At 43.5% G+C, this 463,710-nt stretch overlaps 4 protein-coding genes and 2 long non-coding RNA genes across 12 annotated transcripts; 4 read left to right on the top strand and 2 right to left on the bottom strand.

Annotated features, from left to right (window-relative positions):
* The first annotated feature begins 4,245 nt into the window (after positions 1-4,245).
* Positions 4,246-23,824, top strand: LOC109446806 (uncharacterized). Of its 2 annotated transcripts, none has more exons than XR_012491746.1 (5): positions 4,246-4,340; positions 20,511-20,672; positions 21,499-21,690; positions 21,939-22,072; positions 23,295-23,824. It is a non-coding gene; the product is annotated as an uncharacterized LOC109446806 (long non-coding RNA). The 2 variants fall into 2 exon arrangements; XR_002137273.2 differs by lacking the exon at positions 4,246-4,340 and adding an exon at positions 15,996-19,629.
* Positions 23,825-50,826: 27,002 nt separating this feature from the next.
* TENT5C (terminal nucleotidyltransferase 5C) lies at positions 50,827-70,303 on the top strand. Of its 2 annotated transcripts, XM_074318378.1 has the most exons (3): positions 50,844-50,945; positions 52,567-52,687; positions 64,687-66,686. In XM_074318378.1, the coding sequence occupies exon 3, from the start codon at positions 64,713-64,715 to the stop codon at positions 65,886-65,888; it is 1,176 nt and encodes a 391-aa protein (XP_074174479.1). In that variant the 5' UTR covers positions 50,844-50,945; positions 52,567-52,687; positions 64,687-64,712; the 3' UTR covers positions 65,889-66,686. The 2 variants fall into 2 exon arrangements, with proteins under 2 accessions (XP_019586161.1, XP_074174479.1); XM_019730602.2 differs by lacking the exon at positions 52,567-52,687 and having other exon boundaries at positions 50,827-50,945; positions 64,687-70,303.
* Positions 70,304-113,036: 42,733 nt separating this feature from the next.
* Positions 113,037-114,166, top strand: LOC141568520 (uncharacterized). Its single transcript, XR_012491675.1, has 2 exons — positions 113,037-113,564; positions 113,943-114,166. It is a non-coding gene; the product is annotated as an uncharacterized LOC141568520 (long non-coding RNA).
* Positions 114,167-189,634: 75,468 nt separating this feature from the next.
* On the bottom strand, positions 189,635-255,354 carry GDAP2 (ganglioside induced differentiation associated protein 2). Of its 5 annotated transcripts, XM_074318971.1 has the most exons (15): positions 255,159-255,315; positions 254,238-254,417; positions 249,265-249,507; positions 247,896-248,035; positions 243,919-244,072; positions 243,434-243,522; positions 239,053-239,129; positions 235,089-235,248; positions 232,947-233,103; positions 223,426-223,502; positions 222,601-222,677; positions 219,315-219,454; positions 217,486-217,540; positions 206,944-207,087; positions 189,635-199,319 (listed from the first exon to the last, which is right to left on the bottom strand). In XM_074318971.1, the coding sequence occupies exons 3-15, from the start codon at positions 249,438-249,440 to the stop codon at positions 199,272-199,274; spliced, it is 1,494 nt and encodes a 497-aa protein (XP_074175072.1). In that variant the 5' UTR covers positions 249,441-249,507; positions 254,238-254,417; positions 255,159-255,315; the 3' UTR covers positions 189,635-199,271. The 5 variants fall into 5 exon arrangements, with proteins under 5 accessions (XP_074175072.1, XP_019586158.2, XP_019586159.2 ...); XM_019730599.2 differs by lacking the exon at positions 254,238-254,417 and having other exon boundaries at positions 255,159-255,354; XM_019730600.2 differs by lacking the exons at positions 254,238-254,417; positions 255,159-255,315 and adding an exon at positions 254,639-255,099.
* A 13-nt stretch (positions 255,355-255,367) lies between these two features.
* WDR3 (WD repeat domain 3) lies at positions 255,368-284,055 on the top strand. Its single transcript, XM_019730598.2, has 27 exons — positions 255,368-255,496; positions 258,678-258,877; positions 259,818-260,027; positions 262,361-262,479; positions 264,192-264,270; positions 265,056-265,151; positions 266,080-266,193; positions 266,387-266,488; positions 266,935-267,032; positions 267,921-268,028; positions 268,578-268,808; positions 271,066-271,159; positions 273,069-273,170; positions 274,505-274,590; positions 274,755-274,890; positions 275,561-275,617; positions 276,684-276,784; positions 276,987-277,098; positions 277,220-277,354; positions 277,615-277,665; positions 278,216-278,281; positions 278,785-278,877; positions 279,363-279,410; positions 280,096-280,139; positions 281,780-281,908; positions 283,197-283,290; positions 283,577-284,055. Exons 2-27 carry the CDS (start codon positions 258,707-258,709, stop codon positions 283,730-283,732), a joined length of 2,832 nt encoding a protein of 943 aa, XP_019586157.2. The 5' UTR covers positions 255,368-255,496; positions 258,678-258,706; the 3' UTR covers positions 283,733-284,055.
* On the bottom strand, positions 278,644-438,464 carry SPAG17 (sperm associated antigen 17). The gene is made up of 50 exons (XM_074318633.1): positions 438,321-438,464; positions 416,409-416,549; positions 415,712-415,795; positions 389,350-389,481; positions 380,995-381,178; positions 379,456-379,650; positions 377,511-377,692; positions 373,496-373,657; positions 372,303-372,375; positions 371,981-372,093; positions 367,085-367,222; positions 366,884-366,997; positions 366,136-366,286; positions 364,426-364,653; positions 364,112-364,330; positions 357,809-357,870; positions 357,112-357,225; positions 351,776-351,930; positions 351,622-351,628; positions 351,447-351,552; positions 350,006-350,097; positions 344,267-344,509; positions 343,207-343,318; positions 340,926-341,084; positions 339,737-339,850; positions 337,134-337,309; positions 335,049-335,166; positions 332,180-332,358; positions 330,043-330,202; positions 321,153-321,370; positions 318,055-318,217; positions 316,495-316,643; positions 314,403-314,591; positions 312,554-312,699; positions 312,338-312,468; positions 310,435-310,562; positions 308,489-308,671; positions 307,391-307,504; positions 306,814-306,859; positions 304,763-304,859; positions 304,513-304,560; positions 301,821-301,920; positions 300,976-301,078; positions 298,867-298,998; positions 296,265-296,401; positions 294,278-294,462; positions 292,282-292,342; positions 289,502-289,646; positions 287,512-287,656; positions 278,644-278,827 (listed from the first exon to the last, which is right to left on the bottom strand). Exons 1-49 carry the CDS (start codon positions 438,405-438,407, stop codon positions 287,517-287,519), a joined length of 6,615 nt encoding a protein of 2,204 aa, XP_074174734.1. The 5' UTR covers positions 438,408-438,464; the 3' UTR covers positions 278,644-278,827; positions 287,512-287,516.
* Positions 438,465-463,710: the final 25,246 nt, after the last annotated feature.

The following is a 463,710-nucleotide window of genomic DNA, read 5'->3' on the forward strand; positions in this document are numbered from 1 at the left end:
GTCACTTTTGTCAAAGCAGACACAGCAAAAAATAGGCACTAAAAGTTATCTTTGGTAAGGATAGGAAAATGAATGTTTTACTATTTGCTGATTTAACTTTTTTTTAAATTAACAGCTTTATTGAGGTACGATTTACATAAAATAAAACTTTCCCATTGTAAGTGGGAATTTCAGTGAGCTTTAGTAAGTTTATGGAGTTGTACAGCCTTCCCATAATCCACAAAGGTCTTCATGTTCCCTTTCAGTCATTCTCCATTCTTGCCCAGCTGCAGGGCAACTACTAATCTGCTTTTGGTCTTTATAGATTTGCCTTTTCTGGACATTTCATAGAAATGGCATCATACGCTTGTGGTCTTTTGCATCTGGCTTCCGTAACCTAGCTCGATGTTTTCAAGCATTCTGTTGTAGCAAGTATTAAAAGTTCGATCGTTTTTACGGCTGAAAATATTTCATTGTACGTATATACCATGTTTTGTTTATCCATTCACCAATTGATAGATATTTGGATTGTTTCCACTTGGGAGCTATTGTGAATAAGCTGTTATAAACATTTGCATACAAGCCTTTGTGTGGACACCTGTTTTCATAGCTTTGGGGTATGCACGGTACTTAGGAGTGAGTTGCTGGGTGATATGGTCAAGTTATAATATGCATAACTTTTAAAGAAGTTACCATCTTGTCTTCCAAAGTGACTGTTTTTACATTCCCACCAGCAATGTACCAGGGTGAAAGTACCAGTTTTTTCAAATCCCCACCAACGCTTGTTGTCTGTCTTTTCTACAGCCATTCCAGTCTGTGTAAATTTATATCTCACTGTGCTTTTAATTTGTGTTTCCCTAATGACTAATGATGTTGAGCATCTGTGTGATTAGCCATGCACAAATCTTTGGTAAAATGTCTATTCAAATATTTTGCCCATTTGAAAAATTGGATTGTCTTACTGAGTTGGAAGACTTTTTTACATATTCTGTATTTATTTTCTCTAAGATTTTGATTTGTCTTTTCATTTTTTAATGGTGTACTTTGAAATGCAAAATATTTTCATTTTGATAATTTATCAAATTTTTTATGGATTGTCCTTTTGTACCTAAACCGAAGTCAAAAAAAAAAAAAAAAAAAAAGAAGACTTTTAGACCTATGTTTTCTTCTAAAAGTTTTATAGTTTTACCTCTCCCATTTAGGTCTGATCCATTTTGAGTTCATTTTTAATGTACAGTCAGGGTCTGAAGTCACTTCTACATGTGGGTCTCTACCCCAGTACTAATTATTGAAAAGCTTCTCCGTCTCCTGTTGATTTGGTTTGGCACCTTTGTGAAATATCAGTTGATGTTAGATGTAAGGTTTTATTTCTGGATTCTTAATTTCGTTCCATCCATCTGTGTCTTTCCTTATACCAATATCACACTGTGTTGATTACTGTAGCTTTAAAGCCGCGGTTCTCAACCAAGGGGTGATTTTGCCCTACCCCACCCAGGAGACACATAACGTCTGAGGACATTTTTGTTCAGGGGTGGGGGTACGGATGCTACTGGCATCTGGTGGGTGGAGGTCGGGGACAGACAGTTTTGACTGCTTTTTTTCCTGAAAACAGGTCACCTTGCATATCTTGTACTTTTTTTTTTAAATTATTGAAAACTGGACATTTTAGGCCATATATTATTGTGGCAACTCTAGATTCTGCTCTGATCTCCACCACCCAGGAAGGTGGTAGGTTGTTGTTGCTGCCATTTTTTTTTTTTTTTTTTTTTTGATTGTTTGGTGATTTCCTTGGACTAATTTTATGGAGATTGTCTTTCCCCTGCTATATGGCCACAGCTGTCTCCTTGCTCAGTTTTGTAGTTTTACAGTCTTATTTATATTTTTAAATCTGGCTTCCTAGGAGTCACTCCTGGGTCAGCATAGGTTAGGGGTCAGCCAGTGGTTTGTCAGAAGGTGTAGTCAGACTTTAGCCAGGAAGGGCCTCCCATTCTTGGCCAGTGGATCTGTGTGTAGGTTAGGGAACACGTGTAACACCCTCAGGGTCCTGGCAGGTTACAAGGCTTCTGTGGCTTTTCCTTTATCCCGGGCCCTCACATGTGTTTTCTGCCTGAATCCAGGACCTCACATTCAGCTCGGGCTCTCTCTGGTCTCCCCTTAATGTGCACTCTGCCTTGCTCTTGCATGCAGCCTTCCAAACCAGGGCTATGCAGCAAGGTTGTACCATGGGTGTCTTATTCCATGGATCGGTCTCCTTGTTCAATTTCTGGCCGTTCTGCCAATCTGTTGGTCTTCCAACTGGAATGGAATTGTCACACTGGCCGTAGTCACAGTTGCTATTCATCTGCCACTAAGATTTCTTCTGTTTCCAACCGCGCCTGGGGAATGGAGTTTTCTTATGCTTCACTCCAAACGAAGTCATCCCCGCCCAGCTTGTTCGGCCCTGGGAGAACTGCCGAGCTGATGGAACCGGAAAGGAACGGGACTAGCCATGGGCTGAAATGCCATAGACTCGCCCTTCTTACCCCAAGGGTCAATCATTTTTCTTCAATAACTGCGTCTTGATTTGTTGTATGCCTTTGCTCAATTTCTAGGATGTTTCTCCATTTTATTCCTTTTGGGGGAAAGGATTTTCTCCTTGTTCTGCCATTTGCCATTCCAGGAATAAATTATTGAGATATATATTAAATACCTCTGCAAATTTTAGTCTTCTTAAAGCTTTACTCTTTCCGCCTGAAATGTCTTTACTTCTCTCAAAATCCTACTCATCGTTTGTGTTCTCACGCAATGAAACTTAAAGAACCTTCCCTGAGTTCCCTAAGTTTGAGTGTTTTCTTCCACATGTGTACATCCATCACTCCTGTTCTCGGCTGTCTTACTATGTATCACATTTATTTGCGGACACGCCTTTAATGTCCTCTACTAGATTGTCAGCTGCTTAAAGAACATAGTATCCAAGTCACTTTTTAGTCTACTTAACAGCTTAAATAACAGTTGAATAAAAACCTAGTTCTTACCCCTCAACACGCTCCACCAGACCAGGCTGCCCCATTTAAGGGTGATTATAGTCCATTTCTCTTGATTCGGTATTTTCTATTAAAAAAAAAATAATCAAAGCCTTAGATACTACAAAAAGTCTAAACATTAAAAAAATGATATGGCACCATATCCTTTTTATGCAACTGTGGGAAACACACAGTGCACAGTCTGCCAGGAGGATCTAGTGGAAGGAACAGGGGTCTCTGATTCGTCCGGAGTCCCAAATTGCAGCCCAGTCACCTCCCCCTGACTGACTGAAAGGCGTCAGGCAAATTATTCAACTTCTCTGAACCTCCGTGTATTTTCTATAAAGACGAGGGACCTGGACTAGAAAATGTGAATGTGATTCATAAGATGATACATATGGTGGTCGTATTCCACACACATTTATTGAACTTTTCACCTACTGTTTCCAGAAGCTTCAAACATATAGAAACCAGAATAAGATGTCTACCCTCCTACAGGGAGCTGCCCGCTTAATATTGTGAGGAACGTTCTAATAGACGGATGCGCTCTATATTACAAGGGTGGAGGAGAAGTAGCATCTATTCGAGCTTAAGTCGGGGAGGGGAGAGGATAATCAAGAAAGAGTCTCCAGGTCACTGACAATTGAACTAACTACATTTTTAGAGAAAGTAGAGTTTGCCGGTAACGGGAAATGAGATGTTTGGTAAAGCTAAGATACCTGAAAGCAGCGGTCTGAGCTCCACAGCGCAGGTGGGCAGACTAGCCTGGAACTGAAGGGACATCCGTTTCCCTGAGACCCGTAAAACAAACCTCTCACGCGGTGCTTTTCAGGGCATGAGACGGCATCGCTCTTGGCCCAGGGGGACCCACCAAGGTGCCCAGGAGTGGCTCTCCCTTCTGAAAGTCGGGTGCCATTGTCCACCAATACCAAAAAGCCCATGAGATTCTGAACATGACTGTTATTTAGGAAGAGGTTATTTTCCCTGGAAATAGCTTTCAAAAATACTTATCAAAACTTTGGATGACTCACTACACATTAGCATGGGCGCAGTGTTTTGAAACAGTTCAGCAATAAGAAGCCAGAAATGTGTGCCACCAGAGGGCACTAATTCTCTCTCTCTCTCTCTCTCTCTCTCTCTCTCTCTCTCTCTCTCTCTCCTCTGTCTCTCTCTGTCTCTCTGTCTCTGTCTCTGTCTCTCTCTCTCTTGCTCTCTCGCTCTCTCTGTCTCTCCCTCTCTCTTTTTAATCTTCAGATGGTTGGAGCCTGGAAGGCTAGAGATGCAGGGAAGCCTCTTGCTTGGGCTGTCAGGACCCCGTGACTTTGGCTGGCACAGGGACACCACAGCGCTTCCGCTGAGGTAAGCCTGTGCCCAAGGACTGGCTGGAACCCACGGCTGGGACCTCAGCACACGGTGCTGCCACCAGGGGCTCGGGCCCCGTTCAAACCAAGTCAGTGATGAAATGTTTGCCAAACAGAAGACAAATATTGCCTTAAAAACACTTCCGTTTCCTTCCCACCATGACCTCTCTTCCTTTACAAAGACTTTGAACTAATAGGTAAAAGTTAGTACCAGACGAAAACTATCTTGTATCAGAAGACAGACTTAGAAAAGTGATCTTTTGGCCCCGGCAAATGATTTTAGCCCACATAGGACAATAGATGTGTTGTGGCATAATACATAAGGACACTTTGTAAATCCAGTTGTAATTGCTCACCGTTACACAACGCTGCCTGAGTCCTTTCGGAATTGTTTTTTCTTTACACATTTATTGAGCATGTTTGTGCTAAGACTTGTACAAGGCGCTGGAGATAACAGAACCACCTATGATATTTAACCTGGGGGTCTTCTGGGCTACAAGAGGATAGACTGGCAAACCAGAAATTGTGTTTTCTAGTAAACGTGTGTACTGAATGTGACAAGAGAGAAACTGCTGGTGGGGGAGAGTAAGGTCGGGGTGACAGCCACGTAATTACTGATTACGAGGCCTGACTATAAGTCTCCCGATTCTGTGAAGCAAGAAAGGTGAGTTTATCTGAGCAAGGCTGAGGTTTGCGGCCGGAACTGTCCTTTTTGGAGTAGACAGAGCTACTTGGTGGAAGCAGCTCTGTAGTCCAGAGGAATCCAAGCCATCCTAGTTGGAGCTCTCAGAGAGGAAGCATTTGAGTAACATTTGAGGAAGGAAAAGTTTGTTGGATGTGGTCAGAACCCAGTGGCAACAAACAAGGGAAAGATATTCTAGGAAAAGGAAATATATTTAAGATTTAGGGTGAAATTAGGAATTTGTTGCTGAGCATATTAATTTTGTAATTCCTATTAGACAGCTGAGTGGGCACGGAGCGTAACTAGTTGGCTGTGTGAACTTGAAGTTCGGGAGAGTCTGGGCTAGAGACAGACATTTGGATCAGCAGCAGCATCCAGCCATGTAGACTTTCTGGGATCACCTGGGGAGTTAGGTCACTTAGCAGAGAGAGAGGAAAGAAAGCATCCGAGGGCTGAGCCCTGAGGCAGGCCACGGTCTAGAGGTCTGTGGGACGAGAGGCCAGCGATGTGGGACGAGGACCCGAACCTGAGTGAAGAAAGTGGCTGAGCAAGGCCGCAGTGAGACACTGCCCCTGGCAGGTCAAGGAAAACGAGAACTGAGAGCTGACTGTCAGACGTGGCCGATCCCGGGGACCTTGACAAAAAGTGCTCTCTGTGGAACAGTGGGACAAAAGCCAGGGCAGAGTGGGTTCAAGAAGAAATGGGAAGGGAAGAGGTGGAGGCAGTGTCAACAGCTGTTTAAGGAGTTTTGCTGCAGTGAGGAGCATAAACATAAGAGACATGGAATCAAGAAAAGATTTTCTTGGGCAGCCAGTTGGCTCCGTGGTTAGAGCACAGCGCTCATAACACCAAGGTCGCCGGTTCGAGTCCCACATGGGCCAGTGAGCTGTGCCCTCCACAACTAGATTGAAAACAATGATTTGACTTGGAGCTGAGCTGCGCCACGCCCCCTCCCCCCCTCCCCCCCACACACAACTAGAATGAAAAACAACGACTTGACATCTGGAAAACCACACTATTTCCCAATATTCCCCAATTAGAAAAAAAAAAGATTTTCTTTTAGAGGGAGATACTGTGCCACGCTTATAGTCTGATGGGAATGGCCAGCCTAGAGGGAAAGTTTGATGATGTGGGAGAAAGGAGAGCTGCGGGAGTCGTGTCCCTACGTGGGTGTGGGGTCAGTGCACAGGGGAAGGCCCCTGCCTCTCGCGTGGAAAGTTTACTCTTTACAAGAGGGCAGGTGGGAAGCAGACATGGGAAGAGGTGAGGGTAAAAGAGTGTTGGGAGATGGAAGCCTGTGTGAGTTCTCTTTTGATGGCTTGTTTTTTCAGTGACATAAAAAGTGGGACTGTTAGTTAAGATGGGGAATGGGCAGGTGGCGTTGGGATTTAAGGAGAAAGGAGAAGATGGCAAAAAGGATAAGGAACAGTTTCATTGGAAAAGTTGGCGTGTGAAGGACTAGGGAGACATTTTATCATCTGTCAAACTAGACTAATAATGTCGCCTCCGGACTTTATCAGCTCTCACCCTGAGGATACCTTAAAAAGCCAAATGAGATCTTTAAAAGAGAAACCTTTTCTAAGGCACTTAAAAACGAAAAGCTACCGAGGGATTGATCGTCAGACCCAAACCTAGGAGGAGTGAACCCAGAGAAGTCAGCCCCACTTGCAAAGCTGCCTTTGGCCCGCAGGCATTTCATCCAAGGGAAGAAACACCTGGGATACCGAATTCCTCGCTGTGCCCAAGAGGGGCGCCAAACCAGTCAGCCACCTGAACGCCCGGTCTGTCAATGTCCATGCATTCATGGGACACTGCCGGGCGTGCTGTAGGCACCGTAGGGAGAGGACTCAGGCAGGACGTGTGCTTACAACAGGCAGGAGGAGGGGGTATCGTGCAGCAGGCATCATACGTGTGGGCCACTGTGTGAGAGCGTGTGGGAGGTGTTTCACTCTGTGACTATTGAGAGGGGTAGACGTGGTGTGCTTGATGACCTGGGCTGGCCCCCGCCTCTCCATGCTGGAGTCGACCCCCACTTGACTACCGCTGATGGAGGCCAGCGGGACCCCCTATACTCCTGCGCTTAACCAAAGGGCATTTTAAGCCAGAAAAGGGGAGGCCAGGGGTACCGCCACCCCCGCCCTGCACACAGTGCCCCAAGCAGCACTCACCTGCTCTTCCTAGTCCAGACCTGGTCCCTGAGGAGCAGCCCGACGTGCGTTGGACCCGTGTGTCAGTGGTCTTCAGTGCACAGAGCAGGAACCAGGGCTGGCTACTTAAGCCTAAGAGATGTTTGAGACAGACAGACAGACCGACGGACGGATGGGGGCCCAGACCGTCTGCAGAGAGCCAGAGGCACAGGCTTGGAGAATGAGTAGGACCCATAGGTTCAGGAAGCCAGGCCGCAGGAAGCCCAGGGCAGGGGCCACTGCTGGGCACAGCCTCCCCGGTGGGACCATCGCACACCTGTTCTGTGTGGCCCCTTGCTTTGCGGCCTCAGGCGAGGTTTGAAGTTTGGGGCGGAACAGTGAGGAGGGGTCCAGTTGCTCACTCTGGCTAGCAGAGAGAAGGAGCTTTCTGCTCACTGAGACTCACGTCGGAAGGGATTCCCTAAAACTTACAAGGCCATCCATGTGCTGGCAAGCAGCAGCCACCAGAAAGGCAGCTATTCCTACCAAGTCAAACACTTGGAGCTCAAATCCCAGGTCTGGCATGTATTCACTGTGTGACCACGAGCCACCAATCTAATATCTCCAAGCCTCAGTTTTCTCATCTGAAAGATGGGCTCATAATACCCCTGTGGGGGTGGCTGTGGGGGTTAAATAGCTTGCTCCACATGGCATCACAAAGCCCAACCAGCTGGGGCTCAGACCATCCTTGCTTTGTTAACAACTGTCCTGCTGGATGGGAGCCTGGGCTGGGGCTTTACTCACAGATGGGCTCTTGGCTGCAGCCTTGCTCAACACCTCCCTGTCTGCCGAGGTTGTCATGGGTGGAGGGCGGGGGCCATGCGTCCGTGGAGACCGTAAATCCTCTACAACGCAGGTTCTTGTCTGTCAGCTTAACAGCAGGGCTTTTGTATTCCAAACCCTTTTAAAATGCCGGGCACCGTGCTCATCCCATTACAAACACCAGCTCGTGGATTCCTCATCACAAAGCATGAGGCAGGCGCTGTGAGCACTCCCATTTTTCAGATGAGGAAGCTGAGCCTCGGAGAGGCCAGGGCGCTTCCCCACGGTCCTGTGAAAGGCGAGCGCACACGCTCCTGACCACTAGGCAGCACCGCCCCTGACAATGGCCGACAGCCCGCCTGTGGGCTGAGCCCCGAGCCCCGGCCCGGCTTACAGCATGAAGCCAGCCTTCCCTGAGAGGCCAGTGCCCACTGGAAAAGGGACAGGGATCAGAGCTGGGTGGGCCTCTTCTTCCACTTCCTGGTCCACGCGTGGTGTTGCCAAGGGTGGGTGAGTCGGGCCGGAGCTCTGAGTGGCCCACCGGGGTTGGCACCCAACCAGGACCTCAGAAGAACCACGAGCCACCTCCGTCGGGGGACCAGAGGAGACAGCCCTGGAGCGGGTGGCCCACGTGGCCCCGACGTTCCAGGATCTGTGCCTGCACGGTGTCTGGCAGGAGTCGTGACGTCCGGGTGCAGTCCTGAAACGCTCATGCGTAAGACGAGGACAGGAGATGCTGGAAGCCTCCCAGGCTTGTGGAGGACGTGCTCTTGAAAGGGCACCCGTGTAACCGTTGCGTGCAGTCCCCTCTGGGCATTCAGGGCCCGGCACTCTTCAGGCCAAGTACCAGGAACGGCAGCCCAGAGGGAAGCGGCTCGCACCTGGGTTGGGCAGAGATGGCATACTTCATTGTACCCCGTTGAGGAAATGTTTCCAAGAAACACAACAGGAAACATTCTGAGGATTGGGTGCTTTTCCACTTGGCAAACATCTGTGATTTATAGGGCACGCGGTCCTTCTCGCTTACTCTAATCCTTTCCTTCTTCCTCCACCCACATTCTCTGTCCGCCCGGCTCCGGCTGAGGGCCCAGGTCAACTACACACTGAGCTCACAAGACCTTTCCCCCTTGGAGGGGAGGACGGAGGATGGCGCCTGGACAGGGACAGCCCAGCTCCCCCCCATTGCCTGCGGCTTATGCTCAGGGGGCGGCAGAGTTTCTTGAAAAATAAGAGCAAAGAGTCAGAGTCCTCCGTGGTCTTTCCAGGAGCCAGTAGATGCCAGAAGAGACCTGGGTTGACATGGTTCCTGGTTTTGCAGCAAAATCAGGAGGGCAGAGGGTGCCTGGGGCAAAGCCACCCGCCACTGAATTCAGCTTCCTGGGTTTTCACCAGCTTAGGCCAACGAATCAACAGCCTCCTCTTAAAAGAAGCTAGAATTTTTTTTTTTTTTTAGATCTCTCTTGAAAGGGTCTTAGAGACTATCCTTGGAGACAATTTGCAAATTAAGAAGCAAAAAACAAAAACAAACGTTTTTTTTTAAAATTCATTTATGCAACATTTGTTTATTTACAAAGCACATTCTGTAAGCATTAGCGCTGAGTTACTGGAGGGTTAACAAAGATTAGTTATATTTAGTCCCTACCCTCAAGGACCTATCACTATATTTCACTTCTTCTTTGAATCAGGAAAGTCAGGAAAAGCCCTGGAAAGGGCTTTGACCTGCCTAGGTTTTTCTGTCACTACATTTCAAATCTGGTTTGCTTTGGCAGAAGTGACTCAGCTCACAATTAGGCTAAAGCCATTTTCAATTAGAGTGAATGTAGCCAGTGCGGGTTCAATTCAACTCAACAGACATTGAGCGGGCATCTGTTACAGGGCAGGTGCCCAGCTAGGCTCCAGGGCTGCAGAGGTGAAGACGATATAGTACTGTTCTCCAGAAGATCCCAGTCTAAACATATCCAAACTACAAGGTGGAGTGATAAATGCCGTCAAAAGGTATGACGTGCTGTGGGCAGAGAGTAACATCACATGGCTTCCTGAAGAAGGCGGCCGCAGAGAGTTAAAACAACCCCCGCAAGTCTGCACCCCCTTCGGTCTGTCCTGCCCCTCTTTTTGTTTTCCCAGCCCAGGTTACTTATTCATTCACTGAGGCATTCATTCAGACATTCACCAAATACTTATTGAGCTCCAGGATGTTCTAGCCATGAGGATACAGTGATGAGTAACACAGACAAAGCCCCAACAATTTGCATGCATTCCAGTAGGGAGGGGATGGGTAACAGACACCGACAGATGAACACATACGTATTTCATCATGTCAGTGATGTTGTAATTGGAAATAAAATAGGGGGCAGGGGACAAATAGTGCAGAGGGAGAAGACCTACGTGTGCCATTCCAAATATGGGGTTGGAGAAGGCTTCTCGGAGGTGGAAATGGAGCAAAGGCCTGAATGAAGTGGCAGAGTGAGCCTGGGAGTTCTGGGGGAAGAGTGTTCCAAGCAGAGGGAGTGATAAGTGCAAAGGCCCTGGGGTAGAAACATGTTGGATGGCCAGCTGGTAGGAGCGGCATGAATGGGCAGGTGAAGGGGAGAAAACTCAGATGGAGAAGCAAGCAGGGGCCCAGTCAGGGGGGACCAGCACAAGGCATCGGGTTGTGTTTTGTGGATGGTGGGAGGTTCCTGGAGCATTTGATGATCTGATAGGTGTTTTCAAGAGATGTTTGTTGCTGTGGGGTTGAGAACAAACTTGAAAAGTATAAGACGAGGAGAAGGACAACTTTTGAAATATTTTCAATCTGAGACACCAAAAAAAAAAATAGAATTGACCTTTCTGACGGAGGGGAATAGCAACAGGAGCCAGGCTGGAGGCAGGGGACTTACAGGGCGGAAATTTGGACACACATTTAAAACGCTCATTAGATACCTGAGTGGAGCTACTGAGCAGGCAATTGGGAGGCCTGGGTCTGGACTTCAGAGAGGCGTCAGCAATACCCACTGCCGTGCAGAAGGCAAATTAGATGAGGACTAACAGTTCCTTAGGATTTGGTATGCAGGAAATTGTTAGACGTTCCTTTGCCAGAGCAATCTCAGTGGAATGGTGAGGAGCAACGCTAGACTGTGGGTTGAGGACCATGAGTATCGATCACTCTTTCCAAAGAACCAACTTTTGTCTGTGTTCATTCCCTTTGTCTTTGTTTTCTAGTTCATAATTTTCACTCGTACCTTTATTATTTACTTTCTTCTACTATCTTTGGGCTTTCTGTTCTTTTTCTAAACTCTTCGGTCTTACCTAATTAATTCTAAGCTTTTCTTCTTTTCTGATGGAAGTGGTTAAGGATATAAAAGTTTTCAAACATCACCGATGCTGCATTCCACAAGTTTTGATATATGTGGCAATTTAGCTATCATTTAGATCTGAGTAATTGAAAAATTTCATTATGAATTGTTCTTTGACCCTGCCTCCGATCTTATCCCAAACAAGGATGCAATTATAAAGATAAGTTTACTGCAAAAAAACCAACAAAAATGACAAACAGATTTGAATAACAAACAAATTGAAATTATAGGAAAGAAAAACGTAACCACTGAAATGAAAATCACATTCAATGGATGAAACAGAAGATTAGACACATTGAAAGAGAATTTATTCAGAATGCAACAAAGAAATACAAGAACATGGAAAAAATGAAAGAGAAGTTAGACACAAAGAAAGAATAAGAAGGCCTCGTGTCTCATTGGAGTTTTGAAAAGAGACTAGAGAGAGAGAATGGAGAAGAGGTGATATTAAAAAGATTCCAGAAACGATGACAAACACAGATGAATACCCGCAGATCCAGGAAGTATAACACATCCTAAGCAGGATAATTAAAGACAAATCCAGGCCTAGACACGTTGTAGTGAAGTGGCAGAACATTCAAAGACAGAGAGAAGAGCTTGAAACCAGCCAGAAAGAAAAGACAGACAACTTAAAAAGCACAGTTAGAATGACAGCTGACTTCTCAAAATAGAAGCCAGAAGATGGACCATAAAGGGCTGAGCAAAAATAGCTGTCAATCTAGATTTCTGTACTCAGCAAAGAGTAAGGGCAAAATATTTACAGGAAACAATTTTGAGAACACTTACCACCAAGAAAACGATTCTAAAGAATAAACTTCAAGGAAGAGAATGATGCCAGCAGGATGTTATAATATGCCAGCAACAATGATAAACAAATAAATGCTAACTATATCAATACACACAAAAATGCCTTTTGCCGAGTTAAAAATTATTCTAAACAGCACTATCTGAGTTCAGGGCGGCAGAAATGGAGCTAAATTCCAAGAGAGGGCGGAAGATACAGTTCAGCTTTAAGACTTTAGGTGCAATATGTACAGTAAATTTTTGAAGGTAACCATGAAAAGAGTAAAAAAAAAAAAAAAGAAAAGAAAAAAACAGCATGCAAACATTTCAAACATGAAATGAGAGAGGGGAAAACATGAAATAAAGGAAATAACTGATCAGTTCTTTTTTTTTTTTTTTTTAAGACAAGAATGAGGAATAACAGACATTGCCAGGTTAAAATAAAACAGTGACATGCCATTTACACAAGGTGGGACTAAAGAATAAGGACATGCCAAAGTTAACTGCCACCCCTGCGGGGTTTAACTGATCAGAGTGTGACCGATCAGACTTGCGTTTTATAAAGGTGACACTGCCTTGAGCAGACTGTGGAGGGACAAGACAGGAGGCAGAAGGTATCATTACGAAGCTTCACCACAGTCCAGGGTAGAAACGATAAGGACCCGAGTTGTGATACGAGCAACAGGCAGGGTGGGCTGGGAATGAAAAAGACTTCTCGGTTATCCCAAGATAAAGCCAAACCTGGCCATGCTCTTAAAGTCAAAATGGCAGCCACAGGCCTCTGGTCTCAAACAGGGAAATGTAAGCACCTGTTCCAAAACCAGGTCTGAATTCTGGGCTGGACATCAAGGCCTAGCCGGAACTGGGAGAGGCTGACCTTCACGCACAAGTGCCATCGTCAGTGCTCTGGGCAGTCCGGGCCTTCTAATCCGGCCATTGAGGGAGGTGGTTGTCACATCATCACACTGAAAACCTATTTCTGGAATTGTCATTTGAAGCTCTGCTCCCTCAGAAACTAGAAAAACACTGTGGGGGAGAGAGAGAGAGAGAAACACACACACCCTATCTTCAAACTACCAACTCGGATGGTATTTGCCATAAAAATGTCTCCCACTTGACCAACGCTTGGCTGACGGCACATCCCTGCTCTCGCACGCTCTTCACACCTCACCCTAGAAGCAGATCCTATTGTTTTCTTAGGCTGGGCAGCTAGTCTTTCTCACATTTCCGTTTACAAATGAGGGGACAGCAACCCTGAAAGTGACGTGGCTTGCCCAAGATCGCTCAATGGTAAGTGGCAACGCTGAGAATGGAAACCGGGTTGTCTGGTGTGAGGCCAGTTTCTCTTTCCGCTGTCAGGTTCGAACTTGTTTTGATAATAAGAGGCAGGCAGTGGAAGAGAAACTGGCCAACTGCAGCCTCTGTTTCCACCCACCCCCACCCACTAGTCTTCCTTCTTCTTTATGGAAAGAGGTTTGTTTTTTTTCCAACAAATAAGGAAAATGTTGAGATAAATATAAAACCTCGCATTTAGATTTTAACAGTAGATTTCTCAAGCAACAGAAGGCAGTTCCTGAGAAAAAGACTAACACCCTAACAATAGTAGTTACTGAAAGAAAATAGAAGAGGATTTCCTCAAAGAAATAAAGAGAATTTCCCTAAACTAAATATCTACAGAGGGTGCCAAAAAAAGTATACACATTTTAAGAAAGGAAAAAACTGTATTAAAATTACACTGAGGGTAACCCCTTTGAGCGCCTCTTGTAATTGCAGAAGTCAAATGTGACTTGTATTCATCTTTTGTTGTCAGTATATATATTGAGTATTACGATTTTGATACAGTTTTTTCCATTCTTAAGATGTGCATACATTTTTGGGGCACCCTCTGTATATACATGAATTTAATCTGAATACCCATCACAGAAGGTCAAAATAGACTACATATCTGAAAACTGACATTTCTGAACACTGAACAAAAACTGACATTTCTGAACAACAACAGTCTGAAAAGCTTCTGAAGAGAGTCAGGGGTGCTAAAGATTATATAAAAAAGATCAGGAATCAGAAAGGACTGGGATTCCTCAATAATAACCCTGGAAACGAGAACATATGGACCGTTCAATATTCTATGGGAAAGATTTTTTTCCCAACAAATAAGGATTTTACATTTGTCCAAACTATCAAGCATGGGGCTAACCTAAGGCCATTTTCAGATGAACAAGGTCTTAAAAATTTACCACCTAATGAGAGATGCTGCAAAATGGCCCAGCTAATAATACCAGTATTTGGCTGAAGCCAAAAATCACCATCATCGAATGCACTTCCAAGACACATGAGTATAAATCATGTGTCTTTTTATTTTTAAAGCTTACTTGCGAATATATTTTTATTATTAAAAGTTTTAAAACGCTTACTTACGAATATATTTTTATTATTGGAAGTTTTAGAGGTCGATTGGTCAAGTTCAGCATTATAATGCAGGAACAGTCATTTGTCAGCACTTCACGTTGCTAGAGTCCTCCAATGGCCATTATATTTGTCATTCCAACACATGCTTACTTTCACTGAGGTGACATGTCTCCTTGGTGTTTTCAGTGTCTCCCTGCCAGCACAAGGTACCACTCACTGACGGTGCTGTTGACCCAAGTTATTCACCTTTTCTTTTCTCTACAGTAACCAAGGTAGTGCTCATTTCCTTGTCAACTCCTCCTTCGAGATTTGGTTGCTGACGAAGATGCTGCAGTTTGATTGAAGCTGTCCCACAAATTGAGCTTTTGTGCTGTTGGAATATTTTCATCAAGAAACTTCAGATTTTTGTTCTCACACAAATGTGTATTTCTTGAAACCTTGGATAAACAGGTGTGGAAAAAAGTACCAGAACTAGACTTCTGAGTAACAAAATCTGTTCCAAATTCCCATCTGTATCTAAGATGTGACAGCATACACACCAATTTCAGCATCTTCTCTAGAGAAAAATGAAAGGAGAATCTTTTTCACAGGCGTGATTTAAGGAAACGTTGCCTCTCAAGGTCCATCATTTCAGTTACTTCTACAGAAGATTCTACCAAGTGAATTAACTTTTCCATAATCAATCTGTGGGTGTTAGCAAATCCTACTAACACGGGGTTATTACCTGACACATATAATAGTAAGTCATTTTTTAAAAAAAATTCAAGTCGTCTTTTAAGATGTAAAGCCACCGTCCCATCTTGTTTGGCTGTCCCATGTAAGTAAGTGACAGAACGATTCCAAAGTTATGTAGTTTGTCTTTAGCTGAAGAAGAATGATGAAAATGGCCCACTATCTTTTCTGCTTCAGCTTGTAATTCTGTTCAGATATGCTGCTGTAATTACATTCTGAATGTACAACTTAAGGTGTATACATAATTTTTTGTTTCGGATTCCTAAATCATTATGATTTTTTCTATGGTTAACTACAAGATTAGCTTTTTTATTCTATGAATATGTCTTCTGTCAGTTTCATCATTCTTTGAGACTGTCTTCCCCAAATAGAACCACATAACTAAAATCCAAGAGGAAAAAACAACAACAATATAAACAATCTCATGGATGAGCCATGTATTGGAGTTATCAGACATGATTTTAAAAATCGTTGATGGGTATTTTTAAGAACAGAAGACAAGATGGAGATTTTCACCAGAGAATTGAAACCTGTAAAAAGAGTCAAATGGAAATTACAAGACTAAAAAAAACAAAATAACTGAAATTAAGTATTACATAGATGACTTTAACTGCAGATTATATATAGCAGAAGGGAGCATTCATGACTAAAAAGATATTGTTAATAGAAAGTACCCATACTGAAATGCAGAGAGAGAGAGAGAGAAAGATAGGAAATATTAGAGAAATCTATGAAACAGTAAAAAGGTCTAACATGAATGTAATTCGAAAAAAAAAAAGAATGGGACAGAAGCAATATTTTAAGAACTAGCCTGGTGAGAAGAAAATGTGTTTAGTTTACCTCATTTTTTCCTCAACAATTCTTTTTTATTATATCTTTATTATATCTAGATTGAAGATGATTTATGATGCAATGCGTTGTACATGGTTTTGGAGTTTTTTCCTTCTTATGAAATGTTGAGGGGACAACACATATCCTCACAAGCCATGACAAATTTTCTGGAAATACCTTTGGCCTAAATGGAATTAAATAACAAACAGCTAAGTGTAGCTCTTAAAGTTTATTTTGTTAGTTTTATGAATGCTAGGACATCAAACCATTCTATAATGATCCAAATTATGTTATCTAACCCCTATTATTCTTCTTGTGGTACTTAGCTTTTTATTAATACTTTTGGTTCAAAACATTCTTCATAAAATTATCTAACTAACCCACTCTATGTTACCCTTCACCTCAGCTGAGAATCTGTTTCCTATGTATTCAACTTTGCAAATGTTTCTCATAATTGTTTTTGTACATAAAATAACTAATTATAGTAGCATTTCACTTTTGCAGTATTAGACATACATTTTTAAAAAATTTATTGGGGTGACAATTGTTAGTAAAATTACATAGATTTCAGGTGTACAATTCTGTATTACATCATCTATAAATCCCATTGTGTGTTCACCACCCAGAGTCTGACATACATTTATGTTCACGTATTTATAGAATTAAACCATATGAAGTTCACAAGGGGATTCTCACTCCAAAATATAACTACAATGATGACTTGTATTTGAAGGTGAATATTGTAATATTAATGGTAATCTGAATGGCACGACATCCATGGTACTGACATTCTTGTAGTAATTGGATATGATATTGACTCTCAAGGTCACGTGATTATTGATTGTCACAAACTCATGGATGCCAGAAATTATGTTGAAGTACGCATTTGGCTTTTTTTTTTTTTTAACCTTCTTAAGGCTGAGGCTGAATACTGAGGCAAAAATTGACCTAGTATGCACCCTGTACCTACAACGCCCCACTTCTTTAGAGGGCTTCTCCCAAAATGAAGGTATAAACCAAGAAAGAAGAAAACGTGAGATTCAGGAAACAGGAGTTCCCACTAACAGAGGGAGGAAGAAAATCTCCAAACGATGCTAAAGGAAGATTTGGGGACAACAGTGAAAGCTAGCGACCCGTTCAGAGTGGGCCGGACGTAGAACTCCAGGCCACTGAAATTGACAGAATGCGTTTGAATGATCGTGGGGAGTTTTCGATGCATAGATGAGCGCTGAGGGTACGTTGGCGATAAGTGTGTAGAACCCTGCATCACACACAAACTCCACGAGCATCATCTGTCTGTTCTTGCAGCTGGGCCAACCGGCCAGTCGCCCAGAGTTTGTGTCCTCCCATCACTTCCAGGGTTGGATGCCACAGGGTGTGGGACCTGGTATCCCAAGTGGGCAGCCCATGAAGAGAATGGACAATGCAGTCTGGAGTGCAAGAGAATAAATTCACACGGCGTGTATCTATCAAATGAGAAACCAGAGACAAGGAGACGAGCAGGTAAACTCCCTTCCTTTCGTCTCTTCGTGGAGGACACTGGACCCAGTTCAAACTTGCAGCTCGTGTGGAGAACTTGCAGGGGTCGGTGAGCATACCTTCCAAGCAACCTGCCACGGCTCTGAATGGCTCTCTGCGTTGAAACATGATCGCCCTCTTGGGAAAGGGAAAAGGGAATGGAACACATTCTTCTTTTTCAAGTCTTCCGGAATTAATTGACTCTTCATTTACATTTATAACTTCAATGTTCAAAGATCCATTTAAAAATGTATTTCAAATGCTGGTTATGATAAAAGACGAGAATGCCGTTTTATCGTCATTTACTATATAGTCAAATTAGGGTAAGTGGGTGTTTACCTTTTAAAGAAACTTCCCTTTTCTGAAGTAAGTGCACCTTTTTCTATTCCCTCTAGCACACGAGGCTTTTGCCCAAAACTTCATGCAAACAGCAGTGGGTGAGAAGGTTTGTGGGGCCGTGTCCACCTGCCCTGAAGCTGATGAGCTGCAGGCTAGTTCTGTATGAGTCAGACCCAGTCTGTACCCCTCACTCCAAGGCCACCCTTGGCATCATACGCACAGCTTCCACCTGCTCCGGGGGTGGCTCTGCCCTGTAACCTGCAAACTGCTTGCCAGCTCTGACAGCCATGCCAAATCAGAAGCCAAGGCAGGGGACAGAGTACCTTGAAAGCAGTCTCTGCAGTCTCAGGAGCTTATGTGCCAGCAAAGAAGCCTCATGGATTCTCGGGATGGTGTTGTCCGGGCTGGTGCCCAGGGTGGTATTTCCAGACCCACGTGTCAGGGTAGGAGTTATGTTAGACCAGGAGGCACCAATGATGGAACGAGTGCTTGTGAGGCACCCACTGAGGGCCAGGTGCCCGGCTGGGCATTCTGTGAACACTAGCTCTGAACCCCACAACGACTCTGCAGGGTATGCCTTGTGCTGTCTTGGAGATGAGATCCTGACGTTCAGAGAGGTTAAGTAACTGGCCAAAAGGCACACAGCACTAAGTGGGGAGTCAAGGATCCCCCTACCTTCAGAGCCCCATGTTTCTCCACTCACACTCCACTGGCCCCCTACCAGAAGGGGGCCTAGGTGGCAGCTGCTGAGAGTTGAGAACCAGTGGTTGGTGCAGAGGTCCCCAAGGAAGAGTCCCAGAATCTGTTTGCTCTCAGATCACTGCCGTGAGACTTGGCTAGAGGGTAACTCGAGCCAACAGCAACACCGGGAAGACTTTCGCAAATGGCTTTCCTCATTGTCGTCATCTCCGTGGTCATTTCTGTCGTTCGGCTGCAGGATTTGACAACCGATTAAACCCTTATACATCCTTCCTGTTACATGAGCTTCACAACACCCTGGGAAGTAGGGGTTACGATTCTGCCTATTCCTCAGATGAACAAAATGAAACTCGGAGAAGCCCTTGCTTCCTAGTGAACTTTGTTTGGGCCACCCCGTTGCCAGGCCTGTCCCTCTGCGGGACTGGGCTGGGAGGGCATCTGGATTGTGAGGGGCCCTGCCAAATATCTGTGGGTGCGAGTCCTCGCCCAGGTGAGGGCGGAAGAAGCCAGGCTTGTGGATTACCACGCATCTGAATTCAGCCTCAGAACAGCAAATATTGATTCAAGAAGCTGCCCGAAGGAGCTGACATTTTTATAGTCAACAAATCAAACCAAGTCCCTGCCAGCTCCCATTAGTCAAAGGCCCTTTCTCTGTGCAGCTGTCAGGGCACATTTCTGTCACCTGTGCCTGGGAAGAGGCGGGAGAGCCGGTGGGAAATGTCCACAGGGGCCGGGCTGACGTCACTACTTCACCTTCAGAGAGAACACGGAGCCCCACCCTCAGCCCCCCCACCACTGCAGGGGTGCAACCTCAGGGAGCCAGCCAGCCAGCCTGACAGGTGTCAGAGGCCCTTGGGACAGAGCAGAACCTGGCACCGAACCCCAAAGACAACAGGCACACCACCACACAGCTTCCTCCTGTGGTGGCTTTGCTGCTGCTTAGCACAGCTCGGTGTTCCTTAGCCGTAGATGAGGAAGCTGCGGCCCAAAGAGAACAAATGGCTTTCCAAGGTAAACAGCAGGAGAACAGTGAGGCCTGCCCTGTCTTCTGCAGCAAGACAGAGGGGAGGGTCCCCTCTCCCTGAGCTGAACCCAGAGGCAGGCAGCAGCAGACAACTGTCCTGCCCTCTGGGCTCTGCCTACGCGACCTGAAGCCTGGCGTTCACACTCCTGCCTTCGTACTTTGCTCAAGCACGTCCCTCTGCCTGGAGTCCCCCCTTCCCAAACCCTTCTGGAACAGGACTCACCAGTCACAGCCTCGATCACCTGTTGCCACTTCTTCAGGAAATCTTCCGAACTCTCTCCCTATCCTCCCTGCACCTTGGAGCAGACAGAAATGACTGCTCCTCAGTGCTTCCAAAGCACAGGCTAGCTTTCTGTCTGGTGGCACTTAGGCTGTTTCCCTTGGGGGAGTGGGGATGGGTCATGCCTTGGTACTTGTCTCTCAGTCCTTCTAGGCCTTGGTACTTATCTCACAGTCCTTCCAGACCTTGGTACTTGTCTCAGTCCTTCCAGGCCTTGGTACTTGTCTTTCAGTCCGTCCAGACCTTGGTACTTGTCTCTCAATCCTTCCAGGCCTTGGTACTTGTCTCTCAGTCCTTCCAGGCCTTGGTACTTGTCTCTCAGTCCTTCTAGGCCTTGGTAGTTGTCTCTCAGTCCTTCCAGGTCTTGGTAGTTGTCTCTCAGTCCTTCCAGGTCTTGGTACTTGTATCACAGTCCTTCCAGGCCTTGGTACTTGTCTCAGTCCTTCCAAGCCTTGGTACTTGACTCAGTCCTTCCAGGCCTTGGTACTTGTCTCAGTCCTTCCAGGCCTTGGTACTTGTTTCTCAGTCTTTCCAGACCTTGGTAGTTGTCTCAGTCCTTCCAGGCCTTGGTACTTGTCTCCCTTCCAGACCAAGAGCCCCAGCAAGAGCAGGAGCTGTGCTTGATCCATTCCTGTGGCCCTAAAGAGCCTAGAAAAGTGCCTGGGGCTTGGCAGACTGTCAGTATCTGTGGAATTGAATTAGAACAACCCAAGTCCATCCAGCACTGACATCTGACATCTGTGGTTACAGGTGAGTTATTTATCCTGGCTGCATCTGGACCAGGGGAGGAAGCTGACGGAGGCCTGTGTTTTATCACGTGCCCTCAGCCTCCTCTCCATCCATCAACCCATCACCTGGGGGTTGAGTTTCTATTCTGGGTCAGGCTCTGGGTGGGAGCTGGGAAAGCAAAGGCAGGTGGCACGCAGCCCTGCATTCTGCCTGGAACCCACTAGGGTGCGTGGCCGGGGGACCAAGAGGCCCTTCCGCTCCCACGCTGGTCTGTGCGCATGTGCTAGGACTCAGGGGAGTGGACTGGCTCCAGGGAGAGCTGCACAGGCTAGGGCGGCCTAGGCATGAGGCAGGATTTGATTTCCGACCCCTTGCAGTGGGGTGGATACAGGGAACTAACTCAGGGCAGAAGTGGCACAGACCCTTCTGAGATGGCTACATAAGTGGAATATTTCCACCTACCTGAGCCCCTCAAGGATTCTCTTTTCTCCTGAGTGGGCAGTTCTGTGCCCCAAGGCCATCCAGGGACCAGTAGTGGGGCAGTTCTGCTACTCTCCACATGAGGCCTCCATATCTGGATGTAGCCAAGCAACAGCCCCATGTGTCACCAATTCTCAGATAGCAGGAAGGGGAGAGGTCTTTAGGAAGATGACCCAGGAGTGTTCTTGTTCACCTAAACTTTCTCACGTGGCTCCTCCACCACAAAGCCATCTGGGAAATGTAGTTTCTAGTGGGGCGGCCATGTGCCCAGCTTAGATTGTTCAAGTGAAAAAGGGAGCATGGATACCGTGGGGCAGTTAGTGGACACACTGTCCCACTCTCAGCAATGCCTGTTTCTCCTCCACAGGCCCATCCCCAAGCCGGCTGGATATGGAGCCTTTTTCTCCCCCTTCACCATCCACCTTCCAGCTCTGAACGACCTTGGGCGTCCTTTTCCTCATCTGTAAAGAAGGTTTTCAGGCCAGGGATCCCTGAGGTTCCTTCCAGCACTGACATTTGACGCCTGCGGTTATGGGCAAGTTATTTAACCTCTCCAAAGGTCAGTTTCCTCATCAAGAAAATAGAGATAAAAATAGTTCTTACTTCAGAGGGAGGTTGTGAAACCATCTAATGTTATGCCTGACATATAAGAAATAATCAATAAGGGTTGGTTATAATCAAAATAATCTGAGTTCCGTTTGTCCGTTCCTTAGAAAGAATCTGATGTACTTGCTCATATACTAAGGTCTAGTACAGGGTGAGTAAGTACTTGGCACAAGCCCTGGCAAAATCCTCCCTCTGTGACAGGTAACAGACATCACTAATCTATCAAGACTGTCTCCCATGAGCCAGGCTACGGCCTCACAGCCCTCAACACAGCCCCCACCAATCAATCCAAGGTGGCACCCATCCTCCAGGAAGCCGTCCTGCGTCAGCCCCAGGTGGGTTCCCAAATCAGCCTGCACATACCCCTATCATGGCTTTTGTTATTCCCTATCGTAATTTCCTTTTTACTCGTCAGTGCCCTCGCTGGCCTGAGTTCCACTGGGCAGGGACTGTGATTGGTCTCTCCAAGGTCTACCCCACTGCCCGGAACGCTGTGTGTACTCAGAAAATGAATTCTAGACCCTGTGGCTGGCAAGTGGGGGAGCAGTTTAGAGATGGGCGGTGGCTTATGGGCCTGCCTAACAGAAGACCATGTTCCCTGCCTCTGGAAGCTGCTGAAGGAGCTGTGGGGTGGGTCTTCCCCAGCCAGGTTTCCCCTGCAGGGCTGGCTGGGTACTTCTGGGTGAGCTGGGGCAACCAGCACGTGTGGGAACCGAACCAGGCCAGCAAACACGGAGGCCTCCGCGATTGCTCTGAGGGAGCTGCCCTCCCCAGAGCCTGTGGGTGTCGGCTGCCCCTCAGGCTCCAGGCTGCAGGGCAGCTTCCAACTTAGCAACTAATGGACCTGGCAGAGTCAGGTCCCCGCTTTCTACTCTGATCAGCATCACCTTGGCGACAATGGAGACTGGGGACTGGGGGCCCAGGGAAGCTGCCATCTGCTTGGTTAGCCCAGCGAGGTGCTCACTGCTGGGGCTCAGGCAGGCCGGGGGTAGGGACAGTGACCACAGTTGTCCTCAGGAGACCCCGTTCAGATGTGTGGAGCGCTCATAGACAAGGTACAGGAATGGCAGCTCGAGACCTGGATTTCCAGTGTCCTGGCTCAGGGCCACACAGTGTGATCTGATTTGGGGACGATAACGTGTGGTTACCAGATATGGTTACAGTGGGGAAGCAACGTATGATCTGAGGGAAGGCCAGCGTGTTCCACTTCTCTACACTCTGGCCCTCAAATGCCAAAGTAAGGACGAAACCAGAAAGGTCACCTTACTAAGAATACTTCTTAGCCACCCCGATCTATTATTGCAGCCATTCTATAGATAAGGAACCTGAGACTCAGAAAGGTTCCATGACTTCTAAGGGTCACGTAGCTTGGAGAACAGGCCGTGCCCCTCCTGGCAGAGGGCTTGTCTGTCCATCCTCCAGGCCCCTGCAGTGCGGGTTCCTTCCTCTAACCAACTGACACCATTGTCCTAATGCAGACACAGCTGTACTCACTGCGCAAGGGTCACTGCAGAGCGATGACTAAGAAGCATTACAACTTTCTGTCCCTGGTCTCAGGTGATTTAAGCAGCAGCCCTGAGCCAGGTGCTGGGGATGAAGATAGAAGCAAACCACGGACCCAGACGTCAGGACCTGGGAGCTGGAGGTGGACTGAAAACTACCAGGTGATGGCACCTCCGGAGTGTTCAGTGATGCGCTGGTGGCTGAATCTCTGCGACATTACATGGCAAAGCAAGGTGACCCAGCAGTTCCTCTCCGGGGTATGTGCCCACGAAAATTGAAAACCTATGTCTGCACAGAGCTCGTACACGAGTGTTCATGGTAGTATTGTACGTAATAGTCAAGAGGTGGGTACAACCCAAATGTCTGGGACTTATGAACAGATACACAAAATATCCACATGATGGAACGTTATTCAGTCACAGAAAGGCATGAAGTTCTGGTTCCTGTTTGACTTAGACCTTGAAAACATTATGCTAAATGGAAGAAGCTGGTCACAAAAGACCGCATGGTATAATTCCATTTATATGAATTGCCCAGATTAGACAAAACTAGAGAGATAGAAAGTAGATTAGTGGTTGCCTGGAACAGAGAGTTGAGGGGGGTAGAAATGGGGAGAGACTGCTGATGGGATCAGTGTTTCTAGGGTGATAAGAATATTCTAAAATTAAATTGTATTGTTGGTGGTACAACTCTGTGAATATACTAAAAACCACCGAACTGGAAAGTTTAACGGGGTGAATTTTATGGCACGTGAATTACATTTCATAAAGCTATTTTAAAAAATCAAAAGAAAAGGTTAGGACTTTGGAAAGGTTTCCCAACTTTGTCTTTGCCTAACCCCCCGGACCATGAGCAAGATTTTTTTTTTTTAATACCGTCAAGCCTCAGTTTCCTCATCTGAAAAACATGGCCCTTAGCACCAGGCTTTGTAGTGCCGTGGAAAAGACACTTCCACGTCTGCTCCGCACAGCCCTTCCAGGAAGAGGCTAGAGCAACAGAAATGAAATCTGAGGGCCTCAGGTTGACTTGCCTTGGTTCACAAAGCCTCTAAGTGTTGATTTCTGGATTTGAATCTGTTTCTGTCACGCTGGGCATGTCGACTCTCTACCCAGCTCGGGTCACTGGGTTGCTGAGAGGTTTGCAGCAATAACATGCATGAGTGTGCGCTGAGAACTGGGAGGTGCTCTGCAAACGTGAGGTGTCCTGCGAGCCTGTGACAATGGGAGAGGAGTTGTCTGGGGGAGTCACACCCACACCCGCTTCCCCTGAGGCTGGAACAGCATTTTTGTTTCAACCTGTGTCCCCTGATTAGCTACCTCAGTGCTCTGCCTTCGTGTTCCTTCTTGTTTAAAATGGAAGGCTAGCCCTTATCTCATGGGAGCTAATAATAACAGCTAAGTTATTGAATGCTAAGTAGGTGGCTGGCACTCCACTGGGCTCAGTGACTCATTTAAGGCTCATTTAAGGCTCACGGGATGCTATGAGTTGGGTGTGGTCACCCCCTTTCACAGAGGAGCAATGGAAGCACAACAGTCAGCTGTTTTATAGCCTGACTTTTTGTTCCTTTTAACTTGATGCCCATTGTTAAATGGTCTCTGTAATACTCTGTCATACTCTTTCCCTAGCAGTTGACCTGTGCGCCCGTTTTCCTTTAGAATACATACACCGCCATGATGGACCAACTTACACAGAGCATTGTGCCTGTTTTATGTCCCTGAGGTAGATTTCTGGAAGTGCCATTGCTAGGTGAGAGGGTAGTCACTCATTCACTGCTCTTCAGAAGTGTTGACAAGCAGCTTTCCAAAAAATAAAAGGGCTAAGACATCCACACCCCTTGGGCAGCGTTGGCGATGCCAGTGGAGGTGGATCAGTAACCAGTTTGGGCCTCCGTTGTTTCCCTCATCCATTTGGGGGACCCCCTGAAAACTGACCTTTCCCAACCCCACACTTGTTAAAACTTGTAAGTGGAAAGAGTCAATTCCATGGGTCTCTATTCTATGGGTGTATGGAAATCCCCAGAGAACCTTCCCACAGAACCCTAATGATCGAGGCAGACAATAAATCACGAGGGTTATTAGCCCTCTGACAGTCTCATATCAGAAACGCTGTGCCGAGAGCTCCGGTGTCATCTGCTGTGTGAACATGCCAGACCCAGTAAGAACTACAGGACTTTGAATCTGTCGTCATCAAGCCAGGCAACCATAATCTTTCCTAGCGTTTATAGAGTATGTACTCAGTAAATTATGTGTATTTATTCAATCCTGATGATAATCCTATGAGACAGACTTTCTTATGATGCCCATTGTAGCCGTGGGACGAGGAAGCGAAGGTACAGGAATGTTGAGTAACTGGTGAGGGTCACACGGGCGGTGAGCGGGAGGTGGATGAGGGGTTTGATTTGACGGCACTCAGTTGCCTCTACGGGTCACACCCTCACTGTTCCGCTAACAGTCTGGCCGGTGGGCGATGGGCGACAGGCCCTCTTGGCCAACCAGTCTTGAATTGGTAGGACGGGGCAGAGGCCCGAGGCCCCATCCCTGGGCTGGTTTCTAGTCAACGCTTGTGAGAAAAGCGCTCAACAGAAGACTCAGCGACACTTGAGGCAATCTACTGAGGTGCTGGTGTCCATCGGAGGAGTCACGGTAGAAAAAAAACAGATGAAAAGTGGTTTTTATTCACTTTCCTTCGAGTCCAGTGAAGGGTGACGTTTCCTTGTACCTCTTCCCTGAGCTACCGAGAGAGACCAGGACTAAGCATCGATGTGGCCCCCAAGTCCCCTGGGTCCCGCCCAGTGACACCATTCTGTTCTCCCTCCCCCGTCGGCAGGACTGTGAGGAGTGTGGTGTGTGTGTGCACACACGTGCCCACGTGTGTCAGTTGTGCTGACTCCCTGGGCTGCTGGTGCAGCCAGGACCAGCTCCGAGCCCTGGCCTGGCATGAGGAGGAGGCAGGGTGCTGGTCTGGCGTGGCGTCGGGCACAGCATGTGCTCAGAGAGCATGACGCAGACAAGGGCCCGGCAGGTGCATGAAGGCGTGAAGTGGTTGGATGGCTCAGGAAAGGTCTCAGTGCCATGTCCTCCCCGAGTCCCGCTAGACCGTTAGCCCTGTGAGAGTTGGGGCCCTGCTGCTTCGTCCACTGCTGTGTCCCTGGGGCCTACGCCGTGTGACGTGTGGTAGAGAGTTGACAGATGTTAGACGGAGGCAGGTGTGGTGAGATTGTCAAACATGAATGAGCAATGGATTCAGTTTAGGACGTTAGGAAAGGAGATTCCAGCCTGAGGAAGGAAAGTCCCATGTGGGAGAAAACAGCGGTGACAGGAAGTGAAGAGAGAGGCCGAGTGTGGGGTCCAGGGGTGACAAAGGGAAACCTAGATCAGCCTGCTGGGAGGATAGCGAGAGGACCGCTGGGCTGAAAGAAGCACGTGAGAGTGTGGGTTTGTGGTGAACGGAGAGGGCGGAGACCGGATGGGACCTGTGAAGAATGCCCTGTGGTGGGGTGCACCATAGCCCCCCGGAGGGCTTGTTGAAACACAGGCCGCAGGGTCCACCCCAGAGTTTCTGATTCAGTAGATTGGGGCTGGGGCCCCGAGACTGCATTTCTCACCAGTTCTTGGGTGATTCACACTTTGACACCCACTGTATTAGGCTCAGCTCTGCCAGGCATTTCCCCAATTCCACCCCAAATGGCACTGAGGCTTGGCACAGTTCAGACCTGCTGTCCCCAGCGTGGGGCTCTGGGGACGGTCATGGGGCTCAATACATGCTGTCACTGCGGTGGCTGCTTTCTGTCCCGGTTCAGCCCATTGCGCCCCTTCCTTCTGCCATTCCTCCTGAAACCATCTCTGCCCCTTCAGCGCTCTGCTCCGGACGGGTTCCCAGACCTGGACCAAGCTTCCCGAGTTCCTTGACCCAATGGAGAGAAAGAACCCGCTCGCTATTTTCTCCTGTCTTTACCTTTTGCTTCGGACACAGCTCTGTCACTGGTCAGGCCGTGCCTCCTTCCTGGGCCCCACCCACCCCGCTCACCCCAGGATCCTGTCCTGCCTCACAGGGCCCCCAGTCCCCCACAGCCCCCCCCCCAAACACACCCCCCTGGCTTTATCTTGATCTGCTGTGTTTGGCCAGGGCCCTTATCCGGAACTTTCTCTCAGCCCCACAGAGGGGGCGTAGGGAAGGGCGGAGGGCTCAGGAATGTGTTGATCCTGGTGGGAAATGCTTGCCTCCTGTGGATCCAGCTGCAAAGTACACATGAAGCAATTATTTACCAAAGGGAAAGGCAATAAAGGAGCTCAATAAATATTTGTTGAATAAGGGAACACAAAAGCTACTTTCTATGATGCACACTCAAAAAAAAAAAACACACGAAAAAAACCCCGCCCCTTTTGAGAATGCACTTTGACTCTGAGAACCCTGCTTGTGTGCCTGCAAAGCCCTTGAGCACTTGACCCAAAGTGGGAAATGGGAGCCCCTGGGTAGGGAATTTCTCTGGCGCAGTCACTTCCACTGAGTTCTCTGGCAGCTGGTGTCCCAGGCTAATAAGTGCGACACACCCACAAAGGGACTTGGGGAACACAGGCGTGAATAAGTATCAGCTGGTCCCTATGCTCTGGGGACGGCTCTGAGCCCCGTCTGGGGAGAGGCTTGTCTCAGGCCTCGAGGACCGGCCGGCAAGCCCATTGCCCCGGGACCTGTGTCTGTTGGGAACATAAGGGCAGGGGAAGTGGGGGCAGGAATGAAGGCGGTTTTCATTTTCTCACAGAGACCCTCCCAGCCCAGAGTGCCCACGTTTGTGCCCAGGAAAGAGAGGGTTTCCGTTCCTTCCAGGCTTCCAGCAGAAGGCCAGTGAGTCACCCCATCCTCTGGCTCCCAGAGGGATGCTGGGGTTTTGGGGTAACTGCTAAGGATCATGAATAGCCCGATGACCTGGGGTCATACACACCCACATGCACCCTCGGGTTGTACGGGTTGCGTGAGCGCCGCAGCACCCGGCCACCAGAAACAAAGTCCTCGTCGCCCCGCCTGGGGACTCAGAAGCTACAGGAAGATTCTGGTGGGAATATGGGCAAATGGGTGAGAGTTTGATAGGGCATCTCGGGGACAAGACAAGAAGAGCCCAGCCCCAAAGGCTGGACACTAGGGTACTAGGTGGGGGCAGTAGTGCCTGAGACTGAGCCTGGGGCCGTGGGTCAGAGAGCAGAGGACCCAGGTGAGGACAGGAAGTTGATGGCCGCAGCCTGTGAGTGGTCAGTTGTGCTAGAATCTGGGGGGCCAGGGCAGCAGGCCGTGCCCTGGGGAGAGGGTGGCCTCAGGCCTTGGGCACACTGCCCACTTCCTGGTGTTGCCCCTGGCAGGAGGGTCCCAACAGAATCAGGCCAGGGCTGGGGTGGCACAGGGCGAGGGGCCTAGCTCGAGAGGAAGCAACGTTGCAGGATGTCCTCCCGCCTGCGGCCCACGGGATGGGGTCGTGCCTGGCTCAGTTTCTCCCGAGGAACGTTCCTCCAGCTGCTCCTGGCCAGCAAGTGCCAAGCTCTCGGCTCTGGCCAGGCTCTGCTTTTTCATTCTTCATGCTGCTGGTGCTTCAGACCTCCACCTGCTGGGATGGCTTTCTCGGTGCAGGACCCCAGTGGGTGACCTTTGAAACCCTCTGGAAGCTTCCTTCTGACTCACCCTTCCTGAGGGCGAACACATCCCTGATATGTCCCTGAGGCGGTGTGATGTTTGAGACCTTGTCTGGATATTCGTGTTAGATGTCAAGCCCCATAGATTTGCTTTGCAAAAGGGGGGCATGAAGAATTAGTCAAAATATATTGTTGCTTTCAATTTCAGCAAATTTTAGCGGAACCTTCACTCAGTGACAAGCTCTGTGACAGGGCTGGGGATGTGGAGATGGATAAGACACTCCCTGCCCTGAGCAGAGCAAGGGAAGATGACATGGGAGCCAATAAGCCACAACATAGATACTGAGCTCCCTATGGGACACCACATGAGGGTGTGATTGGCTATGGCAGGGAGTGTTCAGGGAAAGCCTCCTGGAGGAGGGGACATTCAAGCTGGGTTTTGAAGGATAAATAGGAGTTCACTCCTGGTACATAATAGGAAAGGTTGACAGGCATTCCAGCAGAAGGAATTGCTTTTGCAGGGCCTGGCAGGACTGAAGGTGCATGGTGGGTACAGAGCTATGATCACTGACAAAGTCCTTGCTGGGTTGCTGGGGTGACCGAGAGTGACCCCCGGGAGCAAGACGTTTGTCTTAGAGAACAGTGTGAGCAATTCTTCACTGACTGCTTTGCAGCTTCACACTACGTCTAATGGGTGTTCCCTGGCAATATGCGTCATGCCATCCTTTCCCCATGACCTTCTGTTGTCTTTCCCTCTAACTGCCCCGCCTCTCTCCGAGTCTGCCCCTTCTGATAGTCTGGTACTGGGTGCAAGATGCACAGCCACACAGCGGGGGCTGGGGCTGCTCCAGCAGCTTATGGAGGGCACAGGGCAGGGACCCAGGAGGCAGTTGAGATCTGCCTGAGTTGCAGACCCCCAGCCATGAAGGTGGGCACAGAGAAGGAAGGACAATCTCCCCCATCTCCCACTCACTGATCACCAGGCGGGGCTCAGAGCAGGGCTCTACCTCAGAGGGCACTGGGGTCGTCAGCAGGGCAACGGGTCAGAACCAGGGCAGAGAAGATGGAAGGGGGGGGGAGTGGAAGGGGGGCAAAGGCATCAGTGAGGGACGCCCTGAGCACCAGCAGGGGGGCTCAGAGAGCCTCTAGGAGCCAGGTGCTGCCAGGTGGGGCTGAGGCTGTGCTGGAGCATCTCTCTGGGATGCACCTGGCTGAGACTTTGCAAAGGCGGGAGCTCATAGGTAGGAAGGAAACCCAGCTCCGTCACCTGGGAAAAGGGGTGTCTTACCCTTCTCATTGTTTTGTCCTCCAGAGAGTGATGAAGGCTTGGCAGGTGTGACTACGCCTCATGTTTCGCACTGATACCTAGTATTTATTTGGGGCTTTCCCTGTGCCGGCCACTGTGCTGTGTGCTCTGAAAACATTGCCTCATGTAGTCTCCATGCCCGTACGCGTGGGAGGTGCTGTTATCATCCCTACTTAGAGACGAGAAGCCACACACAGGGCAGTTACACAACGCGGCCAAGGCCGGGAAACTGCCCCTCGGAGCCGAGCCTCTGACCACAGCACAGCGGTGCCATGGCCCCAGAGCACGGAGCTGAGGACACTGAGTGCTGCTCCACCGTCTGCCTGCCTGCCGCTCTTTCCCTACTTTCATGGCAGCGTTTGCCGATGGGGAATGGGCTGAGTGCATCATTAGTCCTGGTGGGAGAAGAGGGCTGCTCTGAGCTAAGCCACCCTACCCCTCCCCGCCCCCCCGCTAAGCAGAGGCTGGGGCGTCTATAAATCCGGTTGAGAAGCCACCAGGAGCTGAGTCACAGAGATTTCCTTGGGATTAAGGATCCTCTGAGGCCCATGGTACCTGGTTGTGGTGGAGGCACTTGGCTCTTACAGCCAGTCATGAATCCCAGCGAAATACTTGGTATTTCCAGTCATTCTGGCTGGAATTAAACTTAAATCAAACCCAAAAAGTACAGCCAGAGAATGTGAGCAACTTGCCAAAGAAACCAGGCATCCCGCCTGCTCAGATGCTGGTCTCACTTCTCAGGAAATGTGGGCCATGCACGCCCTGTGCCCGGAAAGCAGGAGGGGAAGAGAACGGAGCGCCCACTGCGCTCCCAGGCCTCCTCCCCACCCTCGGCCCCACCTGTCTGGGCGTGGGCCTCGTAAACCTCCTCATGGACCAGCGAGGTAGCAGAGTGAGGCAGCCCTGGTGTCTAACCCGACTCTGCTGCTATAATAAGTCCCTTTGTCTGGGGCCACACGACGCTAGTTGGTGGCAGAGAAGCAGCTCCGCAGAACGGCTAGGACCACAGGCACTGGAGCCAGTGTGCTGGAGCCACTGTGTGACCTCTGGGCCTCAGTTTCCTCATTTAGAAAAATGGGATTATAGGTGCCTCACTGGGTGATTGCGAGTATTAAGTGGGTTAATAACACAGACAGATACAGCAGTGCCTGGTGTATCGTAAGCACAATGTGTTAGCTTAGGTGCCCAGCCCCACACAGGGCTGGGGCGGGGAGTTTCCTCACTTGTAAGATGGGGTTGGGGCGGGACTTGACCACAGAGGACCCTCTTCACGTCCTGTTCTCTGGCCATGAGCAAGGCCCTGCTCCCAAGGGCACTTGCCCACCAGGGGAGGAAGTGGCTCAACAGACAGCATGACGTGCTCCACAAGCCACACCCCAACCAGTGGCCGTGCATGCGTGGGGTGTGGATATGTGTGTGTGTGTTTATTTCTGTTTATGCGCGTGTGTATGTGCTTGTGGGTATATGTGTATATATATACAAAGGGAGCCAAACAAATGTATACATATTTTAAGAAAGGAAAAAACTGTATTAAAATTATAATACTCGATATATACTGATAAGAAAAGATAAATACAAGTCACATTTGACTTCTGCAGTGACAAGAGGTGCTCAAAGTGGTTCCCATCAGCGTCCAGACACTTCTGATGACGGCGAACACTGTTTGGGAGACTCCTGTGGCGGGCGTGTAACCTGCTCCAACACCACAGCAGACGCAGCAGGACTTGCTGTGTCAGGCCTCCCGGATCTTCCCTTGTGCACATCACACAGCACCATGCGTCTCCGACTTACCACGAATGTGTGCAGTTGTTAGGTGCGTTGGAGGTTCTGTGGCATATTCAGGCCTCCATTGTTGTGCTTCCACAATGTTCTTGAATTTCAGCTACCACTTCAAAATGGTCTTGTGCTCCTTGAATGACCACCGTGCTTCCTCCATTTTCTTTCACTGTCCTGCCTGCCACATGGTGACGCTGGCATTCATTTGATTAACACCGTCTTTTGAGTGACCGTCACACTACACTTTGCTACCGTAATTCAATTCAACTTCGAAAAGTAATACATAGATAACGTCACTTAAAATGTGTATACATTTTTTTGGCACCCCCGTTCACATGGGTATAGTCGGTGTGTATATATGTGTGTGCACGTGTGTGTGTATTTGTGCATATATGTGTCTGATGTCTGTGTATCTGTGTATAGGCATGTGTGTTTTGTGCATATGTGCATGTGTGTCTGTAGACATGTGGGAACGTATGTAGGCCAGGGCGTTTGTATATGTATATGAGGATATGTGTGTTTGGGTATGTAAGTGTGTATGTGTTTGTGCTGTGTGCATATGTATATATGTGGGCATCTATATAAAACTGTGTGCAGGTGTGCAGATGTGTGTACACGTGTGTATGCATGTCTGGGTGGAAAGTGCAGAAAGCCAGCCTGTTTGGTTCTTTGTTGAAGTGCAGACGGGGGTGTGCCCTGCCATCGCACACCTTGGCAGGAACGTGGTCTGAGTAACCCAAACCCCAGAAGGAGGGGTGCGAGGTGAGGTGCAAAGTGGGGGACAGGAACAAGAGGGTTTCAGCTGAAGAAGCCCAGCAGGAGCTCGGGCGGAGGAACTGAAGAACCAGAGCAGGGCCAGCTGTTCAGCGGTGGGCACGATGCTCCGAGCTCTTCTGTCACCAACAGGCGGGTAAAGTTCAGAGCAGCCCTCCTGTAGTCGTCAGTGGTCAAGCCAGGACTTGAGAGTAGCCACCCCCCAGGCCTGGGTTTCTGCACCAGCCCGGGCTGTCCCTGGGGGAAAGGCAGGCAGACTGGGGCAGGCCAGTCACCAGGCCCTCATGGCAGGTGCAGGAAGCTCATGGTGCAGGTAACAGGTGGTGTTGGGAGGGCACCCAGCTCCAGGGTGGGGAGTGGTCGGCGTCGCCACGTGCTTGGTGACAGTGCCCCAGGCCTGGTGTAAGGGAGGAATTGCTGAGGAGGAGAACGGAGCCCAGGGTCCCCAGAAAGCAGGGCAGGCCAGAGGGCTCCAGGAGGGCAGGAAGGTGGTCAGAAAAGGCCACCAGACTAGACCTCAGGGTGTTTATATTTCAGTTCTGTTTACAATGTGTATCTTCGGGCAAGTCAAATCCCCTTTCTGAGTCTCAGTTTGCACATCTGCCTAATGGGGCCACGACCCCACCCGGGCCTCATAGGAAGAAGCAGTGTAGCATTGGGGTTAAGAGTACAGCCTTTGGTGCCCCAAGAGTGAACCCCACTTCTGACCCTCAGTAGCTTTGTGCCTTTGGGTAAGTCACTTAACCTCTCAGCCTCAGTTTTCTTCTCCATAAAGTGGGGATAACAGTGGTCTGTACCTCACAGGGTCATTGTGAGTATTAACTCAAATAATGCCTGTAAAACACTTAGAACAACACCTGGCACAAAGAAAGGGACTCGTGAATATGAATTGCTGTTGAGATTGCTGTGATTGCATACGCCTGTCGGGAGAACAAAACGAGCCCGCACAGAGGAGACTGCTGAGCTGCAGAAAGTTCTGTTGGGAGCGAGGAGCTTGTGTTATAGTTTGCAGTTATTCATGCCCCCCGTCCTGGTGAGAGTAACACGTTCTCACCTTGTTGACTTTGGCCTTGACCATGTGACATGCACTGGCCTGTGGCATGTGACAACATGACGATGTTCTCCCGTGCTCAGCAGAGTTTAAAACGCACCAAGAGAGTTTCCCCCACTGTGTTTGCTTTTCCTTCTGTCCTAAGAATGAGTTGTCTTAGACGGGGCAGTGCCTACAGCCTGGGCCCTGGGGCTGAGAAGCTGTGGGGCAGGGACCACACGTGACAGCCACCCACGTGTGATGTGAGCAAGAAAGAAATGCTCGTCGTTGTAAAGCCACTGAGATTTGGGGGTGGTGGCCACAGGCAGACAGACACAGACACACGACATCAAGAAGAAGAAAGGTCTCCAAGTAGGTGTCCCACGACCAACTGGAGAGCACAGACACCAGGTCTTGGAAGCTGAAGTTAGGAGGTGATTGCAATGAACAAAAGCCGTGTGCACACACCCAGGTGAACCCCCAGAAAACCCTGAGCGCGGTGTGCCCTTGATTTCCTTAAGACGTTGTACTACTTAGCGGGTCCCCGGTGCTAGCTGGCTTCCCCACAGGGTCTCCTTGCCCTCACTGTACCCCAGGGGCTCCCCCCTTGCTCGTGGCTGTGATTCCTGGGTCGTCCTCACTGAGAAAGCCCAAGAAGCCCTTCGCGTTGGCGTCTGTGTTGTTTGCTCTCACTTGTGCCATCCTGTTGGGGACAAGAAGGAAGCATGAAGCCAACATCAGCCCCCACCAGGACCAAGGGAAACATTACCCGGCCTCCGGTTGGGATGTGTTTCCCTTCCCGTGGGTCTTCCTCCCAGAGCCAGGTCCCTCACTCAGGGAGCAAATGGTGTGTTGCCCCCACTCTATCCGGCCCAGAAGAGGTTTTGCTCAGAGGGGACCAAAGGGTGGGGGTGCTGAGGTCCCCGCTGTGGGCCTGCCCCCCGGCTCCAGCAGACCTCACAAGGGGGCACAGAGGGTCTGGCGGACCCTGCCATCTTGCCGTTTGGAAGAGGGGCCGCTCATAGATTCTGACCTCACTGGTCTGGGAAAGGTTTCCGTTTGGCGTGCAAATGGCGTGCAAGGAGGCAAAGCAAACATCTGGTCGCAGTTCCCTTGTTCCCTGCCAGCCACCCCACTTGGGGATTCCAGGCATTTGTTCCATCGTTTCTCCATTTCCTTTCCATACCATCCAGCTGAGCGTTGGCTGCTTCTAGCTTCCCTCCCATCCAGGGAGCCATTCCCAGCCTCTCTCGGCTTGTGTCTGCTCCTGGCCCTGACGGGAATTTTCCTGTGGCTTTCTGTGGTTCTCCAATCCTGCAATTTACCACCCAGTGCTTGCAGGCTCTCCGTGCGCTGAAGACTTTCCGAGCAAATCTTGATCCAGTGTGGTCGCTCGGTGTAGTCATCACAAAGGCCTTGGTGAAGCCGCCTCTGTGGCCCAGCAGCAGCCCAGCCCCCGCCCAGCTCATGGCTGCTCTGTCGCTGTGTTGGGTGCTTTCGGGGGCAAGGACCAGAGGCACGCGGGGCGTTCCTGGCAGGGTGCGAGGGGCAGGAACGAGGCCCAGGCTGCCTCAGCAGGACTCATGGAGAACGGCCTCTCGGGGGTCCCTCTGGGGCTGCGTCATCTCTCCCCTGCCTCTGGGTCTTCATCATCCGTGCAGCTCGGCTTCTCTCAGCCATTCCTCTGTGGCTGCTCACCCAGCCTTTCTCCATCTCTCCTTGACTTCTGCTTGATGTCTCATGCTTTGTGGCTTCTGCTTACTGCCATTCCTCGTGCGGGTCTTCTGTTAACTGGAGCCATCTCTCTGTGGCTGCTGTTGAAACTCCGAGAGGATGTGGTTGAGGCATTTCTGGCATCTAGTCCTGGCTGGACAGAGTTCTGGGCCCGGCCACCTCGCAGGACACACCAGAGGGTGTCCTCATGACCCGCACGTACAGGGCTCGCTTAGACTCGGGGACCGAGCCCGAGACCAACTGGTTATTTGTGGCCAGCTGCCTGGTCCCATGAGGCAAAGCATGGCAACCAGTGGCTAAGGAACTGCCGGCGGCTGCTCTGTTTGTGCGTGTGGGGGTGGGGGTGGGGGGCACCCGTGGACTCCCCAGCCGTCTAACAGCACCCCACTGTGTTGGCGAGAGAGCCCTTATCTGTCCCACTTAGGACTAGCCCACCTGCCTCCCTCTGCTGCTGGACACACGCCACGCCTCCAAGGGGGCAGCTGCTCACGTGCGCCCTGGTCACCCTGCCCAGTCCATCTGCCTCCTACTCGAGTGCCCACTCAGCCAGTCCGGATCCTCCTCAGAGTTTCCTTCCATTGCTCTTCCCTTCTGGGGGCCTCTGATTCCTGCTGTAAGGATTGCTGCTTCTCGCCGTTTGTCCTGCCCTCTTCCAGGTGTCATCACCACGCCGCCGCTCCCCAGGGGGCCTGACACTTGGCAAGGGCCACTGCGGGCTGTCAGTGTCCTCACGATGGCCCCCCCACCAGCCATCCTGCTTTCCTCCTGTGGCCCAACCTCTGTCGCACACGGAGGGACAAGACCGGACTGTCGTGTGGTGAGGGCCCCAGACAGGAACTCCGCCACGATTCAACACGCACAACAGTGTTTGTGAAACCAGATCATCTCAACTCCTCTGCTTAAAACCTTCTAGTGCTTTCCGTTTGTACAAGAGTCGCAGGGAGCCCTCTGTGTGGCCTGCCAGCCCCTGCATGACCCCGTCCCCGCCGACCTCTACATCCTTCTCTCAAGCTATGTTGCCCCGGCGCACCCCGGCTTTTCAGTTCCTCAGAGATCCCAAACTCTGTCTCTGAGGCTCATCCACAAGCTCCATCGGCCGGGGCTGGGCGGTTGGATCCCCACGCTGCCTGAGGTGGTGCTCGGCAGGTGTAGGTGTTCAGTAAATATTTTTGAGTGACAAGTGAGCGAGCTGTGTGTTGATGAGAATGGAGGGACACGGAGGGACAAGACCATCAGGAGGTGGGCACAGCCAGACCATGGGGGCAGTGGTGGGAGACAGACTGAGGGCGTTCCAGTCAGACGGGGAGGCCAAATGCCAGGCCCGAAGTTGGCCTGTCACCTGCAGCCAGGGCTGGGATGTCTTGCTGAGGAGGGAGCATGAATGACTGAGTAGGAGGCCTTGGGCAGCCGCCAGCGAGACAGACTAGAGCATGAGAAACCCGGAAGCCAGGACACAGTTTGGGAGCCTTTGGAAATACCCAAGGGCTGTCCGAGGAGTCGCACGGACTGGGCAGGCCTTGAGCATGGATGGGGGCCTGGTGGGGCCCGCAGGCCTTGCTCGTTGAGCGGAGATGGGGACTCGGGGTCTTGAGGTGTCTCTGTGGGTGCCACGCCCTGATTCCTAGGAGGGCAGAGGAATGGCGGAGGCTGGGCAGGGTCTGATTATCAGACCGAGAGCTCAGGGCAGTGGCCGTGTCCGTGCGGCACCGTGACAGTGTGGCTGGGCTTTGCCTCAAGTCCGACAGTCCTGGTTTGCTTCCCATCCCTGTCCCCTCCTCGCTGGCTGAACTTGGCTAATTCCTCACTCCCTCTGCAGCTCTGATTCCTTATCTGTCTCGTGGGGATAATCAGGTCCCATTGTGATGATTCCCCAAGATGACGCAGGCAGAGGGCACCACGCATGTTGTCAGTCCTGGGCTAAAGAGTAACAACTAGGTAAGTAATACTATCAACAAAATAATAATAATGTTAATCACAGAAACGGGACCAAGAAGGACACATGCTCGAAGATGTAGGCACAAGAGCTCAGTTGCAGAAGGGGGTTCCCAGGAGAGTAAGAGCCGGGCCTTGGGAACCCCCTGGCTTGTGTCCGGGCTCTCGGGAAGGCTGCTGAGCCCGTTGGTGGGGACTGAGGCACCTCTCCGGCCAGCGTGGCTAAAGGACTGGAATGGACAAGACTGCTGGTGGTGAACTTCACCCAGCGGTGAGCAACTGGGGGCCGAGGTGGCAGAGGTGGCAGAGGGCATTGCTGCCCATGTGCTGACTCAGTGTCTTCCTGCCCCTTGGTAACAACTTCTGGCAAAACGTGTGACGGAGCAGTGGCCGCCACGCCCACTGAGTGGCCTCAGCTTTGGCTGAACATTTTGGTAACCTGGTGCTTCCCGTCTGCAGACAGAGCATGGCCCAGACAGACGTCGTGACTGAAGTGGCCGTGTCTCTCCACAGGAGACGTTTTGGCCAGGCTGTCCTGTGAGAGGCACAGCTCGCACACCGCTGCAGAGTCTCTCTTCCCCACCCTGGTTTCTGGAACTCTGGCTCGCCTCGCAACGGGCACCAGATCACCCAGACGTTGCATTTGTATGACGCCAGTGCCTGGAGGACTCGGCAGCTCTGACTCAGAAGGAGCCGAGAGCAAGCCTGGGCCCCACTGCTGCTGAGCAGTGAGCTCTCGGGCGTTCATGAATGTCTCTGTGCTTCCTTTGCACCTCTCAAAACGCAGAGGTAAGGCTTGTTGAGTGCTGAGCTTGAAAGTTCTGTAAGTTCTAGCTAGTTATCAAAATTCACGAATGTATACATGGTCACATTTTATCCTCATGACGAAGCTGTGGCATGGGTGAGGCAGTTACTATCATCCGTATTTTATAGGGGAAACAGGTTTGCAGATACTGTCACTGGCTTAATGGCACATACGCCCAGGTCTTCCCACCTGGAAGCTGGTGCTCTGTTCCCTATGCTATGGGTTGCACAGAACCCCTCTGGCTGCTAAAGATTGTGATTTAGAAGGTGTGAGGTGGGTTCCAGGAATGATCTTTTTAACAGTTTCCTCAGATGGCAACTGAGCAGCGTTTATAAAGCTGAGACGAGGAGGGCAGAGGCCCTCCCTGCCTTCTGCCTGTGGCTCCAAGGTGAGCTGTGACACTCACGTCCCTTGGGAGATGAGACACAAACCCGGTTATTCGGCACAGAGTGGAAACTGGTCAAAGCAGAAGTCGGCTTCTCTCCAGAGCACAGCATGAAGCTCCAGGAAAAGAGGTGGGAAGGGAGTGTGCCCAGAGCTGCCCAGGAGGTGTCCGAAGGATGCCCCCAGCCCTCAAAAATTCCAGAAAGACATTGCCCTTCACGAATGGCCAGCTCTGGAGCTAGATGGCTTGGATTCGAATTCTTTCTCCCCGGCTTCATAGCCCTGTGGTGTGGACAAGTCATGGAGTCTCTCCTGCCTCCGTTTATCCACATGAACCCAGAGATCCTACCTCCAGGAAACAGCCCTTGGTACGTAGTGAGCATTTGACCACTATGAGCAACAATTATGACGGCCGCTGCCGTTGATTCCAGCGGCCTCTCCTCTTTGGCAGCCACTACTTCTCCACAGTCTTGGCCCGACCCAGCCAGGAAGAGACAGGCCCAGGGACGAGTGTGGACTTGAGGCGAACCCAACAGAAGAGTCAGATCGGCTTGACTCCAAAGCCCTGTAATCCCCCTCAGACTCTTTCCTTGACTCAGGGTGACCAGGGGCCCACAGAATGCTGGCCAGATGAAGGGACAAACCAGGCCGAGGTCCACCCTCTGGCTGACATTGCCAAGTACCGCCTTGGACATGACGGCCACTCAGAAGCTAGCCTTGCTCTCCTGGACACGCGTCGCAGGACACATGGCTGCTTGGCTGCCCCTCGGAGCTGGCCCCCTTACACAATGCCAGGGCAGTGGGGGCTCTGTCGACGAGGTGGCCAAAGGCATAGGCCGGGCCGCACAAGTGGGTGCCCGGAGGAACTGTCCTCCTCTCACTGTCCTGGCATCAGGGAGACTCCGCTAGTGTTCTCGGTGCTGGAAAGTCTGCCCTCATCTTGGGTTTTCTCCATTACCACCAAGGCTGCTCCGCTTGGACGACTGCCCTGGGGAATTTGTTCGGCAAAACAAATAGAAATGTATTTTGTATTGGGTCATTGGCAGCAAGGATGGGTCTAGCTGCCCTCCGGCCTGTAAACTAGAGCCAAGGCCAAGCGTGGTTCTACAGAAACACACCGGCTAATTCCCTCACCCAGACAGACAGACAGACTGTAGGCAAGGAGGTCATGGGACCGAGGACCGGACCCTCACCCTGTGGAGGGGCAGCCCACGGCTCAGAAGTGATTTGAAAAAGCAGAAGTCTAAGACGGAAGAGTCTGCACAGTTGTGACATCAGCACGAGACATCCTCCCTGCTGACGATGGGTATTCTGCTTGAGGGTCCTGGTGGGTGGAACGGGGCCTGTGGCGCACTGAAAGCTTCCCCGCAGAGGGCTTGTCCATTTGAAAGAGAAAGGAGGAAGTGTGTGTGTGCCCGGGTGGGGTGGGGGCGTGGTAGGCTCCACTTGTTTATCAATGAAGATTCTGAATGGAACAGCCTAAGCTGGCACTTCTTCAGGACGTAAGAATTCATGTTCATTTCTGCAAAAAGTGCTCCTTGGCGAGGACAGGTCTGCCAGGGGGGTTTCCATCAGACTCTGTCACCCACGCCCACCCTGCCCGAGCATGGAGAGCAGCGCCTCGTATCATTTATTCTTCCTAACGCCCCGATGAGGCTGATATTATTGTTCCCACTTCTCAGAAGAGAGGTTAAAGAGTTCTCCAAAGTCCACACAGCCAGCAAATGGCAGAGCCGGGCTATCATCCAGGCGTACCTGACACCACAACCTTCCCCTTAGACCCGGTTTCTTTAGGTGTAGTCCTTCCCATTCAGGTTAGAACCACCAGAGGTGCCTGTCAAAATCAAAGAGCCCTTGGGTCCCACCCCAGAGCTAGAGAATGGGAGCCCCTGGGGTTGGGATATGCATGGGAAGGTGCCTTTTAATAAGTCCCCCAGCTGGTTCCAATGGTGGTCTCAACGTTTGAAGAACAATGTCCTAAATAAAGGAACTGAATGCCCACCGATGAGAAGCCTTTTCTTGCCATGTCAGGACATGGAAGCGCTGCTTCCCGGGAGCTCAGCTGCTTCCAGTCTGAGAGACACATGTCTTCCCCAGGTGACTGACAGCAGGGCTGATCTGATCCTGCAGTGGACCCTCCCTGTCCTTACAGGGGCCTTTTCCCCAGTGGGGGTCTTCTGTGAGGATTCAGTACAAGACCCTGGCACGTGCAGCTAAGGTGGGTCATTCCACGATTGCTTTCACTTTCAGTTTTCCGTGCTATCCCAGCCCCCCACCTGCAAGAATGAGGGAGGGAGAGGTGTCACCTCACCCAGGTGGTTGTGAAGAAGGCAGCTCAGAAACAGGTTTCTAAACACTCGAGCAGGAAACCTGCTGCCCAGAAGCCAGGTCACAGCAGGCATTCCCCCACCTCTGCTGGAGCTCATTTGTACAGATTGGGCCAACGTGCTCACAAAACCTCTGGATAGTCTGCGAGTACCAGTCCTGGGATTATTTTCGGCTTCTTCATACAAAAACAAGCCCTTTGGGAGAAAGGCTGTGACAGCTCCTGTGCTCTAATAGCACAATTGTCCCTCTTGCTTTAGGGCTAGCACCAGCTCCCTGGGAAAGCATCTTTGGCCAGAACGAGACCGTGTGAAAGGAGGGCAGAAGTCTGGCCTCGGTACAACTGCGTCACACCGCCTGTCCCGCTGTGAAGCCGCAGGCTCTTGGTCCCCTTCTGCTGTCCCTTGAGCACCTGTACTCTGTAATCCCACCTCCGTGACCTCAGCTGAGTGCCTCTGGCCCAGGGAGGCCACCTAGAAGCCACCAGAGAAAAAGCACATGCCCACATAGTGTGGCTGGTGTCAACATCCCCCTCAGATTCTCTCTCTGGGAATTTGACTTTTAGATGGCAAAAGAACTGAAAATGTATGGTGGGAGGAGACTAGAAAAGAGTAGCCACGTCTCATGAATTATCCAAAATCATGAATGTGCTGAGAGGACAACAAGACAGAGCTGCCATGACCTCTTAGTCCCCAAACTCGGTCCCAGGCACTGTGAGGTCAGCTCTCTGTCCCGGGTCTCTGGGAGACTCCTGTCCAAAGACAGCACCTTCCAAAGAAGCCCCGTGAGAGAGGTTATTTTTGTTGTAACCTCAGGTGGGGCTCTTCCCAGCTCTGTTCCTCATGGCCGCAGTGGCTTTTGGCTCCAGAAAGAGGAAGGAAACAAATATTGGCCTGGCACCATGACGTGACGTGGGCACTTAACAACGTCACATGAGTCATCTTATGTAACCCTCACAGTCCCCCTGACAGACACGGAGGGTGATCCCTACTTACAGCTGAGCAACTGGAGGGTCCACGGAATGACACAGCACGTATCTGAGACCCATGGTCTGCACGGCCGGCCCTGTTCTGCATGTGCCGGGTATGTAGCAATCAGCATGGACCGGCCCTGTGTTTCTCTGTTACAATTTCTATACTAAAAACACAAAACACAAAGAAAACAAACGTTGATGGGCTCGCCGAGGGCCCTGGAGCCCACCTGACAGACAGTCCGGTGACATTTCCGAGGGCAAGGCAGCCTCACACAGTGTACGAGTGAGTTCTGGTCGGGGCCGCCTGCTCCTCAGCGAGAGAACATATGAGCACGAATGTCTCAGCTCCACTGTCCACCAAGAGCAGCACCTCTGGCTGGAAGGGACCCCGGAGTTCCTCTGGAGAGTCCCTTCTTTTGTCAGCAGATGAGGCGCCGTCCCACAAGGGAACGTCTCTTGGACTGTCTCTCGCTGACATTTTTGGACAACTTCCTTTTTGCCATATACACACATGGTACATGAATGAGCTCATTTAATCCTTGCAACATCCAGATGACAGAGGTTCTCTTATTATCACCATCGTATTATCTTGAGATAAAGAAGCTGAGGTCAGACAACTCTCCTAGAGGGACAGAACAGGCAGAGCTGGGACATGAGCCCAGCAAGACTGACCTGGGAGCCTGTCCTTCCAGCCACCACTCCTCACCTGGCCGCATCTGCCCGCTGCAGAGACCTGGAACTCGCGTCGGCGTAAATGGTCGTCATGGTGTGTGCGGGGGGCTGCCCTCCTCAGCCTCCGTTCTTCTTGTCACTTGAGGAACTGCGATTGCTGAGGCAAAAGTTTCTGATGCTTCATCACAGCACAATAATACACACGGAAGGAGAGTTTTCTTGGGAAAGAAAAACAAAACAAGGATAGAAAAATGCCTCTGTGTAAGGTGGAGCAGGGGACTTGGGACAACCAAGACGTCATTTGGAAGGCTGGCTGGAGTGAGGGCGTTGTACAATCAGGGTCATCCTTCAATTGTCAGATTTGACACTCTTCATTTGGTCAACATGACAATGTTTGAGTTGGAAAAAAAATGTTATTTAATTAGATCAGATGCTCTTGGTTGATACGTATCAGAACATACAGTGAGATTGGCTCAGACACGGGGAGTCATGGGGGGCAGAGGCAGGAGATCGGGGTACTGGGACAAACACTCGTGTCATGTGTTTCTCCTCTGGCTCCCTCCCTGCTGTTACCACATTGTTGTTCAACCAGAGGCCACAGCTCCTGTCTGGCAGTCCTTTCCAGGGGCAGCAAGTCTCCCCATGTCCTGGTCACGTCCTCTTTCTCATCCCTTCAGGCCAAGGTGGAAATGGCTCCCCACTTGTTGTCAGCCCCCCGGGGCTGCCCCATCTCTTACTAAGGTTTCCCTTGACCTTGCCCACGTCTAGGAAAATGGCCCCTTCCTCAGTAACCCTGCTTCCTCTGGGACCCTGACTGGAGCAGGAACAGAACGTGTGTGTGAGTGTGTACCTGCACACATACGCCAGTGTGAGAGGATAAACACCCAAGTATTAACAGGATGGCTGCGGTGCGATGAAGAATGATTTCCTTCTGCTTCTCTACGTTTTCTGATTTTTATGCAGTGCAACATGTATTATTTATGTTAAAAAATTGTGTCAGAAATGAAAGGCTCACAGACTCATGAAATCCAGGTGTTTCTGTGGAGGAAGGTGGGGCTTGGGGAGGCGAGCAGCCCTCAGATCCCAACCCTTCGGGAGTAGATCTGGGTCCTGAGGTACTTGGGTTGAAGGAAACTGTAGACACTGGCCATTACCCCCGGATCAGATGTCATGAGGATTAATGAGATAAACACGTCTGCAGCTTGGAGTTCTTAATGTGATTAAAAAGAAAAGAAGGGGCCTATTATCATTCCTTGGCTTTGGAAAGGCCCTTTAACCTTGGCTGCCCCGAGTCCTGCTGCCGTCCCGACCGTGCTGTGACCACGTCAGCTGCAGAGGAGAAGCAAGGGGGCGAGTCCATCATGGGACGGGAGGACGACTCAGCCTGGTGGTCCTCCAGCTTCACGTGCATAGAATCATCTGAGCATGTGCTCAATGCAGATCCCAGGGCATCGACCCCACACGGCCCAGGTGGGGCCCAGGAACCTGCCTTTAAAGAAGCTGGCCCTCTTTCACTCCCACATGCATACCCAGCATGAGGAGTGGAGGAGCCTCAGCCACTGAGTTTGGGGCGCAAGTCTCGCCTCCTTGGGACTCTCATCCCTAAGACTCAGTGAGCAGAGGAACGGAAAAGGGGGAGAGGGGAGAGCTGGTGGCTGAGAGGGGCCCCAGGGGGGCCCAAACCAACCTGGGCATCACCAGGAGGAAACCCACGGGAGAGACATCGAACCTGCCTGCACGATTAGTGCTCGGGAAACCACGGGGACCCGCTGGAGGCTTTGACTGATGCCGTGTTCTTTTCCATTTCTTCTCTGATTACATTGATCCTGTACTTTTGCTGATGTTGTGACAGTCTAATTATAGACTTCTCGCTGCTGAGCAAACAGTCGTCTTCTCTCGGTATATCCGCCAGTTACACAAGTGCCAGCTCTGGGACACTGTCATTATGTGCAGCCAACCCCATGATGTGCTGGGCAGCCACACACCCTTTACTTCATGTCACCGCTGGGGCCATAGGTGCTGGAGTAAGCCAGGCCATGTCCCTTGTTTTTAATATATATAAACAGATGGGGAAACAGAGGCACAGAGCAGTGGCTAATGGAACAGAGCTAGAAATGAAACCTGAGACTTGGGTTGGCGGGGAATGGTAACATTATACAAGAACTCTCTCTCTCTCTCTCTCTCTCTCTCTCTCTCTCTCTCTCTCTACTCTCTCCCTCCCTCCCTCTTCACTGAACATCCACTTAGTGTCTACTCTAAGAATTTTGAAGAGGAAAAATTTCACCTGGCCAGAAGCAGAGGGTATTGACAGCTGGATGGCTTCCCTCCTTGAAGCTTCTCAAGAGTCCAGTTCCTGGTCCTCCAAGTGGTAGGTCTCAGAATCTTGTCTGCATCTGTGACCCAGAGCTACATGGATGAAAGGATACTGATTCATTCAAGTGACACGTATAAGAGATGGATGTCAGGCTGGAAAGAAGAGGTACATCTTCTGGCCACCCAGCATCTGAACTAGCTTTGCTGTTTGGAGAATCCCCTACCTGACCAGGCACAGCCCACTTCCTGGAGTTAGAGCTGAAAATATCAGAAAATCTATTTCTGAACCTTCTCTGTAAACGTGGCTTGGGCACGCAATCTGAGCTCTGCCGATCAGATGCCCCCACCCAGATTTTGAATGAGAAGCTATGCTGATGGGAAGAAGCAGGGATATAAAGATTGATTTAGCAGTGGGTGGCAGCAAGGGTGGTGGTGCCAGTTACATCCAGTTTCCAGAGGCAGTGGAGGCAACAGGGTGACTTCATGGCCTTGTCCCTGGACCAGTTCTTCAGTACGATTTTTTAAAGCCTCATTCCTGGTAGCAGAGCCAAGTGGCCAAGTTCTCCAGCCATCCTGCTAATTCTGTGGGCTCCCCAATATCTTTGAAAGAAATTCTGTTTTGCTTAAGTCATTCAGAGTCATTTCTGATTACTTACAACTAAAAATCTGGACCACTATAAGGACTGGAAGACCAACATTTGAACATTGAGAAGCACACCTGGTGGGTGAGGTAGCCATCCTAGCAGGGGGGCGTCCGTGTCCTCTGGCAAGCTGTGTGGTAGTGGCGGCGTCCCTTCTCCGGCAGGCATGGACTCCCGTGATGAAAATTTCAGGCATAATGGCAGCTGGTGAGAGAGACATCCAAGGCCTAAACGTAAGGCAGGTCCAGAATGGATCCAGGGGTCAGACTTGAGATGAAATGATCCGTTAACAGTTTACACTTTCACGGAATCCCTTTTCCCTGAAGGGAGATTTGAAAACAATTATCCTCAGATAAGAAATCTGGGGCCCCAGAAGTGAAGGTCGTCACAGCCTGGTGTTGAGAACTCACCCTCCTCTGCTCTCATCCGACTTGCTTGGCAAGGTGTCCTGACAGTAAAATGAGAAAGGGCCCAAGGTTGGCAAAGAAAGGAATCTTGTGAATGGGGCCCAGTGTTGGCACATGCAATCACTCCCTCGTTTGGTCAGCACACACCTCCGTGAAGCAGCGAGCCTAACGTTCATTCCCATTTTGGGAGTAGGAGGCAGAGACTCAGAGAGGGGAAGCCATTTGACAGGGATCCAAGCCATCTGACTCAACCCTACCTCCTTGCTCCGGGCACTGTTAGGGTGGTGGGTATGAAGTGCATCTAGAGACGGTGTTCACAGGGATGAGTCAGCACCCTCGTCTTGGGCACCCATCCTCTTTTCTCTGACAGTGCCTCTATCACCCTCTCCCTCGTTCTGGGCCCCTGTCTTACTGCCTTCCTGCTGCCCTGGTCCTCCAGTGTCCCCACTGCTGTGCTATACCTGAGGCTGCTGCCATAGCTGTGCCCAAAGATGCAGCCTGCTCCCTCTGCCCTGCCCCCTCAGGTCTGACCAGTCAGTCCTCCTGTGCTTTGTTCCAGATAAAATTTACACCTTACCTAGTGCTTACTCCAAACCTAGTTCTCTTTCTGTTACACCCAAGAAAAATAGTGGCTTGAAGAAGCCTGAGAAGAGATGGGTTTACTGGCGGGAGTTCTAGGTGGCAGGGGGAAAGCCAGGTCACGCCTAGGCCCACACCAGAGTCTTGCCACAATGTAGACGGCGCAAATAGGTCCACAAGTGCTAGAGCGCTTCTTCATTTCTCAGTCTGGGTGCTCTTGGCAAAGTTCTGTTTAACTTTTTGAAAGTTCATTGAGCTGTGCTCGTGTGGTTCTGTGCACTTCTCTCTATGCCAACATAGAGCAATTAAAAAAAAACAAAAACCTTTGCTTAAAAATCATTTTAAGAAAGATAAGATATTAGAGCAGGGCATTCCAATAACGCTTATCAGGGTGATCCACCTTGAGATAAAGTAATACAAAAACTCCAGACTGAAGAAACTGATAAATGAAGATAACCGGGCACTACACAAAAGATTTTTTTCTTGCCTTCCAAAAAGGATTGATGATAGAATTTCTTTGCTCGCCTGGGTATTTAAAATAAGATTCTCTTGAGACATAAAACGTTTTCAGGGTCATGACCACAAGTGAGGCACACTTGCATTATTTCCTCCCTTTGCTTTATTTTTCTCCGCTCTCCTAGGTGCACACCAACAGCTCACTTAGAATGCAAAGGTCTTTAAACCATTTTGATTGGATGTGCTCCAGCAGAGGCCAGAATTTGGCAAGAAAGTGGCTCCGGTAATTTCGGAAGGACAGATTCACTCTGTGGGTCTAGATCCAGTGGGCAGTACCTGGCGACTTCCTGAGACGCCTTCCAGCTCCAAGGTGCCACAGTTTTATGAGGTAGAAAGAACACTGTGTTTAAAAAAACAAAACAAAATAAAACAAAAACAATGGAAGCAAAATGCTAGAAAAGTCAAGTCATGCTCCAGAAATAAAAAAAGGGGCCCAAGGAAAAATATATACACCTATATGAATAATGAATTTGTCTTCTGGGCTTTGGCTCTCCTCTCTTCTTTACCACAGAATTGCATCGTGGTCAGGAAGCTGGACAAAATTTTACCTGAGCAAAGGTAGAACCAAACCATGCTAGATCAAATTCTAGGTGAGAATTTCTGACCTATGTTCGACCCTGAGGCTCCCTGTGCTAAGGGTATCCATGAGATACTGAAAAAGTAGAAACGGCCCAAGGGCCAGTGTAATGTAATAATTTTGCATTAATTTGAATGTGATCACACGTCCTGGATTTTTAGGGACACTCTGGATTTTAAGCAACCGATCACTTTGTTTTCTTAACTGAATTTTTCAGTTCAACAAATATTCATTCATTCAGCAAAACTACTCACCAGTGGTGCCGAGCTAATTGGATAGCCAGATGGGAAAAATGAATTCTGACCCCAAACTGCACAAAAAATTAATTTGAGATGAATCACAGACCTCAGTGTAAAGGCTGAAACAATCAAGGTGCTAGAAGAAAACCAAGTAGATAACCTCTATGGCCTTGGGCTGGGCAAAGCTGTCTTAAACATAAAAATCACTAGTCATAGAAATAGGATTAATAAATTAGACTTTAAAATTAAGAACACCTGTTCCTCAAAAGATAACAACAGAAGAATGAAAAGAAAGCCACAGATTGGGAGAAGACATTTGTAATACTTATATTGGACAAAGGACTCACATCCAGAATATATAAAGAACTCTTATAGATCAGTAAGACAGACAACTGCCTACAAATGGGCAGAAGAGTTCAACAAACACTTCACTAAAAGGGTATCAAAATGGCCAATAAGCATATGAAAAGTTTCTCGACATTACTGATTATCAGAGAAATTTAAATCACAGTGAAATACACACACCCTTTTTTAGAGTAAAAAGATTGACAATATTAACACAGGCAAAAATGTGGGACAACCGGAAATCTCACACCACTGCTGGAATATAAACTGTCACACCACTTTGGAAAACTGTTTGGCAGTCTATTGAAAGCTTCAAGGATCCTGCAGTTCTAATCCTGAGTATAAACCCAACATACACGAATGCTTATGTCCACCAAAAGACACATACAAGAAGGGTGGTAGGCCAGAGGGACAAAGGTTCAGTTATGTGGGATGAGTAAGTTCTGGGCATCTAATGTACAGCCTGGTGATTATAATAACACTGTATTATATACTTAAGTGTTCTCACCCGCCCCCCCACACACACACAGTGTGTGAGGTGGTGGATAGATATGTTAATTAACTTATTTTGTGATTTTATATATATATATATATATATATATATATATATATATATGCAATATCATGTAGTACACATTAAGTATATACAATTTTATTTGTCAAGTATACATCAATAAAACTGGAAAAAAAGATTATTTGTAAGCAGTTTCATTCATGACAGGTAAAAATTTGATGCAACCCAAACATCCACCAGTAGAAAGAGTACATAAATTATTGAATATACAGAGGGTGCCAAGAAAACGTATACACATTTTAAGAAAGGACAAAACTGTTGTAATACTCAATATATACCGATAACAAAAGATGAATACAAGTCACGTTCGACTTCTGCAAGTAGAAGAGGTGCTCAAAGTGGTTACCATCAGCGTCCAGACACTTCTGATTATGGCCAACTACTGCTTGAGCAATACTGACCCAAAGTGTCCACTTGTATACATTTTTTTGGCACCCCCGGTATAATGAAATAATTCACAGCATTGGAAAAGAATGAACCATTGTTCTATGCAACAACATGGACGGATTTCATAGACATGCTATTGAGGGAAAGAAGCCAGACACAAAAGTGCACATACTATGTAATTCATCCATATCAAATTCAAACATTGGTACAACTAAGCTGTGGTGACAGAGGTCAGAATGGGGGTCACCCTTGTGGGACACTGAATGGGAAGGCGCACGAGGAAGCTGGAGACTATGACTCGATCTGGGAGGCAATTACATGGGTGTACACATATGCAGAAATTCATCCCGTATACATAAGATTTTGTGCACTTTACTGAATTTATACCTCAAAAACAAAAATTGAAAACAGTATATCCTGATTTCATGTCCCACAATAGAGTCACTGTGGCTTTTCCTACCAGCGCTCATACGGATCTCCTATCTCAATGTTCCAGGAGACCTCCCTCTCCCCAGGGAAGCATATATTTGAGAACTCTTTATATCCTGGCAGACACTGAAACCACACTTAGTTCAGGCAGGAATGGGAGGGGCGGGGTAGGGAAATACTGCACCTGGGAAACTTTTCCCCTACCATCCCATAGAGGAGCAGAAGTGTTCTTGATAAATAAGTTACTGTTTGATATAAATAGCATTTACCACGCACCTTTTATTAGGCACTAATAGCTTTCCATTTTCTTATTTAATACTTATATAACCCTATAAGGCTGTTCCATTTTTAGTCCCATCCCACAGGTGAGGAGATGGATATTTACGGAGGGTTGATTAAGTTACTTGCCCAAGGCCTTACAGATAGGGAGTGAATGCAGATCCCGGCCCAGGTTATCTGAATTTAGAACCTGGACTCTACACCACTTGGTATGGAGCGAATGGGTGGTGCCCAGGCCCCGCCTGAATGTTGCATAACACACACGCCTGAGCCCTGTGACTTTCCGAGCAGGGCTGAAGCTGTCGCCGCTGCCAGGCACGGCGATGGATTCCTCGAGGCCCTTAGTCCCACTAACTGCACACAGGTGGTTAACTCCCGGCCAGAGTCCCAACCGCATCGGCCCTTTGCCCCAATGACCTCCAGCCAATTTGCTTGGGGAATCAAGAAAGTTCCCCGGCTCAGAAGCCAGTTTTTTCCTATTTCAAAACACACACCGGAGGTTGGCGTGGGGGTTTCACTCTCCAGTCCTGGAGAGAACTAACCAGAAACTTCCCAGAGAAGCAGAAGAAACACAGGCCTACGGGGAAGCTGGACAGAGATGGGAACAGTTACGGGACGGGAACGGCAGAGAAGGGCGCGGGGCAAAGCATAAAGTAAGGGAGGCCCGCTAACTCCCAAGTTAAGGGGGTGCCGACCCACCCCCTCCCTATGGCGCCTGCGCGGTGCTACCTCCCTTGGCACCCCCGCCCCTTCCTGACGCCGGAGATTTACTCGTCTCTCGGCAACCATTCACCCGAGGAGCCAATCAGAGGGCACCTTTCGCCGGACCCTCGCCGTCAGCGCCCAGGCGGAGGGATCCCGTGGGCGCTGGCTCCTCCCCTCGCCTCCCTGCCCCGGGAGGCAGGCTCAGGGGGCGGGGGCCGGGGCGGGGGCGGCGGGTGGAGGCGTGTCTGCGGGTATAAGAGCGAAGGGGGCGGCGGCAGGCGGCTCACTCAGTGCCGCTGCCTGGGGGCTGCAGTGACCGCGCCGCTCCAGCTGGGGCTGCCCACGCCAAGGACCTGCCGCTGTCGCCTCCTTTTCCGCCACCCAGGTGAGTCCAGGGCCCCCTGTCGCACAGGTGCGAGGATTCGGCCGCCCCAGAGAACCACGTACCCTGCCCTCGGGGGTCTGTCCCAGGCGAGCTGAGCTCAGGTCCTAGCCGAGCCCGGTGGGGACGCGGGGGCGGGAGGGGAGGTGGGGACAGGTGCCGGGACCCGGTACTCCCTTCCCCTGAAGCTCCCGCGACGACAGCTCCCCCTCCACTCCCTGCCCCCGTGGGCCAGAAGGCGCTCCGAGAGGGAGCTGCAACTTTCCAGAGACTTCGGCCGGGGTTTGGCAAACTTCAGCGAGTTCCTGTTCCGCGCGTTCCCGGGGCGGCGGGGCGGCCGCAGAGTGCGTGATGGGGACATTGGGCTCCTGCCAGGTGTCCGCCGGCGCCCCGCTCCCCTCCCTTCCCTGCGGTGTCTCGGGCTCGCACCTGCGCTCCCACCCGCGCTCCCAGCCTGGCCCGCCCGCGAATTCGCTGCGGCGGTTTCGGGAGGCGCAGTTGCAGGGGCAGCGGTCAGGGGCTGGTATCAGGACGGGGAGGAGAGGGCGCTAGGGCCGGGGTTTCGAGGAGAGGGCAGAGATCCCTAACTTTCTTGGACTCGCCCCAGACTGGGGACACCGTGAGCAGCCAAGTGATCCCAGCGAGTGGCTTGTGCGCTGCGCTTCTCTCGGCAACTTCTCGGGAATACGGTGTCTGCGACCTGGTCCCTCCCCTTTGAGAAATGAAACTTGTTTACCGGGTAGACGCAAAGCCATGACAGTCAGTTGGCTCGGCTAGCGGTGCCGTGGGTGGCTCCGAGGCGCCGCGGCCCCGGGAGGTGTCGCAGCCCCGATCCCTAAGGTGGGACAAGAGTCGGAGGAGGGCGAAGAACCTGACGGGCACAAACTGACAGCCTGGACACCTAAACACAGAACGCCGGCGGGCGATAAAAAACAAAAAAACAAACAAAAAAACTGCGCTTCCTCCAAGTTAGCGGGGTTCTTTGGAAAAACGCCTGGCGACTTTTTCTGGAGAAGGAGAGTTGACCCATGCTGTTCACTAGAAGCGACTGTCCTGGCTGGACCCCGAGGGAGGGGTCAGCTGAGTCCCCTTCCCCTCTCCTGTGGGTCCAGAGCTCGGCTTTCTGCAAGGGCTGCCCAAATCCTTAAGTAGGGACCTGCTGCCTTTTTAACTTGTGGTTTTTTTTTTAATGGCATTGTCACTTACAAACCACTAACTGAGCGCTTAAAGTGCACCTACCCTGTGAGGGTTTATGAAGACTATGTAATCATTTGTATTGTGGCAGTTGGTATTCGGGATATTTGGTAGGTGGGTCAGGAACCTGAACCTCCCCAGGAAATGAAGTTAAGGCGATTAAATCCTCCTGAAGTAGACTCATGGCTTGGCCCAGCTGCCCTCCAAGACCGGAATGAGAGGGGCCATTGTTGGGTACACTAACCATTCAACGTGTGTGATTTGGCAAGGAAGCAAGGTGAGGGTGGGAGGAACCCTTTACCAAGAATTCTGCTGAGTCTTAAATCCCCAGAAGTACTATTGGCAGGGCCAGACCCGCACCTGAGACCCGGCCCGTGTCAAGGGGTTGGGGTGGGGTCTGGAGAATGCTGACTTTTCTCTTCGCTTTCAGGGAAGCAGTCTGAGCTGTTCCAGCAGGAATTCTGTCCTTTGCTGTTGTTTGTGAAGATGGAAAACTTAGTATCTTTGGAGTCAAGCTTTTACTTGAGATAACTGAAACTTTATGTCCTAAGGTATACTCGTATCTTTAGAATACGTTTATTCTCAATAAGGGGTTTTTAGAAAGAAAGTTGGGGTGTATGTTGTATAGAATTGGTTCAGGTAGCTGTGGGGAGAGTCCCAGAATATCCTTTTTGTCTGCCAGGTTTCTAAATCGTTACCCAAAACAGAGGTCCCTGATTTCATCAGGGACGTCAGTGTGTGTACAGAGAGCTAATACCCACACTTGATGTCGAGTTTTTTCCACAATACCGACCTTGTAGCCAGAGCTTAAGTTGGGGCAGCTCTGGAGGGACAGGTGGGGCCCTTGGCTTGTTTGTCAGCAACGTGAAAGTGATTTAGCTGAGCTCCTGAGGCCCCCCTACTTAGTTCCTCTGCCATCCTGTGAGTACAGAGGAGCAGCGCCCAATCCCATCCTGACTTGTAGCCGCTCTCGCCTCGCATCTCCTGAGAGTGCCCCTCTCAGCCTCCATCCCCAGTGTTCAAGGCTGGAGCAGATTGTGCTCCAGGGTACAGAGAGGTCCTCTTGCTTTTGAAAGTTCAGGGAACTGCCTGGCAATAAAGATAACTGAGCGGGGACTGTACTGCCCTTGTTCTCCTGGTGCCAGTAACCAGACACACTGGATACAAATTGAGAAAATGACCTTTGTGTAACTGCCCAAGTAAGTAGTACCTGGTTTTCATCTTTGATGTATTGTGTGCAAGGGGTCAGTTAAGAATGACAATCCAAAGCCTTGAGAGGAGGCGGTAAACCTTTCTTTGTGTTACTGAAAGAAGTTGGGGAAGCCAAGACTGGTTTTGTGAGTTAAACTTGGGTTGTCTTTGGGTTTCGTGGTCTCATACTGGACTGTATCTGTTGCTTTGTAGGGGTGTGTGTGAAGGACAGGTAGTGCAGAGTCTGAGGTGTTACTTGGAATAAAACATTACTCCTCTGGTTTGATAAGGTTCATTATTTTGTGTGTGCATAGTCACAGAGGTGAACAAGGCAATATAGAAAAGTGCGTTCTGCCAGCTTGGTGTTTTGCCTGGGGCATGTTAGATTGGCATAAGCTGTATTACGGGGGAGCAGGCACCTCTGTGTTTAAAGAGTGTTCAGGCCACTTGGGTACAGCACTGGTGTTGACCTCTTGAGATGCTTCCAGGACTTCTGGGCTCAGACTTTTTTATCCTTCCATGACTTGCACGATTTGGAAGCTTCTATTTGGAATTTAAATGGTGTAGAGGAAACATCTTTGTATAACCCAGCTGTGTAAGAAATAGCCTTAGGAGTTGTTTAAAATGAATAGATTTTGTACAGCCAGACCCCATAGCCTGTCCTAGCCTTGTTTGCAGAACTTCTTGGGACAACAGGAGAAAACTAATAAACAATGGCTGATGGTCAGCAACTCTCTGTGTAGGCTGTTTGCAGGGTGTTTTCAGTCTTGGAGCCTTTTGGGGTCTTGGTCACTAAACTGCCTAAAGTGTTTCTTAGGTAAGTGATGGAGCTGGTCAGTAGTTCAGTGCTTCCTAGGTGGCCTTGTGCTGAGGGGAAAAGGGGATGGTGTGTGCAAAGGCCAGTGGGCATGCTCTGGAGCTGGCTCAGCCTCTCACTGTCCTTCAGGCTCTCAGTTTTCTCTTGCCCGTCTTAGCCACCGGCATGTGAGCCCCAGGAAGGCAGGGATCTGTGCTCACTACGGAACCCCCAGCACCTAGAGCAGGGCCTGCCGCGCAGAAGGTGCTCCTGGTAACTGGATACCTGGTTGCTGGCATCTGCCTGCCATCCCTCTCAAAGAGGGGGGCTGCTTTAAATAGGTGTCTTCCTGGTGGGCCAGGGGGCTGGAGCCTTTTGGAGCAAAAGCTCCTAGCCTACAAGGCAGGGTGGCTTCTGGGCCTTTCTCTAAATGGGGGCCTCCGGGGTGTTTCTTTGGAGCTGAGGGCCAGTGGCCACTAATTGGCCAGCAGCTGAAACCCCTTAAGCTGTTGACCTGCTTCCTGCAAGTGCCTCCTGTGCTGCCCATCCCCCAACACCCGCCTGGCAGGGCTCGCTCAGCCTCTCTCTCACCACAGGCTCACAGCGGTGGCCAGTTCTGCTGATTCTCTGTCTTTTTAATTTTTTGTTTCCCATGCCATCACTGACCTGGTTAGGGCCCTACAGACAGCAACTCGATGAGAGCAGTAACCAGCTCCTGTCCCCGCCCCTGGCCAATCCTAGTCCTCAGTGCCTGGAACACCAGCTTCACAACTCAGGGGAACTGCCAACCCCCGAGAGGCTGAGAGGCTGAGCGTCTTAGCAGGACCTGTACCTTTCTGACCTTCTGTTTATTCTTGACGTCTTGTGGAGGAGTCTTCCCAACTGCCCTGCCGTGCCTCACAGAACACCTACTCAAATATTTGAACAAATTAATGCCATTCCTTCCGTACCATCCTTCAGTCCATTTTCGGTCCCTTCTCAGGGGCTTGTGATCGTACCCTGTCTGAGGACCCCCATATCCCGTACCCCGCCTCTACAGTACTTCTGTACAGTTCTGCCTTGTTTTCTAGGTTGTTGTTTCTTTTTCTTCAAATTTTGTCTTCAATTGGATGAGCACAGAAAGTCCCCTCCTGTCTCCATGTTAGCTCCCTATAAACACTTTTTGAGAAGAGAGTTTTCCACGGATCGTCCACTGTTCCACCTCATCATGTCGCCATGAGCTTCTCTGACTGTGCTTAGCCCTTAGGAAGATGGGAGAAGGGCAGCCCTGCACCTCCCCTGGCTGGCCACCCCTTACTCCCAAACACATCCTGTTTATTTGTCCCTGACCTGTGCTTACGATAGTGAAGCAGTGGGCATTAGGACCACGGTAGCCAGCCAACTCTGCGTGCTCTTGGCCAGTCCTGGCATTCCCGTAGAGTGGCTGTGAGGCAGCTGCACTGTGCAGGAAGGACCCTGGCGCAGCGGCAGAGCTGGGGTGGGTGCTAAGCCTCGGGTGGTGGGGCTGGGCAGCAGCTGTGCTGCTGTCTCGGGGCCCAGGCCCTTTCTCTCTACCTCTTCCCTGCTCCGAGGCTGCCTTGGCTGTCACGACACCTGGGTTCTGGCCCTAGAAGCACCTTTACCTCTTCAGGCGTCAGTTTCCTCATTGTCATAAGGACAGTAGCCCAGAACGCTCCAATGAAAACAGGAGAGTCACATTTAAGTTTCTTGTAGTCGCATTAAAACATGAACAGGTGAAAATAATTTTATTAATTTAACCCATCATAGTAAATATTTTAATTTGTAATCCATATAAAATTTTTTATTTTTCCTCGTACCAAGTCCTCTAAACCCAGCAGATATCTTGCATGCACAGAACATCTCGATTTGGACTTGCTGTATTTCTAGTGCTTACAGCCACGTGAGGCTTGGGGACGTGACAGGGCAGCGCGGGTCTGACCATCAATAAAAGTGTTTGACTCACACATTCGATTCTCCGTGTGTGGGAGGCAGGTGTTAACTGCACAAGTTATGGAAGAGGAGTGTCGGCTGGGGTATAAACTCTGCAGGGGCAGAGATCTTTGTCTCTTGCTTTCCGATGGCCCCTAAGCTCATAACAGCACTGGGTGCATAGTAGGCACTCAGATATTTGAAGGAGTGAAAGGAAATTCAGTCACCGTGGCCGACTTCCTGATAACCATTCACGCTGTGAGTCAGACCTGACCCTGGAACAACAGGACGTTTGATGTCTGATCCCTTGCATGTTTTTGTTTTGTTACAGTTTCGTAGAGAATCAGCATAAGGTGATAGAATTTCAAAAAATGGTAGATTAAATCTGGCAGATGACAAGGAGTCCAACCATTTTCAATAATTACAATGTATTGACAAGCAAAATATGAAAAGGCAAGAGGGAAATCACTTTGGAGTAAGATGTACCTGAGATGGCTAGTGACCGCACGTGGCGTGGTCCCTGCTGATTTCATGATAATCCTCTTAGTGAGCCACAGTCAGGGCTCGCATGGCACCACACGTGTGGGAACACCGCAGACCAGGTGGCTCGGCCACCTCAGGCGCACTGGGTGCAGACAGGTGCCATCCTATAGTTCTGCCCCTTCACTTGAATCCCACCCCTCCAGCCCGAGGGACCAGCCTGGTGGTGTTTCACTCAGGCTGCTGCCGTGCTCAGACCTGGAGGTCAGGTACCTGCTCCACAAATGTTAACTCCGCAGCGTCTGTGCAGAATGAAAGCCTGGATGGAACTGGCTGCGTACTTAGCGTCCTCACTGAAGTGGAGGCCAGGCTTAGACATGTGTGAGTGAGTGTGTGTGTGTGTGTGTGTGTGTGTGTGTGTGTCTCAAGGATGAGAAATGCTGCTTTGGAGCAGCTAAGAGTTGTTGTGCCTTTCCTGAGAAGGCCCAGGGATGCTTCCCGTGATGAGGCAGGACTTAGTAGACTGAGGCCCTCATCTGGACAGCACACAAGTGTGCAGAAGCTGTAAGCAGGAGAGTTCAGTGGTAAAGGAGCCTGTGGAAGCAACCCGTGGGAAAACCTGGAGGCCGTCAGCCCTTAAACCCTGTGGATGGTATGTAACCTTAGTCTTCCTTGCAGGAAGCGGTCTCCTCCTAGGACCCATGTTGTCTTTCCCAGTCCACTCAGTCTCTGAAATAGTAGGGCCGGCTCTGGAGGTCTCTTTGAATGAGTTCAGACTAGTAACATCTCTGATTTAGAAAGAGGCATTTGGTAGGAGGGAGTGGGGCACCCAGTACCAACGAGGATTATTTCCTGTTCAAGTTGTGTAGTTGGCACTTAACAATGCTGACCCCTTGGGGGGGTGGAATTAAGGCTCCTCTGCTTAACTTCCGTCTAAAGATGACTGTTTTGACCTTGTTAATATTGACATTTGCGATGGTTTCAGCATATTCCTGTCATGTAAGCACTTGAAAACTTTTGTGGTGTCCCTGTTATGCTGTGTGGGCCAGTGTTTTGATTCTGTGTCATGCTGTTGTGTAGCCCCAGTGTTATCTCTCCAGCCACACTTGCTGACGCCTCCTATTTTGAAAGACGGGATGAGCTTTCTGTTTGGAGTCTTCTTGGGGCGGGTGTCTGTGGACAGCCCACTCAGTGATAACCGTTCAGACCGTATGTTGACATCAGTGGGAAGGGAGAGCATGGGGGGGGGCCCTCAAACTCAAAATGCCTGGGGCAAATTGAGGCAGCACAGGTCCAGCTTTGGCCAGGGACCCCCCTCTTCCTTGAGAAGCATCCCAGGGGCTGTGGGAATCCAACCAAGTTTTTTGGCTCCGGTCAACATCCGTGTTAAATGGCTGAGAGGATGCTGATAAACCTGAGAAAAATAGATGGAGAGCCGAATGTGGTCAAGAGCGCAGAGTGAGAAAAGACCCTCTGCGGGGGCTTTGTTGTGTCACTGACTTAGAAATGTTTTCTCTGGGCACAGCTTTGTGGCATGCGACCGCTGTTTGTTTGAGTAGAGGTAGAATGTGTTTGTGGGTGTTTGCGTGGGGAACTGTAAATGTCACTTCTTGGGAAAAGGAAATACAGTACCTTACCTTGTCCTTTTAAAAAACGAGGCATTATTTTATCTGGTTCTATTGCTTTGGGCCGTCTACTAGTCTGAACTTTTATTCCATGTGTAATAAACACACGTGTGTGCCTCAGTTATCAGTGACTTTTTAATGTGTTTGGGGGCAGTGGAGAAGTCCCCAGAATGTCGCCGCTGCCCTCGTGGTGGGGCCTAGGCCCTGGTGAGGGGGCTGGCAGCCAGCAGACAAAAGGCTTCCTCAGGCTGCCCCTGGTCCTAGATAACTTCAAGCCATCACCCCTCTAGGAATTCAAGGAGTAAGGGAGGATTTCTCTTCAGAAGGCTAACTCCACCTTGACCTTGGTTTTCCTCCTTTCGGCCCACTTATCTGCTGCTGTGTATATCAAGCCCATGGTCATTTAAAGCGCCTGGCTCTTTTCTCAAGGACAAAGGCATGTCAAGGGTCAAACTGGATGCAGGTGGGAAAAGTGGCAGGTGTCTGGTCCCCGGGTTCCACATGCACGGATGGGTCTGTCTGTGCCGGGCTGTTTGTATTTCCAGTTCTATTCCGGCTCTCCTTCCTGCGCTAGCCCGCCGGGTCCTGGTCGCTTCTTGCAAATGTACCTACCTTCTCTCTACAGCTCCAGTTGGGTTACCAGTTTCCTGGACCTGATAAAGTGGCCCCCTTGTCTGCAGGACGTGTCCCGTTCTTTTGCTTTATCAATAGATGGACACTCCTGACCTTCCAGCCATCAGAGTGAACCCTAACAGTTGTTCCTTTATTCTCTGAACAGAACCGTGTGCCTTAGTTGCCCAGATAAAGATCAGCCCGTTCCTAAAATCTCCCTCTTGTGCCATTTGTTCCCCCTCTTAATGCTGGTCCAGCAAGCTGACTGTCCCAGCTCCTTTCACTCCTGGATTCTCTCTTCCTTCCGGATGGGATTTCTCTAAAATCGCCACAGCCTTGCAACCTCACCCTGCAACTTGGAGCTCCCTCAGGAGAGGACCCTAGGCCTTGTCTCCCAGCCATTGTTCCTTTAAAACAAACATTAGGAAAACTATTAGTGTTTTTCTACTTAATTGTCTTCAGTGCTGGTGGCTCTGCCAGGCAGCCTGCACCCCCCAAATCCGTGATAGTTTTGAAGGAGAGCATTTGTGTACTGACAGTTGTTAGATAGTTTAGTTCTACATGCTTCTTTCTGCCTTGCCTGCATCTCCTGCCTTCTGGCCTTTCCCCACTCGGGGAGCCTTAGCCCGTCTGGCCAACTTCTTTCCCTCCAGCTTATAAAAACCTTCACATCCCCCCCCTTTCCTTCCTCTTACTGCCATCCGCGTCCTACACCTGCCTGAGCAAGTACCTTGTCTTCAGCGCCCTCCCCGCTCCCCAACATCACACCTGCGCATCCACCTCCAGGAGCCTCTTACATCCCATTTCTGCCACTTCCCAGTGGTGCATCCCTGGAGGTCCTCTTGGTTCCCTGTTTTCTCATCTATAAAGGAGGTGTCACCATATCTCCCTGAGGAGGGTTGTTGGAAGAGTCAAATGGGTTTATCCAGAGGAAGCCCTTACAGCCCCCTGTCTCGCTGCCTATTCGGGATGTTGTCAGATGGGGTTTCGAGGCTCCTAGTAGGGTACTTGGCTAAACACCCCGTCACATTTGGTGTCCCCTGACCGTGGCTGTGGCCACACAAAGAGCCCCATCTCTCGGTACCTACCTGAGTGTCCGAAGAAGAAGAATTAACCCTGTGGGGAAAGGATGTGGGTAGGATTAGTATGTTTATGTGATGACACAGCTGGTATGCAGCCCCACTGAGAAATGGGACATCCCCGACGGTGACAATGGCCAGTGAATTGTCTTCTCTGGCCCCTCTTTGAGGGGCACCTCTAAGCCACCTTGGTGTCCTTGAAGGTGACCACTTACTGTCCTTTGCTCACCTGGAGTCCACACTACAGCAGGCAGTGGAGGATGATTGAAGCTTTGCTGGCACAGTGTGAATGGTGGGGGGCGGGGGCAGATAAGGTACCACAGGTACGTGGCTCCCAGAAGGTTGCTTTTTCCCTTTTTGGGTAGGACCAGTAGCATCCCTTATTTTAGAAAAGATCACTTTAGTAGCAGGGAGAACTGGTGGAAGTTGTCGCCAGTTCCAAGATTCAGAACACTGACTGCGGAGTTGAGGGACTGAGGTCAACTCACTTAATCTTGATCCTTCTTCCTTAATTTGTGAAAAGGGGACAGTTGTAGCCCCTTCAGAGTGCTTGTGAGAACGGAATGGGAATTGATGTGAGGTGGCTCATACGATACGCGCTTTCATTTGCTTTGACACACACATCGGCACCTTCATTTTTCAGGGGAAAAAAACGAAACAGGCCCAGTGTGTGGCTCTCATTCCCTCAACCACCTAAGGGAAGAGGTGGGAGAGGATTTTATGGGTTTCGCCATCCATTTTCACTTCTGCTTAAATTCTTCAGGCTTTTTTTAAAATTAAACTTTACTGGCGGCGACAATGGTTAGTAAAGTTACATAGGTTTCAAGGGTACAATTCTGTAATACATCATCTATATATCACATTGTGTGTTCACCACCCAGAGTCAGTTTAAGGCTTAGAGGAGAAGCTTCTAAGTGTTTTTAAGTTGGGCACATGGATATGGGGATTGTGGGGAAGGATAGGAAAGGAAATGAACGAATTACATAAGGTAGCCAACAAGTAGAAGGCTTCTAGGGGAAAGCTGTTAGAACACGACTCATAAAATTTTAACTCCTTTCAACTAACATATGTATAGGTTCTAACTTCCAAAGGGGATAAAATAAATTTGTCTTCTGTCTCCCAACCTAGATGTGATATCTGGTGTAGGTTGAACTACTGTGTATGTGCCCAGACGTGTTCATAATTGTCCAAGCATAGACTCATGCTTTTACACAGTTTTGCACTTGCTTTTCTGTTAATAAATGTTGGGCATCTCACGTTGGTACACATGGAGCTGCCACCATTCTTTTGGACAACTGCATTCATCTGTATGCTGCCATATACACGCATCGCGTCATTTATCCATCTCCTGATGACTACTTGTAGCTTTATAAATAATTCTCTGATACTTGCAAGTACACCCGTAGGATAAAATCCACAGTCGATGTCCTAGAAGTAAAAGTGCTATGTCCAACGGTACGTCCACTGAGAATTGAGAGTGCCACGTGGTTCTCCAGAGAGAACCCATGGGCAGTGTACCCCAGGTGACTGCTTGTGGAGCGTTCCCATCTGAGAGGTCAAAGAATAGCTGGAAGTTTTCATTTGCCCATCCCTTAAGGAAGGTTGACTGTGTTATGCAGCTGAACCACTGTTGCCATCCTCTGACCCTTCTTTTATTGGGTTCTAGTTTTCAGACCTGTGGGAGCTCATTGTTCATTATGACAGTGAGCACTTTGCCTCATATTACATATGTTTTCCTTTGTCTTCTCATTTCTTTATGTCGTTTTTTTTTACCATGTAGATATTTTAATTTTTATGAAGGCAAAAGTATCGATTTTTCAGTAACTTTTATGTTTTATGTGGTTTAGAAAGGACTGACTACCTTCTCTATGTAAGTGTACATAAATTCCATGTTTTTTACTAATACTCTTAGGGTTTCATCTTTTACACGTCAGTCTTTCAATCATCCATCTAGATCTTAGTTTGGCAGAAGACAAGGAGCCACTTTTAGTGATTCAGTTTTTAAAATCCAGATATCTCCATTTTTTCCCTTTACTATCATGAAACGTCTCCTTTAGTGTATACTTAATCCCCTTATGTATTAGATTTTATTCCTCGGTTTTAAAAATTCTGTTCCATCAATTTGTCTGCTTTTTGTGCCAATACGGCACTGCTTCAATTTAGTATGACTTCATACTATCTCTTACAGGGCTAATATACATCATTCCTAGTTTTCGTAAGTTTTCTGGCTATTTCTGCCCCTCCTCTGATGGGACCCTTACAAATTCTCAGTCTAAACCAGATTCTAACTTTGAATCTACTCCAAGTTCAGAGATTTAAAAATATAGGGAAATCCTCACGCCTGTGTACTTCCTCTCCGCCCTACCAGAGAAGCAGTGATAACTTTCATCTCGGATCCTCACTGCTCTAAGAACCACTGTTCTAAGGTGGGAATAATCCTGACTGAACGCTAGACCAGTTCTTTTTTAAATCAATTCCTTAAAAAGAAAGGAATGAGTCAAAAGTCATTCCTCCAGTTCTTCTCCTCTGCAACACTATTGAGGTTTTCCCTGGAGATTTTCTTAAAGTTAATTGTTCCTTGTAGTCCAAGTACAGATTGAATTGTCCCCCGCACCCCCCATTTGCTGTGACGTCTTCTGCCTGTATCAGAAACGTGAGCCTTGGAAGCTCAGTCACAAGGAATACACAGGGCAAAAGCAAGGTGTATTTTTATAGGTAGGTCAACATGCCTGACCCAAATCCATGTCTCCAAATCATAGTTTAACAGTGGCTCAAAAAAAAAAAAAAAACTACAGCCATACCTTTCTGTAATCCTTTGAATGTCCTTGTGTCGTGCCCTATATAATAGACACGAGTGTACTGTATTCTCACCATAAAAGGGGCCACAAAGAACCAAGTGTCCACAGAACGCAGTAAAAAGAAAGCTCGACGGTCCCCAATCTGACTCGAAGCCAAATACCAGCCACAATAAACACTAAGTATTTCATCACGAATTCTGCCTGGCGTCCTGAGTTCAGGAGTGCTTTGGTAGGATGAGCTAGGTAGCCTAGGGCTTTCTAACATTGTCCAAACAGGTTTGAAGGGAAGCTTTTATCTTCCCCCTGGCAACTATTTTTCTGTAGCAAGCAGATGAACGTTTATTCCTGGACTGGTCTTCCTGGAACCCAACCTTCCCATTGCCAGCCAAGCAGGTTCAGTTCTTTAATGAACCGACATGCTGGTAGGAGCCTGTGACTGGCTTGAGAGGGGCACGATGGTCAGACCTTGGCTGCATGCTGTCTCTGCCCCTCAATTCCCGCCGAGAGATCGTGTTGCCTTTCAGTCGGCTTGTGTCCCCTCTCCATAAGTGAAGTCTTTGTGCCTTTGTGCTCACCCCAATCAGAGGACACTGCTTCCTCCTACCTTCCTATTGCACTTTCTGTCTACTACACACTGCCTTGTATTGATGCGCTGTGTTCTCACCCACCTTCTTAATGGCTCCTGGAACTCACATCTCATTGCATCCAGTGGCGTCCTGACGCTGACAAGCAGAGCGCTATAGATAAGACAAGGGCCCAGCCTGACACCAAGGCAAGACTGAAAATCCAAGTTGGAACCCCAGGACACCATATGCTGGACGTGCATTCAAAAGCAGCCACTTCCAAACTGAAACCTCAGAAGTCATTGGGCTGTCATTTTGTGTGTCCAGCAAGTCAGAAAGGTGAAGGGGGTGAGGAGACTATTTCCTTGCAGTGAAGTCTGACGGCAGCACCTTGGACCTTTTGTTTCGGTCTTACCTCTAACTAGCTAATATTTGACCCCTGTGGATCCATAGACACCTTGACTCTCTAATGTATCACCATCTGCTTTTATATATTAGGATTTCCAGGAATGGCTTGCGTTTTGTTTTCTGAAAAGTATAGCTGGGTTGAAAATTACTTTGGTAACTTTGTGGCTCTAGCAGGTGAAGTACAAGAGGTGATGTTTTCCTCCTAGTTCTGCGTGCCAGCTTGCTTCTCCTTAGGTAGTATCAGGTACTATTTCAAAACACAGTTGAAAGGTCAAACATGCCTGCGGATGTTTCCCACATGCTGTGTGGGGCCCCGTTGCTGGGCAGGGCTGTTCCACTACATAGCTGACCTAACCCTTTGTGAGCCAGGAATTCGGTCGGTCCTTCAAACAGCTCCTTGGTCCTACCCCGCATACCAAGTGCTTGTTACAGGGTAGACTGCCCCGTGAAGGAAAAAGACATGGGGTTCTTGCTAACAGGACTTCAGGGTACTTGGTTCCAGCAGGACTGAACTGGGGTGGTTGTAGCCCAGAGTTGAGAATTCATCTATGCGTGGAGTGAGGGAAGTCTTTTCTTGTGGTTCCTGTGTTCTGTGTGTGGGTGTTGTGGCAAAGCTATCAACGGGTTGAAGGTGCAGTTAGGAAACCAACAGCAGGAGAGGGTCATTTCCATAGAAAACAAAGGAAATTAGCAAACCCTGTAGGCCCTCTACTGAGTAATGTTGTATTGAGTGTAATAAGTTTGCGTCCCTTCACACAAACGTGCACACTCCATCCCCCTGCCTCACGCAAACAAAACAAGTAGACAAACGCACATAAAACAAAGTCAGGAAGTTATCCAATTTTCAGTTGAGGGTGACTTTGTGTATTTTGTCCTTACTTCCTGCCGGCACTATTCTTGACGTATTTAACTCATTTAAGCCTCCCAGCAACACCCAGCAGTAGGTGCCATTTATGGCCGGTTTACAGGAAACTGTGCAGAGAAGAATCCGCCTCTTCTCTGAGTCCCTCAAGCTGCTTGGCCTTGTAAAGGTGAATCCTAACTCTGCTTCTTGCCCCCTCACTTTCAGTGTCCCTGGCAAGAACATCCGCCAAGATGGCAGAGGAGAGAAGCAGGACCGGGGACTGCACGTCCTTCAGCGTGCTCAACTGGGACCAGGTCAGCCGGCTGCATGATGTCCTGACCGACGTCGTCCCCATCCACGGGCGAGGCAACTTTCCAACCTTGGAGATAACCCTGAAGGACATCGTCCAGACCGTCCGCAGCCGGCTGGAGGAGGCCGGCATCAACGTGCAGGATGTCCGGCTGAACGGCTCTGCCGCCGGCCACGTCTTGGTCAAAGACAACGGCTTGGGTTGCAAAGACCTGGATCTGATCTTTCACGTGGCTCTTCCCACCGAGGTAGAATTTCAGCTGGTCCGAGATGTGGTTCTGTGCTCCCTCCTGAACTTCCTGCCGGAGGGGGTGAGCAAGCTGAAAATCAGCCCGGTGACTCTGAAGGAGGCCTACGTGCAGAAGCTGGTGAAGGTCTGCACGGACACTGACCGCTGGAGCCTGATCTCCCTCTCCAACAAGAACGGGAGGAACGTGGAGCTGAAGTTTGTCGACTCCATCCGGCGGCAGTTTGAGTTCAGCGTGGACTCTTTTCAGATCATCCTGGACTCGCTGCTCTTTTTCTATGACTGCTCCGGCAGCCCCATCTCCGAGCACCTCCACCCCACAGTGATCGGCGAGAGCGTGTACGGGGACTTCGAGGAAGCCTTCGACCACCTGCAGAACAGACTGATCGCCACCAAGAACCCCGAAGAGATTCGGGGCGGCGGGCTGCTCAAGTACAGCAACCTCCTCGTGCGGGACTTCAGGCCCGCGGACCAGGAAGAAATCAAAACTCTGGAGCGTTACATGTGCTCCAGGTTCTTCATCGACTTCCCGGACATCCTGGAACAGCAGAGGAAGTTGGAGACCTACCTTCAGAACCACTTTGCCGAGGAAGAGAGGAGCAAGTACGATTACCTCATGATCCTCCGCAGGGTGGTGAACGAGAGTACCGTGTGCCTGATGGGGCACGAGCGGAGGCAGACCCTGAACCTTATCTCCCTCCTGGCTCTGCGTGTGCTCGCAGAACAAAACATCATCCCCAGTGCCACCAACGTCACCTGTTACTACCAGCCAGCGCCGTACGTCAGTGACGGCAATTTCAACAACTACTACGTGGCCCAACCCCCCGTCACCTACAGCCAGCCGTATCCTACCTGGCTGCCCTGTAACTAACCTTGAGACCTGAGGGTTTCCTTCCACAGTGGGGACCCCACTAGGGCAAGGGCTCTCAGCTAGGGGAGCCTCCTTCTAGATGTAGGTGTTGTGTGGCTTTTAAAGGGGAACTCAGCTCTGATTCTGCTTTTTTGTTTCTTTGTGCACCCATTGGAATGGGTCTACAGTATATCATGAGCCAACCCTAAAGGGACCCATTAGTCCTGTGCCCCTTGGGAAAATGCTATAGGAAGTGTGACCTACCCACATCGTTCCAAGGTAGACACTAACATGTCATGTCCCAAACATCAGCCCAGGGGGCCTTGAGCTCTGTGCAGGAGTTGAGGTTAGGAAAGCGCTCAGGCAGCGCGTGTGGAGTGACGTGCTTTTCGTCTTCCCTTGAGCCTGGAGTCGGTGCTGTTGGCTCCCACTTGGGATTCTCCTTAGTTACGCAGAAGTTGTGCTGACAGTCTGTTTGCTCGCATCCATTTCAGTCAGGCAGAAAGTGGTCAACGTGAGGTTGCTCCTGCAACTTAGCTTTTGTTCAAGGGACGACATTGCTTATGTTTGTTTATTCCCTGTCAGCAGAGTTGAGGATTTCTTTCATCAGGAAACCAAAGCCAGTAGCTGGAGAATTGAGGTCTGGTCGCAAGTGGTTTATGGTGTAGATGCTGTGCCATCATGAGGAATTGTGTGAGCTATTGCTGAGAAAACATACACACACACACCAAAAAAAAAAAAAAAAAAAAAACAACGAAAAGAAAAAAACAAAAAAAACAGACCTTTTCTTGAAATGTAACTTGAAAAAAAATAATAAAATGTGGAATATAATGCTAAAATAGAACTGTGGTGGGGGTGGGGGTGGGGGTGATTGTAAATAGGAAACATGAATGTTCAATTTTTTTTTTTCTTTAAGGAATTCTTATCGAATGACACTTCTTTTTTTCCTCTTCAGCTCATCACTTTCATTTTGTTCTTCCTAAGACTAAGGATTGTGCTGAGTCTAGAGTCACGGCAGTGACTGACGTGTGAGGGTCTTCCCGTGTTTTAATTGGAAACCCATTTTGGTCCCATTCCAAGTACGGCAAGCTGTTTTCCTGGAGTACTTTGGCTGATTTTTTGTGTGTGTGTGTGTGGTTTTTTTTTCCCCCCAAAAGTAGCAATTTTCTCCTCCAGGTTTTTTATTTTTTATTTTTCTTGACAGCCAATGAATTCAGGAATTTCAGTAGAGCTGAGTGACCTGTGGAATGATCTGTGCTTAACATGGCTTTAGAATGGAACCTGCTGCCCCCGAGCTGTGTGTGAGGTAGAGGGTTAGCGTCCCTTCAGGCCTGTGTGTACATCAGTGGTGCTGAGGCCCCTTGGAGTGATGGATTCCAGTGTATTTAGGGAAGAAGTGAGTGAATGGAGAGGAATCTTCCTTATTCTGGTAGATTTGACCATACTTGTTTATATTCTGCACTTTAGAAGAAAAACAGTGTTAATCTCTAGTCTAAAGCAAGCTTAGTAAACAGGAGAGTCCTAGGCTGTCCCACTAGATTAAATAAGGGATTTTGTGTTTTGAAACTTTTTTGTGGGCTGTCTTAGAAAGCATCACTTTAGGGTGTCAAGGGCAGAGAAACTCTATATTGCCAGCCAGCTTGGTTTCTTAAGGGGGATTTAATCAAACCCAGGCTCCTGATTTTAAATTTCTCCTGTGGCCATAAACCCCCCAAGCCCTGAGTGATTGCTTTCTCCTTGCTTTAAGCAATGAAGGTGCCTTAATGCAGAAATGCTTCATAGAAAACGAGTGGTTTACCTTTTTCTAAAGATTGCATTTCAGGTTTTAGCTACAGTGTGATATCTTGGTCCTCTTCAGAACAGATGGGGCATGACTGACCCCCAAGGCTTAGCGCGTATCCAGGTTGTGCTGTCATAGGTAAATTGAAGCCACTTAGTGTAACTGGCTCCTGTTTCCCTGTGAGCCAGTGACATTTGATTTCATTGGCTTTTGAGTCAAAGCCAGTTCCACATGGGTGTGTGTCGGGGGCTGCTTCAGTGTTAATGGGGGGGCAAGGAAGAACCAAATCCCAACTTTAAAAATGATGTGGTCTTCCGCGACCTTAAAAGACTCCCGTGTGGTCCAATGGCAACATGTTTGCACAAAAGTGACAGATCTGTTGAACCAAAGCTTTGAAATGTGATGAAACTGCCAAGGAAAGCACTTGCTAACAGAAATCAAGTCAGCATTGCACCTACCAGAAAGCTTGGGGTTCAGGGTCATAAAGCTCCCAATGAAGATAGGATCAGGTCCGCATCAAGTAATTAAATTTCCAGTTTGACCTTGGAGTTCTTTCTGCTTATTTTTTTCCCCCTATCTGGTATTAGTTCTTTGAGGATGGAAGCACAGAAGTTGCTAGACATTTTCCCCCCCCCCCCCTATGGTTCTTTACGCCATTTGCATGGTGGCCCAGCTTGTTAGAATCCCTGCTCTCTGCCTGAAGTGCTCGCTCAGCCCGGCTATTTTTGAGTTGGAGAGTCGACGTGTGTTCTGGTACCACCAGGGTAAAAAGCTGCACTGAACCAAAGCTGCGCTTTTGAAACACCACCCTGGTCTAGTGGTGTCTCCACTTACTCCACAAACCTTTTGCCTGCCTCAGAATAGACCAGGTAACCTTGAATTTCAGGTGTCTGGAAATTCTAGCTGAAACTTGCCTTTCACGCTGCTCACACAAGCACCAGGCTCTCTGTGAACTTGCATTGAGTCCGGTGGTTCCTCTTTTCTGTGTGTTGAGTAACATGAAACTTGGCAGTGGCCAAGGGCACTGACGTTCAAGTGCAAGTTCTAATGTACATTTAAGCAGTCTCCTGTGCTCCAGGGTTCTGCACAGTTTTCTGATGCTTTCTGCAAGTATGCAGCTTGTTAGCCAAGCCTGCTTCTCAGAAGCAGGTTGAGCAGCAGGGAGATTAAAGCAAGTACCCTTTCCCCTTGTGTTGGCAGAAGGGTACACACTGCATTCCTGGCCCCGAGCTTCAGTCTCACCCTTAAATCTTACCTTGGCAGTAAAACGCTAATCCTCACTCAATAACTAAACTCTGTCTCCCTAACACCTTCAAATCAGGGTTTTCTGCTGACTGCATGTGCGTTGTGTGGCCCAGGATGAGTGGAGTAGGAGAGATGCTGGGTTCCTGATACATAGTAACAAATGTGGTTTGGCATTCAAGTTTTTCCCCCAGTTTGATTTTTCCCTGGGGATTTGAGTTAGTGAGCTCTGTGTATGAGCCTGTGGGGTTTTTTTTTTTCCTTTTTCCTTTTTGTTTTTTTTTTTTTTGTGATCATGCATTAATAAGCAAATTGCTAAAGCCCCAAATCTGCTTGTTCTTCAGCGTCTCTGCTAGGCTAGCCCGAACCCCTTACATTCATGGTAGGTGAGGATTTTAACTCGATGCTTTCTTAACTTTGCGAAAGCAACGTCCTAACTTTCAGAATACCTCCTTTCTAGTTAACTTCCTGGTGCCGGTGCCTTGTTTTAGGGTGCAGCTAGATTGTGAGCTCAAATGTCCCCTTCCAGACAATAAATGATAGTTATCCAGTTGTGAGAAGGGACCCTGATGCTCATCATGGCCATTATTACTTCTGGGGTGTCTGACTGGGGCTCCACACCAGGGAGAACCCTTTGAGAGAATTCTGTAATGTGAAAGCCCTTCCAATTGCCAAGGTTAAATTCGTATCCTTAATCTGGCAGAGACCAGAATGAATGTCCCAGCTGACTCTGGAACATACTCCAATTCAGCCCATTACATTCAGAGGACCAAGGGAGGTGAATGTGTGTGTGTGTGTGGGTGGGGGTTGGATGGGGAGGTGGGGGGTATATTTAAAAAGACCCGGCAAATTTTCAGGATTATTTTTGGAGACATCCAAGGTGAGGATCAGGAAAGAAAATGCTTTTTTTGTGAGTTCAGTTTTAAATCTTTAGCTATCACTTAAAAAAAAAGATAGGTTAAATGTCAACAAAAGAAAATGCTTGGAGTTTTGCCTGGGCTAGTGAGAGTTGGTGCAAATTGATGTGTGTGTTTGCATAGGAAGGTGAGAAGATGATCCACTAAAGAGGAAATCGTTAAATGTGTGTTTTTTTTTTAAATGGATTAAAAAATAGCGGCTTTAGGAAAATTAAGAGTTTTTATCCATTAATTTCCAAATGACAATGGGTAAAAAGTAAGATACTCATTAGACTAAATTGGAAGCTTTTTTGTTGCTCTAGATTTGCACAGCCTTTGAGATAGTAATTTATTAGTGGTGCCTAAATGTGTGACGTTTCTTCTTTGGTGTAATGGTCACTGACCTTCTTATGCGATGCAAGAGAAATCACTTGTCAATGCAGGATGTGTTAGAAGTTGATGAAATGAAGCTTTGAGTTTGAGAAATAAAGATATATTAAAAAAAAAAAAAAACAAAACCCAAAACCTTGTCAGTTACGCTCACTTTTTTTGTGTCTCCTCAGGGGTGAACTTATTTTAGGTTCCAGAAAATGTGTTGCGTGGTGGTGGGTGGTCATCAAAAGTAACCTTAGCTACTTCTGTGGGGGGAAAAATGTGTGGTTCCCCTGTGTGGTTACCTCGGGGGCCATAATTCCCTTAATATTTGGACTCTCCTCAGGTGCCCGACTAATTGAAACCGAGCTTTGTTATTGACCAAGCCTCTTGGCTCATGCCCACATTTATTAGGTGGTGTAGTCTTGAAATCAGCTCTCACTGGCACCTTGTTTGGTTCAGTGCTAAAAGCTAGGTTCACCTGAGCTTGGCCCCAAACCCATTTCAATAAGAGAACCAGAATAACTTTATACTACTAGCTACACTTCTCCCGTGGTTTCTTCACATTTTAAAAGAAGTCTAGACGTGCACAAGTGATATTTGTATGGTTGGTAGATGTTTGGAGGGATAAAGAGATACTGCAGACCTCGCATGGTGACCAACTCGCTTCTTGACTCCTCTGACCCACGTCACAGCCCCTCTGCACCCCCAGCCCTGCCCCTGCCCCGGCCTATCTTCTATGCTGAATTTCTTTAACTCCTATTGTATTTTCTGTAACCATCATCAAAAAACATACGTCTTTGTGTAACCATCCTGTACCCCTTGGTCATTAGCCTGCTTGTTGCTTCTCCTTAAACCTTTCCATCCGAGAATGAGCATTGGCTGGAGTCTAGTATCCGTGCGGTCCTTGTAGCGCATCTCTTGGGCGTGCCTTACTCGGTGAGCCTTCCTCCTCGGAAGCCAGCCCACACCGTCTGTGTGGGGTCTTCACTCCTCCATCCTGGCGCTCTGTGTCCAGCTCAGCGGCACCTTCAGCCTGACGATGGGCCACCTCCGCTCTAGTCACCTCGCCTTGGCTGGACTTGGGATCTAGAACTGCTCATGAGGTTGGAGTGACAGTCTCTTCCCTCCGTGCTCCTAAGACTTGGACTCGATCGGAGAGCAGTGTTCCAGTCTCGGTGTGTTTGCCTGGGAGCCGGCTCCAGGTTTTCTTCCTCCTCATTGGCTCTGTGTCCCTGGAGTGTTCCCGGACTCTGCCTTGTTGCTGTTGCCTTCAGCACTTCCCTGGGCTGTTTCATGAGTCTTATCACTTGCCTCCCCTCCATTTTCCTTGAATCATCCGAGGGCTCTTTCTAAAACAGATGTGCCTATGCCCTCCCATCCATTCAAACCTGCTGAAGACCCTACTGTGCAAGGGTGGGTGTCAAACTTAGAAAGGTGAGGGGTCCGTCCCAGCTGGCCCCAGTCGGCCTTCCATGCCCCTCACGTGTCTACAAAGCTGGCCTTCCAGTTCCAGAGCACACAGCTCTTTGTACGCGCCCCCACTCCGCTCTCCACCGTGCGGTGAGCCTCTCAAAACAGCTGAGACATCACATCGTCTCCGGCTTTCCAGCCAACCGTCCCTCTCTGCTATTTCTATTAGTGCATTACTGGGTTGTATCAGTGCTTCACCTGGATTGGGAACACCTGTATGTTCCATTTCCCCCTGCCTGCCTCCCACACAACTGGCTATAGATTTGCTGCTTTGAATGTTGAACTCAGTGTTTTTGTCCCTGGAGGACTTGGGCTTGGGCCACTCGCAGCTAGGAGGTTAAATCCTGGATATTAACCCGGATGTGTTGTAATGCATCATTCTCGTACTGAAACATTTCAGTGCAGGCATTGTCCAGACCAATATTTACCTGCAGATCAATGTGTGTGGGAAGTGGCAAAGCTCAGTTCCCCAGAATGGGGAGTCACGTCCTGGACACTAATGCGACTGACCATGAGCTCTTGACCCTCTGGACAAGGTCAGTCCTTAGGATTGCAGGCTTCACCCTCGGCTGTATCCGTCCTAACCTCCCACCCACCGCGTACCCCTGACAGACTTAACTCCTGGTGTTTCAGTGGAACGTCTCCCTCGTCACCTCCGAGGATTCCTTCCTCAGCATCTCGGAAGTATACTTTCGATTCGTGGCAGGTTGTTTTTCTCCTTCACAAGTAGTGACTTGGGTGGGACAGTGACATACTTGGTTATCCTTTGGGATTAATACCTCCAGGGAGATGTGCAGAGAATTGTGCACAGGGCTTGAGAGGCTTTACCAAACAACCTCTGGGATGAGCAAAGTCAGGGAGCGACAAGTCCCGGGTGGAGTGACAAGTCAGGGACATAGCAAGAAGCTGGATGGCACCATGCTGAGTACCTGGTCTACCTTCCACCTCTGCCCAAAAGCTGAGGGGGAACTGATGAGATCAGGTGACTCTCTACCCCAAATGACAGCAGCAGAGCTGGGTGCACAGGGCTGGCTCTTGCTTCCTGGCGCCACGCTTTCCCCTGTACCACAGGCCATGTGCTGTGCCTGGGGTAGGTGCTATGTAGAAGCAAAGAATTTGCTGGCCTGACAGGTGACCCTTCTGTCTCTTGGCCGCTGGACGGGTATCCCTCTCTTGAGCAGATTTCTGTGAGTGCTGGCAAAAGCTAGGGAACTTACCCGTATTGGGAGGCTCAGTTTCACACCTAGGGAGGTAATTCCTCACCTAGCTCACAGCAGCCTGGCCTACCTGTTCTGGCCAGGACTGCATTCCAGGTCTACCAACGCCAGGGCTTTTCATCAAATCAAATCACCATGCAGGCTGCCTTTGACTGTGGGAAGTGTCTTAAAAGTGGTCCCAGGGGAAGGCCTGAGAAGCAAGTCACCTTTTTTCAGATGCTCCCCTGGGAAGGAGGGGTATGAAGCTGCAATGTGTGTGTGGGTGGAGGTGGGGCGGAGCAGTAGGGGGCAGGCCACACAATGGTGACCTTTGCCAGACTCTCCTAAACAATTTTAATCCCTTCAATACCGGTAGTGTCTGAGCCTTTGTTCAAGGGATCTGTCGGAAGCTGAAGCCGCAAGAAAATGGAATGCCAGTGGCTCACATTTGACTAAGGCTTTAGGGTTTATCAAGTACACGTTACATGTATGTCGGCTTGTGGACCTCCGCAACCTGGAAGGTGGGTAGCAGTATTCCCACTCGACAGACAAGAGGCCAGAAGCTCCAAGCACTCCAGAGCTGCCCAAGGTCACATACCTGTGAGAGCACGTATGTGCCCACGACCTGAGTTCACGGCTGCGTTCTTCCCACTATTAGAACCCTGACGGCACTCTGTAACGTATACGTCCCTGTGCAGGTCTAATTGTCACGCCAGTTCGTTCCCTCTCAAGGGCCGAAGAGGTGTTGAGTTGCCTGGTAATGGATCTGCTTCCCCTTATACAGGAAAGAAATTCCTTGGACAGGCCAGCAGCCTTTTTCAGACAACCCTCCCTTTGTGATTCGGGTCTGGGCTGGGGCTGTGGGGGGCACCTCTGCAGGCTGGCTAACATGTTTGGGGGATATCACCGAGTGCCAAGGTCCCATGCTAAGCATTACCATTTAATCTCCCAACACCTCGGAGATAGGACGATGAAGTGTACAGAGGACACCCAGATGTCGCACAGCTGGCAGAGCCAGGACCGGGCTGTGGGGGGTTTTTCGCACTTCGGCCACATGTATTTTACAGGGTAGCATGTGGAAGAGGCACAGGAGAACAAATACCTGGCCTTTGAAGAGGAAAACGCGCATGCCTCCTGATGTATGGTTAGTAAATAGTAGTAAACAGAGGCGGAAGGGACTGATTCCGCTGATTAGTTAAAAACAAAAATGAAGCCGACGGACTAAGCTCACAGTGGGCGCCTCTCCTGGACTGAGGTTGGCATCCAATGTTAAATTAGAACTGGAATGGGAACAGCGTCCCTTTTATCCTGGAACAAGAAGTTACGTAACGGAGGGGTATGTACCTGCAAGCTGGAGAGACGGGAGAGGGAGTTAGGGGAGGTGGGAGGGGACAGTGCGGAAGGCAGGAGGCCAGCTCGTCCCCAGCTATGGAACCGTGAAACTGAGAAGGGAGGGGACACAAAACTAATAGCAAAACCCGAAGCGGTTCCTAGAGTCAAACACCTGTGGATTTTCATGTGCTAAGTATAGTTGAAGCTGGGTCATCTTATCCTTAAACAAACACTAGAGCTAAAAGGCTTTTTCGAAAAGGAATCTTTGCATTGGCTCATGGAAGCTGGAGGTTGGGAGGAGTGGCATTTGGGAAGCGAGGGATGCCTCCTGGCTCCTCTGCCCGCCCCCCTTGCTGTTTCAGGACCCCATGCAAAATGTCCCCTCTCTTAGGTCCACTTCATGGCCTCACGATCCCGGTGCCTTTGGTCCCATCCCCAAAGTGACGGATCAGTTTCCTTGGGTTTCACATGATCAGCATGAGATGGGAGGAGAGTTCCCCCCCCCCCCACGGCCCCCTTCCAGCCCTGGCAGCGGAGGCAGCCTTCCAGAGGCTTATTTTCCATCCCGCTTTAGATACTACTAAACGGAAAATGATTCTTTCTCTGCCTTTTGCATGTTGGCTGCTGCTGAATTGGGCACAGCCCCGATTTCAGAAAATGTCAGATCAGAGGCTTGATGCCACATAGTTCTGGGCTCCAGGGCCCTGTGGGTTATTTCTCCAGCCTCTTGCCTGAGCACCAGTATTGTACCCAGCAAGACTCAAGGGATTGGGGGTTGGGGAGGGAGGCACTGCAGAGGAACAGAGAGCCTGAGCCAGTGAGGAGAGCAGCTTTGGGGCGAGAGGTCTCAACGCAACAGGCCCCCCATTCCTGCGTGCCCCTAGCCCAGCGCCCCCCATCCCTGCATGCCCCTAGCCCAGTGCCCCCCATCCCTGCGTGCCCCTATCCCAGCGCCCCCATCCCTGTGTGCCCCTATTCCAGCGCCCCCCCATCCCTGCGTGCCCCTAGCCCAGCGCCCCCATCCCTGCATGCCCCTAGCCCAGCGCCCCCATCCCTGCGTGCCCCTAGCCCAGCGCCCCCCATCCCTGCGTGCCCCTAGCCCAGCGCCCCCCATCCCTGCGTGCCCCTAGCCCACCTAGCCTCATCACTTTGGGTTGCTGAGAATTCGAGAACGAGGTATTTGCAATAAAACCCCAAGCCCAGTGCCAGGTGCTTGTAGATGCCATCTGTTCCTTCACAGCCTCTGTCGTCCAGGAGTTTATAATCTGCTAGGGGCTCTACGAGAAACTAAGCGGTATTCAAAGCATCCAAATATGTGTGCCACAGATTCTTTGGCTCTATTGGACATCAGGAAGCAAATCATAACACTAGCTACAATGGATTGAAATCTGCACGGCCACTTAAGGGCGTCCCCTGTCCTATTGCTAATAGTCACGCCAGCTCTGCCAGGTAAGTGGTAGGAGTCTCTCATCCCATCCCGCCTCCCACTTCACAGATGGGGGACCAAGGCTCAGAGAGGTTACGCAACATGCCACAGCCCACACAGCCTGGGCTGAACGATTTCATACCTGGAGCCAAGATGGTGGGGACCATGCCCAGCAGCTGGGCTGGGAGCCTGGGGCGCTGGCCAGTGCTCTGTCCTGGCAGTCTGCCCCACTGCCCATTGCCCCATGGGTTGCAATATCATCATAATTCCCACTAACAACCAATTAGCCTCACTCTCGAGGTGTTGCCAACTCACACAGTTCCCCAGAACTTCAGACCTGTGCTGGGGGTAAACCGAGAATGAAAGAGACTGTTCTGGAGGACGACAGGGAACTCACTATACAATGAAAGCATTCTGTTCTTTCACTGAACAGCTAGCGTCCCCATCCCAGGAATCCGAACATACAGGCTGAAAAGGCCCAGAACCCTCCTGCCCCAGTATGGCAGGCCCTTTTGTAAACGTGTGACCCACCGGTTTTGCTGGCATGTGCACATTTCTAATCATGGTGATGATAAACAAAGAGAACTTTGCATGGAAGGGGCGGTTTTCTCTCCAAAGCTGCTGTTTCAGATGTCCCGGAGCCAGTCCCCCACGCTGGCCCCTCACCCGGGCCTGCTCCCCACTGCTCCCCATCACACCCCCCACCACCACCCACATCAAGCAGCCCCAGGGAAAAGGGGAAAAGGGGCTGGGAGGAGCTGGGCCTTTCCTTGCCTCACATTCCCAAGCACTATGGTATTCTCTGCCAGGCAAATGCCTCCCCCAGCCCAAGAGCTTCCAGGGCCTTCCAGCAGCGTCAGCAGCCAGGACCTGTGGGAAAAAGGCAGGTGGAAAGACACACACCACCAAGGGGGATCAGCGTGAGCAAGTCTCTGATGTAGCCGTCATAGAAACCAATTAGCTACATACCTTACTGGGGACCTTTTAAGGGATCTTCTGGCTCAAGGGTCAGCAATCTTTTTCTTAAAGGACCAAAGAGTCAATAACTTACGCTTTGCGGGCTATACAGTCTCTGTCACAGAATGTGACCCTGCTGTTCTCGTGAAAACCGCCACAGATAACACGTACGTAAATAGGCATGACTGTGGTTCCAATAAAACTCTATTTAGGGACACTGACCTGTTTGAATTTCGTGTCACCATGACTCTGACGCTGGGCCTGCAGTTTCTAGTCATGTGGACATCACTGCCCGCTGGCCCCAAGTGGTCCTCTTGGCCCGCCTTCCACCATACCTCTTGCCCAGCTGGAAAAACCCTTCCCCCCATCAGCATCACAATTGCTTCCATGTTCCCAGAAAGGGTGGAGGGAACAGAGAGCCCCCAAATCTTATACCTGCTCAGTTCTTCATAGAACCTCCAAATAGTACACCTCCTACGAGGCAGCTGCTTCTGCTCCTTACAACTCCTCGCAAAGAACTTGCGACACATTGCCTGGGACCTCCAAGCTGTACCCCTCAGCGCCGAGTCAAATGCATCCTTTCTGCCCACAACCTCCAGGGACCCAAAGCGCTCCACTAAGGCTCAAGCGAGCCTGTTGTTCTAGCATCCTGGGGGCTGACTCCCAGACTCCAGAGACCTTTACCACTTCTCTCAGGGGTCCTGGGGCTGTTTGAAAGTGCAGTCACTGTACCCCCAGGCTGGGTACATCCCGTGGGGTCTGTCCCACCTGCACAGTAAAACACTCCTCTGCCCAGTGTTTCTGCAGCAGGCGTGCAGGTTGTCAGAGGCTCAGAGAAACGTGGCCCGACATACCAAATGCGCAACGAGGATGGAGGTTCCAAGTGTGAAAACTGTGGGCGTTCTCCCTAATGAGTCTAGAAGCGGATAGGGAGGGTGCTATGGAAACCAGTGTGATTCTCCAGGCCGTTCAGGTGTTCAAGGGGCCAGGAGATGGAGAAGGCCATCATGAGAGAGGCTCAACCTTGTCAAAAATAAGTCAAGCAGGCTCAAGCCATGGAGAAAGAGACTTATATCTTCACTAAGAAGAACGTGGAGGCGGTTCTTCTGGGGCTGTCGGGAAGTGAGCCCACGTGCTGGGTTCCTTCTGAGCGTCGGTCTTTTCCATTCCAGAGGGAACAGGCAGTGAGGGTGAGCTGTGGGTGAGGGCTGAGGAGTCAGAGGGGCTTTGCAGTGCCATTTCCCAACCCTGTGGCCTCGGGTATGTGATTTAATCTCTCTGTTTCCTTGGCTATAAAAATAGGGATGCTTACCTGTTATGGTTAGTATAAGGATTAAAGGAGATAAAATTAGTAAAGACCTTAGTATTCATTAGATGGTTGATAAATGATAGCCTCTGTGTGTGTGTGGTGGAGGGGTGGGGGTGGACACGTGTGTGAGTTTGTGTGTGTGTGTGTGTGTGTGTGTGTGTGTGTTTAAACAGGGTGATTCTTCAGTAAAGTCGTGGTTTTCATTTGGGTCCCCAGATTGCCTGATAAAAACTGCCTGCAGTGCTAGTTAAACATTCAGGATCCCAGGGTTTCACCCCAAGATTCTGATTCACTAGGCCTTGGGGAGGGCCAGGGACCCATCCCCAGATTAATTCTCTCATGCCCTGGAGTTTGGACCCCACAGCCCTAAGGGTTAAGGAGGAGATGTCTCGTTGGAGCAGGGACAGTCACTGGGTCCTTACAAGCTAGAAAATGGGGGCCCAGTGTCAGAAGGTGACACCCAGGGGATGTGAAAATACTTGAAGATGAGATCACATGTCACAGTTTTCAGTAAGAAAAAAAGGCGAGCTGAAACATCAGACCAATAAGCTGGATGTCTACACTAAGATTTAGCTGCATTTTTAAAGGGTTGCCCACAGGGATTCAATAAGAGAAACCAATCTGCCTGTGGTTTTCTTAGGCCATTTGAGTAGAGTGTGGAAAGGCAGTTTTGCTTTTGTGGTTTTACTTGCCTATTGTTAAACCATTACATTTTTACTTCGGATTTTGAAAGAAGAAAGAAAAAACCATTGTTCCTAGGGAGGAGCTGTGTACTGAATGGTAATGAAATCAAGGGGATTTGTGGTTTGCAGAACAAAACTGGGTGGTGTTGAGAGAGTCTCACTTCCCATAATAAAGTCCCCGGTCTGAGGGTTTAACTCAGGAAGGAGAATCTTCCAGGCGGAAGAAAAGGTGACCCAGCAGCCCTTCCCATCCCTGTGGAGCCATCACTCTAGTGGCCCTGGTTCTCCACTGTCCCAGGGGACTGCTCCTCCTTGGAGGACGGCCCCTCCCCCAGGGGCACCCCCAAGCACCCTTGGTTCCCTGGATTCAGCTGAGATAAGCCGAATGCTTTAAAAAGACATTTTGCTGAATTGTAAAGGAGAACAAAAGGAACGTAAATATCGAAAGAACGAGAATTATAAACATAGAACAACGTAGTCTTGGCTCTGGGTTCTCCCCTAACTGACCGGGTGCTTCTGGCTGCGGCCTATGCCACCCCGGGCTAGACTGGAGCTCTGTGCTGCAGCTCCTAGGGCCTACTGCATCCCAGCCCCCACTAATGGGACTCAAGGATACTGTCAGCATCATGCCCTGGCCACCTCTTCGACCTCTTGAGCCTTCCTGGGTTCAGATCACAGCCTCTGGGGACAGATGCCCTACTGCTGTTTATCCAGGATCTCCCCTCTCAATTTTCACATCTGCCAGGAGAGTTCCCAGCACAGATCTCGCTGTTCAGGTGGGGCACACCTTGCTATTTTCCTATAGCCTGCTACCTGAGGCATTCACAGAGCTGGAACAGATCCCTCACGGTGGCAAAGGCATCGTGACCTTACAGCTTCCCTGTGGTCTGCAGTGCCCACCTCTGTTCTCGTCTGAAGCCCTGCTCCAGTCAAGTCCGCCTCTTCCCACAATCCTTCAGTAGCTCCTCGTTACCTGTAAACAAAGCTTTTGATCTCACCATCCACCTCAAATCACCTTCCCAGTCTATCTTCTATCCTCCAGTCCCACAGCCGCCACGAAAACTCCCACCATGGTGAGAAGAGAAGGTAGGATGGTGAAGCGCCCACTTTGTCTGGAAAACAGTCACCAGTTTCCCACGGGTCCCATCACGCATAGGTGACAGCTGGTGGGACACTGGCCTGGTGGCCAGGAGACCGGGTCCCGTTCTGGCGTGTGTGACTATATAGCTTCAGGCAAGGCCCTGGTCCTCGCCAGGTCTCAGTTTCCTCATCTGCAAACTGCAGACGTTGGACTAGCCCATCTGTATGGCTCTTAGCCCCCAGCTCCAAGCTGAGCCGAATGTCACGATGACCTTTGCAACTGAGAAAAGCTGTGAAGGACTTGGGTGCATAGGGGAGGCCTGACATGAGGTAGGACCTTGCTCAGGTTGGTATCAGTGTGTGCCTGGGGCCTTTCCCTGACCTCAGCCTTCTCGTGAGGGAGAAACGGGCCAACACATTGTGCTTCCCACCTGCCATGCACTGTGCCGGGTCCTGGAGAATCAAAGAGGAGCAGAAGCAGTCCTCGCCCCCGAGGGGCTCAAGGATGCCTGGGAAATGCTGTATAAAACACACAAGTGTCACGCTGTGGACGCAAACGGAAATGGAGGAGCCACTATTAGGGTCTCACCAGAAGGGCTGAGTAGGAAAAGCCCCCCACACAGGGGCCTTGGAGCCTTGCAGGAGTCAGTGTGGCCACTTGTGCCCTGGGTTGGGGGTGGGGAGGCCATGGGAAGCCATTGAAAGCTTCTGAGCAGGTGCATGATGACACCACCAGATTGGAGTTTGAGAAAGATCCCTGTGGTCACTGTGTGATGGTTGGGGCAGCAGACGTGAGACTAGAATCAAGGAGAGCCAAAGGGAGGCAGCAGCAGTGGCCCAGACAACACGTAGCGAGCGGTGTGGACCTGACCTTGAGCACAGAGCAGTTACAGAGCACTTTACAAAAGTGACCACCCTCCAGGAAGGTTTGATATTATCATCTGTTCTGGCATATTCTCACTTCTCCATCCTCCCCAGTTCAGCTCTCTTGTCTTCCTCACCGATCCCACCCCCACAGTCCTCTGCACCCTCTCGGCCCCACTTCAAGCTTAAGCAGCCTCACAGTGAAAGCCAAAGGAAGTGTCTAACTCCGAATTTCTCAAGGATGTGCTTTTGGGGTTATGGGGATGACATTTCACATCATCATTCATCCCGACTCCTCAAATCAAGGTCGACTAAGAGGAGAGAGTACCCCGCCCCCAGCCAACCTGCGCGCAGGTCTGAGATGGCTTTATTCTACCCTTATGTTTGGTTCAGTTTATCTCGGCATAAACTTCTAGACCGGAAGTCATCTTCCTTCAAAACACAGAGGCATTTTTCATTGTTCTTTGGTGTCTAGTGTCGCAGTTGAGATGTCTGATGCCCCACTAGCTCCTTTTCCTTTGTGTGTGATTTGTCCCCATTCCCTGCCCTTCCAGGGTCTTCTCTTTACTTCTGGGGTTCTGAAATTCCTTGACAAAGAGACTTGGGTCTGTGTGTGTGTGTGTGTGTGTGTGTGTGTACACATTTACATTTACTGTGCTAGCACCTGTGGATCATTTTAATCTGAAAGTTATGTCCTTGAGTTAGGGGAGATTTTCCCTTTATTGCTTGTTTAACAATGTTTTTCTTCTTTTCTCTTTCTGGAGTTTGATTATTCAGATACTGGACCTTCTGGGCTAATTCTCTAATGTTATTGTTTCTCTCAGATTTCCAACCAGCATCAATGGATTTCAAAATTTCTCTCTGTCTCTCTCTGCCTCCCCCTCTTTACACCCTCCTTCATCTCTATCTCTTTTTGTTTAATGTTCTGAGTATATCCTGAACATGCTCTCTACACTTTCCATTAAATGTTTATTTTCGTTATCAGTTTTTTAACTTTTAAAAATTCGTTTTCAAACACGCCTGTTCCTGGTTCACAGATGCAATCTTTTCTACCACTCTAAGAATATCATTTACAAGTTTAGCCAATATTTTCTCGTGTCCCTCGTAATCTCTTTTCTCCAGGTTCTTTTTCTCTGTTTATGTGTTTTATCCCATCTTTCATTTTAGAGGCTTTTTTTTTTTTTTCAGAAAGTTGTCCGCTCTTAGCTGTCCGCTCTTAGTTTGGAATGAGTCACTTAAATATTCATGAGATGCTCTAGTCCGTGCAGGAGGCTTACTTACAATCTTTCAGCCCCCTCTATAGAGTGTTTAGGCAGATACTCAGCTGTGCTTTGTTGGGAGAACCCTCCCCGCCACTGTGTGGATATCTGTAGGTATTTTCTCTTGGGCTGGTCAGTTTTCCCAAAAAGAATCTCCCAGCCATACCCATGTGTCTGGAGGTACAAGCCCGAATCACAGTAAGAGTGTGGATTTTCACTTAATCTCCACTTTCAGAATAGTGGCTTAACCATTCCCTTTGCTGATATTCCCTTCGCTGATATTCCAGAGCCTTTTCACTTCACCTTCCGCAGAGAGTAAACCTGCTATCTCCCACCAGGCCAGGCAGGAGCAGTTGCCAGACACGCAGGCGTGGGGAGGAGTTATGGTGTCTACCAGCTCTTTCTGAAGACTTTTTACAGATCTCTGGCTTTCTATCCACCCCGCATTCTGACTTTCAAAGACATCTGGTGCCTCCAATTCCTAAGCCTATCTGAGGCTCTGAGACACACTGACCTGCTTCTTGTTCATTTCTCTCCTTCCTCACTTGGATCTCAACTGTTCTCAAGCCTGCTAAGTCACTTTCTGCTCAGCTCACTGGGTCCTGGCTCCCAGAAGTGTGTGGCTCCCTCTCACCAGCTGTCACATCTTCCATTCTCATCGTCATTATGGATATGTTTACCTTTTTAAATTATTTTTCTGTCATTTTCATCGGGATTGAAGTGAAGACAGAGCGACACACCCTGTTTCGTCTGCCTTATTCAACTACCCCAGTGTTTGTTCTCTTTTGGTCGGGTCCCCCAAGATTCATTTTGAGGAGATTTAAATGATAAGAAAAGTTTTATTTCACCATGTAATTATCATTTTCAGTACTCTTTATCCTTAGTGCGGATCTAGACGTCTGTAGTTCCCTTACATGTATTGAAGGTTTCTTTTGACTTGAATCAATTCGGAATAAAAACAAAATCTTTATTCATGCCATGTTCAGAATGGGTAGAATCTACAGCAGGTTTTATCCCATCTTTCATTTTAGAGGCTTTTTTTGGGGGGCGGGGGGAAGAAACAAAATCTACTGAGCGCAGCTCTGCTGTCTGTGGTGGGTTGGGCTGTGCTGGAGCTACCAAGGACGCCCATGTCATCTGTCCACTGCCTCCACTTCACCAGAATGGGACCTGCAGCGAGGAAGCCTGTGAATCAGCAGTGGAGACTGATCCTGAGGTCACCCGAAGGCCAGAGGCCAGTTTCTACCTGGAAAGTAGAGCAAAGGGGTGGGGGTGAGGAACAATGCAATTAACAGACAAAAACATAATAAATATCTATCAATGGTGTTTTTCTGATTACAAAGCTTCACCTAACCATTTATCATTCACTCTCATTAAGACCCTGGAACGAGGGTATTGCTCATCAGGGAATCTATTTGGGCACTTCAAGAAAGACCAAGCCAACAGAATGACTCCCTGGGCCTTTATCTTTTGTTTCCAGGGGCCTGACAGTGCTGTACCCCTGGGTTATCCTGCAGCTCAGGCGCTGGGGGTCACGGGGCCAGCCTGTTTCTCACTCACCAGGTTAGCCCCTGAATGCCAGCACTCTGAAAATGTTACCTTCTTGATAGAATTCGTTCTAAAATTCTTCTCACACTTTCCTGCCTTCGGAAGAATAATCAAATGGCAATGCCAGTAATCATAACAACGCTGAATGAGTTTGGCAGAGTTTTAAGGGCTTCCCATGGATTAATTTAATCTTTACAACAGCCCAGTGAGGTACGTACCAGTATTGTCACCATTTCATAGATGAGGAAGCATACCCAGGGGGCATTACGTTTTTGTCCAAGGTATACAGGGCACTGAGAATTTTATCTGTTCTGGGTAACTCAGAAATATCACTAAGGTCATCAAATATTGGACTGTGGCCACGAATGTAGAAACACGTATGGGGGGGAGGGCTCCTCGAAGTTTGAAAAGTGACCTGGGGTCGCCCAAAGTTAGGTTCCTCGGGGGCTCATGGGAGACCCTGTGTTGCAGCATTTGCTGTGTGTTAATTCCATTGGAGCCTACGAAGAAACAAAACCACGGAGGTGCCCCTGAGAAAATGAAGGTCAAGGAGATTGATGAGGGCGGAACGGGGGGAAGCTAGAAACAGTGAGGTTGTGGGGGAGGCATGGTGGGGTGATAGAGGAAATGGAGGTGCACAGTGGTGGCCCCAAGGGGCTCACCCTGAGCATGAAGCTGTGTGATTGCTGGTGGTAATTGAGTGGGTTGGGTGGGGCCATTCCGAGCTGCGTTCACCTGTACTGACTGGGTACCAATCCTCTCCGTGTATTAGTTTCCTCATCACTAAAATGAGGAAAATACTTAAAATTCAGGTAGGGTTGACTTGGATTGATCCAGATGTGCACCTAAAGCCCTTAGCAGAATGTCTGGAATGCATAGTAACACCTCAGTCAATTGCCTTAGCTGTTTTTAGTAACAAAGTTCTGGAGTGAGGCTGAGAGGAACAGTTGCCTTTGGTTACCGAATACATACTGTCTATGACTTTGAACTTATTCTCGGAAACACCATGGGCAAGTTTCTCTGGAGGGAGGGTGTTCGCTGGGCTGGTGTGGTTGTCCAGCCAGCTTCCAACTCACATTCCCACGCTACTGGGCAGCGCTTCTGAGCACAGCCCCTTCCATTCTGGCGGCCTGGACCGAGTGCGGCTTGCTGACACTTGGCTCCGGGGCGTCATGTGACTGGTTCTCATGGTGCCCAGTTTGCTTTAGCAGGGACCAGGAAGCCTGCGACGGGAAGGATTCCTGTGTCAGCTGCTCTCCAAGCCAGCAGGTCAGACAGGAGGTCAGAGGTCCCGAGCGCTTAGAGGCCCCTATGCAGACACGTCTAGAACAGGGGCATCAGAGCTGGCAGCACACGGCTTAGCACCGTGGAATCCAGACCTTAGTGGCAGGGACGGGTCCCTGACTCCTTTTTCCTGTGGCCCAGCTGTGCACCCTGCCCAGTACAGGCTGGAAGACTGTCCCTTCTAGAAGCCACACCTCCCTGGGTGAGCCAGTATTGCCGGAATGTTTAATGTGCCCCAAGGAAGCAGACTTTTCCTCAACACAGAAGTGGGGGAGGGGGTCGTTGGACGGGGTGAGCTGGGGAGTCAGGGAGCAAAACTCAGGACCTCAGAGCCCAGGGTCCAGAGGGAGGCCTGAAGGAAGTTGTCTCACTGAACAGTCTGGAATACAGATTTTTTCTTTTTTTTTTTTTCTTTTAGTATGTCCAAATACTATGGCCAGTACTTAGTGTTGAGGAGAATTGATACCACAGGAATTTTCGACATTTTTCTTTTACATCAAAGCCATCCTTTACATGAATCTCTTGTGGGTGCCCGATATGTAAAGCAGCTAGCCGCCTGTGTGGGGCCTGGAGTCCTGCTCAGTTGTTTATCGTTCCCTCAGGAAGCCCTGGACCCCCAGGACCTCCACAGAACCCCAAGGACCACGCTTTGAAATCCCTATAAAATAAGAGAAAGTGAACTGAGGCAGCACCAGAAGGAGTGGAACCATGGCCTGCTGTGCCTTGTGGGCAGAAGTTTCCCCCAGCCTACAGCTTAAAGGTTCATTTCTCAGAAAAATTACATGCTCCAGCTATGGTTCCAACTGATTCTGGACCGGTGAATCCAAAGGTGGAGCTTTTGAAAGAGTCACTTTTGAATCAATGAGATGAGATTTATACTTCACTTTCCCTTTTTTGTATAAGTACCACTTCCCGGAGACGTCCCTCCAGAGCCCTATATTGCGTCGCTCTCTTTCCTCCCTAAGGGTGTGCTAGCCTGATTTTGTGACACTCCTTTTTTTTTTTCTTGTAGTGTTGTCTCCTGTGTATGTACCTCTGGGTGCTGTAGTTTAGTTTTGCCTGGTTTTGAACGTATTAGACTTGAATTCCTAATTTTATTCTTGCTTCTTTTAGTCAACTGGAAGTTTGTAAGACTCGGTTATGTTATTGAGTGGAAAGCAGTGGATTTTGAATGTGTCATTTTCACATCCTTGGGCAAGTCATTTCATTTGTTTGAGCTTCAGTTGGCTCATCAGAAACTGGTTCAGAAATGGTTCCAGGGCCTGCTCCAAATTCCTGTCTTATTGGAACAGAGATAAGATAACAAGATGCAAGAAAAGAGAAGTAAACAAGTTTCTGTGCGGGATAATGAACTACCTTTTCTTTTCTTTTCTTTTCTTTTCTTTTCTTTTCTTTTCTTCTCTTTCTCTCTTCCTTTCTCTCTTTCTTTTATTAAAGTTTATTGGGGTGACAATTGTTAGCAAACTTGTATAGGTTTCAGGTGTACAATTCTGTATTACATCGTCTATATATCACATTGTGTGCTCACCACCCAGAGTCAGTTCTCTTTCCATCACCATGTATTTGATCCTCTTTACCTTCATCTACCACCCTCCTCCCCCCTTACCCCCCGGTAACCACGAAACTATTGTCTGTGTCTTTGAGTGGATCTTGAGATTATAATGCCAAGCGAAATAAGTCAGACAGAAAAGGTAGGGAAACATATGATTTCACTGATATGTGGTATATAAAACTGAAAACAACAGAAGAGCAAGAAAAACAAATGAAGAAACAAAACTCATAGAACTTTATTTTCACTGAAGAGAGAAATAAACGTATCTTTGGGAACAAGGTGATTTCAAAAATAGGCTTTTTCCCCCCATAAAATTGGAAATTTGATAACGAAAATTGTAGAAGGTGATTTCAAAAATAGACTTTTCCATAAAATTGGAAATTTTATTTTTAAGATTCCAGAAGCGACTTTCTCACTTCAGGAAGTCAACAGGGCCCTTAGTGACAGCGCCTAAGTGGACAGCCCGATGACTAATTGACACCTCAGTCTTCCACCACATTCCTTTTTACTATTAAGGTGCCATATGAAAACATGAGAATTACATCGAGAAACCATAAACATCATTTATTGGCTCTCTACCCGTCGCTTGCATTTTGTAGAGCTGGAATTTTGCTGTGATGACCCCATTTTACCTACCATCTTCTGTCCACCCTTGCCTGAATGCTCCATCCTTTCCTGTTCGGCCAGCGATACCCCAACACCTATGGGGTATCATTATTCCCCCAGCCCCCATTTCCTTTTCCATGTGCATCAGTCGGCCATTCGCAAGAGCTTGTAGTCGTCAAGGACCTTTGTTGGATTTGGTGGGGAAGCTTTACGGATACATAGAATATCCAGACTGCTGCTAGATCCCTTCCTGAGGTCCAGCAGCCTTCTTGATGTCCCCACTGACCTCTCCCAGGGTCAACTCTCCGTCGCTGAGACCACATGTGATTTTGTCATGTATAGGTGGTAGGTAGTATCAGCCCCCAGCAGTTTCCGTGGGGTTGGGAGAATATTTCAGGTAGGAGGAGGTTGGAGCCATGGTGACTGGTTTCACCTGGGCTTATTTTTACTCAAGCCAACACCGTCATGATAAGTTAAAACTTTTTTCTAGAGTCACACTGTCCAATGGGCCTTTCTGCAGTGATGGGTGTGTTGTGTGTCAGCTCTGTGTGATACAGTGGCCATTTACCACTTGAACAACCACTCAGTACAGTAGCCACTTAGCTACTGTGATTAAGGAGCTGCATTTTAGTGTATTATAATTAATTTTGATTTAAATAGCCATGTGTGGCTAGTGGTTCTGTACTGGGTGATGCAATTCTAGAGCATGGCTTTCCTATATAATCTCTTCTGGGCACTGAACTTTCATGTCATTGGTGCAAAACAAAACAAATGACTCTCAGTCTCCACTGTCATTTGTCTCATCTCACTTCCTCAACTCCCACTTAACTTCTGCAGTCTGGCTTCTGCTCCGCCAATAAACAGAAATCGCAGAGATAAGCCACACAGTCTCTCAACATTGAGAACCACTGACATCTGACATTGGCTCTGTCTCTCTTCCCTGCGACCTTTAGCTTCATTCCTTCCTGCACTATGTCTCTACCGAGTGTCTACTCTATGCTAAGCTTTCTGGTGATAATGAGGAAAAGGACACTGCCCGGCTTCCCACCTCACATGTTGTAGCCTGTGGTGCTCATTTTATAAATCAGTGGCATTCCAACGAATTGGACCGCAAGCCAGAAACATGTTTTACCTGCAACCTGGTAAATACGTTTGTCGGTATACACGTATGTAGATATATTCACCACAAAAGTTTCAGGGAGAGAGCTTAACTGAAATTATGGGCACAGCACATCAGAGTTTTCGATATTCTTTTTGAATGCTGACATTAGTGATGTAAATGTGAGAAGACGTAAACCCTCAAGGAGCTCCAATTCCAATGAGAGAGAGAGAGAGAGAGAGAGAGAGAGAGAGAGAGAGAGAGAGAGAGAATAAGCAAACAGTTGTAATTCAATACAGTCAGGGCTGAAATGGACATTTATACAACTGCCTAAAATGCCCATGAGAAAGAGTGGGTCACTGGGCCTTGAGCACGACCAAAGGCGATGCAGAGGGAGAGGCGTTGCCATGGGTTTTGAAGACGAAGGAAACATTTGCCAGATAGAAAAGAGGGCTGTTGAAGCCCAGGAAGGAGCAGGTGTATGTTCGTTATCTATTGCTGCATAAGCCAGGACCCTAAGCTTAGCAGCTCAAAACAACCTGTTTTGTTGCCTCATCCTTTCTGTGGACCAGGAGTGCAGACGCCGTTTAACGGGATGGATGTGGCCCAAGTCTCTCCTGAGATTGTGATCAAGATGAGACCTGGGTCTGCCATCACCAGGAGGCGTATGTGAGGTTGGAGACTTGCCTCCGTACACTCACACCTGGCAGCAGGCAGAAGCCTTCGTTCCCGGATGGCTGTTGGCTGGAGGCCTCAGTTGCTCACCACATGGACCTCTCCGTCAGCTTCTCGAGTGTCTTCACCACATGTCACTTAGCTTTGCACAGACTGAGTGATGAGAGATAGAGAGGAACATGCAGCAAGCCACAGTGCATTTGAGGACCTAGTCTCTAAAGTCACAGGTTGTCATTTCTACGCTATTCTATCCGTTAGAAGGGAGTCCCAAATCCAGCCCAGACTCGAGGGAAGGGGACCCAGGCTCCACCTGAAGGGAGGAGTATTAAAGAATTGGTGGCCTGTCTGGACATTACAATGCACAAAGGCATAAGGTATGGGTGTTGCTGGTGTTGAGAGAAGAATGAGATGCCCATTGTGGGGGGAGTGGGTTAGTAACAGTGGGATAAGCAAGTGCATGGAGAAGATGCTGAACCTCCAGGCGGGGCACTCAGGGTAGGGATTCACACTCCAGGCTGCAGAGTTTGGGCTGTAGCCTGTCTCTCCCGAGCACACTCACCTTTGAAGGGCCCCAGGGCTGGGGGTGTCAGACTTCTGGGTGGGTATACGAGGTTCTTCTCTGGGATCCCAATGCCACAACTGGACATACTCATCCCAGGCAACCAGGTAGTGAGTGAGGGCACCACACAGGCTGGTTCTCAATGGATTTGGCCCCAGAGGAGGCCGTAAAGCCAGCAGTGCTGGGATGGGCAGGGCCTGCTTGTTGGGCAGCCAGCCAGCCGCGCCCAGCTACACCCTGTGGGGGTCGCACAGCCAGGGCTCTGGGGCTCCAACGGCCCCCACAAGAACTATCTTATTGCTGGAACGGAGTGCTGAGGCCCCTCCGCACACACACCCTTCTCATCAAGGGTTTTGATGAGCCTGGCGAAAACCTCAGCCCCCTCCCATTGTGTGTATAGCTTTATCAACTGCTATGTAAGCTATAAATGCACCTCTCCCCACACCCTACCTCTGCACCTCCCTGGCTCTCAGGTGAGAACTTTTGCTGCTTTGTTGTGGATCCTGCATCCAAAATTCTCTCCGTAGAGGTAAGGGATGGATGGGAAGAGAATACAGTTTCTCTGACTCCGGGTGTTCTAAATCCAGGGTGTCCTCTGGGTGCCCCCTCCCTTGAGTTGTAGACATTGCCGAAATAAGGGTGCTCTGAGCGCTGCCTTGCTGCCTGTGGCAAGTTCTGAGCGCTTCCTAAGATTCCCCCATTGTGGTCATCTCTGACTCCAAACTTGATTCCATTGAATGGGTTTGATTTACCAATGACTCCGCATCTCTGGGCTTTTCCTGTTCTATGCCCCACGGTCCCAGAGTCCAACTCCACCTTCTTACATAATTCCACACAACACCCTAAATCTTACAAGGCACAGTGTTACCTGTAGGCTTGATTCAAAATTCAAAGGAGAAGGGATTTATAGCACAGTAGACATCTGTCCAGACAATAGCCAGGACACCCAGTTAAATTTTAATTTCAGGTAAACAATCATTTTTTTTCATTGCATGTCTCAATTTTTTCCCCCCTAAATCTAGTGAGTCTTAACTGCAAGGCCAACAGCTTCCCTGGGGATTTCTCACAGACTGTGTCACCTCTGTGGTCCCCAGCTCCCTCCATCTTGCTTCGGCCACTGTTCCCCACCCTCACCCTTTGCTCGACTGCAGGTTAGCTTGCATTTTCAAAACCAGCCTGCTCTGAGCACAGCAAAAGGGCTTTTCATTTATGCAGATCTGCTCTCCTGTGAAGGTGCACCTCACCACTTACATAATTATCACCTGATAACACTCTTAATGTGGCCCACCGTGGTGAGAGCAAGGCCACGTCTTCTCCTCAGGATGGTTACAGAGCTCCCTTGCTGGCTGTGGTGTTCCTGGTGGAGGAGCAGTGCTGGGCGGAACTCTCCATTGTATCCCGATGACTTAATATTCCCTTGGTATAAAATGATAAGTAAGGTGAGATGTGGGGCACTGAGTGAAGGCAGCCACAGGGTACTGTAGGTGGTGCAGAGTGGAGGGGTGCATAGCGAGCCAGGAAATCCCACAGCAGCGGTTAATCTCAGAGGGTTTCCTGGAGGAGGTGTCATTTTAGCTAGTCCAGGATGGATAAAAGTGAGCTCACGGGTCAAGAAAAGGGGGCAGATATTCTAGGCAGAGAAAATATGGGTTCAGGGACTGATAGAAAAGGTGGTATGGGAGAAGATGTGGAGGAGACGGGCTGGTCCAGAGGGTTTGGTGCATATCTGCTTGGTGGACACCCCAACTTATAGCAGAAAGAGATCACCTCCATTTGTTCAAACCGAAAGAGACTGTAAATGTATTCATTTCCTGTTGCCCTGTGATAAATTAGCATAAACTTAGCACCTTAAAACAACACACATTGTTATCTCACAGTTTCTGAGGGTTAGGAATCAGAGCATATTTTGGTCAGGTTCTCTGCTTCAGGGTCTCTTACAAACAAGGCTGCAGTCAAGGGCTCAGCCAGGGCTGGGGTCTCAGCTGAGGCTCGACTGGGAAAGAATCCACTTTCAACCTCCTCTCTGTGGCTGCGGATAGAGTTCCCGGCAGGTTGTTGGACTGAGGGCCTCAGCAACTCACTGTTTGTTGGGTGGATGTCACCCTGCGTTCCTTGGATGTGGAGCCCTCCACAATCGTCACTTGTTCACGGAAGCCTGCAAGCCAAGAAGGCACTAGAAAGAGTCTTCTCGCAAAATCAAAATTCCAAGTTTATGTATAATCTAATCATGGAAACGACACCCCATCACCTTTGCAGTGTTCTGTTGGTGAGAAGCAAGTCATAGGTGGGGCCCACAGTCAGGAGGGAGGATTAAACAAGGGCATCGATACCGGGACGCAGGGCCATTGGGAAGCGTCTTAGATCGACCCACCACACTGAGCAACAGTAGGTGTGTGTATGTGTGGTGGGGGGATGATGGTTCCCTTTGCAGAGCGAGGTGCCTTCTCTCTGAGGTCAAAAACAGGGCCAGGGTGGGGGAGGGGTGTCGGTGGGGGAGGGGTGTAGGCGGCGTGAAAAACTTACATGACCCTCCAGGTGTGCAGCTATTTGCATCTCCACAGTCCAAGGTGCTAAGAAAAACTAGGTCTAGTCACTAGAAACTTTGTGGTCTGCAGGTGCAGCTTTCAAGAGAACTGGAAACTAGTGACGTGTGGCAATGGCACATGAGTTTTGTCACATACAAAACAGCTCCCCTGTCATCTCATTTAACCCTCACAACAAGCCGGTGGGGGAGGTACAGATGACAAAACTGAGACTTGGACTTGTAAAGTGACTTGTTCTAAGGCAGTTGTGGTTGACAGATACGGGGCTCAGAGGCCTCCCCAGTTTCTGATTCCAAAGCCACGCTCTCTTCACCACCCCTGCCAGCTCAGCCTCTTGCCTCTGATGCCAGAGGCTCCTGCCTCTGGAGGCTCCAATTTCAGGCCTCTGGTGCTCACCTCCCTCAAATGTGGCCTTCGGGAGCTCTGGCTGTGCCGAGAGCAGCTGTGGGAATCATGAGTTTTCTAGAATCTCAGGAAAGTGCATCTTTCGAGAATGTCTGACGAGGACAGCCCAGCTGCCCGCCCTGGTCCACTGCCCTTCTCAGAAGGAGCAGAGGTCTCCAGAGGAAAGCAAATGTGAGTCAGAAGACAGAGACAAACAAGTCACAGCTGCCTGGGCATCAAAATGATCCTGCGGTGACTAATTCTCAAAAACTGACACCCTGACATCTTTCTGAAATGTTAGTGACATCAGCCTAGAGACACACCTTCTCTCCCTCCCCTGCCCGCCCCACCCCACACACACACACACACACACTTGCCATGGGTTGTGGGACTGAAACGTGCAGGACTTTTACAATCTAAAGGACATTAGAGCTCATTCCTAAATGATCTTAGTGTCAAGAATCGCCTGAGGTACTTGTTTAAGTGACAGATTCCAACCTGGGCCCCATTCCAGGCCGCAGGGGCCAGACTCTCTAAGGGAAAGGCTAGGGAGGCCGGGTGTTTAATGAGGTTCCTGAGAGATTTGTATCCCCAGGACAGTCTAGAAACACTCACCTAGACCCACCCCTTCATTTTGTAAGCCAAGTTTCAGCAACCTAGAGAGACCCCTCGAGTTCTGCAGTGTCACACGGCAAGTTGTTGGCAGGGCAAGCATGGGAGTTCCCAGAGCCAGGAGGAAGGACGGAGGGAAATCAGTTACTGAGCTGCTGCCATGGGTTGGAGTCTGTGCTTGGGGTCTGCGCTTGACAATTTAGCAGCAACAGCAAAAAGAACCTCCTGGGTACCAGGTTTTAAGCTGGGTGCTTACCTGCTTATGTCACTTCTTCCTTATAGCACTGTCTTGCCGGGAACTGTTGTCCTTTTCTTGTAAGCGGTGAGGACAGGTTCACGGGGCTGAGCCCCAGTGTTAGTAAGAGGCAGCGTCAGGATTTGAATCTGGATCCGGGCGAGATCAGCCTGGCAACTCTGTACTGTGTTAGCCTGAGAGCCACTCTACCTGTCTTATTTCATCTCATCCTCACAAAAGCCTTACAATGGGGGCAGTTTCTCTTTTAAAGATGGAGCCGAAGCTCTGGGCGGTGAGGTCACTGACCTAAAATCACACAGTGGGAAACCATGACGGCAAGACCAGCCTAGGTCTGCCGCACACCAAAGCCCAGGCACCCCTCAGCCCACCTGAGGATTTCAGAGGCTCCTCCTGGGCTCAGACCAGCCCTCCGGCCTTTCCCCCCCACACTGCCTGGGCAGCACCTTCACCCCCTCCCAGAGGACTCTGTGTCACCAGCCCCTCTCCTCCACCTTGGTTTGTCCCTCCATCCTCTTCTGATCTTCGTGCTCTGAGGTTCTGAAGTGAGGCCTGCACCCTCTCTGTAATGGGCCGAGTAGTGAATATTTAAGGCTTTGCAAGCCAGACGCACACTGTTGCAGCCATTTAACTCTGCTGGTATAGTGTGCAAGCAGCGACAGACGATATGTGAATGACAGGGCATAAAACTGTATTTCATGGACTGTAGTTTGCCCATCCCTGTTCTAGAAAAATGCTGGGGCGACCTTGTTTGAGCAGATTTTCATTTGTGTGTGCTCTGTATGGGAGAGGGAATGTGTGTGCGTGGGAAGGCCTGTGTTTAAGAAGAGTCCCCATGTGTCTGGCCACTGAGAACATCATGCCTGAAAAGTACCTAGTCCTCAAGGACTGCTTGTTCATTCATTCATTCATTCATTCATTCATTCATTCATTCATTCATTCACTCACTCCCAGAATGCTTTGAATACCAACCGGTCCCTTGTAGTAAACACTGGGCTGAGCCCTGACAAGACAGGCAGACTAGTCCTTACCCTCACAGAACACACAGCTCAGTTGAGCCTGGGGCTTCCAGGGTATCAGCGATGGCTAGGGGTGTAAAGCTGGGGGCCAGGAACACTTCCCGGAAGAAGCAACTTTTAAGCTAAAACCAGAGAAATGGCTGGGAGTTATCCCAGTGATATCAAAGGCAAACAGGATGGAATCAACCCAGGGAACGAAACCTCAATTGACAGACTCTTACAGCCATTTGTAGAGAATATACGGACCGCTGAGCTGACCCTTTGGGGAATGGATGTGATTCTTTTAGGCGCAGGAAGGAATAGCTGGCTTTTCCACAGGCCGATGGACCTGGTTGCCCGTCCTGTTCCATGACCTAAATGGCCCAGTCTCCATATGGGGACGGTAACGGGTATTTGGGGTGAGTTGGTGAATGGACACAGATGCGGCCGAAATCATACAAAATTTCTGTGTTTCTTCAGCTTTACCCCTGACCTGAGTCTCTCCCATCATTCTAAAAAAATCCAGATCACAGACTCTGGTAGGTAGAATGCTATTTTTAAGGCAAAGGCTTAACACTTGTCCTTTGTAATATAACCTTTATTTACAATATAAACTGATTGACTGCCTTTTTTTGGAACAAAATTGAAAAAAATCTTTGCTAGTAATTCCTTGTTCCCTGGGCCCAAAAGACTCAATGTAGCTTTTTAAGGAAAACATAAGCCATGCCAACTATATGAGTAAATTACACTGATGGTTGGTTCAAACACTAATTTTATTTTTATTGTTTAATATGCTTCCTAGAAGTTGCGTAGTCTTAGGAGTATCTGTGCTGTTGATTTGGCTCTGAGCTCAGGAGCCGTTGGACCGCACTTACCATTTTATGTGGGGAGCCTCTTTCCCCAACAGGACGGTCACAGCAACAAAACAGGGGCTTATTGCCTGTGAGGGGATGATGACAGAAATAACAGAGTGTTTCGGGCAGTGGTGACAGCGCAGCATAAATTAACAGAATGCATGGCCTGCCTCCTTCTTGCAGCCCTCTGTGCTCGAGGCTCCTGCTGGCGATGCAGGATCCCCTAGTGGAAGGACACTCTCGGCAAGTGTCCCCAGGCTGCCCCTGAGCCCTGCCACATACACTCCAGGAATTGAAGAGACTGCTGAGGGTTTTTGTTCCCAGAACTGCCCGTCTCTGGGAAAGCTGAGCTTTACTAAGGAGAGGGATAGCTGAAAACGAGTCCCTGAGTGGCGTGGAGTTTCCCAAAAGTCTCATATCCTGCAGGCCACTGAAGGCCACTGAAACGAGGCCATTTCTGGAGTGAGGATGGAAGAGGGTGGGCAGCGAGGTGGGTGGGGGGCTACTGGTCTAAGTAGCCCCCCACTCAGGAAAAACGGAGGTACATGGCCTGCAGTCCAGAATGACAGGGACCTTGGGGAAGGGATTCAGTGAGGCAGGCAGGAAGGGGCCCCTCACCCCCAGGTGTTCGTTTCCCACCCACTGACCGGTTTCCAGAGTTCAGTTGCTCTGCGTACATGCCTTATTTATCAAACTTAGTGCAGATCCCGGGCCCGAACACACACCCACTATCAGGGTGCCCAGTAGGTTCATCCTGTTGCCAGTTCTGGTCCCAGGTAGTGGCTGCCTGGATGGTTTTGCTGAGACCGTCCTCAGGCCACCTTGGGTGCTGCAGGATAGACTGCCATTGATTATTGAGGACTGCCGTGGGTGTGCCGCTGCCTTACAATCTCTGCAACTCAGTTGTATTTCCCTGCTACCTGGACCAACACGTGCACTGTTGTGGGTCCCTAATAAATGTTTATGGAGTTACATTTCATCCCCCTAGAATGCCTCTCCTCTTGAGTGTCCAGTACATTCCACACTTCGCTTGATGGCTTGGCAGGTCAAAAGGGACTGTTGCCTTTTGCGTTATCCCAGGAAATCTTATGGTTGAGCAGAGCAGGAAACAGGGGCTAGAGATGCCTTTGTTCATTCGACAGCCATTTGTTGCGTTTCTACCATGGGCAGAGCAGTGAGCTGTGAGTGAAGGATGCTTGGCGTGTGCTAGAACTGAGAGCAGAACTAAGCCGCCTCTCTGCTGAGGTGGAGGGACACCAAAGTGTCTCCCTGCTTGAGGACTCAGGGAAGTCCTGCTACAGGTCACAAGCATGCTTCCCGGGTGACTGAGGGGTTGGATGAGGAAATCCTCAGCCACAGGCCTCGTTCAATCCTTGGCAGAAACCTTTACCCCAGGCTAGCCGTCCTGACAGGTGGGCCTTTTTCTCCCCATGGTACTTCCGGCCACTTGGCTCCCTCTGGAGATGCGGGCAGCTTCGATGGGCCAGTACGCTCTTCTCTCCAGGCCCGTATAGGCTGGTGGAGGGCTAAGCACTTTCTGAAAATAAGCTGGGTGCCCCCTGAATCCTGCTAAGTCGTAGCAGTTCCAGAAGGAGCAGATACAGAATGCAGAAGGTCCTCTGCCTTGAAATCTACCAGCTTGCCTGCCCTCCTCCCTGGCCCCCCGCAGCCAGCCCCACCCTAAACCCAATGGGCAGGACTGGTTTCCCTGGCCCCAACACATGCAATCCCCAGATAAGAATTTCCAGAGAACTTGACTGGCAAGAGTTTTGTTACTACTCATTTGGTGCTTGGTTCTTAAACTTAAACTTACCCTTGTGCTTGGTTCTTAAAACTCGAAATTTGCCACCGCATGTGCTTTTAAATGATTAAATAAATGTTTTGAAACCCCAGAGAAAGTTCATATTGCCAAGTCACTAGTTTGTAAAGTCTTGCGAAGACTATCTTGTAGATCAAAGGGGGAGCTTTTTTCGTTTTGTTTTTGGTGCTTTGAAAAGGGACATAAATCGCTCACCTGCTGAAACATGCCTACCTGACCTGTTGAAACACATACACACCTTGCGTGGGGAAGAGACCATCGTCACACAGGCTGATACACACGCCCGTACCTGAGTGACACACACTCACACACGTACACAAGCACACACACACACCCTCAACTTCTGTTTACTGAGTTAAATTTAATCCATCTAGAACATCCGGTCTTCTGCCTGATTGGTTTGTAAAGATTTGAATATCCCACAACACGTGGGTTAGAAATACACAAGTCATGGCTGCTACTTCTCATGAATGTATTTTTGTTTTCCTTGATGTGCTGCCATTATCCCAAGTATGCTTGGTTACAAATTCATGGCAACCTGAAAGCACCCTCCCCTACTCCCCAGATGTGTCCCCTCGTAGTGTTTCTGGAGGTAGTGTGACGTGGCAGATAGAGCGTGGCCTTTGAAGTCAAAGGGGTCTGAACTGGAGCTGCACGACCTTGGGCCAAGCCTTGATTTCTGGAGCCCGCAGATTAGCAGAAAGAGGATGTGAGGACGCCTGCTTCACAGGGCTGTGGTCAGAATTAAAGGAAATGACATACATAAAACCAATTCTACCCACCTGGCCCATGGCAGTGCTTAGTAAAGCTTAGCCTTTTTCTCTCTGTAACCAGTAGGAGAAATTCATCCACTGTAGAGTAGGGAGGTACCTTAGTGGTCATGGCCAACCCCAACCCAGATTACTCTGGTCCTCTTGGTACCCCACGCTGAGTGCCAACACCGCATCCCAGCCAGCAGCGGGTCCTCAGGGAAGGGTTGTGAGACCCAGTTGGATTGAAACCCCTGGTCGTGGGGCCCTCAAGACCCCAGGTTTGAGCAGCTAGGGAACTAGGGACTAGGGAGGAACTGACTTCTCCAGGAGGAAGCCCATTTCATTGTCAGACATGTCGAGTACTTGGGAAGTACTTCCTGAGAGGTTGGACAAGAGCCACCCAGGGATGGGTTGAGGTGGCGGTGGTGGCCGTCTTGGAGGGAAGGACCTGTGGAACTGCGGTCGGTGCCCTGCATTCGTTCCCAGGATCACATGGTCCGTCCACTACCATCCTCCCATTGCTGCTGCGTGCTGCCAACAGCCTCATTCGCAAGAGCACACTGAGGTGATGGCATGTATTTTCCTTTTCCTCTGGGTGATATTAAGTGGGCGCTACCATGAACCGAAGCCACCGTCCTAGCCGCGTCGTGCTGCTTCGGGACAAGAACTAAACAGATTCAAATGTGAATTTGAAGCACAGGCATTTCTAGAAATCTAGTCTCGGAAGCCTTCGATCTCAACCACGTAGGTGAGTGGGCATGAGGTGCCTGGTTGTGAGGCGACGGCTTCCTGGAAACCTCCTCGTTCTATGCGAGAGAAGAAATGACACTGGTGTCATCTTACGAAACTGTGTCTGGGGCTTCCCCTGGAAGAATGCACGCAATGAGTCACCTCGGAGACCTGTTTAAGCATAAGGCCATCATAGGGAGGCCACGTGATACAGGAAAGTTACAAGGCATGGGTTCTAATCCTGATTCAGTTTTGAAATGTCTCTGGGAACGTAGGAAATTTGCTTATCCTCTCTGAGTCTTAGTTCCTTCGTCTGTAATGAGCGGGGGCAGACAGAATGCTCTCTAAGATTTTTTCTCAGTTCTGACATTTTGTGATCTTAATGTAACCGCAAAACTCACAGATCGGCGGGACCTTAGTCTGTATCTTCGTCACCTTCCTATAAAGCCACTAGGAATCCTGCTAACAGGATTCACTGTCTCTTCCTAGGCCAATCCTTGGTCACTGGCCACCTCAGGGGTCCTTCTGAAATACACAACTGATATCTTTTCCGCCAATTTAAAAATTTCCACTGGGCACTGTTCACCACACTTCCTCTTGACTACAGATTGCATTTTTCTGTTTCTTCACCTGTCTAGTAATTTTCTACTGTGCACTAGATTTTGTGAATGATGCTTTGCAGGGAGCCTGGATTTTCTCGTCTTCCTTTAGAGGGTGGTGAGCTTTGTTTTCCAGACAAAGGGAGACAGCGGGAACTTTATTTGTGCTTGTGCTTGGCAGGCAGTAGGTCAGAAGTGCTGTAGCTTTTCCAGTTCTCTCTGAGTCTCGCCTCTTGTGCATTTTCTCTCTCCACCTGTCTCTCTGTGTCTCACAAATCCACTCAGTTTTTTCGTGGATCACTGAAGCAACAAAAATACTCAAGAGTTTACTCAATGCGTAATGATATTCCTGGTAGGAAAAAAAATCAAAACAACATTAAAAGTAACTGGCAAAAATCCTACATGGTAAAATGGTTTTATAAAACAAAAAATTACCAAAATAATAAGGTATCCTAGACCATGTAAGTTTATGTAAAATTTGACCCAGGAAAGTCAAAGCTGGTAGAAATAAAGACCTACACCTCCTAATGGCAAAGCTTTTATCAGTACAATTTGATGTGAACAAAATAAACAGATCAATGGGTGAAACCTTTGCTATATGCGAAAGAAAAAAAGGATAGATGGCGAAAAACAATTCCGGTAACATAAAAGTAAGGAAAAAAATAGGAAACGATTTAACTACATTGTATAGAAAAATTGATGAAGAAAATAAATTGGCTCAACAGAGTTCATACTGGAAAATAGTTTCTTTAAGAACAATGTATGAATGTTTATGTAATTCTCATTTTAAAATCTTTCTATTTACTACACCCTCAGGGTGACAACAAGGGGTGTGAAATGCCCTGTGCTCCACAGCGCTCTTCTGCTTCTCCAGGTCTTTGTCCAAGGTCATCCTTTATCTGGAAAATACTGTTCTGAGTTGACGGCCTGGCCACCCTCCCTTCACCCCTTGGCCCAGCCCCAGTGTCAGCTCCTGGGGGAGGCCCTCGCTGCAATCTGAGGTGCAGCTGGCTCTTCCTCTCTGCGTTCCCACCACTCTCCCTCCAGCCCTGTAGGTAGCTTTGCTGTGTGGGAGAAACACACACCTGCCTGGAGACCATGAGCTCTTCCTTGACGTGGTGAGTTCTGGATCCCCCATGCCCAGTGGCAATGCCTTACGTAAATGTGGCATAATAGCAAAACCAGGAAACAGACACTGGCACCACCCACAGATCTTACTCAGACTTGATCAGTTTTACGTGTCACAGTTATTTTGTTAACATAATTATAATGGGCTTGTATGTGTGGTCTACCTTTTATTTTTTTCAATTAACTTGATCTCTTGTGATTTTTAAAAATATTATCGTATAGTTTTCATAACCACTTTTTATCGTTACTGTGTAATTAACATCCACCCACCATGTGGAGCAGCTTGCCAGATTCTTCCTCGTCTTTTGAAATTTACCTTGCCTTCAGTTTCCCTGTTATGAACAATGCTATTCTGTCTTTTATGTTCTTTTTATAGTATGCACACACTTCTATATTTTATATTCTTTCTTTCTTAGGATAAAGTCCCTGAAGAATGGAGGGAGGGAGACACAGCGTGATAAATGCTTACAGGATTACGTGATGCTTTCTTTTTAAGACAGGAAAGATTTAAAACATATTTGGGGCTGGGGTCTGATTGAGCAGAGAAGGAGCAGTTGCAGCACAGGAAGGCGGGTCTGATGCCTGCACAGAGTACAGGGGAAGTTGAGGGTGTGGTAGGCGAGTTTCATCAGTGGACCCAATTCTTGAGCTCCCCCTGTATCAGAGCCTTTTCCGAGGAATGTTGGAGTTAGTCCTTAAAAGCCTTTCCCTAATCCATGTGGTATACTTTGTAGCTTGAGGCAGAAGTGACAGAGTATCACTTCTGAGCCCAGGCCTCAAGGGGCCTTGAGAATGTCACTGAGGTGTTCAGGTTGTTTGTTACCTAGCGCTTCTGTAACAGATGCTCACTCAGAGAGGCAGAGGGAAAGAAGGTTCAGGTAAGCCCAGGCATTCCAGCAAGAGCTGCCTGGGTTGGTGCTGTGCTCAGCAAAGACCATTTCTCTTTTGTGTCATATGCTGGGGAGTCAGAGGATGATGACATCGCAAACGAACCACTTGACTTTATTATATAAGGAACCTAACCCTTAAAGGATCCTGTCTCAGTTGTCAGGGCTGAGAAGTCATAAGGAAAGAGAAGTTTGACTTGTGATTGAGGAAGCAGAGGAGAAGCCATTCTGAAGACCAGGGTATGCAGGGCTGTGCTCTGCACATGGGAGCCTGGCCAGGGACAGTGTGAGACTCCTGTGAGTGCAGTGAAGCTTGTACATGAGGAAAGACCCTCTTCTCTTCTCTTCAACTCAAGGACATACCGGCAAGGTCAAGATGCAGGCTCATACCTTGGGTACCAAAAAGAGTTTCGGTGATAAGAAGGAGGGCAATTAGCACATAGAATTAGATACAGAATGTCCTCAGCATCAAAAAACCTGTCTGGGTGGGACAGGCACGAGTGGGTCTTCCTTGAGTCTGTATGAATCACAGTCTTGGGGCTGGAAGGATCTGAGGGCTCATGCAGACCCCCTTTTCATGTAACACATGAGAAAAAGGAGGCTCAGAGAGGTGAAGGGACAGGCCCAAGGTCACACAGCTCATGAACGGCCGCAGCTGAAAGGAAGACCCAGGGATTTTCACTTCTCTTCATTTGTTCTTCACCTTGCATTCCCATCAAACCCCAGGGGCAGAACGGATGGTTGTCACCATATTGGGCCAGAGGGAGGGGCTTTAACCCATGTCCAGAGCAAGGTCCCTCCTTTCAAAACAGTGCTGGTACCAGCAGCCTTCCCCGGTGCCATTAGAAGGCACGGCTGCCATGCCCCGGGCGGCCTCATCGGAATGCCTTGGTGTGTTCTGGTTGAGTGTCAGGTCTCCCTGACTAGAGAGCGTGCTCCTGGGACAGTCAGAGGCGGGTCACATCCTCGCCTGTGTCCTTCCTACGTCAAATCGTCCTGCGCCCCTGGTGAGGATTCTGAAGATGCTCTTCAGGTGGAATTACCTGCTGAAATCTCCTAACAGCAGTGGAGCACGGGATTTGGACACAGTTTTGGATCAGGACCAACTGGGTTCAGACTCCTAGAATGCCATCCGACATGCTGCGTTTCCATCAGTGACCAAGAGCTGAGTGAGCTGTGGGGTCCCATCAGGAGATGAAAACCATCGTCCCCAGACACATTGGCAGCAGGTCCCCTCACACATACTCCAGAGCACAGGCTCATCGCGTCCCAGTGCTGCAGTGTCTTTAACTAGCTGTGCAGCTTGGGTGGTTCCCTCCCCATCCTGGGCTTTGGTTTCCCCATCTGTGACGTAAGGGGACAGACTAGATGACTGGGGACTCCCCTCCCAGCTCAGTATAGACTCACAGCAGTGCAATCTCCACCCTGCCTCTGCGTCTGGTTCCTCTCCGGGTATTTTCTGTTTTCTTCTGGTCTGGACCCAGGGCTGGTTTGGCTCTGTTTGTTTCCCAGCCCTCTGTCTGCCTGGAGCACGCTGAGGCAGGGGTGCCCGGCTGCCTCTCAGGTCTGGCCCATGGTCTCCCAAGGGCCACGGCACAAGGGAGCAAAGGGAGCCTTTGTGTCAACGTTCTGGGCAGCTGCCAGGCAGAAGGGATGTGCAGGGGCTGGCCCTGCCCCAGGGTCACAGCGTCGTGACCTTCTCCTTCATAGCCATTCTCCTCCATCGTCCCTGGGAGGCAGGAGAAGGCCCCTGGTGCTGCTGCCACAGAGGCAGAGAGGAGATGGGACATAGAGAGAGGAAGAGTGGCTCTTTGCGAGCGAGGTATGGGGACCAGGGCTGGAAGCCCCGGGGTCAGAGAGAAGAGTGGGTGAGACAGTCAGCAGACTAAAGGGCGGTGATGCTTCACAAACTAATAATAAAAGTAGCGGCTTACCCATTACCAGCTGAGTGGTCTAATGGACTCATTATCTTTTAAGAAAATGAAAATATTAGTGCAGCCACGATGGAAAACAGTATGGAGTTTCCTCAAAAAATTAAAAATAGAACTAGCTTACGACCCAGCAATTTCATTCCTAGGTATCTATCCCAAAAAAATCCAAAACACAAATTTGAAAAGATATATGTACCCCTATGTTTATTGCAGCACTATTTACGATAGCCAAGATATGAAAACAACCAAAATGCCCTTCTATAGACGATTGGGTAAAGAAATTGTGGTACATTGATACAATGGAGTATTACTCTGCTGTGAAAAGAATGAAATCTTACCATTTGCAACAACAGGGATGGACTTAGAGGATATTATGCTAAGGGAAATAAGTCAGACTGAGAGAGACAAATACCGTATGATCTCGCTTATATATGGAATCTAAAGAACAGAATAAATGAACAAACAAATCGTAAAGACAAATCAGAGAACAAACTGATGGTTGCTAGATGGGAGGGGGGTTGGGAGGATGGATGAGAAAGGTGACGGGAGGGGAAAGCACAACTTGGTAGTTACAGTCACGGGGATGTGAAGTGCTGTGTGGGGAATATAGTTAAAAATGTTGTAAAACTGTGTATGGCGTCAGGTGAATGCTGGACTTGATGGGGGTTTCACTTCCTAGGTTATATAAATGCCTAACCACGGTGCTGTACACCTGAAACTAATATAAAATAGTATTGAATGTCAACTATAATTTAAAATACATATACATGGTCATGGGATGTGCAGTACAGCACAGGGAATGTAATCAGTGGTGTTGTAATAGCGACGTATGGTGTCAGATGGAGAGTAGACTCGTTGGGGTGATCACATTATGAGGGGTGTACATGTCTAATTATTATGTTGTTTTGTACACATGAAATTAATAGCAAAAACAAGAAAATGAAAATATTTTAAGATTTGCACCTTTGGTGGGGTGGGGATGAGGGAGAAGGGGAGGGGATTAGAAAGCACAGTTGGTGACCACAGCATTGCCACGGGGATACAAAAGTCAGTTTGGGGAATATAATCAATAATGTTGTAAAGATTTTGTAGGGGGTCAGATGGGCATTTGTCTTATTAGGGAGACCACCTCATGGATGGTGTAGATGCCTGACTGCTCTGTACACCTGAAGATGAAGATGAATAATAATGAATGTCAACTACAATTTTATATATATATATACACTTACAAGAAGCGGAGTACAGCATTAGGAATAGAGACAGTGGAAATGTAATGGCTCTGTGCGATGTCAGAGGGGTAGTAGATGGGGGGAGGGGGGTTGTCACTTTGTGAAGGGTATAAATGTCTAGTACATGGTTTTGTACACCTGAAACTAATAAAAAATAAATAAAAAGATTTTCACCTTTGGCCTTACACTGGTGTACGGCCGGTCGTTTCCATGTCTTTCATCCACAAAGAGCCACGGTATTTGGACCATCCAGGAATACACATCTGCCCAAGTCTGTGAGTTGTCAGTGTCATCCTGAGCACTGTGGGGTCCTTTCTTAGCCTCCCAGATGTCACACTTACTTTGCTTCTTTTTTTGCCTCCCAGAAATAAAATGCTCTCCCCTAAAACCAGAGCTCTGGGTCACATACAACAAGGCAGAGAAGCTTTTAAACTCTTTGCCTCTGAGAACACTCTTCAGGAATCTTTGTGAGCAGGTGAACACATGGGAATGGAACCCCGACTTTGCTATGTGAGTCTTGCCCAGTCATTTAGTCTCTCTGAGCTTCATGAGTTTCGACAGAGTGACAGCATGTCTCACAAAAGGACACCAAGATTTACAAAGCAGTTCATAAACAGTGACCTCTTTTATGAATGGAGGGTGCGTGTCAGGCTTCTCTGGGGTGTATGCACAAGACGTTGGGAATATTGGAAAGAGATTGGACTTCGGGGAGTGTGGACAAGGAGGGGCCACAGACTAAACCTGACAAACTCAGGGGAGGAGGCCAGCATCGCAGGCCATACAAACTGAGAGACCTAAGTTAACCACATAGGATGGTCTGAACATAAAAATTCCTAACTAGCGCAGGTCGTGGAGGGTAGTCACATCCTAGGCCTGTAGCTTCCTTGACAAAGGTCAATCATCACCTTAAGTGAGCCTGTCTGTTGACTTTTTGCATCTAAGGTAACATTCCCTTGGAATGTCGGAGCCCTCTCCTTTCTCTGCACCCTTCAGGGAACAACCCCAGGCACCAAAGTGGAGACCACAGAACCCCTCATTGTTATCTTGTTCCCAGCGTGCCATCTCTATGTGCTGTAAGTGTTAAATGCCCGGTACCCACCAACATAAAAGAACTGTGTGTCTCTCCATTTTACTTTTTATTCAATCCCAGAGATTTCCCCACTTTGCTTTCTCCCGCCTCCCTAATCTACCACCAGTGGATTTCATGTAACCCTCCTTACGGATGGATCCTCCTTTGATTCTAGTGTAGAAAATACGCTGCAAACCTGCCATTCTCCAGAGCATTTTCTCAATCCATTGAAATTTTCTTCCCAGCAATTGTCATCAGTTTGGTTCAAATAAACTCATTAAAATCCCCTACAGCTTTGGACGTTTCTTACATCAACAGGAGTTAGAAGATCCACTTTCAAACTCAACGTGCCTCTTATGAGGTGGGTGACCTGGAGCCACTTTCCAACAGCCCTGAGCCTGAGCAGCAAAACCAGGATGACAGCGGTGTCTGCCCCGCCCACCTCATCTCAGAGCTGTGAGCGAACCAGAGGAGCAGAAGCACGGTCTAACCACGAGGTCTGGGAGGAGAGACGCTGGTCACTGCCATGGCCATGGTTGGGTTTCCCCTTCAGCAGCTGCAGACCTCTGAGGCGACAGAAGTCTTATGGGCTTTGGGCCATCAGATCCCGCCAAGACAAGAAAAGGAAGCTGACAATTCCTCCCAGCTTTACCTCCCCCTGGGCTCTCTCCGCAGGCCCACGTGACCCTGGCTAGCTTCTTTCTCAAACGACCTTTTCAGAAGGGCCCACCCCGCTTCCTGCATCCACCACTCCACGTAGTCTGGGAAGAGCCCTCCTGCTTCACCTCTTCTAGGAAATGCTGGGCCTGTGGCTGGCACTGGTCCCCCCCACAGGGGCCCCTCTTTTCCACGCCACACAGCTCCTCTGGCCAGCTTCCCAGTTCCTTCAGGTTGGACGCCCTCTACCATGAGGGCTCAACTCAGTAGGAATGTAGAGGAAACAGCCCACTTACTGACTTGAATGGCAGGAGCCCCTTGGATGTCCCCTGGTGGGAAGACAAGCCCTGGCTGCCCTTTGAAGAGCCAGCTGAGTTGCTGAGGTGTGCTCTGTTCTGCCCCCAGGGCTGTCTGGCCCTTGAGGACTGATTCTGCCTGTTGGAAAATTGCCGACTCCCTCCAGGTGGCCAGCGAGGGTGTGGCAACTTCACAAATAAGGAAAACCAGGATAAGAGGCAATGTTTGCCCCTCTGAAACACGTTTGTGATAGTTTTCTGAGTATTCTGATTAGGCTGCTCCAAAACCATTGTTTCATCTACAATAGCTCTCCTCCATTTTTTTTCTCTCAAAGAAATCAAAGGCCACGAGGGCTCACCTTCCCTTTGAAGTATTATATCTGTTTGCTTATTTGATTCGAACAGGCTGAGAACCACAGGACTCTGTTTTTCATGTACAATTTTCCTCTTTCATTCCACAAATGTCTGTGGAATAAAAAGGGACACAATGGATATTGACTAAATAGAAAATACGTGTTCACATTGGAAAGAAAGCTACGTAAGCTGTGTCAGTTATCACTGACGACACACCAGCTGTCAACATAACCTGAGGTGCTAAACGCTGGATCAATACTGATTGTTTCTGGAAATTCCAACATCAGGTCTTCTAGGAAAATGGGGCTTTCCATGTGGTATACCGCTCTTAAAAATATTTAATCTATAAATAACTGAATAAACATAATTAATGATTTTCTTACACGTTTCAGAAATCATTTTTGGAGAAAATCCATTAACATTTCACATAATATCCCACAGAATACAGTTGAGAAAATCTGCCTGAAGAGTGCAAACAAAGACAGATTCTGTGGTTCCCAAGTACCAGGGCATAGATCCAGCCCAGTGCTGGTCAGCAGGATGAAGTTACGAATGTCCAGCCCTCAACAAGCTCCCAAGCTCTTGAAGACTTGAGTCCTGAGGTTCTAAACTCTGTTGACGATGTTCTCTTCCACGAATGGGCATGAAAAAGGCCAATAAGCAGTCAGTCCAATGAGCTCCCTACACCTAGTCTCTCTCCCTACTATTCAAAGGTACAACTCAAGTTTCTTTCATCATTTTTTCACCTGAAAGGGCATCAGAAGCCAAAGCCTTCCTGCAATCAGTCGAGTGTAGAGCTGGACCAGACCCATGAGGCCATCAGTCTATAGTGCATCCCAACACCATGGACAGCTGTTGACCCAACACTTTCGTGACAAGGAACTCCCTGTCTGGGGCAACAGCCTGTCTTATTTTCACATCACTCCAATAGTTGATCCTGGTGGTGGGACGAAATTGTCCTCCCTGGCGTTTTACCATTGGTTCCAGACCCTTCCTGGGAAGTCATGTAGCACCTCGCTTTTTTTCCACGTTAACTGCCTTTCAAATATATGAGAACAAGTCTCCAGGCAAAACCTTCCTCTGCCTTTAACTTTGGTAACAGTGGCTCTTAATAAGTTGGAGCCTTTGGGCCCCACTCCAGAATCCCAGGAAAACTGGATTATCCTCCCAGAAGAACGTGCACACACAAGGCTGCACACACAGCTCTCCGTTCTGATCCTGTTAGAGCCCAGGGACCCGAGGGAGGGCCTGGGCCCTGGAACTCAATGCCGGAGGTGGAAGGAAGCTTGCGGCCCACTCCCTATCCTGACCTCGTAGAGAAAGACTCTGAACCTCGAGATGCCGTTTGCACCTGTCGTGCTGGACCTACGCTTTTTTGCCAGGTGGCGGTGGCCTTATTCCCACCCTTGAGAAGAAGTCGGTTCTATTTCTAGCCCCAGGTCTGCCACATCTCTGGTCTGATGGATCTATGTACACTGGGCATGATGATGGGCAAGAATGGTCCAAGCAAACATGGGCCAGCTTGACCTCTTACCAATAAAGGCCTGCCATGGACCGGTGCTTCCTTGCCCCTGACCCTTACTAAGGGACTCACTGGAGAGTGAGCGATGGTGTATTCGGAGCAGGGCACTGGGGGCCAGCAACAGCCAAACCTGGGGCAGGTCTTTGTGACCCAGTGCCGTTTCCCAGTGAAACACCATCTCATGCCCCAGCAGCCCCTGACCCTCCAGCTTGGGGGAACAGCTAAGGGAGGTGGGGCGGTGCTGGATGACAGGGGCCTCACTGAGCAACCCAGACTTCAGAAGTAGAAGCCTACATGCCAAGGAAGCCGTGGCCCTAGAGAAGCAGCCAAACCCAGCCTGGGTGCCGTTCCTTCTGGCTCCAAGTCCAACACTCTTCCCCTGGCATCATTGACGTCCACTTCTCCCAAGGAGGACCCCTCCTTGCTCTTCACACCCCAGCCTTCCTTTTCCATATTCCCAACTCTAAGTGCTATGGATGCCTCACCCAGCTTTAAGTGTGGTGACGTTCCTGATGTACGTTACAAGAAAAAAAAAAAAAAAACGTTCACCGTCTACCCGTGTTGACTTAAGTGATTTTTTATAATGTTGCTTAAATATGTACACACATAAAAATAGGTACAAACTGCTAAATCATACAACCCTAAAACTAAAGCAAATGTAGAGATTAAATATCATCAAAGGAACACGACAAATAAAGTTCAAAGGGAATGGAGGAGGTGGTTTGGCTGACAGACGATTGCCTATCGTAAAGCGACAGCCATGGTTCAGGTTCTCCGGCACCTGGCTGGCCTTCGGCCGCACACCAGTCGCTCTACGGGAATAACTGCAAAACCTCGGTGTGCGATTATGGCCTGACCTTCACCGGCACCCTAGTTCCACGTCACATCTGCCTCTGTCCTTTACTCGTTTGTTTATTAATTAAATGTTAATTAAAGTGCTGCGACTTAGTGCCAAATGTCCCGGGCAGCCTTGAAGTGTGGTCCTCAGTTATAGGGTGTCACAGAGATTCAGACTATACTGTATCTTTATCATGGAAATAAACCCAACGAACGTAAAGATAACCCATACAAAGCTCGCCGATCCCCTGGAATTCGTCCATGGTGGTTGTTTGGTCCTAAGACTTTGAGGAAGGAAAAAAAATGCTCTTGGTGAGATGGCAGATGGGGGTTTTGCTCCACACTGCCCCCTTGTGGCGGTCTCCTGACCATGCCTATCTTCCCTAGCGTCCATCTTCCCAGCATGGTTCTGGAGAGGCGGGTCTCTGCCTCAGGACAAGGGGACAGACCACAGATAGCAGCAGTGGATGTCAGCTTGACAGTCTTGGGCATCAGGATAGGATTGGGGGCTGGGATGAACTAGGTTGCGATTAAGTCTGAGCTCTTTCCCTCACATGACCCTTCCTTCCCTGCTTCCCACAGCTACTCCTAAAGGTACCCTGGTTATTGCTGAAAAGTGACACAATGTCTAACCTTGAGGAAGAATCTCAGACCCGGCAAGGGGGATGTGGTACTTCCTGGAGTAGGTTATTGGGACAGAAAGGAAGGGACTCCTAAGGCAGAAACAGCTGGTGGTGTGAACTCTGCAGGGGGCGTGGACGGCCTCCTGGCTTCCTCTGGTCTCCTTCTGGGGCCCATCTACCTGCACCTCCCATCTCTCCGGGACACAAGAGAGGGGATACCTGTCTCAGGAGCAGGGTTGGACTGGAGGGCACCCGGAGAGCTCCGAACGCTCCAGCCCCGCCTCTGTCCACATTACAGCATTGGCGCAGGGTCTGGTCACCTCAGTAGCATTCCCAGAGGGCTTCAGGAGAGTTTTTAAACACCTGAAGGCTGGAAAAAAGTGGCCTACACCCCGAAGCACCAATATGGCGACTGCCGCATCACCCCCAGAAAGCAACTTCTCTTGTACGCTGCCTTGTACCCCGGCCCCTCTCAAGAGGTCAGAATCCTACCCATTTGTGCAGCCTCAGCTAAACCACCATTCAAACCCCAGCTCTCCCACTTACTAACTGAACCAAATTCCTTAACGCCTATGAGCCTCAGCTTTCTCACCTGTGCAATAGGAATGACAGTGCCTTTTGCTCAGACTTGTGGTGAGAATGCAATAGGGTAACGTCTTTAAGACGCACAGCCCAGGAACTGTGATTTAAGGCTCCTGTGCTTTCCACAGCCCCTGCTGGGGCAGGTTAAACTCTGACGATGAGTGGAATCCTTTTGAAACCCTCCTGGACATTCAGCGTTCAGAAGCTCCCACCCCAGGGCTCTCCAGTGCTAAGCAACACCCCTCCCCAACCCATGGCCACACTAGTGACCTCACCACCATGGTCACCATCCACTGGCTGTGCCATTGGAGTCACTGAACATGCTGTCACTCTTCCCCAGGCAAGGACAAGCCTGGGTTTGTATCGTGATTTCCATTTTTCTCCCTGAAGGACTTTCCCACGCCGCGAGCTGCCTACTTGGCCCCTCTTGGGTTATGTGCTGTGCTCCAGCCTGGAATTGTGGTGAAGCCAAAAGCTATTCTGAGATTTTCTTTAGACTCACAGCTATTTCCAGCTCCAGTTTAGACGTGGGGCAAGAACCCAGTACTCTCTGCCCATGTCTCAGCCACCACTTCCAAGACTGGTCCTCTGATGCTTCTGACACCCTCAGATCCAAAATAGCCCCCGCCCGGAGGTGGTGACTGAAATCATCCTGGATGGAGCAGGGTCATGCACGTGACACCCAGCCTGCAGCTGGGTGACCCCAGAGAGGGACCTGGAACGGTTAGGGCCTGGGGTTGAGGTAGCCAGGGTCACCTCCCTCCCACGGCACGAGCTGGCAGGCTTGCAGGGGCGAGGGGTGCCCTCTGTGGAGCAGCGCTTCTAGTCCTGGCCAAGTAAGGGAGGGGCTCGCGTCTGCCCACTGAGCTCTCAGTTTGGATACCTCCTTCTGGGCTGGCATTCATTCATCTATACCACAGGCATCACTGAGTGTCTACCGTATGCCAGGCACTGTCCTAGGCTCTGGGGTACAACTGTGGACAAAGCAGACACAAATCCCTGCTCTCGAGGAGCTTGCATTTATCATAATAACTCATCTGGATTGGCCTTTAGAGTTTGCAAAGCACTTGTCCATGCCTTTTCTGAAGAGCGAATCCTGTAGAATACTCTGTGCTAGCCCCACATGTGAACTTCTGTCTTTGCCTGTTCTCATTTAATCCCTGCAGCCGTCCCGTGAGTTAGACATGGCACCATTTTGCTGACAAGGAGGCAGAGACTCCAGAAGAGTCACTAGATTGTGTGAGGACCACACAGCCAGGAAGTGGCACAGCAGGAATCTGAACCCAGGTGTGTCTGACTTTAGGACCCAAACAAGATCTTAACCAGGAGGCACAGAGAATCTGGTGCCGGCCCCTTACAGATATAGAGGCTCAGTGAGACACAAAGAGAGCCAAGGACAAGTTCTTCTGCCCCATGGAATGACGTGACATCAAAGCGGGAGGGAACTTTGCATTTGCCCAATGCAGGGCTCCTTCCACCTCGGCCTGTGTGGATGGAGACGCGGACTCTGCTCAAAGGCCTTTGGGCTCTTGGGCACGTCCTGCACCGTGGGGTCTGAAGCAAGCTGGGGTGTCTTGGGATCTTAGCTGTATTCTGCCCAACTGCCAAAAGAAACTGACTACTTTGGGGATGTCGAGAAAAACACAGAGGACGGTGCCTCAGTGCCCTGGGAGATGCCAAGACAATACACATGGTTGTGGCTCTGTGGTATGGCTCTTCCTCTGTGAAGCTGCTACCGTCCCAGGAGACCAGGCTGTAACAAACAACAGCCTGCCTGTCATATGGGAGGCCCCTGAGATCAGTGCTTCAGGAGGGGTCCCACTGGGCCTCAGGAAGATGACAGCTCAGATGGCGCTCCCCGAACCTCTGTCAGCAGCGACCCTCTTCACAAAGAGCCAAGAGCCAAGCAAAACACCCCTGTGGGTTCAACACCGAGGTTTGCTTGGGTCATTTCTTTAAATCTCTATTCCTTCCTCACCTACCGTGTTTCCCCGAAAATAAGACCTAGCCAGACCTAGCTCTAATGCGTCTTTTAGGGCAAAAATTAATATGAGACCCAGTATTATATTATATTACATTATATTATACTATGTTATATTAAAGACCAGGTTTTATATTATAGTAAAACAAGACCAGGTCTTATATTAATTTTTGCTCCAAAAGACACTTTAGAGCTGATTGTCCAGCTAGGTCTTATTTTCAGTGAAGCATGGTAATAAAAGCCTATTTTTATCTACAATTCTAGATAGGTCAATCTTCATCTAACTGGTGGCCTGAGGGCCAAATAAGGCCCACAGACTCTTGTTTGATTCAGAACAGGATAAACAAAACGGAATGCTTTCAGGCAGGATAAGCATTTTCTAGTTGTCACAGTTCCCAGCCGCCCCTGTCAGGGACAGAGTGTGTGCGAAGCAGGGAATTGGTCGGGAGCGTGATACGAGACACACACGTGTGTGTCCGAGTCCTGGATCTACCCCTAACTGGCTGTGTAAATTAACCTCTCTGTGCTCCAGCATTTTCATCTGCAAAATGGGAACAATAATAACAACAGCAAGAACAGATGGTTCCTATCTGAGGTTTGCTGTGAGGATGGCATGAGTTAATATACCCACATGTTTAATACAGTGCATGCTGGCCTTGGGTATGCCGTGGATATTTATCGGGCACTTACTATGGGCCAGGCTGGGAATACATCAGGCTGGACACTTATTATGGACTGGGGATACATCAGGGAGCAAAACAGACTAATCTCTGCCTTATGACCCCTATCGTGCGGGGATGGGGGTACAGAAAATAAACAAAAAAGTAGGGTATACGTAATGACACATGCAACGGAAAAAGATAAAGCAGGGAAGGGGTGGGGAATGCTGGGGTGTGATTTGCAAAGGCCTGTGAGGGAGGCCTCATGAGAAGAGGACCTTTGGAAGACTTGAGGGAGACAAAGAGCAAGCCATGGAGCGCTCGGAGGGAAGAGTGTGCCAGCAGATGGAACAGCAAACGCGAAGGCTTGGAGGCAGCCCATCACGTTTGATGAAAAATGTCAGCTACTTTTAGTACTGCCTGCCTGGTCCTCAGAAACCCTTGAGTTTGTGACATTGCTATCAACTTTTGCTGATAGGGGCTGTAGAAACTGCAACTCTGGTCTTGATTGGGAAAAGGCACGGGGGGCTGAAGAGGGGAAGGGAGGAAATGAACCAAAGACAGGAAGAAGCTTTGCATTAGGGCCCCACGTTTCTCGCCGCGCTGATAATTCTGGGCCAACAGCTGGTAGCTTTAAAAGGAGTTTTGTTTCCAGCTCATTAGGAACAGTCCATTGGTTTAACTGCAAGGCTGGCTCCCCATCTGATGCCCATGTAAGCAGATTGCAAACGCTTTTTTTGCCAGAGTTGCTATTTTGGCAGGCAGCAATTTGTGGGCCCACCAGGAAACCAGGTTCCGTGTGAAAATAGAGCTTCCCCCTGGCCTCTTGTAGTCAGGAAGCAGCAGTAGCTGCCTTTCATTCCATGCTGCTCCTGGTGTAGAAAACAAGACCCCCAAATGGCGAGTGCTATGGGGTGGGGTGAGAAAAGGTACTGCCAGGGCTGTGTGCTATTTGCAGACCCAAGAGAAGTGGGAGGAATAACGTCCTGGTCGTGCTGTCGTGTAAAATGAGGCGAACCCTCCCTGCCTCCCGTAGTGACTGTTGGGATTACATGAGCGGTCCCTACATAAGAGTGACGGCACATCGAACATTATTGGTAAATCTCAATTCCCTTCCTCCTCCCCTGCGGACCCCAGAAGACAGATCCCTGCAGACTGATCTCCCTCCACTAGATCAGGATAAAAAGAGGGTTCTTCTCTGCGAAAGGTAAGCCCTGGAAGGGGGAGGGGATAGAGAGAAGAAATCCATCAGGGAGAAACACGGAGGGGAGGGGTCTGTGGAGTCCTCACACCGCCAGGGCCAGTCAGCTGAACCCCACACTAAGGATGCGAAGCAGAGCTGGGAGTTGCAGCTGCCACAGCTGTCCCCAGCCCATGCTCGTGGTTCTCCTGCCCACCACTGGTTAGCCCGCCTCTCCCTCCTCCTGAAGGTGAGCTCACAGTGAAACCACGTGGCAGTCTCGGAAGGTCAAGCACACACAGCTGCCAGGTGTGGAAATCACAAGTCACACAGCCTGCCAGGTGGGCTGGGCTGCAGGGCGGGCTGCTCATGTTTCTGACCTCTCAATTCTGCTCTTCCTTTCAGAAAAGAACCCAGTACATAGAAGGTTTCACACGTCCTGGGTGATTTTGATCGCAAATAGCAGAACCTGACCTCATTTAGCAAAAGGAGAAATTTGTTCCTCCCAGAATCCAATGATGCGTAGAACAGCCAAACTCAGGAGGGGCACGGATGCGGCCCCAACAGGAGACTCAGACGATGGATGTCTGACTATCATCATTTGCCTCTTCATGTCTGCCTGTCTCATTGCAGCTGCAGTCTGGCTTTCTGGAAACATCACCGGCAATGGCTTTCCCCCTGGGACAGCGTCTGACCTCGACTTTTTCAAATCCCAGTTAAAAGTTCCTGGGGAAGAAGTGCATTGGTTCAGGAGGAGTTAGGGCCCCGTCCCTGGGTCAGTTAACTGTGGCCAGTGGGGACAGGTCATGCAGGAATCGGGACCCTCTTGCCTTGTTAGCACAGCTGACAGCATGTTGGGGAGACATTTCTACGGATGTCCATGACTCATATCTCATGTGATGTCCTGGATACTTAGGTGCTAGTGGCCACCCTAGGAGCTGATGTCACTGTCACCTTTCCAGCAGGGTACATACGACCCACATGTGAGGGTCTTCCTCAGGGGGAAGGGAGGTGTGACGCTCTCCCAGGAGAGCAGCACGGTCCTCCTTGGGCACCACACGTCCACTTACTCCCGTGTTTCATCCTTCCCTGCTTGTCTACCCCTTCCCTGTGGTGAGAGGTGTCTCTGCAGGTTCTTCTTGCAGAGTGAGCAGGGGAGCAGACGGGGTGCTTATGTTTCAGACATTTTGGCTGGCAGTGCTTTTCCCATCCTTCCTTTCCTCGCTTACCTTTGGTCTTGCCTTGTGTAAAAACATTTCCCCCAGGTGTACACACCCATCCTGCCTCTGAGGGCGCAGGGGACGTTTATTGGAATGACCCTGGGGCCCCTCACGTGACCCAGCGAGGCTGTGGGAAGGGCAGAGGCAGGGCAGCTGGCGGGCTCCAGAGTGGTTCATGCACTTAGATTCTATGGCGCATCCAGAACCCGATTCAGCGTGGATGTCTCTGACCTCCATGGCCCTCAGGGCCACGGGTCACATTCCCAGGAGGACTGGTTGGTCCCAATGTGGATTAATGGATCCGTTTTGTGCCCTAAATCAACCAGCTAGGGACATACGGGGTGTAGGGACAGAGTCCCAGAGAGCAGTTTCCAGGCTCACGGCCTCAAGTGGAAAGGTGCTGGCTTGGCTATTAGATGGCCATAAGCTGTCACTAGTTGGCCATTAACCACTAATATAACTGCCGTGGCTAGGCTAGCAGGATGGTTGGCAGAGAAGTGGACGGGGGATTGCAGCTAGCAAGTGGGGTTAGCAAGCGTGGCTCGTGTAAATCCTACTTCCTGTATCTCGCCCGGCCGCCAGCGAGACTGCGGTGCAGGAAGACCCCTCGTTGGGGTACTGGCGGGTGTTTGCTTTTGTGTCTCGACCAGCCGCCATCGAGAAAATAGTGGTATAAACTCCCCTATCTATGGCTCCGTTGGTGTTCTTTTTTGGCCTCACCATATTCTGTGAGACCAGAGACCCTGCATTACACAGGGTATGTCGTACACCTGGAAGGGATCATTTTTTAACGTTCCCCCCAACAGTTATTTTCAGTAATAATCATGAAATAAAACTAAATAGTAATAAATAATAATAATAATAATAATAATGCCAGAAAAGAAGCACCGTGAGAAAAAATTTATTAAACTTTGTATATATAGTCATACCAATAAAATGTAAATTAAAAAGATAACAAATAAAATAACTTGTAGTATAATGAAAGAAAACAGTGATGAAATAATTTTATGACATTAATTATGTTTTTGGAAAAAAGGAAAATCCGCTTATAATTGCATATAAATCTTGATCTGTCACTGGTAATGAATAATGACATTTCAGTTTTTGTTTTCAAGCTGTGACTTTTGCAAACTTATAAATAATTTTATCAAAATTAATCTTTGCATATTCTTGTTCATTAGGCACTATAATATGTCCATCTGTCTTTTGCTCATAGTTGACTGAACAACACTTTTTCATTTTAATTAAAAGAATTGTTTTCATACAAAGTAACATATAAAGAAATAGGAAAAGTTTTAAACATAAGGATAAATTTAGTGGAGAGTCACAAAAATCCCATTTCACAGTAAATTCAAGGAATTGCAATACTGTTCACGTCTTCGTGTCTTAGGTATTAATTTTAGTAGCTTTCAAATTTGACATAGTTGAAAAATTTCTAGCAAAATAGGAAAGTTGTCAAACATCTCCATCATTTTAGTTAAATCTCCCAAAGTTTTTGTTTTACAGAAATCAGAGTTAGTGTTTGAATGATAGCAAACATTAACATTACTTGACTTCATTGCTTTATCTCAAGTGTTCAGTGCTTGCTGATAACGTCCAAGGCATTCAAACACTGCCCTTCTCATTTCTTCTGTAAGACCAGCATGTTGTGTCGTGGCTCCTGGCAGTCACAAAATGACAATTAAAATACTTCAAGGTCTCTTCATTTTTGTTACCCTGTGCCATTCGTTATCCCTTATTCTGAATCTACAGTTTAGATACAGGAGTTTGTAGCATTACAGGGGTTGGGCACATGAAGTGAGATGGAATGATTCCTAACTGTTAGGAATTTATGTGAAACAAACTGGTGTGGCTAAGTATGTATATTGGGGCGTGACTGTGTAACTGGGAGTTCTCCAAATGACATTCCGTGGAGAATGCAAGTTATAAAGTGCAAGCAATAAAAAAAAAAGTGCTAATTTGAAGCTCACACACACATTATTACAACACAACAGTAATGTAGCAATTGTTTAGCTCTTAGAGCAACAAAAGATTTTTTTCAGGATGGAGGACTTATCTCTGACATTATTGAGAATTGCCAGCACCTGGTGATAATAAAAAGCAGATTGACTTCTCGTTGGTTTTATTATGGCTTTTAAATTCTCTACAGACTTCCTTGTTGCCGGAACCCAGAACATATTTCTCCCCTTGCCCCCGTTGGCAAACCACTACATCCAGCTACTGTGCTGGTGGTGAATATTGGGGGTGTGTGGGAGGTTTACGTGATAGAGATAAAGACTTCGGGGGCCCCCTCCCCTGAGTTTTAGGGGCTGTAGTTAGGGAAGGAGGCACTGTTGTGACTCTGGCAGCTGCCCCATGTGGTGTCTATTACATTCTCCTTAGTTGCTTAGCGCGCATACACACACAAACACACAATATACTTCATCCCACAGGCCCAAGCTGCTCCTGCCCGACGTGCTCTGACATTCCCACATCGTACAACCACAAACGCAATGGGCTGTGATGCAAAGTTACTCCATCAGCTTCTGCAGCATCCAAGGCGATATCAGGCAGCCATGTTCTCTGAGCCTAGATAGCCAAGTGGTTCATTCCTTCTCTAATGATATTAAGATCCCATCTGATATTCACCAGACTATGGACTTCTTAGCAAATGAAGGCAGTAATAACACACCCTCTCCCCAAGGTCTAAGCGAACACAATGTCTCTCATCATAACAGTATTCCTTAGCCAGTCTCTGTGTCTAACTTCTTTCGTCTCGACATTAATTCTACATAACCCCCTCCAGACCACGCTGAGTTCAAATGCTTGCCATAAAGTGGGTGCCACGAGCAGTGGGATTTGAAGACTTAGGCTGGTCAGTTCCTCTGCTTCCTCCCGTATGTCACAATTTCCATTGCCAGGTTCTCCTTTTCCCTGATCATGTTGTATGAAAACTAATTGAGTTCATCCATGGTAGGGGCGGTCTAATTCAAAAGCCTGAAACGTCAGGGTCTGAACCTGGTTTTAGTGATTTTCGGCCAATAGCTAGTGGGATCCTCTTAAGACTTTGGCTCTGAATGTATGCCTATAGGGAAGGCCTCTGGGACTGTGTGCTGTTCTCTTACATTAGGCTATCCCAGTGCACTCAGAACATTGCTGTCAGAAAAAAACAAAACAAAACAAAAACCACCCACACAAAACTATAAGAGGAAATCACATTGTAGGCCAACACAGTCCAAATAGTCCTGTTGCTAACCCAGCTCTACGTTTCTCTGTCCCCAGACATTTTCCTTGAAACTCGCTCTTCTTAGAATAACACAGGCAGACTGAGAGTAGTTTATAGTCTGCCTGTTAATAAAGCCAGCCCATTCCCAAGAGGAAGCAAAAGGCTGAGGCTCTGGAGACAGTGTCTGGGCTCAAAGCTCACGTCACTACCTCCTAGCTGTGTTCTCTCGGTCCCTCAGTTGTCTGTCTGTAAATGGAGATAATAACAGGTCCTATCTTAGACGGTTATTAGGAATTAAAAGAGCGCCTGGCACATAATAAGTACTCAATAAATCTTAGTTCTCATTATTTTTATTGGGCACCTGATCATTGGGTATTCACGATGTGCTAGTCACTGTGTGTGTGCGTGTGTGTGTATAAACAAGGTGTTTATATAGACGCCCACACATTATGTAATATTTCTTTGTTCGTCAAGGTAGGTATACAGTCTGTTTTGTCTATGGCTGGTTCTTTGTATCTGGAACAATGCCTTGGCATCGTAGGCATTTCAAGACATTATTTGAGTAAATGAATGTTTAGGGAAATCCCTAAACATACACATATGTGCACCCCCCCACACACACACACATATGTATATGCACACACATGAAATTATACACAATCCAATTTCAGGAAACAGTTTAGTGTACAAATCCTGAGGTTTCAAGAGAAGAGGTTAGCACAGCAGCTTTGAAGGACTCAAAGAGAAGAGAAGGGAGTGGGAAGATGTCTGAGTGAAGAGATAATGCAGATGGAACAAGAGCAGAAGTCGCCAGGGATGCCCTGGGAAGCTGGACTGTCAGAGCCTTGGTGCTGATTGGCTGACCGAGGTCACATCCACCCCTGACTCCAGTTGGCCGGGAGAGGCTGCCCGGGGCTCTTACAGGGTCTCCTCCAGGGTGGATTTCCAGGTTTCCAGCACTTCCTCCGGACCATGTGTCTAGTGAAACAGTAGTTGCTTCCCTCTGGACAGCCCAAAGTTGCTTTTCTATTTAGGTCAGTTTGCTCAGTTTTCCAGAGCTCGGGGGATTGCTTTTGATGACAATTCCTGGACATGTTAAGTCCTGTGCTGAGTCACTGCTGAAGAACTTGCCTGCAAAGGAATCTGAGACTCCACTGATGGAGGCAGCAGGCTGCAACTTTATAGCTTTAGCAGCAGGCTCAAACTAATAGCGCTGAGTTTGAGGCTGCTGGGTGCTTAGCCTGGGGGAGGGAACCCCGGGTCTTCCTAACAGATGAGCCGCCCACTTGTGATCTGGTGCAGATCTTTCTCCAGGTGTTTTTCCTGAGAGTCACAGGCTGCCATCGTCTTCAGCTGGGGTGCTTGACAGTCCTGCTCAGCTTCCTCTGGAGTCCCAGGAAAGCAGACCCCCCACTCTGTTGCCTGTCTACTTCTCCATCCTGATCTCTCTGGATACAGTCTAAGCATGAGTGCTCAAATCAAAGAATGTGAGGGGCTGGTATGGATCACTTCTGTGCTATCTGCTCTCTAGAGAAACAGCAGGGATCCACATACTCATAAAATGTAGCTTAGCAATCACACACTAAGCCACAAAGCCTTAATAATGTTAGTCCTCCTCATTCAGGGTTTCTTGAGGCTTAGGGGTATTCAGCGTAATTCCATTAGTTTGGCAAATTGATGATGTGGATAGAAAGCTCTTTATCCACTTAAAGAGTAAAATATTTTAGCAGCAAGCTTTCATACAACAGCAATAAAGAAGCAAATTACAAATGGTTTTGCCGAGTTAGAAATGGTGGGCCTTCAAAATGAGCTTATTCATTTAAGCATTCAATCATCAAAACTATAGTGAGTGGAGTGGCCTGTTAGCTCAGTGGGTTAGAGCACGGTGCTCTTAACAACAAGGTTGCCGGTTCAATCCCCACTTAGGCCACTGTGAGCTGCGCCCTCCACAACTAGATTGAAACAACTACTTGACTTGGAGCTGATGGGTCCTGGAAAAATACACTTAAAATAAATAAAAGTTTTTAAAAAACAAAATATAGTGAGAGCTTGCTATGTGGAAGCCTGCTCGGCAAGTGGGAGATACTGAGACAAATTAAGAGGGAATGGATATTGACTTTGCTGAGCATAGTATTGGGTGCCTACACAACCTTTGCATTTTACCTGTGCAACAAATTTGTGAAGTAAATATGACAAAGACTGACACCTGTCCCCCTATATCCATTCTTAGCCACTTTCTCTTAGTAACAGAACAATCCCCTCCCAGAATTTTAGCAGTGTATGTGACTTCCCAGGTATTCCTGAGTAGGATGATGGAAAAATCTGATACTTGGTGATGGTCAACATTTCTAAGCTTCCCTTGCAGCTAGGTGTGGTCATGTGACTAAATTCTAGTCGGTGGGATTTGCATGAAAGTGATATGTGCAACTCTGAGGTGAAGCCCTTACTAAGGGAGCTATTTCCTCTCTCCTCTATCTTCTTGGGAACTGGAAAGAGATGTGGTTGTGGGGCTGGTGAGTAAGCTTTTGCTCATCTGGGTAATGTCAGAGCCATGAGGCAAAAAGAACCTGGGTCCCTCGCTGTCCTCAGAGAACTGTCTCCTACCTGTCTTCAATCTCCTGCCCACACATGGGTCATTACATGAAAGAACAATAAACTCCTATTTTATTTGAGTCTTTCTATTGGGGGGGGGTTGTCTCTAATTCACTATATTAGAACTGTAAAAACATAAGCTCAGTTTTTACAGTTCTAATATAGTGGATATGAAATCTATCCTAATGATGAAAAAATGAAGAACTTAAGGAAATTTCCTAAAATCACCAAGGTACTATATGCAGCCCCAGGTCTGATATGTTCTGCTACCATATGCCATCGTCCCTAAAATGAGCAGAGGGACTAAACTATGAAATCCCTGGGTTTCTCGAGGAAAGCAGTGGTACTGGAGAGATTTTAGTGGCTTGTCTCGCAAAAAGCTTAACAGAAAAGGGGAGCGTCTACCATTCACTGAATACCTGCTGTATGCCAGTTACCCTAACGGGCACCTCATCTATGGCAGTGCAGTGAAGATACAGATGTTGCTTTGCAAATATGCACAATCGAAGATGACCTATACTAACACGACAATAAGTTCCACACAAGAAAGAGCAAAATAGTGCTAAGTGAGTGCAGAGGAAGGAGAGTGTGTATCTGGCTGCATAGGATCAGGAACAACTCCAAGAAGGAGGTGGCACTGTGCGTGGGTCTGGCAGAGTCGCTAGGATTTGTGGGGCAGAGCATTGCAAGCAGAGAGAGAGCATCCTGAGAAAAAACCAAGAAACACCAGAAGGAGTCCCTCAGCGTGGTGGGAATGGAAGCTCCGTAAGGGGTGACAATGACATGTGGGCTGGACCAGATCAGGGAGGGCCTCAAAGGGCAGGACAGAGTTCAGACCTCATGCTTAGGGTCGAAGGACGCCTGTAGAGTTCTGAATAAGATGGTGGAAAAATCATCGGTTCAGAGTTGGTGGACATTTACTAAGCCAGTATGGGCCCCAGGTGCTGGGTGAAGACAAAGGTTTCTGTAATGTGGATGACATCATTGTGGAGGAGGACAGACAGGAAGCTGGGAGGCCAGCTAAGAGGCTAACTAGGGAAGCAGCAGCAGGAGAGAAGGGGCGGGACGGATGTCAGAGATGTGGTGAAGGCAGGACTGACAACTCTTGGCAGCCTCCTGGGAGTGGGAGGTCAGGGAGAGAGAGGAACCCAAGATAACTTGGAGGTTTGTTTTCGTCTAGAAGCCTGAAGGGAAGAAAATAAAGATAATTCTGACCAGCTTGTTTCTTAATTAACACAGTGAAGGAGACGTTCCACCATGTTCTCAAAAGATCTCCTTTTCCCGAGGGACTAGTTTACAGTTCGGTAAGAAAGAAAGGCACAGTCGTAGCACCTTTCGCGTCTCTGAAGATGAAAGTAATGGTGGAGAATTTGGATTAATGAGCCTCAAAGTCTACGCTTTTGAAGACGAGAATTCCTGCTTTGCCTGGCAGCTGTCATGGCTGAGAAGACCACGCACAATATAACCCAAACCCTGGTGGGACTCTGGTTGACCTTTTTTTTTAACTGCCAGAGAAGTTTTTAATCTAAACCGATCCAAAGTTTGAAAATACCGTGAGGAATCTTAGGAATTTCAGTAATCAGTGAACAGGCTATCTATATGTCCATATACAGGCTTCATAGCACACACTCAGAGAGCTTCACCACGTGAGAAATTACGAGAAGTTCATCATTCTCCTTCTGTCTGGCTTCCTCTTTCTTTGCCTTTCTCTCTCATACGTTCCATTGTCTTGTGGAACGGGACACTCACAGGTAGTTGGGAAGGGTTCAACTCTGACAGCAAAGCAAAATCAGAGTTAGAGGCAAATGTTTAACCCATCATGTTGAAACACGGGCTAGTGACTGAAGACTTTTAGGCTGAAAGAGCCAAATATTCTGCATTCCTGAAAAATCTAATCAGTTTCTCATTCTGGTGAATATTTTCACAGTGAACTTCGCCGCCACAAACCAAGTGGGTGTCCTTTTTTAACTGTTGATTTATCACGAAAAGATTTGAACTGGGACACCGAAAGAAAATAGTTTGCATCTTTGTATTTAAAAAAAATAAAATAAAAAAAAATCTGTCCATGGAAAAGGAGCCAGGGCCCAGCTTCCAAGCTTCCAATGTGGGGAATATTCTCTTGGAGGCGTCATAAAGCGAAGTCCACACACTTCATTTCCTGTTCTTTCACAGATTCTGTGGGGCCACCGTTATTCTGTTCTGCTTCAGGAAGCTCAGCGGTACCACCTCATCCTGTAAGGCAGCTTGTCTTCTTGCTAAGCCTTGTCAATCAAACGCAAGATCCTCCCCTCTCTCCCTGCCTCACAGTCCACTCTCCTGAAGCTTTGACCTGGTCAGATTAGCACCTGGCCCACTGCAGCACGTGCGTCCACTGAGCCTGCTCTGGTTGATTTGTGTCCCCTCTCATGCTTCCTCCACTGTCCTACGTCTTGACGCCTGCATCTGCGCTATGGTCAGACTGGAGCTGGGTCTCAGCTTTGCTTAGCGAGGGACCCACTGGAGCTGTCAGCTCTTCTATGGGTTAAGGTAGGGTGGGCACTGGGGCAGGAAGCAATGGGCTTCTTTTCCTTGGCCTCGTTATTCATCTAACAATCACTAGTTTACACCTTCTACTCTACCGCTTCTCCTTATTTAGAATTTAGAGTTCATGCAATAACTGTCTGCCTATGATTGACTCAGCCTAAGAGACCTGGAACCAAGAGCCAAGCCATTGCACATCGTTCCTTTTTCTGAAGCCCAACATGTATCTCCAGTGTGATAAGGAGCTTGTCCCTGGAATAATGCACGGTCCCCCGACCTGGCTTCTCTCCTTCCACTCAAGGCAGGCTGAGTGATCTGTTAACATGTAAATCAGGACAATGGAATGAAGGCGGTACAACGGAGCAAAGACAGTCTCTTCAACAAATGGCGCAGGAACAACTGGACACCCATAGACAAAACAAAGAAATAAACAAACACAGAGCCTATACCCTTCACAAAAATTAACTCAAAATGGATAATAGACCTAAATGTAAAATGCAAAACCATAAAACTCCCAGAAAATAACAGGAGAAAACCTAGATGACCTTGGGTATGGTGTTGCCTTTTTAGACAAAACACCAAGGCACAATCCATGAAGAAAATAATGGATAAGCTGGATTTGATTAAAATTTGAAACGTCTGCTCTACGAAAGACAATATTAAGAGAATTAGAAAACAAGCCACCCACGGGGAGAAAGTATTTGCAAAAGACACATCAGATAAGAGACTGTTATCCAAAATATACAAAGAACTCTTAAAATTCAACAATAAGAAAACAAACAACCTGATTTAAAGACCCAAATAGACATCTCACCAAAGAAGACACACAGATGGCAAGTGAGCCTATGAAAAGATGCTCAACGTCAGATCAGATGTCATCAGGGAAATGCCCAGTAAAACAAGGAGATGCCACTACACCCAATTAGCATGACCAAAACCCAACACTGACAACACCAAAGGCTGGGGCTGAATGGAGTTCCAGTTCCTTCAAGTTCTTGTGTTTGTCCAAGGATTATAAAGGCCCGAGAAGCCAAGTCGTGTTTCAGTTGTCTCAGCATACCTAGCCCCAAAGCAGAGTGGCTTGAAAATAGCCTGGCGCCATAAACGTTACTTTGTAACTAATTAATTAAGCCACTGGCCCATGTAACAGCTATTCCCCGAGGTCTTGCTGTGTGGCAGGCACAGTACTAGGCTATGAGGGTACAGCTGTGAGTAACACTTCTCCTCTGGGCCTCAGACTGTGCATCCAGCTCTCTTACTGGACCTCAAAGTCAACACGCTCAAATGTGAGCCCGTGAGCTTTGGCCAAGCCGTTCTTCCACCCATATCCTGAGTGGACAGCACCACTATTCAGAGAGGAGACTCAGAGCAGTGATTGGCAGCGCCTGGGCCAAACTGGCCAAGCCTCTTAGTTGAGTGCATTTCTCTACTCGCGGAGACTCGGTTTCCTTAGAGACTTGTCAGGACTGAATGAGCTAATGCATGTAGCATCTCGAGTCATGTGTGTTAGGTACTCAAGCCAGAAAACCAGGAGTCAGGTTTGATACCTCCTTCTCCTCAGGCCGACATCCCCATGTCCTGTTCCATTACTTCCTCAGTGGTTAAGGAATCCATTCAGTGCCCCCTTCTTGATCCCCAAAGTCCTGCTCCAAGCCACCATCATCTGTCACCTGGACCGCTACAATTATCCATATTTGGTCTTTCCAGGTCCACTCTTGCTTATAGTTCCACGCTATAGCTAAATCGATCTTTCCGAAACACTCATCTGATCATGTCAGCATGCCTACAAGACCTTCGTTTGCAGCTTCCACTCACACCACATACCCCTTTGCCAGGGACACCATTGACATATCATTCTTTGTTGTGGGGACTGTCCTGTGCGTTGTAGGACATGCAGCAGCATCTCTGACTCAATGCCAGTAGCAGCCCTCCCCTGGAGTTGTAACAACAACGACAAAATATTTCCAGACATGGCCAATGGTTCCCTCGGGGGCAAAATCACCCCCGTTGAGAACTTTTGCTGTAAAGTGCTGTCTTCCTCCCTGAAAGGAGGGAACAGGCTGCTCCTCCTGCCTACAGCGCTCTCTGGGTCTTGTCCCTGTTTCTAGTTAACCCCTTCATGACCTCAGAACCCCCCTTCCATCATCATTTCCTCAGGAGAAGCTTCTCTGACACCCCTGCCTCCCTGGTCCCCCTGTCACCAACTCTCGTAATATTGGGAATGATTCCTATGTGGTATTTATTACATGGTAGTCAAAGCAAACGGTCACTGGCATAATTGTAATTTTGCTTTTATTTGTATTTGATTAACATCCGTCTCACCCAACAGACCCCAGACTCCATGAGGACAGGGACTGGACTTGTTTTCATTGTCATTGTGTCCCCAGAGTATCCTGGATCTCCTAGCACCTGACACAGTAGGCAGTCCATCAATATTTATTGAATTAATACATGTATGAAGATACAGCCCCTGCCCTCATGAAGATATAGCTCCTTGCTTTCTAGGGAGGAGAATAGGCAATTAAGTAAGTACATTCAGGGGTGGCTGGTTAGCTCAGTTGGTTAGAGTGTAGCGCTCATAACACCCACGTCACCGGTTCGATTCCCACATGGGCCAGTGAGCTGCGCCCTCCACAGCTAAGATTGTGAACAACAACTTGACTTGGAGCTGAGTTGTGCCCCCCACAACTAGATTGAAAACAACGACTTGACTTGGAGCTGATGGGTCCTGGAAAAATACACTGTTCCCCAATATTCCCTAATAAAAATAAATAAATAAATAAAAAAGAAAGCAAATTCAACACAAAATTCTGTAATGAAGTCATTATACGTTGGCAGTACATAGAATGCCTAATACAGTCTTAGGGAGGCTGGGGCGCTCCTGGAGGAGGTGGTGTCCAGGATCCTTTCAGGGGACCTGAAGGGTATTTAAGAGTTAAGTGAACGAGCGATAGAAGAGGACACATGGGGAAAGTAGGGGCTCCAGTTAGAAGGAACAGCTTGGGCCAAGACTTAGAAAGGAGACTACATGGCCCTCCTACCTTCTCCCCAACTCCTGCTCGTCCCAGGCTAAGGCCTTGCTTAGGTGTCCCCCGTCAGAAGGACAGACCCCTGCTGGCTCATGAGCAGGGTGACCAGTTTGCCCAGGACTGTCTTGGTGTTAGTACTGAGAAATCCACATCCTGGGAAAGCCCTGGCTTCTGAACAAACTGGACAGACCGCTGATCACCCTGCTCAGCATTTGCGCATGGCCATCCAAGCTCCCTGGAAGGACCAATAGGACATCTGACCGCCTTGGAAAGATCCCTGCACTGGGGCCCAGACACCTGGGTTGGAGCCCTGGCTCTGTTCCTCACCAGCCTTGTAATTCCGAGGAAGTCTCACCTCCCTTTCTTTCTCGGGCCTCCTTGCTTCACACGCTGCTGCAAGGACCTAATGAGAGAATGTCTATAAAAACACTTCGTGAGCTTTGAAGTGTAAGGAATTTTTATTATCGTTCTTTCCTGGATCATGCAGGCCTGGAAGTGCTGGAAATCTCTGCAGGGCCTATCCAGGACTCAGGGTGTCTGCTCGGGTCACTGTACTGAGAGCTATCTGCTCCCAGGCGGCCGCAGCCAAAGACCTTGGATGGCCGCCGCCTGGACGCCTGGCACCCTCCTCTCCAGCTTGCACCTCCTTTACCTTTTGCTGGGAGAACAAACACATTTAGAATTGGGGGGAATGAAACCATGCTATAAAATGCTTGTCTGAGGGAGAAAAGCTTCCCATTTCTTTAGAGAGCACGCATGCCACAGAGCAGAGCTTCTCAACGTGCGCCTCCAAGGGAAACACGTGGGAGGCCTGGAAGCCAAAAGCCAAGCCCACAGGGCGGGGCCCTCCTCGTAAAAGCAGGAGGCTGCATCCTCTGCTCTAATCTCTTTCTGGAAGCCCTCCTTTTCTTTTGCAACTCAGCGCTGTTCACTCTGGTTTGCCTCCCCAGCCGGCAGGGTGTTTCACGTCCACATGACCCAAGCAGACATTGGGGGGTGACCCATGACAGCCTCTCAGACACGCAGGCTGTGAAATAAATCCTGAACAGGCCGGACACTTCTGTGGCTTCCGTGAGTGACGGATGTCACAGTAGCTCTAGGGCCTTGGGGTAGGGTTGCCAGAGAGATGGCCGGATGCCCAAACATTGCACGTGGCATACTTACACTGTACAGTATTGGTTGTTTCTCTGAAGTTCAAGTTTAACTGGGCAGACTGCATTTGTATTCGCTAAATCTGATAACCCCACACAGGGAGCCCATTTCTGAGTCCATTTTTGACTTCCTGAGAGGGACAGGCCACTACACTTAATTCCCTACTGAAATTTCTGGGTCCAATCTTTTGTCCTCGTCCCCTGATGCATAAGCCCAACAGATTCCCAGGTAATATCAGGGGGGCTCCCGAAGGAACTTGCTCCAAAACTCTGTCTTAGTTTTGGAGAGTAGAGTTCAGGTGGGATTTCAGCCTTCTCTTACTTCTTCAGGTAGGTGCCCCAGCACAACCTCACATTTAAAAAAAGAATGTTCTAGAACATTAGTGCTATTGCCCTATCATGACATTACTATATTAAAAGAATTCGAGAACACTTACTAAATACCAGGTGCTAATCTAAGCACTTTACATATTTGCTTGGGAACTTTTGATCCTTGCAGCAGCTCATTCAGAGGAGGAAACAGAACAACGTGCCAAGGTGACACAGAAATGGTGGAGTTGAGTTTGCTCTCTTAACCACCTGCTGTCCTGCTGGACATAGAAACATTCACAGTAGCCAAGCCGAACAAATGTGTCAGAGGAAGGCCAAAAATGAAAGACCTGTTTGAAAATTCAGCCAGGCAAGGAGAAAACAAGAGACAAAGTAAAGTAGCCACAAGTAAAATTGGTAACAAAAGGCTTGCCATGAAGTCCAATTTATCAGTGAGCTAATCATGCATAATCTGCTCTGAGCTTTTTTTTTTTTTTTTTTGGTAATCACCAGGAAGAAGGAAAGCACAATTGTTTATAAGATTCCCAGTGTCTAGAAGGTATAAAGTTCAAGTGCTGGGGTAGCAACACAACTATTTGCAAAAATAAGGTAAAGGGGAATCTCCAGTTGGTCCTTGAAGAGCCCCTTATTCAAAGTCTCACCACTGCTCAGCCCATATGGGAAGTTAAATCCCAACCATATGGCTCCAGAACCCACATTCTGGCCCTACAGTGCCTCTGGAATTGGACTGGCTACAATGAATAAATGCATCTTGAATGGGTGAGTGACTGGCCCATGGCATGAGAACAGCAGTTTAGGAATGCTTGGAACAATGGGAGTGCCACTTGATGTGTGGCAGCCATTCTCATGTAAGACTTGCTTATAAATTAAGTGTTCGTGCCTCAGGCAACTGCCTGGATTAATAATAACCTTAACACACTCCCAAACACCAAAGCAAACTACCTTCTAAATGCATTTACTCAGAAAAGCAGCACAAACGACTATTGTGTGTCTCCCTTTTCTTCTGTAGGACCTAAGAATTGGCTGGAACACACATGACATGAAGGGAATTTCACTCACAGGAGTTCCACAAAGACTCCATCATATTTATATTCTCTCTCTCTCTCTCTCTCTCTCTCCCCCTCCCCCCATCTCATCCTCCCCCACCCCACCCCGCCCAAGACTGAGATGAAGAGAAGGCTTGAAATCAGATATTGGGCTGCTTTTGTAGATGTAGAGAGGAAATATTATTATAAGTATAAAACTGCTTATAAAATTCTTACAGCAATTGTAAAAAAAAAAATAAAATTGGAAACATTAGCAGCTAAATCCCAGTTCTGCTTACACTTCATTAAATAAAACATCTTTCACACATGACAATCATTCAAAGAGCCTCCTTACTCAGCACAGTTGGGCAGAACCAATTCCATAGCAAGTGGGAAGGAAGCAAAGGGCCTCAAATCCATAGATGTCCCCAGAGCTCCATAATAAGGCTTATATTTTCGCCCAACGGTGCCTGAAATCTGGGTAGCACCTCTTAAACTGCATGCCTGAAACTCACACATACTGAGAATTGGCTAGAGTCAGGCACCATTTTTAGTTCTTTCCCACCCATCCCCACCTTTGGGGCCCCCGGCAACCCTGGGATTTAGCTTGGGCAGATACCATTTTTCTTGTTTTAGTTCAGAACACAGGCTTAGAGACATAAAGGAACTCGCCGGAGGTTATAAGTGAGAAGGGACCCTCTTAAGGATAGTCGGAAGTCCAGAATTCAAACCTGGGTCTTCCGCACTTTGCCCTCAGCTGTCTGACCTCTAACTTGCACTGAAGACATGGAGTCCTCACCCGCAGGAAGGTTGGAGAACTGTAAAGGCAAACGAATCCCAGCTCCACATCTTCCAGTAAACCTGTTTGCTCTGCTGGAGAGGAAAAGGAAAGGTAAGATTTGCAATCTGCTGTGTGAAGCACCATCACAGAACTCTCTTCTGAGGCTACCCAGGCCCTGTTTTCTGGTTCTTTCCTCCTGCTGCTGTTATGGCTGAGCTCCCTCCACTGTGTTGATGTATCAGGAGACCCCACCCTCATCTTGCAAATTTTAGAGAGTAAGAGGCTGAGGCACAGAGGCTTCTGCTCCAAGAGGCTTTGCCTCCTGTTCACTGTGTGTTGTGGACGTTTCTCTAACTCTCCTGGGGTTACTGTGACTGTTGAAAACGCGAAAAGGTACAGACAGTGCCTAGCAATATTTCTAGCGTGGTAAGTTTTATTGATCATTAACCTTCATTCATTCATTCATTTGGCAATTTTTGTTGAGCACCATCTATGGACCAAGCATTGTTCTCGGTACTGAGCGTGCAGCAATGGACAAAATAGATACAAACTAGTGCCCCTAAGGAGCTTATATTCTGGGCTAAAAATAGGCAATCCAAAATAAAACAGATAAAATAAATAATTCCAGTGTATAAACAATATAATGAAGAAAAATTAGATGATGTGATAGAGGATGTTTGACCCTGGAAGGTCAAAAGTAACAAAAAGATCTCATTTTTAAACACCTATATGTGTCTGAAACCAAATAGCATCAGTTGGTTAAAAACTATCTCCTAAGAGAAATAACAACATAATTGAACTGAATGATAATGAAAGCACTGTGGAAGGTAAAAATGTAGTTTAAGCCGCCAACTCAAAAAAATTAGAAAAGAAGCAGCAGAGGAAACCTTAAAGAAATAAGACAGTCGGAAATAATAAAAACTGGAGCAGAAATCAGTGAAATAGAGGATGACAACCGCAACATCGAAAAAGATTTAGTAAAACTCAAACCAGTTTCTTTCAAAAGATTGATAAGGTAGGTAGGTCTCTGTCAAGACAGATCAAGAAAAAAGATAATATACAAATAAACACAATACAGAAAAATAAATATAGGTAACAGAACATTAAATTACAGGAATGGACTGAGTGTTTAACTCCTCCCAAATTCATACATTGAAGTCCTAACCCCCCTGTGATGGTATTTGGAGGTGGGGCCTTTGGGAGGTGATTTGGTTGAGTTGAGATCACGAAGGTTGATGGTCCATGATGAGATTGGGGCCCTTGTAAGAAGCGTTAGAGACACCATAGCATTCTCTCTCTCTCTCTCTCTCTCTCTCTCTGTTTCTTTCAATGCATACACTGAAGAAAGGCCACGTGAGCACACAGTGAAAAGGTGGCCGTCTGCAAGTCAGGAGGAGAGCTCTCACCGAGAACCAAATCTGCTGGCAGCTCGATCTTGGACTCCCCAGCCTCCAGAACTGTGAGAAATGTCTGTTGTTTAAGCCACCCAGTGTATGGTATTTTGTTATAGCAGCCCACACTAAGACAAATACATCATGAAACGCTATGCTAATAAATTGGAAAATCTAGATGAAAGGAAAACATTTCTAGAAACATATAAAACACAAAAATTGATAAAGAGATAAACTGAAATTTGAACAGATACATAAGCACTACATAAAATGAAATGGTAATCAAAGATCTCACCTAAAAATCCTCAAGCCCAGGTGGTTTTCCACAGGAATTTTACCAAACACACAGAGAACAGATAATTCCTATCTTAGGTTACAGACAATAGAAAAAGAATGAAAACTGTTCTACCATGAGGCTGTGTAATCTTGTTTCCAAAGCTGGATAGAATAGTTCAGGAAAATAAAAATATGGCCATATGTCACCTTGAAAATAGATATTTAAATCCTAAAGAGAATATTAAAGAAATCCAAGTTTATTAGAAAAAAGAACATCAACGTAATAAGCAAATATGATTTATCTTAAGGATGCAAGAGTGGCTTGATGTTATAAAACTATCACTGCAATTTTTCATATTATGGAAGGAAAAAATTGTTTGATTAAGTCAACGATACAGAAAAAGCATTTGGTAAAACGCATCACTGTTTATGTTAAAAACCCTCAGAAAGTAGGAAGAGAAAAGAATTTCTTGAACTTCGTGAAGTTTACGTACCCAAACCTTAATATTATATATACCAAATAGGTACTATAACGTATTAGTATAAAATGTTAATATAATACTTGAATAACTTCTGCTGAATTTCCTTTAAGATTAGGAATAAGATGGCCACTATCACCAATGTTTAACATAGAACTGGAGGCCTTTCCCAACACTTCAAAGAAAGGAAAAGAAATAACAGGTATAGATTAGAAAGGAAGAAATGAAACTGCCCTCGGTGTAGATGACTTGATTTCGTACAGAGAAAAAGCATCCGAATCAACAGACATTAAAACTGATTAAGATAATTCAGCAAGGCTACGAGATACAAGACCACCTTATAAAAATCAGTAGCACTTTTGGTTATCGTCAGAAGAAAAACAAACAAACAAAAAAGCAAGGTAGCCTTGTGTTCTAGAGGCAGAGAAGCACCGTGCTCAGACACACAGTTATAGGGTGACCTGAAATGAAGGGAGGATTAACGCCATCCTCTGATTTGGGGGTCAAACCAACCAACAGGCAAAGATGTCAGCTATAGAGGAGGCAGGGAGGTGGGGTAGTAGCTGGAGGAAACTGTGGGACCCACACAGAAAGGGTATATAACTAAGGGTCCAGGAGGAGAGCGGATGGGATTCACGGCCCAGGTGGTGAGCCTGGTCTCCTGTGGCATAAGGGACAGGTCTTCAGTTCTCATGGGAGGAGGAGGGAGAGGGTGTTGACCCAAGAATATTGAAAACTTGGTGGTAGAGAGAGAACAGTTTGGCTCTAGAGACTTCCATTTGTTCAATAACCCATGAAGAAGGTCATCAGCCTAGAGTGGGGATGAGGAAGGGTGGAGGAGAAGACGTGGTAGTATTGCGGGCAGAAAATAAGGCATGAGACAGTTCCTAAGTGATAGGATACAAAATTCAGAGACTGGCGTGGTAACCCCAGAGCACAGTCCTGGCCAGTGCTCAGTAAGGGTGTGTGGAATGATCGACAGAGCAGGGGATGGACCAATGGTGGGCTCCAGAGGGGAGATCTGGGCTGGGCGGCTCTTCAGATAGGGCGCTTGGGCCTGGCTGACAGCGAGTCAAGGAGCACTAGTCTTGGGATTCAGACCTGGTGTGGAGATCTGGCTCCATCATGTCCCCTCCCTGTCAACGCCTTTCTGGGCTTCAGTTTTTCTCATCCGGAAAATGGGAAGAACGGTGCCTGCTGCCTTCACCTCACAGAGCATGATGGGAAGATTGTGTGGGTTACTTTCTTCTTGCACACCCTCCCCTCATCGCCCCCACACACTCCAGATCCTTTCTCACCCTTCCCTGCCCTGTTCTGTGCCCTGGGAGGCTGATCTCAATGGACTGCAATTCCTGGTTGCTTTGCCCTCCAGTTGCCCTTTGGGCTCAGGCAGAGGCACCGGCAGCAGATGGGAGAAGCCTAGCTTTGATTCTGGCAATGCCATGTTCCCCTGCAGCCACAGCTTCTAATAGGTAAACCCATGTCCCTGGCTACATCTCTCATGGACTCAACACCCTTTTCTCTTCTTGCCCTTCCAGGTCTAAGGGTGGTAACAACCCCTCCTGCTGCTGGTCCCAGGGTATTTCCTGTGACCCTGTCCCTTCATTAAACCATCATTGGTCTCTTTTGAGGGTGCCAGGATGGATGGGAAAGAAATAAAGGCATGCATGTTTATTTAAGAAATTTAACATGTGAGGAACTTAAAATATGGACAACTACACGTCTATCGAAGCATCCAGATAGGCAAAGGTGGAAGCAGAGACCTAAGTCCTCATCTAGAAGAGCAGAAAGTCAATGGATGCTATTTTGACTTTATAAATTAAGAAATCGTGGTAGAAGCAGATTATATAGCCAGAAGAAACAGCTAGGAGAGATACAAATGGTTATCCCTCGGGAGTGGCAACAGAGAGCTTTCATCATTGTTAACAATCTCTCCTTAGTGTTTTCGCCACACCCAGGCACTTGCTAAAAATTTAGCAAAACACATCGACAAAGTAAAACAAAATGGTGGCCTCTCCCTCTGCTCCATTCTTGTCCCTCCAGCTATAGCTTTCCTCAATATTTCCAAATACCTGGCGCCATTTTGGAAAGCCAAGACAGGGAGCCATTTTGGAAAGCCAAGCCTCAGCTCTAACTCAGCATCTCCTTTCCTCTTCTGTCCCTTTACGGTTTTCTGTTTGTGCATGTTTCCTTCCACGATCAGATTGTAGGTTCCTTTGAGGACACCTCTATGGCTCACTTCCAAGGACTCCAACAATACCTGGCACGTGGGGGAGCTCAGGAATATTTGCTTTATAAACGCACATCTTACTATCCCCCTGGAGAGCAGTTTTGCTCAGCCTCTCATCATCAACTGTGTCCCAGACCTCGGACACCGGTGCAGAGAAATCCTCTTTAGGACCCTTTGAAGGCAAAATGCTCAATATACATTCAGATGTTCATTCGACATTTAAGAAAGTGATACCAGAAAATGCTATTGGAAATACCTGGGGAGATCCTCTCCCCCTTTACTTAAATGTATCTTCTGCTTCACTCATTCATCCATCAATTTGTCCTTAGTGGGTCCTATTATGTGCAAAGCTCTGCAAAAAAATGCCTAATTTTGTAAACCATGTCCCTGTCCCAAGGAGTTCATAAAGCGCCCTCAAATATGGAAGTCAATATCATTACGTAAACACAGGATTCATATTGCAAAAAAGGTCTAGCGAGTGTATAGGTGCCTCTGCCTTGATAAAATTCATGGGTTTGCTGAAAACTGAGCTGGCAATTAGATTTCTTTCTGTCCCATAAGCCATATTTCCTCCTTGCTTCATGCCGCAATCTCAGAGATTTCTTTCCTGCATTTCTGATTTATGCTACCTTGACGCCAGTTCTTGGGATCCTGCCTCTCCGTCCCCTGCCAGCCCCAACCTGTCCTTTGGGTTGTTGTTAACGATCTTTGAACAAATACTCTGGTCCGTCCTTTTAGGAAAGAATCCTTGGCAAAGGCCAGAAGGCCCTTGAGGAAGAAGATAGTCGTTCTCCGCAGTCTGTTTGGTATAAAAGAAGCACTGAGGCAACTGGCTTTGGAGCAAGTCATCCTGTGACATCTACCCTGGGGATTCCAGGCCCTCAGATTCTCAGGCTATTTCACGTCTCTCAGGATCCAGATCAGGATGGTGGGGGAAGAACAGGGAGAGAAGAAATGACCTGTCCAGAACCCTCCCCACGGGCTTGGATTTATTCCAAGTACTCTATTATTCAAAAGAGAGTTATTGAGAACTTATTCAGGCCTTCAGAAAACTCCATAGCTGACCTTTTCTGATCATTTGCCAGGACATGAACTCTGCTGTTGGAAGTCTAGCCTCAGGTAGACTTATAAACACACAGTTAGAAAGCACTGGGTCCCGAATAGTAATTGAAGGAAGCATACTCTTCAGAAGCAGCGCATCAGAGAGAATGAATGATTCTGTGTGTGGAGGCTGGGAAAGGTAGAGGTGATCAGATGTGCCCAGGGTTTTGAAAGATGAGCAGAAGTTCTTCAAATATATAAGGTGGAAGGAGATTCTAAAGAGACTCTAAAAATGGAGATGTTTGTTATCACATGGAGTTTTCAGGAATATCTATTGTCTATTGCCAAATCTACATGTATGCCTGCATCTGGGTCCATTTTATTTTATTTTCCAATCTCCTTTTAAAGTGGAGCAAGTAACCCTTAGGAAAATTGACATTTTTCGGAGAGTGAGTTTTTCATCATTAATTTGGTGTATCTATCCACTCACTTGAATCTTACTGTCTTTTAGCAAAGTTGTATGGCCTTTTTTCCACAAAGATCTTACACGTTTACATACCTCCTGTTTTGGGTTGTTGTTGCTGCTCTTGTGGGCATAGATATTAACTTTAAAAATTATTATTTCCATCTGGGCTGGGTAGAAACATGCAATAAACTTTGTATACTGATCTTACGTCCAGCTACCTTGCTAAATTTTCTTCACTCCAGTAATTGGTAAATTGTTTTCAATTTCCCATATAGACAATCATGCCATCTGCAAATAATGACCAATTTGCTTCTCCCTTCAAAATTCATATACGTTATATTTGTTTTTCATGTACTGTTTCACTGATTACGACCACCAATGCAGTGGTGAATTGATATATTATGAGTAGGCACCTTTGTCTTCTTCCTGGCTGTAAAGGGTCCCATTCATCCTCTCCCACCTCCACACCTCACTCCCCTAAAACTGCTCTTGCTAAGACCATCCGTGATCTCTATAAAGTGACATTCAAAAGATTTTTTTAAATCATAGTTGTTTTGACCTCAGCTACAATGGCATCATTGATCACCTCTATTCTTGAAATACTGGCTTCTGTTCGCTCCCCAATACGACACTACCCAGTCTCTGACTGCTTCTCCTCAGACATTCTTTCCTTCACATCTATCCGTCTTCTAAACACAGAAGCTCCCTGGGGAAGTCTTCCTCTTGGCTCTCTTCTGTCATGCTATACCCCTCTTAATTGAAATCATCCATTCCATGTCTTTGTATGGCCTCCGAATGATACGTGCACACCTGCCAACTTGACATGTTTCTGTGATGTCACACAGGCATCTCACACTTAATATGTTCAAAACTACTAACCTCTCCATCTTCCCTACTCTAAAGTAATCCTTCCATAGTCTTCCCGTCTTCGTAAATGGCGCCTTCTCCCATTCAGTTCCTCAAAACAGAAATCCGGGAGTCATCTTATCTCCTCCCTCTCTTCCATTCCCCACATCCCACCTTTCACTGTCAGCACTTATTCTTACCCCTAGATATACAGTAGTCCCCCCCTTACCCACAGTTTTGCTTTCCGTGGTTTCAGTGACCCATGATCAACCATGGTTCAAAAATATGAAATGGAAAAATTCCACAAATAAACAATTCGTAAGTTTTAAATTGCACGCCATGCTGAGTAGTGTGATGAACTCTCACACCATCTTGCTCCATCCCACCTGGAACAGAAATCATCCCTTTGTCTAGTGTCTCCAAGCTGTGTACTCCACCTGTCCTGTAGTCATTTAGTAGCCATCTCAGTTATCAGATGGACTGTCACGGAATCAAAGTGCTTGCATTCATATAGCCCTTATTTTACTTCAGAACGGCCCTCAAAGCATGAGAGTAGTAATGCTGGCAATTCAGATCTGCCAAAGAGAAGCTGGAAAGGGCTTCCTTTAAATGAAAAGGTGAGAGAAACCACCTTGAGAGAGAGAGAGAGAGAGAGAGAGAGAGAGAGAGAAACCACATTCCCATAAATTTTATTACCGTGTATTATTATAATTGTTCTATTTTATTACTAATTATTGTTGGTAATCTCTTGCTGTGCCTAATTTATAAATTAAACTTTATCATAGGTATGTATAAGTATGTATATACAGTGGTACCTCGGTTTTCGAACCAGAAGACCGTTGGAGTTCTGAAACGTTCGAAAAGAGCCAACAGCGAGGCCTCAGGATCTTGCACTTAGCGGAAGTCGCATGACATGTTCAACTTCCGAGTCGTGTTCGAAAACCGAAGTATTTAGTTCCTGATTTACAGCGTTCGTCAACAGAGACGTTCAAAAACTGAGGTACTACTGTATAGGAAAAAAACATAGTATATATAGGCTTCGATACTTTTCATGGTTTCAGGTATCCACTGGGGGTCTTGGAACATATCCCCTGTGGATAAAGAGGGGACGACTGTATCTCATATTCCTCTTCTTCACATCTTTTCAGTCTAAGCTTCCATCTTTTCTTGACTGACCTACAGCAATAGTCTTCTAACTGGTGTCCTTAAATTTTTGTTCCTTTACAATCCCTTTGACAAAGTAGCTAAAATATCTTAGAAATATAAACAAGATCCTGTTATGTTTTGGTGTCCCTCAGTGACCTCTCATCGCACTATGAGAAAAATCCAAAACCTTGGCATGGCCTGCAAGGAAGGGTCTAAATGCTGTAACTTCTTCTTTCCTCTCCAGCTTTATCTCGTGCTGCTAATCTCTTCCCTCCCTATCCGCTAGCCACTTGGATCTTCCGTGGTCCTCTGAGAGTCCCAGTTTTCCCTGCCTAAGATCTTTTTCTTTATAAATTCCAAGAAGGCAGGGACGATATCCTTCTTGTTCTCAGTTATATGAGAACATATCCCCAGGTCCAGAGATGTGCAAATAGTCAAAAAATATTTGCTCCATAAATGAATGAATAAATGATATTTCCTTTATTTAGCATGTTCTTTCCTCACTTATTACCTGCTTAAATCTTACTTATCTTTTAGGTCTCGTATCACTTGAAATAGCATTTCCTCAGAGAAGTCTTCTGATGACCACCCTCACCTCACCTTTCCTCCTTTAGGCACCAGCCCTCATTTTCTGGCTTACGGGTAGGCAGTGGCCCTGGATGAACCAATTTTATAGTATCCCCATGCCTCTGGCCAATGTGAGACGTCCTCAGATTTTCCTGTCTGAATGTGGTGAGGAAGGTTCGCTTGTCCTTGGGTCAGAGAGCTACTTGGCTATAAATCACGTTCTCTGATGTGCGGAGAAAGCTTGTCCAGAGTAGGAGAGAGTGAGGCCAAAGGCGAAAGACACGGAGAAGAGGAAGAAAGACAGAGAGTTCAGACGGTGTGCCAGTCTCTGATCTCATCGTCCACCCTTGACGCCTTCTCCAAGCCCGGATTGTCAGCTGTGCCTTGCTTACGAGTTACCCCAATATCCTTCCAATCAATTCCTCCTCTTTGCTTAAACTACTTCAGAGTGGGCTTCTGTTATTTGTCATTGAAAAATTCCTCAGGACACATTCCTTGACCTCCTAATCTAAATTTAGTCCGCCTGCTACAACCGTAAGCCACCCTCTGCTTTTCCTTTATAACACCTGTCAGAATGTATAAGTATGTATTAATTTGTATGTTGATTTGTTTAATGTGTGTCTCCCCATCAATGATAGAAACCATGTTTATTTTGTGCACTACTTTTATACAGCACACAGTGTGGTGCTTTACCTATACCAAGCACTCAGTAAATATTTGTTGAATTAATCACTAAATAAATGACTCTGTGGTTGATTAGATATGAAGGGGGACCAGAAAGGGAGGAGGGAGGAGGCTTAGAATGTCTCCATATTTTCTGGCTTCTTCAAGAGGGTGGAGGCAGATATCATTGGCTCATACTGGGAACATATGAGGAGGAATCAATGGAAGGGAGGAAGAACATGCATTAAAGTTTGGACGTGACTTTGAGGTGACCATGTACCCATGATGCAATGGAGCTTTCCAGTGAATACAGGGCCTGTCTCTAGCTTAAAAGAGAGGACACGTTGGAGGTCTGGTTTGGAAGGCCTAAGATAATCGGGAATATTAGAAGTTTTAAATCCTCCAGGGATCACTGAGGGGATCCCTGACGACTGAGGGGAGGCCCCTGAGAAACAACCCTTCAGGGTGGCCTAGATCCAGAGCTGTCCAGTGGGCCTCAGGGTCTGCTCAATTTCTGGCTTCCAGCTGGGCCCCAAGATCCCCTGGCCAACAAGTTCAGTCCTAGGTTTGGGGGAGTCTCTGGGAAAAAGGACGTGTGAGGCTGACCTTGACGTCTTTGGCAGTCAATGACCTCTAGAGCAAGGCAAAGCTTCCCACTTACTTGTTGCTTCTGACTATCTGCTCTAAGCCATCCATCATCCACCCAGGACTGCCTGAAAGCATCTGACATGTGCAAGAAACTATTTTAAAACTTTTCCTTCTGAGCATAAACTATTACCCCCATTTTACAGAAGAAGGATCAGGGGTTGCCCTGGATCCAACATCTTGGACATGCTCAGACCAGAACTCCAGTGCCACAGTCTTCCCACATTCTAGGCTTTCTTTTTATCACAGGTTTGTGACATATGGAGAGGGAGAGCAGAACTTCCACAAAAGAGCTGTGGGAACAAAAGGTTCAGAGGTCAAAGTTAGCAGTTTGAATATGAACTGATTGCCAACTCTTGCTCAAGCCACTTCTCAGAGGAGAGTGGGGTCAAGGTCTGCACATCTATCTCACGCCGGAATCTCTCTCCCTTTGGTGCTACCAATTCATCTGTGTGATAACTGCTAGTGGCCGTGGCTACAGGGCTGGTCCCCTAACCAGGCTTGCCTCCTCTGTAGTTTCCAGGCTTCTCTCTGCCCACTGGCAGAGCAGCACCTCATGGAGACTCCTCGGTTTCTCCTGGAAAGTCCTGGCAAACTGTCATCCAGCCCTCTGAGCTGAGCTATACTCAGGATTCCTTTCCCAATTCTGGGAGTAGAACCATTCATCTGGAGCAGCAAAGTTTTTGGAAATATAAAAGCAACAGACCAAAAAACCCGAAAACTCCTCTTAAAAGAAAAAAAAATTTTTTTTGGAAAAATGACCCTGCCTTCAAGTACTTTTTGGATGTCATTGCTGATCTAAAGCCATTTTATTAATTCAGAGCCATAAAATATATTATAACCCAGTTTCATCTAAAAATGTATCCCATCTGGTATAGCTGGAGACAAGCAGTCTTGGCGAAAAATGGGGGGGAAAAAATACAGGAGAGAAAAGGGGATTCCCATATTTGTCCTTGAGTTTTTCCAAGAAAACGGAAGTTATTCTCAGAAAATAAAAATTTCCCTCAGATTTTATTGTAACCCAACTCTTACTGTGATCCAGAAAAATATACTCACAAAAGCCATCTTTTCTGGCCAATACCTACCACGTATTTCTACACTGGAAGGAATAGCATACTATCCACGTGCCTTCCTCCTTGCCCCTCAAAACCAGGGCTCATCAGGCCTGGGGGAGCTCACTAGTGGTCTAGGGCAGCCACACCCAAACCAATGTGTCCTCCAGAAATGAAGGGGGTTGAGTCCTGGACTGGAGTCGCCATCGAAGTTTCTAGCTAAGACACACATACAGATAAATATCCTAGGACATTCTTATCCCCGTTTTATAGATTCCTAATTCAATGAACATTTACTAGGTTCCTTCCATACCAGGAGTCAAACTGGGGGATGGAGATATAAAGGTGAAGGTACCACAGGAGTTTGTAGCCCAGTGGGAGAAACCAACAAGCAAGTCAGCAATGGGGGAGGTGTGCACAGAGGCTCCTCATACCCAGAAACGGGGGTGGGGACAGCGGGGTGGGGGGGGAGTCAGGGAGAATCCCTGGAGAAGGAAGGGTCTGCCTCAGCTGTGCTCAGCTGGACCAAGAACAATTAGCCACGCAGAGCGGGGAGGAGGACATACATGGTAGAGGGATCAGAATGTGAAAGAAAGAAATAAGGAGAAGGGAGAGCATTTGGCCCTTTCTGGGGCTATAAATAGACAGTATGACTTGAGCCATCAGAGTGAGGAAGGAAAGAGTGAAGATGACGCAGTCAGCTCATGATGAAGGGATTGGGTTGTTGGATTTTATCTTACAAATCTAGAGTCAGTAAATGTTTTCTGTAAAGGAACAAATAATACATATTTCACATTTGCTGGGTCATATAGTTTCTGTCACAACTACTGAACTCTGCTACCGTAGCGTAAGAGCAGCCATGAACACAATGTAAATGAACGCGCATCCCTATGTTCCAATAAAATTTTATTTACAAAAACAGACAGTAGGCCAGATTGGCCCCGAGACCAATGTTTGTCGACCCCTGGTGGAAACCAAATTCACCCAGAAATAGGCTGACCAACTCATCCCAATTTGCCCAGGACTTCCCCAATTTTAGCACTGAAAGTCTCATGTCCTGCAAAACACCTCAGTCCCAGGTAAATCCTATAGAGGTTGTTTAAAAGTACATACTCCAGGTGAACCTTGGTCTCTAGGGGAAGGTGGGTCAAAATCTACTGGTGTTGGCGGAGTTACAGGTGATGGGGCGCCATCTATAGGCAAAAGAGTGATCAGATTTGTATGTTAGATGGTTTGCTCTCAAGGCAGGAATATGTACCCAAGACCCCCACCATAGATGGCGTGAGGACATGGTCAAATGGCCTATGAGAAGACAAATCAGCCCAACAGCAGCAACTGGCCTGAAGCTGGAAGTTAGCTGACTTACACAAATAGTTTTCCTTTAAGTAATCACTGCCCACTAGGGAGAGAGAAGAGTCCACAAAATCCAAGTGATGGGACACTTGACCAGACTTTGGAAGGGGAGGGACCAGAAAAGCCCCTTCCACCCCCCTCTCCCTAGAGACCAAGCCTCATCTCACCTGGTAGGGCGGGTTGTGGGGGAGGAGTGGTGGTGAGGGGCTCACTGTTTGTCTAGAGCAGCCACACCCAAACCAATGCTCTTTCCAGAAATAAGGAGGGGAGTGAGTCCTGGCCTGGCGTCACCATCTATGTTTCCAGCTAAGGCACACGTACAGATAAAGAAAATAAGCAGAGGGGAAGATAAACTTTTGGGCACAGATGTCAGTTTTTGGAAGCTTTTCATGGTCAGCCCTTATCAGCAACAGCTCTGAAAGACCACGTCTGAAATTTTCCTTTCTGAAGCAACAGGTGTTTGACTTCTGTTCTGAAATGGCAACTCTCTGGCTTGGGCAAACAAAGAGTTTGCACTGAAAGCACTAATAGCACTCTCTTTACTTTCTTTAATCAGTCCCTTTTTAATTTAACTTCACAGCCATGGCGGGCCCTTTCCGTTTAATTACAAATAATGCTTCCTATCTTCTGGACCGCTCATTTCCAAAACAGGTGGGTCTTGTTCTAAGAATATCAAGATATGAAAACCCACGCTCACAGCACAGATTACTTGCATTCCATAAAAATTCTTAACGTTTAAAATAGGTCGTTGTCTGTACACTGCAGACCTTGTTTATGAACCATGAAGCCCTTTCCCTGTTCGGCCAGCATTCTTTAGCTACTGCCAAATGAAGAGCAAGCAATCAGATCTAAAAATCAAATATATTTTAAACCGATGGGGAAATAAGCAGCCTTGCAGTATTAGGCAACAGAGCTTGGTAGTTAAAAGAAACGGCTCTTGAATCAAAACTGCCTCAGTTGGAAACACTGCTTTGCTTTGTGACTTTGGACGTGTTAATTCATCTCCCCAGGCTTCCGTGTCCTAATCTGTGAACTAGGAACAATAGGAATATTCCCCCATAGGATTGTTTTGAGGATAAGATAAGGTTAACGTATAGAAAGTACTTAGCATAGTAAACACATCAGAAATGTTAGCTAGTATATTACTCCTGCTAGACAAGGCATTTTGTCTCTATGTGCCTACATTCTCTCATTAGTGAAATGAGGGAATTCACTTCTAACATCTTTCTGTTACCAATTTCCCACCTCAGGTAGGAAAATCAGAAAGACAGGAGGGCAGGGCTATGGCGATACAAACACACCGTGTCCCAGGACAGCCCTCTGAAAAGCAGCAATGTGTTAAGCGGCTATCTACACAGGCATGGATCATTTATTTGATAGTAAATGGAGAGAGAAACAGGAGAGAGAGTGTGTGGCTACACTACATTCTGCCTGGCCAGGCGATGGACACCCGTGATATTTTCCTAGTCTGCATTTAAAAGCCAGCTCGGAAGCTAAGCTATTAAACATGATTGCGAGGTGCATGAGCTAAACTCCTTGCTGGATATCTCATCCTTCTGCAAGGAAAGCATCTCCTTGATCTACTTCACTGGCATTGTTACTGTGTGGAATGTGAATATATTAGCAAAGGCAGTAGAACACTGGACTTCATGTTCACCATCAACGAGGAAAGGGTTGGTGCTGCAAAGATGGGAGGGATCTGGGGAGAGAATGGCCATGTCATCTTCCAAGTTATAACCATACGGGACAGGAATTCTGTGAATACCAGCCGGTAGTCCACAGAGTGGTGACCAGCAAAATGGAATTCTCCAACACACACCCATAAAGAAGAGACCAGCAGGAGTGTGGGTGGTGGTATTAATTTACTCCAAGTATTACTGAGTACCTACTAGTTTCCGGTTCTACACTACATACTGGGGGGGAGACAGAAATGTTTTTAAAAAGCCATTGTCCTACAGGTGCCCACAGATTCCCAGGGTACAGCTCATGGAGATGGCATCAGGCACACCATTCCAAGATGGCTTCAGGGCCGCTAAGATAGAAATGTGCACAGGCTGCTGTGGCAAACCTGTGAGATGCATCCAGCCAAACTGGGAAGAGCCTGAGAAAGCTACTCAGCAGAGGGCTTGGCTGAGCTAAGTGTTGATGGATGTATAGAAGTAGAGGTAGAGATACAGGTAAGAAGGAGGCGCCATTCTGAAGAAATTGAATGTCAGAGTGGAACCTTGGAACATGTTGGCATTTCTCTAAAACCGAATTAGAATTACAGAGTGAAAAGAGATGGGGGCTGGACAGGTACAGAGAGGTCCAGGTGGAGGTGGGTGTTGTATGAGGAGACCCTCGTACGAGGGTCTCATTAATGAGCTTAGATACTATCCTGTAGGCTCAAAGGACATCGCAGAAAAGTTTGAATCGAGGGAATGACATGGTCTAAATTACATTGTAGATCTGTGGCATTGTGTAGCAGGGATTTTTATAGACGCTCAGCTGAAAAGAGAGAGATCAGTGACAGAAATCTCAAAGAGATGAGAAATAAATGAGGGAGGTGGGAAATAAACTAGGATGGAGGAGGGGATGAGTTATCGCAGGCAGTAGAGTTTGCTGTGGATCGGATACAGGAAGTGAGCGAAACGGCCTAACGCTGGTGCTAACGATATCATAAAGGGTAATGCTGGTGGTTGACAAAAAAACTAGAGGAGACAGCCCAGGGAGAGTAGGCGGGGTAAGATGTAACGAAGCTGGAGAACTGGCTGAAAGCAAACCAAGTCGGGAGTGGAGAAGAAGTAGCCAGAGAAGTAAGAAGCAACCAGGAGACAACGTGGTCACGAACAATCAAGAAAGGCAGGGTTTCAAGTAGGACGCCGACAGTGTCTAAGTATTGGACTTAGCGATAAAAAGGCAGTTTTTGAACTGGTTAAGAGTCGTGTCAGTGGAGTGGTAGGGACATAGGCCAGATTCAGCGGGCTGAGGGGTAAGGAAGGAGAGACAGGAAGGACACATTTAAGGAGATGCTGGGTTAAGGGAGGAATTATTTTAAATAATTTAAAAATTTGAGAGATCTGAACACATTTATATGGAGAGGGGAGGAGCCAGCCATCAGAACAGGAGAGGTTGAAGACAGAGGACAGAGGTAAGGGAACCCTCTCTGGCGGTAACCCTGCGGCTCCTCAAAGGAACGAGCTCCCTGTCCTAGTAGAGCAGACCCGCTGTCAGGGATGCTAGAGGAAGGGCCCTTCCTTTGATCAGCTTCACTGAACCCAATGATACCTGCTAACCCTTAGATTCTCAGGGTGACAGTGATTTATTGCTCTTTTTGTATTTATATTGCCATATACTGTCCCAGGTGGGACATTCAGATAGTTTGAAGCTACGTGATGGATTCGATCACTCAGTTCGGCTGTAGGGCCACCTAGTCCTACTGGCGGCCCCCAGGCCCCTCTGACTCAGAGACCACAATGAATTAATTCAGGATAGAGGTGATCGTCAGCCATCTACCCACATCGACCTTGGGATAAAGCCAGGCAAGGCCCCTTCTCTCCAACTTCTAAAGTAATATCTGGCTTCAAAATCTACCTGCCGTTTTAATTCAATTCAACGCAACTCAATGAATCAAGCATCCATTGAGTGTGTACTGTTAGCCATGGTTGTGTGATGATAGGGACGGGCTTCCTGCCCCAAGAAATGCAGTGCTTTCCCAGCCATTCATCTTTTCTGTGAACTGGAGATAAAAGAAGAGACATTAACATACCAATCAAAGGAATGTTTTTCAAACGATGTTTACAGAGCCCCCAGATCTTAAGGAGGTGCTCCCTGACCAAAGAAGTGGGTGGAGGTAGGGGAAGGATAGTCTCCAGGCCTCGCCTTTCCAGCTTCAACTCAAGTAGCTCTACTTTCATTTGTTGTATATATTCGAGTTGTCGTAGGTTTTTGTCTGAGTTCCTTTGCTAAGAGAAGCTTAAAACCCATCACAATAATGCTTGTGGATCAAAAATCAGGAAAGGCATAACTCTCACTACTAAGAATTACCAAAAAGCAGATGAAAAGCATTGAATAAAGGGGTTCATTTGGTCGTTTCAAACTCTATCCATGAATGAATTCATCTGAAAAACAAATATATAGCAGCAGGCATTGTACCAGTCCCATCTTGGGCACTGGGGACATAGAGGTGAGTAAAACCTGGTGTTGGTCCTCAGGACTTCATAAGCGCGTAATGGAGACAGACATGGGCATGCTCACTCCCTGGGGTGAGTGTCGTGAGCAAGGTGAAAGGTGGTGGTGGTGAGACATAGGTGACAAGAATAAACTTTGAGAAAGAGGGGAGAAGCTTCCCAAGAGACCTGTTGGAGCTGAGTCCTAAAAGGTGTGGAGGGGTTTGCCAGGAGAGGGAGGGAAAGGGCTGTGCACCTTTTCCTATGGCGGAGCAGGTGGTGCAGGGAGGCAAAGGCAGGAGAAGATGAGCAAATGCTTGTGCTCAGGAAACGTGTGGGGAGCCGCTGAGTGAGTGATCTTAGCGGCTTCCTCCTAGGGCTGCACCTGGTCATCTCAGGCCCTCCTGTCCGCTAGGGGCTCGGGCTCTGTGTCTTTCCGAGTACTGCCACCTAGTGGTCATGCTCCAGGCCCACGTTTCCCTGGAGAATTTTGAACTGGGGTGCAAACTAGCAGTCAGTCACCTTAGTCTTCTCACTGAGTTTAGAGTTGAGGAGCAGTGGGCACCTAACAGTGACAAGTGACTTCTCCCGGAGCGCATAGTTTGTGAGAGCTGGGGTTGGCATAGAACCTAGCTCTTGCGTCTCCAGGACAATGGAGTAGGGTGGAGAGAGAGCAGCCAGTCCACACTTTGCTGAGCCCAGCCACACGGGCTCTGGCAGGTTTCTGCTGACAATCAAGTAAGACTCAACTTGGCCGCCTCTGGAATGTACTTAGAACCCTCATCCTGGGCTGGGGATACTTTATATGGGAGTCAGTGGCAGAGCCAGAGAGAACAGAAGGGGCTGTATCCTCTCCACCCCACCCCACTGGTCCAGCCTTCAAAGCTGTCTCTTAGCAATGAGAAGATGTGACCAGTGATGTTCTGGGGATGGATAGAGACTGGATACTTCAAAGAGAGCTGGCGAGAGGGTTCTCCGGCCCCATCCTTTCTGTGAACTGGATGGAGGTGGGGAGCCCCATGGCCACAGGCAAAGGAGAATAGCCCAGGAATAGGGTGAGAGGTCTCTGAAAACACCTGCCAGCTGCTGAATGTCAGAAAAAAAAGCATATTCAAATAGGATTCTGTGTTCAAGATGACTATTTACATGCCACGTGTTTCAGAAACCCATCTGGGGTTACAAAACCTACTGCGGTTTCCACCTGTACTGTAACAAACTGTTCTAGGCAATCAACTGTCCTCATTAAACATTATACTCCATCAGGTGTACGTGTGTGGACATTCTGCAATGTGCTTCCATATACTTTATCTTTTGCAAATATATATACATATATGTGTATACATATATACAAACAAATATATAAACACATGTATATGATTGCTTTATACCCAGCATGAATGCAGAATGGATTTTTGAAGACTTTTTAATAAAAAATCATAGGCACAATAAGACTAATATGATTGACACGGTCAAAAGAAAATAGAAACTAGACAGTAAAGACGTGGGAAGAGAAAATCTGTATATGAAACAATAACAGCTTTGGGCAGAGGGCTACGAAGTGGAACTTAAGCTTTGGTCTTATCATCTCATCAACCTGGGAGAGAAAAGAATTACCACTGCTGAGCCCTAAACGAGTGCCAGCATTTCATACATTGTTGCATCACATACCATCAGGTGGGTCTCTTGACCTTCATCTTGTGGAGGAGTGAGCTAAGGCTCACAGGGTTTACTTGACTTGGCCGAGGTCATACAGCTATTACACCACGGAGTCACTCTGTGAAACGGGAGAGCCCTACATTATTTCACTGGTATCCTAATCGGTTTACCTCTAAAACTCTGAGCTGTCTCTACTCCCTCTCCATTCCTTCTAAGCATCCCCAGCGTGAAGGCTTCTGGCACAAAGGGAGCAAGTTTTCTGGCTGGGAGTAGGAAGAGCTGGGCTTGCTGATAGTTTGTGGGAGAGCCCAGGCCAAGGTGGCCTCACAGAGGCACGCCCCTCCTCGCTCCCAATCACAAACTCCTTGAGTTGTTTCTGAATGTCCCATCCTTGAGGCTGGATGGCACGGGCCAAGCATCAGTGTCCTGGAACCTCTCCCTGTACCCATCAAACCAAATTCACAGAGGGAGAGGCTGGGGGCTGCTTCTGATTAGCCGACGTCTTCTGCCAAAGTGAGATGTCTTCTCTCTGTGGACAATTAAAGGGTTCTCACGGACCCACCATCTGGACTCAGCAAAGTGTGGACTGGCTGCTCTCTCTCCACCCTACTCCACCCCCGCTCAGGGACCAGGCCAGTGAAATTCAGACAATCTAGCCCTTTCCCCACCTCCCACCCTTCCCCTTTTCCTGGCACGGCTGCTGCTAATGCAGTCCTCCAGCCCTCCTCCTCTCTGTAGAGAAAGCCAACCCAGGAGCACACACTTTCAGTGGTCCTTAAAACAGCCAGGGAGCCACCGCTGTCAGTGTCCTGGACCTTGGGACAAGGGCTGGTGGCCCCAAAGATGAAAGCAGCATCAACTTTTCCCGTCACTCCCAGGGAAGTGCTTGGAGGAGTGAAGCCCTGACTCAGTCATGGATTACAGAATAAGCTCACGCCTTCCTGTTGCTGTTATTGTGTTTTTAAGCAGATGGACGTGGGCTGTGGTAGTGGCCAGCGATGGGCGGTGCCAACAGAGCCAGGTTCAGATAAAACCATCAAGTGGGGAAGGAATGGCTGGCTTCTTTGTCCTGTCTTCTCAGGCCTCATCTTCCTCACCTACAACCTTCTGGTCCATTCGTTAGCAAACACTTACTGGGTTTACCCCCTGCTGACCAGGCCCTGTGCTCAGCGCCAACCCTGATCTGGTCCATGTCTTGGCCAGGGAGGAGCGACAGTCAGGTAAACAGAGAGGGAGAGGACCTGCCAGGTTTGTAGAGAGGGTGCTATGAGAACACAGAGAGTGAGAACGACCTCTGAGACAGATCTTCAAAGGTGCAGAGGAGTGTGCCTGGTTCAGAAGGGGAGACAGAAATGCAAGAAAAAAATTATAATCATCTCTAGTAGCTTTTGTTTTGTATAACGCTTCTGCCTGAATGATCTCATTGATTCCTCAAAACAACTCTTTTAAGTTGGGAAGGAAAGCATTATAACCCTGGCCCACTGCAGGTACTCAATGAAAGTTTTCCAGGTGAACCAATCTTCCTGATAGAGACACGGAAACGGAGGCTCCCGAGTAGGTAAATCTCCGCCCAAGACCAAGAGCAGGAAGGAAGGGGCCAGGACTCAAACCTGGGCCCGTGACTCGGAATCCTGAGAGCTTCCCACCACCTCGGTGGTTTTCTGCGTGAGGACCCCTGGAGTCCTGTTGAGGGTACATGAGTTCTCCATGAGCATTTCCAAATGTTGTGTTTATTTTGTTGTTACTTTAACAAACGCATATAGCCATATTCTGGGTCACCCTGATGAGTCCTGATGGCCAAGTACACGTAGGATTTTGGGGGGCTCACATCTGTGTCTGTATTTGCACACAAATCAGAGACACCGGGGAGCCCACCTTGAATTGCTAATGAGGAGGAAAGAGAACTCGACTTAATGCATGAACGAAGTCGTGTCATGGAAAACTTAATTCCACTTAATCTTGGTAAGAACCAAGATTCCACCCTAGTCTGAACAGAGAAAAGTAGTAGAAGTAATAGAGCAGTAATAAAGGCATGCTCGATGCAAAAAAGCCGACCTCATAGCTGCAATGAACATAGGCCTGTGGTCAGCGATGATTGAAATTGTGAAAACCACCTCATTGGTCACATCAAAATGAACCCAAACTGGCTTAAACAATAAAGGGAAATTTTTTTTGTGCACATAACTGAAAACCCCCAAGGATTACGACGTCAGGATCAATTTGATCAGGGCTCCCGCCTCATTGGCTCTGTAATACCCTTGGCTCCGCCCCTTCCGTCTGTTTGCTTTGACAGCAGGATGGTTGCAAGCTGTCCACTAGCAGTAACTGGGCTCTGTGCTTCTTTCATCACATCCGGGGGAGAGACAAGGCACCTCTCCACAAACACTGAGTGAAAGTCCTGAGTTTTGCACTAACTGGGCTGTTCCTGAACCAACCAAACTCTGGGGCCAAAAGAATATCATGATGCCCCATGTGGTGGGCCTCTTGGTAGCAAGAAGGACGGGTTGAGCCTGATGTCTTAAACCGGATAGAGCTCCTGTTTATACAGAGGACTGCCACCCACTTGGGAGAGAGGACAAAGGACCTTGAAGAGACTCCTACAATATCTGCCACATGGGGTTAGAGCATTCTAGAAAGGGGAGTGCCACGGACAAAAGCCCTACAAAAGGAAGGCCTTAGCACGTTAGAGAAATTGAAAAAAGATCTGTGTGTCTGGTTCTGTGCATGAGAAGAGGCTGGAGGGGAACGACCTCAAACAGCATTCTAAGCCATTGTAAGAAATTGGGTGCTTTCTGTGTTTTTGTTTTCCTTTTTGCTTCTAAGTGCAATGGGAAGCCATTGAGGGAGTTTATGCAAAGGACAGACACAATCAGGTTTATCTTTTAGTACATCTCTGGCTGCGATGTGGAAATGGGTGGGGAGAGATAAGAAAAACTGGAAGGCCTGTCAGGAAGCAATTGTAATGATCCAGGCAAGACAGACCTACCATGATGCTCACGACGCTTATACTTCAGGGCACATGTCCTCACAGGCTTGTTGACAAATGTTCATAACAGCACTGTTTGTAATAGCCAAAAACTGAAGATGAGCAAAAGGCCCATGAACAGGTAAATGGAAAAACAAATTGTGGTATATACGCCTCTGCAAATAAGAAGGCATGAACCACCGATGCACACGACAGAATGGATGAAGCTGACAATAATTACGCTGAGTAAAGAAGCCAGGCAAACGAGATCATGCATGCTGCAGGTTTCATTTATTTAAAATTGTAGGAAGTGCAAACTCATGTTTAGTCACAGGAGAGCAGGGGTTGCCTGTTGATGAAAGAGAGGAGGGTAGTGAAGAATGGAGGGGTTCCAAAGGGTGTAAGAATGCTTTGGGGGGGTAATAGATATGTTCATTGTCTTGATTGTAGTGATGGGATATGCCCAAAGCATCAAATTTTAACTTTCAACACATGCAGCTTATTGGATGTTAATTGCAACTCCATTACGCTGTTTAACGAAACTCTAATGTACCAAATCTTCTCAATTTCTTCATGTAAGTGTCTTATCAATCTTTCTTTTTGATTTCTGTAAGTGGAGTACAATGTTTTTACTAAAAGTGACCACCATATAAACTAAACACTTACTTCCAGTCAAGCTGGTTGTCAGGCCTGCCGAGTGTATGGTCGCCCACAGGCCTGCACGCCTGATGGCTTATTGTAGGAAGAAAAGGCATGACCTGGCATTCCCCAAACCTGGTGCTTCTCAAAAGTGAGTGCGCGTCTGAATTGCTTGAGACCCATGCTGTCACTCTAGGAGCCATGAGCCACATGCAGCTATTTACATTTAAATTAATTATAATTCAATAAAATTGAAAAGTCAGTCCCTAAGTCGTGCTCGTATTCACAACCACAGGTGACTAGTGGCTTCTGTATCGGGCCGCGCAGATAAAGAGCATTTCTATCACTGCAGAAAGTTCTCCTGGACACCGCTGCTCTGGAGCCTTGCTTTTCAAATGTATCCTCTGTGGACCAACACGGGGGGGCTGGTTAGAAATGCACAGCCTCCCCTCCCAGGGGATTCTGTGCACATTGAAATTTAAGACTCTCTGGTCTGCAGTCTAGAGACAGCCACACAATGGCGTTTGAGGTGTAGTGGTCCATGGCAGGGCAGGGGGCTAGGTTCTTTCCTCGGAGCTGCCAGCTGGGAGTATTAACGGTCGGGGGAAGCAAAGAGAGGCCTCGTGAGTCCAAGCAGGGTCCTCCTGGGTCGAGCTAGAACACTGTGGGGACAGGTACACAAGAAAGTAAGATTTGGTCATAGGTGTCGAGCGACTAGGTCAGAAGCAGGAGTGGCAGGACCAGGAGGGGCCGTGGATGTCCTATTTTCACAGGCAGGAAGCGGGCAGGCCAGGGCCCCAGAGCAGAAGCTGGGACAGCCGTCACTATTTGCTTAAACACCTGTCTATTCCTGGCTCTTTTTCTTCCAATCACCAAGTTCCTCAATCTCAAAGGTGGAAGGGCTTTACGTGGCAACCCCCACCCCACGTTCACTCAGTGATCACAGATATTCTACGGGGCTTCCTGCATTTGTCCCCCAGTCACAGAGCAGCTACCAAGTGTCAGGGTCTGTAACAGGTGAGGGGACTTTAAACATTCTGGAAGTCTGGCCCAGAGGTGCACAGATGTGCACTCTTAGGACTCACAGTTTCTGGGTAAATGTCTACAATCCAATCCACACACTCCCCCCGTCTTTCTCTCTCCTCTGCCCCTGAATAACTGGGTCAGTTATCATTTCACATTCGCTGGTCCGCAGCCATGATCTATAAGCCTCAACACTGGATCTCTGTTCCGTTGGGTTCCCTCATTCCCTTGTCATGCTGTTAAATGTTATCGGTCCCCTGGGACTGCTTTTGGCCACCCTTCCTTCCTACCCCTCCAACTCCCCACCCACTCTTCCCCATCTCACCTCCGAGAGGGGTTGGGTTTTATTCAGATGCTTTCCTAGGCCGCTCTCACTAGGTGATTTCCATCTCCCTTTGGTAATTGCTCTCAGGCCTGCTGGGTAAACTCCTTGCTGGTGGGTGTGTATCCCTTATCTATAGTGGATGTGCTGTTCACATTTCCTTGACATTTGTTTGTTCCTGCTTTTAAATCATTAGCGAAGACGTTAAATCAAACCAGACCTGATCCCATCTCTAGGGAAGTGCCCTCGGCCCCTCCGCCCCTCACCCCTGTCATGGAGCTGTTTCTGGGTATTTATGTGATTAGCCCTCATTTATCTCCCAGCCAATTGTTGAGCCCATGTGACCATCCAAAGCAATCTGAACTGGGCTTGCAGTAGAAACGGCTGGCAGGCCGAGCAAAACCCTCTCCTGGTTCCAAGTCCTTTGCAAAGGACCTGGAACCTCACTCTGGTTTTCTCTTCTGTCGAGTCTCTTGAACTCACTCCTTTCCATAAACCCTTTGTGACTTTATCCTTTCCAGATGTTGATGGATTTCACTGTTAACATCTGTTTTATTACTATGACTCTCCAATTTACTGGCCAGTGATTTCCACAATTAGCTTTCTTTTCTGAACATTCACACCGTATTCATGACCTCTTCTCCTTCTCTGACTTTGATGTTTAATTCTCTTTTTAGTTCTCCAATAATTTTTCAAACTTTTTATACTTTAACCCAGGAGAATGACGCTGGCGTCTCCGTTACTGGTGACAGATTGGAGCATTCACGGAGGCGTGGCTTATTCTGACTTTGGAGCTCTTGTTGCTTCAATCCATGTCGCAGGTTAATTGTCCGGGATTGTTTTCAACCCCGTTCAGATAAAAAGAGAAAAGAATAACTGTAACGATGCTATTCATAGTAACTCTATTTATCTAGAAGCCACTTATCCAGTCACTCAGGTATCTAAGAATACAGCAAAAAGCAGAGCAAAACATATGTAAAAAAATATATATATATCTAAAACAAAACCAAGAGTAAGCAGAAAAGCCATAAAAGAAGTCATGATGTCCACAGATGGAAAGGCACGAATCTTCACTCTCGGAGCTCCTAGGTTTTATCTCGGTAATTTTGTTGTGTCTCTGTGGACACTGACACAGGGACTCTCTCTGGTTTTCCAGGCATTGCCCCTAGCAGGCAGCTACTTGGGTGTCTGTACATCAGCCTTGCCATCTGAGGGCTCAGCACTATGTGACTGGAGAGAGAAGGGATTCTGGTGTCAGATTAGAACACCCTTCAAACCAGGCAACTCTATTAAAACCATAGCCCACGTAGCTGATAGCATTTTTTTTTTTTTATGTAAGTTCTGGAATTCTCTCCGTCCCATCTCCACTTCATGAGTCCTATTTCTCATCTGAGATCATTTGATGTCCACGTCACATCATAACAAATGAGCAAATCAGAAGGGATGACAGTGGTTCCTCTGAGGAATCACTATAATAGCAACAAAAAGTGACAGCTGCCAGGGAAGAGAGAGGAAATCGGAAAAGTAAACGGGGCGCCCCCCCCCCCAATCTCTGGAGGCATCCATGTTTCGGAGCGAATGTCTCTATAATGGGGGAAATGATTCTGTATAACAGTAAGAGCCTCTGTTGGAGTAACGTTATTTAGGAACAAGACAATAAATGGTATTTATAATGATGACTTTGATTCGGGAAGAAAAGTTAAATTAGGTTCAGCAACTATATTTAAGGAATTAAGGAAGTGTGTCATTAGTTATAAGTTACTAGGTAATAGTTAATAGGTAATAGCACATCATTCAAAATTCAAAAGATTTCCTGCCAGATCTATTTCCTAATCTCCAGGTTATCCACATGGATACAAGCACTGTCACAACTGCTATGACCGACCTCTTTTGGACTTCTCCAGAGATATTCTAAATGCCTTCAGAAAAGCATGTTTTGTAAATCATTTTAAAAAATTTTGGATTCTAATAAACAAGCTCTAGTGACCTGGAAAATTGACTAAGGTGGAAATGCTTATTTCCCAACAATTCCGGGTGAAGTAGGTGTCACTGAGTGTGAATATAGTTTTCTAATGTTTGAGATTAAAGGGCCGTGGCTGATCTCCTAGAGATGATGGGAGAAGCTCGGTGTTGGCTTTTACGGGATGCGAGGGTCCTGACCTACCACTGATTGCTACAAGGACCGTTTTCTCAATTCTGTTCCCCCAAGCTTTTCTTCATCCTACCAGGTGTACATGCAGGGTGGTTGGGGGGAAACACATCCTGCATTAGGGGCAGGATGAGATGTAAAAAGAGAAGATATGATCTCTGTCCATACGGTACTTGGAATTTAATTTTAATTGAACATTTTATTTTTGCAAAATTCTATACGCTAAGGTATAATATTTGCTGTAAGAGTATTTAGAATGCCATGAGAAGAGAGGTTAACTGGAGCTGAAAGCATCCAGGAACGCCCTGTGAAAGAGTAGCCCTTGAAATAACCTTGGAAAGAAAAGCAGGACTTCAACAGGCCATAAGGCAGAGAGCATCCCGGGAAGAAGACAAAGCATGAAAGAAAATATGGAGGCTCAGAAAGAGCATTTTGGGTGAAACTGTTAATGGGGTGATGATTTGGTGTCCATTCACTTCCTTTTTCTGAAGCATTTCCAGCCTGCTCCCAGATATTCGAGCTGCAACCGGACCTCGGCCTGCAGACCCAACAGATGCCATGGGGAGAGTGCAGTGATTGTGTCCAACAAGGCGGGGAGAATCAAACTGATTTGTTTGCAGGAGAAGCCAACTGTCTCCTCCAGCCTGACTCCAGCAAGTCTGCTCTTGGGAGCTCTTTGCTGGCCTCGAGAGCCTAAACCCTGAGACTAGTTACAACTCCTTGTTTTCCTGGAACGGTCCCTCGTTCTGTGGAATTCTTGGAGGAATATGCCTAGAATGTTTCCAGAATGCCAGGCCATCTGCTCACACTGGCTGGGGTTGGCTCCCGGCTGCCTCGCTTTCCCAAAGCAGAGAGTCTCAGAAGCAGCATCCGCAGCCAGGGGAAGGGGCTGCCAGAAGGTGGACTTTCCTGGAAATGGGTTTGCATTTTCTGACAGAGTCCCTTCCAAGCTTTCCCAGGGTGAGAATGGCCTGAGACCATGTGTTTGCTTTTTTGCTCTGGCAGAGATCCACAGGAGCTCTCATGTCCAAGATGGATTTGATTAATGAGGGAGCCAGGCAAATTCTTTTGTTTTCTGTGAGAGGGGTTCTTTCATAGGTGTTGGGGTTCTTTAGTCCTTTGCACTCAGTCCACCATGGTCAAGCCCCAGAGAGGACATGAGAGAAGCATTTGCCTTATTAGAATACAATGGTCTGTTGTGTTGTGTTTTTTTTATCCCGGAAATATAGCTTTATAGACCTCTAGGAAATAACTCTGGGGTCACCTAGTTCAAATCTCTATTCTATGCAGAAATCCCCAGGATCCTGAACATGCCTCTAGATTTTAAGACCCAAGAGGATGGAGACAATATCTTCCTTATTTACCACTTGTATTCCCAGTGTCTGGTTCATGGTAGGTGTTCTGTGAGCGAGTTTTGAATGAAGATAGTTCAGTCTCTCTTGAATGTTTCCAGAGACTGAGAGTTCAGTCTCTTCCAAAGCAGCCCATCCTATGTTTTTACAAATTCTTTCTCATGGGGAAAATATTTTGAAACTGATAAATTTATGTATTTTTCATGTCCAACCATGCTTCATACTTGATTATATGAAGATTCATTGCAGCCACCATTACGGTTCTAGGGAAAGGAGGGGGCCAAATGCTACCTTAGAAAGAAGGATGATAAGATGCCATGAGACTCCCTAGAGAAGTGAAAATAAAAATGAAAGGAAAACAATAAAAGCAACAAACTCATGGTCCAAGTTAGATGTTAAGGATAAGGAGGAAAAAAATGTTGCATATCAATCTTTAATTTTTTTTATTGCAACGTAATTGTCATATGACATTGTGTAAGCTTAAAGTACACAATGTTTTGATTCGATACATTTATATCAATTTTTGAATCAGTTGTCAATTTTTACAACAAATCCTGCTGGGATTTTGTTTGAGTTGGTGTTGACTCTTACAGATCAAGTTGGGGAAAACTGACATTTTCATAATATTGCGTCTTCTCATCCATGAGCATGGTACACCTCTTCATTTAGGTTTTAATTTTGCTCAGTAATGTTTTGTCGTCTACACAGCTTTTGTCAGATTTATTCCTAAGGATTTCCTATTTTGATGCTATTATAAATGGTATTTTAATTTCAATTGAATTTTTGCTTATAGTATTTGGAAATACAACTGATTTTTATAAATTAACCTATCCTACAAATTTGCTCAACTCAATGATTTGTTCCGGTAGCTTTTTTGTAGACTCCTTAGGATTTATACATGAATTATCATGTAATCAGTGAATAAAGATGGCTTTATAACCTGTCTTTCCAACTCTATGCCTTTTCATTTCTTTTTCTTCTATTATTGCCCTGGCTAGAATCTTTGCTACAACGTTGGAGAAAAGAAGTGAAAATAAACAGTCTTGCCTTTTCCCCAATTTCAAAAGAAAAGCACGCAGTCTTTCACCATGAAGGATGATATTTTGCTGTAATTTTCTGTAGATGCCCCTTACTAGGATGAAAACGTTCCTTTATATTTCTAATTTTCTGAGCGTTTTAGTCTTAGGTAGATGCTAAAATTTTTCGAATGCATCTTCTGCACTTATTGAGATAAAAACATGGATTTGCTTTAGTCTCTGAATATGGTGAATTGTATTGATTGATTTTCAAATGTTAAATCAACCTTGCAATCCTGGGACAAACCTCACATGTTCATGTTATATTATGATTTTGTATACTGTTGCTAAAATTTTGTTAAGAATTTTCCATCTGTGTTCATAAGGAATATTGGTGTTTGCCCGAAAGTAAGACCTAGCCAGACAATCAGCTCTAATGCATCTTTTGGAAAAAAAATTAATAGAAGAACTGGTCTTATTTTAGTATAAGACCTGGTCTTATTTTAGTATAAGACCGGGCATAATATAATGTAATACTGGGTCTTATATTAGTTTTTGCTCCAAAAGACGCATTAGAGCTGATTGTTCAGCTAGGTCTTAATTTCAGGGAAACACGGTATGTAGTCTTATTAAAATGTCTTTTACTGGTTTTGGACCTTATAACATGAGTTGGGAAACATTCTCTCCTATTTTCTGTAAGATTTTGCATAGAATTGGTATTATTTCTGCCTTAGTTGTTTAATAGAATTCACCAGTATAGCCATTTGAACCTGTAGAGAGAAAGAGAGTGCAAGAGAAAGTGTGTGTGTGTGTGTGTGTGTGTGTGTGTGTGTGTGTGTGTATGCAGGGTCAGTGCACGAAAAAGCCTTTCTTGGCCTTATAAGAAGCTCAGCCTAGGAGGGTGGCCTGGGGGCTGACCAAGAGCAAAATAGAAAAACCACTAATAAGATCCAGCTGGAACAAATAGCCTCTGTTTATTTTGGGAAAATACTATTATGTCATCATGACACATATCTAACTTTTGTCTTTCTGATTGGACAGGCTAGCTACGTGAGCTATAATTCAAACCACAGCCCCCGCTCTTCTGCTGGAAGATGGATTCATCTGGGTTTTGTGGACGTACTCTTCAGGTGTGCCTTGCGTTAAATAGCGGCATTATCAAGAACTTCAAGAAGTACTGGCAATTTAGGAAGGCTGTTTATTTTACATAAAAAGATACCAGAATCAAAGGAATGTTTAACAGTGGCAAATGATGGGTTTCACGGCAATAGTATTTACTGGCATTCCTCTCTTGCACCTACTTCTCCATCCTGGGGCAGGGTTGGGGGTGGGGGTGGGGATCAGCGTTTCAGCAGGGAACCTAGGCAAGTGAGGAATTTCTATGGTCCTGCTCAGAGAAAACATAGGAGAGGAAAGAATGAGAAGGGCTGGAAGACTACCGGCCCATAGGAGAAGCTGCTGGGGGAGGAGAGCTGTAAAGCGCCAGGAAATGCACTGCCTGCCACGAGTCAGGCACAACACCTGGCAGGCAGGAGAGCTGATTCCGCCCCAGCCACGTCCAGCACAATAACCGGCCACCACTCTATCCTCTCCTCACCTCCTGGATCAATGGAGAGCTTGTGAGCACGTGGCCTGCAGGCCAAAAGGGGCCCAGAGATGTGCTCTCTTTGACCCACCCAGTGATTAAAAAAAACAAAACAAAAACAAAGACAAAAAAAAACTGAGCATGCTAAAACAACACAAAAATTTTAGATTTCTAGTTTCTCTTAAAAGACAAACCATTTTTTTAAATGAACAGGTAAAGCTGAACTCCTATCTCATAGGGTATTCTAAAGATTAATGAAATTAACAAGTGCATTGTGCTTCAATGAGCGCCTGGTAAGTAGCATTATATGAGCATTTACTGTTATTATGATATAGTACTTATTACCCTTTCTTCTAAATTCTTTGTATGTGTTCACTTACCAAATCCTCATAAAAACCCCACAAAGTAGGTTCTATTATCAGCTAGATTTTACGGATGAGGAAACTGAGCCATGGAGCCGTTAGGGAACTTTCCTCACCTGGTTGGTCGCATGGCTGGTCGGGGAAGAGACTGCTCTGGGGTCTGATCTCAAGCACCTTTGAGTGTATGCTGTTCCTTTAGGTGGGGCACCCACTCGCCAGTTTGCCACAGTGCTCGCCATTTACACAGCGTACACATATCCTTTCTTCTGTCTCCCCCCGCCCCACACCCCGCATTCCCTTAAGCTATCTCTCTGGCCCCAGTGTGCACGTGATTTGGGGAGTTGGGCTTCTGCTAACCTAGCAGAGTGGGTGAGCTATGCTAGTCCACAGTCCTCCACGTACAGCACCTCTCCCAACAAGGCCTCTGTGAAGACTGCAGCAGAAGACACGTTGCGGCTATTGAGGGTCTACTCTAGCATGGGTAGTCGTCTGTGACAGTGAAGTGTGGTCCCCAGACAAGCAGCATCAGGTCACCTGGAACTCGTGAGACATGCAAATTCTTGGAGGCCACCCCAGACCGACTGAGTCAGAAACTCAGGTGTAGAAAGCCCTGGGAATCGGTGATTTACCAAGCCCACCTAGTGTTCCAATGCAGGCTAAGATTTGAGAGTCAGAGCCTCAGAAGATCATATTCTTCTGCAAAATAAAGTAGCTAAGATTTCAATGGGGAGGGATAGCCATATCTGCTCCTACAGAGCTGACCCAGAAAAGGATGTAGAAAAATTCCAAAAAACACTCCAGTGGAAGGGCTAGTTGGGGAGGATATAGCTTTACAGGGAAGCCATCAGGATGAACTAGTAACAAATTGTGTGCTTAGGTAATTAATTATAGTTTTATTTGGTATCATATAAAGTCATGCTTCCTACAGGATGAACCATTTAACATTTGGAGACCGTCTGTTCAAAACAGTGATCACAATTTTAAAATAGTTGTTATTTTCTAGCAATAGTTAAATAAAATACCCAATGGTCTGCCGAGGCCTGTATAAAGGAGAACACATATTCACATACTCTCCGAGGCAGTGAGCCAATGTCAAGGTCATCCAAAAGTTGTTTTACGTATGTATAACCTGTCAGGACTCTGGTTGTAATTGACAGAAGCCCAACTCCGACTAGCTGAAGTAAAATAGGGGAAAAGTTATAAAAGTCAGTCTGACCACATTTAGGTCCAGAAGATGAAAAAGTTGTGGTATAAAATATACAATGAAGCAGAGAACACTTTATATGAGTCAATCAGACCTGGTCCGAAGTATGTAATTACTAAGCCTGACTTCCTAATATTTGAGCCAATCGTAGTTAGACGCCCGCTGGCCTGGCTGGATCTCAGGAGCAAAGAAGCCAGTGAGAGCTAAAGCCCACTTGTGAGGGTTGAGCCTCAGAGAAGAAGGCTCAGAGAAGACAGCCTGGCTGGAGGACAGTTGAAATAGGGAGGAGAGGGGACATGATGCAAGTCTGAAGCTTGTGCTTATTGTAGGTATAACATACATCCTATTTGGATTATGCTCAGACTCAACCCCACTTCCCTAGTACTCCCAGGATAGACATGGGGGGCCCTGCAGCTGACCCACTGTCTGGGAGAAGCCATTGATACAGCATCTATTGAAAGGATGTCCAGACCTTAAGGGCACTCTGCCCTGGCACTGCGGGAGAGGGAATGGGGCTAATGAGGAATGTGCCTCTTCCCTCTCTTGGATTAATACCACCCAACAATCCCGTAAGTAAATCATAAGTAAATCACCTCCCTCTGGAGTGTGTGGCCTGCAGAATGGTTAGTTCATCTGAAATTTGTGAGTAGGCCAAGGGATATTGGGCAAAGCTGGTCCAATCGTTCTTCTGCAACCCCATATTAAGGAGTCTGGAATTCATCCTGAGGGCAGTGGGGAACACTGAATGATTTTAAGAAGAGGAATGACATAATCAGACATGAGTTGTAGAGAAATCAACTCTGGTTGCTGTGTGGAGAGTAGAATTATTGTGGTGTTGAAGGCAATAGCTGATGGTGGCCTGGAGACAGTCTTCTATTACTTTTTAATAGATTCAGCTCCCCTTGCAAAATGCCACATTGATAAATCAAGACCTACAATTTGTTAAAGAGCAAACTTGCATGACACTTATTTGAAATGTTAGACGAGCTAACGATCTCCAGAAGGTCATCCAGTTTTGAACGTGCAATAGATTATGTCTTTGTTTCATAGAGTCGGATTCACACCTATGGAGTTAAGTAAACTAACTGTCAAGAATCAGAGCCCACCAGTTAATACAAATTTTGAGTAGTGCTAGTGGCAAAACATGTTCTGATTATTTAATATTTTAAGAAAGCCATCTACATAAAGAAATGTTCGTGGGTCACGGCAATGATCCTAGAACTTCAGAGCTGAGAAAAACAGGCCTCCTGGGCATAAACTTGGATCTGTTTTTCCAGAACCCCTTTCATCCAGAACTATGCTTTGGACCATTACCCTAAATATGTTCTCACAACTGGCTGCGAAACCAGACCTGGGACCTCTTAAAAGTATTTATTACACCCAAATATTTTGGAGGCAACAAGATGTGTACAATAAGATTTAAATTTGATCAGTTCTTGGGTCAAGTGGGGGAAACACTCTACCTTGTTGTCTTTTACCAGTCAGCTCATTCAGGTAGTTTCCAGTTTATTTTTCCTTTGGCTTCCCAATATTCTTGTCAAACCAGGAAGTGAGAGAGTAAGACACTTGCCCAAGAATGAAGCAGGCAACACTGGACCTAATTTATCAACAGATCCTTTGTAAGAGGGAAAAGAGAATGCCTCTCTTCTAAGGAGAGAGAGTGGGAATCAAATGATTAAGCAATTGGGAAGACCAAGAGGTAATCCACACACCTTGGAAAACTTTCTAAAGATGGTATATGCACAGGAGACTTTTAAGTCTTTAGAAAGGAGACTTTCACCAGTGACATCCAAGCCAGCTGCAGTGGTGGGCAAAGCAGCCTCACCACATTCTTTATATGTCAAGACTCCAACCCAAGAGGTTAAAGTCTTGGCCCCATTACATCAATTCTGAGGTTTTAGCAAGTTTCTAAGTCAAGACCTTCAGAGACTTGCAATAACATTTCATTCTTGCTTTTGCTTCTCAGTGATGGTCACTTCAGGCATTCCCAGACCTTCCTGTTCATCTAAGTCTCTCGAGGAGACTTGTACAATTCTTCCTTTTGTTTCCCTCTATTTGTAAAAAGTCCCTGCTTCCTCCAGGACATCTGTGTCTCCTCCCACTCAAGAAGGAAACTCATGCCCTCCACCCACACAAAGGGCTGCAAGGGGTAGGTTCACAGGAGGACATGTGGGTTAGTCATGTAATTTAAAATTACTAGGTACTCAAATTCAACTTAGACCAGTGAAATACGAAATGTGCTCTCGTGTTTGGCATCATATGAGCTTCTGTTGTCATAGAATTTAGATTCTTGTCGAATGGCATAAGCCACAAAGAAGTGGAGAACTAAAAAGCAAAACCAACTTGGTCTGCTTGGGGTGGTCATGTGATTCTAATAAAGGCCACTGGTCCAGCCAGGAATGGCCAGCAGGGTTTTGCAGGGATGAGCTCATATGTGATCTTACCTGGTGGCATGCATGCAAAATGCTGCTCATCCGGATGCCAAGCTGGATATATATTTATGTCAAAACCTAGAGCCCTCAAATAGACCATCCACATGGCAAGCCTATGATTTCCTACCCTGGAGGATGAAGTGGCTTCTTTGCGAACATTTACGAGCTACATAAATTTTCAGTTGGCTTTCCCAAGTGAATCATAACAACTCTGGATGGGAGGGATTCATCCAGAGGAATAAAAATATCCCAAGTCATTATTAACGAAAAGGAAATGTGTTAAGACATATATCACTTTGGCAAGAAAGACATAGCATTCCTACTCTGAACTAGAACAAAACCAGACAACTCTCAGTGGACAGGGGGATGAATTTGACCTAGAAAGGGCTAATCAGAAAAGCGTTTACCACTGAGCACAGTAAGTAGGCAGTAAGAGATGAACACAATATTTTAGTCAATTCTTACCAAGGGTCTGTTGGATGACGTGTGCTATGTTTTGTTCACAAACACCAGGTTAGATTAAGGACTGGGGCAAATATGTACTAACTCAAACTTTATCCAGACGGTGAAAAAACAACTCAGGTGTATATTGATGGATGAATGGATAAACAAGAATCGGTATATACATACAATGGAATATAATTCAGCTCTAAGAAGGAAGGAATTCTGGGGTGGCCGGTTTGCTCAGTTGGTTAGAGTGTGGTGCTGGTAGCACCAACGTTGCCAGTTCGATCCCCGCATGGGCCACTCTGAGTTGTGCCCTCCTTAAAAAAAAAAAAAAAAAAGGAAGCAATTCTGACACATGCTATAACATGGATGGACCTTGAGGACATTATGCTAACTGAAATCAGCCAATCACAAAAAGACAAATACTGTATGATTCTACTTCTATTAGGTATCTAGAGTAGTCAAATCCATAGAGACTGAAAGTAGAATGGTTGTTGACAGGGGTTGTGGGGAGAAGGAAGTGGAGTGCCATAAACTGAATGTGTCCCTCCAAACTTCATGTGTCAAACTTCCTATGTTGGAATCCTAACCCTTCAATGCGGTGGTGTTAGGAAGCGGGGCCTTCGGGAGGTGAGTAGGACATCAGAGTGGAGCCCTGACGGATGGGATTAGTGCCCTTATGTGAGACCTCAGAGAGCTCTCTCCCCTTCCCGCAGGGGAGGACACAGTGATGAGACAGCCATCTACAAACCGGAAGTGGGCTCTCACCAGACATCAAATCCACTGGCACCTTGATCTGGGACTTCCCAGCCTCCAGAACTGAGAGAAATAAATGTGTGGTGTTTGATCCACCCCCACCCAGTCTATAGTGCTTTTGTTATAGCAGCCTGAACGGACTAAGACATGGAGTTGTTGTTTCGTGGCTTTAGAGTTTCCGTTTTTCAAGATGAAAACAGTTCTGGAGATTGGTTGCACCTACACGTGAATACACGTAACCCTACTGACCTGTACACTTGAAATGGTTAAAAGGATAAATTTTATGTTGTGTATATTTTACCACAATTAAAAAATTTTAATATATCAAACTACATATTGTATCTAGGTGCTGTTTATGGCATATCAGACATACCTCAATAAAACCGTCTTTAAAAAAAGAAAAGAAAACCAGTAACTCCATATGGGGTCAGGAGGATGAGCCCATTTTTTTCACCTGGTCAGAGAAGGTACAGAGAAAACCCACATGGGGCTCCTGTACTAGACGGGTGCAACTGGACTCATGAAATTAACTCTGTGAAGTATTTAACACTAATATTCTGTTTCGTACACTGCAATACCTTTCTGTTCTTGAATCCACTTCTAATCATTTTACTAGTTCATTGTCTGTTATTCATATTTATTCAATAACTTCCTAAATTGGTTCCCGACCTAAGTGGGCATGTTAATGGATTTGATGAATAGTGACCTTTGAAAGTGCAATTTCAGGAGAAGAGGGAGGGTAGAGACTATAAGACGTAATAATCATCACGAGATATTACTGAGCTATAATCTTACGTGTCTCTTTGTACTTAACCGTCACAAGAAACCCTATAAAATTATATTCATTTTACAGATGGAGTCTGGTGTTCTGAGTAGTACAGCAACTTATCCAAGGTCTCCAGCTGTTGTGCCAGACAGTGTCCTAATAGAAGAGAGAATCTCACTCAGATGTTCAAGTGAAAGAGATTTTAATGAATAGGCCATGTCCAGAGGTGTAGGCAGGGTTGAGGAAACCAAGAAGGAACGTGAAATCACCCAGAGTCTAATACAAATGAGAAGCCTACATTTGAAGGGTAAAGGAGGTAACAGCAGATAAAAGTTGGATGGTTATAGGATTAAGATTATATGACAATGTTTGCGAACTGAAAGGAAGAAAGTATTAGAAAGACAGTGTTTGAAGAAAGGGTAACTGAGAGAGCACAGGCAGGAGAAAACAGGGATGGGTGAGACCAAGAACGCAAGTGGAGTTAGCACGGGAAAGGAGAAAAAACACATTTTCCTATGAGAGTGGGGAGCAGTTTGGGAGAGGAATGAAGGGAACTTTGTTGTTTGAATGTAAAGTAGATGGGGAGACTATCACCTGGGTGAAAGGCGCCTGGGGTGTTAAAGGAACCAGAGAAAAGTTGACACAACAGCTGTTGTAGAAATTTGAGAGGAACTCAATTGGGGATGGAAAAATAATTAGCAAATGGTGCTGGGGGCTACAGAGATACCTCATAACCCAAATCTACAACCTATTTAGTCAACATTATTATAGAGCAAACATAATAGATGCACTTTTATTGATTTCATCCTTTGCTTAAGAAAATGCTCCAAATAACTGGGTTGAAATGGTTAAGAAATCATTTAAGAGACGTTTGCTTCTGGAATTATGACTACTAGTAATCTGCATTAGTTAGTATCCTCCAGAGAAATATATATCTCGACTAGAGAATCACCTTCTTTTCAACATTCCCCAAAACGGATCACAATTATGCAAAGCAAGATACAATAAATTTCAAAATTGGTACATAAAGACCACATTCTCTGCCAAGAGTGTAACCAGCTAGATTTAAAAAGATTAAAAATACTCATATATTTGAAAATTTAAAAACACCCTTCTAAATAAGTCATGGGTCAAAGAACATATCTTAATTTACTTAGATCTAAGTAATAATGAAAATAATACATATCAAAACTTGTGGCATGCAGTTAAAGCAGAACTTGGAGGGTAATTTTATAGCTTCAAAAGTTTATTTTGGAAAAAGAGAAATGTAATGAGCTTAAGGAATTAGAAAAAGGACAAGAAAATAAACACAATGGAAGGGAAGAAATAATGAAGATAAGAGTAGAAATCAATAAGAGAAGAAAGAAAAAACATTAGAGAGCATCGAGAAAACCAAAAGTTAAAGCTTTGGAAAGGCTAAAAAAATTGCTAAACCTCTGTCAATACTGATAAAAAAGAAAAAAAAATGCACGATTAAGCAATATTACATATGGCAATGATTAAAAAGAAAAGATACTATCAAAAACTTTATGCAAACAAATTTGAAATGTTGACAAAGAGAACAATCCTAGAACTTAAAATAACTCTAAAAGAAATAGAAAGACTTAATAGTCCAATCTTTATAACATAAATTGAAGCAGTATTTGAAATTCTCTCAATAAAGAAAACAGCACAGCCTAGAGTTGTACAAGTGAATGCCACCAAATTTTCAAGGGACAAAGCATTCCAATCTTACATAAGCTCCTGTACAAAATGGGGAAAAAAAAGAAAAAAAGGAATATTTCCCAGTAAATCTTATGAGGCCAGAATAATCTCAGTACCAAAACCAAAGATAGTAAAATAACAAGACAAAAAAACTTATGAATTTATACACAAAAATCTTAAATAAAACATTAGCAAACTAAATCCATCAGTTTTTAAAAAAGAGAATACAAGGGGATTGACGTCAGAAGGACATGGGAGAATTTTTAGGGTGATAGAAATGATCTATATGTTGGCTATAATAGTGGTTATATGACTGCATATATTTGTTACAATTCATTGAACCATATACTCTAAAAGGTGAATTTTATTGTATGTAAATTATACCTCAATAAGTCCTTTTTAAAAAAAGATTTTATAGAATTCCATACCTATTACATGATAAAAATTCTTAGTAAATTACATGAATAAAAGGAAACATTCTTAGTCTGACAAAGACTATCTGCCAAAAATTTACATCAAGCATCATTCTTAATAAGGAATGTTAGAAGCATCATCTTTAAAATTAGAGAGAAGACAAGTATGTCCACGATTAAGACTTCTATTCAACACTGTACAGAAATTCTAGCCAGCATGGTAAGAAAGCAGAGACAACTAGAGACATAAAAATAAGGGGAAAAATAGAAACAAAACTGATATTTCCAGATAATCTTTGTCTACACTGAAAACCCCAAACAATACAATTATAAACAATAATAGAATTTAGCAAGGTGACTGGCTAAAAGAGCAAGATAAAAAGATAAACAATTTAAAAAAGCAAATCATTTGTAATGGGAAAAAAAAACGAGGTACATAAAAATAAATCTAATAAAAAATGTGTAAGACTTGGCTGTAGAAATTTAAATTGGGATCCTTGCCCTACCAGTAATCATGACTCATTACAAAATTACGGAAATAGACAAATAGATAAATTGATTAGTAGATACAAATAGAAATAACCTTCCACATATATGGAACATTGGGGGTGGGTGGCAGGGTCAGAAAATTTTACCTGCTGAACATAAAACCGAAACACCCCAAGACTCACCATCAAAAGAGTCAGATCCTAAAAGAAGGCGTGTTGCTGATGAAACTAGAGTACTTACCATCTCTACTAAACACTCCCAGATCGAGTGAAGGAGATCGTGGTATGTGCCAGAACGTCCCAGCAGGTGTACTAAGGCCCACGGATGGGCAACACACGTCACAGATGGGGGGGGGGGGTGTTTACTTTCTTTGAACCTTAGGGGGCAGAACGGGGGAGGACGTGGGAGGGCTGCAGTCCCTCCATCTGCTCACCCCCGTGTATCCCATGGAAACTGCTGTTGTATATGGACGCACGCTGTACAGAAAATAGGGACGCATTCGCCTATAAAGAAAGTTGTTATCTGTTCAGTTGTACCGCATCATGTCTGAGGCGATGCTGGCACCATAGATGGAAGTGGTCTGTGTGAATTCACTCAAAACTGCTGGGTTCCCTTGAGGTCTGAGAACCAGCACTGTTTGTCCAGAAATGTCTCCTGAGGGCAGAGGGCAGTGTGTCCAGCTACTCTGGAATGATGAAATATCCCTTAAGAACAAGACCACTTGAAGCATGCTCTGTTTTTGTCCCCATAGGGAATATCTGCTTTTTGTTTCAGCATCACCAGTGGGGTTACATCCTCAAGAGCTGAGAAGAGGCTGGGCAGCGAGGATCCCACCTGTTACCCCTCCTTGATAAGATCCCCCTTGTAGTCATTCAGTTTCTCCTTCAGAGAACTGGTTCTCCACAGCCTTCTTATCTACAAGGAACCCACGGGATTACGTTCTCTCACCGGCAAAGCTGGGGGCAGCCTTGATCGTGGTGACTCGGTATGGAGACCCTGGGCAACGGTGTCTGTCAGCAGCATCCTTTGAGTACACCAAGAAAACATCCCCCACTAATGGGGCTGGCCATCCGAGAAGCACTATTTTATCACAGGACACATAGGAATTCTGGGGGCTGTGCTCTCTGCCTAGAACCAGGAAGGATGAAAATGAGTTTGGGAAGCCTTGATGACAGACAGCGATCTATGAGCCTTGGGCGGGCTCCCAGAGGGGATATGTGTCTGTGTTACAGGTATGTAGCCCAAGGTATGTAGCTGACATGGCCTGTGATCTCCAGTCATAAGGGCAGACGAAGGGAGGCACTAGATAGGACCTGCTCATCCCACCCCTCACCTTTTTGTAGGAAAGAAACATTAGGTGTTTCCCATGTGGGGTTGTGAGCTTTGACTCAAACCCGGGATCAGATCTCAGGTAGATTTGAAGCTGGCTTTGCCTACCCACGGGGCTTTACGAAATATCATCCTCTGGATTTCCTCTCAGAGGAGGGAGGGGACAGGTAGCAGCGCCTGAAAGGCTAGCACATGTGCCAGAGGCTTCCTGCTCATTGGCGGGGGGACCCCCGCATTGTGCCCAACACTCTAAAACCACAGAAAGGGGCACCAGTTTCCTCTCAGGCGACACCATGGAGGTTTTTCTGACAGAGCAGGTCTGGGCAGGTATGACATGTTTCATCTGCACTGTTGGTTTAGAGGCCAGTGAGCTGAGGGTTAGAGAAGCAGAAAGGAGAGAGCCAGGCCTGACCACTGAAATCCAGTTCCAGTGCCGGTCTCCAAGGAAGGCTTTCTGCTGCTCTCTGGGACTGTGCCAGCCAAGTGTGGGGAGAGAAGTGTCATTTCTGGAGACGGCCAGAGCCCACTCCCTACTGTTTGGGAGCAGCCAGCTGAACTCTGGTGTGTCCTTCTCATGGTGCTTTAACACAATGCCAATCAGCTCCACCCAAGTCCTGCTGGGAGATACAGCCAAAGGCCTAAAGCGTCCAGGGGCCTCCAGCTCTCCAGGTCCCACCAAAGCCCCAGGCCTCCCAGGCTCACTGCCCGAGGGTTGCTGCATCACCGATGGAGGTGGTCTGTGTGAATTTACGCAAAAACTGGTTGGTGCTTCTCAATTACTGTGCCTGAGTGCCCTTGAATTCTGAGAACCAGCACCGTTTACCCAGACACATCCAGACCTTGACACTGACTCTATCCCAAGCTGTTGCTCTCATTTCTCTGTCTCTGTGTTCTCCTTTTTGAGGACAGAAATAATGACGCCCTTTTCATTTTCCTGTGTCCCATGGCACTGGACACAGCATCTCTTTACAAAGTCAAGTCTCAGGAAATGTCTAGTAGGTGAACAGCTAAATGCATGCACGAGTAAGCGTGTTTATAAATATTTATGGAAGCCCTGATACCACTGACCAACTGAGATGGGGGGCTGAGCTACAGTATCTAATCCTACAGCCGACCGTGGGACATGGGGTACTGACACCCCATTCTTGGCAGTTTCTCTACCTGCTCACACACCAGGCCCTTTCCCACCACCTAATGTTACGATGAAATAGGGACATGAAGGCAGCCTTGGAAGATGAAAAGATGTCACAAACGGGGCCCCGTGGTGTGTGGGGTATGTAAGGAAGAGGAAGCTGGGCCTCGCCCCCACCTGCTGCTATGACCACCGGAGGTGTGGACCCGCACAGGTTTCCATGGATGGCCTTTGAACCTCTGCCTTTTCAGACCTTCACCTGGCAGGCGCCATGTCTTTCCTGCCCATCCGCTATCTCCCTGAGTGTGAGGCCTTCCCAGGCCCAAGACAGACGGTGGCGGTAGGTCCAGCCTCTCTATTCAGCAGCTTTGTTACTCCAGGAGTCAGTACAAAGGCATCTGAGCCCGAGGCAGCTCCTATCTCCTGCCATCTTCCCGCATGTGGTTCTGGGGATTCCCCTTGGAAGGTACTTGCCCACTAACTGCCTCTGGCTTCCATGTCTGTGGGACCAGCTGGCGGAGGGCACTTCCACCGGAAGCACTCCCCCAGGTTGGGGGAGCAACTCAATATCTCTCTTTGTCAGGAAAGGGTTTGAATATTATCCCTGCAAGTCTCAGTCTTAAATGAAATAGGGGTGTAGGAGTAATAGAAATGTGACAGAAAAATCTATTGAAAGGAGGACATTTACAACCAATCTCCCTCTGAGAGCTTCTGAGGATGAGTCTGTTTTCTGTGGGCTGGTCGGGTATACTAGTCATGGCAAAACTAGCTTCTGTAAAAAGCAAATCTTCCAACTCTCAGTACCATAACGAGAAGAGGTTCATTTCTTGCTCCTGTCAATCACAATCCTATTTGATGGGTAGCTTCCCAGGTGACGACTCATGGACACACAGACCACTTCCATCTATGGTGCCAGCATCGCCTCAGACAGGACGTGGTACAACTGAACAGATAACAACTTTCTTTATAGGCGAATGCGTCCCTATTTTCTGTACAGCGTGCGTCCATATACAACAGCAGTGTCCGTGGGGCACACGGGGGTGAGTGGATGGAGGGACTGCAGCCCTCCCACGTCCTGTTCTGCCCCCTAAGGTTCAAAGGAAGTAAACAGCCCCCGCCCCCATCTGTGACGTGTGTTGCCCATCCGTGGGCCTTAGTACACCTGCTGGGACGTTCTGGCACATACCATGATCTCCTTCACTCGATCTGGGAGTGTTTAGTAGAGATGGTAAGTGCTCTAGTTTCATCAGCAACACGCCTTCTTTTAGGATCTGACTCTTTTGATGGTGAGTCTTGGGGTGTTTCGGTTTTATGTTCAGCAGGTGAATTTTTCTGACCCCGCCACCCACCCCCAAATCTGGAATGCCTTCTGTAGAGAATCCTGTTTTGTTGTCTCCAAACCCCATCTTCAGGGCTGATGCACGCAGCTCACCAATGGCTCACAGCTGTGTCCGTTACTGGGCAGTGCCCTTGGCAGAGAAGCGCCTGGGCCAAGAATAAGGCCCTCCCTGGGGGGTCTCCTAGCCAGGGGCTGGCTAATGCAGTGATACAAGGGTCAGGCCCCCTTGCTTCAACTGGAAATCACTCTGGAAGTTCATCCCAGCTCTGGAAGCTTCCTGTGGGATTGTCTAAGGTCTCCATTACAGCCATATTCAGGGTCGCTTTGTCTCTTTTTCCAGTCCTTAGAGGTGTACGTCCGGAAGGTGTACACCCAAGGAAACTTCTGCTTGCAATTCTGTCACCAAATCTGCTTACAGGGAACCCAATGGAAGCCACGCTGTCTTTGAGGTCTCGTTAGCATTTCATGCCCTTCGTGTCATATACCTTTTACTGGATACAATGACCAGGTTTATATAAGCCACAGAGCACATTGTTAAAAGTTACTTGACAATGTGCAGACTAGCGATCTGCTAGAACTTCTGGGAAAAGGTAAGAATTCAAAAGACCAACCTGAGTTTCCCAGGAGGCAGAACCCAGAGAGACCAAAAGGTTGTCCGTCCTCCGCATCTGCTAGGATAAGTCACCTTTTCTGTCTCTTCCTCCATCCATCATATGACCAGGGGACCACCTGGTTGCTCAGCTCAGACTTTCCATGGTTCTACGTTTCTCTGTTTCTCTAAGGCAGTTTGCCTCAGAAACTCTCAAAGGACTTGTTAAAGCACAGATGGCCGGGCCCCACTCCTCCTGTTTCTCATTCTGTAGGTCAGGGGTGGGGCCTGAGAATGTGCATTGCTGACAGGTTCCAGGGCAGATGCTGGGTCCAGGCTTTGAGAATGGCAGCTGCAGTGGTGCCTAAGCGTTGCTTGTTCTTTCAGATGGAAAAAGAACCATTTCACAAATGATCATTCAAAGGCAGGCTGACTGGCGGTTATTTGAAAGAGTTAATTCAGCTTCTTATTTGCTTCGTGAGAAACTCTCTGTAAGGAAGAGCGATTCCAGCCCATTCAAGGCCTGATTATCTAAAACTAAATCTTGGGTTAAAAAGAGGTCACTTCCCCCCTCTCCCCAACCCGAGGAGACTACAAAGAATATAAACCAAATGGGTTTGGATTTACGGCAAGCCTCTGTAAGCAGGAGAAAAGAGAGAGGGAAGAAAGTGCCTTTTTGAGAGGGTCTTTCTTGAAAAAACGTTACCACCTGAACACGCTGTGGGATGCCGACAGGTCAGGCGCTGAGACTCTGGCCCCCAGGGATTCTGGGGAAAGTGCTGTAACCTTCCGAGGCGTGGTCCACGCCAGCAACACTCATCCATCCGCAGAGGGACGCACTGCTGGAAACGCTCTCCTTCCTCTGGCCCGAGGCCTCGCCACCCAGTCTGTTTTCACTGGACATCTTGGAGGTCTGAGAGCCCAGGCGTCGGGGCACTTCCTTCTGGCGAGTGCAGCGTCTGGGATGCTGAGCTCAGGTCTGCCAGTTCCCAGACACGCCACAGGCCATGACGTAGCTGCTGGCTTTGCCTGTTCTCACCAACTCTTTGGTGGGACAATGCCCTGGAACTGTCCTCTGGAAGCGCTTGGGGACTGCATGGGATCCGGAAAATCTTCAAATGAATCTTCCCTCCTTCCTCAAAGGCAGTCGACCCATCTTGAAAGCATCCGAGGATCACAGGAGTCTGAGGGACCTTCAAAGACCATCCAGTTCAGCTCTTTTCTCTTTAACAATGACAAACTCTGGTTCTGGGTAATGATGATAGCATTTTACAGTCGGCAAAGTGTAGCATGTGCTTCCATATATGTTACCCTTTTTCCTCACATGCTCCCTTGAATCCGTTAGAAAGCCCTGTTCACGCTTCCTCAAAACGATGTCCCATCGATTTGTCTGCTCTCCCCATCTTTCCTGCCCCCGTCATCCTTGCAGGGTCAGCCTCCAGACACGTTTCTTCTTGGGCACTCTTACTCCCCCACCCTCCATTTTCCACCACAGTGACCAGAATCACCTTTTAAAAATATAAATTGGTGGTGATTGCACAACACTGTGAATGTACTAAGTGCCACTGAAATGGTCACTTTTGGATGGTGAATTTCATGTGATATGAATGTCACCTCAATTAAAAAAAATGTGTGTGTGTAAAAATCAGAATATGTCATGCCCTAGCACAAAAACCCTTCAATGGTTTCCCATGGCACCTGGAATAAAATTCAGATTCTTCACCAGGAGAACAGTAGGCCTACCTGATGGGCCTTACCACCTTGCCTGCCTCATGTCCTGCCACTCATTAGCTCACCTGCTCTGTTCCCAGGTACGGTGACGCGCCTTCTGTCCAAGCACACTGAGCTAATTCCTAAGAACCTCTGTCCTCCCAGCTACCAGACGCTTCACCCAGACCCACCCAACCCAAAGGAGCCCCACTCAGTCAGTAGCAGCCCTTTTTCACCTTTTATTCGTATCACTACCTGACATAGCCTTGTTTGCCTGATGCCCACCTCACAAGAATATTTGTTCTTATATATAGACTTGTTTTAAGGGATTGGCTCCCCTGACTATGGAGGCTGGCTCACCAAAATTTGCAGTGGGGGCCAGCAGGCTGGAGACCCAGGAGAGCCAATGGTGCAGATAAAGTCTGGAGACAGTCTGCTGGGAGATCCCTTTACTAGAGAAGGCTGATGCTTTTGTTCTATTTGGGCCTTCAACTGATTGCATGAGGCCCACCCATGTCATGGAGCGAAATCTGCTTACTCAAAGTTCACCAATTTAAATGTTACTCACACTCCTAACCACCCTCCTCCAACCTCTCAAATTTTATGCTGGCCCATCAAATTAACCATCGGTATTTTCTAAGTGTTGGTTCACTGAATTATCTAATGTGAGCCTTGGAAATCCTGTGATGTAGGGATTACTAGCCCTACTTCATAGGTGTCTCTGGAGCAAGGATGTGAATTGATTAATTTAGGAACACAGACCTGGAAAGGGGCAGAGGAAAAGTGAAGCCCCCTCTTCCACCAAGTCTAGAGCTTGCTCAAACCATTTCCAGCTCACTTGGTGTGCTCTCCTGTGCTATACCAAGTAGGAGTGCATCCAGAGAGTGACGAATATTCTCAGCTCTTCTCTCTGGAAGTTCTTCCCTACATTTACACAAATCTTCCTGCGAGGGCAGTGGGCAAGAAGGAACAAGTGTAGTGCTTCTCTCTAGCACTCGATGTCCTTTTCTTTTTGAGTCTCTTGCCCACACCCTCTCTGCTTCAACCAAGACAATGAACAACACATGCCAGAGGAAAATGGATCCAGGCCCTCACTCTAGCCCACTACGAGCTAAAGGAGCCACCATTTAGCAGACACCTACTGTATGTCAGGCAACCTTAAAGAGGAGGTATTATAAATGCCATTGTGCCATTAAGAAAACGGAGGCTTGGAGGATACGTAACTTGCTAAAGTCACAACTTGTAACTAGCAAGACAGATTCAGATCTACTGTGACTCCAAAGTGACAGCCTTCTCACTATACCACAGGGCCTCATAAAAGAAGTCAAATCTGTGACTCAGTCCATCTGAACCCCTCACCACTCCTTTCTCGTCCTCACCAAATGGAAGCAGTGTAGTGTAGGGAACAAACGGGTCCTGCAGGGAGAAGCCCTGGGTCCCCTCCAGGCGGAACACGTCATTTGGTCTCTCTATTATTCTACAGTTTATTCGTGTATAAAATGAAGACAAAGGTACCACCATTAAGATGAGAAGACAGGATATCTGGATGCTCTCTGAGGACTAAAAATCACTGTACATGTTAGTTGGTATTGTTGTAATCTAGATACGTCACTTCTTTCCAGAGCTGAAGTAAACACATAACCTGCAGGAATCCTTTCTGATACAAACCCATTGAATCACCTGCTTGAATTGTACGCCTTGAGCATTAGCAAGTCCTGACGAGCTCATTTTCAAATAAATCCAGTGTGTGCTTTGTCTCCTCAAATGACGGTTCACCAGGCAGGGATTGAAGTTCCCATTTCTTTTCTCTTCTGTCTTGCTCAATGCAGAGGTCTTCGTTTAACAGGAGCTCCGAGTCCAGGTTCAAGGACTGACTCCAGAATGAGAATTTGTGGGAAAAGTCAAGAAGTCATTTTGCTGATGGAGAGTAAGACATTTGATGAAGACAAGTCTGGAGGATCCAGAAAGTGCAAATGAAGTTGGGAAGGGAGGTGGGTGCCCGGGCTGCTGATTTGCGAGGCGGTTAAGCTCCTTAAGCCAGTTTATTAATTTGTAACATGATTGCACTGAATCAGATTATTATCAGGTGATTATTTCCAGCTCAAAAATGTTATATCACCGACAAGAGGCTAATACTTTCTGAACCTACAAAGACTTCTTACAAATCAACAACCCCCCCCAAAACAAACAAACAAACAAACAAACAAACAAACAAACAACAGTAACCCAAAAGAGAGGGTGAAGAACATAAGCAGCGAGTCCACAGAAAAGAAAATACAGGGAACTTTTAAACAAAAAAGAGCAATGCAAGTTGACATGACAAAGAAATTCAATGTTTTCAATGATCAGATTGAAAATAATCAGAGTTCCATAACACATTGTGTTGCTAAGCATGTGAGGGAGCCAGTGCTTCCCCAAAGGAGTGGCAGTTTATGTTGGAATATCCTCTAGATAGGACCCTGATGATTCCTATTACAAGGAAAAGTCCCCATAGCCTTTGAGTGGCAGTTCTACTCCTAGGTATTTATCGTACAGTTTCACACACACACACACACACACACACACACGAGAAACCACCAGTGTAAAGAACACTCACTGTGGCATTGTTGTAGGACCAATAGATTTAAAACAACTTAAATGCCCATCTCTATATAGTTATTTAAGTAAATTATGGCATACGGTATTCCCACACAATGCAACCTTTAAAAAGAATAAGGCATCTCTACAAGTACGAACAAAGACAGATCTTCGAGGTTCATTGTTTAACGAAAAAAGAGAGGGGCACGATGGTGTATCCAGTGCCATTTAAATTATTAAACAAAAGGAATATATATGTTATAGAATCTGCATATTTCTTTTAACTTAGAAAGACTTTAGAACTTACAAAGCTGTAAAAATAAAAACCGTGTAAAGAACACCTATCCACACCCTTTACCCAGAGTCACCTATTATTAACATCTTACCCTGTTTGCTTTATCATTTATATATACATAGTTTTAGGGTTTCTGAAAGTATCATAAGAAACTTGCAACAATAGCTGCCTCCAGGGAGGGAGCTGAGCCACCAGAAGTGGGAGAGGAAGGTTTACTTCTGGTCCTGTGCCCTTTTGCCCCTTTTCAAGGTTGTATTCTATACCAAAAAAATTAAATTAAAACTTAAATGGGCATCTCTGCAAAAATTCTGAGGTCTGTACCTTTAATATCACCATCCCAGTGAAGGAAGTCAGGTACCTGAAAGGATGAAAGATGAAAAGTCAAAAGATACCAAACAGTGACCAAAAACTAAATAGCGAGGGGGGCTTGTCTTTATAGAAGTTTCCCAGCTGGTAAACAAAGTGATAAATTTCATCAGCATTTGCAACCCCCCTATTGTGTCAATGGATCAACAGCTGTTAACACCAAGAAGAATATTGATATTTACATGATCCCTGATGGAAGTACACCCCACTGCCTGTGAAGGACTCATGCCAAAAATAACTGGTCCTAAATTGGATGAGCTCGCAGATCCATCAATGAAAGGATACACAGGGATCAGAGGCACATGCTAAATGACATTGCCTGGCCCTAGGCAACAGTCACAAATGCAGAAAAACACTTACCCTCAGGCACACACAAAATTAGGACTAAGAAAGGGGAATTAACTATAAGTATAGAAAAGATTTTCCATGATGAACTATATAACACATGATGCTATGCTCATAATTTGAAAACCTCAGTGAAAGAGATGGTTGTTTTTTTTTGGAAAATACAGATAACCCAATTGACCCAAGAATTAGAAGAAAAACTGATGATTAACCCTAAGAAGGTGGTCTGGGCTCTGGGCCTTCTGCCCTCAGCTCCCCTTCACCCCCTTTCCCTGCCAGGCAGCGTCATTCCAGCTCCCGTGGCCGCTGGCTTCTCTGAGTGGTTCAGGCCGTGGGAGGTACTGGGAGGCAGGAAGAGGCTGGAGGGAGGGGGAGGAAAGCCACGGTTTTGTCCTGTCCTGCTTTGCCCCTCACAGAGTCTCCCACATGGGTTACCTCGTTTCTGTAGCGCAAGGTCCCCTCGGTTACACCAGCATGATTCCAGCTTCCACCTCTGACTTCTGCCTTTGGACTCCGGTAACTCCACCTCCTCCCCTTCTCCTGCCAGATTAGGGGGTCACAGGTGTTTCCTACTACCGTTAATTTCACTTGTTTGCCTTTTTGTCTCCTTCCATCACCTGTGGAATGAACTCCCCTCTTTTAAAATATTCCAAGTGTTATCTGTTTTCTTGATTGGATGCTGATATAGAGATGGCTTTACAGATCAAGTATCTCCCAGCGTATGTAACTTGGAACAAATAATTTCCAAGGTACATATTTTTTAGAGCATAGAAAAGAGACACTCTGGTCTTCTTTATTTTATGAGATTAGCACAATCTTGATACAAAGCCTGTAAACGTGGCAGAATCAATCTACAAGCAAAGCGTAAGAAATGGTTTTTATGTGGTTGTCTGAGCTGTGACAGATGCCTCTGCAAGTCAGTGCAGGGAAGGATGGTCTTTTCAATAAATAGTGTGGGGTCAGTTCGAATCCACTGAAATAAAAAGAAGCATTGACCCTCTATTTCATACCATACAAAAAAAAAAAAAAAAAAAATTCTGATGGCCTGTAGGCCTGTATAGGAACGCGAAAGCAATAAACTTCTAGAAAAAAAAAAAAAAAGGAAAAAAAACACAGGAGAATATCTCTATGATTTCAGGTAAGAAAAAAAAAAGAAAGAAAAGAAAAAACTAAAACAAGATATAAAAACCACTAAATAAGAGAAACTGGAAACTGGATTTCATTAAAATTAAGAACCATTCACCAAAAGACAATATTAAGAGAGTGAAAAGGCAAGTGACAGACTGGGAGAAGATAACTGCTCCCTGTCTCTCCCTCCCCCACGACAAGGGACTCACCCAGAATATATCAGGAACTACAAATCAAAAGGAAAAGGCTAAGCATCTAGTAGAAAAGTGGGAAAACACTTGAAACAGGCACTTAACAAAAGAGCATATTCAAATGACCAAAAAGCACATGAAAAGGTGCTCAGTGTCATTTGATCAGAAAAATGCAAATTAAAACCATAATGTGACCCGACCACACTACCACCAAAATTAAAAAGACCGATTAAGACCAAACACTGGCAAAGATGTGGAGACTAGAATTCTCATACCTTGCTGGTGGAGTATAATTTAAAAAGAATTAATTTAAAAAACAACATTCTTTCCCACGTTACCACAGGAGAGTGCCTATTTCTTGTTTCCTACAGGGACATGCAGTTATTTTGGGGTGGTGGTCAAGACCAATCTTGTCAGAAGAAGGGCAAACGTTAAGTGAGAGGACAAACTCGTTAAACATTCCCATTTAATTGGTAGCATATCCTTGGCTGCTCTGTATAAAGCTCAACATGCAACACGTCATTCCCTACTTCGGTGCTATAAACTTGTGTGGGGAGTCGGAGAGCCTGAATTCCCACCAACAAATTCACAGGTTACCCTGAGCGAAGTAACCACCTCTCACTATTGGTTGGTAAACTGGAGGCCTAGAGACTTCCATACCAGGTTCAGATCCTGGCCCAGTTACTACTAATGCACCTCGGGGCCTTGATTCTCTATGTGCCTCCATGTCCTCATCTGTAAAATGGGGATAATACAAGTTCGAGCCTCACAGGATTTTGGGGAGAATCAAATGTGCTCCTATATTTAGAATACTGCCTGGCACGTGCTAAGGGATTGACATACTGAATATTTCAGCCTCTCCCTGAGGTTATCACTGCTTACAAATGATTTTAGACACGCAAAGCAGGAACATTGTTTCAGGAAACTCAAAGGAAAGTGAAGCAGAATTTAGAGTGCTCAGAAATGTGCTTATACCACCATGTTTTCTCCCAGACTCACAGGCTGTATCCTACAATCAGGGACCCCTGGGAAGGAAGAGAGAAGTTTGGTCAAATTTGTCTTTAGGGGACCACAGTCATTCCGGTACAGGAAGCTCTTGAGGACACTCGTCCTCCCACACACCAGCTTACCCCTTCCACCGGCCTTCTTCGATTTCTGGTTAATTCCTTCACCCTTTTATCTCTGGTTGGTTCATGGATACCCGTTTTTCGTTTCTTTCCTATGTCGATAGACCACTTTTCAAGTGTGCTTATGTGTAGCGTCAGGATGACAGAGCAAACGTGCCAAAGGTCGATGGCCAATTACGTGGGTCAGAATATCCGTGTCTCTCGTCAGAGGCTGAGAAACGAGGGCAAGGCCTCTTGGTTCAGCCAGCGGGAGAAAGTGCTTTGGGAACCAAGGTAGTGGGCGGGACTCAGGAGATTTTTGTCAACAACATTTCCTGTGGAAAACATGGAGAACACGCATTCCCTATTCCTGTGTTCCTTTCTCACACCTGGAGCCAAGAGAGTTAATCCAGCTCAGGAGTACCCACTGGAATGCTCTTAGAAATATTAAAACATTCAGTCGAGTTCAGCATCCTCCCGAATCTGATTCTGTCTGGAAAATTTCCACCAGGGCACACCTCGCTGGACGCGTGACCAAATCAAAGCACCCTGTGTGGGGTGATTGCCAGGCTGTCTCTCTGGAAGAGTCTCCAATTCAATTCAAGTCCTAGTCTCCTTCAATGCTCGCTTGCAACGGTCATACGACATGTTCTACATGTTTATTATTATTTTTTTGAAGTGTTAGAACTTTAGGACAGGAAAGGACAGTATAGGATTGCTAGGATTGCGGTCCATAGGTCCCCTCAGAGCAAAAGTCAGGCCTAACGATCCTGGGCTGGAATGCGTTTATTTTCAACGCTTGACAGCAAAGTGAGATTCTTTAAATGAGAGAGGAATAACTTGGTGCGGAGGTGGCCCGATCTCCTGGCCTTGCTGCTGAACATAATGTCCTGATCTGCTCCAACTCATTCCATGACATATCCGTGGGAGGAATCTTGACATTTTCATTGCTTCTCTTCTCTGTCTTCAGGTTGGTTGCCAATCCTTGCGAACACTGCAACAGGATGTAATCACTGACCCAAACTCACAGGAGTTGGTGGACTGCTTCTGTTGCATCGTGTTCTTTTCAGGAATTTGCCTTGGCAAAGTCCTTGCATTTCTTGTATTAGACTTGGGCAGGCAGAGGCCAATCGTAAAAACATGTCCTTCTGGTAAATCCTTAGGACATCCAGAGTCCGGGGACTGCTCATCTTGGTTTATGATGGAGGTGATGACGGTGACCCTTCCTGAGTTAGATATTGCGCGTTACAGCTTCGAATCGACCTTTAGCTACAGTGTAAGTGATAAGGTATCATCAGACGAAGAGAATGAGGCCTAGAGACAAAGGCCAGATAGCTCAGAAAACTGAGAAGCTGGGGTTCAAAGCTGGGTCTTCTAACTTTAGAGCTTGTGTGCTTCTTGCAACACTCAAGTGCTTTAAACACAGAAGACAAGGAGAGAATGAATCTTCAACCCTTAACACATAGCACACGAGTAAGCCTTTCTTTCTAAACTGGGGCAGGCACTCTTTCCTTTGCCAAGAAACGCATTTTTGCTATATATATATATATATATATATCCATCCTTATATCGTCTTTATGAATAACTCACTCAATACCAAAAATCATTTCGATTCTTAGATGTTTAAACAGCGCAAGACATTCATTTTCCTTCCTCATTTTCTTCCTACCTTCCCCACTCCCAGTTGTAATGCAGGGCTTTGTAATACATGTCTAATTGTTTTCCATGATATTATTACAATAGGAAGTCAAGAAAAACATAAAAACGGGTGTGAAACAGTTCAATACTGTCCAGGCTCCCAGCAAGAAGTAGGCAATTTATACAATGCAGTGTAGTCAAACAGTACAAATTTATAATGTCACGTCCGGAAGGAACTATCAAGGGCAGTAACTTTCCAGTTACTGTGAGAGCCCAAGGTGACACACACACACACACACGGAGGGCAGGTGTGCTCAGCAGTGTGGATATTGCGGTCTGAAAACAGACACTGTGTGGTTTGCCCTGCTGGACTGTCCAGCCTGGGGCGGACCTTGTTGTTTTTCACGAAAGCGCCCCCAGAAGTTAATAAAACTCCTCTTGTTCCTGCAGCACTGTGAAGAAATGCTTTGCCACAGGCAGTGCCCAGAAGGCCTATTTGCAGAATTGGTAAAGATTGGCATCTGAACACCGCAAGGATTTCTCAGGTAGTAAACAGATAGAGAGATGGCTGCAGCCATAGAAACGCAGCTGCTAAAGACTCTACACTTGGAAGCCTGAACTTGGAGCAACTGCTCCTGGTGACAAAATAATTCTCTGCAATTAGTTGTAGGAAGGTCACCAGTCTCCAGCAGTCCACAGGGGTCCCGCTCTAACCTGGATCACACAGCAGATGAATGACATAGAGGAGCATGATGAGAAAGTATTTATATGCAAACAAGGCTCTCACAAACGATGGCTTAGCCTCCTGGTGGTGACAAGCTGCTGGGAGGGCTTGGCAGGGACTGAATCCTCACTGGTACAAGTGGGAAATCAGAGGCTCCCCTTCTGAGGACAGGCGTGTGGTCCCAACACAAGGTCAAAGGGCAGATGTCAGTATCTAGTGAAAGATTGCAGAGTGCGACACAGGAAGTTCTGGACAAGGGAGAGTCTCAGAACCATATGAAAAATACTGAGATCTGCAACAGAGTCCAGAATCATGGGCTGGCCCTGATTAAATAGGAAGTCTCTCTCTCTCTCTCTCTCTCTCTCTCTCTCTCTCTCTGTCTCTCTCTCTCTCTCGCTTTCTCATATATAGAGTTATTACACATATAAGTATATATGTATGTGCATATATATAGCATATATATATAGTGACATATATAGATATATCACCATCTATCTATCTATCTATCTATCTATCTATCTATCTATCTATCTATCTATATCTATCTAATCACCGTATACCTATCTATCTATATATATCACCATACGGGAAGTAGATCAATGATTCATTGTGTTTCCAGACATTCAAATATCCGATATAGGTCAGCCACGGAGAAAGAATTCACCAAATACCTGGCCCACAGTGGTTACCATTGCAGCTGCTGCTCAGCAGGAGGGGGTCACAGCCCTTCTCATCACAGGGACGCAAGCAGCTGTGGTCAGTCAGTCTCCAAAACATAACCTTTCCGCAACACTTGGACTAGGCTTTTTTCCGGACCTCTCTCACGAGCGGGGGCAGGACCTACTGACTGCTGCCTGTCACGGTCCTCACTGGACGCAGGACCGAGGGAAGGGGAGCTTACAGGTGGCAGATCACACGCTAGTGCAGATGGGAGAAGGGCTGAGGTGGGCAAGAACTGGCAGAGTAGACATTTCCCTAGTTCCTCCTGGCTGAGGATTTTGTCCACGCCTTGTTGTGGAAGAACTGGCCATTAATATCAGATTCACACTTGCTCTGTGTTTTTGCAAGAAATTTGAAAAATTTAATATCCCTACCAGACTATTCCAGATGCACGAAGTGAAGGGCTACAGCCTCTTGTGCAAGACTGTATCTCTGGGGCCCAGTGCATAGTAGCTGCTTGACAATTATTTTCCGAGCAAACTCATGTCTTATTAACTCTTTCGTCGGACAAACACTGCTGTGTGGGTTCAGTTACTCACGACTCCGACCAATCCTTACTATTCGCAGTAGTGATACTTATAAAGTTGCTGCAAACACTAAGTTAGTGCTTCTGAAACATTTCTCCTAGGAGAAATGCAAGATGAGTTCCCAACAGTTTCATCTGATCCATCCATACCTTAGTATGGTTGCTGTTTAAAGAACTCGCATGTAATATGCATTGTTGATTCGCTAACACTGAACTCACGTCACCTTGTTCCATCTCAATTATTGTGCTGTCAGAGGAAGGAAATACAAGGCCTCGTTGGTGGGACTGAGAAGAGTAATGGACCCGAAAAGGCATTTTATGGTTACCACCCGGGTGCCCGGCAGTTCCTCCAGAACGTGGGGCCTGATGAAGAGCGATTTTCTTCTGCAGATGGTTCCTTTCAAGATAGGAGACCATAGGAAGGTGAGTGGGGTACTAAACGATCACCAAATGGTAAAATGCTGTGGTTGCACACACTCCTTAAGCCTTGAAAAAAGCGAATTTAGAACAACTAGAAGATTCTACATCACAGGGTAAATCAAAAGAAGTGAGAGATGGCATACAAAGGTCTGACAGTTAAATTTGAGAACTCATCCTAGAAAATAGCTCATTGCTGAATATCACTATGGTCACCTTCGAAGTACTCCCCTTGGGAAGCTATGCACCGACACCAGCGCCTAGTCCACCCTTCAAAGCAATTTTGGAACTCTTTTTCTGGAATGGCCATCAGAGCTGTCGTCGTATTACCCTTGATGTCCTGAATGTCATCAAAATGTCTTCCTTTCAATATTTCCTTTATTTTTAGGTAAAGAAAGAAGTCACTGGGGGCCAGATCAGGTGAGTAGGGAGGGTGTTCCAATACAGTGATTTGTTTACTGGCTAAATACCCTCTCACAGACAGTGCCGTGTGAGCTGGTGCATTGTTGTGATGCAAGAGCCTTGAATTGTTGGTGAAAAGTTCAGGGCGTCTAACTTTTTCACGCAGCCTTTTCAGCACTTGCAAATAGTAAACTTGGTTAACTGTTTGTCCAGTTGGTACAAATTCATAATGAATAATCCCTCTGATATCAATAAAGGTGAGCAACATCGTTGCAACAACTTCACGAACTTAACTGTCAGACCCCGTAGTCTGGAAACAGCTTCAGAGGAACATTAAGGAAAGGCAGGAAGTGTTCTTAATAACACACCCCACTGAACGTGGGGATTCTGCTAAGGTGATGGGAAATGCACGCGTTTCTTCTCTGTTTCCTGGCCTCGCAAGGGAGAAAAGTCGATGCCCAGGTTTGTGAAGGTGAGATTTACCTGCGATTAGCTCCCTTGGTAGATACTAGTAAGCCTCTGTCGGTGTTTACTCTTTCTCTCACGTATGTGTAGAGACCCAGCTGTCAGGAATGGCACTAACAGCTCTGGCTATTTAGGCCTTAGGGCTCATTTTAGTTTTTCTGGGCGACTCAGCCTCCACCATGGCAGGAGACCTCACAAAACTCCTCAGAAAGCTGTCTTATCACCTCAGAGCCTTCCCGCGGACTTCCAAGCCTTGGTGGCTTTAATGTAAGATGTTAGCTTCTGCCTCTGGTCTAACACTTGGTCATGAATGAAGCAACTGGCCCCTGAAACCCAGTCCTAGCTTATATCCATCTACCTTTCCTGGAAAAAAAGCAAATTATTGAGTTCATTTTGTGAAGCAATGCTATTAATGGAAGGAAAGGTCATTGGGCTGACTATGCGAAAATGTGATATGGGGAGCCCCTTAACTCCTAGGACTTTTCAAGGACTCAAGTCGTCCCCACATCCTTTGATTAAATGCTTCTCTGCTTTTGATCTTACTTCTTTGACACCATAAGCACAACCATACTTCATTTTCCCTTGTAGCAGTTGTTTAGAAGTCTACTACTTGCCAGCGACTGTTCAAGGGAACATTGGGAACTGCAACGAACCAAACAGAAAGGTCTGGTCATTCATATCTATATATACATATATGGTAATAAATAGGTACGGTTTTTAAACTGCTATGGCACCGGCACTGACCAGGCAGAAGGGTGGTGGCCATACTCTTGGAGTGGGGTCCTGGAAAGGCAGGGGGCTGCACCCCTTCAGTTGTTGGATTATCGAGAGTTCCAGAGAATCTGGGGGTAGGGAAGGGAGCAAAGGACATTTGGAGCTCTCAGAGCAGTTATGTATCGACTCACATGGAAGTATTTCAGTACTTCTAAAAATTGACATGGCTGAATATCAGCGCCACGGAGGAAAAAATTAAATGATATGACATGATCAACATGTGACGTGTCCCAGAAGCAGTGAAAGAAAATACTCGGGTTTTAGAATGGGACTTTTTGGGGGAGGTTGGGCAGATGCAGTGAAAAAAAGTGGGGAGTAGAAGGTGAATGAAGTACGTTCATGTTTTCTAAGTCTCCCTATGCCACAGATATTTGTCTTTCTAGCATTCTGTAAAAACAAAATATCCTTAATCTTACTATTTACCTGGGTGAATCATGCTCTCAAGGTCCTGATGTAAATGGAAAGGGCATGTAAACAACAGATGTATTACAGGAGGAAAGGCTGACAACGAATAGCATCTGAATTTAATCATATCTGAGTATTAATAACTGCCTGCTCGCTGACTTCACAGGAGGCCCTGGGGTAGAAAGTCAAGTTGTTAGGAAATGAGAAGCAGCAGAAGCAGCGGGGGGACTGTTGGAGGGCCCGTACTGGTTCATTTGGTTGGCCTTTGGGCCGCAGAGAGCAGATATTGCTCTTACAGCCGTATTTCTGAAGAAAAAATTACACATTCATCTCCATGGGCTGTGTGGCTCCTCACTTTTCACGTGGAAACAACTTGCATTTGAGAAGGTCATTTTTTAAGTAATGATTTTTGAGAAACTGACTTTTAAGGGAATCAAGAGTTTTCAAGCATTATGCCCGGGAGCTATGAGCGACTGTAAAGAAGAAAACATTTTAGGCTTTGCGTAATGCCCTTTTTACCACGACCGCAAGGAAAGGAAAGAGACATCTCCGAATCCCGTCTCTATGCTCATAAAAAGAATTCTAACTGATATTATTCAGAGCGTTTGAACAGCATCTTCTTTTCAATAGTTTGCCAAATAGCGAATGCAACGTTTCTCAGGTTGAGATTTGGTTTGAATTGCAGAGAGTCCAGAATTTTAAATTGTTTCTCAAAGGCGCCTCTGCCCTAAGGAAAGATTGAGACGCACTGGTCTAATGGAAAAATCCATTCGTTCATTTGTTCAACAAGCGTTTATTCCATGCCTACTATACACCAGGTACTAGTCTAGGCACTGGGGCTATAGCACAGAATAAGCCCAGCCGTGGGCTTTGCCTTTTGTAGAGACAATTGGAGGGTTTATGGAAATATGAGTCAGACCCCTGGGTTTAGATATCAGTCGTGCAACCTCAAAGAGGTTATTTTCCTCTCTGAGTCTCCATTTCTTCATCTGTAAAGTGAGACTAGTAGGAGGATTAGAACTAAAATGATTCAAATATCTAGCACAGAGGTATGAATTCAATGGTGACAATTACTATTACACTCCTGTCACCTGGGGGAAGTAGGTATAGCTCAGAAAGACGTGACGACTTCATTTTTGCAGAGTAAAAAGGTGACGCCCAAAGGGGTTGTGTAAATTGTGTTAGGCAAGGGATTACTAAAGCTTTGATCTGCGATCGCGAGTTGACAGAGTGACTGGCTCTTGATTTTCCTCCTCTCATTAGGACTCTGCTGGATTTATCAGCCTTACAGAACTGATGAATTATTTAAAACCGGGAGTTGGCAAACTACGGCCCTCGGCCCGTTTTTATGTGGCCCTTGAGCTTAGTGCGGTTCTACATTTGGAGACAGCTGGAAACAGGAAAGTGTTCTGTTATCCTTGAAAACTATTTGAAATTTAAATTCCAGTCTCCTTAGATCAACTCTTATTGGAACACAGGCACACCCATTTGCTCGAGCATTGCCTATGGCTGCTGCAGTGTAGTTTGCTACTTGTGACAAGAGAACATATGGCCTAAAAAGCCTAAAATATTTACTATCTGGCCCGCAACCAAAAAAATTTGCCACCCCTGATCTAAAATGTCATTTTCTCTTGAAGGAAAGACATGCCGAATACAATCATACATCTTCTGAGTTGGTAGTATGTCATCATTTAAAATCTGATATTGCTCATTTGAAATCTGATGAGCCTGCAAAGTGAGACACTTTGATCATAATAATTAGCATATTTAAATAAGACAATAGCCAGTATTTACAAGGCTTTTAGAAGTATTAAGTCATTTGATCCTAACAACAACTCTAAGAGGTAAACACTCTTCATCTACTGTTTCCCTGAAAATAAGACCTAGCTGGACAATCAGCTCTAATGTGTCTTTTGGAGCAAAAATTAATATGACTCGGTATTATATTACATTATAATATTATATCATATTATTATATAAGACCGGGTCTTATATTAATTTTTGCTCCAAAAGACACATTAGAACTGATTGTCCAGCTAGGTCTTATTTTTGGGGAAACACGGTATGAGAGAACTGAAATTCGTCGAAGTTTAAATGTGTCCAAGGTCACAAAGCTAGTAAATGGCTGAACTGTGATTTGAATCGAAGCCCGTGCTTCTAAATACAAGTCCAAGGCTACAGAATGGGTAGCCCAGCGGTTAGGTAAGAAGCTTTGCATTAAGTACATTTACCCAAGCTTCTCTGCATTTCCAAAACCTATTTTCTGATACCACCTGATGACCAGTTTCTTCTCTAAGATTCTTTTTTTTTTCCTGCTGTAAAATGGGGAAAATACCTAGCTTGCAAAGTTATCATAAGGAATAGAGACACTATCTTCACAATGCCCGGTATCCTGTACAATAGTTGCTATTGCTTCATTACTATTTCGTAGGAAACATTTTCGTAAGATGCCTGCACGGCACACCTGCTAAGGCAACTGGGAGGGGAGGTGACAGCTACAGGAGAGAAAAAGACAGTTAAATATGTCCCCAAGTTCCTGAAAGGCCTAGCCATCAGCCCCAGGCTGCCTGTTGCCTAAATGAGGCAGCTTCTCCTCCTGGAGAGGGTTTCTGCACCTTTGGTGAAGGGAAGGAGTGACAAACGCTGCTGCAGTTGGGACGAGGGGTTGGTAATCTGCCCTAGAAAGTCAGTTCTTTACAGCCAGTGAACAGCGCTGGCTTTTGCACCAAGTGTGGGCCCTGCAGGGAGAATCAGCATCAGAGTGAGAAGAAATGGCTACGGCGCAGGGACAGGAGAGGCAGCTGTGATGGAAGGGAAAGGAAGTAGTTGGAAATTATACTCCAGAATTCTTTTTGCAGGAAGGCAGTTGGGGAGACAGGGACACAGGAAAGTACTGTGCAGCTACTCGGAACCCCGAGGTTGGTGACCAGGGGAAATGCCTCAGGCTTTGTTGTTCCTGATGAACAGGCATGCATTCCTGTCCTAGTGTGGGCTGGGCACCATGCCACGTGCTGCGGCCTTGTTCTCCCGAGTGATCTTTGCAGCCATCCTGTGCAGTAAATATTGCTGCCCATGTTTTATCGATGTGAAAAATGGAAGCACAGGAGGGCTAAGAGGTTCTGAACTCAGAGCGGCACCGCTGGTGAGCATCTAGCAGGATACGAAGCCATGCTTTTGACACCTAGTCCGCTGCCCTCTCAATTACCCTCAGCTGCCACCCATGGCTAGTGGCTTATGTGGGTATTAACAGTCAACAAATACTTATTGACACACTGTTTTACCAGTGATTGCAATGTGGAGAAGTGTCTTAGAGGGAAGACACACTGCAGGGAAACCCAGACAGAGGAGGGAGGGAGGAGGAGAGGCGGGAAGGGGAGTGACTGTTACTGGGAATGGTGTTTCCTGTTGAAATGTCCTAAAAGTAGACAGTGGTGATGGTCGTACAAGTCTGTGTGTATACTACAAACACTGGATGGATTTTATGACATGTAATTGAAATCTCAACAAAGCAAATGGAAAATCAAAATGAACACCCCCAAAGAGAATTATACTCTGTAAGATTAAGAATAGAAATAGGCATATGTCATAGGAGTGTTTATATTGAAAAGAACATAATGTAGGATGATACTTTGATTTGGGTACAAGTCATGATAAATTCTTAGAAGCATAAAAACAAAACAAGTCAACCCGAGATGCAGAATTGTCTTACACTGTGCCATTCTACTATTGTGAACTAAAAAATGGGATTCTTGCCTTTTCCCACTTGTGTGAACTCTCATGGGGGTTATGTGAGGCTTCAAACTGCATGTGCTAGGATGCCCTTTTCCATACCACCCAGATGGATTCAGCAGGAAACTGTCAGCACCACTGACTTCCGGTCTTGTACTAACTGCCATCCAAAGAAACACCTGTGCAGCATGTCTGGGCTTCACCGTCCAACGCTCAGCTGACTTCTCTGCAGATTGGGAAGCAGGGTCTGACGCACAGGTGAGTATGCAAAGTTTGATTTAGATGGAAATAGAAAAGCGTTCCCTCAGTTGGACAAGCTCCCGCTGATTCACGAGTCCAACCATCCGATGGTATAACTGAACAATTCAGGCTCCGGTCTGTGCCTTCTTCTTCCTCGAACTCAGATGCGAACGATGCTGGATTTGCCTCTTTCCTTGAAGGAAGGCCACAAGAATAAGGCCTTTCAATTTCTTTCCCAATTTGAAAGAATTGGATGAGCCTGAAGGAAACCACCCGGGACATCTTCATTCAACTGGAAATCTAAAATTACAATTTAAGAGAAAGAGGCAAAAGGCAAGTAAGCTGATACTAACAACTCAACTGACTGAAAGATATTCTGAAGCCCTGGATTGCATCGTAGGACAGGACAGTCAGACGCTCCTCTGAGAACTTTCTATACCACCCACATAGGACGAAGAGAAACAGTGTGAAAAGGACGAGTAGGAGGCACAAATGATTCACATAAACCTTTACGTAAAGCAAAAATTAACTTTAATGTGCATATATTATACTCACTGAATGAGGCACAGAGATGATAGCACTAAAATACACCTCCCAAAAGGTGGGAGACCAGGTTATTTTCTGGTTGGACAAAAACCATTTGATCTAAACTATCTCGTTTCGGCTATTTCATTTACTCTAGGGTGACCATATGCTATAACTGAAGTCCCCTGAGCAGTTAGTGTCTCTCAGGGTTCAGCAAATCAGAGGATTGTTTCCGTGTATACTTTTAAGTTCGGAACTTGATAATTCACTGATTGAAATGATGGCTGCTGTCTATATTGGGTCTTACTAGGGCACACACCATTCACTGACTTTGGTAAAGTTTATTCTGCTGTGCTTACTCATTTCTAAGGAACAGAGACTTAAGCCATTTGAATAAAAAGCCCTCCCTCCATTTCAAAGAGCTAAAAATCCTTAACGTCACATAAATAAAGGTTGAAAGAGGATGAGTTCACATAGTTACAGGTCAAAGGGCTGTATCTTCCTAGTTTGTTTTAAAAGGAAAGACTTAGCATGTGACAATAGCCAGTGCTTACTAAGCGCCAGGTGTTATTTACCTTTTGTGTACATTATCTCTAGAGAGATACCCCAATATTCAATACCCCCGTTTCCCGATTTTATATACGAAGAAGTGAAGGGACAGAAAGATTATGCAATCTGGCTAGCATCACACTTGTAGTCATTGTTAGACCCAGGAATACAGCAGTGACTCTCAAGCCTTATGGATGCCAGTCAGGTGGGGGGACCTTGATAAAATGCAGTCTGATTCCGTGGTTCTGGGGTGGGTCCTGGGAGCCTGCATTTCTAGCTGGTCAGTACTCTTGATCCATAGACTTGACTTTACGTAGTCAAGTATCAAAGTCAAGGGCACTTAGATACCCTCTAAGCTCCCTGCTTTAGAGCACGTGCACATCCAGTGAGAGGGTTTCTGGAGACCAGTGGCTGCAGTTTACAGGCATGTCCCAGGCTCAGCCATGGGGTTTTGCTCCTGGCAACGTTGTGCTCGTGCCAATGCCCCTCTGACGTTTGATGTATCTCTCATGGAACATTTCTTTCATGATACAGTCATTTCTTTCTACTTTGCTGGAAACTGTCTTTTATAATTTTGTTTCCAGCACCTGGTAGACTGCCTGGTTTATTCCAGAAAGCTGGGCACTGAATTCCCATCCTTCCCTTCCTGGGCCCGCGGTTGGACCACGTCCCCTGGCCTCCCAGCCTTGTAGTTAGGGGCATCCGATGGTTGAGCTCCAAACAGTGGAATCAGCGGGAGTGGCACGTGCCCCAATCACGTGACAGTCACACTGGCATAAAAACTGTGTGTGCAGTCCTCCATGCTCTCTCCCCATTTACCAGCTTGAAGCAGAAAAGCACAGCTCCTTCAGAAGCCACAGATGGCGGAGCCACGAAACTGAAGGCACTTAGGCCTCTGAATCGGGGCTTGGAGAAGAGCTTCTGGTTCATCAGTGACCTCTGTTTAGACTTCATGTGAGAAGTCAGTTTCTATGGTGTTAAAGCCATTTTGCCTTTTCAGTTTATTTGCTACGGCAGCTAGCATCCCTCTAACCAATGTACACAGACCCTCAGTGACTACTTACCAAGGAAGAAGTGTAGACTTTCTCTACACTGTGCTCTGCTCACTGACAAGGAGAGAATTTCTGTGCAATGAAAGCAATGGTCAGAAAAATGGGCTCAGAATTTAGCTTCTCTCACAAGAACCTCCGTGATTTCCATACAGCACCTATCCTGGCAGACTCTGGGCACTTGATAGGGCAGCACTGCCAAGGTCTGTACAGTTTTCACGTGGAGGAAGATCATCGTATTCACATCAGCATCTTCCCTGTGTGAGTTTCCAAGAAGGTGATTTTAGATGCTGCCTTCTTGCTCAACTTGGCTGAAAGGAGAAATTTTTATTTAAGAGGTGGGGCAGTGAATGAATAGCTGGGTATAAAAAAAACTGAAACCTTTCACTCTGAATTCACATTGACCTCGCACGCCAAATATTTTCACAGTCACTGAAGGATGACTGACAACCTCTGCTGCTAATTCCTGAACTCTGATCCTCCCTTGGAACTTGGCTGAGCAAATGCAATTAAAAAAAATAAATGATAAAGAATAAATAAAAAAAAAAAGAACAAACCTTCTTTAGAGATATCAGAGGGAATTCAAAGTCAAGCAGCTATGCAAATGTAGTTAAACCAACGAATTCTTTGGTTTAGGTCATCCTTAAACTACCTAGAATTCACGTGCTCTGGCTCTGAGTCTGACCTGCCTTCACATGCCTGGGCCTCCATTTCTTAATCTGTACAATGAGAAGATTCAGTGGTTCCCAACTGTCTGAGAACCAAGGCCCCCTTTCATAACAAATTCTAGTGCCTACTTCACTATTAGAAATAAAATTCATAGATAACATAACCCACCTGCAATGTTAAAAAAACATCAATCTGATCATTGATAATAAGCATTTCAAAATGAAAATGTCAGACACATCTAAGCTAGAAGACGCAATGAAATAGTCCAAAGCTTTCTCTACTGTGTATAAAGAATACACTTGGATTTTTAAAGAAGCAAAAGACCTCAGGCCATTCAAGCAGTCAAGGAAAAGTTATGATAAACCATAACATTTTGTATTTAGTAAGAAAAAGAGGAAAATAACTGGAACTGATTTGAATCATGCTCATCACCCAAATCAAAGAACAGACGGCCGAAATGGAGACAGTCAGGTAGAACTGGGCCTTATCTGGGATGAGGCTCAGAAGTATCAGAAAATGTGACCACCCCAATAGCCCACATGTATAAAGAGGCACACATTCATTGAACTTCAAGACTTCGCAGATGGGGAAAGAGGTTGGGTTGGAAAAAGGATTGATAACTTCCACAACACAGATTATTATCAAGCTTCTGTATAAAATGGCATAGAGGGAAATATTTTTAAAACAGACTTTCACAAAATTCAATGTCAGCCTCATTTCATGTGTCTTCACTACTTTAAATTCTACCAATATGATACAGGATGAGGGGGAAAGAATTTGAATTTGGTACATACTATCTTGGTTAAAAAATAACTGAGTTCCTCTTACAACAGACTCCTGGTATTTTCTCCTATCACCCAGTTAGGGGGGGAAAAAAAAAGCGAAACAATAAAAAATCCAACCTGCTGGTATGCTTGTTCATTTTTCAGAACTCCAGAATTTATTTTAGAAAACCAGGAAAAGATAGAAGACTTACTAAAAACTATTTTAAAGAACAGTTAAAACAGTTTCTTCAAACATGTTTTCACAGGTGAAAATTAAGATGTTTGCATATTATTGCTCAAAACTGCCCAGGAAGACCAGGATAATACTAGTAGGGGGGAAATTCCTTTTCTGCAAAAAAGCTATATCAAGATTCAGGGAGAACCTCGTGTTATCATTAGTTACAGATCGTAAATGTTCAAGACAACACACAAGCTGAGTCTAGTGGCCCTAATATCCCTTTACTGGACCACAAGCTGGCATGACAACCTTTAAATGAAATTTATATTTATTTTGTGTCAGTCTGATTATTAGCACATCACACAATTGTTAAAAGAAACCTCAGCCATTCCTCTTCCAGAGAAACATTAATTTTGTAACAAATAATTCTGAGAAAATATAATTTAAGATTAGAAAACTTATAAGCAATGTACAATGATGGTCTATATGAAATTCCTTTTCATGAGCACGAGCTTTGGAGTCAGACTTGGATTTGAATCCTGAGTCTAACACTCAATATATAAGATAGGGTCTCTAAGGAGCTTAGCAAGGTCAAAGGCACACAGTCAGTCTTCAACTATTCGTTATTATTTCTAATCAAAGCAATGGTAGCTTCTATGTATAAACACTTACTATGCATACTTTATGAACATTATTTATTGCATTTCTCTTAATTATTCAATGAGTATTATTATTCCTGCTTAATATATGAAAACACTGAGTTTCAGAAAAGGTTGAGAGACATGTCCAAGGTCTGAACCCAGGTGTGTCAGAAGCCAAAGCACCAATGCTACTACCATTAAAAATTCCTGTGGTGAGAGAGAGAAGGAGAGACGGAGGTGGGGAGGGAGGGAGGGATGAATGGATGGACAGAGTAGGTGAGTGTGTGTGTGTGTGTGTGTGTGTTGGGGAGAGGGGAACCCATATATTTATTATGAGAATTAGACATTTTTCATGTTAATAAAAAAATTTAAAATGATTAATATTCATGTTCTGAATTATCTGGATAACTGCCTTAAAACCAAGTATTAACAGAACATTTCAGTGGGTAGGTCCGCATTTGTATTTACTTGCATGTAAAAGCTGGGTTCTTACAGAGAACAGAGGCTGACTTCATAGGGAAGTGACACGCTGGAGCTAGATGCAGACCAAATAACATCACTCTGTGCTACACAAATGAAAGTAACAGTCTGAACAGAGGAAAGTAGTGGGAGAATTGAGTCACCACCAGAGCACATGGTGGTACGTGCGTGCTGAACTCAAAAGAACTTGTACTAAAGCACTCAGTACCATAATCACATTATAAGTGACAGTTTTGTTTTGGCAAAATACCATCATCCATCATATTTAATCAATGTTATTTTATGTTTTATTAGTTTTATAGTTTTGCTTGTGTCTGATCTGTCAACTTGGGGTTTTGTACTTATGCAAAAGCTATAAGCAGAAGGCATTTGTACGTAGCTTTATGTTTATACATACTTTGATAACATTATAATAAATAAAGTAAAAACGGAGGAGCTAAGAGAAGTTTTCCTTATTGAAAGGGGATGTGCATTATTCAAGTCTGAGAAACACTGCCCTATACTATACACTGCATGTGTGCGGCTCCGGCAGGTCACTCAGCCTGTCTCCATCACCACCTACCTCCCAGGATCTGCAGGATTAAATGAGATGATGAATGTCTGAGGGCCTGGCCCACAGAAGGAAGTACAATGATAGATCTGTCCCCTTTCTCTGGAATGGAAAACACGGAACCTAAATACAATCTAGGCTCTTGTACTCTACGTGTGGTCTTGGGATCAGGAGTATTGATTTCATCCAAGAGCTTGTTAGAAACTGACCATCCCAGGCCGCACCCCAGACCTACTATGTCGGAATCTGCATTGTACCATATTCCCAGCTGACATATTCAACTTTGAGAAGCACTAGTCTAGATCTTCACAGAGAAGATTGACAGTAAAAGTCACTGAACTTCGTACTACTCTGTAGGTTAACTTTGGTGGCTACAGAAATGCCAGGCATAAATGGCCAAAAATGACTGTCCTCCCTTAGGATTTCATACACACATGGCCATTTTACTATTGGTTCTTCAAAGGCTGTCTTTGTACAGAGTGGGACACTCTTCAAAAAGGGATCTTTCAGTTCAGAAAGACTAACGTATATTTTCAAATGTGAGACATTCATAAAAGCTCTTGGAATTTTGAATAAATAAATCTTAAGATCATGTCGATCAAAACGTTTTTCGGTTTCCTTTGCCCAAGAACAACTGAAATCACGTACGTATAGTAAGCTTTTATTTAAACATTTTGGTCCATAGGATCTGTTCTGACAAAGTCCTGGTTCAGATTTTGACTGTGTACTTCCACTAATGAAACACGTTACAAAAAAAATGTGTGCGTGTACCTAAAAGGTATTAGTTTTAACTGTTAAGCAAAAACATTAGATCACATTCAGCAGTTATGATTTTGTTAGTGTAATTAACCTAGAGGATATCTACGCTTTCTTCTTGAAATCAGTGGCCCTATACATTTAAGGTGTACTGTACTTAAGATTTAAGGATACTGTTCTTGGAAGCATATAAAACACAGTTAGCAACTAATATCCAAGAGAGCCACTAGTATCTAAAATGACCTTGGTACCATATATTAAAGGGCTGTTTTGGTCGAATCAAAGGTTGAACTATGTTCTATTTTCTCCGCATTATAGGCCATAGAAATCACATTCAGAGAATGGAAAGCAACGCATAGTGTGTACATGCGTGTGTGTGTGTGTGCATGTGTGTCTGTATGCGTGCATATGTATGTATGCCTGCTTAGGCTTCCCTACAGGCAATCCTTATAATCTCTGGGTTTTTGATATGACCTAGATTACAGGAAGAACCTTCCTTTATCCTCCATGCTCTCAGGCAACCGCAAACAAAGAGCTGATCATATACCATAAGGTATATCAGTGCCAGTACGGCTAAAACACTCCAGTGCCCGTTAAGTATTATGACCACAACTTAAGAGAGCCATAACCTGAAATTCACCAGCTAACTCCGATTTTAGAGCTGACACGCTACCTTGCAGTCCTTTTGATGCTTAACACAATCAGCCCACTGTTCCTAGGATCATACAATCCTTCTCTTTCCAGTACTTCAAATCCTAATCATTTCTGTTCTATATTAAGCGATTTAAACTCTATATACAGATATGCACAATGTATCAAGGGAAATACAAAAAGTGGCTTTTGGTTTCTACTGAAACTACATTTTATCTTTTTCTCCTTAATCGTTGCAAAGAAAAGATTAAACCACTACCTACAGTTTAAATTCATTAAACAATATGTAAACAAATAGAAAACAGGTAGAAACAGGCTGTTTTTTTTTTTTTTTTTTTTACTAAAGTGACCATACTCATCCCTCTCTAGAAACAGGAGATATTTTAATCCTTTTACACTTCAGATATTTGATAAAAGAAATCTACATCCATTTTTCCTACCAAAAATACTCTGAAAATCCTGTTGATTACTCTCAAACTACTGGATTTGGATTCCTTAAAAAAATAAATATAATAGAGCACCAGCCAATGAAATACAATATATATATAAAAAAAGAAAATCTTTTAAACTACCAACCATTTCGGCCTCTAAACCTTAAGAGTCTAACAGAGACCGAGTTTTTTTTCAAGGTTATTTTTGCCATCAAGAAACTTGGATGTAGACGAGTTCAGAAGAATCAAAATATATGCTGAAGCAGGAAATGTACTTGTTTTAAAAATCACATTATGCCTTGCACGAAATAGTGAATTAACTTAATATTTTGTAAGTTGTTTCTGCCTCGTTCAGCTAGCATTTGGCATGACCAAAGTTTAATTGAATAAGGTCTTGGTAGTGCTTCCAATTAACATCAGATGCTAGTGGTCATTTCCACCCAGCACCCTTTCATCCTCGAATGCATCCTTGAAAATGGCATGCATGTGTTTCCTAGGCTATCCAGCCATTTGACAAAGGCCGATGTGTACTGAACTTTACTTAATCAATTGAATATCAAGGTCACCATGTTCCACTCCTTGGATTTAGTACGTTGAGAAACAACTTATGTATGTAACACTTTAGACAGCTATAAAAGCATGAACTTGGTCCTGTACCAAATTCAGTTTCAACGACAAGAGCAGCCCTTATCTTCAGTCTCTATTAAATTATGAGATGCAGTAGATATGTATGTAGTCCCTATGCCACCTTTGCACCCTAGGACACCAACTGAACTAGAATCTCAGTATATGTAGAATCTTGCTTGTGTTACTAAACATCAATATGCTGGCACACATACAGCAAAGGGACATCTTTTCAAAATTATTGCCTTTAAGAAATTGTACATAGAAATTTACTTCCTTCCAAATGGCAAAGTAACTTGCAGCCTCGGTTATCTATAGAGGAAATGATTCAGGCCAGACGCCAATCTGAGGTAGCCAAGTCCAGCTTGGACAAAGAAAAGTCGGCATATTTCTTTTTTTTATCACTGATTCTAGTGAAAAGAAGCCTCAAACATGATCTACACAATTGACAAGAGAAGATGAAGCTAATTTTTCAGATTTTTAAGGCTCAAGGGGTTAATGGATTCCTATTTGAGAGGAAGCTTAATACCAGACATCTGATTGGCTGTCTGGACCAGATGACCTAGGGAACATAACAGGAAATCCTTAACAAGTAAGTACGTCTAAGGAACAAGTGTTTTTGATTTCCCACAGAAAGCAAATGTGCCCACTATATGCAAAAGATGAGAGCTTATCTAAAGCCCCTTCTTGTTTCTATGGGAAAATATAGGATGGCTTACCACATAATACGGGGATTTGTCTATCATCAAGAAAGGGAAGTATGTGTGTCTTACGTCCACTGAAGAAGTAATGTGAGCATTCGGGACCTTGGAAGCACCAATCCCGAGTGCTTCAGAATAGAGAGTTCTACCTTTTCTGGTCCAAAATGCCAGTGTACATGATGGGGTGAGGGCGATGGGGGTGGGGTGGGACGCAGGAATCCAAAGGAGTATGAAGACACCCAGATGGAAATGATAATGGTTTGATCTTAATTCAAGAAGAAATGCTTAAAATGGCTAACAGATGCCCTTTGTTACAGTGTAGCACTGGGGGAGGAGGAGGTCACAGGAATTCTGGACAAAGCGGGAAGGAGCTCCTCAGGGTTGGGATTTTGCACTAGCAACACTTGTCCCAAGAGGAGAAAAATCACTCAAAAAGGTGCCAAGGACAAGAGGAGTGGTTTGTAGCCCTCCCTCGAGTCTATTTACTATCATTTAAAAACTAATTGAAGACACCCCACCGTGCCAACTCCCCTAGCGTTTTTTTGCATCCAAAGACATCAAAAGCTATTTCTAAATGTTATCCTCATGATACCTCTGTGAGGTAAGTAACAGACTTCTAATTTTTATTCACAAGCAAGCTAAGGCACAAATGAAGCCTGAGTGACAAAAGTGGTCTGGAATTGGGTGCACTGCCAACACACTCCTTCCATATTGACTAGGCAACTCAAGAGACACCGCTAGAGGGAGTGGCACTGAGAGCCAAACAAAATCACTGATGGTTCTGGGAAGATAGCACAGCCTCAGAGGGCTCACTGACGGAGGCTCGGGAGATGCCCTTCACTTAGAGAACAAACCTGCACAGCCCTTTGGAATAAGGAGACCACATCACCCATGATTATAGGAAAAAGGCTGCAGGCACCATCTTCTTATTTTTCCCCACTGTTGAGTCTAGAACAATCTTAACATATCCTATGCTCCCAGGAACTTTAGTTCTTACATCTTTCTTCACTGGTGCAGTAACATTCTAAGACCTGTATTTTGCTAATGATTTTGATGTTTTTGATTAGATACATTTCCACATTCTTGGTCCCAGGCAATTCTCTGTTATCACAACCAAATTATCTGTATAAAATGTAATGCCAGGATCTGAAGCAAATAATGCATCCGGTCAGCATACGTTGGTTCTCTATATTTTGAGAAATACTGAAGTACACAAAGGAAGCGTGCAATGTTAAAGAGATGATGGGAACAATGTTGGTGGCTTGTCTAATAGGGAATCCAGCGTCCTTCCAGGAAACTGAAAACACTCAAAAGTCGCTCCCCAATTTCTATTAACAATCCTCTAAAAATCCATTTTCATTTGATACAAATATACAAATTTAAAATAAGAGTGCAGTTCAGAATGGCCTACCATTTTCAGATTGTTTATGTGCCAGAAAATATACTGTCAATAAAAAAATACCAGAGAGGTGGGGACAAAAGGCTCTCTGGATCTGTACAGCAAAAATGAAGATTGCTTCCATAGGTAGTGATTCGTGGAGAAAGGGGCGTCCTTGGAAACCAGCAGGGCTCAAAGACGCAGGTCACAAATCTGGTGATGGCGGATAAGATGTATAGTAAGGCCCATTTTCCTATGGAAAGAAAACAAAGAAAGAACACTAAGTCATACGATTAGTTGCACTGTGATATGAAAGAAAGGGATTTCGTCAGTGACTTAGCATCTAGAAAAGGCTCAGCACGTGCCTCGTCCTGGGCAGGCCCTCAGCCACAGCCACCAGAGTCGTTCCATTGGAGTCAGTCAGAGCTGGTGTATAGCAGGCAGAGGTCATCAGGATGACGCTGTTTTTTAATAACATTACTACTTATTGAGTACTTTATATGCCAGAAACTTTATCAGACTTTTTATTTCTTTTCCCTTTATGGCCTTACATGATGCCATGAAATAGGTAACATCCTGTTGTGTCTTACAGAAGAGGAAACTGAGGCTCATACAGGTCGCATACCTCAGCTAAGGTCTCCTAGTTGGTAACCAGAAGAGCCGGAATTTAAATCCACAGCTATATGAATATGATGCCCAGATTCTTTTCTGTTTGATTGTGTGGTCTCACTGTGTGCTGAATCTTAATACAGAGTTACGAAACAAAATGAACGATCATAGAGGAATTTAATAACTGTAACTGTTTTGGCAGAAATGAGTCTTCTCCATAACATGTCTGAGTGGCAAGGCTTATACCCATTCTAGTTCTCAGGACCTTTAGTTCAAGATCAAGATGGAGAATTACATGCCAGAACTTTAATGTCAAATGCAGACAGCACCAAATCAGTGTAAGGGGAAATTATTTTTTACCTTGTTTTGGCTAACTCTATCTTAATAAAAATCAAGACAGCTAACTTTATGCTAGATGGACCCTAGATTACATTTATGAGACCGAGGATTCATTTCTCATTTCTAAGGGAAATACTGCTCTGGAAAATAACCTGGTTTTCAGTACATCTTAAACAGAAAATGTGTAGCATTAACGTAAGATAACAATTAAGGATGGAGAATGAGAGGTGGATAAAGACAGCGTTGGTTTATGGTACATTTATCTGATAACTGTTACGGAGCCTTCATCTATCCAGTCTTGAACACAGTAGGCAATTAAGTGTGACTGGAGTGACTAAGTGAATCAAAGCCTCTGCTATTCTGCAGAGCAGATGCTCTGGGGTGGAACCTGATACTGGGACCATAACCAGGAAAACGAAGATAGCTGGGAAAACTTACTTTCTGATGATAAGTCTGACTAGGCATCAAAAAGATTTTAAAAAAATTTTAGGTAAAAACAAAACCTAGGATTGGTTACATTTGAGAATACCTGAAAAAATTAATGAAAACTTTTTTTTTTTAATTTTAGATTTCCTGTCAAGCTCTGTTAATACTAACCACTCCTGTATCCACTATGCCTGGAAGGTATGCTTGAGAAACATGCTGAAGAGATAAATCTGTTCTGGAGTTCATCTGAAAAGAAATGACTCACTATCCACCTTTAAGATTTCTCCATTCCATTTCACTACCTTATTTTTCTAGGTTTCTCATATCTACATTAAATTGTGATAAAGGAAGAAGGGTAAAGCTATCTTATATACTTGGAAACAGAGCCTTTTATTAGTCTCAAACTGTGCAAGAGACTGCCAAGCAATCAAATATTTTCCCTATTTCTGGAAACAGTAAGAATGCTGACTTGCAGCTCCCTTTCTGAAATGATCTCAGTCCCATTTTGATCTAGATAGAAAAAATTACCTTCTAATTGCCTCTAAAGTTTCTTTTTAATTCCAAACAACAAAAAAAACTTATGTCACTATTCGAGGTCATGTAACATCCTGATAAATAGAAGCCCACTGAAACCTGCAAACAACCAACACCACGTCACGCCATAGTAGGACCAAATAAAGGTCCTACTATGGTGGAAGGCACAACTGAACAAGGTAATAAAATTAACCAACTCGATACTCATTTCCTTTTCTCTAATCCTAGTTTTCAATCTTCCTAGCAAAGGAAAAGGTTCCCTTACAAGGTAATACCCAGCCACTTACTGGACTTCCATCACAATGCCCCAAGGGCGACACAACCTAATGTGTCACCACCTGCACACACCACCAGTCTCTCCCCTCCAGGCACCGCCAATGCTCTTCCTCCAAACAGACACCACCACCACCAAGGCTCCCAAAGCAGTAACTCTACAGTCACCGCAGGCCTCTTTCCTTCTTCATTCCCCCAATTGCTATTTCTGTCACCAAACGCTGTGGATTTGACTTCTTAAAATGTCTATTTCTCCATATCTCTAAGCACCTCCAATCCTTGCCATTACCACTACCACTGCCGGCCTCTCACCTCATTTCTCTTCCTGTCTTCTCTATCTTACTTGTCCTATCTTTCTCTATGCTGTTTCTGTAGACATCTTTCCAAAGAGGAATATAATGGCAGTTCTCTCCTGGAGAACTCACCCCACCAACTATAAAGCCAAAGAACAGCTGACTGTTGAACAACATGGGTTTGAACTTCATGGATCCACTTAAAATGCAAATTGTTTTTCAATGAAAATATTGGGAAACATAAACTGAAAGCACCAAAGGAACAAGACAAACAAAGAAACAAAAACTCATAGACACAGACAATAGTTTAGTGGTTAGCAGAGGGTAAGGGGAGTGGTAGATGAGGGTAAATGGGCTCGAATATATGGTGATGGAAGGAGAACTGACTCTGGGTGGTGAGCACACAATGTGATATATAGCTGATGTATTACAGAATGATACACTTGAAATCTATGTAATTTTAGCAACCATTGTCACCCCCATAAATTTTAATTAAAAAAATATATTGGAAAAAGCTTTTGAAATTTGCGATAATTTGAAAAAACTCGCAGATGAACCAAGTAGCTAGAAATATCGAAAAAAATTACGAAAAAGTTAGGTATGTCATGAATGCATAAAATATATGTAGATACCTGCCTACTTTATCATTCACTACCATAAAGTACATACAAATCTATTATAAAAGTTAAAATTCATTGAAACTTACATACATGCTTACAGACTATAGGTGACCGCATTTGCAGTAGAGAGAAATGTACCCCAAAGTAAAGATGCAGTATTAAGTCATAACTGCATCAAATTAACTATAGTCCATACTACACTACTATAATTTTGTAGCCATCTCCTATTGCTATTGCAGTGATCTCAAGATTGTGAATATTTGCTTAAAACTGTGTGACACGAAGCTCTCTGTGGGAGCAGCCTCTCTCCAATATATTGTGGTAAAATGTGATTTTTCATGGTTCTTGTGCATTTTTCATGTGTTTAGTACAATACTGTAAATCTTCAGTAACATGGGACCCATGCAAAGTGCTACTAGGGATATTGGAAGTGCTCCCAAGAAGCAGAGAAAAGTAATGACATTACAAGAAAAAGCCGAATTGCTTGATATGTACCATTAGATTGAGGTCGGCAGTTGCCCACTATTTCAAGATAAATGAAGCCAGTGTAAGGACCACTGGGCAAAAAGAAAATTCATGACATGGTTGCTGACGTTACACCAGCAGGTGAGAAAACTGCACTTGTTGCAAAATACCTTTAATCTCTATTGGAAATGCAGCTCTTGTGTGGGTGCAGGATTGCTATAAGGAAGGCATGCATATCCCTAGACCCTAATAGAATTCGAGAAAAGCAAAATCATCATAGACAACTTAAAGCCAAAGGAAGGGGAAGCTGGGGAATTTAATGCCAGCAAAGAACAGTTTGATAATTTTAGGAAGAGGTTTGGCTTAAAAAAAAAAGTCAAGATAACAGGAGAGGCAGCTTCTGTCCACCACAAGGGAGCAGACGAGTTCCCAGACACCACTGAGCAAATCACCGAGGAGAAAGGATACCTGCCTGAACAGGTTTTTAATGCAGATGGAAGTGCCCTATTCTGGGGAAAAAAATGACACAAAGGACATTTATTAGTGAGCAAGAGAATCGAGCACCAGGACTTCAGGCAGGAAGGGATGGGCTGACTCTACTGTTTTGTGCAAATGCTGTCAGGTTGAGGATCAGGCCTGCCCTCTTCTACAAAGCTGCTGACCCCCGAGCCGTGAAGGGAGAAGATAAATACCAGCTGCCAGGCTTTGGGCTGTACGACAAGAAGGCCTCGTGTATAACACGAGGACCCTTTTTCTTAATTGGTTCCATTCCTCGTCCCTGAAGCCAGAGAGTACTTGGCCAGTCATGCAGTGTCTTTGGAAGTTCTTTTGCTATCGGACATTGGTCCTGGCCACCCAGCACCCCATGAGTTCAACACCGAAGGTGTGCCAGTGGTCTGTTTGCCCCCAAACACAACATCTCCGATTCAGCCTCTGGATCAGGGGGCAGAAAGAACTGTAAGGCTCCTCACCAATGGTACCTATGGAAAGGACTGTCAACATGATGCAAGAGAACCCTAACAGAGAGGGCATCATGAAAGTCTGGCAGGATGACACCACTGAAGATGCCATCATTGTTACAGAAAAAGCTGTGAAAGCCATCACGCCCAAAACAATGAATTCCTGCTGCAGAAAACTGTGTCCAGATGCTGTGCATGACCACACAGGGTTCACGACAGAGCCAATCAAGGAAATCATGAAAGAGTGTGGCGAGGGCAGAACAAGGTTGGGGGTGGACGGTTTCAAAGACGGTTCTTGGAGAAATTCAAGAGCTAATAGACACCACACCAGGGGAATTGACAGAGGATGACTTGACAGAAACAAGTGCTTCGGAACCAGTGCCAGGCGGTGAGGAAGAAGATGCAGAGGAGGCAGGGCCAGAAAGCAAGTTGACACGAGACGATCTGGTAGCAGGGTTCCGATGAGTTAAGGCTGATTTGACTTTTTATGACACGGACCCTTCAATGATATGGGCACTGAAACTAAAGCAAATGGTGGTACCGTTTGGAAACAGTTGTAGATAAATGAAAAAGCCAACAGTCAGACAGAAATTATAGTGTATTTCTGTACCGTTACAGCGAGCAGCTGACTCTCTGCCTTCCCCGCCCGCCTCCTCCACCTTTTCGCCGTCACCCCTGAGACCGCGAGACCAACCCATCTTCTTCCTCCAACTTCTCAGCCTGCGCTTCATGAAGACAATGCGGGTGAAGATGTTTACAATGATCCCCTTCTACTTAACTAACAGTAAATACTCATGCCGCACAGTTAAAAAACTCATCTGTTGCGTGTCTTCATGTGAAAACTGAATAATTGTGCGGCAAGAACTGTATGACATGCTTTTTTCATCATCATCGTCGCCTAAACATTCATTGTATAGAACGTCGTGCAAAAAAAAAAAACCATCATGAGCAGGACTTGTATGGGAGTGGATAGCCTGTCCTTACATAGGTATAAGGTAAGTGACAGTTAATATAAAAGTAATCATGTGTTAGTTTTCTGTTTTATAACTTTGCTTTCAAAGAGTTATATTACCATAAGGTACGCCTCTCTCGTAACTGGAGCAACTGCGGATCAGGCTACAATCACAGGTAAGTGGTTTTTAAAAAGATGTAACTATGTTTCCAATACTGCGTTACGAATATGTACGCCGCACCATTTTTATAACCATTCATTAGTGTGTAGGCTAGGCTACCGCAAAGCGACAGTCTCGATGACACTAGGCCAACAGAGAGCAATCACTGCTGCTTCTTCATTATCAATGCATGAATCGTTATACCTGTAAATAAATATGAATTTCTTTTTCACATTATCTTTTCATTTTGATGTCTAGTGTTAGTAATACGTATTAACATCTACAGCATTTTGTATCATATAAGACAATATTGATTGTAGCTACTGACGTGATTCGTCTTGTAAACAGACGATGTATACTTATGGTATCGATCATTACAGTGTTGTAAATGTATTTTCTCTTCCTTAGGATTTTCTTAACACTTTCTTCCTTCTAGCTTACTTTATTGTAAGACTAGAGTATATAACACATATTTAAAATATTTAATAATCGACTAAGTGATCTGTAAGGCTTCCAGTAAACAGTGGGTTATTAGTAGTTAAGTTTTGGGGGAAATCAAAATTTATGCGCGATTTGCAACTGTGTGTATGTGTGTGTGGGGGGGTTGGCGCCCCAAACTCCAGTATCGTTCAAGGGTCAATATACTGCAGATAATATGTAAGCTCTAGTATCTAGTGACGTGCCCTCTGCCTGCCCTTTCCACGTCATGTCCCGACACCTTCTTTTCTTTCTTCCCTCTTGTTATTCCTCCCTTTGGCTTTTATACACAGATGGCCTAATATCTCAGTTTTAGAAAGCTCTAGTACAGGTACAGAGAGATGATCCAATGACCCAAGTGTTAGATTATAGGTTATTTAATTTTGATTAATGGTGTTATTAATGAGGCCTGCACTTGATATACAAAATATAACAAAAAACCTAAAGCAAACAAAAACTAAAACCAGGCCTGAGTGTGGAGTTAATATTAACGAAATCCTGCTTGCTAGGCTTCTAAGTACATAGACAATGTGTTGGCTTGAAAAACAGCCCTTTGGGTTTTCTAACCAAAGCAACCCAACTTGTATATTTCTACCCCAGAAAATAAATTATAAAGCCAGACACCAGCTTTGAATTGTCACTCCAAATTTTTGGTGTCAAGATGTCTTTTAGAGACTTTCACATTTTCTGCTATCCATTTTTTAAAAATATTAAGAAAAGTGATGTATAGAGTTCAAAAGAGTAACAGGAAGGCCATTTTCTCCTCGGGAAAATCTGCAATAAGGCTAGGGCTGATGTTCTTTTCCCCTCCCATAGAGTCAACAATCTTTGTATTTATGGTCCAGCTGCTCCACTTACAAGTCCTCTGTGTGCAAAAGCCAAACATGAAAATTTTATTAGCCACAGAGCACATGAAATACTTTGCTCTTCACAGAAAGGAGAACAGAAATGCTAAGAGAGAAAATGTGTTGTGGGATATTTATTTTACTGTATCCATGTGGTACAATAATTCATTCCAAACTTCAGATAACCTTCAAATAAAGTCCCTGATTCATGCAGGAAGATATGTAATCAGCAACAATTAAATGAGGAGACGGATGATCTTTTGGCCAAGCATGTCACTCACTCTGTGTGTGTGTGTGTGTGTGTGTGTGTGTGTGTGTGTGTGTGTGTGTGTGTGTGTCTACTAAAGATGGTGTGAATAAACACAATGGAAAAGAGCTTTGACGCATTCAAGAGTAGCCCTTTAATAATAGATTTAAGTAATAGATTCATAAATGCATCTATAAGTAATAAGACTAATATTAGTGGTTGATGTGCCTGAAAACATGATTCCCACTTTTAGCAAAATGAAACTTCTAGTAGATCCTAAGATAGGCTACCTGGTTTACAATTAATGCTGAAAACGGACACTAATACATTCTTCAGGTTTTATTTCTGTAGAGGAAAAGCCATTCACTCTTAAGGAAACTAGGCAGAGGCATGTCTCAAAGGTGGCAGAAAACTGACGATACAACCAAGCATTAGCTTCAAACCTACAGCAAGAAAATCTCCCATCGCAAAGCTGACTGGGGAAAAAGCCCTCTCTGAGGACAAAGCATTTTCCTGAAGTTACTGTAGGAAAAGCATGCTAAATGACATCATCCAGTTCACAGAAACACATTAATTGCGTTCCCACCATCTTACAACGAAGCGATGCTGTACTTACAAGCACCGCCCTACAGAACGTTAAGATACTGCTCCAGGGGAGGGACTACTGCTGGTACTTACCCTGGCATCGTATTCAAGGACAAAAGGAGGAAAGTCGATCTGCTCTGGGGATATGGCAGAGAAGAGCTGGTGGAGGCTGTCCACGTGGTGGATTTTGTCCTTCAGTCCTGAGACAGAAAAGGTGGTAAAAAACCATGTTGATACCTGAGTAATAGAAGAGAAAATATGCCAGAGTAAGAAATCCAAACTTGATTTTGAGAATTTATGCTCGATAAAAACTATTTAGAAATCGAAACTGATGTCAGAAAATTCTTGTATTAAATAGTGTTTTTCAAAGTCTAGGTTTCAGTTCATCAGTGAATTATGTAATTTGCTTAGTGGATGTTAAGTGGCATTTAAAAAAAAGGACATACTAGAGTAACAATTACTACGGAGTGTAGCAGGATGGGCTTTGTTTCCTGGAGCGTGTGTTTCCGTTATACATCTGTGTGCTGTGCGTGTTGTGTGTGGTGACGCCGACATACACTCTCAGTGTGCGTGTGGTCAAAACCACTGCACATTTGGTAGAACTGATTCACGGGGACTCTGAAAATGGTCGCTATCTCCAAATTTCACAAACTCTTCTCATTTTTTCAAATGAGATTGAAACGGAAATCTCTGCCCAAATTTAAGACACTTATTTTTCAGTTAACACTCAGCATGCAGTTTCTTAGTTAATCATGGTGAATCTCCTGGGTGTGGGGCGCCTTTGCTCATTTCACTTTGCAACACGCAATCCCTCTATACAAGCTAGTCTGCAAAAGTTGTTGGTTCCAAAATCAGAGAATTCTTGACAGCAGACGGTACTGACATAAACTCGGTAATAGCTAGAACTTACGAATTATTATTCTACCTAAACTAGCAATCCTAATTGGTCATTTTTTACCAACAGCTTACACACCAGTTCTGAGATAGCTAAGATAACGCTGTTACCCTCATTTTACATAAATCAGTATTTATACACATGGAATATAGAAGAGGTACAGAGGATGGGAGGAGGCAGCCTTTATACACGAGTCAGATCACAGTAACGTGTGCACATACATTATATACTAAACAGAGAATTTATGTTTATATAAAGGAAGGCAACGCGTATGTCAATTCTCAGTTCATTGGCATAATAACACTCCAAATGGATAACTGGGTACATTATAAATACAAGCCATTTGGGCACCTGCCACTGATGCTAATAATTTTGTGAATTTCTTTTGACCTCTTATGTCACGTTCTTCAGTGGTTGTTCCAAACCTTCCATCTATTCCAAGCCCCTAACAAATACACTTCCTTCCTGGCTGCTCATGAGAAAAAGCAGGGGATAACAGACAACACAGAACTCATCTCTATCAGAACGCTCTCCAAACTTACAGACGCATCCCGCCATTTCTCCCTTCCGGTTCCAAACACATTATCCTCCCTGTTGAATTCATACCACCTTATGTTTAGGTCTCATTTACAGCACTTATTCCTACTTCCTGGTATTTCGGTTACTTACATTCGTTTCTCTAATCTCCCTAGTACTACCTGGCAGACAATTAGAGAACAGTCTAAAGTTTTATAAGGCACAGATAGAACCCTGCATTCTCAAGTATTTGATAAAGAAAAGAATGAAGGTCTAGTTTACAACGATTTATGACCTGGGTCACTGTTCTATTTTGGCTATGTTATCAATGACTGGTATAGGGCCTCCAATAAAACATTCCCCTCACCCCACCCATCTTACCAAGTTTATTTGGAGGGAGATGGTGGGCAGGGAGGCACTTGGCCTTGCTGGAACAGAGTTAATTTAAATAAAATTAAAGTCACTTAATTGCATTCCAAAAATCAGTTTTTCGTTTTGTTTTTTCACACCAGTTGTATTGAAAACTCATGGGGTTATATACCTAATTGATAAAGTTATGTAAACTGGATTAGTGAAAATTCCGGGTTAGGAACTCCACAACCAGTTACAGAGATAGCTGATAAACTAAAAAGAGCTATGGAGAGACCATGGAGATTTTAGAGATTCAGGAAAGAATTAAAAAATAAGGTTGTAAAGTCAGAACAGAGACTGTCCAGGATGTGTTAGGAGACAGTTATGCGAGGAGTTAGCATCCACTGTGGGCTAATTAAGCATTTTGCAAGGTTGTGGGTGGTACAGGGCAATGGGATATGGCCATTCCTCTACAGGGAGCATACATTCTAGTAGCAGGGGTGCTAGATTATGAGCGTTAAGAATAACTACCTGAGGTAAAATGTACTGAATGCAATGACTGGCCCAAAGAAAACCGTGACTGCCGATTATATGCAAGGAACTGTGCTGCCTGGAAAAAGGTATGATTACAGAGCTGGAAGAGACTATACAGGGAATTTCTGTACCAGTCTCTTACCATTGTTTCTTTTTACATGCTGCTCTTTTAGCTCTGGTACCTGTTCAATCGTTTACCTGCCTAACGGTCCTTCAGAGCTCAGGTGAGAATTCACCTCCGTGAGGAAGCTTTCTTGACCACTCTCCACCCAAAGCTGGAAAAGGAGCTTCCTTTAAGTGTTCCAGTAACAGTGTTTACTTACTCACAGTATTACATAATTAACGTCCTGTATTGTATTACCTGAGTCTCTAAATAGACGGTAAACTCCCCGATATGTCTTGTCAATACCGTATTCACAGGGGCTAACGAATGCCCAACATAAAAAGAGAGGAATTCAATATGTGTTGAAAGAATTAAAATGGAGGAATAAGAGTTTCTGGACCTACTATTTAGGGATGGTCTAATTTTCTTTCATTCCACAATAAAAATAAATTGTACTTCTATCTGAGACTCAGTTTCTTCATCTATAAAATGAGCAAAGTGGACCCAAACGATTTGGAAGGTCTCCCTTACACAATTCTATGAAATGATTCTTGACTACGTTGTCCCATGCAGACAACATGGTGGGTGGTGGTGGTGAATTCAAGAAGTTTCGGTCAGGGAAGAACAGGCGGTGACCTTAGGCATACAGTCTTTGAAAGAGAAACACATTTTTCTGTCACCTTTTCTCTCATTACCTCCTTCACATCCTTCAAGTATTAGCAAGAGAAAATTACTCCAAGTAGATAGACGTGGAAACTTAAAGTTTTCTGTTCAGGAAGACCCAAGAGCATCGTGTTTTTTGTTGTTGTTTTTTTTCATTTTAGTTTTATATAGTCGGGCTTTTAATTTTCAATTAAGTTATAAATGTACACTTATTTAGGTAAATTGCATTACTTAAAAGGACTGTTGTGATATTTTGTGCATGCTAGAGATTCTTTCACCCAATTATTCACAAATGCAATGCCAAGAACACAGGGCCACAAAACAATATAAACTAGGAAAAGATGGTTCACACACGTGTGTACTCAATCCACCAGAGCCAGAAAGAACAGTGGGTTTGAATTCATTTAGCTTGCATTCTATTAGTAAATTTCAAAGAAGAAAAGAGTAGTGATTTATATGAGCAGTCAATTATCACTTTGGGTGGAGTGGTCTGGAAAAGATCTGAGGAGTATGAAAATCAGAACAGCATGACTCGATTGTTTTATTATCCCTTGATTTCATCTCATTATTTTATAATTACAAACACTCCATTTATAGTTCTTGACTTAGTATAAAATGATGGTGCTATTCTCTCAATCCTCCCGCCTTTTCTCCAACCCCAAATATCACAGAGAGGTAACAGGACGACTTTCACTTTATAGATCTGCTGGACCTGCCATTCACACTGAATCCCATCCGAAGCAATTGCAATGGTGTGACAACCAAGGCTAGGGACTCTAACACTGAAATTTCTGATAATGTCTATCAATTGATGTCACATGAAGAGGGATAGTTATTTACTGACTTTCTAGTGTTAGGGGAGGGTTAAAGTCAGATCTTAGCAAACAGTGGCTACATATTTTCGTGTGGTACGAAAGAACACTTTTCTGATAAGCTGGAATTTGCGACAGAAGTAAAACAAGTTTTCCACTAAAAAAATTATGAAAGTGTTCACTAAAGTTGGAAGAATTTCAACTTTACCAGTGAGTACTGGTATAGCCACCACTCAATCGTTAACGTTTTCTTTTTATTTTCTTTATCATGTGTCTACCCATCCCTCTATCCATCTGTTGATCCATCCTACTGTTTTGCTGCATTTCAAAGTAAACTGCAGACATCAGTAAACGTTCTCCAAATATGGCCTTCATATTTTTAAAGAGTTCAATATTTGTTCATTTTCTCTGCTATAAAATTTAGATTCAATGAAATGCACAGGTTTTAAGTGTACTTTTGCTGCTTAGGCCAATATACACACTGTATAAGCAAAACTCCTATTAAGATATTAAACATTCTCATCCCCCCAGTAAGTTCCTTTAAACCCCTCTCCCCAGAGGCAAACAGTTCTGATATTTTTTCTACCATGGATTACTTTTGCCCACTCTAGAATCTCATATAAATGGAATCACACAGTGACTCTTTCATGTAAGGCTTCTGTTACTCAGCGTGATGTTCAAGATTCTTCCACGCCGTGTATCAGTAGTATATTCTTTTTTATTGCCAAGAAATATTCCATTACAGGAATATATCAGAGTTTAATTATTTACAATCCTACTGAAGGACCCCTGGGCTGTTGGAAACTAAAGCTGGACAGACATTCCCACAGAAGTCTTTTTATGCTCATGTTTTCATTTCACTTGAATAAATACCTGGCAGTAAAATTGCTGGGTCACAGACTAGGTATACGAGTGTATTGTCTATAAGAAATTGTCATAACATTTTTTTCAAAGTGGTCGCACAATTTCCAAATCCCACTTATAATGTGGAAGAATTCCAGTGGCTCCACATCATTGGCAATTTTGGTATTGTTGGTCTTTAAAATCTTAGCCAATCTGTGGGCAGTGAAGTGGTACCTCACTGCAGTATTTTTAAAAACAGCTATTGAGATATAATTGTCATACACTAAACTGCACATATTTAAAGTATACACTTTGTTAAGTTCTGACATATGTATCTACCCATGAAACCATCACCACAATCAAGAAAATGAACAGACCCATCACTCTCAAGGGTCCCCAGGGTCCTTTGGAACTCCTCTCTCCTGTCCTTTCTCCCTGTCCACAGGTAACCATGGCTCTGCTTCCTGTGATTATTATACATTAGTTTGCATTCCCCAGATTTTATGAGTGGAAGCAAACAGTACGTAAACTTGTTTCTCTGGCTTCTTTTACTTGGCATAGTTATTTGAGATTCATTCAAGTTGTTGCGTATATAAATAGTTCATTCTCTTTTACTGCTGAGTAGTATTCTACTATATGGATAGACCACAGTTTGGTGATTAGTTCTCCAAGTGATGGGCACGTGGGTTGTTTCTAGTTTTTAGCTATCTTAAAGCTGCTAGGAGCATTTATGTACAAGTCTTTGTATGGATATGTTTTCACTTGTCTTGGGTAATACCTAGGAGTGGACGGGTTAGATCATTGGAAAGTAGGAACATATTTAACTCTTTAAATAAACTGCCAAATTGTGTCCCAAAGTTTTTGTAACATTTTATATTCTGATCAGCACTGTCTGACAGTGTCAGCTCCTCCACACTCTCACCAATTTGGTATGGTTCGTCTTTTAAAATTTAGCCATTCTAATAGGAATATAACGGGTATCTCATTTGGGTTTAATGTGCACTTTCCCCATGACTACTTATGTTGAACATCTTTTCACGTGCTTATTTGCCATTTGTGTATCTTCTTTGTTGAAGTGTTTGTACAAATCTTTTGCCCATTTCTAAGTTGAGCTGTTTCCTTATTATTGAATTTTAAGACTTCTTTACATATTCTAAAGATAAGTCCTTTATCAGATAAATGCTTCATAAGGATTTTTCTCTTGGGCTGTGGCTTATCTTTTCATTCTTATAACTATCTTTAAAAGCGCAGAAGTTTTTCATTTTGATGAAGTCCAATTTCGTTTATGGATCATGCTCTTGGTATTGTATCTAAAAAAAATCTTTGCTTTACTAAAGGCCACAAAACTCACTCCCCTATATTTTCTTCTGTAAGTTTCAGTTTTGTACATTTAGGTCTTTGATCCATTTTCACTTCAGTTTTGTATATGACGCAAGATATGAATCGTTCATTTTTTTTGCATATGGATATCCAATTGTTCTGGTATCGTTTATTGAACAGACTATCCTTTTCCCACTGATCTGATTTTGTGCTTTTATCGAAAATTAATTATCCATATATACATGAGTCTATTTCTGGATTCTCTATTCTGCTCCACTGATTTATTTGTCTGTCTCTGTGCCAGTACCTCAACGTCTTGAACACTATAGCTTTAGAATGAGCTTTGAAAGCAGGTAGTGTTTCCCCTCCAACGCTGTTCTTCTTCTCCAAAGTTGTTTTGGCTATTTTAGATACTTTGCATTTTGATTGGTCAATTTCTACAAAAAAGCTTGCTCAAATTTTGGTTGGGGCTGAATTGCATCTACAGATTTAGCAAGAACTGACAATTTAACACTATTAAATCTTCCAATCCGCACACATAGAATATATCTTCACTGACTTAGGTCTCGTTTTATTTCTCTCACCAGTGTTTTGCAGTATATGTAACCTGTACAGTGTACAAGTCTTTCACATCTTTTGTCATGTTTACCCCTAACTACTTAATATTTTTTGGTACTAGTATAAGTGATATTGCCTTTTAAATTTGATTGTTGTTAATATATATAATCAATTTTTGAATATTGCTATTAAATCCTAAAACCTTGATAAAACTTACTCATTAGTTCTAGTAGCTTGTCTGAGGATACATAGGGTTTTCTACATAGATGATCATATCATCTGTGAATAAAGACAGTTTCATTTATTCCTTTCTAAATCTAGATGCATTTTCTTTTTCTTGCCATGTTATACTGGCTAGGAGGTCCAGTACAATATTAAATAGACGTAGGAGAGAAGACATTATTTCAAAGACATACTAAAGACCAAGCTAATCCTTTGTCTCCATTAAAGAAAAAATTTCAGTAGATGAACAAAAAATAAATGATAAGATTTTGGGAAATACTCAAGCACTATTTCCTTAAGTGTCATAAAAGAAAAAAATTAACCACCCCGAGTGTAACAAAATAGTGGGAAAGTTAGTAACATACATATTAACACCATAGCTGATAAGACCATGTAATCAGAAGAGCAGGAAAAGCCCTTCATTAACTGACTGTTTACAAACTACACTTTTTCTTTTTTAAGCCTGACCAAGCAGTGTTCCCACAAGCATTTAATTAGCACTTATTGTGCTGTTCTAAAAGGAAATTTATAGTTTTTAAAATAATTACCTAAAATACTTCATGCAAATTCTAAAGATGGTAGTTGGATGAGAAACAATTTTGTAAACCATGAGAAACCCCACGGTGGAAAACATTCTCTCACTGAAGTCTTCATTCATCTCTTAATTATGAAATATAATGAGGACTTTTCACTACGTATCTTAATTTCTTCACAGTGCTTTAAAATAATGACTATTTCTACCGTCTTTGATGCTTTTCCCATCCGCCGCCTCCCAAAGCATTAGTCAATCTTGGTTTTCCTGTTGATTTTTAGATTCCTTCTTCTTGGTTTCCTTCCTTTGATGCCAGGGTTCTGTCTTTAGTTGTTCTCTTTGCTCTAAGTCTCTCTGTGATTTTATTCATCGACACATTTAAAGAGGTAAAGCTCTATTTACTTGACGGTGACTCAAATTTATATCGCAATCCATGATCTCTACATCTGATGACACCTGGGAACCATGGATGACAGTCCTTTCTTTCACTCCTACTCATCCAATAAATCACTAAATCTGGGTCATCTTTTCTCTAAATCCCATTGATATACTCAGCTTTTTAAAATTAAATTTTATTTTTTTGCCAAAGACTAGTCTTGACAAACTTTTGCAGATGACCCTAAATACTTGTGGCTTCATATATTATTCACGTTATAAGAAAATTGCACTAGGCAGGCCTCCAGCACCTGGGACAGGACCACACTGGAGGCGGGACAACATGAATACTGATTAGGAGGCTGCTGTCTCCTTTCAGGTAAGGATGACGGTGGGATGAACTGAAGCAGAGGCAGTGGGAGTAAAGACGGGCACGGACAAGGGCACAAGAACTGGTGCGACCTGGTGAGATGGGAGGTAGGGGAAGTACCACGGGTGCCCCCCCTCCCCCCCCCGGTTTCTGGCTCAGGCACCTGGGTGGGCAGTGGTCCCATTTACTAAGACAGGGACTGAGTGAAGGAGGAGGACATGACTCATTCTGCTTTTAAAATGTTGAACTTCAGGGCCCTGGGAAGACATCTAAGTGAAGATATCCAATCAGCAGTTAGACAGGCACAGGGATGATTGGTGAGGATGACGCTGATGGTGATGACAGCTAACGCTGACCGAGCGTTCAGTGTATGTCAGGCAATGTTTTAAGCATTTAACGTGTATTAACTAATTTCATCCTTCCCAAAACCCTACCAGGTAGGTACTATTATCATGCCCGTTTTATAGAAGATGAAATTAAAGCACAGAGAGGTCACATAACTTGCCTGAGACAAGTTGGTAATTGGTCGCGCTGGGATCAGAACCTTCACTACCTGAATCTCGAACCCATGCTTTACACACCAGGCTTCACTGCCTCCCCAGACACATATTTGGGACTTGCACGTGTTTTGGAGGGTTGTTGGAGACACAAGAATACAAAAAGGTACAGAATGAAAGGAGAGGGCAGAGGATTCGGGAACGCTAACTCTCAAAGGATGAGCAGAGAAAGAGGGGGCAGCAAAGGACACGGAGAACAACTAGCTAGGAGGAGAAAAACTAGGCAAGGTAAGTTTCAAAGAAGCCACTACAAAGTGTTTCGAGGAAGAGGCGATCAACTGTGTGTAAGGCTACAGGGAAACAGGTAAGAGAAAGACAGACGAGTGTCTGCTGAATTTAGTAACAGAGATCACCAATGATTTTAGTCTCAGCAGCTTTAGCTGCCATAGCGGCAATTCGAAACAGACTGGAGCAATTTAAAGCGCATGAAAATGGAGATGCGCACAGAATACAGACTACACTGAAAAATTTTGGTTGTAAAGAGGAAGAGAGATAAGTGGAGGCTTGAGCATGTTTAGAAGTTTGTGAGTTAGATGCACAACAATGGGAGAGGAGAAAGCGGGTAATTACTGAAGAGAGATCCCTGAGGAAATGGAAATCCACTGTGTAGTTACAAGTGTAGGCTCTGGAATTAAAGTGTCTAAATTCAAATGCAGGCTTTGCTGCTTAGTAGCTGCTGACCTTGGAAAAGTTACATAATCTCTCTAAGCATCAAATCCTTGCCTGTAAAGTGGGAATACTACTACCATCTATTTTGTGGATGTATTATAAGGTTTAAACGAGACAATGCATGGGAAGAACTGACACACAGTAGGTACTTAGAAAACAATAGCTATTGTTATTACTACAGGATCCAGAGCACAGGTAGAGGGACCACCCTTCATTCAGAAGAAACACGTTTTTGAGACAGAGACGAAGGAGGCAATGATAGGAATAGATGGCAGGTAACTCTGAGGTGGGAGAGAGAAGACGGAGCTCCTTACTGATGTTTTCCATGTTCTTGGTGAAGAACAAGGTGAGCCCACCTGTTGAAGGGAGGAACTGCTGGTAGGACAAGGTTTGAGGAGAGCAGAGAGCCTCGTGGGGTCACTGTCAAGTGAAACATCGAAGGACCTCTTAGTGGTGCAGCCCTGTGAGTTGGCTGAGCAGCCCCAATTCACATGGCTCGATTTCTCCATCTCAGGAATCCAGAGGAGTGAAGAAAGCAGAAGGAGGGAATATCTCAAGATCAGGTTTTGATGGGCAAGTGTGATGACAGGCTTAGAGGTCATAGGTTAGTGTAGGCATTGACAAGAGTGGCTGAAGTGATGGAACATGGATTTTAGGCTGGGCAGGGGAGGAAATAGAGACAAAACAGAGATGACGCTTTCAGAAAAAGTAAAAGGACCAAAGGACTAGATGTCTTGCTGAAGTTGAGGTGTAGGATTAGATATTAGGGATATAACCGTGAGCAAGACAGCTAGAGAAGATAGCTCTCATGGATCTTGCAGGCTAGTGTACAAGGCAGAAAATTAAACAACTAATTTGAATTAAAAACATCATGATAATACAAGACGGTCAAATCTTGAGGGGTATAATGCAGCAGTACCTACTAGCTGCACGATTGGTTGGAGAAGGTTTTCTACAGAAAGTAATTGTTGAGCTGAGGTCGGAAGGCCAAACAGGAGTCAGCCATGAGCAGAGGAGGGCAAGTGTATTCTGGACCAACATGAGCAAAGCCTGGATGGAAAAGCACGGAGGGTCCAGGACTGAGAGGCTGACAGCTACTGAGGGCTGCATGCAAAGCCCCTGGAGTTACATGAGATCAAAACTTTAGGACCGCAGGTTGAGGGCAATTAAACAGGAAGGGTGAACAAAGAAATTCGCAGCCACAATGGTCATAGTGAGAATTAGATGTTGAAATCTGTCTTACCATGCTGGCAGGCGGTATGTTTAAATTTAAGATTTAGCTAAAAAAAAAAAAGTAAATAAAAAAATACTGTACCTTTGAACGAAATGTTGGATGAACAAAATAAACAGCCTTCAAATTCCTCTTGTACCTGATTCAAAAAAAAAAAAAAAAAAAAAAAAAAGGGTCAGTATAAATCATGCCTAAAACAAGTCACCGCTATGGACCATTAACTCTTTGCTTGAGTATCCAGAGAAGAAAATACTGTATTTTTAAACAGGTCTAGCCTATTGAATTTTAGCGGAAATGTCAAAAACGATTCATAGAACATGTCATTATTTAAAGTATCTGTTTTATAGAAGCTATTTTCTTGGCTGTAATAGAGTCACCTACAGGTAGGACAAAGGAAAATCGTGTTTTACAAACATTTATTGGGTGCCTTTTTTTATGTGATGCTAGATTCTCTGGGATCAGGTTATGAATTAAACAACAGTAAAACCACTTAAATTATTCGCAAAAATTAGAAATTAAAAGTTTCAATGGTCATATTATAGCAATAAATATAGGGAGTTGACTATGCCCCAGAAATTATACAAAGGCTTTATATTTAATTCTTATAACAATTCTATGAGCTGAGTACTAATAATTGTATCTACTCTAACAACCCTCCAAAAGTCACCCAACCATCAAGTGACAGAGCCAGAAATTGAACCCAGGCAGTATGGCTCCAGAATCATGTTCTTATTTACGAGTCTCTCTAGTCACTAGTCTCTCCAGGCGTGCTGGAAATTATTTCAACAGCCTATTAATCACCATTGGGTCACATAAGGTTCATTAAAGGGGACTCCAGAGAAGTAATACAAACTCTTCATTTCACAGTTGAGGCCTGATCAAAGTAAAGAGAACAGGCAGAATTACAGTGGAGTGAAGCTGCCTTATACAACCCACGTTCAGAGAAAGCTAAAAGGGTATCTGTTAGGCATGAAAGCTTTAACATTCCTAATTACAATGAGATTTAATGGGAGGAATAAGACAGTTGGAAATTGACAGTAATTTGCCTTCTTTGTACACTAACTGTAATAGTGATTTTTCAATGCAGTCCATAAAAACAGTGATAAATAAAAAAAACAGCTCCCAATAACAAAGCAACTACCAGGAGGGTAGGTAGAGTGCTATTTTTACTTAGGAAATCTATTAATGAGAAAAAAAAAAAATTAAAGCAGAACATTTTATCTCTGTTGCAGTGGGGTATTCTATATATTCTGGTTAAAATTTCCATTATCACTTCAGAGGAAATATGGTTTTAAGGAAAATAATTTTCTGGCTCCAAGTCAGTGGCCCAGGTTCAAGTCCAAATCCTGCATTTTCTGGTGTGAGTCCTTGGGCAACATACTTTGCCTTTCAGAATGTCTATATTTTCCCATCTTTCAAATGTAGATAATATCTATATTTATTGATCTATAGGTAGGACAATGTAAATTCATATTTAACAAATTTATTGTGTGCTATTTTTTATATGGCACTAGAATTTCTGGGATCAGATTATGAATTAACAAACTCATGGGTCACTGGATCAAATGAAATAAGGTTTATAAATGTATTTTGATAAGTATAACACACCTTATAAATAGAAGGTAGTATTTCTGTTACTTTATAAACAAATATTGGTAATGACCCCAAACCTTTTTCAAGGTGTTTAAGAGCCATTTTGGCAAAAAGTTACACATGAGTTTACTGAAATGTGATAAACTGGAGTTAAGGAGGGCCTCCTATTATTAAACCATCTAATCTAGGAATGATACATGAAGAATACATGATACATTGTTACATGAAATACACTTTCACAGAATACACAGCGTTTGCTACTGGTTCCTATTAGGACAGAAGGCAGCTGCTTCCCCTCATAATGTGCAGAAGTAACTAACTTGACGTCTACGACATCGTAGAGCTTCTTCAGGAAGTCGGAATCCAGATGATTGTATTCGCTGGTCAGGGTGTGAAAATACACTAGTACATATTCCTTCACAGCAATGTGATCCATTACATGGATAAAATATAAGAGAGCCTAGGAAAAAAGAGGAGTAAAGGTCATTTTGCACAGTAGTCTATTTCCCAGAGGCCGAGAAAGAGGAGAAACCCAGGAGATGACTCTAATCTATGCCCCAGGCGTTGCAGGTGACGTCTCAGACTACGAGTATCAGTTCCCTTTAGAAGGTTCTGCAGGAGAGTCAGTCAGGCTGGTGTTTGGTAATTCTCATACATGGTACAGTATGATTCCGTGAGGTCTTATTCTGAGTGACGGAGGAGAACAACTGGTCTCCCTCCTCTCAAATAACTCTTCATAAACTCGAAAGAGTTCTTCGGTCAACTACCAGGTTTTCCCTCTCTAGGATAATGATATCAAATTCAGCAGAAGTAGAATTTCTAGACTTTTAATCATTCTTTTAGTTTGTGCTTGAATTCAATGAAAGTCTTTGCGGTCTCTACTGCGCTACAGACTCATGGCTCATGTAACCATGAACTGCTATAAAAGGACATGCTAAGTGATGCCTCACATGTCTCGCTTTGAGGGCTAATTTTCTCAGCCCCTTGAATGTGGATCTGAATGAAGAAAATGAGAACAGCTTTACCCAGTAGAGGGCAATGGGCTGGGCAGCATTTCTAGAGCTCTGAAAGACTCAAATTGAATGTGACCCAGATCAGTTCGAGACATATTCTGTCACAAGAAGAATGAAATTTAAGCGAAACTAACACAAAGCAGATATACAATACAGGCAGGGCCAGTATGAGCCAGTGGTGTGGCTATAAACTGACAAGGGGGAAGCTAAGAGGTAACAACCGAAGGATTGTCAAACAGGCTATTTCTCCATTCTGCACAGGGAGGCCTTGGCACCCCCACAGGTGGAGTAGCATGGATTAGGGTCCAACTGCTTCCCGAGCAGACAGAGGGGAGCACGAAGGAAACACAGTATCTTTCCAGTTGGTACCTGGTTTGACCTCACAATTTAGCTCATTGTTTTATATGAAATGATACATCATGAATATCCAGACGCTCAAGTGCACGCTCAAGTCCACACTCAAGTCCGGTGCAGGGCTTTCTGTTTTTATTGGCAACAATCTCATTACTAATGGTGAGAATAAACGTCATGCTGATTAATACAAATGACCACAAGCAAAAACTTACTGATCGTATCATTTGCATTATATTATATATGTGATATAGAAATATAACTCAGTTGCGTTTTTCCTGTGTGTGTGTGTGTGTTTTCATTATTTTATATTTTATTGTATTATTTTATTATTAATTTTGCTCTTATCAGATTGCTTCTGGTCCTTTCTGTCCACTCTCTATCCTGTCCTTAGGGCAATTAAGATACTCATTTTTAGCTTCAAATTCCCATCTTTAACTTAATTTTTTTTCATTATAAAGAAGTATAGCCACATGACACACAAAAAAATGTATAAAGCAAATTCTCCTCCAAACCATGAAATCCATTTTGAGATATTTTTTCCAACTTTCACCATTAATGCTTAAAAGTCAGTGTATATATAACTTTTCTACTGTTGCTATTCTTTCTATTATAAACATTCCTCTGTAGTACTTGTCTCTATAACGGTAATTTTTTTTCAAAGAATAGCATTTTAGGTCTATTTAATGTAAGCATTTCAATGAAATTTGTTTTCATTAGTTTCAGGTGTACAAAGCAATGTAACAGACATTTACACCCCTCACAGAGTGATAAGCCCCCCAAGCTACTACCCCTCTGACATCGTATACAGCTGTTACACTTCCATTGACTATGTTCCCTATGCTGTGCTCCACATCCCATGACCATACGTGTGTATGTGTGTGTGTGTGTGTGTATATATATATATACATATAAAATTATAGTTGATGCTCAGTATTATTCAGGTGTATAGCACAGTGGTCAGGCATCTCCACAGTCTATGAAGTGATCCCCCTGGTAAGTCCAGTCCCCATCTGTCACCTTACATAATCTTTACACCATTATTGATTATATTCTCCAAACTATATTTCATATCCCCGTGGCTATATTGTGACTACTAATTTGTACTTTCTAATCCCTTCACCTTCTCCCCAAACCCCACCCTCTATAACCGTAATTTTTAAGAGTCACAGAACATTCCATCTGTGGATGAACAAAAACCACTTGTTAGGAATTTAGGTTATGATTTTGTGCTATAAATTAGCCTGTGAGTAACACGTCAGGTTCAGTGCTTTCACCCTTTTTTTTAACCCAAACACCAGTGACCAGGAATCTAAGGGCTTAGACAGAAGCAATTACCTGCTTTTGCACAACTGTGTTTTATCTCAAAATTGTGTGTAATATTTTTACGTTTTTAACTACATAATTTTTTTTTTTTTACTATGGCTAAGAATTATACGTTAGTTAAAGTGATTCTCCTCTGCAGTGAGTTTCCACTAAAACAAATGTTTTAAGATCTATACATTTATCCTGTGAATTCAATTGTTCCTTGCCTAAGTATTCCAATTTGGGTGGTTTCAGGGCCTACAGCTACTTCCACACTTAGGATTATTTCCTTAGTACAAATTCTCAGGAATGGACTTACGTACTAGGTCAATGGCTGTGACCCCTTTTACGGTTTCAATTTATCTTTGATCACGATGACTTAAAAGTTCTGGTTAATTTGAAGGTGAAAAGAGATTTCTCATTTTAATTCACTTTTTTTAGACTACTAGTCAGATTGACCATCTTTTGTTTCTATTTACCGGTGATACCATTTCTTTTATGAGTCATCTATTTCTGTCCTTTGCCTCCCAATAAAGGGATTATGGAATTATGACACATTGGGCTAATTAGATCTCTGGTTTCTTCTCTTCAGATAGATACACAATTTTTCTTTTTTTAAAGAAACTTTGATTGTTAGTACAATTATAATAGAGAATGAGTCCAACCGAAACACTGCCAGGTATGTCATATCCAAAACAAAGCAGCTGCGTTTCGGAGGTCACATCATGGCATTCCAGTATTTCTGTTTCTGCTACAGAGCAAAACCAAACCCGCAACTTACTGAAATGGTACGTGCAGACTTGCACGACCAGGGCTATTGCTCTGCCTGAGATACACAATTCTGCCTCATCTCATATTCTAAAGCCGATTCAAAATTCACATTCTCCTTAGTTTTAAACCAACATTATTTGTTAAACAGAGCCTTTTTCGGGCTTACCTTGTCCATATCTATTAATGTGACAGGAATATTTCTTCCAACAACCACCATCACTGTGCGACCGCAGTGATCAACACCTACAAACAGGAACTGCAATCAGTACCCAGACATGTATCCCAAAGTGTCACTTGTCCTGGGAGCTGACCTTATAAAAATAGTCTACACAAATGTAAAAGATTGAAAACCAGGAGAAGTTTTTCAAATTTCATCTGCAGATTTCTCTTACTATGTGGACAACAGCTCCTTTTTGTTTATTTTTTTTGCTTCATGAGGTGTCCACGATGGCCCTGACTTTTAAAATAAGGCCTCGTATAGGTTTGAAATCAGGGACAGTAAACGGTAAGGTCACAAGGCAAAGATCTTTTTAGAAATGGCTTCCTGTTTAGGCTCACAACAACTTTTAACAAAATCAGTGATCCAGGAAAACTCAAATCTGAAAATTAACAAGAACTGTCTGAAAAAGAAATACAAGAAAGAGCAGGAATCTAAGAACTTTCACTGCTTCCATTATACATTCATGTAAGGTTTGTTCGAATTTTGTATAGAAAGTACATGGCACTTTTGAAAGCAGAAAAAAAAATTGGAAAAAGATAACAAAAAGGACAGTATGAAGAAATGAAGTTGGCCAAGGTAGAACTACAAGTTGAAAAATTTATCGGTTGAGATGTTATTTTTAAGATCGTGATGATGAGCAAAAACTATCTTCATTGGTACATTCTGTTCACAGATAAAGTCGACAAAAGCAGAGCAAAATGAAATCTCTAACAGCATCCTAGGTAGGTCCTTCCTTAGTAGAAGAATCAGTTGCCATATCCACAAGCTCACCTGTTTGGTATAAGGCCTTGAGAGATGCGATATCAGACAGATCCTCAGATCGTGCTTGACATAACCAGCGATTGTAACTAGAGAAATAAAAGATGTAATTAGCAGAACAAATCCTTACAAATTAAATTTTCAAATGGGACCTGTTTTTATCTTTCCATTCCTAAAGAATGTTTTACTATGAAGGAGTTAAAGAGGCCATCACAATATGCAGAATCCCTGCTATGTGCTATTGATAAAATAAATACAAATGAGTTACTGAGAAAGGAAGGTGTTCATACTCAATTTAAAAGAATCCTTTCTCACGTGAAAACTACTCATATAAATGGCTCAGATACCAAGTTCTGGAACTAACTTGTTTTTAAATACTGTTATTTTCCTTTACAAAAAAAAAAATGCAAAGGGAGAAAGCCTAAAGCAATAGCCGTTCTCCAAAACAGGCGTTCACTCATTCAACAAAGTATTGAGTGCTTACTAGATGATAGGTACTGAGGGTATTACAGTGAGTAGACATGGGCAGTGCCCTCAAGGAGATTACTCTGCAGCAGGAAAACAGGTAAGTGTTGTGCATGTTATATGGGGCCACAACGGAACCAGGTAATTTTACCTGGATGTCCAGCTTTCTTTAATGATGTGTTAATCAAACTAGGTGTCCAGGTACCCGCTACACCAGATCACAAGGAGCGCAGTTTGGCTCTGGCTAGGAGGACATTAAAGCCGGAAGGCACATTAAAGACCTCAAAGAGGGGAAATGAGCTGCAAAAGGGTCGAGTTAATCTTAGAGTTACCAGCCAATCGATGGTTGAGACTGAAGCTGCACTCAAGTCTCCAGATTTCTGGAAAGGTCAGTACTTTTTCTACTATTTCCTACTGCTTTCTTAAAAGTCAAAGTGCCTCTTAGTTGATTCCTCAGCTGCAAAATGGTGTGTATGGAGGGCACCCTTTGCTATAAGGTACAATCACGCACTAAGGATATTTAACGGGAAGTCTCTTACACAAGGATTGTAATCAACAAGTGATACGCCCGCTAGTTTCACAGAAATTGTTACTGCTTGCACAAAACACACTTGGTATTATATAGTTCTACAGTTTATGCCTTTTTAAACCACCTATACCAACTGAAAAGTCAAAGAAGTAACAGCTTTTAATTTTGGTTTAAGTTATAATTTGCTAGTCAAGAAAACACCTATGGTGCATCGTAGTTCTCCTAAGTATATGCACTAGTCCGTATTTCCACACAGAGTCATCTCCTAGGTTATTTACTCTAAATCCCCAATTGTACTGTTTTCTAATTGTTTTCTGATTAAGTCATCTCCACAGACAGAATAATATATCTTACATGTCTTATGAGCACAAACCTTAGCACAAAACATGTAACGGGAATTTGGTAAATACCTGTTAATTTCTATACTCTAAACATTCATGAACTGAGTTTTCAGAGGTTTATTGCATAAATGCAATGTCTACATTATAGTAGGGACTCACATCTTTGCTGAATGGAATAACAGGCATGAATATTATTCAAGGCTTTTTTGGGGTCTGAGAGTAGTAACAAAACACCCTTGGCTTCTAAGAGTTTAAAATTGAATATATGAGATAGACATATTACAACGAAAACTGAAGTGTGTAATGAGACAAGCAACCCAACAGATGTCTAAATATCAACTGAGCACGGATGCTGAGAGGGGGGTGGCCAGGCTGGGGCGGGGGTGGAGAGAAGGGGGGTGGAGTGGAGGTAATGCCCAGGCTGTAGACTAGCTGCTCCCTTCTTTGTATCACAAAGATAAGCGCAAGGCTTCACCCGTTTATTGTAAGTTTGCTTCTCTCTATGAGACCACAGACAGGGAATACATCTTACTTGTCCCCGTATTTTCAGCAAATCTCTAGGGTAGTTCCTGACACTGAGTAACTATGTGTTCAACGAGCTGTGAAAAACAAAATGTTTTTTAACTGGAACTCAGGTACACAAAATGAATTAATCACCTTTGGTTCAAAACACTTATCACTGGTACATACATGGTTCGCTTTTACTGGTTACTTACTTAGTTACTTTAAATTAAGTAACAAGCGCTCCAAAGCCAACCACCCAGAACAAAAGTTAGCAACCGCACAGTGACCTCATCACTTTGTTGCTCTCCTTTTTATATCGTCGTCGTAATTCATCTATACAGAGGGTGCCAAAAAAATGTATACACATTTTAAGAGAGGAGGAAACCACTGAAATTATAATACTCAATATATACCAAAACAAAAGATGAATACAAGTCATGCATATACATTTTTTTGGCACTCCTGGTAGGCATTGCTAAAAAAATTTGGTTTGTAACTATTTAAAGGAGAAAAAAAGCTGATCGTGCTTTATGTAATCGTTGGGTCTTACTTTCTGGACGTGTTATATTACCAAGTTTCATGTATACTGTTGGGTATCAATGGTGTTCATTCATTTTGACTCCTCTATACAATGTATTCACACAGCATGAGAACTACAGTATCTATTATCCACGCTACTACTGAAGGGCATTGGGCTGTTCCCAGGTTTTTGCTACTGAGAACAGCGCTATGTTGCCTTATTTCACACGGCTCCTGGTACCCACATGCGTGACTTCTCCTGGGTAGCGACGTAGGAGTGGGAGGGCCAGGTGGTAAGATATGTTCAGTTTTAGGAGCTATGGCCAAATCTCCTTCCCAAAGAGCTGCACCAATTTATACGTCTACAAGCAACGAACACAAGACCCTGTGGGTCCATGTCCTCCTCAACACCTGGTATTGGCAGATGCTTGAATTCTGCCAATCAATTATGTTTGAAATGGGGCCTTGTTTTTCTGGTTACCAGTGATGCTGAGACCCTGGACACGTTCAGTGGCCACGTTTCCCTCTTCTGTGAGATGCTGTTCATATTGTTTGTCCTTTTTTCTACGAGGCTGTTTGTTCTTTTCTCACTTATTCATGGGAGTTTTTTTATAGTATATTCTTAATACAACCATGTTTCCCGCAAAATAAGACCTAGCCGGACCATCTAATGTATCTTTTGGAGCAAAAATTAATATAAGACCCTGTCTTACTTTTTTAATATAATATTTTAATATAAGACTGGGTCTTATATAAGACCCGGTATAATATAATATAATATAATATAATATAATATAATATAATATAATATAATATAATATAATATAATATAATATAATACCAGGTCTTATATATAAGACCGGGTCTTATATTAATTTTTGCTCCAAAAGACGCACTAGAGCTGATGGTCTGGCTAGGTCTTATTTTCGGAGAAACACGGTAAGCATTTGCCAGTTGCGTATACTGTGAATATTCCCATTCTGTAACTTGTTCTTTACTTTCTTTAAGCTTCATGGCTCTACTTTCTGAAGCTCTTAATTTTAATACAGTCAAAACTATTTTTTTTCTTTCATAGTGCTTTTTATAGCTTGTTTATGAAACTTGTCCTCTCTCAAGATATGAAAGTACTAACTTATAACTCCTTCCATGAGTTTTAATTTTTTAAATTTAAGTCCTTAATCCGTTTAAAATTGATTTTTGTCCACGTGAACTCCAAAATAGTATAAACTGTAAAATGTTTTAAACCTTGATCTATGATTCCTGACTTGAGTTCCTAGGATGGACACTGGTTGGCAAAATCCCTATGAATATTTTATGGGGAGAAGGTTTATAGCTTACGTAAGATTCTCAAAGGCTTTATGATTCAAAAAAATTTAGAATCACTGCTGAGACAATGGGGGCTGTTTCAGTTTCTAAGGACCTTTACATGAATTCCAATATAAACAATACATGAAAGCAATCTTTACCTGCTTTTTTCTGTATTCTAATTAAATCTCCTCCATTTCCACTATAGATTGCGGAAATTTGATTTGGTTACCTTTTCTTTTAAATCAGTATTCAGGAGGAGGGAATAAAAGCAAAAGATGTTAGCTTTATCTCCTCATCCAACAGAGAAACAATGCTTTCCTTGTTTTTGTTTTAAATCTATTCAAAGACGAATCAAAATTTTCCCTTATATCTTTCGTGAATGGCACCTCATTTTTTTGCTGTAGTTTCTGTGTTTTCTTTCAATAAACACATGCAATCTTTGCTTCCAACCCAACAGTCAAAACAAAAGCTAAAAAAGGAAAATGTCAACTCAAAACAGTTTGTTTTCCTAGAACTTATTCCAAATAAACAAATTTCTATTAAATTGGTGGGTGAATATAATCATGGGTGAACGGTCACACAAAATATGTCAAAATGGCGGCTAAGGGGCCACCCACGTGCTGTAAAGGGAGGAATGCTGAGTGGATCGTTTCTCAATGGGCTACACTCAGCTAAGGTTGGATGCTGTCCTCACAAGGCTAATGCAAGGCAATTTCTTCCAGTTAATCAATTACCATCCACTTGCACAACCAAAGGCCGAACGATGAAGAAAATTTAAGCTAAATTACTCTTAAAAGAGGAGTAACTAACTCATTTGTGTACAACCCATAGACCAGGGAAATATTTAGCTTTGGAATGAATTAGCTTTTCCTGATCTCATGCAATTGTCCCACACTGGACTTGGTTAAGACCCTTGTTATGAACTCTTATTGTAGTTTAAATAAATCATTCATAATAATCAGTTTAACATTTCTCCCTCTGCAAGACCCCAAGCTCCATGAGGGCTGGGGCTGTATCGGTCCTGCACGCCACTTCATTACATTTCTTGCACAACACTTGGCACATCAGTAAGAGCTCAATAAATATTTAATAATGAATGAGGTAGAGCTTTTACTGTAAGAAATGACATAAGAATTACAGGCAACTGGAACTTGAGCCAACTAAGGAATACTTGAAAAAGAAAAAAAGTGACGGTAAAAATAATGTTAAGAGTTTTAAAAGCTGTATCTTTGAACAAATAGATTGCTTCCAATTTCTATCTTATGACACACCCAAATCAGTGTCACAACTGGGTAGGAGACCTGGAAATATTAATCAAGAAATAGACAATACGTATATTTTTTTCAGATATTAAAAAGAATCATTACAGAGATATTGACGTGGCAAGGCAATGCTGTGAAAGAATGCTCTAACTTAGCCAATCCACGACCTTTAGTTTTGTTACTGATGGAAGAATTGAAAGCTTTCAAAAAGATATTACTAACTAAAGACCTACTTCCTCAGAAAAATTTAGCATTTGCTCAACCTGATCTACTGACATAACCAACAGAAACAAGATGTTTTTATGTAAATAAAAGCCTGATTTAAAAAATCTAAGAGAAATGTTTTAAAAACTACAGCTGGCAATCTTAAACATTTAGCATGTGGTCCAGTACGCAAACAGATGACTTATAGGTCAGCGATATCATAAACTGAACAATTCTCATTCTCACACTTTTTGGTCTCTGGACCCATTTATGTTTATGTCAGTGATACCCACCAATATTTACCGAATCAGAAATAAAAACAGAAATTTAAAAGATTATTAATTTAAAAACAGTAAGTTTTCACACACACAAAATCTATATTTAGGGAGAAGAGTTATACTGTTTTACATTTTTGCAAATCTCCTTAATTCCTACTGGATTCTCGTATTTGCTTCTGCATTTAATCTACTGCAGTATCACACGTTAAGCAGCTTCTGGAAAACTCCACTGAACACTGGAAGAATGAAAATGAAAAGGACAAGTAAGTCTTAGTAACATTAAAAAGCAGTTTTGGTCTCACAGACTTCCTGAACGGGTCTCAGGGTCCCTGGTCCACACTTTTGAGCTGCTGTTACTAACTACTCTGAGGAATTCTGCAACATAGATACAAGACAAGACCTTTAATCAGCATAGACACTGCCACGTAAATGGGAAATCCGAAAATCTTTTGTTTCAGATGTAGCTTATCACTCAAGGGAATCGAGTGGGAGAGGTACCAAGCCTCTGTGCTCTTCTCCAAGCCGGAAACTGCGCGCTGACTGGATGTGTGCACAGCCTGACCACTGTGTAGGAGGTACCCCTGACACCTGAAGGAAGTGTGGCTCACTCATGAATTTCCAGAAGAGAGGGACTACCTTGGTTATCTTTGTATACTTCAGTATCCAGAATATTGTCTTGTATAGAGTAAATATCCAGTGCTTTCTGAAGTGAATGCAAACTGTTGTGTTACGAACGTGAACCTCAAGATCAAGGCCTTCTATGAAGAAGGACAATACTTCACATGCTGCTGTTGTATTCTGTCCTAGAACCCACCCTTTTGCTGCAAGCATTCACTCAGTGAATACAGGTTCATTTTAATACTGGCTTGAACTTGTTAAGTGAAACAAATCGCCTCATTGAAAAAAGAAACACAGACAAGTATCCAGTCCAAACAAAAACTTAGGAACATTCCAGAATATCTGTACCATGCATGGAGAAATGAAAAAGGTAGTTGGAGGCTGTGTGTGTGTGTGTGTGTGTGTGTGTGTGAGAGAGAGAGAGAGAGAGAGAGAGAGAGAGGTTGACTGATTTCAGAAAGGTGATATAACACAGTTCTTTGTATACAAATACAAAATCTTTCCAGTGTTTTCCAGCTTCTCCAGAGCTGGTCTGTGTAAGTGGGCTGAAGATGGTGGTAGAGAAGAGATATGTTGCAGTAGCCACTTCAAAGGCTCTTCCTTAATCAGCTGTTAACTCTGTCAGTGATTTTGGGCAAGAAAGAATCATCTAAGGAACCCCCAGAGGTTCTGAGTCAGGAAGTTTGGTGCGGGGCCTACAAATATTCAGCGAGCAGCCCTGGCGATTTGAACGCTTACACACTGTATCTCCCACTTTAGAGAATGGGATCAGATGGTTGCCAAGTTCCCATGACCGCAGACCAGTGGTTCTCAAAGTGGGGTCCACAGCCCGGAGACTTTTTCAAGGGGTTTGCCAGGTGAAAACGATTTTCATAATAACACTGGCACATCATCTGCCCTTCTGACTATGCTGACGCTTGCACCGATGGTGCAAAAGCCACTGCTGGGTAAAATCTTGATGCCTTAGTATAAATCAAGGCAAGCACCAGACTGTATCTGTCGTCACTGTGTTCTTCAACTGCCAAAATACTCACGGGGGGAAAAAAAGCCAGTTTCATTTAAGAATGTCTTTGATGAGGAAGTAAAATTATTAATTTTATTAAATCAACCCTTGGGAATACATCTGTTTAATATCAATGTGTCACAGAATGGGAAAAACACATAAAGCACTTCTGCACACTGAAGTATGAGGTTGTCTTGAAGAAAAGCACTCTGTGTTTCACTTGAAAGCTGAACTAGGTGCTTTTTTTCATGGAACATCGTTTTTCTTCAAATAATGACTGGCAGACAAACTACGGTTATTCAACATGAATAGATGGCAGATGTTTTCTCAAAAATGAAGAAAGCCACCCTGTCATTTCAAGAAAAACAACCAAGAACATTTATTGCCAATGATAAAACTTGAGTTTTAAAAAAATATATACAATTTTGGAAAGTTTGTATCCATCAGAGGCTTACAGTTCCTAATACTTAAAAATTTTTCTGATGATGTCAGTGGTGATATTAACAAATATAATCTTTTCATATTGTGTAGTAACGTGTATTTGGAAGATTTGAATAATTCAGTGAATCAGTATTTTTCAGAAGACCAATGCATCGTATTATAAATTCATGCTCTAAATTCCTATCATAAAATCCATTCAAAGTGTAGGATAGAACAATGTATTTTAATATAACTGAATACAAAAATTCATGGTTATGGTTTGAGATTCCACATTACAACTAAACTTTAAAAAATTACATTGAGTTATAGTGTAGTATCAAAGAATAATATCCTCAAGTACTTGAAAAACAGTATTAAAATACTACTCCCTTTTCCAATTATATATCTGAGGTCATATTTTCTTTATATACTTCACCTAAAACAATCTATTGAAATAATTTGAGTGCTGATATGAGAATCCAGCTGTCTTTTCCTAAGCTAAACATTAAGAGATTTGCACAAATGTAAAATAGTGCCATTCTTCTAATTAAAAAAAAAATAAAAAGTTATTTTTCATGAAAACATGATAGGTTCTTTTTTAAATGAATTAATAAATAATTTCTCATATATATATTGGTAGATATAACCCATTTAAACGAAAGCTTTCTGGGGTCCTCAACAATTGTTAAGAACGCAAGGGGGCTTGAGAACCAGTGCCCTGGACCAAAAGCGGTACCCAATCCAGGAGCACACCAGTCACGATGTGAAGAAGCTTTATCATACATCTAGATGCCAAAGTTCCAGTCGTGTGGGGGACGGCCCAGTCACTGCATTGAAAGAAAAGTGTTTGGCAGATGATTCTTACACATGGCCAAGTTTAGAAACCCCTGAAACGATCATTTGATTGTTACTGCTTTTGGAAAAGTTATTTATTGGTGCCCCCTACTGGCTACTTTCTGTTTATGAAAATAGAATCAGAATAAAGTGAAGACCAGGAACTAGGGAGACACAAAATTCTAATTCTGTAAGGGACTCCAGATCATCTAGCCCAACTCCCACTTTATAGACAGAGACTGCCAACAACCACCCATCATTACAGCTGAGTGTGACAAACACTATGCCAGGCTTTGATTAAGCACCGAGTATGGAACAAAGCACACAGGAGGAGGCCTCTATCCCAGACGTCTGTTCCACCTATTCCAACTTATCTCCAGCGAGGTGCGTTTCCAGAGGCCATCGCCTCTAAGCTGAAACCTGCAGAATGGGCAGGAATTGAAGGACGAACTATTGCAGTCCAAAGGGAGGGCAAGTACCAAGGCTCAAAGGTAAAACAGACCATGGTTTGCTCAGTACTGAAGAGAATACTGAGTGACCAGAGCTACTTGGCAGAGCTGGCCAAATAGCAGTTGCCGTGCTACGTTCATTACAATCTTATGAGATGTTACCCCCTTAACCAACCCTAGAAGGTAATGGATACTAATCATTTATAGTTTATGATTTTTTCTTTGCTTTGAAATTTTCTGAAAAGCAGCTAGCTTTCCAAGGACTGTTAATCCTTGGAAAAACTTACTCAGAAGTACAAAAGTTGCTTTTCTTTGTTCTAAAAAGGATTTATTCAGAATTGCTTTTGAAAATACCTGAAGGAAATGGAACAGCTTTATAAAGTCCCTGGGGAGAAATCAGGGAGAAATGAAGCTCTTTTAAATGTAATAAAACTGTAGATTATGTTTTAATTATAAACATAGTAAAGTCAGGTAAAAATTTCGTAAGTCTGCCTTTCCCTTTCCCCGGTTTACTTTTACGACATAACCTCACCCAGAAGCACCAGTTACAGCAGAATGAGTACGAGCTCTGAAATCAGATACGCATCTGAGCAGTGGCTTCAACACCGATTAACTCCGACCCCTGATAAATTAACTTTGAATTTCTGCATCTACAAAGTGGGGACAGTGTCCTCCCCCCTGGACTGTCATGAGGAATAAATAAATGAGAGCACAGCACATTAGATCATTCAGTGGATGGAAGGCCCTTTCTTGTTTCTCATGCCTCACGTGTCTGTCAGTCCACAGGGCTTTGCCTTACTTTCTCTGATGCTGCTTCTGCAGGGCTGCCTCTGACAACTGCCCCTGAAGGATCAGTCTTCTTTGCTTATCAATATCTCCTTCCATTCGAGCAAAAGCATGAGAGCCAATGAAAGAGAGATCAACTCCCAAGCCTTCATCCTCCTCTTCTGGGCTGTCTGTAACAAAAATCCTGTCAATACAGCGCTTCCGACAACACTTGACAGTAAATGCTGCCAACAGATTGTGAATGTGGCAATAGGAATGACCGCTAGCGAAATGGGGTTAGGAGGTTAACTTTTGAGAATGAAACTGAAATCAGATTTAGGTATCTGAAGAACTGCAATAAGGAAGGAAACTACCCATCCATGTGTGACACAAGTATTTTAGGAATACATGAAATCAAATCAAGGTGACCTGGGTATAACCTTAGGAAGGAAAACAGTAGAATGGAATCATCAGCAAAAGACGGAAGTAATTATACTGCATGTGGGTTTAAAGATGGATTGTAGCACAGCATCTAACAAAAGAGGAATATAAAAAACAAATGTTTGGGGGTCATTTATCCAGAATTGTTTAAGGAGGGAGCACTTGATTGGTTGGCACATAAACCTCAGTCCTTTGTCCGGTAACCCCTGAAGGACGATGGATAGATCAGGATTGCAGGGTATGTTTTGATTCTGATTTCTGATTTAGCATCCTGGTTTGCTACACTGGGCACATCTACACAACCATTCTCATCTGTAAGAATTACAGTTCTGACTACGAATTAATAAGTTAACTTGCTGATTTCTCCATATGACCATCTGTTAGGGTGTTCCCCACTGCCTTAGCAGATTTAAAAAATTAAAAACAAACAACCCCTGGATCAGGGGAGGTTCCCAAGGCAATGTCAGCACTTTAAGCCCAGCCCGGTGGGTCACCCAGGTGGGATTTCCTTACATCTACTTCACGGCCCCGCAAAGTGTGACAGGTCACAGCTTAGAAGAGTGCTTTTATTAAAAATAATAAAAAAAACAAAACCCATGAATGAATCTTCTTTCAATCCTTCACGTGAAGTTGACTTTTACATCTACTTTAACATATTTAACATTCGAATTGAAAGTATTTACAAACACTAGGGCTTTTATCTATAGGTAATAATATTTTCTGAGATAGACGCGAATCAAGTGGTCTGAGAAGGGAACCTTTGGCTAATTAATGAGTTAGTCTCATCTACTGCCCAGTATTACAATCTCATATTAGTTTTGTTATTTATTACTCCTTGTTACATAAAATGCATTTTACGCATTTAGGAAAAACTACATTCTATAGTGGTGGTCACAATTCTGAGGATTTTCAAATGACTCCAAATGAGTCTGCAATTCAAGGGTGTACTCCACCAGCGGCTCCCTGAAGTACAGGGTACTCTGCCAGCAAAGCTCGATTCAGAGACACTTCCTGATGCTACACCATTTACAGCTCCCTCTGTTTGATCTAAGTCTACACCCTGGTGTTTAACAGGACAGGAGTGGCCTTCTACAGGTTTTAACTTGATGCTCATCTCAAACTATTCACAGTCGGAATCGCACAGTGATTCCTAGGCAGCTAGAGTTTGAGATCAAGCTCCAGCTCTGGCGTGTGCGACGCGTGACTGCACAGGAGGGAGGATCACCTTGAACACGCACCCGCGCAGACCAGCACCGGCTGTCTTACAGAACAGACTCGAGAGGCCCCCTCTCAGTGCTCTACTCGGCCAGTGCTTCCATCTGCAGGAGTAAGTACCTAAAGAAACACACGGATGGCTGCAGTATCCTCGTCTTTGTGTTTCATGTTAGGTATGGCTTTTAGAAGACATTCTTGAAGCCACTGAAAATTTTAGATGATAAAGTACTTGATTGCTGTTCCCAGTGTCTCGAGTGAAACTATAAACTTCACGAGAGTCAGAATGTTGTTATATCCACCACTCACTCTCTACTGCCTAACACTGACTTGACATTAAATAATTTTTTTTTTTAAATTTAAAGAGTAAGTCTTATCAAGAGTAAGACTCAGAAAACATCTAAGTTGGTCTTAATCTGAATGTCACACTTATAGAGAGCTTGCCCAAGGTCAAACTAAACGTCCCACTTCTTTGGTGGTCAGTCCCTTTGCTTCCTTAAGGGGAAATTAAGGTGGAACTTACCCTCTGGGGCACCAGGTTTCTCACTTATTCGAATCTGCCGTTCGGGGACCACAGGCTCCCCTTCTGCATTTCCAATATCTGCAGGCAGGTACGGCAATGACCGAATCTCCTCCTTTAAGGACCTTGGGAAGTACAGAGGTAGCAGCTTTTGGTAAGTAGCCTGTGTCAGAAAAGTGAGATGTTAAAATCATGGAGTAATGACGCCGCATCCATGGCGCTTAGTGCTGAGCCACACACAGTGAGACAGCCCGCGTCACAGAGAAAGAGCTTCCCACTTGGGAGCTCAGGCTAGACGCTGTCTGGGACCCTCCATCAGTTCTGTGTTAACGATCAGGACGTCATGAGCTGGTTAAACATGACCACCAGCCCGGCAATTCCAGGTCAGTGAACCTGGAACACCTAAGTCCTGCCACTCCTGTCACCGTCCCCTTCCTTCATCCTACTTAACGGTATTTGTCTTTCAAGATTCAGCTCAGTTGCTACCTCAGTCCTCAATGTGCCATCAGGGGATGCTGACCCGGTTTAGTTTTTGAGATTTTTTTTTTTTTTTTTTTAACAGTACTAACTGTTTGTGATGGATTTTATTCTTTACTTTAGAGGTTTCCCAAAAAACAAAGATACTTTGTGCTATTTTAAAAATAAACTGGAATGAAACTCATTCTATTTTATAATTTCCATTTGGGTTAGTCCATTGGACTCATTTACAAATCTATGATACATTATAGGCGTTAAGTGCTCTTGATTTTCCTGTATCTTGAAGCATTTCGTTTTTTCATCATGCTAGGAATTATTTTATCATTAGCCATCAATTACTGCCAACTACACTGAAAAAGACTAAAACAGAACAGGAAACCAAAGAATGATGGAATTGCTTAGAACAATGAAAGCATTCAAGAAATCATTATCTGTCAGCTTTCTTACTGTGTCAACCGCAATATTGTATCATCTTTCATGCATAAAGTATGTAAGGTAGATAGATACATAAGAAGACTGAAGACACCATCTTTGTAGCCTTTAAAATATATATATATATAATTCGCATACCATAAAATTCACCCTTTTGTAGTATATAGTTCTGTGGTTTTCAGTATATTTACAAAGTTGTGAAATCATCATCATTATCTAATTCCAGAACATTTTCATCACCCTAAAAAGAAACTCTAACCTCATTAGTTAGGTCACCCCCATTTCTCCCTCTCACAGCCTCTGGCAACCACCACTCTGCTTTCTGTCTGTATGGATTTGCCTCTTCTGGGCATTTCATAACAACAGAATACAGTATGTGGCCTTTTGTGACTGGCTTTTCACTTGGCACAATGTTTCCAAGGTTCACTTACGTTGTAGTACGCCAGTGCTTCATTTCTTCTTACAGCTTATGTAAGTATATAACAGTATTCTATTACATATACACACATCTGTTTATCAATTCATCAGTTGACTGCATTTAGGTTGTTTCCACCTTTTGGCTATCATGAATAATGCTGATATGAACACTTTGTGCACAAGTGTTTGTGTGGACACGTTTTTTTTTTCCTTCTGTATGGACCTGAGAGTGGAATCGCTGTTTAACTTTTTGAGGAACTGCCAGGCTGTTTCCCAGAGCAGCTGCACCCTTTTACATTCTCACTAGCTGTGCATGAAGGTTCCAATGTCTCCGCATCCTCACCAACACTTGTGATTGTGTTACAACCATCCCCGTGGATGTGAAGTGGTACCTCACTGGTTTTGATTTGCCTTTCCCTATTGGTTAATGTTGTGGCGCATCTTTTCATGGGCTTATTGGTCACTTATACCTATTCTGAAGTATTGTCTATTTAAAACTTCTGCCCATATATTTTTTTTAGAGCATTTAAAGTTCCCAACAAAATTGAGAAGGTAGATTTCCCCTGGCCCCCTGGCCCCCCCACATGCATAGTCTCCCTCATTATTGACAACCCCCACCAGAGTGGTACATTTGTTACAACTGATGAACCTACAAGGACGCCTCTCATCACCCAGTTTACAGCAGAATTCACCCTTGGTGTGTATATTCTGCAGGTTGGCACAAGTGTATGACACAGACCCACCATTACAGTATCACACAGAGGACTCACTGCCCTAAAAATCCTCCGTGCTGGCCATTCATCCCCCCCACTCCACACCCTAGGCCCTGATTTTTTTACTGTCTTCACAGTTTTGCCTTTTCCAGAATGTCATACGGTTGGAATCATACAGTAAGTAGCCTTTTCAGGTTGGCTTTTTTCACTTAGTAATATGCATTTCAGTTTCTTCTACATCTTTTTACGGCTTAATAGCGCACTTATTTTTAGCACTGAAAAATGTTCCACTGTCTGGATGGACCACAGTTTATTTATCTATTCACCCAAGATGAAGGACATCTTGGTTGTTTCCAAGTTCTGGCAAATATGAACAAAGCTGCTATAAACAGCATTTGTAAGTTTTTGTGAGGACATAAATTTTGAACTCCTTTGGGTAAATACCAACTTTTGCCCATTTTTAAATTGGGTTATTTGTCTTTTTATTGCTGAATTATAAGAGTGACCAATTGGTCTATTTTTATTTTGGCTGCTTGTACTTTTGATGTCAGATGTAAGAAACCATTGCCTAATCCACGGTCATGAAGATTTATATCTATGTTTTCTTCTAGAAGTTTTACAGTTTTAACTCCCTTACTTAGGTCCTACATCCATTTTGAGCTAATTTTTGTGGATGATGTGAGACAGTGGTCCACCTTCTTTCTTTTGAATGTGAATATCCAATTGCTGCAACACTATTTGTCGATAAGACTCCTCTTTCTGAATTGAATTGTCTTGTCAAAAATTCTATTCCACTGATCTATGTTTATTCTTATGCAAGTACCACACAGTCTTGATTACTGTACTTTTAAGTTTTGAAACAGGCTAAGTGTGAACCTTCCAACTATGTTTTTTTTCCCCAAGGTTGTTTTGACTATTCTGGGTCCCTTGCATATCCATGTGAAATTTAGGATCAACTTGTTAATTTCTATAAAAAAGTCTGCTGGAACTTTTATAAAGATTTTGTTGAATCTATATAACAATTTGGGGAATACTGCCATCTTAACAACAGGAAATCTCCCAATTTATGAGCAGGGATATCTTTCCACTTATTTTGGTCTTAAAATTTCTTTCAAAGACATTGTGTAGTTTTCAATGTACAAGTCTTACACTGCTTTTGTTAAGGTTACTCTCAAATATTTGATCTTTCTGATGCTCTCGTAAATTAATGGAATTGTTTTCTTAACTTCATTTTCAGATTACTCATTGCTAGTGCGTAGAAACACAATTTTTTATATTGATCTTGTGGCCTGTAACGCTGTCGAACTCTGTTATTTCTAATAGTATTTTGGGGAGCCTCTTAGGATTTTTATATACAAGATGACATCACCTGCGAATAGAGATAGTTTTCTTTCTTTCTTTCCAATCTGGGTGCTTTCTATTTCTTGTTGCTTAATGCCCTGGCTAGATCCTCCAGAACAATGTTGAATAGAACTGGTGAGAGTGGACATTCTTATCTTGTTCCTGATCTTATGCAGACAGCTTTTAGTATTTCACCATTAAGTATACTGTTAGCCATGGGTTTTTCATACGTGCCCTTTATCAGGTCTAGGAAGCTCCCTTTGATTCCTAGTTTGTTGAGTGTTTTTATCATGAAAGGGTGTTGGATTTTGTCCAATGTTTTTTCTGCATCTACTGAGATGATCATGCGGTTTTATCCTTTATTCTGTTATTATTCTATTAACATGGCACATTACACATTGATTGAGTTTTGTATGTTGAACCAACTTTACATTCCTAAGATAAATCCCACTTAGTGATAGTAGATAATCCTTTTATAGATTGCTGGATTCCGTTTTCTAATTATTTTGCTAAGGATTTTTGCATCTCTATTCATAGAGGATATTGGTCTGTAACATTTAAACAGTGCAACATAATTAGCCAAATACCTCTTCAAGTTCAGAGACAGCAAATACCACTTTTTCAATGGTCTCTCCATGAATCTCTAGGAATCTCCTTACAGTGCCTACGGAAAAGAGTAGAACGATTATTCAATAAAAAAGAAGTTACTGACATATGGAGAAAAATCAAACTCTTCCCATTTTGGTAATGGAGTATTCCTCATTTCATTAAGGTCTCTGCTCAGTGACACCTGACTATCAGCAAAGCCTGCCCAGATACCGTATTTAAAAAGTCTTCCCTGATTTGCTTTCTTCCAGAGCAACTAGTGTAGACATTTTGGGAAGTTTCTTGTTATTGCACACCCTCCCTGCCCCCCAGCCCCCAATCCACTAGGATGAAAGCTCCATAACAGCAAGAGCTTTATTTGATTTACTGTTTCACTGCCAGCGTCTAGAACAGTGCCTGGCTCTAGATGCTGACCCCAGACAACTCTCCCATATCGAGTGTATTCTTTTTGTTCCCGGTGGCCTCTCTTTCTGACCAGAGTGATATAGTAGCACAAGTGTCTTTCCATTCATTCCATTACAGTATGAGATGTCCTACTCAGCGCATCATACCGTCAAAATACCATCAAACCAAAGCTAATGATTTTTCCCTAATTTCTAGGTTATCCAGATTCTTCTCTGCCACCTTTCTAATAATGAGCACTACTAGCCTTTTTCTCAGTCCTTAACTTATTAGCGATCTCTCTAGCTTAGTTCTAAACACCCACGTCTACCTTCTAAAGTTGTTGTCTTCCAAAGTTCTGTCCTCCACATTTTCAATTTTCTTGATACATATATTTTCTTTAGCTTACTGATTTTCTGGTTAGGTACTACTCCAAATGCTGATGGCACTCAAATCTTCATATTCTGTTTTCTGAACAAAAGACCTGAATTCCCTACTGCTACTGGGCATATATGTCTACATAACCCAGACCTGAAACTCAACATGTGCAAACTTGACTCCAACAGGTCCAAACCTGACCTCCATCTTTCCCCACAAAAAGTGCCCTGTCACCTGTGTTCCTTATTTCAGTTACAAAACAACGTCCAGCCACTCACCCAAGCTAGAATCCTGGATTTTTGACACTTCTTTCACCCTGCATTTTTAATAGGTTATCATATCCTTGAAATTCTGTTGCTGCTACTTCTACCATCCATTCCACCCGTCTTCCAGTTGCCTCAGGCTCTCAGTGCTTACAAAGACTTTGGCAACAAGCCCTCAGCTGCTCGCCTGTTTCTCTCTTTTCCAAGTCTACAAATTCACTGCTGCCTGAGTTTTATCTTCCTTCCTAAACACTTCTGATGGCTCTGCACTGCTTACAGATTAAGATCCAAAGTCCCCAGCATGCTCTTCACACTCTGACCTCCACTGATCACCCCTCGACCCCTGCCCCTTTGTCCTACTTCCAGTTATTCTTCCCACATAGCTTACGGTTTAGCCAAATCGGCGGACTTTCAAAAAGGGATTTTCTTCTATCCTATTTAGTCTGACACCAAGTTCTAATGTTCACACATAATAGTTTCCTAGCATATAATTGTGGGACTGCCTTTGGAAGACAAAATACAATGCCAAATAGTACTCAAATTGAATTCCCTCAGCAGAGTTCATTCAGAAAAGTAATTCTGCAAAAACAAGGCAAAAAGAGTGATGTCATGGTTAGAAGGTTTCAGTACTAACTACCACACCAAACTTTTCCTTCCAAAAGTTGCATCTGTGCATTCCTCTCTGCAGCCAACCAGGATGTCACGTGCCTAACTGCTAGGGAAAACCCTTCAACGGTGAGAATGACATGTGGGACGTTCGCTTCCTAACTTGGAAACACAACGAGAACAAACTGTCGTCTTTTTTCTCACCACCATATTCTCTTCTATACAGAAAGGGCCCAAGCACATAGTAGGCACTCAAAGTTTTGCTGAATGAATAAATAACCGAATACATTTATTTCAAGGCAGATGTTTCTTTAATCTTCTCCTGGAGAGGAACTGAACTGCAAGTTAAATAGTCTTGATACATGTATCAAGAAGGTATTACTTAGGTTTCAAACGAAATAAATTTCAGTAATAGTTTAATAAGAAAGAGCTACGACTCAGAGCTACATCATTAGATTTGGTCTTGGCATCTGTTGCTACAAAAGTATACAAGCCATGTATATTCCAAGTGCTCAGAAAGTATACAAGCCAAGGGCACAACTGGCTGTGTGTGTGCTTTAATGAGATGCTACACTTTTGCTACTAGATTTAAGGTGTGATAAGTCAAACCGGCCTTAGAAAACATGTTAACATGCCCATCTTAAAGCTTTACATTTCCTTTGTGCTAGTTAAATTCCTAGGAATTGCTTCATCAAAGTCCCTTCTGGCCACTGTTGATCTTTATCTGCTGTTAACTACAAGTCCTGCTCAAAGTTGATACCTCTGTGGTACTTTATGAAGTCACTTATCTGGGGCCAAAGAGCTAGAGTTAGGCTACTAGAATCAGGACCATAAATCAGTCTTCCTGACTTCCTTTTCAAGTCCCCCCCCCCTTTTAAATGATGCTGCTTCTTTATCTAATTCATATGATTACTTTAATGAGAAGCAGAAACATAAACGAAGGTTGAGCTCAAGCTGTGATGAGATGGCACGGCAAGGGCTAAAGAGAATCAGAGAACATTGGGACCTGCCAGGAGCCTCGCCAGGAAGCATTACACAAAGGCAGGAACCCGCTCTGGTAGGCACCCTTCAGCATGCATGCAGGTGAGCTGTAACACAGCAGCTTCCCACTGAAGCAGTTCTGACTCAAGCACAATGAACACGTTACTAAACCAGGGGGTCAGAGGCCTGGGGAGATGTTCCAAGTCTGCAGAACCCCGAGAACATGATCAAGTTCCAAGGCGCTTTCATTTGTAAGACAGATACCACACTACCTAAAGCGCAGGGCTATTGAGGCAGTAAAAGAAAATTCCTTCATCCCTTTTTAAAATACATATTTCTTGAGCAAGGACCATATACAAAGCATTCTTGCCACATGGGAGCATTATAGATACAAAGATGAAAAGATAAGATCTCCGCCCCTCAAGAAGCTCAGTCTAATATAATGTCTATAAACTCTAACTCTAAAATATATAAAGTTACTATAAAATCCTTGCGTGATAAAGACCTTAGTTTTAAAAATAGCTCATTATTAAATAAGACTATTTAAGCCTGAACATGTCCTCACCCAAAATTCTAGGCTATGTAGTAATAATTTTATACATTAAAATAGCTGTAATTTTTTTGTGGATGTAAGTTTAGCTCCTCATCTTTAAATTCTAGAGATAGAAAGAGGTCTTAAAGATTGTGCAGTACAGTTTCCCTCCCAAAGGAGCATCTGCGACAGATGGTCATGTAGCTCCTGTAGGAACAGTCCCAGTGACAAGATATTCACTTAAGCTACCTTTCTAATACAGACCATCCTACAGATTGGTCACATGGGACCGATCACCTGCCTTGTCCCTCGGCTTAGACCTGCATTCTATAGTTGGAGGTTTTATCTACAAGCCGCACAAAGATCTGCGAACTTCCTGAAACAGCAGGTCAACTCCACACGATGTACATTCCTCTGAAGAAGGGGTCCACAGCTTCCTTTCATGCGATGCTCAGTGTGACTTTGATGAGTGGTTAAGACCGTTGCTCTCCATGTGCAGTATAGACTCTGTCCCTAACGAGACTTCTTCAGGTATCTGAAGACGGGCACTAGGTATGCTAAATGGATGCTCTCCTTTCGCAGAAATACCACAACTGTTTCCAACGGTGTGCCCCCTGTCTGTCAGTGTCTCATGACTGGGAACCCAGAACCACCAAAGTCCCCATGTAGTCTGAACGTCCATATAACACAGTGAGGTCATGGACTCTCGAGCTGAATGTCACATTTTCATATTACATATGTGACCTTCTGGCTCATACTGATGGAGCCCAGTCTTTTAAAAATCAAAATGCAAAGTTTTATAGTCAAATAGCACAAGTGAAAGCTGCCGTGGTTTAAACTGCAAGGTGCTGTATGAATCTGACATTATAAAATCTGTTTTGATTTCACTGTTGCAGCCTATTACGATTATTCTGAATTACGATTCAAATAGCCAACGCACTGGCCATACTTCCTACCTTGGTATCATTTTCAAATTTAATAGGCAAGTCTTCTAAGCCTTTATTTAATGGATAAAAATGCCGACATAAAAAATAAATTGAGAGCTCTGCAACTTGTCAATATGAGCTTTCTTCCAGGGTGCCACGATCGGTTAACGAATCTTTGGCTATAACAATTTAATTAGTGATAAAAACATTTTTAAGACTCAATTTATGTATAGCATCCCCAATCCCACGTATGAAGGGCTATGGCAATTTACGTAAAGTCTCCAATATTACTTACGAAGTGCTATGTGCGTTGCATCTTCTAAAGGATAGCCTCGTTTTGCAGAATTAATGACACAGAATCCAACAGAAGACATTGACTGCTCTCTGCAATCAAAAAGAAAACACTAAAATTATACTATCAACATTCATAATACACACATAATACATGACTAACTTGAAAATGCAGCTCAACTTCCCCTTCCCTGTCCCTTGAACCAAGCTACCATAATAGTTAACCCAACTGTACTATTTAATAATTGTAATTAATAATATAACTGAATCGCACCATTTGGAAGAAATATATTCCAATTAAAGACTAAGTAAAATAGGAACAGGTTACATTCCGAAGTTACCCAAAGGCATCTTTCACCCTGCTAATTCAGGGTCCTCCGGAATTATCTAAATCCTTCCAACTTTGGCTTCCAGAGTTGGGTTTCATTTTAAAACCAGGGCCTTTAACAACACAGGGCACGCAGTGCGCAGGAAACGAGCCCACCGTACTTGGCCAGCTGCAGGACGTTTCGGTAGCAGCTGTACAGGGAGCTCTCGGCGGCGGTGCGGTAGCGGCTCTTATACTTAGGTCCCACCGTGTGAATGATGAACCGGGCAGCCAGGTGAAATCCTTTCGTCAATTTGGCTTCACCTGTCCGGCAACCTGGAAACCATGGAGCATTCAGAAGTCACGGAGGTATTAGGGGACAAAAAAATCAAAAAACACAACAAAACAATGCATAAAACAGAGAATATTAAGAACTTCGAGAAATTTCAGTTTAAAAATAGGGATTGAACACAAACATGTATCTCTGTTCCCAAAATGACACTGAAGCAATACAATAGGTATAAAAACAGACAAAGAGAAGGAAGGGAAGTGAAGCAGATAAGCATTATCAAGATTTTGGAAGGTAGAAAGTCGCTGAGCTAGAAGTAACTGACTTAGTGATGCAGGAAAACCTAAGCGCTTGCAGAAACGGGGTAACCAATGTGAAACAGGGTGAGCTGTACTGCCAGGGTGTGCTACACTCAAGACAGACGGCTTCAGTTCCAACCTTGCGTCTACCACGTTCCTGCTGTGCCACCCTGGGCAGGAACTTGGCCTCTCCATGCCTCAGTTTCCTATTTATGGGGACATTAGTATTAACTTCCCAGGATTAAATGAGTTAATATATGCAAAGAGCATACCCACATTAGCTATTATTGTTATTATTATCATTATTTTTAAGATTTTATTGGGGAAGGGGAACAGGACTTTATTGGGGAAGTGTGTGTTTCCAGGACTTTTTATTGGGGAACAGTGGTATGTTTTTCCCAGGACTCATCAGCTCCATCCAAGTCAAGTTGTTGACTATCAATCTTAGTTGTGGAGGGTGCTGTTCAGCTTCAAGTTGTTATCCTTTCAATCTTAGTCGTGGAGGGCACAGCTCAGCTCCAGGTCATTGCCGTTGCTAGTTGCAGGGGGCGCAGCCCACCATCCCTTGCGCTCCAACCAACTAAGCCATCTGGGAGCTTGGCGGCAGCTCAGCTCAAGGTGCCATGTTCAGTCTTAGTTGCAGGGGGTGCAGCTTGCTGGCCCATGTAGGAATCGAACTGGCAGCCCTGTTGCCCAGAGCTCATGCTCTAACCAACTGAGCCACCCATCCGCCCCTATTGTTAGTATTGCTGAACACTAAAAAGGCTCAGAAGTGGGAGGTTTTAAGTGTTTCTAAAGGCTATGAGGGGAAGCGGGACTGAGAAGAGGAGGCAGAGTTAAATGTTTGTGTGAGAACAGTCCGATCTGCACAAGCCCTCCCAGCCAGCACCGCAAGGTGATGCTTTCTTTACCACCACAGCAGCAGGAAGGTTTGCTGTCTGGACATGCTGAACTAGGGACTTTCTGGACTCCAGAAGCCCAGGCACAGCTGAGGAGGTGACTTAGTTCAAGTGTAACACTCAAGTGCGATAGCTCTAGGTCTCTGCTCCTAACTGGCTTCCCCTACACCGACACTCTGGAAGAGTCCTTTCCAGAAAACTAAGAGACCCAAACCAAAGGGCCTCCAGATTCTGATACTGAGGGAGATTCCCAACGAAACAACATGGCTCTGGTTTGTCATCTACTTCCAGACCACCGAGCATTAACCCTGCCCACGCACACGCAGCTTCTCGTCAGCTTCTCAGCTCCTCCCTCTGACATACAGCTGACACTCAAGGAGCACCAGGAAGTGAGGAAAGCATCTAATAAGAGGGGGGCAAAACAAATGCTCAAGAAATAGACAGTGCAGAGAAGGAAACTTTAAAACACACCAAAAAAACTCCCAACATCATAATTACTACTCTCAGAGAAACAAAACCAGAATGTTATAAAGAAGGAATATTCGGAGAACAGGAAAAAGCACTTACATAATTGTGATAGCTAAGCGAAAAATAGGACAGCAGAAAAAGTTCAAGAGAAGAGGTTAAAGCTAAAGCTAAGGAAATCTTCCAGAACTGAAAGATAAGAGTTTCTAGATTCACAGAGCCCATACAATACTCAAACCACACACAAGGCACATCACTGTGAAATTAAAAGAACATCAGAAATAAAGATGAGACCATAAAGTTTCTGGAGAATAAACGAGTAAGATACAAAGGATCAGGAATAAGAACAGTATCTGATTTTTCAAGGGCAGTAATAAAAATACAAAATAATAGAGCAATGCCCTTAACAATCGGGAAAATGATATCTAACCAAGAATTCTATTTCCAACCAAACTACCAATTGAGTGTGAGGGTAGAAGCAAGATCTCAGTAATTTTGCCCCCTTCCACCCTTCTCTGAAATCTTCTGGAAGATTTGCTCACAAAAACGAAGAAGTACATCAAAGAAGAGAAAGGCAAGAGATCTAGGAAATTGGGGGGAAGGGGAGTATCCAATCTGTTAAATAGAAAAAATGCTTGCCCAGGACGATAGCTGAGCAGCAGGCATGGAGAGCACCCTAAAGAGGAAGGAGAGGACGGGAAGGTTCCAGGAGGAACCTTAGCAAGAAAACAACGGAGCTGAAAGATAAACACAAGTGTCTGACTCTACTGAGAGGAAGATGTGCCCAGCATTCAATGTCTTTCACGTTAGTCTTCGTGATACTAATTTGTTCCATCCCCAAATACTCACTGGGCTGGTTATCATGTGTTAGGAACTGAGGCTGAGGCTATTATCGCCACCCCTATTTTAGAGATAAGCAATCTCAGACTCAGAGATAAAGTAATTGCCTTAAGTTACGTAGGTAATAAAGGGCAGAGTTACCAAATGAACTCCGGTTTGGAGACTCTCAGACACATGCTGTTAAATACTAACGTCTTATTTGTACACCTGTATTACATTTTATTGTTTTCTTTTTTAAGTATTAAGTCGGCTCTAAGGTATTATTGTTTTCTTTTTTAAGTATTAAGTCGGCTCTAAGGTATTAGTGAGAATACACGCACGCGTGCCCCATTAGGAATTTTTCCAGACCAGCTTCTCTGTTCCTTTTATCAAAAACCTTCTCAGTATTACCTCTAATACATTTGCTAATTTCTACGTGCCCTTCATGGTATCATGTCTTTAGTTTAATTGCAGACTTTTTTCCTCTTCTGCCCTCACAGTCCAAGTTCCGTTTCTTGATCAGATAACGCAATTCTCTCTCTACCCCTTTTTTCCTGGAGCCAACATAGTAAGTATTCCTATGCAAATTCGAGTATCTTTATTAGGTTAGAAACCAGTTGTCAGCGTTAAATGACAAAGGTCAAAGAAATCAAGATTTTACCCAGGAGGGACCTGTTGTTTGCATTTTGAGAACAACTGCTGTAGTTCACAAATACTTTTTATAAAATGGTATGATTGAATTACACAATATTCCACTTGGGTTACAATGACAGTACAAAAGGTTGCCAGGTTGATAGTTTAAGAAAATGAAAAATTAAGGTAAAAATAATTCTGAACAAACAGGACTTCTCCTGCTCCCATTTCCAAAGAAATATTCCCAGAAGAATACTCTGGTAAAGAAAATGGCACAAAGTATAAAATTAATCGAGAACATGTTTGCTCTTGTGATGATACACTTTGGGTTTATCAATAAGTCAATTTCATTTCAAAAGTGCAATACTCTAGGTCCAGGAAGTATATAAGAAATTCTCTATCAGTATTAAATCCAATAAAACATTTTCAGTTTAGACAAAGGATAGTTGTTCTACAAGGCTTATCAGTGCAAGAAAATATACAGCCAGGAAACTGCTACCAAAGATCTAACTGACTACAGAGATTGTCATTTTAAAATTGAAGAACTTGACAGAGGAGTTTTACTGAGAGTCACGTCTCCGTGTTCAGCTTCTAACACACTAGGGAGTTTCCAAAAGCTGTTCTGATTTAGTTTTGACAAGAACAACAAAATAGATACATCGGCATAAATTTCTCACATAAACGCAAAACATGCTTCTTCAAATATGAAGACAAATGCTTCCTAAGCAATAACATACTTAAGAAAGTTCCCTCACCTTGAAGTTTCTGCAGGTCCTCCTTCAAATCAGGCCCCGCGAGCATAAAGATACTTTCTGACACGGGATTCTTATCTGTGAGACTTTCATTGCTGGTGTTCACAATCGCTGTACAGTTCAGTAACGCCACATCTCCTTTCCTGAGGAAACAAAAAGAAAGAGCAAGTGTGGGAAAGAGGGAGAAAAAATGTTCTTTCAGTACAGTCTATCCTTACTCCCTCACAGCAATGGTTTGGCTCGGTCAGAAGCTCAAGCACCAGTAGAAAAGTAGTTCCTGACTCAGAAAGGCTCATCTGGCATCTTCGATCCTCAGTGCAATCACTACAACCCCGAAATTCACAAAACCAGGTTATTCCTTGGCTGCTGTCCTATTTCTTTCATTTACAGAATGCTCATGGAGCTGGAAGTGGTGGATTTAAAGAGTTTAGACATAGCAGCATTACGCACAATGGCCAAAAAGCAGAAACAACCCAAATGTCCATCAACTAATAACTGAGAGACGACATGTGGTCTATCCATACAATGAAACATTATTTGGTCATAAAAAGGAATGAAGTGCTCACACATACAACACGGATAAATCTTAAAAACTTTATGGTAAGTCACAGCTGATTCCATTGATATGAAATGGCCATAATAGGCGATTCCAAATAGAAAAACTGTAGATTGATTAGTGGTTGGTTGGAGCTGAGAGACTGTGTGTGTGTGTGTGTGCGTGTGTGTGGCGGGGAGGGGGGGATGGGGAGTGCTAATGGGTACAGAACTTTGGGTTGACAAAAATGTTCTAAAATTGATTGTGGTGATGGTTACACTAAAAGCCACTGACTTTAAATTGGTGAATTGTATCTCAATAAAGCTTTTTATAAAAGAGTAATGTTACTACTACGACTACTACATGCAACAAAAGAGATGAACTTTCAAATAATTATCATGAATGAAAGAGGCCAGACAAAAAAGAATATGATTTCATTTACACGAAACTCTAGAAAATGCAAACTAATCTATAGTGACAGAAGATTCAATGGCTGCTTGGGGATGTGGAGATGGGGGGGCAGGAGGGATGGATTACAAAGGGACACAAAAAAAACTTTCGGGGAGGTGATAAATATATTATAGACTATCTTGATTTGTGGTGATCGGTTCATGGGTATATACATATGTCACAACTCACCAAACTGGACACGTTAACTAGGTGCAGTTTACTGTGTGCCAATTATACCTCAATAAAGCTGTTATGTATATGCAAAACAGTATTTCAACCATGCTAGGGTCTACAAAAACGTTTCGAAGAGATTCTGAGAAAACAGAATTTAGAAGACCTCATGAGAAGGCATGATCATATCATGATACAATTTAATCAATAAATTACCAAAGGACCACTTTTGCATTGATATCCTTATTATAAAGGAAAGGCGATCGGATCGTGTCTTTCTGAAGAGTTTCAGCTGCAGTATTGGAGGCATTTAATTCATCTTCACACGAGTCGCCCCAGCTGGGCAGTATATCCACATCCACAAACTGGGAGGGTGCACCCAAGGGATCCATGGACTGGGGACTTCAGCTGATCTTTCCCCAAATTCCTGAGCAGTTCAGCATTCACCGGAGACCTTAGCTGGAGAGAAAAGAAAGAGCTGTTTTAATAGAGAACAACTACTACTTCACTTCTATTAGAGCAAATAACAAAACTCCACTGCAAAGGGCTCGTAAAGAGTCCATAAAAATCAATGCAAAACAAAGAACTGCTCATTTTGTTTCTTTCTCTTCAAAAAGTTCCTAGCTTTTCTACAACAGGAAGAAAGGGGGATTATTTAAGCACAGATTCTTTTCAGAGAACTACAGCCATTAAAATAATCACATGGCCCACTAGTTCTACTTTCCAGAAACACAGGACTATTCATTCCACACCCATCGAATGTCTGCTACTGGAGAAAAGAAAAGTGCTAGGTGGTGCAAGAGATACAAAGAGAAAAAATACATACAATGGAAAGAGTTCGGTCTAATAATACGGAGGATTGTGGAGTAAGACCAAATGAGAAGCAGGGAGATTACTGCCATCAAGTAGTAAGAGATAATAAAGGCTTGAACCAAGTGGAGAAGGACATGGAGAAGCCATAGATCTGAGAGACAATAAAAGGGAGAATTCACAGGACTTGACAATTCGTAGGATATGGCGTATGAGACACTCACATAGGAGACTGGTTGTACAGAAATGTAGAAATTAGAAGCACACGGTGATAGAAAAACACACAGTGTCAAGTACTGCAGAGAGGTCAGGGGAAATTTAACTAACACGAGAAAAGGATACTTAATGTGCCAATACGTCAGACAGCTTCAGTAAAATGGTAGATTCGTTCATTTGATAAATCTTTGTCAGCATCTTTAGTGTGCCAGGTATACGACAGAGCAAGTCCCTGCCCTTACCGAGCTTATGCTTCCTGGAGAAGAGGTGCTAAACGAAGCAGCAAGTGGGTATCTAACAGGATGACCGGAGGCAAGGAGTATTATGAGAAAGGGTGATAATCTGAGTAGAGAGCTAATTCAGTGCAGAGCAGGCCATGTGAAGCTCTGGAGGGTGTTTTGGGCAAAGGAAATAGCAAGTGCCAAGGCCAAAAGGGCAGGGAGGAACTTGGTCTCTTCCAGGAAGAGCCAGGAGGTCGGGCTGCTACAGGAGAACGAGCGAGGTAACGAGTGGTGGGAAGATGAGGAGGTTGGTGAGGGAGGGAAAGGCCAAGCGATGCAGTGTGTACGCCACAATAAGAAGTTTAGACCGTGCTGTAAACAGGAGGGGAAGCTAGGGAAGGATCTTGATAGAACTAATAACTTGACACGACCTGCAAAGAGTACTCTGAAGCTACAGTGAAATTGAGGGCTGGGCAAGAGGAAAAGCAGAGACCAGCAGAAAGTGATTGCAGTAATCTAGGTGAGATGGTGATGCAGCTGGTGAGAAATGGTTAGATTTGGAATATATTTGAAAGGTAGAGGCAACAAAACGCTAAATGAATACGAAGGCTGAGGGAAAAGGGCAGAATCAAAGATGGCTCCTAGGTTTCTTGCTTGCGCAATTGAGTAGATGGTAAAGATATTTGCAGAGAAGGGGAAGACGAGTGGGTTGTGGGGTGGAGTGGTATGTTTTTGCTTGTACTACGTTTGAGATGGCCTTGATGTAGCCAACTATTTATGTTAAACATACACTTGGCTATATGAGGCTGGAGCTCAGAGTAAAGCTCAGGCTAAAGCTAAAAATTGGAAGTCTCATCATATGGATGGTATTTAAAGCTATGGGAACCTGACAAGATCACTGAGACAAAATGCAAACTGAGGTAAGCGATCCAAGGACCGAGTCCGAAGGCAGAATTTAGAAGTTGCAAAGAGGGCAAGTCAAAAAATGAAATAGAGAAGGATTGATAAGCATGGAAGGAACACCAGGAAAGTACGGGAGCCTAAGAGCCAAGTGAAAAAAGTGACTCAAGAAGAAACAATCTGGAAGGGTCTGCTAGGGGTCAATGCTACTGAGAGGCTGAGTAATGGGACTAAGAACTGATGAGAGGGTTTGGGGAGTTGAAGATCGCCGGTAACACTGACCATGAGAGACGACCAGGGAACACAGGCAGCCGTGTGGACTTCCTGAGAAATTTCTCTGTATGATCCTAACATTTGTTAAGAGTCAAGGAGAACAAGCATCCCCTTTTACACCGAACTCCTTGGTGTTTCTTGCTGAAGACACAAGATGCTAATTGGAGAGATACTAATTGGAATGAACCGCGCATCTGACACAATATGTTAATTCCTGTACCAACACTGTGTGGTAGGAAATGTGATCATTTATGTAACAATTTCAGACAGGCCTTGTAGATTACACCATGATAAAACTGTATGAGATTATTCTTGTTTGATACTATGTACGCCTTCGAAACTATTTTGAAACAAAGAAACTAACTTTATCTGGAAGTTGGTGTTTAGTTAGTCCAGTCGGCCTTTGAAACTAGAGGCAACCACAAGGCTGTAGATACGTTTACAAATATTCAGACTTGAACTGGACAAGCTGACGAAGGACAAATGGAAACGACACTCATTTTCCACTTGACTAGTTCTCTAAGAGAATGGGGTGTCACCCACTCTCCCTTCACCACACACTGACCGCTCCTTCCCATCAGTCTTCTTAGTCTCAAAAATGTTCCTACCCCATCTCTTCTTCAGAAGACCAAGTAAACTCTTTTCACCACTTAACTTTTTAAGAGTAATTTGTTTTGCAGCTCTCCTTCCTGTTCTTCCATTTACTCAACCTACTGCAGTTTTGCTTCCACCTCTATAACACCAAAACTGCTCTTTCAAGGTCAAAAATAACTCCCCAAATGTCACATCCAAGAGCTAATCAACTTATAGCTCCATTTACTATTGATTATTCCCTCCCTGAAACTCAATTATCTTCGTTGACAATACATACGAGTGGTTCTCCTGTATCTCCAGTCACATCTTGTCAGTACAGTTTGTTGGATCTTCTTCCCAGATCTTAAAAACCATTGTGACCCACAAGATACCGGGTGTTAAATGAATAATAAGTAATGTTCAGAGCTCTTATTGTGGGGCAGAGTTTAATGGCACTCTATGGGAAGCGTCACGACAGTTAACAAAAGGTGAATTCTTTTCCATCTCTAAACAGAAATTTATTTTTCTCACTAAAAAGAGATTTAAATCTCCCTCTCCCCTAACACACATACCTTGGCAATAGAGCAAATGGAGCCGCAAAACCAAGCAAGGCAGGAAAATCTGATCCCTGATTCTTAAGGAACAGTGTCTTTTGTTTCTTGTTTTTTTGTGTGTTTTTTTTAAATTAACATACTTGGGGTCACAGACCCCTTGAGAATCACAAGAGATACCTTCCTCGATGAGGACCTAAAGACAAAAGAGAACCCACTTCACAGTATACTCTATAATTCAAAGGCATAATGAGCGCAAATCGTTCTAATTACATACTAGCTTGTCTTTTTTCTCAAATCTTTTAAGTCCTCATGTTTTACAAAAACAAATCTTGTCATCTTCTAGTTTAAGGAGTTCTCTAAATAGTACTTCATACGAGTAAATGCATTGGCTAAGGGATTAGATTTTCATTAAGACTGGGCAGAATCAGGCAGAACACCTTGGATCACAACTGTCTCAAAGAAAAACCCTGATTGTTGTCTGGAGAAAAAGAAAATGGCATCATTCTTAATTTGAAAACAAGAACTTTAAAGCTGTTTACTTGTTCTTCAAAATGCTTACATTGATTAGACAAGACTGGACAAAATTATAAAGAGACAGCGACTCCACCCTTTTAACCTCCATTTTTGACCTGCTCTATTTCACTGTTTTTGCATATATTACATACAGGTTTACCATGCTTTATGTCTTTGTGTTTCAATATTTAAAACTTCAAGATACATCAGATATTTGCATACAAAACCCATCTCAAAGTCAAATCTATTATATTTTAGAGTCATTCCACGGAAACGGAAAGAATGACATTTAAAAAAAAATTATTTAGATGGGAAAACAAACACAAGGGGCCAAACATGTCAACAATAAACACAGTATTTAACACAATAAACACAAAAATATTTCTAAACTGTGTTAATGACCAAGGTCAAACAATATCATTCAAAGCCATTCAAAGCACAAGCTGTAACAGTGTTAGTAATACTTCCTTCATATTAAAAGAAATTTACTATTTTCAATTACAAGTATTAATACACTGAGCAATTTGAAGCTCAAATAAGAATCCAGGGTTATACTCCTGAAGGTGTATGCATTGGGGATTTTATGAGATGCATTATCTTAGCACTCAATCGCAGTTCCTCTTAACACAAACTTTTATTAGAATTATTTTCCCACTTGTGGTAGTCCCTTCCCGTAATGCTTAATAACGTTAAAAGATTTTTTTAAAAGGTAAAATCACGATTCATTCAATATAAAAATGAACACGTATTCAAGATTTTATTTAACTCACAGGAGAACCAGGCAAATGGCAGATAAAAGGAATCTCAACATTGGGTACCTTAATAGATCAGGAAATTGAAATGAATGTACAAGAAAGTAAAACTTCCACTGAACCGCTAAGGACATAATTTGCACGTCTCCAGACAAAAAATTATTTAGTATTGACATTAATTATCCACAGTTTACACAGCTGTGAAATAGCTTTCTTAGAATCAGATAGACCAAGGGGTGTCATCTAGATATTTTCTAGACTATTCGGGTTTGTACTGAAGCACACATTTTCCCCCTGTAATAATAGAATGCACATCACCTCGAGGAGATATTAACCATCCAAACCTACCCAAGCGTTCCCTTCCCTATCAAGCTTACTGAAATAATAGTTGTTTGACACAATTTCCTTCCTTCTACTCCATCCAACCCACGGTAACCTTGCGTCGGGACACTTAGCACGGCTACGTCTGTCTGCAAGCTCATCATACGCATTCTCCACTATTGCAAATGTCTTGACTACGGGATTCGCTGAGCCTGTCTTCAAAACTCAAGAAACGTCTGCAGAAAAGCAGATAATGCAGATGAAAGTCTAATTTCGAGGCTGGCTACAGCGATCTTGCTCGACAAGCAAACACAGAGGCTCGCTTCTTGTGTGTCGCTGCACGTTAGCTTTAACTGTCCACAGCTACAGACAGACAGCAGGACTCATTTCTCAACACGTCTATGCCGCCCGGGAGTGAAAGCGGACAGAGCTGCGAGAGAGAAAAGCTGATTCCCACCTGGCAACAGCGCGCCCGAGCCTCGACTGCCGAGCGAGCAGGCGTCAGCTCCGGTCACTTCCCCTCCCGCGTCCAGGGAGCGGAAACACAAAGCCGGATCAATGTCACTCCCGGGACTGGGGGCTCCAGGCAGCTCAGCATCCTGGGTTCGGCGCCCACCCAGCCCTGACTCCAGCTGCTCTCGGTTCGCGGATCGCCCCGTTCTCCCCGCGGCCACACAGCCCGGACTCGGGCTGCACCAGCAGGGCTCCCGCCGCCCTGCTTCACCTGCGCGCCTGGGCACGCGCCTCCCCACGGTCTGTGCCCGGCTCTGCCTACCCCCTCTCTGCTCGTGACTCGTCCCCGACGGCGCCTCGGACGAGAGAAACCCAGCGCAGGGCTGGGGGAGCAGCGGCGGGCTCGATCTCCCAGACGAGCGCCAGAACGGCCCGCCCGCCCTCCCCGGGTCCCGTGCGCCTCCCGCCGCGCCCCCGGCCCGCTCGGCTCCGCCCTCCCTCCCGGCCTCGGCCCCGCCTCTCACAGCACTCGGGGGCTTCCATCCGGGCGGCAGGCGGAGCGGGCTAAGCTCCTCGTAGAACGCGGTGGAGCGGCATCCCCCGACAACCCTTCTGGAAGCTCGGCGAGGAAATCGAGCCAAAACCCCGGGAAGCCGGAGCGACCAGCGGCAGCAGCTGGGGGCTGTGAGACGCAGACTTCCGCTCCCCGCCGGCGCTCGCCAATCAGAGCGCGCGCGGCCCGTACGTCACTTCCTCCTGGAAGGCACAGGGAACGTCGGGCGGAAGAGGGTCCCGGAGCGGACCCGGAAGGGGTGGGTCCCGTGGGCGGGGCCCAGCGGCCTGGATCCTCGTGGAGGCTGAGGTGAGTGCTGTAGGTGCTCCGCGGGCTCACGCTTCTGCTTCGCTGCTCGGGTTTGCCTGGTCCTGGCCGGGGCCCCCGGGGTGTCAGCAGCCGATGAGGCGGAGGGATTTGGGGCGGGTCGCTGGGGTGGAGGGAAACCTGGCGATGGTGCGCCCCGCCGCCGGCACACACCCGGGGATGGCGCGTGCGGTGCACGGCTGCCTGACCCCGCGCGTGCACCATCTCGCCCGAGGATGCTCCGGCAGTGCAGCCTCCTCTCCTGACTCGAAGCCTCGGCTTAGGGACGTCTGGTCTGTTGCCTCGTCCCAGCCTCGTCTTCAGTGCATCACAGCAGCATGTTTTGGGGGGCTGTGCGTTACCAAGCAGGATGGCAGGGGCGCGGAGGCAGGCGAGGTCGTGCGCTCTCTCCAAAAGGCGCTGAGATCTGGGCCCATGAGCCACAAGTGATCACTGCCAACGTGTAGGGAAGACAGCGTAAGGATCGAGGCAATGGAAAGGCTGCAAGAATTGGACTAGCCCCGAAGGAAGTGGGCCTCAAAAGGAGCGTGCTTGTCACCAGGGGACAGGTAAGGGGAAGCAGGGGAGGTGGCAGGACAAGGAGGGAAGCCCACCAGCCTGACGAGAGAGGTTCTGCGAGAAACAAGGAGGGGTAGATGAGTCCTTGGACACGGCAAACAACGTGGCCCTTTCCAGGGCTTTGGCATAGGGACAGCGCGCGTGAAGAGATGAGTCAGGTAGTATTATCACTGTAAATGAAAAGAATACAAAACGTGGAGGCGGAGGTGTTAGACGGAAAACTAGTCCAGGAACCCAGACATAAAGCGCTGGAACAGAAAGTGGAAAGAGAGAAGATCCTGCTTTAGAGAAACCGGCGGTTACCTAGGTGGACGTTTCGGAGGAACGAGTGGAGGGAGGCAGAGAGAAGCAGTTTAGCTTCGTGGTTAAAAGAAGAAATTTTGGAGTTGGGCTGACGGGATGGGAAACTGGCGTTGGCACTTAAAGCTAAACATCTTTGGGTTAGCTGTCTCACATCTCGGTGCCTAGTTTCCTAGTCTATAAAACAGGGATAAGAATAGTACCTACCTTGTAAGGTTATTGTGAAGAATTGTTTTTATACACTTTACAATATACTGGATTCTTTTCTAAGTGCTTTACGTATATGAACCCATTTAATTAACTAAGTTGCGGTGTGTAACTCAATTGCATGTTTACTCAATTACATACATTTAATATACCAGTTACCATATATAGCCGGTCCCGACTCACTATTCTTCTGCTTACCCTGGTGAGAAAGAGATACGCATTCTGTAGAAACCCCACAAAGTTTTGAATTGTGATCTTTTCCTGAGCTGGCGATATGTGGTAAGATACTCTCGTGATGCTGGGCCATGGCATTGAGCCACAGCTCCCAGTTACACAATCATGGGGGTGAACTACTGATATGCTGCAGTGTGTTCATTCTGTTAGTTGATTTTGCCCAACTGTAGGCTAATGTGTTCTGAGCATATTTAAGGTAGGCTAGGCTAAGCTGTGATGTTCGGTAACTTAGGTGTATTAAATGCATTTTCAATGTACAATATTTTCAACTTCTGATGGGTTTATTGGGACGTCACCCCTTAGTAAATAAGTCAAGAAGCGTCAGTTGTAAGCACTCTTTAAGTCTTGGCTGCTATAATATTTTTTATTAACGGGCCCAAGGTTACCACAGGGTCTTGAGCCCACATGGCTAAGTTTGTGTGTCTTAGAGTCAGAAAAAAATAAGAGGTGTTCAGAAAGCAAGGTAGGTTTGGTGTCAGACATGTTAAACATGATGCTATAAGGTATTTGTATGGATATCTAATTATTCATGTCTGTGGGTGTGACTGGAAATAGAGGTGTGATGGTCCCTGGGTCAAGGCAGGCTGTCTGTCGTCTCCAAGGAAAATACTGTGGGAAGAGTTGGAAGAGGGCCGAGGACGACCATGAGGAACCGCTATAGTGAAGCCGGGAGAAGGTGCCACTTGGGGAAGAATTGATCATATGGCCTCGCCTAAGGTCCTGATCACCACGTTAATATCACCTTTCCTTGATTAACTGGCTTTATGTTGGTTCCTATGAAAAGAAAAAGGAGGCCAGTATGTGATTAAAAGAAAATGTGAGCAGAGTTGACATTGAATATTTTTCTGTTTAAGTAGACTAAAACAGATTTTAACAGAAAGAGACACCGAAGAGTTAAATGAAACATGTGAACGACAAAAAAAAGCTCCAAAAAAAGGCTGTCACTTCTGTTTAGTATTCTTCTGTTTCTTAAGTTGCATGGGTGTTTGGGGGCATACTTTTCACTCTTCCATACCAAAGCAGGCAGGCGTAACTTTTTGTCTCCTTCACCTGTTGTCTCTTTTATCCATAACCAGTGTTTTCAGTGAATTTGATTTAGTGCGGGAACTATGGCGTCTTTTAAAAATGGCGGGCCACGTTGCTGTCCCATGTTTCCTGTGCCAAGGGGACGTGGCTGCCCTGATTTAGAAATCAAGGACAGACCTGCCTATACTAGGACGGTAGCTCTCAAAGCAAGGGACGACCGTGGCGGCAGCTCACTTGCGAACTTGTTAGAAAAGACAAATCTTGGGCCCCAACCCAGACCTACTGAATTGGAAATGGGCACTTGGGGAGGGGAGGTGGAGGTGGTTCCCAGAGATCTGTTTTCATAAGCCCTCAGGTGATTTGGGCATTTACTAGGGTTTGAGAACCTCTGTGCTAGAAAGTCAAGGGTTTTGTTTTACTCAACACCACACTTCTAGCTTCTAGAACAGCACCTGTCTAATGAGTAGGCTTGTAATAAACGTTTGTTGATAAATATTTTCAGTCTCAGGCTGCCAATCCCAGTGTCAAAACTTAGACGGTGGTTGCATGGGCAGAAGCTAACTGTGTGGCTACCCTGAAGCCACAGGGCAGATATTTGTGAGAGACATGACAATGTGACCAATTTGCCACTTGATGAATGAGGGGTTACATGTTGAATCAGCAGTGAGTTAAAAATGAAGATGTTCCAGTATTTTGTGTCAGTGGTTTATTCAGAGTAAACAAAGGCTAAGAAGCCACAAGCTGTATGCTTTTAACCACATGGTAAACAGTTGGTGTTCGCTGGCCTAGCAGAACCAAGGTACCTGAAGATCTGAGTTTTCTTTGTTTGCATGTGCAGCTGCCTCGCGTGGTTCCAGGCGTGACAGCATGGGGCTCACCAAGCAGTACCTACGCTACGTTGCCAGTGCTGTCTTTGGCCTTATCGGCAGCCAGAAAGGCAATATCGTCTTTGTGACACTTCGTGGTGAAAAAGGACGCTATGTGGCAGTACCAGCCTGTGAACATGTTTTCATCTGGGACTTAAGAAAAGGAGAGAAGGTAAGCCAGGAATCATCCGGGTTGATACTGATTTGTGGGTATGTGAGGATGGAGAGGCAGAGGTGGGAAAGCTCCATTTATCATGCACAGATCGTCTAAGCGTGTGCCCCCATAAAAGACATCTTTTGTCTTTGGGACTAGAGAGCCAAACACCAGCTTCTGTTGTGCTCTACACTAAATTCTGAAAACCACAACCAAATAGGCGCTTACCTCTTAGGTACCTATTTGTAGTGATATTTACAGGTAATTATTTGCAATCATTATGCCCGACATTCTTCCCTATTTTTCAAGTTCTTCTACTTGCCCTCACAACCAGATGAAAAAGACTAGGCATTTCAAAAGGCATAGTACTCTGTGTTGTGCTAGTGGTATGCTATGTTGAATGAATCTTTTTTTCACTTACACAGATGAGGGCACTGGGTTGTTAAACTAGGCTTTGATACGTTGTGTAACTCTAGTTTCCCTAAGCCTACCACTTCTGCCACAGCAAACACAGGCATTTTGGTCTTGTCCACTCACTATGTGATTTCCAAGAGGTTAATACTTTGACCCTTGTTGTCACCCAGAGTCCCCTGGGGAATAAACCAAGGTAGCACTCTGGTGCCATGGAGGTTGCTTTCTTCTAAGATGGGGCTCAGTTAAAGCAAGAATGTGTTTATAACCCTTTATGGAAAATCATTTGGTGTTGACATAGGATACTTATGAGGACTTAGTATGTATTCCAGAGCCTGGGAAAGTTTTGCATGTATCATGCTACTGTAGAGGTTCTGGAAAAAATGATTTTCCCTTTTCTTGACTGTTTCATTGCCCAGGACAAATAATAATCCCCACGTTAAAGAACTTGATGTGGATTGCAGAGTTTCTTGTGAGGTTATTCCCACACTTTTCCCTGGATGACAAGACAAGTTCTCTCCATTGTTTTTGATTCTTCTGATTTCAGATCGTCATCCTTAAGGGGCTTAAACAAGAAGTCACTTGTTTGTGCCCCTCCCCAGATGGGCTGCACTTAGCTGTTGGTTATGAGGATGGGTCAATCCGAATCTTCAGTCTCCTGAGTGGGGAAGGAAATGTGACCTTCAACGGACACAAAGCAGCCATCACTTCCTTGAAGTATGATCAGCTGGGAGGCAGACTGGCATCTGGGTCCAAGGTGAGACCTTAAGTCGGGCGCTCAGACTTTTTGATCTAGTAAAGGAGTGTAAGGCCAGTGCGTAAGTGGGATGTTCAAAAAAGTGTTGGGTGAAACAATGGACGCTTGGCGTACAAAACCGTACAGATGGTAGAAATAGAGTGAGAAGGATGGGTCTGCATTGGGAGTCTCATTCTGTTTTCCTGTCGTGTTCTCTGATGAAAGCCTGTTAAATGTAGGAACACCATGATGCCGCCCATGATGATTGCTACATAGCATCATTGTGGACTCGCTACCCAACCGGAACACAAGGGGATAAAACAGACTGGGAAAGGAGAGACAAAGTGATAATGCTTTGCTACTGAGTTTGGCTTTCCTGTATCAAAGTCATCAGAAAATACAATGTAAAAGATTCCATTTACAAGAGCGTGTTAAGTAATAGACAGAAAAATACTATGAAACTTTACTGAAGAATGTTAATGGACAACTTGAATAGAGACACAAACCATGTTCTTGAATGGGAAGACAAAGTATTGAAAAGATGCTAATTAATCTATATATTAAAAGCAATTTAAATAATATCCCAAAGGTTTTTTTGCTATTTCTTTTTAGATCATGATCAAATAATTTAAAAGCCTGTATGGAAAAACAAATGAATAAAAAAACACCAGAATTTTGGTAAAGAAGAATAATAAAGGAGGGTTTCAATTTTATGTTTTCAGAGTTAGAATTTTTTAAGAAGTATCAGATATTAAAGTGCATTTTGAAGTCATAATTTAAGACACGTTCTATTTATCTGGTATCAAAACAAAATAGTCAGATAGATTATTGTAACCCATTAATGAGAGTCCCAGAAACAAATCCACTTCCAGTTTCTTAATCAGTATATTTTAGAGATGATATTTCTGATGAGTAGAAAAATGATGGATTACTTACAAAATGGTACTTAGACTATTAGCTAACTATGTGGGAAGAAGTTTTAAATTAAGTTAAAGCTTTACCTCATGCCATATACCAAAATGAGCCACAGATTACACTTAAAATTAGAGAGTGATATTGTAAGTAAACCAGAAGATAATGTAAATAAAAACTTACCTGATATCAAGGTGGAAAAGTACTTCAAGCATATCAGCAAAGACAGAAACTATAAAGGAAAAAAGGTCAATAGATTTGAATACTTAAATTTAAAACACTTGCACATGAAAAAATATATAAGAAAAGTTAAGAGAGTAAATCCTAAGAGTGCTCATCACAAAAAGAAAATTTTTTTTCCTTTTTTTCTTCTTATTGTATCTGTGTGAGAAGATGGTAATCATTTCACAATGTATGTACATCAAACCATCATGCTGTATGCTTGAAACTTACAGTCATGTATGTCAATTATTTCTCAATAAAATGGGGGAAAAACAAGTTAAAGGACAATAAAAAGGGAAAATATTTAATATGTTCAATATCAAAAAGAAGGATTACTATCATTCATCTTTAAAAAACTTACAATCAAGTAAGCAACCCAAAGGTAGATGAAAGACATTACCTGGCAGTGCAAAAGAGGCACAGAAGGCCAGTAATTGCCATATAGCTTAGATAGAATTCCTCACGGGCATTCAGAAATGAACATCAAATAAATATTGAGACAGCATTTTGAACTTGTGAAATTGGCAGTGGTGTTTGAGAAACTGGTAATACCCAGAGCTGAGCGGACGAGCAAACTTGCCTTGTCATACATACCCTGCTGGACCTATAGATGGGTGTCGTCTTTTTGGACATCACCTTGATGGTGTGAATTGCAAACTTTAAAAATAGAAATACCTTTTAACCCAAGAATTTTCCTTTTTAGTGTTTATTCTGAGATATATACAAAGATTTATGTCCAAGAATGTTCATTTCCAGATATATATAATAGAAAATTGGAAAGTACATAAATGGCTAAAATAGAAAAAAGAAATTAAATAAATTACAGTGTATCCTTAGGACTGATTATTATATGACCATTGAAAATGAGAATAACCTGGGAGGACATAGAAAAATTGAAATACATTAAATGAAGAAAAGGGGGGAGGGTTTTAAAATGATCTGAATAGCATCGTCTCAGTTTTTGAATAGGAAAATATCAACCTGGATCTGGATGTATATATAACGACTGGGACATTATAGAACAAGATATGTATGGTGATTATATCTGGATGACAGAATTAACTGGTGTTTATCTCTTCTGTACTTTTCTGTACACTTTTCAGATTTTCTCCAAGGAACATGTGTCTGTCAAATTTGTAATAAAAATATTATATTCTATTGTTTGTCAAGTTAGGCCTTATGTGGTAAAGAAAATCTTCTGTATTATATGATCCCTTTAGGACACAGATATTATTGTGTGGGATGTGATCAATGAAAGTGGCCTCTATCGTCTAAAGGGACACAAGGACGCCGTCACACAAGCATTGTTTTTACGAGAAAAGAATCTGCTAGTTAGTAGGTAAAGAAGTAACAGTTTTGTTTCCATTTCTTTTCTAGGTGGATTCGTCGGGGAGGGTTTTAAAGGGCATTTGCTTCATTCCTTACTCATTTCTCCCCACTATACTCAAGCTCACGTGCTAGTTTCCTCTTCTGCTCTCTGCTTTCCTCTCTCCTTCCCTCCCCTCCCAAACACTGTCATGGAAGCTATCCAGAGTTATTTATAGCATTTTTAATATTCCGTTTTCTGATTTGTCATTCGTTTCCCCTGATATCAGCTTTTTCATGTTCCTTAACCTCCTGACATGCCTTCTATAGAATGAGTTGTCCAGTTTCTGGTTCCTTAGAAAGTCAGGAAAGCAGAATACGAAGCAGTGGGAGAAGTGAGTATCATGTTTGATGTAGCCCGCCTTTTGAGAGCAGATGTGCTCCATATTTGGGCCTTCCTGAACACCTAGTAGGTTGAGTCGTTTGAAATTTCCGTTTGTGTATGTCAAAAATGATAGGCCATATTTCAGCAATTTCTTATGGTTCAACCTAATATAATAATTATCATTCCGAAGTAATGGCCACCCAGAAAAGTTTGGGATCCTAAGGTTTGCTGGGCAGTAACCAGAAGGACCAGGGTAATCAGTCAGGTTCTGCAGGAAACGCTAATGCTGTGCCAGCGGGAGATTTGTTCCTGGGGACAGGATGCAGGGACAGAATTGTGTCTTGTTCGGATGACACAGATTCTGTGAGAATGACTCTACAGTTCCACTCAGATATACACATTATAATGTAGGGAATACGTAGGAAAGGGACTAACATCATGAGGTACGATTACGTAGGAAAGACTTGAACAATGGTTTTTGTTGTTTGCTTCCACTTTGGTCATGAAGGAGGATTGCGTTAGGTTTACATAAATGAAGAAGCAGGGAAGGGGCATTGAGAAGGGAGAGCAGAGCCCATTGGTAGGAGACTAAGAAATGGTTTGTGGGACATTTTGAGAATGGTACCGAAGAGCCCGACTTTGATTCTGTAGAGAACCTTGAGCTAGTGTGAACTCAGAAAATTGACATTATCTGACAGTGTGAACTCAGAAAATTGACATTATCTGACAGTGTGAACTCAGAAAATTGACATTATCTGACAGTGTGAACTCAGAAAATTGACATTATCTGACAGTGTGAACTCAGAAAATTGACATTATCTGACAGTGTGAACTCAGAATGTTGAGACTATCTGACAGTAGTGTAATGGAACCGGTGAGGGAACAGGAGTAGACAAAGAGACCAGATGAGAAGCTCTTAAAATAATTCAGGCAGTAGGACTGAAATTCAGGTTTAGGTACAGAAATGAAAGGACAAGCCTCAACGACCCAAAAGAGGACATAGGGACGAGGTGGACATGGGAGACGGACCAGGAGAGGTCTGAGAAGTTTCTGTGTTAGACGGTGTGAGAGAATGCTGGTGCTTTGATGATGGACATGATGGCGACAGGTCAAGTTCTGTGTTCTTTCTCACTCTGAAGTCAAAGTTATTCTGGTGCTTACAGGTGAAACATTTTATTTTTCAACCTAAGAAGAACCATGGAGAGAGTTCAGGACCTTTGCTTTCTAAAAGAAAGGTCAGGGAGAATAGTAGCATTAGACATTCTCGCGGTATGTTATCTTTTTAAGGTACCAAATGAGACTTTATCTCCCTGGTTAGTGATTCTTCCTAATATTTTTTCCCCCTCTCTTTCTTCTTTCAGTGGGAAAGACACCATGGTAAAATGGTGGGATCTTGATACCCAGCACTGCTTCAAAACAGTGGTTGGCCACAGGACAGAGGTACGTGTAGGCCCGTGGGCCAGGGAAGGAACAGCAAGGCGAAAAGGAGAAGGGTTTCTCCCCTGGCCCTTGACTGGCACATGACTGGAGCACCTTTGATTTGTGAATACGAGCTTCATTATTTTAAAATCCTAAGTGTTCACCTTTTTGATTGGAGGGAGTGTACCCTCCAATAGTGTGTGTACCGTGCCTGGCCGGTGACACGTAAACAGCAGATTCTAGCCATTACAACAGTTACCTGAGCGTAGATCTGTTCCGTAGACACCAGGGGATGCTGTACAACTTTGCACCCTCTGTGCTTTGTTCACACCAGGCTTTCAGAAGCACATACCTGGAGTTAATGAGGGGGAAAAGCAAGTTAGATTCTTTGACTATGGATTTGCAGCAGTACCGCTATTTTTATTGTTTAGTTCTTAGATGGATGAAGCTGAAAATTAGGCAGTAGACGTGACTGGAGCACCTTTGATTTGTGAGGCAAAGAAGTGTCAGACTTAAAGTCATCATTTGAATGGATTCTAGCTAGGATTTATGCTGAACAGCCATTCTCTAATGTAAGGATAGGAAATGGCAGAGAAACTTCTGGTTATCGCATAAACAACAGTTCTACCACAGGCATTTTTTCTTTCTAAAAGTGGGACTTCTCTTAAGTGTGTGTTGAAAGGGTTGCCTTCGTATTAGATTTTGCAAATGCCAAAGAGATTTTACCACAGCATACAGGAATGTCATGTCATACATCCTGGAGTCTCTTAAAAATCCTATTGTTTGAATCTTTTTATATTCTGTAGGTGTGGGGTTTGGTTCTGGTGTCAGAAGAAAAGCGACTCATCACTGGGGCTTCAGACAGTGAACTGAGGGCTTGGGACATAGCCTACCTGCAAGAGGTAATTACTTTCTTCTGAACATGGGCCCAATTACCTGTCGTGTTTTATCAGTTTTGTAGGCTGACTGAATTTAGAATCACATGTGATTATTGAGTACTTCACATAGAAGGAATTTGACCACATTTACAACATGCTACCTCTAAACTAGTTATGTTTCTCTGTTGTCCTCATTGATTTGAGCTTGGAAGCAGGATGGCTTTAGACTTACAGCTTCTGCTAATGCTAGTGTTCTAGTCTGTGGGATTCTTAGCGTGATACTGCTGGGCCTTTGGGTGTTCTGGATTGGACTTCGGAATATCTGTGGCCCTTTCCCCTTAAAGAAAAATCTATGTAAAATTTGTGTTTATAAATTTGTGTTTATAAATATGTGTATTCTGAGAAGATGATTAACTTTCTCAGATTCCCCTTTTCTTCCTTTTGTGAGGACAAAAGGTTATGGACCTCAGGTTTAGCTGGAGTTTTGCTGGTGTATCAGTAGCCAGTTTGATGGGTTCTAGAAACCCATCAAACTGGCTGATACACCAGCAAATCTAGGGATTATCTTCCCTTTATTTAAGGAGAAAATGTAACCTTTCTTGCAACGCCTTTGCAATTCTTCATGCCAATTTGAATTTTTGCCTCTAAAATAAGGTTTTAAAGTCAATGAAGAGTCGGTCATTATTTTGTCATCTTGTCACTCAACAGTAGTCTTCATGCTGTGGGAAGTTATTTGAGCTGGTATAGTGGACAATGTTTCGTTTGCATTTGATGTAGCCCATTTTTTATATATTCTGATAAATATCCCACCACTGAAGAGACTCAATCAGAGAGATCACTAAATGGGAGTTAATCAGTGGCCCTAAGGACAGGTTTCTAAGACATTGGGGCTCAAAGTCACCTCCTGGAACACATTATTTCAGCTTTTCCTTTTCCATTTTTCACAAAACAGATTGAAGACCTAGAGGAACCAGAGCCCAAGAAAATCAAAGGCTCTTCCCCTGGAATACAGGACACACATGAAGCTGAGGAGGGCCCCCTCGAGACGGACGAAGCTCCCGAGGATGTGATTAATTTTTGTTTCTTATCTTTCACTGAGTTGAGCGGTGGGGAAAATGACAATTGCAGCTACATTTGCAATTCTCGTCATCACTTTGGGGACCGTCTTTGTCACCTGCATTTCTTGGCATCAGACCTTCTCGGGTATGATGAAACTTACGTTTAACTCACCTGCATCTTCTCTCCTGCTGCTTCTGCAGCGCATCCTGACATGCAGAAAAGCTGGTTCCATAATGCGGGAAGGAAGGGACAGAGTTGTGAATCTCGCCGTGGACAGGACAGGCAGGATGCTTGCTTGCCACGTGAGTACCAGCCAGGCGGAAATAGCAGGCACGAGGCTGTGCCTTCCAGAGATGCGCTCTGTCATACTCTGTACGGAGATGAGTTTTCCTTTGGTCCTGTTAAGAATTCGTTCTGTGGTCCTGCGGGGACCTCTAATCCTCCGTTCCATTAGCATAACAACAATAATAATTACTATTGTTCTTATTATTAGCAGCCATTTATTAAATGCTTGCTTTCTAAGCAGTTTGAAAGCATAAACTCTAATTTATTCTTCGGAGCAATGCTGTAAGTAGGACGTGGTCTCTCCACTTCACAGATGAGACAGTAAACCCAGAGAGATGAAGTTGGCCAAGGAAATACAACTAGTGAGGGAAGAGAAAGACGTGTTAGGATTTAGTCCTTACTGAGAAAAAGCTGACTTACAAATTGCCCGCCCTGAACTTACATCAACCTTTTGTCTTTCTAGGGAACTGATTCTGTGCTAGAAGTGTTTTGTATTCTTTCCAAAGAGGAAATTCAGAAGAAAATGGATAAGAAGATGAAGAAAGCTAGGAAGAAAGCAAAGTGTGTTTTCTTAGTGTTTACTACTAGTCAAGTATCCTGGGTGGGCCACGTGGCACTCTAGAAAAACTACGGCTTCTTTAAGGAAATACTTAACTCCATTACCAATTACTGTTAAAAGCTAGAGGAGATTTTGTGCTGTGCCAGTCGTCTGAGTTTTAAATTTCTACTCATTTGTACAGCTTCATAATTAGCGTGTTTCTGCATCTTGAACTCAGAGCCACACAGAACTAGAAACACTATACAGATTTTTTTTAAAAAAGATTTAATTCTCAGAGGCTAGCAGTGTCTCTCCGATCACAGTAGCTTATACAGAAGGAAGCTGGGTTGCATAATGCTAACCTTTGGAACTGGCGGTAGAAAGACTGGTCGGTCAGTTAAATAATTGAAGTTTGGGGGCAATATAACCTTGAAATAGGTCATTATAATAGAAGTCGTTTCCTTAATGGTTGAAATGTATCAAGTCTCAAAGAATTAAAAAGTCGTCCGACTTGGCATATCTTTTGAGACCTCTGGTTTATTTGACGTGGTTGGGCTGATAAGTGGAGGCTAATGGATTTTCTAAAAAGTCCTGATGTTAGAAAAATTTACCAAGAACATTTCAGTGGAATAGTTTGAATTTCAAAGACCTTGTCCCAGGAAATTTTATGGGCTTTTGCATTCAGAATCCGTTTACTGAGGGAACCCATTAAATGAAATAATTCTTTGGCCACGAGGTCACAAAGCATTTCTACATACACTCCATTGTTTAATTCTCGTGGTAATCCTGTGTGGGAAAGAGACTCTCCCACGATGACACAGGTTGTTGGTCTCAGAGCCAGAACTTGACTGAAGTAATAGCACAGCTTCTGATGGAAAAGTGATAGCATGACAGACATTCTTTTCCTCCAGATTAAATTCTTCCAAAGGGGAGGAGGAAGACCTCGAAGTCCATGTTGAAATGACGCTGCAAGATGAAATCCAACGAGTGACTAATATCAAAACCTCTGCCAAAATCAAGTGAGTGAAAGTGTAGTAAGTGAAGTGTCTGAAGTGTTATAGAAATAGTAAGCTACGAGGTGTACTGGCTTGTTCACACTATTTGTAAATGTCTATGCGAATCTATCATTGGAAACAGTGACTGTGGGACTCCTGGGGCCCCACTGACTCATCATCTCGTATTTGTTCTATTATAATAACCTTTCATGGACTTGTTTACGATGCTTTCCTACTGCCAATTAAAAAGAAATGGATACTCCATATTCTGAAAGGATTTAATGTCACTTACAAAAAATACAAAAAAAAAAGAACAACCCACAAAAACAAAACAAAAAAAACAAACAGAAAAACCAAGATCTGTGTCAGATCCAGTATCTAAGCCCAGGTTTCTTTGACTTAAAAGCCTGTACTCAACTGCTGTCCAATACTCAGCACTCTCTGTATGTAAAATTCTTTATACTTGTTCATACTTCCTATAGATTGAGGACACACAAGGCCTCTCGCCTAGACAATCCTAACCTTCGGAGCTAAGGTGGTAGCTGGAACCTTTATGAGTATTTTCTCTTGCAGATCCTTTGACCTGATCCATTCACCCCAAGGGGATTTGAAGGCTGTCTTCCTGCTTCAAAACAACATAGTGGAATTATATTCACTGACTCCGTCCGTGCCCGCTCCCCAGCCTGTCAGGACCAGCAGAGTTACCCTGGGGGGTCATCGCAGTGACGTGCGGACTTTGGCGTTCAGCTCGGACAATATTGCTGTCCTTTCAGCAGCAGCTGATTCCATTAAGATTTGGAACAGGTGTGTGAAATACTTTCTGTAGCTTTACCCAGTAGTAGTTTCTTCCCTTTGAATTCGTGTTTACTACTCTTGATGGCTAGTTACCAGTTTCTGACGGCCTTACGTACAATTCCCTCAAAATGCATTTTTAGTGTATTTTGACCACAGTCCTGTGGAGTTTAGAGTAGGGAAACTTGCCTTTTTAAATTTGGTGCAAAAATAAATAAATAAAAAATAAAAGCTTACGCCATGTCTGAAGCGTGTAGCTGTCCTTGGCTAGAGAAAAACACAGACATCCTGCCTGCTCTTTAAATTCAAGTAATTTTATTGTGATTTCTCATTCCTTCCTTTCCTAGATGACTATTTCACACCATTATCTTCCCAAACCTCAAACACCTCTAGCCCCTTTAAGCTGATGATCTTGCTTCTTAGTTCATTGGAGAAATGGAATTATCTAGAAAACATTCATGTGCCCTATTGCGTCAGCCAATTTAGCTGCATCTGTACCCACGTCATCTGTCTTGCCTTGTATGGCTACACACGGGCTCCTGACCAGTTCATAACAATTTGTATATGAGATTCTTTGTCCCCTCCCCTTCTAGCAGTTTTCCTCCTTCTGCATCGTTAGTTTGTCCTTTCTGTTGGGTCACTCCCGTCAGCGTCAGATATGCTCTAATGTCTCCCATCTTAAAAGAAATAATTACCCCGTCTCGTCGTCCTCACATCTCTGTTCAGTCAACCCCATCCTTTGATTTCTTCTCTCCACTCTGTCTTCTCCTGTCTCCCCTCAAGCTTTTATCCCCCGTTTCACCAAACCCCTCTTGTCACCTCATCGTTTCTAAATCCAGTGACAAGCTTCCAGTGACACACTCTCCTTAAATTGATACTTTTTCTTTTGGAAACACTTTCTTTGATTTTCATTATTTCCTTTTCTGACTCATTTTTCCCAGTCTTTTTCTGGCTCCTTCTTACCTTTTTGACCTCTAAATGTCGGAATGCTTCAGGGGAGAGTCTGGACCTTTTCTCTGTCTGCACTCACTCTATGTGGTATCTACACGGGGCTTTCTCTGTGCCGATGGCACATACATTTATATCTCTGTCCTTAGTCTTTCCCTGAACGTCAGGCTCATTTGTCCAAATCCTTTGTTTGTATCGCCCCTTGAATATCTAATTAGGCATCTCAAACAGTTATGTGTCCCAAACCATACCTTCTTCAACAGTTTTCCCACCTGCTTTTCCAACAGACTTGTCCATCTTAGTAAATAATTACTTCCTTCTGGTTATTCTAGCCCAAATCCTGTCGCCATTCTTGATTCTTGTGTCCAATGTCCAAGCCATTAGCAAATCCTGTCAGCTTTACCTTCAAAACGAATCTGGAATCCCACCCCATCTCCTCACCGGCATTGCCACCATCCTGCTCATCTGGATTGTTCTGGGAGCTTCCCGACTGGTCTCCCTGCCTCCTCCTTTGCCCCTCTGTAGTCTCTTCTCCACACAGCAGCCACTGTCATTTTCCGATGGAAGTTATATCACTTCCGAAAGCTCCGTCTTGCTCTAAGGAAAAACCAAAGTCCTTCCAGACCTTCATCTCTTTCTGCCGTCCCCTCTGCTGCACGGGCGCCACACTGGCCTGTCACCCCTGCACACAAGGAAGTGCCTGGGTCATGGCCTCTGCTCCCTGCTCTTTCTACCTGGAATCACTCAGCTCCAGGCTTCTGTCTCCTCATCACACGACAGTCCTGCTGTCCTACCCCCCTCGCCCTCCTCACCCCCTCCCCCCGACATGTGTTTCTCCACGGCACCTGATGTACCAACATCGATCTCATTCCTAAAGATGTTAGGAATAGTGTTCAGTAAATGTTTGTGGAATGAAGTGGGTATTTGACTTAATATTTGTTGAATGGATGACTATGTATGGTTCAAGAAAATGAATTTTACTTGTAGAGACATAATAATAGGCTAATGTGACCTGCAATCCTGTGGACTCACGCACTTCCTTGTAGGGGCAGAGGGGTTCTCTTGAGCCCAGCCGGTGCTTTTCTCTGCCTTGTTTCTGTAACATCTCCATTCCTTAGGGTTGGGAAGCACCTACAAAGAAAACAAACTTAGGTGCCATTTCATGTTTTCTCCCTGGATTGTCACTGGGTCTGAGCTGGGGGTTATTCACGCTTCCTCCTCTGTGATATGAATCACTTTGTGTGGCTAAGTGTGTACTGAGCACACACGTTAACCTCTGTGATGGGGGAGCAGGTTCTGACTTGTTTGTTCTTCCTCACAGGTCTACACTGCAGTGTATTCGCACGATGACCTGTGAATATGCCCTTTGCTCATTCTTTGTACCTGGTGACAGGCAGGTGGTCATAGGCACAAAGGTAAACCGAGATGTTTTCTTGGATTTGGGGGTCTTTTCTATTCAGCGTTCTTAAAGTTGTTTGAGAAATCTGGGTTCTTTCTTAGCATATTGAAAATGTATTAAAGCTGCATAACACGAGAGGGTGTTTGTTCATTGCCTTTTTCAGTTTTGTTTTCTTTGTTTTTTACAAAAATCAAACCTCATGTCAAATTATGAGGAAGAAAATGAAAGTCATGACCATGAGCTGTCATTTACGTTTTGGTGATCGGCCTTTAGTGCGTCATGTTTGAGCACATACGTAGGTGTGTTTTGAGAAGGTGGATGATAAAGTACAGTAAGTAGCATAGCGTCACGCTTGGCAGGTAGAGGCCTTAACAAAGAAACTGACCAAGTCCTCCTTCCCAGCTGCGGGTCAGATTGGGAGATAAGCAGGAGGGAATGAGCAGACATGGTTTTGGATTCAGTGTCCCTTTTACAAAATGGGTAATTTGGAGCAAGTCACATCACTTCTTTCACGTGTTTCCTTATCTCTGTGATGGGATAATGACACCTGCTTTTTGACAGCGGCTTTCACACAAGGTGGGCCTACATTTGAATCCCCGCTTTTCCTTCCACTCACGAGTTGTGAGACCTCTGGGCAAGTTACTTAACTCGGGAAGCCCTTTTTTCTCATGTAAAATGATGTAAAATCCTACCTCCCAGTATCAAAGCACTCAGCACAGAGACTAGCTTACAGCAAATTAATAAGTAAGGTGGTAGCTTAAGAAGCAGTGATGAATAGTAGTGGTGAGAATCAGATGGAGTAGATCTATGGAATGTGTTGAGAAGTGCTTCGTAAGTAGGTGTCATTGTTATCCCCCTAAACCAATGCCCTCTGTACATGACTGTGTTATTAGAAAACGTATGTATCACAGTGGATATTGTTTTGCCTGGTATGAAGCGTAAAAAAAGTTGGAGAGATTTTAGGGTCATTGTCAAGAAAAGAGCATTAAATTTCAGTGAACAGTTTCCCTCATTTTTCGTTAATTCTTTCAACAAACATCCATTATGTGCTGTTGGGAAAGCAGCTTGCAGATTGTTCCAAGGACTTCCTGTAGGACTAGAATACAACCCCAGCCTGTGCGCTAGGAAGTTATGTCCATGATCTCATTGAATCTCAACAACTTAGAGGTTGTGATACAAAGTCCATCTTACAAATGAAAAAGCAGGCTCATAAAGATGAATTCCCCAACAGTTGCTGAGTTGGAAAGAAGCAACTCGGGGACTCAGGTCTTTCACCTTGCACTCTTTCCAGTACATGTGCAAAGAGCAGGCTTTGCCACTGTGTGTGCGCTACGCTACACTGTGGCCACGACATGTACAGACTTCTAAACAGAAGCAAGGCCGACTCTTTCTAAGCAACTGTGATTTGTTTTTTGTTTGTTTTTTGAGGTTCATTGCCCTCCCTGGCATTATAGGTAGCTTGTTATTTCTGTCCATGTATCGTAGAGGAAACCAAAACTACATGGAGAAGAGTTGGTTAAGCCAATTCCCATAGAAGATAGTCCACTTAAAGTATCGATTAACCTTTCAAGGTTTTCAGGTTTCCCATTGGCTGTTATGTTTATTCTGATTTGCCTGTGGGCATGATAGTTCCCTTGAGTTTGGGGAACCAATGAAAGTGACAAGACTCCTGAACTCCAGGGTCGTACTAGTCCATAGCTGTACAGCATGGCAGCCCTGCCACAGGCAGCATGTCAGTAGGGGGCTTAACAGCATTTATTCTGGTAGGAAGTACCGAGCATGGAACATGGGGGGCCAGTTCCCAAGCAGTTGGCCATGTCGTTGCTGCGTGGTTATGAAATCTTTTCTGACGGGTGTGGGCATGAATCATGGCGGCTGTCGGTGTGCTCGTTAGTTAGACCTGTGCTCGTTTGTGTCTCCCACAGACAGGGAAGCTGCAGCTTTATGACTTGGCCTCAGGAAATCTGCTGGAGACAGTCCATGCGCATGAGGGGGCTTTGTGGTCCATGTCTCTGTCTCCAGATCAGGTAACTGACCACATGTGAAGATCGGGGCTCTAGGACTCTGGCTGCGTTTCTCATTTCTTCTTCTTGTTTTTTTAAATTAAATTGATTGGGGGGGGGTCACATTGGTTAATCCCATTATGTAAGTATCAAGCATACAATTCTATCACACATCATCTGTATATTGCATTGTGTGGTCACCACCCAGAATCTAGTCTCCCCCTCGTCACCATATATTCGACCCCTTTTACCCTCTTCATCCTCTCCCCACCCCCGTCATCTCTGGTAACCACTCCCACTTCTCATAACAGGTTTTACTGCCGCCTAACAGGTCTCTCTCGGGGTTTCTTTACAGAAAGCCCGTGTTTTACCTAGTTTTGAGGTTTCATATGATGCCATGTCACATATCGTCTAATATGAAGAGTAATGGTGCAATCGCTCAGAACATTTTGAGATATTTTTTGAAAATACCTTAAGAGATTTTGGTCCATTTATTTGAATATTCTCAGGGGTGCAACCCTTCATCCATTGAAAATAGACATTATTTTTGGAAAAAACCGAATCTGGAATTTAGAGTGGGTAATGCCATTGGGGTCAGAACGGGACAGCATTTAAAATTCAAATAGTAATAACATCTTGCATTTATAGAGTGGTTTTTTTCCAAAGTATTTTCACATCCATCATTACGTCATTTATAGTTATTTTTACAATGATTTTATAAACTAGGTAGTGTTTGTTTCTACAGCTACACTAACAATCATTGTAAGGTTGTTTCCTGTGTTACAAACCTCTGAAATGGCAGCTAGACACTGGAGACCTAGTTTTCTGACTGTTCGTGGGCTTCACACTAACACTACCCAGTGATGAGACTAATTTTCTTGATATTGGAAAACAGTTGCAAACATATTTTAAGCAGACACGTTGCCGGAATACATTTCTACCCTTCTGAGGTAGATACTTTGAACAAACTTATTTAGATGGACCACTGTATATTTGTGAAACTATTTTACAACTTAGTAGCAAATTCTTTGGACTGTTGCCTTCTTAGGTGCAGCAAAAACCCCAGAATGTTCCAGTCTTTCTGATACAGCAACAAAAGTATAACTAGAACTTTATAAGTATAACTAGAACTTGATGCTAGTTGTCACCTGCCTCCATTAGTGTCAACTAAGAATTCTCAAATAAGGTCTGTGGCAGCAGCCCCAGAGGAACATGAGAAGGGTTAGAGAGAAACCACTTTTTTCTTAAATCTTATCCCATGTCATTAAATACAAATGCTTTTACACTCTTCTGATGTGTCTTCTTATAAAAGTTTCTGTACTAAAATATTTTTTAATGGAATGCCATTTGATTTTCAGCGCGGCTTTGTGACAGGTGGTGCAGATAAATCGGTCAAGTTCTGGGATTTTGAGTTGGTGAAAGACGAAAATAGTACCCAGAAGAGGTGAGCAGACATGGCTGATTTGTGTCCATTTCGTGGACGGAAAACGAGGAACCCCTAATGGACTCTTGTGGGTTTCTGTTGAGCTCCCGAGTTTTGGGGATCCTGCCTGCCTTTGTGGAGGACTCATTTTTAATCTTTTTTCTTGATGCTTTCTGTGGTGCTAGACTTTCTGTGAAGCAAACCCGAACCTTGCAGCTGGACGAAGATGTGCTGTGTGTCAGTTACTCCCCCAATCAAAAGCTGTTGGCTGTGTCTCTGCTGGACTGTACTGTGAAAATTTTCTACGTTGACACTTTAAAGGTGTAGTGGTTACTCCTGGGGCAGTTTTCTTTCTTCTGACTGGCCTTGGGTTGACACTATAAAGTGACCTTGACTGTGCCAACCAGTAGTGTAGTTCTCAAAGTTGGTATGTGAATCAAAACATTATAGCTGCACTAGGAAAGCTCAAGTTTCAAAAGAATCCTTTGGTTCCTAGATTTTGCTTAAAACAGGTGCTAGTCCGTATGTTCAGACAACCTGTCGTAGCCAGTAGTTTAGGGGCATCGCTAGGTGTCCTGGGCAGTGATTCCACATTTGGCTGTATCTCAGGATCATTTGGGTTGTTTTTAAAATACAGATTACTGGGCCCTACGCCCAGAGAGTTGCTAGGACTGGACTGGGCCTGGGAACAGTGGGAAACCGGTGCTGCAGTGGGAAACCGGTCAGCGGAGAGATCCAGCAAACATCTGCGCCATGTCTGACTGAGGCAGGCGGCTTCCGGTCCCACTGTTGCCAGGGTCTGGTTAGGGCACGCGGGGTCTGTACGAGCCGCCTCCAGGGGTGTCGTCGTCTTTGAGATAAAGATAGACAACAATCCAGAGCAGGTGTTAGCACTGTTTTTAAAGTTGTCGTTTCGATCCACGTGTAGTAAGTGATGCCTGTGTTTTATAGACACACACAAATTATTTGTATTCTTTTTTTCACATTTTAGTTTTTTCTCTCACTGTATGGACACAAACTGCCTGTTATATGCATGGACATCTCATATGTAAGTAAAGTGTAAATAGTGTCTCGGTAACAAGTTGTTGTTTTTCCTAAAGCATTTTCGTAGTTCTTGGCTTAATATCTTCATTTTAGAGTATTTATCTTTTCTTTCTGTTGTACATGACTTTCTGTCCCCAAATCATAAACCAATATACATTGTAATCATTCCTCAAACAGGCTACTTTAATGCCTTCAGGATATTTTCACAAATACCTGAATCAGTCCTCATGACTAACTCCCTGTTGTGGAATTCCCAAATAGTGTTTTGTTGGCTACAATACTATAATTGGTAGAGTACCCTACAACATGAAAGACTTTAAAAAAGGCACCCCCCTTTGTTCTGAAAGATGATATTGGTGAGGAAGAAGGAACTTAGCTTTCTATTTGGATATTTACAGTATTTTGCACACTCTATACTTTTAGTCTTTTGACCAAAATCGTATTTTTGCACTGTCTAGTTATGATTAGGGGTGCCTGTATATATTTAAAAACAATGTCGAGTCTGTGTGACATTGTGACACTGTGGGGCCCAGTGCCCCAGCTGTTTGTGATTAGAGCATTAACAGAATAAGTTAGTGTTAAAAATATTTCTGATTTTCCTGTTATGTTGCCAACCATTTGAATTAGGCATTGAAACAGGAAGAATAAGAAAAATAGTGATAGGGAACATGAGATAAAAGGCTCGGACCTAACATTCTAGTAGATTCTTTCCCAGCCTCATTCTTTCCTTCACTTTTTGTCTTCCTCTCTCCTGGGACATCCTATGACAGATCAGAGATTCTTTTTCCTGTCTGTGTAACAGAGTAAGTAGATCACCTCCGTCAAGGCACAACTTGCCCTGCAGCAGTACGAGAACGGTTAAGCCACAGAGTTCTTGCTTTCCCTTAACAAGCTTTTACGTCAATCTGTAGGTAAAAGCAAAGAAGTAGGTGCTCTTGGTAGGAGCTGAAGTTCCTTTGTGACTTTGACTTTAATGGTTTTGAAAGAAATGGGTGGAATATGCTGGTTAGCTTTTCTTTATCTAATTTACAGAGTTTCAGAAAATCAGTGATTCATTCTCTCCCTTGTAGGACGGAGCCCTGATAGCGACTGGCTCTGCTGACAGGAATGTGAAAATCTGGGGTCTGGACTTTGGGGACTGTCACAAGTCCCTCTTTGCACACGACGACAGGTAGGTGCAGTCTGTTCCCTTTGAGTCACCTGTAGGTACCATTTTGCTTGAGCGTCTGTGTCTGTTACATAGCGTTCTCAGTCATCCATTTAAAATTTTCAACTACAGAGACATTCAAGAAGTAGCGATGCAAAGCTCTGTGTGTAAGACTTTTGAATAACGTGGCACTTGATGACATGTGCACGCTTCTCTCACTTTTCAGTGTGATGTACCTACAGTTTGTACCTAAGTCTCACCTCTTCTTCACTGCTGGCAAAGACCGGAAGATTAAGCAGTGGGATGCAGACAGATTTGAACACATCCAGACTCTGGAGGTAACCCCTTCCTGCTCTGCCTGCTCCGCACCAAGGAGCCACTTTGAACACTGAGTGTGGGTCTCCCACTAATGTAGCACGTAGCAGTCTGTGAATGTTTTGGTTGGTTCTCTCTCTCCAGGGGCACCACCAGGAAATATGGTGCTTGGCTGTCAGCCCCAACGGAGACTATGTGGTGTCCTCGTCCCATGACAAATCTCTGAGACTTTGGGAGAGAACAAGGGAGCCTCTTATTCTTGAGGAAGAAAGGGAGATGGTAAGCACTTGAGCCTTGCTTACAAATGCTGGTGGGTGTCAGACACGCTGTCCAGCTGACGTTTCCTTTTTAGTGCAGTTACACCTCAGTCAGTGCAAATTCCAGGACCTCCATGAGATGCTGGTGCCATTTCAGCACCAGGCAGAAGCAGACGCCATTAGGGGGTTGCATTTTGAAAGAAGCAACTTCGGTCTCATTTCACTGCGCATAGAGGCCATGTTTCTTTCTTTCCAATTAATTTCTATCTTATCTCTTGGCAGCAAAGGGAAGCAGAATATGAGGAGAGCGTGGCCAAAGAAGACCGACCACCAGTAAGTCAATCTCTCGGGCCCTGAGATTGTGCCCTGTCACTATGTGGCCAGCATTTACTATAATCTGAAGAATTTCTAATGGAATTCGAGTTGGGGCCAGACGCTGAAGTCATCACCAGCTGAAATGGGAAAGAAGCTGTGTAGTCCTTTTTATTCCGCTATATATATCCTGATTTTGTGGGACAAATAATTGACCAGATTTGGTATTGAATGACTGTCATTCTGGCCGTTTTTTGTTGTTTGTTTTTTATAAGGAGGCTTCAGGGAATTATTTCACTGTAGAATAAAAATAAAAATCAGGAAAAAAAATTGAGAAATTGGGCATTATCTTTAAACATTTGTAGAGCAGGATATTCTTATAACACATACAAAATACTTAACAAGGGTGTCTGGCACTTATTAAGTACACTCAGTTAATGGTAGCGGATAACAGTGTTATTATCATGATCCTAAAATAATAATGCCTGTTCTTTTATGAATATACAATTAATGCAGTGGCTCTTTAATGCTTGTCACCGATATTGTTCAAGGATCTCTCTGTTTCTGGCAGGTTCCGGGAGAGACTCAAGGTGAAAATTACTTTACTGGAAAGAAAACGATTGAAACAGTCAAAGCAGTAAGTTGATACAGAATGTAGTATCTCATTTTTCTTTTTTTTTAAAATAGGATCTGAACTTTTTAGTAAAAGTCTTATCAACCCAACAGTCCTTTTGTGACACAAAGTTGATTAAATTGATAGATGGAGATCAAAACCTGATTTCCTTCCTTGAAACCAAGGACAGGGTGTTGCTGACCTGTTTGAGCAGCGCATGGTTTGTAGAAAGGAAAGCTCGATCTCCTGAAAGCAGTTTCCAGATGTTCCTGGAAGCTGCCCTACTCAGGTGTCCACAGATGTTTTTACCTGAATCCAGAACACTTCGTCTCCTCCCTGTAAATTAGAAAGAAGAGAAAAGAAGGAAAACCAAAGACATCTCTAAATGCTGTTTGGCACTCTGTCAGCCATCTTTATTAAAATGAGTCAAGCGATTCGGTAATTTTCTAATCAGGCCTTCAGTTGCAGTGTCCTGGGATGATGGAATGTGTTGTGGTGATTTCTGTCCTCTGTCGTCATCTGTGTAGGCGGAGAGGATCATGGAGGCTATTGAGCTATACCGAGAGGAAACTGCAAAAATGAAAGAACACAGAGCCATTTGTAAAGCAGCAGGGAAAGAGGTAAGATAGCCCTTTAAGCAATACTCGGGGAGACCCTTTAAATAGAGACAGTTCCTGAGAAGAAAACCACCGTTTTGGAATTTATTATTAACTCAGATCAGGAAACGAGATAAACGTCAGATTTTTTTTCTGATTCAAACATCAGAAGGAATTGAGGAACTGGAGAGAGGAAGCTTGGTCTTAATACAAAGGGGCGGGCAGGAAACTGTGGACCGAGATGACGGTTGCAGTGAGTAGAAACTCAAGCTCCTAGTTTGGTTTGGGAGGCTGGGTAACCATTTCAGATTTCTAGATGAGATGTTTTGCCCAAACTGATTCATAAGCGCTGTGGAAACCAAAAGGCCTGATAATTCTTTTATACTTTTACAGTTTTCAGGGTCCCTTGTTTCCCTTTCGAAATGTAAAATACTATTATCACCCTGCCTGTGAAAAAGCACTATCTGAGTCTCATTTTTTTAATGATTTGATTCAATCATTTTTCGTAGGTTCCGCTTCCCACCAACCCCATCCTGATGGCTTACGGCAATATCTCCGTGAGTAGAATGTCTACCAGGCTTCCTTTGTTTATTCACAAGTTATTCTCAGGGGTGAGAGGAGGTGAAGGGACTTTCTGCTTTGAGGTACAGGTACTGGGGATTACTTTGTCGTTAAAAACCTCGCTTGGATGGTGGAATCCTCTGGGGTATTTTGTATTAATATTTCAAATGACTATTTCAGTGTAATGCCCAAGTCGTCCTTTTTGGTTGGGCTGACCTGGCATCCTTATATTCCCTAGTGTGCATTTGTGGTCAGTATGCAAGGCCCTCTGAAGAGTCTGTTCATCTCAGTGAACACTGAAATTGAAGGTTTGGGAGGAAAAGTTGGCACAGTCAGGTAAAGAAGGAGAGAGAGGGAGTGACGGGAGAATGTGTGCTTGTCTAGCAATCCCCAGTGACTTAGCACTGTACTTGCATGTCTTACTGATCACAGTAATTGTGTGAATCGGGGTGTCTTCCTTTAACAGATATGTCAGGACTTGTAGATAGAAGGGAACAGTTGCTAAGTGGCAGAGCTGGGTCGTGGACCCAGATCTGACGACTGAAATTCCATGTGTGTCACACCATTTTAGGACACCGTGTCTCGTATGAGAGAGAGGCATCCTGGATTTTAGGAGATGGAAGTTAGCTTCAGTAGAAACCAGTCAAGGGGCTCACTAATGCTCTTATCCTTCCTTTGTAGCCTTCAGCTTATGTGTTGGAGATTTTTAAAGGAATCAGGTCAAGGTGAGTACCAGGGCACAATTATTACAATCTGTCAGCTAACAACATTTATCAAATTGCCTATCTAAACATGAGACAAATAGAAATTATAACTGATGGTTATCATCCTTCTAGGTTTAACTGTGTCAAAATTTTGATGGAAAATAATTCATTATAATGTTCTATTTGAAGTAGAGCTAGGAGGCTCCTCCCAAAATATGAAGGGAGATACTTTCAAGCACAAAGGAAGGGAAATGCTACTTTGCATTGTAGGCAATGAAATCCTCTATAATTTAGTCGGAAGTACCAACTCTTAACATTTTTGTTGTTTTATTTCCTCTGGCTTATTTTCTGTGTACATACACAATTGGAATCATACTGTATACTATTTTGTATCCTGTCCTTTTTCACAGAATATTTCCTGAGAATTTGCTCATGTAATTAACAGTCTTCAAAAACATGTCATTGAATTGATTCAAAATACTCCAATGAACAAATGACTATTGGATGTTGCATTTGTTTTGGCTACTGTCAGTACGACTGCAGTGAATATCTTTACATGAAATCTTTGTCATCGTTAATTATTTTCCTTAAGATCTAGCAGTCTAATAACAGATCAATGGGCACAAACTTTTTAAAGGTTTATGTTGCTGAATTACTTTCCAGAGTGCTTGTCATACTGGTTTTTACCAGGCTTTAAAAAAATTCTTCCCCGTTTGACAGGCAAAAAGTTGTACTGTATTCTTTTTATTTCTTTTCATTATTAAGAGAGTTAAAATTTTATCATAGTTGTTAGCCATTTTTATTTTTTCCTGTGAACTTTTTGTTACTTTCCCTTTCTTGTGCTTTTCAGTAGTTTCTCTTACTGATTTTTAATTATCTTGTCATATACTTTTGAAATAATGTTTCTTGCTTGTGATTTTCCTTGTGAGTTTGACCTACTGAAAGTTATCACTTTTCATAACAAATCACAATATGTAAGTATGTATCCCACACAAGAAATAAACAGGACCACAATGATGAAACCTCACTAGAGAAATGTAAAAGAAAATTTAGATTCATGGAGGTACAGTGCATTCCCAAATGGGAAGATTCTGTGTTGTAAAGATTTAGTTTTTCTTAAACGAATTTATAGGTTTTGATTCCAATTGAAATCCTCTTGAGATTTCTCATTGGGGTTGATGAAATGATACTAGAGCTAGTTCCAAAAAAGTAAAACAAACCAAAACCAAAACCAGAATCTATTCTAGATTTAAAAACTATAAAATTAGCAAGAACAAAATAGTACAGGATTGTTGTCAGAATCAATTGATCATTCTAAACAGTCTCAGAAGCCCTGAAACAGACTCTATTAAGTGTAAGGACTCCATAAATGATCAAAGAAGCATCATATAAAGATGGAATAGTGAACAAAAGGCTTTGGAGAAATTGGGCATCTGAATGGACACAGTGTCATGGACCGAAATGCATGCACTAGATTAAACTACAAAAACCAAAACATTGAAAAGAGAGAACCATCTAGAATATAGGTGAATATTTAATTTACTTCTGAATAGGTAAGAGCCATTGAAGAATACAAGCAGGAAAAACAGTAGGGGAAAAGATTGAAAAATTGACCACGTTAAGAAATGTGGCATTTTTAATGTGTATGTTTTCTTCTTCAGTGAGCTGGAGGAATCCCTTCTCGTGTTACCTTTCTCTTACGTCCCAGACGTTCTTAAACTCTTCAATGAATTCATCCAACTGGGCTCTGATATTGAACTTCTGTGTAGGTGCCTCTTCTTCCTCCTCAGGTAACACCCTTTTCCAAAGATACTGTGTCTACTGGGCATAAGCACTCCAGCAGTACCCTTAACGGAAGCTGCCAACGCTTTGGAATTAAAAACTCTGAGGCTGCAGTGTCACCGACTGTGACAGAATTTCTGCGCTGCCTCACACAATTATTTCTCATCCTTTGGAATCAGTCTTATCCTTAAAATGCGGCTCGCGGTGCCGAATCCACGTAGGCCTTCAGGCTGCGTCGGATACAGACGCTCTGGGTCTAGTCAGTCTGCCGACAGTCCATGACTGAACACCAGTGTGCCTCATGTGGTGTTGCTAATCGTTTTGTTTTGTTCTCGTAACAACATTTTAAGGAATCGGCAGTTTATCTTCTAGGTCTCTACAGGTACAAATGGAAAAGTAGGGGCATACATAGAGGGAACTAAGAAACATAAAGAAGATATCAGATTATATTGCTAAGAAGCAAGAAATCTGCTTCCTCTGTAATTGAGAAGAATATGTGTACAAAGGCTCAAGAGTAGATTCTTCTTGTCTCCCGCTCTGCCCTTCAGCCTGAGCTGTTACAGCAGAGAACAGAAATAGAGACACTGAGTATTCATTAAAAGGCTGTTACGAGCACAAAACAAAAACTGGTCCGCCAATACCAAATGGTTTTTAAAAAAAACACAAGAGAAAACATTTAGTGAATTGTTTTCATGATCTTAACTCGCCATTCCTTGTGTTCTGTCAGGATAGTAGCAAAAGAGGAACAACTGATATGTTCATATTTTATATCATCGGAAATGATGTTTGTATTATTCTGTTGCCATATTTAGAATTGGGAGCAAGTCGTGAAGACATAAACTCATATTCAACAGTGTTACTAATAATACTGTTGCTATGGCAGATGTGCTGTTGAATCCGGGTTACTGGTTCTAAGGGAAACCCCACGAGTACTCCTAGCGTATCACAGGGAGTAGATGGGTACTACCTCGCAGGTAGCTACGGCAGATCACAACCGAGAATGAAGGTGAATGAAAGTTAAAGGCGCATGGATTCATCAGTGGCGTCCTGGAACTTGAGGGGAGAGTCTGAGCATGCGATAAGGTTTAGGACAGTATTTTTTAAATTGTCATCAGCTGGAACTGAATAGGAGGGAAGAAACTAGCTTTTTGCTAGAAGCATTTCCAGACTCCAATGATACAGTAAAATCTTTCTATTATTATTTTTTGCTTTGATGGGTCTATTTGCTATTTCTAGAAGGGTAAGTGGAGCCAGACCACTACCCCTTGGTAACACCCCTCTGTTTTGTTTTCTGAGGATTCACTTCGGGCAGATCACTAGCAACCAGATGCTCGTGCCAGTGATTGAGAAACTAAAGGAGACAACAATTTCGAAAGTCGGCCAAGTCCGGGTAAGTGCTGGTGGACATACAACAGCGAGGGGAGAATCCCACGTGAACGAGACTTGGGAACAGCCTAGGGTGCTGGGCCTTATCCTGGGCGGTTTGACCAGACAGGCGTCTGTATGTTAGGGAAGGTGTCACTGGAACTGAGAGGGACAGGAAGATAAGGGAAGACCGTAGACAGGGAGGAAAGAAGACTAACGCCTGACGCGTTGCTTCTCCTGACTCACACGGCAGGAGACATGGAGCTCAAGTGATGGAAGGTCTGTTTAATCTTTCTTGTATTCCTCCCCAGGACGCTATCGGCTTCAATATGGCAGGGCTCGATTATCTCAAGAGGGAATGTGAGGCAAGAAGTGAAGTGATGTTTTTTGCTGATGCTACCAGCCAGTTGGAAGAGAAGAAGAGGAAGAGGAAAAAGAGGGAGAAGCTCATTTTAACATTGACTTAGAACTGAGATGTAGTGCCTTTGTCTACATTTTCTTTAAGAGGACTTCCAACTCAGTAGTGGTAGAGTTGGTGTCAACTTCAAAGTAACTAAGGAACAGTTTATTATGTAACACCATCGAGAAAAGCTTCGTGGGTGGTTTATTACAAGGGTTACGTCTAAGCTTATTTAAGAGAGAGAGAGAGCGAGAGAGAGAGAGAGAGAGAGAGAGAGTGTGTGTGTGTGTGTGTGTGTGTCCAGGTAAAGAAGATATGCTTAACAATTTTGAGATTCATTGGCTGGAAATTAAATGCTTCGTGTACTTGACATTAAATTCTTTCTCAGTAGCAAGTGTCGTAAGTCATATCTCATCCCAAAGAAATCTAGTGAATCTATCAGGGTGTAGGACAGTGACCAAGGAGGCAGTGGTGTCTGTCCCTGGGTACAGGACTGTACCTAGGGTATCACTCACCTATCAGCTGTGATCTGTGAGCCTGCTCAGAGCTGCCTTCCCAGGCCACACCAGTGGGAGCTGAGGGAGAAGCCAGCTGGCCTACACACTGTCCACAATCCGTCCCCTACTCTCACAATTGAAGAGCCTAAGTTTTGAGGTGAGACCCAGGTTCCCAAGGGCAGCATCCCCTTGTGTCCTTAAGCCCTGTCACTTTATTTCTGGGGTGTTGTGGGGTCCCAGCAGCTCTCGTGTTTTAGGACAGAGCACGCCTGGCCCAATAGGCCCTGGCCCAAGCCTTGGCGGGGCCCAGCTCTGGCTGCCCCTGGAGTGTGGGCTGGACCCGGCGACTGGCTTCTGAAGAACAGAATACAGCAAATGTACATGTCTCCCCAAAGTAAGGATGAAACACCATGAATGTTGCCAGGCTCACACCCCCAGGCTCTCCTGGCTTGCTCTCATGCATCAAGCCACCATGTTGAGATTCCCTAAGGAGAGGCCCAGGTGGCAAGGAACTGAGGGCGGTCTCCAGAAAACAGCCAAGGTGGGGCCATACTGGACTAGGGTGGACCCTAAATCTAATGCCTGTTGCCCTTAGAACAATGCCATGTGAGGACACATGGTGAAGGAGGCCATGTGACAGCCGAGGCAGAGGCTGGGATTAGAGCGATGCAGCTATTAGGTTGGTGCAAAAGGAATTGCGGTTTAAAGGGTTAAAAATAATTGCAAAAACTGCAAGGACTTTTGTACCCACCTAATATAAGCCACAGAGAGGCCTCAACAAATTCTCCTTGGCCTCCAGAAGGAACCAGCCCTCTAAAGCCGTGGTTTCAGACCTCTGGCTTCCTGAACTGCAAGAGAGTAACTATCTTTAGTTTTAAGCCACCCATTTTGTGGTCATTTGTTACGGTAGGCCCAGAAACTAACATTTTGCAGTAGGGTGCTGCTATAAGAAATAACCTGAAAATGTGGAAGTGGCTCTGGAATTTGGTGATGGGTAAAAGCTAGAATTTGGGGCCGCGTGATAGTGTAATTCTAGAATATCTTGAAGAGACTATTGGTAGACACATGGACATCGAAAGCAATTTTGAGGAAGGCTCAGAAGGAAGCAATGGGGACGGTGAGAAAGGTTCTATCATCTTAGAGAATTTCTATATCGTGAACAGAGTGTTGATAGAAACATGAACGTTAAAGGTGCTTCTGGTGAGACCTCAGACAGAAATGAAGAACATGGGATTGATTCTGGAGGAAAACCGATCCTGTTATAAAGTGGCTGAAAACTTGGCTGAATGGTGTTCTCCTTTCGGGTGAAACGTATAAACCGTGCTGAGGTTTCCAAGCAAAATATGGAAGATGTGGTCTGGTTTCTTGCTGCTTGTAGTAAAATACAAGAGGAAATGGAGAAATTGAGGAAGGAACTGGTCAGCAGAAAGGAACCAGCACATAATTTGGAAAATTCACAGCCTGTCCATATTGCAAAAGATGCCAAGGTATCTTTGGGTCTGTGGAGAGAGCACCGTGGGGTTGAAAAACCTGCTGGAGAGATTAGGTTTGTGACCGTGGATACAATCAACCATTTCAGCAGAAGCCAGGAATAGAAAACTGTCCTGTCTGCATCTCTTGGACGTCCACGGAAGAACTGACAGGTTAGGGGGAACGTTGCATCAGCAGAAACACTGCCAGCCTGGCCTGATGGGGACAGAGACAGGACAAAAGGAAGGATGGCTGCCATAGATTCTGGACGTGGGATACGGGCGGCCCAGAGGGTAAGACTGTCCCCGAGGTTGAGGATGGAGAGGCTGGGGCCGGTGAAGCCTCTGGGCCCAGGCAGATCAAGCGCAGGGTTGTTCTCAGGCCTTGAAACCTCATGAAATCACCCTCCTGGGTTGCAGACGTGCTCTACACCAGGGAACGGGACTGTCTTTCCTGTGCTTGTATTTTACAAGCTGAACACTTGTTTTCTAGTATCACAGGCCCCTGATGGAGAGGGAACCTGGATGGGTCATACCTGCGCCTCCCGTACCTGACTGAGATGACGAGATGTGAGAGGTTTGAGTCGATGCTACTTAGATGAGATTTGGGATGTGGAGTTCACGCTGGAATGTGTGAAGGCTTGGGAATGCTGGGATGGGGTGAATGTGTTTTGCACATGGGATGGGTGTGCGTTTGGGGGAACCGGTGGGTACATTGTACTGGGTTTATCTCCATACAAGTCACATCTGCCAGAACCTGTGGATGTGACCGAATTTGTAATTAGAGTCTTTATAGATGTAATCCAGTTAAGATGAAGTCACTCAGGACTAGGGTGGGCCCTGCATCCAATGGGTAGTGTTCTTACAAGGACAGTCACAGAGAAACACACAGAGAGAAGAGAAGGCCCCGAGACAGTGGCAGAGACTGGAGGACACGGCGGTCAGCCATGGAGCCCGAGGCCTGCTGGCGACCTCGGACATCGCGAGAGATGTGAAGAACAAATTCTCACTCGGTCCCCAGAAGGAACCAGCCCTACAGACACCTTGATTTCAGACCTCTGGTTCTGAACTGTGAGAGAATATCTATTCTCTTAAGCCCCAAGTTTGTGGTATACTTTGTTGTGACAGCCCCAAGAAACTAACACAGGTTTCTTACAGCAGCCCTACCTAGGAAACAACAGAAGATGCTGTTTACCTTTTGCTCTCATAAGCATATGGTGGGATTTTCTAGAGGCTGCCTGCTGTGTGACACGGTGGCACTGAATATAGAGCAGATGTGAAATTCCAACTAGGTTCCATCAAGGCAGACATTAAAGAGATGTGCAAAGAAAAAGAAATCTTGTTTTTCGTTAAAAATCTATGTTAGTATACTGGGTTTATTATTTTTACATAAACTTAAAAAATGTCCCTGTTTTAATTCTAATTTGGTGAATGTGCTCGATACGACCCACATAAACAAAAGCTCTTTGGGATCCTCGATGACTTAAGACTATGTAAGGTGTCATGTGTCCAGAACGGTAGCGAATCCTGGCTTACCTGTGACTTTTCACATCAAAGGGCACCCTGCTGTTTGTGTTCTGGCTCCTGCTTTTCGGGAAGTCGGCTCACCACGGAAAGCAAGTAGGTCTGATTTTTACATCTACTTAATATTCCCTGAGCCTCACTTCCTGATTTAGAAAGTGGGGGAAATAATACCTCGTAGGTAGTGTGAGCGTTAGACGTGATAATGTTTAAAGGAGTAGCTGTTGCAGTTACTAAAAACCAGTGTTTTCATTCCACCCTAAGTGGCTCCTTGGTTTCTGGCTGTAAGAAGAGAACAGCCATGAGGTCGAAGGCCTCCAATGTGAATGGCTGACAGTCGGTTCCCATTTAGTACTTACTGGGCCTAATGTGGAGAGACTTCCTGGGACACGAAGAATCCAAGAGCAGAGGAAGGTGCTGCAGACGTCCTGCGGACCATGCGGTTTTCTCGTTCCCGGGGAAAACCTTTTGGTCTCTTAGCATAACGGCTGCTTGTTAAAACTGGTAGAAGACTCGTTAAGGACTGGTGTTCATGACCAAACGACTTGTGTACACAAACTCAGACATTTCAGAATTCGAACCTCTTCTCTAGCATCATGAGCTCAATTTTAGATTCTTTTCTGTCTAATGCAAATTCTGCGTCCTCAGGCTGAGGGGGATGAGAGACGGACACTGATCTCTTGGAATTCTGCTCCCCCTGGCGTACGTTTCCCTGCCTTTCTATAGGAGCCATCGATCACCAGAACCAGGCCCCAAACGGTACCAACATCCAGATTTTATGGCTTTTTGATGTGCAGAGCTGTAGAGCTTATGAAATGGATTATGAACCATCATTATCGACACTGGAAGTAGATAAAAAAATGTAATAATACTCTCCCTCATCTATTTACCTAACTGACAGGCGGTCTTTACAGAAACGGAAATCTGATGAGCATAAAGGCAAATGGATTCAGTGGCTGTGATCAGCATCCAATCATAACCTGTGTGGAGAGGATGTAAGAGGACCCGATTTAATTTCCAGAGGGAAAAGCCTGGTTCTTTGGTTAGTTTCCTTCTGTCACTAGAGAAGAACCCTGTCATCAACACACACACACACACACACACACACACACACACACACACACCCATCACGTTCCCAGTGAAGTCTTTCCGAACAATTCCACTTTAAGTTGCAATCCTTCTTAACATTCCCTATACTGCCCTTTCCTACTTTGTATTTTTCTACACTAAATCACCATTGAAGTCCAGACTTTGTTCATCTGTGTACTGTCTGTCTTTCCACTGGAATGTAAGCCACACAAGGGCAGGGATTTTTGTGTCCTGTTCATTGCTGTATCCCTGGGCCTAGAACAGTGCCTGACATCAGAGGCACCTTATGCTCTTTGAAAGAATGAATGAACAAAGGAGTTCAACTCCATTTCTACTGCGATCAAGGTCATCTGACACAAGTCCCCCTTAATGTTCCCTTCACCTTAGAATGGCTGGATCCTTGGCTATCTTCACCCTTCCCCTTGCCAAAACTAACCCTTCAGCTCTGTTCTTGATTATTCTCTTGCTGTCACTTGGATGCTGCTGCTTCAATTCCGCCCTCTCATTTACATTTTAATGCTTCTCTGATCCATTCTCCTCAGCCTACAAATGGGAGTCTACACTGAACTGAAAATATCTCCTTTGCTCTGTTGCCTTCCTGAGGTACTGTTTCCCCGAAAATAAGACCTAGTCAGAGAATCAGCTCTAATGTGTCTTTTGGAGCAAAAATTAATATAAGACCTGGTCTTATTTTACTATAAGACCAGGTCTATATAATATAATATAATATAATATAATATAATATAATATAATAATATAATATAATATTGGGTCTTATGTAATGTAATATAAACTTATATTAATTTTTGCTCCAAAAGATGCATTAGAGCTGACTGTCTGGCTAGGTCTTATTTTCGGGGAAACAGGGTATATGCAAGAGACACCAATAAGAAGGTATGTATGCATAATTCAGTGAATATCCATCCAACCTTTATAATAAGAAGGTATCACCTATCCCCCAATAAGATTACAAAGGCTTGCTTTAAAAAGATAAAATCCTGATTATCTGACAGGCCATAGAGAGCCAGTAACATGGCCATCAATTCAATGTGCAGCTGGTTAGATGCTTACAAAGATGGATGAAGACACAGCCTTTGTCCCAAGAAATGCAACTCTATGCTTTTAGAAACAGAATTCCTGTAAGCGATGGAGTGCAGGTGTGAGGGGCTACGAAACTCGCATTTTGACGTCCAGGCTCTCCTTGCTAAGAGGTAATTTTTGTGCTGCAGACGACTATTCAAATTGAACTTGAAAGGATATTCGCTTCCACAGGTAAGAACAGGACCTCGCGCTCAGTCAGGATCTCAATGTCGTGAGAGACGTGCACTGACTCCTGGGCACTGTCCTCTGCAGGCGCCACGGCAAAGAACTCCACCTTCAGGTCTGTCTGCAAACCAGCGGCCACCTGGAAGACACAGTGCAGCTTTCCACCCACACAGATCTGAGTTCAAACCCCGCTTTTCACACGAGTTTGGATCCGTTACTTAAGCTCTCTAATCAGTCAGAGATGAAACAAATTGGGCACGGATGAATGAGTGTTCTTACAACATTTACAAGAATTACCTTGTAAATTAGGTAGCATTCCATTGAGTAAATGGGACCCAAGTAAGATGCTGAAGGAAAGAGCTGGTACTATTTAGGAAAAAGCAAAAGGAAATGAAGTGCCAGGACCTGGACGTGGCACTCAAGGTAAGTGCCCATAATTGTGCTAGTGGTTGAGTGGCAGGGGAGAGTTTCTGTCAGTTGGCATCCTTGTAGATAAAGATCAATGTAATCTAAGCGAGTGTGCGGCCCTACAACTGCCCGGCCCCCAATTTCTAATATTCCTAATGTAAGACCTGTACTGTGACAAAGCCAGCAGAGGGAGACAGAATTGGTTTGAAGGCCAAACGGCCCTGGTCTGAAAGCTACACGGAAGAGGTTTGTACCAACAAAGAAGAAACCCGATACAGGATGAAGAAGAAACACAGCAAGGAGTGGGCTTCTCTCCTCCTTCCTTGAGGGGAACACTGGCCAGGAAAGAAAGAGCTGTTTATGTGTCCGAGCTGCCTCTCCAGGAGGTGGGGTGAAAAGCAGGCTTGAGAACAGTTATCTGGCAAAAATAAATCAGAAACTACCACATGGAAAGCAATTAGAGAGAAAGAACTTTTTTCTTCAATATAGTTGTATAAATGATACAATGTTTCAAGTTTTTCAACAGTGTGTTTGTGGACGTGTGCATACTGGAGGGTAGCCAGCAGCTGTTTCTGAGAATCGGACCCTTCGCCCTCCAAGCCCAACAATCAGAACAGGGCTGGGGGGTGACGACATCCTGCGGGAGGGGACCTGGAGTGCTGCCACCACACAGGTTTACCCAGGCTTGGAGCATATTCATTTAGCGTTGGCAATCAACCAAGCTGAACAGTGGTTAGATTTACATATGGAGAAGTCTGGAGATTCTATTTTTGCCAGAGCCAAAACCTAACGTCAGACAACAAAAACAAAAACAAACCAAAACAAAAACCAACCCCTCCACCCACCACCAAAAAAACCCCTAATAGTATAGCATAAGTTTCAAAGAATACACACTGGGTTTTTAGCACCTATAAAGGCTGATCCAACAACAGTCACTTTGGTTTCTGGCATAATCCCTAGTTTAAATGGAAAAGATGTGCTAACTCCCCAGAACAGTGGAAGAAGAGTTTGTTTTGATTTTTTGGTTCTGCTTTACATTGTGAAGATCCGCGAGTCTTGACACAGGACAATGATGAATTGTTTCAGAGAGGGACTCGGGGATCAGTGGACCTAATCCCTAGACGTATTTCTGTTGGGAATTGCATTCTGCATACTCCTGTTTATAGATCGTAAGACACTAGATCTGGAAGAGGGCTAGGAAATGCTCTGGCCCAAGCTCCTTTTACAGATGAGGAAACAAGGGGCAGGCGACTAATTAAGCACCATCACTGGGCAGCTTGGTGGCACCACTGTGACGAGAAGCCCACTGACGTTGTAGTGTGCCGAGCCACCCCTTCGGTGTCAACGTGTAACAACCACGGCTGCTTTCAGATCCAGGGACTCAGGGAGCACGTGTGCTGGTGACGGGACTGGACGTCTGACTTCCTCACTTTGTTCTGCCCTCATTCACACATCTCTCGAGTGCCCACCCCGTGCTCAGCTCCGGAAGCTCCTAGGTGTCTTACTCATTTTTAAATGCCCTGCACCCCGGCATCTCAGTGGCGTGTGAGAGGAGCTCCAAGTTTGCTGAGTGACATGAAAGGAGTATTGAAGCAGCCGGTCATGCACTGACTGAGAAGTCAGCGCTGAGATTCACACACGTGTTTTTCTGCGAGCTTGAGGCAAACTTCTGTTTACATCGCACTATGTTTCTGAAGTTATCATTTAAAGGAAGTGGCAATATACAGATTTTATGCTAAACACCCCATTTTGGGGAATAAAGTCAGAACAGGTTGGCATTTTAAAATGTGTCTTGTCAGAAATCCTGGGAGAAATGAGGCAGCTGGTGAATTTAATATACTACTCAGTCTTTCTTAGAATGCCGTTAAATGATATTCTCTGGTAAGTACCAAGAGAACAATCCAGATTTACATAAATACACAAAGAATGGGGTATTTAGTTTTCCAAAGGATTTTTCACTTTGCAGAAGGATTTGTTACAGGATATCTTTAGGTAATCAGCTTTCCAAGTGCATGTTAAATCATATTTAATTTTCACAAAGGTATTTTTCATACAACTTATACATAACTGCAATTGGGACCAGTGAGGTGAACGTCAGAAGTGTTTCCATAGCTGGACGTTTCACTCTGTTTACACACATGACTGGTCTCATGGTTGTTACATGAAGTAAGTGACATCAAGCTACATACTGTACCAACGCCAGGAATTTTTCGCTCACGATACCAGAAAAATTAGACTTACGCATGGTTTAAACCGAATGGGCAGAATGACTGAAAAGCCTGCTTTCCTGGAAACGTACACGTACGCACAGGGGCCCCCACAGACGCACACACACAACACACAACACACAAACATGAAGGACTCACGGGCCCAGGTGTGTAGATCACTTTCAGTCCTGTGCTGGGCGGGGGCTGCTTCACTCGAAACCTACCAGGTAAAACGGTGGGAATAAAGTTATGCCATAAGGAGAACCACAGGCAGGGAATGAGCTGGGATAGCATAAAAACCAGGAAGGTGTTAATATTCAAGCCACAAGAACAGGGGGTCCGTACCATTAGAAAAACAACCTCCTAGTCAATCGGGAGAAGACTCTGGGCCCGTGTTATAACCGCCTTTCCAACAGTTTTCATCACCGTCACAGACTCCAACCTGAGTTTCAGCCCTTTGTTACTGGATGCTGACGCGCACTTGGGCCCCGGGCGGCGTTGGGAATGTTTGGCTGGTGTGTGCATTGCAGCGTGGCCGCCAGCGTGGACGCAAATGCTGACGGCCAGATCATTCAGTGGAAGAATAAAGGCTCTTTTGGAGAGCAGTGGAGCATGGAGCCAGCCTCGCTCTGTCGTGGTCTGGGGTTTGCACGTTTGGGGAGAAGCGCAAGAGAGAAAGCTCAGGACACGTGGGCGAGTTTGCAGAGGCCCGAGCTCACACGTGGTGCCTACTGACCTCTCCTTTTTGGGGTTTGTGGGTTCTGCCTGAAGGCGGGAGGCCTGGAGAAAATTAAAATGCCAAGGAACGCCTACCTGTGTGTTGGCCCCACGCCACGCCTGCCACCATCGATTTTGCTGTCTGCCCTACAGTGGCTACACTGAACAAGCCGAGGAGCGAAATCTCCAAAACCAACACTCTACACTGGGCACACAGGGTCTGCACGGGTACGTTTTACGAGTTTGAGGTTGACGCTCTCCTTCTCCCCATCCACTTGTTGGCAACTGCCTTAAAAAACACAGTAGTGGGATCTGGGGGCTGGGGTCCCTCATCGTGAGGAAGCAAACACGATTCCTGAAGTGGGGGGTTGGCCTCAACTAGAATGGGACACTGAGCTTTTGGCCGGATGCTCCTGTGGCTTTGCTCCCTCTGATTTCCAATCCCGAGTCCAGAAGCACACCCATTCATGAAGGACCTGCCACTGACACTAAGAATAACTCTGCAACTGAAATAAACATGTATTCTATCTTTACGGGGAAAAACCCCCACATTATGCTTAAGTCAACACAGCATAGAGATTTTGTAACTGGGAGTTGTCTTGGTGCAGACCCATGGTATGCGGGCCCCTTGGGGAGGCCTGAGCTCCCACACGAAGCAGTGACCCTGGCTGTGTTGTCAGTGAGCTGCCACCAGGGAACTGGTTGATGCTCAGGAGATCTGAGGACACGCCTCGCTCCAGCCTGCAAGACTCAGTTCGTAACAGTCCCTACAAGCGCTACCATTCTAGTGATTGCTCTTGATCTGGAAATGAAGGACTGACTTTTCCTTGTCACTGAGTGCCAGATACAGTGTATTTTCAATTGGGAGTTCAGACTGTGACGTAAGGTATTTGTGATCAATTCCAAGTCAGGTCTTCAGAGCCAAAATGACCCTAATGGATTCAGGTCAATTCCCACCCCCTACTCCCTTTTTTTGGGTCTTAATTATGTAAAAATAATATAACTAAAATGACTCTTAAATCAGAAAGTGCAAACAAATGTCAGCTAGTTTTACAGTTAGTGGTAGAGCTGAGAAATAGACTTTCGAGTTGCGTGTGTTACTGAAACACACGTACAGCTCCCTGTTCATTTTCTTGCTAGTGCAGATCAGGCCTGGAGTTGATGCCACCAGAGTATGAATGTTGCTTCATGTGAGGGAAGAGAAGTCCCTACTAACAAGTTGACGCTTGGTAAGTATCCATTTGTGGAAGAATGAGTGCATGCATGAAGCAGGGATTCATTAGCAAGTAAACGAATGAGTGAATGAATGATGGGAAAATTCAGGAGCCGAGGTGTAATTCCAGTTCAGTTCAATAAACATTCAGTGACGCAGGCAGCCAAAGACGAGTCACAGAGTAGGCGAAGGTGAGCTGAGCAGATTTGGGTGGCTCGACCTCACCTGCAGAAATCCACGCCGACGTTCATGAGTTTGACAGTGGCTGCATAGGTGTGTCCTTCTTGAAGCACCCCGAACTTCACCGATGGTGGGAGAAGATGGAATCCGAAAGGGGATGAGTGTGCGTTATTAATGGCAGTGGATGCAACAGAGGATGTTTTCACTCTTCCACCAACAGAATCTTGCACCTTTACATGAAGGAAAAAGGAATAAAATAAAATAGTTCTATTTTGTGTTCCCAAGATGAGAAAAAGGCTCTGACAACAGCGCTGTAACGAAGTAGGTTAGGCTGTGTTTTGCGGATTGGGAAACTCAAGTTCAGAAAATTGAGAGAGATAATTTGCACAAGTGGTAAGTGGCAGAGTCAAGTTTCAAACTCAAGTGTGCCTGATGCTAAAGTGGCAATATACAGATTTTATGCTAAACACCCCATTTTGGGGAATGTATCAAATAAAGTCAGAACAGGTTAACACTTTAAAATTTGTATTGTCAGAGATTTTTGGAGAAACGAGGCAGCTGGTGAATTTAATATACTACTCAGTCTTTCTTAGAATGCCGTTAAATGATATTCTTTGGCAAGTACCAAGAGAACAATCCAGATTTACATAAATATATAAAGAATGGTATATTTAGTTTTCCAAAGGATTTTTCACTTTGCAGAAGGATTTGTTACAGGATATCTTTAGGTAATCAGCTTTCCAAGTGCATGTTAAATCATATTTAATTTTCACAAAGGTATTTTTCATACAACTTATACATAACTGTAATTGGGACAAGGAGGTGAACGTCAGAAATGTTCCCATAGCTGGACGTTTCACTCTGTTTACACACATGACTAGTCTCATGGTTGTTACATGAAGTAAGTGACATCAAGCCACATAGTGTACCAATGCCAGGGCTTTTTTGCTTATGATACCAGAAAAATTAGACTTGCGCATGGTTTAAACAGAATGGGCAGAAGGACTGAAAAAGAGGCACTCTGTCTGGGTCAGTGATGACCAAACGTTTGGTCCCATCAGAGTCACCGGGAGGACATGTTAAGACATGTCCCAGAATTTCTCCATCAGTTCCTGTGGGATGGAGCCCCTGGATCTGCATTTACGACAAGTTCCCGTGTGTTGCCAAAGCTGCTGGTGAGGTCATCACACTTTCAGAACCACTGCCCTAGGCGCTCACTCTTCTCTACATCCATAGCACTGATCGTACCCGGGAACTTGTCAGAACTGCAGAGTGTCAGGCCCTGCACCAGACCCAGTGAGTCAATCTGTATTTTCACAAGATGACGAAGTCACTCACGTGTGCATAAAAATTTGAGAAGCACTCCTATCCCTTCTCAGTTATACGCACTGCATCCATTCTGCGATGGCAGTAAACATTGTGCCATGAAAACATCAAAGGAGAACATCCAAACTCGAGTGGTGGGTTCAAGGAAGGCTTCCCAGCAGAGCTGAGATGGAATCTTAATCTCAGAGGCTCTGAGGATGGAAGGAGCCTGGTGTTTCTAAAGAGCTAAGAACTAACAGCCCAACATGGCTCAAGTATAGCTGAGTCGGGGGCAGGTTGAGGCAAGAAGCCAACGGGGCCATCCTTGCAGTCATGCCAGGTCATCTGGATTTTGACCTAAGAGGCACGAGAAGGGTGGCCAGTGGTCCCCTTATCCAGCAGTGTGCTGGTACACGGCTCTCTGAAAAGGACCTTGACTGGTAGCGTATGCCCATTTCTACGGTGTCAGAAGTCCCCACAGGGCTGAGCTCAAGCTACCAAGAGTTTAATGGCTGGCTCATAAAATGCTTCCAATGAGCCTGTATGTGCTGGCTCCAGCAAAGGACTGCCTCAGTTTCTCTGTGTGTGACCTGAGCCAAAGGCCTTCATGGTGAGATGGTTCAGAGTACAGTAAAAAGCAGTACAATGGCTGGTAATCACTTCAATGAGCCACGATTATGTAAAATGCTGGTTGGCTCTGGGAAACGTGTCCCCATGTCCCTTTTACCTTTGTGGGAGGTTGAGACTTGGGCTTGGAACTCAGCAAATAGTGAGGCAACCTCACTTTCTCTTTCCTTGCTTGTCCTGCCACATCCTGCAGCAATGACTGGGTTGGAATTCTCACGCGCAGCCAGGGTTCTGGTTCTGTTGGAGAGAAAGTTGAAATTATGTTGAAAGTTGAAATTATGCCACGTGGACATTTCATTCCAAGACATTCGAGGTCATCCCGGAGTATGTAAGAACAAACCACCTTGGGAAACTTTCCTTCTTTCCTTTTTAAAGAACTTACTTAAAAGAACAAAGGCTTTGAGTAAGTCTAGGGTTACATCTTTATATTTTGTGAAGAGATTTTACCTAATACTGGTCCTCACGACAACCCTGTGAGGCGGGCAGGGCAGATGCTATCAGCATCATCTTGTTTAAATACATGAGAAGAATCAGATTCTGAGAAGTTGGGTGACTTCTCTTTGATGAACTGAACTCATGCCGAGGTCTACAGAGCTCTTTCCATTAAACCAACAAGGTACCACACGATAGAACATTGATTCTGCAAGATTTCTTAAAACAACTGAGGACAAACATCGTAAGAATTTCTTCGTTTAAACGACTACATCTATAATTCTTAGAAATGGTAGGAGTTGTCGGTAAATGAAGTCAGGGAATGAAATCCTCAGATCACTAAATCTGGCGAGGAGTAAGCAAGGGTAGATAATCCACACAGCTCCTGCTGTATGGATTTCTTCAAATATCTAGGAGGTTGAAATAGAAATTGTATTTTAGATGATCGTATTGAAATATCGTTTCTTGCATTCAAATCATCGAGAGAGGAAAGGGAAGGGAACCAGTATTTGAGCATCTGCTCTCTGCAGGCAAGGACATGTGTTTTTACACATTGCATCTCAGTCCTTGTAAGCTCCTGAGCTGAGGGTTATAATCATCGTCTCTGGATGCTCGGCACTCTCACCATCACCCATGTCCACACCACTCCCATCACACATACTGGAGCCACGACATCCCTGGCCCCAGCCATCGAGATGGTACGTGACCAAAGCAAGGCCAACACAGGCCTTTCACTGGAGTATTTTCACTGAAGCAAATAATCCCATCTTGCCGACTGGGTTATGGATCTGGAAGAGCCAGAATCTTAGACCCTACCATTCATGGACATAGCCTGTCCTCTGTAGGAGGGGCTGAAAACAAACAGGGATGAGTAGGGATGGGGTAGGGGGATGACCAGAGAGATGGGCGATCAGACACAGACACTCTGGAAGGACCCAGACCCAGGCATCCCGGGCTGGCCCTGCATCCACGTTTCTGGGGTTTGCTTTTGAGCAGTAAATCCCCCTTGCCTTTCTGTTGTTCAGTGAGCTTGAGTTTAGTTCTCTCAGTCACAAAATGCGAGTCCTGACTAATGTAACAGAAGTATCTCTTTTTCACAGGTGAGAAAATGGAAGTTAAATAACTGGTCCAAGAAACTGAAAGAACCTAAGTGTGTCAGGTTCCACTCCTTTTACTACGTAGTGTGAGACAGTAGAAAATATATATATTGGTCTCTCTTCCCAGTTCCTGGCACAGAGCTCCTGAAACCCAGATTCATCTGTGCATCATAATGCCCTGGGTTGATTCCAGAAAAATAGAGACTCCCAGGCCATATGCCACACCAGGTCTTATTTCAGACCAAACACAGTCGGAATCGCTGGGAGTGGAGCTCAGTGAATGTATTTATTCCCCTCGGTCACCATTTCCTAATAGGCAACCATTCTAATGGCTTGATGTATGTCTCCGCTTGCATTCTTGCCATGTGTGTTACTGTTTTATAAGAATGCATTTGACCCATCTCAGTATCATGTGTGTTCTGTGCTGTTGACTCAGCTCTGAATCCTGGAGATCCTATGCATGGTTGATTAACTTCAGTGAAATCCCCATAATGTGACTCCACTGTAACTAGATATCATTCTGTGTTACTCCATACCGTGTTTCCCGAAAATAAGACGGAATCTTATATTAATTTTTGTTCCAAAAAATGCATTAGGGCTTCTGTCATCCTGAAAAATCATGCTAGGGCTTATTTTCCAGTTAGGTCTTATTTTCGGGGAAACACGGTACTTCAGTTTCTGTTACCCTAATAAAATGATGTGCTGGGTGAGACACAGATTACACTTTATGTTTCTCTTCTAACACCTGCAGGCTAAGAAAGTATCGAAATAAGAGGTAAATGTAAATCTAAGTCCAATTACTAAACTACTGGCTGCTCAACAAAGCCACCATGTTCCTGATCTTCAGTAAATCACACAAGCTCTTAGAACCATGGGGATAAAATAAATAGTACAATGTAATAAAATTAATTAAAGTAAAAGAATAAGATAAAATGTATTTGTCACTTCTTTCCTTCAGTCTGGGAGTTGCATTCATTCTCAAAATGTCTGTTTTAGACACTTTCATGTGATAAGAAGCCTTTCAAAGGTCCATGGCTCCAGCATCCATCACACCCTAGACGTTTTTCTGTAACAACCAACCACACCTTCGGCCCCAGTGTCATCTCCTATACTCCGAAAAGATATAATGTCCCGTTTTGAGAAATGACGAAATTAAGCAAATGACTGCCATACCTGCCGTAGATTTTGTTACATTTTCAGTCTGGCCCTGGTTGGCGGACTCCTTGAGATCCACACAACTCTCCAATTTTGGAAGACTAAGCGTATCTGAGGATTCTTCTTCTAAAAGTTCATTTGGCTGGGAGCCTAGAAAACCCAAAAACAAATACTATAAAGTGATATTCCATCAATGCTACAATGACCACTCATGTTTGTGTTTTTCTTTACAGTGAACAAGGTACTCCCCCACACCCCCTTGAGAAAGACTAAATAGAGGAAAGCCATTAAGAAGTGGCGATTCCTCTTTATATGATGCAGTGTTGGCCAGTATCAAACAGGATGGTATCGGCAAAGCCCCCACTCACTGGGAGCTGGCTGGTTCTTTCTGGGCCTATGACCACACAGGAGGGGTTATCTGGTTGGGTTATGAAGCAGAGACCCAGTAATTTGGCCTACTTTTACCCGGCAAGAGCAACTGAGATACGCTTTAGAAAAACGTTGCCCATCTAAATCCATCCATTCATTACTGTGAAAATGTAGTTCTTTATTAAAATGGATCTAAGAAATCAGTGTCATCTGAAAGGAAATTTAAAATAAATCTATCAAGGGCCAGGGATGCAGATACCTTTCAGCTTGTGAGTGTTTGCCAACCCTCGTTGAATGGTGGTGGCTGCCTGGAGGACTGAGATGAAAAACCCAAGGCCTCGCCCCCTTTATGGGTCGAGTAGGCTTGATTGATTAGTGCTGTCTGCCCAGGAGCAGGAGATGGCATAAGTACCGTCATCCCTCATCCCTGACCTCTCCCCATCGCATGTACAAGTCATTGTTCCAGCCTTCATCTGTGCTTTGCAAACTCTGTGGTAATCAGCTGTTTTCTTTGGCTGTGTTCATTCCAGGCGCCTGAACTTTTGGTATTGTATTGTCCAGTAGATAATTTCTCTATCTGGCTGTTTTAACTACGCAGTGTATTAAAGAGAAGCGCTACATTGCATTTCATCCCTAAATTCTCCAACAGGCATCTCCTGAAATGAAGACATTCTCCTCCATGTCCAAACACCAGCATCACACCCGAGGAAACTCAGTAATGCCAAAACACCCGCTAATATATAGCCCCTATTCAGACCTGTTCATTTGCTCCAAAATATCTTTGATAGCTGCTTTTTCTCAATCCAGCATCCAAATGCCATGTACTGCATGCAGTTTTCATGTCTCTTTTTAAATATAGGACAATTACCCCATGTTTTCCTTTTTAATAATATTGACTTTTTTTTTTGAAGTGTCCAGGCCCGTTGTCTTATAAAATGTCAACATTCTGTCAACATCCTGGATCTGGCTGATTGTTTTCTCTTGATCAAATTCAGGTTAAGGATTTTTGGCAAGAATTCTAGTTCACATACTTCATACCGTTTCCCCAAAATAAGACCTAGCCAGACCATCAGCTCTAATGCATCTTTTGGAGCAAAAATTAATATGAATACAAGTCTCAGTATTTTATATTATGTTATATTATATTATATCATATTATATTACATCATATTACACCCGGTATGATATTATATTAAAAAGACCAGGTCTTGTATTAATTTTTCTTCCAAAAGATGCATTAGAGCTGATGGTCCGGCTAGGTCTTATTTTCGGGGAAACACAGTATAATGCACTTTGTATTGCAGTCTATGAGAAAGCACCCAATGCTAGATTTCTCACAACTAGCTCAAGTTTGATCACTTGGTTCAGGTGGAAAATGCCCTCTCTCCATTGTAAAGGTACGTTTTCCTCCTTATAATTAGTATGCAATAGTAGGGGCAAGCTTTTGGACTACGTGAATAGCCTGCTCAACAACAACCTTTCACTCCTCCCTTGATTTTTAAATTAGGCAGGTTTTCTTCATGCTTTTAGGTCAATTTTAAGCATACAGGATGACAACTACATTTTATTTACATCTTGGTTTCCTCCTATAACTTGGCCAAGTCTGTAATATACAGGTCACAGTAGGTTTTATCGTTAGCGATGACTGAGACAAAAGGTGGGAGCAAGTATTATATTATAGTTGTGGTCTGAGGGGCCACTGCTGGCTGTTCGTCACTTAAGCAGTCTCAGGAATAAGTACCACACAGAACACATTACCTGGATGAAGGTCAGGTGGATACTGAACAGCTCTTTTCTTTGCATCTTCATCTTTCTTCGTAAAAGGAGGCAAGTTTTTTGAAAGGGTGTCCAGATAATTGAACTTAAAGGAAAAACCCAAAAGGTTTCGTTTTAGACTTACACATGGTGGAAAGGCCATGCCACGAGCATGTTAAGTTGATGAGCAACGATGAAAGTCTCTCTTTTTTTTAAGGGCCTGGAAATAAAGTTCTGCAAACTAAAAGTTTTTCAAGAGACCGATTAACTCAATTGTAGATTTTGTGACTGAGTCCTAATTTCCTATACTATCTTCTCAAGCAGCCTCTGGTTAACAGTAGCATATGGAGTTTTCACAAGGTGTTCTGAACACATGTAAACACCCACTCACTTGAGCGTTTCAACATTTCATAGAAGAGGAGAGGAGCGCTATGCCTCCACGGGCTTCCAGGAATGTACAGTATCTTAGCGCCATCGTAGCAGCTGATGGCTAAGGAAATCTTCATGGGATAAAAACTTCAAAATGGGATTTACCATCAGATAATCATCAATAGGGAGAATTTGACACTAAAAAGGGTTTGAAATAGGTGGGACAGGGCAATTAACAGCGACAATGTAAGGCAGGGAGATGATGGGGTGGCAAGACATTGACAGAGAACTTCCACTTAGGGGCAAGACTGAAATTAGTCTTTCTCTCAAATGCTTGTGGGACACGGATTTGAAGGTATGGGTTAGTCAGTGGGTTTGATGTAGGAAAGAAATAATGACGGGAAATGTACATTACAGAATAACATATGCACAATTTTTAAAAAGACTCTATCCAACAGTTGTTAATTACATTCAATTACCTGAGACAGATGTAACATGCTCAATTCAGATTTGCAGTAGGGTGATATTATTCTGTTCTTAAGTTCCATTAAATAATTGCGTGTGTTTTCGATTTCCTTCCTGGTTGGTATTTCCATAATGACAAAAAAGAAGACACAGAATATTTCAAAATGTTATTTGCTTCCGTCTTAGCTCTAAGTCCCACAGAAAATGGTATCATTAACAGTAAAACTGATAAGAATGAACTCATCAGACATTTTATTTTTGTCAATTTGTTTTGGTTCATTGTCTGCTTCTTCTAGAATCAGTCATCTTTCCTACTTGGAGATCAGACTTTCATATAAGATATGAAACAATGATCTGAGGTGGTAGTTTGGTTTTATAGTTCGTCTCAAAGACTAAAAACCACATGGTTGACCTTTTCACATGTTTTTCAATTTTCTGAGGTATAAAAGCCTGCTAGAGTCTACTACTTTGCATAATTTCAGTAGCACTGGAAATAAAAACAAAAACTAACACCTGAGTAGCGGTTTATGAATAATGTGATCAGTGATTACAAAGTAAAATGTAAGCAATCATGATAATCCGGCTGGTTGTCTTTCCAGTATTAGAATACTATGTTGGGGAGGCAATATACCAGCTAATTCTGTACTTCCCAGCTTTCTTTATATATAGGGATGGTCAATGAGAAGTTAACTACAGTCATTGGGCAAGACTTTAGATAGCTTTTAAAGAGGGCTAACTCAGCTGGGAAAGTTTCCCTTTGCCCTTGCCTCACCTCTTTTCCTACTTCCCGAAATATGGATGAAATGGCTGTAGCTGCAGTAGTCATTTTGCAACCATGAAGCAACCCTAAGGATGGAAATCACGTGCTAATATTGATGGAACAGATACAAAGCAGAAATCTGAGTTCCTGATGATGTGGCACTGCCTACCATGGACGGCCCACGTCTGACTTCTCTTTTATATGAGGACAAAGAAACTTTCTTGTGAAAGCACGGATTTGGGGGTTGTCTGGTGAATGTAGTTGAACCTAATCCTATCTGAAATAGTTTTCAATTTTAAGTGCTTATTGCACGCTAGAAACTTTGCAAAGTACGTTACATTTAAGCTTACAATAATTCTGAGTTACTACTATTACTGCCATTTTATTGGTCAAAAAAATCAAGGTGTAGACAAGTTAAGTCACCTACCCTACTGCACTAACTAGTAAGAGGCGAAGTTTGAATTAAAACCCAGGTTGCCTGCCACCAAGTCCGTGATCGTGGTAAGTGCACATGCCAGTCAGCTATTGGTGACCCAGTGTACAAGCTGACCTTAGCTATTAGACGGTCCAACCATCCTCATTCTATAGATAAGCAAACTGAATTCCTGGAGTAAATTTTACTGAAGTAAATAAAACCAGTCAGCATCACCCAGTCTGTAAGTAATCAAATTGGAACGGACTCGAGGTCTGCTGGCTCTAAGACTACTGCTGTTTCTCATATTAGCAGGTCTCTCCGGAAATACTGGCTGAGTCAAAATATCACCTTATTTAAACAAGTTTAATTTCCCGATAAGATGTCTTCCCTCTACTGCCTCACTGGGTTCATTCATCAACCTATGACAGTCCGGCTATTGCCTCCCACTCCCTTAAAACTGTTCTCACAAAAGAAATCAATAAACCTTCCAACTGATAAACCCAGATTCTCCTTTACATCCCCTCTCTGATTCTTCCACAGCGTCTGACATTTGTCAACCACCTTCCATTTCCTTGAAATTTTCTCCTTCCTTAACCTTCTCCCCAATCCAGTTCCCATGTTGCCAACACTTGTCTTTCTAGGACGCGTCTCTAATGATGTGTTTCACTTTCTTCTTCAACAACTTTCATTGGCTTGCCATGACCTACCTATTGGTCAAAATTTGAAATTGGCAGTGTTTCAAAATTCTAAAAAAAAAATGTGACTGGATAACACATGAACATGTACATAATTCAAAAAGTATTAAAGCGTACGTAATAAAAAGGCAGTCTCCAGCCCACACTGTCCCCTAAACTCCCAATCTCCTCCCCACAGGCAACCACTGTCACCAGTCTCTTGGAAAGCCTTTCAGAGATATTCTATGAGACAGTATATAGCGTGACCTTGTATATAGGGCCAGCCCATGACACTGAAGGTCTGATCTCAACCCTCCTCCCACACATTCCACAAGGTAACCCTGACATTTTTATTCAGAAGCATACTCATCCTGGGAGCCATTCTGCAAATGTGCACAATGGTACCACATATACTTCTATATACTCAATAAATCCGTTTGCCTTCCTTTCTTTATGGCAAGAGAGCTAGGGTTGTAACCCTCGGCTGGGATTGAGAGGAAACCAAAGCACGTAATGCTTACAGCATATTCCTCATATGAATTACAAGAATCCTTCAATGTTCTGCATTAAGTTCTAGAATATTTATTAGTATGTTAAAATGACCAAAGCGCGGGAAGTACCTGAGAGCTTTCTTGCCTCTGAGAAGGACAGGACCTACCAAACGGTCTAGTGGGCTTCCTCAAGAGGTAAGAACATCATCACGCAAAAGCTGATGAGACAGAAGAGATTCAGAGAAGAGCAGGGAGGCTGGATGGTTGGACCTTTCCACCTACTGCCACCTACCCTACTCTAAGATTCTACGACTTTACAAAACTGGGCTTTTTCACATGCTTATATCTACTTCAGGATAGAATTACCTCTTGTGAGCTATCTTTTCTTTCCAGTGCTGCGCTGTGGTTGTGTGCCTAAGTGAAAGGAAAGAAAAGCATGATGAACAAATGATAAAAGAACCACCATGGTATGCTAAACTGTTAACAGCGTGGGAGATGAAAGGCTGAAGATTCCCTGATGTGGTCACCCGTGAATATGACACCCACCCACATCGCTCCATTTCCTCAGTCATTGTATGCTTAATACTAATTGGAACACATGATTGGATCAGCTTACTTCCATTTCTTTTCAAAGAAATCAGTGGTAAAGATGTCTGGCATGCTTTCAGCAGGAGCCAAAGAGTGCATGAATAAATCCGTTAGGTGGGCTGCAACTTAAAAATACATGCATTTAACTTTTATTCTCTGTACAGCAAAATGCACAAGCAATATCCAATTACTCATTTGAGATACTTTCTAAGAGCCTATGTTACATCTATCAAGTGTTTACTAGAATTTCCATGACCAAGCTGAAATAGAACAGTAAACCGGACCCCGTTTATGAAATACCTTACTAAACAACACACATCTTAAGAGTCAAAACGTAAACCACAGTCACCCATCATTAGGGGAATCAGCATTCTACCTAACTAAATGTCTTCGTTTTTGGAAGCACCCATTGTATTGAAATTGTTTAAAAACCAAAACCAAAACAAAAGCTAAGGACCTAAATCTAAGGATATGAATATACTACAATGGCTGTTTGATAATATTCCACAGAACCTGGTTTCAACGGGATGGTAAAAATAAAAAGGTTCCACATGCTTGGGAAACACTAATTCATACAAGGTTAAGCATGGGCCATTGCTGTAGGACTCGTTTGCACCCTGAATTAGTTACTGCACATGTGGCTCTTTAAGAAAATAAGGCAATACACAGCATTTTCCAAACATCATAAAACTTGTTTTTTTGTGGAACCATTTCAGAGACTAGTGTCTCAGGAAATACTTTGGGGAGTATTACTTAGGATCACCACTATAAGCAAGGTACCGGCAGCTGTAGGTATGTGAGACCTGGACTGACTCCTGCATCCGTTTATTTGTTTGACATATATGTTTAGTTTGTCCTTCGCTATGGAGCAACCTCCATCTCCTGCTATGGCGACTGTTCCCTCATGGCAGACAAACTCAAATGCTACACAGTAGGGTTAGCAGATAAAGTATACGGCGAATACAACCTGGCACATACTTACAGTCAAATAGTAATTGCTGTTTACCTGAAATTCAAATTTAACTGGACCTTCTGTATTTTTATTTGCTAAATCTGGCAACCTTGATATAAGGGGCTGCCTCAGTAAAAGAGTGACAAGAGAGTAGGAGGACGGAGACACGGGGGTGTGATGGCTTCTTTCGTTCACGGTCACTGCAAAGGGGCAGCTGCTATTCCTCTTCAGCCACATGACATGATGCGATAATGTGACATTCCAAGAAAAGAAAAATCCAGCTAAACAAAAACAACTGCGTGAGCCAGCATTGTGGGGGGACACACAAAGCACATCAATGGGCTGAATGAAGCTGATGGCTACCGGTTTCTGACCTTTGTCATACAACCAGAATAGAAAAGAAAACCCCAGACCACCATATTCTCCACTGCTTGTCTGCTGTGAACTAACAAACCATAGTTTGTTGGGGCTGTTTACTGTGTTTCCCCGAAAATAAGACCTCGCCAGACAATCAGCTCTGATGCGTCTTTTGGAGCAAAAATTAATATAAGACTAAGGCCGGTCTTATACTAATTTTTGCTCCAAAAGATGCATTAGCGCTGACTGTCTGGCGAGGTCTTATTTTCGGGGAAACATGGTATATCTGAAAATAAATATACTTTGAATGAGGATATTCCCTAAGAGCAGACTGCTTGGGCTACATAGTATAAAACAGTGTAAGGTTTTGGGGAAAACTGTAGTTACTCAAAAGTGTGTGTGTGTGTGTGTGTGTGTGTGTGTGTGTTGTAGGGAGAAGGTTGGTTGGTTGATTGTTGCCTTCCTGTTTCTTAGTTATGTTCCAAATACAAGTTTAGGTTATCATAAAAATCAAATGTCAACTTTTTAAAAAATTCAACAGATGAAAGTTAAAGACGAATTAGAGGCAATCACAGTTTTCAAGAATCTCACAATTTAGGCAGAAAAAATACATATATAAATAAATAATTATAGTACAACATGGCCAACACGACAACAGAAATGTGTACATGGTACTTTGCTCGCAGACGCGAGAAGGACTAGGAAGTGTATTTAAGATTGTTCCTTTGAAATCTGTAAATATTTTGCAGAAAAATGTTAAGTGCACTTACCTTCGGTAACATGACTTTTTGTAGTTTCCTCCATTTTAGGGAAAGACTGAAATGAAGACAGAATTCCTTAATGATAATTATGTTCCATACAAAATTTACTTTGTTTAGAAGCATTCTTTATTTGCTCAACTTGATCTTATAGGAAAAGTGCCATAAAACAAATTATTTTTTAATGCCAGTATAAAACTTATTTGATTTTTTAAGTCATTCCTTTTACTTAACAAATTTTTAAAAATGGAAATCATTTTAAGTTGTAGAAATTCCTTTTTTCTTCCTCCTTCCTATTTAATTCATTATTCATTCAACATTTCAATGAATGTCAGTTTCTCTGAAGACAATGAAAACTTTTATTTAAGAACCTTCTGAGTTATCTATGATTTAAGGGAGAACTTAAAAAGCATTGGGAAAATTCAATATATAAGGACTCATATTTCCACAGAAATAAGAAACTATAAGGAGGAAGCAAATGCTTCATAGATAGTGGCAGAAAGAGCTATCACTTATCATATTGTATCTTGAAGCATCTACTGTTGAGACAATAGTATAAATATCGGGATATGAAACATTTCGTACTCACCATAACCAACTTAAGTAGATCTGCAGCATTGCCTCTTTCCTCCTCAGTTCTGGAATCTTTAACTGTCATTTCCTGGAGCTCATCTTCTTTCTTTAGAATATGGTTTATATAATCCTAAGTCAGCAGAACAAAATAAATCAGTAAGAACCAGAAATAAGGTAGCGAGAGAGAGAGACACACACCAAAATAATCAACATCAACTTGAAATATTACAAAAAGATGAAGAGTATGTAAGTTCACAACACTCAACCATCAGTTAGTTACTACTCAAGCAATCTGGAAAGTCTTTTCTCTAATACGTTAGTAAGCAAAGACCTGAAAAACTCAACAGCCAAGCTTTGAGCGCCAGAGGATATTAGAACTGTACCAAGAGTTTAGAGGCCTGACTTCTAATTCTGTGCTCCAGTGTCTTCGCCAATTCAAGGGACAGAGGTGGGTTAGACAAGTCCTAGAGTGTTGATCTCCAGGGACAGTCTTTATGATTCTACCTATGAGTCTTAAGTTAGTTGCTAGTCCATGCCTTTGCGTCCAAGAGAAATATACTTTACTTTTCCATAAATATTTGATCTACTTCCACAAATAATGGTCCCCTGCTCTATGCCAGGTGCTAGACATGTAAGCATAATCCATACACATATGATCCCTGTTCTGAGAGAGTTAACAAGGTAGACTGTGAGATATTATAGATGTGCTTATACAATGACCGATATATTTACAAATTCTTAGGCCATTTCTCACAACTACACTTGTCCTTTTCTTCCATGGATGAGCATCAGATTAATATGCAGTTCTGCCCTTTTCCAGAGGTCACTAGGATAGTTTTCCATATAATGAGGAAGAAGGAGAACTCTGTACAGCAATCGCACACACAAGGTACTTAACTTCTCAATGTCTTGGGGTCCCAATGCTTCCTATACTTTATGGGAATCGTTAAGTATTTTCTACCTCTCAACCTCCTACCCTGTAGAAGATTGACATTCATGTGCTGCATTACATATACATTGGTAGGATTACATAATTTCAGGTTCCTCAGGAAACCAGGAGGAGTGATTGGCTTGTTCCTGATGCTTTTGGGTCAAGTGACCTGGATTCCATTACCTTAAGGGACACCTGCAGCTTCAGTTTCACCTCATCCGTTATGACCTCGTGCTGGATGAACTGGCGTATCTGCAGCACCTTGGGATTCTTGAGTATTGGGGCTGGGGCCCCCACAAGCTGTTTGGCCCCAGAGATAAGGTTCTTCCAATTCTGAGTGCCAAAAGGGGGTCCTGGAGTTTTTTTCTGTTAACAAAACAAAGCAATACAACCACCAAAGCAATCAGAATGCCTTAACATTCGAATTTTTTTTTAACTGAGTATTTATTATGTAGATACTGCACTAGGAACCACTTGTTGGGGAATAGAATGGAAGGGGGGAGATTCCTGCTCTCTGAAAGTTTCGAAAATACTGTAAGAAAATTCGGTAACAGAACTGGGCAAGCTTTCCTCTTTATATGTGCTACCAATAATCTGGATGCTTTAAAATTCTGTTGCACGATGTCCCACTGGCTAGCACTGAGGGGAGTGCTAAGCAATGCTGGGCCCTGACAATGCACCTGCAGCCTGGTTCATGTCAAAAGCATGTGACTATTCTTTAATGCCCACAGCTGGCCGAAGACACTGGGAATGAAACAGTATTTAACTTCCTGGTTCCAGGTTCATTTTGATGTAGAGAGTCTTTGAGAGAGAAATCAACCCATCGATCTGGGTGGTCTTTGAGCTCTCTTTAGATGAAGCATGCCTCCAGAGTCTTTCCGGGACCTCTTAAGCAGAAATGTCTGCCTTTGAGTGGATTCCCATCTCTATGCTATCCTTGTGATTTTCAGGAGTGATGCCCTATGTCCCCAAGTGTGTGTGTGATGTGCTTCGTTTTAAATTGCTATTCAGTGTCCCATGCCTGGTCAGTGATAACCACTTAGGATCTTGCCTGGGCTGGGCCACGTCCGGCAGTCGCAGAAGGTCATAGATATAGGAGTTACAGAGGAAGAGAATGAACTTCCTTCATTAATCTCAGATGTGCCATATTATTTGTCATCATGTGGTACTTTCAACTTTCAACAGGCTTACTGAGTCATCTGGTGTGGCCTTTTCATTTTTTTAGATAAGGAGGTAAAGGTCCCGTGTGACTTGCCCCAAGTCCCACATTAATAACTGGTAGAGTCAGGACCAGAGTTTAGACCATCATCATTCACCATGTTGATTCTGGTCACCAAATTAAAACACAAGTGCTACATCTTTGTTATCCTAAGTGTCCATCATCTGTGTCCCTGCTGTTACAAAATAGTGCCGGGAAGCAGAAGTCCTCATAACTCAAAACACTATCCTCCCCAATTAACGCCAGTATCTCTCTGTGATCGTATGGTCGAAGTCTTTACCGACTTAATACCTTAGCATCTGACAGACAGTATGCTGGACATACCACATACGTTGCTTGCAAAATGAAATGGCACATCTTGCAAGAGGCAGGATTTCACGATTCCTGCTCAAGGTATGTCCTTTCATGCTTGAAGAGAACTTTGGGTGGGGCTCCCCTAATGTGACCTACTTATGTTGACCTTTTAACATGAGAGTTGCAAATTCCTGTATATAACCCTTCACATTATTCTTACCTATTCAGTTTGTGCATTAGCAAGTTAAGGAAAAAGGGAGAGTGAAAGACCTAAAATTGTGGGTTACAACTAAGATAAGGAAGCAGAAAAGGGAAGTATTTCTGTATTGGATAGTATCAGCAATTCCATGAGAGGGGAGGTGTAATGCGTGACTCAGAGTGGCTATTTTCGTATTACAGGAAGATGCTCAAGCCTGCAATATTGGATAAAAGAAAACAAACAAACAGATTAGTCAGTCAGGTATATCTAAAATCTACAAATGGTAAAATCTTCAAATATAAAACTCCTTAAGCCTGTTCACGATTTACACAAGAATAAAAATATATGAATATATGGGAGAAGACCATTAATGGATGGATAAGCAAATACAGCGAGTTTTTACAATCAAATTTATACCTCAATTGAGGGAAATGTCTCCCATGACCTTGACTGGAGATTAGGAGGGACAATTGTATCTAATTCTTTCTTCATTAGCCAGGGTGACGCTTCGTGGAAGGGACGAAGGACCGTGATGCTGAGGGTCCCTAGTTCAAAGAGAGTTACCAGAGGGTCGGTCATTTCCTTATGAAAAATACTCCGAAAAATCCAATAGATATTCACTAAATTCAACATTTTTTGGTAAGTGAGACACAGCAATGATGCGTAAGGGCCTTATAACCTAACACAAAAGGTGAGGCGTTTAGTCTCTGTAACACCTTGAGACTGGATTCAGATTACCCGGAAGTATTCAGTGACATCTCACTGTCCTTCAAACTCCACATCCAAGTCCTGTCAGTTGTGCCACTAAACATTTCCTGAGTTCACCCACTTTGTCCCTTCCCCCTGTCCCCATCTCAGATCATTTGCCTCAGAGACATCCTGCTCTGGACCACAGCAGTGACTAGCTTTTCTACCTACACGGGCTCTGTGAGGGGATCCCCCGCCCCCCAGCAGTCAGGGTGATGGGTTATGCTGGACCACTATTTAAACTCCTCTTAGATTCCCACTGCTCCCAGGATAAAACTGAGTCCTTAATGTTTTCTCACCCCTGCCTCAACTTGCACTATTTTTCCTTTTGTGTTTTGGTTCCTTTGGCCTTTCCCCCTCTTCTGCAATGTTTTATGCTTCCTGTTTGTACTCTCTCTTCCTCTCTTAATTAACTCCTACTCATCCACCTCTGTTGGCTCCGATGTCTTCGGGGAAGCCTTCTATAATGTGTCAGGTTGCTGTTAGAGGCACTCACAGAACTGGATTCCTTTCCTTCATGACCTTATCCCAACAGAATCATACCGTTACCTGTGTGACTACATAATTAACACCTATCTCTCTCATTACGCTTTCAAGCTCTATGAAAGCAGAGTCCACACTGTCTTAGCTCACCATTGCATCCCTCACACCCAGCCAGTGTTTGACACGTGGTGGGTTCTCAAGGGGACGTGGATTAAATGGCTGACTAGCAAGGCACCTTGAGATGAATTCTCATGCTCATGTAGTTCTGCACATACACTGCACAATCAGTCGGAGCGCTCTGCCCTTTATATTCACAAAGATCGAGGTGTATGACGTCATGCACGTGTGTACTGACACACTAAGATACAAGGGCACGGGCATATTCATAAATGAGCACACAATCCATCCTACCAACCAGAGCAAAGACGACAAGCACACACACATAAACTCAGCCACAGCACACGAGGTCAGTGCACAGATAATATGCAAGTGTGTATTTATGTGTAAATCCACATATGGTTCTGACTGCTCCTTCTGACTTAATACAATATGTGTTTCCAACCTTTAGTTGCACACTGATTTCTTTGAAATTTCTTTGAAAATAATATAAATGCCCAACGAATAGATCGTGTAACTTATCCTATATTTCATGTTGGCTTTCTAACTCACACATCAAATGTATTTTCTCGTCTTACTATATTAAGTTCATCAAGGCAATACCTTTAAAATGACAAAAATGAACTTACAAGACCTACCTCACTTGTCTTTGTTTTTTCCTACCAAGATGAGAAGGACACATAAATGGGAACCTAGATACACACCTAACATATCGAAACACAAATATAAATCTGCTTATACGTAGAAGGACTGAGCCATAGTTTACATAGGCTGATGCTCAGATGAAGCTTGATGTGAATTTTTTAAAAAACTGTATAAATAGGCAGACATGGCCCGGTGGAAAGGAGAGCAGAAAAGTGAGCAAAGGGAAAAAAGCAGAGAGGACGGGGCAGGGGTGGGGTGGGGGATGGGCGGACCGGATGAAGACAGGAGAGCTGGTGAGGGGACACTGCATCCCGAATCCCGGTCCTACCCGGCTGCTCCTGTACGGGGTCTTGAAGAACGGCGGTGGTGGATTCTCCATATGCCAAGGACAGGTATTCTTCTATGTCACTGTCTCGAAGAAGTTCCACTCCTGACCCATCGGCATAGATAACAAAAAACCTATGAAGGAATAACCATCTAATCACTTGACATACTCGGTCAAAATGCTCCTTGAACTTGGAAGGTATCACTTTTATCACGTTACCTGGGAACGTGTTCCCCATAGACTTGCAAGTGGTTCTTATGAAGGTGAGTAGATGACAAACTATCATAGCCTTCGGGTTCTGCCTTTAAATAATCTTCCAGATGGTTTTCAAGTAGTCTAGTCGATGTGCTACCATCAGCCATGACCTAAGGGACAAAGCATCGAAGCAACCGAAAGAAAAAAAGTGCCATAAAGCTTACCTTTCTGCCGACCTCTCATTTGAGAAAGCAGGTGAGCTTCTTGTTTTCTTGGAAAATCGGGGCTATTTCTATGTACAGATTGCATTAATTAAAGGGAAAACCTAGCGGCACATCTCCACCCACACACCATGCGCAGACTATGAAAACACACTGGAAGACACACAAGAATACAGAGAGGAAGGTCACTAGATGGCAGGGGACTCAAATCCTTGTCTTCTGAGGATTAGTTCAAGGAAGTGGGAACTTAAACACGGAGAAAAGCCTACTCATGCGACAGTCATCTTGAAATATTAAGAAAGTGATCGCATGGAGAAAGGTTTACATTCCGCAATCCCAAGCCCGGAATTAGGACTCATGGGCAGATCACACAGAGAAACAGATTTAGAAGCAAAATGAGAAGAATGTTTGCCATTACTACCATCTAGATATGTCTAGACAAGGCAGGGTTCTCTCCAAGAAGAAGTGCGGTTCAGGCTGAAAGATGACTGAAGGGGGCGCTGGGAAGACGACGAACGCCTAGAAGAGTGGTTCGCCCGGATGACCCACGTGTTTCAGCCTAGAGGGTTTGGGGCTTTGAATTTCAATTCATTGTAAATTCGCGTTTATTGGCAGCCGGAACTCACACTGCAAAGAGTTCATTTACTTAGTACAGAAAAAACAAGCTGGATCAAGGCTGGCCCTCAAACCCAAACAAAGTTGGGGATTCTAGGGGATGGTTGCAGATCTAAAAAATAACTTCACCACCCACTACTCAATACATGAAATTCCACTGTTGGATGAGGAGCAAAAAAAAGACTTAAGAGCCTAGAGGAGAGGCTGGCAAACCCTTCCAGTCAGGGGCCAGGGAGTAAATACTTCAGGGTTTGTGGGCCATACAGTCTGTTACAACTCCTCAACTGCACCATTCCACGCAAAAAGCCGGGGACAATAGGCAAACAAAGAAGCATGGCTGTGTTCCAACAAAACTTTATAGCATGACACTGAAATTCAAATTTCCTATACTTTTTATGTATCATGAAATATTCTTCTTTTGACTTTTTCCCAACTATTTAAAAATATCAAAACCCTTTTTCGCTATTGGGCCTATGTAAACAAGTGGCCATGGCTCGCCAAAGCTTGGCCTAGAGGGAAGAGGGTAGCTGTGGTATTGAAGGACCGAGAAACAGACGCTAGAGCTCTACCACGAATAGACACACTCCTCTTCAGGCCGCCCACCTCCCAATGTCCAGCCCTATTAGAACCTCCCCCGCTGATACTGTCACCCTGGAGTGTCTGCCACTGGCCGGCTGCCCCAGGTCTTTGTTCTTACTTTAACCCAGATACAGACCATTCTTTTCTCATTCTTTTTGTTTGCATCATTTTTAGATGCTTAGTCATGGTTTCTTCCCTTTGGCTCTAACTATGTATTTGGCTTTAACATTGGGCTTGCTAGCCCCTGTGGAAGCACACTTGAGAACCAAAGGTACTGATGACCGCAATCCAAGATCTCTGACAACAGACATTTACGAATGCTTTCCCGAAGTGTTGGCAAGAAGCAGGTAACTCCTCCCAAGGAAGCGAAGGTAAAAAGCCACACGGAGGTTCTCTCGTGTGAAACAGCGGAAAAGCAAAGCCACAGCCTGTCTCGCCACACTAACGGGGCACCTTACCTTGAAGACGTTTCCCTCAGGATCCAGGACCTCACAGAGAACCTCTGAGGTGTGCTTCATGATGTACCTGCTAACTCTCAGCTGCTCACGTTTTTGAAAGGGATGGTACATGTCACTGCTTGATTCGTGGCAATATATAGCCGAACAATCCCTATCAATATGAAGACAGCCTGTGTTTGGAGGTAAGACCTGGAAGGGTAACAGAAAGAGAGAAATTATTAAAAATCTCTTGTTCAATTGAAGGGATTTGGGAAATCATTTTAGGAAAAAAAAATATCCATAGATCTCAGCCACAAACTTTTCTTCCAGGAAGAAAACCCAAGAGGGAACTTAAGGTTTGATAAAGAGGCAAAATGAGTAACTCGGATATACTTTCTTCATATTTTATCTACTCACATTAATATCTCTTCCAAGTAATTGCCTTGTGTCTTCTTATTTCTGATATTTAACGTAATACAAATATATTTCAACTGAAGTAAACACATTTGGCCCCATTCAAAACGCTTGGTATCCTTTCTGTGCTCTTGGCAAGAATCACCTCCAAGAGGGTCAAAAGCTATTCGACGAACGCTTTTAGGAGCTTTCATCTGTCCTCATTTCATTTGTCCTCACTTGTGACACATTATAATCACAGAGAATAACAACTGGTATGTGGTATTCTGATGCATCTTTCTTGTGCTGCCAAAGCACAACAGTGGCCAAGCTTTACCTCTCTTTTTAACATATTGCCTCAAATCCAGCCTTATTCACCACACTGTCCACACAAATACCAACCAATAGAGGGTGAGCAGAAGGTATTTTCAAAGACCACGTTTGAGTTCTATAAAACTATAGAACTATAAAATAGGTGCTGGTAAACTTAATTTTTTTTTCTTTTTCTTTTTGGTTTGTTTTTCAGTTGGGAACTAAGGTCTGTGTGTTTCTGAACCAGGAGCCACCAACCTTCCAGTCCTTCCTTGGGCTGTGTCTTGGGAGCTGGGCAAACCTGGAAGGAGCACGTGGCCACACCACAGTGACAGACACTGAATGTCTCCAAGTTGGAATTATTTTCTGTTTTTTCCTTCAGTGGTAACTTGTGGTCATTGGTGCTGAAGTTCCTTGGCCCCAACAGTTGTAACTGTTAGTTTGGGGCTATGATAAAAATAAGGCAAAAGCTGGCCTCGTCACAGAATCTTAGGAAGTTCTAACGACATCTGGTAGGACACATGGTACTGGAATAGGGATACAATGGCCATTCTGAATGCTACGTAAAAACTGCACCCCCTTCTCCGATTGCACATTTCACTGTCTTTTCTCACTGTCAGCAGCTTCCTTGCCCCATAATGATCTATGTTGGATGGAGAGGGGGTAGGACAATGTCCTCAGGAGAGATGGGAGGGATAAACTGGCTTCAGCAGCTTTTGTAGTAACCGATGCTTGTCACGCAGGCCTTTGCCCACTGTGTTCTGGCTCTGAGTCTCAGTCTCCTGTGACGTTAGATGAGACCCTTTGCATGTGGCCCTTCTCCAGCAAGTGGACAGGTGAGGGCAAATCCTTCTAAGACTCAAGGGACTGATGGGAGGTGGCTGGGTTTCACAGGGGAACGCAGGCAGGACGCGGAGTTGCTAATACGCTTTTCCCAGGCCCTCCAAGGACAAAGCTTTGCTTCAGCTGGGCCAGCTGCCCTCCCAGGACCACACAGACCGTCTGCTCCCTCCTGGGCACGTCAGGTGGAGTGGGGGATGGACCAGAGGTGGGAAGGACGGGAGAGAGAGAATGTGGGCGGAGGTGGCAGGAGGTGAAACTGGGCAGGTAGGCACAGGCCAGGTCACCCACGTGCAGGCCGCCTGCCCCAGAAAGGATCCCCAAAAAACACATCCTGGCGTCTGACCTTGATGCAGAAATGCCAAAGCATTGTAAGACAAGCAAGACAGTGCTTTTTCCTGGAATGGATCGTATAGAGGGGAATAAATAGAGATCAAGACGTGTGTTCTAAGACCGGATGAGACAAGACAGCAGCAGCCATGGCACGAGTGTGCAATGCTCCGAGGAGGGGGTTTCTCAGTCCAGTGGACACTCACCTTTGGCACTCCTCAGCTCCCCCCACACCTACCTGGTACGTCCCCTGTGGCTTTGCAATAACAGACGTCCCGTCCCCAAAGGTGGCGCAGCAGCTACTGTCCTCGCAGTTGGTAATGACAGTGGCATAGTACGAGCTTTCTATCCGCATACACTTCACCTGCCTGGTGACAGTCTGAGGACCTTCGGAGGCAAGCACGTGCCAGGTGAGTAGATCTGAGAAGACGCACACACGGGGCAAGAAGCTGGCCGGGGGATTAGACTTGTCTCCCGGCTCCTCGACTAGAGGTCAAGACTGAGCCCCAAGTGCCGTCTGCTCCCTGTGCCCGATTCTTCCAGAACAATCTTTTTACTTAACTTAGTGTGTTGTTTTGTTCTCACTACTCTTTTTATTTTGAGAAATTGACGACATCCAGAAATGATAATTTAACGACTCATATACTCACCAACTACAATTTATACTTGTTAATATTTTGCCATATTTGTTTCAACACTTTTAACATATACACAAGAGAAAAATTTCAAGTTCAGGTTCACTTTCCTCCATATCTCTGGGGTTTATTTCCTTCTCTTGCAATCCATTTGTATACTTTTATATAAATGTGTGTATCAAAAACAATGTATAATATTTTGTGTGCTTTAAATTGGCATAAGATATATATAATTCAGTATCATTCTATACTGCCTTTTTTCACTTAACATTGTTTTGAGACCGTCAGCTATCTGGATACGTGTGTGTGCACGCGTGTATGGTGTGTGTGTATGTGTGTGTGTGTGTGTGTTTCTGTGCTTTATTCCTTTTAGCCGCTGTATAGTATTCCTTTATAAGTATATACTTTTTTTACTCTGTTATTAGTGGACATTTATGTTTTCCAAGTACTTGAATATTATACTCAGTGTTGCAAGCAGCATCCCAGTAACCTGATTCCTTGTAAAATGTATGCATGTGTCTTTCTCTATACACCCAGAAGCAAGGTTTGTGCACCATATGACAGGCAATGTTTTTCAATTTACTAGATATTTTTAAACTGCCCTCCCAAGGGACTCTTCACTACCACTCTAACTAGTGGGGTATGAAGGCTCCTCTTTTCCCACTCGCTTGCCAATTTTGTGGCACCTAATTTGGCAACGAAGCACTTAACGCATTAAACAAACCAACTCTGGAATTAAAGAAAAGGGACTCAGGGAATCATTTTCCTTTACAAATCTTGTTTAAATTTAGGTTAGGAAGGGTGGTAGGTTTCCGGATTCTTTGAACAGGTTTCAGTTCCAAGAATCTATAAGCCTACAGCAGCTTGCTTTTCTCTCACACCACCTTTCGGAGAATGAGACACATGCTCAGAACCAAAGGAGGACCTATCTGAGGTCACCTACGTGTGCACATTTGCTTCTGTAAAGGATCAAAAGAAACAGCTCTGAGAGCTAATGTCTAGGACAGCTGAGTCACGGTAATTAACTTTTAGTTGCCGCCCATTCAGACTGCAGGTTCTCAGTGGTGAAAATGGAAAAGGGACGCTTACTATCCATCAGCCAACCAGAGCTGCTCCCACTTTCCCAATCTAATCCCAAAGATGGATAAAACATCGCCACATACTTGGAAACTGACACGTACTTATTTCTTGATCATCTGGAGGGATAATATGATCTTCATAAACTTGGTAAAAGGTGGTGATCCTGGTGCCGTCAGCGTGATCCACTATCCGAGTCCCATCTTTCTTTTCAACAATGAGCACTTTGTCTTCTCGAGTCGTCATAACCTGAACACACCAAGGTGGTACAGCATGATCATTTGACCAGAGAAGTGCGTTTATGTTTCCACCCCACTCAATACTACTCAGAATCCCAGACATTTATATAAGTGAAAGTTTTAGCCCATCTACTTGGTCTAACTTTTACAACAATCCTGGGAGGCAGGCGATGCCATCGCATTTTGCACACGAGGGAATTTAGGCTTAGAGAAGTCATGCAGCAAATGCCAGCGCTGGTGTTGCACTGAGGCTGGCTTCCAAACTCATATTCCTTCCACGGTATCTGTGAGTAAAAAGTTCACATCTGGACTGGCCTGACCCCGGTCTGCTTGCTTCCTTGGAAACTAGCTGTATCGGTCAAGACCGGAAACCAAAGGCTAGGCACTTGGTCAGCCCAGTACTTTCCAGATCTATTCCGATGCAATCCCACGGAACGCAGATTTAGGGAGTGCTGCGTGTTGCGAACTGTGACAGGTGCTGGGGATACAATGATGAACAAGGCAAAAGCTCAAATCCGTTCTCTGGGAGTTACACACCAACGCTTCAATCTGAAAGGACGATCAGGCCCTCATATACTGCACCTAATGGGTGACGAGAGAAGTTCTAAACCACCACTGTGTCTGTGGGGTGGTGGTGGTGTGGGTAGGTGATGTGTGTGTGTGTGTGTGTGCGTGTGTGTGCGCGCGTGCACACACACACGTGCATAAGTGTGGCAGACATGAAATTGCATGGCCCAGATCTCGCTTGATGAAAGGCCTTGCTCCCAAACAGTTACTTAAGCTGTGGACTTAAGCTGCCTGAGTTCAGTTCAAATCCTCGTTCCATGAATGGCTGGGTGAATCAGGCAAGTTGCTTAACCTCTCTGTGCTCTTGTTGCCTCTTCTGCAAAATGGAGCCAACACTAGAATCCTCCTTGGGGATGCATGTGCTGTAAGTGAGATAATGCTGGTGAAGGGCTCAACATTAGTCGGTGGTCAGATTAGCAATGATTAACACCAGCTCTTCACTGAGGACAGAGAGTGACATATTGCTGAGAATTATTCAAACGTTTCACGACACCATGTGCCTCTGTCTGGGCACCACGCAGTAGGATAATCATTATTCTCACGGGTGGTAAGAACACAACAGCAGGAACTCTTACTGAACACCTGAGAGGGCCGGGTCTGGCATTAATCTTCCCAACACTTTCAGGTAATGGCGATTACCTCCATTTTACGAACACAGAAGCCCAGATTAGAAACAGGTCCAAAGTCATACATACAGTAAAACATGTGTCTGGGGTTCAAACCCAGGTCTGTTTCCCACGAGGTTGGTGCCTCTAAAACCTGACACTTCACGTCAGGTGCTGTGAACAACATCCATTTTCGAGTTTGTTTCATATGATCATGTCAGTTTCTTAGCCCTTATTTGAAGAGCTGTTTAAACACTGGGGTCCACATCCTGATGCTAACACGTGCTGTGTGACGTTGGGAAAATTAATTACCCTCTCTGTAGCTGACTTAGCTGCCTCATCTGTAAAGTGGAAACACCAGTTTGTTGTGAGCACGAAACGAGTCAGTATGTGGACAGCAGTGACAACAGGGCCTGGACACAGTGAGTGCTCCATAAATATCTTCATTATTGTTATTCTTCTGTCGGTGTCTGATGATGAATTCATGCTTGAATCCAGGCTCTTGGATCTTGGTTCATGCCTCCATAATGGTGATAGGCATGAGTAAGGGAAATTGAGAGCTCTTAATGAAGAAATATTAATAAAAATTGTATATTAAGCTAAATAATCTACGTCAGGAGCTGAATTAAAGTGAGTCATTTGAAGTGACCAGAAAGCCTTTTGAGATGTTACATACTTTGAATCTCCCCAAAACAAAGAGAACTGGCAAACAAGGCGAGAGGTTATAAACTTATTTCAGAAGTAGACTGAGGAAGAAAGGAAGACACTTTTGGTCAGGAAACATAATTCATCTCAATTGCAAGTGGACATTTTGCTTTTGACCAGCAACACGTGGTTATAAACAAGGGTAGAAGTCTAGGAACTAGAGATCAGGCACCCGAATTCTTGTACAAATTCAGAGGGTGCTGCAAAGCTCCATGTAAGATGTCAGAGGGCTAGCTGGGGGATGGAAAAGAGCCCAGTTTTCAGTCACCAAAAATTGGTTCTCATCCCACACTTCCTGGGTTTGTACTCGTGACCACATTATGTAACTTGCTGAGGCCCAATTTTCTCACATGGCTAATAAGCTTCATTGGTTGAGGACTAATAAGCTAATGTATGCAAAACCCCAAACAGAAAGCCTGGCGCATAGAGTGTGCTGCTCTTCATGCCAGGAGGTTCAGTGTCACATCCTAAACAAAACCATTATTTTCTATACCACTCAATTGCTACTTATTTTTATGCTGCAAATGGTGTCTTTTGTACAGTTGCGCTGTGAGGTTCTTGAGTTTTTTAACGTGAACATTTCCTTAAAGGTACTATAAGTTCCTTGCAGTCAAGGATCGTGAACAAATCTCTGTCGGTCATGTCAGGTACACACAAAAAAGTAGGAGTAAGGCATAGGCTCTCACGTCTAGAAAGTAAGACGTACACACAAATGCATTCGACATAAGGAAATGTATGATACCACTAATCATACGTGTCCTAAAAGTGGTATAGAAAAATTCATGAGCTGTCTCTGATTTTGAATATTACTGTTTCATGATACAGTATGCTGGTCAAATAAACCACACAATGCTTTTAGATTTGGGAAGATGGATCAATCCATCGATTGATCAATTGATCGATCGATCCATCCATCCATCCATCCATCCATCCATCCATCCATCCATCCATCCACCCACGACTTACTTCTTAAAAAATAGTTACTGAAACTTTATTTGCCAGGCACTCTTTTATGTGCTGTTTCCTAGTGATTTAGGAAATTTTATAATACACACTAGTTTGCCATACCATTCCGTTGACAGGATCTGTGGCTTGAAAGGATAAAAACGGTGCCAAGTCTGCTATTCTTTCCGATCCTTTGGTGCCAATCCGATTTCCTTCAGGTGTGGTTGTAAACCAGGTGCCTACATGAACCTCCACAGGAGTTACTGTTGGAACCACTTCTGGGGTAGGTTCATGGATTTCATTCTTATGTGACACAGATGATTGATTTTTGTGACTTTTTCCTGTGGAAGTGCAAGTAAAATCAAACACAACAGTATAACTATGATATCAATTATATAAATCATTCATTGTTTTGATACAGTGTGAAGACACCGTGACATAGAAATTCTAAGTAGTATTCATCAATTACATTATTTCTCAAAGGGTAAAAATATCAGGTTATGACTATCTTAATCTTGGCACTTGAAACTTGGCTGGATTCTCGTTACCTCTCTCCCAAACATACACGTGCATATATACAGTTCACTCTCTGTGGCACAATACCTATTCTGGTCAATTTCTGTACTTTTAAGTCTTGCTTATTTCTCCATGGATCCAAGATTTTGGGCTCTGTACCATGATTTTTAAAGCCTACCTTTTCCTCCCATAAATCTGTCAAACTTTCAGACTCCTTTTGACTTACTGGACTCTAGCATTTTACAAGATTTTTAACTCTTCAGTCTCTGATTTTATTTTATCAGTTGTAGATAGGAAATACTTCTCTTCAGCCCAGACTCTGAAGAAACTTATCAGCTAGGCATATCCTTGGCCGCTCACTGGAGGAGATGTGATTCGTACAGTTTAATCACTACATTAATATCACCTGATACACACGTCCCCTCATCCCTACCACCACCATCCATGTGGAACAGGACGATACCCTCATGGAACTCTGTGAATACTATCTCTAACCCTCTGTCAGGCTAGATTTACTCAATTTGTATGAATAATAATCAGTAATCTATAGATGAGACTTGCCAGTGTTATCAAGCCTCAATCCAGGTAAACTCAGACCCAGACACAAACTGCAAGCAAAGATAGAAAAGGATTATTGACCAGGAAGATCCTTCAGTTTTGTACCATGAAAGGTGTATCAGCGCATGGATCTTGGCCTAAAACACAGACTCAACTAATAGTGGGAACCAACGAAGACAGACACACCAAGCTAAGCCTTTCCATTAACCTAAGATTCATTTTGGACCTATTTATATTTCTAGAGCATTAAAAGAGAACAGAAAGATAGACCTGTAGAAATTACTTAGAATGAAGCTCAGAGAGCCAAAGTGGTACAAGTAATGAAAGAGAGGTTAAAGTCCTCTAATATATGTTTAACTGGAATTTTAGAAGAGAAAGAAAGGGATTGAAAACAGTATTTGAAGAAATATAATTAAGAACTTTTCAGAATCAATGAAAACTAATAATCTACAGATTGAAGAAGCCCAATGTATTCTCACTTGGATAATAAAAAGAAATCCATAACTTAAATCATATTGAAATTTTAATAAAAAATATCTTAAAGGTAGTTAGATTATCTTCAAAGCAACAATAATTAGACAGACAGCCATCTTTTCAACACCAACACTGAAAGCAAGAAGAAAATGGAGAATTATTTTCAATGTACAGAGAGAAAATGCCTATCAATCTAGAATTCTATACCAGTGAAATTATCTTTCAAGAATGAGGACAACATAAAAATGTTTTCAGAAAATATCTGTTATACAATAAGCATACTAAAACCCCCAGTTAAAAGATAAAAATTGTCATATTGAATTTTTAAGATAAGCACCTATATGCCGCTCACAAGGGACACATTTAAACATAAATCACAGAAAGTAAAATAAATTGTGGGAAAAGTTATCCTGGGAAAGTACTAAACAATAGCTGTTATAGCTATAATAATATAAGCAAAATAGGGCAAAAAAAAAAAAAAAAAAGAATCCTAAAATATAAAGCTATTGCACAGTGATTAAATGTTAAATTCCCCATGAAGATATAACAATTCTAAACTTTAAGTAGCTAAAATCATATCCTCAAAATATATAGAGAAAAATCTGACAGAACTATTAAAAAAACATAATTATTTCAGAAATAAAGAAACGAAGATTAAATTATAAGGAACAGAGCACTGAACAGATTATTCTGCCCTTTCAGGAAATTTAAACATACTTCTCCTGAATAAATTGATACAGTAGATTAAAAGTATCTGTGGGGTCTAGAATAAGAGATGGGAAATTTTGATATGTGGGGCAAATATGGCCTTCTACCTAGTTTTGTATAGTCTATGTAATAACAATTTTTTTAACATTTCTATTAGTACATAATTTAAAAAATAAAAATAAATAATACGAGTTTGTGACACATGAAAATTATACGAAATTCAAATTTTAATGTCCATCAATAAAGTTTTATTGGAACACAACACAGCATGCTCATTTGATCATATACTGTTTTTGGCTACTTTCATGCTACAACGATAGAGTTGAATAGCGGTGACAAAGACCACATGGCTCACAAAATCTAAATTATTTACCATTTTGTCCTTTATAGAAAAGTCTGCTGAACTTGAATATAGAGTAGATGATACAACTTGTAAGTTTGAGCTAATAGATATAAAGAGAAGAACACTATACTCAATAACTGTAGGATACATGCCCTTTTCAATCATAGACAGAATTTTTTAAAAACGTGACCATATATGAGGCTATAATATATACCAAGTTTTAACAAATTTCAAAGGATGAGTTAAAAAAACTCTTTAAAAAAATCCTAGAAATACTTCATAAATTTGGAAATTTAAAAACAAGTTTAAATAACTTGTGGGTCAAAAAATAAGTCATAATGGAAATTAGAAAAATATTTAGAATGGAAAATTAATGAAAATTAGTAAATATTATTTATTGTGAGCTGGAAGAACCACTTCTGGAATGGCAATTAAGAACCTCTGAAAATCTACTCCTCCATAAAAACAATGAGAACACTTGAAAAAAAAATGATCAAAAGCAACATTTTTAAAACTCTGGAAATAAACCAAAGAATTACGACAACCTGAGGAAAAAATTTTTTTAAAAAGAGGCTGAATCTCAGTAAGAACAACTGCTCTGTGTTGTTGCAACTTGCTCTATTCTCATCCTTTATCCTCCCCCATCTCCAATTACTCAGTACCTTTAAAAAACAGTAGCCCCCAAATCACAGTAGCTGTGGAAACCAACAGTCTAGCAGCCACTGAGGGGGAAATGGGTTTGGAATTCTCCCTCAAAGCCCCATTCCTAGAGAATTGTCATTGTTTGTCTTGTCTAAAATCTCCCTGAAAAGCCTCACTCTGACCTGAGTCAGAACTCACTCATTGTGAAGTCTTTTTCTGGACACCTTGTCGAAACAATCAGTGGCAACTATTTGCAATGTGGCTGCCTGAAGCAGCAATAATAGTTGGGGCAAACAAGAGGCTGACCAAAAAAAAATTTAAAAGGAAAAGCTAGAGCATGAGATGTCCACTGGGGGCTTTGAAAAACCCTGACATTTGCCTGGGAATCTAGAAGCTACAGGCAGCACAAGAAGGACTGCTCTCACCCCCAGGAAAGACTTGAGAAATACCAAACTCTCACCTCTGGCTGACCTTGAGGCTAAGGCTCTGGTCTAACTGCCAGAGTGATGAAAGTGTGCCCCAATAAGCACACGACGCCTGGTAAAGGCTGGGAGAGTCTTTGGTTTGAGGCATTTCGGGAAATCTCTGCCCAATCATTAGCTGACCACTAAGTTAACTGAGCAGAGACTTCAGTGGTCACACAGGACAAAGAAAATGGATTCTACAGAATAAGTTCAGAAAAGTCTCTACATAAACAGCCAAAACAGCCACAAGAACAAACCCAGGGGCTGGGAATCTCATTTCTAGTGTTGCCACAAAACAAAAACAATGAGAATAAAAAAAGTTCAGTGAGGTTTAAGGACACATGCTCAATACACACACAACAAAATCAATTGTATTGGTATACACCATCAGTGAACAATCCAACAAGAAAATTAAGAAAATAATTCCAATTATAATAGTATCAAGAAAAATAAAATACTTAAGAAAAATGTAACAAGTGTAACAATTGTACACTGAAAATTACAAAACAGCATTGAACAAAATTAAAGAAGACCTAAATAAATGGAAAGATATCCCATGTTCACAAAGGGAGACTTAATATTATAAAGACAGAAACTCTCAAAATTTATCTCACCAAGGGACGCTCTATAAAAATCTCAGCTCCTCTTTTGCAGCAATTAACAGGAGGATTCTAAAATCCATACAGTAATGCAAGGGACTCAGAATAACCAAAATAATATTTTAAAAGTAAAACAAAGTTGGATGACTCACACTTTCCAATTTCAAATTTACTACAAAGCACTATAACCAGGACAGTGAGCTGTTGGCATAAATAAACATATATTTGGAGATCAATGGACTCAAATTAAGAATCCAAAAATAAATGCTTACATTTATGGTCAACTGATTTTTGACTGGAGTGCCAACCAATTCAATCAGGGGGAAATCGTCATTTTAACAAATGCAAAACAATGAATTCAGACCCCTATCTCACACTATATACAAAAATTAAATCAAAATGGACTACAAAGCTCAAATGCGAGAACTAAAACTATAAAACTCGTAGAAGAAAACATAGGAACAACTTTTTGCGGCTTTGGATTATATAATGCTTTCTTAGATAGGATATTAAAAGCACAAACAACCAAAAGGGGGAAAAACAGATAAACTGAACTTTATCAAAATGGACACCATCAAGAAAGTAGAAAGACAACTAACGGAATGAGAGGAAATAGCCACAGATCAGATATCTGATAAGAAACTTGTATCCAAATATACAAAAGGTAAAAAGACAAACAATCCAATTAAAAATTGGAAAAAATATGTGAATAGACATTTCTTTAGAGAAGATATACAAATGGCCATTAAGCACCTGAAAAGATGGTCACCATCATTAACGATTAAGGAAATGCAAATTAAAATGAGAGAGAGAGAGAGAGAGAGAGAGAGAGAGAGAGAGAGAACATGTCACATCCACTAGAATGGATATAGACAAACAATAACAGTGTTGCTGAAAATATGAAGAAATTGGAACCCTCACTCACTGCTGGTAAGAATGTAAAATAGTGCAGCTGGTTTGGAAAACAGTTTGTCCGGTCCTCGAAATGCTAAACATAGAGTTACTTATGATCCAGCAATTCCACTCTTAGGTATGTACACAAGAAAAATGAAAATGTCCACACAAAAACCTGTACAAAAGTGATCACAGCAACTTTATCTGTAATTTCCAAAAAGTGGAAACAACCCAGGCGTCCATCAATTTATGACTGGATAAACAAAGTGTGGTCAGTCTATACAAGGGAATATTATTTGGCCATAAAAATGAAGTGCTGATACATGTTACCACACAGATTAACCTTGAAAACGTGCTAAGTGAAAGAAGCCAGTCACAAAGGCCACATATTGTATGTTTCCATTTATATTAAATGTCTAGAATATGTAAATCCATAGAAACAGTACATTAGTGGCTCCAAGGTGCTGATGGGATAGCAGGGGAAACTGGGAGTGACTGCTAATGGGTGCTGGTTTGGGGGAGGGGAGTGATGAAAATGTTCTGCAATTAGAAATGGAGATGGTTGCACACTCTGTGAATACACTAAAATTGTGTACTTTATAAAGGGTGAATATTACGGCATGTGAACTATATCACAGTAAAGCTGGTATTAAAATAAAACTCATTGAATAAAGCTAACACAGGGCTTTGAAGTAAATGCTTATATTAGGAGAAGAAAGTTTCCAAGTTAGTGAAGCACCTTAAGTAGATAAAAAAGAACAGCAAAATAAACGGAAAAAACATGGGCTTCTTTCTGTTTTTGTCATGTAGGTGTAGCAGCAACAGAGTTGTGACTTGTCCCTCTTCTCATTGTGGAAATCATCTGAAGCAATAATAACAATGGAAAAAAAAACATCCAGAAATTACACTTGTGGGAAAACCAGGGAAACCCTCAAACTCCCACTGAACTACCAGAAGCAGAGCCGAAGAACAGCCCATGAGGATAGGTTTAAAAGAGCTACTGGAATGAACAGGGTGCAGTTGCTCACAGATCTCAGAATGTTTTTAAGTCAATCCTGCAACAGGACAGGATCCCATCCTGGGAGCGACGTGTGTGGGCAGTTATCTAAAATGAATAGAGCAGAATCCTGAGTGACATAGAGAGGAAGGGCCTGGATTATGTCGGAGGTAAGGGTAGGGATGGTCCTTTCATGGCAGGTTTAGAAAGCACTGAAATACAACCTGAATGCATCTAAGAAAACAAGTCTATTTTTAAATGGGCAAAAGATGTCAACAGACACCTCACCAAAGAAGATACACGATTAGTAAATAAGCATATGCAAAGATGCTCAATATCATAAATCATTAGGAATGAAATGAGATACCACTACACACCTATTAGAATGGCTAAAATCCAAAAAACTGACAACACCAAATGCTCACATGAATGTGGGGCAACAGGAACTGTCATTCACTGCTGGTGGGATTGCAACATGGTAGAGCCACTTGGGAAGACAGTCTGGCAATTTCTTACAAAGCTGAACACATACACGGAATATGCTCCTAGGTATTTATTTCAATGAGTTGAAGACACGTGCACACAAAAACCTGCAGGCCAATCTTTAAAAGCAGCTTTATTCACAATTGCCAAAAAACCTGGAAGCGACCAACATACGCCTCAATAGGTGAATGGATAAACAAACTGTTGCACAGCTATACAATAAAATATTATTCTGTAATAATTAGCTATCGAGCCATGAAAAGACATGGAGGAATCTTAAATGTGTATTACTAAATGAAAGGAACCAATCTGAAAAGGCTACTTACAGTATGATTCCAGCTCTGTGACATTCTAGACATTCTAGGATGGGCAAAATGAGGGACAAGAGTGGCTGCCGGGAGTTCAGGGTTGGGGAGAGGAGAAGGATGAATAAGGGGAGCCCAGGGGATTTTCACGGTGGTGAAACTATTTTGTATGACACCGTAATGGTGGACTCATGACAATGTGCATTTGTGAAAACTCACAGAGTGTACAACACAAAAAGTGAACCTTAACGTAAACTATGGACTTGAGTTAATACATAATGTTATCAATACTGGTTCATCAACTGTAACAAAGGTACCACACCTTCAAGATGTTAAAAAAAGGGCAAACTGTGAGCTGGGAAGAGAGGGAGTATATGGAAACTCTGTACTTTCTGCTCTTTTCTTTTTCCTGTAAAACTAAAATTGCCCCCCTCCCCCCAAAAAATATTAGTTTAAGAAAACGTGAATGCATCGTCTTAATTGGAAGGGCTATGAAGAAATCTGGAGCACACCATGCTGGAGGCAGAAGCCCTTTGGAACCAGGTTAGGAAACGAGAGAAGTGGCTACACAGATCACCTGTCCATCGAGGCCTGTTTTTATCAAGAGAGGGAGCCCTTGAGCTGGGAAGTTTGGAGAGTTATGGGGACACTTCCATTCACCTCTACTAGGAACCTTCTGCTACTACTGAAGGAAAATGTACCTTGTTAAATTTTGAGTTACCAAAAAAGAATTCACTTTGCCTCCATATGAGTATATTATATTGTGGTGAGATGTGTGAAAGTGACAAAAAAGATGAAATCTTAGTCTCCAATCATTAAAGCCCTATGAGAAAGTGAGAAAAAATTGTAATGAATGAGAGAGAGACAGTGTGATGTAGGAGTTAGTTGCCCAGACTCAAATACCAGCTCTACCACTTACCAGTTGAGAGACCTTGAGGAAGTTACTTAATCTCTCTGGGTCTCAATTTCCTCCTCTATAAATGGGGATTATTAAAATATATACTGCACAGGGTTGCTGTGAGGATGAGCTGATTTAATGTTTTAAAGTATTTAGAATTGGGACTGAAACACACACATCTCCTACATATAAAGAGCTCTTAAAAATTAATATGGAAATTATGAACATTGCAATAGTCAACAAAATAAAGACATATTTAAATAAAGCATGACTAAAAAATTCACAAAGCAATACGCATCCTTAAATGTTTAATCTCACCAGGAATCCAAGAAATGCAAATCAACATAACAGGATGCATTAATTGTTTATCAAAGTGAGTCAGATGAAAAGAATGGCAGGGTATGCGGAAGAAGACATTTTCGCCCTGTGCTGAGGGATGTAATTGGAAATGTCTCTGAAGGGGTGAAATCGCAAAGTTTATAATTTAGATGATGGCTGACACTGTTGACTGCTTACCCAACTGTTACCCACCTTCTTTTCCCCTACTAGTAGCGATCATCTCCTGAGAGAAAAGCCAAAAGCATCTGATACGATTTTCCCAGCCCAAGTCTCTGGTCAAGCCCAGTCAATGAGACATGAGGGGAGGTCGGCTGGGGTGAGGGTGGGGGGCCCAGTGGAGTCTGAAAATTCTTTCCTTCCTGATAAGACACTTCAAAGCTCTGTGTTCAGCTCTTTCCTCTCTGTTTTGCAAATTATTCCATGAGGACCTCATGCCTGGAGCAGACCTGGCCTTCTCGGAACTGAGGAAAATGTCCAGAGAACCAGAGAGATGCCTGCTCAGAACCTTCACACTGATAAGCTCAACGAACCCTAAAACAATGGCCCAGGCATTAGAGCTAATGCTGTGTAGGAGTATGAAATGACATATGAAAATGGTCCTTGTTCCTTACTAAGAGACAAAAGCAACTCATGAAACAGTGCGTAATGCTATGATCCCAATTAAAATTCATCTATGCACATGTGAATACATATAAATGTTCATAACAAGAAGTTTAATAATGATGAGATCAAACATTTATTAAGCATTTGAACTTATTAAATCCATTATAAATTGAGAGGTTTTGGTTATTACCTTTCTTTGTGATGATAATATCTGACTGTGCTATTTCAGACTTTTGCTGGGAAGCTGAGGCCTGCAGGTCCCCACTAGGAGGGCTTGTGGGCGCGTCCGCAGGCGGACACACAGGCCCGGAATCGGGACTAGTGCTAACGGCACCATCTGCAAAGAGGATCTGAAGGAAAAGCAAAAGTTTAGCGTTCTAGGAAGCAAGGAAGAGAATGGTTAACAACACTGTGTGTCAAACTGAAATAAGTTCAAAATAACCCAGAGACGCGCTATTTGCAGACTTCCAGACACAGCACCGCAGAACCCTTCCTTCAAGGGGAGCATTGGAGCTCGGCGACAACAGCCTGAGAACCAGCACAACTATATCACTTTGTTTTCCATTTACCTTCTACTTTCTTTTGCTTTTTACTTCCTGTCTTTTATTAGGTTGACTTGTTCTACGCTTTCCTTTCTTTACCCTTCCCTTATGTGGTCGGGAAATTACCCACTGTTGCAATTTTTCTAAGGACTACATTTAAAACTTCACCACATATTTAAATGTTTACCTTCCCTTGGGATCTATCCAGTATGTATGGGTCCATCACCTGTCCAGGATCAGTACTGACAGCCGCCACGTAAACTTGACGTCTAATGTCCATCTCAGTCTTATTCTTTCATAGTAACTGGTTTCTTCGGGAAGCTTTTGGGATTGTCTACCTGTGCAGCCCTAAAATTGCACCGTGATGTATCTAAATGACCTTTTAGAAATAGTATCAATCCTGATGGGTACTTGGCTGTCCTGTTTCATCTGAAGTTTTTGTGTGTGTTTTTTAAACTCTAGGCAAATTTACTACAGTATTCCTTTCATTATTTACCCCCTTCATTGTCACTATTTTGCTCTTCTGGAAATTCTGTCCCACAGATCCCTTTTCCAGGTCTCTTAACGTTCCTCTCCCTCATAACCACCCACCCCACCACCCCAATCTTTCACAATTGTTATTTTGGTATCTAAGAACTTTTCATTGCTTTACACAGCAACTTTAAAACATTGTTTTATGGGCTGTGAACCTCCCATTTTTGCCTATATTACTTTTAATCACTTTCAATTTTTTTTTTTTTTTTTTAGTTTAATGATTTCTGCTTATTTTTAGGGGTTATTTCTTTACTTTATTGAACTGTGTCCTTCCTTCATCAAGGTTGATGCCTGGTGGGTGTGTGGTCCTATTTCTCACTGAGAATGCCTTTTCACTTCTTGGTGGTGCCGGCGGTGCGCTGCCTGGTCATGGTGCTCCTTCCTGTGATGGGGGAGGGACAGGGCAGGGCATACGGCCTGCAGATTATGGTTTCTGGTTCCCATCCTCCAGGGCAGTGCCCCAGGTAGTGAGTTACCTGGGCCGCCGCACTGATATCCGAGTCCAGAGCTCCATCGGTAACCTTCATTGGAACTCTCATTTTTTATTTCGCTGCAGGTTTCGTGTGTGTGTGCGCGCGTGTGTGTGTTTTAAATGTTGTTCTTCTTTCTCCCTCAGTCTGAGCCCATTTGAGCCCATTTGCATTTTCTAGGAATTCTCCCAATCTTCTGATCCACGGATGACAGAATTTGTTGTTCTCCAGTACTGTTATGAATTTGCTATTTAAAAGTATTTTTCTATTATTTTAAGATGTTTGGAGAAAGAAGAGGTCAGCACTGTGTTCAGCCTGTAATCTTGGCTCTTGTGTAGAATTACAAGTTTATTTGTACAGTGTGTTTTCTTCTAACTACAGTGGTACCTCGGTTTTCGAATGTAATCCGTCTGGAAGACCATTCGAGTTCTGAAACGTTCGAAAACCGAGGCACGGTTTCCCCATAGAAAGTAATGAAAAATGGATTAATCCGTTCCAGTCCTTTAAAATCAACCCCTAAAACTGCAAATTTAGCATGAATTTTACTATCTAATGATACCATAGATCCATAAAATTTATGGCATTCGTGAACCGAAATATTTGTTAATGGAGACGTTCGAAAACCGAGGTAGCACTGTATATGATTCATTGTCATTTTAAAGTGTCATTCCATTTTCAAAGGAGTTGTTCCTCTTCCGTGTCACAGCACTGTTCCTCACCCGTAGCTCGTTTGTCTTTCATGGTGCAGCAGGAGAGAGTAATTTCTCTAACAGTCCTTTACCTGTGTGGATCCATCCAGCATGTATTTGACAACAGTTCCTTGACTGGTAATAACTCTCGATGCCTCCTGCTCCATTGGGGGCATCACCGTTCTGTAGAACTCTTGGTGCGTCACCTTCTGGGGGTAGCTCTGTCGGACCATGATGTCCCAGGTGGGTTCCTCATCCATAACGTACTTATCTTAAAAACAACACAACACAAAACAAAACAGCCTAACTGAACTGGGCAATGCTGTGTGGCTGGGATTTTATCTTTTCGCCAATTGTTTTTTCATTCTTTTGTCTACATATGAATAATAGCTTGCTTCCGAGTATGACAGATGGCCCAGAGTACTGGTTCTTTGCTGCCTTTGTTACAGTCCAGTGTAGTAAATAAGGTCATCTACAAGCACTTAGTAAGTACCTTTTCTATGTACTTACTTTTTACTATGTATAAAGTAAGTACATAGAAAACCCAGGACATCTCAGGGCAAAATTAGGAAGGAAGCAGAATTATGCTGTTCCCTTCTCTCCCCATTGGTACTTTGCTCTCACCTTTGAGCAGCTCTCACCCCTGGATGCATACAATGCTCCCTTCCCTGGGGTCCCCTGGTTGCCTGGAGCCCCAGGGGAAGTCACTCACTCAGGCTTGCCCCTCCTAAATCATTCATCATCTTTCAAACTTAATATAGTCCCCTCATCTCTTACCATATCCAGACTAAACTCCAACCAAGGAGTAAAGCACATAAGAAATTCCTTCAAAAGAAGTACTATTATTGAGATTTTCTGGTACACAGCAGTAGGTTTTTACTAAATGAAGAATTTCTTCTTCTCAATTTATAAAGTGGTCTATTAACATGTAATGGTGGCATTTCAAGGACTATATCAGGTTGACAGGAAAATATTTTTGAATGAGGGATTCCTCTCAAGTGACAGAAGTGATAATCATGACAAAATGATAAACATTTATTGAGATGTTTCTATATGTTAAATGCTGTGTACATGCATTTTACTTCACCCATCTGAACAACCCTTTAACCCATCCCAACAACTAGCTTTCCCAAGTTCTCAGATGAATAAATGGAGTATCAGAAGGGTTTTAACTTCTCCAAGGTCACACAGCCAATAAGTGGCAGAGCTGGGACTTTAACGAGGTCTCTGTGCTTAACCATTTTTTTTTATGCTGTACAAAAAAACTACTGCTACAATGCCAAAACAAACAAACAAACAAACAAACAAACAGAAAACCTAACATTGGAATAATATGTTCCAGATTAGAAAGTATTTTCTAATTTAATACTTTTAACAACCCTGTTCAGTCTATGTTATTTCATAAAAGAAGAAATTCAGGTGGAGAGGGGTTACGACTTGTCAAGGTCACCCAGAAAAAAAACTCAAGTCTAATCTTGTTCTTCTTACACCACGTGACCCTCTCTCCCTATGTTCAAGGCTGACCCTGATGAAGATACTGCTATTTTGTTATTTATGTTGTACTTATGTTCAGATTTGAATTAGGATGTCCATAATATGTGGAAGATTTAAAAAAGATAATGTGTTCCAGGTAGAGTCATAGACAGTGGTCCATCCAGCCATAGGATGAAAATATCAGACTAGATAATGAAAGTAACAGAAACAGCAAGTGAAACAAGTACTAAGCTGGGGTTTGATAACAGGACCAAGCAAACAAGCAAACAAACAAAATGTCCTTGAGCTTGAAAACAATATCCCTTTCAGGACACTCAGAGCTTCTTAAACTTTGGAAGACGCTTAGTGGTCATCAGACTTAGTAGCACACACAGTGGGTCCATCATGGAGAACCTGGGTCTCTACGAAACCTTGGAAATAGAACCCTAGATCCATGGTCTATTTGAACAATCAGAAAGCCTAGTGAAAAGCAAAATTCAGACAAAATAGATCAACGACAACATTTAGTTTCTTTTTGTTTGGCTGGCAAGTAAATACCACATTGAATTACTTTTATTAGGCATACTCTTTCCCTTTGATACACTTTTCCAATATGGTGTACATAAGGGAATTATAATAAAGAGGATATATGGTTGTGAAAAAAAATCAGGATCCACTGACAGAACATTTATCAGATGAAAAAACATGGTCCTGAGACACTTAGTAATTGAAATGGCCATAGAATTGGCTAGAGGTCAAGTCCTAGTTCAGTGCTTACTTTGTTACAACTCTCTAATTCTAATGCAATTGTGAGTGTCCATTTAAATAATATTCAAATTCAATCACCAATGTGGATGGCCCATCAGATTAATTAAAGAAGTCTCCTACTTGTCCTTATTTACTTATCTTACTAGCGTAGGGGCCATGTACAGAATCAGTAGAAATAACAGACTCCATAAAGTTACGTACTGACACACCTGGGAACGAGATGGATTCCTTCAGCCATTTAACCTGCACGTATGTCTACCTCCTTTATGCTCACTGCCCTTTGTTTTGATGAGAGCAGCAAAGTACTGAACTGTGGCCCTTTGTAGAGGTAGGAAGACACGGCCACACAGTGTTGTTCAGAGCACTTGCTCTGCCATCCCTGACCCACGAATGACATTTTATCTCTGCCACTTAGGACTTGAGTGACCGTGGACAAGTTGCCAAACCTTCTGAAGCCTCCACTGCTTTATTTTATAAAATGGAATTGCTAGGCCTTCGCATATAGTAGTTGTTTTTTGTCAGGTATGGTGAGTATTTAAATAGTGTGTACCCATCGTCAGCGCTCCAAAAATGGTTGTTATAATTATTATTAGTCTCTTGTTCATTATCAACAAGTCTGTTTCACTGGCAGGAAAATAAACAATGCCAATGGTGATGTGACTGTTTTTGATACGACCTTTTCTCTCTTGCCACCCCGGCCCCACCCCACCTGGCACTCACCTGGAGACTCCTGTCCAATGAAGGTCACTACAAGCCCACTCGGGCAGGACACAGTCAGGTTTTGGAAGGTGGGGACATACACAGTCTCCTGTAAAACAGGCTCTGGTTCGACTTCTTCCTGTAAATAATTTAGCACGTGAATAATTGTGTGTCGTGTTCTAAATGAGTTCTTGATGGATTCTGACACAGCAAGAACTTGCTGCGTGGTTAGGATGTGACTTAGTCAGGACTAGTGGGCCCTGTAACGAAGTCTGAGAGGACGCAGGAGTCTCCACCTTTGTGTGATTTATATCCTGCTTGTAGAATGGTACACAGGCATGTGAAACAGTTCAGAAGTAGTACCAAACGGCTGGCATATCTTTCCTCAGAAAAGGGAGTTGTCCAAGTTAATGACAATACTGAGGAAAGGACCATGGACTTGGGGCTTGAATTAGGCCTTGAAAGATGCCTCTGTTTGCATGGGTAGGTCTCAGGCAGACCAATGTCCCCACTACCTTCTTTGTGTGATTCTTGAGTTTTGGATGGTAGAGACACTATGCTATTAGATACATGTCCTTATTTTTCTATAATGAGCATGCATTGCTTTTGTATTAAGTAAAAACAATAAAAGAAAATAACAGACAATTGAAAGGTTATTTATAAATCAATGATGCTTTGAATGTGTCTACTTAAAAATCCTAATTCATTTTACGCTAACTATGCCTGAATGCCTTTGGTTACGTGTGCTTCAGAATGAAAGTTACATGGTTACTTCCAACCAATCCCTAATGATAATCATTTCAGTTTTCCTGACTGACTCTCTTTTGTTAGCCACTGATATTATTTCAATTGCTCTCCCATCACTGGATCTTTAGTTTATTCTAACTAATCTTCTATTATGGATCATTTAGGTTGTCCTGCCTTTGTAACAGAGAATAAAATCTGAATAGTTAGCTGAAAATCAATAAAAAACACAAAGCAAAACTAAGAGGAGAAAGCTCATGAAATTTTATAAAATGAACAATAATGCTTAAAGATTGAACCTGCCATAACAAATCTATCATTACACACAAAACCAGTAATTAGCTCCATCTTTCCATTATTGTCAATTAAAAAAAAATGTTGGGTGAACCGATTGGCTTGCTATGAAACTGCTTTTGGACAAATCAATGAATGACCGGGAATTATTCTGTTCAACACTTGAACATTTTTAGTTAACAAAGGTCAAGCGTCCTGGCTTGAGAAAACTCATCTATGTAAATGTGGTGAAGAGGCCAAGTAACATTCAAACTCCATAATGTGTAAGGGGCCAGGGTCTGAAATCCAGGTCCCTGATCACTTTTTAACATTTATTTTTCTTCTCATAGTTGGGTATTTGTATATTATAAAACTGTACAGCTGTATTAGTAAATACCAAGAGTCAAGATTTGATCATGACTCTTCTTGAATCTCTTTTTATCTGTATTCTTCTATTAGGAAAATGGTTAGAGGCAAAGAAAGACAGAGAGAGGGAGAGAGGGAGAGAGGGAGAGAGGGAGGGAGAGAGAGAGAGAGAGAGAGAGAGAGAGAGAGAGAGAGAGAGAGAGAGAGAGATTCATTTGGAGAACAGTTGGAGCTAGAGCGTGGACTACTCTTTCACCAGAAGTGGGCTGTTTTTCAGTCTTGCTGAATTCTTGGAGCATCAATATCTCAGTCCAAGCCCATCAAATGGGAATGTTTCCACTGCTTAGAGATTCTCCTCCTCCAATCGTTGTTTATCTCAATGGAACTAAATAAAGTGTTTGAAATAAGGAATGGCAGGAAGTTGACCAACCAAAATAAAGGACACCCAAGAACCAGGGTGGAAAAAAGGTGGACCTAGTCATTGTGGGTTTAGAATGAATGACCTGAGACAGTGTGTATATGAGAATACGTCTTCTGGCGTGGGACCCCAACTCCTGTCTGCAAATCTCTTCTTGTCCATTCAGAATGGAAACTCCAAGGAACGTTAATGCACTGGCAGTGTACGCACTGGAATAACACTATTGGCATAACTCATAATTGTTTTTAAAGAGTTAACATGGAGGCAGAAGCAGGGTTTGGGGACCCACGACGAGGTCCACTCACCTTTCTTTCTTCTTCTTTTGGGTGCTCCTCTTCTTTAAGAGATTCTTTGGGTTTTTCTTTGCCTTTTGCTTTCCCTTTGCTTTTGGCTTGGGGGACAGGCACGATAACAGGAATTACTGTGGGAGTATGTGCCGAAGGGATGTTCAACATTGCTTCCAAATTAGGATCTTTATCCTCTGTAAGGAGAAAGAGAGAAAAAAGGAGGAAACAAGTAAATTAGACATTCATATTGGATCCATTTGTTCAGTTAAATTGACATCTCAAACATTTATAGAAGTTGGCAATAATTTTTACCTTGCTGAACATGATTTATCAGTTGGATAGATTTCAGGTGTAATGTAGTTGATTTGAAAATCAGGATTGTAGATAAAATATTTGAGATACTTAATACGATGATATATTTGATGGAATCATTACTTCATATGTTCTTGCCTCCCATATCTAGATTGTAAACTCCTAACGATAGGACAGTCTTCATTTAATTGAGACATATTTATGGAGAGGCTCTACTATGCCAAATGTTTGGAGCAGTGGGAAATAATGAAAAAAATATATAAAAGACCTTACAAGTCCAAAATAATCAAAATAAGAGCTGCACTCAAAGAGCTAGAATTCCCTTCCTTTGATTCTTTCCTTAGGTAAGTCTCACTTACCTCCAAAGACCCAGTTCACAAGCTACTGCCACTCGATCTGTGAAGCATTTCTCAGAGCGAGTAACCTATAAGCTGAGAGCTGAAGGATGGGAGAAAGTTGAATTGTTGAAAATGGTGTATGTAGCAGAGAAAGTGTTCTAAGCAAGTGGCAGAGCACGAGCAAGAGGCCAGAGGTAAGAGAAAGCCTCGTTCATTCAAAGAACTAAAAGGCACAGAAAGACCAGGGTAGCGAGATGTGGAAACAACCTACACATCCTGGACAGAGGAATGAATAAACAAAATGTGGGATATGCTACATACAATGGAATACAATTCAGTTTTAAATAAGAAGAACATTCTGCAATGTGCAACAACACCGGTGAACCTCGAGGACTTCACACTAAGTGAAGTAAGCCAGTCACAGAAAGACAAACACCACGTGATTCCACTTATATGAGTTTTCTAAAACAGTCAAATTCATCGAATCAAAGAGTGGAATGGCAGTTGCCAGGGGCTGGGGGGAGAAAGAAATGGGGAGTTACTAGCAACGGGCAGAAAGGTGCCATGAAGCAGCATGAATAAGCTTTATAGAGCTGTGTGTATGCAATTAAGGGGGGGATTGGATTGGAAATTTGTTCAGCCATTAGCAGACAAAAGTTCTTAAATATGAGTATTATATGCACCCTTAAGGGATTTATAATATATTTTTTACAAAGATATGTCTTCAAGTTTTTTTTTAACACACAGGAAGTAAAATATTACTTATTACCCACACTCTAAACATCTTCAAATGCAGTACTTAAAACTTGAAACTAGGAACATTTGTTTTAAATGGAATGATTGCATATTCACTTAACACGTTGCGTACGGATCACGAGAATCTTCACGAGGGATTTAAACCCTGCCGTATGCAACGTGTTAAGGAGTAAACCAAGAATATGGAAATCACCTGGGAAACAGCAATTACATAACTGATAGAGTAGATCATAAATATCTTAATCTAAATTAAGGATAACCTGTGATCAGAGGGAATGGGATTTTTTAGAGACTGTGTGACAATGAATTTTAATACATAATTTGTTTTTAGGCACCCAATACTTCTCCAAGTGCTGATTTAAAAACAAATCAAATACAAAATTAAAAGACAAAACCCCAGACAAAGCAAAAAGATTAACAAATTTAACGGACTCTCTAACTCACTAGAATTCTCCACTATTTGGCACAAGATAATACACAAGATGACAATGATCCAGAAAAGCCACTACACAGTAAGACAGATAATTGGGTCCCATCATCAACACATAGTTTTAAGGCTATATAGCATTGGGATCATCTTTTGAGTTTGCAAAGCTTTCTTTTTTAAAAATCTGTTGGGGTTAGAGCCCTGTAAAACGCATGGGAACCCACAAGATTTCCTAATTAGTTCTTGCAAAGTGACATATTATTTTGTGGTTTGTAAGGAAATGGCTTCCAGTTGGAGAATTTGTTTATTAAAAGTGGGATAAAGAAATCCTTCAAGATGTCCAGTGAATGGCTCCTTTAAGACTAATGTTCTGAAGCTCATTGAGCAGTTCTGCAATGACAGGATCCATAAAAATCGGGTTCTGTAGAAAACCAAGAAGATTCCTTGGCAAATCACGCTTTCCTTGGCACCAACTCACAGACTTATGTCCGTGGAATAGTTAACAAAGCTAACTGGAATATACATATGTGTGTAATATTATAATCTTATATGTATACGCGATTATAAGATTATAAAAATGCTGTTTTAAAGCACAGTTATTTTCTATGTATGAAAGATTAGATACACATACACGGACACACACGTGTATGTACACACACATACATGCCCACTCTTCAGGAAATGAGGGGCATTAAATCAGAACATGTTTATCAACAAGTGAGCGGCCTGAGGATGGGCAGACACCCTTGATCATGGGACACTTTTCCTTTCTGTTGCGTTCATCTCACCTGGCGCCATTCCACTTGACCCATAGTAACTTATTGAGAGGCAGATTCCATTTTCCAAAGTGGCAGAAAAAGATCCAAACTTGCTGACAGCTTTATTCTTTGCATTTGATTCTTCTGAAAGATAAAAGCGAATCAGGGACATTTCCATTTTATTAAAAAGAAATGTAAGCAAAAGTCAGTGCAAAGAGGAAATCACTTAAATATGTAAAAACATGACTATGATGAACTAAATTATGATATATATGTATACTCATGAATTAATATGAAATCACTGAAAATGCTTATTTTCAAAGATTTTTTTTTAATGAATAAGAAAATGCTCATGATGATAAACCATGAAAGAAATAACTATGAATAGTGGTTACTGCTGGAATGGTAGAATTACGGGCAACTGTTATTGTCTTTAAATGCTCCTATGTTCCCTAATATTTTATAATAAACCATATATTTTTCTATCAGGGAAAACAAAGAAAATGAATTTAAAAATGTCTGTGTTAAGTTCTTGGATATATTCAAACTTGTCAAACACTGTGGTCTTGAGTTTGGAAAACACTATGACCACAACTGAATTTATTAGTGAGATTTAGTTACTGACATTATTACTAATCTGAGTCCAAAACACTTTATTTATGTGCAGGTACAACCAACATCACATTGGGCAGGAAGCAATGAAGTTCCCCAGGGGCTGCTGCCTGGAGACGTTACCCGGTGTTGTCAGGAAGTTTCATGGTGTCTAATCAGTGGACATTCACTTGGAAGTCTCATCAACAAGCGGGAGAGACTCTCATGGCCAAAGTGAGAAGATTTCTCTTGTCCTTGCAACTTAAGAAATTTGATACTACACGGAGAACCAAGTAATAGAGCATAGAAAGAAACCCCATCATTTGCAGAAAAGCGAAACCTTCAGCGGGAATCAATTAATGAGAACTTGACAAAAGTGCATAAACAAAATTCAGGCCGGAACGGACACCGCAGACTCGGTGTTGCTACATAAAGTCGGAGGCGACGTAGACTCCGTATGACAACTGGAATCGAGAGCGGGGTGCCCAGAGGGGACAAAACCGAGTAAGCCGCCCCCTGTAGATGGGTTATGATACATACAATGTGTATACACGTTACATTGGGGAAAATGTGTACAGGCAGAAGGCGAAACCCTTAACCCCGTGACCACAGAGAAGCTGCTGCTCACCCATTTCGAGATTCTGTTCTCCGGCTCTTTCTTCTGTCTCGTCTTCTGAAGCATAACCCTCTGCTTTGTTTCCCTTTCTCACGAGTTTCTTAGGGTCTTTCAAATGAATTATAAAATTGTGTTTGTCCTTCTGCACTTTCACTTTGACAAAAGTTGGGCCTGGGAAGAGTCATGGGATAGAAGACGACGGGCTCACTATGGTGCCCAGTGAAGCTCGTTGACAAAATATCTAAATAATTGGCAGAGAACTCAAGCCAGGGAATGGAAATACACGAACAAAGTGATGGTGGAATTCCGGGAATAAATGGCAGGTGGAGCAGAGAGATGCTGGTAGCCTGTACCCACATCTCAGATCAAATCACAGAAGAGAAAATCAGCTGGCTGAGGCTAACGTAGTCTTATACTCAACTCTATGCCTGATCACATGGGATGGTTCACCTGAAAGGGTTTTGAAACTTACAAAGAATTACATAAATGTTAGTCACAGTAGTCAGTAGTAGTAGTAGAAACATGTAAGAATTATCCTAACAATATATTCTCTCTTCTTAGTGTTCTGACTCTATTTTTGTCTCCTCTCTCAACTTTTTTCTTCTTCCCTTTTTAATCCAACTTTTTCCTTTCAAGTTTGATTGAACTATCATCTCTGAAAATTGATAGGGCTAGGATAAAAAGACTATATTTACTATGAACCATCTGAAACTTGTATATATTATATGCATATGCAAATTTTGATAAGAGCAAGAAATAATTACTGAAAATACTACTACAAACACCATCACAAAACTTGAGTCCAGTGCTTTTTCTCAGTTATATGATTTTGAGCTCCACTTTAATTTTTAACTGCTAATACTTGTACACTATACCCAGGGATGATATTCAAAATACTAAATACGAACACATATTCGTATTCAAATACACATAGAATATAAATAAATAAATATGCATACTTATATTAATAAAAATCTCTTTTATGTTTTGAAAAAGCATTTGACATGTTGTACCACAAACCATTCTTTAAATAACATGAATAACTTGCAGGATTTTTAATTTTAAAAATCGTGGGCGTGACCCTTTGTTTGCTGGTGGCGGTTACTATCTAATGGCGTCATGATTTCACATAGGGAATAGCAGCTAAGTCTTGCAATGATTTCCTCACCAAATTGATAGTCATTAGCTGAAAGAAAGAGGGGGCTATAGAGAGAGAGAGAGAAAGAGGAAGGAAGGAGAAAGAAAGATTGAGAGAGGGGGAAAGAGGGAGGGAGATGGAGTGGGCTGGTGTGGTAGGCGGGGTGTGGGGCTGGGAGGGGCCCGTTGCCTTGCTGGGGTACAGAATCTTATGGGTATTAAACAGGGTCCTGCTCACATTCCCTCCAAACTGACCTCTTCACAGCTCTGAGAGACCATGGTGCTTAAACCCACCTGAGGGGTCTTTAAAACACAGTAAAAATATAAGCCCTGTGCATTTGCACTTTGATAAAAGTTGGGCGCGCAAGACAGCTCTGACAGGTTCCGTGAGGAGAGACCTGTTCTCCCCTTGGAGTAATTAAGCACTTCCTTTAGGGCCTTTCCAGACCAGGTCTCTTCAGCTCATCTGCAAGCCCCCTTCCCACTTACAGACTTCTGAATCCAGAGGTAATTTCTCCAGACCTACGTAACTGGCTATCGGCAGCAGGCCCCCAAACCAGAAATACGTGCTCTAAACTCACAGCCTGCACTTGGCTTCTTTGACAACACTATATGTGTTGTAATTAATAGTATTAACTATTAGCTCATTGCAGTTACTACAGAGGGTGCCAAAAAAAAATGTATACACATTTTAAGAAAAGAAAAAAACTGTATTAAAATGGTAATACTCATATATACCGGTAACAAAAGAGGAATACAAGTCACGCTTGACTTCTGCAATTATAAGAGGTACTCAAAGGGGTTACCAGCAGCATAATTTTAATACAGTTTTTTTCCCTTCTTAAAATATGTATACACTTTTTGGGCACCCTCTGTATTATACTATTTCCCAATGGTACAGAAAAATTTTAGTATTTTAACAACTGGAAAACTTGTCTTAGTGTGTCCCAGCTAACCTCTCAGCTGGCCTTGGAGAGTCAATTGTCACAGAGGAACGTAAAGTCTGAAAATGTGGAATGTGGCATATTCACGAATCGCAGTGGGCATGTCTGTTACCACTCTCACCACCTCTTACACCCAGGAGTGCAAGGGCCCAAGATGACCTGGAATGGGTTAAGTTCTTCCAAGCCATTAACCAGCTGCTTTCAAAATGTACCTTTTTCAAATGTTGTCTTTTCTACTTCAATCTGCCCTCCATCTGAAGGATACAGGTAGCAGTTTGTTCCTGAGATTTGGATGGGTACATCTCCCATATCATATCCACGAAACTAGAAGAGAACATTTCACTTTGAGTGTGGAACTGTAATTGACAATAACCTACTCATCGCGGTGAGCCAATTAAAGTTGCCGTAAGTGTAATTTCTGCTAAATGGTTTGTCACTTGCAGGTTCAGAGACCAGTGTCCCTGTTATCTTTAGCACCTCCCTCCTGTCACGTTACAGCATTGGGCAGAATTAAAGGTGGTCCATGATTTTAAACTGGGTGTCTTGGAGCACTCTGACAACCCAGTGCAAGAAAAAATCCATTTCTCTTTCACTGGCTGTTCATTTTCAGTTTAAAGTGAACTGATCTATTGAATGGTATTGACGCTTACACTTTAGGTTATATGCGAAAGACGTTTTTCACTAAGTGTTACTATAGAACTCCCGTGGTTTTGATGCATGCTGAACTTGAGAACAACTGGCTTAAGAGTAGCAGCTGAAAGGGACAAGGGATGTTACATTTCTTTCCATGTTTCCCCCATTAGGTTTTACTCACAAAAATTGCTGGACGGAGAGATCGGCAAAGGGAAGGTTTTGCAAAAACATACAAGCAAAAACACGGGTGCCTAGTAGCGAAAGGAAACTGAATGTCCCCAGCACGTCCTGTCATCTGAGACAGAGCAAGCCACCCTTTGTGTCTACTTTGACGTATCACAGTTGCTTATTTACATAAACCTAAAAATGCTTTTGTGTCAAGTTTCCACCTTTACCGCCCTTGGTAACCTAGCTTCCCGGCACTCAGGAAAAAAAATAAAACTGATTGGATACAAAGAAGGTGCTTGGTCTCAGAGAGTGGGATATGGGTGGGAGGTCATCTAAACCAGAAGAAACCCCACGACCAGCTGACCATCGTGGTGGCAGGGAAGACTGGGAACCCAGAGTTTCCAAAGTAGCTGTGTTTTCCCAAAACAATAATTAATGACCCAAGAAAGCTTTCAAGAAAATTGGTTTTACCGGGTAAACTGTCTCGGGTTCTGGTTGCTGGTCGGGCTCCTCTGGCACTACGACTTCCGGGATCTTGATTTGCTCTTTAGATTTCCCATTGGAAATAGACCTGGTCTTCACAGTCCTACTATCGTCTTTCTGTCCGTTGTCCTTGCCTTTCTTTTTACCAGCTTCCTTACTCTTCTTTTCTGCTTTCTTCTCTTCCTTCAAGCGTTCCTCTTCTGCTAATCGATCTTGTTCTTCTTTCCAGGCCTGTAAACACATTTTAAAAATGCAACAGGATTTTGGAAACAAATTATATCCCATTTGGATCCATTTGGGAGAATATTTCACATAATTTTTGGAAATGTTAACTGACAATTTAAAATACTTAACTAGAAACCTTGCGGTCATCCATGATTCCCTGTCTCGCACCCAACTTCTGTATATTAAACCTGCCCATTGTCTTCAGACATCGCTCTTCCCTTCAACTTTTTCTCTCACTATCTGTTGCAATTTTCTTTAGTTCAGGTCTTTTTATCTTTAGCTTGAACTACTGCATCGGCCTCTTAGCTGGTCTCCCTGCCTCTATACTTTTCAACATTAGTCCAATCCCCAATTTAGGTCCTAAACGTGATTAATCAGCAATATGGTAGCCTAGATGTCCAAAGAAACATCCTTGGCATAACATTTTTTAAACTTATGGATAAAGTATAAAAATCATCATTGTAATGCTTAGCAGCCAAGTAAAGAATATGAGAAAACACTAATTCAGTGAAGGAGGTGAGCACTGAACACAGCAGTTTCCCAGGGGTATCTGCCCATCCCAGGTCACCTAGAACTTAGGTTTTCTTCTTTTCTTTTTTTTTAATTTATTGGGGTGACAATTGTTAGTAAAATTACATAGATTTCAGGTGTATAATTCTGTATTACATCATCTATAAATCCCACTGTGTGTTCACCACCCAGAATCAGTTCTCCTTCCATCACCATATATTTGATCCCCCTTACCCTCATCTCCCACCCCCCACCCCCCTTAGCCTCTGGTGAACTTAGGTTTTCATGGCTTATGAAGACGAGAGACATAACCAGGGAGACTAAATCAGAGACCTCTGAACAGATCAGGTATTTTAAAAAATGACACTGTCACTTGGTGAACTAGAAAAAAAATCTTTTAAATTAAAAGAGAAATTTATTTAAGTATAGTTGGTATACAATCTTATATTGGTTATACAGTATTTCCCCCAAAATAAGACCTAGCCAGATAATCAGCTCTAATGCAATGCATCTTTTGGAGCAAAAATTAATATAAGACCCGGTATTATATTATATTATATTATATTATATTATATTATACCCAGTCTTATATTAAAATAAGACCTGGTCTTATATTAATTTTTACTGCAAAAGACACATTTGAGCCGATTGTCTGGCTATGTCTTATTTTTGGGGAAACACGGTATTAGTTTCAGGTGTACAAGTATAAAACAGTTATTCAATATTTCTATACCTTATAATGTGATCACCTCACTAATTCTAGTAATCATCTGTCCATGTAAACTTATCACAGTATTATTCACTATTAGGTTGGTGCAAAAGTAATAGCAGTTTTTGCAATTATTTTTAACCTTTTAAACCACACACACACACACACACACACACACACACACACACACCCCCCACATCTTCTTTATCCATTCATCTATTGATGGACACTTAGGTTGCTTCCATATCTCGGCTACTGTAAATAATGCTGCAAGGAACATAGGGATGCATACATCTTTTTGAATTAGTGTTTTTGTTTTCTTTGGATAAATAACCAGAAGTGGAATTGCTGGGTCATAAGTCTATTTTTAGTTTTTTGAGGAATCTCCATACTGTTTTCCACAGGGGCTGCACCAGTTTGCTGTATTTACCAACAGTACATGAAGGTTCCCTTTCCTCTACATTCTCGCCAATACATGACCAAGTGGGATTTATACCAGGAATGCAAGGGTGGTTCAACATTCGCAAAACAATTAATGTGACTCATCACCTCAACAAAACCAAGGATAAAAATCCTATCATTACCTCAATAGATGGAGAAAAAGCACTTGACAAAATTCAACATCTATTTATGATAAAAGCTCCCAACAAAGTGGGCACAGAAGAATTGTACCTCAACTTGATAAAGGCTATCTCTGACAAGCCCCCAGCTAACATCATACTCAGCGGTGAAAAGCTGAAAGCTTTTCCTCTAAGATCAGTAGCAAGACAAGGAGGCCACTCTCTCTATTTTTCAACACAGTACTGGAAGTCCTAGCCACAGCAATCGGATAAGAAAAAGAAATAAAAGGCATCCAAGTAGGAAAGGAAGAAGTAAAACTGCCACCATTTGCAGATGACATGTTACTATATAGAGAAAACTCTAAAGAATCCACCAAAAACTTAATTAGTAAAAGAATTCATTAAAGTAGCAGAACACAAAGTTGATATACAGAAATCTGTCGCATTTCTATACACTAATAATGAACAATCAGGAGGAGAAAGGAAGAAAACAATCCCATTCACAGTCACATCAATAAAATACTTAACCAAGTAGGTGAAAGACCTCTACTCTAAAAACTATGAGGCAATGAAGAAAGAAAGTGTAGAAAAGAAAATCTTGCCCCAGGGAGGAAGACCCTGGATTCCAGCCTGCTTCCTTGGCCCTGAGTTACAATGGGTGGGGTGGAGGAAAAACTCTCCCCTGAGAACTCCTAACCACAAGCCTGTCCTTACATAGATTTCTGGCCAAAAAAAATGTTCATTACCCTAAAACTTTATCCTAAAAATGTTGTGGGTTGGTGTGAGCTCCCACATGAAGATCACAAAACATGAGGCGGTAAGTCAAAATCAACAACCTGAAAAAGAAACAGACTGTAAAATTGTATCTGCAAAGGCCGCAGATATTGGAATTATCAAATAGAGAATGTAAGTATTTTAATATGCTTAAATAAAGAGAAGGAGGTATCAAAAGTATAAGTAAGAAACAGAGAGTATCAAAAATAACAAGGTGATTTTGAAAGCCTTCCTAGAAATTGAACAGAACTTTTGAAAAGGCAGTTTTTGAAGAGATAATGGCTGAGATAAGTCTAGAGTTGATGAAAAACACTAATCCTAACATTCAGAACGGCCAATGAAACAGAAGCAGGAAGTAACTGGTGTGCTGGACCCAGCCCATATTGACTTCAAAGAGTTTATTATTAAATTTTTAGGAATTTTGCAAGCTGGTTAACCACACCATTATTAAAAATTAAATTACATAAATGGACAATTAAATAACATTTTAAAACAAAGGTAATAAATGCTCAAAACCTAACACCTTCTTAATTATTTTGTTACATTTCACTGTTATCTATGCTCTTCAGGTTATGTCAATTGTATCAGTACCATAGAAATATAATATAATGGTGTGCTACTGTATTTTCTTCCAACTCCGTATTTGGTGCTCTATATACTGGTAGCTTGAAATCAGCCATGTGGGAGTAATTATATTACAGATATCAGCAAATGCTACAAATCAGGGATTGACTATTGATTATCTAGACTTACGAAAGTGGTGGAGAAAAGGTTAATAATGCAGACTAAATTTAAAAGTGTGTCATGTTTGGAGCTGCTACATTGTAACTACCACAAAAAATTTGAGAAAATATTTTTCCAGTATTTAAAGCTATTACCTAATTCAGCAAAGAGGTTGTTTATGTCACTGATAAATGAGGGAGACATACCCCTTTGTTCTCGACTTTTATCTTACTTGTTCACGTCCACGAGAATATTAACCAACATTCATATTGGAACTACACTTGTGTGTCAGTTGTAACCAAAAGTTCATTTCCTGTTACACCACACAAACTCTCTATCCCAAAATAATATTGTATTTGTGATTACTCGGTGTCATTTGTATTTCCTCGGATTACCTTGAGAGAGCCTTCTAAAATGAAAGGAATCTTTTCCTTCTCTTTTTCTTTTTCTGGATCTATTATCTCTGCTTTGCTTATTCCTTTGTTACCTGTAACCAGAGAAGATTAAACTTCTTAGCAATGCCCTAAAATACAGTTTCATAGAAGGTCCAAATATCTGGGTTGTAGGGGACCGCAAAGGCTGTCAAGTTGAACTCCCCATGCGTTCATCTCTGAATTCTTTCCTGTCACTTCCAGAGTGGGCATCTGAAGTGGAAATGAGCCCCTTCAGGTATGAAGAGCTTGCAGCCAATGGAGGCAGTGTGTTCTATTCCCAGCATGTTAAGACTTTGAAGCTTTTATCGAACTGGACTCTCTCCCTAGAGCTTTAACCTAATCCACCCTAATGTACCCGCTAAAGACCACACAGAACAAACTTGACTTTTCCTTCCATACTGAAGCCCTCCTCTTGCCACTGTAGTCCTTCTGTTTGGAAGGTGAAAGACCTCTACTCTAAAAACTATGAGGCAAGAAAGAAAGAAAGTGTAGAAAAGAAAATCTTGCCCCAGGGAGGAAGACCATGGATTCCAGCCTGCTTCCTTGGCCCTGAGTTACAATGGGTGGGGTGGAGGAAAAACTCTCCCCTGAGAACTCCTAACCACAAGCCTGTCCTTACATAGATTTCTGGCCAAAATGTTCATTACCCTAAAAATTTATCCTAAAAATGTTGTGGGTTGGTGTGAGCTCCCACATGAAGATCACAAGACATGAGGCGGTAAGTCAAAATCAACAACCTGAAAAAGAAACAGACTGTAAAATTGTATCTGCAAAGGCCGCAGATATTGGAATTATCAAATAGAGAATGTAAGTATTTTAATATGCTTAAATAAAGAGAAGGAGGTATCAAAAGTATAAGTAAGAAACAGAGAGTATCAAAAATAACGGTGATTTTGAAAGCCCTCCTAGAAATTGAACAGAACTTTTGAAAAGGCAGTTTTTGAAGAGATAATGGCTGAGATAAGTCCAGAGTTGATGAAAAACACTAATCCTAACATTCAGAACAGCCAATGAAACAGAAGCAGGAAGTAACGGGTGTGCTGGACCCAGCCCATATTGACTTCAAAGAGTTTATTATTAAATTTTTAGGAATTTTGCAAGCTGGTTAACCACACCATTATTAAAAATTAAATTACATAAATGGACAATTAAATAACATTTTAAAACAAAGGTAATAAATGCTCAAAACCTAACACCTTCTTAATTATTTTGTTACATTTCACTGTTATCTATGCTCTTCAGGTTATGTCAATTGTATCTGTACCATAGAAATATAATATAATGGTGTGCTACTGTATTTTGCTTCCAACTCAGTGTTTGGTGCTCTGTATATTGATAGCTTGAAATCAGCCATGTGGGAGTAATTATATTACAGATATCAGTAAATGCTACAAATCAGGGATTGACTATTGATTATCTAGACTTACGAAAGTGATGGAGAAAAGGTTAAGAATGCAGACTAAATTGAAAAGTGTGTCATGTTTGGAGCTGCTACATTGTAACTACCACAAAAAATTTGAGAAAATATTTTTCCAGTATTTAAAGCTATTACCTAATTCAGCAAAGAGGTTGTTTGTGTCACTGATAAATGAGGGAGACATACCCCTTTGTTCTCGACTTTTATCTTACTTGTTCACGTCCACGAGAATATTAATCAACATTCATATTGGAACTACACTTGTGTGTCAGTTGTAACCAAAAGATCATTTCCTGTCACACCACACAAACTCTCTATCCCAAAATAATATTGTATTTGTGATTACTCGGTGTCATTTGTATTTCCTTGGATTACCTTGAGAGAGCCTTCTAAAATGAAAGGAATCTTTTCCTTCTCTTTTTCTTTTTCTGGATCTATTATCTCTGCTTTGCTTATTCCTTTGTTACCTGTAACCAGAGAAGATTAAACTTCTTAGCAATGCCCTAAAATAAAGTTTCATAGAAGGTCCAAATATCTGGGTTGTAGGGGGTCGCAAAGGCTGTCAAGTTGAACTGCCCATTCGTTCATCTCTGAATTCTTTCCTGTCATCTCCAGAGAGGGCATCTGAAGTGGAATTGAGCCCCTTCAGGTATGAAGAGCTCGCAGCCAATGGAGGCAGTGTGTTCTATTCCCAGCATGTTAAGACTTTGAAGCTTTTATCGAACTGGACTCTCTCCCTAGAGCTTTAACCTAATCCACCCTAATGTACCCGCTAAAGACCACACAGAACAAACTTGACTTTTCCTTCCATACTGAAGCCCTCCTCTTGCCACTGTAGTCCTTCTGTTTGGAAGATTTACATCTTTCCTGACTGGAGAGGACTCAAACTGAATGCAATACCTACTGGGTGGATTTCAATCCCAAACTGACCATTTTCTGGATTTCCTCAGGCACCTAGACAGTTGTTAAGCTTTTGGTTCTGTTCAGAAGCAGAATCAAGGAAAGGCAGTCAAACCCACATTTGATACCAGTTTGGAGAAAGTCAGTCTCAGCTCTGTGAGTTGGTGAGTGATATGGTACAATCTCTTTTGGGGGCAATTTTATAGCAAAATAGAAACTCTTTCCATTGATCATCAGCTAATTGACTCACTGGATTAATGGAAATGCTCCAGTCCTGTTATAAAATTTACTGGCCCTAAATACCATGCCCTAAGCTGCTCCTGCATTTATGCTCACAGCAGCGAGATCTTGCTTACCAGGAGTCAGTCATATTTGTTCCCAAACCCATTCATTCTATTTATACTGATTATTGTAATTATTTTTAACTAAATGTTATGTTTACTTACAACATATGAATGTCCAGAGAGAGTTGTTTCTGAGGAAATGAGTTGAAATATTTAGGTTTGACGAGAAAGATTAGTTAAACTGTGTGAAAATGAGGCCTAAAGTTTTGAAAAAATAAAGCTAGATGGATTCTATACTTATATTGCTTCACAGTTCTCTTTAACTCTCGATCCTTTTTAAAGAAATCAAATGAAAATTGTAGACTATGAATTGTCGGTACTCCACATCATCATCTGCAAGGTCAAAGACACCTCAAACTCAACATGCCCCCCAAACGAACTTCGGATCTTCCACTCCAAGCTGTGCTCAGCTTTTCAGCTTAGCTGATGGCAAGTCTCCACTTCCAGTTGAACGGGAAGTTACCCTTGACTAGTTGTGTTTCCTCATACTCCTTGTCCAATCTATCAGAAAATCCAAATGATTTTTAAAAAATATATATTTGAAATATATTCACAATCTGACCACTTCTCACTTCCTTTACCACTATCTTCCCGGTCTCGGCCACTGCCACCTCTTGCTAGGACTGCTACAATAGCCTTCCAGCGGGTCTCCGCGTTCCTACCTTCGACCCCTGTAGGCTATTCTCAACACAGCAACTGGAGAGATGCTTTTTTTTCTTAAGTCAGACTGTGTCCCAGAATCCTTACTATTGATCTGTGATGGGGGAACACAGACTCATAAAGACAGCCAAATCAGCATTCAAGTGAGATGAGAAAGTAAGGAATACTTCAGCATGCAATGATTTAGCAAGTTTGCCACCCACAGACACTTCTCAAAGAATGACTAAACGAAGCTGGTTACCTGAATCCAACATTGGAGTGAAGGGCCACACTCCACCCTTCACAGTGCAGACGCTGTGCATTCATTGGGTTGTGAAACACCAACAGTAAAGAGTTGTCTTGGGTGTGGTAGTAAGAGTCGATGCACCTGTACTGCTGATTTGCTTCCTGAAGAACCTGCAAGTCAGAATAATTGCATTGTTGCATCTCTTTTTCCCGAAAGAGAGGACTCTTGCTAGAGCATTTCTCTGTCCCCCTGTCTTCCTCCCCTATCTCCACATGGTTAGTCAAGACGAGAACGCAAGTGGGAGATACTTTTGGGAGCATTTCATCAACTCTTCTAGAGAAAACAAATACTAGGCCAGGCATAGAGGCGTTTGCTCAAATGTTTTTCATTAAGGCTGGGAGATAATAATTAAGGCAAACAGTTATGGATTGAACATTTTCCATGCTTTCATTGAGGTCATCTCATTTTATCATTAAAAACCCCAGATAGATAGACATGATTATTTTTCCCATTTCAAAATATGAAAACCCTCATTTTTTTCAGCATACATTTGGGGCCGAGAGAAGATAAGAGGTCCATGTGTCCAAGAACACAGTTTACATGCTCTGGTGCCCCAGCTCATAGCCGTTTTCTGACTCTCAGCGTCACCAGTTCGAGTCCACAGACCGCTCTCTGGAACACCAGGCTGTGTTATAAAGGAATGAGCTGAGCAGGCTTTCGGAGCCATATTGTTTCCACATGACTTCTGACCTTGGCCTTTTCCAGAACATTCTACCTATGGCATGAAGTAATAGCCACCAGTAGAGGACACAGTGGACAGCTGGCTGTCCTGTTTCCTTATCATGTCCATCAACATGAGGAACTATGTCCACAGGAAAATAAATTAGACAACTGCAGGATTCAGTTTTTGTTTCCATTTTCAGCATCAACCTGGGGTAGGCAGCTTTTAATTCTCGACCGTTTGGATGATCTGAAGGCGTGGGATTGCACATTATTTTAGGAAAGGACGGTTTTCCTTTTGCTTCAATTTGACGTGGGCAGCATAACCAAAATGATACATTTACTCCTCCAATCTGATCACTTGTATGAGTGTCTTTATGAAGTGGCATTTAAACTTTCACATCTGTTTTCTGAGAACCAATATAAGAAACACATAGGTGGTGAATAATTTTGCATCTTTTTTTTTAATAGGCCACTGCTTTACTTTGAAAGGCAAATTTCTTTCATACTTTAAACAATTCAAGTTTGGAATTTGGAGTTAGGTGTTCCATTGTGTAGCTCAAGAGAGAGATAATTTGGAAGATAAAGTTTTCGGAGTCATTAGTATTAGGTCCTACATAATAGAGGAAATCATTGAAAGAATGTTTACAGAAGAGAGAAGATGGGTCAGAGGTGAGACTTGAGGCACTTCAATACCGGGGGTGCCAAAAAAACCCGTGCACAAGTGGACACTTTGGTCAGCGTTGCTCAAGCAGTCGTTCACCGTAATCAGAAGTGTCTGGACGCTGATGGTAACCACTTTGAGCACCTCTTGTAATTGCAGAAGTCAAACATGACTTGTATTCATCTTTTGTTATTGGTGTATATTGAGTATTACAATGTTAATAGTTTTTTCCTTTCTTAAAATGTGTATACCTTCTTTTGGCACCCTCTGTATTTAGATGCTAGGTGGACGAGAAGTATTCAACAGAATTCCAAATGGAGCACCAAGGAGGAACATGATATGGTGTCTTGGAAACCAAGAGCGAAAAATGTTTCAGGAGGAAGTGGTCTACTCTGTGATGCTGTTAAAAGGCCAAGGACGATAAAGAAAGATAAGTGTCCAATAGATGTGGCAGGAAGGTTATTGGTACCCTTGAAAAGTGCAGCTTCATGGAGTGGACTTGATTTATTTCGAGCCCAATCAAAATAAAATAAGGTCTGAAATGAACTTCCAGTTAATGATGGACGATTCACCACATGCACTCCTTAACACATCACTAAAAAAACAGTGAAATTATTGGTTTTTAATATCACAAAGTTGAAGGCCATGGGAGAGGAGACAAAGGCAACAGCATTTTAGTAGCTAGAAAGCAGAAGGATACGTTGTAACTGACTTAGCAGAACACAGAAAGACAAAATCTCAGATTAATTTTGGGGGAGACCAGTAGCAACCTTATTTGTGTGCAGAAATGCAGAAAGGCTCAGAAAACGGCAGTAGTAGGCACCTCTGAAAGTGGGGTAAAAACGGCATTGAAAATAAGAAGATTGGTTTAAAATCTTTTAAGGAAGCTTTTAGGGCCCATGGAAGCCCTCGACAGTTCTGAGCAGCCAGTGGGCAGCCCATCTCCCACCTCAGGAGAAAGAGGGAGGATTATTACCTCCGTCCGGAAGGTGACCCAGTGGATTCTAACCAGAGGGACACTCGGCACTGCTGAGGAGAGAGACACTACAGGAAAAAAATGGAACTGCGCAAAAGTCGAATTCAGCATTGTCCAACGAAAATATAAGGTGAGCCACAAGTGTGAGCCACATGTGTAATTTTAAATTTTATAGCAGCCATATTTTACAATATTATCATTCAATATGTAATCGATATAAAAATTGTTAATGAGATATATTACCTTTTTATATTAAGTCTTTGAAATCTGGTGTGCACAGCACTGATAGAGCTAAGTATATGTCAAGCATACGGACAGCACATCTCAGTTTGGATGAGCTACATTTCAAATACTCAGAAGTTACACATGACTCGTGGCCACCACACTGGGTAATGCAGATCTAGAGACTGAAGGTAAGAAGCCTAACTGCCTTTCCCCCATCACTCAGCTCCCAAAACCCTGATAGGGAAGCTATAGCTTTCAGACAAAAGATTAGGTTTGTTTTGTTTTTTTCTTTTTCTGGAGAATCTAGATGGCCAAAGAGTATAGACCTAATTAATATCCCAACACCGGTGTGTCTCCCAAGGAAACCATCCAGCCAAAGCACCCAAAAATGAAGTCCAGTAACTGACAACGCCCTGACTCCCTGAACTCATGAAGCACTTCCTATGATATTTTTAGTGTCTCACTGTTAATATGAACAAAGAGGCAAATAATATTGCTCTCTAATATGAAAAATGGAAACGGCAAAAAAAAAAAAAAAAAAAAAGAAAGAGAGAGAGAACTTGGGGTAAAAGAGATAATGCAGGGAAAAAAACACTAAGACTTCAAAGGACTTTAATATCCTCTTAGAAATAAGAGAAGATATGGTATCAGGGAATGCGAACAGGATGCTATAAAAAGGTAATTTAAAATTATAAATAGAACTTTAGAAAATGAAAACGATAATAATAGAAATAGGAGACTCACTAGAAGAATTGGATGAAAGCTGAGCCATTATCTCCAGAACAAAGAGGCGAAGTGTTGGAAACTAGGAGGGAAAAGGTAATGAAATTGGTCCAGGAAGCCCAACACCAGAATGACAGTTGTTCCAGGAAAAAAAGAATAGAAAAAATGAAGCGGATAAGATTGTCAAAGAAATGATTATCGAACACTTTCCTGAATCTAAAGACAGGAATCTGTATTTTCCTGGGCTCACGAGTACAATACTGGGAAACATTATAGAACCACAAAGAACATTAACAGAAAATCTTGACCACTGAAACAAAGAAAAGGTCTTAAAACCCTTCAGAGAGAAGGAGAAAAACAGACTCAAACGACTGATCGGGGATCAGAATTTCATTGATTTTTCTCAAAGCAAATCCGGGAAGCTACAAGACTATTGAGGAATGCCTTCAAAATGTTGAGGGATCATACTTTTTAACTTAGCAGTTGACATAAAGTCAAACTGTCAGCCAAATATAAGGGTATCATTAAGATGTTTTTAAATATCCAATGCCTCAATAATTCACCTGCTATAGATATCTTAATTCAGGAATCAACTGGAAGAGGTGGTCCCCTAGAAAAAGAGAGTAACCCAAGAGAGAAGACGACGTGGGATTGAGGAAACACAGTGTCTCACTGGAAGGAGAGGGAAAGGATGTGGCCAGGATGACACAGAAGGGAGCTCCCTGGACCACAGCTGTGCAGCAGGCCCAGAGGGCAAGCAGGAGTCAGAGCACATGGGAGAGAGATCACTTAGATAATAAAATTGATAGAATACTTGTTAGGTTTGGATGTTTTAAGAGGAGCTTGACTCTTTGGTAGAGTTTGGGGATGAATGATGGTACATGCACAATAAATTATACAAATAAAAAAATGGGAAAATGAAGTCCAGGAAAAATAGAAACGGTCAAAAAAGGAAACGTAATCATACAATACAACACAATTCGGCTCTGAATAATATATATACAATGGAAATAAATATTGAATATAGATCGGGCGCAAAATCATGGTATAGGTAGCAGTGTCAGAGAATGGCACGGAGAAGTGCTAGGGTCAGTGCAGGAGTGCAAGAGGAAGTGTGTACGCGAGCGTGGTGTTGAAAACAAAAAACGAAACCAAATATACTTGTTATTTAGAGATAACTGAGTTAACAAAAGAAACAGGTAAATGGCTGGAGGGTTTTTACCTCTGGGAATTTAGGCATGGGGGAAGGGGTGGGAGGCAGTTGCTATTTTTCATGACTCTTGATAGAACTTTCTGGCTTTAAAAATATGTGGGTGTAAAACTTTGATAAAAGTAAAAGTGAATGGAAAAAGACAAAGGGAGTCCAGGTTTTTGCACAAGATGTACACAACAGGAGCTAGTTTCAGGATGACTTGTTTTTTTGCATAGTGGTTAGGAGCAGAAATATGGGGGGCAGATTTCCTGAGTGCTTGTCCTGCTTCTCTCCCTTACCAGCCATGTGAGCTTGGACAAGTTACCATTGGTCCAAGTGCCTCAGTTTCCTACCATTTATATAGCTTCCACTTCAAAGGAATATCGAGAGGATTAAATGAGCTGAAATACATATTAATCGTTGCCTCGCATATGGTAGGTGCTCAATAAATGTTAGCTATCGCAGGTTCCATGGACTTGTTGATTGCATCAGAAAATATTTGGAAGTGTAGTAAAAACTGAACAGAACTGACAGGCAATATGGGAAAAAAAAAATGAGGTTGCTTCCCAATAAAGCCTGACTTTTTTTAAAGAAAGTATGTGCAGCAGTCATGTGCCTTTCTCGTTTTCTTAAAAGGTTTTTATAAAAACCTCCCTTTGGAAAGTACATTTTAAACTATTTTGGAGATTCCCGGGGCGTGTGTGCGTAGCTGAGTCTGGGAATAGACTCATTTTATAGCTGAAGCAAACGGGAATATCGATCTGAACTAGATCTGAGGGTGACCTAGGAGTGAACTGCTCTGTGTCACACCATGACACCCCAGACCCATCCAGCTCACAGCCCATTAATACCTGCAGTAGCACTTTTGGTTTAAAATGTTCGGTGAAACTCCAGTCCATGAGACTGCGTAGCTGCATTTTCTTGATGTCCTCCAACTCTGCTTCCACAGGCATCTTCCTGGGTTTCTAAAAAAATGACGGGAATACAATTGCAGCTTTCATTTGTGTAAGTCCAACTAGAGCCCTCTTGCACTCCATTAACAAACCAGCAAGCACTCCATCTAATTGGGGAAATCTGCATATGTATAAATCCATATGGCAACATTTTAGGAGAACTGCTGCCAGGAAGAGTATGCCTTTGACTTTTTTTTTTTTTTATGGGCAACATAATCTAAATATTTTTATTGTTAGGTTATACTCTTCTGAGTCCTGTTAGCAATTATAGGCAGGTTTTCTGAACTCACTTCAAGACAGTATTAGCTCTCCATGGCTGTATGGTCAGCAGGTGTTTGTGAGGTTGCCAAACCACAGTGTCTAGAGAGGAGCACGGAGCTGGGAAGTTTCGCTTAACCCAGCGAGTGGAATTAACTCCTTTCTCTCCAGCTGGAGCTGGCCTGGGGCTGTCTGAATAAGGCCGCTCCTTCCTTCTCTGGCATCTGCAGTCTCCTGCTCAGCATCTCTTTTTTTTTTTTTAATGTTTCTATTCTGGGTCACGGTTTCCTCCGATCATCTTACTCGCATCTACACTTTTAGGAAAATCATTTCTTACCTTTTCAAGAGACTCAATCCTTGTGACTGCTTCGTCTTTGATCTCCTTGTTCGTGGTCTGCTCTGTAAATCAAAGACACCAACATCCAGTTGTGTTTGGCCTTTGTTCTTGCCTGTGTCAGTGCTTTGCCTTTTTGTTGCCCATTTGATCTATGTTTCTGTGCTGAAAAGGTAATTCCTGAAAGGCGTGTTTCATGCCTCCAAAAAGGTGTTGGTGTCAATAATTCTAAATCAGTGTCCACCTAGAAAAGTTATACTAAACCCTTTGAAAAGAACCCCGGTTCCTATCATATCGGATATTCTGCCTTCAGACTGCATGGCTCCCTTCTAACAACGTATCTTTACAAATTGTAAATATTTACTGCTTAAAGTGTATCAGCTGCTTCGTACACACTGTCTTGTCATGGTGGAAGCTGTCACAGAGCCTTGTCGCACTTCTGTGGGTCATGTCTGTGAGTGACAGGCAGGGTCAGGGGTAGGGGATATATGGAAAGAACCACCCGATAAATGTACCTCCTGTAGACAATGACACTATTTTACCATCCTGCAGAGCTCTTTGCCCACTCATTAATCATGTGTTAAAGTAAAAACCATTTAATGAGCATCTGTAGATTTACAGATGGAGTTTAACAAAAGTTAGTTAGATGAGTAAGTGAATGGATAGTTGGACTCCATGGCACCATGGACCGGGCCAGTATGAGTATCCCTCATACGCCGATTGGGATTGAGATACCATGTTGGCTTTGCTGCAAACAGCCGCATTATGGACAGAGAGACAGGCTAAGCTGTTGATTTCTGCATCACCAGGCTTCAGTACGTTCTACTGTTAACAAATGTTAATAGACAAAACAGGTACTTTGTTTGTTTGTTTAACCTGGATAAACAAACATCTTTACTGTGAACCTCTCAGATTTGTAATATGCTCTTGTGACTGTGACTCTCTACTAGAGAGGTGGATACAGTATATTGCATGTTCTAAACCTGACCAATGAAATGAAGAGGAAATGAATCCTGTAACATATTCACGGTGCCACTGAATAACTGAGCCAGCATGACTTCTGGTCGACCTTTGAATGCTAGACGATTAATTCCTACAGTGTAAATCATATATGAAATGGCTCCGGCCGAACTCTCCAAACGCATCTCTTCCCACAATCCTTTGCTCATTCTACTCCAGACTCACTGGCCTGCTTGCTGGAGCTTGAGGTTTTTGCACTTGCTTTTCTCTCCGTCTGGCATGCTTTGCTTTGAGATAGTCACCTGTTTCAAACCCTTACTTCATTCATATTGTTGAATAACTGTTACTTCCTCAAAGCCTTCTGCCTCAGACCCTGCTTTATATTTAATCATAGAGTTTATCAGTACCTGATACTGTTCGTTTACGTCTGTCTCTCCACCTCGAAGTGAATTCCTAGAGAATAAGAACTTTATCTTATTGTCCCTAACTGAACCCTGAGCACCCAGCACATGGTAGGACCTCAGTAATTTTTTTTGTTTGATTGAAGGGGCATTGAAATTAGAAATGTATGTAGAGAGAGCAGAAATGTGGAAGAAACCCTACAACCAAAGCTTATTTTGGGGTCAGCATAAGATTTGTGGCAAAGAGAACCATATCTGGGCTTCTAGAGGGAGTAATTATGTCTAACAAGGAGGGGCCAATATTTTTCTTGCTTTTAGGAGCATAGCTACTTACATTTTCACTACTCGTTCCATTTTGCCTTGGGCTGGTGAAGGTGACAGCATGAATGTTCCACTTTGATTTAGAGGAAAACTATAAAGTCAATTCAGTTCAGTATTTATATAAATACATCTACTCAAGAGAAAACTCAGGCCAACTATAACTCTAAATAGACCATGATGTCCCATGTGTCCTTGAAGCAATTGATATGAAATCTGTGGAATAAAAATTATTCTACTCTATGGTCTGCCAGATTTCCGGGAGATTTGATATTCCCTTCTGTAGCTACAGATCCAGCAGAAAAAGTCTCCAGTTTAGAAAATACATTCTAAAACATGGTGCATCAGTTATTTTGTCAAAGAAGAGGACATTCGAAAACTGCTCTGAACTCTTTATTTAATAGTAGAGTAAAAATCATTTTTTTTCTTTCTTTCTGATTTCTGCCTTCAACCGTATAACCCTCTGACAGTGTGATTCAGTAGTTTTTGACACATCTGGAAATGGATGCGTTCTCATCCCTTTGAAAAACAGCTTTCCTAATCTGTTTTACTTTAGAGATAACAAGATCCCTCTGCAAAGCAGTTACTTTATTAAAAAAACACCCAACAAGCATAAAGGGCACATCTAAGCCTATGGCCTCACGGTTATCAAGTCTCAGGTTTTTCATAAATATCCAATAGGCCCTGTCAAGTTCAAAAACAGTCTCAGATGGAAATCCAGTGTTTGGTTAAGAAAGGCACAAATATTCAGCCCTTCATGTCCAGGAACAGGCTTTTATATGTATTTGATGCTAAGACGGTTGTGCAGGAAATACATGAACAATTTCTGCTTTGTTTAAAGAGATTTAGAGTGGCTGCTTCAGAAGTGTGATCAAGAGTTGAGGGGAAAATGCAAGACAAACAACAACGAAAAATTCCTTTGTACCCAACAGCCACCATCCTCAACTGCCCTCCCCTGTCAAATGTAAGAGTTCCTCGCCGTGCGCCAACACAGACTATGGAGAATCCCTGACAGGTTGTGGGTTCAGATCTCAAGACTGCTCAGGCTCTAGGATCCACTGATAATTTTCAGTCCTGATAATTTGGAAAGTTGCTGTAATTATCTACTTTCCACCAGGACCCAGAACGCCCACCAGGTGGCAAAAGTTGCCTGAGGAAACCTATATACCAGTTGCTCTAAAGAACCAAACCAAACCAAACCAAACCAAAAAACTAAGAATAAAACCTCAGGTCTTCTATCTCCCCCGGCTTATCCTGGCTCTGTATCAACTCAAAGTGACTTCATTGTCATACGTTCTATTCCCACAGGATGCACTAGTGCCACAAAATCCCAGGTTAACTTATGTGGCTTCCTTTTTTTGGTGAACTAGGCTAATAGGTAAAGGTCCTTAGAACAGAGAAATAGGGAATCAACCCTAGGAAGAAAGGAAGGAAGACCCAAAATCAGGACAACTATTAGCATGAAGAAGAGACTAGGAATGTGGCTAAAACACTAGATGCATCACAAGAATTCTCTGGCACTGAGGGAGACATAAGACAGGATGGAGGAAGCCTTGGTTTGGCGGGAGATAGCTCTCTGTTCCCATGTGCTTGAACACGTTACTTAACCCCTCTGAGCCTTTGTCTCCTTGTCTTTAGAACTGGGATAAGAGTCTCTTCCTCATAGGCTTGACGTTTATGTAAAGTATGAGTTAATACATGTAAAACATGTCAGGGCGATGTTAAATTAATGCTATTTCCTTCCCTTCTCTGTCGCCCTCACCCTCACTTATCAGCCCTACTGACAGGCAAGAAGATTGTCCCTAAATTTACTTCATCGATGATTTCTTCTTCTGTCCTATTCTAGATAAATGAAAATGGTAAGTTGACCATTTAGTCAACACGGACTTAACATCTGTTCTTTTGTGGCACTGACCACTTCTTGTTTTCAATGCTTTAAAAATTATAAAATATAACACATACAGAAAAGTACATAGAATGTAGATATTTGGTATAATGAATAATGATAAAGCAAAGTCCTAGCACTCCAGACATCTCATTGTATCCTTTCATAATCACAACTTCCTTATTAAACTTTCATATTGATGCTGATTTTTTTGTGTGGGTTATTTTAGGTTTTGCACATACACAATATTTACAAATAATAATGGTTTTGTTTGTTCCTTTCCAAAGCTTACACTTTAATCTCTTTTTCTTGCCTTACTGAGTTGGCTAACATCTCTAATGTAACATTAAATACAAGTGTCGGTAGTAGATAGCTGCCTGATCTCAAGGAAAATCTTCCAACTTTTTATCTTCATATATACTGTTTATTGTAGTAATTTTAAAAATAACTTTTGCAAGGTAATTTTCCTTCTATTGCCAGCTTGCTAAGATATTTTTTTTCATAAATTGCTGTACAATTTTAAGGGCTTTCTCTGTTTCTATTGAGATGATTATAATTTTTCTCATTAATGTGCTGATAAATTATATTGATTTTTACAACGTATTTTTTCCCTTCTATTGCTGTTATAAAAACAACTTGTGTGTGATGCGTTATTACCATTTTGTATATTGCTAGATCAGTTTGCTTATGTTTATTCAGGATTTTTGCACCTATGCTCATGAATAAGTTTATTTTTTTGTTGTACTATCTTTGACAGTTTTATTATAAGGTTGATGCTACCTTCATAAAATGAGTAGGGAAATATATCCCTTTTTTCATTTCCTGGAATAATTTTTGTTAAGATTAGAATTCGGTTTTTTTTTAAATGTTTGTTATCACTAGTCAATGAAATCATTTGAGTGTGGCAAGCCTTATTTGAGAAGATTTTAATTATTGATTGAAAGTATTTAAATGACTACAAGACTGTTCAGGTTTTCTATTTCTTTTTGAGTCACTGGTAAGCTATACCTTTTTAGTAATTTGCTCATTGGAATAAAGTTGTTTATGTCCTCTTACTATATTTTCAATTTCTGTAGGATCTAAGGGAAATCTGTTTTTTTATTTCTGATATGGTTTTATTGCTAATATGGCTATTTATGCTCCCCTCTTTCGTGATCAGCCTTATATAAAGTATTTATCATTTAAAAAAATCTTTTCAAAGAACAAAACTTTTGTATTGTTTTTCTTTATTACATCTATATTTTCCATGTCATTGATTTACTCCTATTTTAATTTTCTTTCCTTTACTTTATTTGAATTTATTTTGTTCATCTTTATCTAACTACTTGAAGTTGATTAGCTAATTTTTAACTATCTTTATTTTTTTAAAAATGTATTTATTTAAAGCTGTAAGCTTCTCTCTGAGTATCTCTTGCTGTAGCTGCATTGCATTCTACAAATTTTGATATTCAGTATTTTAACTACCATTCAGTTCAAAATATTTCCTAATTTCTATTGTGACTTTTTCTTCAACCTACGCATTATATAGAAGTATGTTTCTTAATTTAAAAATTTGGGGATTTTTCTCATTATTTTTTTTATGATTGATGTCCTCCATAATTTCAATGTGGTCTGAGAATATACTCTGCAGTTTTTGATCTGTGAGTATTTGTTGAGACTTGTTTTGTGTTCTAGTATATGGTTAATATTTTTAAGATACACATATTTATGAAGCTCTAAGCAGCTGTAGTATTACGGAGGCTTTAATTAGGCATATGAATTATTGTAATTAAGTAGCAGGGAAAAATAACCAAGGACATAAAGTAAGCTTAGATTAATTATGACTATGGAGATACTAGGGAGGCATTTCTAGATGGACACATCCAACAAAGCCTCATGGAGGTGCCCGTTCAACCTAATCATAATCCAAAAGAGAACCCTAGGCAGAGGGTATGTTGGGGGAAAGGCGCAGAGATTGGGAAGAGCAGGCTGCGTAGAGCAAATAGGGCCTAATTCTGTTTGACTAGAGCATGGGATGAGTGAGCAAAAGGGAAAAAGTGGGAAGCGTTTTGGAAAAGGAATTTGGTGCTATTGGAGAAGCAGGTACAGCAGGCCAAGGAGCTGGGTTCTATTTTACAGGTAGTAGGGAGCCATTGAAGGTTATACACAGGGAAGTAACAGGTCTGTATTTCAAGTAATTAATCTGACAGCCACGTGTACATCAGTTGAATAAAAATGCAGCCTAATTCTTCTACGCTCCTATACCTCCAAATCTAAAAATATTTATGAATCTATATTCTAGAATGAGAGTAATTACCTGAGCTATAAAGAGGAGAGGAAAAGCATTGCTGTTCCCTGAGCACTGATTTGGTACAAAGCTCTGTACTCGGCAGTTCATTAGGTTATTGTACGTAATTTTAAAAATATTTTTTCATATAATCGCAATAACCCTGTGAAACATTAATGATACAATTTTAACTATGTTTGTTTTAATTACATAATCGATAATATGTTTTAAGCAGTTACAAAATGCACTACGTTTACTAAAGTAAGAGTGGACTAAAAGGCTATAGGATATTTTGAAAACTTAGGATTGAAATAATGACTTGCTGAGTAACAACATTCAGTAACAGAGTTTAACCAAATAACTTAGTACACAGGTTTTCAATTGAAATAGGGAGGAATAATGCATCTTGAATCCTTTTTTAAGTTTATACACTCTTAATACAACCTGTGTGTGTGCATGCACATACACGTACTTACCCAAAGGGTCAGGTTGGACCTGAGTCCTCACACTGGTCTCCTGCTCTGACAGCCCTCTGTTATCAAGCTCTGAAGGGTTCTCATTATTTGGGTGAGAATGAGTCATATTGTAGGCATCAGGCTGACTGGGATCCGAAGGTTCTTTATCGAGCTCATCATCTTGCATAGATGTTGACCAATTCTGATCCATAAATAAAACTCTATCTTGGGTTTCAATATCTAATCAGTGTAAAGAGGATCCATGAAATACCATGCTAGAAACATTGACAACCATAAAATGCAAGAGTGCCTTCTGTCCCCTCCATGCAGTATACCTGTCTGGTGTCTGGCCTGCTGGGTGTTCATTTTGGCAATGTGCCACTGCCGTATCTGCTTAGCAAATTGGGCAGGGTTGTCCCATGGAATGTTGAACATCTCCGCATCTGTCCGATCCATCATTTTAGAAGGCTTTAGTTTCCCTTCTTCATCAACCTCGGAGAGTTTTAGGCTCTCAAAGGTAAATACTTTGAAGGCTCGTTCTACTTCATTCCAGCTCAAGGTTTCTGTAAGAAAACAGGACCCGTGCTGCTTTCCTAGAGGAAAGCTCTTATTACCACATGGTACAGGGCTGACAGAGGGGGAGCCAGGGAACCACCCACCAGAATGAATGACAAGGGAGTCACACCACGATGGGTGTTGACCTGGCCTTAAACACGGGCTCCACAATTCTGCAACACATATGGAAGGTACCGAATAATAAGAAAGCCCCACAATCAGAATATAATTTATCAAGATAATGCTCCCAAATTGCTTCATATTTAGTCAATATCAGGTGTCTAGATTAATTCACATAGACTTTCCAGGGTACCGTATTGGTTGAATATGGTTAAAACTTATCCTTTTTAAGCAAAAGCACTGTTGCTGCTGTTGTAATTTAAAACAGAAAAATTACTTGTATGCTGTTATATTCAGTAGGTTTTCCTCTTCGTTAGGACTCAGGAAAGGCCTCTTTCCACCCACTTGAACTGGTGAGATTCTTTCCATAATTTTGGGCACTTCAAAGGCTATCAGCTTTCAATGGGCTCTATTCATTTACATATTTATCCTTTTACGCATAAGTATATCCATCCATCCACTCGCTCACTCACTCCCTTTTGTTTTCTATGTATTAGGCTTTGTCATAGGTGCCTGAGACTCAAAGAAAAGATTTGGTTCTTGCACTTTAAAAGTTTAAGGTTGAGGGGTGGGAGGTAGGTATTAACAAATAATCATGTATATCAATGTAAAAATATTTTGTAATTTGCTTCGAGTTAGAGAAGAAATGAGAAGGCAGAATCCGCACGCGTGTTTTTCTAGGTCAAATGCTTTCATGTCAAACAAAGATGTCTATGTAACTTCTTATTACTTCCTATATGTAGGAATGGATCTGCATATTGCCTCAAGTGGAAACAGCATCTGTTTTAGGAAATGATTTTCTATATCGTCCAATCCCAGTGAACTCTGCAATGGGAAGCTGATTTTAGATATTTTTAATGACCCCCTCTTTCCACCATCCTCTGAGAGCATAATACGGCCCTTCCTGTTGTGAGAGGAGATTAATTTGAATCAACACACGCTCAGCCCCTCACCTCTTAACACGTTGTGTACGGCGGGGTTTAAATCCCTCGTGAAGATTCTCGTGATCCGTATGCAACGTGTTAACTAGGATAGGGGTTACCACGTCATCCCCAATGGTGTCAATGAGAGGATGTGGGTTTAGGGGTGCGGAGAAGGAGAAAACAAAAAAAAGACCATTTTGGTTGTGGCAACACAGTGGAAAGAAAACCCAGTGCATCAAACTGAAGAATGTTACAACACACTGTAGCAATCACAGATGCTAACGACATTCTTCAAGATAAGAAAACTGTAGTCAATCAAAATACCCACCTCATTCTCTAAAAGGTCTTTCAACAATCAAAATACTTTCTGCAAACGGGCGTACTCTTTTACGGGCACAAGTGACTGTAAATGGATGAGGGTAAGCCAAGACAAAGCAATGTACTCACCGTTTGTACAGAAGTGCATGAGTTCATGAATTGTAGCCAGACGTTTGGTGCTGTTCCATGGTGGCGGCAGAGGGAATTGAAGGAATTCCCACAGTGGCGACTTGGACTGCATCTCCTGCTCAATTTGAACTGGGTCAAAATTCTTCTGGTTCTGATGAAAAGCAGCAACATGACAGAAGACATTAAAGTAAGCTGTTGAGTGCCTTATGCATATGGAAAGGGCAAAACATGATACTTTCACTCTCATTATTTGGGAACAGGGGAAATCATTGGTAACTGGGGAAGACAAACTATTGGTATTTTGCTGAGGGTCGAAAAGCTGGTTCTCCCTTTGCCAGCGGTTCCTGGTGCATAGAAATGACAGGTTCTTCACTCCCAGTGACAAACTGCCAAAGTCTCATATATATTCATCTTTCCCTCCCGAGATTTTTTTCTGGCCTTCACTAGTTGTACATATTTGCACATATTTAAAGCAAATAACTAGAAGGTTTTAATGCAAATTCAGTGTCATTACAATCAATTTAATGGCTAATTGGACCGCTATAAATTGGGTAAGTTTCCTTTGCGGATGTAACTTCTCCCTTATCCATTTCCATTTTCTGTGATCTCACATTGTAAGAAGGTACCCATTCTGTATAGTATTTTTAATCAGCTTTGGTAATGCTATCAAATTAAGATTTGTTTAACTGAATAATTACAAACAGGCTTTCCTGCATCTGTTAGCCGCAGGGTAACCGGTTATCATCACCTTCAGTGCGTACTTCTTGTGGGTGAGTGTGTCGTGATAGTTCAGCAGGAGAGGACCTTTGGGCACTGGTTTGCTTTCGTTCTCTTCTTCAGATAAAAATATTTCACGGAGATTCTATTCAAATGGAAACAATATTGATTGAGAGAGAGAAGCCATACTTTTTCAGAGCGTGCAAGCACGTGGTATCTCATGCCCTCTGACCTTTTTCTCCCTCTCGGTGAGACAGAGAGAGGGCAGGATGGACACGATGTGAGCTGCGATTCTGGGGTCCAGCCCATCTGCTCTGGGGGGTGGCTCCACCAGACTGGGTGGGACGAGGTCTTTTTCAGTCGCCACAACCTGTTGAGATAAAGAATTGGGAGGAATTGGTTTAATGGTCAGCTCTTCACTGATATATGTATTTCCACTGCTCTTAGTAAAAGCAAGGCAGTTCCCACCAGTAATATACAGTGATTCCACAGAGTGGCAATGTATTAATAATTACCTGTGACTACCAAAATAAAAGGGAAAATGTTTACAATGCCTGCATTCAAGTAGATGATTTTAATATATGTATTCGAGTAGATAACACAAAATACAAAAAGCAAACAAGAACATTTACTAGGTAGAAATCAAAATAACAATATACATTTTTCTTGATGATTTACTCTTAATCTTAAAGCACTCAAAACTGTGCTCACACCCCTTATAAATATGTACTGAGTGCCAACCACATACCAAGCACTGTGTGTGTATCTTCACAGACATTACCTCCTTTGAGCCTCATAGATATAATTTCCCCTTTTACACAGGAAGAAACTAGGGTGAGTGAAGTTAGGTGAATAGCTCAAGCCCAAAGTTACTGAGTGGGAGGAGCTGGGGTTCAGGTCAGTCCTTTCTTTATTCAAGAGAGAAAAGTTATGGATGGTGAGATTACTAACGGGTAATAGTCTCCTTTATATGGAGAAAGTGAGGTGGAGCAAGATTAAATGCCTTGTTCATTTGACCTGGTAAAAAAAAAAGAAGTTGAAATATAATCAAGATAGGCACCAATGTGTAGTTTTCCTCTTCACCTTAAATCCCACGATCATCCCCTGAGATTTCACGTCCCTCCACATCCCTTTTCAACCTTGCAATTTAAGACATTTTGACCTACATACTTATTTTTGTAGAGGATATCTTGTGCACTATAGAATGCTTAGCAGCATTCCTGGCCTCTGCCTATTTGATGCCAGTAGCACCCCTCAAATGGTGACAACCAAAATGTCTGCAGACACTGCCAAATGTCCCCTGGGAGGCAAAATCACCACCTGTTGAGAATCACTGCTATACCGATAAAAAAAACAGCCTCATCCTTTACCTTTTGTCACCTCCTGACTTTCTAGAGTCACTCATGTCTCCACTTTCTACCTTCCGACCAGCTCTTGGACCCACTCCGATCATAAAAGACCACTCAAAACTGTTCCATCTCTGAAATGTTAAATTCTAATATCCCAGTTTATTGAAATCCCATCCTATTCCTCTTACATTTCAATTGTTTCATCCCCTTAGTATCAAGCATTTATTCAGCCAACATGTATCTACTATTGGGTGCCTTCTATGTATCAGGCACTGAGCTCACCAACTGCCCCTTTGGTGCCTGGAACATAGTAGATGGTTAATAAATGTTGCTTTGAGTTGAGTTGACTAAAATGAGAAAGACTAAGGTAAATACAATGATGATACTTCAAGCTCTAAAGGGCTTTTAAGCTTTTACAAATGTATTGATATAGTAAAACCGTTGGTCTTCCAAAAACCTTATGGGGTAAATGAAGGTAATCGTGAGTGTGCTGACATAATGGGTTAGAAAACTACACCAGTCAACACAAAAATGTTTACTGGCGGGAACAGAGATGAGTGTCTGAAAAGGACTTTAAACATTTTAATATTCCTTACACTGGTCCATAAAGACCCTAAAAAGAGAGATAGAAGAATGTGTTACATCCATGAAATAAGAAGAGCAACAGGCATTTATGAAAAGAAACTAGAAAATTTATAAATTAAAAATGTTCTTGTTGACACAAAACTTCAATAGCAGACTGGATTCTACTGAAGAATGAATTAGTTGGAAGTTAAGCTGGAATCCCCACAGGGATAAAATTGAAAGAAAATTGAAAAGACAAGGAGGAAACTCTTGCAACATCCACCTAATAATACCTAGGATAAGTCAGTAAGATAAATAATATTTGAAGATATAATTGCACTCAACAAACAATCCTCAGTGTCTACTATGGGTTAGGTGTGGTTACTGGGTGCTGAGCATACAGCAATGACCAAGATTAGACCAAGTCCCTGCTCGCATGGAGCTTACGTTCCAGTGAGAGGAGGAAGATACGACACAAAGCAAATGAATATATTTTTAAAAGAGTAGTTGCTGATCAGAAAATAAAACAAGGTGATGTTGTAGAGAATGCTGTGTGTTGTGGGCCTTCTTTAGATCAGGTCATCAGAGAAAGCCCATTAGGAATGCCAAGTCCACTGGGGACGGAATGACAGGGAGTATCCATCAGGCAGACATGTGGGAGCAAAATTTTTTAGGAAGAGAAGTTGGAGTAAAAAGCTATGGTGGAATTAAGTAGTGTATCTGAGGAAAAATCAGAAGGCCTACGCAGATGACGAACAGTCGGTATGTGTTGGGGGAAGAGGTAAGGTTGGGAGTAGGAAATGAGATGACAGATATAACCCAAAACCATATTTTTAGTGTCTTTAAGGAATTTTAATTTTACTCAGAATGTGATTGGAAGCAGGTTATAATCCTTTAGATCACAATGACAATGACAAAACAAACAAAGCCATATCTAGACATAGCCCGTGTTATCAGTTACAAAGAGAAAATTCTAATAGCTGCCAGAAAGAAAAACAGGTTACCTACCAGGGAAAAAGTACAGGACTGACATTAGACTTCTCATCACCAACCTTATAAGGAAGAAAATGAAGCAAAATGTCATCAACATACTTTCCCACTCGTACTGACTAGGCTCAAAAGCGATTTCTGCCACTTAATACTTGGATAAGTGACTTGACCTTTTCATGCCTCAGTTTCCTTATCTGTAAAGTAGGAAATAAAAATAGTTCCTGCTTCAGAGGGTTCCTCTCGGGATTCATTGGCTTAATTACTAACAAACTCTTTTCAAATACATATCGAACACTCCCAAGAATTGCCCACGTGCATCCGGTCAGACAGGAAATTAAAAACATTTTTAACAGGCAGGCCATCTTTACTAACCATAATGCACAAAATTAGAAATTGACAATCAACAGTGGGAATAAAAAGAAAAGATTTAGAACTGAATACATTAAACACGTCAGGATGTAGCCAAAAAAATACTCAGAATGAAATGTATAGCCTTAAGCAAAGCAAAATAGACTGAAGTAAACAAAGGAAGCTTTCAATTAAAATGAACCCAAAGAAAGTAGAAAAGAAATAATGAAGATAAATGAAAAAGTAAAACAATACAAAGTAAAAAGGCGTTGATCAATGTGTTTCATTGTGATCATTTGTGATCATGGGATCATTCTGTTTAAATGCTGGTTCTTTGACAAGACCAATATAATTGATATACCATTGACAAAATCGTCAGAGGACCTAAAGAAACATTTTTTCCAAAGAGAATATACAGATGGCCAACAGACATATGAAAAAATGCTCAACGTCACTAGTTATTAGGGAAATGAAAATCAAAAGCACAATGAGATACCACCTCACACCTGTCAGAATTGCTATCATCAATAAATCATCAAACAACAAGTGCTTTTGAGGATGTGGAGCAAAGGGAACCCTCGTGCACTGTTGGAAGAATTGCAAATTGGTGCAGCCACTATGGAAAACAGTTTGGGGGTTCCTCAAAAAATTAAAAACAGAATTACCATATGACCCAACAACTGCACGTCTGGGTATTTGAATGAAGAAATCCAAAACATTATTTTGAAAAGACACATGCACCCCTATGTTCATTGCAACATTATTTATAATAGCCAAGATATAAAACGAACTTAAGGGTCCATCAATAGATGTTGGATAAAGAAGATGTGGTACATATATACAATGGAGTATTACTCAGCCATAAAAAAGGAGGAAATCTTGCCATTTGCAACAACATGGATGGAACTAGGAGGCATTATGCTAAGTGAAATAAGTCAAACAGAGAAAGACAAATACCATATGATTTCACTTATATGTGGAATCTAAAGAACAAAACAAACAAACAACACAGAAACAAACTCAGAGATACAAAAAACGAATTTTGACAGTGGCCCGACAGGAGGGGTGTTAGGGGCTGGGTGAAAAAAGGGGAGGGATTAAGCAGCACATACTGGTAGTTACCAAATAGTCACCAGGATGTAAAGTATAGCAAAGGAATATAGTCAACAATATTGTAATAACTGTGTATGGTGTCAGATGGGAACAAGACTTATTGGGGTGATCACTTTGTAAGGTATATAAATGCCTAATCACTATGTTGTACACCTCAAACTAATATAATATTTTCTGTTGATTGTAATTGGAAAACAAATTAATTCAAAATGAAACAAAAAGGAGAGGGCACAAATAAATAACATCAACTATAGGAAAGGAACATAACAGGATACAGAGGTAATTTTGAAATGCATATAAATGAATAAAGAATGTTGTATGTTAAAAACACAAATAAAATGAACATTCTTATAAAACAAATATTGATGACTAAAACTGGCCTCAGAATTAGAAAAATCTGATTGAATATGCAAGAATAAAGAAATTTTAAAGCTAGTTAAAGACCATTAACCACCCCATCCAGCTGTCCAACTCCTCTTCCATTAAAACGACACAGACAGTTAATTTTAAGGACATATCTGCTAAGACTTCAGGGACTCTTACATGGCTGTTCCAGAGCACAGCAGAGGAAAGGGGCAGAAGCTGATAACCAAAGTGAACTTGAGCTTTATCTAAAATGTTCTAATCTTTGCACAGGAGAATGCATTCAGGCATTATATATGGAATTTTAACACAGTTTTTATAAAAACGAAAGCAGAGAGAGATGAAGGGACTGATCCGCGGTTACCCACCTGGGACAAAAGCCTCCGAGTGTATCCACCTACCTGTTCCAGCATGCAGTGCAGCACCAGAGGCACAGAAACGAATTCTTCTGGAATCTGATTGAGCAAATCATTGTAATACCTCATGTCTACTTCAGCTGTGATGACGAAAGCCGCTGTAAAACAGACAAAACATCACAGCTCAATTGAGGTGTGTTCTCCATTTCTTCCATCAAAATTTCATCCATCATTTTACACTGTGACCATGCTCTAATACGTGTAGGATCTGTAGGTGGAGGGACGGCTGAAAACAACACGGAGAGCAGCCGTCTCTCCTTAAAACACCAGCTTGTGGAGACTGTCCAGCAGCAGGTTTCATACATGCCTGATGGTGGTACTTGCAGTTCTTCATTTTGTGCTCTCTTCTTCCCAGCGATTGGAGCAACCAATTGTGGAGCCTAAAAGAAGAAGAATTAAAAAGAAACGGCTGAGATATCCAGTTGGGAGATGCTTTCATGAGATGCTGGTCTGATGGGCTCTGACAGGATTCTGAGATGGTAAGATTATGTTCACAGCACAGAATCATTTGCTGATATTAGGCTCAAACTGAAGGGTTTTGTGTGAGGCAGGAAAGTAGTTAATGTGCACAGACACTTTGCAGTGTTTCCTAACAGAGCTCACTGAGCACCTGCAGGAATGTGGTGGGGAGATGCTGCACTAACAATCAAAAAGGTTTTCTTCCCTGGGTCACTCAGAATCATGCCATTCCCCCGCTTAGAATTCTTCAGTGATTCCCCATCACCTTCAGGATAAAACTAAAGCTCTTTTAACTCAGCACCAAAGAGCATTCTGGCCCCCACCTTGCCAGCTTTCGTTCTGGTCTGGGCTGTGGTCTGGGCTTGTGTCCTAATACTTCTTTCCTTTGACCTCCATACCTGTGTACATCCTTGCCCCTTTCTTGAGAACACCCTTCTGCTCGTTCCCCCAGGCAATTCCTACTCAGCCTTCGGGCATCACTTACCCTCACGGTCTTCCTGACTCCTCTCTCTCCTTCCTACTCCTCTCCAGGTTGGGTCAGGCACTACCTTTTATCACTTCTACTGCAGTCTCACCTGACTGTTCTCACAGCACTCATCATGCTATGTTGAAACAACCGCTGGCTTGATTGCTGACCCCCTTGAAAATTAATCTCAATGAGGACGGGATGGGTCTTATTCATTACTGCACTGCCAGGACCCGACACTGTGCTAACACATGTAGGTGCTAAATAAGTATCGTGATTAACTTACTGATGACCCTCCTGTACCAGAGGTTATTTACTGTACAGTTGGCTGAAAATACTGTGGCATCTCTGCATGGGGCAGGTAGCTGGGAAGTCTCTAAAACACCCACCACATAGGTGCCCTTTAATACTATCCCTAGGGGCCTTTCCTTGTTCCCACCCTCACCTATTTAATCCCATCAAGCAGTATTGCTACAAGTATTTATGCAACTTTTTTCTTCATGTTTTATAAACGTGAAAATTAAGTTGTTCAGTTAACCCTTCAACCCACTAAAGACATACGATTACATGCCTACCTCAGAAACCGATGTGGCTTCTAAGACAGGTTTCTCACAAACCACCTGTGGAACATGAATGAGCTGCATGCTTTTCAAATAATGCTGGTGCTGCCTTTTCCAGTCCAGGCTGTCGTACATCAAACAGGCAATGTTTTCAAAAATGTCGGTGCCCAATTCCAGCTACAGGTGAGAGAATTCATGACCATTAGGTATTCGTTTTGTATTGTTGGCATCAGACATACGGTTTGCATCTCCCTTAACAGCTAAACCGATCACTTTTCACAGGCAAGCACTTCCCCAAACCATCCCAGCTCTGGTGACCGAGTTTTCATTTACTGAACCCTTCTTGTCCACCTCCCTTGGAGGGCCTTACTGCTGCAAAAGCCTACTTAATGCTTCAACTAAGTGAAAAGCAGCCTATTCATTAGTTACACAGTGTGGCCTGTTTCTAGGTATTTCAATTCCTAAAACAACACATTAGTTAGGGAACTTCGATATCAGCCCAAGACAAGCTATGGTGATGTCCTGCTTGGCTGTGGATGATTAGCATCATCCATTCAAATACGCTGCAGTACGTGTGCAGTCGGTATTTCTTCCTTTCCTCCCTGGCTCTCTTCTTTCTTTTCACCTGTGCTACCTTAAGGGGGGAAAAACCCCCTAAGACATTCTGACAGACTACTGCTTCTATAATAACCACACTTTCATGATCTGGAAGGCAAGCGATAGACCAGATACCTCCATTACCTGGGCTTTATTTCCAGAAGTAAATGGCACTGTTATTACTAGGTCTGTCTGTTTAAAAGCAAAGGAGGACTAAACAGGCTCATCCTACATCTGAGTTGAAGAGGAAACGTGGGGTGACATACTCTGTCTCCCCAAAAATAAGACCTAGCCGGACAATCAGCTCTAATGCATCTTTTGGAGCAAAAATTAATATAAGACAAATCTTATAGTATCTTATAGTAAAATAAGACTGGGTCTTATTATATAATATAATATTCTACTGGATCTTATATTAATTTTTGCTCCAAAAGACGCATTAGAGCTGATTGGCCGGCTAGGTCTTAATTTTTAGGGAAATATGGTAGTTGCTGGTGGGGCCAGTGAATCTCAGCCTGGCAGGAGTCCAGGGACGTGTCTAGTTCATAGCCCAGCTACCAGTCTGGGAGTCATGTGCCCACTCTAAGACAGAGTGTTCTTCAGCGAAGCTTCAAGCTGGTATTCTTTGCCCAAATTCTGGCACTAAAACATGTTTTTGTTTGTTTGTTTGTAGTTATGAGAAATATAGTTAAACTGGTGGCCAATGGTCCCTTAGCTTAACGAATTAATTTATTTTTAAATAAAACAGGAAATGATATGCTGAACCCCTGCAACTTATTTCAGCAACCAAGGACTAGCTGGAGATGGCACAGATGTCACACAGAGCAGTCAGCCCTTCCTGATGGGCATTTATTTGATGTTAAGCTTTCGATACCTTGGTTCAGCAGAAATACAGCCGGCCCATTTGCAGCCAAGCAGCGAGGCAAAAGACTCCTTGGCTGGCTCCCATCTTGGCTATGAGGCCATTTTCAACTTACAGACGTAGCTGAGAGTGGGACACGGGTACCCAGTCTACCTCTACCAGAAGTAGGTTTATTACTTTAGGTTCCTTACATGATCCTAAGTTTAAGATGAAGTTTGATCTTCAATATCAAATCCAATGGCCTTTCCTCCTGGAACCCAGCTCTGTTACTGAACTGGTTTCCAAAGCTCTCCGTCACCATTGTCCTCAGTGCTGGGTTGTTCACTCCTACACCGTACCTTGCAGAGGCCTGCCTGGGCTCTAAGGGACGGCTGCATCCAAATGCAGAACAAGCCCTGGCATGAAGATGACGTCCGGTAAATACTTGCAAACTGACCGACACATTAGTGTGTCCAGTTGAGCAGCACAGCCCTAGGTGGCCCTACGTGGCTCCTTAGACCGGTGAGCGTTCTCATTCCTGACCTTCATGGTGTCACCAGACACCCTAGATGTCCATCTTCTAGGTCTGAAGTCAGGAATGTTCCACCAGAACCATTTCAACTAAACGGATACTCTTTTTTTTTTTCAGCATAAAATAAATTTTCTGAACTTCAGAATGAGAGGAGAACTGTTTCCCCAAAACACAAACTTGTGGATGTGGGTTTCTGCTTAGCATAGATTTTACGTTCTAGGGAGAAGAACTGGTCTGTTGGAGAGAAAGAGTAGAATGCTAGCTGTGAGGTGGGATCCTGGGGAAAGGGCCTCTTCCTCAGACATAGCTGCCATTTGCTGATCTAGACTGGAAAAATAGGATGGATAATCTCAGTGCCACATTACTTGGAATGCCAGTCTCACTGGCATAGGGAAACATACTGACCCGATTTTACATAAAGCCTTAAAGCACAGATGGCAGTGGATTCCTTCCTGAGAATTTAGGTTTAGGGGGCAGAAAACGAAAAGCCAAAATAGAAAACATGAAGATATCTAGATGAAGGGGTGGAAAGAAGCAAAGAAAAGGGAGTCTGGAGTAACCAGTTTTGTCTAGAACAAGCTTTCCTCTCACCCACAGCTTCTCCGTGTTCAGCTGAATTTTCCACATATAGCACCAAGCTAATATTTACTCTTACTGTGGCCAGGTATCAGACCTAAGTGTCCTGTTTCTACAAAGTGACAGCTAATGCCTTTTGTTGACAGTCTTTGTAGTTCACACTGATTCACGCATTGCTACTTATTCAAATGCCATCCGTCCTTGGAGGTTCAAATCTGAGCCTCCCTCAACGTTTTCACTTTCTTCACCAAGTGCACGTCTATCTCAAGGTAACAGAATCAGGGACTCTCATAGTGAGAAAGGTCCACGCTCCCACCCAGGCCACAGGCAGCCTACCCTATAGCTCAGAAACGGTTCTAGGCTTTGATCTCATTCTCCTTTCAGTTAGTTTTTTTTTTTTGCAGCGATCCTCAGTCACTGTCCACAGCCAGCCGTCTCCCCCGATGCCCCCAACACCCCAGCTCCCTACAGAGCTCTCACTTCACGTGGTCCCTCCCCAGACTGTTCTTTCTGTTCAGCTCCCTGGATGCTGAAATGTACCACCCTGCAGGGGCTGCAATGCTCCTGGGGCTCCTGTTTGTTGGGACAGAGGATCAACCAGAAAGAGTCCTGAGAGGTTTTTTTTTATATAACAGGGATGCTTCGGTATCTTCCCCAGCATCCATGATAAGGAGTCACTCCACCTTTTTTTTAAACAAAAAAACACCCTCATGTATTCAAAACACCAGGGCACAGAATTGCAGCTACATAAGACCAAGCACCATTCCCAGCATTCTGCTTTCCACTCTCTTGCCCACATTTGCTACTTTTCCAAGCATCCCATTTCTTCTTTTCCTGAACGAATAGGAAGCTTAGAGTGTGCGCCCCCTAACAGAGCCCTCGGATGTGTAGTACCCTGGACTGCTTCTCTGTTTCATGCTTTTGGTCTTCCCTCTTGCAAGCACCTCAACGGCAGGGCCCACAAATGCGCTCAGGAAATGCCCGCTGGTGGTTGGGCGGCCATCAAGCCATCCTGCTAGGACAGACCTCTTTGGCCAAATGTATTAAAAATACAATTGTAGCAATAAAAGCAAGGGCCTAGAAGAAATGTTTAGAATTGATACATAAAAAAAGGAAGACAATGTAATTTGACAAACTGTAAGATTTACTGGTTTTACAATTAATGTATGTTGAGACTCTACTGCCTAGAACATTGTTAAGCTATGAAATAAGGCCACATGTCACCAAATAAAATAATGCTCACCCTTCATCTTCACCTACATCTTATTCTTTGTCATTAATTCATGCACGGAAAGCTCCAGAATCAGGCTGTAACCATTACTGGGCATTCAGGGGTATCATTGCCTTGGAGATAAAGGGAGCCCAACACAAAAACTTACCTACAGTCTGTGATCAATAAACATTGGTGGAATGAATGGATGGGGTAAATGGAAGCACAGCACGACATGTTCAGACCACTCACTCTCATCATGGCGTGTACTAACCAGCAACTCGCTGTCTGACCAATCGGAAGGGAAGTTACGTGCTTTGACCACGTATTCAAGCCGAGCAACATCAAAGAGATTTGTTGCAGGTTTCTCATTATTCAGGATGGGTTCCAAGTACTTCCAGAAAACGTCAAGTTCTTTTATGGCATTCTCTTTCTTCAGTTTTTCGGCTTCTATATCTAATAATAGAAACATGCTTATACTATAAAATGAGTGCTGAACTTCTTCCCAATTTAAGTGGACATGGTGAGTCATATGCATTGCAAGATGTCTTACGCAGCACCAGAAAATACAAATAAAGAAGTGTAATTGTGAGATTTTAGACCTGACTATACAATTATGAAATCAGAGGATTTTACTTCTGAAATTGGTATTAAAAACGCATGTATCCCATCCCCTTCATTTCACAGTGGAGGCCCAGAAAGATTATGGCAAGGTCACATATTCTGGGAGGTAAATATGTTCAATAGTTCCATCACTCTTAGATTGCTGTCTACATAAGTGGCAGTTTTTCTGCCCCATCGGTTTTTCACCATCTTAGTGTCTGCCTGCTGCATAGCTGATTAGAAATGCAGTTGACATGGCAGAAAGACAACTTCTCACATGGCTAAAAACAGGCTGCATCAATGATTTATGCTTCAGTTAACTTCTGGTCACATTAAAATAGCTACTGGCTTCTCTAGGAATTTGTGCTCTGACCGGTAAATAAGGACAGTTTTCCATAAAGTTACACTTGAAATTTTGAAAGAGTTGTTTATTACAGCTATAACTAAACAGGTTCTACTACTCAGACCTCACTGCTCTGCTGTAAAGTCTGTTTTGCTATGATTTTATTTCTATATAGTAACATTTTTCATACAGAGACTCTGATGTGTATGCAGCATTTTTTCACTGGCTTCAACAGTAAGTTATTTAATGTTACAACTGTCCTTTCAGATAGAAGTATCTGGGTTTGAATCTCAGCTCTTACTTAACAGCTGCCTCTAGACTGAGAGTCCTTTTTGGTGAAACGGAAGTAAAACATACTTCCGAGGGTGGTTGTGGTTATGAATCAACACACAGAAGTCCCCAGCATCGAGGCTCGTCCCAGGGCAGGTCCCCAATACACGGCAGCTGATGTTATTATCAGTGGTAGCAATTTCTAACTTGGAACAGGAATTTTAAAAATGGAGTGTTATAGAAATTGGGCCGTGGTTGTGCAAGTTACAAAACACAGTACAAATGATAATATTCATAATATTCATATTACGCTACAAATGATAATATTCGTACATAACAATAAAGGTAACAGCCTATGGCAGACAGAGCTTGGACTACTCGGTCACACGGGCTTACACACCATGTCCCAGTTCTAGCCCCTACAGCACATGGTCGCATTTTGCTCCCTTCTCACAGAGGTAGTCTAGCCCAGTGCCCTTAGCTGATGACCTTGAAGATGGATGGTAGTGTGGTTGGGACTGCACCCCACAACTGCCTAGTTGAATGCCCGGAAGGTAAGGCGCCTGCCTTCTCTGATTCATTACAATAAGCCAGGAGCAAAGCAGAGCAAGAATCCAGGGTTCGGATGTCCCTTGGGCCATCGGGTGACTGTGGCTTCTGGAAAAACAGATCATCTACCGTTGACTCACCCATGCCCTGCGTTAGGTAAAAGTTACAGATTACATGTTTCTGAGAAATGGAGTTAGGTAATCACGTCTTCTGACCAGCAGTCTATATATATCCTCTGTGGCTACGTGGGGACATGAACACAGAATATGATTCTAATTTACAAAATTTACAACACCTGGCGGGGCCAAGCAGAATAAATAGCGAATCAAAGTCTCGAAAGGATTTACGAATGGACGTATTGCATGACCATGTTTTGGCCCGCGAGTTGTATTTGTACTTTAAGGACAGTGGGTGACACTGAAGGAGCCAGGAAGGTGGGTAGCAGACAGCATACCTTCGGGCTGAAGGAAAAGTTCCTGCTGCTGGCTGACTGCTGCCAGGTGCGTCTGCAGAGGTTCATAGTTCTCGGAAGCGATTTTAATCACACTGCCGATGGGAATGCCGAGCTCGGTCATGATGGCCAAGAGCTGAGGATGGGTGAAGCCCACGACTATAATGTAATGTTGGTCACCGTCATCTGGTTCATCGTCTGTTGGAAACACCGCAAAGCAGAGCAGCGTCATTTTCAAAGAGAACAGGTTGCATGAGCTGGGCCAAGGGCTGTACACACTACGCATGCGTTTACCATCTTGCCAAGAGCAGTCCCGTGGGCTGGGCTGCAGGCATCTTGACTAGGTTTCATTACTGCCCTTCCAGGGAGAAGGCTGCGGCCATTTTACAAAATCTTAAATCACTGTTGCAAATGAGACACAGGGGTAATAGGGGGACAAGCATACATACGTGGGGTCTGTGGTCATGGAAAAGGTGCGTTTGGTTTCTTTTTTTCTTTTCAAGTCACGCTGTAATTTTTTTTTTCCCTGCTTCCCATCTCTTTTGAGCAACATCTGGCTTTACTCTTGAATTACGAGTAGCTGCTGCTTTGTGGTATTTTATAAGTACAGGTGTTTACAGGAGAGGGAAATAGTGAACATAGACATGCTCCCCACCTAAGTATTCTGTGTATTTATGTCAATAGGGTGTGAATGCTGAGCATGGTCAGGTAGCAACTATGGAGAGTAGATGGTACAGGAAAACACTCCACCCCACCAAACCCCTCTAAGGTCAACTTAAAAACAGTGTAACAGATGCACACACTTCTGCTTCTCAAGGAGTGATTTTTCTGCTATCATTAAACAAATCAGTATTGGTATTGCCCATGGACTCCGTATCAATCCTTGCCTCTAATCCTAGTGTATTTATTAAGAGCAGAGATATACAGGGGAGTCAAATTGGTAGAGGACGTGAAGCTTCGCCATCTCCTTTAAATACCATGCCAATAATAACAGGCGGCCCCATTTGGGTTCGTGGGAAGGTGGCCACGAATTACTCCTCGCTGCCTAATTGGAATCTTTTTTATATCGATAATCTAACATGAAAGAAAATTCCAGCTGCTCTAAGACAAATGGGGGGTGGGGGAAGCTGAAGCCAGGAAGCTACGTGCTCTGCAGGAGCACCAAACTAACTGAATTTCACCCATGACAATCATCCCTTTTTACTTGATCTTATCGTTATGTCTGACTTTTTAAAAGGTTTCCCACAAGACAGTAAGCTCCTTGGTGGCACAACAGGCTCATTGTTCCATCCTTTATTTGCACTATGTAAATGTGGCCACCGCAAGACACGTGCTAAATAAATATCTGCTGAAAACATAAACGAATTGCAAATGGAAATAGTTTTCGATTAGGGTGCCGTGGGTAGTATGTGATTTCTGGTTTTATAAAGAGTGAAAAGGCTGGGGAAGATTAAGCACAGTTATTAGAATGATTTCTCAAGTTACTTTGCAAGTGAGGAGGCAAGAGGTGACAGGTGACCACAGAAGGGGCATCGTACTGACCAATGTAGAGTCTGGCGCCGTCTTCCTCTCCCCTCCGCTTCAGCTGCGTGGTCTTCTTCACCGTGTTGCTCACCTCGGGCGGGTCCTTTCCCTTTCCTTTGGCCACTTTGGCATTCTGGGCCTTCTCCTTGGGAGATTTTGTTTTCCCTTTCTCCTTTTCTATCTTAAATCTGTCTTCTATCTCCTGCAAAGAGAGAACACTTTTTTCTCCGAATCATTCTGTGAGCAAGCAGTGGCTTGTGTACTGTCAGATGGAGTCACTGCTTATTCCATTCGATTGCTTGTCGACTCGTTTGCTCATTATTCAAGCCATTTTTCATTCCCATAGCAAGGTCGGACTTCGTAGAGTGGAGAAAAAGCATCTTTTAAACTAATTTCCATTAACTCTGAAATGATCAATATTTACCTCTCTTCTTTCATAAAAATATTTTTAAGATACGTATAAATCTTGATTCACTTCTTTAAATAACTTTTTTTAATTATAAAAATAATCATTATTGAAAATTTGGAAAAACAAACAAACCACCACACAAAACGTACAAAAATCCCCATAATTCCACCATCCAGAGACAATTATTGCAAATTAGGGTAACGCATCATTTTTAGAGAATTGTTATTGTTCTCTCTATACATTTAATGTTCTGCGTTTTCTATTTAATGATGATGGATCCCTAATTGTTAGAATTTCAAGAAGTATTATGTTGTAAAGAATTTCCCAGGTAGAGCAGCTAAATATGGCCTCCCGGGGGCAGAGATACACTACGGTAGAAAACAGAACCAAAAGGAAGCGCCTGGGTTTGCCCACGAGCCAGGTCTAGGCAGAGAAGTCCTTGGCAGATTTCTGAACATGTTCTTGGTCTCCCCTTATTCTTTCCCGCCTGGTTCCTTCTGCTCTCCCATGGCTGACTCTGGTGGTCCACCTGCTTTTCTGTTCCTCACTCCTTCCCACCCTCCATAGCTGAGCTGAACCCGGACAGTCTCTTTCTCTGTTTCTACGCAATGATTGACTGCTTGGCCCCTGGAATCCTACTTTGGTCCAAAGGTACAGCATCCTTTTCTACCAAGCCATAATCACAAAAAAACACACACACAAAACAAACCAAAAAAAACTATCTTCTTCCCTTTTCCTCTATTCTCTTACTTTCTGAATAAGCCCCTCCCCCCATGGGTTTATGTCTTGGGACTTGGTGGTGGGAGGGGGGGCGAAATGAATCTGGTAAGTTGAGCATTCAGCAAAGCTGGCCCCCTCCTAAATCCTAAACTAGAAGTTGTTTACTTCTAGTGTGGCCTTTCTTACTTCTGGATAAGATGGCACGTATGTTCCCATTCTAGGGTCATCTGCTCACAACTTGAAGAACTCCCAGGTAACTCTTGCTGATTCAAGACAAAAATTTAGGAGGGGTGTATCCAAAAGGCCCCTCTTTCCACCATGTTTGGGCAACACGTGTTCCCCAGCTTCTGAAGGAAGAGTCAAATTCATTACAGAGTGCATTTTATTGAAAATGCAGTGTGTACAAAAAGCATCTGGATGCCTCCTACAATGGTGAGAAGGCTTTGGAAAGGCACAGAGATTTCTTAACCAGCTAAGCTACACAGCTTATGTGGTGGGGCTTTTGTCTTAGCAACAACTAAAAAAAAGTCTTAGTATTTCACATACTCAGTTGAGTATCAAGTGACACATACCTAGAATCCTTAATCTTGTTATTGTCACTTTTTAAAGGGAAAACTACAAATTCTCCCTCTCTGTAACAGGGCAGCCTCGTTATCTGATACTTCAAATATCTTAGATTGTCTTTTATTTCTAAGTGACTCCTTGCTGTCAAAATTCAAATACCTTGAAATATCTTCAAATACCTTAACAGGTATTCCTTGTTATTCCTCACAATGACACGGAGGAGAAAGTCAGTGGGACAAACGGTAAAAAGCGATACTTCATCTTCGAGTTAAAAGCACACCTACCTATTTGTGTATAACTCTGTGTTTCTTCTGTTCTATCATTAGGTTCCCACAACAATATTATTAAGCAAATAGATTAACATAACACGCTCAAGGAGGTTACGTGATTAAGTCACTCCATTATTACGTGGCTTATGAGAAACTAGGTCTGTTCTTCTGAGTGCTACTCCGGTTCTTTTCCAGATATCACTCTATCTCATGAATAACCTGCTCTACTGGTCACGGATGATGAGAGGATGGGCTGGAAGAAATGTATGGTGTTAAGTAAGTTTAAGAGACACGAGATTAAACAGTATTAAGCAGACTTATTTTCATGAAACTCCTCCATCTACAATAAGCTAATGCGCTATTAAATTCCCAAGATTTAACACAGTGATTTCCAGTTCATTTGACCAGGGGGCCATCTTGTTTTTTAAATAGAAACCAGGGTCTAAACTGTTCTAGAACCTACTTTGGAAACACAAAGTTATGGGAAGATTGTGGGTCCCCATTAATCCATTTCTATAAACCTATGCTAAGGAAATTATGTAAATTGGAGAATTCTATGCTATAAGTTGTTCATCACAATATTATGATGAAAAAATATGGAAACAACTGATATGTTCAACAATAGAGGGATGGTTAAGAAAATTATGGTCATCAATAGAACATCACGTAACTAATAAATTAATAGATATGGATGTTGTAGTAATGAGTAAAAGTTATGATATATTTTAATTGAAAAAAATCTGGTTAACCTTTACACATTAATTGATTTCAAGTTTGTTCTCCAAAATGTGTCAAAAATCCACAGAAAATAATTCTAGTATCTATATTTTTAAGAAAATACAGTTAAGGCGCTACATTTTATTAAAATAAATGATTCTTTTAAAGTATAGAAATTTCCTATTATTCATTCTTGAAAAACACAAAATATAGAAAAATGGACATCTGCTTTCCTAAACTTCCTTTCAGGAACACTGAGCTCATGGGATAAAGTCGAACACCGCAGTTAGTGGCATGGAAATATCATTTGACTATAGACGAACGTCGTAGTGAAAATGTTAAAAAAAACTTTACAATGCTTACAGCTATGTAAATCCACAAAAGAAACAAATCCACAGAAAGAGAAAAGGAACATACCAAATTGCTAACGTTAATTGTCATAAGGTTAGCGCGGTATGAACATTTTGTTTTTCCTTTTCAATATTTTATATTTATTCTTTCCTCTCTGTTCTCCTACCTGCTTCCCTGTCAAATAGAAAATAGAATGCATGGGGTTCAGAGGATTGCTTTTCCAGAGAGCTGCTGTGGTGTAGAAAACGTAAGCCTAGGAATGTATTAGGTTCACTTGACCAAATGATGCAATCTTTAGAACCCTGCAGAATATCCTGGGGGGGGGCCACACTGCCATCTTCACGGTGCAAATTCCTAATCCACAGAATCAACGCAGCCATATCTTGGTGTGGTGCCTGTCAGGGGGTGGGTCTATATCTATCTCTTGTCTGTCTCCTGCAGGATCCTATGTGGTTCAGAGGCCTGAGCACTGCTATCAAACCATAATACCCCGGAGGGAAGACAGAAGCACAAGGATGTTTGGAATAAGCTCAGGAAGTCTAGTTCTAAGGATTTCCCCAGAAACCAGGTCATTTCTGGGCAGGAGGGCAAGGCTAGAAATGAGTCAGGATTTCCTTGGGAACTAACTGGTGGTTGGTTAGCTCACTGGTGGTTGGTTAAATATAGCTGTCCCCATATTTAAGCTCAGGATTTTGTACGCCACATATTTAGTGAAACCAGATACATGGCTGTTGGGAGATCACTGGGCACAGCTTTTACTCTTACAGGAGAACATCTTTGGGCAGGCGCTCTATTGATTGTGAGCCAAGAGCGCCATTTTGAATAATTATTAAGTATGTACAGTGGTTAAGAACATGGTCGTTAGGGTCTGATAGTTTTGGATTTGAATCCAACCTCCACCTCTGAGTAGCTCTTTAGCCTTGGGAAAGTTCCTTTTCACAACCTTAGTTTCCCCATCTGTAAATTGGGAATAATACTCTGTACTTAGTGAAGTTATTTAAAAGATTAAATGATATAACATGTGTAAAGAGCTTAGTATAATGCCAATCAGTCAATAACGGCAGCTATTTATTATTATTAGCTGCTGGAACTATAGCTATTTGTGTTTAAAAACACTGCCCAATTTTAAAGACGTGTGTTTCTGTACATTTTTTCTGAAGTCTGTAAAAAGTTTTCATCAGTTGAAAGTATCCCCATTAGGAAAGCACTATTTTATTTTACAGATTTGCCAGGCAGGGAGTCATTTATTATTTACCCTGAACTGTTGAATTTTATAGTTCATTAGATCCAACAGTCTTCTTGGTAGTACTCTTATTTCGATAATCCAGCCTCAAAGCATTCTATCCAGTTAGTGAGGCAAGTTATTCCTTTCCTGCAACCACACGGGTCCCTCTAACTGAGTTCCTCTTTTCCTCTGTTTGATTTCTTAAAATAGTTTCTGAAGATTTTAACCACAACTGAATCAAAACTAACCAGCCTGTAATTTCCTGGTATGTCCCTATGGCCTTTCTTTTAAAACAAAACTCACACACAAAATGGCATGACATTGGCTGGAGTCCAGTGTTTCGGGGTTTCAACTGGAGTAAGCTGGAAAATGTCTGTGAAAATTCCCCTCGCTTCTCTCCGCTGCCCCTTTGGAGCAGCCTCTGGCATCATCAGAGAATGTTCTCTGTGGTATCATCACGATGTCTTACCAAATTCAGGGTGCTTTTAATTTTGACTATATTAATATATTGTATATTAATATAGAATTAAACTATATTAATTCTCAATGTAGTTTAAGTATTTTGATTAACAATGAAGTGTTGAGTTGTTTTAAGAAAAGTTTAGCAATACCATCTCTCCATAGTTCTTTAATGCATAGCTTCTTCTCCTCAATTCTAGAACATCGGAAAATAAGACAACGTGTACTAAGTATATAAGCCAGAAAGAGAAAAAACTGTTCTGCTATTATGTAAAAGAGATGATAAAAATACCCAAGAAAACATGGACTGGTTATTTGAATTCACAAATTAGAAGCACAATTAGAATATAGTTACAGCTTTCCCTAAAAATCTATTCAAATGTTCTACACTCGATCAAGTCAGAGGCACAGAAAACTTTTTAGCTTGACTGAGTCTTTAAATTGTTAATTTTCTGTATTATAGCCATTTTTCATTTTTTATGACTAAAATGTTTTCTTTTAGTTGAATTCTCAATATAGTTTAAATATTTTGATTAACAATGAAGTGTTAGTTTTAAATAAATGTTTATAATTAATATATAACATGAAAGTTGGGAGTTAAAAAGAAGTAAAAATGTGAATACTCCAATATTCAGAAATGACTAAATTCAGGGATTAGACTAGAAACCAAGCTATTTATTTTAAAATTATAATGAACATTATGAAAATATATGCGCCCACTACAAATATTTGTTTCAATAAATATCTGCTAACTAATTAACAACATATCAATACTGAGGAACTGAAAATGCAGAACAAATGTGGAGATGATGTGTGTAAGGAAAATTTGTTTCTAAACAAAACACTCTCTTACTCAGACTTTAAGATATAATAAAATCTAATTTGGGATTAATTGCATGAAAGAGTCATATTCAGAAGTTCTGAAATGCTAAAATATATTTATAAAAATACAGTATATTTTCTTTATGAGATGCATATTTGGAAGTAATCGATAAGGTATTTCCAAATAGATAAAGTTTTCAAATATATTCAATTATTTGCAATTAGAGGCAGGCGTTTGCCTTGCAGAAATTCACACGCTAAAGGCTTCAAAACTGTTCTAAGAGATATCTTCCCTTGTATTATTTTTTATATTAATTAGCCAGCATACTTTCTTCACGGTCAAAGCTAATGCAGTGTTAAACACAGCCCAGACTGAAGTGTTATAAATTGTTAAAAATAGTGGAATCTTAAAAATGACATTTTTAGTGTATTTGGCAATTGGAACTGAAGTTTTGATTAAAATGGGATCAAATATATAGTGACACATTATATTTGTTTCATTGGGGGAAAAGAACAGGGTCTGAATTATATTAATTTTTGTCCACACTTTCTCCCTAGTATTTTCTACAATTACTGCTATAGATATTTTTTTAAGTATTCATTTTTTAAAAATACAGTTCAGAAAATTCAATATAGAAGATACAGAACATTCTGTGTTGCACTGATGTCAGCAATATAATTAGCATTTGAAAGAAAACATCTACCTAGATTTCGTGTTAATATTAAAAAGCTGAAGAGACAGTCACTCCCCTTGTAGAATCCTTACCCTGGATTCAGGAAAGAGAAGGAAACTGGGTCAAGTCCTCTTTTCTTTTTTTCATTTTCTAATCCACAGCCTGGTGTCAGTTTTACAAACTTTATACTTATTTTGCTTTTTGCTAAACTGCCTGACTGACACGCATTAACCTCAATTGTTCCAGCTGACCTGTTGGGCAGTGTTGTAGAAACGAATGTAGATTATATCATCCCACAAACAACTCCCTAATCTTGCCTTTATCAAGAGTATTTTCTGGAACATACTCCATTCCAATCAGGTTTCATCACTTACTCATACGGTCGCAACACAGCTATTTGGGGCTGGTGTTTTGGTAACCCAATCTAATGGAGATATCAAATTAGATTATGTAATTGTTGGCTCCTAATTGCACACAGCGTTCTCTTATGCATCTATTAATTTTATGTATATATACACAAATTTATAAATAAAAACGTCAAATATATATGTAAATGTAAAATTCAAGCCGCAATTCCTTAGGACTCTTGAATTTTCAACAAATAAATTAAGATTATTTCCATATCTTCAGAATCTCATAACTGTGTTATTATAGTTCACATTTCAAAGAAATGCTGAGCAAAATAACAGTGCAGAAATATTTTTATATTATTGCGAGCTTTAAAAACATTTTCCGGAGCTTCCAGGATATTCCACTTATTGTCATTTAAAACTTGTTAACTGAAACCTGAAATCCTATTACAAACAATTCCTGACTAATACTGGTTGGCAAATAAAGTGAACAGACACCCTAGCCTGTTGGGTGTATTTGTAGGTGCTGTGAGAAAGCAGCTAGAGAAGGTGCAGGAATTTTCACAGGCCTCCAAGTCCACTTTTTACAATTCCAATCCCCACGTGACACTGGAATTTAAAAAGGCAAGAAAAGATGTTTCTATAGTTTCAGATTTTCCAGTTTTTCTTCTGCCAAGTCTTAATGTCCCTGAGTATTTCTTAAGGTACAAATCTGCTGTACACGATGTAAAGAGCTTCAATAGATGGAAAGAAAACTGTATCACGGACTGTTCATATGAGTAGAATTTTCCTGGGGACAATATGTGCCACCCTAATAAAATGCTACACGGGAAATCTTTTTGAAAACCATAAAGCCCACTATTATGAATATAAGGTGGCATTATTATTTTGTTCTACTAATATTCTGTCAAGAGACCAATGCAAATAGGAACCCCAGATTTTGGCTCCTGCAAAGGTGAAGAAGATATTATTGGAACATGTTCACTTTTCTCCTTCTTTGTCTATGAACTGATTTTACCTCTTCCACTTAGGGGCATCAAGAAACGACTTACATGTGAATCCATGTCAAACATACATGTGCACGCGCGCACACATTACACGTGCATACAGGAGCCACTTGACCTTCCAAATATAGTTCAGCATGATTTGGAAATGACGGAAAACGTCTCTTATTTCGAGTAATGATAATAGCAAATGGATTTGGACCTGGCATCACGTTGCTAAAAGTTTTAAAATATTTTCTCAGATGAAAATATGAATCTTTGGAAGATTTATCTCTGTAGGCAAATTCAATGAAAAATCTACATGTGAAGAAATAATCAGACGTACAATATGGGCGTCGAAGTGATGGACTGCTGCTGAAATAGTCAGGTTATTATGATGGCGCAGATGTGGCCTATTATTTTAATAGGCGCTCCTATCAAATATCCTATCAAGTATTTTAAATAGTTAGACCCTGACTTTGCAGAGTTTATTCAGCTTTTTATATTCACTTCTCCTGACTCGCTGTCTCTCCTGGGTTCCCTTCTTTGTTTCTAGTACATAAATAGACCAGTTGATTGTTACACAAACGTCAGGCACAAGCCCTGGATACTGTCAGAATTCTGCATAAGGCAACTTATGTTTAATGGGAGTGCCTTTGAGAAAATGTAGTTTCTCCAACACATCTTTGGATAGCCTTTTCCCTAAGAAGTTGAGACAACAGCTAAATACGGCATTGGTAGGCTTACGAAGAGAGAAAGTGTCCCTCAAGAAACCTGGTCCTTCTCATCCAGGGCTTGCGGGCTTGTGAACACCCACCATTGTACAGTACCTTCTTTTCGTTTTCCCGTCGCTGTTGGTCCTTCAGTTTAATCTGGAGGAGTTGAAATTTCAAGAGTTTCCCTATCAGTGGTAAGGTTAACTTCTCTCCACTGTCCATAATTGCTTTTGCTGCCGTTAACACCTATGAAGAAATGCAATTATTAGAAAGGTGGCATTTTAGAAATTTTGGCACCGTCTGTCAGTGATGAAAAGATGAAATGGTATTCTGGTTTCGTAATATTTGTCTTACTGCAAAGGGGCCTCATGGCTGGCTAAAAATATTAAGGGAAAATGCCCCGATGCCATAGAGAGGGGTATTTATCATCTACTCTAAATTAACTGGGTTGCCTGAAAATTAACTTCTGTTCCTAATAAGACAGGGGGTGCTTCCCACAATGGTGCTAGACTCAAACTCTCCAAAACAGGTAGAAGAACGACAGGCAGGGATCCTCGGCAGGATGACCGATAGGTCAGTTTCACGCTACACTATTGTTTGGCACGGCATAGAGTCCGAACTGGCCAACTTTGACTTATTAGTACATTGTAAATTAAATAGGGTTTTATCCGAATGGAAATGGCTATGGTGACAGTCACTTATTTCTTGGTGACCAAATCTAAATGAAAGATAAAAGATGCTTGACACAGAGGCACCCCATGGACGCTGCACCCCTCCCCACCTTGCAATTTAATGTTGATCCTGTTGGTATGCAGCCTAATTGGGGTGAAATAAGGTTATTGAGTTTTCTTTGGGTGACGACAGCCACCAGGAACATACAGCTGTATTGTCCAGATGTGTGGCACTCACAGCCTGTTTTACGGCTCTGCTTTTTACAGCTTGTTTCCCCTAAATTTCACACAACTCTCTAACATCTGGGCCCTTTTCCTTGGAGCCCTATAACCACTTTATTTACTGCAAAAAAAATAACATCACGTAAAATATACCATAAAAAGTTGTTATGTGTTTCTCTTTATTCATGTTGCCCCCCTAATAAAGTTCACCTCTGGCGGAAGCACTGTCACAAAAGTAATCTAGTCGAAGTATTTTTTTTGACTTTTGTTTTTAAGCAAGCATCAGATTTATTTATAACCCTGGGATGAATTAGGTGTTACTAAAATGTTCTGACATGTTGCTTTTCTCCCCCCTTGGAGCAATTACTCCTCCGGGGCGCATATGGTGTCAATTTCAGGCCCTCTGTCCCAGACAATGACGGCGCACACGGCCTCTCATCAGGCTGCGTCTTGTCTGAGGCTCATACCAGCTCTCGGGCAGGGCTTTCCTGACCGATCGGGTTCCTTCTGACTTTCCACTTGGCCCAGGCTAACAGCTGAAAGACAGGGAGATGGCGATTTTGCTTCTCACTGCGGAGGCCCTGTGGATTATCATACGCCAGAATGTAACTGGACCTCTTAGAGACCACATCGGGGTTTCCTGCATTGCATCGCGGGAGGGGAAAGCCAGGAAAAGGACTCCTTTAAAGCTGCCGTTTCTGACAGGCAAAAGAACAAGTGTCAGAAAGCTTTGTGTGGGTCTCAGCAAACAGCCTCCATGAGACAGGGCTCCCTGCTTTTCACAGTGGTTCTCCTGCTAACACGGTTTAGGGAAAGCGACACGATGGCTGGGATTTCTGGGAGAAGGAAAGTAGAAAGGTACACCTGCAGAACCTCAACACTGAATAGTGACCAGATTCAAGAGGGAAGAGAATCCTAAGGGATTGAATGGTCATGCGTTTACTGTAAAATGAAAGCTGTCTGATGGGGTCCAGCCCCAATCCGATGTATTTGGTGTGAAATGGCATTTCTGAATACCAGCTAACTAGTGTGTGACATCTGGTTCAAAATACACAAATTTGGGTTTTTAAAGCTCACAGCGGTCTAGTATGGGGTGTTCCCATGATACAAATATAATGACAGTGTTGAGGAGAAGTCAACACTGGAATGGGTTACCCAAGCGTGGTGTGGAGTCTCTTTTCCTGATGACCTGTGAAAACAGGATATTTACCTACGTCTGGGGTGGTTTAGGTGAAGCTGTTTGGCGTCACGGTGATGGATGGGATGTCTCGGGAGTTGCTTTCTCTCCCAGTGTCTCTATGCGTCTGTGAATGTTACCTCACTGTGTTAAAATGTACTCAAAGCACAACAAAATGTCCTGAGAGAAAGGGATTTTGCCAGCTATCAGTTATTTCTGGTGCATCTAAAACTGTGTGTAGAGAACTGGGTTTTCCAACAAAAATCAGGTGTGGCATCAAAGTGGCAATGACATCCTGCTACGAAATAGGGAGATGAGTGATGAGGAGTGTCACGGGAATAGCTGGGCAGCCGTGTTCTCAAGACACATGGACACACAGGGAGTGAGGGCAGTGGCAGCAGGACACGGCAGCCTGAAGAGGCTGGTGGACTCTCCAACTCCCGGAGCAGCCCAGGGCGACCCCCGGGGGGCAGCCTCCATCAGGGCACGTGGCCCCATCAGCAAGGGCAGAAGTCGGGTTGCGTGGAGGAAATGTGACTCCCACATGTGCCATTGTCTTTCTGTGCTTCCCCCGAAGGGATGATGGTGGGAATCTTTGGGTTAATTAATGAAAATGAAAGTCTCTGCTGAACTCAAAATCGGAGGCTGAAAATTTTATGGTATGTGCGCCATCCCCAGAAGAGGCAGAAGAAGAAAGATGTTTACAAATTAATTTCTGCTGACAATTCTTTCTTCTCACACTCCATCATTCACAAGTCCACCTTCTCAGGAGCCAGTCGTTTGGTCTCAGAGAAAACAAAAAAAATGCTTAGAGGACTTCCGTTTGAAGCATACGTCTTTGTGGGAACAAAACAAACAAACAAACAAACAAAAAACTGCAGAAGTGACAAAATTTAAGAGGAAATGCAACTTTTCATGTAACATTCAGAAAGGCCTCCCCTGCCTTGCCTGACTTGTACTGAAAGAACAATTAAACCTTCAAACCTCTAGCATCGTCAAGGTTACTTCTCCAGTATCTAGTCAACGTGTATGTGTGTCTCTGCGTCTGTGTGTCTCTGCGTCTGTGTGTCTCTGCGTGTCTCTGTGTGTCTGAGTGCGTGAGTATGCATGCACGCACACACACACACACACACACACACACACTCTGGGAGGCCAGCTGACGAGGGCTGGAGGTGTTGGGAGGAGAAGGGATACAAGAGCAAATGGCAGCAGTGAGCTGTCAAGAGTGGAGGGCCCGGTAAGTAGACAAAAACCCAACTAAAGTCTCCGCACAGACTTCTAGAACTAGGCAGAGAAACAGTCCTAAGTGGGTTAAAACCTGGGTATTCATCAAGCCAAAATACCAAATAAACGAGCCTGGCATGAGTCAGAAACTTAAAAAAAAAAATGAGTCTTATGGGCAAATGAGACTCATTAAAATGGAGACAAACGCTTGCCAGGCGAGGTCTGTATGTGTCTCCTGGACCTCGGGCTGGGGGAGTCCAGGCTGAGGTCCCAAACATGTTCTGTAGGAGGAAATTCAGCTTCAAAGAGTACAGCTGAGGCAGGAAGGCTTGTCTATATCTTATTGCATGAAGAAGATCTTGATGGTGATATCCTTTCTCAGCTATAAAGTTTGTGATTCTGCGCATACTAAGAAATAAAAATATTTCCCTCTTTATCACTTACTTGGCTCGAAGACTTATGCCATATTTACTACCTGATGATCTGATCCAACACAAATATAGCAGACAAGCCAAACAGAATTCTTTCCTTGCCTGGGGGTGAGGCCACCCACGGACACTGCCGTCCCTTCCCCTCCTCCAGCCCTTCTCTCTGTGAGTCCCCCCTACATTCGCAGTAAGCACAGCAGCTGCCTGGACTAACACTTAGAATTACCCCACGACTGGAAACCCAGTGAGTGCTTGTGTGCAGGTGTGTGTATACATATACAAACACGTATGCATACATGCGCCTCTATGTATGCATATATATGATAGTTAGCTAACTAGGTAAATAGGTAGGTAGCCAGACAGGTAGCAGACAGGTAGGTAGGTAGATGGATAGATGGGAGGAAAGGAGGAAGGAAGGAAGGAAGGAAGGAAGGAAGGAAGGAAGGAAGGAAGGAAGGAAGGGCTTCCATGAGGTCTGCTGCCTGCTTTCCCTGGTGTGATTGCAAGGAGGAAACTTGAATCACTGCTTAATTTGCTGCATGTTCCATCCAGGTGAGTTCTGAGGAAGGGTCAACATCTTGGTTCTGCATTTTTCTTGCCTGAAATAGGCAATGGGAAGGAGGTGATGGAGGAGAGGAAAAGGTGTGGTTGTGTTGGGGTAGAGAAGGGAGGGGTGATGGGAGAGGAATGGGCTAAAGAAGACTTTCCCTCCAGGTGCTCCAAATAGCCACCAGTTCTCCTAAAAATAATCGTTTGGTTTCAGGGCCTTCCCTGGAGGGCCATGTTGTTTGTAATATAGTAGCTGTAATAATGTACAGATTATGACTTCATATTTAACCCATTATTCTTGGGTCCAGGACTTAGGGTTGTTTGGATATGAGAAGACCTCAGAGAACAAGAGCAGAATCCCTTCCTTCCTCTCTTCCTCCCTCCCTTCCTTCCTCCTTCCCTTCATTTGGTGTCACATTCTTTGGGGCAACTCATTTCCTTAATATATGACTGATTAGGGAAAAGCAAATGCTTTCCCAACCCCCTCCACTAATTCCCTCTTTCCAGATGTAATCATTGTTAACTAATTCTTGTGTATCCTTCTGCAGTGTCCTATACATATATAAACATAAATATGTACAAGGTTGGACAATTAAGTTCACAAACTCATCCTAGAAAAAATGCTGTGTGAGCTGGTACATTATCATGATGCAAGAGCCATGAATTGTTGGCGAAAAGTTCAGGTCGTCTAACTTTTTCACGCAGCCTTTTCAGCACTTCCAAATAGTAAACCTGGTTAACTGCCCAGTTGGTACAAATTCATAATGAATAATCCCTCTGATATCAAAAAAGGTTAGCAACATCGTTGAAACAATTTCACGAACCTAATTGTCAGACCTTATAAACTGTGTGACCGTATGTGCCACTGTCAAAGTTCACTGCTGGGGTAGCGTCATTGTTTGCTTATGCATTCTGCTCTTATATTATATCTGCTTATACCATTAAAAAAATCACAGAAACGACTGCCCCAATGTGTGTGTGTGCGTATGTGTGTTAATGAAACTTTCACTGTTTACCGTGAAGGGCCGCTTTAGATGAGCCTCATTCTGCATATTTGGTACAAAGGATGGACGAGCTAGGGATTTGCAAATGACTGAAGGGCCGCTTACGTGGGGCTGTCCTCACCTGGAAAGACTGGTGCTGGGAATCGCAGCTCCTTTGGTGCAGGAGCTGATGAAGCAGCTGATGTAGCCGTAACCACCATGTGCAACAGACTGGAAAAGCACCAGCGCCTTCTAGGCCAGGCTTCTCTGGGGCCTTGGGCAAGCTGCTGAACCCCTTAAACCTCAGCTTTCTGCTCTACAGCAGGGTTTCTCATCAGTGGCACTATTGACATTCTGAGCTAGGCAATTCTTTGTTGGAGGAGGTTTTCCAGTGCGTTATAGGGTGTTTCATGCGTCCCTGCTTCTTTCTACAGCTGTGTATAACCAGAGGTATCTCCAGACAGCGCCGAATGTTCCCGGGGGACAAAACTGTCCCTGGTTGAGAACCACTGCTCTACAGAAAGTGCACGATCTCACCGGACTGCACTGAGAATTGAGTGGAAGAACATAAAATGACTCAGTGCCGTGAATGATACGTGCACGGTAGGTACATCCTCACTGAGATGAATGCCTGCTGTTCTTATCCTCACATCCAGGGCAGGACTGGAAATCCTGAAGGCCTTACAGCCCAGGTCAGGGGAAGGAGAAAAGGAATGGGGTGAAATGCACTTGGGCAGGCAGGACAGCACCCATGGCCTCTCCTTTCCTCTAACCCTTTCTCTACTCGAACAGGACAAGTCAGGGTCCATTTAGGGAGAGCAGAGATAAAAAGAGAAGGTGCGAAAATGTGTTTCGTTATGGCGCAGTGTATAATGGGAGGGGGGGAAGGAGGAAGTGTGCTATTCTTAATTTCTTGTGAAATGTGAGATACAGGAGTTATATGAAGAGTGTTCTGCAATCCCAGTCTGCCTTGCTGCTCCCTCCACCCTCTTTCCCCCCTTCATTCCTTCTGCATTGACTGAGGGTCAATTGTATCAGAGTCACTGCACTGCTTGATCCCTTACATGTCTAGTCTACGCAACTGACATTCTTTAAGTAATGAATAATTTCCAATGAGGCATCATTGGAAAAACAGCTGGAAGAATAAGGGTAGCAGTGAGAGCAGGCAATGGAGACACAAAAAGGAGGAAAGAGAAAGACACATTTCCTCACACGGAGCAGAGGAAAAGAAAATAATCAAGCGGTATTAAGCCGTCTCTGCATAAGCTGAAAGGTGACTGCAGATACAGGCTCCACATAGATCAGACCGTCTGTCTAACGCAAATGGAACGCTCTGAAAGTGCTCAGACCGCAGCCTGGTGAGAAGTCGGTAATGATGATAAATTTCCCGAGCAGGTGACTCCTAGATCATTTTCAGCTGTCCATAATTAAGCTGATACCCGTCTCTCGGCAATGTCAGGGCTGTAAAATAACTCCAGTCATTGGACCTCTTACATCTGTGCTGAGATGAAATAATATTTGGCGGTAACAAGGAGTCACTGAAACTAAATAAACAACCCCTTTCAAGACTACATAAAAGTCGGTAACATAATAACATTTGACAGGGATTAAGACCTCTTTGGGGCTGTAAGGAAGTTTCAGAAGCAACAATAACAAATACATGGAAGGTAGAACAGATCTATGTGCTAGCAGACATGTGTAATTTGAAATGTGATGAATTTCCCCAAGGAGAAGTGCATTTTGTGCACCTAACGTGCACGTGTCAAAAAAAGCACAGAAACACTTGTTGGGATTATTCTTCCAAGGAAGGAAAAACCAAAGCTTCCCTTTTCTCTTTTTGTTCGGGTTTTGGGTTTTGTGTACCTGCAAAATATATAAAGGTGCATGAGCTGAACGTGATAACGTATGGGAGAATGATACAGCACTTTCATTTCAGATGTGTTTTAGCTTTAGGTATGGATTGGCAACACGATTCTGGTATCATGGCAATTTTTTTTTTAATTTTTTTTTTTAAGACCAAGCTCTTTTCCCGAAGTCATTCTTGCTTCTTTCAGCTGTAGTGAGCATTACAAGTGAACAACCCCACAACTTTTTTCAAAAGAGGAACAGTGTGGAGTGGGCTTCTGCTAATATCCTGCAATGAGGTAGATTCTTGGGAATGGCAACTCCAAGTTCAACGACATGTAACGAAACCAATTTTACCACAGGCTAATGGACACAAACGAGGCTTCAGTTCCCACGACATATTTCTGGTCACAAAAACACCACCAAACTTCTAAATAAAGACCCCAAAATACTTCTACTATTAAACACCAAAATAAATGGGAGCTCTACATACATTTACGGAAGACGAATAAAAACAAGTCAGATCATGATTTTCCAACCCGCTTATTCCAGTTCAGGGTAACAGGTGGGGCCCCATCCTGGATTGGCCACCCTTCCGTCCATGGGGGGGGTGCACGTACACACACACCCCAACTCACTCAGGCTGGGGCAATTTAGACACAGCAATTCACCGAACTGCACATGTTTGGGATGGGGGAGGAAACCGTAGGGCACTATGGGCCACTTGCCCCAGAATCCCTGGGCCCCAGTTAAAGATACAGGTTGCCTGGGATCTACCCCCAGATCTTCCTTATCAATCTCTGAAGGTGAGGGCCTAGGGGTGTGAAATTTTAACAAGCTTTCTAGGGATTCTTAAATATCCTTGAGTTTAAGAACTATGGAAAAGGTTATTTACATATTGACATTAGGGTGACCAACTGAGGGCTTACTTTTGTAGATGCTTAGTAAACAACTACAGAATGAAGCAAATCAAATGGCCATCGGGAACCGTGTTTCATGCTGCCTGCTTACAAGTCTTCCCACTACCTGGAGCCCCGACCCACTACCTGGAGTGGGTTGTCACTCACCCACACGTGGAATTTCTTGTGGGCCTGGATCACACCTGAGTGAATGGAGGAGGCACTGTGTCACTGGTCACCCTTCCCCAGAGACTCGCTCCTGTGGCCGCATCCCGGTGACGGCCTCTTCTCACCGTCCAAGTGCTGACATGGAACCATTCTCAATGATACGTGAACTTGGCCCACACTTGGACAGTCCGGTCCCACCGTGTCATTCACGCATCAGCCTTTTCCAGAGCGCCCACGACACTCCCTGCACTAGCCAGTCATAGACCACAATGAGCTCGTGGTCGGGGGCAGGCCAGTTACAATGTGCCACGTGTGCCCTACAGTACCCCCACACACCAGTGACGGAGGTGACGAGGGTGCGGAGCCCACGCCAGGACACCTCATCCAAACAACGGCTTCCTGCAGGTGTCACTCCCAAGTGACCTTGAAGGATCCACGACAGAAGGATCCACGACAGTGACCGTGATGTGATGGAGGCCGGGGGGTGTGAAATGGGAGGAGAGAGAAGAGAGAGGAAGGGCAGTATCCCAAGCAGAAGGACTAAGGCCAGAAAGTGGCACATTCAGGAAACTAGAAAGTGACAGCGCGCCAGGCGGTGAAGGAGGGGACAGAGTGGCAGGAGGGTGGGGGAGGGGTTGCACTGGAGGCAAGTTGTCACTTAGAGGTAAGCAGGGCTGAGGCCACCAGGGGCCTGAGTGACACATTGCAGGAATTTGGATTTTATCTCAAAAGTAATGAGACACAGAGAGTTTAAAGCAGGCCAGAGACAGGATCAGATGTATAGAGGTGTCCTTGCGAGTCTTGGCACGTTATTCAGCTTCGGTGACCCTCCATACGGAGCAGCAAAAACTCAGGCTTTACTAGATGTCTTGGTGACCCTTGCAAACCTCGAAACCCCTGGATGTGTATTTCAGCGCTTACACCCTGTCCCTTCCCCTCCAGCTTTGTCATTCGCTCCTAGCACTAGAGGTCTGCGTGGTTAGCGGAGGAATTCCAACTTGTCGCAGCCGTAGACGGGGACGTGCGTGGGCAGGCCTTGAAGAGCAGATGGAGGGAAGCGTTTTCTGACTCGCCCCGGATCCCCGTTGCTTTGGCAGAACTCCTCCGATTGGAGGTGTAAATCTCCCCGGCACAGGGCCCTTGATGGCATATTCACCTCTGTCTGTCCAGCACCTAGAACAGTGCCCGGCACAAGTGCTGGAAAGTGAAATAAAGGAATGGATGGATGAACCCTAGAGAACAGAGAATGTGAGGAGGGATGAGAGTAAGTGGGGCCATGGTCCGGTTCCGGGTGGAGGATTCACAGGGATGGCCCCTTCTCCGGAGCCATCAGGGAGCTTCCTGGGAGCGCAGCAGGTGTGGCTGTGTTTCTCCAAGGGCATGTTCAGAAGTACCTGGGTGCTTCTGCAGAAGGCGTGTCCCCGGAAGTCTGTGGAAGACACCCCTGACCCCCGTTACGATGGCTGAGGTCTGGAACGGGCGTATTTAGTGAGTTTCCAGGGGATTCTGGGGTGTGCCACTTTGAGGGCCACTGTCACAAGGAGGCAAGAGGAGGTTAGAACTGAAGGGCTCACGCCAACGAGCCGCTTGCATCCACTCTTCCCGGGCGTCCTGATCTGAGATCCCTCTTCCGGGTCCCACAGCCCTGGCCCTTGTCACATTTCCATGGAGGGCCCACGTGTGTCCTTCCCCTGCAGTTCGCCTTGAACCTGTACAGGGCCGGATGACGGGCTTCTTTGGTTCTGTATCCCTCATATCACCTAAAATCTGTTTGAAATCACTTAGAGCAAATATTCCCGGTTCTGAATTTAGACAATAGAAGGTCCCCTCCCATTATCAGAAGAAATCTGAAAACAAAATTACTTAATCATTTCGTTTTAATCAATTCCATACTCATAAAACACAGCCAATAAAAATATGATTAAATGTTCAACCTTCTAAGTTTTGCTTATCACATTGACTAAGATCAGAAATACAAAGCTGAAGAGGGTGTGGTTAATTGGAATTGGTAGAAGGGATGCAAATTGGCACAGATTGCCTTGAATGTATTTTGAAAATATGTGTCAAGAGCTTTAAGAAGATTTATGTACTTTGACTCAGTAATTCCACTTCTTGAAATTTTTCATGAGGAAACAATCAGGGTCATAACTATTGGTAAACAGTCTAAATTTAGCAACAGGGGGAGTGATTAAATGAATTATTAAATAGAGACATGCCTTTTAGTACACAGATATTGAATACGGATTTAGAAAAAGTTAACTCATAATATGTAAAAAAGATGTGATAGAAAGCATATACGATCGCGAACTTGTTGCAATGCTGTTGCTAACCTTTTTTGGTATCAGAGGGATTATTCATTATGGATTTGTACCAACTGGACAAACAGTTAACCAAGTTTACTGTTTGGAAGTGCTGAAAGGGCTGCGTGAAAAAGTTAGGTGACCTGAACTTTTCGCCAACAATTCATGGCTCTTGCATCACGACAATGTACCTGCTCACAGGGCACTGTCTGTGAGGGAGTTTTTAGCCAGTAAACAAATAACTGTATTGGAACACCCTCTCTACTCACCTGATCTGGCCCCCAATGACTTCTTTCTTTACCCGAAGATAAAGGAAATATTGAAAGGAAGACATTTTGATGACATTCAGGACATCAAGGGTAATACGACGACAGCTCTGACGGCCATTCCAGAAAGAGTTCCAAAATTGCTTTGAAGGGTGGACAAGGCACTGGTGTCAGTGCATAGCTTCCCAAGGAGAGTACTTTGAAGGTGACTGTAGTGATATTCAACAATGAGATATATAGCATTTTTTTCTAGGATGAGTTCGTGAACTTAATTGTCCGGCCTCGTATAATATGATTTCTTAAAAAGAAGCATGCATCTCTGAATGGTGGAATACTTTATAGATACTTAAGTTTCTACTACTCTATAGGCTATGCTCTTTCTATATTTTCCAAATTTTCTACAATGAACATGTATTGTTTTTAAAATAAAACAGCTAAAATGGACTATTCTGAACAGTGCCACCCCTCCACCCACCCACAGAATTCTTCCTGCACAGGGACTCTAACAGGTGTACCACTCACATCACGTCCCAGCTCTGAATTCCTCAGTGGCTCCCACACCCAAAGGACCAAACTGTTCACTCGGTAGCAGGGCACGCTGCGCCCTTTGTGACCCACTCCTGGCTGTTCCTTCCACTTTCCTGCCTACACACTGGGGATCCCACCAGGTGGAGGTTCCCTGGTCCTACCGTGCCATCGTATGTCTGCCTGATTTTGCACAGACTGAGTCCTTTGCCTAGACCGCCCCCTCCCCCGCCCCCCCATGTTCCTAAAACCTTTCCCTCCAAACTTTAGAAAGATTTCGGCATGGCTCTGTGCGCTCACTGCACCTTTTGCAATGCCTGGTTTTCCTGTGGTGGGAGAGTTGTTCATTTATTTCTTTATCTGTCTTCCAGGCTGCAGGCTGGAATTAACTTTGTGATTAACATGTGGTAAACAGCCAATGAAATACGTGCTGCATGACAGAACCAGTGTACAATTCACACAGACCTTCACAAACATTGTGTGGGCCGACCCTTTCCAAGGGCACCCAGCTACCGGCAGGTGAGCCCATATCCAGCCTAACCTCACTTCCACCAAGCCAGTGGGTGCAAAGGCTGGGAAAGCAAATGGTGCCAGCTGACCAATGTAGAAAGTGACTGGTGTCATCGCAAATGCTGAGTGTGCCAGAAAGACTCCATGGGTAGGAAATGGTCCATTCATTCTTTTGCCCACTTCAGAAACATTTATTTTGTTCCAAAATCAGTGGCTTTGGTCTTCAAATGCAGCTCTGGCATGCATAGGACTATCCACCAGGAGGGGGGAGAATATTAGAACTCCTGATTATACCAGGTGACAATAAAGTTTGCGAACTTATCCTAGAAAAAGTGCTACATACCTCATTGCTGAATATCACTACGGTCACCTTCAAAGTACTCCCCTTGGGAAGCTATGCACCGACGCCAGTGCCTAGTCCACCCTTCAAAGCAATTTTGAAACTCTTTCTGGAATGGCCATCAGAGCTGTCGTCGTATTACCCTTGATGTCCTGAATGTCATCAAAATGTCTTCCTTTCAATAATTCCTTTGTCTTTGGGTAAAGAAAGAAGTCATTGGGGGCCAGATCAGGTGAGTAGGGAGGGTGTTCCAATACAGTTATTTGTTTACTGGCTCGAAACTCCCTCACAGACAGAGCCATGTGAGCTGGTGCATTGTCATGATGCAAGAGCCATGAATTGTTGGCGAAAAGTTCAGGTGGTCTAACTTTTTCACGCAGTCTTTTCAGTACTTCCAAATAGTAAACTTAGTTAACTGTTTGTCTGATTGGTACAATTTCATAATGAATAATCCCTCTGAGATAAAAAAAAAAAGTTAGCAACATCGGTGCAACAAGTTCTCGAACTTAATTGTCAGTCCTATTTATCTTTATTACATCCTTTTTCATTTTTATTTTTGAGGACGTTCTGTAGTATTTGTAATACGTTTGTATTGCTGTGCATTTTTATCTGTTTACACACACAATGTACACGGAATAAAAGCTCACTTTTTTTTTTTTAACTGTGGGGATACGTGATCACAACAGCTTGGGACTGCTACCCTAGAGCCTTGGGGCCTAGTGACAAATGACACATGGCCTCTGATGCACGTGCCAGTCACGATGAAGTGGGGGGAGTCGGCACAAACCAACCACCACAACAGAACACAACACGATGAATTGTGTCTGGGGAATTCCAGGAAGATTTCATAAAAGAAATGGCATTTGAACAGGGCTATTTGGCTGGTAAGTGAACACAGCTAAGTCTAAATTTTACATAATTCTATTCAACTCGGTGCACTTGCGGAAGAAGGAGTATAAAGTGAATTAAGGGCTAAAAAGGAACGCGTGAGGGAGAGTTACTACAGAACTGGGGCTCGTTGGAATGGCAGAAGCAATGGAGGAGGTGTGTGTGTTCAGGCATGAAGCAAGGAAGACGTAGTTTGACAGAGAAATCCTGGACCGCACGGCCACTTCTTTATCCCAGATAAGGCTCTATCCCCGCTTTCTACCTACTCTCCAAATACCGGCAGCTCCCAGGGGCTTCTACAGAACATTCTAAGTTACTTTCTGCCAAGTCATTTGTTTTTACTTTTCCCATCAAATTTTGGTTGATTGTTGTTGTATTTTACACTTTGTGCAAAGTGGTCAGTATTCTAAGTGGAATTTTTTTTTTTTTTTTGCCTGGGGAATGACTGATTAAACCTAACTGAAATTTCTGAAGCCAAATAAAATGTGTGCCTGCAGAAGCTCGTGTTTGGCAAATTATTTTAGAAACTTTAAGACAAGGCATACGCGGCCTCAGTAATACCACCTGAGGAAACTCCCAGAACCTGCTCTTTTGTTTAGATAAATGGCTAAGCAGGTTCAACTTCACTGTCAGCTCCTAGACTGTAAGGCAGGGGTGTCCAAACTGCAGCCGGCAATCCATTTTTAATTGGTCCGCAGCAAATTCCAAAAATATATTTAGTTTACTTAAACCAGGTGACGCAATACGTACTTCACCTCCAGGGAATGGCCCAGCTGTTGGTGTATTTTACCGCATAAGGCCCTTGGTGAAAACCGTTGAAAAAAGTTTGGACACCCCTGGTGTAAGGACTGTGCCTCCCAGAGCGTGAAGTCAGAGCGAACCTTGAATTTGGAGTCAGAACGCCTGGGTTCCAACGTGAGGCTCCGCCGCTATTAGCTGCGGGCGGTGGGCAAGCAGGGAACCTCTTTGAGGCTTTTCTCCTTTGCTAGTGAGAACAGAGAGAGGTTAAGTTGGCGCACAAGGCTGTGGTGGGGATCAAATCTGACATTGCTTCCGACAGTGGTTTGTGTTCTAGAAAGCTTCTTTGAAATGTGAGTTGTTGTTATTCTTGTTTTCTTTAAGGGCGACAGCGAAGACCACTGCCTGTGTGAGAAATGTCATGTTCCATAAAATACTGATCTCAAAAAAGATGCAATGAATGAATGTGGAAGAGGTTCAGTTCCAAGACACTCAACCCGTGGTCATCAGAACGGCTTCTGGCCACTGGCATCAACCCCTTCCGCCTGAGAACCCCTCCCCCTACTCTCCCTGACCCCCTCAGGGTTCAGCATTTACCTCTGATACATAAATGCATGCGGAGAGGATAACGGGTTAACATTCTGAAACGCAGTTTCATTTCATGTAAAGCAGGGTTTTATGGACGCTGTGCCTGAACCCAGTAGGCGGGGTGTGGGGGCTATTTTTGGACAGGCAGTGTTTCCAGCACCTCCTAAATCTCCGCTCTGGGCGACTGCGGCTCCACCTCCATGCCCGGCAGGCCTGCTATACAGACAACAGGACCCTAGCCCTGGGTGAGACCCCAAAGCTCTGCCCCCATCTGATGACTAATACTTGTCTAGGCTAGCAGAAAAGGAAGGGAGAGCACCACACACAAACCTTACGGACCCAATCCATTTTCCTTTGCCTGCCCTAAAAAAGGGGGGGAAACGTGTGTGTGGGTGGGTGTGTTCCTTCAATGATTGAAGAATCCGAAAGGAACCTCCATAGGAAACTGACAATGTTGTGTGGACGGTTTTGCACAGGGAATTGAAACAAGTTGGCAGGAAGAAGAATTCTTTCTGGATAATTCAAAGCAGATATTTTACTGGGGGAAAAGCAAATCAGAAATTTGCTGTCAGTCCTTGAAATTTTATTAGTTATAAAAAGTAATATATTAGCCCCTTGCATTAGATTCAGATAGGATCTATCCTTTTTTTTTTTCTCAGTCATATTCCTAAAATGAATCTTTGAGAACGTAACATAAGACTATCTCCTCCTAAGGGACATGGGACGCAGCAGTGGTGGCCTGTGACAATGCCACGTTATTAGGCTGTTCTGCTTCTCTGAAGCTCCAGGGATAAGTGAAAGGGTAATATTATAAGACGTGAGAACACTACAATTCTTAGATGTTCCTTCTGATAAAGAAATAATGGAATTAAAGATTTCCTAATGAGTGAGTGAGCTGGAGTGAGTCTGTCTTTTTCATAAAAATTCTTGATAAAGGCAAATGAGGATGACGATACAATTGTTAGTTTCTAGAACAAGGATGCACGGTGTGGTTTGGGGACACACACAGCATGTTGCTGGCCACCCAAGTTTTCTAGAGGTTTCAAATGGTTCTGAGCATTGCAACCCAAATCATGAAGTTGAAATACGAAATGTTCAAGAAAGGAGTTTTGAGCAATTTCACTTTTCCTGGGGAAGAATTTTTGTAGGCTTGGTTTCCTATTTTTCAAACTACTAAACTTGTAAGTACATATTTTTATATATTTCTTGAAGCACTACAGAGACCATATTTTAGTAACTTACTTCATCATGCTATTTAAGAAGGTTCAAGGAGTTTTTGTTTGTTTTTTGTTTTCTCAGGCATGTTTGTGAAATAGAAGAAAGGATAGATTTTCACACATAAACTTCTATCTGAAATTCATTCATCCAAATTAATATTCAGTGAATATTCAATAGGCACAGTAACTTTTCAATAAATATAAACGAATCTCTCTGTAATAGTCAATTCTTCTACCATTATTTCTTCTTCCCTTCCTTGCAAGCAAAGATTGAGGAAAGAGTTAGGATTTCAGGAATAGAGGTCACATTAAAAACATGTAGAAGCAGGAAAATTGTTACCATATTTCAATTGCAGCTATACTTTCTCTCCCTCTAAGGAAACAAGGCCTTCCATATCTCGGCTGCATCTTGACTCTTTTGGTGAGTATTCTTCCCCTCCCACTCTCTTCCCAGCATGCCCTGTCTGGGGCCCATTACCCTTCTGGCTCAAAGTTGTGAAAAATAAGTGAGGTCAGTCACAGGGCTCAGTGAAGAACAGATTCAATTATAATGGGGAATTAAATATACAACTGCTATAAGGCATTAGAATGTCATGAAACAGCAAGAAACAAACATACTGTTTATAAAATTAGCAACTGTGAGCTCTTGAGGGCAGAGACCAGGTCTAACTCAACTTTGTACCCCTTATCCAGTGTATAAGAGCAACTCAGTGAGTGTCTGCTGAGTGAAGAGCAGGCTGGGATGAGTGTCTACTTGATCCCTTAGCCCAGAGTTGGGTGACAGACTGAAAGAGAGGCGAATGCGAAGGGAAGATAACACAAAATAGGTTTAGAGGATTCTAGGGCATTGGTTTTTCAAACTCTTTTGGACCTATATTTATAACAACAACAACAAAAAAAGTTTACATCACAAATCACACACATACACACACAGCTACAGCCAACTAAATTTCTTCATAAATCAATGGGTTTTCACCTACAGTGAGAAAACCACTGTATAGAATATGGAACCAATAGAGGGAAAATGGAAGGGACCGAAACTACAAGTACCCAGGAAGTACTACCATGTTTCCCCGAAAATAAGATCTAACTGGAAAATAAGCCCTGGCATGATTTTTCAGGATGACATCCCCTGAACATAAGCCCTAATGTGTCTTTTGGAGCAAACCTTAATATAAGACCCAGTCTTATTTTCGGGGAAACACGGTACTGAACTACTATTGTTGAAATGGTCCACTGTCTACGGCTCGTAGTCGTTACAGTAACTCTCACTAGTCCTTCCTTAGTAAGTTACTTCTTTCAGACAACAAACACCTGTTCCATACTTACTAGGTACCAACAACTGAGCTGGGCACATAGGACACAAAACAAATGAAACAGACTAAAAAAACCTGACTTCCTTTGTGACATCTCCTCTCAGGTATCTCTCAGATGTTAAACTTAACCTCTCCCAAGCTATGCCTATACTTCCCAACTTCCCCCAAATTTCGTCCCCATTTTTCTCTGTATCTTAAGATATTTTCACTCCGTTTCTCAGCCAGAACTTTGGAGGGCCCCCGACACCTTCTTCTCTCCCTCACCCCTCCCGTCTCCCGTCAGCATCCTAAATATGCTTTGAACCTGTCTGCTGTCTCTACCTGGATACTCCAATGTCCTCCTCACTGGTCTCACTTCCATGCTCGCCTCCATCCCAACTTGTTCTTCACTCGGCAGCAAGAAAATATTTTTAAAAAGAACTCAGATTGTGTCCCTCTATGTTTTAAAACCCTTTGTGGTTGCCCATTTCCTATGAAGTGAAAATGCAAACTCTTTCGTAACAAAGATCTACCAATCCCCGCAGATCAAGCCTCTGCCCACCTTTCTCTCTATGTTGCCGGCACACGGGGCTTTTTCATTCTTCTAACAGGAGGAAATCTTTCTTTTCTTGCCTCATCTTTGTACGTTTACCTCTGCCTGAATATCTTCCCCATCTTTTTTTCTTTTTTAAGTTGGCTCATTTTGTCTTTCAGTTCATCTTCAAACACTTAGTCTAAAGTATTTTCCACTGTAATTCTCTCTGATTTAAAACCATTATCCCAATTCATAATTTTATGTAGATTTGCATATTTAAGTTTTCCTTAATGCCTGTCCTTCCCATTCAAATACAGACTCTGTGAGAGCAGGAAATCTGTTTTATTCGCCAAGATAAACTCGACCATAGATTTGGTACATAATAGACCCTGGAAATATGTGTGGAACACATGAAAATGAAGCATTTCCTAAACCTTAGTGACTGAGTATCACTTGATGATTTCACCAAAGCTGTGTCCCACCTATACTACGAACCTAATGTTTTTCTCTAAACTGACTGCAAACCCAGTTTTAAAATATAATTTAGCTCTATCCTAAGCCACACATTTGGAGAATATGCAATTTAATATTCAAATTTTATATTTTAATACACATTAAAATAAATATGTATTTAATGAAATATTTTTTTTTTTAACCCATAAACCATCTAAAATGATCTCTTGGGGAAGGAATGGATGGAGAAGATCGACTTTTGAATGAATGAGACCTGCCTTCCGAGGTGTAGCGCCTGCCCTGGACTGAGTCACGAGAACTGACACTGATTTCCACTCTGGCTGGTGACTGCGAACCAATCATTGGAGGGTGCTAGGCTTCCATTTCCCCATTTACACTACAGAGAGATTGCCAGCTATCCTGCCCAGCTCAGATGAGGGTGTAAAGATGTCATGAGAGAGTGGTTGTGAAATCTCTCTTTTTGCCCAAATGTGAGATTTTACTATTATAATTCTTTATGCTAGAAATGGTTACTAGTACTACTGTGTATTCCTTAGTGTGTGCGGTCATATTTACCCGTTACATGACATACCAAAGAAGACTGTATAGTAGTCTCTACCATGGGCATGAAGACCAGTATAATGGAATAGTCCAAATACTGTTGACCGCTGACGCACCTTTTCTTTTTCTTCCCTCACTCACTTAACTGTTCACTTATCTTTCATCAATTATATTCCACTTAGTGAAAAACCTGCTCCTAATTTGCCCACCCATGTTCATGGCACCATTATTCACAAAGTCAGGCGATGGAAACAACCGGAGTGGCCATCAGTGACTGAACGCATGAACGAATGTGGTCTATACGTGGAATACTGTTGCATGTAGTGTATTCATGCAATGAGTATTATTCAGCCTTGAAAAGGAAGGAAATTCTGACACACGCTACATCCTTGAAGACATTATGCTGAGTGAAACAAGCGAGTCACAAAAAGACAAACACAGTATAATTTCATTTACAGGAGAGCCTCGAGTAGTTAAACTCATAGAGACAGAAAGAATGATGGTTGCAGTGGGCTAGGGGGAAGGGAGAAGGGAGAGTTGTTCTCCAATATAAAGTTTCAGTTCTATAAGATGAAAACGTCATGGAGATTCGTTGCACAATGATATGAATAGATTTAGCACTATGAACTGAGCACTTAGAAATAGTTAAGATGGGAAGTTTTACGTTATGTTTTTTCCACAATGAAACATTACCAACGAGAAAAACCCTGCTCATAGATGTTTCTAGTGCTTTCATGCTTCCATTCACCATGACTGTGAACAGAAATTTAAAAAATAATATTATTGCTATTTTAGTTTTAATTATTCAATTATTAACATTAATAATGATCATTAATGATAGGTAAAGTTAACTGGATGCTTCCTCTATAGTACTACAGGTACCATGCTAAGTGTTTTACATTTACGTCCTCATTCCATCATCACTGCAGCTTTATGGGGTAGGTACTATCACCAATGCTGACTTTTCCAAGAGCAGTTATGTAAGTTGTCCGAGATTACATAGGTAGGACGTAGTAGGATGAGGGTAAAAGCCCAAGCTGTCTGATTTGGATCAGTGCATCTAACCACTTGGTATATGTCTCACCAAACTAGCAGAAGGCATTCTGGAGATGAATTCAGCACTCACTGATTAGCTTAGGATTTCAGACAGGTCTCTTCCCACACCTTCATCTTTGATGAATAGGTATTAATTTCCCTCTCATTTCTCATCTTTCTCTCTTCCTTCCCCCAAAGAAAAGATTCAGTCACCTTAACCATTTAAATCTTAACTGTAAGAATTAAAAATTTCTGTTGATCTAAACATTTGGGCAGAAGCCACTCATCCGCGTGGCTCAAAAAAACGACTAAAATCATTTGATGGCGTCATCATGCACAGATATCCTTTTTCTTTTCTTTTCTCAGTAGTAGGAAAACATCACAGAACTACTAAGAGGTTTAAAAAAGCTTAATTCTAATTACTAACAATAGCTTGTATTTAAGGAATGTTAAACCACCACAACCACTCGCAGAATCTAAACTACGTTATCGTCAGTTTTTGTGTGATGCAAGCAGAAGGAACGGAGGCTTCTGAGTCAACTAGTTATTTAAGTTGTCTGAGCTCCACTTTCACTACTTGTAAGTATCTCCTGGCAGGTTGTTAAGAAGATAGGGTTGGCTAATAATTGGCTATTATATATGAAGCACCCAGGGCACAAGACTCAGAATAAAGTAAGTGTGCCATCAGTGGGGACGATTATTATTACTATATACAAAGGTGGGTTATTCACAGTCTTAAATACAGGAATAGAATGACACGAACTTCCTGATTCCTTCCCTGACATCCTTCCAATCATGGCGGACGTGAAGTGCAGAGCGTTACACAAGCTCCAGGACCCACCGCAGCCAAGGCCGTGATGGCTGCTCTCCCTTAGCTGAAACTTGCTTCATTCTTGTGGCTGCTCCTGCACTGGTTTGTGTCCTGGAATTCTTGAGGAGCTTCCTGCCTCACCCAGCGGTTCTCCCAGTGACCCAGTGTCTTAGCCAGCACCCCAGTCCTTGCGTGATGTGTGTTTGCTGCTGAATCCCAGGCTCCTCAGTTTTGGATGCTCCTCCTCCTAGACGTTCATTACCGGCCACAGAGGCTGGCCAGCTGCCCGTGCCCCCAGGTGGGAAAGGCCTAGGGTGGTATCTGGATGTTTTTGAATGCCTTTGCTTGAGTTGTGCTTTTCTTTGAGAACAGAACTCTGAGAGGCAAACATGCCTATGCCCCGGGAAGCCATACCTAAAGCGATAGAACCCTGATCTTTCGCTCAGTGACTAGCCTGGACTTGACTTTCTCTGCCAGGCTGCTCTCTGCTCCTCCTTCAGAACCGTGGAGGCTCAGGGGCTAACACATCTGACTGCTCTTTTTCCCATCTTGACAAAATGCGTTAGGTTGCAAGTCAGTTGCAAATCTTCATAACCCTTTCCCGGGTAACTGTTCCTACCGCTCTGATTTCGAGTCATCCCTTCTTTGGGTGAGAAATGCCTCCGAAGCCCAGCTTTTGGCACAGTAACTTCTAGATTGTTTTTATAGTCCCAATGTAGTACTTCTCTGTTATAGCTCCATAGTCCTAAATTTTGTTCCAAGTCATTATTTTACGTTTATAAATATCAGGTTGTATTAATTGGTTCCAGCTTTCAAAATGTTCCATCCGAGGTTATTTTCTGCTATTTTGATAGTGGTTTCTGATCCTGGAGTGCTGAGGTCCTGATGAGGGCCATGTCCTGCAAGCATCCCTAAAGGCCTGACGTGGAACGGAAGAGACACACAGGTCCTGGGCCGCACTGTATTCTTTGAAGGCTGTACTGGGCCATAATAGCTTCAAAGAATTTCAACAAGTTCCGAAGACATGACCTTCCCTTTCCGAAAACCACGTTGGCCGGGCTTGCCGTCATCAAGCTGTGCTTTTCTAAGCATCCTTTCACTTGATCTCCTGCAGCAGTTTTTAATACTTTCCCCACAAGTGAAGTTAAACTAACTGGCCTCTAATTTCCTGGTGTGTCCCTAAGCTCTATGAAATAACGGCATTAGGTTGGCTCCCTTCCAATTCTTCCTGAAGTTTTTGTTTTGTTTTGTTTTAAAACGCAGGATCGAAAAGGCCAGACAATGCTTCCTGTCTCCGTTTTCCTTCGTTTCTTCCATGACATACGGCGCTTTCTGTTCCCAGTAGATCTGCCATTTTAATAACTTTAAACCTCCTTGAATGTTTTCACATATTATTTGTTCCTATCTCTGAAGCAAGAGTTTCCCATTTTTCATTTCGACAAGGGCTACCCCCCACCCCCGCCCCCAAAATATAGCTTACAATCCTATTGAATAGATTGTTAATTTGAGGCACTGTTTAAGAAACAAGTTTTATATTAGGATTCTGGAAAAGGGTGGCAACCAGGTTATAACTGATTCTGTGTTCTTCTGAGTTATTATGAATATATGCTTGGGAAAGAGCTATGAAATATAGCCTCACACCCATGAGTAGGAAGCAAAAAAAAAAGAAAAAAAAAAAAAGGAACTGTTACATCTGGGGTTACTAATCCAATGTATTAGCAAAGTGTCTTAAAAATGTGGTGAAACTAATTAGATATGATGATATAAAATTTGCATCCTATATCTTTTTTTAACTGCATTTGGTCCATTATTCTCAAATCTAATATAAGAAAAAAATCTTTCCACATTTAATAATCTCCCGGAAGGATTTCCTGATAGAAAGGCCCATAGAGATATTTTAAATAAAATATATCAGTTAAAAAAATAAGGCCTTATTTTTTTTACTGATAGGAGTAGAGAGGAAAATTAATAATTATTTGCATTTGTAAAATTGCACTATATCACATAGTCTTCAGCACTGCCCGAGTCCTTTATTATATAGAATTGATTATTGAATGAGCCACCAACGAGGGCATAAGAAACTTTCTTTTTATAGACCATTTTGTTTCAGTAGGCTTTTGGTTTTTTGTTTTGTGGTGACCTAATTTGTCTTCTCTGAGTAAGTCACAGACAGACACGTAAACCACAGCCTACGTGTGGATGGAGGCTATCCAGGTAGAGGAACAATGACCGCCATCCTAAAATGAAGAGAACCATGAAGTGGAATCTAACCCTTTGAAGAAAGCTGACTTTGATTTAGATAAGTTGGATAAATAAATCCCTGCCCAGTTGGTAGGTCTTTTTCTTTCTAATTTATCAAAGCCACAATTTCAAGGTCCAGAATTGGCACATCTCTCTTACAAGGCTCATTTACTGTGTATCAGATTTCATCGCAAGTGGGAATATCTTTACATGGACAGCACACATCAACATTTCTCATAGGGAACATTTCAGTTGGCTTTGAGTGATCGTTAATATTTTCCTTTTTAATTCTGGCCAGGACTGACTGTAATTGCAAATGAACACGTCAGATTCTCTACGTGGGCCATAAAACATATACACACAGAGAAGTATCTGTGTAGACTTAGCAAATAAATTTAAGTTCCAGGTATGAATCTTAAAGCGTGGATTTTTCCCAGTGTTTGATATGGAATGTTTTCTCATAGATTCCCATCTTTAGGATTTTAAAGTTATAATTAAAATAGGTTCAGGATTTACCTTTCTATTTAGTATATATAGCACCATGTGACTACAAATTCACTCATTCGGTCTTCTCCCACTCCTATGTCTTTGCTTAAACTGTTCCCTTTTTTTTAGAGTACCCTCCCCCACATTGGAATGTCAAGACCTACCCATCCAAGGATGAACAGCTCTGAGCCCTGTGAAAGAGGAAGTTGGTTGTAAAGTGGGAAAACTTGAGGCAATGTATTTAACTACGGTTAAATCCAAATTCAATTTTCTAATTAGCAGGCTTTCTACCTTCTCTTTGCTTCCATCTCCCTATATGTAAAATGAGGATGTTTATATTTCCTTTTAGAATTGTGATGTGGGTTAATTGGGATAATACATTTAAAAAAGATCAAAATCATCAGGACCCCTTTCCTTGCCTTCCCAATACTACCTCCACAAAGTGTCTCTAGATCCCACACCTCTCCCCAGCCACCCTAGCCAATGGTAATCTCCTCTTCTTTGAAATGCCTACAACACTTTGTCTGCCCCTCAGGGATTTCACAATTTTCTGCGTTGGGTTATTTATTCACTCAACAAACATGTATTGAACAGCTGCTATGTGTGCGGCTCCTTTTTTTTTTTTTTTTTTTTATGTTTTTCTTAACTAGTCCTTCAGCTTCTTGAGGTTCAGGTCTTTATAATAGTCATGTTCCCCACTCCATTCTCTAGGTTAGTGTTCAACACTAGTGCTTGAACAAGAATATTTGGTAAAATGCCGCTATTTTGTAAAACTGATCACTACATAAAACAGGCAATATCTGTATCCATTTTCATGTGTCCACATCCTCGAAAAGGATTACATGTTGGAAGTTGGGCTTAAATGTAACGCCAGTGCATGAGATTATCACCTTCATCCTCATTATTAAATAATAATAATAATAATAATAATAATAATAATAAAATAGCTAACATTTCTGAGACTATACACAACGACGATTATTCTATTCCCATTGCCACATGAGTCCATGGGGTAGCTCCTTTCAGAGCAAAACACTTCCAACAAGGGGTGAATGAACAAATGGGCTGTAACGATGTCTCTATGGAATTACATTAGCACAAATCTAAGCTGGTTTTCAAAGACCTGTGGTTTATAAATAAAGACTCTCTCATATATACAATATCATGGCTAGATGAAATTCTAAAGTTTCAGGGGAAATGACACAATTTCAAAATGAGGCTGTGTGTACACAACACCAAGCCATCCAAATGAGAGGTTGAGCAAATCATGTAGGAATGTGGTCCTTACTAGCCCAGACATTTCAAGTCGTTATTGGAAATATGTAATGTAGTTCCGACACTATTTTACTACTTGTGGATGAACTGTACTACAGCGAAGTTTCACTTTAATTGGTGCTCCTAAAGCACCACAGGCTAGGACACCGGGAAGCCAAACTGGTTAGAACTGTGTTTAAAGGCAGAACAGCGAGGCCCTGATTTGAGGCTAAGGAGAGTATCCTACAAATACAAATTAACGGAAGCGCATTGCTTTTGTATCAATTTTGAGTTCTCGCCCCAAAATGGAGGTCTGAAAGGAAACAGAACGCTATGAATTTCCCATGTAATGTGAGCCATTTTATTAGATGATCTTTTCTTCCCCGTTGCAGAGTTTTCCTTTGAGAGAGAAAATAGAAGACTTCCTAAACAAGTGTGGCAAGTGCCCTCCGGTTACATGTCACTGTGCAAGACTTCAGGCAGAAACAGACTCGAGCAGGCTGTCCACATCCTTCCAAAGTGCAGGGATCTCACACAAGGGTGGCTTCTGGGCCTCTTCCATGGTCACCACTCACAATTAACTTGGGGCTCCCAGCAGGTGTTGCCCGAAGCTTTTCAGTTCCCTTCAGATGAGGTACCAGGCGACGAGAGTGCCCAGCCAGGTCCTGAGCATGGAGGGATGGAGATGAGACGTGCTCCCCTCTTCTCCAGATGTGCGTTCTATCCTTGGCTGATCTGACCAGGAGCCATTTGGTTTTGGCTCTTTATCCACTTTTGCTGCAGTGATTGATATTAATGCACGTCTGGTGCCCCCAAGGTCCCACCCCTGTGGTTCTCCTCCTGCCTTCCCTTTCCTTCTGGAACCATTCAGAAAAGGGTATGTGAGCAGATGAGGGAGGCTTCTTGCCCAAATGCTTCGCTGGAAGAATGTGGTACAGCCAGATGTGAAACGGACCTCCCCTGAGTGAACGACACACAACCAAGAGTCACTGCACATCCTGCAGAGACAGAGCTTCCTAACTGAACGTGGCTTTGTACACTGTGCTCCCCCACATCCGAGTCGAAATGCCATCATTCCTGATTTTGTACTGAGCATCTCTGAAGAAGAAAGAGTCCTTTGGGGGCTAATTGATCCCAGGCCTCACAACTGGACATAGTAGGTTTCTATGGCTACTTCAGAAAACATTTTCCAATAATTTAAATCCAGGTATCACATAATGTTTCAACTGGAGCACACACATTGAGAACATTATAACGAAAGATGGTAGGTATGCTATTTAACTCTAACAGCACAGAATAAGTTTTTCATGACAGTGAGAATAGTGGAGCGAGAGTTAATGCTATAAAGTCCACAGAACTGTCAGGCGTAAATAAATCCAACGAAACTTGTTCAGATGGTATTCAGGCAATCCTACAGGGGCCATTATGAAATCATCCAAGATCTAAGACACATAAAAACTTTCTTAGTCACCACTGAAGCCAAGTGCAAACAAGTTTGTCTTAAAAAGATCCAAAAATCCTTACGCTTTCAGTCTGCACAGCCATAAAACAGTGCCTGTTGAATTTTAAGTAATATTCTAATTAATCACTGGATTTTATAGTGTCTTGTAAGCTGTGGATTAGATATGAAGAAGGCAGAGTGAGAAGAAATCCCCTTGCACTTAGCATGAGTTGTAAGTCCTTTGCACAAACCCACTCGTCAGCCGAGCCAGACTTGTGTGAAGCATCTGCTAGGCCTGGAACGGACCACTCATTGGAAGATTATTGTCATTTTCGCACTGATTAGAGTAGGATGTAAAATGTGCACAAAGTTCACAAACAAACTGATGGAAAATTATTCCAACTGTGGCTCTGTCGTGTGCAGGAAACAGTTTTGGGGGTATTTTTACATTATTTCGTTGGGGAAATGAAGAGTTTGTAATACACGAATAATACGACCTCCTCACACTCTGACATACTCAATAATTGCCATGACCAAGTACGACCAAACACTCTTGTATATAAAAATTTCTGATTTATGTTCTTTAATTGGATGCAGTGAAGGTGTAGACAATCTAGAACCATGTTATTCCTAGAAAGGGATTTAGTTAAAAGGGAGGCAGAATTTTTTTAAGGGCCCCTATTCAGGAACAAACAGCTCCAATGAGAAGCAAGACTTTTGCTTTCAAAGAACGAATTAAACATCTTAAAAGTGACTGTAAGATGACCACTTCAAGCCTCATTTTCTAAAATGTACAGAAATCTCTTCAATAAACACGTTCACCTACCTCATGATACAAGGGACCACTACCGACTGGAGGCTTCTTTGCCTTCTTAGATGGAGTTTCAAAGAGTGCATTTGATTCATTGATCTGTAAGAAAATTCATTCGGCTACATGAAACAGGAAGGCGTACATAGACAGCACACAGATACACGTTAACTTCCACACAGCTAAGTGACGGGAGGGGCTGCGGAACTCAGCAAGGGAGGGCCATTTATGGATGAGGGGAGATAGTTATTGCCACTGTGGTAAACCGTGAAGTCACTGCATGGGTATGAGCCATCTGACAGGACTGGCTGGTCCCCTCTGGCCTCTGACGCCTACGATCCTCTGTGGGCTCCATTCTTCTAGTTAGCGATGGGCCGCCCTGGAACATGCAACAGTTTCATCTTCTGTTACTATTGAATCCTTCATTCAATAATTCCTCACGGAACCTAGCATGGAGCCTGGCATGCCCTCAGAAGTTGTTATTAAATGAATGAATGTTGAATGGGCAACATTCACGGACTAATAATAATTAATAATAATAATTTAAGGTTAAATGATTCCAACTTATTCTAGCTACATGTTTGTTTAAAGGAATCCACCAAAATTTGCCCAACGGCCCACGAATATAATAGTTTTATATATTTTATTATTTCATTCTATTATTTTAGAGGAAAGACAGTCTCCGAGGGGCTTGGGAGTGGGAAGGGACTGGTACCTGCTGAAGAATGTCTTGCCACGACACCACACTGAAGAGTTTTCGCTGTGGGACCTGGACGGCGAGGGTGAGGGCTCGAATGAGAAGATCGTCTTCAATCCGGTTTCCAACTACGAAAGCGATGGAGGCCCTCCAATCGTTCTGTTACCAAACCAGAAAGGAATTAGAGTCTAAATACTCCTGACTAGGTAATTGTGTGTCAAAGGCTTCCACTGAAACACAGGAGAATTTTCCTGCAAACCCTGTTTGAAAGACAACCTGGTAGTGTATTGGCTTTGTGATTCAAGAGGCCGCCAGGCGGCAGTATTGTGCCAAATTTCATGCGACGAGCAAAATGCACTTTTCTTGAGAAAAAAGGCCTTATAGTGTGAGGAAAACAATTTTAAAAAGTGATACACTTTCACTAGAATGCTGTCCACAAATAATCTGGTGTTGGAAAGCAATCGTTCATTCATATGTTACAAAACACACATTGACATATAATCTCAAAAGTTGAAATCTTTGTTTTCTTCCCTGACGTATCCTAAGACTCTAAACAGTGCGAGGCACCTAGGAGGAGCTCAGTAAATGTTTATTGAATGCTGGGTAATGAATTAGTTGACCAATGGGCTTTTCCATGAGGTGAAAATTCAATCCCTGAGAGTTTTGTGGAGCACAGAACTAGAACGCATCCTTTCCTCCCAACACAACACAAGGATTTCACTGTTAATTCACCAGTGAGTTCTTTCCACTTCAAGAAATATTAAACCTGGACATGAAATTTTACATCATATCATTTAAAGAAATGTTACTAAAGACAAGATTCTTATTCAGGAATCAACCCCTTGCTCTCTATTATAATTTCCAAGAAGCAATTCTCTGGAGGCGATCAAGAATGGAACTTTCTGAATTACCTCCTGTGTGGTACCCAAACTCACACAAGTCCTTGAACACCAAGGATTTCATGGGGAGATGGACCAGGTAAACACGATAAAGACATTAAGACAGAGAGAGAATAAATAATAAGGGCGGGCACTCCAGCCGTAGGAGATCTCCAGATCTTAGTTCTCCATTTATAAAATAAAGGGGTTTGACAGGGCAAGATCTGCGTCCCTCTTAGCTCCACTCCAGAAATTTGATTAAGAGTAAAACTCCTCCTTGGTGGATTCCAAAACAACATCTAAGAAGACTTGGAAATATTTTCCACAAACGTAATGAAATGCATAATCGTATGTGGTTTTCTCTGTTTTCTGTCCAGTGCACTGCCAGGGTACTGACAGAACTAGGACATAGGCGGGACAAAAGGAACTTAGTGCAAATTCTTCCTTCCCATCACGCAGTGATTATCATTCAACTTCTCTTACTTCTTTCCATGGAGACTTACAACCTAACAAAACCTGCCCAATTTTCAATGCTGTCACCAAAATAAAAACCACGCGTGGAAGCACACAAACGTGTATTTTACCTATAAAGAGCATGTGTGTGTGTGTGTGTGTGTGTGTGTACATGCAAGTAGGCAGCTCTGTGTGTGTGTTTCCCTCTGGTTCTACTGAGTTTAAAACCTATTTTTGTTGTTGTTGTCGTTTGCTAAGTAAGCCTAGATAGAAAGACTGCTATTCTGTTTTTTAAATATTCTGATTCGGACAAGAAGGAATGATATGTATAAGGGACGTGTTAGAAAAAAATCCCAAGATCACAAAATGACCTTTCCCGCACTGGCTGCCTTTCTTTTCTCTCGTCTGCTTTCTCAGTCAAATACGCAACGAGAATCATCATTAAAGGAGGCAGTTCTCTTTTGTTCTCACAATAAAGCACACGCGGTGCGTGAACAGGTGATACTTTGAAGTTCCTGTCAGGCACACTTTCCGACCTTGAGGATGTAAATGCCCGCTTCTCTCCCTTTTCCCGCCCCTTACTGCGCATGTCCCTGCCAATACCTCTCAGCTCTTTTGGAGACGATTCAGAAAAAGGGTACCGTCACCCAGAGTCTACCCACTAGTACCTGCTGCCGAAGGCCGGTGTTGACTGTTTCAGACCAGAAAAAAAGAAAGGACGCGGAGGAAGGAACTAACAATTACTGAGAAACGCCATGTGCCAGGCATGTGTTATCTCATTAAATCCCTAAATAATCTCTTTAAATAGGTGCATTAATACTTTATAGATGGAAAAACAGAGGGCCTACCAAGTTAAAAATCTTGTTAACGGTCATTTTGGCACAAACCGCATGGAGACCACATACTGGCTTGCGATTTGGGGATCATTTCAGAACAATTTTGAGAGCAAGCCTTTGGGGTCAGAATCCCTTTCTATAATCCTAAAATTGCAGCTAATGGCTACTTCAGCCACAGTAAACGTAACAGATGGAGATTTATATCACACGTCAAAGTGTATAAACCTTCAAAAGTAGATTATGTATTAAATCCTTAAAACACCGTAAGATTACCTTTTAATAAATGATAGTTTTACAAAGACTCAAAGAGGTGAAGGAATTTCCCAAGGTCCCCCTCTCTCGCGAAGCCCAGTGCTTTTGCTACTTTGCTCTGAAACACATGTTAACGCAGGACCTGTCCCTCTGATTCGTGGCACTATGGAAACTTCTGGGACCCTGCGATCCCTGTGAGGTGAGGCAGTTCACCTGGGCTACTGCAGGCCTGGATTTGTTCAGGTTCGGCGTGCTCCAGGAGGCCTGCTGAGCACCTGGGCCATGTATGTCCATCGGAAGGGGTCTGAAGAGTCCCGCTGATGTCAGCGTAGCATCTGCACGCTCCAGCCCACCAAACTCCTGCTCTAGAAATCGGATTTGGCAAAATAGGCCCCCAGAGGGCTTTGTCGGAGTCACGGATTAGTGTCCAACCACTTCGCCAGCGCCCGAGGAAGCATGAAATGGACTGACGGAGGGCTGTGCTGCAAACCGAGACTGCCTGCAGAGGAGGGTGCACCCACAGGCACACTGCACTAGGGGGCAGCCAGATGCCAGGAAATACACAGTCTTCCAGCTAATCAAGAGCACATCGCGTCTCCTGTCTAATTAGGAAGAACCATTCCACGATGCTCTGCAAATCTCATCCCTGAATCTTTCTCTTCGTACGTCAGAATAAAGGTAGATTCCAAGTCTCTACTACCTGGCAGCAGGTTTAGAAAGAGGAAGATTTTTTGGGGAAAAAAATCAACCACAAATTAGATTTGACAAAATACTATTAAATATACCCCTCCACTCGGATCGCACCCAACACACAGTCACACAAAGTCCTGAAGTTTGGATTCAGCAGGTAGCAAAGAACCTGAGCAGAGAAAACAAAGGCTGGCCATGGGGGAGAGATGAAAGCACCACGGTACAACCTGGCGGCCCTACCTAGCCCTGGGTGAATTGGTTGAAGACAGTTCAAGAAGTTTGGGTGTAATGAGCAGCATGAGCCTAGAGAAAGAAAACATGAGTCATCTTAGAAAACTACACTGGACGTATCCAGTGGTGAAGGACGAGGGGTGTAGTCTGGCACACCTCAGACACCTCCGGAAGCAGTCAGCCCTCTCCTGCCAGGAGGCACGTCCCGTGCAGGGCTAGTGCTGAGTCTTGCCCTCTCGTAGTTATTGATCAAATCATTCAAAGGGTGGAATGAAGTCATGTATGGACACAACCCATTACCTTTTATTTACTTTATCAGTCTCACCTAATTTGAAGCCCGGCAGGAGGGCGTCTGAACCCAAACACTTTCATCCTGGTCTCCTACGGCAACAGGCATCCATGTAAATGCCGAAAACCTGGCTGTCCCACATAATTATATGCACTGTCCCAGAGACATGGGGTAGATTTATAACTATTTTTCTTTCATCTATGGCACAGTCCCCAAATGTTATTTAGGCATTCCTATAGCCTACTGTCATTCCAAAAACCCTTCCGAAAACAGTAGCTTTTGGGCTCTGGGATTGAAGACTGCTTCCTTCTGTTAGTACAAAGAATCAGCTGGTATGGTGCATTGGCCCGGCAAGACCCGAGGTGAGATTCCCACAATCCTCCCTCGGCACCGACCAGAGCTGGATGAGCTCTGAGAACCAATGGTGGTCAGCACCTTTATCTGCAGACAACATATGAGCCCCAAGTAAAATCAGTGCAACCCTGAAAAAGTCATGTTTCGTTGAGTTATTTAATGCTGTGTAGATATGCAAACCTGTACTTTATGTCAGTATACTCTACTGAAAGGATAGCCTTTGGTTAAGTAGATTTATTGCCAAATGGACATGGATTTGTGAATGTCTTTCTCAGACCCAGTTTTTTCCTTCAAAAGGAGTCTTGGATCTCCATCAGCAAAGGAGTGTTAGTACGGGCTGCTGGCCAGCAGAAGAAATATTTTTATTACATAGAACTGGCTGCCATAATTGCATTTGTTAAAAAGGAATTCTAACTGTAAAGTGAGTTGGAAATATAGGTTAAAAAATAGGGACACACTGTTATATAATAAATGAGAACAATACAAATGCCCAGGATATGCAGGTATTGAACGCCGTTTACTGTCTTGACTAGACTAGGTCTTATTAGAGACGCTTTGCTAATTAGAGGTTCCTCACAAGACTACCTTTGAGTCCTCACTTACCTGTGGGGGAGATGACGTTCCAAGACCCCCAGTGGATGCCTGAAACCGCGGATAGTACCAAACGCTATGTATACAATGGATTTTCCTATATATATGTACCTGTGGTAAAGTTTAATTTATAAATTAGGCACAGTAAAAGATTAACAACAATAGCCAATAATAAAAGAGAACAATTATAACTATATACTGTAATACAAGTTATGTGAATGGCTCTGGGGCCATTATTATGTGAAATAAGGGTCACTTGAACACAATTATCGTGATATTTCGACAGTCGATCTGATAACCTAGACGGCTACTAAGTGACTAATGGGCAGGCAGAGTACACAGACGTTAGACAAAGGGAAGATTTACGTCTCGGGCAGGATGGAGCGGGACAGCACAAGATTTCATCACGCTACTCAGAATGGTGCGCAACTTAAAACTTAACGAATTGTTTATTTCGGGACTTTTCCATTTAATATTTTTGGACTGTGGTTGACTGTGGGTAACTGAAACGAAGGAAAGCAAAACCACAGAAAAGGGGGGATTGCTGCAGTTTGACATATTACCAGCATGCTGTTGTGATAAGTACTCAATATTTAGGAATTGGTTCACATGGTTGTCACATTTCCTTAACTAGACTGTAAGCTCTTTAGGTCAGAAATTATGTTTTATATATGCGTTTACACCTTATGGCGCCCGGTAGAGACTGGGCTCTATATGCAAACATCTGTTGGTTGATATTTTAAAGCAACAGAGAATATGCTTGGACACAGGATTTGACCTTGGGACTCATAAAGTGGAAGAATGTGGCATATCAGAAAAGTGTGCAGAGTATACAGTCCATAGCCCTGAAGTCCTTTAGGAGGAAAACAGACTGTATCTGATCTAACGCGGCTGGTGGCTTGTACCAGGGGTCAGTGGCAGGAGTCTGGGGAGTAAGGCCTGCAGCCATTCTTCCGGGACATATTTCCTGGGTGACTCAGACAAGTAATCAAGATGCAAGGGGAAGGAGGCAGCTCTACCGGGCACAGGCACTGACTAGAAAACCATCCCTCCCCTCTCTCTCCTTCTTCCACTTTCTCCCACGACCCGGCAAGACGGACCTTGATGGCCTGCTCCCTCCTCCCTTCCACCTACTGCCGACAGGCTGCACATTCGACGATTCTCTTTCAAGGTGACTTTGAAATTCTTATAAGCTTCATTTTGTGGTGGGATGAGTATCGGGGTGGGATGGGAAGAGGAGGAGACAGAGAGGGGCCACACATAAATTCTGGTCCGGGTCCACAATCTAGGGGGCTCCACAATCGAGACCCGGCCCTGCCTGTGGCAGCAACACCCCTGCCCGTCCACACACATCTCCTGACCTCCGTTTGGAGGGTGCTGGACCTGGCCCTCCCGGCTCTGTCCTGGGAGGTTACATGGATATCTTTAAATAGGTCACGTTGGGAGTATTTAATTTACGGCAATGGCAACAGCTACAAAACACCGCTCTCCCCTGGGAGAACAGGTTATTTCTTAACCATTTACAGCCGCCTGCGGCCCCCACCCCTGTGTGTGTCTCTGTGTGTCTAAGGCTGACTTAGAGATGATTTGGACTGAGAAAGGCCAAGACTGTCTCTGAGAAAACACTGAGGGCCCAGCACAGTCTTTCCATCTACTGCACCCTCACCCCGAATACACATGGTGCAACAGTGAGCTCTGCGGAGAGATGACTGCATGACTGCTCATGCTGCGTCAGGTGTGGCCCAGCCCTAAGCACTGTCCTTCAAAATGGGCTCTAAGAAGAGCAGGTGACGAGACAAGAACAGAGAGGCCACTGTGGGAGGAGGGGGGTCAACCCACTCCAAGGCTCTCCTTTCCTCCTGACCATCTCGGGGGTCTGCCTCCCCTCTCAGGATCGGAGCAATGGGGCCATTGCCATGGGAGGTCCCCAAGCGCCCCTTGCCCAAAGGTGACAAGGTTCCCTTATATGTTGGTGGCCCTTTGGAGATCCACAGGTCATTGTGGCACAGTGATTAAACAGCTGGGCTCCGGAGACAGACCGCCCGGATTCGAAGCTCAACGCACCAGCTGTGTGTCCTCGGGCAAGTTACTTAACTTCTCTGTGCCTCATGTGTAAATGAGGATAACAACAGTACCTACATCTTGGCATTGTTTGAAGACTGAATGAGAAACCTACAGAAAGCCTTTCTGAGCACAGCACCTAGCAAAAGTCATAGTCATCGGAATGGATATTATTTGGGGGTGGGGGCTCTGTTTTTGTTAGTCATTAGAACAAACATGGTTATTCTACACATGCTGTGTCATGTGTGGAGAGTTTCTGGGTGAACCAAGAAAAAAAAATCAAAGCACATATCAACCAGTTGCATCATGAAAAAGCAAATGTTCATTCGAACGACAGTTAATTCATAAAACAATTTTCCCTTTGATGACCATGACCTTGTTAACTGATATGTTTCTAAAATATTTCAGGTCATTGGAAGAGAGGGCGAAAATCATGAACATAGGAAATTTAAAATTCTACAGGTGTGTAATCTTCAGAGCTGGGGGAGAGAATGTGAGAATGTGGCCAGAAGGAGCTTTAAGTCATTTTGCACCTGGTACACGTGTATCAGAGACATCCGCCCGTCACTGACTGTGGAAAAGACACCAATTAGAGTGAAATCAGAGGTACAGAGGCTGTCAGGAGATGAAGAGCTCCAAGGAAGCCACGCCGGGGACTGGGCACCAGACCGATTTTCATGAGAGATGGGGACCCGCTTCCTTGGCTCAAAAGTAGAACAATGTGGACCAGATGCCTGGTCTTTGCATTGCAAATATCAATCTAACTAATTGTATGGCTCCAAATCTAAAATACAGATGTCAGGCAAGGCTACTTCTTCAAAACGAAAACCAAGTGAATGACATTTATTTTTGATAGCGAGCCTTAGTGCACCCCTCTTTCCAGATAAGATGGGCTCCCTGGCCTGTTGCTATATTCTGGCCCCCCTGGGACCCTCTAGAGGCCTTTTCAGAATCTACCATCCCCGTCTTCTGGGTAGAATAAAATTTACCCGTATCACCTCCTATTCAGCTCAGGGCCTTAATAGTTGCCTGTGGTAACTGGATAAATATATATACCTCAAGGCTTTAGTGAAGCAAAAAAAAAAAAAAAAAAGAAAAAAAAAACAACTTTTAAAAGTATTTTTTTCTCTCTCCAAGTTATATGCGAAAGGAATCCCAGTGAATCCTGGACCAACTCAAAGGGATGGCCTGGTAACGGGGTATTTCAGGCAGGAGGCTGGGCCAGTGGAAAAGGCTCCCCTAGAATCATACCACCTAAACAACTTCCTGCTTTGCCCGTGTACCTGGCATATGGTAGCATTCAATGTTTCTTAAACTTAGCAGCCAAAACCACACACTAAGGAGAATTTTTATACATGCTTAGTATGGGAACGCCAACAAAGTATGTGGCATTTCATCAGCTACACTCAGTACTTAGGAAGGAACCAGGTATCTGAATGACTGAGCATTTGAATTAAAGAAAGGATGTATCCCTTTGGAGCTCAGACTATATGACTCCGTGTCTTGTATTCACTGATGAGAACTCAGCAGTCTTGAAGCAGCTTGACTGTGCATGCACACACTACCTGGCTGGTCTCCTTTGTCTTCATCAACATGACATGTGATTGCTAATTAACATTATTGACGTTCTGGTGAAAAGCTACAGCACTCAGAATTGGTATCAAATTCTGCCTCCGTAGTTTTTTAGCCAAATGACCTTGGATCTATCTTTGTGACTCAGTTTTCTCATTTATAAGAATGATCTAATAATACAACCTTCGAACAATTGTTGCAAGGCTCTAGTGAACAACTATATCTAGAGTCATTTTGTAAATGGAAAGTGCCATGCGAAGATAAAATATTAATACGTGCAAAGGAAATACTCCAATTTCCCTTAGAAAGCTCTGCAACATGGGTTAAGAGAGGCGATTACTTCTGTAATTCTGCAGTTGGATAAGTCCCGAGAATATTCTTTGGACAGTTCGGCCTCTGAGGTTAGGCTGTTTGATTGTTTTTCTTTCATTTTTCAGGGTCCTTGGCCCATCCCACCAATCTAGCACATAAGCCTAATTCGGTTTTGCTCCACGCATCAGAGAGTTTTAAGACAGCTATTAAAACACCACATGGAAAAGCTTTGCAGGGAATTCTACTCCACAGAGAAACCACAGAAACCACGACGCACCTTAACTATCTCCCCACCCCCACAAGTTGGCTAACATTACGGCTGCATTCTGTTAGTACAATCCAACCAGTTTTATTGCTTGGAGCAAAATCTGAGGTCCAAATGAACTTCAGAACATAAAAAGTCAGGCAAACCTCAAAAGGAAACAAGCTTCTTTGGGTTTTCAAACAAATATTACATATCAGAGGCATTCTTGTAACAGAGGAGAGCCAGCACAGCCGAGAGGAGTCCTGCTAATTGCTCCACAGAAGTAAAACTGGAATCGGGGACTCATCCAGAAGAAAGAAGAGGTCTTTTCATCATCAGGTATTAAAGTCTACAACCTTTCATCAACTCCTTCCTCTGACAGGAGACCCTCTTGTGCCTTTTTTGAGTCCCTTCCGTGCCGAGTTACTACCTTCCATGTTAAAATTAAGATGTATTTTCAAGATGCAATATTATCTCATCAGTAGTTACCCTATTGCAGCCCTTTTGTTTTCCTTCTTTTCTACCTTCCTTTGTCTGATTTAAATGTCATTTATCCACTATGAATGGTGGTGTAGTCCATGAATTTGTACAGCTTTGGCACTACTAGCTACGCAGAGGAAATGCAATAACCAACCAATACTCTTTCTAATGAACCATCCATCCCCAGAGCTGCTGCCTGGTTCATTACGTTTCATGGACAACTCCTCTTCCTGCAATTGATGCAACCGTCCTCACTTATCATTTGTTTACCACAAGGCCACTGATAGAGTTTAATTTCTACATCCGTCTTGAGGGCAGAATACCCGAGGATCCTTCCAATTTCCCCAAATTCAATAAAATGTCCAAGAAATGCCAATATTTTGATACCCAAATTACTATCTCTAATACCTGGCAGCAGGACAAAAATTCTTTGTCTCATCTGTTCTAAATTTTAGGCCTAAAGCTATAGTCTCCAAACGGGGAGGTGGGAAAGAACGGGCACCCAGGAATGATCCTGGGGCAGGGGCAGGCCCTCTGGATACTCGAGTTTGTATCCTGGTCGTAGGGAATGGTGGGACCTATTCGAACACTCCCTGGGGGTGTCGCAGAAAACCTGAGAATGCACCTAGAGCAAGAAGTGTGGTAAGGGGATCTGTGCCCTGTCTCATTTCAACAACAAAAAAAGGGTGGGGGGAGCATTTTAACTCAACAAGCATTTATTACATTACTGTGATTAAATGTCTATGCTGTACCAAATGGTAACGGATACACAAAAATGACTAAAGGAGTTTGGAAGTGAGCAAAAAATACTTACATTTCAAAATAAGTTCCTTAAGGACCTTTTCCTGTGCAGGCGACTTACTAACATTAGTCCCTCTGACCAGCCCATCAAGGGACTTAGGACACGATGCTCTCCAGACCTGGTTCTGTACAGTAATCCGAACTTTTTCAGCTGTCCAGGGCCCAGGAGTTGTTCCAGGAAGGGAAGAGGTAGATAAGACCCCCAGAGGACAAGTAAAGGGTAAACCATATTGATCAAAAGTAATCAGTCCTGGGGGGGGCGGGGCATGCAGATGTGTGCGTGGGTGTCTGAGGCCGTTCCTGAGATCTTTTCCCTACAATGCTTGTCATTTTCTTCAGATTTTCTTTCAACTGTCCCTGTTTTAGGGAAGGGTTTCTTAGGAGGCAGAGAGAAGGTGAGGTGGAGGAGAAGGGAAGGTGTCACTGCGGCGAGGGGAGGAGTGGTGTATGTCGTCAAAAGCCATTAGAAGGCTCCCAGTGACCTTAGCAAGAGCAGTTCCATTGGAGTGAAACTGCCTCCTGCTCCTTCTTTCTTTCCTGCAATCTTATGCACCCTCATAACTCACGTATCTCCTTTACAGTGTGAACCTCGGTTAAGGACCATGTGACAAAATATTCCCAGTTAATGATTACGATAAATTTTAAGCCCTCGATCTGGTTATGGTGATTAATTTTCTCCAATTACACAGGTACACGGAGCATATTTATTGGTTACATCAGGGCAGTAATTCATTATAATTATTCTTCTCCGATGGATTCCCTAATATAGCCCTTACAATAGCTCTTTCAACGGTCTAATGAAAAGCGCACTGGATTGAGTATAGAAAACCTGATTAGTCTTGATTCCAAACACATGGTCTTGGAAAAACACTCAAGTACTCAGAACCTAGACCGTAGCAAAATAATACTTAGAGCAGAGAGTCATTCATTCATTCCACCAGTACTTATTGAGGAGTTACTACGTGCCAAACATGAAAACGGGCACTAGGAATAGAACGCGTGGGCATAAGGCATAGTCACTGTCCTTAAAACAGCACCAGCCTGGGGAAGGAACTACACAAAAAAGGGTGAAAACAGACTATAGGTAAAAGTATTTCACAGCCACAAAGCACAGGGAACAGTATCCATTTCTATGATTGTGTTGTTCACCCTAATGTATTCGCTAAGGGTTAATGTTTACTGTTTGGGTACCTATGTTATATGTGCTATGCTAGACATGGAAGACGTCAAGCTGAATGAGATAGGAGCAATTCAAGGAAATGAACTCAATCTGCATATCTCAACGTGGACAGACTTTCAAAACATAATGCTGAATGAAAAAAAGACAAATTGCAGAATGGATAAGCATAATCATGGAAGCATTTGTGTAAATTTTAGAAATCATACAGTAAACAAGCCTATGTATTATTCACGGCTGTAGATAAGAGGTACAGAGATAGGCTGAGAGGATATGCACAAAATTCATGACAGTTTTGCTTCTGGAAACGAAGGGAGAGGAACGAATGGAACGGGGTGGGCGTATGGACAAAGAGTTCTTCAAATATTTTTAAAAAATAAAATCAGCCGTGGGCAGGTTCTCATGCTGGCACAAATGTGCTTGTTATACTGTCCTTTGTGTCTTTCTGCATTTAAAAGAGTACTGGAAAGCAGTCTCTGCTCTCCAAAGACCCGCGGTCTAGCAGGGGAGACAGACGTACAAACGGTCCTAACGTCAGGTGACAGGCACTTTCCTTGGCCGCGTCTCTCCCTGTGTCTTAGGCAGAGACTCATGGCAGATGGCACTTCAATGACAGTGGAAGGAATCCCGTGTCTGTGTCTCCTGCTCGTCCCCTTCTATCCACACAGTGGCCTCACTGCCACCTCGGAAGAGCAAGGTTTTCTTGCTTAGGTTTTGTCCCCTTTTCACATTTTCATCCCCAAACCCCCTTCACCAATCTCCGGAACTTGCTCCTTTTCTCGGGCTGAGGAAGGGATGCTGATCCCTTCTCCTTTGTACTGGAGCAAAGGACCCACTTTTCTTCGACCTCTTTTACAATTGTGTCCCTTCAGCTCTCCCATCTTTCCCTCTCCAGTTTTCATCCCCTTCCCTCCCCTTTCCTCTCTATCCTATTCACACGTACACAGATTATCTTCCCTGAATCCCAGTCTCCCCACTAACCATTTCCCACCCCTGGATGAGGGCAGAAGGCTATTGGTTAGAAGGCTATTGGTGTTAGGAATGAAGGGAGGTGAAAAAGAAGGAACCAAAATAGAGAGGTAGAAGCAACTGGAATCACTGACCAATTTGAAATTAGAAGAGAAGGTTCAAGGACGATTTCCAACTTCAATGAACAAGGCAGTACCAGTTCTGAACATGACTTTGAGGAACATGTGGACCATCCATATGGAAACACATAGAAGAGTACTGATAATTGTTATTAGTATAACTATTTCTATCAGCCTAGTGTCCCGCATTCTTTCATACACTTTGATTTTCATACCACTCCAATAAACACAGTAATACCACTAACTAGTAGCACTAATCACTAAGAGCGCCCTCCTCCTTAGCAAGTGCCTACCATTTCTCCATTCAGCAAGGCTATTTATTTGAGCCCCTCTATTCTATCTGCCAGGGGCTGGCCATATGTCACGATAAAGCCCTGTCCTCCGGGAGCTTACATTCACTTGGAGGGGAACAGGCCATAATGACATAAATGTAACGCAGAAGTCAGGAGCTGACTCAAGGTCAGAGGCTACGGGTTATGTGTAGTTGAAGCAGGTGGCCAGGGAAGGAGGTATCTGAACAGAATTCTAAGGGAAGGGAGGAAGTGACCACCTTGGGGCAGGTCATTCTGGGCAGAGGGCACAGCAAGAGCAAAGGCTCTAAGTTGCCAGTGTGCTTTCTGATGGATTTGAAGACGGACAAAAAGGCCAGCGTGGTCAGAGAGGACGGACCGGGAGGGTGAGTCGCTGGAGCTACAAGACAAAGGCACAGTGGTTGGCAGAGGCCGCCACACAGGGTCGTAAAAGACCTAGAGACCTACAGGCCACGAGAGAGCCTTTGGATTTGACTCCAAGTCTTGTGCATTGAAAGAACCACTCTGGCTGCGGTGTGGTGACAAGACTCTAGGGCAGCAAGAGTGGGAGAGAGGCCAAGTTCCGAAGCTCTTGAGTGACTCGTAGCTCAGGTAAGACAGGGTGGTGGCCTGCATTAGGGTGTGGCAGGAGGATGGTGCCACGAGCATGGATTGGATATCCTTTCAAAGGCAGAACCAGCAGGATTTACTAACAGTCGCTCATGGGGTGCAGAAAAAAAGGAAAAAGACAATGAATGCAACGATGTAGGCCCTAGTGACTCGCTGGGTGAGTGGTGACACCACGCAAGGGGAAGGGGAAGGGTTGGTGGAGAGCAGGGTGAAGGGAGAAAAAGGACTTTGGGTTTGGAGGTGTGAAGTCTGAGACACGATGTGTTAGATGCCATCACATCCTCTCAACAATCTTTTTAGTATCTACAAGGGTATGACTGCTGGCCCTGTTCTATGGATGTAAAACGAAAGCTTTGAGATGGTCTTCAGTTTAAGTTCTGATGACCAGTGGGGTCATGATGGATTCTGGAGCTCATGAAGAGAAAATAGGCTAGGAGGCCAAGATAGTGAAATGTAGTCAGGGAATATAACCCAGTAGAAGGTAACCCATGGGCTTGTCACTACTAGGTAGGTGCGGTGGCTTTGAGGGAGAGAATTAAAAATGTGAACCTTTTGCTACCTTTCAGGGATTTGCAGAGCTGTAGTAGGTAACACTGAAATGGTCGGACCATGGGTCCAAGTAGGATAGCATTAAAGATAAGAATCACTGAGTAGTTTAGGAAGGAGAAATGTCAGCGAGGGCCAGAATGGTGTGAGTTGAGCTCTTCTTGGGAAGTTAAGGGCAGGGTTTTAATGAGGAGTTAGATGGCATTCAGGCCAGGAAACTGTGTGGGTATAGTCAGTACACCCCAGGTATAGCCTGGGGGTACCACAGAGACCATTCGACTGAAGTGAAGGGAGATAAAGATGGATGAGCAGAAAAAGGCCAAGTTAGGCGGGGCCATGACAGCCAGGCAGAACATCCTGGATTTTGTCCTTGGGTAAATGGGGGCCGATGATGGCTTCTACAGCTAGCACTGAAACATGGTCAGCATTCACCATTTCTTAGCTAACATTTTCCTCAGATGTTGCCAAACTTACATTGGCAACGCTTGCATTTTACTTATATTTAATATTTTTCATTTGCAATAAAAATGATCACATATAACATCTAGGTAGATATTTTGACATGCTAATTCCCTTTGGTTCCAGGCTCACTCAAATAATACACTTTTGTCCAAAAAGAGAAAGTATAATGTGAGGTTATGAAAAGTCCATTTCCCTCTTAACACTCTTCCTAGCAAGTCAGCTGTTTTCATTGGCTTTTATTAAAACAACCTTTGTGTGAACTGGCAATTTGTTTTGTAAATATCAATGAAAGCATATTTCAGAAAATATAGTAATAAAAACCAACTCAATTTCAGAAATATGCTTGCTGCCAGACATCAGTCTTCAGCTCGTATTATAAGTATTTCCAGTAAGTCTTAAATACACATTAACATGAGAAATAGCTTACTGTTTAAGATCAAAAAAGCTGAAAAATCCTTCACTGCCTCTCAAAGATTGTTCAAGGGTTCTGTCCAATAAAATGTATTTCCCTTTTTGATAAACTGCATTTATAATGGTTTAAGCACTTCAATTCAAATGAACATTTTCCCCCTAAAAACCTACTTAGACTCAGTTTATCACCATCCTAGTATCTATATACTGTATACCCTTATTTAAGAGGTTTGGGATATTAACATTTTAGCAATACCCGTCTTGACCTCTTACCCAGTTTCCAAAACTTTATAAGAATTATAAGTTTCGTTCAAGAACTCCAGGGAAAGTCTTTGACTGTTTTGCAAGTGTGTACAATTCAGCTACTGTCACTAAGTTATGAATGTTTAATAACAGAAAAATATTATCCTCGACTGAAGCATAAAAGAAGGAGAGACTGCTAACTATTTTAAAGAACTTTCCCTCGAATGCCTCCGGTTGGCAGATGAACTACCTCTGAGAAGGGAAATGGTGTCTGCGTAGTTCTGTTCAGGGCTCTGTCACAGTCAGCCAATGTGTCAGTCCCTTCATCTCCTCTCAGTAACCCTCCCCTCGGTCTAAGTAGCTGTCCTGGTTTCCACAATATAGCTTTCTTCATACGTCAGTCAGTGAATTCATTTCATATATAGTTTCAGTGTGCTGCCACGTGCCTGCCTAGAAGCATGCTTGCGGGTATGGAGCAGATACAAGGCGTCGAAGTGATTTTGCTGTGAAGTAGCTCATATTATACGGCTGCCCTACAAAACATGAAATGCTAGCATGCAATTCAAGGCATTCTGCCACCGAGTACGAGGCTGCAAGATGACTGTGAGGGGAGATACATGAGGGTTAGGAGAGTTAGGAAAGCTCCCTGTAAGACATGGGTTAGGAACCCCCACCCCCCCAAAATGGGTGTGACGAGGAGAGGGAAGGTGGAAGTTCACTTCAAGCAGGGAGACTAACGAGTGAAAGAGCAGGATGGGGGGATGAAAGTCATTTACTAAAGGGTTATTAGATGCCAGGTGCTAGAGAAATAGTTATGAAATGAAATAAATATCATTTCATCTTTACAGCAAGCCTGTGAGCTGGATATTATTATCTCTCCCTGACAAAAGGAGACTACAGCTCAGACAAGATAAGAAAGTTCCTCTAAGTCGTATTTCAGAATCAGGAGTCACTACGTAAGTCGGCCCGGTCCCAGAACTGGACTTTCTCTAGCAACTCATTGCCTTCTCCATGTGTCTACACCGCGGCGAGGAGACTGTTAGCATGTAGCGATTCAATTGGATGGCAAGATGGGGCCGAGTTAAAGGGGGCTGAAGAAGCCAGGATGATTCGCTTTGGAGATGACAGACGGTCACTGGCAGTTTTGGAGCTGGGTGTGAACCTGGTGTGAAGCAGTGTTTAGGAAAAGATAAACTGGTAATAGGTTTGATACACAGGAATAGGTGATTCTATAGTGAGTAGTGGTAAGGGGCGCTTGCAAAACTTCGGGGATCAAATGATGCAGGCCTGGGCTAGAATGAAGGCATGGGAATGGAGGAGAGGAAACGTTAAAGGGAAAATCAAGGGGAACTCGAGGCAGACTGAACCGTAAGGCTAATGGCTCACAAATAAGCTTCAGCAACTGTGACAATTATAGTGCCATCGGCAGAATCTAGAAAGTTGAGAGACAGAGGTGGTGTAAGACTTTGCTGAGCCAAGGTTTGGCAGGCACGGCCAGAAAGTGAAGTGTACTTCCAGGGAGCAGAAGAGGTCATTTTCCTGAACTGTTTTTGGAGAGAAGAAAATAATTTTTTCCTAATCAAGACACCCCAATAGTTCTGTTTTTCTACTTAAATGATCTCAGGCAGAAGCCAGAGAGTCGAGTATAAAAAGAAAATGCTATCGTCTGTCTCTCGTCTAAACATTATTTATGAAAGAGGATGAGAGATAAAGGATGGAGTCTCATTTCAGGTAAAACAAGCATAGTTTCCATATTTATTTACCAGTTTTAAGTAACACTTTGCTCTCAAATTTAAGTACTAATCAAACGTTTCAACAGACATTCCTTAAATAACTTGTTCTACTCTAATAATCCTTACCTCACAACAGTGTTTTGGGGTTTGACATACGATCAAATACATAAAATTTTGTTTTGAATTGCAAGGCTTATATAAAATGCTATGATTATCATATCATAACTTAACAGTTCTGTTAAGAAGGAAGGAAGAACTAGTGAAAAAACCTACAGTCTGGTCCCTTGTGTACTATATCACCACATGTTTTTGGACCAGACCTTAAATGCTTGGATCCTCAGTTTTATAAAAGGGGTGGGTGAGCCCAGAGACCCTGGGAATCTCCACCCCCGAGTGAGTGCTGTGAAGGACAGCGTGCCATGTATAGTATCAATCTGCTTTCGATGCAAATGTTACTACGTATTTGAAAAAGAGGAAACAGACATTGAGAATGAAAATATAGAAATTGGAAGCGAGACCTCATGAGTTTCAGTAAGGACCTCAATACATTATAGCAGCTTTTTACAATATTTAAAATTACGTGGATATTTATATTAAAGAAGAATTGAAGGCTTAACCAAGAAATAAATAGTATCCAGTCCCTTAAGTTGGGGATTAGGGACCTGAAATTGTCATTACAAAATGAAATTAGTGAATTGGAATAGTGAAGCTGGTGGGGTTAAGAGGTGTGTGGTCACCACGAACATTTTTTTTTTTTTTTTTTTTTTTAGTGTTTTCTGTGGTGGGTCACAGTAAGCAAATGGCATAATTGCTATGCAATAGTTGGTCTCACAAGTTATGGCTGCCATTTTGCTATGCATAAAAAAACAAGTGAAAAGAAATAACCATCCTCAGATAATGTGAAAATATGAAAGTATTTAACAATTAAAATTATCAAAACCTCACACCAAATTCCACCTGTGTTATAACGAAATCAACCTAAATAAACTTTTGGAGAACCCTGGAATTCTGAAGACGACTTTTGGGAGCAAAAGTCCATAACATCTTAAAGACGAAAAAAAAGAAGGATTTGTATCTGGCTTCTGAATATTCTCTATGCTGATATCATGCTGTCACTTAACACAGAAAACACTGTGAGGTTACCCTTCCCTGGACTCCACCCTCCGTGTTGACACAAAAGCTCTGACCATAACACAAAATCCCAATTGAAATATATATAGCGCAGTCATTTTGAAGGCATGTGACATCATACCTAGAGATAAGCCTTGAACAATATATAAGCTCCTAGAGGGAATAGCTATGCTGTTTAAACAATTCTGAAAAAAAAAAAATGTTTTAAGTGATCATGAACAAAGCTTCTACTAATCTCCCCTTTCCCAGCATCACCTGCTATATACAGACTTGGAAGAAATGGAAAAATCACAACTGATTACAAAACCTCTTAGACCAGAGTGACGTCAGCAAGATGGCAGACGAGAATGTCCCCTATGAAACATTAAAAACACAGCAAGAGCCTGACTAAAATAACTTTACAGGAGTTTTGAAACCAGCCAAAGACCTAAGGCAACCAAGTGAATACTCAATCACGAAAAAGCCACATTCACTACCATCGGAAAATTTGTGCCCCTTTTCCTCTCCTTTGTCCCATTCAGTGGACCGTCTTTTCAACAACTGGTGCTGGGAAAACTGGATACTCACATGCAAAACTAAGGTTGAACCCTTACTTCACACCATTTACAAAAATTAACTCAAAGTGTACCAAAGGTGTACTGTAAATGTAAGGTATAAGACTGCAAAACTCTTAGAATAAAACATAGGGGAAAAGCTTCGTGACAGTGGGTTTGGCAAAGATTTCTTGGGTAGGACAAATACACAGGCAACAAAAGGAAAATTAGATAAATTAAACTTAATTCAAATTAAAATTTTTTTACATCAAAGGATATCGCCAATGGAGTGAAAAGGGAACCAACCCATGGAATAGAAAATATTTGCAAATCCTACCAGAGTGACAGCACAATGGCAGACTAGGGAGCTCCAGACCCTCTGTTCTCCACAGAAACATCAGAAAAACACAATGGCCAAGAGTTGAAAGCAACCCAAGTGTCCAGCGATGGATGATGAACGAATAAATAAAAGGCGGTCCATACATAAAATGGAATATTATACAGCCTTAAAAACAAAAAATCCTAGTACATACTACTATGAACACATGTATGAATACATACGTGAATAAACCTTCAGGGCATTATGCTGTGTGAAATAAGCCAGTTACAAGACGACGAATACTGTATGATTCCACTTCTGTGAGGTACCCAGAGGAATCAAATTCATACACAGAAAGTAGAATGGTGATTGACAGGGGCTGGGGAGGGAGGTACGGGGCATTATTTAATGGGTACAGTTTCACTCGGGGTAAATGAAAGAATTCCGGAGACGGACGGTGATGATGGTTGTACAACAATGTAAATGTACTTAATGTCACTGAACGGTACGCTTAAAAATGGCTAAAATGGTATTCTATAATATTATGTAAATTTTACCACAGTAAAATAATCTTAGGCCCAAATGTCTCCAGAGAGCACTTTCTGTCACTGAGTGCTTAGGCTGACACCTCTTCCTCTCACTGTGGCCAACAGAGGCTGCTCTGAAAATTGCATGAAAAGATTTTAATTTCCATGTTAACAAACAAGCATCTTTAATCTCCTTATGCTGCTGGAGATGATGTCACATAGGTAATCTTATGTACCTAAATATCTTCTTCTTATGTAATTGGAGGTGTGATATTTCACATATATTAATAAGCTAACGGTTTTAATACATGGATAGCCAAGTTAGTCACTGACCATTTGATTGACAGAATTAATTTAGGAGCCGTGTGCACCCAGAAGCTGTCTAACCTACATGTTTCTCTCTTTCCATTTAAATGTGCCAGATTTATTTAAGGCACATATGGGTCTCCCTACCTGAAATAATCATTCCCTTCGTTCTACCTGCTCAAATTCTACCCATTCCTTAAGGCCCAGCTAAAGGAACTATTTTATAGAGCATTTCCTGACTCTCCCAGCCCACATTCCTCTTCCTAACCGCTAGTCTCTATCTAGTCAGTTAGTGCTCAGTAAAAGACTGCCTTGTCTTATCTGCTATCATTTGATGTTTCAGAATCAACTAAAATGTACTAAAACGTTGACAATTATTCCAGCCTGAACAGACAGACCGAAATAGTGATACAAGGGAAATTCACTAAAACAAACCTGTGAACTTGTTTGTTCTCTTTCAAGTCTAGTACAGCTCTGTGTGAACATGAGTTTAAAACTATTGTTGACGTGGATTAATCAATGAATTCTAAAAACAGGCTTATGGGAGACTGGGAGGTGGATCTCCCTCTCTCCCACCCCTCCCCTACATACACCACGGACACACACACACACACACACACACACACAGAGAGAGTCATCACACATACTGGAGCACAAATTTGCACATGAGAAGCAACTGCATGGAAAGAAACTCTCTGGGAACTGAAGCAACAACATTCTATGTGCAAAGCAATTTGCTAAGCCCCATGAATAAGGAATTCATACATCTCCAGACATTTTTAACCCAAATTCAGTCTATTACATTGGTGGTTAGGGCATGCCTCCGGGCCCTGGACTGCTAGGTGAACCTGGGAATTTTCCTCTTGGATCAGACATGAAACCAAAATGAGAAAATAATATGAGAGGAGGTGGAGGGCAGTTGTCTACCTCTTGTGATAAAAAAACAAACAAACAAACAAAAACATGTCTTCCAACAAACTGAAGAAGTTCACTCTTTGTAGTTGAAACTACTATTACTTCGAGTTCAAATTCTTTCTGTTCATATATAAGATTTATTGAAATTATATTGTTTGAGTAGGAGCAAGAAAGCTGAATATTATTTCAGGTTTGCAAGTCTTAAGGAAAAATAGGGCCTTTCGGTTTTCCATTCAACTAGGAAAATTATAGCTTCATACTTGCAACACTAAAGCTAGTGCAGTGTCAGCACCTCCATCAAACTCTGTTGTTCAGCAGTTTATAACTCAAGCAGAAATGTTCACTCCCAGCCCACACTTGGCCGACACAAACTCGAGAAAATGGAGAGAAATGACTTTGGCTAGTGCTGACTTATAAAAGCAAGAAAGAGGGTGCCTTTACAGAGCATTTTGGAAAACATCTTTGAGAAGTTGAGACTAGAACAGGGAATTACTGCATTGCCACCCTTCAGCATCCGCATTATCTTAACTATTTTTATACAATTCTTCCTCAGGTAGAATTCCGTATCAGGCAGAATTACAGTTCAGAGAGAAACACAATTATAGTGGGAAATAAGGACAGGGAGGTAGAAATTTTTCATGAGGGCATCAGAAGTCTTTAGCTATATTTTTCCTTTAAGTACGAACTCTCTAGTGCACTGTACACACACACATACACACACACACACACACACACACAATTTAAAAAAAACATTGTTTTTCCTAGTTCTTAAATTATGTGAGAATGGCAGGCTGGAATCACCTCTGTCCTTCCTAATGTTATCTTGGTCTTAGAAGCACCTTAATGTTGGAGGGTATTTCCAGTGGCAGGTGACAAGAGCTATTGGACTGCCCAGCTCACTGGAGGTGGGTGGGCGCGACATGAAGTCACGTGGCAGGTGCTTATGGATTGCCTGGTGCCTCTGTGGCATTGTATGGATGAGTCTAGCAGCGCACCCGTCATGACTCTGATCTCCTAGAGTACCTTCAAACTATATCACGTCTGTGATATTGTGGCATCCGGACACTACACAAGAAAAGCATCCCTCCCATCTGCAGAAGGCACACTTATATTAAATACGTTATCATCTTAGGTCTGCTTTCACCCAGCATTCATTGAAACCTTACTGTGGGCCAGACACCAGGTGATTCGATAGGATTTCTGTCCTTCAGGAGATGTCAGGAGGAAGTGGGCAAGTTCATAAAGACAACTCCAGGACAATTGTGGAGTGACATCTGAGCGACTTCCCTGAAAAAGATCGGACACGCCAGAGCGATACCTCTTCTTTTCCCCACCAGGCACCTTACAACTTTGAAATCCCACGGACTCCCCGGGCGCCCCCTTTCTTTTTTCCTTAAAGCTCACTCTGTAAAGCACACCCTGCGGATGGGATGCTGGGTCGTTTTTCCAGCGGAATGACCCGACCTGGGACGGGGGCAGTTTTCGGTGTGGGGAGCGGTTGCGTCTGGAAGGGAGAGCTTGCTGCGTCCCCAGGAGAGTCTGGCGCAGAGAGGGCTTACGGGGCTCCGAGCTCACCTGATTGAAGAGTGCAGCGATGAGTGACGGTTCCCATATCTTGGAACTGGTGTTCGCCGTCCCGCCTTTCTCTTTCTTGGGTGCCATGCAAGGGACTGGGGCAGCGCTGGCCTCTAAATTGGGCGCAGGCCCAGACAAAGCGTCCCCGCTGCCATGGGAACTGAAGCCACGCCCAGTTCCTGACCGAATTCCACTCCCCACCCCCAAACCTCTTTTCAATCCTCAGGTCAACCGCCTCCGTCGCCATAGCAACCGAGTTTCCCAGCGCGCAGCAACTCGGGGGCGGGCCTCCCTGTCCCGTTGGTTGAATCAGGGCTTTGCAGCAGGACTGTGCATGTGGAGGAGGGGACGAGGCGGGCCTCGAGCTGGTCACGTTACTTGATTCACTTGGACCCCTTCTTATAGCTTTTCTCATCCGAGGCCTTGTCTACAAACCCAAAACTCCTGCAACCTCGTCCACGAGTTCTCCACCAACATTTCTTCCTTCCTGGGTAATGGAGTATGGAGAACTCATCCCTCTGGAGACAACGGCCCATGACATCGTCTCATCCACTCACACCTGCCCCAAATGCTTCCTACCTGAAGCCACATTTATCTTCCCGACACAGGTCCAAACGTCCTCCACAAGAGCCTTCATATAGCTGTGGAGGGGGTTCCCTGCCTAATCAGATCCAGCTCTTGTAAACCGTACTGTACTAGTAAGTAGAGTCATTCTTTTTCCCTTTTTCCCATCTGGCCCTCGCCAGTATCTAAAATAGCCTGGTCAGAAGAGACCCCAAAATCGCAATGGTCGTAATAATAATAACACTAGTAACAGCAGCACTTGTTTCTTGAGCACTGGTTACATCTCGTACACAGTTATTTCTTAAACATTCTGAAACAACCTTCTTCCAAGTCCCCCAGGGTATGACCAAGGGCACCAGGATTAGGCTGCAGAATTATCTGAATCCCAAATCCAGTGTGCTTCACCTCTACACTACTACCTACCACAGTTTCAGACCTGCCAAGATGAGAGATGCCCCTTTGGGGACAAGACAAACTTCTATGTACTTTTTACTGAAATGAGGACAGCCAGGGGCAGAGCTCAACCCAGAGTGTTTTGTTCTGTTCAGTCCACGTCAATGGCAGTGGTTACCTGTTCCCCTAGCCCCGTGCTTTAATTATCCCAATGGGCCAGGGGTGGCTGTGATGATGCAGGCGACCGAATCCTAACATCACTGGACACAACCTGCCAGGTCAGCTTCCACAGGGGGGAGGTGTTCTGACCCCTTTTATTGCTTTGTCTGAGGAAGAAACTGTATATGGTGGGGACAGTGATATACAGTCACTACTTCATTTGGGCGGCGGGTTTAAAGATGATGCTTCTTTTCAAGTCTTGTTGATAATTCAGACCAATGAAGGGAAAGGTTCTCTTCCTGCCCTAATTCTTCAATGCAGTTTTTAAAACAAGAAAACATAATCTCTAGAAACAGTCTTTTTTACAAGAAATTTGCAACAAAAGTCAACTTTTCACTTCTTGTACTATGTATGCTTTATATTCTGGGAGGGAATAGATCCTTGCATCCTCGTCCATAGATCACATCTCAAAGCCCTCTCTTGTCATGAGAATGAAATATCTGATGCATGGTGATGCCAGAGGGACCATACCAGAAAGAGGTTTTCTTGAGTGTCTCCATAGCAACCACCTAGACTCAGCACCCTAGAATTTTCTCCAAGATTTTGTTCTTCTCTAAAATGCTCTTTATAAGATGAAAATAGTCCTTGGATATGGCTTCAACTTAAAGATTAATATCTTTACAAAAAAATATCTAAGCAATCATTGATTACATCATTCTGAATTTTGATCATAATTGTTCTCATAGGTTTAAAACTGTTTGGGGAAAAAAACCCCACAGTTTTATTAGAAAAGCAGTAAAAAATTTGTTGGCTTTCCAGTTATGTTTTATAAAAAATTTAAATGTTTATGTATGTCATGTTACTTTGTTCTTGAATGTGAATGTACATTTCAAAATAAGCATATTATGTACAGTCAGTTTAGCCAAATCACTAGCAGGTGATTAATAAAATAGGTTGGAGATAAGAAAGAGAAAAAATAGACTAAGGAGAAAAAAGTAAAATTGTTATTTTAAATTGCAGAGAAAGTGCCCTCTAGTCATGTCTTAGAATGACAGTGGTCCAACCCCAATTTTGGTAGCAATAAAATGTTCGTGACATTCATTGTGGCAAAAACTAAGTGTTCATTAAATATTTCCTTTTCTTTCCTCCTGCTATGAGAGTCAGACATTTTTCAGCCTGCCTCATCCATAGATGTGAACATGTGACTGAGTTCTAGCCAATGGGACGTGAGCAGAATGCTATATCCCCATATCCAAGCCCGGCCCACAAAAGCATCTCCCACACACTGTTCATGCTGTTCTCTGATCCTCCCAGATATTGGGGTGACACTGACAGCCTTGAATCTATGAATGATTGCTGTGACACGGTGGACCCTTTCCCATGAGTTTCATCCTGCTTTCTGTTCCAAAGGCATTTGCTCGGGAATGTTAAGTGGATAAGAAATAAACTTCTATTTTCTTAAGCTGCTGAAATACTGGGGTTTGTTATAGCAGCTAGAGTTACCCTAAATACTGCAAAATTTTTGATTATTTTCATTTGAGGATTAGCTGAATAAATCTGAGAAAACAAGCTTGTTACTTTCAAGTAGGCAGAACTCAATGCTGGGTACTGTGAGAGGAATACAGATCTAACCCCAGCTATTGAGCCTTTTGGGACACTGTATCCAGTATGAGCCAACTGATGGCACCCGTTACTGGGCCTGCTTAGACAGCACATTCTTTCACTTCTTTATTAAGTAAATGAATCTCTACTCTAAAGGTGTGCTTTGTATATTAAATACCATAAACTAGTCTGCTTATGTCACATACACTAATGAAAATTTCTGCCCATTTTTCAGAAAATGAACCAACAAGGTCCATCACCTAGACATCTGTATACACAAATTATAATTTAGCAAATGATATCAAGGAATAGAACATTTTAAAAGCCAAAAATAAAGATTCCAGGATGGAAGAAAATGTTTCCAGGATAATCTTTTATAGTTTCCTTCATAAAATCCTACCAGAATAAATTCCAGTATAGAAGGTTTTCAAAAATTGATTTAGAGAACTTAAAATAAAGGTTTTATTACAGAATTTTTTTTTGCATAGTTTTGGCCTTTTTCATTATTCTAGGGAAAGTGGTACTCCTGATAATTTATGATACAAAATGGGAAGACATTATACAGTAACCAAATTTATAGGGGGTTTCATCATCGAATTGGTCTGTTTAATTTCAGAAAAATAGGTGTGAATGACAATGTTCATAGTTTTAAGAAGCTAGAGCCACTCAGCTAGAAAGGGACCCTGCCTAGAAAAAAAAAAAGGCATTACCATCTGTCATACATTTATTTTTTTGGTATAATAAATTGTTTCCCCCACTAAATATAAGTTGAAACTTTATAAGCATATACTTTACTACATAAATTTTCCCATATGTCAGTGGCTAAACAAAACTATACTATTTGGAGAATTTTCTTTCACATTGGCAGGCTTGCTCCTGGTTTGTTCGATTTAGTTTTTCCAGTATGATTTTGCATTTAATATTGTTTAGCTCAGCATGGATTGTCTACTTTTAGGGATGTGCTGTTTTTGTAGGATACTATCATTACTGAGTCTGTGATTTTTTCAAGCTTATACTTTGATCTTACGGTGTTCAGCGAACACTTATTCAGGTGTGATATCTGAGGCATTGTTTCTCATACCTGAAAGGGTCTAACCAGCTCTTGATGCATCCAGATCTCTACTGTTGTTAGGTCACAGCAGGAGGTAGGGACTGATTCACTTCTAGGCCACGATTTCAGGTATTCAAAGTACATTTAGATGCAGCAATCTGCTTGCCTTCGGCTAAGAGGGCCTCACAGATGTCTCCTGATATCTCAGACTGGCATCCTACCTCTCAGAACACCTTTCACTATGAGTTTGTGTTATTTACCAGCACGATCTCTGTGCTTCCAAACCTTCAACATAGAACGTTATTACGCACTGTCCTTGAGTTTTTATTGTGTGTGATGCAGAGGGCTTGATCTCTTTCAGCTACAACGTCCAAGACATATGGAGAATATTACACCTGCATTCTATGGTCAGCATTAGCTCCCTACTCAGTTGTGAGTGCAATTTAAAGTGTTGACTTTAATCTTTAAAGCCCCTCATTGTTTAGAATCCAGTTACTCCAGATATCACATCTCTCCCTATGCATCATCGTGGCAATTAAAATCAGCTGCAGGACTTGCGTTCATAATCCCACGTGAATTGTGGGGAGCCTGGGAGTATATCACTTTCTAAAGAAGAACTTCCCTAAGAATCCTCTGTTTCTGTCGATGATAAAAGCAATAGTCGGAGTTTATAGTTTTGGCCTTGAATGTCCTGTCATATGCCTGTAGGTCTCTGGAACCATTATTAAGTGCTGCTGATTTAATTTTTATGTTATTTTATGTTACTTGTGGCCAAGAATTGAGAATACCAAATCCACTTTTTAATGAATCAGAAAAATAACAGTTGTATATTTTAAAAATAGAAAAAGCTAAAATTCATCTGTTTCATATTTGTTAGTGTGGGAGCTTTGACTCTAGTATTCTCTCACTCAAGTTTTTCTTTGAATCTAATTTTAAATATCTTCAGTGAAGGGATTTGCCGTAAATCCTTTGGGGACTATTTCAAAATCCGTAACTCATGGTAAGTCATTTCTCTAAATGCTTAGCTAAATGTTTGATTTTTTAATGTTTTATCAGATGTCTGTTACTTATAAAATTGTGCTATGTTAAATAATAGCTTTCTTTTTATTGTGTACAAGGTTCAAAAGCTATGGCTGAGGTGAACCTACACCAAAGCCTATTATCCCAGACCGTGAAGCAATCTTCTGGGGAGAAGATGATTCGTAACGGGGTTTTGAGGAACTGGTAGCCTGACACATAATGGTTTAGGCTAAGAGTGGTGTCTGCTACGCTTCTTACTCCTCCTCCCCCAACTCCACTCTTTCTCTTTCCCAGCCTGACCCTCTCTGACCATCAACATTTCTGTAAAAAATGCAGGGCACCTCTCGCAAGGTGTCTGAATGACTTCCAAGGAAGCTTGTTTCTGACTATGATCTTGTAAATATTAAATACAACTATGAATAGTTACCTTTTTCTATCTTATATGTGCCAATCCATGTTTCCATGACTTAAATTTACTTTTGCTGGCTTTCTATTTTTATGTAATATTCTGGTGTTAAATGAACCCATATCAAGACCATCTGTAGGATTCTGTTCCATACTGTTCCATTTTGTGGAAAGGGGTATCATTCAGCAGCACTAATCTGCTTCACTTCCTCTTATATTTCAAACCCATAATTTGTTTATCAATATCAACAAGAGGATATAACATTTGTAAATATTTATGTACCCAAATAGGAACACCTAAATATATAAAGCAAATATTAACAGACAAAAAGAGAGAAATTGATAGCCATACAATAATTGTAGGGGACTTTAATACCCCACTTACATCAGTGGATAGATCATCTAGACAGAAAACCAACAAGGAAACAGTGGACTTAAATGACACATCAGATCAGATGGCTTGATATTTCCAGAACATTTCACCCCAAATCAGCAGAATACATATTCTTTTCAAGTGCACATACAACATTTTCCATGATAGACCACATGTTAGGTCACAAAACAAGCAGTAAATTTAAGAAAACTGAAATCATATCAAGCATTTTTTCTGACCACAACAGTATGAAATTAGAAATCAATTATAAGAAGAAAACTGGAAAATACACAAATATGTGGAGACTAAACAGTGTGCTATTAAACAAACAATGGGTCAACAAAGAAATCAAAGAGGAGAGTAAAAAGAATGAAAATGGAAACACACTGTTTCAACATCTCTGAGATGCAGCAAAAGCAGTCCTAAGAGGGACATTCATGGTGATACAAGGCTACTTCAAGAAACAAGAAAAATATCAAATAAATAATCTAATTTCACACATAAAGGAACTAGAAAAAAAAGTTAGTAGAAGGCCAAAGTTAGTACAAGGAAGGAAATAAATAAGGACCAGAGCAGAAATAAATGAAACAGAGACAAAAATACAATAAAAAAGATCAATTAAACTAAGATCTGGTTCTTTGAAAAGAGAAACAAAATTGATAATCCCTTGGGGTGGTCGGTTAGCTCAGGTGGTTAGAGCATGGTGCTACCATGGTTGCTGGTTCAATCCCCACATGGGCCACTGTGAGCTGTGCCCTCCCTAAAAAAAGAAAAGAAAAGAAAAGAAAATTTATAATCCCTTAGCCAGACTCATCAAGAAAAAAATTAGAGAGGGCACAAATAAATAAAATGAAAGAGGAGAAGTTACAACCAATACCATGGAAATTCAAATGATCATTAGCGAATACTATGAACAATTATACATCAACAAATTGGACAAACTAGAAGCAATCAATAAATTTCTAGAAAAATGCAAACTTCTAAAACTGAGTCATGAAGAAATAGAAATCTGAAGAGATCAATTACTAGCAATAAAATGGAATCAGTAATCAAGAAACTCCCAAGATACAAAAGTCCACGACCAGATAGCTTCATAGCTGAATTCTACCAAACATTTAAAGAAGAGTTAATACCTATCCTTTTCAAATTATTCAAAGCAAACTGAAGAGAAAGGTACACTTCCACAACCATTTTATGAGGCCAGCATGACCCTGATACCAAAACCAGACACTCCAAAAAAAAAAAAAAAAAAAAAAAAAAAAGAAAAGAAAACAAAAGAAAAGAAAATTAGAGGCCAATATCCCTAATGAACATAGATACAAAAATCCTCAACAAAATATCAGCAAACTAAATTCAACAATATATTAAAAGGAGCATACACCATGACCAAATGGGATTTATTCCAGGGATATAAGGCTGGTTCAACATCTGCAGATTAATCAACATTGATACATCACATTAACAAAATGAAGGATAACAACCACATGATCATCTCAATAGGTGCAGAAAAAGCATTTGAAAAATTCAACATCCATTTATGATAAAAACGTCCAACAAAGTGTGTATAAGGGGAATATACCTCCACCTAATAAAGGCCGTAGATGACAAACCCACAGCTAACATCATAGTCAATGGTGAAAAGCTGAAAGCCTTTCCTCTAAGATCAGGAACAACACAAGAATGCTTACTCTCTCTACTTTTATTCAACACAGTATTAGAAGTTCCAGTCACAGTAATGAGGCAAAAAATAAAAAATTAAATAAAAAGAAATAAAATGCATCCACTTGGAAAGAAAGAGGTAAAACTGTCACTAGTTGCAGATGACATGATAGTATATGTAGAAAATCCTAAAGATTCCACCAAAAACTGTTAGAACTGATAAATGAATTCGGTAAAATTGCAGAACACAAGATTAATACACAGAAATCTGTTACATTTCTACACACTAATAATGAACTATCAGAAAGAAAAATTAAGGAAACAATTCCACTCACAATTGCATCAAAAAGAATCAAACACCTAGGAATACATTTAACCAAGGAGGTGAAAGACCTATATACTGAAAACTATGCAGTAACTTTTAAATGTTCTTTCTTAGGTTTCTTCTACCCTTCAAATGTAGTATTTTATACCATAGCCATCTCTCTGAAAGGAAATAAATATAATACATCTTATTAAATACCATCTTATTTTACTGGTTGATTGATGGTGTTATTTACAGGGGAGGGAACACTAGAAGAAGGGTCTCTGGGAGTGGGTAGATGAGGAAATTACAACTTTGGTTTTAGATATATTCAGCGTGTGTACCCTCGAAACATCCAAACATGTAAAGTGGGCGATTGGATATATGGGCCCACTGCACAGAGCAGGAGTAGACACCAGTGAGTCATTCGCATTTATGGAGCAACTGAGCCTGAGTGGCTAATTTTGCCTGGAGAGACCACCCAGTAGCAGGAGAGCAGGGCCTAGCGCTCGGGAGTCCACGGTCCAAGGCTGTGAGGAAGAGGATGGGCCTGGAAGAGAATGTGTGGTCAGAGGGGGAAGGAAATCCCAGTGGGGGTTGCTTCACTGGAGCCAAAAAATGAGGGTATTTTTAGAAGGAGGGAGTGGCCAGCAGTCCTGACTGCTGCTGCGAAGTCAGGTAAGAAAGACTGAAAAATGCTTGCTGGATTCAGAGACAAAAAGGTCAGCAGTGGTTAGCTGCTTCACTTTCAAATATTGGGAAGCAGGAACTGTGGTCATCTGAATGCAGTTGCTACGCACATGATTTTTCTTACTGTTCTTGGGTCAAATTAAACGTGATGTTTGGTTGTGTCAACTTGACTGGGCTAAGGGATGCCCAGAGAGCTGTAACACATTATTTCTGGGTGTGTCTTTGAGGCTTTTCTGGAAGAGAGTAGTTTCTGAATCAGTAGACTGTGTAAAGAAGAGAGCCCCCAGGTATGCCTGTGGACACCATATACCTGTGGAGGCCCTCAACAGGACAAAACAGCGGAGGACGGATAAGTGTGTCCTTTATGTGACCTGGGACATCCATCTTCTACTCTTGAACATCAGAGCTCCAGGTTCTCCATCCTTTGAACTCAGACTGGGTCTTACACAACTGGCTGTCTGGTTCTCAGGCCTTTGGGTTTGGACTGAAGCTACACCACTGGCTTTCCTGAGACTCCAGCTTGCAGACAGCAGGTTGTGGGACGTCTCGGCCTCTAGAAACGCATGAGCCAATCCCTCATACTAATAAATCCCTTTCCACATACCTATATATATATATCCTATTGGTTCTGTTTCTATGGAGAATCCTAATATGCTCATCTTTAAGAGTGAATTTTTAAAAATTATATGTTCTATAGTTTGATATGTGGTAAACTCTTTGAAAAATCATATCGGTTACAATATACAGTTTTTACTGTATGCATTTTATTTGACGTCTTTTTTAGATATAGATAAGCACTGGCTTCTGTGTGAAGTATAAAGGAATATGTACCACACTGGAAAATATTCTTTCATGTTTTTAAAACATTTAAGAGGGGATTTCATTGAAACCTAAAGAGTCTTTCTAGTAAGAATAGGAAGGAAACCATTTTATTGAAATCTACTTTATGCTTTATGAAGACGTCAGTCTGAAAAAGGAGGAGGGATTTTCTAATATTAAGGAAAAGGTCCCACACTCCAGTTCTGTTCCCTTCTGAATACACATTATCAGAAAACTTCCAATGAAAGCTCCACCTTACGCCTGATACAAACAGATACAAGGAAAGAATATGAATGGAAAAAAAAAACAAAAAAAAACAACATTTGGACTCAGACATTAGGAGGAAAAGGAAGATTATAAGAAAAGATTCAAAAATAAAATGATTTTAGCCAATGCACAAGTCAATAAGCAGGACAAATACTGTTTCTAAAGGTCATATTAGAGGCCGCTTTCTCTGCCTCCATTTCTAAGTGAATCTATTCAGCTCTCCCACCATTTCCTTTATGGGAGCCAACCTTCCAACCTTTCTAACTTGACCTACCAGAAAATATTGGCTTCATTGACTCCTGTATTTCAACTCTACTATATTAAACAAAACAAAACCTCATTCTTTGTCTGTTGTGTTTCACTTTTTCTTTTGTGCCTGGCAGTGCCTTCTTTATTCTCCTGTAGTTCACCCCTGCTCCCCCCACCCCCCGCCCTTGGGTAGCTATAATCTCTAGGCTTCTATTTTTGTGCACAATCGAGTTATACAATTCATCAATCATTCACATGTTAAAACTTTTATGATTCTTTTTGCATAACGGTATGTACTTCACCTGAGCCAGCTGTCTTAATCCTTTAGAGTGTGGCCATTTTTCCCTACTAGACTTTTGGGTAATAACCATTGCCAATTTATCCCACTAAGTAAATTCCTCGTTTTATTGAAATTGTTTTTATAAAGCTTAAGTTACTCACAGTTATACCCATAATCTCTTCTCCCTTCCCTGTGACTCAGGTAGAAGTTTGAAACCCTATTAATCTATTGATCATAGTTTCCCCAGCTCAATATCAGTTGTGTAACTTGCCACGTATTCCTTCCTCAACACAATAGAGACTTATTACAAATGAGAGAATCCAACTGTAATGCTGAGAGGCCCTTTCAGAGACCAGCTTCTGCTAAGGACAAAATTCCTTCTCCTGGTTCAGTTCCCTGCTCCACCCTCCTGCAGGCTGTGTGACAACCTTGAGCAAGTTACTTAACCCCTTTTTGCTTCTGTTACTTTATGAACTGGGGACAATCATGTTTGTGGTAGAGGGTTGTTATAATTAAAGAAGTCAGTAGATATAATTGCTTAGAACAGTTCGTCACATATACGATGTTAGCTAATATTTTTTAAATGAACTTTTTATTTTAGAGCAGTTTTAGATTCACAAAAAAGTTGCAAAGATGGTGGACGCTGTTTCCATATGCCCCACACCCAGTTTCCCCTACAGTTAACGATTTTCATTACTATGGTAAATTTGTCACAACTAATGAACCAATATTCATTCTTCATTTATTCAACAAAGTTTGCTGAGGGTCTATTTTACGGCAGACCCTGTACTACAAACATGGAGGATGCCAGCCTACTCTTCTCGCCTGTGGCTTAGAATTCAGTTAACAGTTTACATTTTCACTTCAGGTCTTTGTTATAACCAAGGATTGACACCACTCACAATGGTCCATTTTCTCATCTCTCCTTTTTCTCCCACCATATCCATTCCCCCTGCTTCCAAGACTGGATCACCTTCTGTTGATCATCCAATTCCTTCTTTACCCTCATTTCTCTTCCCTTGACTCCTTGTCCGCTGGGTTTTTCATCTCTCGTTAAGACACACTCCAGCAGAAAAGTGACTGGGACACTTGATAAGCATATCACTACCTTGCGTTTGTGTGGCATGTTCTACAGCGCTTTCATATCTCAGTTTTGATTCTAGAATTCCTTCAAGAATGATAAGGTTATTACTAACGTTCATTGTCTATAGGAGCACCTTAGGATTGCTGCTAGCATGAATTTGTACGGATGCATCATGGTGGAGTTCCCACATCGTCTATTCACCTATTGCTGTCAGGAACGGGAGGCCATGAGTGCTTCCCCCATGCAGGCAGAGAACCTCTTCTGATGCAAAGCTCTGGGGCCTCTGCTTTTAGTGCTTTTCTTTGCTGCTTATTGAGAAGAAAATTTCTTGGAATTTTTAAATATTTACATTCGTTTAAGTTAAATTCAACTCAGTCCTTCTCACTGCTTGGAGAAAATGAAGATGATCTCTGCCCATGAAAAAAACAAATGCATTTGTACTTTTGTTTTTCATACTGTCCCTATTTTTGTTTTGATAACAAAGTTATGCTAGCCTATAAAATGGATGGGGCAGTATTTCCTCTTTTTCTGTTTGCTGATGGAGCTTGTCTAAAATTGGAATTTTCAGTTCCTAGATTGTCTGGAAGAGATCACCCACAAAATTATATGGGCCTTGTTTTTTGTTCTTGTTTTGTTTTGTTCTGTTTACTATTTAACTACTAATTTTATTTCCTTAATGGCTTTACAATTATTTAGATTTTCTAGTTATTCTTGAGTTAGTTTGAACTGGTTATACTTTTCTAAAAATGTTTCCATTTCTTTTGTTTTAAAATTAGTGATATAAAGTTTTTATAATGGTCTCCTATTACCATTTTTATCACTGAAGGAATGTAATTATATCTCCTCCTTCATTATGAACATGATTTATGGGTGCCTTCTTTCTTTTTTGCTTGAGTAACTTTTTTCCAGAGATTTGCCAATTTTATTAGTTTTTTCTAAGAATAACTTTGGGCTTTTGTGATGCTCTTTATTGTATGGCTGTTTTCTATTTTGTTATTTTTTGCTCTTACCTTTATTTCCTTTCATTTTCTCTGTTGTATGGTTATTCTCAAATTTATAAAGTTGTATACTTACTACATTAATTTGAGCCTTTTTTCTTTGCCAGTATAATCATTTGAGCCCTCATATTCTCTGTATTATTTTAGCTTTATATTACAAATGTTGATATTTTATTAACTTATTATTGCTACTGCCTTATATTTTCTAATTTTCACTGTAATTTCTTTTTGACTCATAAGTTATTAGAAATGTGATTTTATGTTTCTAAATGCGTGGATTTTTTCTAGTTATCTCTTTAATATTCATTTTTAACTTAATTGTATTATTATTAATTTGTTCTAAATGACGTCTATTGTTTGAAATTTATTGATACAAATTTTATGACCAAGTCTGTGTGAAAATTTTGTAAATGTTTTATTACTTAAAATGAATGAGTACCCCTCAATTTATGGAAGTAATGTCTTAGGTATATACATAAGACTGAGGTTGTATTATTCAGTTTTTTTTCAATATTCCTATAGATATTTTTCCCTGGTTAATCTGTCAATTATCTAGAAAGGTGTTAAAATCTCTATCCTTGCAGGCAGATTTATACATTCATCCTTCAAATTCTCGCAAATTTTGCTCTATGTCTGTTGAAGTCGTATCATTTCATTTATGCAAGTTTATAATTATATCTTATTAGTGATAAAAAAAGTTTCTATCATTGTATAGCAATTCTAATGCATCTAAAAAATGTTTTTTCCCTTAAAGTCTATTATTTCTGATATTAATAAGGCTACTCGACCTTTGTTTTTGGCTAGTATTTGCCTGGTTAATCTATTTTCATTTTCAACCTTTTTGTATCCTTTACTTAATAGCAAATAATCAGTATTAAAATTAAGTCTGGAAGTGTTTGTCTTTAAATTTTAGAGCATAGACACTGATTATTAATACCAATATTTGGATTTATTTTTACCATGTTATTTTGTGCTTTCTCTTTGTTCTTTTCCAGCTCTGTTTTCCTTCTCTTTCTCCTTTCCCTTCCTCTTCTCCTTCCCTTTCTCCTTCTTCCTTGCCATTTTACGATTCTTTTGAGGGTTTTATTTTTTAATTTTTACCCTCTATTAGTCTGAAAGTTATACACTCCATTTATATTCTTTTAAAGGTAACCTTAGAAATTGTAACATGCATACTTAAATGATCAGTGTCTTCTCCCTGCAAAAACAAGGATTTACCCACTATTTGGGTTACTCTTTGACCATCATTTATTCTTTCACTTCAGATCTTTCCTCTTGTATAATTTTCCATCTTTGTGCAGTTCAACCTTATAATTTACTTTAATGATAGTCTGTTGGAGATAAAATGTTTTAGATTTTATTTGTATTAAAAAATCTTCGTGTTATTAAGTTCTTGAAAAAATAATTACAGTTGGTATACACTTCTAAGTTGATAATTGCTTTCTTTCAGATTGTTGAAGAAATTATTCTTCAATTTTCTGGCTTTCATGGTTGCTGACAAAATAGCAATAAGTTTATTTGTTGTTTCTTTTTATGTAGCCATTATCTTCTTTCTGGTTTTATCAGGATATTTTCCTGGTCTTTGGTTTCCTACAGTTTCACTCTGATGTTATCTAGTTATGGATTGTTTTTTATTTATCCTGCATGGGACTCATTCTGCTTCCTGAATCTGCCAATTTGTATTCTGGAAATTTTCTCAGCAGCTATGATTTCACATATTTCCTTCCATCCATTTTTAAAATACTTTTTCATTTAAAACTCCAAGATGTACGTTGATTTTATTCTATCCTCTTATTTATTACTTGCTATATTTTCCATATCTTTGTTTCTCTGCACCAAATTTTTTGTAATTCATTGAGATTTATCTTCTAATTCACTAATTCTCTCTTCATCTATGTCTAACTTACTATTTAACGTTTTTAAAAATTTTCAGCCCTAGTATATCTATGTAATTTTTTTAATCTGCCATTTTTTTCAGTGTCTTATTCCTTGATCTCTTTAATACTCTTACTTCTTAAAACATAGTAAACATATTTACTGTGTATTCTTACCTGATAATTCTACCATTTGAAGTGAAGTGTTAGTGTGTCTAAATATCTTTGTGGTCTCACTCATGGGCATTGTTCCCTTATATATTTTATTATTATTTTCTCTGAATTTATATTAATGAAATATTTAAGGCCTAGACTGAAGGCATCTTTATATCATATACCTGAGGAGAGATTTCGTATTCACCCTCTCCTCAGGCTAGGACAAGCAAGTTTCTTGGCTGTCCCCCTCTGTGGAACGGGATTCATGTGTGTGTGCATTTGGGCTCTCTGTTTCACACTCTTTGGGGTCTCAGCTTTATGAGAGGGTATATTACAGACGACTTGCCTCAGGGAGGCTCTGGGCATGTAGTACCTCCATGTGAGGAACACGATTGTTAAAATGGAAGCTCGTGGTCACTTTGGTGCTTCCTTACCTTTCTCGTTTACCACTTTTACTTTGTTTTGGGCCTTTGAGGATGCACGTACATTCTTGTCAGCTTAATGGTATATTTTCAAATATAATTTCAGTCAGAATTTCAGTCTTTTAAAGGAGAAGGTTGTTCACTGTATTTAGTGTATTATACTATCAGCAGCAGATTATAATCTATGTTCAGATAATGTCTACCCTAGACGAAGCAGCTTTCAAAATGAAACAAGATGACGGCGCAACACGGAACCTCTTAAATTAATTATCCCCAAACTTCAGAATTCCTGTCTGACCAGTTGGTGGATGTCTGGTCATTCTCTTTCATCACATGCAGCCTTTTGTGTATTTACTTCTTTTAGGAAGAATCATTTTTTTATGTGAATCAATTTTAAGAATTTATTTTCTTTCAATTGATATTTATTCGTGGTCTGTATATACTAAAAATGAACTAAACCTGCCCAATGTTGAGGCATACTTGAATGTAAGAAAGAGAACCTATGTAAGGTGGCAAAATGTCTTTTAAAGATGACCATAGGAATATTCTCAGGAAGAGCCAAAAGTGACGTCCTTTACCCAAATCCCCGTGCCCCCAAAGACTCTGAAAAACAGTGTAAGCCAAAAATGCACCAGAAGGATCTTCCAAGACTGAGACTGAATAAATCTGCCAAGCACGGAATACATGCCATTGCCATCAAAGACATTATCTACCATATGAGAGGGAGACTGAGCACATATGGGAGCACAGGAAACTCTCTAGGCAAAGGTCACACATTCATAGATAACAAACTGTACAGAATCACTTCCTGGGGGAACAACATAGATATAAAATGCAGATTTGAATGGCACCACACCCAGGATTTACTCCTTTTTCCTGCCGTTTGGGGCCCTGTGCTGCCTTTGGGAAATGAACGATGCACTAAGAAATAATTTAAGAGGGGTGTGGTGGATGGAAACAGATGGAGTGGGTTGCTGGCAGTATAATGACTCCGTGCATTACGTTTCTTGAGCATTTTGAAGTGGGAGAGAACAGAAGAGGAAAGCATGAAGAACAAGGAGAGGAAGGTACTGGGGCTTAGATTTTCTGAACAGAAAGACTAGTTGTGGCAACCAGATGGAGAGACGTCTGGGAGTTAGTTTGGATTTTCTTTGGTTCAATCAGGGAAACCATTTTGGCTCGATTTGGAGCTCTTTTATAACTGCAACATATACATCCAGGGACAATATGGAATAATGGAAGGTCTTTATATTCAACTTCCTGTCAAACATCCTTTACCAAAACATATCCGACTTTCCTCAATGAGTTACATTTCCAATGCTCCCTGAAATGCCGATGTAAAAGGCTCTGTGCCGAAAATAATCTACTTGAAAACCACAAGTATAATAGGAATAGTTTTATACTTATTAAATTCTATTCAGCAGCCCAGGAAAAGAGAAGGAATATTTTCCAAACCTCTGGAGTTAAGATTCAGAATGTTCCCAGTTTTACATGAAGTAGAATTTACTTTTTACTTAACTTACTTGTACATTCTCACTGGAGCCTTAAGATAGACATTTGTCTGAAAAGATGACACGTACTTCATACAACTTAATCAGTGCTGATTGGGATTTGAGCTGAAATAAATATGCGTGCTGAACCTTTGCTTTGCAGAAATTCAGAATACTTACATTCCGCTAAAGTAGTCAATCCAGAAAGCTGTGGCTCTGACATCAAGCATTAACCACCCCCCTCCCCACTGCATATTGTCACCAGGATTCTGATTAAAAGAATCATTCTGATCATCTCCCAACCTATCAATAGGTTGGTAGTTACAATGCAGACACTTTTCTGTGAGTTGGCAGAGGGAGATAGTCACCCAAAAGTGGTCAAAATGACTGATTCTTGCTTTTGCAATTATTCTCACATATACTCTGAAAAATACCATGTACTCCATGGTACCAACCACAGGGTATAAGGAGCCTCCATAAAATCAACATTATCACAGTGCTTTGCACATATAGGCCTCAATAACTGGTAGCCATTATGGTTTTCATTTTCATTATTATCACTATTAGCCCTATAAACAGATTTCATCAGTAACTTAAAACATGTTTGTGCTGACAAACACCAACTCATGCATATAAAACACCCACGGCTGTTGTCCCTGTTACCTTATTCTGGCCACTAATGCTTCTGGTTCATCTGGTTCATTAGATAAAAGCTCCCAGATTCTATCTCCTCTGCTCACCTCCCACTCCCACTGGAATCTTTATGTTTTTCTTCTGCGGCGGATGCTTTCTTAATGTTAGGAAACAGAAGAGTCCCCTCCCTTCCACAGCCCAGGAAAGGAGAAGGAATGGATATTTTCCAAATCTCCCAAGTAGAAATTCAGCAAGACTTTTGCTTAGAAGCAAAGTTGAAGAGGAAGTAAGCAAAATGAGTGGGCAACATTCAAACCTATTAAGCGTTCTCCAAGCTCCGACAAATGAAAAAGCTGACCGATGGAAGGGTCTGGTGGGGCTACCTTCTCATTCAGGGAAAGAAACCCTCAAACCCTGGCAGTTTCAGAGAAGAGCTGGAAGGGACCTGGATGAAGAGAGAGAGCATTACAGGTGAGAGAGTTAGCGCAGGCAAAACCCCAGAAAGGACAATCAGTGCTGTGTGTGTGTGTGTGGTATGTGGGTCAGTAGGGGGAGGCTGGGGAGGGGGTACGGTGTCAAGACCAGTGTGATTAGGATCGAGAGTGTGTTCAAATAAAGTCAGGCAGGATGTAAATGAGGGTAGTCAGTATCATGCCAGATTACAGAGGCTCTCTTTAGACAATTTCAGAGCTGTGCCACACGATGGGTTTGACTCCTGAGTCTTGAATCCCACTGGGCTTTCCAATAGGTTAGCCTAATCTCCAGCCATGGCAGACAGTCGTGCTTCTGGGATGACTGATTTTGTACTCTGACTCCAGTGTCCAGCTTTTGCCTTGGCTCTGGTTCTAAGGTCGCCCTTGTGTCCAGATTCTGGTATTAATATTGCGTTTCTATGTTATTTCCCCATTCCTTGTCCAGATTCTAGACAACAATGCCCCCTTCTCATGTTGCGATCCTTCCTCCCCCTTCAGCTTCTTCTGCCCCACACTCTGCCCCCTTTTATCTCCCTGTACATTGGATTCCTGTCACACACACACCACAACCCTTTCATATGGATTTCTTTCTGAACATACCTCCTGCCCTATGGACTTTCCGAACAGCCACCCTGCCACTTTGGGTGGGTCTGTAACATTTCTGTTGCCTTTCCATTCCTTCTCTGTCTGCTGGTTAAGAGCTTATACTTATCTAAAGATACATTTTCATTTTGTCGCCTCCTAGTCAAGAAGCTTTCATAACTCCTATAGCCCACAGTATTGAATCCAAGTTCCCAAGACTGAGAGCAACTAAATTCTGAAGAGCAGATACCATGCTCTGCTCACATTTATTTATCCCGAGGGCATAGCACATACAAGGCACTCAGCAAATCTTTGTTAAAGGGATGGGTTTTGTTTGGTTTCTAGGTCTTCCTTTATAACCTGGTCTCCACCTACCTGCCCCCTTTCTCTTCTTCTTTTTAACACATACACTACGCTGATGTGGTCTTGACAGAGGAGAAAGGCTGAGAGGGCACGCACCCGAGAAGCAGGTGGTGGGCTGGTCCAAGGGGAAGTCGCTGTACAATCTCTGACAACAACACATGCCTGGTTTGGGAGGCTTTTTGTTTTCATTTATTAGGATCAACTCTAAGAACAGGGAAGAACGTGGCAGAAAGACCACAGAGGGCAAGCCATTCTACTCAGCATCTCCTATGATCAACAACCGAGATCCATTCCATTCATGTTTGAGCTACACTGGAGAGTGTAGATGGTGGATTCGTGTAAATTTCTTATCTTTGGCCCAGTGATTTCAATTATAAATTGTAAACAGAGATCAGTTATGATGTTGTTTATCACAGTGTGTTTATAGGTTGGAAAATAATCTAAATGTTTGTCAGTAGGATATTGATTAATAATGGTCCATCAATATAGTGAAATATTACGCACCTATTAAAATGATGTTTCACGAGAGTATTAAATTACGTGACAATTGTTCCAGAACAAGGTGTATTTACCACAACAAAGCAAGTTACTAACACAGTCTACACAGCCTGATCTCAAGTTTATGTACATGTGGGAAGCAGTATATCTTAGGGGATAAAAGCACATTCTCAGGAGTTAGGCTGTATTGGTTCAAATCCCAGCTCCATGTAACAAGTGGAGATAAGAAGTGTGCCAATTAATCTACATCAAGTGCGTAGCGCAGTGCAAGCTCACCGCATTTGCAGAGCAGACATCAGCTATTCTTATATAATTACACATGCGCACACACAAGGGAAGGACACATACAAACGTGATTATCTCTCAGCGGCATGATTATGGGTTATTTCCCCCTTCATTTTGTGTATTTATATCTATAAACCTTCTACAACAAATACATACTTTTATAATATGAAAATATATAGTGAAGGTGACTTAAAAAGGTCACTTATTATTAAAGTACAGTACATTGAGTGGTTTTTTATTTTTGTAAGGAAGATTCCACACACTGTAAAAATATGGCTCACAAATAAGTTGATCTCAAGGGCAAAAAGATCTGTTAGGTCATTTGTTTGGATGCAAAATCCTGCTCAATCCTAAATATTTATTTGGAGAGGGCATTGTAAGCTATTGCCCCTTAGTAATCTCAGACTCTACTTTTTGTTTTTGTTAAGTGAACTCTATTGAATTATAAGGGTTTGAAGAGACAAGTACATAGAGAGTATCACGGGGAACTCTGGACAATCCGAGGGGTGCTATGAGCAGAGTGAGCAGAGGCAGGTGGGCGGCCTTCAGAGCCAAGCAGAGTATGAGGCGCTCAGCACCTGAGTGGACTGGGCGGGGGGGTGTGGGGGGAGGTACTGAGAGGCCAGTCACAGCTTCTGTAGACTGGGGAGCCTCTTAGGAGGAGTATGGGATGGCAGAAGTCTTGTGTATTTTGGAATCAGAAAGACCTCAGTCCGTCCTTCACCTCTCCCCGGTAACTTACTACTGTGTTTCCCCCAAAATAAGACCGAGCGGGACCATCAGCTTTAATGCGTCTTTTGGAGCAAAAATTAATATAAGACCCGGTCTAATATAACACCCGGTATATCATAACATAACGTAACGTAACGTAACGTAACGTAACACTGGGTATAATATAACACAATATAATACCAGGTCTTTTATTAATTCTTGCTCCAAAAGTCGCATTAGAGCTGATGGTCCTGCTAGGTCTTATTTTCAGGGAAACACGGTACCGTCACTCCTCTTTCTTTTGCTTTCTTTCTTTTTTCCTTCTTTCATTCATTCAGTAAACTTTCTGCGCTCTCCCTTGTTTTAGGTAGTATGGTAAGCTTTGGGAATCCAAAGTTATATAAAGTATGTTCTGTACCTTCAAGGAGCATAGGGTCTGGTGGGGGCAGCAGCTAACTCCATAGTAACGGCTCTGCCCAGTGGTCCCAGCTTTGTCAGGCGTCCGAAGGTGCTGCAAGAGAAGAGAACTAGCCGTCACAACTGATTTTGTGATGAGGCGCCTGCTGTGGGACAAGTGGGTGTGGGGTGTTTCCCAGAAAAGGGGCCACCAGAGGAGTGGAGGGAAGTCAATGGCAGACGAAGACGGGAAGTGGGAACAGCAGTTAGGGTTAAAAGAGTAGCTTGAGGAACCAAAAAAAGCTACATATACGACTGTCTATAGGGCACCTAGGACAGTACCTGGGTTTATTGTTATGACATGGTGGGTAGTTCCAGAAACAAACAAACAAACAACAACAACAACTACAAGTTGGTAATCAGAGAACATTGGGCTTGAAACAAGATCTGTCTTTAAAATCTTGGTTCTGCCACTTCCTGGCTGTGACCTTGAGCACGTACGTCACTTGACTTCTCTGAGCTGTAGTTTTCTCCTTTAGAAGATGGAAACAATATCGATGTCACAAGATGGTCGGGAGAGTGCTTACCACAGAATGTTTCTGGTACAAATTATTTGTTTCTCTCGTTCGTTCTTCCTGTCTCTCTTGCTTTGTTCTTTCCCGTTTGAGCCCACAGGCTTTGGGAAGGTACCCTCTGCTTCATGAAGATCAGCCAGTGGTGAGGGAGGACGCTCTGAAAACCATAGCCCTGGAACCTGGCAGAGTAAACCAGCCTGTGTATCGGGAGCGACATGTGCCCTGCGTGCCCGGGGAGAAGGAGGCGGGCGTGCGAGCAAGTGTGCAAAGGGCACTTCCGGAGCCACCGGCCACGATGCCTGCTGAGCCCTTATTCGAAGGCCTCGCCAGGTGTAGACAAAACTCCAGGCCCAAATCAAGGCAAAGTGTTCCCACATGTTCCCACACAGAAACCAAAGGAGAGGGGGCCGCTCCCAGCGAGGCGGGGATTGGGGCCGAGGTGGAAATGAGGGATCAGGGGAGGAAGGGAGAAAAACAGAGGAGCTGCCAATATAAAGAATTCATTAGAGGAAAGTCATGTGGTGACCTCCAGGATGAAGATGAGTGAAAATTCTTGTAAGATTTCATCTTTTGTGGAAACAGACCAAACCACATGCTCTCCATGCAGGCTGTGGTCCTCTCCCTTCATTTCAGGGACATCCCATTATGCATTGCTCTGCCTCCCGCTTACTTAGTCGGACCTTCTTGGTAACATGCTGGCAGGGCTGGATGGAGGGGCTTCACTCAGGCTGCAAGTAGAGAAGCCTGGACCGTGCAGAAGAACGGGATGCCTGGCTAAGAGTCTACGTGAGGAAGGGAAGGACCTAGCGATGCCACATGAGCCACAAGGCAGCCTTTTTTGCTGGGACACAAGTGCTATCAGTCCATAAGATTTTCTCCAGCTCTCAGGTAGTTAGATTAGTCCAGGGGTTTTTAAACGTTAAAAAACAACAACAAAGGAAAACAACAACAACAAAAAACAAAACAAACAAACAAACAAAAAAACAATAAAAAGTATTAGAAACTTTTTCTTAAGAACAACCCTTAGGAAGCAAGGCAACCCTCTGAAAAGCAAAAACAAAAATCTGCTCCAAAATATAAAACACAAAAAAAAAAAGAAAAAGAAAAAAAAATCTGCTCTGGTTGGCAGTTAGGAAGGGGTCCTCAGGCCTGCCCATGAGCTTCTCTCCTCGTATGCGAATCCACCTGTAAAGGCTTCATGAAGAAAGTGTGACAATGGTAGCCCAAGTCCTTCAGTTTGTAAGTGAGGATGGAGATGTTAGAGATTAAGACAGTTGTTCACATGCCTGTAATTAATTCGGGGCTGAGCTAGGGCTGCAATCATATTCTTCTGGAACCTATCTCAGTGTACTCGTCTTTTCCTGGGCCTAGACTCATAGCTATTTGCTTTCACCATGGAAGTGGTTAGATTGATGCTGCGTTTGATCAACTAGGAGATACAGGAAGAAGCAGAAGAGTGTGGGGAACCAGATGCCCTCCCCTCTGTGGAAGCCTCCACACCTGGTCCTCACTGGGCACAAGGGACACGTCTGCTGAGCTGAACTGACATGCTGTGGTTTTAGGCAAGCGTCTCTGGGAGCCCACAGTCCCCCCAAGTCTCAGCTGTCCCCTGTCTCAAGGACACTTGGGCTCTGAGGAGTCGCTCCTCCCAGGAGCGTGCTGTGCTCCTGGAAGTGCGCTCTGGGCTTCAGGCAGAAAAACCTCGAATCGCTGGCTTATTGTTTAGACAAGCAACTTCATAACAACTTGCCGCATCTCCCAAGTGTGGCAAAGAGGAGCAGGGCAAAGCCTTCCTGGGGTTTCTGGGGAGCTGGAAGTCTCCTTCCTAGTCAAGGAACGATTGGCACATTCTGTTTATTAAAAGTAAAAAAAAAAAAAAAAAAAAGAAAGAAAAGTCCTGTGAAGATTCTTGCTGAGCTTCTGATTTCCCAAGGCATTCAGGCCCGGCCCTTTCTCTCCCCTGAACCTCACTTGGTCCCGTGAGTGTGCTGTGTCCTGAACAGACGCCTGCTGAAGTCATCATGGGTAGGACGAGACCACTCACCACCCAGCCCATCTGCTCCCTCACACTTGCCAAACCCCGTGCTTTTAGGTGGGGCCATGAGGCTTGTTCTGACTAATGAAATGCGAGCTGAGATGGTGAAAGACCATGTGCAAAGCTCCCGGCTCCCCTCACTCCTCCAGCCCTGTCCAGACGGTGAAGTTCCCATCAGCCTGGGACCTGAGTGACTCTGACAAGCAGAATGCCCGCCCCTCATGGACCCGGGCTAGATGTGTACCATGAAGGAAACATAAACCTTGGCTCTTTTAAAGCCACTAACACTTCAGGGCTAATTTGTTACGTAGCATAACCTAACTAATCATGACTAATGCAGAATTTGGGTTAGAGCAAGGGGAGCCTGAAGACCTGCTCTGGCAGGAGCTACTGAGGAATGCTTTTGTATTATTATTATTATATTAGCTTCAGGTGTACAAAACAACACAGTGATTGACATTTACACCCCTCACAGAGTGATAACCCCCTCCCCCAATCTACGACCCCTCTGACATCGTATATAGCTGTTACAATACCACTGACTATATTCCCTATGCTGTACTTTACATTCCGTGACTACACACACACACACACACACACACACACACACACACAGTAAAGATCATATAGAATGCCAGATGGGTACTGGCCTTCTCAGGGGATCGCTTCATAGACTGTGTGGATGCCTGATCACTGCACCATACATGTGAAGATGAGGAAGAATTCTTTTGAGATCACGCAGCGGCAGCGTTCCAAGCAGCAGAATGCTGGCGCTGGCTCAGACTGTCTCTGAACCGGCGACTGTGCACATCTTTCCTAACCCTGCATTCAGTGACGTTGCCTTAGTCACTTGTAATTGGCCATTGGAGGAGAATTTACACCACAGAAATTGGCAAAGTTACAAAATCATGACACTTTTCTTTTTTCTGTAAAGCTGGTTGTTAAATATTTACCAGCATACCACTGGTTTTGAGTCTCTACAGAGAGATACAAGGTGAGAGTAGGAAATGGGACAGAAGGCTCTTCAGTAAATAAAACCGCCCTAAGCTCCTTAACTGTTATGTACCTTCTGTAATGGGAAAATTTGGTAAAGAGATGTTCGGCTAGATATGGGTTTCTCCAAATCACAGAATAGGCAGACAAAATAATGTTTTTGTTGGCATGTCTTAAACATCAGAATTCTGATCTCACTTTCTTTCAGCGGTTACCGTTGCACAACCAAAATACCAATCATCTTTTACTTTTAGTCAACAATACCTAGACGGTGTCTGGGCTTTTCAGATTTTCAAGTGAAGCTTGAGGATGTTTTTATTTTCGCTTTGCTCCATGCTGGCATGTAACTAACTTGGAGGAGGCACCCCTTTCAGCATTCTATTTTCAAAAACGATTTTTTTTCCCATGTATTTCTTTCCCCATTCTCATCACTATCCTTCTGCATGACTACAAAACGGATAGATTTCAATTTGATCTGTTGGGAGTTGGGTAAATTTCAAAACCACATGAATTCTCATTTTTATTAAATGATACTCAGTATATTTGCTTGAGGGCCCCAAAGCTGAAAGATTTAATTCCTTAACACCTGTATTTTCATGTATATAAATAAGTCACTCCCTATAAGAAACTCCTTACATAACTGCACACACATGACAATCTCCCACTCCTTAGAGTATTGATGGCTCTAAGAACTTTACGGGGTCGGAGGGGGGTGGACAGTTACTTCAGTTGGTTAGAGCGTGGTGCTGACAGCACCAAGGTTGCTGGTTCGACCCCCACATGGGCCACTGTGAGCTGCACCCTCCTTAAAAACAAAACAAAACAAACAAACCAAAAAAAACCCTGCTCCAGTAACTTTACAGAGAAGTGACCGAGAGACTGGCAGGGCCATCTGTCCCCACTTCTCCAGAAGTTGAGGGAAAGGTCTTGCTTAGCTACTGAGTATCACAAATTAATAAACACTCTTCTTTCTAGTTGCATTTCTACTTAATCTTTCTGGCATTTTCCCAGTTGTTTCAACTGTGAAATGTGGGTGGTCTGGTGGTAGTAGTAGGTGCTTACATACTGACTTAAGGAAACTATCTCAGGAAAAGGATTTATTTTATTTTATGAGGAGTTATAAAATCATTTTGATTGACATATTACATATTATTTGGATTGAATATTAAATATCATTGGTGAATAGCTTATGTTTCATTGCACTGGCAACTGATATCTGCTAAAAATAAGATACCAGGATGCTTTTCCAGCTTACGTCATTCTGAGAAACAGTCTTGCCCTAACCTTCTTGACCTCAATTTCTTCATTTTTAAAATGAGGGGTTTGATTTGATGATTTATGGGGTCCCTCCCAAGTCAAAGTTTCTTTGATTCTACAGGTGTGTCATCATACCTGACACACGCAGAACTGAAAGTACACTCATGTATGCAAGACACCTAATTCCTTTACTAGATATCAATGACAAGGACAGTTAAAAATTTCCTGCTTTCAAAAAAACTGTAGTTTAAAGAGGAACAAAAACAAAGAGCCAATTATAATACAGCAGATTAAATGCTACAGTAAGAGGAATAGTGGATATAAATGGGGAACACAGGTGAGGCACCCAACGCATGGTGACAAAGGAAGGTAACAGGATAGGGAAGACACTATTAAGTACCTGGAGGGCTGGAACTAAGGGGAGACGACAGAAGCGCCGACAGTGCCAAAGCTGAGCGGGTGCTCGCTCTCAGGCCAGGCCCAGGCTCCCCCAGTCCTGGGCCCCGAGTATGGAACCATCTGCTGGACTGGAGCCATAAGGGAGATGATAGAGACTGGTCTAGGCAAGGACATCGTGTGCAAAGGCTCTAGGGCGAGCGACAGGACTTCAGGCAACTGTGAACACCTAGTGTTCTGGATGTGGTGGTCGCGTTTAGGTTCCAGATGTAAAAGATGAGCAGTAAACAGCCGGCTCACGAAGCGTCTTGTAAAATACGTTATGGTATTTGAA

Source organism: Rhinolophus sinicus, linkage group LG14 (assembly GCF_036562045.2).
Source record: "Rhinolophus sinicus isolate RSC01 linkage group LG14, ASM3656204v1, whole genome shotgun sequence".
Lineage (NCBI taxonomy): Eukaryota > Metazoa > Chordata > Mammalia > Chiroptera > Rhinolophidae > Rhinolophus > Rhinolophus sinicus.

Excerpts from the sequence above, each read along its gene's own strand:
- TENT5C (XM_019730602.2), top strand. The coding sequence starts at position 64,713 with ATGGCAGAGGAGAGAAGCAGGACCGGGGACTGCACGTCCTTCAGCGTG.
- GDAP2 (XM_019730599.2), bottom strand. The coding sequence starts at position 249,440 with ATGGATCCCTTGGGTGCACCCTCCCAGTTTGTGGATGTGGATATACTG. Across the intron at positions 223,503-232,946 it reads CAGAAGCAGCATCAGAGAAA|TTACAATCGCTGGTTATGTC; the intron begins GTAAGGCAAAGC and ends TTATTTCTCTAG. Across the intron at positions 207,088-217,485 it reads ATCCAACATTTCGTTCAAAG|GTATCAACATGGTTTTTTAC; the intron begins GTACAGTATTTT and ends TCTATTACTCAG.
- WDR3 (XM_019730598.2), top strand. The coding sequence starts at position 258,707 with ATGGGGCTCACCAAGCAGTACCTACGCTACGTTGCCAGTGCTGTCTTT. Across the intron at positions 266,489-266,934 it reads GCAGGATGCTTGCTTGCCAC|GGAACTGATTCTGTGCTAGA; the intron begins GTGAGTACCAGC and ends TTGTCTTTCTAG. Across the intron at positions 279,411-280,095 it reads TGGCTTACGGCAATATCTCC|CCTTCAGCTTATGTGTTGGA; the intron begins GTGAGTAGAATG and ends CTTCCTTTGTAG.
- SPAG17 (XM_074318633.1), bottom strand. The coding sequence starts at position 438,407 with ATGGCACCCAAGAAAGAGAAAGGCGGGACGGCGAACACCAGTTCCAAG. Across the intron at positions 373,658-377,510 it reads GGTCAGACAGCGAGTTGCTG|CTGGAATTGGGCACCGACAT; the intron begins GTTAGTACACGC and ends TCTCACCTGTAG. Across the intron at positions 308,672-310,434 it reads AGACATTTCCCTCAATTGAG|AAAAAAACTCCAGGACCCCC; the intron begins GTATAAATTTGA and ends TTTTGTTAACAG.